Source organism: Tachyglossus aculeatus, chromosome 4, assembly GCF_015852505.1.
Source record: "Tachyglossus aculeatus isolate mTacAcu1 chromosome 4, mTacAcu1.pri, whole genome shotgun sequence".
Taxonomy (NCBI): domain Eukaryota; kingdom Metazoa; phylum Chordata; class Mammalia; order Monotremata; family Tachyglossidae; genus Tachyglossus; species Tachyglossus aculeatus.
This window is the reverse complement of record NC_052069.1, coordinates 67488648-67927349: the sequence shown is the minus strand read 5'-3', so window position 1 is coordinate 67927349 and position 438702 is coordinate 67488648. Positions and strand designations below refer to the sequence as shown.

General features: G+C 45.2%; 1 protein-coding gene and 4 non-coding genes across 7 annotated transcripts; 2 read left to right on the top strand and 3 right to left on the bottom strand.

Moving 5' to 3' along the window:
* Positions 1-17479: 17479 nt before the first annotated feature.
* SAMD12 (sterile alpha motif domain containing 12) lies at positions 17480-298604 on the bottom strand. 3 transcript variants are annotated; one of them, XM_038745178.1, is made up of 5 exons: positions 298525-298604; positions 259492-259670; positions 214959-215088; positions 167154-167294; positions 17480-18586 (listed from the first exon to the last, which is right to left on the bottom strand). In XM_038745178.1, exons 1-5 carry the CDS (start codon positions 298535-298537, stop codon positions 18564-18566), a joined length of 486 nt encoding a protein of 161 aa, XP_038601106.1. In that variant the 5' UTR covers positions 298538-298604; the 3' UTR covers positions 17480-18563. The 3 variants fall into 3 exon arrangements, with proteins under 3 accessions (XP_038601106.1, XP_038601103.1, XP_038601104.1); XM_038745175.1 differs by lacking the exon at positions 17480-18586 and adding an exon at positions 146149-146262; XM_038745176.1 differs by lacking the exon at positions 17480-18586 and adding an exon at positions 146149-146262 and having other exon boundaries at positions 214989-215088.
* LOC119927846 lies at positions 63761-63898 on the bottom strand. The gene has a single exon (XR_005450813.1). It is a non-coding gene; the product is annotated as a small nucleolar RNA SNORA7 (small nucleolar RNA).
* On the top strand, positions 244892-245029 carry LOC119928005. Its single transcript, XR_005450967.1, has one exon. It is a non-coding gene; the product is annotated as a small nucleolar RNA SNORA7 (small nucleolar RNA).
* LOC119927405 lies at positions 268620-268755 on the top strand. Its single transcript, XR_005450412.1, has one exon. It is a non-coding gene; the product is annotated as a small nucleolar RNA SNORA7 (small nucleolar RNA).
* A 13160-nt stretch (positions 298605-311764) lies between the features above and the next one.
* On the bottom strand, positions 311765-311902 carry LOC119927669. The gene has a single exon (XR_005450650.1). It is a non-coding gene; the product is annotated as a small nucleolar RNA SNORA7 (small nucleolar RNA).
* Positions 311903-438702: the final 126800 nt, after the last annotated feature.

Sequence of the window (438702 nt, the reverse complement as noted above, 5' to 3'; positions counted from 1 at the left end):
CCTAAAATAACATCTGTCCGAGACGCTTCCCTAAAGAAGCCCTCATTTTCCCTTTCTATCCTCCCCTATTTGTCAAGCATGCACTTGGATGTGAACCCTTTAAATATTTTGATACCCCAGAGCACTTGTGTACATATCCTCAAACTCTACTTTCTCCCCTATGTTTAATTTATTTTAATGTCTGTCTCCCTCCATAGACTGTAAGCTCCTTATGGGTAGGGTTCAGTGCTTAGTCCAATGCTCGGCACACAGTAAATGCTCAATAAGCACTATTGATTGATTAGTTGATATTAAGTACTTAGGAGAGTAGAATAGAGTTGGTAGGCATGATCCCAGCCCTCAAAGAGCTTGTGTATATATGTCCTTATGTTCAGAAATAAGGAATAAGAAATAAAGAATAAGGAAATAAGGACTTACAGTCCCTCCCTTCTAGACTATAAGCTCATTCTGGGCAAGGAATGTGTCTGTTTATTGTTCATTCATTCATTCAATTGCATTTATTGAGCGCTTACTGTATGTGGAGCACTGTACTAAGCGCTTGGGATGTACAATTCAGCAACAGATAGAGACAATCCCTGCCCACAGTGGGCTCACAGTCTAGAAGGGGGGAGACAGATATCAAAACCAGTAAACAGGCATCAGTAACATCATTACAAATACATAGTATTATAGATATATTATTAATACAACATAAATAGCACTATAATTATAAATATGTACATATATACACAAGTACTGTGGGGAGTAGAGAGGGACAGAGCAAAGGAAGCGAGTCAGGGCGATGGGGAGGGATAATCTCCCAAGCGCTTAGTACAGTGCTCTGCACACAGTAAGCACTCAATAAATATGATTGAATGAATGAAAGAACGCTACAGGTAGTTGTGAAAGCATCAGTGTGGAGCTAGAACAAAAGTGCTGAGATGATTCATTCATTTATTCATTCATTCAATCGTATTTATTGAGTGCTTACTGTGTGCAGAGCACTGTACTAAGTGCTTGGGAAGTACAAGTCGGTAACATATAGAGATGGTCCCTACCCAAAAACGGGCTCACGGTCTAGAAGTGGGAGACAGACAACAAGACAAAACATGGAGACAGGTGATAGTTCAAAGGGTTAAGAGTTTGGGAGAAGCAAACTAATCGGGGAACATCTTTCGTTCTCCCTTCTCCTTAGACTTTGAACTCCATGCAGAATAGGGACTGTCTGCTGTGAGTATTTTGTATCTTTAATCTACTCCAGCACTGTGCACAGAATAAATAAAATGCTGAATAAATATTATAATTACTACTGAGTGCCTACTGTGTGCAGAATGCTGTACTGGGCACCTACTACATGCAGAGTCCTGAGCTAGGGACCTACTATTCTAGAAAGTCACAGAGGCTAAATCTCTGCCTATTTTCCAGTAGAAATCTTCCCCCAGACCTAAGCTGAGCAAAAAGGAAAAAGTAGGTGTAAATTTTTTAACAGAAACAGCCCAAAAATGCATAACAGAATGCTCTGGCTCTCCCCAGATGCTCCAAAGTGCCAATTTTGAGGAAATGTATTAATAACTACGTTGGCAGAGAGATCTGACGATTAGTATTTGAAAGAAGGAGTATGCTGTCTACAGCAAATTGAAATAGAGCCACTGTAGGAGCAATGCTTGAGAGATGTAATTTTTCCACGGGTGAATATAAGGCACCACCATTGCCACGCTGAAGCACTTTACATTATGTGTACATTGTAAGGAAGCAGTGTGGCCTAGTGGAAAGAGCACGGACCTGGGTTCTAATCCCGCTCCAGCACTTTTCTGCTGTGTGACCTCTCCCCCGTTATTATTATGATGATGATGTCATTTGTTAAGTGCTTAGTATGTGCAAAGCACCGTTCTAAGCGCTGGAGGGTGGATACGAGTTGATCAGGTTGTCCCACGAGAGGCTCACAGTCTTAACCCCCATTTTACAGACGAGGTAACTGAGGCCCAGAGAAGTTAAGTGACTTGCCCAGAGTCACACAGCTGACAAGTGGCAGAGGCGGGATTAGCTCTGCCACTTATCAGCTGTGTGACTTTGGGCAAGTCACTTAACTTCTCTAGGCCTCAGTTACCTCATCTGGAAAATGGGGATTAAGGCTGTGAGCCCCCTGTGTGACAACCTGATTACCTTGTATCTCCCCCAGAGCTAAGAACAGTGCTTGGCACATAGTAAGTGCTTAACAAATACCAAAATTATCATCATTATTATTATTATAACTGAAAACCAGGCTCCACTAATGAGCACTGGGCCCTTTTGTTGAACACTGAGCAGTAACGATTCTTTGGTAAAGCTGCTTTTATTTGGTTCAAAAATCAAATAAAGTTGAATCGGAAAAGGAGACCTCTTTATTCTTCCCTCAAATAGGAAACTCACTCACGGCTCTCTGAATAGATTGTAAACAAACACAAAAGAAGAACAGAGATACAAGCTGATCTATCTTGTACATGGTCAGAGAAGTCCATTGAACAGAAATAGAACTAGTGATTCCTAAGGCTCAGATGTGTATTTTACCTCAGTGCACACTTTTCTAGGTCTCTGCCTCGCTGCCTTTGTCTCTCTCTCTCTGTCTGAGTCTATTTCTCTGTTAGAAGTCCAACATCTTTCAGGCATGAGTCCCCAGGACCTCTAAAGGTGCGGTGCTAAATCTGTGTGTGCCAACACACACTTGAATTTATTGTGTGTGAGTAGGTTGCCATCAAAGGAAGGGCGCAGTAGGTGTCGGATTTACTGTTGCTTGCTGTTTTTTCAAAGTATGTCTAAATATACTCCTCTTTCTGTCCCATTGAGCCCCAGGGGGGGAAAAAGTGTGATTTTATTTTCCAGAAGGAAAAATAGCAGTAGCACCTCTCACTCGTGGAGTTCTAAACCCAGCACCCGTGCATTTTCACAAGTCTCATTTTCTGTCAAGAATTTCCAAAAAGGTGAGGATTCGGCTCCTCTTTAGAAGCTCGACGGGTTCCGTCTCAAATCCAGCATGGATGAAGCCCAGCCTTCTCTTTCCTCACTCCCTGAAGTCTTGGTTTCCCAACCCAGTTCATGTTTGGCTCCTGATGAAAGTCAAAATAGGAAGCGTGAGTGTCCAAAGGTAGAAGAGAATAGCCTGGCCCTTTAGATTCGGAAAAGGGCATTTTGGGACCGCAACTGTCTTATGGGAAATGGATTTGTCATGAAAGGATTGGGCAAATGTGTTCATCCTGTTTCAGGGTGAACAGCCTCAACAGCTCCTTCTTCCCTACAAACCCAGGGCCAATCCTCTCAAAGAGAAGTGGACAGAGAGGCAACAGTCCAGATATTTATTTTATTTTGTTAGTATGTTTGGTTTTGTTCTCTGTCTCCCCCTTTTAGTCTGTGAGCCCACTGTTGGGTAGGGACTGTCTCTATATGTTGCCAATTTGTACTTCCCAAGCGCTTAGTACAGTGCTCTGCACATAGTAAGCGCTCAATAAATACAATTGATGATGATGATGATGATAATTCAGGCCCAATTAACAGTCAATCGCTGAGTCTACCATGGTACGGGTCTAGTTAACAAATCTGGGCCCAGAGTTGCTTGAGGAAGCCATTCAAATAGGCTCATGTTTGGTTCCCAAATAGAGCACCCTAAGGAGACCAGAGAGGTTTCTTGCATTATGAGAGGTAGTCATGGTTCTGGGGATTAGTCCCATGCATTAGTCCCTCTCCATTCAAACTGCTACTGTGTTAATACTATCGCTTCTCCTGTCCTGCCTCGAATACTGCATCAGCCTCCTTCCTGACCTCCCAGCCTCCTGCCTCTCCCCACTCCAGTCCACACTTCACTCTGTTCCCAGACCATTTCTCTTCAAAAACGGTCAGGGCGTCACCCCACTCCTCAAAAATCTCCAGTGGTCGCCCATCCACCTCCGCATCAGGCAAAAACTCCTCACCATTGACTTTAAAGCACTCCACCGCCTTGTCCCCTCCTACCTCACCTTCCTACTGTCTTACTACAACCCAGCCTGCAAACTTCACTCCTCTAATGCTAACCTCCTCATTCTACCTTGATCTCGCCTATCACACTGACGACCCCTAGCCCATGTCCTGCCTCTGGCCTGGAATGCCCTCCCTCCTCAAATCTGACCGACAATTACTCTCCCCACATTCAAAGCTTTATTGAAGGCACATCTCTTCCAAGAGGCCTTCCCAGACTAAGCTCCCCTTTTCCTCTTCTCCCACACCTTCTGCATGACGTAAACTTGCTCCCTTTGTTATTCCCCCCAACCAGCCCCAAAGCACTTATGTACATATCTGTCATTTATTGATTTGTATCTCCCCTGCTCTAATAAAAATAATAATAATGGCATTTATTAAGCGCTTACTATGTGCAAAGCACTGTTCTAAGCACTGGGGAGGTTACAAGGTGATCAGGTTGTCCCACAGGGGGCTCACAGTCTTGAAAGACCCTTGTGGGCGAGAAATGGGTCTGTTTATTCATTCATTCAATCATATTTATTGACAGCTTACTGTGTGCAGAGCACTGTACTAAGCGCTTGGGAAGTACAAGTTGGCAACATATAGAGACGGTCCCTACCCAACAATCAATCAATCGTATTTATTGAGCGCTTACTGTGTGCAGAGCACTGTACTAAGCACTTGGGAAGTACAAGTTGGCAACATATAGAGACAGTCCCTACTCAACAGTGGGCTCACAGTCTAGAAGGGGGAGACAGAGAACAAAAAAAACATATTAACAAAATAAAATAAATAGAATAAATATGTACAAAATAAATAAATAAATAGAGTAATAAATACGTACAAACATATATACATATATACAGGTGCTATGGGGAGGGGAAGGAGGTAAGGTGGGGGGGATGGGGAGGGGGAATTATTATTATTATATTGTACTCTCCCAAGCACTTAGTACAGCTCTCTGCACACAGTAAGCACTCAAAAAACACTACTGAATGCACGAATGAATGAATGAATGAACAGGGGTTGTATTGACTTTAGTTGGTTTTTTTTTTGAAAATCCATGGGAGGGCATGAGAAATGAGTGCTTTGTGGTGCTTTTCTTTCATAGTCAGTCAATTGTATTTATTGAGTGCTTACTGTGCTGTACTAAGCACTTGGGAGAGTACACTTGGAGAAGCAGCATGGTTCAGTGGAAAGAGCATGGGCTTTGGAGTCAGAGGTCATGGGTTCAAACCCCAGCTCTGCCAATTGTCTGCTGTGTGACTTTGGACAAGTCACTTCACTTGTCTGTGCCTCAGTGACCTCATCTGTAAAATGGGGATTAAGACTGTGAGCCCGAGGGACAACCTGATCACCTTGTAACCTCCCCTGCACTTAGAACCGTGCTTTGCACATAATAAGTGCTTAATAAGTGCCATTATTATTATTATTATTACATTATAACAATAGACACATTCCCCACCCACAACAAGCTTAGAGTCTAAAAGGGCTTCAGTCTAGAAGGAAATGTTGGACAGCACTGTCCACTCCAGGAAGAAAGTGAACAGCGTGGCTCAGTGGAAAGAGCCCGGGTTTGGGAGTCAGAGGTCATGGGTTCTAATCCTGGCTCCCCCACGTGTCTGCTGTGTGACATTGGGCAAGTCACTTCACTTCTCTGAGCCTCAGTTACCTCATCTGTAAAATGGGGATTAAGACCGTGAGCCCCACGTAGGACAATGCGATCACCTTGTATCCTCCCCAGCACTTAGAACAGTGCTTTGTGCATAGTAAGCACTTAACAAATGCCATAATAATAATTATTATTATTATTTTGGGTGTCCCAATTGACTTTGGCTACTCCATACAGTAAAGATTGCTTTGGCAGCATCCCAGGCAGGTCGAGGACTTTGTAGCCCAGAGTGGGATATGGTTACTTTGGCCCTAGATTAAGTATGTCACAGCACATAATAATAATAATGATGGCATTTGTTAAGCGTTTACTATGTGCAAAGCACTGTTCTAAGTGCTGGGGAGGATACAAGGTGATCAGGTTGTCCCACGTGGGGCTCACAGTCTTAATCCTCATTTTACAGGTGAGGGAACTGAGGCTCAGAGAAATTAAGTGACTTGCCCAAAGTCACACAGCAGACAAGTGGCAGAGCCGGGATTAGAACCCATGACCTCTGACTCTCAAGCCCGGGCTCTTTCCACTGAGCCACGCTGCTTCTCTGTAATAATAATGAAATTTATTAAGCGCTTACTTTGTGCAAAGCACTGTTCTAAGTGCTGGGAAGGTTACAAGGTGATCAGGTTGTCCCACGTGGGGCTCACAGTCTTAATCCCCACTTTACAGATGAGGTAACTGAGGCTCAGAGAAGTTAAGCGACTTGTCCAAGGTCACACAGCAGACAAGTGGCGGAGCTGGGATTAGAACCCATGACTTCTGACTCCCAAGCCCAGGATCTTTCCACTGAGCCATGTTGCTTCTGTGTACATATCTGTAGTTTATTAATTTACTTATTTAGTCATATTAATGTCTGTCTTCCCCTCTAGACTGTAAGCTCATTGAGAGCAGGGAACGTGTCTGTTCATTGTTATACTGTACTCTCCCAAGTGCTTAGTACAGTGCTTTGCACACAGTAAGTACTCAATAAATACGATTGATTGAGTGAATGAATAATGGTAGGTTTTGTAAGCATGTTGTGGGCACTTTGCAATTTATTTCACCTCCTTCTACCTTTTTACGTGCTTGTTGCACACACTATTCCAGCGCGGACTTGGCTGATGAGGATGATAAGAGTTCAATTCTTTCATGCTGGTTCTCGATCCATCAGTAGTATTTATTGAGCACCCATTTTGTGATGAACGCTGAATGAAGTTCTTGGGAGAGTACGAGTTAGAGGTAGTAGCCAAAATCCCTGTCCTTAAGGAGCTTGCAGTTTCAAAGCTTTCATGACTGACTAGATCGCGCTCATTCATGGTTTATGACAGGAGGCTTCATCATAGCTCACAGGTCTCATTTAACAATTGCGCTATTTGTTAAGTGCTTACTACGTGCCAAGCACTGTACTAAGTGCTGGGGTAGATCATCGGGTCAGATACGGTCCCTGTCCCCCACAGGGCTCACGGTCTAACTGAGAGGGAGAACAGATTTTGAATCTTCATTTTACAGATGATGTAACTAAGGCCCAAAGAAGTAAAATTTACTATTTTACTAGTATAAATAATTAAGCACTTAAATAGTGCTTAATAAATAGCACTTAAATAGAATTTACTATTCTATTTTATTTTGTTGGTATGTGTTGTTTTGTTGTCTGTCTCCCTATTCTAGACTGTGAGCCCGCTATTGGGTAGGGGCCGTCTCTATATGTTACCAATCAATCAATCAATCAATTTATTGAGCGCTTACTGTGTGCAGAGCACTGTACTAAGCGCTTTTGTGTACTTCCCAAGCGCTTAGTCCAGTGCTCTGCACACAGTAAGCGCTCAATAAATACGATTGAATGAATGAATGAATGAATAAAATGAATCGCCCAAGGTCACATAGCTGTCATTTGGCAGAGCAGGGATTAAAATCCAGGTCTTCTGAATCCCAGGCCCGTGCTCTTTCCACTAGGCCATACTGCTTCCCACTCTGTTTCTGAGTACCCGCCACTCTTCTTGCTAAGCGCTCCCTGGCAGGTCCAATCAGCTGGAGGATATCAGCGCTGAGGAATTCTCCCTTCTGGAAGCTGGATAATAATAATAATGATGGTATTTGTTAAGCACTTACTGTGTGCCAAGCACTGTTCTAAGCACTGGGGGGGGGATACAAGGTAATCAGGTTGTCCCACATAGGGCTCAGTCTTAATCCCCATTTTACAGATGAGGTACCTGAGGCACAGAGAAGTTAAGTGAGTTGCCCAAAGTCACACAGCTGACAAGTGGCAGAGCCAGGATTGGAACCCATGACCTCTGACCTCTTATGTTGCCAACTTGTACTTCCCAAGCACTTAGTACAGTGCTCTGCACACAGTAAGCGCTCAATAAATATGATTGATTGACTCCCAAGCCCGCGCTCTTTCCATTGAGCCACACTGCTTCTCTAAGCTGGAAGTAGGTCATGGATATCTCTCCCATATACTATTTCTCTTGGAATCACAGAATAATTGAGGGCAATTTTCCATCACGAATTGCATCATTAACTAACCCGGGGAAAGCGAAATGCTGTAACATTCACTTTTCTTTGGCCAAGCTGATGATCTGGAGAAAATATAAATGAAAAGTTGAATGTAATTTTTCCTAGCCTGTCCACTTAGAATCAGAAACAAAACACTTTCAGACTGCAATAAAAATCCCATGTTTTTAATACATCACCATGCATGTATGAAGTCAAACAATACAGAATACAAAATTGTCAAATATACAAAAGGATAAAGCAAATTTCCAAGGTTGCTAGGGTTCATGCCCAGAGATATCAGGAAAAAATAATAACTTGCGGAGTCATTTTCATCAGTTTAAAAACAATTCTGGTTTCCAACTTTTCCTTGAGGACGTTTCCAAATGGAATATAAAAGAAGGACTACAAAAGACATATCAGTGGACGTGAACCTGTGGACAGCTGTTTAATATGCAGAAACTGCTACTTTAAAACATCAGTGTACAAGAATTCCTGGGTTTGAGAGAGTTGTGGTACATTTTCAGCTCCTATAGTGCCTAGGGAAATAAGGTGTGTGTCCCAGAAAAAGGCTTTTTGAAAGCTCTTTGATTTGAACATGTCTTTCCAGCCTCATCTCATCCTGGGAAGGTGGGGAGTGGGATAGAGGGTGAGGAGGGCTGGGGAGGGGGGAGGGTTGTTTCCAGATTGGGCAGAGAATCATGCTTTTAATACAATTAATATAAATATAATTAAAACAGCTCTTTGAGATGCAGTCCATCCTACTAAGTGGTCTGCTCAGGGAAGCTAAGTGCTTGCTATGTGCTCTGTCTCTGGATATGCATCCCAAGCGCTTAGTACAGTGCTCTGCACACAGTAAGCGCTCAATAAATACGACTGAATGAATGAATCTGTGTTTGGGTGAAAATGACCAGGTACCTTCTTGAAAGAACCAGGTATCTTCTTGAGATTATTCCAAGAAAAAAGGCCAAACTTGATTTCAATTTCCACCGGAGAAGCAGCATGGCTCAGTGGAAAGAGCACGGGCTTTGGAGTCAGAGGTCAGGGGTTCAAATCCCGGCTCCGCCAGTTGTCAGCTGTGTGACTTTGGGCAAGTCACTTCACTTCTCTGTGCCCCAGTTACCTCATCTGTAAAATGGGGATTATGACTGTGAGCCCCCCGAGGGACAAACTGATCACCTTGTAACCTCCCTAGCACTTAGAACAGTGCTTTGCACATAGTAAGTGCTTAATAAATGCTATTATTATTATTATTGGCTGATACTTCCTCATGCCTCCTAATGATGATGACTGTGATCATAATAATAATAATGATAACAGGAATAGTAATAGTATTTGTTAAGCACATACTGTGTGCCAAACACCATGCTAAGAATTAGGGTAAATAGAAGATAATCAGGCAGGTCACAGCCCCTCTCCCACGTGGGAGTTCACAATCTAAGTGGGAGGGAGAAGAGGAATTGAATCCCTATTTTACAGATGGAGAAAAGGAGGCACAGAGAAGTTAAATGACTTGCCCAAGGTCACACAGCAGACAGGTGGCAGAGCTGGGATTAGAACACAGGTCCTCTCACTCTCAGAGCAGCTCTCTTTCTAATAGGCAACATTGCTCCTTTTGAATCCTTATCAATGTACGGAAGTCTATAAAAAAGTTTCCAAGCATTTCTCCGGTTTCGCTACTTCACCTTCATGCATTTAATGATCTGCACCTTTTCAGACATTGAAAACCTCTTCCCATCAGCGATCTCTAAAACTAATGGGAAGTGGAGAGGTGAGGATGAAGGAGATTTCAATTGAATGTTACTGTAGTTAATGTTTGACCTAGATTTTGTTTTTGGAATAGCAATAATGTTACCTCACATCTTTCCTTTCTCCTTGGCCACCCCTGGAATGGTGACGGAGGGGATCAGAAAGCAATCCCGAGGAGAAATGGTTTTTACATCTTGAAGCCTTTAACTGTTGCCCTACTACTTGGATTCAATACCCTTTCCTCCTCCCCGTAGAGAAGTCACAATAAGCATATACACTGTAATATAGATATTTTTGGTACACAGTCACTTTCCATTGCTAACAGGCAGTTCGGCTTCAGTGTTGACCTTTCCTCAAATTTTCTGTAAAGTTATTTAATTTAGTGCCCATTGATATTAACATTTCCTCAAATTTTCTGTAAAGTTATTTAAGTTAGTGCCCAGTGATATTAAACAGCTGAATTTACTAGAGAAGTTTAATACAACCAAGGTGATTGGCAGTATTGCACTGGCTATTTTGGATTATCTTGGATCTACTCCTGTGCTTAGCACAATGTTTGGCACTTAGTAAACACTCAATAATACCATAAATAACTGATTTTTAGCTATAGTAGATTGAGTTTGTTGGGCGCGTATGCGGCACTCAACTGGACTAGGTAAATCTTGGTTCCAAGGGAAGAGACAGACAGAAGATGAAGGGAGACATAATCTAGAATCCCAAGAAGCAACATCAGAATTTCCCAAGCATGAGCTAAGCAATAATAATAATTGTGGCATTTGCATAGTGCTTACTATGTGCTAAGTGCTGTACTAAGTGCCAGGTAGATACAGGACAATCAGGTCCCACATGGGGCTCAAAGTCTACGTAGCAAGGAAAACAGGTATTGGATTCCCCACTTTATAGATGAGGAAACTGAGGCACATGTAAGTTTAGCGACGCACCCAAGATCCCTCAGCAGGTAAGGGGCAGAGCCAGGATTAGAATCCAGGGCCTCGGACTCCCAAGCCCATGCTCCTTCCACTAGGCCACACTGCTTCCCTAAAGACAGAAGCCAGGATGCTCAACATAAATTGAATTACCCGCGCACTGATGTGACTAAGAACTGACCTGGGCATTTCCAAAAATTCCTAACAGTCTACTTGGAAAAGAACCCAGGATTGGTTTTTCAATGTTCTGGAGATCAGTCACTAAACAAGCCCTGCTGAAACAACACTTGACCCCCTAAACAAACAAAAATCAAGCAGACCTGCTGTTGACCATGCCAAATACACAACTGGCAGCAAAGCAATTGACCCAGATGTCCACATCTCAGCGATTTCAGCAGTACAGGTGTGTGTGTGTGTGTGTGTGTGTACACAACCATTGATTTGGTTTGGGAACACAACCTCTACAAGCACAATTCATTTCTGGAATTAAACCTAAAAAGGCACCAACTTACATTTTCAAAAACGGTTTTACTTCCCAGGAAACAGGCTTGGACTGGAGGGAGCTTTCAGGGAGAGGAAGCAGGGGTGTACTGATAGGGAAAAGGCATGGAAGAAAATGGGACAGGATTGGGAAAAGCAGGAGAGGAGCTGGCAACCTCAGAACCCCATGTCCCTACAAATTCATTCATTCATTCATTCAATCGTATTTATTGAGCGCTTACTGTGTGCAGAGCACTGTACTAAGCGCTTGGGAAGTACAAGTTATGTTCTCAAATATAATAATAATAATAATAATAATAGTATTTGTTAGCCAAACACTGAACCAAGAACTGGGGGAGATACAAGTTAATCAGGTTGGACACAATCTGTCCCACATAGAGCTCATGACTCCTTGACGACAAGTGAAATGTCTTTTTCTTCTGCTGGACTTTTCTACTTGCACAGCACAGTGCTTTGAACACAGAAGGTGCTCAATAAATACTCCTGATTGATGGTAACCCATTAGAGAACCCCCATTCCACTATTAGTCCTGGTTCTCCAGGAGATGCAATTAGAAAATGCATGATCACAGCAAGATTTTTCCTATTTGGGGAGGGGAAGAGGGAGAGGACATAGTAGAATATCACCCTGCATCCAGAACTTCCCAGCTTTGAGCTAGTGGATGGGACATGGAAAGAGCAGCTTGAAAACAGTTTTTTTCCTTTAACCTGAGTGGTAACAATGGGAAGGAACAATGGGAGGAGAGGCAGGACTACTATAGCATCGTTCAGTGAGTGAGTCACTTTGATTTGGATTTTTTCGGAGCATTCTCCTCACATCCCACCATCATCTTCTGTGAGCGAAAAACTAGCTGGGTGAATTTTTATGCCTTTTTGCGACTACTTTTCTAAGCAGTGGATAGGAGGAGTTTTACCCAGAATAAGCCAATGGCAGTTTTTCCTCTGAATTGGCCAAAATTGAATTCTTCCTTCAGGAATCTGGGGTGAGAGACTGAGTCCACTCAGGGTTGATTTTGACCACATTGTGCCCCCATTTTAACGGGCGCTTTCCAATCACTGCAGAAGCCTCTCTCCTTAGCTACTGAAAAACCCTGCCCAAACCAGGCACTACTCTTCGAGCCGCCAAAGAGTTTCAGGGATGTTTGCTCTCCTATGGGGAAGATGTTGCAGCTAAAGAAAAGAAAGAGAAGCAGAGTCCTCCCCTGTCTTGAAACTTTTCTCTGGAGCCCCAAATAATGTGTTTGGCAAAGAAGAGCTCAGAAGAGATGACGGTGGAGACAGGGGCAGATCGAAGCAGAAAAGGACTCTGATGTCTGAACTTGACCCAAAGTTACCAGGAAGGGATAGAAAATGCACCGAGAGTCTTCAGTGCATGTCCTCTGCACTAAGAGATGCGATCATTGCGATAGCCCAGCGACATTCCTACAGTGGACAATTCAGGTAGGTCGTTACTTCTTGCAGCTATTGAACAATGGTAGTACATACGACTTTGTGGTAAGGGAATGTGCCTACCAACTCCGTTGTATTGTACTCTCCGAAATGCTTGGTACAGTGCTCTATATATGGTAAGCGCTCAATAAATCCCATTGATTGATGAGAACACGAGAACATCTCATGTCTGAGATGAAAGTGGCCCCGTTCGTCTAAATTATAGCCAGGGGCTCATTTATGAGCAAGAAGACTAACGGGGACTGACAATGGGACAACTCCCAGGGGAGACCCACCCTCTTCCTTAGGTCAAGTTGGTCCGAATGGGAAGAGAGGCGATGAGTCCAGGGACTCTCTGTCTGCTTTAGCTCTCCTCAGAATCACTGAAACCTACGCACGGCATGATGGAAAAGAAGAAAAAAGAAAAGGAGAAGAGATCTGAGGGAGAGGGGGTGGGAGAGAGATGAATAAAAACAGCCTTTAAGGAATAAAGGAATTTATGTCATTTTTAAAGATTGGCCTTTTTTTAAGTGCCGTGTCGGCAGCACCGTCAAGTCTAGTTGTCAAGTAACAAAATTACTCTACAGAACATAGAGGAAAACAGTGCAAAGAATTACCCTGCTAATGCACTCAGATACAGACGGATCGGCAAAACTGAAGCTCTTGTAGAGCTTTTGCAAGCTTTTCTTCTGTGAGTCTTTATTGTTCTTAGCAAAATCAATTACATGACATGGGCAGACAAAGAAAGCACTAACGAGTAACATGGGAAAAGTGCCCATAAGAAATTTTCATATTCGGCATGTTTTCTTAAATAAGATTTTTATTCCTAGTGCTGAAGAGCCACAGTTTTCTGGGAAACTGGAGGCAATCAGATATTGAGTCTCCCATGTCCTCAGATGACACTGAGGTTATTTACCCGTATTCTGGAGGTAGTAATCAGTCTGGGAGTCCACAGTCAAGAAATATGAAGGGGATTTTGCCACTTCCAAAAAAAAGGGGAGGTGAGATTTCTGGCTATTTCGATATATTTCCAAGCAACTGAAGCGATTCTCGTTTTCTTGGCCTGGCTGTGGATTCTCTGTGGGCACAGTTTCAAATCCTTGGCAGGAGGATTCCACTTCTCTCAGTTTCCCAGGCAGGTGTGAGCACCTGTAATACGTAGATCCTGCAAATTCCTGCAGCCCATGACTTCCACGATCCCTGAGCCTCTAAAGCCAGATCAGGTCAACACAAATCCAGCCTGACCAGCTCCGTTTTGAGCTGGGATGGTGGCAGCATGGAACCAGGCGTGGCCTGGATCTCTCTCTTCCCATGGAGAAGCAGCATGGCTCAGTGGAAAAAGCACAGGCTTTGGAGTCGGAGGTCACGGGTTCAAATCCCAGCTCCGCCAATTGTCAGCTGTGTGACTTTGGGCGAGTCACTTAACTTCTCTGTGCCTCAGTTACCTCATCTGTAAAATGAGGATTAAAACTGTGAGCCCCCCGTGGGACAACCTGATCACCCTGTAACTTCCCCAGTGCTTAGAACAGTGCTTTGCACATAGTAAGCGCTTAACAAATACCAATATTATTATTATTGTTATGGGGTGCCTGGGTCCAGCCATTTGGTCCAATGTCCAGGTCTGAGTTCTGGGCCATTCCCCGTCCAGCACAGTCCAAATTTGATCCCGTCAGCCCAGGGTCATCCTTAGGCCAGGCTGGGTGGGAATGGGTGAAGCCTCATTCTGGACTGAGCAGGAACTGGGCTAGTTCAAAGCTGGGGTGAATCCTTTGAATCTGTTCCAAATCTCCAGCAATGGCGGCGTTTATTTTGAGCACGGCATGTGATAGACTGCTACAGAACTGAAATCTAGGCATCATCAGTTAGTGCTCTTTAAACAATCCAGTGGACTAGAACCTTTCCTTCGTGGCTTCTACTTGCAAATTTTCTGAGAAAGATGCAAGCTACTTGGGTGAGCTCTGTTCCCAGAAGTGTGTCCTGGTCCATCTGATACCCGAGGAATCATGAAAACGTTACTGGGGGAGAAATTATTATTCTCCGATGGGGATGGTTGCGTAACCAGAGTTCCAGAGCAGAGCCAACTATCTTCATTTCAAGTGTATTTTCAGATTACTTGGATTTTCCAATACCGTGCCTCCAAACCCTCTGAGATTCAAGCCAAGCGTTCTCAAGATCGAAGTGCATGGTTTGCAGCAGAACCGAGATCACGTTTGGCAATCTGGCTCATCGTTATCTCATCCCCCTGAGGTCCCCAACCTTTTTCTTTTGAATTGAAGTGTTCTAGGGAACTAAAACATCTAATAAAATATGGTTTCATGGATTTTAAATGCCCCTTATGAAAATCAAAAGCACTTAATTTCAAATAGAGGCATTACTCTCATTACGGGCAAGGGGCGTTTCTGCTAATGCTGTTGCATTGTACTCTCCCGAGCACTTAATACTGTGCTCTGCACATAGTAAGTGTTCAATAAATACCACTGATTGATCACCTGATTGAGCAGGACCTTAACCTAAGACGTTTTCCTTATCATTTAATCGTATTTATTGAACACTTACTGTGTAAGAAGAGAGTTTTCAAAAATCCCAAACACGGAGAGACAGGAAATGCACTGCAAGCCTTTAACCCGTGCTCTCAGCACTAAAGAGGACCAGCCTGCCAAGCTGTTAGTTGGTAATACCAGCGATAATTCTACAATGGGCAATTCGGGTTCATCTTTGTCTCCAGCAGCTTTCCGTCTTACAAATTGCCGAGTTGGGAATTAGGTAGCGGACATGTTCTATGCAATCCCCAAGGTCCTGTGTATCGAACATGGTTCGCCACCGAGATGAGGGTCGGAGTAGATGAGAGCCATGCCCGAGAGGGCACTAATTCTTGCTCTTGTGGCTGAGAGCCACATTGAGTGTAGGTGTCTATGGGCAGGGGGACGGAAGGGAGGAAAGAAAAAGTGGGAGGCCCCCACCCGATGTTTCACTGCTTCTAGGCAGTCTTCCCACCCGACCGACTTTTCCTGCTCCAGCCTCAGTTTATTCAATCGTATTTACTAAGCACTTACTGCTTGCAGAGCACTGTACTGAGCGCTTGGGAGAGTACAATACAACAATAAACAGACACATTCCCTGCACAGTTGGCCTACTCTGTGCGACTGTCACACGCTCGACTGACACAAGCGCCGGGCTCCTGTGACGGAGCTTCTGGGGAAACGGAGATGGAAGCCAAGCAGGGTGGAGTCCATCAGCCCTATCCTGGTGGCTTTGGGGGGAGACGGAGGGCATCAGTTGGAAGGGGGAACTCGGGAACCTCGCAGAGCAGACAATATGGGCTGAGTACCTCAAGTGCGGGTACGTGGTGAACTTGGATCAACGGGCAGCCAGTCTGCTAGGATGCCCTCCGACAGATGTGTCCCTGCTCTTTGGGCCCCCGTAGCCTCTGACACATGGTAGCCCTAGTGAGATCTCATCTCTCTCTCTCCCACCTCGTCTCTGGGTCTCGAGTGTGGGTGTGTACAGCCCCGGCAGTGGAACAACTACACGAGAACCCATCTGTGGACTTGAAGTCATTTTAAAATTCCAACCCTGGATTGAGCAGTGTTAGAATCAAGTAGGGCCTCAAGAAAGCTGATTATCATATGCATCTTTATGTTATTACCACTCTATATAAACTTTATATATATATATATATATATATAGAGAGAGAGAGAGAGAGAGAGAGAGAGGAAGAGACAGAGACAGGGACAGAGAGAGGGAGGGAGAGAGGGAGGATGAGGGAGAGGGAGAGATGGTTAAATACTCACAAAACTCAAAATCTGGTTCCTCTAGATTGTACGCTCGTTATGGGGAGAGAACAAATCCACTAATTCTGCTGCACTTTCTCAAGCGCTCAGTACAGTGCTCTGCAAATAGAAAGTGTTCGTTAAATACCACTCATCGATTGAGATTCTAGAACAATGCCTGGATGCATGGACTGGAGGTTTTCCAAAAGAAGCCCCAGCAGATACAAGGATGACTCCCAGGCTTGTGCCCTGTGATGCCACAACGATGGCTCAGGTCTGGCAGGAGAATAAATGGCAGCATGACCTTTCTCATGAGTCCAGACTCCAGTGGGCTAAAACACCTTTGGCAGAACTGGCCATCTTGCTGCAGCTCAGAGGGAAAAACCCTCAAATAACAAACGTGGGAACCGGGAGGAACAGGTCGGATGTGTACTCTCCCCTGGGGACATTGCTCTTTGTGGGGGTTGCTGGTAAGTAGAGCTTGCCATAGTGCTCAGTCCGGGATTGACTGCCCAAGCTCATCGTTGCCTGGGTCAGAAATGGCTTTGGCCTTCTCCCAGGTACCAGACATTTTGAGATGGCACAGGGGGTCCCGGGTGTCAAAATCGTCTTCTGATGGCAGGGCGAATGGGGGTCGGAGATTGTAGTGGGGATGAGGCCTGCAAGGGGACAATAATAATAATAATAACGGTATTTGTTAAGCACTTACTACGTGTCAGCCACTGTACTAAGGACCGGGGTGGACACAAGTAAATCAGGTTGTCCCACGTGGTGCTCACAGTCTTGATCCCCGTTTTACGGATGAGGGAACTCAGGCACAGAGAAGTTAAGTGACTTGCCCAAGGTCACACAGCAAATGGCAGAACTGGGATGAGAACCCGTGACCTTCTAACTCCCAGGACCATGCTCTAGCGTTTACGCCACGCTGCTTCTGCTTATTCATATTAACGTCCATCTTCCCCTCTAGACTGTACGCTCATTATGGGCAGGGAACGTGTCTGCGAATTCTGTTGTATTCTCCCAATTGCTCAATATAGTGCTCTACACATAGTAAGCGCTCAATAAATACCATTGATTGACTCATCTGAAGAGCCAAGTGGCCAGAAAACTACCATTTTTGAATTTTCCAGCCCTAGCTGGACAGTCTCTGGTCTAGTCGGAGAACGGAAGTGAGTGAGGCTGGCTTCCCAGCTCAGGAATCTGTGGCGGCGGTCTTTCCCACTGCCCTCTTGGAGTTGGTGTCTAAGAATATGAATGAGGGCAGGAGAAAGGCTGAGAAAGGAGGGTCTGGGTGGCAAGACAAGGTGCGCAATATCTGGAAGGGACCATCGTGGGTCTCTCCAATTCCCACCCCAACCCGTCCCGGCGGTTTTAAAAACAGTTGGTCAAATGAGGTGTCGAGAGATGGAATCTAACAGTACTACGGCCAATATCAAATCTGCGCCCACCGTGGGAAAAGCAGCTAAGGATATGTAGATAGTGGGCTTTGCCTTGGACAGTCTGAGCCTAAAGAGATTGGAAATTTTAAAAGAGAAAAGGAGATCTTACAAGTACAGAACATGCTAATTTGTGTGCATGTTGAGATCACATAAAGTGCTTAATCGTTGGACAGAATATCTTTAGACTGCATAACTAACATACACATGACATGTTTACATCCCTTTCAAGGCAAAATATTGTGAACATTTCCACTGAGATTGCAGAAGGATTGGAATTTTTTCCTATAACATCATGCCATCTGCATACATATAAAATAATCCAGTAGTTGCCATGCTAAAACGGGATTTCTAGTGAACGGCATGGGCCGTTTTCCCCTAGGGAGCTCAAGTTACGCACAGTGATGAAAACCGGAAGCAATTTTCCAGCTAATGGTCTGTCCGTGACCACTTCGAACAAATTAGCACAGTGGCGTATGCACCACATTTTTAATCCCCCCAGCAAACCGGGATTTTCCAAAACCCGCGGTCTGGATGGAATGGTTGCATCTCATCGAATCTTTCAACTCGCCAAGGTCATCGCCCAGCAATGATGTTGGTTCTGTTTATCACGAGGGAGAAGTCACTTCCTTATCAACCGGTGGTCTGGTACCTCTGTAGTTCAACGAGACTCACGGGGAACTTTCCGTTGAGGCTGCGAAAGGAGAAGAGGAATCGGAAATTAGTCACTTCTTACTTCTTTCCGACACTGCTGGTCTGCGTACTCTCAGAGAACAGAAGGTGATTCTTGTCCATCTATCGATTGATAATAATAATGGCATTTATTAAGCTCTTACTATGTGCCAAGCACTGTTCTAAGCACTGAAGTGGATACAAGATAAGCAGGTTGGACACAGTCCCTGTCCCACTTGGGGCTCCTAGTCTTAATCACTATTTTCCAGATGAGGGAACTGAGGCACAGAGAAGTGAAGTAATAATGATGGCATTTGTTCAGCGCTTACTATGTGCCAAGCACTGTTCTAAGCACTGGTGAATTGACCAAGTGACTTGACCAAGGTCACACAGCAGACAAGTGGCTGAGTCCCAGGCCTGATCTCTATCCATTAGGCCATGATGCGATGGTATTTATTGAGTGCAAAGTACAATTCAACAGTGTTGCTTAAAGGTGATCCCTGCCTACAAGGAGCTCACAGTATCAGGGGGAGACAGATATTAAGTTACATTTTTCCCTCTTCAAGTACATCCAGACACCCTCAACTCTCCAACCATTTGGCCTCCATCAGGCTGGTTGAAAAGATTGTTAAACGCCGGTAGAATCGACCTTCAGGGAGATCTGGAGGAGGACAGACGTTTGTTGAGGCTGCAGTGCTGATCTGGATTTGTACTATTCTTTTCTTTTCCAGGGTACTTCCACATCAGTTATCTCACAACTGATCTGAAAGCACATTGATCCCAATCCTTACACTTTTCTGGAGCCTGAAAAGCAACGTGGCCTAGTGGAAAGAGCATGGGCCTGGGAGACAGAGGACCTGGGTTCTAATCATGGCTCCACTACTAATCTGCTGTGTGACCTTGGGCAAGTTATCTTCACAACATCCCTTTGAGGTAGGGAGAGATGGGTATTATTATCCAAATTTCCCAGATGAAGAAATTGGAACCCGGAGGGGTGAAGTGACCTGCGGCATGGTATTTATTGAGAGCTTACTGTGTGCAGAGAGAGCACTATGAATATAATATTTAATTATATAGCAAATCCAAGGGCAAGGTATTTTATATCTCAATTCCAAGTGTAGTTTTTTATCTCGGTTTTCAGCTCCTTGATGAAGTCCTGAGCTCTGTACTCATCATACACTGTCAGAACCTCCAGGAACACTGATTAGAAATTACAAAAGGCTTCATAAACATCGATAAACATATCTTGCTTATGTCAACCTCTTGGAAACAGCCAAACCAGGCAAAGAAACTTGAGAGTTAAAAGAGTCTTTGTTCTGTCCTTTTCACCCTAGGGCCTTCTTGTGGGAGCCAGGGGAGAGCCTCCCTTCTATTCTCCATCTCCATCCATTCCCTTGGAGGACTCACTCACACCCAAGGCTTCAACTACTGCTTCTATGCAAAGGACACCCAAATCTACAACTCCAGCTCTGATCTCCCTCCCCATCTCCAGTGTCACCTGTCCTCCCGCTTTCAAGACATCTCTATTTGGATGGCCTCCCGTCACCTCAAACTTAACATATCCAAAACAGAACTCCTTATCTTCCCACCCATATCCTATCCTCCCCATGACTTTCCCATCACTATAGCCGGCACCATTCATTCATTCATTCAATTGTATTTATTGAGCGCTGACTTTGTGCAGAGCACTGTACTAAGCACTTGGGAAGAACAAGTCGGCAACATATAGAGACGGTCCCTACCTAACAATGGGCTCACACCACCATCCTTCCTGTCTCGCAAGCCCATAACTTTGGCATAACCCTCGACTCCTCTTTCTCATTCAACCCATAGTTTTTGACACGTCACCAAATCTTGTCGGTTCCACCTTCACGACATCACTAAAATCCGCCTTTTCCTCTCCATCCATACTACGACCACATTAATACAATCACTCATCCTTTCCCACCTGGATTACTGCATCAGCTTCCTTGCTGACCCCCCAGCCTCCTGTGTCTCCCCACTCTAGTCCATACTTCACTTTGCTGTCTGGATCATTTTTCAAAAAAAAAAAACCATTCTGATCATGTCACCCCACTCCTCAAAAAACTCCAGTGGTTGCCCATCTACCTCCATATCAAACAAAAACTCCTCTCCATTGCCTTTAAAGCACTCCCTCACCTTGCCCCATTCTACCTCACCTTGTTTCTCTCCCTCTATAATAATAATGATGATGATGATGATGGCATTTATTAAGAGCTTACTATGCACAAAGCACTGTTCTAAGCACTGGGGAGGTTACAAGGAGATCAGGTTGTCCCATGGGGGGCTCACATTCTTAATCCCCGTTTTACAGATGAGGTAACTGAGGCACAGAGAAGTTAAGTGACTTGCCCAAAGTCACACAGCTGACAATTGGCAGCCCGCACACTTCACTCCTCTAGTGCTAACCTTCTCATTGTGCCTCGATCTCACCTGTCTTGACACCAACCCCCAGCCCATGCCCTGCCTCTGGCCTGGGACGCCCTCCCTCCTCTAATCAATCAATCAATCGTATTTATTGAGCGCTTACTGTGTGCAGAGCACTGTACTAAGCGCTTGGGAAGTACAAGTTGGCAACATATAGAGACAGTCCCTACCCAACAGTGGGCTCACAGTCTAAAAGTCTCTAATCTGACAGACAATCACTCTCCCCTGCTTCAAAACCTTATTGAAGGCCCATCTCCTCCAAGAGGCCTTCCCAGACTAAGCCCCACTTTTCCTCATCTCCCACTCCCTTCTGCGTCCCCCCAACTCACTCCTTTTGCCCTTCCCCTCTCCCGGCCGCAAAGCACTTATGTTCATATCTGTAATTTTATTTAACCCCTTGCTTTTCACCCCTCCCAACCCTAACGCGCTTATGTACATATCTGTAATTTTATTTACTTATATTGATGTCTGTCTCCCCCACTCTAGAGTGGAGCTCGTTGAGGGCAGGGAATGTCATTCTTTATTGTTGTATTGTACTTTCCTAAGTGCTTAGTAAAGTGCTCTGCACACAGTAAGCGCTCAATAGTTTTATTTACTTATATTGATGTCTGTCTCCCCCACTCTAGACTGGAGCTCGTTGAGGGAAGGGAATGTCATTCTTTATTGTTGTATTGTACTTTCCTAAGTGCTTAGTCAAGTGCTCTGCACACAGTAAGCGCTCAATAATTTTATTTACTTATATTGATGTCTGTCTCCCCCACTTTAGACTGGAGCTCGTTGAGGGCACTGAATGTCATTGTTTATTGTTGTATTGTACTTTCCTAAGCACTTAGTCAAGTGCTCTGCACACAGTAAATGCTCAATAAATACTGCTGAATGAATGAATGAATCGATCAATGGCATTTATTGAGCACCTACTGTGTGCAGAGAACTGTACTAGTAAGCCAGTCAATCATATTTATTGAGTGCTCTGCACACAGTAAACACTCAATAAATACTACTGAATGAATGAATGAATTAATTAATCAATGGCATTTATTGAGCACCTACTGTGTGCAGAGAACTGTACTAGTAAGCCAGTCAATTATATTTATTGAGTGCTTACTGTGTTCAGAGTACTGTTGTTTGTTTTTTATGGTATTTGCTATAAGCATTTACTATGTGCCAGGCACTGTTCTAAGCGCTGGGGTAAATACAAGTTAATCAGGTTGGGCACAGTCCCTGTCCCACACGGGGCTCACAGTCCAGTCTTAATCCCCATTTTACAGATGAAGTAACTGTCGTACAGAGATGTGCCTCAGGTCGTTCATTCATTCAGTCATTTTTATTGAGCGCTTACTGTGTGCAGAGCACTGTACTAAGCGCTTGGGAAGTACAAGTCGGCACCATATAGAGACGGGCCCTACCCAACCACGGGCTCACAGGCTAGAAGGGGGCCCAGCAGACAAGTGGCAGAGCTGGGATTAGAACCCAGGTCCTTCTAACTCCCAAGCCCGTCCTCTGTCCACTAGGCCATTCGGCTTATAGTAAATGCACACACACACACACACACACACACACACACACACACACACACACACACACACACACACACTCCCCCTCTCTCTCTTCCTATTTCTCTCGTATTTCAATCGCATTTATTGAGTGCTTACTGTGTGCAGACCACTGTACTAAGAGTTTGGGAGAGTACAATATAAGAATAAGCAGACATATTCCCTGCCCATAATGAGCTTACAGTCTAGAATCTAGGGTCTGAAGCAGCATGGCTCAGTGGAAAGAGCCCGGGCTTTGGAGTCAGGGGTCATGGGCTCGAATCCCGACTCTGCCAATTGTCAGCTGTGTGGCTTTGGGCAAGTCACTTCACTTCTCTGGGCCTCAGTTCCCTCATCTGTAAAATGGGGATTGAGACTGTGAGCCCCCTGTGGGACAATCTGATCTCCTTGTAATCTCCCCAGCGCTTAGTACAGTGCTTTGCACATAGTAAGCGCTTAATAAATGCCATTATTATTATTATTTATTATTATAGAGTCTCTGAGAAACTCTCCACCCCTCTACCAACTCCCCTCCCCCCGAGGGTGGGCCCCACCAGTGACACCCCAAGCTGACTGTCCTAAGCACTTGGAAGAGTACAATATAACAGACACATTCCCTGCCCACAGTGTGTTTGCAGTCTAGATGGGGAGAGAGACATTAATATAAGAGCTTCAGGTAGGAGAACTCCGGGTCCTCATCGAGTGGCTTAGATTTTAGGAGAAGACTCGGGCTGAAAGCTTCTCAGGAACAAAGTCGAATCCAGATCGAGTTCCCCAAATAGACGGTGAGAGGATGAGCTTTATCTTCTCCCGGAACTGGATTAGCCAGTCTTAATCAGGATGCAGTTTTCCGTTCCCAAGGAATGGATATTCCCCAGGCAAGGCAGGAGCCAATTTCCACCGAGAACGAAGCTAACAAAGCTTGAATGTCTTAATGGAAACACAAAATTTCTCTCCACTGGCAGATGCAGGGAGCAAGTTGCTATGAGACAGTGGACGGGGAGATTCCACAGCTCCTACTCCACAAATCTACTTGGCATGAGATGCAAAACTGCCTAGAGTTCACTGCGTGAACTGACGACGTGAAACCGCAGTTTGCTGAGCCCCGTGCACAGTTATGGAACTTCAGTAATGGGTCCCAGATGTCTGCGGCTCTGACATTTTCAGGGATCCCTTCGGGATACAGAGTGGCGAGGTTTACGCCAGCCAATAGTTAGTATTTATTGGGCGTCTACTGTATGCTGACATTGTACTGAGAGCTTGGGCAAGGACACTACACATAATAGACGCAGTCCCTGACCAAAGGAGTTTACAATCCAGCAATTCCACCTGGTTACTTCTTGCTTGGCCGCGATTTCTTTTCCCATTTTAAAACAGTGCAGAGCTGAGTGTTATACTGTACTCTCCCAAGTGCTTAGTCGGTGCTCTGCACATGGTAAATGCTCCATAAATACGATTGAATGAATTAATAAATAAATACTATTGACTGACTTAGATTGGCATATTTTGGACACATAATCAGGAGGACTAATTCTCTGGAGAAGACTCTAATGCTAGGAAAAGTCCAGGGAAAATGTGGAAGAGGCAGACCAGCAGCTAGATGGCTAGAGACCATGACAATGATAATGGAAGAACTGTTGGCACTGTTCTAAGTGCTGGGGTCAATCGTACTTCAATCATATCTATTGAGTGCTTACTGTGTGCAGAGCACTGTACTAAGCACTTGGGGTAGATGCAAGGTGATCAGGTTGTCCCACGCGGGGCTCACAGTCTTCATCCCCATTTTACAGATGAGGTAACTGAGGCATCGAGAAGTTAAGGGACTTACCCAAAGTCACACTGCTGACAAGTGGTAGAGCCGGGATTAGATCCCATGACCTCTGACTCTTAAACCCATGCTATCTTCCCCAGGATTTAGTAATAATAACGATAATGATGGTATTTGATAAGCACTTACCATGTGGCAAGCACTGTTCTAAGCCCTGGGGTAATAAGGTTGGACACAGTACTTGTCCCACACAGGGCTCACAATGTGAATCCCCATTTTACAGATGAGGGACCTGAGGTCCGGGGAAGTGAAGTGACTTGCCCAAGGTCACACAGCAGACAAGTGGTGGAGTCGGGATTAGAACCCAGGTCCTTTTGACTCTCAGGCCTGTGCTCTATCCACTCTAGGCCATGTGCTTGGCTCGTAGTAAGCACTTAACAAATGCCACAATTACTGTTCTTTATTTTTCCCAAAGTGCAGACACCCATCATTTTTCCAGGCAGGAGGGATCCTGGGACAGCAGGAACTTGGGGCAGAGGGGAGTCCGGGTAACGGGAGAAGCTCCAATCCACATTTTGAGGCGTTACAAGGACAAGCAGTCACTGGGAATGGAAAGGGAAGAGTGAAGAGGCTTCAGGTTGTTTGAGTGCTTCCTGGAAATGTTTACGGCTTCACTGGAATTAACAGCTTGGGAGAGTGTGCCAGCGGCTCAGCTCCGGGGCGGGAGGCCTGGAATGAATTTCTTACTTTAAATTATTCCTGCTCTGGAGTACTCCAGGGAATTGTTTAGCATTTATGTAGCCCCTTGTAAAATCCTTTGCAAATCTCATCCTTTTTATTAACGTCGCCACCCAGTAACCTCTGATGTAGGTCCATGGGGCTGCATAGGTTCTCAGAGAGCTGGAAGAAATGGTCTTACGGATTGAAGGGCTATCCTGTCTCTCCTTTGACCTGCACTCAACCAACCGATCAATTACATTTATTGAGCACTCAGTACGTGCGGAGCACTATACTAAGCGCTTGGGAGAGCATGATACAACAGAATTAGCGGACATGTTCCCTGCCTACATTCTCTTGCAACACAGGAGCAGTGGAGGAGGAAAATTGCATCCCTGGTGGGTTTTGTCTATTTCTATGGGTGGAGAGTCGTGCACACAGTGAGAAGGAAAAAATCAATCAATGGTATTTATTGAGCCCTTATAGTGTGCATAGAGCACTGTACTACGACTTGAGAGAATACAACAGAGTCAGTAGGCATAATGATAATAATAATGATGATGGCAGTTGTTAAGCACTTACTATGTGCAAAGCACTGTTCAAAGCTCTGGGGGGGATACAAGGTGATCACGTTGTCCTGTGTGGGGCTCACCGTCTTAAGCCCCATTTTACAGACGAGGTAACCGAGGCTCAGAGAAGTTAAGTGACTTGCCCAAGGTCACACAGCAGACATGTGGGGGAGCCGGGATTAGAACCCATGACCTCTGCCCCCCAAGCCCGTGCTCTTTCCACTGAGCCACACTGCTTCTCCCGCAAGGGGATTACAATCTAGAGATTCATTCATTCCTGTTTATTGAGCACTTATTGTGTGCGGAATACTGTACTAAGCACTTGGAAAGTACAATACAGCAAATAGAGACAATCCCTGCCCACAATGGGCTCATAGTCGGGGGTCGGGCGGGGGGAGGGAATGGGTGGAGAGACAGACATCATCATCATCATCATCATCAATCGTATTTATTGAGTGCTTACTAAGTGCAGAGCACTGTACTAAGCACTTGGGAAGTACAAATTGGCAACATATAGAGACAGTCCCTACCCAACAGTGGGCTTACAGTCTAAAAGGGGGAGACAGAGAACAAAACCAAACGTACTAACAAAATAAAATAAATAGAATAGATATGTACAAATAAAATAAATAAATAAGTAGAGTAATAAATATGTACAACAATACAAGTAAACAGGCATCAATATAAACAAATAGAATTGTAGATATATGCATATATACATAAGTGCTGTGGGGCGGGGAGAGTCAGGGTGATGCAGAAGAGAAGGGGAACTGAGGAAACATGGGGCTTAGTCTGGGAAGGCCTCCTGGAGGAGGTGTGCCTTCAGTAGGGCTTTGAAGGTGGACGGAGTGATTGGTGGATTTGAGGAGGGAAGGCATTCCAGGCCAGAGGTTCCAGGACATGGTCCAGGGATCAGCTGCGAGATACGGGAGACGGAGGCCCAGTGAGAAGGTTAGCACCGGAGGAGTGGAGTGTGTGGGCTGGGATGGAGAAGGAGAGAAGGGAGGTTGCCTGCACACCCCTAGGACACTCACTGTATATTCTGCCATCCTGATCTCTTTTTGGCGTGGGAAGCTTCACAGTTAACTAGCCTCTCAGGGACAACACTGCTTCATAAGCACAAAATATACGAATTTAACTTGATTTAAGTTACCTGGCCTCGTCACCTACTTTCCCAGTAAAATTCAATTCAACTTTCTAAAGCAGCCGCATATATACTCATTTAAGAGAACCCACCCTATTTGGTAGATCTCTCCATCAAATGTACTCCTCTAAGCCCCACAGCACATACGTACATATCTGTAATTTATTTATTTGTATTGGGGTCTGTCTTCCCACATCTAGACTGTAAGCTCATTGTGGGCAAGGAATGTGTCTCTTTATTGATGATGATGGTATTTGTTAAGCGCTTACTATGTGCCAAGCACTGATCTAAGCGCTGAGGTAGATACAAGGTAGATACAAGTCTTTTAGACTGTGACCCCACTGTTGGGTAGGGACCATCTCTATATGTTGCCAACTTGGACATCCCAAGCGCTTAGTACAGTGCTCTGCACACAGTAAGTGCTCAATAAATACGACTGAAGTGAAGGTAATCAGGCTGTCCCACGTGGGGCTCACAGTCTCAATCCCCATTTTACAGATGAGGTAACTGAGGCCCAGAGAAGTTAAGTGACTTGCCCAAAGTCACACAGCTAAGTGGCAGAGTCGGGATTAGAACCCATGTCTTCTGACCCCCAAACCCAGGATCTTTCCACTGAGCCACGCCCCTATGGTATTCTCCCAAGTGCTTAGTACAGTGCTCTGCACACAGTAAGCGCTCAATAAATACGATTGAATGAATAAATGAATAATGTACCTTGTACAAAGCTTCCCAGAACTTTTCAGGGGCCCAGTCTTTTGCTGTGTTCTATTCAAATCTTGAAATTAGGCAGGAGAACCAAACTCTGGCCCCTCTGACTTGACGTCCAAACACTCCCAAATAAAACAGCGTGTGCTAGTCGACAGACCACAGGCCTGGAAGTCGCCAGGATCTGGGTTCTAATCCCGACTCCGCCACACATCTGCTGCGTGACGTTGGGCAAGTCACATCACTTCTCTATGCCCGATGTGGGACATGGCCTGTGTTCCACCCGATTATCTTGTATCTACCCTAGCACTCAGTACAGTGCCTGGCACAGAGTAAGTGTTCAACAAATATGATTTAAAAAAATGGCAGCTGGACATGGATAATAATAATGATGGCATTTATTAAGCGCTTATTATGTGCAAAGCACTGTTCTAAGTGCTGGGGAGGCAACAAGGTGATCAGGTTGTCCCACGTGGGGCTCACAGTCTTCATCCCCATTTTCCAGATGAGGTAACTGAGGCACAGAGAAGTTAAGTGACTTGCCCAAAGTCACACAGCTGACAAGCAGCGGAGCCAGGATTTGAACCCGTGACCTAAATCCCAAGCCCATGCTCTTTCCAGGCACCGTACTAAGCGCTGGGGTAGATGCAAGATAATCAGGTTGGACACAACCCCTGTCCCACACAGGGCTGCAGTCTTAATCTCCATTCGTTCATTCAATCGCACTTATCGAGCGCTGACCGTGTGCAGAGCACTGTACTAAGCACTTAATAATAATAATAATAATGATGATGATGATGGCATTTGTTAAGCGCTTACTATGTGCAAAGCACTGTTCTAAGTGCTGGGGAGGTTACAAGGTGATCAGGTTGTCCTATGGGGGGCTCACAGTCTTCACCCCCATTTTACAGATGAGGGAACTGAGGACCAGAGGAGTAAAGTGACTTGCTCCAAGTCACACAGCAGACAAGTGGCAGAGCCGGGATTTGAACCCATGACCTCTGGCTCCCAAGCCCGTGCTCTTTCCACTGAGCCACACTGCTTCTCACTTAATAATTATAGTATTTGTTAAGTGCTTACTAGGTGCCAAGCACACTCCTAAGCGGATCATGAGCCAACTGTCTACTTCCTTTGCTGGGCGCTTAAATCACCTGTCGTGGGGGGAGGAATAGTTAATCAATCATTCGTATTTATTGAGCACTTTTATGTGCTGAGCACTGTACTAAGCAAGTGGGATAGATTAGCAGACACGTTCCCCACCCGTTATGAGTTTATAGTCCAGGGGCTTTCAGTCTACAGTCTAGCTGAGGTGATGGCATGGTCTGGCAAAAACCGGGGCCAGCAGGGATATGGGAATCGGAGAGTGGTACGGCCCAGACCGCTGTCACTCCGATCAATTCTTGAATGAATATTTATTTTACTTGTACCTATTTACTATTCTATTTATTTTATTTTGTTAGTATGTTTGGTTTTGTTCTCTGTCTCCCCCTTTTAGACTGTGAGCCCACTGTTGGGTAGGGACTGTCTCTATATCTTGCCAACTTGTACTTCCCAAGTGCTTAGTACAGTGCTCTGCATACAGTAAGCGCTCAATAAATACGATTGATTGATTGATCGAGTTTGTTAATGGTGTGCATAGAGCTGTAATTCTATTTGTTCTGACAGTTTGGACCCCTGTCTACATGTTTTGTTTTGTTGTCTGTCTCCCCCTTCTAGACGGTGAGTCCGTGGTTGGGTAGGGACCGTCTCTATCTGTTGCCGACTTGTACTTCCCAAGCGCTTAGTACAGTGCTCCGCACACAGTAAGTGCTCAATTAATACGATTGAATGAATTCCTTAACGCCGTTCTTGAGGCTCGCCTGCCCTTAATAATAATAATAATGATGATGATGGTATTTGTTAAGCACTTACTATGCGCAAAGCACTGTTCTAAGCGCTGGGGGGGATGCAAGGTGACCAGGTTGTCCCACGTGGGGCTCACAGTCTTAATCCCCATTTTACAGGTAAGGTAACTGAGGCACAGAGAAGTGAAGTGACCTGCCCAAAGTCACACAGCTGACAAGTGGCGGAGCCGGGATTAGAACCCACGACCTCTGACTCCCAAGCCCGGGCTCTTTCCACTGAGCTACGCTGCCCTTCTCAGTGCGAGACTCCATCGACAGTGAGCCCACTATTGGGTAGGGACTGTCTCTATATGTTGCCAACTTGTACTTCCCAAGCGCTTAGTACAGTGCTCTGCACACAGTAAGCGCTCAATAAATACGATTGATGATGATGATGACACCGCATCCACTGCCCTGCTAGCAGATGCATGAGCACTCCGGAAGCTGACGTCAGGCTATGCCGTGGATTTGCCGGGAATTCTGCCACACCTTCCAGGCGGGAAGGAGGCGTAGCGGGAAGGTACAGGAGGGGAGCACAGGACTACTGAGGAATGGCTCTATCAATGGTATTTTTTGAGTGCTTACTGTGTGCTGAGCACTGTACTAAGCGCTTGGGAGAGTATATTACAACAGAGGTGGTAGACATGTTCCCTGCCCACAAGGAGCTTACTGTCTAGAAGGAGAGACAGACATTAAAATAAATTACAGACAGGGGAAGCAGCAGAGTAGATCATTAATAATAATTGTGGTATATGTTAAGCGCTTACTATGTGCCAGAGACTGTACTATTTGTTTGCTTGGGTGGATACAAGCAAACTGGGTTGGACAGAGTCCCTGTACTACGTGGGGCTCACAGTGAAAATCCCCATTTTACAGATGAGATAACCGAGGCCCAGAGAAGTGAAGTGACTTACCCAAGGTCACACAGCAGGCAAGCAGCGTGGCTCAGTGGAAAGAGCCCGGGCTTTGGAGTCAGAGGCCAGGGGTTCAAATCCCAGCTCTGCCAGTGGTCAGCTGTGTGACTTTGGGCAAGTCACTTCACTTCTCTGTGCCTCAGTTACCTCATCTGGAAAATGGGGATGAAGACTGTGAGCCCCCCATGGGACAACCTGATCACCTTGTAACCTCCCCAGCGCTTAGAACAGTGCTTTGCACATAGTAAGCGCTTAATAAATGCCATTATTATTATTATTATTATTATTATTATTATTATTATTATTATTATTGTTATAAGTTGCAGAGCTGGAATTAGATCCCAGGTGTTTCTCACTCCCAGGCCTGTGCTCTATCCAATCAATCAATCAATCAATCAATCAATCGTATTTATTGAGCACTTACTGTGTGCAGAGCACTGTACTAAGCGCTTGGGAGGTACAAGTTGGCAACATATAGAGACAGTCCCTACCCGACAGTGGGCTCAGTCTAAAAGGGGGAGACAGAGAACAAAACTAAACATACTAACAAAATAAAATAAATAGAATAGATATGTACAGGTAAAATAAATAAATAAATAAATAAATAGAGTAATAAATATGTACAAACATATATACATATATCCACTCGGCCATGCTGCTTCTCTAAGCACTTCGATAAGTGCTGTGAGGCTGCGGCTGGGGTACCAAAGTGCTTAAGGGGTACGCACCCGAGAATAGGGTGGGGAAATGACAGGTGAGTTAGGGAAGCCCTGGATCAATCAGTCCATCAATCGTATTTATTGAGCGCTTACTGTGTGCAGAGCACTGTACTAAGCGCTTGAATAGATGAAAGAGTTTGAGGGCCAGTGTCACGTAGCTCCGTTTTCCTCCCCCTCCTATCAGAAACGCAAACATCCCCTTCTTCCAAAAACCAAGCCATCCCCTCCAACTTCACCTCCTCTCCGGGGCTCTGGTTTAACAACTGCTGGGACACCGGTTCGAATCTGACTCAGAGGTTTAAGGGGTGCCATTCCTGAGTCACGCCCTCCTCATTTCCTCTAGCACCTGGAACAGTCATCCAATGATGGGCCAACCCAACCCCATCTGGGCGATACCATCGCCGCTGGAGGGGCTTTGGAGCCAGGCCACGGCTAAACGCTCAGCAGAAACCTTGTCCACACTAGCCACGGGATAGTTTAGATTGAGAGGAGGATGCCAAGACTTTCGAAACTAACTAGCGCGGTCAGGCCTGCGGCTGCCAGGGAAGCTGGCAACTTAGCCGGAGTGCCGCAGGATGCTCCCTCCAGCCTTCAGAATGGAACTGGAATTGAAGTTTCTAGAGGGGATGAAAAGCTGAGCTATGACACCAGCCCGAACTGCGACCTCGTGGCCCCCTGACGCTTTTTGGACCTGATAAAAAAGCAGAAATGGGCTTCGGATGGTCTCCTACAGAAAGGCATTTCCTTTTGAGCACTGGAATGTCTCCGACAGGCTGAGGTCAGGGGTAGACGGGGCACTGGACCGTGGGGAGTCGGGGAGGGAGAGAGAGGTCCACAGAAAAGGGGAGATCTCCACAGCTGTGTATAGATTCTAGACTGTAAGTTTATTATTATGATCGTGGTACTTGTTAAGCATGTACTATGTGCCAAGCACTGTTCTAAGTGCTGGGGTAGATTCAAGTTGATCAGGTAGGACACAGCCTCTGTCCCACATAGGGCTCACACTCTTTATCCCCATTTTACAGATGAGGTAACTGATGGGAAGTGACTTGCCCAAGGTCACACAGCACAAATGGGGAAGAGCTGGGCTTAGACTCTCAGGCTCACTTAGCCGGTCCACTAAGCCACGTTGTTTCTCCAAGTTCCTCTCCAGACTATAAGCTCCTTGTGGGCAGCTAACCTATCTATCCATTGTGTTTGTAGTGTACTCTTTCAAGCGGTCTGTACAGTGTCCTGCACACAGTAGGCACTCAATAAATACCTCTGATTGACTAATAGAGAATCCCTGAACAGAAAAAATGATGCCCCAGAATCTAGCGTTTAAGAAAAATAAAAATCACAGGAATCCATGTGTTCTCCCCCTTCACTCCCTCAAAGTTGAGATGACTAGGAAGGAGGTTGTCAGGGAAGTTACTATTCCCTAGCCATGATCCATCCCTTCCTTCCTGAGTCCAAAGCTCCGATATCTGCTCTGCTCAAGGCTGGTATCCCATTTTTTTCAAACGTATTTGTTAAACGCTTACTTACATGCCAGGCGTTGTATGAAGCCCTGGGGTAGATACATGCCAGATTGGACATGGGGCTTACAGTTTTAATCCCAATTTTCCAGCTGAGGTAACTGAGGCACAGAGAAGTTAGTTCTTGCGCAGTGGTGAGATGTGGACTGAATTTTGTTTTACAAATTGATCCGGGCAACAGAATCAAGTATGGAATGGCATGGAGAGGGGCAGGGAGATCAGTGAGGAGGCGGATGCAGTAATCAAGGAGGGATAGGATAAGTACATATATTGGAGGAGTAACACGTCTGATGCATCTCACCGTAAGTAAGTGGTACAGTCTACTCCTCTAGACTGTAAGCAGCAGCGTGCAGCATGGCTTAGTGGAAAGAGCCCGGGCTTGAGAGTCAGAGGTTGTGTGTTCTAATCCAGGCTCGGCCACTTGTCAGCTGTGTGACTTTGGGCAAGTCACTTAACTTCTCTGTGCCTCAGTTACCTGATCTGTAAAATGGGGATTAAGATTGCGAGCCCCACGTGGGACAACCTTATTACCTTGTACTACCCCAGCGCTTAGAACAATGCTTGGTATATAGTAAATGATTAATAAATACCATTCTTCTTCTTATTATTATTATTGTGGGCAGGGAACATGTCTGCCATCTCTGTTGTACTGTAATCAATCAATCAATCAATCATATTTATTGAGCACTTACTGTGTGCAGAGCACTGTACTAAGCGCTTGGGAAGTACAAGTCGGCAACACATAGAGACAGTCCCTACCCAACAGCGGGCTCACAGTCTAGAAGGGGGAGACAGAGAACAAAACCAAACATACTAACAAAATAAAATAAATAGAATAGATATGTACATGTAAGATAAATAAATAAATAAATAAATAGAGTAAATAAATAGAGTAATAGAGTAAAAGAGTAAATAAATAAATAGAGTAAATAAATAAATAAATAAAGTAAATAAATAAATATAATAACTGTGGTACTTGTTAAGTGTTTACTATGTGCTAAGCACTAATTCATTCAATCACATTTATTGAGCCCTTACCATGTGCAGAGCACTGTACTAAGCTCTTGGGAAGTACAAGTTGGCAACATATAGAGACGGTCCCTACCCAACAATGGGCTCACAGTCTAGAAGGGGGAGACAGACAACAAAACAAAACAAAAGCACTGTTTTTGTTTTGTAACACTGTAAGCACTGTTCTAAGCTCTGAGCACTGTTCTACTGTACTTTCCCAAGCACTTAGTACAGTGCATTGCATCCAGTAAGTGCTCAATAAATACCACTGATTGACTGACTGATTGATTCTGGCTCTTGGGTTGAAACAGCTTCCATCCGGCCTCACGGATAGTATTATGTACACATCCATAACGTTTTTCCATATCGATGTCTCTCTTCCCGTCAAGACTCTAAGCTCAGTGTGGGCAGGGATCATGTCTACAAACGCTTGTCTTGTACTCTCCTAAGTGCTTAGTACAGTGCTCTACCATTGTGATTGGTAAACTTTATTCAAAAACTTGAATTCCATGGAGAAGGAAGAGAGAAGACAGAGAGGCTTCCAAGACGGCTAAGGGGATTTGTAAACGACTTCCCCAGATAGTTATGAGAAAATAAAGGGAACCGCTTCATAAGTAATCAATGTTTAAACTCAAAACCTGTAAGGAATTTCCTACAACCCAGTATGCTCACTTTGCTCCTCTAACACCAAACTCCTCACTGTACCTCAATTTCATCTATCTCATCTATCTATTTCACAACTAACCCTTCACCCACATCCTGCCTCTAGCCTGGAAACTCCCTCCCCCTTCATATCTGTAAGACAATCACTCTCCCCACTTTCAAGGCCTAATTAAAATTACATCTCCTCCAAGAGTCTTACCCTCATTTCCCCTACTCTCCTTTCTGGGTTGCCCCTGCACTTAAATTTGTACCTTTTATTCACTCCACCCTCAGCACCATAGCACTTATGTACACATCCATAATTTATTTTGAAGTCTGCCTCCTCCTTTTGGGCAGGGAATGGGTTTACCAGCTCAGTTATATTGTACTCTTCCAAGTGCTTAGTACAGTGCTCTGCACACAGTCAGCACTCAATAAATACCATTAACTGATTAAGGAAATATTCCTGCACAGTAATTAGAGAGTACTGTTGTCAGCATCTTGAAAGACCTACTGCTTGTCAGTAAAGAGAGGAGGAGACTCCAAACTTATTCCCAGAATGTTCTTGGAGCCCAGGCAACAGAGTAACTTTCTTTCATATTTATGGCAACAGACAAAGTGTTCCAAGAAAACATTTCTATATATTTGTCAGATCCACCCAGGGTGTATGTGTGTGCGTGTGTGTGAAGAAATCAATGCAGGACCCAGAGTTGCTACTACACAATGTACATATACACACACCCAATCAATCACCAAGTGTCCTTTGTTGTGTTTGCTGCTAATTTTGCCTATGCCACTTTTTCTCCTGAGTCTCCCCTAGGGCTTCTGCTCCAAGATTTGCTCCTTCCTGATTTACAGAGGGCTGGTCATTCTGCTGAAATTTCTTCCAGTTTTCGTCTGAGATGCCATATTGCCTGAGGCTTTGTTTTATTGCGTCCTTTCCTCTGTTTCCTTTTGCCTTCAGTCCCCCAATTTCAGTTTGCCATACAGCAGTTGTTTGGGTTTCTTACTATCTATTAAGGACATAAAAACTGCCATGCAAGGTCTGAACAACGATTCATCCAGCCCAGTAACTCCTGTCTCTGGTTGTGGAAGCAAAGGAGAAAGAAGTGTGAAGGCTTCTCTCCTTAGCCTCAATATAATTTTATATGATAATAATAATGGCATTTGTTAAGCCCTTACTATGTGCCGAGCACTGTTCTAAGCACTGGGGTACTTCCCAAGTGCTTAATACAGTGCTCTGCACACAGTAAGTGCTTAATAAATACGATTGAATGAATGAATGAATGAATGAATGGGGTAGATACAAGGTAATCAGGTTGTCCCACGTGGGGTTCACAGTCTTAAACCTCATTTTACAGATGAGGGAACTGAGGCACAGAGAAGTCAAGTGATTTGCCCAAAGTCATACAGCTGATCAGTAGCGGAGCCAGGATTAGAACCCACGACCTCTGACTCCCAAGCCTGGGCTCTTTCCACTATGCCATGCTGCTTCTCTACAACTCTGTATAACTGTATAACTTAAGCCTCCAAAAATATTTCCTGGACCACATGTGAGAAGCAGCATGCGTGGCTCAGTGGAAAGAGCCCGGGCTTTGGAGTCAGAGGTCAGGGGTTCAAATCCCAGCTCCGCCAATTGTCAGCTGTGTGACTTTGGGCAAGTCACTTCACTTCTCGGGGCCTCATTTACCTCATCTGTAAAATGGGGATTAAGACTATGAGCCCCTCGTGGGACAACCTGATCACCTTGTGACCTCCCCAGCGCTTAGAACAGTGCTTTGCACATAGTAAGCACTTAATAAATGCCATTATTATTATTATTATTATTATTATTATTACTGGAAAGACCACAGGCCTGGGTCAGAGGACCAGAGTTCTAATCCTGCCTCTGCTACTTTTCTGCTGTGTGATTTTGGGCAGGTCACTTAACTTCTCTGGGCCTCAATACCTTCACCTGCAGAATGGAGATTCGATGCCTGTTTTCCCTCCTTCTTAGCATATGAGCCTCCTATGGGATGTGATTAGATTCTATCTCCCCCAGCAGTTAGTAATAATAATAATAATGGTATTTATTAAGTGCTTACTATGTGCAAAGCACTGTTCTAAGCACTGGGCACTGTTCTAAGCACTGTAATACAGTGCTTGATCTATACCACAATTATTATTATTAATTATTACTATTGTTATTGCTTCTTGTACCTTCTATCCCCCCTAACAGTCCCCGGAATGATCTGTCCTGGACATCTCATTTGTGAATTTCTTCAAATCTTTCAGACACCTCCCCATCTTTTCTGAGTCCAGTACTTTCAATGGGTATGGATTCCATATACTTATCACCTGCAAGGTGCAAAAAAAATACTAATTTACACTAGACAGTAAATTCCTTGAAGACAAAGGATCGTATTTATCAAGTCTATTGTCTTGTACTCTCCCAAATTCTTAGGACTGTGCTCTGCACACAATAAATGCTCCATAATTGATTAAGGTGATTTTGATTATTTGGGCTTGCTACCTTTCGGGTTCATTGGATGACTTATCATCCTTATGTGGTGGGATGATTCTGTGCTTGCTTGGTCTGCCATCAGTTCCATGGAGGTGTAATGAGGTTTTCAGTCCCAACCCATCTCATCTTTTGGGTTCCCGAATAAAGAGTTCTGACCTTTTCAATACATCCTTTAACAGAAACTGATCTCCCTCTTCTTAATCATTCTCCTTCTCAGTTTTGTTCATTTTTAAAAAAAATTGTATTTGTTAAGCGCTTAATACATGAAAGGCACTGTACTAAGCACTGGGGTAGGTAATAATAATAATAATAATGTTGGTATTTGTTAAGTGCTTACTATGTGCCGAGCACTGTTCTAAGCACTGGGGTAGATACAGGGTAATCAGGTTGTCCCACGTGGGGGTCAAAGTCTTAATCCCCCTTTTACAGATGAGGTAATGAGGCACCGAGAAGTTAAGTGACTTGCCCAAAGTCACACAGCTGACAAGTGGTGGAGCCAGGATTAGAACCCACAACCTCTGACTCCTAAGCCCGTGCTTTTTCCACTAAGCCACGCTGTTTCCATCAGGTTGGACACAGTCCATGTCCCACCTGGGGCTCACACTTTTAATCCCCATTATACAGATGAGGTAACTGAGGCATAGAGAAGTGAAGGGATTTGCCCAATATCACATGGCAGACAAATGATGGAGCCGGGATTTGAACCCAGGGCCTTCTGACTCCCAGGCTTGGGCTCTTTCCACTAGAACAGCAGCTTATTCTGGTATTTCATCCTGATCTATTAGTTCAACTTCCTATTCTATCTATTCCCCTCTCTACTTGCCCCACTATTTGTAAGTATACACAGTAGGCACTCAATAGATACCATGGATATCAATTAATATCATGGATAGAATAGTAATGATGGCATTTATTAACCGCTTACTATGCGCAAAGCACTGTTCTAAGCGCTGGGGAGGATACAAGGTGATCAGGTTGTCCCACGTGGGGCTCACAGTCTTCATCCCCATTTGACAGATGAGGGAACTGAGGCACGGAGAAGTTAAGTGACTTACCCAAAGCCACACAGCTGACAAGTGGTGGAGCGGGATTTGAACCCACGTCCTTTGACTCCTAAGCCCAGACTTTTTCCACGGAGCCACGCTGCTTCTCTACGTTGCTGATATCTCTTCACGGATATTAATACCATATCTTCTCTTGCTTTAAGCAGCAAGGAAAGGCAGTGTGTCCTAGTCTAAAGAGCACAGAACCAGGAGTCAGGAGACCAGAGTTTTAGTCCCACCTCTGCCACTGGCCTGTTGTGTGACCTTGGCCAAGTCATTTATCCTCCGGGCCTGTTTCCTCCTCTGTATAATAGGGCTGACACCCTTCCTCTTCTATTAGATTGTGATCACCATGTGGGCCAGGATCTAATTATCTTCTCTGTACCCTAGGAATCAGCTCAGTGCTTGGAACATAAGTGCTAGACAAATACCATAATTACAATGATTCATCACGTCTTTCGGAATCAACGTCATCAGCATCGTAGCCAGCAGCGTACCAAGCCCTGTACAGGTTATCGGCTGTGTCTGAGCGCTGTACTGGGTGCCCACTGTGTGAAGAACACCAAATCAAAGGCTCAGAAATGCCATGACAGCAGAAGAGATAGTAGGTCACCTTGAGGCTGTCTCTGAGGGGTCAGAGTCTTTCCAAATCTTGTAGAGGTTTGTCCTCGGAGAAGCAGCATGGCGTAATGGATAGAGATGGTATTGATACCTGTCTACTTGTTTTGCCTTGTTGTCTGTCTCCCCCTTCTACACTGTGAGTCCGTCGTTGGGTAGGGACCGTCTCTATATGCTGCCGATTTGTACTTCCCAAGTGTTTAGTACAGTGCTCTGCACACAGCTAAGCGCTCACTAAATACGACTGAATGAATGAGTCAGAAGGTGGCGGGTTCTAATGTCGTGGGTTCTAATCCCGGCTCCGCCCCTTGTTTGCAGTGTGACCTCGGGCAAGTCACTTCACTTCTCTGGGCCTCAGCCCCCTCATCGGTAAAATGGGGATTGAGACCGTGAGCCCCATGTGGGACAGGGACTGTGTCCAACTGTTGCTCGTTATCAACCCCAACCCTTAGTATAGTGCCTGGCACATAATAAACGCTTAACAAATGCCACAATTATTGTTATTAATGTTAATTCTGGGCTCTCCCTATCCTTTTATCACCCACCCAGGGCTGAACCGGTCTGGTGCTGCTGGGGGGCCAGAGGGGAAAGAGGGTCAGGGAGACTTTCATCAAGTTACGTTTGCCAGACTCTGACTGGCTCTTAAAGGACATAAGCATTCCCATCATTCCTAATAATGCACTGACTTTTATTTATCCCGAGCACTTTTCACGGCAATCATTCCCACGATTTCCCTGTGAGGAAGGATGAGGCGGGGACCCATATCCCCATTTCACAAATGAGGAAACTGAGGCCCAGAGAGGTTGGATGGCTTCTCTAAAATCACCCATCAGGGCACGGGCAGAAGGAGACCCTAACCACGCCTTTGGATTCCCAGTCCCACGCCCCTTCCAATGGGCACCCTGCCCACCGGTGCAAGGCAGCGTGGCCTTGTGGAAAAAGCAGAGGTTTGACAGTCAGAGGATGTGGGTTCTAATCCTAGCTCTGCCACATGTCTACTGAGTGACCTTGGGCAAATCACTTCACTTCTCCAGGCCTTAGTTACCTCATCTGTAAAATGAGGATTAAGACTGTGAGCTGAGGCCCATGTGGGACAGGGACTGTGTCCACCTAATTAGCTTGTATCTACCCCAGTGCTTAGAACAGTGCTTAACAAGTACCATAATGATAAGGCTCTGGGTAACTCAGCCTAAAGTGTGAGGTAGGGAACACAAAACACAAAAGCACACACAAAAATACCAGGAAGCAAGCTCATTCTTGAAGCAAATTGAATGCACAGGGTGTGGGCTCTTGCTGTGTCACCAGGCTGGGCTGGACGGGGTCCACGGAGTCGAGATCATCTGTAGGGCAGATGACAGTTCCAACAAGGAGGAACGTGTTCCAACTAAATTACAGTTTAAACCGGGGAGATGGGAGCCCCGCCATTCAAAACCTGATGGATGCTTTGCAAACTTTAATCACAGGGCAAAGAAACCGATCAGGGCATTTGGCTCCCCGGTCTGCTATTGCTTTGCGGGGGCACGGCCCAATTTAAAGAGAGATGTTCCCATTTCTTTCTTTCTGAGAAAAGTCCGTTTTGCCCTTTCCAAAGCAAGCAGGATTAAGGGGACGATCAAAGCATTGCGCTGTTTCCATCTTCAATAATAATAACATATAATAATATGATGGCATTTGTTGAGCGCTTACTATGTGCAAAGCACTGTTCTAAGCGCTGGGGAGGTTACAAGGTGATGAGGTTGTCCCACGGGGGGCTCACAGTCTTAATCCCCATTTTACAGATGAGGTAACTGAGGGCCAGAGAAGTTAAGTGACTTGCCCAAAGTCACACACTGACAAGTGGCAGAGCCGGAATTTGAACCCATGACCTCTGACTCCAAAGCCCGGGCTCTTTCCACTGAGCCACGCTGCTTCTCTGCTTCTCTTCAAGCACCCCTCCAAACGTCCCTCTCTTTCCTTCTGTGGTCAGCCCCATAAATCAATCATCCCTGAGATTTGGGGATCTATTTTCACCTAAGAGATTCTCCTTTTGGAAATGGAATTTCTAAAAATTATAGATCTCTCCGGGGTGAAAGCCTCAGTTGGCACCTGGCAAGACTGAGGCTGAAGCCACAAGGTAAGAAGCAGTTTCCTAGCAAAGTCCTGGTGGCACGCAGTTCTCCCCTCTGGGGTTTGAGGGAAGAAGATGCAAAGAGCTGGGTTCTAATCCTGGCTCTGCCAGTTGTGACCTTGGGCAAGTCACTTCACTTCTCTGTGCCTCGGTTTCCTCATCTGCAAAATGGGGAGTCAATGCCTGTTCTCCCTTAATTGAGCCCAATGTGGGACAGGGACTATGTCTGATATGATTAACCTGTATCAACCCTAGTGCTTAGTACAGTGCTTAGCAGATAATTACAGCTTAACAAATACCATAATAATTATGATGAAAAATAACAGAGTCTTCCAGATAATAGAGGGGAGCAGTTCCATATCATAAGCAGCTAGGTTCACCCTGGTGAGGACACTTTTTTCTTTAGACCCTTAGTTGAAAGTCAATATGGGCTGCAGTGAAGATGATGATTATAGTAATAATAATAATAACAATAATAATCAATCAATCAATCAATCAATCGTATTTATTGAGCGCTTACTGTAATAATAATAATAATAATAATAATAATAATAATAATAATAATAATAATAAGAAGAAGAAGAAGAAGAAGAAGAAGAAGCACCTATTATGTGCCAAGCACTGTAAAGTCTCTGTCCCATGTGGGTCTTAGATTCTGAGAGGGAGAACATGTCCCATTTTGCAGATGAGGAAACTGAGGCACAGAAAAACTATCACTTATCTAAGGTCACGCAGTGGTCAACTGGCCGAGCTGGGAGTACAACTCAGTTTTGGTTTTGTATCATATTTGAGAAGCACTTACTATGTGTAAAGCGCTATTCTAAGGGCTGGGGTTTATTGGGTTGGACACCGTCCCTGTCCCACACGGGGCTCACAGGCTAAGTTGGAGGGAGGAGGATTCAGTCCCCATTTTACGGATGAGGTAACTGAGGCACGGAGAAGTTGTAGATCACTCAGCAGGCAAGTAGCGGAACCGGGTGATCCTCCCACAGGCCATATTTGCTTCTAGTGCTTGGTGTGGAACACTGGAAAATAGTTCCCAATGGACTTCTGAATAGGTAGTGGACTCCACTGATAGCTTCCATTAAGGAATGGGTGCCACTCAGGGTGAAGTTGAATTGGCAAGATCTCTAGAGGGATTGCCCACAGCGTCCCACCGTTATCCTAATTCAAGCCAAGTTTAAATGGTACTTACCAATCTATACATCCTACTTATTTTCACTTATTTATTCATTTATTCTCCCCCTCTAGACCGTAAGCTCTTTGGGGGCAGGGAATGTGACTATCAACTCTGTTATAGTATAGTCTCCCAAGTCTGATTACAGTGCTGTGCACACAGTAAGTGCTGTGCACTGAGCCCTTTGAAGCATATGCTATATGAGAAATACAGAGTCATTGCCTCTAAACTGTAAGCTCCTTGTGGACAGGGAACATGCCTACCAACTTAGCTATAGTGTGCTCTCCCAAGCGCTTAATACAGTACTCTGCACACGGTAAGCGCTCAATAAATACCATTGATTGATTGCCCTTGAGGAGCTTGCAGTCTAATGGAGAGACAGACAGTCCCAAAATATAGACATACAAAGGGGAGAAGAGAAAAGCTATTGATTTAATTAATAATAATAATGATGGCATTTGTTAAGTGCTTACTATGTGCAAAGCACCGTTCTAAGCGCCGGAGAGGATACAAGGTTGTCCCACGTGGGGCTCACAGTCTTAAACTCAATTTTCCAGAGGAGGTAACTGAGGCACAGAGAAGTTAAGTGACTTGCCCAAAGTCACACAGCTGACAATGGGTGGAGCCGGGATTCGAACCCATGACCTCTGACTCGCAAGACTGGGCTCTTTCCACTGAGCCACGCTGCTTCTCTAACTATGACTGATCTAACTGTGACATGACTGGGAACAGAAGCAGTATGGCCACAGGTTGAGAGTCAGAGGACCTGGGTTCTAATCCCAGCTCCAACACTTGCTTGCTGTGCGACTGTGGCAAGTCACTTAACTTGCCTGCCTTAGTTACCTCATCACCTAAAAAAATGGGGGTGAACACTGTGAGCCCCACATGGGACATGGAGGACGGTACCCAGCCTAATTATTTTATTTATTTATTTTATTTTGGGGGCATTTATTCATTCATTCATTCAATCAATCGTATTTATTGAGCGCTTATTGGCGGAGCAGGGATTTGAACCCATGACCTCTAACTCCAAAGCCTGTGCTCTTTCCACTGAGCCACGCTGCTTCTCTATTATCCCATGTGTAACCCAGCGCTTAGTGAGTGCCTAGCATATAGTAATTAATTAACAAATACCTTTGAAAAAAATAAAAATTATTAAAAAGTCCCAGATGGAAAAGTAACTTAGGCCACAGCTGAACAAGGCTAGAAAAAAAAAATAGCAGCTTTTCCTGGTAATATAACAAAATATCATTTACCTCATACATAACCTTCTCCAATTCATTCATTCAATTGTATTTATTGAGCGCTTACTGTGTGCAGGGCACTGTAATAGCGCTTGGAAAGTACAATTTGGCAACAGATAGAGACAATCCCTACCCAACAACAGGCTCACAATTCACCCTCGTTTTCACCAACTGTCACTGAGTCTCATAGTTACCCTCTCACTCACTCTCCTTTCTTCTTCCAGACATTCCCTCATCATTTACACCCAGCGTTTAGAACAGTGTTTGGCACACAGTAAGCGCTTAACAAATACCATCATTATTATTTACACTCCTTGCTTGCTGAAGCAGCTTTCTGCCTCTTCCTATTTCCTGAGCATAAATCCTGCCTGCTTCAGCCTACTAATTCATTTCCCCACTCCTCCCACACCATTATAATATTTATTTGATTAAAACGGTTAAGCAGAAGCACCCTTCTGAGATGAAATATGTCAATTGTGCAGGGTCCCGGGGTGGATTTGGAAAGCCAGCAGAAATGCTCATTCACCTCAGCATGGCAGTTGTATGGTGCATTATTTAAAATGGCAGTACCCAGTTCAACTCTCTAAATAATAAGAATTAAAAGTCTGCAAAGATAGCGGCACCTTCCATCTCCCTCCAAAGAGTAAGGCTCAATGGTGAGGTTCTCTTGCTAAATTACAAAGTATGAAGCACAAACGTAGTTTGGGGCCATTCTAAAACAGTTGGTTTACTGCAGCCAAGAGGATGGGTGTTCTCAGGAAGCTGTTACTGATTAAATAAATAGAAAATGACAGAATATAACAGGCAATTATGGAAAATGCTTATGTTTTCCATTCTCCCCCCTAAACTGGAAAGACCTGTTTTTCCTTGCATTTCCAGAAGGGAGCCAGGAATCCAGAGAACCCTGTAAGAATGCCAGTAAAAATGCCAATATTTTAGTCTGATGCAAAATGGAATGGTCCAGAATTGGGAGCTCTGAGACTGAAAATTAACAAGTTTTGTAGGCGATGAGCAAAGTAATTCTCTTAGAACTGTGCTTGGCCCATAGTAAGCGCTTAATCAATATTATAATAACAATAATAATAATGACGGCATTTCTTAAGCGCTTACTATGTGCAAAGCACTGTTCTAAGCGCTGGGGAGGTTACAAGGTGATCAGGTTGTCCCACGGGGGGCTCACAGTCTTAATCCCCATTTTACAGATGAGGTAACTGAGGCACAGAGAAGTTATGTGACTTGCCCAAAGTCACACAGCTGACAATTGGCGGAGTCTGGATTTGAACCCATGACCTCTGACTCCAAAGCCCGTGCTCTTTCCACTGAGCCACGCTGCTTCTCTATAAATAAATAAAAAAAACTCACTGCCAAACCACTGTAGGATGGACTTTGGCTGTGGGAAAATCTATTTTCAGCCCCATTGTCTTCGGGAATGATTCTGGGAACACGTTGTCAGAAGTTGCTTCAGTTTGGTTTGGACCATTCTAATCCGGGGAGGATCATCTCCGTTACGCTGGCCACGGCTACCTCTGCTGCTTTGTGGACCACAAGTAGTCCCAAAAGGAGAAGGAAGGAAATCTCTCACAGCGGCGGGCGGGGAGACAAGAGGGACCTCATACTAACGGCCCGCTAAGGGTTCTCTGTTCTGGTAGAACTAGCTAATTGGGCCCTCAGATCTTTGGGGATTTTGGGAAGATCTGCTAGGGACGCGGCCCCTGCTGGGAAGGCACAGAGACCCTGAATGCTAACTAGAAAGGAAAATGCCAAATCAGGCTCCTGCCCTGAAGGAACTTGTAGCCTAAGGAAAAAACACTTCCCGCTTTGCTTTCCCTGCCCTTCTCTATTGCACTACACATGGTCAGGCCTGGACTAATCTCACTTCTGCGTCATACAGGTGTACGCAGGCTGCTATAAGGCCTGAGGACCCACACACACTCACTTCTCCTCGCCAGCCACGGAGAAACGTTACTGTCAGTGGCATCCTCTTCCAGTACGGTCACTAGATATACAGAAGGAATAAAAGTGAAGCCCCCCTTCATGAATCTGGGGGACACTGCAGTCTCCCTGAGGGCTGCGTTGTCGTGTTTCCAATCTTTGAGAAGCCAGCTCAGGATCCCACTCCAAATTGGGGTGGGGGACGGAGGTCCCCACTTGGCGGAAAATCCCAGCAGCCTCCAGGCTCCTCCTGATGGGTCCTGTGGGGGGTTGGGAGAGGGGGGCTGTTTGGCTATCAGGGCACTCAACTTTTCCGATGGGAAACGGCACCCGCATAAAAAAGTCCCCGTTCCTCCCCTTCCCCTCTAAGTTCCTCAGCCACGAGCTAGATAGGACCCCATGTAACTTAACAACAAGCAACTGTTTTCTCTGGACGGTGAGCTCGTTGTGGGCAGGAATGTATCTATTGTTATATTGTACTCTCTCAAGGGCTTAGTACAGTCTCTGCACACAGTAAGCGCTCAATAAATACAATTGAATGAAAGAAGCAACAGGGCACCCAATGCTAATCATCACCCCTAATCACTATCCCATCTCTTAGAGGGTAATCAATCATGAGCCCACTGTTGGGTAGGGACTGTCTCTATATGTTGCCAACTTGTACTTCCCAAGCGCTTAGTACAGTGCTCTGCACACAGTAAGTGCTCAATAAATACGATTGATTGATTGATTTATTGAATGGTACTTGTTGAGCACCTTATGTGCACAGAGCACTGTATACTTGGGAGAGCACAGAAGAAGACCACATCACTGCCCACAAGGAGTGGAATTTTACTGGATTCACTCCTCACTTTTTGGAAACACTGAGGTAGTAAAGGCTCCTAGCATGGTGCCATGCCTGCTCTGGCTAATTAATGATGATAATGATTGTGGTATTTACTAAGCACTCACTAAGTGCCAAGCACCGTACTAAACACCGAGGAAAATAAAAACTCATCAGGAAGGACACGGTCCCTGTTCTACCCAGGGCTCTCAGACAAAGAGGGAGAACAGGTACTGAATCCCCATTTTGCAGATGAGGAAACTGAGGCACAGAGAAATGAAGTGACTTTGCCTAAGGTTACACAGCTGCTAAGGAAGGTTTGTCGAGGGTAACGACGAGCCTGCACATCTTGCTTGTAATTGGAATCTTAGCTGCTGTTTCCAAGAAAAGCAGGGTGGGGTTCCAAACCGAAGCCAATGGTGACTCAAGGAGAGAAACAAATCTCGAATGCAGAGCCACAGTTGAAAGGAGTCCAAAGTTGGAACGGCTGGCTTGACGGCAGTCCAAACTACTTTCTTTCTTGCTAAGTACCCTTTCTTTCTTTATTTCTTGCTAAGTACCCTAATACCACTGGACCCCACTTTAGGCTCGGACTCCCTCGGACCATTGCCCGGACAACAAGGAATCCATTAAACACGGATTCCCGACCCCCTCCTCGGTTGTTTACCTGTGGGGAAATATTTAATTTTAAGACCACACATAGACAATGCTCTTCTATGTCTGCAATGAGGTCAAGATAGTTTTCCAGGATGCAAAGCTTCCCCAGTGGGAAATGATTGGGAATTTCCCTTGTCTAATGATTGCGAATTTCCCTTGTCTAATGATTGGGAATTTCCCTTGTCTAGTTTCTACCTTACGGATGGTAGTTTCTTTACTGGGGTCCTTGATCAAAGGAGGGCAGAGAGGAGTAGACGTCTCGTTCCTGTTTTCTCTGGAACGGAGGACATCGCTAAAATCCGCCCTTTCCTCTCCATCCAAACTGTTACCACATTAAATCCAAGAACTCAGCCTAACCTGCCTCAATTACTCCATCAGCCACCTCGCTGACCTCTCTGCCTGCTATCTCTTCCCACTCCAATCCATATTACACTCTTTTGCCTGGGCCATTTCTCTACAAAACCATTCAGTCCACATCTCCCCAGCCTCAAGAACCTCCAGGAGTTGCCCATCCACCTCTACATCTACTTTAAAACCTTACCATTGGTTTTAAAGCACTCAATCACCTCGCTCCCTCCTAGCTTACTTCTCTGATTTCCTACTACAGCCCAACAAGCTCACTTTGCCCCTCTAACGCCAAACTATCACTATACCTCAGTCTCGTCTATCTCGCCGCGGACCCTTCGCCCTCCCTCCTCCTATCCGACACACAATTACTCTCCCCGCCTTCAAAGCCATATTTAAAAGCACATCTCCTCCAAGAGTCCTTCCCAACTAAGTCTTCATTTCCCCTACTCCCTCTCCCTTCTGCACCACCCTTGCACTTGGACTTGTGTCCTTTATCCACCCCATCCTCAGCCTCAGAGCACTTATGTATATATCCAAAATTTACTTAAATATCTGTCTCCCCTCCAGTCTGTCAGCTTCTCAAGTGCAGAGAATGTGCCTACTAACTCTGTTACATTGTACTCTCTCAGGTACTTTGTTCAGGGCACACAGTAAGCGGTCAATACATACAGATGGTTGATTGGACCCATAATTCCTCAGGAGAACAATCAGCCCTTGCAGAACCCAAATAATTAAAGAATCTTGTCCTTCCAATGGAATCCAAAGTCATGGAATGAGACCTTCCAGGGTACCGCCTTCACCACCATTCTTGAAAGCTACCCGCTCTCATGATTTCCCATTCTTTGGCCAAAATTCCAAGCAACCGAAATTTCAACGAACAAGGTTTAATTGAACTGGACAATTCTACTCTGATGTCTAATACCTCTTATGTTGATAAGTGGCTTTATTTTTTGGAAAGAATCTTTGGAGGAAAAAAATGCCGCAGTGGATCTACTTAAAGTTGGGTCTCATTGATCTGACCTTTGCTACACTGAACGTGCAAGTGCTCTGTTGCAATTCCACTCCTGCAAAGAAAACGCTGATGCAGTTATGAAGGTCCTGGTTATTCACTGTGATCATTAGACTGAAAGCGCCTTGAAGACAAGGACTGGGCTTTTATTTTATTTCCCCAAGCACCTAGGAGAATGCTCTTCAGGTAAGCAGCATGGCCTAGTGGAAAGAGTGCAGGCCTGGGCACCAGAGGGCCTGGGTTCTAATCCCCACTCTGCCACTTGTCTGCTCTGTGACCTTGGTTAAGTCACTTACCTTTCTGTGCCTCAGTTCCCTCATCTGTAAAATGGGGATTAAGACTGTGAGCCCCACATGGAAAATGGACTGTGTCCAACCTGATTAGCTTGTATCAACCCCACCAGTGTTTAATACAGTGCCTGGCATATAGTAAACATTTAACAAATACTGTAAAAAGAAAGAAAGAGACCACCCCTTTCTAGTAACAAAAGCTCTACTTATTACCAACATGGGATTTTTTAGGGACTCTCACTTTTCCTTTTTCTCCTCTGCCTCTGTTTTCATTCCTGCTTTCAAATCGATTACACTGCTCATTGGCTAGTGCAGAGGGACAGGGCTAAACTCTCTGGTCGAATCTGGTACCCATAGAACACCTGGTGAAAGGTTTTGTCTGGAATGGGGCTGAAACTAACAGCAAAAATGAGGTTACACCTCACAACCGGATTTCAATCAACCCTGTAGCCTTGGCCCCATCGTGACCGATCATTCGGCGTTGCCTTGACTTTGGCCTTTCTGCACCCTGGTTAGGCATCCAAATATCAGATCAGAAGGTGGACTTGGTCGCTCACCTCCTGCCTATGAAGAGCTATTGTCAGATGAACTCCCACCTGTGGGATGGAACAGCTGTCCTGTGAAAGGCCAATTCGGTTTCTAGGGAGCTAAGGAGTCAGGAGCGAGCTAACTGACTGAAGAGCACGCTGGTGTGTGAAAAAGGCGATTCCCTTCCGAGACAAGAGCAACTTCTGGAGCCAGCGGGAGGTTCTGCTGCACCATTGCGGGTGCAGTGTGCCTTCTCTAATGTCCTTACAGGAGGATCGGAATGAATCATAACCAAGGACTTTGCCGGTCCCCTTCCCCAAAACGATTGATGCAATCCACCAATGGTATTTACTGTGTGCAGAGCACTGGACTAAGTGATTTGAAGGTACGATATACTAACAAAAGATCTCTTTCGTGCCTTTACGGTCTAAATGCAATTGGGGAATGACACTTTTAAACCAGTCGTATTTGAAACGTTTATTTAAAAAATAATAATGGTACTTGTTAAGGGCTTACAATGTGTCAAGCACTCTTCGAAGTGCTGGGGTAGATACAAATTGATCAGGTTGGACACAGTCCCTGTCCCACGTGGGGCTCACACTTTTAATCCTAATTTTTAAAATGAGGTAATTTAGGCACAGAGAAGTTCAGTGACTTACCCAAGGTCGCACAGCAGACATGTGGCGGAGCCAGGGTTAGAACCCAGGCCCTTCTGACACCCAGACCCATGCTCTATCCACTGAACCATCCTGCTTTCTGCTTGGGAAGACCGAAATTAACAAAATGACATGCTTCCTTCCCAGAAGGTGCGCACCTTGGGGAGATGCACAAAAATACATTTAAACCGATCCTGGAGCTTTTTGTTCTTTAAGGGATACAATATAATATATTAGTGTTGCAGTTCGTTTTCTGAAACATTTGGTACGGGAATGAAGGGGGCATTCATTCATTCATAAATACAATCGAATTCATTCATTCATTCATTCATGAATTCATTCAATCATATTTATTGAATGCTTACTTTGTGCAGAGCATTATACTAAGCGCTTGGGAGAATACAATACAACAATAAACTGACACACTCCCTACTCACAATGAGCTTAAGGTCTGGAGAGGGAGACATACATTAATATCAGTAAAGAAATTGCAGCTATATACATCTAGACTGTGAGCCCGTTGTTGGGCAGGGACTGTCTCTCTCTGTTGCCGAATTGTACTGTCTGAGCTGTACTTTAGTACAGTGCTCTGCACACAGTAAGCGCTCAATAAATACGATTGAATGAATGAATGAATAAGTGCTGTGTGGCTGGGAGGGGGGATGAACAAAGGGAGCAAGTCAGAGCGACACAGAAGGGAGTGGGGGAAGAGAAAAGGAGGGCTTAGTCAGGGAAGGCCTCTTGGAGGAGATGAACCCTCAATAAGGCTCTGAAGGCGGGGAGAGCAATTGTCGGTTGGATTAGGGAAGCAGCGTGGCTCAGTGGAAAGAGCGCGGGCTTTGGAGTCAGAGGTCATGGGTTCAAATCCCAGCTCCGCCAATTGTCAGCTGTGTGACTTTGGGCAAGTCACTCCACTTCTCTGGGCCTCAGTTCCCTCATCTGTAAAATAGGGATTAAGACTGTGAGCCCCCTGTGGGACAACCTGATCACCTTGTAACCTCCCCAGTGCTTAGAACAGTGCTTTGCACATAGTAAGCGCTTAATAAATGCCATTAATATTATTATTATTATTACTGGATTGGGGAGAGACAGGAAGGTGGAAGGTTAGCAAGGAGGCTGATGCAGTAATCTAGGAGGGATAGGATGAGTGACTGGATTAACTTGATGGAAGTTTGGATGGAGGGGAAAGAGCAGATTTTAGCGATGTTGTGAAGGTGGGACGGACAGGATTTAGTGATGGACTGAGTATTGAGGGGGTTGAATGAGACAGAGGAGTCAAGGATAATACCAAGTGTATGGCCTTGAGAGAAGGTGGTGTCTTCTACAGTGATGGGAAAATCAGCCGACAGGGACAGGGATTGGGTGGGAAGATAAGGAGCTTAGTTTTGCACATGTTAAACTTGAGGTGACAGGAGAACATCCAAGTAGAGATTCCTTGAAGGCAGGAGGAAATGAGAGACTGCAGGAGGGAGAGAGATCAAGGCTGGAGATGTAGATTTGGGTATCTTTCATATGGAGGTTGTAGTTGAAGCCATGGGAGCGAATGAGTTCTCCAAGGGAGGGAGGGTAGAGATCAAAGCTGGAGATATAGATTTGGGTATTAAACACATAGAGGTGGTAATTGAAGCCATAGGAGCAAATGAGTTCTCCAAGGGAGTGGGTGGAGATGGAGAATAGAAGAGGACTCAGAATTGAAACTAGAGGGATCCCCATAGCTAGGCGGTGGGAGGCAGAGGAGGAGTCCATGAAGGAGATTAAGCATGAACAGCCAGAGAGATAAGAAGAGAACCCGGAGGAGTCAATGAAGCCGAGGCTGGATAATGTTTCCAGGAGAAGGAGGTGGTCACCAGTGTTGAAGACAGCTGAGAGGTCCAGGATGGTTAGGATGGAGTAGAAGCCATTGGATTTGGCGAGGAGATCGTTGGTGACTTTGAGAGGGTGGGTTCTGTGGAGTGAAGGGGATTGCAGCCTGATTGGAGGAGGTCAAGGATAGAATCAGAGAAGAAGAATTTGAGACAACAGCTGTAGACAACTCGCTCAAGGAGTTTGGAGAGGAATGGTAGGAGGGAGATGGGGTAGGAGGGGGCCGTGGGGTCAAGGGAGGATTTTGGGAACAAGGGAGGGGTGCAGGGCAGGCAAGGGGTCGATGGGCGAGAGGTACGAGAGCGAGGCACCATGCACTGGGGTCCAAGACCCCATGCGTAAGGAGAATGGCTGGAGGCTCCCAGAGGCCAAGCATCAATCGGCGGGGCCGGAGGGAAGGCGGCAAGCACGGAGGCCAGGCCCAGCTCCAACAAAGTTCACTAGCCTGGAGCGCAGGAGGGCGGGCCCATCTGTTTAGTCAGGAATTTCCTGCTAGATGAGGGAGGGACGACCCTGTAGGTGGAAAATCGGCACTGGGACTCACTTAATTGCTTACCCACTGTGTAAGCAAATCCAGAGGCTTTCAAACGACTCACCTCCTAGAAGTCAGACACATTACATAATGCATGAAAACCACGATTCTGAGCAGCAGATATGGAGCCGATGACAATTAAAAGTTCAGAAAGACAATTGACCTTCATTGAGATAATGCTTTTGGTAGGTGGGGCATCATTATGCCATTCTCCCTTCTGGGAGGGTCGCTGATAGGTAAAGAGGAAGAGGAAGGCCTCATCTTACAACAGAAATACAGTTCCAGCATCACAAAACTCGCTCCCGCTTTGTATTTAAAATGAGACGATTTTCTCTTAATGGATGTCCCCCAACAACCCAGCACCGCAAGTTCTATTTCCTTAATCCATCAATCAATCGATGGTATTTATTGAGCACTTACTATGTGCAGAGCACTGTACTAAGCACTCGGGAGAGTACAACAGAATTAGCAGACACATTTCCTGCCCATAAAGAGCTTACTCGGGTTGTGTTATCTGAGCCTTGGGTCCCTCACAACATGTGCCACAAAAGCTGAACCTGCCGGGTGACCTTGGGCAGGTCACTTCTCAGGGCTTCAGTTACCCCCTTTCTTAAATGGGGATAAATTCTTCCTCCCGGTTTGAGAGTTTCATGTGGGACAGGGATTGTATCCAATCAGATTGTCTTGTATCTACCCCACCCCCCCATCTATTTTAATGTCTGTCTCTCCCTGTGGACTGTAAGCTCCTTGTGGGCAGGGGATGCCTCTATCAGGTCTACTGTACTGAACGTTCCCCAGGACTTAAAACAGTGCCCTGCACTCAGTACGCACTAAGTACTACTGATAGATCCATTGATTAAGTGCTTAATTAATGCCATTATACCACATCATATCATATTATATCTGCCATAAGGGGCAGCTACATCCTCATGGGCTGGAAATTCCCATTTTTTTTGGAGAAGGAATTCTCATCTTGAAAAACCTCCATATCTGCAGTTCCAGAATAAAAAGGGAGCAACTTGGGTGAGGGTCTTAAAAACAGAGATGGAGAATTGGGATCTGGTGTCCATTTGGTAGCAGTCCCTCACACCATAAGCAGGTGAAAATTTACTGTTAGAAATGAGCATGTAGCCTAGATGCCTGCATTTTGGAGCTCCGTTCGAGACACCGAGTGGGTGGAAACAGCAGCTAAGAGTCCCACTATTCATCTCTCCATCCCTCTCTGACATTACATCCCCACATCGGCTGTATACTGCTTCACTACATTTTTCAGCTTTTGCTGTTTGAATCTTTAAAGTGTTTCCCCTTTTTTTCACCTTGCCTAGTGGAAAGATCCTGGGCCCAGAAGTCAGGAGACCTGGGTTCCAATCCTGGTTGTGCCAGCTGCCTGCTCTACGACCTTGGGAAAGTCATCTAACTTCTTTGTCCCTCAAGTTTTTCTTCTGCAAAATGCCTGCTCTCTCTCTCTCTCCTACTTAGACTGTGAGCTCCACGTAAGGCAGGGACCGTGTCTGAACTGATTGCATCGTAGCTGTTCTACACTCGTTGTGGGCAAGGGATGTGTCTGTTTATTGTTGTATTGCACTCTCCCAAGCACTTAGTACAGTACTCTGCCCACAGTAAGTGCTCAATAAATATGACTGACTGGGCCCACAGCACTGAGCAAATGCCATGATTTATTGTGATGCTGTTTAGAGAAGCAGCGTGGCTCAATGGAAAGAGCCCGGGCTTTGGACTCAGAGGTCATGGGTTCAAATCCTGGCTCCACCAATTGTCAGCTATGTGGCTTTGGGCAAGTCACTTAACTTCTCTGTGCCTCAGTCACCTCACCTGTAAAATAGGGATGAAGACTGTTAGCCCCCCCATGGGATAACCTGATCACCTTGTAACCTCCCCAGTGCTTAGAACAGTGCTTTGCAAATAGTAAGCACTTCATAAATGCCATTATTATTATTATTATTATTATTACTATTATTATTATTATGACACCAGATTTGTCCTCACATAGGGAAGGTGATTGAGTTTTCAGTCATTGCACATTCTCCTTGAGTGACACCCAGCAAAGGTGTGATGTAAGCGCTTAGTACAGTGCTCTGCACACAGTAAGCACTCAATAAATACAATTGAATGAATGAATGAATGATGCAATGAACATTGCTTCAGTGTTATGGTCTGGACATCACTGTCCATGATTTCGCCTGAGCCTTGGGTACCCCATATTATGTGCTGCAAAAGCTGAACCTGCTGGGTGACCACGGGCAGGTCACTTCTCTGCGCTTCAGTTTCCTCATTTGTTAAACGGGGATAAATTCTCCCTCTTGGTTTGCGAGTTTCATGCAGGACAGGGGCTGTGTCCAATTGGATTATCTTTTATCTGCCCCAATATCTAGCAGAGTGCTTGACACAGAGTTATTCATCCATAATCTATTTTAATTCCTGTTTCCCTCTGAGGACTGTAAGTTCCTTGTGGTCAGGGAGGGTTGGGGAACTTGGTGTTAGGTATTTTTTCTTATGGTATTTATTAAGCACTTACTATGCGCCAGGCACTTTTCTAAGCACTGGGGTGGATACAAGGTAATCATATTGGACACAGTCTGTGTTCCACATGGGGCTCACAGTCTTAACCCCCATTTTACAGATGAATTAACTGAGGCACAGAAAAGTGAAGTGACTTGCCCAAGGTCACACAGCAGATAAATGGCAGAGCCAGGACTACAACCCAGGCCCTTCTGATTCCCAGGCCTGTGCTCTATCCACTAGGTTGCCCTGGGAGTACTTGTGTGAGGTACTGCATAATAATAATAATAATAAGAAGAAGAAGAAGAAGAAGAAGAAGAATAATAGCATTTATAAAGCGCTTACTATGTGCAAAGCACTGTTCTAAGCGCTGGAGAGGTTACAAGGTGATCAGGTTATCCCACAGGGGGCTCACAGTCTTCATCCCCATTTTACAGATGAGGTAACTGAGGCACTGAGAAGTGAAGTGACTGGCCCAAAGTCACACAGCTGACAGTGGCAGAGGCAGAATTTGAACCCCTGACCTCTGACTCCAAAGCCCGTGCTCTTTCCACTGAGCCACGCTGCTCACTGGAGAGAGCAGCACACATGGTGGAGAGAACATGTGTGTGAGGTATTGTGGAGGAGAACACCCATGTGAGGCATTGTAGGTGGAGGAGCATGTGTGTGAAGTATTGTAGGGAGGGAGAGCATTTGCTCATCCTTCGATTCTTTTTTGATCCCTGGGTGTGTTTTGGGCCAGTGTCTGTTGCAGTTTTCCTCATTATTTGTTGTGAATTATTTTTGTGTATTTGTGTGCTGATTTCCTCTCGGAAAATTCCAAGTGGGCAGAAACTGCACCTTTTGTGTCACTCACTGATAATTTCCCTATTGCAATGCACTCTGAATCACACATAACAATTGACTTGTGTTGAGAAGACACTAGTTTAGTCAGGAATGGGAACCAAATCTTTCCCAGAGTTAGATTTATTCACTGAATCTCTTTCTTGGGTAACACTTTATCTCACGGTATGGGGAGGTAGGAAATGGATTTGGGAAGACCCAGAGTATCCTCTGAGAGACTCAAAACACTGAGATTCACAGCCAACTAAAGGCAATTGTCATGTCAACACTTGTGTGGCACTTTAGAGACTGGGATGCCACTCCTGAGTTGTGGAGCAGGCCTACAACCCCGACTACAGCAGACACTGAACAATAAGTGGCAAGAGAGGATCCTGGATAATGTGGTGATGGAATGCTGTCAAATTGGCAGCAGCAAAGCAATTCATTCATTTATTTAATCATATTTATTGAGTGCTTACTGCATGCAGAGCACTTTACTAAGTGCTTGGGAAAGTAGAACACAACAATAAACGGTGACATTCCCTGCCCACAATGAACTCACAGTCTAGAGGGGGGAAGACAGACTTCGATACAAAGAAATAAAATCAGAGATATGGACTTAAGTGCTGTGGGGCTGGGAGGGGGAAAGAGTTAACGGAGCAAGTCAGGGTGACACAGAAGGGAGTGGGAGAAGAGGAAAGGGGGGCTTAGTCTGGGATGGCCTCTTGGAGGAGAGGGGCCTTCAATAAAGCTTTGAATGAGGGGGGGAGTAATTGTCTGATGGATTTGAGGAGAGAGGGCATTTCAGGCCAGAGGCAGGATCCAGCGCTTAGAACAGTGCTTTGCACATAGTAAGCGCTTAATAAATGCCATCATTATTATTATTATTATGTGGGCGAGGGGTCGGTGGTGAGACAGAAGAGATCAAGGCACAGTGAGAAGGTTAGCACTAGAGGAGTGATGGGTGTGGGCTGAGTTGTAGGAGAGAAGCAAGGTGAGGTAGGAGGGGGCAAGGTGATGGACTGCTTTAAAGCCAATGGAGAGGAATTTTTGTTTGATACTTTCACTCATTCAATCATATTTATTAAGCGCTTACTGTTTGCAGAGCACTGTGCTAAGCACGTGGAAAAGTACAATACAGCAATAAAGAGTGACAATCGCTGCCAACAATGAGTTCACAGTTTAGAGCGGGGGTTTGATATGGAGGTGGATGGGCAACCACTGGAGTTTTTTTGAGGAGTGGAGTGACGTGACCAGAACATTTTTGTCGAAAAGTGATCCGGGCAGCAGAGTGAAGTACGGACTGGAGTGGGGAGAGACAGGAGGCTGGGAGGTCAGCAAGCAGGTTGACGCAGTAATCCAGGCGGGATAGGATGAGTGACTGTATTATTAAGGTGGTAGCAGTTTGGACGGAGAGGAAAGGGTGGATTTTAGTGATGTTGTGAAGGTGGGACTGACAGGGTTTAGTGATGGATTGAATACGTGGGTTGATGTTCACTGCTTCTCCACCACACTTCTGCATGACTCTTCCCCTCATCGGGACTCCCGGGGCCCTTCCTCGGCATCCTCCTCTACCAGACCACCTCACTACCGGTCCGGGATAATAACAATAATAATGATGATGGTGGTACTTGTTAAGTGCTTAGTATGTGTCAAGCACTGTTCTAAATGCTGGGGTGAATAATAATAAAAATAATTATGGTATTTGTTAAGCGCTTTCAACATGCCAGTCACTGTACTTAACACTGAGATGGATAAAAGCAAATCGCGTTGGACACAGTCCCTATCCCACGTGGGGCTCACAGTCTCATACCCCATTTACAGATGAGGTAACTGAGGTGCACAGAGAAGTGAAGTGACTTACCCAAGGTCTCAGAGCAGACACTTGGCAGAGCCGGGATTAGAACCTACCCACTACACCATGCTGCTTCTCACTACCCTGGCTTTGTCTTTTAGTGGCCACATCCTCTACATAGTCACTACACAGAAGTGGGATGCTTAATAGGAATATAGAAATTTCTCAGTATAAATGCAGAATTGAGACCGTTACCTAAAAATCTTAAAATGTTTCCACAGAATTTCAAAAGTGAAAACTACTTTGCTCCTCTAACACATACCTATTCACCCCGCTGCTATCTCATCCATCTCGCCGCCAAACCCTGGCCCATGTCCATCTTCTGGCCTGGAATTCCCTCCCCTTCCCTATCCAACAGAATGCCACTCTTCCCATTTTCAAGCGCTTATTAAAGTCACATCTCCTCCAAGAGACCTTCCTCTACTAAGCCCTCATTTCCCCTACTCTCTCTCCCTTCTGCATCGCCTATGCCTTTGGATCTGTCCTCTTTATCCACTTGATATTTCCCCTTCCTCAGCCCCACAGCACTGATGTACGTAGCCATAATTCCTTTTAATGTCTGTTCCCCTCTAGACTTTGTGAGTTGGGAACGTGTTTTCCCATTCTACTGTATTGTACTCTCACAGATGCTTAGTGCAGTTCTTTGCACACGGTAAGAATTCAATGAATACTGCAGAATGATTGATAGAAATGTTCAGAGTAGCTAAAGGTCTGGAGGCCCACATACAGAAAAGCTGCTTTTTAGCACCAGTGAGATACTGGGATGTCGTCCGTCTTTCCCAGAAAGGAAACAGAGCAGGTTCCATGGAGACGTTGACGCTCCAGACAAAAACATTTGTGGAAAAATCAGAATCCCCAGCTTCAACTGAAATGACAGCAACCCACGCCTTTCCGGGGTAGAAACTGAAGCCGCGATGGCAGTGCTCTGGAGAAAATCAGGTGACAGTTCAGCGATTTCATGGATGTGAACAGGAAATCATGGCTGAAAACAACCCTACTGAACATTTCAGCTCCGCCGCGAGAATCTGAAGAGCTTGCTGAGTGGAATCCAGGCTAAAAGCAGTGTGGGAAGCAGCGTGACCTAGTGGATGGAGCACCGGCCTGGGACTCCGAAGAACCTGAGTTCTAATCCTGACTTTGCCACCTGTCTGCTTGTGATTTTGGTCAAGTTACTAAACTTCTCTGAGCCTCAGTTACCTTACCTGTAAAAGGGGAATTAAGACTGTGAGCCCCATGCGGGACAGGGACCGTGTCTAAGCCCAAATTGCTTATATACACCCCAGTGTATAGTACAGTGTCTGGCACATAGTAAGCACTTAAGGAATATGACAGTTAGGATGATAATAATAATAATGATGGCATTTATTAAGTGCTTACTATGGGCCAAGCACTGTTCTAAGCACTGATGATGATTAATAATAAAATTATTCCTGGTCAAACATGGTGCAGATGCAAATCAATTCAAGCAAAAAACACGTAAGGAGGAAATACTGATCTACTTTGCCCTTGCAATTTGATCAATCAGTGTATCTATTAAATGCCTAAAGAGTGCAAACCCCTGAATGAAGCCCTTGGGAAAGTATGGCACGATCAATCGATGCTCAATGTGTGCAGAGCACTGTACTAAGCACTTAGGAGAGTACAATATAACAGAGTTGGAAGACACGTTCCCTGCCCAAACAAGATTCATGCTCTCTGCCTTCATGGAGCTCAAGGTTTTTGTTTTCGGTTTTTTTAAACAAATGGTATTTGTTAACCATTTAATAATAATAACAATAATAATAATAATAATGATGACATCTGCTAAGCACTTACTATGTGCCAGGCACTGTACTAAGTGCTGGGGTGGATACAAGCAAATCGAGTTGGTTACCATCCCTATCCAACACGAGGCTCTCGATGTTAATCCCCATTTTACAAATGAGTCAACTGAGGCCTGGAGAAGTGAAGTGACTTGCCCAAGGTCACACAGCAGACAAGTGGCCTGGGTGGGATTAGAACCCAGGACCTTCTAATTCCCAGACCTTTGCTCTATTCACTACGCCATGCTGCTTCTCATTTACTATTTACTTTTATTTACTTTACTATTTACATTTTATTCTGTGCCAAGTACTGTTCTAAACACTGGGGTAGATTAACTTTTTTCAGGTTGGACACAGTCTCTGTCCCACATGGGGCTCACAAATCTCAACTGGAGGGAGGAAGATTTAATCCCCATTTTACAGATGAGGTAACTGAGGCACAGAGAAGGTAAGTCACTTGCTCAAGGTCTCACAGCAATCAATCTGTAGAGCCGGGATTAGAACCCAGGTCCTTTGACTCTAAGACCCTTGCTCTTTCCACTAGACCTCACCGCTTCTCTACGGGGGAGGATTTCTCACCCTTTGAAGACATGGAAATCAGTGAGGCCTAGGAATCACAGGAGCTGGGTTCTAATCCTGGCTCCAAAACTTGCCCCCTACCCTCAGCCCCACAGAATTTATATAGATATCTATAATTTATTTATATTAACGCCTGTCTCCCACCTCTCGATTGTAAACTCCTTGTGGGTAGGGAATGTAGCTACCAGCTCTGTTATATTGTACTCTCCCAAGCACTTAGTACAGTGCTCTGGACTGTGAGCCCACTGTTGGGTAGGGACTGTCTCTATATGTTGCCAACTTGTACTTCCCAAGCACTTAGTACAGTGCTCTGCACACAGTAAGTGCTCAATAAATACGATTGATTGATTGATTGTTCTTTACATAGTAAGCACTCAATAAATATGACTAATTGAGTGATTACTTGGGGCAGAGACTGGGTCCCTGGATGATCCCCAGAATTGAATATAGTGCTTGGTACAGAGTAAACATTTAACAAGTATTATTATTATTATTATTATTATTATTATTATTATGTTTTGCAAGAAGAAAATCTGTGGCAGCATGGCTCAGTGGAAAGAGCCCGGGCTTTGGAGTCAGAGGTCATGGGTTCAAATCCCGGCTCCGCCAATTGTCCACTGTGTGACTTTGGGCAAGTCACTTAACTTCTCTGGGCCTCAGTTCCCTCATCTGTAAAATGGGGATTAAGACTGTGAGCCCCCTGTGGGACAACCCGATCACTTTGTAACCTCCCCAGCGCTTAGAACAGTGCTTTGCACATAATACGCGCTTAATAAATGCCATCATTATTATAAAATCAGCTGAATTAAATAGTTAGCTCTAGCTGAACATATGTGCGAGAGTCATCCCTGGACGTGCAAATCTGATTTTTCCGGTGTTTCTCTGGGTGTACAACTGCTGGGATTCACCAGGAACCTCCTTGCTTTACATGAAGACAAGCAGCTGCCAAGACAAACCCAAGACTATGGGGATGATCATGTTAGGAGATTCCCACGAGCATGATTCTGAGAAGCAGCATGGCTCAGTGGAAAGAGCACGGGCTTTGGAATCAGAGGTCATGGGTTCAAATCCCAGCTCCGCCAATTGTCAGCTGTGAGACTTTGGGCAAGTCACTTCACTTCTCTGTGCCTCAGTTACCTCATCTGTAAAATGGAGATGAAGACTGGGAGCCCCCCGTGGGACAACCTGATCACCTTGCAACCTCCCCAGCGCTTAGAACAGTGTTTTGCACAGAGTAAGTGCTCAATAAATGCCATCATTACTATTATTATTAAGTAGCCAATCACTGCCATTATCGCGGAAAAAAATATGGAGCTCAGTTCACAGACATTTACAGCCTGAATTTCTCTCTAAATTAATATACTCAAGGAAAATCCACTCTCTTAATCCACATGGAAATTTTCACACTCTAATTTTTCATCTAATCTGGACTCCAATCCACAGAGAATCATGGCTCTTTATCACGTTAAGCTTTCCACGGACGCACACCTTTTAACACATCCACTCTCTCAAACATTCTTCGTTCCTCACCAAACTTTCTTACTATCCCTCACTCTTGACTCTTCCCGCTCCAACCCAGATCACTCTCTTGTAAACCGCTCGGAGTTCCCCATCCCCTCAATATTGCCGGACTAGTCTATTGTATTTATTGAGCGTTTACTGTGTGCAGAGCACTGTACTCTATTGTATTTATTGAGCGTTTACTGCGTGCAGAGCACTGTACTCAGTCCTTGGGAGAGTACAATATAACAACGTACAGAAGCAGTCCCTGCGTAAAATGAGCTTACAGTCTAGAGGGATAGTAATTGTGGTATTTGTATTAGAGGGATAATAATTGTGCCCTATATTCCAAAACTTCCTGAAAACCCATCTCCTTAAGGGGGCACGCAGACACATAAATCCCATTGCCTGTCATTCCCTCTATTGTGGGATTGAGGGATAGTGAGAAGGTCAGTTTGGTGAGGAATGAAGAATGTTGGAGAGAGTGGATGTGTTAAAAGGTGTGCGTCGGTGGAAAGCTTAACGTGATAAAAAGCCATGATTCTCTGTGGATTGGAGTCCAGATTCGATGAAAAATTAGAATGCGAAAATTTCCATGTGGATTAAGAGAGTGGATTTTCCTTCAGTACGTTGATTTAGAGAGCAATTCAGGCCGTAATTCAGCTTGGCCTAGAGGAAAGAGAATGGGCTTGGGAGTCAGAGGACCTGGGTTCTAATCCTGACTCCGCCACTTGTCTGTGTGTGTGTGACCCTGGGTAAATCACTTCATTTCTCTGTGCCTCAGTGCCCTTATCTGCATGATGGGGATTCAATACTTGTTCTCCCTCCTACTTAGACTGTGAGCCCCTTGTGGGACTTTATCATTTCGCAGCTACCCCAGTGCTTAATACAGTGCTTGGTACATAGTGAGCGCTTAACAAATACTACAATTACCATTATTATTACAACATCAGTACATGGCTTCATTATTCCAAATTAACCCATATCTTTCTCTTATTCTTCAGAGAATGGAAATGTATTGCCACAGTAGATGTTTTCACAAGAACAAATAAGGATTGTATTGACATTATCACAACCCACTCTCCTTACAACGTGTATAATTTCAAAATGTCCACAGCTAGCTAATTGATTAGGATGTGGCCAGTCAGCTCCAGGTGGTTAATTGGTAAGGCTTCTCTCAAAGAGGATTCATCTTTAATTATGGGCACTTGACATCTTTATGTAGGTTTTATGAGATATTAAATATATTTTCACTAGGCATCCTCCGAGGCCATATGGCGGCTCTGCAAATGCAGAACAAATGAGGGATGATTAAGACTTTTATCCATTTATTTTGGAAAGGCCTGAAGTTCTGCTGAAAGCAGTTTTGCAACTTCGGACATGGGAGTTCAGAAGGACCTGGGTTCCAAACCTGGCTCTGCCACCTGTCTGCTGTGGTTACTTAACTTCTCTGGGCCTCAGTGACCTCATCTGTAAAATGGGGATTAAGACTGTGAGCCCCATGTGGGACAGGGATGGTGTTCAACCTGATTATCGTGTATCTACCCCAGCTTTTAGTACAATGCCTGGCACACAGTAAGGGCTTAACAAAAACATACATACGCACAAAAAATGTTCAAGAGTCCAGAGAGCAGTCACTCCTGGAAAGGTTGGTTCTCCCAAAAGGAAAAATATTCAGAGAGGTCCTGACAAAGAACCAAGAGCATCAAAGATACAGAAGGGATTTCCTATTTTCCAAAATGAGGATCAATCCATGGTTATTTATTGAATACTTACTTTTGGAAGATCACTGTTTGAAGAGAAGCAGCGTGGCTCAGTGGAAAGAGCCCGGGCTTGGGAGTCAGAGGTCACGGGTTCTAATCCCGACTCCACCACTTGTCAGCTGTGTGACTTTGGGCAAGTCACTTAGCTTCTCTGAGCCTCAGTTACCCATCTGTAAAATGGGGATGAAGACTGTGAGCCCCACGTGGGACAACCTGATCACCTTGTATCTACTCCAGCGCTTAGAACAGTGCTTTGCACATAGTAAGCGCTTAACAAATACCATTATTATTATTATTATTATTATTATTATTATTAAGTGTTTGAGAGAGTAAGCAGACAAGATCCCTGTCTTCAAAGGACTTAGAATCTACTGGAAAGAAAGGGGTTGGGTCTTTTCCTTCCTTTTTTACTTTCTCTAGCACCTAGCACAGTTTACTTGTCTTACCTCCTTCCCTTCCCCACAGCACCTGTATATATATTTGTACATATTTATTACTCTATTTATTTATTTATTTTACTTGTACATATCTATTCTATTTATTTTATTTTGTTAGTATGTTTGGTTTTGTTCTCTGTCTCCCCCTTCTAGACTGAGAGCCCACTGTTGGGTAGGGACTGTCTCTATATGTTGCCAACTTGGACTTCCCAAGCGCTTAGTACAGTGCTCTGCACACAGTAAGTGCTCAATAAATACGATTGATTGATTGATTGATTGATTACTTGCAGGAAATTCTGTTGCCCAGTAAACTGTCCGATAACACACCAGGTGGGGAACTGGGATAACAACAACAATAATAATTGTGGTATTTGTTACGTGCTTACTATGTGCTAGGCACTATACTAAGCGCTGGGGTGGATACAAGCAAAATGGGTTGGACATAGTCCCTGTCCCGGGGTTCACAGTACCAATCCCCATTTTATAGATGAGGTAACTTGTGGCCCAGAGAAGTGAAGTGACTTGCCCAAGGTCACAGAACAGGTAAGTGGCCGAGCCAAGATTAGAACCCAGGACCTTCTGACTGCCAGTCCCACACTCTATCCATAGCTGGGACCAAACTACATCCACTATTTACAGCAAGGGGGATACTAGGGTTGTTTCCAAAGCTGCACTTCTTTGAGATTCATTTCCACCAGCCCAGGTCATTTCACCTCCACAGCCTCCCTTAACCACTTATGTCTACAATGACTGAGGTTCTCTCCATATTTCTTCACTCACTCATTCATCATTTCTTCATCTATGTTCTTCCTATTTTGTCTTGTCTTATGCCATCGAGTTGTTCAGTGACACCACAGAAACACCCCCCTCTCCATCTGCAATTGTTCTGGTAGTGTAACCACAGAGTTTTCTTGGTTAAAAATATGGAAGTGGTTTACCATTGCTGCCTTCCGCGCAGTAAACTCGAGTCTCTGCCCTCGACTTTCTCCCATGCTGCTGCTGACCAGCACGGGTGAGTTTTGACTTGCAGCAGATTGCTTTCCACTCGCTAGCCACTGCCCAAGCTAGGAATGGAATGGGTTTCCCTCTGCTCGACTCTCCCTCCCATAGCTGAGACTGGTAGAGTCCTGGAAACTCTCCAGGTGCGACGCTTTGAGGCGTCTTCCTATTTTACCAGCTTTTTGGGGGTACATTCTCCCGCTCCCATTTGTATCTCAGTTTCTCGTCTGATTTTTCCAACCAGTTCTCCCATTATATCTTCTTGCAGGACCCCAGCAGTAAGGAATATTTGCAGTACTCATCCTGTTTCTGGGATCCACACCCCCAAAACTGTTTCTTCCATTAAGGTGTCATGCTCTATTCAGGTGTGCTCAAAATGTTGGAACAATATTCCCTAATCCTGCCACTATTCTTTAGCCAAAATGTGAAGTAATGATATTTACTATGTGCTTACATTGTGAAGGGCACTGTCCTCAACACTGGGAGAAAAAACACCACGGTGAAAATTAGACACAGTCCCTGGTCTTGGAGGGGCTCACAATCAGTCAATGGTATTTGAGCTCTTAGCTAGCAGAGCACTGTACTGAGCTCTTAAAAGAGTAATAATAATAATAATGATGAAGATGGTATTTGTTAAGCGCTTACTATGTGCCAAGCACTATTCTAAGCACTGGGGTAGATACAGGGTAATCAGGTTGTCCCACATGGGACTCACAGTCTTAACCCCCACTTTACAGATGAGGGAACTGAGGCACAGAGAAGTGAAGTGACTTGCTCAAAGTCACACAGCTGACAAGTGGCAGAGCCAGAATTAGAACCCACGACCTCTGACTCCCGAGCCTGTGCTCTTTCCACTAAGCCAAGCTGCTTCTCGATGTACAATACAGAAGAATATGGGAAAGGTGAGGAATGGGTGATGGACACATAAAGAAGGATGAAACAACAGAAGCCCCCCAAATGGTAGAAAGTCGTGATTAATGATACATACAGTGAGAGGGATGGGGCGCTGAGGCTTGAGGACCAGAGGATGGGGAAACTTGTTGGCTTGGAGTCCAACAGACACAGCCAGCCATGGTGACAACACTTTGGAAGTTGAAAAGGTCTCAAGTTGTTGCTTCTCCTCATTTTCCCAACTGGGAAGGAGGTGCTAATGGGAAGAGAGAGAGAGAAAGAAAGAGAGAGAGAGAGAGAGAGAGAGAGAGAGAGAGAGAGAGAGAGAGAGAGAGAGCGCATGTGTGTGTGTGTGTTTGTGTGTGTGTGTAAAGAAAAAGGGAGAGTGGTGAGGCTTCTCCCTGATCCAGCAGGCTCTGGTAGTCTGGTGTGAAAGCACAATGGTCGTGGATATGGAATGTGTCTGTTATTGGTATTTTGTTCTCTCCCAAACACTTAGTACAGTGCTCTACACATAGTAAGAGCTTGATAAACAAAACTGAATGAATGAATGAATGTCCAAGACTGAGATCCTTATCTTCCCTCCCAAACCCTGTCCTCTCCCTGATTTTCCTGTCACTTTAGACAGCACTACCATCCTTCCTGTCTCACAAGCCTGCAACCTTGGTACCATCCTTGACTCCGTTCTCTCATTCACCCCACACATCCAATCCATCACCAAAACCTGCCGATCTCACCTCCACAACATCGCCAAGATCTGCCCTATCCTCTCCATCCAAACCGCTACATTGCTGGTTTAATCTCTCATCCTATCCCGACTGGATTAGTGCATCGGCCTCCTCTCTGATCTCCCATCCTCCTGTATCTCCCCGCTTCAGTCTATACTTCATTCTGCTGCCCGGATTATCTTTGCACAGAAATGCTCTGGGCATGTCACTCCCCTCCTCAAAAATCTCCAGTGGTTTCCTGTCAACCTTCGAATCAAGCAAAAACTCCTCACTCTCGGCTTCAAGGCTGTCCATCACCTCACCCCCCTCCTACCTCACCTCCCTTCTCTCCTTCTACAGGCCAGCCCGCGCCCTCCGTTCCTCTGCCGCTAACCTCCTCACTGTGCCTCGTTCTCGCCCGTCCCACCGTCGACCCCTGGCCCACGTCCTTCCTCTGGCCTGGAATGCCTTCCTTCCACATATCTGCCAAACTAGCTCTCTTCCTCCCTTCAAAGCCCTACTGAGAGCTCACCTCCTCCAGGAGGCCTTCCCAGCCTGAGCTTTTTTTCCTCCCCTCCTCCTTCTCTCCTCCCCATCGCCCCCCACTCTACCTCCTTCCCCTCCCCACAGCAATTGTATATATTTCTACATATTTATTACTCTATTTTATTTGTACATATTTACTATATTTTTATTAATGATGTGTATATAGCTATAATTCTATTTATTCTGATAATATTGACACCTGTCTACTTGTTTTGTTTTGTTGTCTGTCTCCCCCTTCTAGACTGTGAGTGAGCCCGTTGTTGGCTAGGGACCGCCTCTACACATTATCGATTTGTACTTCCCAAGCACTTAGTACAGTGCTCTGTACACAGTAAGCACTTAAGAAATACGATTGAATGAATGAATGAATGAACAGTGGAAATACATTCTGGTTGAACTAACTGCACTGTTCCTAAAGTTCACTACAATGCTCTGCTCACAACAGGGGTAGGAGTGTGGCTCAGTGGAAAGAGCACGGGCTTGGGAGTCAGAGGTCATGGGTTCGAATCCCAGCTCCACCACTTGTCAGCTGTGTGACCTTGGGCAAGTCACTTAACTTCTCTGGGCCTCAGTTCCCTCAGCTGTAAAATGGGGGCTAAGACTGTGAGCCCCACGTGGGACAACCTGATCACCTTGAATCCCCCCCAGTGCTTAGAACAGTGCTTGGCACATAGAAAGCGCTTAACAAATACCACCATTATTATTATTATTAACAGGGGTCTCACCCATCCTGTTCACATCTGATGTTCAATATATGCTACTGGTGATTTGGTTCCTCTCATAACTTTTAAGGAAAGCAGAAATCATTCTCCATCTAGAGCTCTTTAGTTGCCTGACTGCCCAGAGGCAGGGGGATGGACAGATCACTTTGAAGTCTTATCCAGCCCTATGATTTTACAGTTCTAAGGTTGTGTTTGAACACTTAATAAGTGCTTAACAAGTATTATATGTAAGAAAAGAAACAAAAACCACCTATAGGACAATGAACTTGCCAAAAAGTGTGGAGCAGAAGTGTGCTGGTTGAACAAAAAACATTAAAAAAAGATCAACTAAGAATGATGTGATGGTCTGGTTCTCATTATTTATAAATGGAGTTAATTTCACCATTATCGTGGGAAAGCTAAGCCAGCAGGAATGAGAGACAGCCTCGGAGATAGAAACTTCCTTCAGCTCATGTTTCCCCAGGCAGGCCTTATGGATTATACTGTCAATGTTTCAGACAGTTTTAAAGCCAGTGGTCCAATCGCTAGAGAAAGTAACACCACTGGCACCAGCACCAAGCCCAGAACAGGGCAAGGTAGGAGGATCGTGTCGAATCTATGGGTGAATGGAATGATCCTCAGAGACAAAGCAATTTGTTCAGAGCTGTACATTACTTTGATCAATCAATTAAGTGCTTACTATGTGCAGAGCACTGTAATAATAATAATAATGATGGTATTTGTTAAACGCTTACTATGTGCCAAGCACTGTTCTAAGCGCTGGGGTAGATACAAGGTAATCAGGTTGTCCCACGTGGGGCTCACACTCTTCATCCCCATTTTACAGATGAGGTAGCTGAGGCACGGAGAAGTGAAGTGACTTGCTCAAGGGCACACAGCTGACAAGCGGTGGAGTCGGGATTAGAACCCATGACCTCTGACTCCCAAGCCCGGGCTCCTTCCACTAGGCCACGCTGCTTCTCTAAGTGCTTGGGAGCGTAGGATACAATAGAATTAGCAGACATTTTCCCTGCCTATAAAAGGCTTACAGTCTAAAGGGAGAGACATGTTAATATGAATAAAGAAATTATAGTATGTAATTTAAAGATATTTAAAAGATATTTAAGATATTTAAAGATATTTACACCAGTGCTGTGGGGATAGGGTGCATATTCATTCACTCATTCAATCGTATTTATTGAGTGCTTACTGTGTGCAGAGCACTGTACTAAGCGCTTGCGAAGTACAAGTCGGCAACATGTAGAGACGGTCCCTACCCAACAACGGGCTCACAGTCTAGAAGGGGGAGACAGACAACAAAACAAAACATGTGGTCAGGTGTCAAGTCATCAGAATAAATAGAAGTAAAGCTGGATGCACATCATTGAATCATTGCAGATCATTGATACGATTGCATTGATACGATTGAATCATTGACAAAATAAATAGAATAGTAAATATGTACAAGTAGAATGGAGTAACAAATCTGTACAAACATATATACAGGTGCTGTGGGGAGGGGAAGGAGGTAGGGCAGGGGGATGGGGAGGGGGAGAAGAAAAAGGGGGCTCAGTTGAATGTCCAAAAGTCACAGATCCAAGTGCAGAGACGACAAAGAAGGTAGAGCGAGCCAGGGAGAAACGGGCTTAATCGGGGAGGCCTCTCGAGGAGCTATGATCTTAACGATGCTTTGAAGGTGGAAAGGTGGAAAGAATGGCAGCAAGATGGATGAGCCCACAGTCTTCTGGACGGTGAGCCCACTGTTGGGTAGGGACCGTCTCTATGTGTTGCCAACTTGTACTTCCCAAGTGCTTAGTACAGTGCTCTGCACACAGTAAGCGCTCAATAAATACGATTGAATGAGTGAATGAGATCAGGGCACAGTGAACAGGCTAGTGCTAGAGGAGTGGAGAGGGCCAGCTGGGCTGTAGCAGAAGTTCAGTGAGGTGAAGTAGGATGGGGCCAGCTGATTGACTGCTTTAAAGCCAATGGTACGGAGTTTCCCTTTGATGTGGAGGTGGATAGGGAGATTGCGGCGGAGGGAACCTTTCAAATTTTCATCTTGGTGTTCTTCAGCGCTCAGCTCCATTGCCCTGGTATTGCTTTCTGCTCCCAAATAATTTAAGGGACAGACTCAGACAGTGGTGCCAAATTCCTCTGCAGCTGAGCAACAGACACCGTATCAAGCTGACTTTTTATTCAAATATGGTATGGTTGATGTTGACCGCTATTATATACACCCATGATTATTTTTTCAATTCTTAGGTATCCTGCAAATTGGAGAAGATGAGGGAACATACTTTAGGTCTCCCTCCTACCAGAGCTCACCTATTTCCCACTACAGCCCGGCCCACACATTTTGCTCGTCTAATAACAACGTACTCACTGTACCTCGTACTCGTCTATCTCGCCATCGACCTCTTTCTCGGTTCCTCTCTCTGGCATACGACTCCCTCCCCCTTCACATTTGACAGTCCACCATTCTCCGCACCTTCAAAGGTTTACTAAAAGCCCACATTCCCCCAAGAAGTCTTCCCTGAATAAGCCCTCATTTCCCCTACCCACCCCCATCTCTGTGCTGTTTATGACTTGGCTGTGTACACCTTAAGTGCTTTGATATTCACCCTACTCCCACAGAACTTTGGCAAATATCCTTACACTCTATTTCTCTACCTGCAATTTATTTTAATGACCGTCTCCCCAGTAGATTGGAAGCTCCTTGTGGGCAGGGATGGTGTCTACCATGCCATACACTCTATTTCTCTACCTGTAATTTATTTTAATGACTGTCTCCCCAGTAGACTGGAAGCTCCTTGTGGGCAGGGATGGTGTCTACCATGCCATACACTCTATTTCTCTACCTGTAATTTATTTTAATGACTGTCTCCCTAGTAGACTGGAAGCTCCTTGTGGGCAGGGATTGTGCCTACCGTGGCATAATGGCAAGAGCAGAGGCCCAGGAATCAGAAGGTCATGGATTCTAATTCTGGCTTCACCACTTGTCTGCTGAGTGACCTTGCGCAAGTCACTTCACTTCTCTATTACTCATCTGTAAAGTGGGGATTGAGACTGTGAGCCCCACGTGGGTCAGAGACTGTGTCCAACCCAGTGCTTAGTACAGTGTGTGGCACATAGTAAGCACTTAAGAAATACCATAATTACTGTTATTATTATTATTATATATTATTATTAGTATTATGAGAAGCAGCATAGCCTAGTGGCAAGAACATGGGTTTGGGAGTAAGAGGTCATGGGTTCTAATCCCGGCTCCCCCACTTGTCAGCTGTGTGACTTTGAGCAAGTCACTTCACTTCTCTGTGCCTCAGATACCTCATCTGTAAAACGGGAATTAAGACTGAGCCCCACGTGGGACAACCTGATTACCTTGCATCCCCCAACACTTGGAACAATGCTTGGCACATAGTAAGCGCTTAACAAATACCATCATCAACCTCATCATCATTATTACCACCTCTATTGTATCATACTTTCCCACGAGCTTATTACAATACTCTGCATACAGTAAGTGCTCAATAAATACCACTGACTGACTGATTGATTCCTAGTACAGAACTGTCCTATCCAAACTGGTGTAGTAAGTAGTTGAATAAGTAACTAGGTTTAGACTCAACATTTGTTCTTAAAACTCTCCAAATCACTTTTCCATCTCACATTTTAAGGGGTTGCTTTGTGTTTGGATGCAGAGATTACTGGGAGTTTGAGCACACACTGATTTTCTAGGTAACCTCTGTCATAAATTGGTGGGGCTTACTGCTTTCTTCTGCCTCCAGGATATTTCTACATGGATGTCACTCTGGAATCTCACGCTTAATACGTCCTCAACTTAATGCGTCACCGTCTTCCCTCCCAAATCCCTTTCTTCCCCTCACGCGACAATAACTTCTCTGTGATGCGGTTCCCTCATCTGTAAAATGGGGATTAAGACTGTGAGCTCTATATGGGACAGGGACTGTGCCCAACCTGCTTGTCTTGTATCTGCCCCAGCGTGGCTCAGTGGAAAGAGCACGGGCTTTGGAGTCAGAGGTCATGGGTTCAAATCCCGGCTCTGCCAATTGTCAGCTGGGTGACTTTGGGCAAGTCACTTAACTTCTCTGTGGCTCAGTTCCCTCATCTGCAAAATGGGGATTAAGACGGTGAGCCCACCGTGGGACAACCTGATCACCCTGTAAAATCCCCAGCGCTTAGAACAGTGCTTTGCACATAGTAAGCACTTAATAAATGCCATTATTATTATAATGCCTGGCACATAGTAAGTACTTAACAAATACCATTAAAAAAATGCCACCATTCTACCCATATTTGAAGCCCTCAACCTTCGCTTTAACCTTGACTGCTTTTTCTGTCACGTTTCCAGGATATGCTGCTTCCTCTCCAATCAAATGACCATTCCTAGGCCGGGAACGTGCCTGCTAATTTCTCTCGGATTCTCCCAAGCGCTTAGTACAGTGCTCTGCATGGAGTAAGCACTCAATGCAATAAATATCACTGATTGATTGGTTGATTGATTAGGCTACCGGAGCCCTTTGTCTTGTCCGGGCTTGCCTAGTGCATCAGCCTCTTCGTGATTTTCTCTGCTTCTGGTCTCTCCTCACAACAGTCCATACTTCATTCAGATGCTCAGATAATTTTTCTAAAATGCCACTCTGTAAAAAACGAAAACAAGAGTGGGCACATCCTCTCCTCATCAGTCAGAAACTTCTAACCGCTGCCTTTAAGGTGCTCAAACTGCTCTCTCCCCATTACTTATCCACCATGTCTTCCACTATATTCCAGTTTGCATTCTTCCTTCTCAGTTAATCTGTTCTAATAACAATAATGATGGCATTTGGTAAGTGCTTACTATGTGCAAATCACTTTTCTAAGTGCTGGGGGGGGATCCAAGGTGATCAGGTTGTCCCACGTGGGGCTCACAATCTTAATCCCCATTTTACAGATGAGGTAACTGAGGCTCAGAGAAGTTAAGTGACTTGCCCAAGGTCACACAGCAGACATGTGGCGGAGCTGGGATTTGAACCCATGACCTCTGACTCCAAAGCCCGGGCTCTTTCCACTGAGCCATGCTGCTTCTCTGTGACTGCTTCTTGACTCTCACCTGTCACTGTTGCTCCCACCTTTCCCCCTGCCTGGATCTCAATCCCCATTTATATTTAACAGACCACAGCCTTCCTCATCTTCAAAATCCTTCTGAAATCACATCTTCTCCAGGAAACCTTTCCTGATCCATTTCTCTATACCTCAAGTTCACTTCACTGACAGTTTAGCGCTTCTGGGTTAGCTAGAGAAAATGGTGCCCGGTGATACAAATCTTAAGTAGAGCACCACAAGAGACAACTACTTTGTGTGGCCGGCGTTGTGATCCCACATTGGCCTCTTCAGTCCCTACCCACTAACAGGTGAACTTCACTGTCCTTAATAATAATAATAATAATAATAATAATGATGGTATTTGTTAAGCGCTTACTATGTGCAAAGCACTGTTCTAAGCACTGGGGAGGTTACAAGGTGATCAGGTTGTCCCACGGGGGTGGGGGGGGGTCCACAGTCTTCATCCCCATTTTACAGACGAGGGAACTGAGGCACAGAGAAGTGAAGTGACTTGCCCAGAGTCACATAGCTGACGGATGGCAGAGCCGGGATTTGAACCCATGACCTTTGACTCCAAAGCCCAGGCTCTTTCCATTGAGCCACGCTGCTTCTCTTCATATTTGAAGGAGAACTATGCATATTATGCAGGCCGTCTAAGCCCATATGGCCCATGACCGTTCACAGCACTAGTGTTAGTGGATAGAGCACAGGCCTGGGAGTTGGAAGGTCATGGGTTCTAATCCCAGCTCCACCACTTCTCTGCTGAGTGACCCTGGGCAAGTCACTTCACTTCTCTGGCCCTCAGTTACCTCATCTGTAAAGTGGGGACTGAGAGTGTGAGCCCCACATTGGGACAGGGACTGTGTTCAACTCAATTTGCTTGTATCCACCCTAGTGCTAAGCACAGTGTCTGGCACACAGTGAGCACTTAATGAATACCACCATTACCTAGAAGCAGTATGACCTAATGGAAAGACCACTGGCCTTGGAGTCGGAAAACCCGTGTTCTAATCCCAGCTCTGCCACTTGTCTTCCGGGTTCTCTGTACCTCAATTCCCTCATCAGCAAAATGGGCATTCGATATCTAGTCTCCCTCCTACCAGATTGCCTTGTATCTTACCAAGCACTTAATTCAGTGCTTGATGCAAGTGTGAATTGTAAGCTCCCTGTGGGCAGGGTACGTTGCGTAGTGGCTAGAGTAAAAGCCTGCGAGTCAGAAGGTCATGGGTTCTATTTCCGGCTCTGTCACGTCTGCTGTGTGACCTTGGGCAAGTCACTCAACTTCTCTGTGCCACAGTTACCTCATCTGTAAAATGGGGATTGAGACTGTGAGCTCCAAATGGGGCAGGGACGGTGTCCCAGTTAGCTTGTATCCACCCCAGTGCTTAGTACAGTACCTGGCACATAGTAAGTGCTTAACAAATATCATTATTATTATTATTATTATAACCAACTCTGTAGTAATGTACTCTCCCAAGTCCTTAGTATAGTGCTTTGACCATAGTAAGTGCTAAATAAATACAATTAACAAATATCACTATTATTATTATTTATCCTATTACATAGGCACCAACTCAAGAACATATTCTTTTTCCTTCTTCCTCATCTGTAAATTTTGTTAGTGTCTATCTTCTCTGCTAGATTATAAACTCTTTGAGGGCGGGGATCATATCACTTAACTCTACTGTACTTTCAGAACATGCAGAGCAGTGCTCTTTGTGAGGAAAATGCTCAGTAAATACTATTAATCAAGGGAAAGGATTGATAATTGACTCCCACAGGATCAGAAAGTAGGCAGAAGGTGAACCACTTGGCCCTAAAGCAGCCTTTACTAGATTGGGAGCTCCAGGAATTACAATTTATTCTCATTAAGATATATAATAATGATAATGATGGCATTTATTAAGCGCTAACTATATGCAAAGCACTGTTCTAAGCGCTGGGGAAGTTACAAGGTGATCAGGTTGTCTCATGGGGGGGCTCAGTCTTAATCCCCATTTTACAGATGAGATAACTGAGGCTCAGAGAAGTTAAGTGACTTGCCCAAAGTCACACAGCTGACAATTGGTGGAGCCAGGATTTGAACCCATGACCTCTGACTCCAAAGTCTGTGTTCTTTCCACTGAGCCATGGGATTTGCTAAGCGCTTACTATGTGCCAAGCACTGTTCTCCCCCTTCTAGACTGTGAGCCCACTGTCGGGTAGGGACCGTTTCTATATGTTGCCAACCTGTACTTCCTAAGTGCTTAGTACAGTGCTCTGCACACAGTAAGCGCTCAATAAATACGATCAATTGATTGATTCTAAGCGCTGGGGTAGTTCAACATAATCAGGATATTCCACGTGGGGCTCACAGTCTTCATCCCCATTTTACAGATGAGGGAACTGAGGCCCAGAGAAGTGAAGTGACTTGCCTAAGGTCACTCAACTGACAGGTGGCAGAGCCGGGATTAGAACCCACAACCTCTGGTTCCCCAGCCCGGGCTCTTTCCACTGAGCCACGCTGCAAGTGCTTATTATGTGTCAAACACTGTTCTAAGCACTGGGGTAGATGCAAGTTAATCAGGTTGGACACAGTCCCTGTCCCACGTGTGGCTCACAGTCTATGTAGGAGGGTGGAGGCTATAGGATTTAATCCTCATTTTACAGTTGGGGAAATGGAGGCACAGAACAGTGAAGTGACTTGCCCAAGGTCACAGAGCAATTGGCAGAGCCGGGATTAGAACCCAGGTCCTCGGACTCCTCTTTCCACTAGGCCACGCTGACTTCTCCTGGTGGGGTGGGGTGGAGGGAGAGGATGGCGCTGACCGTGGGAGCGAATCCTGGGACAACGGCTAGGCCCTGGGGAAGGTTGTAGTCATATGTATCCAAAAATTAGGGCTTGGAGTGGGGAGGGGGCTGAAGGTTGTGCTTTTAGTACTTAGTGAAAATGTTGTTAATGGTCTTCATTTTCGGTTGGTGGATTTTTTTCATTTGCTTTTATTCCGTAATCGATTCCTCTGTGTGTCCGTCCTCACCCCCTTAGATGGCGAGCCTCTTGCGGGGCAGGGGTTGTGTCTGAATTGTCTATGTTGTATTTACCCTAGATGCTTGGCACACAGTAACTGCCCAACACTGGGAGCTGGGATTTGAACCCATGACCTCTGGAGAAGCAGCGTGGCTCAGTGGAAAGAGCCCGGGCTTTGGAGTCAGAGGTCAGGGGTTCAAATACCGGCTCCACCAATTGTCAGCTGTGTGGCTTTGGGCAAGTCACTTAACTTCTCTGTGCCTCAGTTACCTCTTCTGTAAAATGGGGATGAAGACTGTGAGCCCCCGGTGGGACAACCTGATCACCTTGTAACCTCCCCAGCGCTTAGAACAGTGCTTTGCACATAGTAAGCGCTTAATAAATGCCATTAAAAAATATGTAAAAAGATGTTAGTAGTGACAATAATCAAAATAGTAACAGTAGTAATAATGGTATTTGTTAATAATAATAATAATAATAACAATAATGATGGCATTTGTTAAGCACTTACTATGTTCAAAGCATTGTTCTAAGCGCTGGGGGGGTTACAAGGTGATCAAGTTGCCCCACGTGGGGCTCACAGTCTTCATCCCCATTTTACAGATGAGGTAACTGAGGCTCAGAGAAGTGAAGTGACTTGCCCAAAGTCACACAGCTGACAATTGGCGGAGCCGGGATTTGAACCCATGACCTCTGACTCCAAAGCCCGTGCTCTTTCCACTGTACCACGCTGCTTCTCTATTTGTTAAGCGCTTACTATGGGTCAAGCATTGTTTTGAGCTCTCAGGTAGATACAAGATAATCAGGTTGGACACAGTCCCTGTCCCACATGGAGCTCACAGTCTCAATCCCCACTTTACAGATGAGATACCTGAGGCACAGAGAAGTTAAGTGACTTGCCCAAGGTCACACAGCAGACAAAGAACAGAGTCAGAATTAGAATCCAGGTCCTTCTGACTCCCAGCCCCATAAATGGTACACCCTCACTAGACTGTAAGCTCCTTGAGAACAGGGACTGTGCTTTCTAACTCTACTGTACTCTCCCAAGGGTTTAGTACACTGCTCTGCACATTCATTCATTCATTCATTCACTCAATCGTATTTATTGAGAGCTTACTGCGTGCAGAGCACTGTACTCAGCGCTTGGGAAGTACAAGTTGGCAACATATAGAGACGGTCCCTACCCAACAGTGGGCTCACAGTCTAGAAGAAGAATGCACTTAGTAAGCATTCAATAAATACCTCTGATTGACTGACCATTTATTGTCACTATTAAGCTTTATCCAAAAAGTAAATATCACCCATATTTTTAAATCCAGTTCCTATTGGGGAGGCATGCAGTACAAACAAAGGGATACACAGGAGAAATGAAGGGCCAGCAAGAGAGAAACCTGGGGCTTATGGCTTACACACTTGATATTTGCAAAATGGCTCAAAAGATACTTGGCTTGCTACTTCCTCGGGTCACTGTAAACTGGGTTTCAAAAACACCAGGAATGTTTTCAATAGGTTCTTGCAGTTTAGAACCATCATAACACACCCTTTAATTAAGATTAAAAGGGCGGGGTAACATGCTTGGGACATTTTGGACACACAGGACAGCCACAATCCCCACATGTATTATTTACAGGTTTAAAAGGGGCTAAAAGTCAGGAGAACATCCAGGTGTGGGGTTTGTGTCAGCCTTTCATGCTTTGAATGGAGATGAGGAGCAAATGCTACTATAATTCAAAGGTTTCCCTCCTTTTTTTTCCCCTTGCTGGTATGGAAAGGATGACAATGTTTATTCATAAATAGATTACACTGCCATCAGCTATTTTTTCCAAACTCCTGATGACCTCATCCATTCGGTTAAAAACTGCACCCAAATGGAAAAACATTCATTTTCCTATTTGATTGGAAAACTAGATTGAATTAGGATGGACCAGGGCACATTTCCAAAGTGGGAAATGTTTGGACTTATCTGTTTCTCATTAATGATTTTTTAAATATTATTTGTTAAGCCCTTATTATGTGCCAAGCACTGTAGTAAGGGCTGGAGAAGATTCAAGATAATCAGGTTGGACAAAGTCCCGGTCCCACATGGCGCTCGCCGTCTAAGTAGAAAGGAGAACAGGAACAGCGTGCCCAGCATTGTACTTAGCGTTAGGGTAGATACAAGTTAATCGGGTCAGACACAGTGTCCCACATGTGGCTCGCTGTTTAAGTAGGAGGGAGTAGGAGTCAATCCCCATTTCACAGATAAGGACAGCGAGGTACAGAGAAGTTAAGTAACTTGGCCAAAGTCACACAGCAGGTAAGTGGCAGAGGTTGGATTATAACCCTGGTCTTCTGATTCCCAAGCCCACGCTCTTTCCCGTATACCATGTTTCTTCTCTACAGAGCTATGCACACCATAGTCACTCAGTGCAGTGCTCCGCACACAGTTAGCACTGAATACAGTGCTCTGTACACGGTAGACACTCAGTACAGTGTTCTGCACACAGTAGGAACTCGGAACAGTCCTCTGCACAAAGCAGGCATTCAATATACATTGATGATGAAGATGATGAGTCTCATTTCCTTTGGCCCAGAGGCATAATTTCCTCCACTGTAATAATAATAATGACAAGTATAATAATTGTGGTATTTGTTAGGCGCTTACTATGTGCCGGGTATTGTACTAAGTTCCGCGGTGGAAACAAGCAAATCGCAGTGGACGCAGTCCCTGTCCCATATGGGGCCCACAGGCTCAAGCCCCATTTTGCAGATGAGGTAACTGAGGCCCAAAGAAGTGAAGTGACTTGCCCACACAGCAGACAAGTGGTGGTGCTGGGATTAGAACCCATGACTTTCTGATTCCCAGACCTGTGCTCTATCCTCTACGCCACGGTACCGAAGGCTTTCTTGGGTATTCATTTGTCTTTTGCTGCCCAGAAAACAAAAAAATTAGCAGCCAAAACAGCTCCCAACTAGCTTCAAAGCTTTCCAGATCTGTCCCCCTTTCCCTATCCCTTCTCTTCCCCCAGTTTCCACTACTCACTCTCTCGGGTCCTCCCAAGCCAATCATGAGAAGCAGCGTGGCTTAGTGGAAAGAGCCCGGACTTGGGAGTCAGAGGCCGTGGGTTCGAATCCCAACTCCACCACTTGTCTGCTGGGTGACCTTGGGCAAGTCACTTTGCTTCTCTGGGCCTCAGTTCCCTCATCTGTAAAATGGGGATGAAGAGTGTGAGCACCACGTGGGACAACCTGATGACCTTGTATCCACCCCAGTGCTTAGAACAGTGCTTGGCACACAGTAAGCGCTTAACAAATACCAACATTATCTTCTAGACAGTGAGCCTGCTGTCGGGTAGAGACTGTCTCCGTATGTTGCTGATTTGTACTTCCCAAGCTCTTAGTACAGTGCTCTGTACACAGTAAGTGCTCAATAAATATGATCGAATGAATCTAGCTGTTATTTATTTATTTATTTATTTATTTATTCATTCATTCATTTATTCATTTATTCATTTATTTATTTATATTAATGCCTGCCTCCTTCTCTAGACTGTAAGCTCACAGTGGGCAGGGAGTATGTCTATTGTATTGTACTCAACCAATCAATCAATCGTATTTATTGAGCGCTTACTGTGTGCAGAGCACTGTACTAAGTGCTTGGGAAGTACAAGTTGGCAACATATAGAGACAGTCCCTACCCAACAGTGGGCTCACAGTCTAGAACACCAAACACTTAGTACAGTGCTCCGCACACAGTAAGCACTCGATGTGCATCTAGCTTTATTTCTATTTATTCTGATGACTTGACACTTGTCCACATGTTTCCTTTTGTCATCTGTCTCCCCCCTCTAGACTGTGAGCCCGTTGTTGGGTAGGGACTGTCTCTATATGTTGCCAACTTGTACTTCCCAAGTGCTTAGTACAGTGCTCTGCACACAGTAAGCGGTCAATAAATATGATTGAATGAATGAATGAATGAATAAATAAATACAACTGACTGACTGAATGTACATCCCTCTCGACTCTCCTGCCTCTGTCTCTTCGCTCTCACTGTTCCCTCAGCTTGGAGTTCCCACCCTCCCCATATCAAACAGACCACAACTTCTCCCCACAGTCAAATCCCTCCTAAAACCCCCCTGTCCCTCATCCAACTATGAGCCCCCTGTGGAAGACGAATGGTATATTCTTTTACCCCTATAATTATGTCTGATTAATTGCCCAGAATCCTGTACCATATCATCCTTTCATCCAGCTCTAATACTTGGGACCTCACGCATACATGTCTGTTCGATTTATTTAGTTTGATCACTCTTGTGAATAATTTTAGATTTATTACTACACTGAATCAAACACATATCCTGCCTTCTCTTGTGTAACAGCCTCCTTGCTGGCCTCCTTGCCTCCTGTCTCTGCCCTTTCCAGTCCATATTTCGCTCTGCTTCCTGGATTATTTTTCTTAAAAAGAGATTCCATCCACGTCTCCCCACTTCTCAGAAACCTCCAGTGGTTGCCCAAACAGAAACTCTTTATCATTAGCTTTAAAGCATTCAATCATCTTGCTACCTCCTATTTTACCTCCCAGATTTACTGTTGCAACTCAGCCTGCTCACTTAGTGCTTCTCATGCCAATCTGCTCATCATACCTCAATCTCATTCGTCTCGCCGCCGACACTTCTCCCACATCCTGACTCTGGCCTGGAATTTCCTTGCCCTTCAGAAATGATAGTCCACACCACTCTCCACACCTTCAAAGGCTTATTAAAATCACAGCTCCTACAAGAGGCCTTCCCTAACTAAGCCCGCCCTCATTTCCCCTACTCCCTCTCCCTTCTGTGGCACCTATGCACTTAGATCTGAACACTTTAAGCACTTGATATTCACCTCACCCTCTCCCCATCAGCATTTATATACACACTCACGTTTTAACACCTGTCTTCCACTCTAGACTGCAGGTTCCTAAGGGCAGGGCTCCTGTCTTCCAACTCAGTTGTACTGTACTCTCCCAAGGACTTAACGCAGTGCTTTCCACAGAGTAGTGTTCAATAAATACCCTTGAATGATTGCCTGTCTAACCTGTAAAAGTTTAAGCTCCTTATGGGCAGGGAAGTTGTCTCTTTGTTATTCTATACTTCCCCAGCACAGGGCCCGGCAGTAAGGTACAGTTCAATAAATGTTACTACTCTTTTGACTATTTCAGTGGCCAAAAAGCAAAACTTCCAAGTTGAACTGTCTCCTCTTGGGAGAGGAGAGGACTTCCTGCTTTTAGTCAAAATGACTTTTCCTTTAAGAATTAGAGATTAAATGAACACATGCCCTCTCCAGCATGACCCAGGGAATGGGGTAGCCAGCCTTTTTTTTAAGAGATCCAGGACTCTTTTTCAATCCCAGACATCAGTGAATAGAAAACTGTAATAGTCAACAAAGCTGTCTTTACCATGGACAATCCCATCTCGTCTTATGCTGCCGAGTCGTCACCGACTCATAGCGACTCCATAGACACATCTCTCCTATGATGCCCAACCTCCATCCACAATTGTTCTGGTACTGTATCCATTGAGTTTCCTTGGTAACCACTTGGTAACCTTGGTGTACCACTGCCTCCTCCCGTGCAGTCAACGTGAGTCTCCACCCTTGACTCTCTCCTATGCTGCTGCTGCCCAGATCAGGTGAGTTTTGACTTGTAGCAGATGGCCTTCCACTGGCTAGCCACTGCCCAAGCTGGGAATAGAATGGGTATGCTTCTGCTTGACTCTCCCTCCCGTAGTAGAGATTGGTAGATGCGACCTGGAGAGGGGACCTTGGACAATACCAAACATATATAACCTTCCCTTGGCTCTGTTTAACCAGCTGAATTTCAACTGCTTTCTTGGATGGGGGACATCTAATTACTCCAGCGTGGATGCTGGAGAACAAGTCTGGAAGAATAGATCAAAAGTTCTCAGTTCTAATATCCTACAATACAGTTCAGACAAGTTGAGCAAGAAGCAAGGCTTGAGTGTGGATTCTAGACAATGAGTGAGTCAGTGAGTGTGCGTGTGTGTGTGTGTGTGTATGTTTTCATATTGGCAGGATGTGATTTTCTCATTTACTAAATATCATCTTGTTTGGATTACTATATCTGGTCTCTGCTTCAAGCACATGGTGGGGGGAAGGCATTCCAAAATTAAAAGCTCTTCTTTGTAACTACCCCGGAGGTCATCCACCCCAGCCAAAGGTAGGTGCCACTGTACTTTAGGAGCAATCCATTTCACCTTTTTCAATAGCTCACATCTGTGTAATCTGGGAAAGGGCCCAAACTCCGCCTTGGAAAGGCCAGACAGGATGGGGGGCTGACAGAAGCTCTGGACCCTGGTGGCCTCGACGGCAAGGGTGGTCTCGATGGGGCCAAAGATGGGACCGTGGAGGCTGGGCTCCGCGGGCTCTGAGGGAGGGAGGCGGTCGGCGATGTAGGGCCACGGGGGTCTGTGTGTGCTCTCACCCTCCCTTCAACGGCTCCCTGATTTGCTCCCTTCATTCATCCTCTCTCCCATCCCCACAGCACATATGTATATATTTGTAATTTATTTCCTTATTTATATTAACATCCTTCTCCCCCTCTAGACTGTGAGTTCGTTGTGGACAGGAAATGTGTCTGTTTGTTGTTGCATTGTACTCTCCCAAGTGCCTAGTACACACAGTAAGCACTCCACTCATTCATTCATTCAATCGTATTTATTGAGCACTTACTGTGTGCAGAGCATTGTACTAAGCACTTGGGAAGTACAAGTCGGCAACATATAGAGACGGTCCCTACCCAACAATGGACTCACAGTCTAGGAGGGGGAGACAGAAAACAAAACAACAATTGAATGAATGAGTGAATGCTCTGGAGTCATCAGTTCAGGGACAAATGCCAGCCTAATGATTATTATTATTATTCTTTGTTACCAAATCCTTGGCAACATTGCTAAAATCTGCCCTTTCCTCACCATCCAAACTACTACCATACTTATCCAAACATTTATCTTAACCCACCTTCCCTACTGCATCTGCCTTCTTGCTATCTTCCCTGTCTCCTTTCTCTCCCCACTCTAGCACACAGTTCACTCTGCTGACCGGATCATTTTTCTACAAAAATGTTTAGTCCATGTCTCCCCATTCCTTAAGAACTTTCAGCAGTTGCCCTTCCAGCTCCGCATCAAATAGAAACTCCTCATCATTGGTTTTAAAGCACTCAATCAGCTCACCCCATCCTACCTCACCTCACTAATCTCCTACTACAGCCCAGCCCACACAATTTGCTCCTGAAATGCCAACTTCCTCACTGTACTTCAATCTTGACTATTTCGCTGCTGACGTCTTGCTCAATTCCTCCCTCTGGCCTGGAATTCTCTCCTTCATTCACATATGACAGAGCGACACTCTCCCCACCTTCAAAACCTTATTAACTCCTCCAAGAGGCTTTTCCCAACTAAGCCCTCCTTCCCTCCATTCTATGTCCCTTCTGCACAGCCCTGGCACTCGCCTCTGCAACTGCACTTGGATAGTCACACCACAGCCCTTATGTACCTATCTGTAATTTATTTTTAATGGCCGTCTCCCTCTGGACTAAGGTCCTGACAGGAAATGTGTTTAAACAACTCTGTTGTACTGTACCTTGCCAAGCACACAGTAAATCCTCAATAAATACCACTGACTGACTGCACTACATACAGGAAGTGCCCCGTAAATACTGCTGATTGAATGAATTAAACCCTGAAATTTCCATAGTTCCTCTTATATAGACAGCCTTTAAAATGGCTTTTAGCAGGATGCTCTCTTTACATTTCAAAAGAGAATCGTCTGACCTAGAGTTATCATTGAATTTAAAAACAAAATAGAAGGCCATTTCCTAACAGGAATTCAAGTGCAGGTTGAGGAAATTAGTGCTGTGAATTCATTTCTCCCAGGTAAAATGGCAGCTTTCCTGTCCCTGTCAGAACCTGTTCACAGGTAGTCTTAGTATGCAGTAATGAAGTGCTGCTTCTCAGATAGGCTCTGTCTTCTGGACATTTTCCCTCATAGTTTTGTGAACTACCTTTTCATTGAGGAGGAAGGTCTGGATTCTGCACCTGTGAATTAGCCCTGTATTAGGGGAAAACTGAAAAAGAATGGTGTCCTTGACCTAAAGGTGTCCTTCTAGAATGTAAGCTTGTGGCGGGCAGGGAATGTGTCTGTTCATTGTTAGATTGTACTCTCCCAAGCGTTTGGTACAGAGCCCAGACACAGTAAGCGCTCATTAACTCCATCGTATTTACTGAGCACTTAACTGTGTGCACAGCCCTGGAAATACTGACAACTGAAGGGCTAAGCAAAAGACCAGAATTCAATTGTCAGGAACGATCGTGACAACTGATTCATTCCCTGCCCACAATGAGCTTAGAGTCTAGAAGACTTACCGCATGTTACCATGTAACATTTTTCTGTTCAGTGTGTTGTCAAACAGATAATAATAATGAAGGTATTTAATAAATGCTTGCTATGATCTATGCACTGGGGGAAGGCGAGGGGGATAGAACCCCCATAAGCCGGGACAGAACGCCAGGGTGGAGCCGACTGCTTGCAAGCCAGATCTGCTTGCTTGGAGTTCTGTTCTCGAACTTGAGGAAGACACAGCTGAAGGTGAAATTCCCAGACGGCTTTATGTAGGCCTGAAAATCTAATCTAGGCTCCACAGTCCTGACGGTCCAAGCCACGTTTGTGCTGGGCCTTTCTTTTTGGTAGTGCCTGATGCTTTTTCACTTTTGCTTCCTTTTTTCTCAAGTATTTCAAAGATACAGTTCAAAAAGAGGTGCTCCTTTCTTCATAGCAATGGGCCATTTTGAACCACCTGCAGCAACCAACTCACAGCTTTTATCTGTCTGGGATGTAGCATTACCTGAGGCTTTGCTTTGCAGTATCCCTAAAATGCTTCCTCCATCCACCTTGCATTCAATTTCCCAATTTTAGCTCACCAAACCATAGCTGTTTTGGTCCATTTCCCTCACAAATCCCACCCACAGCAGTTTCTGAGTACATACCTTCGAGGCTAGGAGGCTGACTTCATTGGTTTTTTTTAATGGTATTTGTTAAATGCTTATCACGTGCCAGGCACTGCTCTAAAAACTGGGCAGATACAAGCTAATCAGGTTGGATATAGCCCCTGTCCCACATGAGACTCGCAGTCTTAAACTCCATTTTACAAATGGGATAACTGAGGCACAGAGAAGAGAAGTGACTTACCCAAGGTCACACAATAGACAAGTGGCAGGGCCAGGAAGAGAACCCAGGTTCCACTAGGCCACGTTTCTTCTGCCACTTGCTGTGGAGAAAGCCCACAAGGTGGAACTACTTAGGGAGTCAAATTTGGCACCTGAGTGGAATCTGGGTCTTCTAGCCATAATAGTAATTATTGTGATGTTTGTTAAGCATTTACTATGTGCCAGGCTCTTGGGTAGATACAAGATAATTTTATTCACTTATACAAATGTCTGTCTCCTCCACTCTTTACTGTGAGCTCATTGTGGGCAGGGAATGTCATTATTGTTGTACTGTACTCTCCCAAGAGCTGAGTGCAGTGCTCTGCACACAGTAAGTGCTCAATTAATATGATTGAATGAATATACAACCAGGTCAGGTACAATCCGTGGCTCACATGTGGCTCACGCTCCATTTAGAAGGGCGAACGGTTCCGAATCCCCATTTGATGATGAGGAAACCAGAGTACAGAGAAGTTGAGTGATTTGCCTAAGGTCACCCAGCAGGCAAGCGGCAGAGCTGGAATTTGAACCCAGGTGTTCTGTCTCCCAGGTTTGTGCTCTTTCCACTAGGCTTTGCCGCCAGGGAGAAGGCTGGACAAACCTACACCTCTGTAGAACTTTTGTTGGGTCTGAAGTCTAATACTACCCTTTTGTCACGATCTGACACTTTCAGATACTGTTTACCTGAAATATTCATTACTGCCTATGTCTATATATTTACTGTTTAATTTTAAGCTGCTGTGTTCATATAGCAGTCAGTCAGTCAATTACACTTATTGGGCACTTACTGTGTTATTCATTACTATGTCTATATATTTACTGTTTAATTTTAAGCTGCTGTGTTCATATATCAGTCAGTCAGTCAACTGCATTTATTGGGCACTTACTGTGTGCACAGCACTGCACTAAACACTTGGGAGAGTACAATATAACACTATAACTGATACATTCCCTGCCCACAATGAGCTTAGAGTCTAGAGGACTTACCACATGTCACCAAATAACATTTTTCTGTTCAGTGTGTTGTCAAACAGATAATAACAATGAAGGCATTTAATAAATGCTTGCGATGAGCTACACACTGTATTAAGGTCTGGGGTGGATACAAGATAATCAGATTGGACACAACCCTTGTCTCACACAGGGCTCACAGGCAAAGGGTAGGGAGAATAGGGGTGTTATCTCCAATTTACAAATGGACAAATTAAAGCACAGAGCAGTTAAGTGGCTTGCTCAAGGTCACACAGCAAGCAGTGGCAGAGCCAGGCACCAAACCCAAGTTCCCTGACTCCCAGTTCTGTGCTCTTTTCACCAGACCACACTGATCTCTTACAGGACCGGGACTGTCTCTGAATTTGATCTCCTTGTATTTTCCCCTTTCTTTAGTGTGGTGGCTTGTCACTGAAAATAGTATTACTACTACTAATATGAAAATAATACTACTATTACTAATGACTAGTTTTACTACATTGACAAGAGAAGCAGCGTTGCCTAGTGGAAAGAGCATGGATCCAGGAGTTAGAGGACCTTTTCAACAAAAAAAACGTTCAGGACATGTCACCCCGCTCCTCCAAAAACTCCAGTGGATGCCCATCCTCCTCTGCATCAAACAAAAACTCCTCACCATTGACTTTAAAACACTCCATCACCTTGCCCCTCCTACCTCACCTCGCTTCTCTCCTTCTACAACTCAGCCCACACACTTTGCTCCTCTAGTGCTAACCTTCTCACTGTGCCTCAATCTCCCCTGTCTCACCACTAACCCCCGGCCCATGTCTGGCCTCTGGCCTGAAACGCTCTCCCTCCTCAAATCCAATAGACAATTACTCTCCCTGCCTTCAAAGCCTTATTGAAGGCACGTCTCCTCCAAGAGGCCTTCCCAGACTAAGCCCCCCCTTTCCTCTTCTCCCACTCCCTTCTGCGTCGCCCTGACTTGCTCCCTTGTTTCTTGCCCCCTCCCAGCCCCACAGCACTTATGTGCACATCTATAATTTATTTATTTGTATTGATGTCTGTCTCCCCAGTCTAGACTTTATGCATGTTGTGGGCAGGGAATGTGTCTGCGTATTTTCATATTGTACTTTCCCAAGCGTTTAGTACAGTGCTCTGCACACTGTTAAGCACTCAATGAATATGACTGACTGAATGAATGAATGAATGAGTGTTGTGAGTGCAAAACTGAGATAAGTGACGTGAGAGCACTTTGGGAATAAAAGCCTTTTCCAAAAAAGAAGGTATTCATTATGATTATTGTGGGCCTCCTGGGTGAAGAACCGGTTTGGGCATCTACTGTGTACCGAACCCTGTACTGGACACCTACTGGGTGTAGTGCTCCTAAGTGCAGAATACCAAACTAGAGGTGTACACGGCATTCATTGTACCAAGGTGCTAGAAAACGTACTGAAGGAGCCGAGGACACATTCTCTACTCTGGGAGACCTCACGATTTAATAGGGGAAGACAGGTAGGTACAAATTGCAACCATATAATACATTCACCTGTGAAATTTTTTAAAACACAGGCGTGGCAATCCTCGGGATGATTCAGGCATTTACCTCCATGGTTGCAACCTCTAGGTGAGAGATCCCTAGGAGCTCTCTGTGTTTTTTTTTAATGGTAGGTGTTAAGCACTTCATGCTATAGGCATTGTACTATGGGCTGGCGTAGATACAAGATAATTAAGTTGGACACAGCCCATGTCCCACGTAGGGCTCACAGTCTTCATCCCTATTTTACAGGTGAGGGAACTGAGGCACAGAGAAGTTTAGTGACCTGCCCACGGTCACATAGTAGACAACTGGCAGAGGCAGGATCAGAACCCAGATCCTTCTGATTTCCAGATCCGTGCTCCATTCACAAGAACATGCTGTTTCCATTGCTTTCTACCTCATCCAAGCGGAAAAACAGAATAGGGTCGGGTGGCCGAATGAGGCCATTTGTTCATTCAATTCATTCAATCATATTTATTGAGCATTTGCTGGGTGCAGAGCACTGTACTAAGCGCTTGGGAGAGTACAATAGGAGTGGAATCAGCCACATTTCCTCAGTGTTCACTGCAACGGCGGGTCTCCCCTCCTGTCCCTCTCCCTCTTAATGATAATACATAATAATAATAATGGCATTTATTAAGTGCTTACTATGTGCAAAGCACTGTTCTAAGCATTGGGGAGGTTACAAGGTGATCGGGTTGTCCCACGGGGGGCTCACAGTCTTAATCCCCATTTTACAGATGAGGTAACTGAAGCAGAGAAGTTAAGTGACTTGCCCAAAGTGACAAAGCTGACAATTGGCAGAGCTGGGATTTGAACCCATGACCTCTGACTCCAAAGCCTGGGCTCTTTCCACTGAGCCACGCTGCTTCTCTTCTGTGAGGCGAGACTAGTGAGCCCGTTGGACCTCTGCCTCCAGGCCGGGATTTAAGTCTGCTCAGAAGACTAGCCTAAACTGCCATTATTTCATCAAAATTAGGCAGGAACAAAAGCCGGAAAAAATCACAACCATTCACTTACAATGATTTTTAATTTTATAATGACGGGGGATGTAATTACAGTGGAACAGAGCTGTTTAGTAAGAAAAAAATGATTTCAAAAGATGTGAGCTCATCGGGTGTTTATTTGCTCCAGGGTTCTAATTACTTTAAAAACTAGCAACCGCTGCTTGTGTGATTGCTCACAGAATTCCACCGCCGCTTTGAGGCAAGCGGCTAAAAATACCGGCGGCTTATATACACGAGTTCCTTTCCCCTTCCCAGCGCCTGTTAAGGTGCTCGGGGCTAGAAAAATTAGCAATGAAAATGAAATACACTTCGAGGGTCATTTTTCAACGTGACACATGTGGCCGCACTGGCGAGAGGGGAAAAGATGTCGTCGTGTTGTCTCGGCTTCGGTCGGGTTCCACTCCATCTCCAAGACACCCCCGTGCCCACGCACAATTTCCCCTGAGTTAAGATTCATGTGCTGTATTAATCACCCCGTGACAGTCACCTGAGTGGTTTTATCGCGTCAGACTCCTACGGACGTCGCGTGGCCGACGAACGCAACCCAGGAAATGGCAACTGCAAATGAGATTTCTCGGCGCTATCCGTCACGGAACCACCTAATGAACCACATCCATCCCTGCTCTCTCCTTTACTGGGAGGTTGAAAAACATCATTGCATTGAATTAGCGCCTCTTGCATTGGTTGCAATATGGTTGTCTTATGGCCACAACTCAAAATGGCAGAGCAGTTGGGCATTTTTGTCTTTTCCAGATCTTATTTGAATATTATTAGATGACAAGCTCCCTGAAGGGGGTGTGTGTGTGTTGGGGTGGGTGGAGGGAGGGAGGTCTGTATTCTGCTTTTATTGTATTTTGTCATGGATCTAGGGAAGTGCTCTGCATCCAGTAAGTGCTCACTAGTGTGCTCTGTACCCGGTAGGCTCTCAGTGCAGCACTTTGCCCCCAATAGGTGTTCAGTACACGCTCAGTACATTGCTCGGTCCTTGGTAGGTGCTCAGGCAATACCACTGCTTAACTGGAATAGTAATTGAATAGCTGGATCACCCTACGGATAGACCAGATATCCATTCTCCAAAGTGGTACAATTAACAAGAAAGACTTTTCCACTTATTTGCTGGATATTCCTATGGGCTAGACAGATGGTCCTGCCCATTAACAGATAAGCCATTAATACTGCTGTCTAAGGACATGGAAACCCATAAGGTTAAATCTCCTCTAGTTCCACTGTAAATATGTGTTGCTGTACTACAAGCTCCTTTTCTTGGTGGCTTCTTTATGGTATTGTTAAAGCATTTACTTTAACAATAAAGTATTTAACTTAACGCGGAAGCAGCGTGGCTCAGTGGAAAGAGTCAGAGGTTGTGGGTTCAAATCCCAGTTCTGCCAATTGTCAGCTGTGTGACTTTAGGCAAGTCACTTAACTTCTCTGTGCCTCAGTTACCTCATCTGTCAAATGGGGATTAAGACTGTGAGCTCCCTGTTGGACAACCTGATCACCTTGTAACCTCCCCAGCACTTAGAACAGTGCTTTGCACGTAGTAAGTGCTTAATAAATGCCATTATTATTATTATTATTATTATTATTATTATTATTGTTACTAGGTGCCAGGTACTGTACTAAGTGCTGGAGGATACTCAAGGAAATCAGATTGGACACAGTACAAGTCCCATATGGGCCTCACAGTCTTATTCCCATTTTATGGATGAGGTAACTGAACCACAGAGAAGTTAAGTGCTTTGCCCAAGATCACACAGCAGACAAGTGGAGGAGCTGGGATTAGAACTCAGGTCCTCTGACTCCTGGTTCTGTTCTCTTTCCACTAGGCCACACTGCTTCCCTTATGAGTAGGGAATATGTCTTTGGCTTCTGCTGTGCTTTTCTCAAGTGTCTAGTATAGTATCTGCCTCAGTAGGCGCTCAAAAAATACCATGATATACTGTTACCAAATCTAATACTTGTGAGGTTGTTGGTTTTTACTTAAGTGATAAAAATTACCATTTTCTCAGAAACTGACTGTCCTAATAAGACTAATTCTATACTTATCAATGCTTCCAGTCTTTTTTTTTTCTTAAATGGCGTTTGTTTCGCACTTACCATGTGCCAGGCACTGCTCTAAGTTAACTAGGTTGGACAAAGCCTATTGCCCACATGGGGCTCACAGTCTTAATCCTCATTTCACAGATGAGGGAACTGAGGCACAGATAAGTTAAGTGATTTGCCCAAGGTCACCTTGCAGACAAGTGGTGGAGCCTGGAGAAGAACCTAGATCTTTCTGACTCCCAAGCCTGTGTTCTATCCATTAGGCCATGGTGCTTCTCAATCAGTATTTAATCAGTATTAAATACTATTTATTAAATGTCCGAATTGACGATTATTGGGTTACCTATTGAGAAGGAATATTTCGGAGAATCCGGGCACAGAACGTGATCCTAAGGCATCAGGGCCAGCCAGAGAGTAGTCAAAAATCTAGACCCCATCTCACCAAACCTAGCTCAGCTATGCATTGCTTCAAGCAAAATTGGTGTGAGGATGAGCTGAGACAAATTCATTCATTCAATCGTATTTATCGGGCGCTTACTGTGTGCAGAGCACTGTACTTAAGCGCTTGGGAAGTACAAGATGGCAACATATAGAGATGGTCTCTACCCAACAACGGGCTCACAGTCTAGAATGGGGAGACAGACAACAAAACAAAACATGTGGACAGGTGTCAAGTCATCAGAATGAATAGAAGTACAGCTAGATGCACGTCATTAACAAAATAAATAGAATAGTAAATATGTACAAGTAAAATAAATAGAGTAATAAATCTGTACAAACATATATACAGGTGCTTTGGGGAGGGGAAGGAGGTAGGGCGGGGGGATGGGGAGAGGGAGAGGAAGGAGCGGGCTCAGTCTGGGAAGGCCTCCTGGAGGAGGTGAGCTCTCAGTAGGGCTTTGAAGGGAGGAAGAGAGCTAGTTTGGCGGATGTGCGGAGGGAGGGCATTCCAGGCCCGGGGGAGGACGTGGGCCGGGGGTCGATGGCGGGACAGGCGAGAACGAGGCACGGTGAGGAGATTAGTGGCGGAGGAGCGGAGGGTGCGGGCTGGGCTGGAGAAGGAGAGAAGGGAGGTGAGGTAGGAGGGGGCGAGGGGATGGACAGCCTTGAAGCCCAGGGTGAGGAGCTTTTGCTTGATGGTTGACTGGAGATTTTTGAGGATGGTCAGGGAAGTAGTTTACTGACTTTATGCCAGGGGAACCTTCACAACCATGAAGGTAGCATATGCAGAATGAGAAATCATCCTTCTCTCTGCAAACTGAGAAAGGTTCAAGTCGAGAAACAACGTGGCCTAGCAGAAGGAACACAAGGCTGGAAGTCAGGCGACTTGGGTTCTAAACCTGGCTCTGCACCATGCCTTTTATTGTGATTTGAGCAAGTCATCTGCCCCAAGTACAGTGTTCTGCGCAGAGAAGTGCTCAATAAACATGACTGATTGACTGATTAACTTGAACTCTCTGTGCCTCAGTTTCCTCAGCTGTAAAATGGGGACTAAGTACATGTTTGTACATATTTATTACTCTATTTATTTTACTTGTACATATCTATTCTTTTTATTTTATTTTGTTAGTATGTTTGGTTTTGTTCTCTGTCTCCCCCTTTTAGACTGTGAGCCTACTGTTGGGTAGGGACTGTCTCTACATGTTGCCAATTTGTACTTCCCAAGTGCTTAGTACAGTGCTCTGCACACAGTAAGTGCTCAATAAATACAATTGATTGATTGATTGATTCTTTGTCACCCTTAAAATGAGACTCCACAGAGAAGCAGCATGGCTCAGTGGAAAGAACACGGGCTTTGGAGTCAGAGGTCAGGGGTTCAAATCCCTACTCTGCCAATTGTCAGCTGTGTGACTTTGGGCAAGTCACTGAACTTCTCTGTGCCTCAGTTACCTCATCTGTAAAATGGGGATTAAAACTGTGAGCCCCCCGTGGGACAACCTGATCACCTTGTAACCTCCCCAGTGCTTAGAACAGTGCTTTGCACATAGTAAACGCTTAAAAAATGCCATCATCATCATTATTATTATTATATGGAAAAGGGACTGTGGCTGATCTGACTGCATTGTATGTACCACAGTTCTTGATACATAGTAAGCACTTAACCAGTGCCACAGTTATTATTAATATTATTACTATTATATAAATGACAGAGGGAATAAGTCAGGCCATTTTCTCTCCCACAGTACATCACAGCACCTGGATCAAACCCAGGCAGAAACTCCCATGATATCACTGGCTCATTAAATCCTTAAGCATACAAAAACCTTTCTCTGCTCATTTTCTGATGTCTCTGGAGAAAGACATGTAGAATTCCCACCTGTATATAATTTCCCAATGCTTAGTACAATGCTCTGTACTAAGGATCTGTACCCTTTAAGCACTTGTTATTCACCCTTAGGCCCACAGTGCTTATGTAGATATCCGTAATTTATACATTTGAATGTCTGTCTCCCCCCTCTAGATGGTAAGCTGCTTGTGGACAGAAAATGTGTCTACCAACTCTATTGCACTGTACTCTCCCAAGTTCTTAGTACGGTTCTCTGCATTCAGCAAGCACTCAATAAATACCGCTGATTTACCGCTCTGCACACAGTGAGTGCTTAATATTACTACTACTGCCCTAGAAAAAAAAAACCTTACCTTGGAACAATTTCTGTGTAGTATTTACCAGCTATTCTTCAGTTACCTGTAGAGAAAACTTTACTCAAACCTCACTTGCACTTTCATTGCTGTACTTTACTGTCTTAGCGATTGAACTGAAAGTTTGGCTCAAGCTTATTTCTGACTAACTTTTGGGTGGAATTTTAGAGCTAATGGGAATCTAAAAGTTGAGGTAGAAGTAGTGATGTGGCCTAGTGGAAAGAGTATGGGCTTGGGAGTCAAAAGGACCTGTGTTCTAATCCCAGCTCTGCCAATTGCTCGCTGTGTGACTTTGGGCAAGTCCTTTAAGTTCTCTGGGCCCCAGCTGCCTCAATTGTAAAATGGGGATTCAATACCTTTTCTCCCTCCTACTTAGATGGGGAGCACTTAGATGGGGAGAACACATAGAAAGCACTTAACAAATACCATAAAGAAAAGTAAATTCAGTCACGGCTGCCATAGGCCATGTTTTCATTAATCATTTTGGCTAGAACGTTATTGTGGAATTGGGAAATTCCTGGGTTCAGCTGGGAAGAGCGTCAGAAGCCCAATTTGTGCTTCATCAGACAGTGTGAATGCTACAGTCTGATTTCTCTTTTATGTGGGGTTTTGTCAGGAATGCCACCCCTATGTTATAGGAGAACTGATTGTCCTATGCTCTCATTATCAAGCAATAGATGGTATTTATTAGCGCTTACTGTGTGCAGAGCACTGTACTAAACTCTTGGGAGAATCCAACATAGATGGTAGACATGATCCATGCCATCAAGGCAGCTGACAGCGTCTCTTCAAAGTGGTTCTCTGACAGAAGTCTATTGTTTTCAGAGGTGAAGGGAATGGAAAAGATTCGTCACTGGAGCTGGGCAGAACGTAAATAAGAAGGAAAACTTTTATCCTAGGTTTGGTGGATAGAAAGGCCAAGCCAGAAAAATGCTTATGCTTTGTGATATAGCCCAGAATAACAGACACTCTTATCTCTAGTCTCTCCTTGTTCTGATCCTTTCCCAAACACATCTCTCCTGGGGGGCAGGGGGAAGGGGCAGAGGGAGGGAAAGAGGAAGTGGAACAAAATTAACACGGAAAATTGCCTACTAATCATACCCCCTTGGGGATGGCAAGGAGAATTCCCCTTATGATCTAAATATGTTCTGTTAACAAAACCGCAGCAGGCAAGTTTCCAGTCACTGGTTGATGTGTCAAAGCATTTTAGTCCCGGTCTCTTCAGCTGGGGTGGGAAAGACTGATCAACTTCCTGAAAGTTTCCTCCCCAAACATGAATTGTCATTTTATTCTTAGAAAAAAATCACCGTACTAAATCCACTGTAATCAACTCATACTCCTATTCTCTTTCAATCAACTGTTCGACTCGATGGTATTTATTGAGCACTTACTGTGTGCTGAGCACTGTACTAAGTGCTTGGAAGAGTACAACAGAACTGGCAGACATGTTCCAGGACAGAGGGAGGATGTCTCCCCTCTTCTAGACTGTGAGCCCACTGTTGGGTAGGGACCGTCTCTATATGTTGCCAGCTTGTACTTCCCAAGCGCTTAGTACAGTGTTCTGCACACAGTTAAGCGCTCAATAAATACGACTGAATGAATGAATGAATGAATGAATGTGGGAAAGGGGCACCTCCTGTTTCTCTCCCCACCTCTTTCTCTACTAAATCATTTTTTCTCTCTCCCACTCTCATTCCGTGAAAGAAAATAACTGCTATAGGAAGGTCTACCAAAGGCAGGGCTTATAAGTCAGAGAATATTACATGGCATGGGCAAATAAGCAATTTCTTTTTTGAGGAAGAAACCAACAAAGGATAGAGTCACACATTTGTGTGTGTGAGTGCGCATGAAAAGACCCTCCCAATTCCAACTGTTCATGAGTGTGTGCATACACACACACACACAGTCTATTCTGTTTTGGTACTTGTGAAGTGCTTACTGAGAGCTCACCTCCTCCAGGAGGCCTTCCCAGACTGAGCCCCCTCCTTCCTCTCCCCCTCCCCCCGCCTTACCTCCTTCCCCTCCCCACAGCACCTGTGTATGTGTATATATGTTTGTACGGATTTATTACTCTATTTTATTTGTACATATTTATTCTATTTATCTCAGTTTGTTCATATGTTTTGTTTTGTTGTCTGTCTCCCCCTTCTAGACTGTGAGCCCACTGTTGGATAGGGTACACGTTGCCAACTTGTACTTCCCAAGAGCTTAGTACAGTGCTCTGCACACAGTAAGTGCTCAATAAATATGACTGAATGAATGAAAACTGTGTGCCAAGCACTATTTTAAGTGCCAGGGTAGATACTAGTTAATCAGTTTGAACACAGTCCCTGTCCCACATGGAGCTCACAGTCCCCAAAGGAGGTAGGAGGACTTAATCCTCATTTTACAGATGGGGTAACTGAGGCACAGAGAAGTTAAATGAGCCCACTGTTGGGTAGGGACTGTCTCTATATGTTGCCAATTTGTACTTCCCAAGCGCTTAGTACAGTGCTCTGCACATAGTAAGCGCTCAATAAATACGATTGATGATGATGATGATGATGATTTGCCCCTAGTCACACAGCAGATTCATTCATTCAATCGTATTTATTGAGCACTTACTGTGTGCAGAGCACTGTAGTAAGCGCTTGGGAAGTCCAACTTGGCAACATCTAGAGACGGTCCCTACCAACAGCGGGCTCACAGTCTAGAAGGGGGAGACAGACAACAAAACAAAACATATTAAAATAAACAGCAGATATGTGGCAGAGGCAGGATTAGAACCCAGGGCTTCTGCCACCCAGACCCGTGCTCTTTCCACTGGGGTACGCTGCTTCTCTCTTCTCTATTCTGTGTTGTGCTGTCGCATTCGCAGAGCCGGACCTGTTCTGCTGATGTTTTCAAAGTTTCTGCTTGGAAAGAGCTGCTCCTATGTGAATTGCAGATGGCAGTCACGAACACGCCACCTGTAATTCTGGAGACGTTCAAAGGGCAGGCCAAATGATATTGATAAAGCACTTTGAGATACCTCATTGAAAGACTTGTCTATTACCGTGGATTTATCTACCTCCTTTCCTCTGAAGAGCTAATTTTTCCTCATAACACCCTTGTGAGGTGGAAAGGGGGTGCTACACTGAGTTCTCTATTATGCAAGGATTCATATTCTTGATGAATGTCACATTACGGAAAATGCCGGAGTTGGTGCACGGGCCTTAACTGGCACAAAACACACGTGCATTAACTGTTTCTCCTGGGATCGCGTCAGGTTCTATTCAGACGGGTCCATGTTGTCAAAGGATCAATTGTGGATTCCCAGCAGTATATCCTGCATAATGGTTACTGAAACACACGCACTGGGAGACTATGGGATCCGCGCCTTCAAGATGGGTGAATAGAGACAGAAAGGTACCTCAATCTCGCCTCCGACCCCTCGCCTCTGGCTTGGAACGTCCTCCCTCCTCAAATCCGACAGACAATCACTCTCCCCCGCTTCAAAGCCTTACTGAAGGCCCATCTCCTCCAAGAGGCCTTCCCTGACCAAGCCCACCTTTCCTCTTCTCCCACTCCCTTCTGTGTCACCCTGACTTGCTCCCTTTGTTCAGCCCCACAGCACTTATGTACATATCTGTCATTTATTTATTTATATCGATGCCTGTCTCCCCATCTCTAGACTGTAAACTCGTTGTGGACAGGGAACATATCTGTTTATTGTTGTATTAGACTCTTCCAAGGGCTTAGTACAGTGCTCTGCACACAGTAAGTGCTCAATAAATACGATTGAATGAATGAATAGATGAATGAAAAGGTGAGGTGATGTGCAAAACCGGGTTAGGATGGAAGGCTTGTATCGGGAGGTTGTCGTCAACCGACCCCCAGTTCTATGGGTAGGCCAACCCATCGGCCACCTTTGCACACGTGTGTACTTTGGTTTATTCCATTCATCTCTTCATGTGATGGTTACATGTGTCATGGGATGGGTTACTTGTACTGCACCTGTCATGTGATGGAAAGCAGCATGGTTTACGGGAAGCAACATGGTATCGTGGCCTGGGAGTTGGAAGGTCATGGATCTAATCCAGGCTCTGCTACTTGTGTGCTGTGTGGCCTTGGGCAAGTCACTTCTCTTCTCTATGCCTCAGTTATCTCATCTGTAAAATAGGGATTATGATCGTGAGCCCCATGTGGAACAGGGACTTTGTCCAATTCGATTTCCTTGTATCCACCCAAGCATTTAGTACAGTGAGAAGCACCATGGCTGAGAAGCAGCGTGGCTCAGTGGAAAGAGCCCGGGCTTTGGAGTCAGAGGTCATGGGTTCTAATACCGGCTCCGGAGCTTGTCAGCTGTGTGACTTTGGGCAAGTCACTTAACTCCAACTAGTACTTCCCGAGTGCTTAGTACAGTGCTCTGCACACAGTAAGTGCTCAATAAATACGATTGATTGGTTGATTGATTCTCTGGGCCTCAGTTCCCTCATCTGTAAAATGGGGATTAAGACTGTGAGCCCCCCGTGGGACAACCTCATCACCTTGTAACCTCCCCAGCGCTTAGAACCATGCTTTGCACATAGTAAGCGCTTAACAAATGCTATCATTATTATTACAGTGCCTGGAACATAGCAAGTGCTTAACAAATACCAGAATTATTATTATAATTATTTTTATCGAACTTACACCACTGCCATTTCATACACTCTCATATTACTCTATTTGTTTTACTTATACATATTTACTATGATATTTATTTGGTCAATGATGTGCATCTAGTTTTACTTCAATTTATTCTGATGATTTGACACCTGTCCACGTTTTGTTTTGTTGTCTGTCTCCCCCTTCTAGACTGCAAGCCCGTTGTTGGGTAGGGACTGTCTCTATATGTTGCCAACTTGTTCTTCCCAAGTGCTTATCACAGTGCTCTGCACACAGTAAGTGCTCAATAAATATGATTGAATGAATGAATGAATGAACTACACGCAATCTGACTGCCTCCCTTATTCAATTGTAAAGTCCTTAAAGGCATGAACCATGGCTTGTATTTCTACTGTCACTTGTCTGTTGTGTTGCCTTGGGCAAGTCACTTCACTTCTCTGGGCCTCAGTTACCTCATCTGTAAAATGGGGATTGAGACGGTGAGCCCCACATGGGACAGGGACTGTGTTCAAGCTGATCTGCTTCTATCCACCCAATTCCTTAGTACAGTTCCTGGCACATAGTTAAACACTTAACAAATACCATTATTATTATTATTATTATTATTATTATTATTATTATTATTATTATTACTGTAATCCCCCCAGTGCTTACTACAATAGGCTCAGCCCACAGGAGGGCCCCTGGCGCAGTGTTTAGCACACAGTAAGTGGCCTGTCACTCAAAGTGGGCTGCTTACCCATTGCTCCTCACATTTTAGGTGAGCCGCAGACGCACAAAAGGTAATCAATCAAACTACCCTGGGATGAGCCCGTGTGAACATATAAGCAGTCACACCTGGTTTTCCCCTGGGACATATCTGGAAGATTAATTTGGCATCCCAGAGATGTACTCGGTTAGCCACCACACTCCCTCAATTATGACAACAATAAACTTTTTAAGAAGCAGCACGGCCCAGTGGAAAAAGCAGAGGACTGGGAGTCAGAGGACCTGGGTTCTAATCCCAGCTCTGCCAATTGCTTGCTGAGTGACCCTGGGCAAGTCACTTCACTTAACTGGGCCACAGTTCCTTCATCTGCACAATGGGGATTAAAGATCTGTTCTCCTCCCTATTTAGACTGTGAGCCCCATGCGGGACAGGGACTGTGTCTGACCCAATTAACTTGTATGTACCCTGGAGCTAAGAACAGTGTTTGACACATAGTAAGCACTTAACAAATACCATAAAAAAGAGAGTGTTAGGACTCTTGGAACCTGATGGAAAGAAACAGATGGGAAAGGCATCTATAGAATACAGTGGGCTGGACTTTGGAGGTCCTCTTTTTCACTGATTCATTCATTCAGTCACTCGTATTTATTGAGCACTTACTGTGTGCAGAGCACTTTACTAAGCGCTTGGGAAGTACAAGCCAGAAACATACAGAGATGGTCCCTACCCAACAACGGGCTCACAGTCTAGAAGGGGGAGACAGACAACAAAACAAATCATGTACACAGGTGTCAAAATCGTCAGAACAAATAGAATTAAAGCTATATGCACACCATTAACAAAATAAATAGTAAAGACGAACAAGTAAAATAAATAGAGTAATAAATCTGTACAAATATATATACAGGTGCTGTGGGGAGGCGAAAGAGGTAGGGCGGGGGGGATGGGGAGGAGGAGAGGAAAAAGGGGGCTCAGTCTGGGAAGGCCTCCTGGAGGAGGTGAGCTCTCAGTAGGGCTTTGGAGGGAGGAAGAGAGCTAGCTTGGCGGAGGTGCGGAGGGAGGGCATTCCAGGCCAGGGGGAGGACGTGGGCCGGGGGTCGATGGCAGGACGGGTGAGAATGAGGCCCAGTGAGGAGGTTAGCGGTGCAGAGGAGCGGAGGGTGTGGGCTGGGCTGGAGAAGGAGAGAAGAGAGGTGAGGTAGGAGGGGGCGAGGGGATGCAGAGCCTTGAAGCTGAGAGTGAGGAGTTTTTGCTTAATTCGTAGGTTGACAGGCAGCCCCTGGAGATTTTTGAGGAGGGGAGTGACATGCCCAGAGTGTTTCTGCACAAAGATAATCCAGGCAGCAGAGTGAAGTATAGACTGAAGTGGGGAGAGGCATGAGGATGGGAGATCAGAGAGGAGGCCGATGCAGTAATCCAGTCGGGACAGGATGAGAGATTGAACCAGCAAGGTAGCAGTTTGGATGGAGAGGAAAGAGCGGATCTTGGCAATGTCGTGGAGCTGAGACTGGCAGGTTTTGGTAACAGAATGGATGTGCGGGGTGAATGAGAGAGCGGAGTCGAGGGGTTGCGGGCTTGTGAGACAGGGAGGATGATAGTGCCATCTACAATGACGGGAAAGTCAGGGAGAGGACAGGGTTTGGGAGGGAAGATAAGGAGTTCAGTCTTGGACATATTGAGTTTTAGATGGTGGGCAGACATCTAGATGGAGATGTCCTGAAGGCAGCAGGAGACATGAGCCTGGAGGGAGGGAGAGAGAGCAGGGGCAGAGATGTAGATTTGGGTGTCATCAGCGTAGAGATGATAGTTGAAGTCATGGGAGCGAATGAGTTCATCAAGGGAATGAGTGTAGATAGAGAACAGAAGGGGACAAAGAACTGACCCTTGGCGAACCCCTACAGTAAGGGGATGGGAGGGGGAGGAGGAGCCCGCAAAGGAGACTGAGAATGAATGGCCGGAGAGATAAGAGGAGAACCAGGAGAGGATGGAGTCTGTGAAGCCAAGGTTGGATAACTGGTTATCATGGCCTAGTGGAAACAGCATGGGACTGGAAGTCAGAGGACGTGGGTTCTAATTCCAGCCCTGCCACATGTCTGCTGTTTAATCTTGGGTAAGTCACTTCACTTCTCCATGCCTCAGTTCCCTTACCTGAAAAATGGGGTATTACTGTGAACCCCATGTAGGACAGGGACTGTATCCAACCTAATTACCTTGTATCTACCCCAGCACTTACAACAATGCTTGGCACATAGTAAGCACTCCACAAATACCACAATTATTATTATTACTGTTATTATTCATCTCTGTCTAGAGAGCAGACAGCCCTCAGTTTTAATTTTCGAAACTGAGGCCCGCCACAGTTTAGTTTTGGAGAATGCCTCTTGAGCAATGACACACAGAGTGTCTGTCTGAAGCCTCATCAGAAATTCTTCAGGGGTTGCTAAGGACAAAGCTGGTCTTTCTACAGGGACCATCAGAAATATTTCTTCTTCGCCTGTTGGGTCTTTGTGGTAAAGTTCATGAAATGTGCTGATGTAATAATTGCCACAAAAATTCAAATTGTCAACTCTATGGTGCTTACAGCGAAAATGTATGGATCCAAAAGCTGGACAGTGTAAAAACAGGATAGAAAGAACATTGATTCCTTTGAAATGTGGTGTTGGAGAAGACTTTTGTGAACAATAATAATAATAATGATGGTACTTGTTAAGCGCTTATTATGTGCCAAGCACTGTTCTAAGCGCTGGGGTAGATACAAGGTAATCAGGTTGTCCTACCTGGGGCTCACAGTCTTAATCCCCATTGTACTGATGAGGTAACTGAGGCACAGAGAAGTTAAGTGGCTTGCCCAAGGTCACATGGAAGACAAGTGGAGGAGCTGGGATTAGACAGTGTTTGACACATAGTAAAGGCTTAACAAATACCATTAAAAAACCACAATATACGATATTATGTATATTGTAATGGTATGATAGTACAATATTATTACTGTAATAATACTCGATAAATACTCCTACTCTGCTGTCTCAAATTTCTTCCTGCCTTCAAGATATGTCTACTAGGATATCCCGCTGACACCTCAAGCTTTACATGTCTAAAACAAGACTCCTCATCTTTCCTGCCCAAACCCTGTTCTCCCCCTGACTCCCATTACTGTGGGCAGCACCTCCATCCTTCCTGTCTCACAAGCCCATAACCTTGGCATCATCCTTGACTCCTCTATCTCATTCAACCCACCTAAATTCACTAAATTCTGTCAGCCTACCTTCTCTACATCTCTAGAATCTGCTACTTCTCCATTCAAACAGCAACCACACTAACCCAAGCACGTATATTCTACCTCGACTACTGCATTGGTATCCTCCCTGACTTCCCTGTCTCCGGTCTATTCCTCTTGTCTAGTCCTTCTTCATTCTGCTGCCGGGATCATTTTTCTAAAGAATTGTTCAGTCCACATTTCCCCACTCCCCCCAAACCTCCAATGTTGGTCATCAATCTTCGCATCAAACAGAAACTTCTTACCATCAGCCCTAAGGCTCTCAATGAGCTCTCCCCCTCCTACTTGACATCACTCATCTCCTACTGCAACCCAGCCCTCACACTTTTCTCCTCTAACACAAAACTACTCTCTGCATCATGATCTTGTCTATCTCACTGCCAACCTCTTGCTCCTGATCTCCTTTTGGTTTGTAATTCCTCCTACCTTTATTTCTGACACAGCATCACTCTCCTCACCTCCAAAGACTTATTAAAGCCATATTTCCTCCAAAAGACCTTCCCTGAATAATCCTTTATTTCCCCAGTCTATTCACCTTCCCTTCTATACCTCACCTATGAACTCTTGCTTGTTTATTAAAGTGCTCTGCACACAGTAAGGGCTCATAAATACCACTGACTGACCCCTCTTTTCTACTCTCCTGCCATTGATCCCATGCTTTCCTGTGGTGAGTTCTACAGTTTTCAAAAAGAACACTCCTTCCTGTGTGTGATGCCAAAGCTTTAAACATCTCTGGGCACCTATAAAAACCACTATACATACACATCAGAGAAAAAAATCGGCTTTAAAACCCTGCCCCTCTCTTGCCCCTTCTGTTCGGTTTCTTCTTCAAGACAATTTTTAAAATGGAAATCTGCCCACATCTGCTTTCCATTCCCTTGTGCACCCTGGCTTCACCACAACATAGCTAGTGGGGATGGGGACAAGAACAGTTGGCTACGATTTGAAAGGACACCAAGAAAGAACCCAAACAAACCTCTCCGTTGTCCGCCACGTTGCAAAGAAACTCCAAGAGAAAAGTTATTTTCCCCACAATTTTGACCTTTCCTGTTCATCTGGCTCATTTTTTTTCCCACCGGCCTGTGTTTTTAATGGAGCTTGAAATTAACATGGCTTTTTGTTTCCTTCCTAATCTGGGCGTCTTCATCATCAATGCTGTCAGCAGAGTTCTGGGAATAGGGTTTTTTTACTGCTTCTGTTGAGCCAGCAAACGGGTAGAAGAAAAGAGAAGAGAAGGAAAGGCTCCAGCTTCCTCACAGTTCTGATTCAATCAATCAATCAATGGCATTTATTGAGCGCTTACTGTGTGCAGAGCACCATATTAAGTGCTTGAGAGAGTACAATACAAAAGCATTGGTAGTTATGTTTCCTGTCCACAAGAACCTTACAGTCTAGAGGGGAAGACAGACATTAATATGTCTGATTCTGTTCCCTTCTCCTAAAAAGACATTAATTTCTCCCCTCCCCCGAACACTCTCCTTGCCCCAGTTGTCACTTCAAGGATGTAAAATGAAGAATCACTTTCCATCTTTATCTTCCTTGGCGTCTTACCTACACACAGCCCAAATGATCACATCCTACTTCCCAGCATCCTTTAGTTCAGTGGTTCCTACGACAATGTATTTGACAAGCTTCCCTTTCACTCCTCTTCCTGCTTCTTAAGCGTCTCTTTGACCTAACACCATGGTCTAGAGGAAAGAGCACAGGACTTAGATTCAGGAGACCGGGGTTCAAATTCCGGTTACTCCGTTTGCCTGTTGTGTGGCCTTGAGCAAGTCACTTAACTTTCTGAATCTCAGTTTCCTCATCAGTAAAATGGGGATTCAATGCCTGTTTTCCCCCTACCTTAAACTGTGAGCTCCATGTGGGACAGAGACTGTGTTTTATCTGATTGCACTACACATACCTAGCACCTAATACAGTACTTGGTACACGGCAAGTACTTAGCAAATACACAATTATTTAAATATCACATCACCTTCTGATCTGGCTTCACCAAGAACATTAGAAAATCAATCAATCAATCAATTAATCAGTGCTATTGACTGAGCACCTACTGTGTGCAGAGCACTATCTCAGGCACCTGAAGTCAAAGATGCAGCTCCTGTACTAAAATAATTTACAATATAATTTCCTCCCTTATAATCACTGCTCCCACATGATCTCAACCAATCAATCAATCATATTTACTGAGAATGTACTGTGTGCAGAGCACTGTACTAAGCAGTTGGGAAAGTACACTCTAACAGAGTTGGTAGACACATTCCCTGCCCACAAAATGCTTACAGTTCACCATTCATGAGAGCTAAGGAACTACCAGTATGGAGATGATATCTAGTTTTCATTTTGCACCTCTGAAGTTCTGCAGTTCAGTGAAAGTAGAGTAACTCAACTCTACCCTCCTCCCTCTAGACTTTAAGCTCACTGTGGGAAGGAAATGTGTCTATTTATTGCAGTATTGTACTCTCCCAAGAGCTTAGTACAGTGCTCTGCACATAATAAGTGCTCAATAAATGCAACTGACTGTGTGTTTCCCCCAACACCAGTCTTGCTGCTATTTCACTCTCTCCTGTAGTCTTAGACTCCTTCCATGGTTTTATTGTTAAATCCTGCTGCTGCTGCTGCCTTTTCTGTGGTATTGTTAGCGCTTACTATGTGTCAGGCACTGTACTAAGCAATGGGGTAGATACAAGATCATCAGGTTGGTGTTTCATCATCATGAATAAGGGGGGAGTCACGTGGCTGGATCCCCCACAGTGAAAGCACCTGTGGGGGTCAGTCAGTCAATCAGTCAATCTTATTTATTGAGTGCTTACTGTATGCAGGGCACTGTACTAAACGCTTGGGAGAGTACAATATAACGGACACATTCCCTGCCCACAGTGAGCTTACAGACTAGAGGGGGAGACAGACATTAATACAAATAAATGACAGATATATCAATAAGTGCTGCAGGGCTGGGAGGAGGGATGAATAAAGGGAGCAAGTCAAGGTGAAGCAGAAGGGAGTGGGAGAAGAGGGAAGTGGGGCTTAGTCAGGGAAGGCCTCCCGGAGGAGATGTGTTTTGAATAAGGCTTTGAAGCCAGGGGAGAGTAATGAAGTTGCAGTTTGTAACCCATCAATCACGAGTATTCACTGAGCACTTACTGTGTGCATAGCACTATACTAAGTGTTTGGGAAAGTACAATATGATAGAGTTGGCAGAGTGGGGAGTTTATAATCTGGAACTGCGAGGGCTCTGAGAAGTGCCTCTGCCAAGTCTTGTTTAAGCTTCCTATTTTACTGCTCTTAATTTAGGACTGTTAAATTTTTCATTTGATCTTATTGTTTTTAAATTATGCTCCCGGTTCTCTGAGTCTGCCTTCCGCAGATTAGATAACAAGACCCTGGGGGCGGGGGGGGGGGGGGGGGGGGGGCAGTGACCATGTCTGAATTGATTTTCTTATATACAATTCTTCTATAGCACGGTGGCATTAAAAATTCTCATGCTAAGGAAAACTCACGCTGTGGCACTCAACCACGTCTGGTGCGCCTGCATGGGTGATCGATCGGTGATTGGTATTTATTGAGCACTTACTGTGTGCAGACCACTGTGCTAAGCGCTTGGGAAAGTACACTACAATAAAGTTGGTAGATGTGATCCCTGCCCACAAGGAGCTTAGAGTCTAGACTTACAGTGTGCACAACGGATTCCTGCTCTACCCACAACATAGGCTCCCATTGTTCGCAGAGCATTCTCTGACCTCTAGTGTCCTATCTAAAACACATAGTGAAAACATGCATTATGGAAAAACTGCCTGTAATTGTAAGTGTTATGGCATTTGTTAAGTGCTTACTATGTGCCAACCACTGTACTAAGCACTGGGGTAGATGCAATTCAATCAGATCAGATAATACAGTCCCTATCCAACATGAGGTTTGCAATCACAGGGAGATGGAGAACAGATACTGAATTCTCACTTTACAGCTGAGGAAACTGAGGTACAGAAAAGCAAAGTGACTTGCCCAATACTACCCAGCAGACACACGGCCAGGATGAGAATCAGGTCTTCTGACGCCCAGGCTCACACTCAGGAAATATCACAGCATCATCATCATCACTGTCATCTGCAATCATGGAACACGCCCACTCCTCTTCTGCCCCTCTGCCTCAGTTTGGCTTCAATCTGACCCATTCACTCCCTCATTCATTCAATCGGATTTATTGAGTGCTTACTGTGTGCAAAACACTGTACTAAACACTTGGGAGAGTACAATACAAAAACAAGCAGACATATTCCCTGACCACAACGAGCTCACAGCCTAGAGGGGGGGAAAGACATTGATAAATGTAAACAAATAAACAGATAAAATAATTAATACATAAATTACAGCTATATAAATAAATGTTGTGGGGCTGGGGGGGACGAATGAAGGGAACAAGTCAGGGGGATGCAGAAGGATGTGGGAGAGGAGGAAAGGAAGGCTTAGTCAGGGAGGAGATGTGCATTGAAGTAGAGGAGAGCAACTGTCTGTCTGATATGAGGAGGAAGGGATTCCAGGCCAGAGGGAGGATTTGGGAGAGAGAGGTCAGTCATTCTGAGGTCTTCCCCGACTTCCCCAGGTTGACTCCGCTTCCCCCGCTGCTCCATTCATTCATTCATTCAATCGTATTTATTGAGCGCTTACTGAGTGCAGAGCACTGTACTAAGCACTTGGGAAGTACAAGTTGGCAAAATGCATGGAGCCTGGGCTTCACCCTACAGAGAAATGCTGGAGGAGGCTTGGGTCAACCTGCAGAAGAGGGGAACAGTGTGGCCTAATGGAAAGGGCATGGGCCTGGCTGCCAGAGGCCCTCGGTTCAAATCCCAGCTCTGCCACTTGCCTGTTATGGGACTTCACAGCCTCAGGTTCCTCCACTGCAAAATGGGAATCCAATCCCTGTTCTCCCTCCTATTTAGACTGAGCCCCATTTGGGACAGGGACTGTATCTGGCCTGATTAACTTGGGTCTACCCTGGAGCTTAGAACAGGGCTTGACACACAGTAAGTGCTTAACAAATACCATAAAAAATGGGGCCTGCCTATAACAGACAGTGGGGTGTTTCTCCAAGCTCAAGTCTTGATCCTCAGAGTGAGAGTTGAGCTTGGAGAAACACTCCAAGCACTCAGAGCGAAACACACGCTCTGAGGATCAAGAGCCTCCTCCCCGCCGCCACCTCACCTGGGTGACCTAGGAAACCCTTACTGAGTTTACCTCCTTGATGTGATGGTTCATTCAATCGTATTTATTGAGTGCTTACTGTGTGCACAGCACTGTACTAAGCGCTTGGGAAGTACAAGTTGGCAACATATAGAGATGGTCCGTACCCAACAACGGGCTCACAGTCTAGAAGGGGGAGACAGACAACAAAACAAACATATAAACCAAATAAAATAAATAGAATAAATATGTACAAGTAAAATAAACAGAGTAATAAGTACCTCTAGGGTGTATGGTCAAGTGAACCCAGAAGGAGCTGGGCCACACATTCATTCATTCATTCAATTCACTCGTATTTCTTGAGCGCTTACTGTGTGCAAAGCACTGCACTAAGAGCTTCGGAGAGTGCAATTTAACATCAGATACATTCGCTTCCCACAACGAGCTCACAGTCTAGAGGGGGAGACAGACATTAATGTAAGTAAATAAATATATAGATAAATAAGTAAATTACAGATACATACACATATGTGCTGTAGGGAAGGGAGGGAGGATGAATGAAGGAGCAAGTGAGAGCGGCGCAGAAGAGCACGGGAGAAGAGGAGAGGGGGGCTTAGTTAGGGAAGTCTCCCTGGAGGAGATGTGCCTCCCTTCCCCACAGCACCTGTATATATGTATATATGTTTGTACATATTTATTACTCTATTTATTTATTTATTTTACTTGTACATATCTATTCTATTTATTTTATTTTGTTAATATGTTTGGTTTTGTTCTCTGTCTCCCCCCTTCCAGACTGTGAGCCCACTGTTGGGTAGGGACTGTCTCTATATGTTGCCAACTTGTACTTCCCAAGCGCTTAGTACAGTGCTCTGCACACAGTAAGTGCTCAATAAATACGATTGATTGATTGATTGATTGATTTGAAGTTGGGGATAGAGATAGTGTCATGGTTACTCGCTGGGGTGGGAGGGTGAAGTGGGACTCAGAGGCTCCTCAGTCAAAGCTGGTGCATAGCAGCCCCCATCCAAAACCGTCAGCTACTACCAACCTACCTAGCCCCAAATATCTCTGTTTATTGTTATATTGTACTCTCCCAAGGGCTTAGTACAGTGCTTTGCACACAGTAAGTGCTCTCGATAAATACCAGTGAATGAATGAATGAATGAATGAATGAATCTCCTTGAGGACAGGACTGTTTCTGTTCCTCTTCGTGTATCAATCAGTCAATCAATGGCATTTATTGACCACTTACTATGGTCAGATAGTTCACATGCAGACTGCTTTAAGCGCTTGGGAGAGTACAGTGTGTTTTCTGCCAAGGGTACTGTACAGGGCTCTATACAGAAGAGCAGCGTGAGAAGCAGCGTGGCGCAGTGGAAAGAGCCCGGGCTTTGGAGTCAGAGGTCATGGGTTCAAATCCTGGCTCCGACACGTCAGCTGTGTGACTTTGGGCAAGTCGCTTCACTTCTCTGAGCCTCAGTTCCCTCATCTGTAAAAAGGGGATGAAGACTGTGAGCCCCCCGTGGGACAACCTGATCACCTTGTAACCTCCCCAGAGCTTAGAACAGTGCTTTGCACACAGTAAGCGCTTAATAAATGCCATTATTATTATTATTATTATTATCATCATACACAGTAAGTGCCCCCCAAATACTGATGAATAAATGAATTTTTTCACTTTCATAAGCATTTCAACACTTGAAGGTCATTTTCCCAGGCCTGGACGATGTTTTGAGCAATAGTGCCCTTGTGGATGGACAGATAAGACTATGGTGAATGCCAGACTCTGCCGTTAGCCACTCAGAGCCTTCCAATGGTCGGTCAGTCAGTCAAACGTATTTGTTGACTGCGTACTGTGTGCAGAGCAATGAACTAAGCGCTTGGGAGAGTATGGTATAACAATAAACATGCCTGCCCATTCCTCTTGACTCACCTCCTCCCACTTACCTTCACTCTTCTCCCGCTACACTCCAGCATGCACTTGGCACTCCTCTCAAACTAGCCTACTCACTGGGCCTCATCCTCGTCCCACCCGTCAGCCACCGTTATTCACACCCTCCCTCCTGCCTGGGTCTCCCTCTCCCTCCATATATGCCAGACCACTGCCCCCCCCAACATCTTCAAAGCCCTTCTTAAATCCCGTAATAATAAAAAATATATAAGTTTTTAAGTGCTTACTATGTGCCAAGCACACATCTTATTCAGGACGACTTCCCTGATTAATATCTCATTTGCCCACCCTTTATCTCCTCGACTGTCACATCAGTTACCTCAGTTGCTTCAGATACCTCATCTGTAAGATGGGGATAAAGACTGTGAGCCCCACGTGGTGCAACTCAATTACCTTGTATCTACCCCAGTGCTTAGAACAGTGATTGGCACATAGTAAGCGTCTAACAAACAAATGCAATAATTATTAATTATTATTATCAGCACTCATATGCCACTTGGATACTCATGGAACACTTATGTCCAGATCTTCACACTCCTATTACTTCCTCCTGCTTTAATTTTTCGGTCTCCCTCACTGGACTGTAAACTTCTTGAGGGCAGGAATCACGTTGTGGCTCAGTGGAAAAAGCCTGGGCTTGGGAGTCAGAGGTCATGGGTTCTAATCCTGGCTCTGCCACTTGTCAGCTGTGTGACTTTGGGCAAGTCACTTAACTTCTCTGAGCCTTGGTTATCTCCTCTGTAAAATGGGGATTAAGACTGTGAGCCCCACGTGGGACTACCTTGTATTCCCCCCCGCCCCAGTGCTTAGAACAATGCTTGGTACATTCATTCATTTATTCAATCATAGTTATTGAGCACTTACAATGTGCAGAGCACTGTACTAAGCGCTTGGGAAGTACAAGTTGGCAACATATAGAGACGGTCCCTACCCAACAGTGGGCTCACAGTCTAGAAGAGCTTAACAAATACCAACGTTATTATTATTATTACCCTCTGTCGTACTCTCCGAAGTGCTTAATACAGTCCTCTGCATGCAGTAGGCACTCAATAAATACTACTGACTGATTGACTAAATTATTGAGGTACTGGTCCCCAGGGTTTACATTAAAGAACTCTCAATGACTTTCTGGATTTCAAGTCTCTTGGGGTGGGGTAAATGCATCAGTGACAGCACACAGAGTTCTCCAGTCACAGAAACAAAGGACTCTAAAATTATAATCTTAAACAAGTAGGAATAAGCAGGAGTTTACACCAGCCCGTGATTTCAGTCTATAAATTTCCATATAAACAGATTCAATGTATTTGTCGGTTCCCATTTCAGCTTCTGCCATAAGATTGATGGACAAGAATTTCAATGCGGTATAATTGTGTATTCTGTAAATTAAAGCAGCGTGGCATGCTGGCTGAGAAGAGCATATTTTACACTTCATTACATCTGCCGCAACTCGACCGTGGGTGCGTTTCAGAGCTGTGAACCATTTTTCCGATGCCTAATCTGGGGTGAGGGACACACCCACCCCTTGGCTGAACCACAGGAGCGTAGAAATGGCCTGTCATAGGGCAGGAGGAAATCCTTCCCAACGCATAATCCTTCACGGCTTGACATGTCTTGCCTCACCTGACCTTCCTCTTTGGTCCACATTTGAGTCTGCCACCCAGATCATTTTTATTCAAAAACATTCAGTCCATCTCTCTCCACTCCTCAAGAACCTCCAGTGGTTGCCCATCCGCCTCCACACCAAACAGGAACTTTTCGCCTTTGGCTTTAAGACACTCAATCAGCTCTCCGCCACATACATAGCCTCACTCACCTCCCACTACAACCCATCTCCACACATTTCATTTGTCAATCGGTTGTACTTACTGAGCACTTACTGTGTGCAGAGCACTAAGTGCTCGGGTGAGTAAAATACAATGCAGTTGATAGACAGGATACCAGCCATCAAAGAGCTTGCAATTTTGGCAACATCATTATATTCTGAAAGTTCCAAAACCAGAACACCATTTATAATGAATCATTCATTTACAGGGATTTAAATTAGATGTGTGTAAAGGATTAGCATGCATCAGTTTCAATAAGACTCCTACAACAATAAAACTGTCTACGTTATCTGATTTGGGCTACATAGAGCAGCTGAATATAAGGAAAACAAAAACATTGGATAATCGTAGACAAAATTAAAGTCATCAACACAGGCCACATAATTTTCCAATATGTGTAGTTTAAGTCTCTGGATGCTCAATAAATAGCTTCACATGGATACATTCAAAAAAATGTGTGGGTCCAATTTTATAACACTTGCCATGACAAAATCTGGAAAATAAGAACCACCCAACAATATTTAGCTGGGGGATTCTGTAAAACACAGAAGAACCTATTTTAAAACTTCTCGAGTTACTTTTTATAAACTCCTCTCCGGGAACTCACTCAGCGTACCTCGATCTCATCTATCTCAGTGCCGACTCTTGCCCATGTCTTCCCTTAAGCCCCAAGCCCCTTCCACTTTCATATCCACCATTCTCCTCACCCTCAAATCCTTGTTAAAATCACATCTTCTCAGAGGGACCTTCCCTGATTAAGTCTTCTTTTCCCCTTCTCCCTCTCCTCTCTGTGTCATCTATGAACTCAGATCTATAGCCTTTAAATATTTGGAATTCAACCCACCCTTGGCCCCATAGCATTATCTGTCTATCTATCTATCCATCTATCTATCTATCATCTATCTCAGCTGTGTGACTTTGGGCAAGTCACTTCACTTCTCTGGGCCTCAGTGACCTCATCTGGAAAATGAGGATGAAGACTGGGACAACCTGATCCCCTTATATTCATTCAATCGTATTTATTGCGTGCTTACTGCATGCACAGCACTGTATTAAGCGCTTGGGAAGTACAAGTTGGCAACATATACAGACGGTCCCTACCCAACATTGGGCTCACAGTCTAGAAACTTATAACCTCCCCAGCGCTTAGGATAGTGCTTTGCACATAGTAAGTGCTTAATAAATGCCATCATTATTATTATTATAGTGAGCAGCGTGGCTCAGTGGAAAGAGCCCGGGCTTTGGAGTCAGAGGTCATGGGTTCAAATCCCGGCTCCGCCAATTGTCAGCTGGGTGACTTCAGGCAAGTCACTTCACTTCTCTGTGCCTCAGTTACCTCATCTGTAAAATGGGGATGACTGTAAGCCCCACATGGGGCGACCTGATCACCTTGTATTCTCCCTAGCACTTAGAACAGTGCTTTGCACATAGTAAGCGCTTAAAAAATGCCATCATCATTATTATCTATCTATCTATCTATCTATCTATCTGTCTGTCTGTCTGTCTGTCCGTCTGTCTATCCATCCATCCATCCATCTGTCTCTATTTTAATGTTGGTCTCCCTCTCTAGAATGTAAGTTCCATATGAGCAGAGAATGTGTCTACCAATTCTCTTGTGCTCTCTCCAGCTTTTAGTATGTGCTCTGGAAGCAGTAAGCACTCAATAAATACTATTGAATGACTGATATTTGATGGCATTTTATTAATCGTACATATCAGTCTCAAATTTAGAAAGTGGCCTTCACAAATTTATCCCGGTCAACCCCAAAACGTCCCTTCCTAAAGCTCGTGGCTCAGTGGAAAGAGCCCAGGCTTTGGAGTCAGAGTTCATGGGTTTGAAACCCCTCTCTACCAATTGTCAGCTGTGTGACTTTGGGCAAGTCACTTAACTTCTCTGTGCCTCAGTTCCCTCATCTGTAAAATGGGGATTAAGATTGTGAGCCCCCCGTGGGACAACCTGATCATCTTGTAATCTTCCCAGTGCTTAGAACAGTGCTTTGCACATAGTAAGCACTTAATAAATGCCATCATTATTATTTATTATTATCATTTATTATGTCTCTATCTTCTCTCTCACTGATGACCCCTTGCTGATGACTTCCCTCCTGACTGAAAGCAGCATGGCCTAGTGGTTAGAGAGTGGGCCTGGGAGTCTGAAGGTCATGGGTTCTAATCCCAGCTCCACCACTTGTCTGCTGGGTGACCTTGGGCAAGTCCTTTCACTTCTTTGTGTCTCAGTTACCCCAACTGTAAAATGGGGAGTGAGACTGTGAACCCCAAATGGGGCAGGAACTGTGTCCAACCCAATTTGCTTGTATCCACCCCAGTGTTTAATACAGTGCCTGGCACAATGGAAGCACTTAAATAGTACAATTATTATTATCCCATCACTTAGTACAGTACCCCAGGGTTTAGTACAGTGCTTGGCACATTCATTCATTCAATCATTCATTCAATCATATTTATTGAGCACTTACTGTGTGCAGAGCACTGTACTAAGCGCTTGGGAAGTACAAGTTGGTAACATATAGAGACAGTTCCTACCCAACAGTGGGCTCACAGTCTAGAAGGGGGAGACAGACAACAAAACAAGACATATTAACAAAATAAAATAAATAGAATAAATATGTACAAATAAAATAGAGTAATAAATACGTACAAACATATATACATATATAGGTGCTGTGGGGAGGGGGAGGAGGGGAAGAGGAAAGAGGGGGCTCAGTCTGGGAAGGCCTCCAGGAGGAGGTGAGCTCTCAGTAGGGCTTTGAAGGGAGGAAGAGAGCTAGCTTGGCGGATGTGGGGAGGGAGGGCATTCCAGGCCAGCGGGGATGACGTGGGCCGGGGGTTGACGGCGGGACAGGCGAGAACAAGGCATGGTGAGGAGATTAGTGGCAGAGGAGCGGAGGGTGCGGGCTGGGCTGGAGAAGGAGAGAAGGGTGGTTAGGAAGGAGGGGGCGAGGTGATGGACAGCCTTGACGCCGAGGGTGAGGAGTTAAGCACATAGTAAGTGCTTAACAAATACCATTATTATTATTGCTGAAACTCATTCCCCCTTCTATTTCCTACAGACTGGCCCTCTCCCCACCTTCAAAGCCCTAACTAAAATTCATTAAATCGTATTTATTGAGCACTTACTGTGTGCAGAGCACTGTACTAAGCACTTGATCACATCTCCTCCTTTCCTGACATCTCTCACTTCCCCATGTTATTCCCCTCCCCACTGCATCATCCAAGTACCTGAGTTTGTACCTTCTAAGCACTTTGCTATTCACCCACCCCAACCCCACAGCCTTGATGTACATATTCAGCGCTTAGAACAGTGCTTGGCACACAGTAAGCGCTTAACAAATACCATCATTATTATATTCTTGTGTTCTACTGCTTCCCAATCTGTAATTTATTTTAATGCCAGTCTCCCTCAGTAGATTGGAAACTCCTTGAGGACAGAGATCACGTCTGCCAACTCTACTGAACTCTCCCAGGCACTTAGTACAGTTTGTTGCCCACATTAAGCACGCAATACCATGGGTCGATTGATTGATGATTGATTGGTTTGGTTCTATGCAAGCCAGATGGAGAAATCTGCTGCAGTCCCGTGTGTTTTCTGACCCAACCCATGGGAACCCTCCACAGAGAGTTGTGGGGCAAGTGTGGGGAAGCGTGAGCTGGAGTTTTGTCGAATGAATGAAGGAATACACAGCCGCCACCACCATTATTAACAGGAGGTCCTGGTTATTGCCCACAACTCTGCTGTGGTCAGTTCTGAGATCACCGCTTCCTCTTCCCTTTCCCCCTCTCCTTCCAACCTGCTTCCAACTCTATCCAACCTGCTTATTTCATATCAATCCCTTGTATCAAACTTGCATCCAACCCGATTTGCTTGTAATAATAATAATAATAATGATGATGGCATTTATAAAGCGCTTACTATGTGCAAAGCACTGTTCTAAGTGCTGGGGAGGTTACAGGGTGATCAGGTTGTCCCACGGGGGGCTCACAGTCTTAATCCCCATTTTACAGATGAGGTAACTGAGGCACGGAGAAGTGAAGTGACTTGTCCAAAGTCACCCAGCTGACAATTGGCGGAGCCGGGATTTGAACCCCCGACCTCTGACTCCAAAGCCCGTGCTCTTTCCACTGAGCCACGCTGCTTCTTGTCACCACCCTAGTGGTTCGTACAGTGCCTGGCACATAGTAAGCGCTTAACAAATACCACAATAACAAAACTTATCTCAGGCCCAATTCACCTTAATGGGAATTCCAATCTCCATCTCAGCAGTTCAGGATCTGCACAACAAATCACAGCGGCCCTGCCAAGGAAATGTGTCGGTTCCGATTCCTGTGACTCCCCGATGGAGTAATAGTAGTAACAATTGTTTTTATTACGTGCTTACTGTACTAAGTGTGGGGAAAGAATAAACAGATGGGAATTAAGACACAGTCCCTGTCCCTTATAGCGGGGAGGGGGTTCACAACCTCAGATATAAGTAGGGAGAAAGGCCTGGAGACGGACACATCAGGCGTGATGAAACATTAAAGCAGAACACAGACTAAAGCACACAATAAAAACAAAATCACCCGGGTCCTGTGGCTAGAGGAGCAGAATATCAAACTCCTCAGGGCTCAGAGAAGGACAAAGCTCACCTCCATGTGACCCTTATGATATAGTCTCCTGAGCCTCACCCCATGGGGAAGGGGCAATCACGGGTAGTGTCCTGGCTGAATCGGGATGTCAGGAATGGGGCTAGTGTCCCAGGCATTAGTGCTACGAGGAAGGGGAGGAGGAGGAGCATTAGTAGTCTTTAATGAAGACTACTGGGTGCCAAGTACAATGCCAAGTGCAGGGAAAAGATACAAAGGTGGGAATTAAGACACTGTCCCTTTTCCTTGGCTGGGTGGCAGGGAGCTCATAACCTCAGATATAATTGGGGAGAAGGGCCTGGAGACCAACGCATCAGGAGTGATGAAACGTTAAAGCAGAACACAGACTAAAGCTCACAATAAAAACAAAATCACCAGGTTCCTGTGGCTAGAGGAGCAAAATTTCAGGCTCCTCGGGGCTCGGAGAAGGACAAAGCTCATCTCCACCTGACCCTTGCGATATAGTCTCCTGACCCTCACCCCAGTGAGAAGGGGCAAACGAGTGCAGTGATCAGGATGTCAGAGCAGCAGTATCGGTGGTAGGAAGAGGATGAGAAGTGACCCCCAAGGGGCTCACAATCTAAGAATAAAGAGGGCCAGGGGACAGGGGACAGGCAGAAAAGGAAGGATGGAGCAACACAAACACAAAGAGAAGGAGAAGGAGAAATCCAAAGAATGAAAGCCAAAACGTGCATTACAGCGTTACTCTTGCTGGATCTAGTAAATTCGTTGCAGGCAAGGAATGTGTTTCTTATATTGTTGTGTCACACTCTCCCAGGTGCTAAGTACAGTGCCTTGCACACAGTAACTGCTCAATTAATACAATTGACTGACTGATTAGGGAAATTATTCAGATTAGTTGGGCAATCCTGCGGAGACCTCGTTTTAAGCGCTGGGGTTGTTTTCCTGATCTCTTTTTTGTAATGTCTGATTCAAGAGTTTCGATCTGTTTACCTTTAGGATACAAGCAAACAATTCCTTTCGCCCTGGTATTCCCAAACAACTGGCCTCATCTACATACGATTTTCTACATAGCAAGTCCCCCTTCAAATATGCCAGGCGATATCTCCCACCCTCCTTCCAAACCTCCTCCATCTCCAGGAGGCATTTCCCGATTGCTCCCCAGCTCCTGATCTTGTTGCTCTAACAACCAGTTTATCCCTGACTTACCTTTCCATTTATATGCACAGTTTACTCATTTTTCGTAACTCACGCTGAGGCCAGTTATAGTTCTCCTTCCTGATCATCCAACCTCCTGCCTCTCCCCACTTCAGTCTAAACTTCACTCTGCTGACTGGATTATCTGTCTACAGATCTGCCTGTGCCTCAGTTACCGCATCTGGAAAATGGGGATTAAGACTGTGAGCCCCTAGTGGGACAACCTGTTCACCTTGTAACCTCCCCAGTGCTTAGAACAGTGCTTTGCACATAGTGTTTTATAAATGCCATTATTATTATTATTATTATTATTATTATTATTATTATCATTATTATGGTTGGCAGTGCTGTCTTCTCACTGAAGGAAGGCTTGATGGAAACTAGATGGGCAAAACCCAGAGAGGTTCAGGGTCATTTTGGGTACTCCGCCGCCACCCCTCTACAATAAAAATACCATAGTGATAGCATCCTAAACCTGAGCTTCAACAATTCCAATTCTCTGAGAATGTATACTCTATTACTATTATTTCAAACCTCCCATCCCTAAGAAGGAAGACATTTGCCAAGTAAATGCAGTTGTCTCTTCTCTTTCATTCTATCCACTGTTCTCCTGAGGCTCCATCTGATGATCCTTCTGCTTGAAATTGAGCATTCCCTTCTCAAACTGTGCTGAGCCTCCCCCTCGAGAGAGAGCAAATTGATGAATATCATCAAATACCAAATAACGTGCAGGCCCAAACTGATCTGATCACAACATTCCGACAGCAGAGGTCACTTAGATCCCATTTTTCCACTTCGGTGCTGCGTGTGTGGAAAACCTGGGTAGGGACCGTCTCTATATGTCGCCGATTTGTACTTCCCAAGCGCTTAGTACAGTGCTCTGCATACAGAAAGCGCTCAACAAATACGATTGAATGAATGAACGAGTGAAAACGTAAGGTGCCTTCTGGCCAAGGGGGCCACATGAGAAATCCGGAGAAGACCGTTGTGAAATTAACGAGGGAATGTAATGTGGAATCTTATTTTATCACACTTCCTGCTCCGATTGTTTGATAACTGATAGCATGTTATACTGTGTCCAGTTGGTTTTACAAAAAAATTCTGGAAGGAAGGTGAATTAACCATTTCACCACCACTCCACCAAGACCAAAGAAAGTAGAGCTGAAGTAGAGTTGCATTTTCCTCCCTGAGGACATGTGGGGTCTGGGTTAGGGGCATATTACCACCTGAAAGGTGATGGATGAAAAGGACCACCTCACCTCCTGTAAAACAGCTTGGCCTATTGGAAAAAGCAAGGGCCAGGGAATTAGAGGGACGTAGGTTCTAATCCCGACTCCGTCACTTTTCTGCTGTATCACCCTGGGCAAGTGACTTCACTTTTCTGGACCTCAATTCCCTCATTTATTCATTCATTCAATTGTATTTATTGAGCGCTAACTGTGTGTGGAGCACTGTACTAAGCACTTGGAAAGTACAATTCAGCGACAGATAGAGACAATCCCGACCCAACAACGGGAGATGAAGACTGTGGTGCGGTACATGGACTATGTCACACCTGATGAACTTGTATCTTTCCCAGTGCTTAGTGCCGTGCCTGGTACATAGTAAGCGCTGAACAGATACCATTAAAAAAAAAAAAGGTGTCCCAGTGTGCCACAGAGCGCCTACTCAAAATCTATATCAGGGACCCAAGTGTGACTTTGAGATCCTTCTCTTGTCCTTGTTCCTTATATGTGACTAGATGTCACCTAGGGAGACACAAAGAGGCCATCTCAAATTGCTCTAAAATGGTCATTTGCAAAGATTTGAAAATGGGAAATTTTCATTTATTTTAGCGCTTTCTTTCCCCCTCTCCTAACCAAGTTAAATCCAGCATTCAGGTGTCTGGGGTTTACACCGAATGTCAAATATAATTAGATTCAGCCGGCACTGCACTGTGCGATTATCCATGTCTTACTGACTCATCAGACACGGAATCACATGGGTGTGCAACGTGCACTAATAAGTCACTTTGGGTAACAGAGAGCAAGATGCTTTGTCTAACGTAGAAATGGTAAATGTGCTCAAAGGCTCCATTCATCAACGGGAAAAATGCCTTCAATGTGATTCCACTTAGCAGCAGAAAATAACAACCCAGGATGTAAGTAGCTTAACACAACCATCTTCCTATGAGATTTACCGAGAAGCAAGTCAAACATGCAGAACACTTAGAAAGTAGCTATTTCAGTCTCGTCAATGAAATAAAACCAGGATGTCAACTCGACACGAACACAAATGATGCCCTTATTAATGAATAACTTGTCAGCATCGGCTCGGCTTTAGTAACAGACTCCCCCATTTTAGACTGTGAGCCCACTGTTGGGTAGGGACTGTCTCTGTATGTTACCAACTTGTACTTCTCAAGCGCTTAGCACAGTGCTCTGCACACAGTAAGCGCTCAATAAACATGATTGATTGATTGATTGATTTGGAATCATGCAGGAAACACAGAAATGCATTTACACTTATTTTAACTCAAAGGATTTCTAAAGGGTGGGGTTTTCAGGTGTTGGAAATTCACTTCCTGAGAAATATTAATTTTACTCTCAGAAAAGAACTCCATCTACTATCAGTTTCACAAAGTCCATATTAATGTCACCTAGGAAATGAATCATTAGCCTAACAGATATCGGACAAGGACAGAACACAAGTCAGCGATACAAAACTCCCTGAAAAGCATGTCTGCATTTACGAAATGTCTAAAATACCCTTTGACTTTCTGGAAAACGTTTGGAAATGACTTACCGTAACCCTGAAATGCTGACTGTGTATAAATGTTTACCCTTTCCTCAGTGGGACCTCAGCTTTGCCCTTCAACGCAGCTTAAATGACTTTCCAGAGTTCATGTTGTCTGACCTGTTATCGACATGAGGTCATCTAGAACTGATTTCCCAAAATCACACATGGCAGGATCAATACCATTTTTCCACTGTGCTGACATTTCCTCTATTCTGGACAAACCTGAAATCTCCAAATGTGAAAGGGAGGGTAAGGATGGCTTTCAACGTTTGCAGACCAATTTTACCTCATCTATGCACAGAGGCAGCGTGACATAAAGCACCGGCATCCATCAATCGGCGCTTAGTACAGTGCCTGGCACATAGTTAGTGCTTAACAAATACCATAGTTATTATTATTATTATTGTTATTATATTCTTTGAGCATTTACTGGGTGCCCAGCATCAATACTAAGCCCTCGGGAGAGTACAGCACGAAAGAGTTGATAGACACGTTCCCTGCCCACAATGAGCTTACAGTCTAAAGGGATATATGAGTCTAGAAGCATATGCCTAAAATGCCTTATGATTATGAGTTCATACTGGCTGTTGATTTGCAAAGTGATTCATCATATGTTTATCCAAAATTAGGTAATCTGTGCAAACCTGTGCTTCCCAACCTTCTTTTGTTTCAGGACGAGCTGTGTTTCAGTGACTGCTTTGCATAGGGACACGTTAAGCACTCAATAAATACCCTTGATTTCCTGTTATATTGACTCTCCCAAGCTCTTAGTACAATCTCCCCTGACTTTCCCATCACTGTAGACAGCACTACCATCCTTCCCATCTCGCAAGCCCGCAACCTTGGTGTCATAAGCGCTTGTTACCTCAAGCGCCTAGTACAGTGCTCTGCACACAGTAAGCGCTCAATAAATATGATTGATTGATTAGAGAAGCATCCTGGCTCAGTGGAAAGAGTCAGAGGTCATGGGTTCGAATCCTGACTCCGCCACTTGTCAGCTGTGTGACCTTGGGCAAGTCGCTTACCTTCTCTGTGCCTCAGTTACCTCATCTGTAAAATGGGGATTAAGACTGTATGTTCCACGTGGGACAACCTGATCACCTTGTATCCCCCAAGCACTTAGAACAGTGCTTTGCACATAGTAAGCGCTTAACAAATACCATCATTGTTATTATTATTATCCTCGACTCCGCTCTATCGTTCACCCTACACATCCAATCCGTCACCAAGGGGGAGATTTCTCACTATGAGCAGAACAAACAACAATGGCAGAAGCAGAACCTGGCGAGAGGCAGTTTGACTCAAGCATTTGACGACTGCATTTTATTTTCTGAAATGGAACATCTCCTCCTCCCCATCCCCCCCCACCCTACCTCCTTCCCCTCCCCATAGCACCTGTATATATGTTTGCACAGATTTATTACTCTATTTTACTTGTAATATTTACTATTCTATTTATTTTGTTAATGATGTGCATCTAGCTTTAATACTATTTGTTCTGACGACTTGACACCCGTCCACATGTTTTGTTTTGTTGTCTGTCTCCCCCTTCTAGACTGTGAGCCCGCTGTTGGGTAGGGACCGTCTCTATACGTTGCCAACTTGTACTTCCCAAGCGCTTAGTACATCCTCTGCACACAGTAAGTGCTCAATAAATACGATTGGATGAATGAATGAATGAACATCCAGATGCCTGGGAGGCTGCATGCTTCTTGAGGGCATTATCTTTTTCTTTAACTCTATGATCCCCAAGGATTTACTATTCATTCAATCGTATTTATTGAGCACTTACTGTGTGCAGAGGATGTACTAAGCGCTTGGGAAGTACAAGCTGGCAACATATAGAGATGGTCCCTACCCAACAGTGGGCTCATAGTCTAGAAGACTGTGGTACTCAGTACTCAGAGAGTGCTCAATAAAGCAGCTGCAGCGTACACTACAGGCATTTAAACATTTGGTTATAAGAGGAATAACTCTTTCCAATTGCCCTCTTGGCTGGATTGCTCATTTTGACTGTCAAGTGAAAGAGAGAGAGAGAGAGAGAGAGAAAGAGAGAGAGAGAGAGAGAGAGAGAGAGAGAGAGAGAGAGAGAGAGAGAGAGAGAGAGAGAGAGAGAGAGAGAGAGAAAGAGTGTTAGAACTGTGCAGGAATGGACTAGGCACCTATCATTAAAGAAGGCTAAAGCACAGTCTTTATTTAACCAATAAAGGAGAAGGGTGGTGGGGGACAATATGAGTCTTCAAATTTTGTGGCTCTCATCTGGACCATATCCAAGTTTCCTATGTTTAGGGCTTTGAGACCTCATACTGAACCCAATAGCTAAAACAAAGACCTTACTCACCCAAAGGGATAGCATTTCACAGTTCCTACCCGCTCTATTTTCTTTTTGCATCTCCGTAGCATGCTACTTTTTTTTTGATCAGGCCACAGAACTGCATGTCTAATCATGTTTACCTCAGGGTCAAACTTGTGTAAAGCTAACTAACCTCACCCCATTTTGGATTCTGCAGGGTTTTTGGTTTTCTCTTCTAAATGAATAACCCTCTAATAGTCCCTGCTGAATCTCAACCTCGACACTGTAAGCTCATCCTCTGGACTGTAAATGCATTATGGGCAGGGGATGTGGCTGTTATACTGTTATATTGTACTCTCTCAAACGCTTAGTACAGTGCTCTGTTCACAGTAAGTGCTCAATAAATATGTCTGACTGACTCACTCCTTATATCCATTCAATTCTCCAACCTGCCCTGGCCATTCTCCTTGGAATTATCATCCCAAGCCTGTTGGGGAGATCAGGAAGTTTAGAATAATAATGATGGCATTTGTTAAGCGCTTACTATGTGCAAAGCACTGTTCTAAGCACTGAGGGGGGGATTCAAGGTGATCAGGTTGTCCCACATGGGACTCAGAGTCTTAATCCCCATTTTACAGATGAGGTAACTGAGGTCCAGAGAAGTTAAGTGACTTGCCCAAGGTCACACAGCAGACTTGTACTTCCCAAGCACGTGGTACAGTGCTCTGCACACAGTATGCGCTCAATAAATACGATTGAATGAATGTATGAATGTGGCAGAGCCGGGATTAGAACCCATGACCTCTGACTCCCAACTCTGTGCTCTTTCCACTGAGCCACGCTCTTTTTTATCACCATCATCATTAATAAAAACATGAACTGACACCTGTGCCCAAGCTCTTTCCACAGTAATAATAATAATAATAATGATAACTGTGGTATTTGTTAAGTGCTTACTATATGCCAGGCACTGTACGAAGCGCTGGGGTAGACACAAGCAAATCAGGTTGGACAGTCCCTGTCCCACATGGGGCTCACAGTTTTAATTCCCATTTTACACATGAGGTAAGTGGGCACAAAGAAGTGAAGTGACCTGCTCAGGGTCACCTAGCAGACAAGTGGCGGAGTCAGGATTTGAACCCAGGTCCTTCTGACTCCCATGCTCATGCTCTATCCCCTAGGCCACAAAAAGCGCTACCCACAATAAATCCCATTTTTTTACGGCTCACAATAATACCAGCTGAATACATGAGTGCTGGGCACTCTCTTTTGATGTTTTAAGGGTGGACGAATTGTTTAGGAATTGTTTAGCTAACTTAGAGACCTCAGTCTTCAGACTCTCTGTGTTGGTATTTAAAAATAGGAGCGATTGGTAGCTAATGAATCAAGCGATCGTATTCATTGAGCACTGACTTTGTACAGGAGCACTGTATTACTACATGTCTGCTCTGTGATCTTGGGCAAGTCACTTCACTTCTCTGTGCCTCAGTTACCTCATCTGTAAACTGGGGATATGAACGTGAGCCCCACATGGGACAGGGACTGTGTCCAACCTGATTAACCTCTATTTACCCCAGAGTTTACAACAGTGTTTGGCACGCAGTAAACACAAGTTATTGTTTTATGCTGCCGAGTCATGTCCGACCCATGGCGACGCCATGGACACATCTCTCCCAAAACGCCCCACCTCCACCTGCAATTGTTCTGGTTGTGTATCCAAAGAGTTTTCTTGGTAAAAATACAGATGCAGTTTACCATGGCCTCTTCTTCTCAGTAAACCTGAGTCTCCATCCTCGACTCTCTCCCACGCTGCTGCTGCCCAGCATAGGTGAGTTTTGACTTGTAGCAGATTACCTTCCACTCGCTAGCCACTGCCCAAGCAAGGATAGGCCTCTGCTTGACTCTTCCTCCCATAGTTGAGACTGGTAGAGTACTGGAAACTCCAGATGTGACCCTGAGGTGGACTTAACAAGTACCATTATTATTATTATTATGAATAGTAGTAGTAATAATAATAATAGTTACTATAACTATATAGTTGAGACTGGTAGAGTACTGGAAACTCCAGGTGCGACCCTGAGGTGGACTTAAGTACCATTATTATTATTATTATGAATAGTAGTAGTAATAATAATAATAGGTACTATTACTATATACTTGGGAGAGTACAATAGAGTTAGTAGACATGATCCCTGCCTTCAAGGAGCTTATAAGGTAGCAGACGAGACAGACACTGACATATGTTTCAGGGTTGGGGAAGCAGTAGAAAATAAAGATTTGGACATAAATGCAATGGGAGAGTAGCGTGTACCCTCACTACTACTACTGAGAAGCAGCATGGCTCAGTGGAAAGAGCATGGGTTTGGGAGTCAGAGGTCATGGGTTCGAATCCTCGCTCTGCCACTTGTCAGCTGTGTGACCTTGGGCAAGCCACTTAACTTCTCTGGGCCTCCGTTCCTTCATCTGTAAAATGGAGATTAAGACTGTGACCCCCACATGGGACAACCTGATTACTTTGTATCCCCCAAGCGCTTAGAACAGTGCTTTGCATATAGTAAGTGCTTAACAAATACCATCATTATTATTATTATTATTACCCAAGTGTGCTTAAGTGGCAGTTGGGGGTAGAAATAGGGTGGGGATAATGGAGATTAATCAGGGAAGGTCTCCTGCAGGAGATGTGACTTTGGCCTTAAAGGTTGGGGAGAACTGTGGTCTGCCAGATAGGAAGGCAATTCCAGGCAGGAAGGAGGATGTGATCAAAGGGTCACTGCCAGGAGAGAAGAGAATGAGGTAAAGAGAGTAGGTTGGATTGAGGGGAGCCAAGCATTTTAGCTAGGGAGAAGAATGAAGATAAGTAGGGGGGACAGAGCTGATGTAGTGAATACTTGAGAAGGTTTGTTCCTAGAAGCTGGAGGATGGACTAGGTGACCCCTCCCGACCTCTTTCAGCCCTCGGATGACCGTAACTGGGAAGATGAGAATGAGGATGAAGGAAGGTGCAGCTAAGGGGGATTGAAGGCAGCGAAGCTGGAGACATTACTGCTGAGGTGCCCGTTCACTCCCCTGCAGAAGGTAAAAAGAGGTAACACCCTCCCTTCTGGGCAAGGCTCCGATTCCTCCCAGCCCCAGGGACCGTGTCCCTGGAGGCTTCGGCTGAAAATGGAGAAAGAAAATCAAGACAGATCTCCAAATAAAATCCTGTCCTGATTAAGACTGTGAGCCCCATGTGGGAAAGGGACAGGGGCAGGCACTTAGAACAGTATCTTGACACACAGCAAGCACTGAACAAAAACCATTATTATTGTCTGTCCAGGAACTACCCTCGTTCATTCTGGGCACCACCCCCGCCTCCAACCCCTGCCCAAGGCTCCTGGGGCTCCTTCACAATCTGGCAACTGCCGTGGCATGGGGAGAATTGCTCCGACGTGTGGAAAGATTTCTTCTCCTCTGGAGGACCAGACAGCCAAAGACAGGGGCTACCTCTCTTGAGAAATTCAGATCCGAACACCAGCTCCCAGACCTGCCCTAAGGTAGAGGTTTGGACTGAAGCTGGGTATGGGCAGGGAATGAGTCTGGCTAATTCTGTTGGACTGTACTCTCCCAGGTGCTTAGTACAGTGCTCTGCACATAGTAAGTGCTCAATAAATACCATCGACTGACTGATTAAAAACAGTCAGGCCCTCATGTGTGCTTTGCTGCCCTACGTGAAAGGAAGATTTTGTTTGGCTCACCCCTTGGTCTAGCCTGTTCATGTTGGACACAGTTCATGTCCCACATGAGACTCACTGAATTAATCCCCATTTTACAGCTGAGCTGAGGCACAGAGAAGTGAAGTGAGTTTCCCAAGGTCACGCAGCAGACAAGTGGTGGAACCAAGATTAGAACCCAGGTCTTTCTGATTCCCAGGCCTGTGCTCTATCCCCTAGGCCACAACGCTTTTCACTTTCCTCCCTCTCCCTGGGATGAATGATTAGAAAGAAATAAGGGAGATGCAGTTTGGCAGAGTGGAAAGAGTCAGTCAGTCAGTTAATTGTACTTATTGAGTGCTTACTGTGGGCAAAACACTATACTAAGTGCTTAAGCGCTAGGGAGAGTACAATATAACAACCTAACAGACACTTTCCCTGCCCAGAGAGAGCTAACCCGAGCCTGGCAGTCAGGAGACCTGGATTCTGATCCCGGATCTGCCGCTTTCTTGTTCTGTGAACTTAGACCCACTACTTCACTTCTCTGTGCCTCAGTTTTCTCATTTGCAAACTGGGAATTAAATTCCTCTTCTCCTCCCTGTTAGACTGGAAGTCTCATGTGGCACGGGGATTGTGTCAGATCTGATGTGTTGTTTTTCTCCCAGTGCTTAGTAAAGTGTTCAGCACATAGTAAGAGCTTAAACAAAATACCACAATTGTCATTCTTATGTTAAAGAAAAATGAAAATGTTCATGCCTTAAGGAAGAGACAGTTGACAGCACTCTCAATTGACAGTCCTGAGTCCCTACTGAATGCAGAGTACTGTTCTGAGCACATGCTCTGAGTGGAGCACTCTACACTCATGGGTCTGTTATACTGCTACATTGGACTCTTTCAAGAGCTTAGCTCAGTGCTACGAACACAGTAATAATAATAATAATGGTGGCATTTGTTAAGCACTTACTATGTATCAAACACTGCTCTATGCGCTGGCAAGGTAATCAGGTTGTCCCACACAGGGCTCACATTCTTAATCCTCATTTTACAGATGAGGGAACTGAGGCACAGAGAAGTTAAGTGACTTGCCCAAGGTCACACAGCTGACAAGAGGCAGAGCTGGGATTAGAACCCATGACCTCTGACTCTCAAGCCCGGGCTCTTGCCACTGAGCCATGCTGCTTCAACTGCTCATTAAATATGAATGACTGACTTATTCAAAACATGTGCTTTCCCTGTGTGTTTTGGACAGGAATCTGATAAGGAATTATGACACCTTCTTCCAACAAAACAGGTCTCTTTGGAGAAAAAATGAGGCGATGTCAGAAGAAACAGTAGTGCGAAAGTACACAACACTGTTAAAGTAAACCTCCTAGAATGCCAATTTCCTAGGGCTCTTCAGGAATGTAATTCTCACATTAGAGAATAACTGAGCGCACCGGCCCACCTACCCAGAGCTGGACTGAAAAAGCAGTCTGGTTTGTGGAAAGATGACAGGCTTGGGAGGCAGAAGGACCTGGGTTCTAATCTTGACTCTGCCATATGCCTGCTGTTTGACCTGAGGCAAGTCACTTCACTTCTCTGTGTCTCAGTTACCTCATCTGTAAAATGGGGATTGAGTCCTACTCCCTCCCTCCTACTTAGACTGTGAGCCCCAAATAGGACAGGGACAGTGTCTAAAGTGATTAACTTGGATCCACCCCAGAGCTCAGAACAGTGTTGGTGCATAGTAAGCGCTTAATAAGTATAATAATAATTATTATTATTACAGTGTGCAGAGGACCAACCTGCCCACTCAATGCAGAGAACATGTCTACCATCTCATTCATTCATTCATTCATTCAATCGTATTTATTGAGCACTTACTGTGTGCAGAGCACTGTACTAAGCGCTTGGTAAGTACAAGTTGGCAACATATAGAGACGGTCCCTACCCAACAGCGGGCTCACAGTCTAGAAGGGGGAGACAGACAACAAAACAAAACATATTAACAAAATAAAATAAATAGAATAAATACGTACAAATAAAATAGAGTAATAAATACGTAAAAACATATATGCATATATACAGGTACTGTGGGGAGGGGAAGGAGGTAAGGCGGGGAGGATGTGGAGGGGGCTCAGTCTGGGCCCCCTTGCAATCTCAATCTCCCTTGCACTGTATTCTTCCAAGTGCTTAGTGCAGTGCTCTGCACACAGTAAGTGCTTAATAACTACCACTGATCGATTCATTTCTTCATTGATTAATAGAACTCTTCTCACTCTTCACTTGCTCTCTTGAGGAGCTCATTTGTTCACAGATTTCAACTACCCCTTCTACATGAAGGACTTCCAAATTTGCCTCTCTAGCCCTGACCGCTCATCTGCCCTGCAATGCTGTATGCTCTCTTGCCTCCAAAACATCTCTTGGATGTTCCCTTTCCACGTCAAAACACAACAACATGTCAAAACAGAACTCCTCATCCTTCCCTCAAACCCTCTCCTGGAAACTTTTCTGGGGTAACATCCTCATCCTCCCTTCCCAGACCAATGCCAATCTCGGGATCATCTCTGACTCCTTGACGTCTTTCAATGCACACATTTGATCTACCACCAGATCCCGGCAATTCTTCTGGATCTGTCATTTCTTCTCCCCGCAAAACATCCTGGTACAAGCTCTGGTCATACCATGGCTAAAATATTCTGTCAATCAATGGTATTTAGTGAGCGCTTACTACATGCAGAGCACTGTACTAAGGGCTTGACAGGGTACAATACAACAGAGTTGGCAGATACACCGCCTGTCCACAATGAGCCTACAGTCTAGTTGGCCTCTTGCTGAGATTGTGACCCCCAAATGGGACAGAGGACTGTGATCAAGCCTATTTGCTTGTATCCACCCCAGTGGTTAGTACAGTGCCTGGAACATAGTAAGCGCTTAACAAATACCACAATTATTATTACTAAGTGCTTGAGAAAAGACAGTATAACAGAGTTATATCACAGTATCATAGAGTAGATGTGATCCTTGCCCTCAAGGAGTTTATAGTCTACAGGGAGACTACATTAAAATACATTAAAATAAATTACATACAGAGGAAATAACAGACACAGCCTGTTCTCAAGGAGTTTGCGGCCCTTCACCAAGTTACAAACGAAAGAATCCTTTTCTGAGGAATCTGGCACAGCCTCTGATCCTCTAAGATGGCAAGACTTGGCAAAGAGAGCAGATTCTCAGATGGGAAACTTGATGTGTTTTCCTTCCTGCCCCTTACTCCATCTTCTAACCACCTCCTCCACGCTAGGCCATAAACTTTTTAATCACTCAACGATGTAACCTCTGAACCAGCGTTTTGGGCCATGATATTCTGGGCCTAATGTCCTGAAAGTACTCTGGGCAGTAGGAGATCACAGAGGTGACACTCCCAAGCAACCAAGACCTGGGCGCGTATAATCTTCTGCTTCAAAACTAAAGGCCGGGGAAACTTAAAGGAACAGAAAACGCAATTAACATGGAGGCTGTGTTTACCAAGCTGCCGACCTTACCCTTTGGGCTTGCTAATCTCTTCAGGCAGCATCAGATAGAGCAGGGGTCTGAAGCTATCATTTCGGCAGAATGTTATATGGAAGTTAATAAGCCCTTGCTGTAGATCCTTTATGCGGCGGCTGTTTAATTTTTAATCCTGTCCTTAATTTATGGGTTCTATTTGTACCCAATTACAAGGAGAGTCAGATTGGAGTATGGTGTTTCCATGACACCAGAATTCCTGCTAAAATACATTGTCTATCCAAGGAGAAACCCGTCCTCTGAGGAGGACGGCCTTTAGTCATCAACACATTCAGGTCCTGAAAAACGACTCCTGTAATTAAGGAGGGAGGCTTTCGCCCTTTAGTATTTTCAAAAAATAGGGGGACATTCTTTAACTAATCAACATCTCCCTGAAGAGGGCATTCAATAATAATACTAATGATAATAATAATAATTATTATTACCATGGTATTTGTTAAGCACTTTCTATGTGCCAGGGACTGAGTGGACAGAGCACAGGCCTGGGAATCAGAAGTTCATGATTCTAATCCCAGCTCCACTACTTCTCTGCTGTGTGTTCTTGGGCAAATTCATTCATTCAATCGTATTTATTGAGCGCTTACTGTGTGCAGAGCACTGTACTAAGCGCTTGGGAAGTACAATCACTTCAGTTCTCTGTTTGTACGTATTTATTACCCTATTTATTTATTTATTTTACTTGTACATACCTATTCTATTTATTTTATTTTGTTAATATGTTTTGTTTTGTTCTCTGTCTCCCCTTTCTAGACTGTGAGCCCACTGTTGGGTAGGGACCGTCTCTATGTGTTGCCAACTTGTACTTCCCAAGCGCTTAGTACAGTGCTCTGCACATAGTAAGCGCTCAATAAATACGATTGATGATGATGATGCTGATGGGGATTGAGACTGTTTACCCCACATGGGACAGGAACTGCGTCCAACCTGCTTTGCTTGTATCCACCCCAGCACTTAGTATAGTGCCTGCCTCATAGTAAGCGCCTAACAAATACCATGATTATTATTATTATCATCATTATTATGAAGCGCTGGAGTATATACAAGCAAATCAGGTTGTACACAGTCCCTGTCCCACATGGGGCTCACGATCTTAATCCCCTTACAGATGAGGGAACTGAGGCCCAGAGAAGTTAAGTGACTTACCCAAGGTCACAGCAGACAAGTGGCGACACCAGGATTAGAACCTAGGTCCTTTGACTCATAGATCTGTGCTCTTTTCCACTAGGCCCAGCTGCTTCTCCTTGGCCTACATATGCTGAGAAGCAGCGTGGCTCAGTAGAAAGAGCATGGGCTTGGGAGTCAGAGGTCATGGGTTCAAATCCCGCCTCTGCTGCTTGTCAGCTATGTAACTTTGGGCAAGTCACTTCACTTCTCCGTGCCTGTTACCTCACCTGTAACATGGAGATTAAGACTGTGAGCCCCACACGGAACAACCCGATCACCTTGTATTGTACATATCTATTTTTGTACATATCTATTCTATTTATTTTATTTTGTTAATATGTTTTGTTTTGTTCTCTGTCTCCCCCTTCCAGACTGTGAGCCCACTGTTGGGTAGGGACCATCTCTATATGTTGCCAACTTGTACTTCCCAAGCGTTTAGTACAGTGCTCTGCACACAGTAAGCGCTCAATAAATACGATTGATTGATTGATTGTATCCTTCCCAACGCTTAGAACAGTGCTTTGCACATAGTAAGTGCTTAACAAATGCCATCATTATTATTACCTATGTATATCTTTTTATTTATTCTACTCATTTAATCATGTATTTATCCTTTTGGAATTACTTTTTTGTTACCAGTTGTATCCTGACTTTCTCTTTCGATCCCATTTTGGATATTCAATCTGTCTGTCTCCCCCATTTGGCCCATATATTTTTTATGTTCTGCATAGCATAGGCACCCAATACAGTCCTCTACACAATGCAGGCACCCAGCACAGAGCTTTGCACTTAGTAAGCACCCAATACAGCGCGATGTTTACGACAGGTCCCTGGCGTGGTTCAGTGGAAAGAGCCCGGGCTTGGGAGTCAGAGATTATGGGTTCTAATCCGAGTTCCGCCGCTTGTCAACTGTGTGACTTTGGGCAAGTCACTTCACTTCTCTGGGCCTCAGTTCCCTCATCTATAAAATGGGGATTAAGACTGTGAGCCCCACGTGGGACAACCTGATCAACTTGTATCTTCCCCAGCGCTTAGAACACTGCTTTGCACATAGTAAGTGCTTAACAGAATGCCATCATTATTATTACAGTTGAAGCTCAATAAATACTAACAGTGATGATGTACATGTGGGAGTTTGATAACCAAGCTCTTTACAAAGTGATAAATATGGAGTAGCGATTCAAATCCACTAACTTTCAACAGCCCTAAAGGGTAGGCAATACCACTCCAAGATAAGCAGCATGGCATAGCGGCTAGAGCATGGGCTTGGGAATCAGAAGCTCATGGGTTCTAATCTCGGCTCTGTCACGTCTTTTGGGTGACCTTGGGCAAGTCACTTCACTTCTCTGGGCCTCAGTTACCTCATCTGTAAAACGGGGATTGAGACTGTGAGCCCCACGTGGGACAAGGGACTGTTTCCAACTCAATTTGGTTATATCCACTCCAGTGCTTAGAACAGTGCCTGGCACAAAGTGCTTAAAAATACCCTAATTAAGAAATACTATCTCCTTACTCATCATGGCAGAAAGGTGAAAAACTAAGTTACTTGTTAGTAGTTTTACAAAAACTTTAAAATCAAAAATACACTTTAATCATTATCAGCAGTAACCATTTAGTGCTCACTGTGTATAGCATAGTATAGTATATTATAGTAATGAGAGCCTCCTGTGAACAGAGCACTGTCTACAATGAACAAAGCACTCAACTGTGAACAAAGCCCTGTACTGGATGCTTACTAAGAGAAGAGCACTGAATTGGGAGCCTTCTATAGGCAGAGCACTGTACTGGATATCTACTGGGAGCAGAATACTGGGTATTTGGGAAGCAGGCGATCAAAGTGGAAGACAGTCCCTGCCCTCGAGGATACGAAGATCAATACACCAATACTGACAGAAAAGCCAGGAGGTGGAATAAAAAGATGAAGGGCCACTTCATTTTAGACATGATATAAATCTCTTTGCCTTCCCTCTGTCTGATCTCCATTTTAGAGAGAAAAAGAATAAAAAAAAAAACCTAGGGAAGACATGCTGCCAAGTACTTGAGGGAAGGGGAAAATGGAGGAAGGAAAATCAAGGGAGAAAAATCAAACTTTAAAATCCACCAAGACGGGCTGGTGGTCGACTGTCCCCACCTCCCCGCCCCTCTCCCCACGTGAGGAACTGGGGAAGGCCTCTGTCCATGTGGGATCTTGGAAGCCCATCAGCAGGGCTGGATTATGTCTGTCATGACCAATCACTGTTGCTGAGGGGTCTACTTATTCTGCTGGATGCTCCCAAGAGCTGAACACAGTGCTCTGCACATAGTAAGCGCTCAATAAAGATCCCCAATGGATTAATTATGCACCCCCTGGAAGGGCAGGATAGCACCTCCTTTTTTTCCAGGTTTGCTCGGCATCCAAGGGTGATCCTGATCAACTCCTGTTTGGTTCCTACACACCTCTTCATGTAGGACACTATGGTTTACACTTTGGTTTCCCTCCCTTGCTTCCCCTACCCTCCGGGCCTTTTGTACATAACCTTATTCTCTGGCTTCCCTTACCTGCAATTTATTTTAATGTCTGTCCTCCGGCTAGACTGTAGGGTCCTTGAGGGCAGGGATAGAGTTTACCAACTGAGTTACTCCTGGAAGCACTTAGTACAGTGCTCTACGCAAACTAAGGGCTCAATAAAAACCACTCGTTGACTGATTCCATGCTGGGGTTAAAAGCTTCTCCTGATTCATTCATTCATTCATTCAATCGTATTTATTGAGCGCTTATTGTGTGCAGAGCACTGTACTAAGCGCTTGGAAGTACAATTTGGCAACAGATAGGGACAATCCCTGATCCCTTTCGGACCCCTCCACTGCCTCCACAATCATCCATGATAATTGTCACCTTCCCTCCCGCCCCCAAGGATCCCGTGACTATCCCGGGGATAAAAGTCGCTCCTGTGACTATCCCTAGCACGAGGTCTCTGCAGAAAAAAAACCAAAATCGGGCAAATTGGTGCCTGCAGGGATGCCCTCAACACTGAGTCCTGAGTAGCCTGAAATTCTGCTCCCCTAGCCTCGGCACCCTATTACTTGCATTTGTATTCTGTGAATCTGTGTGGTGTTTTCTTGTTCCATTATTTCTGATGTGTCTGACTCAAGTCTCTTCTCCCACTTATATTCTTAAATTGTGAGCCCCCCAAGGGTCAGGGACCTTGCCTAATTCCCCCCTGCGAATCCTCCCCCAGAGTTTAGAAAAGTGCTCTGTGATAAATATTACAACTACCACCAGTAAATACTATCACTACTACCACACATGACACTGCAGTCAAGGTAGTCTGGAACTGCCTTCTTGCCGCGGAATTGCTCACACTCTGCTCTTTGGCTTCCCTTGAGATGGATGTGTCTAGATGTTGTGTTTGGATGACGTATTTGGGAGCTGACAATCAATAGACAATCAATGAATTTGTGGCATTTCCCGAGTGCTTACTGAGTGTGGAATCCTTCGCATGGATCCAATGGAAAGAGCACTGCCGCGGGAATTGGAAGAGCTGGGTTTTAGTCCTGTGTTTGCCCCTAGCTAACCAGGACAAACCCCTCAGGGTCGCACCTGGAGAGTTTCCAGTACTCTACCAGTCTCGACTACGGGAGGGAGAGTCAAGCAGAGGCATATCCATTCCATTCCTAGCTTAGACAGTGGTTAGAGAGAAGCAGCGTGGCTCAGAGGAAAGAGCCCGGGCTTTGGAGTCAGTGGTCATGGGTTCAAATCCCGGCTCTGCCAACTGTCAGCTGTGTGACTTTGGGCAAGTCACTTAACTTCTCTGTGCCTCAGTTCCCTCATCTGTAAAATGGGGATGAAGACTGTGAGCCCCCCATGGGACAACCTGCTCACCTTGTAGCCTCCCCAGCACTTAGAACAGTGCTTTGCACATAGTAAGCGCTTAATAAATGCCATCATTAGAGAGTGGGGTGCTCTGGGAGAGATGTGTCCATGGCATCGCTATGGGCTGGACACAACTCGACAGAATAAGACAAGACAAACCAGGACAAAGGCAGCATACAACCTTTGCAATGTGCTGTGTGACCTTGGGGAAGTCACTTCACTTCTCTGGGCCTCAGTTGCCTCATCTGTTAAATGGGGATTAAGACTGTGACATGTGGGACAGAGACTGTGTCCAATCTGATTAATTTGTATCTACCCCAGGTCTTAATACAGTGCCTGGCACACAGTAAGTGCTTAACAAATACCATTTAAAAAAAATCATTAAAAAAATTACTGTTGCTGTGACTAGACAAGAACTGTGGTATCAAAATCATGCCCCCACTGGCAAAAGAGAGATTATATTCATTCATTCAATCGTATTTATTGAGCGCTTACTGTGTGCAGAGCACTGTACTAAGCACTTGGGAAGTACAAGTTGGCAACATACAGAGACGGGATCCTTCTTAGTTCAAAGAGGAGGCAATCATGCTTAGAGCAGCACTTGGCACATTGTAAGTATTTAACAAGTACTATTATTACTATTTTCATTATTATTAATCAATTCCTCCGCACAGCTTCTTGGGACTGACGTCTTAAAATCATCCCTCCTCCGTCATTGACGGGAGACTCCATTGCTGGGGGTAAGCTCCCTGTGGGCAGGAATCATGTCAACCAACACTACTGTACCGTACTCTTGCAAACACTCAGTACGGTGCTCCACACACAGTAAGCACTCAGTAAATACCACTGATTGGTTTGTTTTAATGGTATTTGTTAAGTGCTTACTATGTGCCAAACACAGTTCTAAACGGTGGGGTAAATATGAGCTAATCAGGTTGGTTACAGTCCATGTCCCTCATGGGGCTTACAGACCTAATCCCCATTTTACAGATGAGACAACTGAGGCACAGAGAAGTGAAGTGACTTGCCCATGGTCACACAGCAGACGAGTGGCAGAGCCAGGGTTAGAACCCAGGTCTGCCTGGCTTCCAGGCCTCAACTGCTTCTAGAAAAGATTGGTTGATGCAATGAAAGTAGAAGACATAGTTCCCAAGTTCTTGGGAGAGTACCACAGTGGGAAAGGACATGATTCCTGCCCTCAATTACCTCAGTTCAGTGCTCGGCACAAATTAAAAGCCTCAATAAATACCCCTGGTAGATTGATTCCAGGCGAGGAATGAAAGTTGCTCCCGTGCGCTCTCGGTTCAAGCAAGATAGATGGATGTCCCTCAGATGAGATGGTGGTATTCTCCGCCACCCAGTTAGCGTTTCTTTAGTGCCTCATTTGGAAGAGTCATGTTCTCCTTCTTCAGGACTGAATGTTTGGGGACTTGAAGATCTCTGATTGCTCAGAAGTTCCCAGGGAAATGCAGCTAAAAAGTTGTCCTTTCTTCTTCTGGATGGATCATGAGCATAACAAAAATAAAAACTGTGGCTTTGTTGGGAATTTACAAGTGCCAAGCATCTCCAGACCTGAAATCTCACCTTCTCTGCAGTCTTGCATTTCCTCCTTCCTTCAGGACATCTCTATTCGGAAGTCTCGCCGACATCTCCAAATTTAGCATGTCTTAAACAGAACTCCTCATCTTCCCACCCAAAACCCATCTTCTGTCTTTTCCATCACTGTAGACAACACCCACTACCCTCCCTGTCTCACAATAACAGAGAGTCAATAACTGGCATTATCCTTGTTTCATCTCTTTCATTCAACCCACATATTCAACCTGTCACCAAATCCTGTCAATTCTATCATCAAAATATTGCTAAAATCCACTCTTTCCTCCAAACTGCTAGAGTGCTGATCCAAACACTTTTCCTATCCCACTACTACTACTAGACTACTGTGTCAGACTCCTCGCTGACCTCCCTGCCTCCTGTCTCTCTCCACTCCAGGCCATACTTTACCCTGCTGCCCAGATCATTTTTCTAAAATACCTCCCCCAGCCCCAGAAACAAAACAACCAACTTTCAGCCCACATCTCCCTACCCCTCAAGAACCTCCAGTGGTTGCCCACCGACCTCCACATCAAACAGAGACTCCTTTGCACAGTCTTAATTAAAGTATTCAATCAACTTACCCCTCCTACCTTACCTCGGTGCTTTCCTACTACAATTCAGCCTGCACACTTCCCTCCTCTATTGCCAATCTACTCACTGTACCTCAATCTCCTTTATATCTGGTTCATGTGCTCCCTCTGGACTGAAACTCTCTTGCCCTTTAGACACAAAAAACACCACTCTCCCTACTTTCAAATAATTACTAAAATCACATCTCCTTCAAGAGGTCTTTCCTAACTAAGCTCCTCGTTTCCCCTGCTCACTCTCCTGCATCACCTATGCACTTGGAGCCGTACCCTAAAACCACTTGATATTTTCCCCACCCTCAGTCACAGAGCACTTACACATATATCTGTAATTTATTTCAGTGACCATCTCCCTCTCTGGATGGTAAGGTTCTTGTGGCAGGGAATGTATCTACCAACTCTGTGGTACTGTACCCTCCCAAATGCTTAGTACAGTGCTCTGTACACAGTAAGTGCTCAATAAATACCATTGATTGATTGACTGATTGATATCCATTAGGCCACGCTACTTCCCAGAGAACAGTGCTCCGCACACAGTAAGCGCTCAATAAATATGACTGAATGACTGAATGATCGTTTCTCTTGGATGGGATTAGTCCAGTCTTTGTAAATGGAAGTACGTTAGATTGTTCTGGTTCTCCTGGTGCAGACATACCGATACATCTCTGGTGCCCAATCTTACAATAATAATAATAATAATGTAATTATTATTAAGTGCTTACTATGTGCCAGGCACTGTACTAAGCACTGGGGTGGATACAAGCAAATCGAGTTGGATGCAGTCCCTGTCCTACATGGGCTCACAGTCTGAATCCCTGTTTTCCAGCTGAGGTTACTGAGGCCCAGAGAAGTGAAGTGCCTTGCCCAAGGTCACACAGCAGACAAGTGGTGAAGCAAGGATTAGAACCCAGATTCTTCTTACTCTCCGGCCCATGCTCTATCCACCAAGGAGCACTGCCAACTTCCTATAATAATAATAATAACGATGGTATTTGTTAAGCGCTTACTATGTGCAAAGCACTGTTCCCAAGTGCTAGGGAGATACAAGGTGATCAGGTTGTCCCACGTGGGGCTCACAGTGTTAATCCTCATTTTACAGATGAGGGAACTGAGGCACAGAGAAGTGAAGTGACTCGTCCAAAGTCACACAGCTGACAATTGGCGGAGCCGGGATTTGAACCCATGACCTCTGACTCCAAAGCCCGCTGCTTCTCTGAGCCACAGCAGGCACACCTCCTTATGGAAGCTCAATAGACATGGGCCCGGTCCCGATATCACATTTCTCCAAGTACACACTTGGGGACTTACAACAGAATTGAAAGATAAAGACCCTGCCTTCAAGAAGCCTATAGTCCAGGGGAAGATTAATTAGCACAGACTTAACGAACAAAGCTATGGCGATACATCAAGCCCCACATGGAAAGGGAATTCCAAATGGCCTGGGAAGTCTGATGCAACCCAGCCAGAGAAACAAGCCCCTCAGGGGCCAGTGAGCCAACTTTCTCACAGGGAAAACCCAGCATTTGGGGAGATTTCCATGAAGTGGAAATGAGTCACCAAGGAGAGGGAAGACCACGCTACAGGAAACCAGTGAGACCCAGTCTAGACGTGGCTGGAACAAAGCTGGAACCGTCCCAGAAGAGATGAAGGCCACCCCCTTCCATGGAAGAGGAAGCACAAGTATAACTTTTGGCAGAGGTCAAAGTTTCACCAAGGGCAAAAACGCCTACAACAAGAAGAGCAACAAGGTGAGAATCCTAGCGAGCCAGCAGACCGAGGCCTGAGGAAGAAGGATCATTCATATTATTTCATATTCTGGGAGCTAGAAGGATCTATTCTACTCGATTTGTGTAGCTTAATTGCCCTCACAGAGATCTTTGGCGCCTTTGTTTTCTCTGTAAATGAACCCAAGAAAAGCACATTAGCTGCAGCCCAAGTTCCTGAGCTCAGCAAGTAGGACTCCAAACCAGCCACTGAATCACTTTAATGGGAGGCTGTCAGAGAAAATATCTTTTAAAAGGACAAAACCAAAATGTCCTTACCTGGGTTGCGTAACCACGATTAAAAGGGAAAGAACGTAAATGATCTTTACACTTCGCCACTGAGGCTATCTGCTCCAAACTCTACTCTATGAAAAGAAAACGAAATGACACCGGCCAGTATCCGTAACTGTTGATACAACGCTCGGTGAACAGTGAAGAAGCAACGTGTCCTAGTGGAAAGAGCCTGGTCCTGTGAGTCAGAGGACCTTCTAATTCCTCCTCTACCACGTGCCTGCTGTGTGACATCGGGTAAGTCACTTCACTTCTCTGGCCCTCAGTTCCCTCATCTGCAAGATGGGGATTCGATATCTGTTCTCCCTCCTACTTAGACTCTGAGACCCAAGTGGGGCCTGATGGTCTTGTATCGCTACCCCAGAGCTTATCTACCATATTATTATTATTATTATTATGGAACGCTTACCCCTAATTACCCAAAATGCATCACCCCCTGAAAACCCCAGACATACTGGATGGGGGATTGGTACCACAGGCATCAAAGATTACCACATTAATCATATCCTATATTACCTGTATATATGTATATACCTGTATATATGTATATATGTTTGTACATATTTATTACTCTATTTATTTATTTATTTTACTTGTACATATTTATTCTATTTATTTTATTTTGTTAATATGTTTTGTTTTGTTGTCTGTCTCCCCCTTCCAGACCGTGAGCCCGCTGTTGGGTAGGGACTGTCTCTATATGTTGCCAACTTGTACTTTCCAAGCGCTTAGTACAGTGCTCTGCATACAGTAAGCGCTCAATAAATACGACTGAATGAATGAATGAATGCCAACTTGTACTTCCCAAGCGCTTAGTACAGTGCTCTGCACACAGTAAGTGCTCCATAAATATGACTGAAAGAATGGGAATTACCATTTTCTTCCTCTTTAGGTAGTGTGGGAAACTTTGTGGGCAGCGAATGTGTCTACCAACTCTACCGTATTGTTCTCCCCCAAGGGCTTAGTAGAGTGCTCTGCACACAGTAAGAGTTCAATATTGTTATTATTATTATTATTATTATGGGATTTACTAAGAGTCAAGCTCTGATCTAAGCGCTGGAGCGGATACAAGTTAATCAGGTCAGACTCGGTCCCTGTTCCACAGAAGTTAAGTCACTTGACCAAGGTCACCCAGCAGACAAGTGGAAAAACTGGGATTAGAATCCAGGTCATCTGACTCCAGGCCCGGGCTATTTGGCCACGTTGCTTCTCAGTGAAAACTGCTGATTGATTGAAGGCCTGAGTGCAGGGAGGAGGAAGGGTGAGGTGATCTCAGGCACAGGACCCACAGAGGGCTAGAGTTAATGCCCTTCTTCTTGCGTGGTCTAATGGCTGGCTGCCTCCAGAACTGGTGGCCGTGGGTTCTGGCTGACTGGCCAGAGAAGTAGGGAGCCTGGAAAGCATGAGGAGCCTTAAAAGTCTTCCTCTTACTGCCCACCGCAAGACGCTGCCTACAGCTTTTGTTGTTGTCAATTCACTGCTTCAGCTACTCTGTGGGTCAATTTATTGTTCCCTGTTTCTCTCTGCCAGTGGATCTGGCACCGACTCTCCTCCTTTAGGGCTGTGGGCCAAAGGGCATTTTCAATACGATATCCTTGTATGCTCAGTTCGGTCATAATGCAAGTTTTCTTTGTGGAATAAGGAAATGTTTGTCTGGACTCAGGAGGCTGACTGAATAGAGTGCCATGTGGTGTCTGGAATGTGTGTGTGTGTGTGTGTGTGTGTGTGTGTGTGTGTGTGTGTGTGTTAGAGAGAGAGAAAAAGAGAAAGAGAGAGAGAGAGAGAGGGAGGGAGAGGGAGAAAGAGAACAGATATGGTGAATGTTGTAACACAAGTGGATAGAGCTCAGGCTTGGGAGTCAGAAAGTCATGGGTACTAATTCCGACTCTGCCACTAGTCTGCTGTGTGGCCTTGGGCAAACCACTTCACTTCTCAGGCTTGGGAGTCAGAAAGTCGTGGGCAATAATCATAATAATGATAATAATAATAATAATAATAATAATGGCATTTATTAAGTGCTTACTATGTGCAAAGCACTGTTCTAAGCGCTGGGGAGGTTACAAGGTGATCAGGTTGTCCCACGGCAGGGCTCACAGTCTTAATCCCCATTTTACAGATGAGGTAACTGAGGCACAGAGAAGTGAAGTGACTTGCCCAAAGTCACACAGATGACAATTGGCAGAGTCGGGGTTTGAACCCATGACTTCTGACTCCAAAGCCTGTGTTCTTTTCACTGAGCCACACTGCTTCTCATCCCGACTCTGCCACTAGTCTGCTGTGTGGCGTTGGGCAAATCACTTCACTTCTCTGTACCTCAGTTACCTCATCTGTAAAATGGGGATTAAGATTGCGAGCCCCATGTGGGACAGGGACTGTGTCCAACCTGATTACCTTGAAATAAATAATAATAATAAACAATAATGTCACTTATTAAGTGCTTACTATGTGCAAAGCACTGTTCTAAGCGCTGGGGAAGTTACAAGGTGATTGGGTTGTCCCATGGGGGGCTCACAGTCTTAATCCCCACTTTACGGATGAGGTAACTGAAGCCCAGAGAAGTTAAGTGACTTGCCCAAAGTCACACAGCTGACAAGTGACAAGCTGGGATTTGAACCCATGACCTCTGACTCCAAAGCCCATGCTCTTTCCACTGAGCCACGCTGCGTCTTGTATTTACCCCAGTGCTTAGAACAGGGCTTGGCACATAGTCAGCGCTTAACAAATATGATTATTATTATTATCCTTATTATCCTTATTAATGAATACAACCCTAGCAACACAAGTGACCTGGACAGCCCTTCCCCAACATTTAGTATAGGACTTTGCATAAGAACTAATAAAGGTAAAAAACAATAACAACTGTAATTGGTACAGAAGTTTCAGTTTAACATAGCAAATAGGGCTAGGGAATTATGTACATAATTTCAAAAGTCCAAGACATTTGGCTTGATTTACTGAAGAACTTGGATTGCTGGCAGGGACTTCAAGGGGTTCTGAGGTACAATTCCCGTTTTCTAGATAACACTGAACCACACTTGGAAAATGTCAGTGTAAGCCGAGACTCTAGATAAATCACATATGGTCTCAGAAAGGGTGGGTGTGCAGAACGCTTCAGTGAGATTTTCATCTTTTTTCTGCCATACCAGAAATAGTCTCGCTTTCTCTCTCCTTGGAAGGAACATAGGACTGGGATTCAAAAGACCTGGGTTCTAGGACTGGCTCTGCTATTTGGTTTTTTTTTTAAACACACACACACACACACACACACACACACACACATAATGATGGCATTTGTTAAGTGCTTACTATGTGCCAAGCACTATTCTAAGCACTAGGGTAGATACAAGGTAATCAGGTTGTCCCATGTGGGACTCACAGTCTTAATCCCCCTTTTACAGATGAGGGAACTGAGGCACAGAGAAGTGAAGTGACTTGCCCAAAGTCACACAGCTGACAAGTGGCAGAGCCGGGATTTGAACCCATGACCTCTGACTCCCAAGCCCGGGCTCTTTCCACTAAGCCACTATATATGGTATTTGTCAAGTGCTTAGTATGTGTCAAGTATTGTCAAGCACTGTACTGTGTGCTGGAGAAAATACAATCAGGTCAGACAGAGTCCCTGTCTCTCACAGGGCTCGCAATCTATGTAGGAAGGAGAATGGGTAATAAATTCTCATTATACAGATGAGGTAACTGAGGCACAGAAAAGTGAAGTGACTTGCCTAAGGTCACACAACTGACAAATAGCAGAAATGGGATTAGAACTCAGGTCCTTCGGACTTCCAGGCCTGCCCTACCTACTACGCACACTGCCTTTTGTGTGACAAGTCCCTTGATTTGATTTCCTCTGCCAACGTCCCTCATTTGAAAAATGGAGTTAAAATATCTGTTCTCCCTCCTACTCAGACTGGGAGCCTCGTTAGGAACAGGGAGTGGGTCTGACCTGATTATTTTGTATCGACCCCAGGCTTAGCTCAATTCATTCATTCATTCATTCAATGGTATTTACTGAGCGCTTACTGTGTGCAGAGCACTGTACTAAGCACTTGGAAAGTACAGTTCGGCAACAGATAGAGAAAAATGAAACATAACCACTGCACTACTCTTAGTTTGAAGCAGCCTGGTGGCCTAGTGGAAAGAGCACGGGCTTGGGATCTAATCCCAGCTAATCCACTTTTCTGTTGTGTGAAGTTGGGCAAGTCACTTAAATTCTCCATACTTCAGTCACTTCATCTGTAAAATGGGGATTACTAAATCTGTGAATCCCACATGGACCATGGACTGTGTCCAACCTGGTAAGCTCATAACTAGCCCACCGCTTAGTGCAGTGCCTGTCACATGGTAAGCATTTAATAGTATGGTCTATCACCATCATCATCAATCATATTTATTGAGCGCTTACTGTGTGCAGAGCACTGTACTAAGCGCTTGGGAAGTACAAGTTGGCAACATATAGAGACAGTACCTACCCAACAGTGGGCTCACAGTCTAAAAGGGGGAGACAGAGAACAAAACCAAACATACTAATAAAATAAATAGAATAGATATGTACAAGTAAAATAAATAAATAAATAAATAGAGTAATAAATATGTACAAACATATATACATATATACAGGTGCTGTGGGGAAGGGAAGGAGGTAAGATGGGGGGGATGGAGAGGGGGACGAGGGGGAGAGGAAGGAAGGGGCTCAGTCTAGTGGTTAGACCTGAGCCTGAGAGTCAGAGGATCTAGGTTCTAATCTCGCGTCCGGCATTTGTCTACTGTGTGACCTCAGGCAAGTCACTTCACTCCTCTGTGCCTCAGTTACCTCAACTGTACAATGGGAATTCATTACCTGGTCTTCCTACTTGGACTGTGAGCCCTGTGAGAGACAGGAACTCTGCTTGACCTGATTATCTTGCATTTTCTCCAGAACATAATACAGTGTTTGACACACAGTAAGTACTTAACAAATACTGTAATTATTATTACTGAAGAGAGAAGATGCTGGAGGTAGAAAAGTCAGTGAGGAGGCTGATTCAGTAGTCCAAACTCACAACAAGGTAAACAAAAAAACACTGAAGAAGAGACCAGAACAAGCCAAATAAAAGATTAAGGAAAATTTTAGGTGCACTTTTTATAAGAAAACAGGACGCACACATTCTGAGATAGGATATACTTGTACATATCTATTCTATTTATTTTATTTTGTTAGTATGTCTGGTTTTGTTCTCTGTCTCCCCCTTTTAGACTGTGAGCCCACTGTTGGGTAGGGACTGTCTCTATATGTTGCCAACTTGTACTTCCCAAGTGCTTAGTACAGTGCTCTGCACACAGTAAGCGCTCAATAAATACGATTGATGATGATGATGACGATGTTATATTTTGGTGTTAATTAAAGATGTGTCCCATATCCTACTCTTTAACGGTAAAAGAAAAAAAAAGTCAGGGGTTCTTGTCAGCTGAGGTGGTCAGCGTGGCTTAGTGGAAAGAGCATGGGCTTGGGAGTCAGAGGTTGTGGGTTCTAATCTCGCTCCACCACTTGTCTGCTGTGTGACCTGGGGCAAGTCACTTCACTTCTCTGGCCTCAGTTACCTCATCTGTAAAATGGGGACTGAGACTGTGAGCCCCACATGGGACAACCTGATTACCTTGTATCTAACCCAGTACTTAGAACAGTGTTTCGCACATAGTAAGCGCTTAACAAATACCAGAATTATTATTATTACTATATACATATATACATACATATGCATGTATGTATAAAATCAATACTGTTATTGTTACTATTCTGTTATAATTCTGCCCAGTTTAGTCAAAGAAGGTTTTCACAAAAAGATCAAGTAGAAACACAAGTGACTCAACTATGATGTTGTTTCTTGGGAATGGAGGGGGCTGACAGCTCATCCCAAATTCTGTCCCGGTGGCCACTCCTTCTGTCCCCAATAGGCTGCTCAGGATTAGTCCTAAACAGCTTTGTTTTCTCTGGGACCTTGGTTACTGCGGGACCAGGAGTGATGGTTTCTTCTCCATCTGGCCTGCTTCTACTACGATATGTGTGTCAAGCATCATTGTCTTGTAGAGATAGCAAGCACTGGGGAGTCAGAAGAACCTGGGTTCTAATCCCGGCTCTGCCAATTGCTTGCTGTGTGACCTTGGGCAAGTCACCTAACTTCTCTGTTCCGCCGTTTCCTCAGGCATAAAATGAGGATATCTGTTCTCCCTCCTACTTAGACTGTGAGCCCCATGTGGGACAGGGACTGCATCTAACCTAGTTGAATCTATCCCAGTGCTTAGAACAGTGTTTGATTCATAGATAGTGCTCAGTAATTATTGTTATTAGTATTCTTATTTTTTTTTATTAAAATAATGGGACTGGGAGGCTGAAAACCCAGGTCCTGATGCAGTCCTTCCCCTGACCTGTTGTGTGACCTTGTAAACACAGTAAACAAATACCATAATTTTTTTTGGACAAAAGAGTTCACTTGGGTCATTATCTCAATAGTAACAGTGCTACCGCTATTATTAGGAGCAACAATGTGGCAAAGAATAGGGAAGATAGGGGAGGTGAATGCGGCAGAACCAGGGGTCTGAGAGCTGGTAACAGCCAAAGCAGCTGGATGGTGAAAAGCAGGCAAGGCCCAAGGGAGCTAATGCACTGAAGCGTGTCAGGAACGGAATACAAGTCATCACACCGGTGAACATTCACTCCTACAAGAGCTGATTAAGGACAGATCATTTCTGAGCATCAAGTCTTCCTGCAATAGCTGGGAAGCACAAACCCTCACGCAAATCGAACGAAAGAAAACCCAAGTCACGAATTCATGAATGTTACGTGTGGCTGTGAGATTCTGAAGATAATAGTCTAGAGGGCCACCAATAGTAATAATAATAATAATAATAATAATAATAATAGCATTTGTTAAGCACTTACTATGTGCAAAGTAAGTTCCACCTCCTCCAGGAGGCCTTCCCAGACTGAGCCCCCTCCTTCCTCTCCCCGTTTTCCCCCTCTCCATCTTCCCGCCTTACCTCCTTCCCTTCCCCACAGCACCTGTATATATGTATATATGTTTGTACGTATTTATTACTCTATTTATTTATTTTACTTGTACATATCTATTCTATTTATTTTATTTTGTTAATATGTTTTGTTTTGTTCTCTGTCTCCCCCTTCTAGCCTGTGAGCCCACTGTTGGGTAGGGACCGTCTCTACATGTTGCCAACTTGCACTTCCCAAGTGCTTAGTACAGTGCTCTGCACACAGTAAGTGCTCAATAAATACGATTGATTGATTGCAAAGCACTGTTCTAAGCACTGGGGAGGTTAAAAGGAGATCAGGTTGTCCTGTGTGGGGCTCACAGTCTTAATCTCCATTTTACAGATGAGGGAACTGAGGCACAGAGAAGTTAAGTGACTTGCCCAAAGTCACACAGCTGACAATTGGTGGAGCCAGGATTCAAACCCCTGACCCCTGACTCCAAAGCCCGTGCTCTTTCCCCTGAGCCACACTGCTTCTCATGAGCGAGTAGTTTGCTCTCTCATGGAAAGGTCTACTGTTTCCACAACCCAATCACTGTACTTTCCAAGTGCTTAGTACAGTGCTCTGCACACAGTAAGCGCTCAATAAATATGATTGAATGAATGAATCAAAGGTGTTCATTGAGCCAGGTACCATACTAGGTACTGAGTATATCTGTAGAGCTGTAATTAATTATTAGAACCATAACTTATTTATTTATACTAATGTCTGTCTCCCCCTCTAGACTGTAAACTCATTGTGAGCAGGGAATGTGTCTGTTTATTGTTATATTGTACTCTCCCAAGGGCTAAGTACAGTGTTCTGCACACAGTAAGCACTCAATAAATACATAGAATGGATTGAATGAATGAATATGAGAGCAAAAAAAAAACCCAATCCAAATAATACAAAATCCTTGCCCTTAAGGAGTTCCAATTCAACAGAGAAGAAAGGAAAGAAATAGGCCTAGTGAAAAGAGCATGGACTTGGGTTCTAATTCTGGCTCCACCACCTTTTTGCTGTGTGACCTTGGGCAAGTCACTTCACTTCTCTGTGCCTCAGTTACCTCATCTGCAAAATGGGGATTCAAAACCTGTTCTCCCTCTTATTTAGAGTGTGAACTCCAAGTGGGACTTGATAATCTTGTATCTACCCCTGCACTTAGTACAGTGCTTGGTACACAGTAAGCACTTAACAAATACCACCATTATTATAATTATAAAAATCCAAAATTATTTAGAGAGAGGACGAAAAAGAGAATGGCACATAGAAAGTACTTAGCAAATACCACTGAGAAAAGAAAAATAAAAACAAGGTCCAACAACAAGTCAGAGGAAGAGCTGAATCAAGACCTGGGTCTCCTGCCTTCCAGTGCCAGGCTCTTAATAAAATAACAATAATGATAATACTACCACTCATAATAATATTTTCTAAGAGCTTACTGTGCGCCATGCACTTTACTAAGCACTGGGGTCTGTATAACAAAATCACACTGGACACGGTCCCTGTCCCACATCTTTGACTCCTTCCTTGCCAAGCAAATCCTCATGTTCCCTTATAATAATGATGGCATTTGTTAAGTGCTTACTATGTGCAAAGCACTGTTCTAAGCCCTGGGGCGGGATACAAGGTGATCAGGTTGTCCCGCGTGGGGCTCACAGTCTTAATCTCTACTTTACAGATGAGGTAACTGAGGCACAGAAAAGTTAAGTGACTTGCCCAAAGTCGCACAGCTGACAAGAAGTGGAGGTGCCGGGATTAGAACCCATGACCTCTGACTCCCAAGCCCGGGCTCTTTCCACTGAGCCACACTGTTTCTCTCTCTTCTAGTTAGACTGAGGATTTACTGGCAAGGAAGGAAATAGGTAGCCACTGGAGCCTTTTGGAGAACAGGAGAGATTTTTTTTTCCAAATGGTATTTGTTAAGCACTTACTACGTGCCAGGCACTGTGCTAAACACTGAGGCAGATACGAGATAATTAGGTTGGACACAGTCCCTGTCCCACATGGAGCTCACATTCTTAATTCCCATTACAGAGAAGAGGTAACTGAGGCACAGAGAAGTGACATAACTTACCCAAGGTCCCACAGCAGCTCGCGGCAGAGTCAGGATTAGAACTCAGGTCCTCTGACACTCTTTCCACTAGGCCACACCTCTTCGCGGATTTGAGCAGAACGATGCTCAGGAAGAAGATCTGGGTTGTAGAATGCAGTACAGACTGAAGAGGGGAGAAATAGGGAGGTGTAGTATCATCCAAGAAGAGGCTGATACCATAACCTAATGGGGAGATGTTGATTGCATGACTTTGGAGGGGAAGGAAGGGATAAATCTAGAAAATGTCATGGAGGAACATCTAGCGGGATCTAGCAACGGACGGAAGAGAAGAGTCAAAGATGACATCAATACCGCACACTTCTGGGATAGGGAAGAGGGTGGAGTTGTTGACAGAACTGGAGAAGGTGGGAGGAAGAATTGTTTCGGAGGGATGAGGATAATAATTATGGCATTTGCTAAGTGCTTACAATGTGCCAAGCACCGTACTAAGCACTGGGGTGCTTACAAGTAAATCAGGTTGGACACAGTCCCTGTCCCACATGGGGCTCACAGCCTCAATCCCCATTTTACAGTTGAGGTGACTGAGGCACAGAGAAGTTAAGCGACTTGCCCAAGGTCACACAGCCCACTGTTGGGTAGGGACCGTCTCTATATGTTGCCAACTTGTACTTCCCAAGCGCTTAGTACAATGCTCTGCACACAGTAAGTGCTCAATAAATATGACTGAATGAATGAATGAATGAAAGTGGCGGAGTGGGACCTGGAACCCAGGTCCTTCTGACTCCCAGGGCCATGCTCTACCTACTTCGCCAAGCTCCTTGATGTGTTTAATGTAAAGGGCTGGCTGGACATCCATGTGGAAAGCCACGTGAAGATGACCCCAAGGGAAGATGTGTTCGGCCCTTAGATAAGGATAACGCACCCTACATCTATTTGTTTAAGGGAGGCATGGAGGACACCAAAGATTCCGATTTCATGTGAAGATGATCCCAAGGGAATATTCATTCATTCATTCAATCGTTTGTGTTGGGCCTTTGTCTTGTCCTATGCTATCGAGTCATCTCCAACCCATAGCAACACCATGGACACACCTGTCCCAGAACATCCTGCCTCCACCTGCAATTGTTCTGGTAGCATGTCCACAGAGTTTTCTTGGTCAAAATCTGGAAGCAGTTGACCATTGCCTCCTTCTGGGCAGTCAACTTGAGTCTCTGCCTTTGACTCTTCTAGACTGTGAGCCCGCTATTGGGTAGGGACCGTCTCTATATGTTACCAAATTGTACTTCCCAAGCGCTTAGGCACAGTGCTCTGCACACAGTAAGCGCTCAATAAATATGATTGAATGAATGAATGAATGACTCTTTCCCATGCCGCTGCTGCCCAGCATAGGGTAGTTTTGCCTTTCGCTTTTAGATAAGGATAAAGCCCTCTACAACTATTCATTTAATGGAGGCACGGAGGACACCAAAGATTCCTCTTTTTCACAGAACCCAAAATAGCGAAAGATAGCAGTAGACTGTAATTCCATGTGGGCAGGGTACATTTCTACCAACTCTGTACTCTTCCAAGTGCTTAGTACAGTGCCCTGCCCAGAGTAAGTGCTCAAGAAATACCATTGATTGATTGATCAACTGATGTTTGGGTGTTTAGATGAGTGAGGGGTAGCTGAGGAAGAAATAAAGGCAATAAAAACGATTAATATGAAATCAGGCACATCCCAAGGAAGTAATGGGTTTGCAGTAGAATGTCATAAATGAAGATATATTAGTGTTTCACCTTTTCAGTTCGTACCATAAGAAATACCACTTGGGAACCAATTTTGATTCCAGAAGTGGGTACGGCGCCGATACTTACAATAGCTGGAGACTGGGTCGATAGTTTTTTGTTTGTTTTTTGAAAGATAATCACTAAGCACCTACTATACGCCAAGCACAGTGCTGAACCCTGCAGTAGATACAAGATATGTAAGTTGGACACAGTCTCTGTCCGACATGCGGCTCCCAGTCTAGGTAGGCGAGAGTAGGATTTAATCCTCATTTACAGAGAAGGAAACTGAGGCACAGAGAAGTTAAGTGACGTGCCTAAGTTCACACAGCAGACAGGTCATAGAACCGGGATTAGAATTCAACTCCTCTGATTCCCAGGCCCGTGCTCTTTCCACTAGGCCATCTTGCTTCCCAGGAATGGTAACCAGCAGACACACTTACACTGCTCCTTAAGACAGATATCGAGCAATGGTGAAAGGGTGTCCTGAAGCAGATAGTGTAATGCTGTGCACCCATGGACACTCAATAAATACCTCTTGATAAGTACCTCCACTAAATGAACAGATACAGAGTGCTTTATTCTTATTTAAATCGTAACATTTCCCTGCAGGGAGCATAGATTCTTCAAGATTCGAACACAGCCATGTCTAATTCTTTCCTGCATATTCTCTCCCAGGACTTAGAACAGTGTTCTGCACATAGTGCTTCACAGAGACTATAATTACTACTGCTAGGGCTGTGCTTCCCCTGAAAGCTGGGAGACATACGGAAATCATTCCCTAAAGAATGAACGGCCAGATGCTAGAATGGGTCGTGGCAAAGTTGAGAGAATCTCTTTGCCTATTATGTGTAAGGTTCATTCATTCAATTCTATTTATTGAGCACTCAATGTGCAAAGCAGTGGACTAAGTGCTTGGAAGAGTACACTACAACAACAGACACATTCCCTGCTCACAACAAGCTCACAGTCTAGATGGTTCTGTAATAATAATAATGGCATTTGTTAAGTGCTTACTATGTGCAAAGCACTGTTCTAAGCACTGGGGAAGATACAAGGTGATCAGGTTGTCCCACGTGGGGCTCACAGTCTTAATCCACATTTTACAGATGAGGTAACTGAGGCACGGAGAAGTAAGTGACTTGCCCAAAATCACACAGCTGACAAGTAACCAGTGCCGGGATTTGAACTCATGACCTCGGACTCCCAAGCCCATGCTCTTTCCACTGAGCCACCTGCTTCTGTATTGGGTACTGAGCACTGACTGTGAGCCCACTGTTGGGTAGGGACTGTCTCTATATGTTGCCAACTTGTACTTCCCAAGCGCTTAGTACAGTGCTCTGCACACAGTAAGTGCTCAATAAATACGATTGATTGATTGATTCCTATTCTGGGCAAAGCACTGTCTGGCTATCTGCTGTGGGCAGAGCACTGTGCTGGACTTCTGGAATACTTCAAAAAGCTTACAGTCTTGTAGGAGAGACAGGCTGATAACCACTGCCAAAGCAACAGCTGGTTGTGGGAAAGCGATGCAAGAGGAGGGAAAAATGGATGTCAGTCAGTCAATCATATTTATCAAGTGCTGTGTGCAGAGTGCTGAAGTAATCGCTTGGGACAGTACAATATTACGATATAATGGACATATTCCCTGACCACAATGAGCTTGCAGTCTAGAAGGGGAGACAGGCACTGATATAAATAAATGAAAGCTATGTCCATAAGTCCTGTGGGGCCAGGAGTGGGGATGAATAAAGGGAGCCAGTCAGGGTGATGCAGAAGGGAGTGGGACTAAAGGAAAGGAAGGCTTAGTCAGGGAAGGCCTCTTGGAGGAGATGTGCCTTCAATAAGGCTTTGAAGATGGGGAGAGTCATTGTCCGTCGGATTTGAGGAGGGAGGGCATTCCAGGCCAGAGGCAGGACGTGGGCGAGGGGTCGGTGGTGAGATAGACGAGATCAAGGCACAGAGAGAAGGTTGGCATTAGAGGAGCATAGTGTGCCGGCTGGATTGTAGTAGAAGGGTAGTGAGGTGAAGTAGGAGGGGGCAAGGCAATTTAGTGCTTTAAAATCAATGGTAAAGAGTTTCTGTTTCACACGGAGGTGGCTGGGCAACTGAGATACCCGTGAGTATCTCGAAATGCTTCTCAGACTGAACCCCCTTTTTCCTCTCCTCCCCACCCCCCACCCTACCTCCTTCCCCTCCCCACAGCACCTGTATATATGTTTGTACAGATTTATTACTCTATTTATTTTACTTGTACATATTTACTATTCTATTTATTTTGTTACTGATGTGCATCTAGCTTTACTTCTATTTGTTCTGACGACTTGACACCTGTCCACATGTTCTGTTTTGTTGCCTGTCTCCCCCTTCTAGACTGTGAGCCCGTTGTTGGGTAGGGACCGTCTCTATATGGTGCCGACTTGTACTTCCCAAGTGCTTAGTACAGTGGTCTGCACACAGTAGGCGCTCAATAAATACGATTGAATGAATGAATGAATGAATGAATGAGTACTATGGCCATGTTGGGATAGATCAGGCTAACAATACCAGGCTCTGTCTGCCACAATAGGCCAGCTTTCAATACCTCCCTCCTCCTCCACCCCATCTCCTCCACTCCCCAATGCGCCAGAAAGCTGCTGAAGGTCAAATTCTATCTCCATTAGGCTAGCCTCCTTCCATTTCTCATCCTTCAGGGACTGGTACCCCGCAGTGATTTCACCCCTCTTGGATGGAGATCCATGACTTGCCTCGTGGTCCCAGAAGACTACTCGGGATCCTGCCAGTTCCAGCACTGATGCTGCACTGAGTCCCTGGGCTCCTCACCTCCAAGTGTGCTGACTCTAACAATACAAGAAGAGTATGCAGTCCTTCCTTTTTTGGTTTCTGCTTGCTGGAGGGACGGGAACAAATCAATCGATCCTATTTATTGAGTGCTTACTGTGTACAGAGCACTGTAATAAACAATAATGATATTTGTTAAGCGCTTACTATGCGCCATACACTCTTCTAAGTGATGGGGCAGATATAAGATAATCAGGTTGTCCCACATGGGGCTCATAGTCTTAATCCCCATTTTCCAGATAAGGTAACTGAGGCACAGAGAAGTTAAGTGATTTGCCTTAAGTCACACAGCTGATAAGTGGCGGAGCAGGATTAGAACCCACGACCTCTCACTCCCAAGCCCATGCTCTTTTCACTAAGCCATCCGCACTTGGGAGAGTACAACAGAACAGAGTTGGCAGATACGTCCCCTGCCCATATTTATGTCGGTCTCTCCCTCTAGACTGTAATCTCATAAAGGGCAGGTAATATTTCTGCTAAATCTACTGTACTGTACTCTCCCGAGCGCCGAGTACAGTGTCCTGCACATAGTAATCACTCTACAAATATGACTAATCGATCGATTGATCGAATGAGCTTACAGTCTAGAGGGGGAGACAGACATTAATATAAATACGAATGAATTATGAATCTGCATGTAACTGAGCCCACTGTTGGGTAGGGACTGTCTCTATATGTCGCCAACTTGTACTTCCCAAGCGCTTAGTACAGTGCTCTGCACACAGTAAGCACTGAATAAATACGATTGATTGATTGTAGTACGGAACCTAACTCCTGCTTTGAGTGTAGAATAATAATAATGATGGCATTTATTAAGAGCTTACTGTGTGCAAAGCACTGTTCTAAGCGCTGGAGAAGCTGCCCCCTCCAGGGGTTAATAATTACAATAACTGTAATAATTGAGGTATTTGTGAATTAAGTACTATGTGCCTGGCACTGTACTAACTGCTGGGGTGGATACAAGCTAACTGGGTGGGGCACCGTCCCTGTCCCATGTGGGGCTCACAGTCTCCATCCCCATTTCACAGATGAGGGAACCGAGGCCCAGAGAAGTGAAGTGACTTGCCCAAGGTCACACAGCAGACAACTGGCAGAGCTGGGATTAGAATCCACAACCTTCTGATTCCTAGGCCCATGCTGTGATCACTAGACCACACTGCTTCTCCCCTCCGGGGGTTGGAGGCCGGGCTTTGACCGCCCTGAGGCTCTCAGCCTTGGCTACAGGCCTTTAAAGGCTGAAAAAGGCGCTCCTTAAGGGGACCCGACTGGCTCGCTGCAGCCAACATTCTCCTAAAGGCCTCACCGCTGACCCTCCCCAGGATATTTCCTCAGGGTTCGCCTCCCCGCACCCACTCTCCCCTCTCCTCCCCTGATTCCAAGATCTCTGGAAGCACAGATCTGCCTGGGATGCGGCGTTCGGAGGCCGATGGATGGAGCCCGGTGCCGTCCAGGAGAACGGGATGGCTCTGGCGGAATATTCTGTTTCCTTCCGAAGGCCTGAAACCACATCCTGCCTCTTCCCTTGGACCTTCCTGGCAGGCAGGAAGGATATTTTGGGAACTGGCAGACATAAACACCCTGGCGAAATCACATACGGGGGAGGCTGGAATGAGATGCCGAGACCCTGGGTAAGTCACTCAGCTTCTCTGTGGTTCAGTGCCCTCATCTGTAAAATGGGGATTAAGACTGTGGGACCCATGAGGAACATGGACTGTGACCAACGTGATTGATTTGCACCTACACCAGCGCTTAGTGCAGTGCCTAGAACTTAGTAAGTGCTTAACAGATGGTAAGTGAGGCCCAGAGCAGCACGACATAAGCGGATAGACCACGGGCCTGGGATTCAGAAGTCATGGGTTCTAACTAATCCCAGTCCTGCCATTTGTCTGCTGTATGACCTTGGGCAAGTCACTTCACTTCTCTGTGCCTCAGTTCCCTCATCTGTAAAATGGGGATTGGGACTGTAGGTTATTTCTGTTGGTACTGACACCTGTCTACTTGTTTTTTTGATGTAGTTGTCTCCCCCTTCTAGACTGTGAGCCCGTTGTTGGGTAGGAACCGTCTCTATATGTTGCTGATTTGTACTCCCCAAGCGCTTAGTACAGTGCTCTGTACACAGTAAGTGCTCAATAAATTGAATGAATGAATGAATGACTGTGAGCCCCACCAGGGACAGGGACTGTGATAATAATAACAATGATGGTATTAAGTGCTTTCTATGTGCCAGGCACTACCAAGCGCTGGGGCGGATAGAAGCGAATTGAGTTGGACACAGTCCCTGTCTCACGTGGGGCTTACAGTCTCGACCCCCATTTCACAGATGAGGTAACTGAGGCATGGAGAAGCGAAGTGACTTGCCCTAGGTCACACTGCAGACGAGTGGCAGGGCAGGATTAGAACCCACAACTTTTTGACTCTTGGGCCCATGCTCTATCCACTACGCCATGCTGTGTCCAACCCTATTTGCTCGTATCCACCTCAGCATTTTGTACAGTCCCTGGAACAAAGTAAGTACTTAACAAATACCACAATTATTATTACTGTTATTAGGTTAAGTGACTTGCCCAAGGTCGCACAGCTGACAAGTGCCAGATCTGGGACTAGAAACCAGATCCTTCTGATTCCCAGACCACCAGGGAATCTTCCCAGCAGAAGGGAATCTTCCCTTCTTTCCACCAGGCCGCCCTGCTTCTGAGTGTTCAACTGAACTCAAAGTCATCTGAAAGGTCTCAGATGGAGAACTGAAAGTTTAGACTAGCTGAAAGGTTTGAAAATGGTTCCTTTAAGAAAGGGATTCTGATCCTGACAGGGGCGATAAGGGGAAAATGAGTCTCCACCACTAATGTTAAACCACTGTCAGGAATCCATCTTCTAAGGGTCAAAAGTGGTAATCCTAGACTGAGCCCCTTCCTTCCTCTCCCCCTCGCCCCCCTCTCCATCCCCCCATCTTACTTCCTTCCCTTCCCCACAGCACCTGTATATATGTATATATGCCTGTACATATTTATTACTCTATTTATTTATTTATTTATTTTACTTGTACATATTTATTCTATTTATTTTGTTAGTATGTTTGGTTTTGTTCTCTGTCTCCCCCTTTCAGACTGTGAGCCCACTGTTGGGTAGGGACTGTCTCTATATGTTGCCAGCTTGTACTTCCCAAGTGCTTAGTACAGTGCTCTGCACACAGGAAGTGCTCAATAAATACGATTGATTGATTGATGATGCACCAGGCTAAAATAGTACCCATTTTTAATAGTACCAATTTTATCCACACTGATAAATCCGAGCACTGGTAGTTATTCATTCAATCATTCAATCGTATTTATTGAACACTTACTGTGTGCAGAGCACTGTACTAAGCGCTTTGGAACTACAAATTGGCAACATATAGAGACGATCCCTACTCACCAACGGGCTCACAGTCTAGAAGGGGATCGTATTTGTTAAGCACTTACTATGTGCCAGGCATTGTTGTAAGTGTTGGGGGAGATATAGTCACATTATCCCAAGTGGGGCTCGCAGTCTTCATCCCCATTTCACAGATGAGGGAACTGAGGCCCAGAGAAGTGAAGTGACTTGCCCAAGGTCACACAGCAGACAAGGGGCAGAGCTGGGATTACAGCCCAAGACCTTCCGACTCCCAGGCCCGTGGTCTAGCCACTACGCCGTGCTACTTCTCTGTTGCACTGTACTTTTCCAAGTGCTTGGTACAGTGCTCTGTACACAGCAAATGCTCAATAAATAACATCGGCTGATTGCCCTAAAAACCGTACAACAGGTGTTCAAACTGTTTTCCAGCCAAGGATGTCTGAATTCCTAAAATGCAGGTGACTCCTGCTGGAAACTACAGAGAGGGGAAGAAAGAAAGATTAATCAATTAATTAAGGACATTTATTGAGAGCTTGCTATGTGCAGAGCACTGTACTAAGCGCTTGGGAGAGTACAATCAATCATTCAATCAATCGTATTTATTGAGCGCTTACTTTGTGCAGAGCACTGTACTAAGCGCTTGGGAAGTAAAGTTGGCAACATACAGAGACGGTCCCTACCCAACAGTGGGCTCACAGTCTAGAAGGGGGAGACCAGTCTTCTGCACCCTGTAGCTGCCCAGCACATAGCTCTGTGCAGACTGGACACCTAGAACAGGGCTCTGTCCATGGCAGGCTCCCAGCACAGTGCTTTGTCCACAGTGTGCACCTTGTCCAGGGCGCTGCACTCAGCAGAAAGTCAGTGCATTGGTCAGCACCATTTAATAATAATAATAATAATGATGGTATTTGTTCATTCATTCATTCAATCGTATTTATTGAGTGCTTACTGTGTGAAGAGCACTGTACTAAGTGCTTGGGAAGTACAAGTTGGCAACATATAGAGACGGTCCCTACCCAACGGCAGGGTCACAGTCTAGAAGGGGGCTTGTTAAGCGCTTACTATGTGTAAAGCTCTGTTCTAAGTGCTGGGGAGGTTACAAGGTGATCAGGTTGTCCAATGGGCGGCTCACAGTTTTAATCCCCATTTTACAGATGAGGGAACTGAGGCACAGAGAACTTAAGTGACTTGCTCAAAGTCACAATCAATCAATCAATCATATTTATTGAGCGCTTACTGTGTGCAGGGCACTGTACTAAGCGCTTGGGAAGTACAAGTTGGCAACATATAGAGACAGTCCCTACCCAACAGTGGGCTCACAGTCTAAATGGGGGAGACAGAACAAAACCATACTAACAAAATAAAATAGAATACATATTCTATCTATCTATCTATCTATCTATCTATCTATCTAGTACAAGCACTCAGTACAGTGCCCTGCTCACAAAAGGTACAGTGCTTTGCATATAGTGGACACTCAAGAAATACTACTGCCTCACTGTCAATTTACCTCAGGACTGGGCGAGCATTGGCCCTGGTGAGTTATTTTCCACAAGTGTAAAGACTGATGGATCACAGTTCTCTCTGTTCACGTGCTGTAGACTAATGGAGATCAGCTTTAAGGTACTCTAGGAAATTTCACGGCAGAAGGAAGAAAATGGCCCGACTAGTGACAACGACGGTGCCCATCTAGAGAAGCAGCGTGGCTCAGTGGAAAGAGCCCGGGCTTTGGAGTCAGAGGTCATGGGTTCAAATCCCGGCCCCACCACTTGTCAGCTGTGTGACTTTGGGCAAGCCATTTAACTTCTCTGTGCCGCAGTTACCTCATCTGTAAAATGGGGATTAAGACTGTGAGCCCCCTGTGGGACAACCTGATCACCTTGTAACCTCTCCAGCACTTAGAACAGTGCTTGGCACGTAGTAAGCACTTAATAAATGCCATTATTATTATTATTATTAATAATGACATGGTCTAGTGGAGCACGGGCCCGAGAGTCAGAAAGACCTGGGTTCTAATCCCGACTCCACCACTTGTCTTCTGTGTTACCTTGGGCACGTTACTTTACTTCTCTGTGCTTCAGTTACCTCATCTGAAAAATGGGGATTAAGACTGTGAACCCCATGAGGGACCTGATTAGCTTGGATGTATTCCAGCGCTTAGTACAGTTCCTGGCATATATTAAGTGCTTAAAAAATACCACAAAAACCCCCCAAACAAACAAAAAAACCCAACATATTGGCGCCACCCGGTGAGCAGAGGAGCAGTGAACCCCAGAAAAGCACAAAGGGAATCCCCTGAATATGCTATTCTATGCCTGGCACATAGTAAGCGCTTAACAAATATCATTCCAGAAAAAAAAAGGGTGAGTGAAACAAAATCTTTCCTGAGGCTGGCCACTGACAGCAATATCTTTAAAGGATGCTTCCATGATCTCCACGATCATCAGTGGGGCTCTTATCCTACCCCGTGACTGTGGGAGTCGCCCAAGGCGACTGGGTCCCCTTCTATTTTCCATCTACACCCGCGAGAATTCATTCATTCATTCATTCATTCATTCATTCATTCAATCGTATTTATTGAGCACTTACTGTGTGCACAGCACTGTACTAAGCACTTGGGAAGCACAAGTTGGCAACATATAGAGACGGTCCCTACCCAACAGTGGGCTCACACTCTGGAAGGGGGAGACAGACAACAAAACAAAACATATTAACAAAATAAAATAAATAGAATAGTAAATATGTACAAGTAAAATACAGTAATAAATCTGTACAAACATATATACAGGTGCTGTGGGGAGGGGAAGGAGGTAGGGCGGGGGGATGGGAAGGGGGAGAGGAAGGAGGGGACTCAGTCTGGGAAGGCCTCCTGGAGGAGGTGAGCTCTCAGTAGGGCTTTCAGTAGCACATGTCCTTCATTCATTCATTCAATCGCATTTATTGAGCGCTTACTGTGTGCAGAGCACTGTACTAAGCGCTTGGGAAGTACAAGTTGGCAACATATAGAGACAGTCCTTACCAAGCAGTGGGCTCACAGTCTAGAAGACTGTCTGCTGGGTAACCTTGGGCAAGTCACTTCACTTCTCTGTGCCTCAGTTACCTCATCTGTAAAATGGAAATAAAGACTGTAAGCCCTAAGTGGGACAACTGATTACCTTGTATTTACTGCGGTTCTTAGAATGGTGCTTGGCATATAGTAAGCACTTAGCAAGTATGACGATGATGATTATTATTATTAGAGAACTCACTTACTCCCAAACATCAACTACCATCTCTATGTGCATGATTCCCAAATCTCCATCTCCAGCCCTGACCTCTCTCCTTCTGCGCAGTCTCGCATTTCCTCCCGCTTTCGGGGCACCTCTACCTGCTTGTCCAGCCGACACTTCAAACTCAACATGTCCAAAACTGAACTCATTATCGTCCCTCACAAACTCTCTTCTCCATTTAAATTTCCAATCACAGTGGAGCCCGTCACCATCAATCAATCATATTTCTTGAGTGCTTACTGGGTATAGAGCACTGTACTAAGTGCTTGGGAGAGTATAGTACGACAGACTTGGTAGATACGCTCGTTGCTCACAATGAGCCCCACCTCTCTAGCCTGTAATTTTGACGTTGTCCTAGTTTCTATTTCAAATTCTCTGCTCCTTCTAATTATAATCATGGTACTTCTTAAGTGCTTAGTACAGTGCTTGGCACATAGTGCTTAAAAAATACCATTATTATTATTATTATTTTTATCATGATGATGATGATGTGCCATGCAATGAAATAAGCACTAGGGTAGAAACGAGATAATCAGGTCCCACATGGGGCTAGGAGTCTAAGTAGGAGGGAGAACGGGTAGTGAATTCCCATTTTGCAAATGCGGGAACAGCGGCACAGAGAAGTTAAAGGATTTGTCCAAAATTACACAGCAGGAATGTGGTAGAACCGGGATTGGAACCCAGGTCCTCTGATTCCCAGGCCTGTGTTCTTATCGCTAGAACACACTGCTTCCTCCTCCACAACATCTCCGGAATCTGCTCCCTCTCCGTTCAAATTTCTACCACGTTGATCCAAACACACGTCACATCCCAACTCAACTACTGCATCAGCATCGCCCCTTTCCCGTCTATTCTTCGCACTGCTGCCCGGATCATTTTTCTAAAAAAAAAATCATTCTGCGCACATCTCCACGCTCTTCAAAATCCTCCAAAGTTTGCGGATTCCTCTTCACATTAAGTAGCAACTCCTGACCGGTGGCTTTGAGTTACTCTTACTTATCTCCTACTATGCCCCGGCTGCATTCCTCTCACGCCAACATACTCACTGTGCCCCACTTTCATCTCTCTCACTGCTGACACTTTGCTCACTCTCTCCTTCCCGCCTGAAATTCCTTCTCCCTTAACGTCTGACCAACCACCACGCTCTTGATCTTCAAAGCCCTTCCGAACTCACCTCTCCTTGAGGAAGGCTTCCCTGATTAAACTCTCAACTCCCCACCCTATTTCTCCTCCAAATGCCACTTGAGTTCCATGTCACCTAAAACCCCCCCCAACCCACGCTGCTGCACTTTTGTATGTATTGTTCCATGTGGCAAACTCACTCGGGGCAGGGAATGCGTTTGTTATATTGTTCTGTTGGGCTCTCCCGAGCGCTTAGTACAGTGCTCTGCACACAACAAATGCTCAATCAATACGATTGACTGACTGATTGACTTCCATACAAACCTCTGCTCTTCCCCTTCTCTGTAGTTTACTTTACTGTCATTCATTCAATCGTACTGATTGAGCGCTTACTGTGTGCAGAGCACTGTACTAAGCATCTGCTTAGTGCTTAGTACAGTGCTCTGCACACAGCAAATGCTCAATCAACTGACTGATTGACTTCCATACAAAGCTCTGCTCTTCCCCTTCTCTGCAGTTTTACTGCCATTCATTCAATCGTATTGATTGAGTGCTTACTGTGAGCAGAGCACTGTACTAAGCATCTGTTTCCCCCACTCGAATGTTAGGTACCCCGTGGGCAGGGATATCTACCTACTCTATTGTACTGTATTCTCCCAAGAGCTTAGTATAAGCTGATTTATTTATGTGAATGTCTATTTCCCCCTCTAGACTGTGAGCCCGTTGTTGGGTAGGGATCGTCTCAATGCGTTGCCAACCTGTACCTTCCCAAGCGCTTAGTACAGTGCTCTGCACACAGTATGCACTCAATAAATACGACTGAATGAATGAATGAATTTGAGAATTTATTTTAGGGCCTGTCTCCTTCACTAGATTGTAAGCATTCTTGAGGACAGGGATCATGCCTATGTGCTCTACTGTACTCTTTCTGGAGCATAACACAGTGCTCTGCACACAGTAAGTTCTTGATAAATACCAGTGATTGACTGACTGCTTGTTCCCACCCCACAGTGTGGCATTTCAGATGGTCCTGGGACTGAGGAACATCAGTTCAGCTAGTTAATAATAATAACAATGGTAATAATAGTAATAATGGTAGCATTTGTTAAGGGCTTACTTTGTGCCGAGCACTGTTCCAAGCACTGGGGTAGATGCAAGGTAATCAGATTGTCCCTCGTGGGGCTCACAGTCTTAATCCCCATTTTACAGATGAGATAACTGAGGCACAGAGAAGTCAAGTGACTTGCCCAAAGTCACACAGCTGATCAGTGGCGGAGCAGGGATTAGAACCCACGACTTCTGACTCCCAAGCCCATGCTCTTTCCACTAAACCACACTGCTTCTAATAATAATGGTATTTGTTAAGTGCTTACTATGTGCCAAGCACTGTTTGAAGCGCTGGGGTAGATACAAGGTAATTAGGTTGTCTCACATGGGGCTCCCAGTCTTAATTCCCATTTTACCGATGAGGTAACTGAGGCACAGAGAAGTTAAGTGACCTGCCCAGTCACACAGCTGACAAGTGGCAGAGTCGGGGAGTTGGGATTAGAACCCATGACCTCTGACTCCCAAGCCCTTGAGCTTGGTCTCCAGTGCCGGGGCAGTAGGAAGACAGGATTCAGTCAATCGTATTTATTGAGCGCTTACTACGTACAGAACACTGTACTATGCGACTGGGAGAGTACAATACGACAATATGGCAGACACATTCCCACAAGGGGTCAAGGATGAGATGATTTCCAAGGAGCACATGGGCTGGCGAGTCAAGGAAGCCCCAAACAAGAGACGATAAACCTCGAAGGGGCAGAAACCTTGAGAAGTTTGGGGCAAGAAGCAGGTCTGCAGATCAGAGACATCGATGGCAATGCCACCATAATGCCACCTTCACTGAACCTAGGGACATCCCGGATCCAAAGATGTTCAGATCCAAAATGATCCAAGTAGGCCCTCATTTCCTCTTTTCCCCCTCCCTTCTGCATCACTCTTGCACTTAGATTTGCACCCTTTATTCACCCCTTCTCTCAGCCTCACAACACTCACGTACATATCCGCAATTAATTTATATTAATGTCCGTCTCCACCATTAGACTGCAAGCTCACTGTGGACAGAGAGCGTGTCTACCACCTCTGTTATACTGTACACTCTGAAGCAACTAGTTCACCGCTCTGCACACAGTGAGCGCTCGATAAATACTTCTTTCTTTCATATAAAAGTCTGCATGAATGTAGTTCTGCTCATGCAACGGTGCATACACCATGCACCCCTGTTGAGGAATCTTTCTGTATATAATTCCTTTGTTAAACATGGTTAATTACACTCAAGCATTGTATCCTAGGCAGCACAGGACATCTGCAGTATTTCTGCCCTCTTGGCGATAGGCTAAGTTGGAAAATTCCAAAATAGCTTTGCACCATCATTGCGTTGTTATGTAAGGCGTGTTTTCTGTCTCAAGAATCCAGATTAAGGCAGGCACGGGGTACAATAATGATGTTTCGAGTTCCGAGCAACTTTTCTCTGGGGCATTCTGCAGAGCAAAGCAGCTCCACGACCCCGTTGAGTTTCCTGTAGAAAGCTGCCAAGCTCCCCTCCCTCCTGATTCCCTTAATCCTGCCCAAGAAAGAAAACTAAGAGCTGAACAAGACAGAGACAACCTAATGCAGGGCAGCCAATGGAATCGCAAGGACACCAGAGGGAGGACCATCGAGACCAGACTGCACCGTGATCAGGGCACTTATCATTGGATATTGACTAGAGCAGTTGGGTGAATGAGGCCTGGGAAAATCAGAGAGGTCAGAGGTGAGGGGGATGAGACAATGCTTCCTTGTTTTTTATGGTATTTGTTAAGAGCTTACTATGTGCCAGGCACTGTACTAAGCACTGGGGTAGATTCATGCTAATCAGGTTGGACCCAGTCCCTGTCCCATTTGGGATTCACAGATTCACCTCATTTTACAAATGAGGCAACTGAGGCGCAAAGAAGTGAAGTGACTTGCCCGCGATCACACAGCAGACAAGTGGCAGAGCCGGGATTGGAATCCAGGTCCTTCTGAGTCCCGGGCCCAGGTACTATTCACTAAGCCGCTCTGCTTCTCTATGTCTTATTATTTAGAAAGATTGTTCCAGAGAAACAAAAGGAAAAGATAGGGTTGATTAACTTGGGGAACGAATCAATCTTATACCCCTGATCTCTTGTGCCAGTGCTGCCTTTATACTGGCAGTTCTGGACACTTTAAATCCATTAGACTACAATCTTCCCCATCTTCCAGCTCTCCAGGACTTTCCTTCTCCTCCAGGAGGCCTTCCCGCATCCATTTCCAATATCCAGGGCCTTCTTAATTAATTAATTGTGCTATTTGTTATGCACTTACAATGTGCAAGCACAGCACTAAGCAATGGAGGATACAGAAGAAGATCATCAGATCCCACATGGGGCTCACAGTCTATGTAAGAGGGAGCACTGGTATTGAATCCTCACTTCGTAGATTAGGGAACTGAAGTCCAGAGAAGTGAAACGAATTGTCCATGGTCACACAGCAGGGAAGTGGCAGAAACGGGATTAAAACCAAGGACTTCATCGTCGCAACGGCCAGTCCATATTTATAGAGGGATCTGGACACTTTATTTATTTATTCATTCATCAATAATTCATGAATTAATTTTCCTTAGTCTTATCGTTAATAGTGGTATAATAATAATAATTTTGGTATTTGTTAAGTGCTTGTTGTGTGCAAAGCACTGTTCTAAGCGCTGGGGACGATACAAGGTGATCAGGTTGTCCCATGTGGGGCTCCCAGTCTTAATCCCCATTTTACAAATGAGGTAACTGAGGCCCGGAGAAGTTAAGTGACTTGCCCAAAGTCACACAGCTGACAGGTGGTGGAGCCGGGATTTGAACCCATGACCTCTGATTCCCAAGGCCGTGCTCTTTCCACTGAGCCACGCTGCTTCTCTGGTATATATCTTTGCCCTCCAGCTCTCAATGAAAACAATCCATGCCTGCTGTCTTCCCAGTTTAGACTGTACACTTCCCAGAGACAGGAACCGGATCCTTCACTTCTATTGTATATACCCAAGTGCTACCAAATGCTCAGGAAAAGATTCCTCCCACTGCTTCCAAGTGACTTCAAGGGTGTAGCTATTTCAGGAACTTTATCCCATCGAACAATTGCATTTATTGAGCAATTATTGGGAAGCAGTGTGGCCGAGTGGAAAGAGTGTGGGTCTGGGAGACAGAGAACCAGAGTTTGTATGCTGGCTCTGCCATTTGCCTGCTGCATGACCTTGGGCTAGTCACTTGACTAGCCTCAGTTTCCTCATCTGTAAAGTGAGGATTCAATATCGCTTCTCCCTCCCCCTTAGACTGTGAGCTTCTTATAGGATAGGGACTGTGACTCGTCAGGTTATTTTGTAGCTACCCCAGTACTTTGTAGCACTTTTAAAAATACAACGATTTTCCATAAACCCGGTTGATTTAGCATACCTAATTTAAGGGTGCAGAATGCTCTCCTAGGGGCATGCAGAATGCAGAATGTACAGAGTAGCTGTGTAAAAGAGAGTGGGTGTGTGTCTATGTTGAGGGGGCATGTATTTATCTATCCGGTATTGAGAAAACGTTATCTGCAACCACTTAGCACTAAGGATGCGTGATTCAGTCTTTTCAAGAAGAAAGGATCACAATTTTCCACTAACTTGAGAGAGTGCATCTGGGAGGGAAGTGACATTCAGATACTTGTATTTATAACTTACTCAGCATAATGTTTCTGCTGATTAGGACTCTGAGAGATGAGAAATCAAATATGCATGATTTAAGTGCATGACAGAACCTTCACTTTCCACATCATATAAATGTAAGTGATGGTAAGACAGACCACAGCAAGGCCAAGCCAAGCCTTCTGAACTCTCTGCCCCACCCCGGCATCTGACCCCTAAATATTTTGAGGAGATCTGCCCGGTCTGACTGCCCAGCAGGTTTAAAAAAAACATTATCTTCCTCAGAGCGGCTCTGTGTTTGCTGAAAGTTTTCTGTCAAATCCCCTCCCACCTCCACATAAAAAGGGATTTGCGATTCCAAGAAGATGAGTTCAAACGGCACACCCGAAAGCCCAGTGAGATGCTCTTCAGTAAACGGAATTGTATAAAAAAGACTGAAAACACCCAGCTTTACGGAGCTCGTGAAGTTCACAGTGGACTCAAGCAGGCTGAAGTTCCCAACACCCTCTCCAGGCAAAATGTGTACTTTGGTTGGCTCAGGAAATAGCTGAGGAAAAAACCTTATGAACCATGGATCGGTGGAGTTAAAGGCTGTGGAAAACACACTAGTAAGGCAAATACATTCAATCAATCAATCAATCGTATTTATTGAGCGCTTACTGTGTGCAGAGCACTGTACTAAGCACTTGGGAAGTACAAGTCGGGGCTTCCAAGAGCCATATTCTATTAGTCCCTAGCTCTTTTACCCCACAAGAGAAGGTCTTATGGATATTCATTAATCAAACATGAACTACACATGTTCAGCAGCTTGAAACTCTGGTCAAATTCTTCTGTGTCATCCCACCAGTGATGATGGTTGGAAGCAGGGTGCTCTGAGTTAAAGCTCGTCTGTTTTTCCCCGCATCCAAACCGATCCCCATGACACTCATTTTGGGCAGGAAATATGACGATCAACCCTGCTGTACTGTGCACTCTAGTACAGTGCTCTACCCACAGAAAGTTCTCAATACATACCAAAGATTGATTGACTCTGCCATGATATTTCTTCAGCCAATCTGAATCACTGATAGGTTCATTTCAATGCAATAACAAACTTGACTAATCCAGAGGTCCCCAAAACCTTCAGAAATATTTAGCCAGTCATCAAACTGTGTGGATGGAGATCAAAATATGCAGGACACTCCAACACATATTTAGTAATGTGTCTTCATTTACAAAGACACAAATCAGGATCCTAAATAAAAGACAAAGCCAGCCCAATCTGTGGTTAATGGAGTTTGTTCAGCTTCCAGACCACATCTTAGATGAAAGAAGAACAGCCGAAACAGTTTCTTTTTTCGAAAGCTTAAATGAAACACGGGTTTTTCTCCAAACTTCAGCTTTGTTCTTTGCTACCACAGCAGTTCCGGAGGCCTTCATGGAATGCACACTTTAATGCCTTTATTCAGAAATCCTTTAAAGAATTACTTAGAAATGATGTCCAGGCCTTCTCTGTGCTCCACATGGCTGTTTATTAAAGAGGTTATATGTTCTCACTGCCTTGAACAGTAACAAAGGTTTCAAAATGTACTTCTCCTCCTGCAATATTCTCCCAAGCAAGAAAAATATATTCACTGTGCGTCCTGGGACAGAATATTTTTTTTCATGATATTTGTTACTTACTGTGTGCCACGCACTGTAATAAGCACTGGGGAAGATACAAGTAATGAGGTTGGTCACAGTCCATATTCCACATGGGACTCACAATCTTAATGCCCCTTTTACAGGTGAGGTTACTGAGGCAACCCCTCTCAGGATCGCGCCTGGAAAGTTTCCAGTACTCTACCAGTCTTGACTATTCATTCATTCATTCAATCATATTTATTGAGCGCTTACTGTGTGCAGAGCACTGTACTAAGTGCTTGGGAAGTACGAGTTGGCAACATATAGAGATGGTCCCTACCCAACAGCGGGCTCACAGTCTAGAAGGCGGGCTCACAGTCTAGAAGATGGGAGGAAGAGTCAAGCATACCCATTCCATCCTAGCTTGGCCAGTGGCTAGCGAGTGGAAGGCCATCTGCTACAAGTCAAAACTCCCCTGTGCTGGGCAGCAGCAACATGGGAGAGAGTCAAGAGCTGGGACTCAAGTTGACTGCATGGAAGAAAGAAATAGTAAACCACTTTCGTATTTTTACCAAGAAAACACCTATGTATACACTACCAATGTAGACATTATGTATACACTGTGTATATACATAAGTGGCAAGATACCGTCTTGGGTGTCAGAGGTCATGGGAACTAATCCCGGCTCCACCACATGTCTGCTGTGTGACCTTGGGCAAGCCACTTAACTTCTCTGTGCCTCAGTTAGCTCCTCTGTAAAATGGGGATTAAGACTGTGAGCCCCACGTGGGACAACTTGATAACTTGGTATCTACCCCGGTGTTTAAAACAGTGCTTGGCACATAGTAAGTGCTTTACAAATACCATCACTATTATTATCATTATTATTACCAGAACAACTGCAGATAGAGATGGGGCGTTCTGGGAGAGATGTGTCCATGGAGTCGCTCTGGGTCAGAAATGACTCGACAGCATAAGACACAAAGAAGTGAAGTGACTTGCCCAAGGTCACACAGCAGGGAAGTGGTGGATCCGGGACTGGAAACGAGATCCTTCAGATTCCCAGGCCTTTGCTCTATCTACCAAGACATGCTGCTTCTCCAACTGAGGACCTAACAGACCTACTTGAACGGAGGTTCTATCGGACCCGAGCCAATGGCCCTTCAGAAATGGGGGGGTGTCCCGAGGTGACCCTTGGGTACCGGCCATCTCAAGGCCAAAAGCTATCTCGTGACCACCTGAGCCAGCAGGCGGAACTCAGAAGTGAGGGTGGGAATCTGCTAGATTGACAGCCCAAGCTGGGAATACAGAAGGTGTCCCTCGCCCCTGTGTCAATCAAATTAGGTATGGAGGAGGGGGGAGGGCAGAGATTGGATAGACTGAGGCCAGAAGCTGGAATGGCCTAGGGGCACAGGCAATAAATACCTGTCGCCTCTGACCTTCGGGGTCAGAACACCAGGACACGCAGCAGCAGGAGGAGCAGCCACTGCAGCAGCAGCAGCAGTCCACGTGTCTCTCCCTGACCAGAAGGCCAGATGCCCGCTTTACAACCAGAACCAACACACTGAGGCAAGGGCTGCGGGACGGATGAGTGTCTCGTGGGTGAGACCCAGGTACCCCGCTGCTGATGGGAATCATGAGTGGATTCCTCCCATGTAGGGAGAGCACACTGTGAGAGCTAGCTGCCCACCAAGTGCGTGGGTAACGTAATGAATTCTTCCCATGTGGGAAAGTAAGTGGATTCTTCCCGAGTGGGAAGTGCACATGGGTGAGAGCTAGCCACCTCACCCACACGCGATTAACGTCTGATTGTGTTTCTCCCGTGTAGGGAAGCGCTAATATTGCTAATTGATTATATTCCTCCTGAAAGGGAAGTTCAATCCATTGCGCCTAAACAATTACATAAATTCAATTTGCCTCACGGAATAAATTTTATATAAAACTCAGGCTTTCCATCCCCGGCCTCGCTCTCTCACCTCGCCGATCACTGAACGAACCCGTCCCCGGATGACGGGTGACAGGGGGGCCATGCTCTCCGTCTGCTCTGGACAGACCAAGACAGTCACTCCCACTCCCCATTGATTTTAAGACAGGCTGCCCCTGGGAAGATCCTTTCATGTGGATGGAAGGTTTCATGTGGATGGAACAAAATGGCAGGCGGAAGAATGGGTCACGAGAGAATCCTGGTTAATCCACGAACCAAAGAGGTTGGTGGGTTGTCATTTTCCCAACTCAGTTTCCAAGTCTTCCTTGAATCCGGCCAGAGAGAATATCATATCCCCTTTTCCTCCTCCCAGAGAGCTTCCACTTCCTCCCCATCCATTCATTCCGTGATCCCTCGGGTCCGCCCAGGGCCGGGAGACTGTCGGTTACCTTGCGTGAGTAACTGAAGGTTCCTGACTTCTTCTCTCACTTTCAGCTGGAGCACTTGCTGCAGGATGTGCTGGCGGACGCTCTCGGGGGCAATGCCCATCCGCTCCAGTTTTTTGTCGGTCAACCTCAGCAGTGCCCGGCCTGGAACGAGGAAACGATCATCACAAAACCACCACCACGGCCAGACCCGATAACTGCTGCTAGCCGGAGTTCCTGCTCCGGACGGAATCGTCCGGGAGCCTACGCGACAGAGGCTGAAATCTGAAAATCATCCAACGTCTCATGAGCCTGCAACCTTCCGCGTGACCTTCGACTCACTTTTCTCCTCCAGCCTGTCTATTCGGAAGGTGGCCAAATCCTGTTGGTTCTAGCTCCACCACTGAACAATTTGTCCCTTACTCTACATCCAAATGGTTTCTACTCTGGTCTGAGCGCTTATCCTATCCTGCTTTGAACACAGTGTAAAGTCGCTGGGAGCAACTGAGAAATGTTCATTCACCAATTAATTAATATTATAATATTCTCGTCCAGATGGAAAAAGAAGAGATTCTGGCTCCTCCTCTTTCCTCTAGCTATTTTTCCCATCTGTTCCCCATCTCTAAATATCCTAATTACTGTGGACAGACCCAAATCACTTACGCTGCAGAAAGAGACTTGGGTTAGACAACGGGGACCCCCTGGGAATGTGAGTCCCATGCGAGGCAGGGCCTGGATCTGATCTGACCTGGGTCTGATTAGAGAAGCAGCATGGCTCAGTGGAAAGAGCCCGGGCTTTGGAGTCAGAGGTCATGGGTTCAAATCCCAGCTCCGCCAATTGTCAGCTGTGTGACGTTGGGCAAGTCAGTTCACTTCTCTGGGCCTCAGTGACCTCATCTGTAAAATGGGGATTAAGACTGTGAGCCCCCTGTGGGACAACCTGATCACCCGGTAACCTCCCCAGTGCTTAGAACACTGCTTTGCACATAGTAAGTGCTTAATAAATGCCATCATCATCATTATTATTATTATCTGATTACCTTGTCTCCACCCTAGTGTTTAGCACAGTGACTGGCACATACTAAGAGCTCAGTAAAGATGAGAGGGGCCACTAAGTAAGGGTGTCCTATCCTCATAGTGGAAGAAGCATCATGGCCTATTAGAAAGGACACAGGGCTAGGAGTCAGAAAGAGCTGGGTTCTAATACTACTTCACCACTTGTCTGCTGTGTGACCTTGGGCTATTCACTAATGTGTCTGTGCCTCAGTTCCCTCATCTGCAAAATGGGAGGTTAAGACTGTGAGCCCCACGTGGGACAGGGACTGTGTCCAACCTGATTAGCTTGTATCTACCCCAGTGCTTAGTACAGTGCCTGGCAAAGCTCTCTATCACCTTGCCCTCTCCTACCTCACCTCCCTTCTCTCCTTCTCCAGCCCAGCCCGCACCCTCCGCTCCTCTGCCACTAACCTCCTCACTGGGCCTCGTTCTCGCCTGTCCCATCGTCGACCCCCGGCCCACGTCCTTCCTCTGGCCTGGAATGCCCTCCCTCCACACACCTGCCAAACTAGCTCTCTTCCTCCCTTCAAAGCCCTACAGAGCGCTCACTTCCGCAAGGAGGCCTTCCCAGACTGAGCCCCCCTTTTCCTCTGCTCCTCCTCCCTCTGCCCTCCCCACTCCCCCTCCCCACAGCACTTGTGTATATTTGTACATATTTATTACTCTATTTTATTAATGATGTGTATATACCTACAATTCTATTTATCTATTGTGATGATATTGACACCTGTCTGCTTGTTTTGTTTTGTTGTCTGTCTCCCCCTTCTAGACTGTGAACCCATTGCTGGGTAGGGACTGTCTCTATCTGTTGCCGTACTGTGCTTTCCAAGTACAGTGCTCTGCACACAGTAAGTGCTCAATAAATACCACTGAATGAGTGAATGAATGAATGCAGCGTTTAACAAATACTATAAAAAATAATAAAAGATTAAGGAAAGGATGAACACAAATCTCCTTTAGTAGATTCGAATGATGAAAGGCAGAGGTTAGACTACAAATCTTTTTCAGGGGTTTGGGTTCTTTAGAGAGAAAACATAAAAAAAAAATCAGTCAATCAATCATATTAATTGAGTGCTTACTGGGTGTAGAAATCTGTACTAAGCACTTGGGAGAGTACAATAAAACAGAGTTGGTAGATTAGTTCCCTGAAGCACAATTCACTCCTCTAGCACCAGTTTACTCACTGTTCGTCAATCTCATCTATCTCATCACCGACCGCTTACCCATGTCCTCCCAGGGCCTGGACCTCATCCTCTCTCTCTCTCCATATATACCAGACCACCACTCTTCCCACCTTCAAAGCATTAAGAAGCAGCGTGGCTCGGCAGAAAGAGCACGGGCTTTGAAGTCAGAGGTCATGGGTTCAAATCCCAGCTCCACCAATTGTCAGCTGTGTGGCTTTGGGCAAGTCACTTCACTTCTCTGTGCCTCAGTTACCTCATCTGTAAAATGGGGATTAAGACTGTGAGGCCCATGTGGGACAACCTGATCACCTTTTATCCCCCCAGCGCTTAGAACAGTGCTTTGCACATAGTAAGCGCTTAACAAATACCATCATTATTATTGTTATTACTAAGGTCACTTCTTCTCCAAGAGGCCTTCCCCGATTATGCCCTCTTTTCCCCGGCTCCCTCTCCCTTTCGCATCGTCTTTGTACTTAGATCTGTGACCTTCGCTCAGTCCAATAGCATTTAAATACATATCTATAAATTAAATACTATACATTATTTATTTATATTAAATGTCTATCTGCCCCACTAGACTGTAAGCTCATTGTGTGCAGGGAGCGTATCTGCCAACTCTACCGCATTGTACCCTCCCAAGAGCCTAGTACAGTGTTGTGCACATAAATGCCGATGTTGATGATAAGCTCACAGTCATGAGGATGAGCTTAATAATATATGGTTTTCAATCATTTCCCCAAGACTAAGCAAATACTTTGGGTTCTAAATCAAAGCCGTGCCCTTCTCTACCAGCTCACCTCTAGTTTTCTTAGTGGGCTCTGGAACAAAAACGAAAGGAACTGCCTGAACGTTGCAGCTGAGAACACAGTCTAGACTCCTCCCCGACAGGATAGGGAAATTATTTACAGAAAACAAGTGGAAACACCGGTCTTCACCCCCATGATCTTGGCCGCACCACCTCTCTTCAGTTGTTTTTGAGTATTTTTTCTTTTTTGAAAAAAATCCTGCCTTTACCTTTAGGTGCGCCTGCCAAATGGTTTTAAGTCTTCCTCCTCCCCTCCCGTCCAAACCCACCCCCACGCACACTTACTCACACGCATGCTTACACCTTCATTTACTCAAAGAGGCATGCTTACACATGCGCTCATTCGCTCGACTCCACCGCTAAACTCACGTTCTTGTATACCGGGCCTCACCCAGGTGCTCACCCATGGCAAGATAAACACTTCCATGGTGCTGGGCTTTGGAGGGGCTTGGGGAGGGAGCAGGAGGCGGGGTGCCAGAGGCAGGGATGGGCAAACACTCTGCCCTGGCCGCTCGTGGCCTGGCAAGTGGTGGCAGGCCTGGCCCATGTGGGTGGCAGGGGAGAAAGGGAGGAAGGAGCCAGCAGCAGCAGCATTTTGGCACCGTTCTGCATCTTGAAGGCGCGCTAATTCCAGGAGCCGGCCTAGTATTCTCCCCCCTCCCTAAAATCCCCCTCTCATCCATGGGAAGGGAGAAGCAGGAGGCCTGTGGCATCCTTGATCACCCAAAGTGAAATGTCTCAAGGCGGATCTTGCTAAGCCCAGACTCTCCTTTGTGACAACCCTGGCTCTACCCAGGGGCCATTTCAGCCCGCTGTTGGGTAGGGGCCGTCTCTGTATGTTGCCAACTAGTACTTCCCAAGTGCTTAGTACAGTGCTCTGCACACAGTAAGCGCTCAATAAGTACGACTGAATGAATTTAAGCGCAGAGGGTCTAAGGGTGAACATGAGGGGATTGGGGCAACAGATCGGTCCCCATCCCGATCGATGGATTGAATCACCCGGGTCACAAGCCTCTGACACGCCGCGTATCTCCAGGTTCCTAAAATGAGCCTCCGGATAGTCTTCAGCACACCCACAAGCCCCACCTTGATTCCACACTTCAGCTGCTCACCATGGTATGCGGAAAATGGTGTATAGTATAGCTCACCTCATGGTACCTGACCTCGCTCATCTGCTACAGCCCAGCCCACACACTCTGCTGCTCTGGCGCCACTTACTCACTGTGCCCCGATCTCATCTATCCGGCTGCTGACCCCTTTCCCTCATAATAATAATAATAATGAAGGCATTTATTAAGCGTTTACTATGTGCAAAGCACTGTTCTAAGCGCAGGGGAGATTACAAGGAGATCAGGTTGTCCCACTGGGGGGGGGGCTCACAATTTTAATCCCCATTTTCCAGATGAGGCAGCTGAGGCCCAGAGAAGTGAAGTGACTTGCCCAAAGTCACACAGCTGACAATTAGCCGAGCTGGGATTTGAACCCATGACCTTTGCCTCCAAAGCCCGGGCTCTTTCCACTGAGCCACGCTACTCACTATATGCACAGCCCTGTCCTAAGTGCCGGGGAGGGCCATTGTCTGGGAGGGGGCGTCTCTATCTGTTGCCTGTTTGTGCTTCCCGAGCGCTTAGCCCAGTGCTCTGCACACAGTCAGCGCTCCATCACAATGAATGAATGAATGAATGAATGAATGAAAAAGCTCGGAGGGAGGAGAGGAGGCGGCGGCGGCAGGACTGGAGCTGGGCCAGGTGAGGGAGATGAGGGGGTGGGAAGGCACATGGGGGTGCCTCCCCTAAGCATTGCGGTTAGCGGGATCGGGAGACTCACTCACTCATCCTCCATCTCACCTGGAACTCCCTCCCCCTCCATATATTCCAGACCACCATTCTCTCCGTCTTCAAAGCATTATTATGAAGCATTAAGAAGCATTATCATTATTGAGAATCAATCAATCAATCAATCGTATTTATTGAGCGCTTACTGTGTGCAGAGCACTGTACTAAGCGCTTGGGAAGCACAACTTGGCAACATATAGAGACAGCCCCTACCCAACAGTGGGCTCACAGTCTAGAAGGGGGAGACAGAGAACAAAACCAAACATATTAACAAAATAAAATAAATAGAATAGATATGTACAAGTAAAATAAATAAATAAATAAATAAATAAATAAAATAATAAATATGTACAAACATATATACACATATACAGGTGCTGTGGGGAAGCGAAGGAGGTAAGACGGGGGGATGGAGAAGGGGACGAGGGGGATAGGAAGGAGGGGGCTCAGTGTGGGAAGGCCTCCTGGAGGAGGTGAGCTCTCAGTAGGGCCTTGAAGGGAGGAAGAGAGCTAGCTTGGCGGATCGGCAGAGGGAGGGCATTCCAGGCCCGGGGGATGACGTGGGCTGGGGGTCGACGGCGGGACGGGCGAGAACGAGGCACGATGAGGAGATTAGTGGCAGAGGAGCAGAGGGTGTGGGCTGGGCCGGAGAAGGAGAGAAGGGAGGTGAGGTAGGAGGGGGCGAGGGGATGGACAGCCTTGAAGCCCAGGGTGAGGAGTTTCTGCCTGATGTGCAGATTGATTGGTAGCCACTGGAGATTTTTGAGGAGGGGAGTAATATGCCCAGAGCGTTTCTGGACAAAGACAATTCGGGCAGCGGCATGAAGTATGGATTGAAGTGGGGCAGACACGAGGATGGGAGATCAGAGCGAAGGCTGATGCAGTAGTCCAGATGGGATAGGATGAGAGCTTGAACGAGCAGGGTAGTGGTTCGGATGGAGAGGAAAGGGCGGATCTTGGCAATGTTGCGGAGCTGAGACCGACTGGTTTTGGTGATGGCTTGGATGTGAGGGGTGAACGAGAGAGCAGAGTCGAGGATGACACCAAGTTTGCGGGCTTGTGAGACGGGAAGGATGGTAGTGCTGTCAACAGTGATGGGAAAGTCAGGGAGAGGGCAGGGTTTGGGAGGGAAGACAAGGAGAAGCAGCATGGCTCAGTGAAAAGAGCCCGGGCTTTGGAGTCAGAGGTCATGGGTTCAAATCCCAGCTCCGCCAATTGTCAGCTGTGTGACTTTGGGCAAGTCACTTTACTTCTCTGTGCCTCAGTTACCTTACCTGTAAAATGGGGATTAAGACTGTGAGCCCCAAGTGGGACAACCTGATCACCTTGTAGACCCCCAGCACTTAGAACAGTGCTTTGCACATAGTAAGCACTTAACAAATACCATTATTATTATTATTATTATTATTATTATTATTATTATTATTATTACCAGCCAGCCTAGTGAGAAGCAGCGTGGCCTCATGGAAATAGCATGGGCCTCGGAGTCAGAGGACCTGGGTTCTAATCCTGCCCTCCACTCTTGCCTGCTGTGTGACCTTGGGCATGTCACGTCACTTCTCTGAGCCTCAGTTACCTCATCTGTAAAATGGGGATTAAAAGATTGTGAGCCCCACGTGGGGCAACTTGATCACCTTGTATCCCCCCCAGCGCTTAGAACAGTGCTCTGCAATAGTAAGCGCTTAACAAATGCCATCATTATTGTTATTATTATTATTCTCTGTCCCACATCTTCAAAATGGGGATTCAACACCTTGAGACATCCCGCTTGAACAGTGAGACCCACGTGGGACAGAGACCGATTATCTCGGATCTATCCCAGGTCTTGGTACAGTGCTTGGCCCATAGTGAGTGCTTCACAAACACCATTATTATTGGTAGTATTATTGCCTGTGGGTGGATGACCTCACTCGGAATGAGTGATTGTTATTTGAATTCTATCTGCTACCTGCCCTACATGATCTGATAAATCAGAGAGTATCCTGCCACCCGAAATCCTTAGCCTAATGGTCAAAAACGCATTCTCTTAAGGAACCACCACTCAAATGCTTGGATTCCTAAATGCAACTGCCAAATCACAGAATCATAAAGCTAAGAAACAACCTCATGGTCGTCTATTCTACTGTCTTCCTTCCTAGCCAGAGTATTGATGAAACCATCCAACGGCCTATAAAGTCTCATTCGACTGCCAGTAGCGTAACACCCTCGATCACATTTAGAAGTAATTACGTGTTTAATTGAAGAACCCAGAGATGAATGCAGCAATATGCAGTCTGCCTGGAGAAGGAAAAGGGTTAATAAAAACTGCACTGTGCGTCCTGAAAGTGCCTGAGGAGGTAATTTACTGCATTGATGGGGACCGTCTATCGATTCTTTACCAGTTGGGTAAAAGACAGATTGACGGTGGAGTTGTTTGGGCTGAGTGTATTTCAGTTCTGATGATTTTAATAGGAGGAAATAGTAATAATGGGAATTCCCCCTCGGAATATAAATTCAGCAAGAAATCACATTCCAGCGCTGTACAGTTACTGTGGGTCCAAACCATTTTCAACACAGGAAGGACTGCGTAGTTTCTAAATAGTAAATTGGAGGTTAAATACCGCCTATAAATCTATGTTACGTGCCCTATGTACATTTGCCAGGCTACTTCTTGGATAAATAAAATTTCTTTTTTTAAAGTATCCATTCTTTAAGCTATTGGATTCATGTAGTAATTATTTTCCTAGCACTACACTGACTTTTTTTCCAGAAAAAGAGTCTAGAGCTAATATACAATAGAGAAGATTTATGGTACTAGAAACAACCTCAGAGGCCTTTCCCACATTTGATGGGTAGACCGAACCTTTCAACACCTGTGATTTTATCTATCAGCAGCTGCACGCGTTGCTCTTTAATCTCATATTACTAGGTAGGAGGCTTACCCTACATTAGCTATCTTGTTGCTGTATTTAATTACAGAGAGGCACGTTAGATAATGTCGATTGGCAAACTTCTTGTCCCCTACTTATTCCACACACGATGCATTATAAACTGTGCCCCCTGAACAGATTACAGATGATCAGGTCATTTTCAACAACAGAACTACCTTGAGCCTCTGCTCCAAAATCCAAGTGATTTTATTTTTTGTTATGGCACTTAAAGGACTTTTTCTTTTTCATGGTACTTCTTAAGTGCTTATCCTATGCCAGGCACTGTATTATGAACTGGGGCAGATACAAGCTAATCAGGTTGGATACAGTCCATGTCCCACATGGGGCTTACAGTCTTAATATCCATTTTGTAGATAAGGCAACTGAGACACAGAGAAGTTAAGTGATTTTTCCCAAGGTCACACTCAGCAAACACGTGGCAGAGCTGGGATTAGGATGCAGGTCCTTCTAACTCTCAGGCCCATGTTCTCTTTACTAGTTCATGCTGCTTCTCTTACGGCACTTATACTATGTGCCATGCATTGTATTCACTCAATCAGTTAATCGCATTTATTGAGCGATTATTGTGTGCAGAGCACTGTACTATGCACTTGGAAAGTACGATTCAACAACAGAGACAATCCCTACCCAACAACGGGCTCACAGTCTAGAAGGGGGGAGACAGACAAGAAAACAAAGCAAAACAAGTAGACAGGGATCAATAGCATCAATATAAATAAATAGAATAATAATAATAATAATAATAATGGCATTTATTACACGCTTACTATGTGCAAGGCACTGTTCTAAGTGCTGGGGGTATACAAGGTGAGCAGGTTGTCCCACAGGGGGCTCACAGTCTTCATCTCCATTTTACAGATGAGGTAACTGAGGCCCAGAGAAGTTAAGTGACTTGCCCAAAGTCGCACAGCTGACAAGTGGCAGAGCCAGGATTCGAACCCATGACCTCTGACTCCAAAGTCCATACTCTTTCCACTGAGCCGTGCAGAGATATACAAATCATTAATAAAATAAATAGAATAATAAATATGTACATATAAACCTATATACATCCCCCTTCTACACTGTGAGCCTGCTGTTGGGTAGGGACCATCTCTATATGTTGCCAACTTGTACTTCCCAAGCGCTTAATACAGTGCTCTGCACACAGTAAGTGCTCAATAAATATGATTGAATGAATACACATAAATACACAAGTGCTGTGGGGCAGATTGGGTTGGGGTAGCTTGCATTGGGGTAGAAGCAAAATATTCAGATTAGACATAGTCCCTGTCCCACATGGGCTCATTCTACATCAAAGGGGGGAGGATTTATTCCCTATTTTACAGGTGAAGTAACTGAGACACAGAGAAGTCAAGTGATTTTCCCAAGGTCACACAGCATGCATGTGGCAGAGCTGGGATTAGAACCCAGGTCCCCTGAATCCTAGGCCCATGCTCTTTCCATTAGGTCATGCTGCTTCCATTTGTTAGGACAGTCCAAAGGGGTTCAGTATTTTTAAGTTCTCACAATGTGTGTTTCACTAGAGACTTTGTGATAGAAGGGAGTATAAAATCGCTTGGCCCGGATGAAAAATTAAGGGTCATTATTATCAACTGGGTGTGGGCAGGGAGATAGCGGGTGGGTGGGGACCCAGGAGGAACTGCTGGTTGCCCTGGTCCTTTAGGCCTACTTCCTCCAGAAAGCCTTCCTGGATTAAGCATGGCTCAGTGGAAAGAGCCCGGGTTTTGGAGTCAGAGGTCATGGGTTCAAATCCCGGCCCCACCACTCGTCTGCTGTGTGACTTTGGGCAAGTCACTTAACTTCTCTGGGCCTCAGTTACCTCATCTGGAAAATGGGGATTAAGACTGTGAGCCCCATGTGGGACAACCTGATCACCTTGTAACTTCCCCAGCGCTTAGAACAGTGCTTTGCACATAATAAGCGCTTAATAAATGCTATTATTATTATTAAGTTCCCCCCCCCCCAACCCTAGTCCAAACCCAAATCTAGTCACAGCATTTATGTATGTATCTTTATTCTCAGTTGCTTCCCCTACCTGAGATTCTCCTGTAACTATCTTCTCTGTCTCACAAGCCCACAACCTTGGCATTATCTTCGACTCATCCCTCTCATTCAACCCACACATTAAATCTGTCACCAAATCTTGTCGGTTCTTCTCAACATCTCTCAGATCCAGCCATTCCTCTCTATTCATTCAATCATACTTATTGAGCACTTACTGTGTGCAGAGCACTGTACTAAATGCTTGATCCAAATTGCTAGTATGCTGATCCAAGCAGTGATGCTCCTTTCTACTGAGTCTGCCTCCTTGCTGGCCTCCCGGCCTCCTGTCTCTCCCCATTCCGAACCATACTCCACTCTGCTATTTGGATTATTTTTTCTAAAAAAGTTCAGTCCACATCTCCATTCTCTTCCCAAACCTCCAGTGGTTGCCCATCCATCTCCACATAAAAAACAAACAAACCCCAAAACCCACAACTCTTTATCATCGGCTTTAAGACACTCTCTCCTTCCTACCTATAATCTCTTATCTCCCACTTCAATCCCACCCACACACCTTGCTCCTCTAAAACTAACCTTCTCATTGTACCCCAATCTAATCTTTCTCACTTTGGAGCTCTAGTCTATGACCTCCCTTTGGCTTGGACCTCCTTCTCTCTAGATTTCTGACAGATCATCTCTCATCCCATCTTCAAAACCCTATTAAAAATCACATCTCCTCCAAGAGGCCTTCCCCAACTAAGTCTTCCCCACTGCAATGTCTAAGTACATGGGTGTGTTCCCTTAGAGGACTTAAGTACATATCCATCTATAATTATTTTTATGTTTGTATCCCGCACTAAACTGAAGGCTCCTTGTGGATAACAGTGAGGCCTTGTGGATACACAATCTCCATGGAGTCAGAAGGACCTGAGTTCTAATCCCGGCTCCGCCATCTCTCTAGGTCATGGGTTTAAATCCCAGCTCTGCCAATTGTCAGCTGTGTGACTTTGGGCAAGTCACTTAACTTCTCTGTGCCTCAGTTACCTCTTCTCTAAAATGGGGATTAAGACTGTGAGCCCCCCATGGGACAACCTGATCACCTTGTAACCTCCCCTGCGCTTAGAACAGTGCGTTGAACATAGTAAGTGCTTAATAAATGCCATCATTATTATTATTATTACTGTATGACCTGGGGCAAGTCACTTCACTTCCTCTGAGCTTCAGTTCTCTCTTCTGTAAAATGGGGATTATAACTGGGAGCTCCATGAGGGACAGGGACTGCGTCAAATCCAATTTGCTTGTATCCATCCCAGTGCTCAATGCCTGGGATATAGTAAGGCCTTCACAAAAACCACAATTACTGTTAATTATTATAGGGATCATGTCTATCTATTGCACTGTACTCTCCCAGGTGCCTAGTACAGTGCTCCTCAAACATTAAGCTCTTCATAAATATCACTGATTGATCTATTCAATCTAATAAAGCGACTGAGTGTGCAAAAGAGGGTTTGAAGAGTGATGACCGGACAAAGCCATCACCCAGGAAGAATTCTTGAACTGTGACTTTTTTAAGGACATGACACAAGCACATCAAAATAGTCCAAGAAAAAACCTCTCTGGCATGTCACTGGAGCTTCAAAGCTCAGCTTTTATGCAGAATTAAGCTTCAGACAAGGCCAGTTTTCCCCTTTTCCTGCATGAAGGTATTCACAATGCCCAGTGGCGTTACTGGTGGCAGCTAATCACGCAAATGAAAATTCCCAGAGATCTTTCCCCCACTTCCTTTGGCATCACCCTTGCACTTGGATTTGCACCTTACTCTCAGCCCCACAGCACTTATGTACACATCCATAATTTATTTATATTAATGTCTGTTTCTCCCTCTAGACTGTAAGCTCCTTTTGGGAAGGCAATGTGTCCGCCAACTTTTATACTATACTCTCCGGAGTGCTCTGCACGCCCTGAGAAGCAGCATGGCCTAGTGGAAAGATCACGGACTTGGGAGTCGGAGGAATTGGGTTCGAATCACGGCTTTACCACTTGTCTGCTCTGTGATCTTGGCCAACTTGACTTCTCTGTACCTCCCTTATCTCGTCTGTAAAATGTGAATTAAGACCATGAGCCCTTTGTGGGACAGGGAAGTCTATCTACCCCAGTGTTCAGTACAGTGCCTGGCACATAGTAAGCACTTAACAAATACCATTAAAAAAAACAAAAAAAAGGAAGTGCTCAACAAATACAACTGACTGATCAAATGATTCTTTCCGCAAAAGGAAATCTGTACTTGCACATAATTATCAACCCTTTGTGATGTTCTTGAACCTTGGCATGACTAAAGGAACTTAAAATCAAAGGTTAAAGGCCTCCCCTATCTTTGCACCTATAAATTTTGATGGGGAGAGACAGCAGACAGAAATCAACCCTATTGCGTCCCACTGTGGCTTTCCTAAAGGGAATCTGGAAATTTGTCCGCCCTATATAGGGCTCAGGAAAATCGGCAGTGGCATTCACAACTTGAAAGGGAAGTAGAAACAAGTCTTCAGTGCACTGAAGACTGAACTCTGGCACATGATACTGTAAATTGAATGTTAGCAAAAGCTCAGAACTACAAACTCTGGAGCAGCAGCAACATCTTAGAGAAGCAGTGTGGTCCAGTGGAAAGAACCCGAGCTTGGAAGTCAGAAGGTCCTGGGTTTTCATCCCTGCTCCGCCACTTGTCTGCTGTGTGACCTTGGGCAAGGCACTTCACTCTGTCAGTTCCCTCATCTGTAAAATGCAGATTGAAACTGTGAGCCCCATGTGAAAGAGGGACTGTGTCCAACCTGATTAGCTTCTATCTACCCGGGTGCTTAGAACAGTGCTTGGCACACAAGTGCTTAACAAATACCAAAAAAAAAAAAAATACAACGGGAATTGGAGAGGTACAAGTGGTGATACTCAAAGTTAATCTAAAAAGAAAAAGAAGAAATGAACGGAAGAAATAAACCAATTACCCATGAGGACTGAAGGGGGCTTTTGGGATAAACTGAACAGGGAGGTTGGATTTAATCAGAGAAAGCTTTCAGGAAGAGGTGGCTTTTCAGAGGCTTTCTAGGTGGGGAGGGGTGTGGCTTGGGAGATTTGAGGGGTGAATGATTTCAGTAAATATTGATGAAGCACCCTCAAGAGATCAGGTCAAAATGAAATCATTCTGGCCCTCCGGTGCCTGCCATCATTCAGGACGAAAGGCAGACCTGTGACACGAGGGGTGTGGTCTCCAAACAGAGCAATCGGTGATTTTTCCGGCAGGACAGTAAGCTTGCTGTGGCCAGGGCATGGGCCTACCAACTCTGTTGTATCATTCTCAGTCAGTACAGTGCTGTGCACACAGAAAGCACTTAATAAATACCATTGATAATAATAATTATTGTGGTATTCGTTAAGCGCTTACTATGTGCCAAACACTGTTCTAAACCCTGGGGTAGATACAGGGTAATCAGGTTGTCCCACTTGGGTCTCAAGGTCTCAATCCCCATTTTACAGATGAGGTAACTGAAAAATTAAGTGACTTGCCCAAGGTCACACAGCAGACAAATGGCAGAGACAGGATTAGAACCCAGGTCCTCAGACTCCCAAGGCGGTGCTCTTGCCACTAAGCCAAGCTACTTCTCATCATCATTGATGATGATGATGATGGATGTTTCATCTCCCGAGGAATTTCTACTACTGCACACAAAGCTCAGTGATTTCTCTAGACGGTGAACTCATTATGGCCAGAGAATGTATCTGCTAATTCTGTTGAATTGTACTCTCCCAAGCACTTAGTACAGGGCTCTGCACATAGTAAGTGTTCAATAAATGCGATTGATTGATTAACACTCTATAAACCAACAGACGAAGGCCTGTTTCTCTCGACACTTGTTTTACCACAGGACTCCTCAGAGCAAAGCACAGCACTGTTCTAATAGCTGGGGTGTATACAATCAATCAATCAATCAATCGTATTTATTGAGCGCTTACTGTGTGCAAAGCACTGTACTAAGCGCTTGGGAAGTACAAGTTGGCAACATATAGAGATAGTCCCTACCCAACAGTGGGCTCACAGTCTAAAAATCAGGTTGGACAGAGTCCCTGTCCTACGAGTGCTCACAGTCTCAATTCCCATTTTACAGATGAGGTAACTGGGGCACTCCCATGGCTTCAACTATCACTTCCATGCTGATGACACCCAAATCTGCATCTCCTCTCCTGTTCTCTCTCCCTCCCTCCAGGCTCTCATTTCCTCCTGTCTTCAGGACATCGCTACAGTCCCCTCAAACTCAACATGTCCAAAACGAAGCTCCTTATCTTCCCTACCAAACCCTGTCCTTTCCCAAACTTTCCCATCATTGCAGACAGCACAACCAGCCTTTCCGTCTCAAGCCCGTAACCTTGGCATCTTCCGTGACTCCGCTCTCTCATTCACCCACATATCCAATCCGTCACCAAATCCTGTGGGTCTCACCTTCACAACATCTGCCCTTTCCTCTGCATACAAACCGCTACCACAGAAGCAGCATGGCTCAGTGGAAAGAGCACGGGCTTTGGAGTCAGAGGTAATGGGTTCAAATCCCGACTCTGCCATTTGTCAGCTGTGTGACTTTGGGCAAGTCACTTCTCTGTGCCTCAGTTACCTCACCTGTAAAATGGGGATTGGAACTGTGAGCCCCCCGTGGGACAACCTGATCACCTTGTAACCTCCCCAGTACTTAGAACAGTGCTTTGCACATAGTAAGCGCTTAACAAATACCATCATCATTATTATTATTATTACCACGTTAGTTACAATCACTCATCCTATACCAACTGGATTAATGCATCAGCATCCCTTCTGACCTCCCAACCTCCTGCCACTCCCCACTTCAGTCCATCCTCCACTCTGCTGCCCAGATTATCTTTCTACAGAAACGTTCAGAGCATGTCACCCCTCTCCTCAAATATCTCCGTGGTTGCCTATCACCCTCTGTATCAAACAAAAACTCCTCACTATTGGCTTTAAAGCTCTCCATCAACTTGCCCCCTCCTAACTCACCTCGTTTCTCTCCTTCTACAGTCCAATCTGCACACCTCCTCTGGTACTAACCTTCTCATTCATTCATTCAATTGCATTTATTGAGCGCTTACTGTGTGCAGAGCACTGTACTAAGCGCTTGGGAAGTACAAGTTGGAAACATATAGAGACAGTCCCTACCCAACAGTGGGCTCACAGTCTCACTGTGCCTCGATCTCGCCAGTCTCACCGCTGACCCCTGGCCCACATTTTAACTCTCTGGCCTGGAACTCCCTCCCTCCTCAAATGCACCAGACAACTACTCTCCCCTCTTTCAAAGCCTTAATGAAGGTGCAACTCCTCCAAGAAGCCTTCCCAGACTAAGCCCCACTTTTCCTCATCTCCCACTCCCTTCTGCGTCACCCTGATTCGCTCGTTTGCTCTTGCCCCCCTCCCTACCCCTGAGCACTTATGTGTATATCTGTAATTTTTTTTTATTTATACCGGTGTCTGTTTACTTATATGGATGCCTCTCTCCCCATCTCTAGACTGTGAGCTTGTTGTGGGCAGGGAATGTCACTATTTATTGTTGCATTGCACTTTCCCAAGCACTTAGTATAGTGCTCTGCACATGGTAAGTGCTCAATAAATATGACTGAATTGAAGAGAGGCCTAAAAACTCAACTCCACCAGTCGGAAGGTAGTTTTCCAAAGAATCTGTCCCAACTAACATTTAACCCCCTTGCCTCCCCGCTCTGTTAGCTCTGTACCCTCCCTTCTCCTAAATACTACATCCATGATTCAGTCCATGATCTTGAGGGTCTTCTAATTTAAACCCGTTGTTGGGTAGGGATTGTCTCTATCTGTTGCCAAATTGTACTTTCCAATCGCTTAGTACAGTGCTCTGCACACAGTAAGCGCTCAATAAATACAACTGAATGAATGAATGAATGAGTGGGGAAGAAAGAGTAAAATGTTATACATGAAAAGGCTGCTGGAAGAAAAATATGGATAAAATAGGTAGTAGTAATTACTACTAGAAAGAATATTCATTAAGTGTCTACCATGTGCAGAGCACTGTACTCAACAGTGAGAACCAATACACAAATGGCCCTTGGTGGTGCTCACAATCTCAAAAGTATAATTACTGACATTAAGATGGGAAGCAGCGTGGCTTAGTGGAAAGAGCACAGTCTTGGGAGTCAGAGGTTATGGGTTCTAATCCTGCCTCTGCCACTTGTCAGCTGTGTGAACTTGGGCAAGTCACTTAACTTCTCTGTGCCTCAGTTACCTCATCTGTAAAATGGGGATGAAGACTGTGAGCCCCACGTGGGACAACCTGATTACCTATACCTACCCCAGTGCTTAAACAGTGCTTGGCACAGAGTAAGCGCTTAACAAATACCAACATTAGAGAAGCAGCATGGCTCAGTGGAAAGAGCCCGGGCTTGGGAATCACAGGTCATGGGTTCAAATCCCGGCACTGCCACTTGCCAGCTGTATGACTTTGGGCAACTCACTGAACTTCTCTGTGTCTCAGTTCCCTCATCTGTAAAATGGGGATTAAGACTATGAGCCCCATGTGGGACAACCTGATTACCTTGTATCCCCCCAGCGCTTAGAACAGTGCTTGGCACATAGAAAGCGCTTAACAAATGCCATCATTTTCATCATTATTATTATTATTCGAGAAGCAGCATGGCTTAGTGGAAAGAGCACAGGCTTTGGAGTCAGAGTTCACAGGTTCTAATCCTGGCCCCGCCACTTGTCTGCTCTGTGACCTTGGCCAAATCACTTAACTTCTCTGTGCCTCAGTTAACTCATCTGGAAAATGGGGATGAAGTCTTTAAGCCCCATGTGGGACAACCTGATTATCCTGTATCTACCACAGTGCTTAGAACTGTGCTTGGCACATAGTAAGTGCTTAACAAATACCAACATTATTATCATTATTTTAGGCACTTTGTGCCAAGCCTTGCTTTTGGCAATTTGTGTCTGTCTCACTTGCTAGATTGTAAGCTACTCGAGGGCAGAGACCATAACTTTTATTTTATAATTTTCCAAGTCCCTATACAATATGCTACACATAGAAGCCCAGCACCACACTCAATCAACCAATGGTACTCATTAAGCACCTATCGGGGCAGAACACTGTACTAAGCACTTGGAAGAATACAATACAATAGAGTTGGTAGCCACCATCCCTGCCTGCAAGAAGCTTACAGCCTAGAGGAGAAGACAGCCATTAAAATAAATAACAGAGACGGGAAACTGGCAAGAATATAAGAATTTGTACATAAGTGCTGTGTGGCTGGAAACACCCATTTTACTACACGATTCCCTGACATTCAATAAATGTCCTTGAAGATTGTCATCAGGGGTGGGTCTCTCCATTAATAAATGACAGTAAAATCAATCAGTCAGAGATATTTATTAAGAGCTTACCATGTGCAGAGCACCATACTGGGGTCTTGGGAGAATGCAATACAAACCTGGGACAATATAATACAAGTTTTGGTAGACAGATGGAGCTTACAGTCTGGGTAAAATAAAGCACTTTCAATGGGTCTTAGTAAACATTCCCAGCACTTAGGGCAGTGCTTGACGCACAGTCAGCACTTAAAAAATGCAATATCAATAATTCCAAGTATTCTATATCATTTGGCAACTTCCAGCAACTGTAGTGCTCATTGAGACCTTTTGAAGACAAGTCATACTGGAAACCTTCCAAATACTCTCATTTAATTTTGAAATGATGGAAAGCCTGTCTTTCGGCCTCTTACTGATGCACCTTCCTGGCTATTAAACCCAATTTAAAAATGAAAGTGAGATCCTTTTTTTCCACAGAAACATCCTTTCTTCAGCAGTTATTCCTTTATTTGTTCATAACGAATGCTATTTTGGGGTTATGAGTCTGATTTCTGAATTCCTCCTGGATGTCAAGCACATTGGGAGTTTCCTTCTCAGATTAGATGCCAACCAGCCGCCTAAGCAGTCTTTAAGAATGGAGACCTGTGTAAGAGGGAGAAATTAGAAGAAGAGCAGGCCATCAGAAAGAAATGAGGCAGCATTACAAAGCCATTGAAATTAGAGCTGGAATAGGCCTGCCGGGTCATTTGTCAAAGAAAGTGCACGTATCTGACGTCTAAATTTCATATGCCAGAATTACTGGGTCATGCCAAGTGATCGAGTGGCACAACGCAGAGCCTTTAATCAAAACCAAGTCTCCGGACATCAAAATATCGCAGGGAAATCCGTAAGAAGCCGAGAAGAGGTGCATGGAGAAGAACCTTGGAGAACACCAAGGAGTTGAAACTTTATTTGACAGTTTTCAAGATCCTGATGCGAGTTGAGTCCAGGGCTGGGTTCTGACAAAGTAGCCCGGGAGGGAAATTTGAGAAAGGCGACATTAAAACTGGCCAAGCTGCGAGAGCCAAGGGAGGCTCCGGAGGCCCCACTTTCTGTGCCATTCTGGTCTTTCGCTCCCTAACATGCCCCGGATAGGAAGCCCGGCAGCGCAAGGTCTCTGCCCGCTTGAGTCACTGGGGTGGCTTTGGTTGGACTGGAGCCCGGAGAGCAACCTGACCATAACCACCCCCACATATCCATTGGTCCTTGAGTCAGATCTTGCCTGGCTTTTGGAGGGTTTTAATATTTTCACCTTTGCTTATGGGTCTGCCACCATTCATTCATTCAATCGTATTTATTGAGCGCTTACTGTGTGCACAGCACCGTACTAAGCGCTTGGGAAATACAAGTTGGTAACATATAGAGACGGTCCCTACCCAACAGCGGGCTCTCAGTCTAGAAGGGGGAGACAGACAACAAAATCACACATATTAACAAAATAAAATAAATAGAATAGTAAATATGCACAAGTAAAATAAATAGAGTAATAAATCTGTACAAACATATATACAGGTGCTGTGGGGAGGGGAAGGAGGTAGGGCGGGGGGATGGGGAGGGTGAGGAGGGGGAAACTCTCTCCCTTTGAGATCCTGAGCCCCTAGAAGGCCCCTGACTATTTCTAATTCTCAAACAAATGTTCAGTACAGTGTCAAGGGCCTAGAAAAGTGTTGGAGCAATCACAGTAAGCACTCAATAAATTCCAGTGGTGGATTGATTGATTGGCTGATTCACTCAATTGTATTTATTGAGCACTTACTGTGTGCAAAGCACTGTACTTAGTGCCTGTGAGAGTACAATACCACAATAAAGAGACACATTCCCTGCCTACAGTGAGCTTACAGCCTAGGGGGGGAGACAGACATTAATATAAATAAATAAATTAACCATGCATTTTCCTTCAGTTCATACTACAGTGCTTTCCACACAGTACGTATTACTACTACTACTAGTATCTCAGAAGAAGATGGGTCTGGACAATATTTGGGTTACGCTCTTCGGTTTTCAACCTACCTACTTGGTTTGCTAGTGGCTTTTTCCGTTAAGGTAGTAACACAAATGACTCCCTTGCCTTGTGGACAAAGGGACTGTAAAGATTTGAGAGACAAAAGGCCGTTGGAGCCTGTTTGTGAGCCTGAAGGGGTAAACCGTTCTTCTGTGACAGTAGTCACAGAAACCACTTGCAGGCCTTGTGGACAAAAGGACTGTAGGGATTTGGGAGACAAAGACTGTCGGAGCCCAGAGTAAAATGGAATAAACCAAAACTGTCTGTGAGTCTGAAGCTGATAAAAGAGCAGCGTAGAGCCTGCACCCACAAGTCTCGCAACGCAGAAGATTCTCTCTTTTGGGATTCATTCTAGCTCTTACCCTGAAATATTGCAACCAATATCTACCAGTCACAAAATCCTTTCCCTTCTTTTCAGGCTCGGATGGAGGTGGGGGGGGGGCTCCTTTAAAAGGTGAGTCTCCGACCATTCTGGGGTTAACTCTGTGCCTCGAGCTGGGTGGAAGCTACACTTTTGGAACACGATGTACTCCTACACTCCCCATGCCTTAACCTGCTTCTTCCCAAATCGTTGCGCAAGCTGGAATGTAAACCTTAGCAGTGGCAGAGGAGCAGACCCGAGGGTTGCTCAACTTCATTTTCTATGGTATGAATTGCTCGGTCTTGAGCCAGACTAAATGATTTTTTAAAAGTTAGGACATCACCGCCTTTCACAAAATGGGATTGCAGGGATCAAGTTGAGCAACTAAAATTCAACCTGAAAAGTCTGCCTCAATAGCTTCCAAGTATTGTAAGGCTAAATCTTTGATGCTTTTGAAACCATAAAGGAATAAGGTCAGACTGAAAGGAAACCAGGGGGTGCCAGGCTTCTGATATAGAGACCCCTCAATGGGTGCATATATATAGCCCAGATAGTCTTCACCACCAGTATGTCATCTTCTGAAATGTACCAAGATTATAGTTTTTTTATATTATATTATATTGCAAAGCAGCATGGCCTAGTAGATAGAGCGCAGGACTGGAAGTCAGAGAACCTGATTTCTAATCCCGGCTCGGCCTGCTGCGTGACCTTGGGCAAGTCACTTAGCTTCTCTGTGTCTCAGTTTCCTTCACTGTGAATAATAATAATAATAATAATGATGGTATTTGTTAAGTGCTTAGCCACAGTGCCAAGCACTGTTCTACGAAATGGGGTAGATACAAGGTTATCAGGTGGTTCTACGTGGGGCTCACAGTCTTAGACCCCATTTGACAGATGAGGTAATTGAAACACAGAGAAGTTAAGTGACTTGCCCAAAGTCACACAGCTGACAAGTGGCAGAGCAGGATTTGAGACCCCTGAGTCCCAAGCCCATGCTCTTTCCACTAAGCCACAATATCTGTTCTCCTTTCTACTTAGACTGTGAGCCTCAAGGGACTTGTGTCTGACCTGATTAGCTTGTATCTACCCCAACACTTAGAACAGTGTTTGACATATTGTAAGTGCCCAACAGATACTATAAAAAGGCCACAAACACACACATGCATTCACTCAATCAAGGGTACTCATTAAACATTGTAAATATTGCAACAGTCAAATATTTAATGAAGAAAATCCACCATACCTTAATATTCCATATACAAGTAGACTACAACTAGTCCTCTAGACTGTAAGCTTGCTGTGGGCAGGGAATGTTTCTGCCAACTCTGTTACAGTGTATTCTCCCAGGTGCTTAATGCAGTGCTGTGCACACAGAAAGCACTCGATAAATATGATTGACTCATGAAATGCTTACTATGTTCAGGGCACTCTGTACTAAGTGTTTGAGAGAATTCAATACAATAGAGTTAGTAAACAAAATCCTTGCCCACAGGCAGCTTACAGACTAGCAGAGGAGACCATCAAATATATGTAATACACATGGGAAGCAACAGAGTATAAAGATACATAAATAAGTCATATAAGTCAAAGTACACATAAGGTATGAATGCAATTGCAAAGATGCACAGTAAGGAAGGAGAATGGAGTGGAGTGATGAGAAGATAGTCAAGGAAGGCTTCCTGGAGGAGACACTTTTTAGGAGAGTTTTAAGATGGAGAGAGTGGTGGTCTGTCAGATAGGAAGGTGGAAGGAGTTTCAAGCTGGAGGAAGGGTGTGAACAAGGGATTCATGGCAAGACAGAAGAGATGGAGGTTCAGCAATTAGGTTGCCGTTAGAGCAGCAAAGTGTGCAGGCTGGGTTGTCATAGGAAATTTGTGAGGAGAGGTCAGAGGGAGAGAGCTGACTGACTGCCTGAACGTCAATGGTACGGAGTTTCTGTCTGATGAACAGGTGGATGGGCAACAACCGGAGGTTGTTGAGGAATGTGGACATGTGGACTGAACGTGTTTTAGAAAAATGATCTGGGCAGCAGAATGAAGTATGGGCTGAAGAGAGGAGAGAAAGGAGGCAGGGAAGTCAGAGGAAGATGCAATAGTCAAGGTGGTACTTGTTAAGTGCTTGCATCAGCACAACAGAAGTTTGGATGGAGAGGAATGGGTGGAGTCTAGAGATGTTAAGGAGAAAGATGTTGAGAAGCAGTGTGGCCTAGTAGAAAGAGTAGGGGCCTGTGAGTCAGATGACCTGGGTTCAAATCCCGGCTCCACCACTATTTTTTAAATTGTATTTGTTAAGTGCTTACTATGTGTCAAAAACTGTTCTAAGCGCTGGGATGGTATGTTTCAATCAGGTAGAACACAGTCCCTGTCCCACATGGGGCTCACAGACTACTTAGGAGGAAGATCAGGTATCCCCACTTTACAGTTATGGAAACTGAGGCACAGAGAAGTTAAGTGAATTGCTCAAGGTCACACAGAAAGCAATTGGCAGAGCGAGGATTAGAACCCAGGCGTTCCTGACTCCAAGTCCCATGCTCTATCCACTAGACCACACTGCTTCTCTGGGTGACTTTGGGGAAGTCACTTGATTTCTCTGTGCCTCACTTACCTCGTCTTTAAAATGGGATTAAGACTGTGAGTCCTATGTGGGACAAGTATTGTGACCAACCTGATTATCCTATATCTATCCCAGTTACTGGTACATTGCCTGGCACATAGAAAGTGCTGAACAAATACCATTAAAAAAAAGAAGGAAAAAAATGACAGGATTGGTGACACATCGAATATGTGGATTGAATAAGATGAGTCAAGCATAATGTTAAATTTAACAGGCTTGTGAGGTGAGGCCAGTTGTGTTGTTTACAATGATGGGAAAGTCTTGTGGAAGACGGGGTTTGAGTGAGAATATAAATTCTGTTTTAGACATGTTAAGTTTGGTGTAAGGTGTTAGTGGGACACCCAAGTAGAAGCCAGGGGCAGATGTGAGACTATAAAGAAAGAGAGATATCAGGCCTGAAGATGCAGATTTGGGAGTCAACTCCATAGAGATGGCAGCGGTATTGTTTACAATGATGGGAAAGCCTGGGGGAAGACGGGGTTTGGGTGAGAATATGAATTCTGTTTTAGACATGTTAAGTTTGAGGTGTCAGTGGGATACCCAAGTAGAAGCCAGGGGAAAATGTGAGACTACAGAGAAAGAGAGAGATGCAGATGCAGATTTGGGAGTCAACTCCATAGAGATGGCAGTTGAAGAGGGAATGAATTCTCCCAGGGAGCGGATGGAGGTAGAGAATAGAAGAGGACCTAGAACTGAGAATTGAAGGACCTCCTCGACAGTTATAGGTTGGGAGGCAGAGTAGGGGTCTGTGAAAGGCACTGAAAATGAGCGGCCAGAGAGATAGAGGGAGAACCAGAGGAGAACAGTGTCAGTGAAGCCAAAGTTAGACAATGTCTCTAAGGAGAAGGGGGTGGTCCACAGTGTCACAGGCAGCCGCGAGGTCCAGGAGGATAAGTACAGAGTCAAGGCTATTGGATTTGGCAAGAAGGAGGTCATTGGTGACTTCAGAAAGTCTCTTTCACGTGCTCATCCGCTCGCTTTCCTCCTCTAATGCTAACCTGCTCTCTGTCCCTTGACCTTCCCTATGTCCCCTCTGAGCCCCTAACTCCCTCTAGCCTGGAACCCCCACCCCCTTCATATTTGACAGTCTGCCACTCTCCCCACCTCTGAAAATCAAATCTCCTCCAAAAAGCCTTCCACTACGAAGTCCTCAGTTCCCCCATCTGCCCTTTCCTCTGTGCACCCCTTAAACACCTTGATACTCACCCCACTCTCACAGCAATTATGTACATATCCTTATCGATCAAGAAATCAATGTCTCCCCCTTCTAGACTGTGAGCCTGTTGTTGGGTAGGGACTGTCTCTTTATGCTGCTGAATTGTACTTTCCAAGTGCTTAGTACAGTGCTCTGCACAGAGTAAGCACTCAGTAAATATCATTGAATGAATGAATACAACTGAATGAATGAAAGAAATCAATCAATGGTAGTTATTGAGCACTTACAGTGTGCAGAACACTGTTTTAAACACTTGGGAGAGTACAATACAACAGAATTAGCAGACACATTCCCTGCCCATAATGAGCTTACAGTCTACAGGGGGAGACAGACATTAATACCCTGGCATTTCCCCTATCTGCAATTACTTCTAATGTTTGTCTCTTCCCCTAGACTGTAAGCTCCTTTCATTCATTCATTCATATTTATTGAGCGCTTACTGTGTGCAGAGCACTGTACTAAGCGCTTGGGAAGTACAAGTTGGCAACATATAGAGACGGTCTCCTTGTGGGCAGGAATTGTGTCTACCAACTCTATCATACTGTGTTCTCCCAGGCAGTTAGTATAGTGCTCTGCACACAATAAGTGTTCAATAAATATCACTGATTGAGTGATTGATGAGGAGTTTCTCTTTGATGCACAGATGGATGGGCAACCATTGGAGGGTTTTGAGGAGTGAGGGGATACACCCATGGACAGAGTTTGTCATCTTCTAAAATATAAACTTATACATACATATATATATAGAATATAGAATATAAATGATAGAGAGAGTATAAGTTCCTTAAGGACAGGGACTATGTCTTTTACTCAATAGTAATATTCCAAGAACAATAACCTGCACAAAAAAGGGCACACAATAAATTCTGTCGATTGATGCCTATTTTACAGGACAGCAAACTGATGGTGGACACTGATGGTAAGGGCTGTAGCACTTAAGGAGGCATGCAATCCTAAGGAATCCAAGTGTTGCCTGGTCTTCACTTCAGAAAAGCAGTGTGGCCTAGTGGAAAGAGCCCAGGTCTGAGCCTCAGAGGACCTGAGTTCTAATCCCGGCTCTGCCACTCGTCTGCTATAAGACCATGGGCAAGTCACTTCCCTTTTCTGTGCCTCATTTACCTCATCTGTAAAATGGGGATTAAGACTGCGAGTCTTATGTGGGGCAGGGACTGTGTCCAACCTGCCTAACCTGTGGCTAGCCCAGCACTTAGCACAGTGCCTGGCACATAGTAAGTGCTTAACAAATACCATAAAAAAGCCAAATCCTCAAATTGCCCGGAATCAGGACGCACTCTCTTCCCGACTGCCATTGGCTAGCTGCTCAACCCTCTCCCAAGACACTCTGCTTGAGGTTCAATGTATCCTGGGAATATTTCTTCTGCCTACCTTTCCCTGATGAGTTCCCTGACTCCCCAGACAAGAGGAGGGTTTCCCTGATCCCCACAGCCCCTCATGGCCCCCTTGGGCTAGATTCCTAATTCTCCAGCCAGCAGATGCTGCATCTCCAAAAGGCATTCAAGAACATGGTTCCAATGGAATGATTTCCAATGGCACTGCTAAAACTCTTCAAGCAGAAACAAAATTATGCTATTCCTTAGCCCTATCCCATTCAAGACACGCCCTGCCCATATCTTACAAAAGAACTTGGGGTGGTTTTAATTCTATGTAAAGTTTGGAAAAAACTTCATAGCTTAACAAGTTTGAAAAAAGGTTCACTCTGTCAAGCAGAGATCAAGCAAGTAAAGCGGTTCAGGGGAACAAGGACATGTAACTGAGTCAAGAATTCAGAATCCCCCGACATACTGATTGGCCCAAACAAAGCAACTGAAACAGTTTAAGCCTCAATTCCACTCTCTGTTAAAGAAAAAAAAGTGTATTTGTGGGGAGGGGGGTGAGGGGGTGTAATCTAGGGGAGGAGGGAATGTTTGCCCATGAGTGCTGGAAGACAACTAATGATATTAGCTGGTTGTGGAGACGGAACGTGTCAACCAACTCTGTTACACTGTACTCTCCCAAGTGCTTAGTACAGTGTTTTGCACACAGTAAACTTTCAATAAATACCACTGATTGACTGATTGATGTTCCGAGGCCTTCAATTCTCAGGAAAAATGAAATGACAATAAAACTCCTGGTGCTAAAGAAACACTAGTCATCAGAAACTGAGCTACCATTTTTCATTGATTCAGTAAATGAATCTTTGCAAAACAATCTCTGAGGGGAACGGATTTTTGAAAGAAAACAGGTCTGTAATCCCCCAACACTGTTTTGCCAAACTCCAAAAGAGGGCCAGACATGGGAATGAATGGTAATGTTGCCATTTTCCCCTGTTTGTTGGATTCGGGCAATGTAATATTCAAGGAATCGAAAGGAGACTTCTCAAAGAAAGTTGCACACTTAGAAACGAGGTTCCCCCATCAGCTCTGACCATATTATTATCATCATCAACATTATTATTATTAATTGTTAGACTTTACTGTATTTGTTAAGTCCTTACTATGCACCAGGCACTATTCTAAACACTGGAATATATACAAGGCAATCAAGTTGGACACAGTCCCTGTCCCACACGAGGCTCACAGTCGCAATCCCCATTATACAGTTGAGATAACTGGAACACAGAGATGTGAAGTGACTTGTCCAAGGTCACACAGCAGACAAGTGGCAGAGCTGGGACTAAAACCCAGATCCTCCAACTCTCAGGCCCATGCTCTTTCCACTAGGCCACATGCAGCAAGGCTTAGTGATCAAGCACAGTAGTGGGAGTCGGAAGAACATGGGTTCTAATTCCGACTCCGCCACCTGTCTGCCTTGTGACCTTGGGCAAATCACTTAACTTCTTTGGGCCTCCGTTACCTCATCTGTAAAAAAAGAGAGTGCGAGCCCCTTGCGGGACAGGGACTAGTCCACCTTGATTAACTTGCATCTCCCCCAATACTTAAACCAGTGTTTGGCACACAGTAAAATGCTTAACAAGGACCATTATTATTATCCACAACTTGGTGTTCAAGGCTCTTCAGCATCTTCAACTTAGCTGGATGAATAGGTCTCTTTAGCAGGATAATTGAGCAATTTGGTGTCAGGACAGGGGGTGGGAAGGAAATCTGCTGAAATCTCAATGTTTCTAGTGCATCAGTGCCCTTCTGGGTAGAACAGAATTAAACCATCGCTGTCATGTTTGATGGTCTGCCAAATGACTGATCATAAAGGAACAGGGATCTTTCCCAACTCAGTGGCTTTGTAAGTCATCACTCGACTGCGCAATAGTTTCCAGGTGTGTTGTTGGAACATGCTTTTATGAGGAGTTTGCAAATTGCTTCCCCCCCGCCCCCAACCTGGAACTTCTCCCAACTGCAACAAATCTCATTTTGCCCAGGATTTCAAGATTGTTCAAGAGGGAGGGTTCTGAGAAGCCAATCAACTAACCAATGGCATTTATTGAGCACTTACTGTGTGCAGAGCACTGCCCTAAGTGCTTGGGAGAGGTCATCGTGATAGAGAAGGTAGACATGATCCCTACACACATGGAGCAAGGGGATTTTCTTTGCACTGTCTGGCCCAAATCTCGAGCAGTTTGGAACCTGAATCGAGTTGGAGTTCATTTTGTATCATTAATAAAAGGCAGTTTTATTCACGCATTGCACCAGGTTGAGGAAAAAAGGATCAAAGCTGTATTAAAATTGCATCTCCTCCAAGATGAGGAGATCTTATCTTAGATCTCCTCCTGATTAAGCCCACATTTCCCCCATTCCTTCTCCCTTCTGCATCATCCATATATTTGGATTCTTTCCTTTATTCCCCCAATCCTTAGTCCCACAGCACTTATGTACATGATCTTAATTTATATTAATGCCCGCATCTGCCTCTAGACTGTAAACTCCTTGTGGGTAGGGAACGTGACTACTCACTCTGGGATAGTGTACTCTCCCAAGCACTTAGTATAGAGCTCTGCACACAGTAAGTGCTCAATAAATATGACTGATGGATTGACAAGGTTGCTCAAAGTACGAATTTCAATTGCTGATAATAATAATGATAATGATGGTATTTGTTAACCGCTTACTATGTGCAAAGCACTGTTCTAAGCGCTGGGGAGGTTACGAGGTGACCAGGTTGTCCCATGGGGGGCTCACAGTTTTAAGCCCCATTTTACGGATGAGGTAACTGAGGCACAGAGAAGTTCAGTGACTTGCCCAAAGTCACACAGCTGACAGTTGGCAGAGCCGGGATTTGAATCAATCAATCAATCAATCAATCGTATTTATTGAGCGCTTACTGTGTGCAGAGCACTGTACTAAGCACTTGGGAAGTACAAGTTGGCAACATATAGAGACAGTCCCTACCCAACAGTGGGCTCACAGTCTAAAAGGGGGAGAACAAAGAACAAAACCAAATGTACTAACAAAATAAAATAGAATAGATATGTACAAGTAAAATAAATAGAGTAATAAATATGTACAAACATATATACATATATACAGGTGCTGTGGGGAAGGGAAGGAGGTAAGATGGGGGGGTGGAGAGGGGGGCAAGGGGGAGAGGAAGGGGCTCAGTCTGGGAAGGCCTCCTGGAGGAGGTGAGCCCATGACCTCTGACTCCAAAGCCTGGGCTCTTTCCATTGAGCCACGCTGCTTCACCGATAGAAAAACGTTCCTGTGAGTAAGCTCTTGGACAGCATAATTGCCATCTCTGTGTCCACCCCAGTGCTTACTACAGAAAAGAGAAGTAGCATGGCTCAGTGGAAAGAGCACAGGCTTTGGAGTCAGAGGTCATGGGTTCAAATCCCAGCTCTGCCAATTGTCAGCTGTGTGACTCTGGGCAAGTCACTTAACTTCTCTGAGCCTTAGTTCCCTCATCTGTAAAATGGGGATGAAGACTGTGAGCCCCCCGTGGGACAACCTGATCACCTTGTAATCTCCCCAGTGCTTAGAACAGTGCATTGCACATAGTAAGTGCTTAATAAATGCCATTATTATTATTATTATCCTGGTACATACTTAAGCGCTTAACAAATACCATTATTATTATTATTCTCTCCCATTAAGAAGGGCAAGCACAATGATCCATTTTGATTGCCTGAGATTTGTCAGGAAAACAACCCTGAGGGTAGGCTCTCCCAAAGTCCCCTAATTATGGAAATGAAATATGGGGACAAATGCACTGCCCCCTGCCGCTGTGCTCAGCGGACCAAATGTTTTATTGAGTGGCAGTCAACTGGATCAAACAATTATATTTATTGAGTGGTTACGGTGTGTATTGGGGAGATTACAACAGAATTAGCAGTCACGTTCTCTGCCTATAATGAGCTTCCAGTCTAGATGATCACCACTAAGAGGAGTTTAGGAACCAGCTCTCTGAGACTACACACTGAAAGGTCTTACCCCTGCTTATTGTGTGCAGAGCACTGTTCTAAGCTCTTGGAAAGTACGACATAATATAACAGACACGTTCCCTACCTACAATGAGCTTTTAGTCTAGTGGGGGAGACAGACATTAATATAAAAAAATAAAATTACAGATATGTACACAGGTCTGTGGGGCTGGGAGGGGGGTGATGAATAAAGGGAGAAAGTCGGGGCAATGTAGAAGGGACTGGGTTGTCACCTGTCTATATGTTCTGTTTTGCTGTCTGTCTCCCCCTTCTAGACTGTGAGCCCATTGTTGGGTAGGGACCATCTCTACATGTTGCCGACTTGTACTTCCCAAGCACTTAGCACAGTGCTCTACACACAGTAAGCGCTCAATAAATGTGATTGAATGAATGAATGAATGGGAGAAGAGGAAATGCGGGCTTAGTCAGGGAGGGCCTCTTGGAGGAGATGTGCCTTCAATAAGGCTTTGAAAGGAGGGAGAGTAATTCTGTAGGATATGAACAGGGAGGGAATTCCAGGTCAGAGGCAGGACGTGGGCGAGAGGTCAGAGGCGAGATAGATGAGATTGAGGAACAATGAGAAGGTTGGCATTAGAGGAACCTCACCAGTTGGCAAGCGTGCCAACCTCGGATCTGTTTCTTCAAAAAGAAAGTAACAGACTCCTCCATAAACCCGCTCCCGGCCCAGTGAAGACTGCTTGCCAAATGACCTTTAGGCCTTTTCACGGAACTTTCATTCCAATGACTCTTGCCTGGGTTATGCTGTAGAAAAGGCTCCTCACCATGTGGATCTTTTCACCCAAAACTAAGATCCACTGGCCATTTAGCAGTGTGGCCTAGTGGAAAGAGCAGGGGCATGAGAGTCAGAGGACTTGCGTTCTAAGGTCCCATCTCCTCCGAGAGGCCTTCCCCTAATAAGCCCTCTTTTCCCCAGCTCCCCCTCCCTACTGCTTCATTTGTGTAATTGGATTTATGACCTTTGGACATTTGGTATTCCCACCCTCAACTCCACGGCAGTTATGAACTTATCTATGAATTATATGTTAAAAATTCTTTATTTATAGTAATGGCCATCTCCCCCTCTAGACTGCACACTCGTTAATAATGGCAGTATTTGTTAAGGGCTTATTATGTGCCAGGTACTGTACTAAACGCTGGGGTGGATACCAGCAAATCGAGTTGGATACAGTCCCTGTCCCACATGGGGCTCACAGTCTTAATGCTCATTTTACAGATGAGGGAACTGAGGCACAGCTGCCCAATGTCACACAGCAGAAAACTGGAAAATCCCGGATTAGAACCTGGGTCCTTTTGAATTCCAGGCCAGTGTTCTATCCAAACAGGCCATGCCGCTTCTCATCATGGGCAGGAAATGTGTCTACCGACTCAGTTGTATAGTACTTTTCCAAGTACTGTGCTCTGCACAAAGCAAATGCTCAGTGAATGCCACTGATTGATTGGCTACTCCCAGTTTGCCACTTACCCGCTGTGTGACCTTGGGCAAGTCACCTAACTTCTCCATGCCTCAGTTCTATCATCTGCAAATGGGGATTAAATACCCATTCTCCCTGTTACTGGACTGTGAGCCCCACGTGGCACCTGATTATCTTGTGTCTACCCCTGCGCTCAGGACAGTGCTTGGCACATAGTAAGCTCTTAACGAATACCACAGCTATTGCTATTTTATTATTATACTTATGGGAGGAAAAAGAAAATGGAAACAAACCCATCCCAATGATTCTTGATTATGGACTGTACCCTAGATCCATTGAGGCTGCCATGGACCAAAATGTTTCGATGCTGAGTCAAGTAACAGAGTGGAGGCTGGGACACTGAGGGTGGGCACTCAGGTCTTTGGGAAGGCTGAAGCTATCAGAAAGCCAGTGTTCCCAGAGATTCCCTTTTCCCCAAATCTGCCCAGGGCTTCTCCCAGGAACCACCACAGCTCTTGCCATTCTGTCAAAGGGCCTCTCTCCTGAGGCCGTCCAGGAGGGAACAGTGAGAATGGTGCGTGGCTCAGTGGAAAGAGCCCGGGCTTTGGAGTCAGAGGTCATGGGTTCAAATCCCAGCTCCGCCAATTGTCAGCTGTGTGACTTCGGGCAAGTCACTTAACTTCTCTGGGCCTCAGTTACCTCATCTGTAAAATGGGGATTAAGACTGTGAGCCCCCCGTGGGACAACCTGATCACCTTGTAACCTCCTCAGGAGTAAGAACAGTGCTTTGCACACAGTAAGTGCTTAATAAATGCCATTATTATTATTATTATTATTAATGATGAGGTGGTCAGAGGAGGTAGAGGAACTGACAAGGGGCACTGGGTAATAATAACAATAATAATAATAATGATGATGGTATTTGTTAAGTGCTTACTATGTATCAGGCACTGTATTAGTCGTTGGGGTGGATACAAGCAAAACAAGTTGGACAAAGCCCCTGTCCCATGTGGAGCTCACAGTGTCAATCCTCATTTTACAGATGAGGTAAATGAAGCCAGAGAAGTGAAGTGACTTGCCCAAGGTCACACGGCAGAAAAGTGAGGAACCGGGATTAGAACCCATGACCTTCTGCCTTTCAGGCCCGTGCTCTAGGTGCATTCCACGTGCAGGAGCAGCTGTGTACGTGTCGGGATTGGCCCACCATTTACTGGCAGAGAAAAGCGTCTTCATCAAATTAAATGTGCCTGAGGCGACAGAGTCTTTTGGACTTCAAATGCACCTCAAAAAGGATTTCTCGTTATGCGTTGCTTAACGCTATCAGGTCCCCGGTAGTTCTTTTTGCCACCCCAAGGTCGTCCTGGGTTCTAGAACATTTCTTCCAACATATTTAACAACTCATATCAACGCACAGGTTTTGAGAGAACAGGGATTTCTCTCAATCATGAAGGTGAGATCATTTTAATATGGTTTAATAGTTGCAACTTAATTGAAATGAGGAGGGCAGTATCCAGAATATGACCTCGATCTCATTCACACTGTGGTCCAATTAAAAACTGCATGTATGGAAAAAAAGGAATCAAATCAGGGAACCAGCTGGGGGAGAACCGTTCACTTGTGGGGCGTTCAGAAAATTGCCAGGAGGTATAAGAGGATGACAATCTAGAGCCTCTGCTCCTATACCTATTGGATAACCCTTTCAACTGGCTTGTCTAGGAACTCACATGAAGAGTTCCAGTTACTGGGTAGAGAGAGAAGCCATTTGTGGGGTGATGAAAGGCTAAAGGTGTTACTGGGTATCAGATACCTTGAAACAGGCTATGTAGGCCCTTGGGGAGAATATAGTTTTAGAATATTTACTAGTAAAATTATTTCATAAGTGCTGACCGTGTGCAGAGCACTTTGCTAAGCACTGGGAGAAAATCCACGGCTGGGAATTAAATAAGGTCCCTGGCCCTCATGAGGTCCGCTATCTAAAAGATCAATCAATCAATCATATTTATTGAGCGCTTACTGTGTGCAGAGCACTGTACTAAGCGCTTGGGAAGTCCAAGTTGGCAACATAAAGAGACGGTCCCTACCCAACAGTGGGCTCACAGTCTAGAAGGGGGAGACAGACAACAAAACATATTAACAAAACAGAATACATACAAGTAAAATAAATACAGAGTAATAAATCCGTACAAATCAATCAATCAATCGGTCAATCGTATTTATTGAGTGCTTACTGTGTGCAGAGCACTGGACTAAGCGCTTGGGAAGTACAAGTCGGCAACCTATAGAGACGGTCTTGGATTTCAAGCAACTCTCTTCCTTGGGCTCATTTTCCCCACAGAACAATGCAGTATGTCTCGGGGGAAACCTATAAGGTGCATGGAAACCACAAACTTACACTGCCCCAGCGTTTAAGGCAAGAAGTGAAAATCGTCCAATCTAATTGAAATCTCAGGGGAGAGCGAGATAGGCAGAAGGCAATTACTTCAACTGGAATCAGGCCAAGCCCCCAGCCAGCCCTGTTCCAGAGGAAATGTCGTTGTATATGCCCTGTCTCTTGGCTTCTCTAGCAGCCCAGTGCCCAACTCTGATGGTCAACGGCCCGACGTAATTCGACCAAGTGCAAACTCATTGACTTGGTCTATTACTTGCACTTCACTCCCGCAAGCACCGAGTCCAGTGCTCTATAAAGAGTGGGCACCCAGTACAGTGCTAGGGAAACTGTGTGGCTTACTGGACAGATCACGGGATTGGGAGTCGGAAGGAACTGAGAAGAAGCAGCGTGGCTTAGTAAGAAACGGCGTGGCTTAGTGGAAACGGCACGGACTTGGGAGTCAGAGGATGTGGGTTCTAATCCTGGCTCTACCACTTGCCTGCTGTGTGACTTTGGGCAAGTCACTTAACTTCTCTATGCCTCAGTTACCTCATCTCTAAAATAGGGATGAAGACTGTGAGCCCCATGTGGGACAACCTGATTACTTTGCAACTACCGTAGTGCTTAGAACAGTGCTGGGCACATAGTAAGAGCTCAACAAATACCATCATTATTATCATTATTATTATCATTCCTGACTCTGCCACTTCATTCATTCATTCTATCATATTTATTGGGTGCTTACTTGTCTGCTGTGTGTCCTTGGGTAAGTCACTTCACTTCTCTGAGCCTAAGTTACCTCATCTTTAAAATGGGGATTAAGACTGTGAGCCCAATGTGGGACAGGGACTCTGTTCAACCCAATTACCTCGTATCTACCCCAGTGCTTAGTACAGTGCCTGGCACATAGTAAGCACTTAACAAATACCCTAATCATCTTCATATTTCCCTGGAAAAATCATGATCATCATCATCATAAAATGGGTGCCCAATTCAGTGCCCTGGAAACATTAGACATGCAGTTTTGTGCTCAGTGTTTTGTCTGCTGGATGCCCTGTCTTCTGAGGAACCAATCTCCAAAAGAGCTTGCCCTCTAATGACAACTGGCATTCCCTGAGATCAGCATGTCGAGATTCCTGGGATTTTCGAGACCAGAGCGGAGGCAGACAAAAAGGTTCTCTCTAAGGGCTAGACGTAGGAGGAAGTTGGCCAACCCTGGTCGCTGGTCACCCCAAATGGCAGTCTTCTAGACAGTAAGCCCGCTGTTGGGTAGGGACCATCTCTATATGTTGCCAACTTGTACTTCCCAAGTGCTTAGTACAGTGCTCTGCACACAGTAAGCACTCAATAAATATGACTGAATGAATGAATGAATGGCACTATTTTGGGGTTTGGCCAAATGCTGGCTCATGGTGGGCAGGGAATATGTCCGTTTATTGTTATATTAAACTCTCCCAAGTGCTGAGTACAGTGCTCTGCATACACTAAGCACTCAATAAACACAACTGACTGACTGAGGATTAGGCAATTAGACTGACTGTAATGGGGTGTAGAAAGGAGGGTGGAGAGGGAGGGGGAGAGAAAAGAATCCCTCCTTCCAGTCAGCTCTTTAGGAAGTATCAGAAAACCCTGCAATCCAGCTGAAAATGGAGTCAGTTGCCACACAAAAAGACCAACACTGTAATAATAATAATAATAATAATAATAATAATAATAATAATAATAATAACAATAATAATAATAATGGCATTTGTCAAGCGCTTACTATGTGCCAGGCACTTTCTAAGCACTGGGTGGGGGCGGTTACAAGGTAATCAGGTTGTCCCACATGGGGCTCACAGTCTTGATTCCCATTTTACAGATGAGGTAACTGAGGCACAGAGTAGTTAAGCGAGTTGCCTAAAGTCACACAGCTGACAAGTGGTGGAGCCGGGATTAGAACCCATGACCTCTGACTCCCAAGCCCGGGCTCTTTCCACAGAGCCACGCTGCTTCAGGGCGCAGTTCTTTCCAAACAGAAGCTTCATAAGGGTCGTGAGACCAGCTGGTAAAAGCTAAAATGGTGTTAACCATGGCAAACGACAAACACAACAGTCCAGCAAGGAACTGCCTTTTTGTGTCTGCGTAATATTTTTGGATTTGTGAGTCCCACACTGGCCTTTTCAGTTACACACATGGTCTTAGGGGAGTTTCGGCATCAGCAGTGTAAAGTTAAAAGGACAGATGAGTGCGTTTTCATGGGCACTCATTCTGGATTCAATGCCCATTATGTTCTGAGTAAAGTGCTCTGAACACAGTGGGCTCCCACAACAGTGCTCTGCGTCTCACAGATGCTCAGGAAGTACTAAAAATTACTACACCCCCATCCCACTGACCATTTACAAAGAAGCCCTAATTTCAATCAGCAGATCCTGACATACCTGAATTCCAGCCTAGTTCTCCAAAGAACCTTCATAAGCTCAATTAATTCTACCTAAAAATTCACTTCAGAAGGAGAGGTTGTTGAGGTTTTGAAAAGTGAGGAAACAGAACTGCCAATTAACTTCAATGCCAGGAAAATTGATGGACCAATTAATACTGCCATCAATAAAAGAGGAATAGAAGGGAAACCACAGATGAAAGCAGACAACATGGGTTTAACAAAAACACATTGTGCTTAATGGTCTTAATTTCTTTGATACGATAAAAAGCTTAGTGGATAAGGCCAGAAGTGGATTTGGAGTATCTAGACTTTAGCCAGTACTTGTTACAGTTTCACATGGTATCCTTACAGGGGGAGCAGAGATGTGTGGATGAGATGAAACTAGAAGGACATGGGTTCCAATCCCAGCTCCATCACTTGTCTGCTGTGTGGGCTTGGGCAAGTCACTTCACTTCTCTGTGCCTCAGTTACTTCATTTGTAAAAGGGGAATTAACTGCACATCCCATATGGGACAGGGACTATGTCCAAACTGATCATCTTAATCCTACTCCACTGTTAAATACAGCACCTGGCAAATAGTTAGTGCTTAACAAATGCCATAATAAATGTAAATTCACATTGAAATAAGAAAAACATGGCTCATGGCTCCAGGGCATAATTAGAGCAATTTATAGTGTGGTTTTCAGTCCTTTTTTGTCCTGAGAACTCTCTAATAGTCTCATAAGGCTGCTATAGGAAGAATGTGAGAATTCAGCAGTGAGATATGTACCAACTTCACAATCATTTCTTTTTCAAAAATAGATCCTCTATGATCACGGACAAAGAATGGTCATGGGGTGAAGCTACAGTCCAGTAAAATATTTTGTCAATTAGCTCCAAATACAAGAAGACCCAAGGCACTAAACATGTTGAAGATGTATATCAGAGTCAAATATGGCTCAATCATATTTACTTAGGGCCTATAATGCAGATAACATTATACTAATCAATCAATCAAGTGTATTTATTGAGCGCTTACTGGGTGCAGAGCAATTAAACTAAGCACTTGGGAGACTACACTATAACAGAGGTGGCAGACATATTCCCTGTCTACAACAAGTTAACAGTCTAGAGGACAGAGCATGGGCCTTAGAAGGAATTTATTAATATAATACCATTATTATTAATATTATTATTCTGGAAGCAATAGCTGTGCCTATGAAGTACCTTTACAGTGCAGACTATAAGCCTGTTGTGGACAGAAATATGTCTACCAACTCTGTTATATCATACTCTCCCAAGCACTCAGTTCTGTGTTCTGCATACAGAAAGCACTCAATGAATATGACTGATTGATAACATAATTTGAATGACATTATGGACGATGTTGTGTGGCATGAGGTGAATCATAAATTGTATGGCTCTCTGTGCATCAGTTGCTCAAAAGACTCATTTTTTTTTAAATGGTATTTTGTTAAGTGCTTACTATATGTCAGGCACTGTACTAAGCCCTGGATAGTTGTTGGGCAGGGATTGTCTATTTATTGCTGAATTGTACCTTCCAAGCACTTAGTACAGTGCTTTGCACACAGTAAGCGCTTAATAAATATGATTGAATGAATGAATGGATACAGCTAATCAGATTGGACACAGTCCATGTCTCACACGGGGCTCACAGTCTTAATCCCTACTTTACAGAAGAGGTAACTGTCACCGAGCAGAATCAACGTGCTGGGGAATCTGTGAGCTCGTGGATCAGAGCGTTAGAAATGGATTCACAGACTCGAGGGCTACGGGTGATGGAAGCATGTTTATTAAAAAGACAGCATAAAGGGCCCAAGATAGGTAGCTCCCAGGAGCAAAGCTATTCTTAGCCATATAAGCAATAAGTACACTGGTCAGCATGGTACCCCACTTCTAGCTTCAGTAAAACTGGGAAGGAGACACCTCATAAACTACACCAAATGGACTTCCTTTCAAGTAACTCCAAACAGGCTACCTCACCACCCTGAACGGGCTTCCCTTCAAGTGACCCCAAATGGGCTACCACTCCAACAAGTAACCTCAAACAAGTTACCTCTCAAACCACACCGAACGGGCTTCTTTCAAGTTCCTGGGTCAATTTCCTAGAGCACTCATTCCTCCTAGCTCCAACGGGAAGGTCCGATCGGTCTCTCGGAGTCACACGGGATCTGATAGAGTGGACTTCCCCGATTCTGGATACAGGCAACTCATGACACCGTTGTGACAGAGTTCCAACCTACTACCAAGAGTTCACAGATATATATATATATATATAAAACCTGCAACTTTCCAATCCCTTTCTGTTGACCATATTTGGGGTGAAAAAGGATCATAGGACAAGATCCATTGTAATTTTCTCATTCCTGGTCTAACTGTTTGGCCTTATGGCTCACCCAACCCCTCAAGGGTAGGCAGCCCCGGGAGGTGTTGAAAGTGTTGCTGCTTCCTATTGCTCCCTGCTAACGCCCTGCCCCTCAGGAGCTAGTGAGCTAAGTTTGTTAGCTTGGCCAGGGTGTGACCAGTCACAGTAAAGTGACTTGCCCAAGGTCACGGAGCAGATGAGTGGCAGAGCTGGCATTAGAAACCAAGTCTGCTGATGCACAGGCCTGTGCTTTAACCATTAGGCCATACTGCTTCTCTTTCCTGAACCAAAAGGTTTTCAACTTGTAAGCTAAAGAACAGCTTGAGCTGGAGAATATTGGTGAAATATACATGTGCTTTATTTTGCTAAACTCAAGTATTCTAAGCAGTATCTCCCCAAACAAAAACATAGTGGACACTCATTTTCCTCTGGCATCTCTAATAACAGGACTTATTGAACCCCATATATTAAAGTCGAGGGTACAAGCAGTAATGCTATTTAGCGAGCACCCTCTGAGTGTAACACTCATGACTGCTTGGGAAGTACAAGTGAAGCTCAAGATTGCACTACATTACAGAAACAAAATGTATTAGGTCTGTTCTGTGAAAATAACAGAAGAGAACAATTTTATAAACTTTCTAAGAATGTGGCCAAGGAAACAATTAGGGATTCCTAATAATAAACAAAAAAATCTAACTATATCCTTAAGTGGCGCAATTAGGTTGTGTTTGTGTTCATAGATGACGTTAATGGAATTTGGGTTCAAGAGTTGCTAAAAGGACTGATTTGTGGCTGACCCACTCCCTTAATGATAATAATAATAATAACAGTGGTATTTAAATGCTTACTACTTGCCAAGCACCGCATTAAGCACTGGAGTAGATACAAGCTATTCAAGTCAAGAAAAAGTCCCTGGCCCACATGGGGTTCACAGTCAGAGGAGGGAGAACCAGATACTGAATCTCCATTTTCCAATGAGGAAACCGAGCCACAGATAAATTAAAAGTGATGTGCCCAAGATCACACACCTGGCAAGCGGCAGAGTCAGGATTAGAACGCATGTCCTCCGACTTTCAGGCCCATGCTCTTTGCATTAGGCAATACTGCTTCTCCCTTCTGCTGCTTGTCTTCGACACAGTAGTGATAGCAATAGTAGTTACTGAGACCCTTCTTCATGAGTGCTTGGGGAGTACAGACTAAAGGCATGGCATAACCCCTGCTCACAAAGAGTTTACACTCTTACAGGGGGAGACAAACATAAAAATGTTTTATGTGGTCAAACCACAGTGGTCAAAATCAATAACCGAGTACGCATCTAGAGAAGTGTGCTTAGGTGGATGTAAATATGTCCGTAAGTGGTAGAGTTGGCTGAAGAGATGATAAGGTTCAGCGTTCTGGGAGATTAATCAAGGAAGGTTTATTGGAAGAGGTGGGATTTTAGGAGGGCTTCTCTGGCACTTAGAGCAGTCTGATGTTCAGAAGGCTCCAAGTCGGGGAATGGTGAGAGTGAGGGGACGGAGAAGGGAGTGTCGAGGGTGAGATACAGTGAGAAGGCTGGCTTTGGGGGAAACACTCTGGGCACGTTATTCTCCTCCTCAAAAGTCTCCAGTGGTTACCAGTCAACCTACGCATGAAGCAAAAACTCCTCACTCTCGGCTTCAAGGCTGTTCATCACCTCACCCCCTCCTACCTCACCTACCCTTCTCTCCTTCTCCAGCCCAGCCCACACCCTCCACTCCTCTGCCACTAACCTCCTCACTGTACCTTGTTCTCGCCTGTCCCGCCGTTGACCCCTGGCCCACGTCCTTCCCCTGGCCTGGAATGCCCTCCCTCCGCACATCTGACAAGCTAGCTTTCCTCCTCTCTTCAAAGCCCTACTGAGAGCTCACCTCCTCCAGGAGGCCTTCCCAGACTGAGCCCCCTTTTCCCTCTCCTCCTCCCCATCCCCCCAGCGTGGCTCTGGAAAGAGCACGGGCTTTGGAGTCAGGGGTCATGAGTTCAAATCCTGGCTCCGCCACTTGTCAGCTGTGTGAATTTGGGCAAGTCACTTCACTTCTCTGGGCCTCAGTTACCTCATCTGTAAAATGAGGATTAAGACTGTGAGCCCCCTGTGGGACAACCTGATCACCTTGTAACCTCCCCCAGCGCTTAGAACAGTGCTTTGCACATAGTAAGCGCTTAATAAATACTATCATTACTATTATTATTACCTCCTTCCCCTCCCCACAGCAGCTGTATATATGTTTGTACAGATTTATTACTCTATTTTACTTGTACATATTTACTATTCTATTTATTTTGTTAATGATGTGCATCTAGCTTTATTTCTATTTATTCTGATGACTTGACACCTGTCCATATATTTTGTTTTGTTGTCTGTCTCCCCCTTCTAGACTGTGAGCCCGCTGTTGGGTAGGGACCGTCTCTATATGTTGCCGACTTGTACTTCCCAAGTGTTTAGTATGGTGCTCTAAACACAGTAAGTGCTCAATAAATACATTTGAATGAATGAATGAATGAATGAATGAACTAAGCGAGTAGCTGGGGAAACAGAAGAGAGCATATAGGAAAGGGGGAGCATGAGCCGGGCATGAGCATCCAATTGTGTTTATTGAGCGCTTACTGTACGCAGCGCACTGTACCAAGCATTTGGGAAACTGTGAGCCCGTTGTTGGGTAGGGATTGCCTCTATTTGTTGCCAGACTGCACTTTCCAAGCACTTAGTACAGTGCTCTGCACACAGTAAGTGCTCAATAAATATGACTGAATGAGAGTATCGTATAAAAGAGTTGGTAAACATGTTCTCTGCCCACAGTGAGATCTGTCTAGAGGGGGATACCAACATTAATAGACTGTGAGCCTGTTGTTGGGTAGGGACCGTCTCTATATGTTGCCGACTTGTACTTCCCAAGCGCTTAGTACAGTGCTCTGCACACAGTAAGCGCTCAATGAATACGACTGAATGAATGAATAATATAAATAAATTACAGATATTAATCTGTACATAGATGCCATGGGGCTGAGAGGCGGGTGAATAAAGGGTGCAAATCTAAGGGACAAAGAGGCACAGAAGGGAGTGGGAGAAGAGGACATGAGAACTTTGTCAGAGAAGACCTCTTGTAGGAGATGTGCTTTTAATAGGGCTTTGAAGGTGGGGAGAGTGATCATCTGTTGGATATGAAGAGGGAGGGCTTTCCATGCCAGAGGCAGGATGTGGGCAAGAGGTCAACAGCGAGATAGACAAGATTGAAGTACAGTGAGTAGACAGGCATTAGGGGAGTGGGCTGGGTTTCAGTAGGAAAGACAGGAAAGGGGAGAGGCTAGAGGCTGGAGGCTGAGCCCAGCAAGGAGGTACACAATAGTCTAGCCATCATAAGACTGTAGCAGAGCTTGTACCAGAGTGGTCAGTCAATCAATCAATCGCATTTATTGAGCACTTACTATGTGCAGAGCACTGTACTAAGCGCTTGGGAAGTACAAGTTGGCAACATATAGAGACAGTCTCTACCCAACAGTGGGCTCACAGTCTAAAAGGGGGAGACAGAGAACAAAACCAAACACATTAACAAAATAAAATAAATAGAACAGATATGTACAAGTAAAATAAATAAATAGAGTAATAAATATGTACAAACATATATACATATATACAGGTGCTGTGGGGAAGGGAAGGAGGTAAGACGGGGGGATGGAGAGGGGGACGAAGGGGTGTGGAAGGAGGGGGCTCAGTCTGGGAAGGCCTCCTGGAGGAGGTGAGCTCTCAGTAGGGCCTTGAAGGGAGGAAGACAGCTAGCTGGCGGATGTGGGGAGGGGAGGGCATTCCAGGCCCGGGGGATGATGTGGGCCGGGGGTCGACGGCGGGACAGGCGAGAACGAGGCCCGGTGAGGAGATTAGCAGCGGAGGAGCGGAGGGTGCGGGCTGGGCTGGAGAAAGAGAGAAGGGAGGTGAGGTAGGAGGGGGCGAGGTGATGGACAGCCTTGAAGCCCAGGGTGAGGAGTTTCTGCCAGATGTGCAGATTGACTGGTAGCCACTGGAGATTTTTCAGGAAGGGAGTAACATGCCCAGAGCGTTTCTGGACAAAGACAATCCAGGCAGCAGCATGAAGTAAGGATTGAAGTGGGGAGAGACACGAGGATGGGAGATCAGAGAGGAGGCTGATGCAGTAGTCCAGACGGGACAGTATGAGAGCTTGAACGAGCAGGGTTGTGGTTTGGATGGAGAGGAAAGGGCGGATCTTGGCTATGTTGCGGAGCTGAGACCGGCAGGTTTTGGTGACGGCTTGGATGTGAGGGGTGAATGAGAGAGTGGAGTCAAGGATGACACCAAGGTTGCGGGCTTCTGAGACGGGAAGGATGGTAGTGCCGTCAACAGTGATGGGAAAGTCAGGGAGAGGGCAGGGTTTGGGAGGGAAGACAAGGAGTCCAGTCTTGGACATGTTGAGTTTTAGGTGGCGGGCAGACATCCAGATGGAGATGTCCTGAAGGCAGGAGGAGATGTGAGCCTGGAGGGAAGGGGAGAGAACAGGGGAAGAGATGTAGATCTGGGTGTCATCAGCGTAGAGATGATAGTTAAGAGCGGGGCTAGGAGACAGGTGTGCATGAAGAAGCAGCAGGATCTGGCGAGAGACTGAACTCAAGAGTTAAATGGGGTCAAGGATGGCACCAAGGTTGCGGGCTTCTGGGGAAGCGAAAGTAGGGGTGTTATCGACAGAGGACAGAGTTGGGGGGAGCGCTGGGTTTGAGGGGAAAAGATGAGTTATGTTTTGGTTCTGTTCTCTTTTCCTTTTATCCCACTCCCTTCTGCGTCCCTCACTTCTTCCCTTTATTCATCCCCCACTCTCAGCCACAAGGCACTTATGCACATATCTGTAATTTACGTATTTATAAAAGAGCTTAGTACAGTGCTCTGCACACAGTAAGTGCTAATTTAACTCCCTCCTCAGGCCCCCTGTTCCTCCCCCTCATTCATCTCTCACCCCCAAAGATCTGGCAACCTACTTCATTTTAACACCATCTGGTCTGAGCTCCCCAAAGTCACCCCTCCCCCTTCTCCATCACCCCTGCTCTCAACACTCTCCGCTACCCCTCCTTCCCAGCAGTATCTTCAGATGAGATCTCCTCTTATCTCTCTGGCCATTCATTCTCAGTCTCCTTTGTGGGCTCCTCCTCCCCCTCTCATCCCCTTACTGTAGGGGTTCCTTAAGGGTCAGTTCTCGGTCCCCTTCTGTTCTCCATCTATACTCACTCCCTTTGTGAACTCATTTGCTCCCACGGCTTCAACTATCTTCTCTGCGCTGATGACACCCAAATCTACATCTCTGCCCCTGTTCTCTTTCCCTCCCTCCAGGCTCATATCTCCTCCTGCCTTCAGGGCATCTCCATCTGGATGTCTGCCCACCATCTAAAACTCAACATGTCCAAGACTGAGCTCCTTATCTTCCCTCCCAAACCCTGTCCTCTCCCTGACTTTCCCGCCACAGTGGATGGCACGACCATCCTTCCTGTTTCACAAGCCCGCAACCTTGGTGTCATCCTTGACTCCGCTCTCTCATTCACCCCACACATACACTCCTTCACCAAAACCTGCCGATCTCACCTCCACAACGTTGCCCTGATTTGCACTTTCCTCTCCATCCAAACCGCTACCTTGCTGGTTCAATCTCTCATTCTATTCCGACTGGATTACTGCATCAGCCTCCTTTCTGATCTCCCACCCTCCTATCTCTCCCGCTTCAGTCTTTACTTCACTCTGCTGCCTGGATTATCTCTGTACAGAAATGCTCTGGGCATGTCACTCCCCTCCTCAAAAATCTCCAGTGGTTGCCTGTCAATCTTCAAATCAAGCAAAAACTCCTCACTATTGGCTTCAAGGCTGTCCATCACCTCGCCCCCTCCTACCTCACCTCTCTTCTTTCCTTCTACAGCCCAGCCCGCACACTCTGCTCCTCTGCCGCTAACCTCCTCACTTTGCCTCGGTCTCCCCGTCCCACCATTGACCACCAGTCCACGTCCTTCCTCTGGCCTGGAATGCCCTCCCTCTGCACATCCGCCAAACTAGCTCTCTTTCTCCCTTCAAAGCCCTACTGAGAGCTCACCTCCTCCAGGAGGCCTTCCCAGACTGAACCCCCCCCTTTTACCTCTCCTCCTCCCCACTTCCCACTCCCCTGCCCTATCCCCTTCCCCTTCCCACAGCACTTGTATATATTTGTACATATTTACTATATCAATTTTATTAATGATGTGTGTATATAGCTATAACTCCCTTTATTCTGATGATATTGACAACTGTCTACTTGTTTTGTTCTGTTTTCTGTCTCCCCCTTCTAGACTGTGAGTCCTTTGTTGGGTAGGGACTGTCTCTATATGTTGCCGATTTGTACTTCCCAAGTGCTTAGTACAGTGCTCTGCACACAGTAATAGCTAAAAAAAATGATTGAATGAATGTTAATGTCTGTTTCCCTCTCTGGACTACGATCGAATTAATGAATGAATGACTGTAATCTCCTGTTGGCAAGGAAACTTATGTCCCAACTCTGTTATATTGTACTGTCCCAAGCGCTTAGTACAGTGCTTTGCATACAGTAAGCCCTCAACAAATATGATTAATTGATTGCTAAGCCATGCTGTTCCCCACAAAAGCCCTCTCTTTAAGCAGGTAGGGGGCAGGGGATTTCACCCCCAGTTTGAATATGGAGAAGAAGCTAACAAGGTTAGGTGAGTCCTTAGCTGCCACACAGTTAATTCAAGACAGAGGGAGGGATCACAATAAATTTCAAGTAGCAAAGGCATAGAGAGGTCCCCAGCCATCATTACTATTATTATTATTGTGGGCAGGAAATGTGTCTGTTTACTGTTGTATTGTCCTCCCCCAAGCGCTTAGTACAGTACTCTGCACAGAGTAAGCACTCAATAAATACGACTGAATGAATGAGTGCCAACAATGCAAAAGGGAATTTCTCTTCACCTCCTGGCATAGGTGAGGCTCTCACTGTCCGAGCTCAGACTTGCAGCCCAACCTCCCGAAACCAAGGACAGCTCTATAATTAGTCAGTATCCTCCTATCTCCTTGGGAGGCTCTCTCGGAAAACCTTCAGGCCTTTATTCCCTCCCGGCTTGAGACCGTGAGCTCGTAGTGGGCAGGAATGTGTCTGCTGTTTGTTGTATAGTACTCTCCCAAGCGCTTAGTACAGTGCTGTGCACACAGTAAGCGCTCAATAAATATGATTGAGTGAATGAAAGAATGGAAGGCCCTGGTGACTGCCCCCATCTTCACGATTCCACACGCCCCCTCGTGGAACGCCGGGAAACTCGGATAACAGGCTCTTTTCCCGAAGCCGTTCAATACTGGGACTTATTGTTCTTCCTGAGACCCTCCACTCACTTCCCGACTGCTAACACACTCAAACACAAAGATCTGGTTTGCAAGGAGAGTCAGGGAACTGTCCTTTGTGTTGCCACTTCCTGAGACGCGAAATGCAGCATTCTTCACACAGGACCTCATTAATCTCTATGAGTTCTAGGGTGAGAGGTGAGGGGGGAATGTCTGTACTCTCTATTGCTATTTGGAGTCACTGGAGGAAGAGAGGGAGAGCCCGCTTAGGTCAGGGGCCTGGTTAAGAAGGGAAAACCAACCCTTTAATTTCCAGAGCGTGCTTGCGTGCGTCTGTCTGTCTCTCCTTTCTCCTCTCAACCCCTCGCCAGAAAAGCAAGTCTTGTTTTCACTAGGCAGGATCTTTGTCTGGAGCGGAAAGTCCATAAAGCACCCTAAATATACCCAGGCTCGGAAAAAATATCTCCTTTGCATCATTCCCCATTGAAACTAGACCTGTGTTAAAGTACATCTTCTAAACATAGACATAGATATAGACAGGTCTTCTAGAAGACAACATCTTCTAGACTGTGAGCCCATTGATGGGTAGGGACAATCTTTATATGTTGCCGAATTGTATTTCCCAAACGCTTAGTACAGTGCTCTGCACTCGGTGAGCACTCAATAAATACGATTGAATGAATGAAAGTACGTAGGGGACTGAGATCAATCAATCAGTTAATCAATCAGTGGTACTTATAAAAAGCACTCGCTGTGTGCTGAGCACTTTACTGAGCACTGGGAAGAATATGATACCCAGAAGTGCTCCAGGGCACACTGCCATAGTATCTCAATATATGACAGTTGCATTTCCAAAGCAGCCAAAGGCCTTCAGTGAAAATGAATTTTGTTCTCACATCCCTGTGAAGCAATCCCAATCATTCATTCATTCATTCAATCATATTTATTGAGTGCTTACTGTGTGCAGAACACTGTACTAAGCACTTGGGAAGTACAAGTAGGCAACATGCAGAGACGGTCCCTACCCAACAGCGGGCTCACAGGCTAGAAGGGGGAGACAGACAACAAAACAAAACATGTGGACAGGTGTCAAGTCAGAATAAATAGAAGTAAAGCTAGATGCACATCGTTAACAAAATAAATAGTATAGTAAATATGTGGGCTTAGAAGTCCTCTTCCACATTGTGTGCTAAGGTCACTAGAAAATACCTCTGCTTGTCTGGTTCTTTAGGTCTGATGACCATTATTATCTTCAATGGTATTTACTGAGCGATTTATTGAGTATACAATACTGTACTAAGCCCTTGGGAGAGTACAGGACAACAGAGTTGGTAAGATGTTTTCCCTGCTCACAACAATCATCTCTCACTTCCTCTTTGATTCCTGAAATCCTGCCTTCTAAATATACTAAACCAGACACACACACACTCACTCTCTCTTTTTCTCAAACACACACACACACACACATACACACAACTTCGTCTATGCTGAACATTTTGGCCCTCTCTGGAGATACATTATCAATTTACCACAACCAATGCAAACTTCGTTACTATGATTCTACCCCAGTGCTTAGTACAGTGCCTGGCACACAGTAAGTGCTTCAATATCATACAAGTAGCACGACCTAGTGGCGGAGTCAGAAGGAACTAGGTTCTAATCCCAGCTCTGTCACTTGTCTGCCGTGTGACCTTGGGCAGGTCACTTGACTTGTCTCTGCCTCCGTTACCTCATCTGTAAAATGGGGATTAAGACTGTGAGCCCCATGTGGGACAACCTGATTACCATGTATCAACCCCACCACTTACAACAGTGCCTCACACGCTGTAAGCGCTTAACAAATACCATTATTATTATTAGTCTCCTTCTAGACTGTGAGCCCGTTGTTGGGTAGGGAATTATCTCTACTTGTTTGAATTGTTCTTTACAAGTGTTTAGTACAGTGCTCTGCCCACAGTAAGTGTTCAATATATACAATTGAATGAATGAATGAATTAGAACCCAGGTCCTCCAACTCCCAGACCCTTGACTTTTCCACTAGGACATGCCGCTTCTCTTAGATTCCCCATCAATCTGCTTCTCTGCTGAGGCATAATTAATTAGTGGCCGTAACATCCTTCGAAAACGCAACGAGTGGTAATAAAAACCCACGACAAAGCTACCCAACAATGCAATGAAACAAACACAAAATAATCATGACGATAGCCCACATCCTACCTCTGGCCTGCAACGACCTCCCTCCTCAAATCTGCCGAACAATCACACTTCCCCCCTCGAAGCCCTACTGAAGGCTAACCTCCTCCAGGAGGCCTTCCCAGACTGAGCCCCCCTTTTCCTCAGCTCCCTCTCCCCTCCACCTCACTCGCTCCTTTTCCTCTATCCCTCTCCCTGCCCCACAGCACTTGTGTATATATGTACATATCTTTAATTCTATTTATTTATTTCAATACCTGTTTACTTGCTTTGATGCCTGTCTCCCCCCTTCTAGCCTGTAAGCCCGGTGTGGTCAGGGAGTCTCTCTCCCTATTTCTGAACTGTACTTTCCAAGTGCTCAGTACAGTGCTCTGCAAACAGTAAGCGCTCAATAAATACAATTGAACCAACGAACGGACCTTGGGCAAGTCACTTACCTTTATTTATTTCTTTGTACATATTCATTCTATTTTATTTTGTTAATATGCTTTGTTTTGTTCTCTGTCTCCCCCTTCTAGACTGTGAGCCCATTGTTGGGTAGGGACCGACTCTATATGTTGCCAACTTCTATTTCCCAAGTGCTTAGGACAGTGCTCTGCACACAGTAAGCGCTCAATAAATACAACTGATTGATTGATTGATTGTTTCTGTTCCTCAGTTACCTCATCTGTCAACTGGGGACTAAGACTGTGAACCCCTTGTGGGGTATGAACTATGTCCAACCTGATTATCTTGTATCTATCCCAGTGCTTAGAACAATGCCAGGCACATAGTAAGTGCTTAACAAATAACATAAAAAAATGTCCCAACCAACCCTGGAATATTCATCCCCGTTGGATAGTCTCAGTAAGAAGATCTCAGTGCTTCATCTGCAGGCAGCGGGGAAATGTGGTGTAGGTGAGGGGGGGGAAAAAGGGAAGTATTTCTGATACTGCATACGTTACCCGTTATGTCATGCTGTTTGAATGACTCACTGTAGATCTGATACTGATTTGAGCAGTGTTTCTTCAACCACTTGCAGACATCTTGTTGAGTCCACAGAGCCACTGGTTTGGACAGCTTCACCGCACCAGACTGGAAACAGAGACAAGAGAAAACTGCCATTAATGCCAGCCGGGCTACTTGGAGAGACACTAGTCCATTCTACGCTATTCCAGAGGGAGACAATAGCCAGAAAACTCTGACCGATTCACTGCAAAGCTGTTTTCCCTCAAAACCCACCCTCAAAATGAGGATCCCGAGAGCTCGAGGAGATGATTGCAGGGGGTTTTGCATTACTTCTGGACGGGAGGGAGATCTTTGTTCCATGACTAACGAGTAGAGTGGATGTATTAAGTGTTCACTCTGGTCCTGGCACTCTGCTAAGCGCTGAGGTGTATAATAATAATGGTATTTGTTAAGTGCTTACTAAGGCCCAGGCACTGAACTACGAGCTTGAGTGTATACAAGCAAATTTGAGTTGAACACAGTCCCTGTCTCATGAAAGGTTCACAGTCTCAATTCCCATTTTACAGCTGAGGTAATTGAGGCCCAGAGAATCAATCAATCAATCAATCAATCGTATTTATTGAGTGCTTACTGTGTCCAGAGCACTGTACTAAGCGCTTGGGAAGTACAAGTTGGCAACATATAGAGACAGTCCCTACCCAACAGTGGGCTCAGTCTAAAAGGGGGAGACAGAGAACAAAACCAAACATACTAACAAAATAAAATAAATAGAATAGATATGTACAAGTAAAAGTACAGAGAAGTGAGGTGACTTGCCCACACAGCAGACAAGTAGCGGAGCCAGGATTAGAACCCAGGACACAGGCAAGTTTAACAGGCCCAAGATAAGCACCTTTCCTCTTTCCTTCCCCTTTCCCCACACCACCTACACACCAAATCCATAATAAATACAGTTGTTGCGAGATGCACTGCTACAACAAATGCCTCACTGGTCAAAATCACCCCCCTTTTCCTAGAAAATACATACATGTATTCTTTCATTTATTTTACTTTGCCCATCTATTGTTTATTTCCATTTAATAAATCTGCCTCCAACTTTTTAAACTTTTCATTTCTCTCCAACAACAAATCTAAGGAATTAAATGAACCTCTCCCCCACCACACAGCAGCATGGCCTTGTGGATAAAGCATGAGCCTGGAAGCCAAAAGAACCTGGATTCTAATCCTGGATCCACCACTTGTCTGCTGTGTGACCCTGGGAAAGTCCCTGAACTTCTCTGTGCCTGTTACCTCATCTGCAAAATAGGGATTTAGACGGTGAGACCCATGTGGAATGGGGACTTTGTCTAGCCCCATTTGCCTGTATCCACCCTAGTGCTTAGTACAGTGCCTGGCACATTGGATATTCAAAACAGGTTCAGAGAAAGGCTGAAGGATCAGACTTTTACTGATTCTTGACCTCTCTGATTTGAAAATGTGGCCGCTTAACACTGAAAAGCCCTGGTGCTACATCTGCTATCGAGACACACATTTTCTGCTGGGTCTTCGCTCCTCGGTTTGGTGTGCTTAAAAACCAAAGGCGAAGCCCACAAAACAATTCCAAAATGATCCTCACCCCATTTCCTTCTTCTGCCATCCCATTATTTTTCAAAGCTTTTTCAGCAGAAGCAGGGCTGCTCCGTGCAATTTCTTTAGGCTTATTGATCACAAAGTTGCAAACCCCCCTCAACCCGTGAGCACGCAGGCCAGCTTTCCCGAATAGATTTCCAATTACATTATCCCCCACTCCTTAAACGCGTTTCGTTCTGCGAGGTTTTCTACAGCCAAACGAGTTTGCAACTTGCTGTTGCCCTTTGAAAAGTGACCATATAAAAAGTTAAAAAATCAGCAGATTTAATGCCTCTGACATTTAATTTCATGCTCGGCTTGCCCCATTGTTCAGAGCAAACAGTAGTTAAGTCTCCAGCTCGACAATATAAAAAAATAAATTAAATTTATAAACTTCAGAATCACTGGGTTGCCTACTTGGGTTTTTTTATGATAACAGTGGGGCTGAAATCCTGTTTAGCTCTCTTCTCTGCTTTTCTGGTCGAACACAATGATTTCCATACTGTCAGCTCAACTTTTACAAATGCTGTTTGTTTTGGCTCTCCAGTTTCTAAAGTTATTGGGCTACGGGTCTTTCAGGACCTCTGTGGATCTTTGGCTTTAAGCAGGACTACTGGACTGGTGGAGGCCAGAGGAGCCAAGAGGCAGGTGGTGGTGTCAGCAGGAAAAAAAAATAAAATAATAATAATGGCATTTGTTAAGCGCTTACTATGTGCCAAGCACTGTTCTAAGCTCTGGGGCAGATACAAGGTAATCAGGTTGTCCCACGTGGCGCTCACAGTCTTAATCCCCATTTTACAGATGAGGTAACTGAGTGACTTGCCCAAAGTCACACAGTTGATCAGTGGCAGAGCCGGGATTATAACCCACAACCCCTGACTCCCAAGCCTGTGTTCTTTCCACTATGCCATGCTGCTTCTCTAGAATAAAATATATGAAATGAAATAAAATAAAAGAGAATAAAAAATGCTTTAATATATTAGACATTTTGTTTTGCTTTTTTAATGGTATTTGTTAAGTGCTTACTATGTACCAGGCACTGTACTAAGCATGAGGGCAGATTAAAGCTAATCAGGTTGGACACAGTCCCTGTCAATCAATCAATCAATCAATCATATTTATTGAGCGCTTACTGTGTGCAGAGCACTGTACTAAGTGCTTGGGAAGTACAAGCTGGCAACATATAGAGACAGTCCCTACCCAACAGTGGGCTCACAGTCTAGAAGGGGGAGACAGTGAACAAAACCAAACATACTAACAAAATAAAATAAATAGAATAGATAGGTACATGTAAAATAAATAAATAAATAAATAAATAAATAAATAGAGTAATAAATATGTACAAACATATATACATATATACAGTTGCTGTGGGGAAGGGAAGGAGGTAAGATGCGGGGGATGGAGAGGGGGACGAGGGGGAGAGGAAGGAAGGGGCTCAGTCTGTCCCACATGGGACTCTCAGTCTTAATCCCTATTCTACAGATGAGGGAACTGAGGCACAAAGAAGTTAAGTGGCTTGCCCAAGGTCACACAGCAGACAACTATTGGAGCTGGGATTAGGACCGAGGTCCTTCCAACTCCCAGGACTGTGCTCTATCCATGAGGCCACAGTAGGCGACAATCAAATGATGTCAAAGACCCTCAAAACGGGCAAGGCATTATCGATAAACACACCCTAAGAACCCAAGGCTCCAAAGCACATTCATCATCATCAATGGTATTCAACTGCTTACCATGTACCGAGCACTGTATTAAGTGCTTGGGATAGTAATAGTAATAATAATAATAATAATAATAATGGCATTTATTAAGCATTTACTATGTGCAAAGCACTGTTCTAAGTGCTGGGGAGGTTACAAGGTGATCAGGTTGTCCCACAGGGGCTCACAGTCTTCATCCCCATTTTACAGATGAGGGAACTGAGGCACAGAGAATCAATCAATCAATCAATCGCATTTATTTAGCGCTTACTGTGTGCAGAGCACTGTACTAAGCGCTTGGGAAGTACAAGTTGGCAACATATAGAGACAGTCCCTACCCAACAGTGGCCTCACAATCTAGAAGGGGGAGACAGAGAACAAACCCAAACATATTAACAAAATAAAATAAATAGAATAGATATGTACAAGTAAAATAAATAAACAAATAGAGTAATAAATATGTACAAACATATATACATATATACAGGTGCTGTGGGGAAGGGAAGGGAAGGAGGTAAGACGGGGGGGGATGGAGAAGGGGATGAGGGGGAGAGGAAGGAGAGGGCTCAGTCTGGGAAGGCCTCCTGGAGGAGGTGAGCTCTCAGTAGGGCCTTGAAAGGAAGTTAAGTGACTTGCCCAAAGTCACACAGCTGACAATTGGCAGAGCCGGGATTTGAACCCATGACCTCTGACTCCAAAGCCCGAGCTCTTTCCACTGAGCCACACTACTTAACAAAAGAATTGAGCTAGTTAGACACTTTCCCTGCTCACATGGAGTTTATTCATTCATTCATTCAATCGGATTTATTGAGCGCTTACTGTGTGCAGAGCACTGTACTAAGCACTTGGGAAGTACAAGTTGGCAACATATAGCTTACAACTTAAAGGTGGAGAATGTTTCCACTGTAAGTATGCAATATATATCTGCCTATTTCCCCCATTAGATTTTAAGTTCCCAAGACCATGGATCTCCCCCTTTTAGACTGTGAGCCCACTGTTGGGTAGGGACTGTCTCTATATGTTGCCAATTTGTACTTCCCAAGCGCTTAGTACAGTGCTCTGCACATAGTAAGCGCTCAATAAATACGATTGATGATGATGATGATGGATCATGTCATCTGTTACTTCTACTGTACCCTCCCAAGAGCACACAGTAGGTATCCAGAACAGTCCCTTGATATGGTACACAATCAGGGCAGTGCTCTGCCCAAAGCAGTCCCCCATTAAGTGCCAGCACAGTGCTCTTCCCCCAGTTAGGCCCCCAGCACGGTGCTCTGTCATTCATTCTTTCATTCGATTGTATTTATTGAGCGATTACTGTGTGCAGAGCACTGTACTAAGTGCTTGGGAAGTACAAATCAGTAACATATAGAGACGGCCCCTACCCAACAACAGGCTCACAGTCTAGGCTCCCACTATGGTGCTCTGCACACCATAAACACTTAATAAATACTATTGAATGAATACTTCATTATTTTCCATTATCACCCTAGGAATCTCCCTGTGTTTATTCTCCCGGGTTGTTGTTTTTTTTAAATGGTGTTGTTAAGCGCTTACTGTGTGCTAGGCACTGTACTAAGCACTGGGGTAGGTACAAACTAATAATAATAATAATAATGGCATTTATTAAGTGTTTACTATGTGCAAAGCACTGTTCTAAGTGCTGGGGAGGTTACAAGGTGATCAGGTTGTCCCACGGGGGGCTCACAGTCTTAATCCCCAATTTACAGATGAGGTAACTGAGGCACAGAGAAGTGAAGTGACTTGCCCAAAGTCACACAGCTGACAATAGGCGGAGCCGGCATTTGAACCCATGCCCTCTGACTCCAAAGCCCGAGCTCTTTCCACTGAGCCACGCTGCTTCTCTAATTCATTCATTCATTCATTCGATCGTATTTACTGAGCGCTTACTGTGTGCAGAGCACTGCACCAAGCGCTTGGTAAGTACAAGTTGGCAACATATAGAACCCAACAGCTGGCTCACAGTCTAGAAATCCAACTGTGTCTAATCAGGTTGGACACCGTTTTTGTCCCACGTGGAGGATCACAGCCTTAATCCCCATTTTGCAGATGATGCCCAGAGAAATGAAATGACTTGCCTAAGGTCATACACCAGGGAAGCAGTAGAGAACAGTGCTTTGCACATAGTAAGCGCTTAACAGATGCCATTATTATTATTATTATTATTATTATTATTATTATTATTATCCGGGATTAGAACCCAGGTCCTCCTGACTCTGGGGCCTACGCTCTATCCACTGGCTCGCGCTAATTCTGCAGGTTCCGCTCTCCGCCTTCACCTCCACCTTTTATGGAATTCTGAAAGTGCACGCAGCACTGCAAAGCAAGGCATGCCACACGTCGGAGCCTAAATCTCGAAGTCACGTCTGAAGGTCCCGAAGCGAAGGAGACAAAGGAGGCGAAGGGGCGGCCAGGAAGGGCTGAAAAGGGAGAGAAGCAGTTCCATTGGCAAAATTGAGTGATAGTGAGGCCACTTGGAGCCCAATTAAAGAGTGTATCACTCTGGCTTGGCAGGGCTTCCTGGTGGGCTGGTCACCCACTGAAATCATTGTGACCATCCAGACCACAGGAAATTGTCCACTAATATAAGCTCCTGGAAGGCAGGGATTGTATCTACCAACCCTGTTTTTTGTAGTCAGTCGAATATACTGAATTTTTATTGTGCGGAATAGTGCTCAGCGCTTAGAACAGTGCTTTGCACATAGTAAGTGCTTAATAAATGCCATCATTATTATTATTGGGAGAATAAAATATAACAATAAAGCAAACACATTCTGTGTCCACAACGAGCTTACTGTACTCTCCCAAATGCTTAGTACAGTGCTCTGCCCACAGTAAGTACTCAATTAGACAGCATGAGAAGCAGTGAATGCCGCTAGACAGAGCACAGGCCTCGGAGTCGGGAGGACCTGGATTCTAATCCCGGCTCTGCCATTTGTCTGCTGCGTGACCTTGGGCAAGTCAGAGACAGACACCGAGAACTGGCAACCTTTGTATTCACTGGAAAACAAAGCAACTCCCTGGCCCAAAGAAATACCCTGCACATGAGAAAGACACTGCCAACTCCGTGACATCTTTTTAACAGCTGAGAGACTAAATCACGCTCATGTCACCGGACAACACCAGTCCTTGCAGTAGCTGTGCTATTCATTTAGTTTTTATGGTATTTATTAGGCGCTTGCTGTGTGCCAGGCACTGTACTAAGTGCTGGTGTAGACATAAGCTAATCAGGCTGGATACAGTCCACGTCTCATGTAGGACTCGGTCTCCAGCTCCATTTTACGGGTGAGGTCACTGAGGCACAGAGAACTGAAGTGACGTGTTCTCCAGTTTCAACTGTGAAAAGAGGAAGAAAATGAGTAGGAAAGACAGCAGGATCATGGCTCATCCGAATAGGATGCAGATGCAGTCGAAGGAATAATATGTCGCTCATCATCTGGGAAGGCACAGAGGCTTCTGGACAGACCAAGCCTCCCGACTAGTGCCAGAGTCAAAAGACCCAGAACTGGAGGGCGAATCCACATCTGTCCAGTGCTGAATGCTTATGGAAAAACAGCTTAACCACTCTGGGCCTCAATTCCCCTTGTCACTCCAATCAGCGTGGAGCCAGGCTGGAATAGCTGAAGGGTAAGCAAAATGCCGGCTTCTGCCCTGGTGCCAGGAAGGGACGGGATTTCAGTGGCTTCTCCGGCCCTCCCTGGGCTCCGGGAGTTCAATCTAAGGATGGGTGACCTGAATGGGAAGAGGGGGCTAGACCCTGCTCGCACTCACATCCTGCTGCCAGATCGGTCCTCCCCAGAGACAGTGAAGGAAGAGATCCAGGGTGGGAATTCAAATGACCTCGCGTGGGTACAAAGCTTTCTTTCTTTTTCCAGACAGTCTTCCCATCTGTTCACTTGTTTTATCAGCACGTCATCCCGGAGACGTGGGGAGAGGTAGGGAGGAAGAGAGGCCTGCTCTTTCCACTAGAAACAGACTTCCTTTCCTCCTTCCCCTCCCTCCCTTCCTCTTTTCCTCCCCCCCCCCCAGCCTTTCTTCCCTCCTTCCTTCGTATTTATTAGGAGCCTGTGTACGGAGTACTGGACTAAGTGCTTGGGCAAGTACAATACACAATAAACTGACACATTCCCTGTCCACAGTGAGTTTACAGTCTAGAAGGGGAGACAGACATAAGAATAAACAAATAAATTACAGATTTGTGCAAAGGTGCTGTGGGGCTGGTTTGGAGGGGAAGAAGAGGCAAGTCAGAAGCAAGCGATAGAGAGAGCTTCCTCAACTGGGGCCCTGTCCCACATGGGGCTCACAGTCTAAGTTGGAAGGAGACCAAGTAATGAATACCCATTTTACAATCAGTCATTCAATCACTGGTATTTGTTGAGCACTTACTGTGTGAAGAACACTATACGCACTTGGGGAGCGTACAATACAATGGAATTGGTAGACATGATCCCTGCACATGAGGAGTTTACAGTTTGTTTGTTTTATGGAATTTGTTAAGTGCTTACTCTGTGCCAGGCACTGTACTAAGTGCTGGGATAGACACAAGATAATCAGGTTAGACACAGTCCATGTCCCCTATGGGGTCACAGTCTCAATCGCCTGCCGGTCTCACCTCCACAACATTGCCAAGATCCACCCTTTCTTCTCCATCCAAACTGCTACCTTGCTGGTTCAATCTCTCATCCTATCCTGACTGGATTATTGCATCAGCCTCCCCACTGATTTCCCATCCTCCTGTCTCTCCCCACTTCAGTCTATACTTCATTCTGCTGCCCGGATTATCTTAGTAAAGAAATGCTCTGGGCATGTTACTCCCCTCCTCAAAAATCTCCAGGGGATGCCTGTCAACCTATGAATCAAGCAAAAACTCCTCACCCTGGGCTTCAAGGCTGTCCATCCCCTCGCCCCCTCCTACCTCACCTCCCTTCTCTCCTTCTCCAGCCCAGCCCGCACCCTCGGCTCCTCTGCCGCTAATCTCCTCACCGTGCCTCGGTGTCCCCTGTCCCACCGTCGACCCCCGGCCAACGTCCTCCCCCTGGCCTGGAATGCCCTCCCACCTCACATCTGCCAAGCTAGCTCTCTTCCTCCCTTCAAAGCCCTACTGAGAGCTCACCTCCTCCAGGAGGCCTTCCCAGATTGAGCCCCCTTTTTCCTCTTCTCCTCCCCATCCACCCCCTGCGCTACCTCCTTCCCCTCCCCACAGCACATGTATATATTTGTACAAATTTATTACTCTATTTTACTTGTACGTATTTACTATTCTATTTATTTTGTTAATTATGTGCATATAGCTATATTTGTTCTGACGATTTTGACACCTGTCTACATGGTTTGTTTTGTTGACAACCTGATCACCTTGTAACCTCCCCAGTGCTTAGAACAGTGTCTTGCACATAGTAAGCACTTAATAAATGCCATTATTATTATTATTATTATCTGTCTCCCCTTCTAGACTGTGAGCATGTTGTTGGGTAGGGACCGTCTCGATATGTCGCTGACTTGTACTTCCCAAGCGCGTAGTACAGTGCTCTGCACACAGTAAGTGCTCAATAAATATGATTAATGAATGAATGAATGAATTTTCCAGATGAGGTAACACAAGGCCACACAGCAGACATGTAGTGGAGCTAGGATTAGAATCCAGGTCCTTCTGACTCCCAAGCCTGGGCTCTATCCACTAGGCAACACTGCTTCTCTGAGGAAACAGTTGAGGAAACTGAGGCCTAGAGCAGTTAACTAACTTGCCCAAGGTCCCACAGCAGGTATTCGAGCCAAGGTCCCCTGGCTCCTCAGCCTCAGCTCTTTCCATGAAACCAGGCAGTTTCCTTTGGCTAACAGAAGGACATTCTCTAAAGGGGAGCTTCAGCTTTTTTGGGTATCTTTTAAAAGAACTGAACTCTAAGCCAAATTCAAGCGCAAATTGGTTGCTGATCACCCTTTCCAAATTCTACCTGGTTATTTACAGAAACTGTAGACAGGGAAGCAGATTAATGTTATGAACACAGCACCTCTGGGAAGGTGATGATGTGGCATCATTTTCCAAGTCACAAAAATAGGAAGCTCGAGAGAGGGCAGTGGAACATGCGCGCTTGGAGGAGGAAATTAAGCTGAAAATGATGATTCTCTGCTGAGGAATTCTAACTGAAAAAAGTTCCCAGAAATTAATCCACCACTTTCCACTTGATCTGTTGATCACCAGCAGGGCTTTGACTCCAACTGACATATGTAAATAAAGATGGCAGCATCTGACATCTAATTCTTTGCTCCTTTAATTGGACTGTTTCAGAAAGCTGCTCTGGCAATAAAGGCATCCTAGTCAAAATCATAGATAAAACCCTGCGGGGGCTCTGACCTTGGAAATGTTTGCTGGACTCTTGCCTTTCCCTACTGGACACTGCCTAGGGCCCTGAGAAGAGACTAATAATAATAATAATGGCATTTATTAAGCTCTTACAATGTGCAAAACACTGTTCTAAGCGCTGGGGAGGTTACAAGGTGATCAGGTTGACCCACGGGGGGCTTACAGTCTTAATCCCCATTTTACAGATGAGGTAACTGAGGCACAGAGAAGTTAAGTGACTTGTCCAAAGTCACACAGGAGCCAGAATGTGAACCCATGACCTCTGACTCCAAATCCTGTGCTCTTTCCATTGAGCCAAGCGGCTTTTCTGTAAGCTCACTGAGGGCAGGGAATGTGTCTACCAACCCTGTTCTACTGTACTCTCTCAAGTGAAGCAGCATGGGGTAGTGGATGGAGCTTGGCCTTGGGAGTCAGAAGATCAAGGGTTCTAATCCTGGCTCTGCCGCTTGTCTGCTGTATGGCCTTGGGAAAGTCACTTTACATCTCTGGACTTCAGCTTTCTTAGCAGTTCTCCTCCTACTTAGACTGTGAGCCCCATGTGGGGCAGGGGCTGTGTCCTACCTGATTAACTGGTCTCTACAGGGGTTGTTAGTACAATGCTTGGCATACCTAGTATGTGCTTAGCAAATACCACAGTTACTATTCTTATTATTCTGGGCTCCTGTATATATGTTTGTACATATTTATTACTCTATGTATTTATTTACTTATTTATTTCACTTGTACATATCTATTCTATTTATTTTATTTTGTTAGTATGCTTGGTTTTGTTCTCTGTCTCCCCCTTTTAGACTGTGAGCCCACTGTTGGGTAGGGACTGTCTCTATATGTTGTCAACTTGTACTTCCCAAGCGCTTAGTACAGTGCTCTGCACACAGTAAGCGCTCAATAAATACGATTGATTGATTGATTGATTTCCTTTCCCAGGTTCAGAACCCAGATCTTGCAGTAGCATGTATTCAGAGAAGACACCCTAGATGATAAAGCAGCAAGTCACTTCACTTCTCTGGGCCTCAGTTCCCTCATCTGTAAAATGGGGATGAAGACTGTGAGCCCCTCGTGGGACAACCTGATTACCTTGTATCTACCCCAGCGCTTAGAACAGTGCTTTGCACGTAGTAAGCACTTAACAAATACCAACATTATTATTATTATCATTCTAAAGCAACATGGAAAGAGCATGGGCTTTGGAGTCAGAGGTCAGGGGTTCAAATCCCAGCTCCTCCAATTGTCAGCTGTGTGACTTTGGGCAAGTCACTTCACTTCTCTGTGCCTCAGTGACCTCATCTGTAAAATGGGGATTAAGACTGTGAGCCCCCCGTGGGACAACCTGATCACCTTGTAACCTCCCCAGCGCTTAGAACAGTGCTTTGCACATAGTAAGCACTTCATCCCATCATTATTATTATTATTAATAAAGATCACCTATGACTCCTCACTGTCTTTTAGCTCTCACATTCAGTTAGTTGCTAATTCCTCAAGAAGCAGCGTGGTGTAGTGGATAGAGCCCAAGCCTGAAAGTCAGAAGGACCTGGGTTCTAATCCCGGCTCTGCCACTTGTCTGCTGTATGACCTTGGCCAGTCACTTCACTTCTCTGTACCTCAGTTTCCTCAGTTGAAAATGGGGATTAAGACTGAGAGCCCCATGTGGGACATGGACTATGTCCAATCTGATTAGCTTCTGTACACCCTAGCGCTTAGTAGGGTGCCTGACAAATAATAAGCACAAATACCATAAAAAACTGCTTCCTCTGCCTGATGCTCCCTCTTCAAATGCCCCAGATCTCTGCTCACCCCATCTTCAAAGGCCTCCTGAAATTTCACCTCCTTCCTCAGGGAAGCCTTCACTCATGATTTCTCTCTGCCTCACACACACCCTCAGCATTCAGGTATACTTCGATAATCCTAGCCAATACCACATTTAACTCATTTACTGAGAAGCCGCATGGCTTAGTGAGAAGCAGCGTAGCTTAGTGGAAAGAACACAGGCTTGGGAGTCAGAGGTCATGGGTTCTAATCCTGACTCTGCCACTTGTCAGCTGTGTGACTTTGGACAAGTCACTTGACCTCTCTGTCTCAATTACCTCATCTGTAAAATGGGGATTAAGAATGGGAGCCCAACACGGGACAATCTGATCACCTTGCATCTATCCTAGCGCTTAGAGCAGTGCTCGGCACATAGCAAGTGCTTAACAAATGCTATTATTACTAGTTATTATTATTATTATTATTATTGTTATTTCAATGGTTGGCATAATTTTTGCAACCCAGAAATAGAAGGGCTATTACAAAAGGAATTACGTCAAGCAGTAAGGGGAGCAAGGGAAAAAAAAGAGGGGATAAAAAAGGAAGGAGAGAGAAGACAGAGAAAGAAAATAGGGCAGCAAGTGCAGCATGTAATGTGCACTCAGTGAATTAATGAAACTATACTTCCCACCTCTCCCTTGTCCTTTTCCTATCCAGTGCACACATGCACGTTTCAAACAAGAAAACTTTGCAGACTGAGCCTATATCCACTGCTAATTCCTTTCTAACCTGCGCGTACCACGACCACTCCTTAAAATATTAGTCTTTTACTTCCTCCTCAAAAACTGGGGCAGGCGGACCGAGTTATCCGGTGGAGGCAATTTTACTGTGAATCAATCCGGTATGTATCTGTGTCCATCCACGACACTTTTGTGCATGTGCTCTTCTGCAGAAATGAGTGCTTGCACTCTGCATTTCAGCTAGAAGGTATCCTACTTAGACTGTAAGCCCCATGCAGGGACCGTGCCCCAAATGATTAGCTTGCATCTATCCCAGCGCTTAAAACAGTGCCTGGCACATAGTAAGCAATTAATAAACACTATTTATTCCTCCTTCCTCTGCCCCACTCCCTCTCCCCATCTCCCCCGCCTTACCTCCTTCCCCTCCCCACAGCACCTGTATATATATATATATGTTTGTACATATTTATTACTCTTTTTATTAATTTATTTTACTTGTACATATTTATTCTATTTATTTTATTTGGTTTATATGTTTTGTTTTCTTGTCTGTCTCCCCGTTCTAGACTGTGAGCCCACTGTTGGGTAGGGACCGTCTCTATATGTTGCCAACTTGTACTTCCCAAGCGCTTAGTACAGTGCTCTGCACACAGTAAGTGCTCAATAAATACGATTGATATGTTGCAAACTTGTACTTCCCAAGCACTAAGTACAGTGCTCTGCACACAGTAAGCGCTCAATAACTATGACAACGAATGAATATTTAAAATAAAAAAAGTGCAGTGGAATAAGGGAACGCTCTCACGGCAAGGTGAACCTGCCTGGATATAGCACGATGCAGAGCCAACAGAAGCAGCTGTGCGTCCGAGAGTAACATCGGACAAGGGCTAAGGTTGTGCGTTTTCCTTAATATGAGGTTCTGCAAGAACCCAGCCCTCAGTTAGAGACCTGGGGTTACAATAATATCTAGACAAAAATATATAATTTATATATATAAAAATATAAAAACTTATGTATATATAAAATATATAATTTGTGACACCCTCGCTTTCCCATTGGATTGCATCTTTTAGACTGTGAGCCCACCTTTTAGACTGTGAGCCCACTATTGGGTAGGGACCGTCTCTATATGTTGCCAACTTGTACTTCCCAAGCGCTTAGTACAGTGCTCTGCACACAGTAAGCGCTCAATAAATACGATTGATGATGATGATGATGATTGCATGTATAAAGACCATGTCTTCTGCTTTTACTGAATGCTCCCAAGCACGTTCAGTGCTCTGCACAAAATGAAGGCTCAGTGCAGAATGAGGTACTGCTCAGTAGGTGGGCAGTACATCATCATCATCATCAATCGTATTTATTGAGCGCTTACTATGTGCAGAGCACTGTACTAAGCGCTTGGGAAGTACAAATTGACAACATATAGAGACAGTCCCTACCCAACAGTGGGCTCACAGTCTAAAAGGGGGAGACAGAGAACAAAACCAAACATACTAACAAAATAAAATAAATAGAAAAGATATGTACAAATAAAATAAATAAATAAATAAAAGTACAGTGCTCTGCTCATAGCCAACACCTTGCACAGTACCTCCTTGCACATTCTACCTCCCCTAGTTTTCTGGGGGGCTTTTCAGCTCACCTTGTAGCCGCTGTTCGGGTGCATTCTACTTCCTAAATGAAAGTTGTGCATTCTGTTGTTATATTGTACTCTCCCAAGCGCTTAATAAAGTGCTTAGCACACAGTAAGCACTCAATAAATATGACAATGCATTAATTCTATTTCCTGAACAAAGTCAGGGCAGTGGTCTGTACCCCATAGGTACCCAGTCAATCAAGTCATTCAATCATATTTATTGAGTGCTTATTGTGTGCAGAGCACTTGGGAAGTACAAGTTGGATCAATCTACATCTCACTGAGCTATTGAGCGCTCCCTGTGCCAAGCACTGTACTAAGCTGGGAGAGTACAACAGAGGTGGTAGACATGGTCCCTGCCCTCTAGGAGCTTACAATCTAGTAGAGGAGTCAGACAGGAAAATGAAACAGCAGAGAAAAAGGATATGTACATAACTGCTGTGCAAGTGAGAGGGGAGTGTGAATCAAAGTATTTACGGGGTACGGACTCAAGGGCTCAGGTGCTTAGTATAGTGTTCTCTCCACAAGAGTTCCTCAGTACAGCACCCTGCTCACAATAAGTACACAGTACTGTGCTCTTTACACAGATCTAGACTTTTAGACTGTAAGCCCACTGTTGGGTAGGGAATGTCTCTATATGTTGCCAACTTGTACTTCCCAAGCGCTTAGTACAGTGCTCTGCACACAGTAAGCGCTCAATAAATACGATTGATTGATTGATCTAGTGGATAGAACACAGGCCTGGGAGCCAGGAGGATCTGGGTTCTATTGCGGCTCTGCCACTTGTCTGTTGGTGACCTTGGGCAAAGTCGCTTTACTTCTCTGGGCCTCGGTTCCCTCATCTGGAAAATGGGGACGAAGACTGTGAGCCTCCTGTGGGACACGGACTGTGTCCAACCTGATTATCTCATATCTACCCCAGCTTTAGTACGGTGCCTGGCACATAGTAAGCACTAAACAAACACTATAAAAAAGGATCTCAGTACAGTACTCTGAAAATGTAAGCACTCCCTAAATACTATTGATGATGATGACATGGTTGAGTCTCAGAAGCCCAGAGTTCATTCAGTCAATCGTATTTATTGAGCGCTTACTGTGTGCAGAGCACTGTACTAAGTGCTTGGGAAGTACAAGTTGGCAACATATAGAGACAGTCCCTACTGAACAGTGGGCTCACAGTCTAGAAGAAACTTTAATAACCTCCCCGTTGGGGAATCGAACCCCGGTCTCCCGCGTGACAGGTGGGGATACTCACCACTATACTAATGAGGAAAGCGTTAGAGGGAAAGCTCACAGCCCTGGCAGTTCCTGCAGCTAGCAATGCAGGTAATAATGATAATTAATAATAATAACCAGGGTACTTGTTTAGCGCTTACTATGTGCCAGGCACTGTACTAAGCACTGGGGTAGACCCACCATCATCAGGTCCCCCATAGGGCTCCCGATCTAAAGGTGTGGTTGTAACTGTCCACAGACCACTGAATGGGTGGTTTGGAGGAACCTGACACAGGGCACCCTGCCCACCCCCGGCATCCCCATTCCAGAGTATGCTCCACGCTCCCCACCCCCAGCTCTGGACAGACTATCGGACATCCTGCTCCTTAGAAAACTCCAGTTGTTCCCCATCTACCTCCCCGACAAACAAAAACTCCTCACCGTTAGCTTTTAAGCAGTCCATCACCTCGCCCGCTCCCACCTCACCCCGCTTCTCTCCTTCTACAACCTCGCCCACACACTTCACTCCTGTGGTACTAACCTTCTCACTGGGCCTCCATCTCGCCTGTTTCTCCGCTGACCCCTGGCCCACATCATTCAAGCTCTCATCCTATCCCGTCTGGACTACTGCATCAGCCTTCTCTCTGATCTCCCATCCTCGTGTCTCTCCCCACTTCAATCCATACTTCATGCTGCTGCCCGGATTATCTCTGTCCAGAAACGCTCTGGGCATATTACTCCCCTCCTCAAAAATCTCCAGTGGCTACCAATCAATCTGCGCATCAGGCAGAAACTCCTCATCCTGGGCTTCAAGGCTGTCCATCACCTCGCCCCCTCCTACCTCACCTCCCTTCTCTCCTTCTACAGCCCAGTCCGCACCCTCCGCTCCTCTGCTGCTAATCTCCTCACCGTACCTCATTCTCGCCTGTCCTGACATCGACCCCCAGCCCACGTCATCCCCCTGGCCTGGAATGCCCTCCCTCTGCCCATCCGCCAAGATAGCTCTCTTCCTCCCTTCAAGGCCCTACTGAGAGCTCACCTCCTCCAGGAGGCCTTCCCAGACTGAGCCCCTTCCTTCCTCTCCCCCTCGTCCCCCTCTCCATCCCCCCCATCTTACCTCCTTCCCTTCCCCACAGCACCTGTATATTTGTATATATGTTTGTACATATTTATTACTCTATTTATTTATTTATTTTACTTGTACATATCTATTCTATTTATTTTATTAGTATGTTTGGCTTTGTTCTCTGTCTCCCCCTTTTAGACTGTGAGCCCACTGCTGGGTAGGGACTGTCTCTATATGTTGCCAACTTGTACTTCCCAAGCGCTTAATACAGTGCTCTGCACACAGTAAGCGCTCAATAAATACGATTGATGATGATCCTGCTTCTGGCCCAGAATGCCCTCCCTCCTCAAATCTGCCAGACAATTACTCTCCCCCTTCACAGCTTACTGAAGGTGGCACATCTCTTCCAAGAGGCCTTCTCAGACTAAGTCCCACATTTCCTCACTCCCACTCCCTTCCGCATCACCCTGGCTTGCTTCCTTTGCTCTACCCCTCTCTCCCCGCCCCACAGCAGTTATGTATATATCTGTAATTTTATTTATTTGTATTGATGTCTGTCTTCCCCACCTCTAGAATATGAGCTGGTTGTGGGCCAGGATTTATTGTTTATTGTTCTTTGCCAAGTGCTTAGTACAGTGCCCCTCTTTTCTTCAACTCTCCCACCCTCCCCATTGCTCTCCCTTTGCTCTACCCCTCCTCCCTGCACCACAGCACTTGTGTACATATGTACATATCTATAATTCTATATTAATGCCTGTTTAATTGTTTTGATGTGTATATATCTATAATTCTATTTATTTATATTGATGCTATTGATGACTCTTTACTTGTTTTGATGGCCATCTCCCCCCTTCTAGACTGTGAGCCCATTGTGGGCATGGACTGTCTCTCTTTGTTGCTGAACTGTACTATCCAAGTGCTTAGTACAGTGCTGTGCACACAGTAAGCGCTAAGTGAATACAATTGAATGAATGACAGCTGAAGCCCCAGAGGCTGGCCGGTTGGTTGGAGGAAGACACAACCACCCCCCAAATCCCCAAACAGTCTTTCTCTTGCTACTTCTAGACTGTGAGCCCATTGTTGGGTAGGGATCATCTCTATATGTTGCCAACTTGTACTTCCCAAGTGCTTAGTACAGTGCTCTGCACACAGTAAGCGCTCAATAAATACAATTGAATGAATGAATGAATGAATGAATGAATACTGTCCATGTGCAAGGGAAAGGCCGTGGGAGTGAGTAGGTCTAAGTGTGAGTCTCTCTCTCTCTCTCTCTCTCTAGGTCTCACTTGTCTCTGTCTCTCCCTTTCCCGTCTTTTTCTTCCCCCCTATACTGAACCACTGCCCCCACTCACCAGGAGGTAAGACCTACTAACGGCACAGTTATTATACATCGCAAATACAGACAGCTCCATTCAACAACTTCATTCCCTTTGACTCCGTCTGGTAATTATGCTCGCTAATACTTTTATGGAGAATTTACAGCTGCTTCTTAGATGTGAAGCCCACCCATGAAAAGGGGTTTTCTGGGCCAGTTGTGAGTGGAATTAAACATTTTCTGGGAAAGAGTCCATTATAGCCTGAGTTTTAATCAGCAAGCTGAAAGTCAAAGCGCAGCCGTTTCTTACTCTCTAATGGAACATATCTGCTATCCCCATTGAAGCACAAGGGAGAGAAATTACATTTCATATTTACTAATGAGAGCAATTTGATAGACAAGGCAGCATGGTCACTTTTACCCCAGTATGGGACTAAAACAAAATAGATTTTATTTCCAGAGTGGTACAATAATTTTAAGTCATCCCATTACTTGATAAAGCAATTAGTGTGTCAGAATGTAGAGCTGCTATTTATCATAATCAAGGCAGCCATGGCCCTCAACTGGAGTTACAAACTCCAAACCCTGGGACTTTATTTGAGTAATTCCCATTCTCTGACTCTTTCAAAAGATTCTATTTGACAAAAACTAAATTGGAAACCAACCAGGATTTTAAGGATGTGGTTTCAAAACCTTCCCACCTGGATTACTCTGCTTGTCTGTCTCATTACTCTGCACACAGTAAGCGCTCAATAAATACAGCTGAATGAATGAACATTTGAAACCTGCCTCCCAGCTGATGTTCAAATGTAGCACTCCAGCCCCTGATTATTCATATTTGAATACTCAACATGGTGTGGGCTTTAGACTATGATAACCTCTACACACACTACAGAGAAGAACAAACTGCCCACACCCCAAAATAAACAAGATAAAGCCACAACAAGGTGGACTTTCAAGAATGAAGCCTGCAGGGCCTAGTGGGGCTTGGGAGTCGGAATGACCTGGGTTCTAAGTCCACTCCGCCATTTGTCTGCTGGGTGACCCTGGGCAAGTCACTTCACTTCTCTGTGCTTCACTTCCCTCATTTGTAAAATGGCGTTTAATACTGTGAGCCCATGTGGGACAGGGGACTGTGTCCAACTTGATTACCTTGTAACTACCCCAGCATTTAGTACACTGCTTGGTACACAGTAAGTGCTTAGCAAATACCATTTTTTTTTAAAAAAAGCAGGCCACTCCAACCTTATGAAGTATAGTTGTGCTGGCCTTGTGAGAGGGAAGCCAGGCGGCGGGACAGATGAGGGAACTGAGGCCCAGAGAAGTTAAGTGACTTGCCCTATGTCACACAGGAGACACGTGGCAGAGTTGGGATTGGAACCCAGGTCCTTCTGACGCCCAGGCCCGTGCTCTATCCACTAGGCATACTGCCCCTGGGCATGCTATCAAGGAGCCTCTGGGTGGCAAGGAAATTACTTCAGAGGGTGCGAGAATTGCTGCTGTTTAAGAAGCAAGACTCACTGAAACAAGAATAAATAAGAATTGTGGCATTTCACTTACTAGGTGCTAAGCACTAGGGTAGATACAGGATAATCAGACTGGACACAGTGCCTGTCCTACATGAGACTCGCATTCTAAGAGGGAGGGAGAACTGGCATTTTATCCCCATTTTACAGATAAGAAAGCAGAGGCCAAAAGAGGTTAAGTGGTTTCCCAAGGTCACACAGCAGAGTGGCAGGGCTGGGTTTCGAACCCAGGTGTCCCGATTCCTAGCCCCAGGCTCTTTCCCTTGGGCCCCACAGCTTCTCAGACAGGGAAGGGTGAAGAAACTGCTGAGGCAGCAGACTAATCTGGGGCCCCATGGTCAGAAGTGGGGAGCTCAGCTGGGGCAAAGGGCAGCCCTGCCCAGCTAGCCAGAGGAAGAGGTAGAGATGCCCTCTAAGGCAGACCCCTGGGAGGAACATGAAACAATCCTATCTGATGATGATAATGGTATCTGTTTAGCACTATTAGGTGCCACTAACTGTAGTAAGTGCTGGGACAAATACAAGATCACCAAGTCAGACCACATCCCTGTCCCACAGGGGGCTCAGAGTTTCAAGGGGAGGCCCTATGGGGATTGACTCCCCATTTTACAGACGAAGAGACGGAGGCACAGAGAAGGGAAGTTATGCGTCCGACATCACACAGAAGACGAGTGGCAGAGCCAGAATGGGGATGTGTCTACCAACTCTGTCATACTGTTATATTGTACTCTCCTCAGAGCTAAATACAGCGATCTTCACACAGTAGGCGCTCAATAAATACAACTGAAAGAATGAATGAATGAACTAACTCAACCTCAGGTCTGTGTTCTTATGGTGCTAGCTCCCTATGTTGAGAAGTCTGCTTCATTCTTCCCCTCAAAGGCTGCCAAGTCCACCATCATCATCGTCAATGGTATTTATTGAGCATTTACTATGTGCTAGACCGTGGCACTGTAAACTCTGCCTTGTAGCAATCAATCAATCAATGATATTTATTGAGCACTTATCGTGCACTGAATCTAAAATGCTAAGCAAAATGAAACCAATCAGCACTTAGTACAGTGTCTAGCACATAGTAAGCGCTTAACAAATGCCATAATTAAGTATTGGGTCTTCTTTAATTCACTATTAAAAATAATGGTTAGAAAATAGACATCCCATTTAGTTACTGGTCCAGACAGGCTACTTATTGGCACATCTTAAAATCCATGTCTTGCTAATAATGAGTTGGCACCGTATTCAGTGCCATCCAATTTTGAATTACCTTCCAATCCCCCTGAAGGGCAATGCCCATTTCACAGAAGACTAGAGTTAAAAGGTCATTTTGTCGGTGCAGGTTGCTCCCAGTAGTCATGAAGCAAATCTTATTATTATTGTTTTAAATAATTAAAAATGACTGCAGTGAGAATTTCTGCTGATAATTCATGCTGGAAAGAATTAGCGGTTCTTTTGATACTTTCCAATGCTGATGCATTGCAGCAATGTTTGGGATATTCTTTTTTTCCTCTAAATGACCACTACAAAGATCCTGACGGAACAACTAGACTGTGTCCTAGATAACTAGTTGAAAACTGCAGAAGAAAATCAAATGGATAACAAAACGGCTGATTTAGCAGAATGAATTCACCAAATTAGAAAAGAAAAAATAAATAAGCACAAAAACTCGAGGCTGGAGAGATTAATTTAATTTGTTTCCTGCCCTGAAAAAACACTCAGTATAAAAGGGGGGAAAAAAAGATCGATTCTTATTTAGAGCAACTGACAGCAATTGAAATTGAAATGTTCATATGAAAGAGAAAGCCATTAAAAAGAGCAGGTGAATTGACAATTCCACTTTTATCAACGGTTTATAGAGTTATTTTCAGAAACATTATATGAAGTGTCTAGTGGGTCAATTGACAAATTTAGAAGACTCTCAAATTTAAGAAATGGACATGAATAGACACTGTGTGGTTTGGAAAACCTGGGTGGATTTGATGTAAATTTCCCCAACAACGCACGTCAAACCTCTGGGAGATGAATTAGCACGGATTGGGACCAGCAACTCAGTGGCTTCCATGACATTTCTCTGGAATGGCACACTCTGTTCCTCTACCAACCTAGTACTGCCACCTACTCACTGTACCTCGATCTCATCATCATCATCATCATCATCATAATAATAATAATAATAATGGCATTTATTAATCATTTACTATTTGCAAAGCACGATTCTAAGCGCTGGGGAGGTTACAAGGTGATCAGGCTGTCCAACGGGGGGCTCACAGTCTTAATCCCCATTTTACAGATGAGGGAACTGAGGCTCAGAGAACTTAAATGACTTGTCCAAAGTCACTCAGTTGACAATTGGTGGAGCCAGGATTTGAACCCCTGACCTCTGACTCCAAAGCCCGTGCTCTTTCCTGTGAGCCACGCTGCTTCTCCATCTTATAGAGGAATCAATCAATCGCTTGTATTGACTGAACACTTACTGGGTGCGGGGCACTGTACTAAGCGCTTGGGAGGGTACAATATAACAGAGTTGGGAGATACGTTCCCCGACCACAATGAGCTTAAGCGGCAGAGACAGAAGTGGATATAAGTAAATGAATTATGGATATGTACTGTGGATATGTACAGTGCTGTGGGGCTGAGGGCAACCAAAAGGTTAAAATCCAAGTGCAAGGGTGACACAGAAGGGAGAGGGAAAAGAGGTAATGAGGACTTAATTGGGGAAGAAAACACTTCTTTCCAGCACTTTGGGAAAAATCTTGGTAATTAGTTAAACTCTTAGCGGTAATAAAGTCACAGTGAACTGTACAGTTTAAGCATTCTCTCCCCTGACTGGAACTCCTAGGATAAAGAGACCACCAAGATATCACACTCCCGGCTGGGAAATATTTGAAACCTCTTCTTCTTCATGTGGCAGGCCAGCCCAGGACACGGCCCCTCCAATCAATCAATCAATCAATTGGATTCAGACTGTGAGCCCACTGTTGGGTAGGGACTGTCTCTATATGTTGCCAACTTGCAACATATATCTGTATGTGTGTATATCTGTATATATGTATATATGTTTGTACATATTTATTACTCTATTTATTTATTTTACTTGTACATATCTATTCTATTTATTTTATTCTGTTGGAATGTTTGGTTTTGTTCTCTGTCTCCCCCTTTTAGACTGTGAGCCCACTGTTGGGTAGGGACCATCTCTATATGTTGACAACTTGTACTTCCCAAGCGCTTAGTACAGTGCTCTGCACACAGTAAGCACTCAATAAATACGATTGATGATGATGAACTTGTACTTCCCAAGCGCTTAGTACAGTGCTCTGCACACAGTAAGCGCTCAATAGATATGACTGATTGATTGATTGATGGGGGCTGAATGGAGGAGGGAGAGCCAGGAGCAGAGACTGCCCCGGTCCCTGGGAGAGGAACAATGAGAACTCAATCTGGCTGTGAAGGAGTTGATCTTTCCAAACACTATTAACGGTGAACACTGCTACCCATTTCCATCCACATCAAGCAAAAATTTCTGACCTTTACTTATCCATCCTCTTCACCTGCTTCTCAATCAATCATATTTATTGAGCGCGCTTACTGTGTGTGGAGCACTGTACTAGGTGCTTAAGAGTACAATACAACAGAGTTGGTAGGCACATTCTCTGCCCACAGTGAGCTTATAATCTAGAAGGGAGTTTACTCATTCACTTCATTCAATTGTATTTACTGAGTGCTTACTGTGTGCAGAGCACTGTACCAGGCGCTTGGGAAGTACAAGTTGACAACATATAGAGACGGTCCCTACCCAGCAGCGGGTTCACAGTCCAGAATGGGGAGACAGACAACAAAACAAAACATATTAACAAAATAAAATAAATAGAATATGTACAAGTAAAACAGAGTAGTAAATATGTACAAACATATGTACATATATTACAGGTGCTGTGGGGAGGGGAAGGAGGTAAGGTGGGGGGGATGAGGAGGGGGATGAGGGGGAGAGGAAGGAGGGGGCTCAGTCTGGGAAGGCCTCTTGGAGGAAGTGAGCTCTCAGTAGGGCTTTGAAGGGAGGAAGAGAGCTACCTTGGCGGATGTACTCGTAAGTTCGTGCACTATGCTCCTCCCAAGCAACGTGCTGGAAAAGCAGCGTGTCCTCCTGGAAAGAACTTAGATCTGGGAGCCAGAGGACCTAGGTTCTAATATCGGCTCTGCCACTTGTCAGCTGCGGGAACCTGGGCAAGTCACTTCACTTCTCTGAGCCTCAGCTCCCTCATCTGTAAAAATGGGGATTCGATATCTGTTCTCCATCCTACTTAGACTGTGGGCCCCACATGAGACCTGATGATCTACCCCAGTGTTTAGTACAGTGCTTGGCACATAGGAAGTGCTTGACAAAAACCACTATCATTGTTAGCATTGCCCTCCCGGGGCTGCGCCTAACACAGAGTCCCATGCCCAGAGCCTGTGCTGCCGTGGGATGATCCTTCCCCTCCTCGACTCCAAATCGCAGTATAATAATAATAATAAGATGAATGAATGAATGAATATTTGTTAAGCACCTACTATGTGCCAGGCACTTTACTAAGCGCTGGGGTGGTTACAAGCAAATTGGGTTGGACACAGTCCCTATCCCACGTCAGGCTCACAGTCTTGATCCCCATTTTACAAATGAGGTAACTGAGGCATAGAGAAGTTAGGTGACTTATGCCAGGTCACACAGCAGACAAGTGGTAGAGCTGGGATTAGAACCCATGACCTTCAGACTCCCAGGCCCATGCTCTATCCACTAAATGATGGTATTTCTTAAGTGCTTATTATGTGCCAGGCACTGTACCAAGCACCGGGGTGGATACAAGCCAATCGGGCTGGACACAGTCCCTGTCCCTCGTGGGACTCACAATCTCAATCCCCACTTTACAGATGAGGTAAAAGAGGCCCAGAGAAGCGAAGTGACTTGCCCAAGGTCACAGAGCAGACAAGTGGTGGAGGTGAGATTAGAACCCATGACCTCCTGACTGAGTTGAGCTCCGTGGGATGAGGACGGAGATTCAAGCTGCGTAGTAGCCTCTGCGGTGTGAAGTGTCTCCAAAGAGCCCAGAGGGGGCTCGGACCTGCGGACGCCGCCCCTTCCCTCTCCTCCTCTTCCCCGCCACCTCTCCGGAGCGTCCCTGCGCTGTTTGGCCGGGGTTTCCAGGCCTGCGTGTAGCGCCTCCCACCCCTTACCAGTCCCAGGCCCCGGCTCCACCGTGTGACCGGCTCCAGTGGGCCAGAACCGGCATTCCCATCCAACACACCCCATCACCAAGATGTCACGGTGCGTCCCCCGGCCCTGGCCCCAGCCCCAGAGTGCAGCCCGAGGGGGCTCTGAAGCCATGGACGCTGCCTACAGAACCCCTCCAATCCCTGCCCTATACAGCGGGGGACTAACCCTAGCACCCCGAGTTTCCCCAACGCCTTCGTATTTTGGGGATGCCTCCCGTTCCCTCCCTCTTTTCCCCCAACAGGCCACACGGCTCCAAAATGGCAATCGGGCCATGTGCATGGCATAATGGCTAGAGCACAGGCCTGAGAGTCAGATGTCACTGGTTCTAATCCTGGTCCGCCACTTGTCTGCTGTGTGACCTTGGGCAAGTCGCTTCAATTCTCGGGCCTCAGTTACCTCAGCTGTAAAATAGGGATCGAGACTGTGAGCCCCATGTGGGACAGGTACTGTCCAACTTGATTTTCTGGTATCCACCCTAACACTTAGTACAGTGCCTGGTGCATAGTAAGCACTTCACAAATACCATCATGATTATGATTATTATCAATGGACTGTTGGAGGAAGGACTAAGAGCAATGAATAGGAACCACTGGGTAATGAGGGATGCCTACTCCACGCCTAACCACCAGTGAGCTGCCAGGGAACCTGACAGACATCTTGGGGACAAATGAGAGTTTGCTCCTGTGGGATCATCTTCAGGAGGGCCAAGGAGACCTGCCTGGGTCAGCCGTGGGTGGCCTGAGGCCTTAAAGGATGGCGATAAAATCCCACCCATGTATGTGGCCCGCGCTCAGGACACTGGACTGCTCAGTGCCTTGACTGCCGGTCACGGGCTCAGCCTTCCCGGGAGGGAGGGAGATTCACTCCCATTGCCTGTTAACTTGTTTTGATGTCTGTCTCCCCCCTTCTAGACTGTGAGCCCATTGTAGGCATGGATTGTCTCTCTTTGTTGCTGAATTGTACTTTCCAAGCGCTTAGTACAGTGCTCTGCCCACAGTAAGCGCTCAATAAATACGTTTGAATGAATGAATGAAGTCAAGGTGCCTGACTTGGAGTGAGCTGCGGTCTCTGTGTTCTCCACAATACACCACACCGGGAATAGTAGCAGTTATTATTATCACTGTTATGGATGCTTGGGAAGTTCAGAATAAACTAGTGACATGTTCCCTGCCCTTAAGGAGCTTCCACTCTAACCTATCCAGAAATTACATTATCTTTGTCGTTCGCGGTATTTGCCATACACATCAATTTCCACCGGTCAATTCTAAACCCCAATGAGCCAGCCTACTCTTACCCTCTCATTGTTTGTCTCCCCTATTAATAATAATGAAGGTATTTGTTAAGCACTTGCTATGTGCCAAGCACTGTTCTAAGCGCTGCGGGGGGATACAAGGAAATCAGGTTGTCCCATGTGAGGCTCACAGTCTTAATCCCCATTTTACAGATGAGGGAACTGAGGCCCAGAGAAGTGAAGTGACTTGTCCAAAGTCACACAGCTGACAAGTGGCAGAGCCGGGATTAGAACCCACGACCTCTGACTCCCAAGCCCGGGCTCTTTCCACTGAGCCACACTGTTTGCTTCTTAGGGTAACAGAGCTCCTTGAGACTATCTCTACTGCTCCCTCCCCAGTGCTTACTACAGTGTTCTGCACACCGTGGGTACTTTATCTTACTGACTGATTGACTGACAGGCACAGAAAGCAGCCACTTCATGTTGGAGTGATTTCAAAATGAATGCCCTGAAAACAGATGTATTTCAATGAAAAACAACTTGTGAAGCGGTTGGGAAGGAGATACGAAACATTAAAGGGTATTCTATTTGATGCACAGATGTAGTTAGTAAACCTAGAGGCTCGTGTGTCTCTTCTGATCGAGTCATCAATAAAACATCTAAAGATGAACACTTACGTTTTTATTTCTATAAATATCAAAAGGTCTGGGGGGCTCAACTTACTGCCTCTTCAGTAAACTTTTTGCATTGATCTAGAAAGGGGAAAAGTAAAAAGATAATAAAATTCCAATCAGCCCCAGAGAAAGGTTAAAGTCATTCTTTTTTTATATCCACCCTGGGCAGTGATCCATAAAAAATAATTAGGACAAGGATAAACCCATTAGATAGCAGGAATTCACCTCCCAGCTCTCCAATCTGTATTGCTTGAACATGGAAGGCTTGCTGATAATTTTTGGTCTCACCTCCTCTTTCTGTCTTGTTTTCAAGGTCTGTCACCTTCTATGTGAGCAACTCTTTTATCCTTGCTCCTTTTACCTTAATTCATTCAATTGTATTTATTGAGCGCTTACTGTGTGCAGAGCACTTTAATAGTAATGGTAGTAGCAGCATTTTTTGAATGTCCCCTTTCATTCATTCATTCAATCGCATTTATTGAGCGCTTACTGTGTGCAGAGCACTGTACTAAGCGCTTGGGAAGTACAAGTCAGCAACATGTAGAGATGGTCCCTACCCAACAACAGGCTCACAGTCTAGAAGGGGGAGACGGCAAAACAAAACATATAGACAGGTGTCAAAACTGTCAGAATAAATAGAATCATAGCTTACATGCACATCATTAATAGAATAGAGTAGTAAATATGTACAAGCAAAATAGAGTAATGAATATGTACAAATATATATAAGTGCTGTGGGAAGGGAAAGGAGGTAGGGTGAGGGGGAAGGGGAGGGGAGGAGGAGGAGAAGAAAAAAGGGGGGTTCAGTCTGGGAAGGCCTCCTGGAGGAGGTGAGCTCTCAGTAGGGCTTTGAAGGGAGGAAGAGAGCTAGCTTGGGGGATGGGCAGAGGGAGGGCATTCCAGGCCCGGGGGATGATGTGGGCCGGGGGTCGATGGCGGGACGGGCGAGAACGAGGCACGGTGAGATTAGCGGCAGAGGAGCGGAGGGTGCGGGCTGGGCTGTAGAAGGAGAGAAGGGAGGTGAGGTAGGAGGGGGCGAGGGGATGGAGAACCTTGAAGCCCAGGGTGAGGAGTTTTTGCTTGATTCGTAAGTTGACAGGCAACCACTGGAGATTTCTGAGGAGGGGAGTGACATACCCAGAGCATTTCTGTACAAAGATAATCCAGGCATCAGACTGAAGTGGGGAGAGACAGGAGGATGGGAGATCAGAGAGGAGGCCGATGTAGTAATCCAGTCGGGATAGGAAGAGAGATTGAACCAGCAAGGTAGCAGTTTGGATGGAGAGGAAGGGGCGGATCTTGGCGATGCTGTGGAGGTGAGACCGGCAGAGGTTTTGGTGACGGACTGGATGTGTGGGGTGGATGAGAGAGCAGAGTCGAGGATGACACCAAGGTTGTGGGCTTGTGAGACGGGAAGGATGGTAGTGCTGTCTACAGTGTCCCCTTGGTACGGTGCCCTGGAAAAGCAGTGTAGTCCTAGTGGAAAGAGCCTGGGCACCAGAAGATCTGAGTTCTAATTCTGCTCCTCCAACTTGTCTGCTGTGGGACTTTGAGTGAGTCACTAAAGTTCTCTGTGGCTCAGTTCCCTCATCTGCATAATGGGAGTTCAATCCCTGTTCTCCAACCTATTTAGACTATGAGCCCCATGTGGGACCTAATGATCTTGTCTCTACTCCAGTGTTTAGTACAGTGTTTGGCACATAGGAAGGTGTAACAAAAACCACAATCATTATTGTTATTATCATTACTGCACCAGATGCTTGGGGAAGTTCAGAATGAACACATTCCCTGCCCATAAGGAGCTTCCACTCTAACCACCTTGAGCAAATCCTTTCATTTCTCTGTGCCTCAGTTACCTCATCTGCAAAATGGGTATTATGACTGTAAGCCCCACATGAGATAGGGACTGTGTCCAACCTGATTATCTTGTACTATTATTATTATTATTATTATTGTATTTGTAAAGCACTTACTATGTGCCGAGCACTGTTCTAAGCACTAGGGTAGATACAAGGTAATCAGGTTGCCCCACGTGGGGCTCACAGTCTTAATCCCCATTTTACAGATGACATAACTGAGGCACAGAGAAGTTAAGTGGTTTGCACAGCAGACAAGTGGCGGAGTCAGAATTAGAACCCACAACCCAGCTCTTAGAATAGTTCTTGGCACGTAGAAAGTACTTAACAAGTACCATAATAATAGTAATAATAACATTATTCGATCCAGAAACTGTATCATCTTTGCCATTCGCTATATTTGCTGTATAGATCAAGTTCCATGCCTCAAATGTAAAACCCCCTGAGGCAGCCAGTGGCTCTTGGACCCAACAGATCCTGCCTCTCATACACCTCTCAATCCTCTCACGGAAATGAATGGCTGAAAAAATCACTGTGCTGCTTTTTCTCCGTGTCCTTGCTGAGCTCCACTCACTGACTGTGTCTCTGCATTTCCAGATGTGGTTTCTTACTGGGGGGAGTCTCCATGATGGTTCATTTAAGGGTCTCCAACTATCAGCAAATTCACAGATAACTGATGAAGAATTGGCCTTGGCTGTATTCCCATAACTATTCACTGTGTGATCCTGGGCAAGTCACTTAACTTCACCGGTCCTCGGTGTCCTCATCTGTAAAACGGGGATGAGACAGAGCGTGTGCTCTGGGGTGGGACTGAACCGAATCTCCTGCCCAGAGAGGTATCATTACTTTGTATCGCCCCCAGCACTAGGCACAGTGGTTTAATAAACGCAATCACTATAATCAGTATTAATTGTGCTATTTATTAAGCGCTTACTATATTCCAAGCACTGTACTAAGTGCTGGGGTGGATATGAGCAAATCGGGCTGGACTGATTGGTCGCCACCCTTTTCCTGAAGAACGAGGGGGAACCTCACCGTCCCAGCCCAATCAGCAGCAGGGCTTTGGAGTCAGAGGTCACGGGTTCAAATCCCGGCTCTGCCAATTGTCAGCTGTGTGACTTTGGGCAAGTCACTTAACTTCTCTGGGCCTCAGTTACCTCATCTGTAAAATGGGGATTAACACTGTGAGCCCCACGTGGGACAACCTGATCACCTTGTAACCTCTCCAGTGCTTAGACCAGTGCTTTGCACATAGTAAGCGCTTAATAAATGCCATTATTATTAACTATCAATCAATCAACGGTATTTATTGGGCACTTTTTATGTACTGAGCACTGTACTTGGCACTTGGTAGAAAACAATACAGTAGAGTCATGGCAGTCCCTGCCCTTCCAGCTGGGGAGAGAGCAATTCCCCTGCTGCATCAGTGGTGATCAGGACAGGTGAGTCGCTGCTTCATCCCCTTCCCCTTCCTCTTTTCCTTCCCCTCCCACTCCTGATAAGCTCCCACAGTTCAAGTCCCCTACTCAGGGGGAGGATCCCTTTTCCTTGCTCCCCAATCCCCACCTCGGGAACCCTGCAGGGTTTGGGGAGGAGGGGCAGGTGCAGTGGAAAAGGAAGATGTTTCCCCTCTTCCCTTTCTTTGCTCCTTTCTCCTCTGTCTTCTTCTACTCTTCCCCTCCCTTCCCTTTCCCATTTTCTTCTCCTAGCATCACCAAATTGAGAGTGTATGGGTCTGGGTGTCTGTGGACCTGAATCCTAACCCCGCCTCTACTACTTGCCTGCTGTGTGACCTTAGGCCAGTCATTTCCCTACTTTGTCTCACTTACCTCATCTGTTAAATGAGATTAAATACCTGTTCTCTGTACTACTCTGACCGTGAGCCCCGTGGGACAGGGCCTGTGTCCAACCCAATTATCTCATATCTACTCCGGGCCTCAGCCTATGGTAAGCTTTTAACAAACACTACAGTTATTATTTCCCCTCTCAGGGTCGCACCTGAAGAGTTTCCAGTACTCTGCCGGTCTCGGCTATGGGAGGGAGAGAAAAGCAGAGGGATACCCATCCCATTCCTAGCTTGGGCAGTGGCTGGCGAGTGGAAGGCAATGTGCTACAAGTCAAAACTCACCCGTGCTGGGCAGTGGCAGCATGGGAGACAGTCGAGGTTGGAGCCTCGAGTTTACTGCGCGGAAGGCGGCAATGGGCAACCATTTCCATATTTTTACCAAGAAACTCTGTGGATACACTACCAGAATGATTGCAGATGGAGAGCGGGATGCTCTGGGAGAGATGTGTCCGTGGTGTCGCTATGGGTTGGAAACAACTTGACGGCATAAGATAAGACAGTTACTATCATTCTTTCCTCTCCCACACGGCATGTCACTCTGACTCCTGAGTCTGAGGGGCCGGGGATCGTCAGTCAGTCAGTAATCAGTCATATTTATCATATTATCTGAGTATACCTGTCATTTATTTGTTTATTTATACTGCCTCCCCCTCTAAACTCTGAGTTAGTTGTGGGCAGGGAATGTGTCTGTTTGTTGTCATATTGTAATAAATAAATAATAAATAATAATGGCATTTATTAAGCGCTTACTATGTACAAAGCACTGTTCTAAGCACTGGGGAGGTTACAAGGTGATCAGGTTGTCCCACGGGGGGCTCACAGTCTTAACCCCCATTTTACAGATGAGGTAACTGAGGCACAGAGAAGTGAAGTGACTTGCCCAAAGTCACACAGCTGACAATTGGTGGAGCCGGGATTTGAACCCATGACCTCTGACTCCAAAGCCCAGGCTCTTTCCACTGAGCCACGCTGTACTCTCCCAAGCACTTAGTACAGTGCTTTGTATACCGTAAGCACTCAATAGATCATATGAATGAATGAATTTACTAAGTGTTTACTGTGTGCAGTGCACTGTACTAAGAGGTTGGGAGAGTACAATACAACACCACTCAGCACTCCAGAGACTTGTGGCTGGAGAAGGAAAAGGGAATCGTAGTTTCTCATTACTCCCAATCCTCCATTACCTGGGTTTGCACCAACTCTCAGTACAGTGTTCCGCACACAATTAGCACTCATTCATTCATTCATTCAATCACATTTATTGAGCGCTTCCTGTGTGCAGAGCACTGTACTAAGTGCTTGGGAAGTACAAGTTGGCAACATACAGAGACGGTCCCTACCCAACAACGGGCTCCATTCTACATAAATGCTCCACTCAGTTGCCAGGCTCTCTACATTGCCCAGCTAAGAGCAAAATGGCTGCCTCCAATCAATCAATCAATCGTATTCATTGAGCGCTTACTGTGTGCAGAGCACTGTACTAAGTGCTACACCTCCACTGATGCCCCATTACCGTCTTATACTATGGACACTTACATTAGTAAAAACACTTGGAAATGTCACCCATTTTCTTCCTGCTATTAGTAAAAAGCCTTCTTGGGGTTAGGGATTGGCAATCTTGTCATCGGTCATTATTTCTCTTTCTGCGAGGAATGCGCTCCCAGCTGATGATTCTTTCCCTCTGGTCTTTCTGTCTGACCATACACTGGAACCTATGTTGCTGACAGAAATCTGGGGTGGTCGTGCACTTGGCTTTGCCCAGGATAGCTTGGGATGGTCTACGAGCCATCTATCAGGATGGCGGAGGAGATCAATATGTGCCTTCTGTTGTTTCTCTGCAGAATACAAATGGACTCAGTGTCTTAATCTGTTCTGGCACTCCTAATAATTTAGCTGGATTCCCTCTGGCCTAGAAAATATGTAGAATTTGAAGGTGCCCCTGCCATCTTCAAGGCCTTCCTGAAATCACAGGTCCTCCATTAATTAACCTTTCCTCACCCCACCCTATAAACTCCACCCTGCTCCCTCAGAACTTCCACATCAACTCTACACTTGGGTACCCATCCTCTCAGCCAGAGCACTTAGTAACCCATCAATAGTATTTATTGAGTACTTACTGTGTGCAGAGCCCTGTAGTGAGCACTTGGGAGAGCACAACACAAGAACAGTGTAACATATCTTTATGCTCTATTTCATACCCCTACTTGTAATTTGTTTTAGTGGCTGTCTCCTCCACTAGATTTTAAGTTCTTTGAGGGCAGTAACTATGTCTCCCAATTCTATTTTACTCTCCCAAGCATTTAGTACAGTGCTCTCTGCACACAGTAAGTGCTCAACAAATATTGCTGATTGGAAAGGCCAGTGCGTGACCCACCATTTCTCTGCAACACAGACTGTCTTTTTTACTGTGCTATTATGTTTTTGGTTTGCAGCTCAAAAAAGTGTTAAACCCACATCACCCCACTCCTCAAAAACCTCCGGCGGCTGCCCATCCATCTCTAAACCAAATTGAAATTTCTTACCGTCGGCTTCAAGACACTCCATCATCTCTCCCCTTCCTACCTTACCTCACTAATGTTCTACTTCAACCAAACCAGCTCCCTTGTGGCTCCGTTAAAGCCAACCTACTCACTGTACCTCGATCTCATCTGCCTCACTGCTGACCTCATGTCCTCCCTCTGGCCTGGAAGTCCCCCCATCCTCATAAAAGACAGACCACTACTCTCTCCGTCTTCAAAGTCCTACTAAAAGCATACCTCCTCCAAGGGGCCTTCCCTGACTAACCTCTCATCTCCTGAACTTGCTCATCCTCCCCTCTGTGTCACCTAGGCTTTTGAATCTGTATCTCTTAGGCAATTTGATATTCACTCCAGCCTCATAGCACGTATTATTATTATTATTATGGTATTTCTTAAGTACTTACATTCATTCAATCATACTTACTGAGCGCTTACTGTGTGCAGAGCATTATACTAAGCACTTGGGAAGTACAAGTTGGCAACAAATAGGGGCAATCCCTGCCCACAACCATGGCGGGTGAGGTGAGGAAGCTGGTACTGTGGGCTAGGTTGTGATGGGGAAGGAGTGAGGATTATGGGGAAAGCTGATGAACTATCCTGAAGCTGATGGTAAGGAGTTTCTGTTGGATGTAGAGGTGGATGGGTAACCATTGGAGGCACTTGAGGAGTGGGGGGACATGGACTGAACTTTTTTTTAGAGATGTGATCCGAGTGAAGCAGAGTGAAGTTCAGACTGGGGGGGAGAGGCTGGAGGCAAGGAGGTCAGAGAGGAGGCTGATGTAAGTAGTTGAGATGGATTATGCCAAGTGCTCGAACCAATGTGGTGGCAGTTTGGGGGGAGAGTCAGGAGTTCATTCAATCGTATTTATTGAGCACTTATTGGGTGCAGAGCACTGCACTAAGCACTTGAAAGTACAATTCAGCAACAGAGACAATCCCCGCCCATAATGTACTCACAGTCTAGAAGGTGGGAGACAGACATCAGAACAAGTAAACAGGCATCAATAGCATCAATATAAATAGAATTATAGATATATACACATCATTAATATAAATACACAGAATTATAAATATGTACATATACACACAAGTGCTGTGGGGCAGGGAGGGGGGTAGAGCAGAGAGAACCAATGGGGGCGATGGGGACGGGGAGCTGAGGAAAAGGGGGGGCTTAGTCCGGGAAGGCCTCCTGGAGGAAGTGAGCTTTCAGTAGGAGTGAATTCTGGAGGGATATGGTGGAGAAAGAATTGACAAGATTTAGTGACCGAATACATGGGTTAAGGAGAAAGATCAGTCGAGGGTAATGCCACGGCTGCGGGTTTGTGAGACAGAAAGGATGTGGGCCACATTGACGGAAAAGTGGTCGGGAGGAAGAGCCTGGAAGGGAAGATGAGAAGGGGAGTTTGAGGCCAAGCAGATTCCCTGATTTTCCGTTTAATCCTAAAATTGAACACATGCCGACTGGAACATGCTGGAGGAAACTATGGAAATAATTACTTTGAAAAAAGAAAAAGAGAAGAAAAAGATTACCAGGGACTTGCTCGTGGCCTTAATGCATGGTAAACCACAAACACACCACAGTCCCTCAGCCCAGGAGAGAAATTAGCTATGGCCTAAATTTACTTCCTGGACAGTACTTCAGTGGACATAATGAAGAATTCCTTTCCCGAAGTTGGTTATCCTCACACTTACCTTCCTCCATGTCTCCTGTTTAAATCACTATCAAAGTGACAACAACATTCTTCCAACAAATTTTCCAGTTTGCTCTGGGCTTGTGACAGGTTTCTCCGGCTGAATGCCAAGAACGTAGATCCTCGCTTATTTTAGAAAGGACCATGCTTCTCTACCTTCCCTCTTTTAATAACATCAACCTTTCAATGACTCGCACCTTTCTCCTTTTCCTTCAGCCCCACTGTTTCCCTTGGTATATCTGGGTGTGCTTAGCCTGGGCTATGGGGTCAGGGAAGGAGGAAGGGTTAGAGGAGAAGGAGGGAGGCAGGGGTCTCCAGGAAACAGATCAATCAATGCTATTCATTCATTCATTCATTCATTCAATCGCATTTATTGAGAGTTTACTGTGTGCGAAGCACTGTACTAAGTGCTTGGGAAATAGAAATCGGCAACATATAGAGACGATCCCTACCCAACGGGCTCACAGTCCAGAAGGGGGAGAAGGACAACAAAACAAAATAAGTAGACAGGTGTCAATATCATCAGAATAAATAGAATTATAGCTATATACACTGCACTAATAAAATAGAGTAATAAATATGCACAAATATATACAAATGCTGTGGGGAGGGGAAGGGGGAGGAGGGGAGGAGGAGGGGAGAAGGAGGAGGAGGAAAAAGGGGGTTCTCAGTCTGGGAAGGCCTCCTGGAAGAGATGAGCCCTCAGTAGGGCTCTGAAGGGAGGAAGAGAGCTAGATTGGCAGATGTGTGGAGGGAGGGCATTCCAGGCCAGAGGAAGGATGTGGCCCAGGGGTCGATGGCAGGACAGGAGAGAACGAGGCACAATGAGGTTAGCGGCGGCAGAGGAGCGGAGTGTGTGGGCTGGGCTGTAGAAGGAGAGAAGGGAGGTGAAGTAGGAAGGGGAGAGGTTATGGACAGCCTTGAAGCCAACAGTGAGGAGTTTTTGCTTGATTCGAAGGTTGACAGGCAACCACTGGAGATTTTTGAGGAGGGGGGTGCCATGCCCAGAGCGTTTCTGTACAAAGATAACCTGGGCAGCAGAGTGAAGTATAGACTGAAGTGGGGAGAGACAGGAGGATCGGAAATCAGAAAGGAGGCTGATGCAGTAATCCAGTCGGGATAGGATGAGAGACTGAACCAGCAAGATAGCGGTTTGGATGGAGAGGAAAGGGAGGATATTGGCGATGTTGTGGAGGTGAGACCGGCAGGTTATGGTGAAGAATTGGATTGGATGTGTGGGGTGAATGAAAGAGTGGAGTCAAGGATGACACCAAGGTTGCAGGCTTGTGAGACAGGAAGGATGGTAGTGCCATCTACAGTGATGGGAAAGTCAGGGAGTGGACAAGGGTTGGGAGGGAAGATAAGGAGCTCAGCCTTGGACATGTTGAGTTTTAGATGGCAGGCAGAGATCCAGATGGAGATGTCATGAAGGCAGAAGGAGATACGAGCCTGGAGGGAGGGAGAGAGAGCAGGGGCAGAGATGTAGATCTGGGTGTCATCAGCATAGAGATGAGAGTTGAAGCCGTGGGAGCAAATGAGTTCACCAAGGGAGTGAGTGTAGATAGAGAACAGAAGGGGACCAAGAACTGACCTTTGAGGAACCCCTACAGTAAGGGGATGGGAGGGGGAGGAGGAGCCCACAAAAAAGACGGAGAATGAACGGCTGGAGAGATAAGAGGAGAACCAGGAGAGGATGGAGTCTGTGAAGCCAAGGTTGGATAGCATGTTGAGGAGAAGAGGGTGGTCCACAGAGTCGAAGGCAGCTGAGAGGTCGAGGAGGATTAGGATAGAGTAGGAGCCATTGGATTTGGCAAGAAGGAGGTCATTGGTGACCTTTGAGAGGGCAGTTTCAGTGGAGTGTTGGGGATGGAAGCCAGATTGGAGGGGGTCTAGGAGAGAGTTAAAGACGAGGAATTTGAGGCAGCGAGTGTAGATGACTTGTTCTAGGAGTTTGGAAAGGAAGGGCAGGAGGGAGATAGAACAATACCTAGAAGGGGCAGTGGGGTCAGGAGATGATTCTTTTTAGGACTGGGGAGACGTGGGCATGTTTGAAGGCAGAGGGGAAGAAACCAGTGGAGAGTAAGCGGTTGAAGATGGAAGTTAAGGAGAGGAGGAGGGAAGGGGCGAGAGTTTTCATAAGATGAGAGGGAATGGGGTCCGAAGCAGAGGTGGATGGGGTGGCACTTGAGAAGAGGGAGGAGATCTCATCTGAGCGCTGTGTGCAGAGCACTGTACTAAGCATTTGGGAGAGCCCAATATAATAGAGTTGGTAGACACATTCTCTGCCCACAATGAGCTGACAGTCTAGATGACGAGCTTACAGTCTAGAGGGGCATTTCACCTGGCTCACACCTTCCCACCCACACATAGCTTGTCTTCCTTTACTTTCTTTGGAGTCTGTACAAATCCAGAGAACCCCTGACCTTTTCAGGTAGTGATTTAGGCGTTGCTCTACCCAGAAACAATAAAAGGCACATCTCCTACAAGAGGCCGTCCCTGACTAAGCCATTATTCCCCTTCTCCCTCTCCCTTTTGCATCTTCCTGACTTACTCCCTTCATTCATCACCCCCCTCCCAGCCGCACAACACTTCTGGACATATCTGCAATTTATTTTTTTATATTAATGTCTGTCTCTTCCTCTAGATTATAAGTATACTGTGGGCATGGACGGTGTCGGTTTATTGTTCTATTAAACTCTCCCAAGCTCGTAGTACAGTGCTCTGTCCACAGTAAGTACTCAATAAATCCAATTGAATGAATACAATCTCTTTAAAATTTGTATAACTGGGTTCCCATGGCATATTATTCACTAACCCCAAATCCGCATATTCTCTAGAAAGTTGCAATGTTCTCAAAAGGCAGCTCAGTGCTCTTCACTGCACCCAAGCTAACATGGGGCTCACAGTCGGAGTAGACGGGGGAAGGATTTAATAATCCCCAATTCACGGATGAGGGAACTAAGACCCAGAGAAGTGGAGTGACTTACCCAAGGTCATGCAGCAGACAAGTGGCAGAGCCAGGATTAGAATGCAGGTCCTTCTGACTGCCATGCCCGTGCTCTTTTCATCAGGCAACACTGCTTCCCTAAGCTACTCATATCTTTCTGATCACCGTGACTTTACAATCCAGGTTTCTTCCAATGGGCCCTTTTGCAAATTCTCTTGGTTCTATACGGCGGGATTTGAAGGTATTTTTCCCTCATTTCTCCAGGCTCTTCCACAAAGCCTACTGATCCAGGGAAATAGCCTTGGTCAAAAGCTGCTCCATAAAGGAGACTCACACTTTAACCCTGCTGATAGTAAATACATAAGCTCCTGTCCTAGATTGTCAGGGCCTTGAGGGCAGAGATCGTGACTCTACTGAACTGTGCTCTCCCAACTGCTTAGTACAGTGCTCGGCACTCAGTAAATGCTCAATAAATACCACTCACTGAGTGACTGACTGACTGATTGCTATCTCAACATTTAGATTTACTTAATACGGCACTCTGAACTCAATAAATACCAGTGACTGACTGACATTGATTGCTTTTTCTGGAAATTCAGATTTTCTGATTTACCTTCATATATTCACCTGCTCTAATCTTCAGTGGGTGTGTGCCAACAAACTCCTCCTTTAAATAGTAAGCAGGAGTGGACTCCCACCAATGCCCTGTCCACATTGAGTGGCCAATAAATACTACTGAATTAAAGGATGCTGTTGCTCCTCTTTGTACTCTCAACTCCACTTCATTCTGGTTATCAAATCGATCGCCTCTAAAAGCCACTGGTATGAACCGGGGGAAATCAGAGAAAATTGTGGTCACTTCACTACCACGCTGCCTAGACAGCTATCCATTTTATTATTTAATAACTTTCCCACTAAGTTTACCCTTTGATTCCTCTAAAAAGACATTGGCCCACCCCAGGTTTTTATAATCTGTTTTTGTTTTGTTTTTTAATGGTATTTGTAAGCACTTACCATGTGCCAGGTACTGTCCTGAGTGCTGGGGTAGACACAAGCTAATCAGTCCCTGTCCTGGTTTTACAGATAAGGTCACTGCGGCATAGAGAAGTGAAGTGACTCGCCCACAGGCAACAGCTAACGGGACACGTCAGTTGGCACTGCTTCATTAGAGATTGCCGGCCTTCTCTGGAAAGCATCAAAGGCTTACCGGTAACCCCGGGGAAAGGACAGGAAATTCCTGAATCCTGACACAAACCCAGGGGGCAGAAGCTGAGAGGGGAGTTAATTCATCCCTGACCTGTAAATAAGAAGGAAAACTAAGTTTGGACGTCAGACCTTCAATACCTGGTCCCCTGAACGTTATCCACTGGAGACACACTCTTCACACACGTTAGGGCAAAGCCCTGGAGCAGGGGACAGAGCGAACAGGTGGCCTATGGGGAGATTCCGGCTCCAGATTAGAGTCAGTCAGTCTGTTGTATTTATTGAGTGCTTACTGTGTGCAGAGCACTGTACTAAGCATTGGGGAGTATATAATATAACTATATATATATGTATATATATAACATACATATTTATTACTCTATTTATTTATTTATTTATTTTACTTGTACATTTCTATCCTATTTATTTTATTTTGTTGGTATGTTTGGTTCTGTTCTCTGTCTCCCCCTTTTAGACTGTGAGCCCACTGTTGGGTAGGGACTGTCTCTATGTGTTGCCAATTTGTACTTCCCAAGCGCTTAGTACAGTGCTCTGCACATAGTAAGCGCTCAATAAATACGATTGATTGATTGATTGATTGATTGATATATAACATAACAGACACATTCCTGGCCGACAACGAGCTTACAGTCTAGAGGGAGAGGCAGGCATTAATATGAATAAATAATATTACAGATATGTACATAAGTGCTGTGGGGCTGGGAGGGGGATGAATAAAGGGAGCAAGTCAAGGTGGCTCAGAAGAGAGTGGGAGAGTCAGGGCGATCAACCAGTTGCATTTATTGAGCGCTTACTAGGTGTGAAGCACTGTACTAAGTGCTTGGGAGAATCCAGGAGGCCTACCCAGACTGAGCCCCTTCCTTCCTCTCCCCCCTCCATCCCCCACATCTTACCTCCTTCCCTTCCCCACAGCACCTGTATATATGTATATAGGTTTGTACATATTTATTACTCTATTTCTTTATTTATTTATTTTACTTGTACATATCTATTCTATTTATTTTATTTTGTTAGTATGTTTGGTTTTGTCTCCCCCTTTTAGACTGTGAGCCCACTGTTGGGTAGGGACTGTCTCTATATGTTGCCAATTTGTACTTCCCAAGTGCTTAGTACAGTGCTCTGCACACAGTAAGCGCTCAATAAATACGATTGATGATGATGATGATGATCTAGTATAATGAAGTTGACAGACATGTTCCCTGCCCACAAGAAGCTGACAGTCTAGAGTCACCCCAAGCCCCCTCTGGAAGTCCGCACTGGCCCCTCATTCCACATGGAACCACAGCCAATCCTTAAAGGCTGACTGCTCACCTGCGGCTGGCCAGCATCCCAGCCCCACAACACTTGGGTCCATATCGTTATTTTATTTATTTACATGAATGTCTGTCTCCCTGCCTCTAGACTGTAAGCTCGTTGTGGGCAAAGGATGTGTCTGCTATATTGTACTCCCCGAAGCGTTTACTGAGAGCTCTGCACACAGAAAGCACTCAATAAATAAGACTGACTGACTGACTCCCTTCTCCCAGATGAGGATATGCCCAGGGCATCACACAGGTTACACCGGCATGCGGTGGAATGGGACGCACTGCATGCCATTTTCCAGAAGTACATGGAGTCTGCTCAATCCGGTGTTTCTCCGGGGAGAGCCCTGAAACTCCCACTTGCTCCAAAGCTTTCCTGTTTCCCTCACATGTCAGTGGGAAGACTGTCGCAGGGCCCGAGGAGCAGAACTCAGCTATGGGAACCACAGCCCGGGGCGCATACACGCTGGAAATAACAAACTGGACCCAAGAAAGTCTGTACTCTCCCAAGCACTTGGTACAGTGCTCTGCACACAGTTAACACTCAATAAATAAATCCCAGCTGGGATTTAAGAGAAGCAGCATGACTCAGTGGAAAGAGCACGGGCTTTGGAGTCACAGGTCATGGGTTCGATTGCCAGCTCTGCCAATTGACAGCTGTGTGACTTTGGGCAAGTCACTTAACTTCTCTGGGCCTCAGTTACCTCATCTGTAAAATGGGAATGAAGACTGTGAGCCTCCTGTGGGACAACCTGATCACCTTGTAACCTCCCCAGCTCTTAGAACAGTGCTTTGTACATAGTAAGCGCTTAACAAATGCCAACATCACTTCTAGACTGTGAGCCCGCTGTTGGGTAGGGACCATCTCTACATGTTGCCAACTTGTACTTCCCAAGCGCTTAGTACAGTGCTCTACACACAGTAAGCACTCAATAAATACGATTGAATGAATGAATGTGTCCTGTAGAAAACCAGTCAACTGGCCACCTGTTCCAGCACCAGCCATCTGTCCACCTGCTTTTTTATGTTATTTAAGAGCTTACTATATGCCAGACACTGTACTAAGCACTGGGGTAGATACAAGCAAACCATATTAGACACCCTCTATGTCCCTCATGGGGTTCACAGTCTTAATCCTCATTTTACAGATGAGGTAACTGAGGCATGGAGAAGTCAAATGACTGGCCCAAGGTCACATAGCAGACAAGTGGCAGAGCTAGGAACAGAACCCAGATTCTTCTGACTCCCACGGCCATGCTCTACCCACTAGGACATGCTGCTTCTCATCTTGCACTCACTCAAAATTAAAATCTCAGCACTGGTAGACCGGTGAGTCCCAGTAGAAGCCTAAGTTTAAAATGTAATCCTCAGTACCAAATGAGGAACATGAGAGAAAGAGGCTACACACTGGGAGGGCTGGGATCTAAACTTCCTCTCTGCCACTGGTCTGCTGTGTGACCTCAGACAAATTACTTAGCCTCTCTGGGCCTCAGAGTTCTTACTCTGTATACTCCTGGAATATAACTGCCTCCCCCAGCTCACTGGGATGATATGTGGATAAACAAAGCACTGAATGGGAAAGTATTCTGGAAAAAATAACAGCATTTTATATATCTCTTCTAGACTGTGAGCCCGCTGTTGGGTAGGGACCATCTCTATATGTTGCCAACTTGTACTTCCCAAGGGCTTAGTACAGTGCTCTGCACACAGTAAGTGCTCAATAAATACGATTGAATGAATGAATATCTATGTTATTTTTGCATATTATTGACATGGACTACTTCTAGAGAGGCAGCAGGCCCTAGCAGAAAGAGCACAGGTCAGAGAGTCAGGAGACCTGGGTTCTAATTCTGGCTCTGTCACCTGCCTGCTGGGTGAACTTGGGCAAGGCACATCGCTTCTCTGGGCTCAGTTTCTTCATCTGTAAAACTGAGTTCAAATACTTTATCTCCTTCCCTTGCCTACTAAGGGACAGGGACTGCATCACTCAATGGTATTTATTGAGTCTTTATTGTGTGCAAAGCAATGTACTAAACGCTAATCCAATCTGATTATTCTCTCTAGACTGTAAACTCATTGTGGGCAGGAAGTATTTCTGTTAGAGTGTTATGTTATACTCTCTCAGGCGCTTAGTACAATGCTCTGCACACAGAAAGTGCTCAATAAATACGATTGATTGACTGATTTCTACTTCCCGGAATGTTTAGAACAGGTTGTGGTGTATAATAATAATAATAATAATGATGGTATTTGTTAAGTGCTTACTATGTGTAAAACACTGTTCTAAGCGCTGGGAGGATACAAGGTGATCAGGTTGTCCCACGTGGACGTTAGTAAATATAAGTGCCATTATTACCAATATTATCACTATTATGTAACTGATAAGACAGGAACTGCTCATTACAAAGCAGCCTTTCCACTCACAGCCAAGGCATTCTGAACACAAGACCAATCACATCTACTGTTTTATTTCAGTACTTTCTTTGGCTATCTTTTTTACAGTACTTGTTAAGCACTTACTATGTGCCAGACACTATAGTAGGTACTGGGGTAGATACAAGCTAATCAGGTTGGACAAAATCCATGTCCCACAGTCTTAATCCTCACTTTACAGATGAAACACGGAAAAGTTAAGTGACACGCCCAAGGTCACACAGCGGACAAATGGGAGCCAGGATTAGACCCCAGGTGATTCTAACTCCCAGGCCTGTGCTCTTTCCACTAGGCCACGCTTCATCTCGGTTCAGGTTGGATTGTGAGCTGTAGAAGAGTGAGATTTTGACTTCTAAAATCTCCTTATGCCCCGTGGGAATGAAATGATTTACGATGCGAAGGTATGGCCAGTTGGTGAAGATAAATGCCAACGAGGCGAGGCTAGAGTTGACTTTCAGGGCTGGTAGATCAAAGGTTTTCTTATGTTGATGCCACCAAGAGATGGGCTATTTACTGAAGAAACACCTCCCTGCCCCTGCCCCACCTGTGTGTATGCCCATCCCTTTCACTTTCTCTCTCTCTCATCTTTTTCCCCTCTCCTCATCCCTCCCCCTCTCTTCCTTTCTTTCTTTCTCTCCTTCCCCCTCCACCACCCCCAACCCCACCAGGAGAAAGATACAAAATGAGTTGATTTTGCTCTCGGGAAAGACCAGTCATCGTATACGCAGCCAGCAGCCATGCTGGGATGCTCTGTATCTGCATTCATTCAATCGTATTTATTGAGCGCTTACTGTGTGCAGAGCACTGTACTAAGTGTTTAAGTATGAAGGCTCTGGACCTTGCGACATCCAAATCAAGCAGGAGATCCTCTGCTCTGGCTCCTCTAAGGATAAGCCCCTTCAGACTGCCGGAATTCCAGGCACTGCCGAATGCCAGCTCTTCCCCATTCATCTGACGGCTTTTCGATTCTCTGAGGTTGGGCTACCAGAGCCTAAAGTGTAGCACAGGTTTCCAAAATCATACCATTCCTGGGGCAAAGTGTTGGCCTCATGTTTCCATTTCTTAGGCTTGTGAATAAGGAATGTTTTTATTATAGTATTTGTTAAGTGCTTACTATAACAATAATAATAATGAGGATATTTAAGCGCTTACTATGTGCAAAGCACTGTTCCAAGAGCCGAGGGAATATAAGGTGATCAGTTTGTTCCACGAGGGGCTCAGTCTTAATTCCCATTTTACAGATGAGGGAACTGAGGCCCAGAGAAGTGAAGTGACTTGCCTAAAGTCACACAGCTGACAATTGGCAGAGCTGGGATTTGAACCCACGACCTCTGACTCCAAAGCCCGGGCTCTTTCCACTGAGCCACGCTGCTTCTCTACTATCCTCCTCATCATCATCATCAATCGTATTTATTGAGTGCTTACTGTGTGCAGAGCACTGTACTAAGCGCTTGGGAAGTACAAGTTGGCAACATATATGTATACAACATATATGACACATATATACTATGTGTCAAACACTGTTCTAATCACTGGAGTAGGTATAATTTAATTAGGTTGGACACAGCCCCTGTCCCACATAGAGCTCGCAGTCTAAGTAAGAGGGAGAACAGGTATCCCCATTGTACATTTGAGGAAATGAGGCACACAGAAGTGAGTGACTCACCCAAGGTCACACAACAAGCAATTGGCAGAGCCTAGATTAGAACCCAGGTCCTTCTGACTCCCTAGCCTGTGCTCTCTCCACCAGACCACCCCACTTGACAACAAGGTAACACAAATACTCTCTGGAAGGACCCCCTTAACCCCTCAAAATATTAGAACTGCAAGGATCTTACGGCGCTACTCAAGGAGCTATCATCAGCTGTCGAAAATAACTCCCGCCTAAGCCGTCTTTGCTCAGGCCATGATCAAACGTTCCCGCACGTCGCTAGCCCACTTTGCCGACAGAGTAGATGGGATCAGGATCCATGTAATTAAAAATTGAATTAAAATTTTACAAAGGCCCAATCAATAGCTAATATATTCATTTGAATTTTTCACTCCACTTTCCGGTCCATTTCAGATTCTCTTTAACAGACCTCTCTCAGGGAAGACTATTTATCTTTCATCTGCAGAGGCCCTTAGAAGACTCATTTTCTCTCCCAAATTGTACAGCCTGGACGACCGATCCGGATATGATTAAATGGTACCCCAGATTCTACTTCTACTTCTTATTTCCACTCAATCCTCCAAAACCAATCCGTTTGGGGCACTTCCATTCAGCTCAAAAATCGCGCCTGGATGGGTTTCTCTCTACCACTTTTACCACCAGCAAGAAACGAACTCTCGCGGTAACTTCTACACCGCGTTATTCATTACTCATCGACTTTTGGATAGAAAATGCTATAGCAACAGCCTCTGATCGGTACAATAACCGGCAACCCCTTGGCACAGAAGGAAATACTAAAACTAATTACTGCATAACAACGGGAGTCATCTAAGACGACTGGCATTCACCGCCCCATTGATGAAACGCCATTTTTCTGAGTCACCACAAACAGGTTTTGTGGTTCCTTGTAACGTACTTGAAAACCCTTAGCCAGAGTACACGTCATCATAAGGGCGACTCCTCCCTACCTTAGACGCCTCTGGTTCCGCCTGCTGTTTCTTGGGTGTCCCTCTGGAGTCGCACACCTTCAGGGGATTTTCGTTTTGACCCAACTGAGATTCCCCGCCTTGCTCTTCGATGGGCAGGTTAATCCCTTCGGCACAGACGGAGTGATCGATGCCATTTGGATTCAGGCTGCAATGGATAGCTGGGGTAAAAGACCACAGAGGTTCAGAAAACACATCACACTGAGAAAAACCTACTAAGTCATTATATTTATTTTTAATGGTATTTGTTAAGTGCTCATGCAGTGCGAGGCACTAGACTAAGCATTGGAGTAGGTACAAGATAATCACGTTGGACGGAGTCCCTATCTCACATAGGGCTCATGCTCATAATCCCCACTTTACAAAGGAGGACCCGAGGCACCAAGAAGTTAAGTGACTTGCACAAGATTGCATAGCAGAAAAGTGTCAAAGCTGGGACTAGAACACGGGTCCTTTGATTCCCAGGCCCGTGCTCTTTCCACATGACCACGCTTGTTTTCAATTTATTTAGAAACAGATCTCACTTTATTGAGTGCTTACTGTGAACAAACAGCTCATAGATGATTCCTGCCCCAAACACAGCTCATCATCTATGCCAAATTCTGCTGGTTTATCCTCCCCAATCTCTTCCGCACGCCTTCTTGCCCCACCAAGCAAGTCTACGGTCTAGTCAGATCAATCAGTCGATGGTATTTACAGAGTGCTTAATGTGTGCAGAGCACTGTACTAGAATGCTTGGAGGAGTACGATACAACAGAGGCTAGAAGATACATCCCCTGCCCACAACAAGCTTACAGTCTAGGGTATTGCACTGACCTCCTCATTGGTCTCCCTGCCTCCAATCTCCCCCACTTCAATCTACACTGCTGCATGGATCATCTCCTTGGAACACATCGCTCCACTCCTCAAAATTCTCCAGAGCTTCTGGTGTCCCTCCACATCCAACTTCCCAAGACTCTCCACCAACTGGTCCTATCTTACACATCCACCGTCTTCAAACGCTACTCTTCGGTTCACTCCCTCCGTGTCTCTCAAAACTGTACCTCACTCTCACCTCTCCCACCTCCACTCTCTCATCCAAGCTGCTCCCCCAGCTAACGACTCTCTTCCTCCCCAAATCCCACAGACATGTCGTGTTCCCCTCATCCAATACCCTCCTAAAACACCTCCTGCTCCTACAAAGTCTTCCCGAGCACCCCAACTCATCAAACACAGTGGCAATCTTCAGCACTTAAACACTTATTTTCAATCAATGGTACTTACTGAGCACTTATTGTGTGCAGAGTGCTGTAGTACACACATAGGAGAGTACTATACAACAAAGTTGGAAGACACGATCCCTGTCCACAAGGTATGTATAGTCTAGAAGAGGATATCTGAAAATAAAACACTGACAGGGGAAATAGCAGGGTATAAGGTAAGTGGTGTGGCTTAGAGGATAGAGCATGAGCCTTGGAGTCAGAAAGACCTGAGTTCTAATCCTGACTCCACCACATAACTGCTGTGTGACCTTGGGCAAGTCACTTCACTTCTCTGGGCCTCAGTTACTTCAACTGTAAAATGAGGATTAAGACTGTGAGCCTCATGTGGGCCAGGGACTGGGTTCAAACTGATAACCTGTATCTACCTCAGCACTTAGAAAAGTGCTTGGCACATAGTAAGCATTTACCAAATAATATTATTATTCTATGTGCACAAGAACTGTGGGGCTGAATATCAAGTGCTTAAGGAGTACAGAACTCAAGTGCATAGAGGACGCAGAAGGGAGAGGAAGTAGGGGAAATAAAGAGTTTAATCACGGAAGAATCTTTGGAAGAAATGTGATTTTTGTAGGGTTTTGAAGGTGGGGTAAGTGGTGGTCTACCAGATATGAAGGGAGAGGGACTTCCAGGCCAGACGGAGGATGTGGACAAGGGGTTGGTGGTGCTTTAAAAATGCCTACTAAGTTCCGAGTACAGTACTAAGCACGGGGTAGATTCAAGATAATCAGGCCATACAGTCTCCATCCTGTATGACAGGATGAAGACAGAGAATATCTTTGCCCTCAAGACTTCACCTCAAAGGCAGTGCTTCCTTCCCACTGGGTCTCACTAACATTTCCAGAGAGAAAACTGTGGTTTTCCAAACAAAAACAAAAATTGATAGTAACTGCAGCTCAACAGGCTCAGATAGTTTCAGAGTTTGTCCATAAAGGGCCGAGTTCTCCAAACAGAGAGACACGCTTGCTGAACAAAAGAAGAGTTCAATAACTGACGTCAATATAATGGAAGAGAAGTCATTGCTTTAGGACCAGAATAAGAGTCAACCACCTCAAGATCACAGCCTGACTCTACCATTACAGCAACAGGCTAAGAGGCTGGTGACCCTGTTTTTGTTTCCTCACCAGGATATGAAAAGATTTAGCTCGGTGGGTTCCCCTCTTTCCTCAGTGGAGGAAATGTAACACACTTCACAGGGCTGCTCCAACATTACACACTACCCTATTATTATTATTATTCATTCATTCATTCAATCGCATTTATCTCTTACTGTGTGCAGAGCACTGTACTAAGTGCTTGGGAAGTACAAGCTGGCAACATACAGAGACGGTCCCTACCCAACAATGGGCTCACAGTCTAGAAGAGGGAGGCAAACAACAAAACAAAACTATGGACAGGTGTCAAGTCGTCAGAACAAATAGAATTAAAGCTAAATGCACATCATTAACAAAATAAATAGAATAGTAAATATGTACAAGTAAAAGAAATAGAGCTTTAATTCTGACAAACAAATAGAATTAAAGCTAAATGCACATCATTAACAAAATAAATAGAATAGTAAATATGTACAAGTAAAATAGAGTAATAAATCTGTACAAACATATATACAGGTGCTGTGGAGAGGGGAAGGAGGTAGGGTGGGGGGGTGGGGAGGAGGAGAGGAAAAAGGGGGCTCAGTCTGGGAAGGCCTCTTGGAGGAGGTGAGCTCTCAGTAGGGCTTTGAAGGGAGGAAGAGAGCTGGCTTATTATCATTACATTTGTTAAGTGCTTAGTATGTTCCAAGCACTGCTCTACATTCTGGAGCAGATACGAGATGATTGGGTTGGACACAGTCCCTGTCCCTCAGGGGACAGGACTCACAGGGGAGTCACAGTCTAACTAGGAGGGAGAACAGGCAATGACTTTCCATTTCACAGATGAGGAAACTGAGACATGAAAAATGAGAAGCAGCATGACCTAGAGAAAAGAGTCAGAGGCCCTGGGTTCCAATTCTGGCTCTGCCACTTTCCTGCTGTATGATCTTAGGCAGATTACTTCATTTCTCTATGCCTCAGTTCCCTCCTATTTAGAATGGGGATTCAATATCGGTTTTCCCTTCTACTTTGTGAGCCTCATGTGGGAACTGATTATTCTGTATCTACTTCAGCGCTTAGTTCAGTACTTGGCATATGGTAAGCACTTAACAAATGCCATAATGATTATATTTGTTAAGCATTTACCATGTATCAATCACTGTTCTAAGTTCTGGGGTAGATACAAGATAATCATGTCCCTGTCCCACATGGGGCTCACAGTCTAAGTAGGAGAGAGAATGGTTACTGATTCTCCATTTCACAAATAAGAAAAGTGAAGCAGAAAGAAGTGACATGACTTGTCCAAGATGAGCCCACTGTTGGGTAGGGACCGTCTCTATATGTTGCCAACTTGTACTTCCCAAGCGCTTAGTACAGTGCTCTGCACACAATAAACGCTCAATAAATATGACTGAATGAATGTCTATATCATGGCGTGACAGAGGGGTTTTTTTTTTTGCTTTCTTTTGTTTTTTTTTTTAATGGTATTCATTAAGCGCTTACTATGTGCCAGGCACTGTTCTAAGTGCTGGAGTAGATACCAGGTAATCAGGTTGGACACAGTCCCTGTCCCACTTGGGGCTCACAGTCTTAATCCTCATTTTCCAGATGAGGTAACTGAGGCCCAGAAAGGTGAAGTGACTTGCCCAAGGTTCCACAGCAGGCAAGTGGCAGAGCCGGGATTAGAACCCAGGTCCTTCTGACTCCAAGGCTGTGCTCCATTCACTAGGCCACACTGCTTCATGAGGTTTAAGTTAAAACAGAGTGGGCACCACTGTTGCTGTCCTCTGGCCATATAGGGTGAGCATTGCTCAGACAGTGACGGTTCATTCATTCAATCGTATTTATTGAGCACTTACTGTGTGCAGAGCACTGTACTAAGCGCTTGGGAAGTACAAGTTGGCAACATATAGAAATGGTCCCTCCCCAACATCGGGTTCACAGTCATCATCATCATCATCACCATCAATCGTATTTATTGAGCGCTTACTGTGTGCAGAGCACTGTACTAAGCGCTTGGGAAGTACAAATTGGCAACATATAGAGACAGTCCCTACCCAACAGTGGGCTCACAGTCTAAAAGGGGGAGACAGAGAACAAAACCAAACATACTAACAAAATAAAATAAATAGTCTAGAAGGGGGCTCACGTTTATCAGACGGGGAACTTGCTGGAACTGTTTTTCAGTGGTGGCTTGGCACACTCTCTCATCTGGTCCTACAATGCCCTCTGATGGCTCAGAGGGACCGTTTCCATGGAGATGATCCACCCTACCACCAATGGACGGCTGCAAATAGACAACAACTTGGTTTCCCCCATTAGGAAGGGTTCTCCACCCCCCCTCACCCCTCCACCACTCAAAACATCAAGGGAAAGAAAAGAAATGGTTCCACCCATTAGCAGCTCTAACCATCGCGCCTTTGTTGAGTGGGTTTTAATTTAGATCCCGGACCAGCTGGATCCATGATCTGGGTGACACCTAACACTCCCTCAGCCTATGGGATGCCAGTTAAGTCAGTCAATCAGTAAGTCAATCGTATTTATTGAGCGCTTACTGTGTGCAGAGCACTGTACCACACACTTGGGAGAGTACGGTGTAACAATGGAGATGGGAAGGTTTTCGCCTGTGGTTTCCCGGCTTCCAACAACCACCACGAGTCTAAAGCCCACTCCCCTGTGACCCCCTCTGCTTCTCAAGAGAGACTGCCTAGCATTTAAAACATTGTAAGCTCATGGGCAGCCTCGCAAAAACATGGTATTTGAGGAGGAAAATGTAGGGTTAGCCAGAAGAACGTGGGGTGTTGTGCCTTTGATTTGTGGCCTTACGCAAAAGCACTTATCTGTCCTGCAGACAGTCAATGGGCCCAGCGCAGGGAGAGATGTTTATCAATTAATAGGTCTTGGAGTTGCACACATACGCTGGACAGTCAAATGGTATATAAGGCCGGTCACAGAGAGCTCTAGGAAGTTGGGCCTCCGTCTTGGGGCCAGAAATGCTGCAGCTGACACCAGGCAACTTGAAACAGTATGAAAGCAAACCATCTCCTTGAGAACCCGGAGCTCCCTTAAGACAGAAGGAAGCCGCTGTGGTAGTATTCTTCCTTTATATGCAACTCTTTATGACCTATTCTCCTAACTGTGTGTACACTCCCTGTAGCAGTAGTATTATAAAGGCAAATCCTTGCTTAACTGTATTGTATGTCCTTGGGCAAATCACCTCACTTCTCTGTGCCTCTGTAAAATGGGGAATAAGACCTTGAACGCTACCTGGGACAGGGCCCGTGTCCAACCCAATTTGCATGTATCCACACCAGCACTTACTTCAGTGCCTGGCATATAGTAAGTGCTTAACAAATACCATTATTACTGTTATTATTATTATTATTATTATGATCTCTGCATCTCCATCTTGCAGTACTCCCAGCTCTGCCAATTGTCAGCTGTGTGACTTTGGGCAAGTCACTTAACTTCTCTGTGCCTCAGTTACCTCATCTGTCAAATGGGGATGAAGACTGTGAGCCCCCTGTGGGACAACCTGATCACCACCTCCCCAACGCTTAGAACAGTGCTTTGCACATAGTAAGCGCTTAATAAATGCCATCATCATTATTATTATTACTTCAGAATCCAATAACCCAGGGTCTAGCAACCCCTAGTTCAAGGGAGCAGGGAACGTGTCTATCAATGCTGCTGTATTTACTCTTCCAAGTGCTTAGCACAGTGCTCTGCACACAGTCACTGCTCAATAAATACCACTGATTGATTGATGAACATTCCTGCCTGGCACAATAGGAATCTTGAGAATTGCTCCCAGTCCCTAAGCACTGATTTAGCTACTTCTTCTAACAATGTTATTTCCAAACATTCAATGTGTACTGTATTGTTAGATTCTTATTTATTCTCATTCATTTTCCCTCATTAAAGACTGCAGGTCCCAGGGGACTAGGGATTGCATGTCATGTGATTATTGTGTATTTTTGCTAGCACTTACTGTATACTAACACTCAAGTCAGAGAAGTTGGGTTCTTAACCGACTCTGCCGCTTTCTTTGGGACCTTGGGCAAATCACTTCACTTTTCTGTGTCTCAGTTTCCTTATCTGCAAACTGGGGATTCAACACCTATTCTCCCTCCTACTCCGACTGTGAGATCCTGGTGGGACAGAGACTATGTCCAACCTGATTATCTTGTATCTACCCCAGCGCTTAGGTCAGCATTTGGCACATCGTAAGTGCTTAAACTCCAGGATAATTACTAATGTTATTATTCCTGAACAAATTCCCTAACCAAAACTCAAACTCCAAAGGTAATTTAGTGGTCTGAGAACATCTTAGTCCCTAGCACTAAGTTAAGGCCAACCCCAGCAATAATTCAGGAGTCCGACTATAATTCCTGCAATTGCTACAGGTTACTCACCCCTGCTCTGATCTGATAAATCCCAGAGGAATTTAACAGTCCTGCCACAAATCTGGCATCCACGTGGCTCTGGGTGAAGCCCCTTGGACTCTCAAACTGAAGATGGGAAATCTGAGAACTCAAAACCTGAATCCATAGGCAGCACAAAGTGCTGTTACCGCCTTATGTAGCACAAATTATGGACGACGGTAAAAGCACGATAAATTGGAGGATAAATTTTCCTGCGGCTGGTAGGCAAAGGGAGGAAGCTTCTCTACACCTGTTCAGGGTGGAGACGGAAAACTTAGGAGTAGCAGGTCAATGGTGGAACTGTCCTTTGTTCTGAAAATGATTCATTTTTCAATCATATTTATTGAGCGCTGTGTACAAAGCACTGTACTGAGAGCTTGGGAGAACACAATATAACAATATAGACACATTCTCTGCCCTCAGTGAGCTCATAATCTAGACGGGAGACAGAGATTAATATATAGAAATAAAGTACAGATATATACAAATGTATACATACGTGCTGTGGGGATGGGAGGATGACTGAAGGGAGCAAGTCAGGGCAATGCAGAAGGGAGTGGGAGAAGAAGAGAGGAGGGCTTACTCAGGGAAGACTTCTTGGAGGAGATGTGCCTTCAATAAGGCTCTGAAGTGAGGGAGAGCAATTATCTATCTGATAAGAGGAAGGAGGGCCCTCCAAACCAGAGGTAGGATGCGGGCGAGAGGTCTGTGGCGAGATAGACGAGATGGAGGTGATGGTGGGAAGGTTGGCATCAGATGAACGAAATTTATGGGCTGGGTTGTAGTAGGAGAGTAGTTTGGTGAGGTAGGAGGGGGCAAGGTGATGGAGTGCTTTAAAGCCGATGGTGACGATTTTTGGTTTGATGCAGAGGTGGATGGGCAATCACTGGAGTTTCTTGAGAAGTGCGGAAACATGGTCTGGATGTTTTTGAAGGAAAATGATCCAGGTAGCAGAACGGAGTATGGACTGGAGTGGGGAGAAACACTGATGATGCTGAGGAAAATACAACTGACTCCCTCTACACCGTGAGCTCATTTTTTTATGGTATTCATAAGCACTTTTCTATGTGCCAAGCCCCGTACTAAGCACTCAGATAGACACGAGCCAATCAGGTTGGACACTGCTCATGTCCCACATTGGGTTCACAGTCTTAATCCCCCATATTACAGATGAGGGAACTGAGGCACGGAGAAGTGAAGCGATTTACTTGCCCAAGATGACACAGCAGACAAATGGCAAAGCCGGGATTAGAACCCAGGTCGTTCTGATTCCCAGGCCCATGCTCTATCCACTAGGCCATGCTGTATCTCTCGATGGGCAGGGAATGTGCCTACCAACTTTACATTATAATAACGCAAGTGCTAAGTACAGTACTCTGCTCGCAATAAGCGCTCAATAAATACCACTGATTGACTGTGCAGGCTGTTGAGAGGGAGGACCACGAGAAACACAGTTGGGTTTCCTTTCTGATCCCTTGCCATCTGGCCAAATCCCAAGGCTGTCGGAGAATGATGCTGTCTCGCTCTCTCAGCAAGAGGTCTGACTGGGACTGCTTGGGCTTCTCAGGACTTCCCTTTAGGGTGGGAAGGAAGGGGGGCAAAAGGGATACTTCAAACACTGGCAGGACCTGTGCTTGAGACGTTTGAATAATAACTATGGTGTTTGTTAAGCACTTACTATATGTGCCAAATATGATGCTAAGTGCTGGGATAACCAGGTCAGAGCTGTCCCTCTCAAGGTTCATTCGCTCATTCATTCAATCATATTTATTGAGCGCTTACTGTGTGCACAGCACTGTACCAAGCGCTTGGGAAGTACAAGTTGGCAACATATAGAGACGGTTCCTACCCAACAGTGGGCTCACAGTCTAGAAGGGGGAGACAGAGAACAAAACCAAACATATTAACAAAATAAAATAAATAGAATAGTAAATATGTACAAGTAAAATAATAATAATAATAATAATAATAATGGCATTTGTTAAGTGCTTACTATGTGCAAAGCACTGCTCTAAGCGCTGGGGGGGATACAATGTGATCAAGTAGTTGTCCCACGGGGGGCTCACAGTCTTAATCCCCATTTCTACAGATGAGGGAACTGAGGCTCGGAGAAATGAAGTGACTTGCCCAAGGTCACACAGCAGACTTGTGGCGGAGCCGGGATTCGAACCGATGACCTCTGACTCCAAAGCCCGGGCTCTTTCCGCTGAGCCACGCTGCTTCTCTAACAGAGTAATAAATATGTACAAACATATATACAGGTGCCGTGGGGAGGGGAAGGAGGTAAGGTGGGGGGGATGGGGAGGGGAAGAGGTAGGAGGTGGCTCAGTCTGGGAAGGCCTCCTGGAGGAGGTGAGCTCTCAGTTGCACCTGGAGAGTTTCCAGTCCTCTACCAGTCTCGGCTACGGGAGGGAGAGTCAAGCAGAGGGCTACCCATCCCATTCCTAGCTTGGGCAGTGGCTAGCGAGTGGCAGGCAATCTGCGACAAGTCAAAACTCACCTATGCTGGGCAGCAGCGGCAGGGGAGAGAGTTGAGGGTGGAGATTCGAGTTTACGGTGCAGAAGGCGGTAATGGTAAACCACTTCTGCATTTTTACCAAGAAAACTCTATGGATCCACTACCAGAACGATTGAAGACGGAGAGCAGGGCGTCCTGGGAGAGATGTGTCCGTGGTGTCGCTATGGGTCGGAAATGACTCGGCAGCATAAAACGAGGTCACAGCCACATATTTACTGGCCCACATGTTTACTGACAACCGAACTCTGAGAGTAACTCGCAAGTCTGGCTACACTTTTAGCCCCTAGCATTCCACTACCACCAACGTCACCGATAATTCAGGAGGGGGCAAAAGGATTTAATTCCCATTTTACAGATGAGGAAACTGAGGCACAAAGTAGGTAAGTGACTTGCCTGAGTTACACGGCAGACAATAATGGGGCAGGGATTAGAACCCGGGTTAATCGATCCATAAATAATACTTTTTCACTGCTTACTGTGTGCAGAGCACTGTGCTAAGTGCTTGGGAGAGTACACAACAGTTGGTGGACACAATCCCGGCCTTCGAGAGGCTTCCAGTCTAAGGGGGAGGCAAAGCTGTCCACATGTTTTGTTTTGTTGTCTGTCTCCCCCTTCTAGACTGTGAGCCCGTTGTTGGGTAGGGACCGTCTCTATATGTTGCCAACTTGTACTTCCCAAGTGCTTAGTACAGTGCTCTGCACACAGAAAGAGCTCAATAAATACGACAATGAATGAATGAAACATGAAAATAAATTACAGGGAGGGGAAGCAATTGAAATTACGGATATATACCTAGCAGCTGCGGGAATCTCCAACTACCAATCTGTACTCTTTCCTCTTGGCCACGTTCCTCTGGTTTTCCAATAATGGTGGGGATTTTCACTGAACCCAAGCCCCCTTCTCAGGGTCGCACCTGGAGAGTTTCCTGCACTCTACCAGTGTCGATTATGGGAGGGAGAGTCAAGCATAGGCTTACCCATTCCACTCCTAGCTTGGGCAGTGGCGAGGGAGCGGAAGACAATCTGCCGCAAGTCAAAACTCACCTGTGCTGGGCAGCAGCAGCACGGGAGAGCGTCGAGGGTGGAGACTCAAGTGGACTGTATGGAAGGAGGCAATGGTAAACCGTTTCTGGAATTTTACCGAGAAAACATTATGGATCCGCTGCCAGAACGGTTGCAGATGGAGGTGGGGTGTTCTGGGAGAGATGTGTCCATGGCGTCGCTATGGGTCGGAGACGACTCGAGAGTGTAAGACAAGACAAAGGGTAAAGGGCAAGAAATTTCCCATGGGACTCTCACAAGAAGCAGCGTGGCCTACTGGAAAGAGCACGGGCCTCGGAGTCAGAGGATCTGGGCTCTGATCCCGGCTCCGCCACTTGTCTGCTTGTGTAACCTTGGGTAAGTCACTTGAATTCTCTGTGCCTCGGTTACCTCACTTGTAAAATGGAGATTAAGACTGTGAGCCCCATGTGGGACAGGGATTGTGTCCAACCTGATCTACTTATACCCACTCAAACACTCAGTACAGTGCCCGGCACGTAGTCAGCGCTGAACAAATACCACAGTTATGAAGTCTCAATAATTTGGCTAGAATTGAACACAATGAACACATCTCATACCTTAACTGGGGCTCCAGCTTGGCCAGAGAAGAATAACTCTTCAACTTCTGGCTTTCACAGCAGGTACTTAGAGACTTGGGATGTCCTAAGGACTCTAGGTAGGCTGGTTCAAACTTGGGTGGCACACTGGAAAAATCGGGTGAAATTCAACTTACCTCCCAAAGTGGTTGTGTTTGGTTTGCAGGAGGAGTTCCTGATATTCCCAGAACGGGGCAGTATGACATGATGTTGGGTTTTTCCACATTAAATGTCGCAGAAACAAAGTCAGACCCAATAGGGGTGGGAAAGGCGGGGCAGCCTTGAAAAATACTTTTCTTTTTCCTTTGATCCCACTCTCAAAACCATGTGCGAGGCCCTTGGCATGCATAAATCCAGACAACCCAAGTCACTTGTTGAATAACCAAAATCTAGTTCATCTTCCAGCATTCTGTATCCCGCTGGCTTCATATCCTCTTGCTGCAAGATGTCTCAAGGGCTACAAGAGCAGTAAACCTGCCAGCTACATTACTTGAGCTTTATTTCCATACTTAGCTTTGTACATCAAAGATGCTTCTGAAACATTGCAACATTTTCCTTATTGGGCTCAATCTTAGCCGGTACAAAGAGAAAGACTTCAAGGGAAATCCTCTGGAAAAGATTAGCCATTCATTATATGCTGCTACAAATGATCTTTCTAAGATTTTTCCAGGCACTTCTCAATATGACTGCCATCTAGGCTCTGTAAACAGCAACTGTTTCACTGCGATGCTTTCCCCCAAATTAGGGGGAAAATAATCAAGGATGTAAAGAGAAGGAATCTAGGTTGGCAGATAACTGCGACACCGTTTCACCCCCTCCTCCAAGCCCTGCCACCCACATTTTTACCAGCAACATTGACAAGCAGCTAAATTAATGCTCTGAATTCCATTTTTTAGTTTTCTTCCCTCTTTTAACCCTCAAGTGCAAGGACTAGTATGCAACCTGAAGGCTAAAAAAGATGAGGGAGCAAAGGAATAAGGAAAAGCGCAAGACTTATCAAAGTTACAGACTGACTAGCTGGGATAATTAAGCGTCGATGGAACGTGAATTCCTTTTTGTACCTCCCACATACTTTTTCCAGAAAGATATGTTTCAGGCAAGACTGAAATGACTTGCATTTGTTGTACAGTATATCAGATAATCACTTATTTCTTTGAGACCCACACCCCAGAAGAGCTACTCTTGAAAACGATGACAGTGCTCCATGAAGGTATGGATACAAAACAAGACATGCAGCTGGTTATTAAAACACTTCTCAGAGTCAGGACAGCACTTGGGAAGTAACAGCACACCTGAATAAAACCAAGTTTAGTTAGGCTGCCCTAGGAAAAACTTACACATAACCCAGACTTTTAATGGGAGAGTACACCACGTAATGTGTCATTTATTTACATTAATGTCTGTCTCCCCCTATACACTATAAGTCTGCTGTTGGCAGAGAATGTGTCTACCAACTCTGTTATATTGTACACTCCCAAACGCTTAGTACGATGCACTGAACAGAGGAAGTGCTCGATAAATACCACTGATTGAACGACTGACTGATTAAGGCTATGAAATTCTGCTACCTAAGCAGCACAGACAAAGAAAGAAGGGTGCACATGAAGGGGCCTAAATACCACTGACTGATTGATTGTTTCTTCTGGCAGAGACGGATGACACTTCAGAGAATGAACAAACTCTACCCTGCACCTTTTCATCTATTTTTTATGGTATCTGTTAAACACTTAATATGTGCCAAGCACTGTTCTAAACACTGGGATAGATACAGGATAATCAGGTTGGACAAGGTCCCCGTCCCTCATGGGGCTCACAGTCTGAATCACCATTTTCCAGATGAGGGAACTGAGGCCCAGAGAAATGAAGTGACTCATCCCGGGTCACACAGCAGACAAGTGGCAGAGCTGGGATTAGAACCCAGGTCCTTCTGACACCCAGACCCATGCTCTATCCATTAGGCCACGTTGTTTCTCTATTTCCACTTGAATGGGGCTGAGCTCAGTGCTACACACCCCCTGCCCTTGAGATGTTCCCAGGGAGACCCCCCCCATCCCCGAGGGGTACTGACTAAAGCTACACAACATCACAAACCTTACTGCTCTCAGCAGGACACACTTCCTCATCTGGACCACGGAGGGAGCAGGCCCTTCCAGCCGCCGGCTCAGACACTGCCTGCCTCGCAGACTGGCAGGACACGTCTAACCCATGTGGAGCTAATTCCCTACTGCCTGAGACCCTCCTTCCTTCCTGTCCTTCCCTGCTCCGAGCCAGGCCCCGGAGAGGTCCCGGAAGATGTCATGGTTCACACTGCTCCCACCCACCTGCCCGCTTGTGAAAGAAAGTACAGGCTGGGCTGAGGGGCTGCTAGGATTCAGCATTCAACCCCGTCCCTTACTTTTTTATTCATTTTTTATATGGTATTTGTTAAGCACTTACTGTGTGCCAGGCACTGCTCTAAGCACTGGGGTGGACGCGAGGTAATCAGGTTGGACACAGTCCCTGTCCCATGTGGGGCTCACAGTCTTAATCCCCATTTGACAGATGAGGGAACTGAGACCCAGAGAAGTGAAGTGACTTGTCCAAGCGGACAACTGGCAGGGCTGAGATCAGGACCCAGGTCTTTCTGACTTGCAGGCCCACACTCCATCCTCTAGGCCGGAGATTTATTCCTCCGGTGAGGTGTTGGGCGCTCTGACTAAGGCAGCCCCCTCCGGGGAATAAGCCTCCGTCCCCACCCAAGACCAACGCCTCAGACGGCACCATCTCAGACGGTGCCACCTCAGACGGTGCTGGCAGGGGAGCGGCGGCCAGAAGCAAGGCGAGGCTTGGCTCACCAGGCGGGCCTCCAGGGTTCGATTCCAGAAAGCCTATTACTCCGCCTCACTGGCTCATGGGGTGAGATGACGAACGCCAGACTCAGAGGAAGCAGAGTCCGCCTCAGGGGATGTACAAAATCTCTTCCCGCCCCCGCTCCCACCTCCACCCTGCTGCTAACTGCCGAGCTCAACAGCCGCAAGACACCCCAGCTTGGTTAAGGCCGGCCGGTCCTGTCTGGGTCCTCGAAGGCGGATGAAGGGATCTGAATCCGGGTGAGCGGGGATGCGGGCATCACCACGGCCACGATCTGGGAATTGGCGGAGGGGCAAGGAGGCTCCATTCCAAGCCAATATCCCTCAGGCTGCCCACTGGTTATCACCAGGGGAGACTGAGGGCACCCTGTCCACAAAAAGCCAGTGAGCAAGTCACCAAGCCCCCTGCACCTGGCTGACAGATGGACAGAAGGACTGCTAAGCGAGGAGAGGCGAGGTTCCCTACCCTGGAAGCCAGGAATTCCCATCCACCCAGCAGAGAAGCTTGGGTGCACAGGGGAGGACAGGGATGAAGGGGAACTGTTCGCAAGGAAGGACTGTTGATGGCACACTGGGGCACCTTTTTAGGGTATTTGTTAAGCACTTACTATGTACCAGGCACTGTACTAAGCGCTAGGCTAAATACAACCTAATCAGGTCGGACACAGTCCATGACCCACATGGGGCTCACAGTCCTATTCACTCAGTCATACTTATTGAGTGCTCACTGTGGAAAGAGCACCGTATTAAACGCTATGATACAACAATAAACGGACACATTCCCTGCCCAAACTGAGCTTACAGTCTAGAGGGGGAGGCAGACATTAATATAAATTAATAAATAACATAAATGTACCTAAGTGCTGAGGGGATGCAAACAAGTGCTAATCCCCATTTTACAGAAGAGATAACTGAGTCATAGAGAAGTTGAGGGACTTGCCCAAGGTCACACAACAAACAAGGGCCAGCAACAATATTAGTAATATCAGGGGAAGCAGCGTGGCTCAGTGGAAAGAGCACGGGCTTGGGAGTCAGAGGTCATGGGTTCGAATCCCAGCTCTGCCACTTGTCAGCTGTGTGACCTTGGGCAAGCCACTTCACTTCTCTGTGCCTCAGTTACCTCATCTGTACAATGGGGATTAAGACTGTGAGCCCCACGTGGGACAACCTGATCACCTTGTATCTCCCCCAGCGCTTAGAACAGTGCTTTGCACATAGTAAGCGCTTAACAAGTACCACCATTATTACTATTAGAAGTCAGGTCCCTTTTTTATGCTGTTTGCTAAGCGCTTACTTCACTGGACTAAGTGCAGGGGTGGATACAAGCAAATCATGTTGGACACAGTTCCTGTCCCACACGAGCTTCACAGTCTTGGTCCCCGTTTTACAGATAAAGTAACTGAGGCCCAGGGAAGTGAAGTGATTTGCCCAAGGTCACACAGCAGACAAGTGGCAGAGCTGGGATTAGAACTGTGGCTCTTCTGACCCTCGGGCCCATGCTCTAACCATTAGGCAACACTGCCTCACCAAATTCTAGACTGTGAGCCCGCTGTTGGGTAGGGACCGTCTCTAGATGTTGCCAACTTGTACTTCCCAAGCGCTTGGTACAGTGCTCTGCACGCAGTATTGAACGACTGAATGAATGAATGAATGAAATGATGTTGCTTCACCTCTGCTGTTGGTGCAAGTGTGCAAATGTGCACGCATGCATGCACACACACACACACACACACGCGCGCATACATACCTGGCCCCCACAGAGAGAACAGATGGAAAGTTCTAAGTAAAGGAGCCAGCAAGGTTGCACTCAAAATACCACAATCCCAAAATATAAGGGTCTAACATTTCCAAGTGCGGAGGTGTGGCCCTTCAGTAAGGCTTCTTCCAACACGTTCGCCCCAGTCAACATCTGCTTGGTGACATTTCGGCAAATTCCCCCAATACTGATCATCGCAGACACTCCTGCCTGCCTCCCCTCTCCATCCCCCCATCTTACCTCCTTCCCTTCCCCACGGCACCTGTATATATGTATATATGTTTGTACTTATTAATTACTCTATTTATTTATTTATTTATTTTATCTGTACCTATCTATTCTATTTTATTTTGTTAGTATGTTTGGTTTTGTTCTCTGTCTCCCCCTTTTAGACTGTGAGCCCCCGTTGGGTAGGGACTGTCTCTATATGTTGCCAACTTGTACTTCCCAAGCGTTTAGTACAGTGCTCTGCACACAGTAAGCGCTCAATAAATACGATTGATTGATTGATTGATGATGCCGAGATGCAAGGAACTTCAGGAAAAGGAGGCATTTGTTCCCCACTCTGCACCGGGATCGGTGCAGACCATGGCTAGGGCACGAGAATGGGACGAAGAGAAAGTGCTGGAGGTGGACCAGTTTCTCCGGCTCCACGCTAGGCGAGGGTAGGAGGAGTGAACGTTTCCTCGGTCGGTCCCTGTCGACGGACCGCGGCCCCATCGTGGGTCCAGTGAAAAGAGCTGATGGAAGCAGCGGGACCTAGTGGCTAGAGCACGGACCCGGGGGTCAGAAGGACTAATCCTGGTTCCGCTGCGTGACTCTGGGCAAGTAAGTCACTTCCTTCACTGGCCCCCACTTCCCTCGTCTGTAAAATGGGGATTAAGACTGTGAGACCCATATGGGACAAGGACTGTGTCCAACCCAACTATTATCTTGTACCTGCCCCACTGTCTTGTACAGTTCCTGGCATACAGTAAGCACTTAACAAATACCACTATTATTATTGCCACTTGCCTGCTGTGTGACTTTGGGTAAGTCACTTAACTTCTCTGTGCCTCAGTTACCTCATCTGTAAACTGGGGATGAAGACTGTGAGCCCCACGTGGCACGACCTGATTACCTTGTATCTATCCCAGTGCTTAGAACAGTGCTTGGCACCTAGTAAGTGCTTAACAAACACCATTATTGTTATTATTATTATTACCATTTTATCTTGGAAGGGAAGTTGGGAGAGGATTTTGAAGGGGTAGGGCATTTTTGGGTAGGGTTTTGAGGGGGTGGGGTTTAGTGGGGGAAGGGACACTGTGGGTGGGAGTAGAGGAGCAGTTACTCCTGTCTCCATGTTTTGTTTTGTTGTCTGTCTCCCCCTTCTAGACCGTGAGCCCGTTGTGGGGTAGGGACCGTCTCTATATGTTGCTGACTTGTACTTCCCAAGCGCTTAGTACAGTGCCCTTCACACAGTAAGCGCTCAATAAATATGATTGAATGAATGAATGAATGAATGAATGAATACCATTACCACACTCCCCTCTCAGGGTCACACCTGGGGAGTTTCCAGTACTCTACCATCATCATCATCAATCGTATTTATTGAGCGCTTACTATCATCATCATCAATCGCATTTATTGAGCGCTTACTATGTGCAGAGCACTGTACTAAGCGCTTGGGAAGTACAAATTGGCAACATATAGAGACAGTCCCTACCCAACAGGGGGCTCACAGTCTAAAAGGGGGAGACAGAGAACAAAACCAAACATACTAAAAGAATAAAATAAATAGAATAGATACGTACAAGTAAAATAAATAAATAAATAAATAGAGTAATAAATACGTACAAACATATATACATATACACAGGTGCTGTGGGGAAGGGAAGGAGGTAAGATGGGGGGGATGGAGAGGGGGACCAGTCTCAACTGTGGGAGGGAGAGTCAAGCAGAGGCATATCCATCCCATCCCTAGCTCGGTCAGTGGCTAGCTAGTGGCAGGCAATCTGCTACAAGTCAAAAGTCACCCGTGCTGGGCAGCGGTGGCATGGAAGAGAGATGAGGGCAGAGACTCAAGTTTACTGCATGGAAGGAGGCAATGGTAAACCACTTCTGGGTTTTTACCAAGAAAACTCTGTGGATTCACTACCAGAATGACGGCAGATGGAAGTGGGGCATATTGGGAGTGATGTGCCCATGGTGTCGCTATGGACCGGAGATAAGACAAGACATTACCACACTGGTTGAGGTCACCCTTGGGAAGCAACATGACCTAACAGACAAAACATGTGCCTGGGAGTCAGAAGGATCTGGGTTCTAATCCTACCTCTGTCACTTGTCTGCTGTTTAACCTTGGGCAAGTCACTTTACTTCGCCTCAGTTACCTCCTCTGGGGGATTAAGACTGTGAGACTCACGTAGGGCACAGACCGCGTCCAACCTGACTAGCTTGACTCTACCCCAGCACTTAGTACAGTTCCTTGGCCCATAGTAAGTGCTTAACAAATACCATAAAAATAATAAAAAAAACCAGGTTCCACCAGCCCTGGGCAGTGACAGATCACTGAGTACAGTGCTCTGCACACAGTAAGTACTCAATAAGCACCACGGATTACAACAGACTTGGTACACACGATCTCTGCCCACAAGGAGCTTACATATTCTCCCAAATGCTTAGTACATTCCTCCGCTCACAGTAAGTGTCCAATAAACACCACAGGTTGACTGACTGATTGATTGGAAAGAGTCATTTTCCTCCTAATGCTGTGCAGCAACTGAGAGTCCTGGGCTATTCAGTAATTAAGTGATGATAAATATGCCGGGAAGCAGCAGAGATACAGTTCTCTGACAACAGGCCAACTTTACTTCCCAAGCGCTTAGTACAGTGCTCTGCACACAGTAAGCGCTCAATAAATACGACTGAATGAATGAATGAATGAACGGGCCAGTCTGGCGAGGGCCAGAATCCACACTCAGCTGTTCCAGGAGGCAGAAAACTCAGAGTGGAAAGAAGGGAGCAAGGAAAGGGCAAGGGATGGCAGCAGAACCTTGGATGGATTTTCATGAATTTCAGATTACTCCTTTATTCATATTAATGTCTGTCACCCCCTCTGGACTGTAGGCTCGTTATGGGCATGGAACATGTCTGGTAATTCTGTTGTATTATACTGTCCCAAGTGCTTAATACCATGCTCTGCACATTGTAAATTCTCAATAACTACGACTGATTGATTGACTTCTCGGGGCTCCTCCACTGAGAAGCATTCCCCAGGAAACCCTGTAGGAAGTGTTCACTTTCATTTCTCTAAAACACACACACATACACACACACACACACACACACACTTTTTTAAGGAATTCATTCAATCGTATTAAGCGCCTGTGCGAACTCCATTTGCCTGAGGGGAGGGGGCTTCCTAATCCCTGCATCTCACCCGCACCCCCACCCAAACACACACACACACACATGCCAACTTGTACTTCCCAAGCGCTTAGTACAGTGCTCTGCACACAGTAAGCGCTCAATAAATACGACTGAATGAATGAATGAACACCCTTAGTTAGTCACCACCAAGCACCCCACTTAAGGGCAGTGCAGCAGAGCACTCTCTCCCCACATTAGGAAAAGATTCTGCGGCGAAACAAATGACACAACTATATTGCTCAAGATGAAACTTTCTGTAAAATGAACCTGCTATCAAGGGTGCATCTTTGGAGGCTGGATGTCATCCTGTACATCTTCTCGTTCCTCTGAGATAAACCCACCTAATATTTTAGAGAGTTCCTCATTGTCAGAGTGGGGAAAAACCACTGACAACTTAATTCATCCTCCCCATCCCCCTCACCCCGCCCTACCTCCTTCCCCTCCCCACAGCACCTGTATATACGTTTGTACAGATTTATTACTCTATTTATTTTACCTGTGCATATTCACTATTCTATTTTGTTAATGATGTGCATTTAGCTTTAATTCTATTTGTTCTGATGACTTGACACCTGTCCACATGTTTTGTTTTGTTGCCTGTCTCCCCCTTCTAGACTGTGAGCCCGCTGTTGGGTAGGGACCGTCTCTACAGGTTGCTAACTTGTACTTCCCAAGCGCTTAGTACAGTGCTCTGCACACACTGAGCGCTCAATAAATACGACAATGAATGAATGAATTCATTCAATCCTTCAAATCAACAGTATGTATTCAGTGCTCACTGTGTGTAAAACTCCCTGAAGGCAGGGCCCCTGTGCTTTCCTTTCTGTCTTGGGCACTCTCCCAACACTTACACAATGCTCAGCACACAGTAGGTACTCAACAAATACCACTGGTTGATTAAAAGAAACTTTCCATATTAAAGGGATAATAATAATATGGAGTACTTCTCTTCCATAAGTTCTGGATGATCCACCCCTTACTTACAGCCTTAAAACTAACTTGGAACTAATCAAATTTCTAAAAGTTTCAAATATACAGTGCTCTGCACATAGTAAGCGCTCAATAAATACAATTGATGATATGGTTAAGTATGGATGAAGCAATGTCTGCTCCGGTAACATATATGCCCATGTTGGCTAAACCTATAATCCAGGGGTGGCCAAGCCATATGAACCTAACCAAAATCATAATACAGTCAACAAATGTAGTTAAAACAAATTTGAATCAGAATAGGGAGACTGTATGCTCGTTGTGGGCAGGGAATGTGTCTGTTTATTTTTGTATTGTAAAATGATGGTATTTGTTAAGCGCTTACTATGTGTGAAGCACTGTTCTAAGCACTGGGGGGGGATACAAGGTGATCAGGTTGTCCCACCTGGGGTTCACATTCTTAATCCCTATTTTACAGATGAGGCAACTGAGGCACAGAGAAGTTAAGTGACTTGTCCAAGGTCACACAGCTAAGTGGCAGAGTTAGGATTCGACCCCATGACCTCTGACTCCCAGCCTGTGCTCTTTCCACCGAGCCAAGCTGCTTCTCTCATTAATAAATGGGTACACATAGAAGTGCTGTGGGGTGAGGGGAGGGGTAATAATAATAATAATGATGGTTTTTGCTAAGCGCTTCCTATGTGCCAAGCACTGGTATAGATACAAGGTTGTCCCACGCGGGGCTCACAGTCTTAATTCCCATTTTACAGATGAGGTAACAGGCACTGAGAAGTTAAGTGACTTGCCCAAAGTCACACAGCTGACAAGTGGAAGAGGCGGAATTAGAACCCATGACCTCTGACTCCTAAACCTGAGCGCTTTCCACTAAGCCACTGTGCTTCTCTAAGCACTTAGTACAGTGCTCTGCACAGCACTCCCCCCTCCTTCCCCCCTACACTCACATTCACTTCACATCAGAGAAGCAGCATGGCTAAGTGGAAAGAGCCCGGGCTTTGAAGTCAGAGGTCATGGGTTCAAGTCACGCCTCCACCACTTTCATTCATTCATTCATTCATTCAATCGTATTTATTGAGCACTTACTGTGTGAAGAGCACTGTCCTAAGCACTTGGGAAGTATAAGTTGGCAACATAAAGAGACAGTCCCTACCCAACAGTGGGCTCACAGTCTAGCTGTGTGACTTTGGGCAAGCCACTTAACTTCTCTGGGCCTCAGTTACCTCATCAGTAAAATGGGGATGAAGACTATGAGCCCCCCCACCATGGGACAACCTGATCACCTTGTAACCTCCCCAGCGCTTAGAACGGTGCTTTGCACATAGTAAGCGCTTGATAAAATGTCATTATTATTATTATTATTATGGTAAGCACTCAATAAAAAGAACTTAATGAATGAATGAGGGGCCAGTGTGCGAATGAGCAGGCACTCCTGGGTCTGGGGTTCGGGGAGCAGAGGAGAACAAGAGCTCCTGGTTTTGGGGCAGGGAAAGCAGCAAAAGAGCAGGTGTTCCTGGTTCAGGAGTCAGAGGGCGGGGAAAGCAGATGCTTGTGATTTGGAGGGGGCAGAAGAGTGGTGGAGCAGGTTTAGGGGTGGGGGAAGGCGGGTGCTCAGAAGAGTGGTGGAGCAGGTTTTCAGGGGGGAAGGCGGGTGCTCATGATTTGAGGGGCAGGAAAGCGGTGGAGAGCAGGGACCCCTGGTTTGGGGGTGATGAGCAGGCACTCATTTTTTGCGGGTGGGAGACTGGTGGGGAGCAGGAGTTCCTGGTTTGGGGGCGGGAGAGTGGCGGAGAACAGAAGCTCCCGGTTTGGGGGAGGTGGAAGAGCAAGTACTTCTGATTTGGGGGTGGGGAAGTGGTAGAGAGCAGGAGCTCCTAGTTTGGGGGTTGAGGAGAGCAGATGTTTGTGGTCTCAGGGAGGGGAAGTGGCAGAGAGCAGGCACTCCTGGTCTGGGGGTGGGGAATAATAATAATAATGATGGTATTTGTTAGGCGCTTACTATGTGCAAAGCACTGTTCTAAGCGCTGGGGAGATACAAGGTGATCAGGTTGCCCCACGGGGGGCTCACAGTCTTAATCCCCATTTTACAGATGAGGGAACTGAGGCCCAGAGAAGTGACTTGCCCAAAGTCACACAGCTGACAACTGGCAGAACCGGGATTTGAACCCATGACCTCTGACTCCAAAGCCCGTGCTCTTTCCACTGAGCCACGCAGCTTCTGAGATGCTCCTGGCTTGGGGGCAGGAAAGAACCACAGAGAGCAGGCACTCCTGGTTTGAGGGTGGGAAAAAGCAGGCGCTCCTGATTTGGGGATGGGGGAGAGTGGTTCTGCTTTCCAAGTGCTTGGTACAGTGCCCTGCACACGGTAAATGCTCAATAAATACAACAGAATGAATGAATGAATGAATGGTGGAGAGCAGGCACTCCTGGTTTAGGGGTGGGGGAGAGCAGGTGCTCATGATTTGGGGATAGAGGAGTAGCAGAGAGCAGGAGCTCCTGGTTTGGGGGTGGGGAAGAGCAGGAGCTCCTGATTTAGGGGACAGAGAGAGCGGTGGAGGGCAAGCACCACTTGGGACTCTCCCACGATCACATGGCGGGCCAGTAGGCAGACAGATTAAAACTCAGGTCCCTTGATGATCAGTTCCACATTTTTTCAGTAGCCCTCACTGCCTCCTCATACTCTCCTTCTCTCTTCAGAGTCAAGCAGAGGGATACCCATTCCCATTCCTAGCTTGGGCAGTGGCTAGCGAGTGGCAGGCAATCTGCGACAAGTCAAAACTCACCCGTGCTGGGCAGCAGCAGCATGGGAGAGAGTCGAGCACGGAGACTTTACTGCACGGAACGGCAATGGTGAACCAGACTGTGAGCCCACTGCTGGGTAGGGACTGTCTCTATATGTTGCCAATTTGTACTTCCCAAGCGCTTAGTACAGTGCTCTGCACATAGTAAGCGCTCAATAAATACGATTGATGATGATGATGAAAACCCTGTGGCTAACTACCAGAACGACAGCGGATGGAGAGTGGGGCGTTCTGGGAGAGAGGTGTCCGAGGTGTCGCTATGGTCGGAAACGACTCGCCAACTTGTACTTCCCAAGCGCTTAGTACCGTGCTCTGCACACAGTAAGCACTCAATAAATACGATTGACTGATTGATTGATTGACTCGACAGCATAAGACAAGGCTCTCCCAGGAGCTTAGTACAGTGATCCGCACACTTTAAGAGCTCAGTAAATATGGCTGATTGATTACATACTTGGCAAATCTTTTTCTCCCATCCTCTACAGTGAAGAATGAGGAACTTATGACAGTTTCCATTTTGGTGAAGAGCAAACGGGTATGAGGAGGTAAATGTGACTGACTGAAGGAACATGGTTAGGGAATGTGGCAGGAACCGGGTCAGCTTGAATCACTGAAGGAGCTCGTCTGGGTCAGAGGTCCTGAGAGTCAATCAACCCAACCAACCTAATTATTAGGCACTCCCCATGCTTACCATCCCAAAGGAGGTTCGGTGGAAAGGGACACATGAAAAACAAGACAAGGTCATCATTGGAGAAGCAGCATGACTTAGTGGATAGAGCACAGGCCTGAGAATCAGAAGGATCTGGGTTCTAGTCCCGACTTTGCCACGGGTCTGCTGTGTGACCTTGGGCGATTCACTTCACTTCTCTGTGCCTCAGTTACCTCACCTGTAAAAAACAGGGATTAAGACTATGAGCCCAATGTGGGACAGGGACTGTTGTCCAACCTGTTAAACTTGTATCTACCTCAACGCTTAGAACAGTGCTTGGCACATAGTGATTAAGAAGTGCCATAATTATCACTATCATTATGATAATAATAATCATCATCATTATTATACTAATTATTATTATTAAAGAAGGCTTAGTGGAGGAGTTATGCTTTTAAATGATGCTTTTAGTTATGCATTCGGATGACAGTGGGATGACGGCAGACTTGGAGCAGGGGAAGGGAAAGCCCCAAATGGCCGGTGTCAATCTTACACCATCACTCCCAGGATGGATTCTGCAGCTGGGCTGAAGGTCTGCGGTGCCAAAATGGTCATCTGTACTGTCACAGCCCAGCCCGGGATAGACCTCGGGGTGAGAACCAATGGGTCTCTCCAAGCAAAGATAATCAGAGTCCCTTGAATCCACCACTTTTCCCTGAAATGGGAAATTAATAAATGCTATTAATAAGTACTACTGAGAAGCCGTGTGGCCTAACGGAGAGAGCACAGGCCTGGACGCAAGAGGACCTGGGTACTAATTTGGTTCTGCCGCTTGCCTGCTGTGTGACGTCAGGCAAATCACTAAACCTTGTGGTGCCTCAGTTTCCTCATCTGTAAAATGGGGATTAAATACTTGTAATAATAATAATAATAATGGTACTTGTTATGCATTTACTATGTGCCAAGCACTGTTCTAAGCGCTGGGGTAGATACAAGATAACCAAGTTGGGCACAGTCCCAGTCCCACGTAGGGATCACACTCATCCCCATTTTACAGATGAGGTAACCAAAGCAAAGAGAAGTTAAGCGAATTGCCCAAGGTCACACAGCAGGCTTGTGGCGGAGCCGGAATTAGAACCCATGTTCTTCTGACTTCCAGGCGCCCGTGCTCTAACCACTAAGCCATGCTGCTGCTGCTGCTACTACCTTCCCCTTAGATTCTGAGCCCCTTGTGGCAAAGGGATTGTGTCCAACCTGCTCATCTTATATCTGCAGAGAAGCACCGTGGCTCAGTGGAAAGAGCACGGGCTTTGGAGTCAGAGGTCCTGGGTTCGAATCCCGGCTCCACCACTTGTCAGCTGGGTGACTTTGGGTAAGTCACTTCACTTCTCTGGGCCTCAGTTCCCTCATCTGTAAAATGGGGATTAAGTCTCCCCCTTCTAGACTGTGAAGCCGCTGCTGGGTAGGGACCATCTCTATATGTTGCGAACTTGTACTTCCCAAGCGCTTAGTACAGTGTTCTGCACACAGTAAGTGCTCAATAAATACGATTGATTGATTGATACTCCAGTGCTTAACACACAGAAAGCACTCAACGTGTATCACAATTATTACTATTGCTACTTTTGGAACACAAACTTCTTTACTTTCTTCAGTGGCTACTTTTGGAACACAAACTTCTTTACTTTCTTCAGTGGCTATCTGCACCCAGGAGATGTTCAACCAAAGCTACTGATTGATCAGTCTATCAGTGGTATTTACTGAGCATTTACTATGTGAAAGGAATTGTGCTAAGTGCTTGGGAGAGTACAATACAGCAGAATTAGTGGGCACATTCCCTGTCCACAATGAGTTTGCAGTCAAGAGGGGGAGAATGAACAGATGAAACATTCCCCATAAATGTAGCTGGCCCCTTACTGAATGCATGAAATGGTTGGTAGGAGTGCTTGCAGGTTTCCTGAATCTGGGGTCAGATTTATGGCTCACCTAAGGGCTAGAAGGAGGAACTGTATCTGCTTGCCTCCCTTTTCCCATCCTTCTGCCCATTTAAGCCTCCTTGACACATCCCTCTCCTGGATCTGTTGCCTTCTGATCTGAAGTTTCCATTCTCATTATTCATTCATTCATTCAATCGTATTTATTGAGCGCTTACTGTGTGCAGAGCACTGCACTAAGCGCTTGGGAAGTACAAGTTGGCAACATAGTCATATGTTTTGAGTGTTCACTGCACGGCCTACTGGGTAAACGTAGGCCTAGGAGTCAGAAGGACCTGGGTTCTAATCCAGGCTCCGCCACTTGTCTGCTATGTCACAACTTCTTTGCACTTCAGTTATCTCATCTGTAAAATGGAGACTAAGACCGTGAGCCCCGTATGGGACAGGGTCTCTGTCCGACCTGATTTGCTTGTATCCATTCCAGCACTTAGTACAGTGCCCGGCACACAGTAAGCACTTAGATACCACAATTATTATTAGTATTATTATTAGGTGCAGAGTATTGTACTAAGAAGTTGGGAGAGTACAAAATAACAGAATTGGCAGACAGGTTCCCTGCCCAAAGGGGAAGACAGACATGAATGCAAATAAAGTAGGGCCATATAAATAAATGCTGTGGGGCTGAGGGAGGGGTACAAATCCAAGTGCAAGAACGGTGCAGGAGGGAGTGGGAGAAAAAGAAATGAGGTTAGTAGGGGAAGGCCTCTTATTGTTAAACACTCCATTTTTCACCTCCGCTTTTCTCCCGGCCTCTTTCCTACACCTCTCCCTCCCAAGGGACTGAGGAAGCCACCTGCTCCCTTTCTCCTTGCCCTTCTCGCCCTTCTTTCTGCTCGAGGCATTGTCCAATAGCCCTGGAATGATTCTTTCCCTCAGCAGCTGGAGAGCTTCGCCCTCCTCAGGGCGCCCAGACTTGCAAAGGGGAAAGTCAGTCAGGCAGAATATGTTGCAATCTCGAGAAATATTTTGCAAGGCTTATTCCTCCAAAGTCTCACAAACCCCCCAAAAAACTCTCAAGAAGGAGTCAGGAGGTCACCCTGGCCCTGTGGTATTAAAACCCCGGGGGTCCTGAGGGAAGGAGCAACCCAGAATCCAAGGGTATTTCTGATTTCTAAAGGGGAGAATTGGGAGAACAATGAAACCTGGTTCTGGAGAAATCCTGACTAAGCCACCTCCCTCTTCACCTCCGGATTCTGATTCTGTGGGCCAAGATTTCCCCAGAGAGCCCAGCTCCCTCTCTGACACTATCCTGGCTCATAGTCAGAAGGGATCTTTTCTGGTTTGTTTCTTTTTTTCCTTTCCCTAGCCTGGACGCAGACACCAATGATAAAGGGGAAGGCTGGCCATAGCCTATTTCTGTCCTCTAAGTAGATGTCCCTAAATGTTCCTAGGACCCTGAGGCAAAGTGTTAAGACAAAAGAAACCATCTTCATAAAAGGAATATCAGCACTGCTGTTTTTAGAAAACCTACCATAACCAGAGCACAGAACGAGCTGTTTGGGACTCTATGAAAGAAGTCAGAGACACAGTCCCTGCCCCTGAGGAGCTTACAATCTAATGGGGAAGGCAGGCAGATACAAACCGCAAACATACCATAAAGAGCACAGATCTGGGAATCAGAATACCTGGGTTTTTAACACTTGGACAAGTCTCAACTTCCCTGGGCTCCATTTCCTCATCTGTAAAATGGGGATTCAATTTACCTGTTCTCCTACTTAGGCCGTGAGGCCCACTTGGCACAGGGACTATGTCTGGCCTGATTATCTTATATCTACTCCAGTGTTTAGTTCAGTGCTCGGCACAGAGTAAGCACTTAAACACCACAAGTATTATTACTATTATTAACAGGAGTGAGAGTATGGATCTGTGACAAAAATAAAAAGAAAGAAAATCAAATAAACAGATTAAAAGAGATTCATGTTAGCAGTGAGCAGGATGACATGTCCAGAGAGAGGAGGTTAGTCAGGGAGGCTTCGTGGAAGAAGTACCTTTCCAGGATGCTTAGAAGTTGTCGGAGAGAGATTATAATAATGGTGGTATTTGTTTAGCACTTACTATGTGCCAGGAACTGTATTAAGCACACCTAAGCAAATCCAGTTGGACAAAGTCCCTGTCCCATGTGGGCTCACAGTCTTAAGACGCAGCGTGGCTCAGTGGAAAGAGCATAGACTTTGGAGTCAGAGGTCATGGGTTCAAATACCGGTTCCGCCAATTGTCAGCTGTGTGACTTTGGGCAAATCACTTCACTTCTCTGTGTCTCAGTTACCTCATCTGTAAAATGGGGATTAAGACTGTGAGCCCCCCGTGGGACAACCTGATCACTCTGTTCATTCATTCATTCAATCATATTTATTGAGCGCTTACTGTGTGCAGAGCACTGTACTAAGTGCTTGGGAAGTACAAGTTGGCAACACATAGAGATGGTCCCTACCCAACAGTGGGCTCATGGTCTAGAAGGGACTTTGTAACCTCCCAGCGCTTAGAACAGTGCTTTGCACATAGTAAGCGCTTAATAAATGCCATTATTATTATTATTATTATAATCTCCATTTTGCTTATGAGGTAACAGGCACAGAGGAGTAAAGTGACTTGCCCAAGGTCACAAACATTCATCCAATTGCATTTATTGAGAGTCTATTGTGCGCAGAGCACTGTACTAAGCAATTGGGACAGTACAATACAACAACCAACAGACACATTCCCTACCCACAATGACCTTACGATCTAGAAGCAGAGACAGACATTAATATAAATACAGCATACTTTTACACTGGACATATTGGTAGATCCAGTATAAAGTCACACAGCAGACAGGTGGTAGAGCGGGGATTAGAACCCAGGTCCTTCTAACTTCCAGGCCCGGGCTTTGTCCACTAGGCCACACTGCTTCTCTAAGGTGATCTGGCAGATCTGCTGGGAGAACGAGTTCCTGGCACAGGGAAGAGCACGGCTGGTGAGCTGGAGGCAGGAGGGATTACTGGCTTGGAAGGACTGAAGAGGGCCAGTTGGGAAAGGGAGAGGAGAGGTAAGAACAAAAAGGAAAAGAAGGAGGAGAGGACGAGGGAGAGAAAGGGGGAGAAGGAGGAGAGAGCTGGTGGCAAAGTTGGCCACTTCTCAATGCCTTCTTTGGGGCAGAGATCTCTTCTTTGGAGACTTTACAGAATGATGGGAGCATCCTCCAGCCAACTCCATGACCGATGGTGAAAGCTGCCGTCGGCCTTGGCTTCTCCCCCAGCATTCCTGCTCCTGCCCATCTGAGGGCTGTTATCATTAACGCTAAGGCAGGAAGGGACACTACTTGGAGACTCGGTGTTCAGTGGGCACTCCGATTACCCAGTTCCTGCTTCTTCTCCTCCTGATTCAGGCAGCACCAACAAGATTTGCCCATCCGCCAAGCTAGCTCTCTTCCTCCCTTCAAGGCCCTACTGAGAGCTCACCTCCTCCAGGAGGCCTTTCCAGACTGAGCCCCTTCCTTCCTCTCCCCCTCGTCCCCCCTCTCTATCTCTCCCATCTTTCCTCCTTCCCTTCCCCACAGCACCTGTATGTATGTATATATGTTTGTAGATATTTATTACTCTATTTATTTATCTTACTTGTACATATCTATTCTATTTATTTTATTTTGTTAGTATGTTTGGTTTTGTTCTCTGTCTCCCCCTTCCAGACTGTGAGCCCACTGTTGGGTAGAGACTGTCTCTATGTGTTGCCGACTTGTACTTCCCAAGCGCTTAGTACAATGTTCTGCACAGAGTAAGCACTCAATAAATACGATTGATTGATTGATTGATTGACCCTTGGTGTCTGAAAGGCCCACGCTGGGAGGCAGGGCTCACCCCAGACAGGTGCTGGGCCCGACATCATCATCATCATCATCATCATCATCATCATCGTTATCGTCAACAGCACTCAACATCATTATCATCAACAGCACCTTACTGGGTGACCTGGCAACATATAACAGAAGGGACAGACTCTTACCAGCAGTGACACTGCTATATGCCCAAACAGACATAGCGATAGGAGTAATAATAATAATCATTATATTTTGTTAAACCCTTACTATGTGTCAAGGACTGTTCTAAGCACTGGGGTAGATCCAAGTTAAATAGGTCGGACATGGTCCCTGTCCCACATGGGGTTCACGGACCAAATAGGAGGGAGAACAGGTACTGAATCCCCATTTTACAGTTGAGGAAAACTTGACACTGAAAAGTTAAGTGACTTGGCCAAGGTCACAGGGCAGAGAAGTGGCATAGCCGGGATTAGAACCCAGGTTCTCTGATTCCCGGGCTTGTGTTCTTTCTACCAGGCCAGGCTTTTCCCTAAGGGTACAAGGCTACAAGGAGTACACGGATAACAGCGATAACCAGAAGGCAATATTCTGCACGGAAGGGGAGGAAGGAAGAAGGAAAGAAGTGTGGGGACGAAGACTGAAAGGAACTAAACATATTATGTTGCCTGGAACCACCAGCCAGATTTTTTTTTTTTTAGGGACCGTCTCTATATGTTGCCGATTTGTACTTCCCAAAGCTCTTAGTACAGTGCTCTGCACACAGTAAGCGCTCAATAAATACGACTGAATGAATGAACGATTGACTGACTGACTATTCTCCATCTACACCCACTCCCTTGAAGAACTCATTCACTCCCATGGCTTCAATTACCACCTCTATGAGAATGATTCCCAAATCTGCATCTGCAGCCCTGATGTGTCTCCTCTGCAATCTCACATTTCCTCCTGCCTTCGGGACATCTCTACCTGGATGTCCCACTGACACATCGAGCTAAACATGTCCAAAACAGAACTCCTCGGCTTCCCATCCAAGTCCCGTGTTCTCCCTGTCTTTCCCATCATTGTAGACAACATCACTCTCCTCCCTATTTCACGAGCCCGTAACCTTGGCATTATCCTCGACTCATCTCCCTCACACAACCCACATATTCAATCTGTCACTAAATCCTGTCAGTTCTACCTTCGCAACATCGCTAAAATCCACCCTTTCCTCTCTATCCAAACTGCTTCTAGACTGTGAGCCCATTGTTGGATAGGGACTGTCTCTATATGTTGCCCATTTGTACTTCCCTAGTGCTTAGTACAGTGCTCTGCACACAGTAAGTGCTCAATAAATAGGACTGAATGAATGAATGCTCTATGCTGTTCTAAGCACTTATCATATCGCACCTTAACTAATGCATCAGCTTCCTCACTGACCTCCCCACGTCCTGTTTCTCCCCACTCCAATCCATGCTTCACTCTGCTGCCCAGATCATTTTTCTACAAAAAGTTCAGTCCTTGTTTTCCCACTCCTCAAGAACCTCCAGGGGTTGCCCATTCAGCTCCACATCATCCTCATCATCAGTGGTTATTTATTTGGGGCTTACTGTGTGCAGAGCACAGCAGCATGGCTCAGTGGAAAGAGCCCGGGCTTTGGAGTCAGAGGGCGTGGGTTCAAATCCCGGCTCCGCCACTTGTCAGCTGTGTGACTTTGGGCAAGTCACTTCACTTCTCTGGGCCTCAGTTACCTCATCTATAAAATGGGGATTAAGACTGTGAGCCCCGCTTGGGACAACCTGATTACCTTGTAACCTCCCCAGCGCTTAGAACAGTGCTTTGCACATAGTAAGCGCTTAATAAATTTCATCATTATTATTATTCCCGAGCACTTGGGACAGTACAACATTACTGAGTTGGTGGACACATTCCCTGTCCACAGAGCTTAGAGTCTAAAAGAGGAGACAGATATTAATATGAACAATATATAATTTATAGATAGGTACGTAAGTGTTGTGGGGTTGAGGATGGGGCAAATATCAAATTCCCAAAGGTTACATCCAAGTCAACAGATGACCCAGGAGGGAAAGCGAGCCAAGGAAGAGAGGCATCGGCCTCTTTCCTGACTTTGTTGCTCCCGTCTCTCACCACTTCAATCCACAATTCACTCTTTTGCCTGGATCATTTTTCTAAAAAAAAAAAAAAAAAAAAAAAACAAACAAAAAAAAGTTCAGTCCATGTCTCCCCACTCCCAAGAACCTCCAGTGTTTGCCCATCAAACAGAAACCCCTTATGACTGGCTTTCAATCTCCTTGTCCCCTCCTATCTCACCTTGCTGACTTACTACTAATAATAATAATAATGATAGCATTTATTAAGCGCTTACTATGTGCAAAGCACTGTTCTAAGCGCTGGAACCCAGCCCCGCATACTTTGCCCCTCAGTGCCAGCTGGCTCGCTGGGCACCATCTTGCTATCTCACCGCCAACCCTTTGCCCACAACCTCCGTCTAACCTGAAACTCCCTTCCCCTCTATATATGCCAGACCACCACTCTCCACACTTTCAAAGTCTTTCTGAAATCACGCCTCCCCCACGAGGCTTTCCCTGATTAAACCCCCTTTTCCCCTACAATCTCTCCCTTTTATGTTACCTATGCAGTTAGATCTGTTCACTTTAGGCACTTGATCAATCAATCAATCGTATTTATTGAGCACTTACTGTGTGCAGAGCATTGTACTAAGCGCTTGGGAAGTACAAGTCGGCAACACATAGAGACAGTCCCTACCCAACAGCGGGCTCACAGTCTAGATATTCACCCTGCCCTTATCCCCACAACGCTTACGTACATATCCGTAATTTATTTATATTAACGCCTGTCTTCCCCTCAAGGCTGTAGGCTCTCTGGGGGCAGGGAGAGTCTCTTCCGACTTTGTTGTATTGTACTATTCCAAGCGCTTAGTTCAATGCTCTGCACACAGTAAGCACTCAATAAATACTACTCATTGATTGACTAGTGACCTCCTCAAATCTTAACTAAATAAGGCAAAAACTGAACTCCTTATCTTTATTTCTGAAGCGAATTCACCTACTTCTCCATCACAGTCAGCACCACTACCACATAATAATAATAATGGTATTTCATTCAATCGTATTTATTGAGCACTTACTGTGAGCACTGTACTAAGTGCTTGGGAAGTACAAGTTGGCAACATATAGAGACGGTCCCTACCCAATAACGGGCTCCCAGTCTACAGTGCTCTGCACACGTTAAGCGCTCAATAAATACGATTGAATGAATAGAAGGGGGAGACAGAGAACAAAACAAAACATGTGGACAGGTGTCAAGTCAACAGAATAAATAGAAATAACGCTAGATGCACATCATTGACAAAATACACAGAATAGTACTTAAGTGCCTACTATGTGCCAAGCACTATTCTACTCATTCATTCAATCGTATTTACTGTGCGCTTACCGTGTGCAGAGCACGATACTAAGCGCTTGGAAAGTACACTACAATAAACAGTGACAGTCCCTGCCCATCACGAGCTCACAGTCCGTAGGAGAAACTGCATGATGTAGTAGATAGAACACGGGCTTGGGAATCAGAAGGGCCTGGGCTCCGGGCCCAGCTCCGCCACTTGTCTGCTGTGTGACTTGGGCAAATCGCTTTAACTTCTCTGTGCCTCAGTTCCCTCATCTGTAAAAAATGGGGAATAAGACCGTGAGTCCCATGTAGAACACGGACTGTTCCAAACTGAATACCTTGTATCTACCCCATTGCTTAGAACAATGCCTGGCACACAATAAGCTCTTAACAAATATCATAAAATAATACCACATTCCCTGCCCTAGAACTTCACAACCCTGGAGTTACGGGAACAGATCTCCTGCATCCAACCTCTGTCTAAACTCTGCAGATGTTTCCGCTCCAATATTTCCCAGATGCTCTCCTTCTTTTCCACTCTTCTAGCTGTCACCACGATTACCAACCATCACCTGGATCCAAGAGCTTGTCACCTTCTGCTGAACGCTCCCACTGGAGCCTCCCTTACGGGTCTCATTGCCTCCAGCCTCTTCCCGCATCAGTCTAAGCTACCAGCTGTTGTCCGGATCTTATTTATTTATGTTAATATCTACCTCCTCATCTAGACTGTAAACTCACTGTGGGCAGGAAATGTACCTGCTTGTTATACTGTACTCTCCCATGCACTTACTACAGTGCTCTGCACACAGTAGGTGCTCAATAAATACGACTGAATGAATAAATCATCTTCCTAAAATGCTGACCAGAACATATCACTCTGCTCTTCAGAACCCCCAAACGCTATCCATTTCCCTGTTTATCAAACAGAAACTCTTGACTATTAATTCTGTTGTATTCTCGCAGGTGCTTGGTACAGTGCGCTGCACATAGTAAGTGCTGAATAAATATCAGTTTTTTGATTGACTGAACTCAAGGAGCTGGCCAGCTCACTCTTTCCTAACTATAGTTGCTCTTTGCTCCCCTCGCGCTGATCTTCTAACTCTTCTTTCCCTGTGACTCTCCCATCTCTGGCCCATTGTAAATCCAATGCTTAGAACAGTGCTTTGCACACAGTAAGCACTTAATAGATGCCATTAAAAAAAAATCCCTCCCTCAGCCTGGAACTCCCTCCCCCTTAACTCCACCAGACCCTGCTCCTCTCTACCCTTTAAAGCCCTCCTGAAATCCCAACTCCTCCAAAGGAAATGTGCACCAACTAACCCCGCTGTTCCAACTAGGCCATCCCACTGGCTTCCCGCTACACTTGTGCCTACTACAGTACCTGGCGCATAATAAGCGCTTAACAAATACCACAAGTACTACTATTATTATTATTATCGATTTTTCTATTCCACCGGTTAATTTATATTTGGGTCTACTTTGGAGATGACCGGTCACAGCTGTTTTCCCTCATGCCCACAATGAACTTATAATATCTATAATATGAGAAGCTTCCCAAGCTTTCCACGCTGCTTACAGAAGCAGCATGGCTCAGTGGAAAGAGCCCAGGTTTTGGAATCAGAGGTCATGGGTTCCAATCCCCGCTCCGCCACTTGTCAGCTGTGTGACTTTGGGCAAGTCACTTCACTTCTCTGTGCCTCAGTTACCTCATCTGTAAAACAGGGATTAAGACTGTGAGCCCCAAGTGGGACAACCTGATCACCCTGTATCCTCCCCAGTGCTTAGAACAGTGCTTTGCACATAGTAAGCGCTTAAACGCCATCATTATTTACTCACATCTGTTTCTGCCTGTTTGCCCAATTAGATGCTAAACTCCCCAAAACACTTCATTCATTCATTCAATCGTATGTATTGAGCGCTTACTGTGTGCAGAGCACTGTACTAAGCACTTGGAAAGTGCAAGTTGGCAACATATAGAGACGGTCCCTATCCAACAACAGGCTCACAGTCTAGAAGGGGGAGACAGACAACAAAACAAAACATGTGGACAGGTGTCAAGTCATCAGAATAGAGATAAAGCTACATGTACATCATTAAAAAAAATAGAATAGTAAATATGTACAAGTAAAATAGAGTAATAAATCTGTACAAACATATATACAGGTGCTGTGGGGAGGGGAAGGAGGTAGGGTGGGGGGGATGGGGAGGAGGAGAGGCTTTTAGACTGTGAGCCCACTGTTGGGTAGGGACTGTCTCTGTTATGTTGCCAACTTGAACTTCCCAAGCGCTTAGTACAGTGCTCTGCACACAGTAAGCGCTCAATAAATACGATTGATGATGAGGAGGAGGAGGAGGAGAGGAAAAGGGGGACCATGGACCACGGACCATGTCTTCTATATATATGGCAGTCTCTCAAGTACCCAGGAAATACTGATGACCGTAAGCATTCTGCAGGGGATGGGGTGCTTAGGGGGTACACACTTCTGTGATGGGCGACACAGAAGGGAGGCAAAATAGGGTGGGGACATGAGGTTATAGTCAGGGAAGGGTTTCCTGGAGGAGATACGACCTTAGTGAGGCTTGGAAGATGGGCAGAGTGATGGTCTGGTGGATATAAAAGAGGCGGAAGTTCCAGACAGGAGAGAGGACATGAGCGAGGGGTCGTCGGCGAGAGAGACGGGATCGAGGCACAGTAAGTAGGCCGATGCTAGAGGAGTGAAGTGTGTGGGTTAAGTTGCAGTGGGAGAGGAATGACGGTAAGTGGGAGGGAGAGAGCTGATCGAGTGCCTTAAAGCCGATAGTGAGGAATTTCGCCTTGATACCGTCGACGGGGTTATTTTAAGAGTGAGGAAGATGTTTTGAGGAACGGGGAAGATGTGCGCAGTACGATTTTTTGTAGATAAACGATCCAAGCAAGTGTAATGATGAGAATAATAATAACAGTGATATTTGTTAAGGGCTTTGAACTAAACACTGTCACAGGTATGAGATAAGCAGATCGCCCACAGTCCTGATCCCACCCGGGAGCTCATAGTCTAAGGGAAGGGTTGATAATTCCCAGGGAAGCAGGTTTCCCTCTTCGCTCCCCAGGGGAATAAGTCCCAGGGGACTGCCCATGGGGAACAGATCACATCTGGAGCATGGAGTTCGGGCCTGCTGCCCGGCTGGGCCCGGGAAACCCACAGTGTCCCACAGAAGGAGAGGAGCATGGCCTAGTGGATTGAGCCCGGGCCTGGGAGACAGAAGGACTCTTATTACTCTATTTATTTTACTTGTATATATTTACTATTCCATTTATTTTGTTAATGATGGGCATCATCATCATCATCATCAATCGTATTTATTGAGCGCTTACTATGTGCAGGGCACTGTACTAAGCGCTTGGGAAGTACAAATTGGCAACATATAGAGACAGTCCCTACCCAACAGTGGGCTCACAGTCTAAAAGGGGGAGACAGAGAACAAAACCAAACATACTAACAAAATAAACTAAATAGACTAGATATGTACAAGTAAAATAGAGTAATAAATATGTACAAACATATATACATATATACAGGTGCTGTGGGGAAGGGAAGGAGGTAAGATGGGGGGGATGGAGAGGGGGGCGAGGGGGGAGAGGAAGGAAGGGGCTCAGTCTGGGAAGGCCTCCTGGAGGAGGTGAGCTCTCAGCAGGGCCTTGAAGGCAGGAAGAGAGCTAGCTTGGCGGAGGGGCAGAGGGAGGGCATTCCAGGCCCGGGGGATGACGTGGGCCGGGGGTCGATGGCGGGACAGGCGAGAGCGAGGTACGGTGAGGAGATTCGCGGCAGAGGAGCGGAGGGTGCAGGGTGGGCTGGAGAAGGAGAGAAGGGAGGTGAGGTAGGAGGGGGCGAGGGGATGGACAGCCTTGAAGCCCAGGGTGAGGAGTTTCTGCCTGATGCGCAGATTGATTGGTAGCCACTGGAGATTTTTGAGGAGGGGAGTGATATGCCCAGAGCGTTTCTGGACAAAGATAATCCGGGCAGCAGCATGAAGTATGGATTGAAGTGGAGAGAGACACGAGGATGGGAGATCAGAGAGAAGGCTGATGCAGGCTAGCTTTATTCTAGCTTTATCTCTATTTATTCTGATGACTTGACACCTGTCCACGAGTTTTTTGTTGCCTGTCTCCCCCTTTTAGACTGTGAGCCCACTGTTGGGTAGGGACCGTCTCTACATGTTGCCGACTTGTACTTCCCAAGCGCTTAGTGCAGTGCCCTGCACACAGTAAGCGCTCAATAAATACGACTGAATGAATGGAATGACTCCGCCACTTGTCTGCTGTGTGACCTGGGGCAAGTTACTTCACTTCCCTGGGCCACAGTTCCCTCATCTGAAAAATGGGGTTTGAGACTGTGAGCCCTTGGTGAGACAGCGACTATGTCTGACCTGAATAACTTGTATCTGCTTCAGTGCTTAGAACAGTGCTTGACACCCCCTCCCCACCCCCCCCGCCTTACCTCCTTCCCCTCCCCACAGCACCTGTATATATGTTTGCATGTATTTATTACTCTATTTTATTTGTACATATTTATTCTATTTATTTTGTTAATATGTTTGGTTTTGTTCTCTGTCTCCCCCTTCTAGACTGTGAGCCCAGTGTTGGGTAGGGACCGTCTCTATATGTTGCCAACTTGTACTTTCCAAGCGCTTAGTACAGTGCTCGCACACAGTAAGCGCTTAATAAATATGATTGAATAGGAATATGTATGTTTGTATGTATTTATCACTCTATTTTATTTGTACATATTTATTCTATTCATATTATTTTGTTAATATGTTTTGTTGTCTGTCTCCCCCTTCTAGACTGTGAGCCCACTGTTGGGTAGGGAGCGTCTCTATATGTTGCCAACTTATACTTCCCAAGTGCTTAATACAGTGCTCTGCACACAGTAAGCGCTCAATTAATACGATTGAATATGAATATGTTTGTATGGATTTATTACTCTATTTTATCTGTACATATTTATTCTATTTATTTTATTTTGTTAATATGTTTTGTTTTGTTGTCCGTCTCCCCGTTCTAGACTGCGAGCCCGCTGTTGGGTAGGGACCGTCTCTGTATGTTGCCAACTTGGACTTCCCAAGCGCTTAGTCCAGTGCTCTGCACACAGTAAGCGCTCAATAAATACGATTGAATGAATGAATGAAGTCAGGGTGATGGAGAAGGAAGGGGGAGAAGGGGGAAGAGAGCCTGTGGGGAGCAGGAGGAAGGGGCAGGGGAGTGGGGGAAGCCTGGAGGACCAAGAGGAGGAGGTGGCAAGGAAGCAGGGAGATCCTGGGGGATCAGAAGGAGGGAGAGGAGGGCAGGGGACAAGGGAAAGCCCGGGGGACCAGATGGAGGAGGAGGTAGGGGGCAGGTAAAGCCCGGAGGACCAGGAGGAAGAGGCGGCAAGGAAGCAGGGAGAGCCCAGGGACCAGAAGGAGGAGGAGGAGGAGGAGGAGGAGGGGGCAGGGGACCAGGGAAAGCACGGGGCACCAGGCGGAGGAGACAGCATGGCTCAGTGGAAAGAGCCCGGGCTTTGGAGTCAGAGGTCAAGGGTTCAAATCCCCCTTCCGCCAGTTGTCAGCTGGGTGACTTTGGGCGAGTCACTTCACTTCTCTGGGCCTCAGTTCCCTCATCTGGAAAATGGGGATGAAGACTGTGAGCCCCCCTTGGGACAACCTGATCACCTTGTAACCTTCCCAGCGCTTAGAACAGTGCTTGGCACAGAGTAAGTGCTTAATAAATGCCATCATTATTATTATTATTATGAGGAGGAGGTGGTAGGGGAGTGGGGAAAGCCCGGAGGACGAGGAGGAGGAGTCGGGAAAAGCCCGGGGGATCAGGAGGAGGAGGCGGCAAGAGGGGAGCGAGGAAAGCCCGGAGGACCAGGAGGAGGCGGCGGCAGGGGAGCAGGGAAAGCCCGGGGGATCAGAAGGAGGAGGCGGCAGGGAAAGCCCGGAGGACCAGGAGGAGGAAGGGGCAGGGGAGCAGGGAAAGCCCGGGGGATCAGGAGGAGGAGGCGGCGGCGGCAGGGAAAGCCCGGAGGACCGGCAGGAGGAGGCGGCGGCAGGGAAAGCCCGGAGGACCAGGAAGAGGCAGGGGAGCACGGAAAGCCCGGAGGACCGGGAGGAGGTGGCGGCGGCAGGGAAAGCCCGGGTGACCAGGGGGAGGAGGCGGCGGGGAAAGCCAGGAGGACCGGGAGGAGGAGGGGGCAGGGGGGCACGGAAAGCCCGGGGCACAGACCAGCAGCAGGAGGAGGAGGAGGAGGAGGAGGAGGAGGAGGGTCCGGGGCTCGGGGTCAGACGCCGCCGGGGGCAGGGAGGGAGGGAGGGGAGGCAGGAGGGCAGGCCGGCCGGGCGCGGCCCCGTCCGGCCGCCCGATGGCAAGGGGCGGAGGGGGCCCGGCCTGGGCGCAGCCGGTGCCGTGCCCGGGGAGGGCACCGGCGGGGGGCACCGGGGGGGGGGGCACCGGCCGGCCGGGACGGGGGCCTTATACCTTCCACCGCCATCCTGTCAGCGCCGCCCCGGCAGCCGCATCGCTCGGTGCCGGTGCCCGTGCCCCCGCCGGTGGTGATGCCGGTGGTGATGATGCCCGTGCCCCCGGCGGTGGTGATGCCCCGCTGCCCCCCGAACCAGCAGCCGAAGCCTCCCGAGCGGAGGCCCCGCCCCCTGGCCCGGGCCCGGGCCCGGGCCCGGACCGCCGCCGCACGGCAGGCTGGGACTTGTAGTCCGCGGCCCAGCGCCCAGCACCCCGCCGCCAGGGGGCGCTGCCACGGCCGCCGAGGCCGGGACAGCCGCGCCACAACTACAACTCCCGCGATGCAACGCGGCGGGGCGCTAGCTCTCCCTCCCCCGCCCTGCCCCTCCCTTTCCCTCCCCCGTCTCTCTCTCCCTCCCTGCTCTCCCTCTCTCTCCCTCCCTTCTCTCCCTCTCCCTCCCCCCCCTCTCTCTCCCTCCCTCTCTCCTCTCCCTCTCTCCCTCCCCCTATCCCTCTCAACCCTTCTCTCTCCCTCACCCTCTCCCTCTCCATCCTTCTCTCTCCCCCTCTCTCTCCCTATCCCTCTCAATCCTTCTCTCTCCCTCTCCCTCCCTCCTCCCCCCTTCTCTCCCTCTCCCTCTCAATCCTTCTCTCTCTCTCCCTCTCAATCCTTCTCTCTCCCCCTCCCTCCCTCTCCCTCTCAGTCCTTCTCTCTCCCCCCCATCTCTCCCTATCCCTCTCAATCCTTCTCTCCCTCTCCCTATCCCTCTCAATCCTTCTCTCACCGCCCCCCATCTCTCCCTCTCCCTCTCAATCCTTCTCTCTCCCTCCTCGTTCTCTCCCTCTCTCTCCCTCCCTTCCTCTCTCTCCCTATCTCTCCCTATCCCTCTCAATCCTTCTCTCCCTCTCCCTCTCCCCCTATCCCTCTCAATCCTTCTCTCGCCTCCCCCATCTCTCCCTCTCCCTCTCAATCCTTCTCTCTCCCCCCTCGTTCTCTCCCTCTCTCTCCCTCTCTCTCCCTCCCTCCCTTCCTCTCTCTCTCCCTCTCCCTCTCAATCCTTCTCTCTCCCCCTCCCTCCCTCTCCCTCTCAATCCTTCTCTCGCCCCCATCTCTCCCTCTCCCTCTCAATCCTTCTCTCGCCCCCATCTCTCCCTCTCCCTCTCAATCCTTCTCTCTCTCCCCCCTCTTTCTCTCCCTCTCTCCCTCCCTTCCTTCCTCTCTCTCTCTCTTTCTCTCTCCCCCCTCTCTCTCCCCCCCCCCCCCTCTCTCTCTCTCTCTCTATCCCCCCCCCCCCCCAGCAGAAGGGGACAGGTAGGGCCCGAAGCCCACCACCCCCTTCCCCCATACCCACCGCCCTCCAGCCTTGCTGGAAATAAATCATTAATAATAATGCGATTGGTTAAGCCCTTACTAGGTGCCAGGCACTGGACCAAGCGCTAGGGTGGATCCAAGCAAATTCATTCTTTCATCCATTCATTCTTTCAATAGTAGCTATTGAGCACTGACTGTGCGCAGAACATTTTTTTCAATCGTATTTATTGAGCGCTTACTGTGTGCCGAGCATCCTTTCAATCGCATTTATTGAGCGCTTACTGTGCACAGAACATTCATTCAATCGTGTTTATTAATAATGATAATAGTATTTGTTAAGCGCTTACTATGTGCCAAGCACTGTTCTAAGCGCTGGAAAGAGTACAAGGTAATCAGGTTGTCCCACGTGGGACTCACAATCCCCATTTTACAGATGAGGGAACTGAGTCACAGAGAAGTGAAGTGATTTGCCCAAAGTCACACAGCTGACAAGTGGCGGAGCCGGCATTAGAACCCATGACCTCTGACTCCCAAGCCCGGACTCTTTCCACTGAGCCACACTGTAAGTGCTTACTGTGTGCAGAGCACTGTACTAAGCGCTTGGAAAGTACAATTTAGCAACAGATGATAGAGACAATCCCTACCCAACAACAGGCTCACGGTCTAGAAAATAATTTTGGTGTTCGTTAAGCGCTTACTATGTGTCAAGCACTGTTTTAAGCGCTGGGTAAATACAAGGTAAACAGGTTGTCCCACATGGGGCTCACAGTCTTAATCCCCATTTTCCAGATGAGGTAACTGAGGTACAGAGGAGTTAAGTGACTTCCCAAAGTCAATCAATCAATCAATCAATCGTATTTATTGAGCGCTTACAATGTGCAGAGCACTGTACTAAGCCCTTGGGAAGTACAAATTGGCAACACATAGAGACAGTCCCTACCCAACAGTGGGCTCACAGTCTAAAAGGGGGAGACAGAGAACAAAATCAAACATACCAACAAAATAAAATAAATAGGATAGAAATGTACAAGTAAAATAAATAGAGTAATAAATATGTACAACCATATATACATATATACAGGTGCTGTGGAGAAGGGAAGGAGGTAAGATGGGGGGATGGAGAGGGGGACGAGGGGGAGAGGAAGGAAGGGGCTCAGTCTGGGAAGGCCTCCTGGAGGAGGTGAGCTCTCAGCAGGGCCTTGATCAGTGCTTAGAACACACGGCTGATCAATGCTTAGAACAGTGCTTTGCACATAGTAAGCTCTTAAATGCCATTATTATTATTATTGTAAGTGGCAGAGCAGGGATTATGAACCCACGACCTCTGACTCCCAAATTCGTGCTCTCTCCACTGAGCCAGCACTGTACTAGGTGCTTGGAAAGTACAGTGCTCTGCACACAGTAAGCGCTCAATAAATACGATTGAATGAATGAATGAATGAATGTACAATTCGGTAACAGATAGAGACAATACCTACCCAACAACAGGCTCACAGTCTAGAAGGTGGGAGACAGACAACAAAACAAAACAAAACCAAAGTAGACAGGCATCAATATCACCAATATAAATGAATAGAATTAAAGCTGAATGCACATCGTTAATAAAATTAATAGAATAATAAATATGTACCTATATACACAAGTGCTGTGGGGCAGGGAGGGGAGTAGAGCAGAGGGAGGGAGTCGGGGCGATGGGGAGGGGAGGAGGAGCAGAGGAAACAGGGCCCCCTCCTTCCTCTCCCCCTCCTCCCCCTCTCCATCCCCCCCCCGCCTTACCTCCTTCCCCTCCCCACAGCACCTGTATATATGTATATATGTTTGTACGCATTTATTACTCTATTATTTATTTTATTTGTACATATTTATTTTATTTTGTTAGTATGTTTTGTTTTGTTCTCTGTCTCCCCCTTCTAGACTGTGAGCCCGCTGTTGGGTAGGGACTGTCTCTATATGTTGCCAACTTGGACTTCCCAAGCGCTTAGTCCAGTGCTCTGCACACCGTAAGTGCTCAATAAATACGAATGAATGAATGAATGACTGGGAAGGCCTCCTGGAGGCCAGGAGGTGAGCTTTTAGGAGGGCTTTGAAGGGGTTGGACGGGGTCCCTGTCCCCATCACAGTCTCCATCCCCCTTTGACCGATGAGGGAACTGAGGCCCAGAGAAGTGAAGTGATTTGCCCAAGGTCACACAGCAGACATGTGGAAGAGCAGGGATTAGAACCCATCTAATCTGCCTCCCTATCCATACTTCTCCTGCCATCTGGAGCCTGCTGGGTGACTGTGAGCCTGCTGTTGGGTAGGGGCCGTCTCTATATGTTGCCAACTTGTACTTCCCAAGCGCTTAGTACAGTGCTCTTTACACAGTAAGCGCTCAATAAATACGATTGAGTGAATGAATGGATAAAGGCCGGGAGTGCTAGCATCTGGGAGCTCAGGAACACTGCTAGAGGAGAAGGATGCAGGACAGAGGCAGGAATCTCCCTGATCTCTCTCCCTCTCTCCAGTCTCGCATTTCCTCCTACCTTCAAGGCATCTCGACTTGGATGTCTTGGATAGAGAAGCGCGTGGCTCAGTGGAAAGAGCCCGGGCTTGGGAGTCAGAGGTTATGGGTTTGAATCCTGGCTCCGCCACATGTCTGCTGTGTGACCGTGGGCAAGTCACTTCACTTCTCTGAGCCTCAGTTACCTCATCTGTAAATGGGGGTTAAGATTGTGAACCCCACGCGGGACAAGCTGATCACCTTGTATCCCCCCCCAACCCCGGCGCTTAGAGCAGTGCTTTGCACATAGTAAGCGCTTAACAAATGCCATCATTATTATTATGTCCTCCCGTCACTTCAAACGTAACATGATCAAAACAGAGCTCTTTATCTTCCCACCCAAATCCTGCCCTCCCCCTGACTTTCCCCTCACTGTAGACATCACCACCTTCCTTCCTGTCTCACAAGCCCTTAACCCTGGGTGTAATCCTGGACTCCTCTCCGTTATTCAACCCACGTAGTCAATCCATCACCAAATCCTGCAGGTCCCACCTTCACAACATCACTAAAATCTGCCCTTTCCTCTCCATCCAAACCGCTACCACGGTCATACAGTCATTCATCCTATCCTGCCTGGATGACTGCATCAGCCTCCGGTCTCTCCCAACTCCAGTCCACACTTCACTCTGCCGCCCGGATCGTTTTTCTACAGAAACCTCACCCACATCCTGCCTCTGCCCTGGAATGCCCTCCCTCCTCAAATCCAACAGACAATCACTCCCCCGACTTCAAAGCCATATTGAAGGCACATCTTCTGCGTCACCCTGACTTTCTCCCTTTCCCCCCCACCAAACCCCAGGACTTATTCATTCATTCGTATTTATTGAGCGCTTACTGTGTGCAGAGCACTGTACTAATGTACACATCTGTAATTTATTTATTTGTACTGATGCCTCTTTCCCCCACTCTAGACTGTAAGCTCAATGTAGGGAATGTGTCTGTTTATTGTTGTCTTTACTCTCTCAACCACTTAGTACAGTGCTCTCTGCACACAGTAAGCACTCAATAAATATGATCGAATGAATGACGGGAATGGAGAAGGTAGAAGGGCTCTTCTTTGCCTTTCTACTGAGAAAGACAGAAAGGCAGAAAAGCGGCGTGGCTCAGTGGGAAGAGCTCGGGCTTGGGAGTCAGAGGTCATGGGTTTTAATCCCGGCTCCGCCGCTTGTCAGCTGTGTGACTTTGGGCAAGTCACTTAACTTCTCTGTGCCTCAGTTACCTCATCTGCAGAATGGGGATTAAGACTATGAGCCCCTTGTGAGAACAACCTGATCACCTTGTATCCCCCTAGCACTTAGAACAGTGCTTTGCACATAGTAAGCGCTTAACAAATACCATTATTATTATTATTATTATTGTACCCTTCCTCTGCCTCTTCCCTTCTGATCGTTTCATCTTGTATCCATCCAGTGCCTCGCACAATGCTTGGCCTGTGGTAAGCGCTTAACGGAGACCAGGATTCAATCAATTTTATTTATCAAATGATTACTGTGTGCAGAGCACTCTACTAAGCACTTGGGAGGATCCAACACAACCATATAACAGACACAACGAGCACAATTATTTGTGTTGTTATATTCCCCCCGCAAAGGATATGAAACCATATCCTTCACTCTTCCAGGCCTCCAGCTTCTCTGTCCGGTTCTCCAGCCTTCAATCAATCAATCAATCAATAGTATTTATTGAGCGCTTACTGTGTGCAGAGCACTGTACTAAGCACTTGGGAAGTACAAGTTGGCAACATAGAGAGACAGATTCCCCAAAATGCAGGGCTTCCGGGTGTGTTAACAGCATAGAGCTCAGGACTGGGAGTCAGAAGGACCTGGGTTCTAAAGCCAGCTCTGCCGCTTGTCTGCTGTGTGATCTTGGGCAAGTCACTTCACTTCTCTGTTCCTCAGTTACCTCGGTTACTTCAGTTACTTCTTCAGTTAGCTAATGTGTAGATTAACTTGTACCTACCCCAGCGCCTACTACAGTGCCCGGCACATGGTAAGCGCTTAACAAAAACCGTTTAAAAAAATTCCCAAGAGTCACAGACAACTTCCTCCTGGAGGGAATCGCAGCTCCCGGCCCCCAGATCCAACCTGCTGCGCAGTGTGAATTCCTAGTCTTCAGGCCCACAGAGGGCAGGACCCAATGTGCCTCCTTCTACTCTCCCTCCCTCTCCTAGCCCACCTCTCCATCTCCAGCCTCCCATATGCCCATCTTCCCTTTTTTTATGATGCTGATGATGGCATTTATTAAGCGCTTACTATGTGCAAAGCGCTGTTCTAAGTGCTGGGGAGGTTATAAGGTGATCAGGTTGTCCCACAGGGGGCTCGCAGTCTCTAATCCCCCTTTTACAGATGAGGTAACTGAGGCTCAGAGAAGTGAAGTGACTTGCCCAAAGTCACACAGCTGACAATTGACGAAGTCGGGATTTGAACCCATGACCTCTGACTCCAAAGCCTGTGCTCTTTCCACTGAGCCACGCTGCTTTGTTAAGTGCCAGGCACTGCGGGTGTAGATACAAAATAATCGAGTTGGACACCGTCCGTGTCCCACATGAGGACTCACCGTCTGAATAATAATAATAATAATGGCATTTATTAAGCGCTTACTATGTGCAAAGCACTGTTCTAAGCGCTGATCTGTGACAGATGAGGGAACTGAGGCACAGAGAAGAGAATTGATTTGCCCAAGGCCACAGAAGAGACAAGTGGCAGGGGCAAGATTAGAACCCAGGTCCTTTTGACTCCCAAGCCTTTGCTCTATCCACTAGACCAACACTGCTTCTCTTTCCCCCTTCCTCCTTCCTTGCTTCCCCATCCCTGGAAACCTGGAGCAGCAGCATGGCCTATTCATTCATTCATTCAATCGTATTTATTGAGCGCTTACTGTGTGCAGAGCACTGTACTAAGCACTTGGGAAGTACAAGCCGGCAACATATAGAGACAGGCCCTAACCAACAGTGGGCTCACAGTCTAGAACATGTGCCTGGGAGTTAGAAGGGCCTGGGTTCTAATTCCGGCTCTGTCACTTATCTGCTGTGGAACCTGGGGCGACTCACTTAACTTCTCTGCATCTCAGTCTTCTCAATGGGGACTAAGACAGAGTCTTGCAGCTACCCCAGCTCTGGGGTACACAGTAAGGGCTGGCACATAGTAAGGGCTTAACAAATACCATAAAAAAAAAAAAGGAGAGTGAAACTGACTCCAAGCTGGAGAATCCAGTGTTGACCTTTGGCCTTGGATTGTAGGCCTGGTTCTCTGCGGCAGGTTTTCCAGGAAGTCCTATTCTTGCCCTGACGGCACAAGCGGATAAAGGGCGAGGGTGATTTATTAACACTTTAGCCTAAAATAAGTCACTCTTAGTCAATCGTAATTATTGAGCGCTTACTGTGTGCAGAGCACTGTACTAAACACTTGGGAGAGTACACTATAACAGTATAACAGACACAATCCCTGCCCACAATGAGCTTACAGTTAGAGGAGCTAAGAAAGAGGGTTGGTCACTATCAGCAGCTGAATTTACTGAGGACCTACTGTGAACAGTGCAATATCCTAAGAACCCGCCAGCCACAGAGGCCTGCACTGTATGGCTACAGAGAGCTGAGTGCTGCATTAGTTGCCTACTATGTGCAGAATGCTGTACTGAGCGTTTGGAAGACATCGTCAAAGCTCCAGACGCAGCCCCCTCCCCTGAGGCGCTTACGAGGTACCAGTGGGGGAGACAAGCAAACACAAGTCGTATAATAATAATAATGGTATTTGTTAAGCACTTACTATGTGCCAAGCACTGTTCTAAGCACTGGGGTAGATACAAGGTGATCAGATTGTCCCACGGGGGGCTCACAGTCTTAATCCCCATTTTACGGATGAGGGAACTGAGGCCCAGAGAAGTGAAGTGACTTGCCCAAAGTCACACAGCGGACAAATGGCGGAGCCGGGATTTGAACCCATGACCTCTGACTCCAAAGCCCGCTCTCTTTCCACTGGGCCACGCTGCTTCTCACAAAACTAAATACATAAACCATTCCCATCTGATGCTATGATGACCAGAGAGGAAGAGATCAATCTTGGATTTCCTCCCGGAGGAGGCAGGCTTTCAGGAAGCTTGAAAGTCAGGGAAAATGATGCTTTGGCAAATATAAGCAGCAAAGGCGTTCCCCCCAGGGGCGAGGGTGTGAGCGACGAACTGGACTCGGCTGCAAAATTAAATAATGATAAGGAGGCCTTATGTTTGTCATCTCTCCAGCCAGTTCTTCTCTGCTAAGGACAAAAAAGACCCGCAATTGAACTTCTGGGCCTTGAAGGTAAATGAATAGTCTGGACCAGCCCCTTCCCCAGCTGCCAGGGGAACTAGACTGTTCAACCTCCCTGGAATGGGAGGAATGGGCACGAGGTTGGCCTAGGTGGGTTAAGGAGGGGACGTCAGAGGGGCGGGGATATCTTTTCTCCCCCCTGCCCGAGCCCGGCCCGGTCCAGCCCGGCATAATCCCTGCACATGTGGTGGTTCCGGCGCTTCAAAGTGGGAAGCGAGGCAGCAGAAGTCCTTTCCCAGTCCTCCCGTCTTGCCCCGCTAGTCCCGGCTCTACCCCTGGTCTGCTGTGTGACCTTGAGCAAGTCACTTCACTTCTCAGGGCTTCAGTTACCTCATCTGTAAAAGGGGGATTAAAATGGTGAGCCCATTGCGGGACAGGGGATTTGTACTTCCCAAGCTGCCAAGCTTCCCAAGCTTTCCACGCTGCTTAGAGAAGCAGCGTGGCTCGGTGGAAAGAGCCCGGGCTTTGGAGTCAGAGGTCATGGGTTCTAATCTCGGCTTCGCCACTTGTCAGCTGTGTGATTTTGGGCAAGTCCCTTAACTTCTCTATGCTTCAGTTCCCTCCTCTGTAAAATGGGGATTAAGACTGTGAGCCCCCCTGTGGGACAACCTGATCACTTTGTAATCTCCCAGCATTTAGAACAGTGCTTTGCACAAAGTAAGCACCTAGTAAATGCCATTAATAATAAATAAATAATAATGGCATTTATTAAGTGCTTACTGTGTGCAAAGCACTGTTCTAAGCACTGGGGGGCTACAAAGTGATCAGGTTGTCCCACGTGGGGCTCACAGTCTTAATCCCCATTTTACAGATGAGGTAACTGAGGCTTAGAAAAGTTAAGTGACTTGCCCAAGGTCACACAGCAGACATGTGGTGGAGCATGGATTCGAACCCATGACCTCTGACTCCAAAGCCCAGGCTCTTTCCACTGCACCACGCTGCTTCCCGTATTATCATTATTACAGTGCTCTGCACACAGTAAGCACTCAATTAACATGAGTGAATGAATGACAGGGACTGTGTCCAACCTGATTAGCTTATATCCATGCTGGTGCTTAGTACAGTGCCTGGAACACAGTAAGCGCTTAACATATACCACAATTATTATTATTAGTCCAGCAGCCTGTCATCTGTGGCTATAGGGCGGTAGCATTGCGGGGGAGTGGTGGGGGGGTTGGGGGGAGGGGGAGAGACTGTGGGGAAGCTACAGCCAGGACAGGGGCTGGTTCAACCACAAAATAATAATAATAATAATAATAATAATGGCATTTATTAAGCACCTACTATGGGCAAAGCACTGTTCTAAGCACTGGGGAGTTTACAAGGTGATCAGGTTGTCCCACAGGGTGCTCACAGTCTTAATCCGCCATTTTACAGATGAGGTAACTGAGGCCCAGAGAAGTGAAGTGACTTGCCCAAAGTCACACAGCTGACAAGTGGCAGAGCTGGAATTTGAACCCATGACTTCTGACTCCAAAGCCTGGGCTCTTTCCACTGAGCCAAGCTGCTTCTCCAGGGACAAAACAGGGACTGAACTGTTCAAAGCAAGGCATAATGTTTAGAGCACGGGCCTGGGCGTCAGAAGGTCATAAATTCTAATCCCTGCTCTGCCGCTTGTCTGCTGTGTGACCAGGGGAAAGTCATTTCACTTCTCTGGCCCTCAGTTACCTCATCTGTAAAATGGGGATTGAGACTGTGAGACTCACGTGAGACAGGGACTGTGTCCAACGTGAGTTGCTTGTATCCGCCCCAGCGCTTACTGCTGTGCCTGACACATAGTAAGCACTTAACAAATACCACAATTATCATTATTATTGTAAAAAAAAACTCAGAAAGGAAGGGCTAAACCAACAGAAAAAAGGAGGCTGTAGGGATTTTGAGGGGAGTAGGTCAGGGCCAGATGTGGAATTGGGTGGGGTGCCACAGGGAAAGAACCTCGGGATGGGGGGAGCAGTTAATGATGGGTGGGGAGGGAGCGGGAGAGGTCAGGATCAGATCAGGAGGAGGGAATGAGTTCATCTGACCATCAGGGAGAATCACCAGGGAGGGGCCACACGTTTATGTTCTCTGGGAGGTAGACTGTGAGCCCGCTGTTGGGTAGGGACCGTCTCTATATGTTGCCAACTTGTACTTCCCAAGCGCTTAGTACAGTGCTCTGCACACAGTAAGCGCTCAATAAATACGATTGATTGATTGAATGAATGAATGAATGAATGAATGAATGAATGAATGAATGGAACTAGTGTTAGTGTTGTAGGGTCAAAATTGATTCATTCATTTTCAGTCATATTTATTGAGCGCTTACTGTGCGCAGAGCACTGTACTAAGTGCTTGGAAAGTACAATTTGGCAGCAGAGACAATCCCTACCCAACAACAGGCTCAAAGTCTAGAAGACTGATGACTTGTCAAATTGAAACCGGAGGCAAATTTAGAAAGAATGTGAATGCTATTTGCTGCTCACTCCAAACATTGTTAATAATAATAATAATAATAATAATAATGGTATTTTTAAAATGCTTACTATGTGCCAAGTACTGTTCTAAGAGCTGGGGTAGATAAAGGGTAATCAGGTTGTCCCACGTGGGGCTCACAGTTTTAATCCCCATTTTCCAGATGAGGTAACTGAGATACAGAGAAGTTAAGTGACTCGTCCAAAATCACACAGCTGATAAGGGGCGAAGCCGGGATTAGAACCCATGACCTCTGACTCCTAAACCCGTGCTCTTTCCACCAAGCCACACTGCTTCTCTGCTTAAGGTATGTCTATATGGAGATTTTAAAGAGGAAATGGATTATTATCATGATTATTTCTGTATTTGATTGACACTTTGCACAAGCACAATGTTGAATGCTAGAAAATTGTACAAGAGTACTGAATTAGCTATGGTTGCCGACCCTCAAGAGATACAGCATGGCCTAGTGGATAGAGCATTGTCCTGGGAGTCAGAAAGACCTAGGTTCTAATCCTAACCCTGACACTTGTCTGCTGTGTGACTTTGGGTAAGTCACTTAACTTCTCTGTGCCTTAGTTTCCTCATCTGTAAAATGTGGTTTAAGACTATGAGCCCCACGTGGAACATAAACTGTGTCCAACCCGATTAGCTTGTATCTACCCCAGCACTTGGTACAGTGCCTGGAACATAGTACTTAACAAATGACGTAATAAATAAATAAAAATAATAGGCTCACAGTCTAAAAGTAGGCTTAGAGGAGAGGAGAAGGAAGATCACCATGCTGAGAGAGAAATAAAAGGGTCACTTTGGCAAAAACAACAATTCAGCAAGCAAGGATACTGAGTGATAGATTAGCCCCTGCCTCAAAGCATTAATGTGCATATCCTCATTCTGTGCTGCTTCCCCTAACTGTAATTTATTTTAATGTCTGATTCCCCTACTAGACTATAAGCTCCCTGAAGGCTGGGATCACGTCTACCAACTCTATTAATAATCACGGCATTTATTAAGTGCTTACTATGTGCAAAGCACTGTTCTAAGTGCTGGGGAGGTTACAAGGTGATCAAGTTGTCCCCCGGGGGGCTCACAGTCTTAATCCCCATTTTACAGATGAGGTAACTGAGGCCTGGAGAAGTGAAGTGACTTGCCCAAAGTCACACAGCTGACAATTGGCGGAGCCGGGATTTGAACCCATGACCTCTGACTCCAAAGCCCAGGCTCTTTCCACTGAACCACACTGCTTCCCCTATTCTACTGCAACTCTATTGTAGTGTACTCTCCCAAGCACTTAGTAGAGTGCTCTGCACACAGTAAATGTTTCAGAAATACCATTGATTGATTGATACTGCAGCATTTATCACTACTGGGGAGGAAAGGTCCCTGGGATTTTCCATGTTTCTGGCAGGGATATCTTTTGGTCTGAACAATTTTACAGTTAAACCACAAGATTATTCTCTCCACTTATGTGCTCTGCCCATACGTAATAAAGCACCTAATAAATACAATTGTTGTTGATGATGATGATGACGATGAGAAGGAGTGTGGCGTAGTGGATAGAGCCTGGGCCTGGGAATCAGAAGGTCATGGGTTCTAATCCTGGCTCTTCCACTCATCTGCTGTGAGCCCTTGGACAAGTCACTTCACTTCTCTGTGCCTCGGTTACCTCATCCATAAAATGGGGATGGAGGCTGTGAGCTCCATGTGGGTCAGAGACTGTTCCCAACCTGATTAACCTGTATTTACCCCGGCGCTTAGAACTGTGCTTGGAACATAGTAGGCACTTAACAAATACAATAATAATAATAATAATAATAATGGCATTTGTTAAGCACTTACTATGTGCAGAGCACTGTTATAAGCGGTGGGGGGGTTACAAGGTGATCAGGTTGTCTCACGTGGGGTTCACAGTCTTAATCCCCATTTTACAGATGAGGTCACTGAGGCTCAGAGAAGTGAATTGACTTGCCCAAGTCACACAGCAGACATGTAGCAGAGTCGGAATTTGAACCCACGACCTCTGACTCCAAAGCCCATGCTCTTTCCACCGAGCCAAGCTGCTTCTTGATGATGGTGATGATGATGACGATGACTTCCACCAGGCGGGACTTTCCCACAGTGATGGTGAACAGAAAGGAGTTCTAGAGCTGTTAGTAAAACAAAATTTAAAAAAAAAAAATTTAAGATGTGTCTCATCTTCCTTTCAGATCTGAATAGTAAGTGGTCCAACCAAAACTATATGGGCAGTTTCTCTTGTTTTTGTTACTAAGTAATCTCCCCCTTCTAGACTGTGAGCCCACTGTTGGGTAGGGATCGTCTCTATATGTTGCCAACTTGTACTTCCCAAGCGCTTAGTACAGTGCTCTGCACACAGTAAGCACTCAATGAATACGATTGAATGAATTAATTAATTTCTATTAAAGGACTTCTTGTCTCATGCCGTCGAGCCGTTTCTGACCCATAGAGACACCAGGGACACTTCTCTTCTAGAACGCCCCGCTCTCCACCTGCAATCGTCCTGGTAGTGTATCCACAGAGTTTTCTTGGTCAAAATACAGAAGTGGTTTACCATCGCAGCCTTCCGTGCAGTAAACCCGAGTCTCTGCGCTAGACTCTCTCCCATGCCGCTGTTGGCTGGCATGGGTGAGTTTTGACTTGTAGCAGATTGCCTTCCACTCTCTAGCCACTGGCCAAGCTAGGAATGGAAAGGGTAGGCCTCTGCTTGACTCTCCCTCTCATAGCTGAAACTAGCAGAGTACTGGAAACTCTCCAGGTGTGACCCTGAGAGGGGTGACTTCTAGGGGGAGTAAAAGCCTTTTAAAGCCATCTGAAACCAATAAGGGTATTGCCATAGCAGCTGTGCTTAACCTGCCTTCCCCCAGGAACTTCACCGTTTCACCTCAAGTAGCTGCCACACAAGTCCTCCTTCTTACTCCTCCAGCAAAATCCTCCCTAAAGTCAGAGAAGTGCAGTTACAGTTAGAGCAGATCCATCCATCCATCAAGGGTATCTACTGAGCACTTACTAGATGCAGAGCACTGGGCTAAGTGCTTGGGAAAGGACAACACAATGCAGTTGGAAGAGATGATCCCTGCCCTCAAGGTGCTTGCAATCAAGTGGAGCTTATATGTGTAAAGGGAAGCTACTGTTTTTGCTCTCACTGCAACCAGCTTCCTGAGGACTCTTCCTCAGGGGTTGTGTGGACATTTCCCGCCTCTCCCAGGAGAGGCCCGGTCTGTCTTCTCCATCTGCTACCACTTCTTGCCTAGTGACTCAGTGGTTCCCTCCTCGTCAAGGAGCCCAGCCAGAAGCAGCTCAGCAAAAAACAGATGGGAAAAGGAGATCCTTGAGAGCAGGGATCGTGTCTGCCAACTGAATCGTCCTCTCCCAAACACTTAGTACGTTCCTCTCTGCAAAGTCAGGGCTCATTAAATACCACTGATGGATTGAAGAAGGAGCAGCCACTGGCTGTTTCCTCCCTATTGCTTTGGTAATGATTGTGGTATTTTTTAAGCACTTAATATGTACCTCCTTGACCTTCCTGCTGCTTTTGACATTGCGGAGACACCCACTTCTTCTGGAAACATTATGTCACCTTGGCTTCACCAATGCTGTCCTCTTCTGGTTCTCCTATGTCCCTGACCACTCCTTCTCAGTCTCTTTTTCAGGCTCCTCCTCTGCCTCCCACTATCTAATTTGGACGGACCTCAAGGCTCAGTTCTGGATCTCCTGCTATTCTGCATTGACAACCCACTCCCTTCTTTGGAAAACTCATTTAGTCCTATGCCTTCAACTAACATCTCTAAGCAGATGACTCCCAAATCTACCTCTCCAGCCCCGACCTCTTTCCTTCTTTGCAGTCTCGTATTTCTTCCTGCCTTTGGGACATCTTTACTTGGGTGTCCTGAGGACACCACAGACTTGACATGTCTGAAACAGACCGCCTCTTCTCACCACCCAAATTCCGTCCTCTCCCGGCCTTTCCCTTCACTGTAGATGGCACCACCACCCTCCCTGTCTCACAAGCCCTTAACTTTGGCATTATCTTTGACTCATTTCTCTCATTCAATCTGTCGAGAATTCCTTCCAGTTCTACCTTCACAACATCTGAAGAATCAACCCTTTTCTCTCCATCCAAACTGCTGCCACATTGATCCGAACTTTTATCATTTCCTGCCTTGACTACTATACATTGCTGAGCTCTCTTCATCCTGGCTCTCTCCTCTCCATTCTCTGCCGCCCTGCGCTCTGCATACGGTAAGTGCTCAATAAATACAATTGAATGAATTGAATGAATGAATTTTTCTGAAAAACCACTCTATCCATATCTTCCCACTCCTCAAAAACCTCCAGTGGTTGTCCATCCACCTTTGCATCAAAGAAAAGCTCCTCATCATCGACTTTCAAGAACTCAATCAGCTTTCTCTCTCTTACCTGACCTCGGTGATTTTCTACTACAACCCAACCCACGTACTCCACTCCTTTTAATACCAACCCACTCTCTGTACATCAATCCTGTCAATCCCAATCAATTAAGCAAGTAGTGATATTTATTGATTGCTTACGGTGTTCCAAGCACTGTACTAAGACCTTGGGAAAGTATAACATAATAGGGTATGTGGGCGCAGTCTATCAATCAATGAATCATATTTACTGAGTGTTTACTGTGGATAGAGAACATACTAAGTGCTTGGGAAAAGGTAGTATAACAGAATTGATAGACATGTTCCCTGCTCACAGTGAGTTTACAGTCTAGAGGGAGAGACAGGTGTTGACATAAGTGAATTACAGATATGTACATAAATTCCATGGGGCTGAAGGAAGGGTGGATAAAAGATGTAAATCCAAGTACAAGGGAGACACAGAAGGGAATGGGAGAAGAGGGAATGAAGGCTTATTTAGGAAAGGCCTCAGAGTAGATATGCTTTTAATAAGGCTTTGAAGGTGGGGAGAATGATCGTCTGTAGGATATGAAGAGGGAAGTCATTCCGGGCCAGAAGCAGGACATGAGATAGACAAGATTGAGATACAGTGAGAAGGGTAGCATTAGAGAAGCGAAGTGTGTGAGCCAGGATGTAGTAGGAGAGTAGCAAGGTGAGGTGAGTGGGGGTAAGGTAATCTAGTGCTTTAAATCTGATCGTAAGGAGTTTCTGTTCGATGCGGAGGTGGCTGGGCAACCACTGGAGGTTCTTGAGGAGTGGAGAAGCATGGACTGAATGTTTCTGTAGAAAAATGATCTGGACAACAGAGTGAAATATGGACTGGAGTGGGGAGGGACAGAACACAAGGAGATTAGTGAGGAGGCTGATGCAGTAGTCGAACAGGGATAAAATTAGTGCTTGGATTAACTTGGTAGCAGCTTGGATGGAGAGACAAGGATGGATGTTGTGATATCAGTGATATTGTGAAGGGTTAACTAACAGAATTCGGTGACAGATTGAATATATAGGTTGAATGAGAGAGATGAGTCTAGGATAATGCCAAGGTCATGGGCTTGTGAGACAGGGAGGTTGGTGGTGCTGTCCACAGGGATGGAAAAGTCATGGGGAACACAGGGTTTGGGTGGGAAGATAAGGAGCTCTGTTTTGGGCCTCTTCCAAGAGGCCTTCCCTGACTAAACCCTCATTTTCCCTATCCCTCTGGTCAACTGTGCACTTGGCTGTATATCCGTTAAACATTTTGATACTCTCTCCAGTCACACAGCACTTATGTAAATATCCCCACTATTTACTATTACTTTATTCTACTATTACTATACGTGGCTCAGTGGATGAGAGCATGGCTCAGTGGAAAGAGCACGGGCTTTGCAGTCAGTGGTCATGGGTTCAAATCCTGACTCCACCAATTGTCAGCTGTGTGACTTTGGGCAAGTCACTTCACTTCTCTGTGCCTCAGTCACCTCATCCGTAAAATGGGGATTAAGAATATGAGCCCCCCGTGGGACAACCAGATCACCTTGTAACCTCCTCAGTGCTTAGAACAGTGCTTTGCACATAGTAAGTGCTGAATAAATGCCATCGTTATTATTATTACTATTTCCCCTATCTGTAATTTATTTTAATATCTGTCACCCCCTATAGACTGTAACCTCCTCATGGACAAGGATCAAATCAACCATCAACCAACTATGTCGTATTGAAGTTTCCCAAGCTCTTAATAAGGTGCACTGCACACAGTAAGTTCTCAGTAAATACTATTGATTGATCGCCACCCTGTAGTAAGTATTGGGGCAGATACAAGATAATCAGGTTGGACACAGTCCCTGTCCCACATGGGGCTCACAGCTCAGGAACAGGTATACTGCATTTTTACGGATGAGGAAACTGAAATCCAGAGAAGTGATTTGCCCAAGATCACACAGCCGGAGAGTGGCAGAGGCAGCACTAGAACCAGGGTCTCCTGACTCCTGGGCTCTTTCCAGTAGGCTAGGCTGCTTATTTTTATTCCCACGCTTCTTCAATCCCTGGTTGGAAAGCCTCTGGATGTGGAATAGCAACCCCATCCAAGTGCTGTTCTCTAAGTTGTGCAGAGAATTCCCAAATCAAATCGGCACAGTTTGATTGCAATAGAATGAGCTTAATTTAGCTAAAGTGATGCCTTACACTAGTGGCATGAAACCATTGCCTTGTAGGATTCAACTGTCCTATAGTTGGCAATCCACCCTTCCTTTCTGTGTAGTAGCTAGAAATAATAGTGGATTATGGTGAGCCCTGAAGAAAAATTTCGTGCAAACCTTGGGGTCTGCCATGGAACTGCTTCCTTGAGGTAAATTTGCAACGACTTAGCAGGGTGAACTGCCGACCTGGCAATTCATTCATTCATTCATTCATTCAATCATATTTATTGAGCACTTACTGTGTGCAGAGCACTGTACTAAGCGCTTGGGAAGTACAAGTCGGCAACATATAGAGATGGTCCCTACCCAACAGCAGGCTTACAGTCTAAGAAGGGGGAGAGACCCAGGGAAATGGTATTTGTTAAGTGCTTACTATAAGCCAGGCATTGCACCAAATGATGGGGTAGATAGAAGCTAATCAGGTTGGTTGCAGTCCATGTCCCACATAGGGTTCACAGTCTTAATGCCCATTTTACAGATGAGGTTACTGTTACTGGGGCACAGAGAAGTTAAATGACTTGCCTAAAGTCCCACCGCCAACAAGTGGTGGAACTAGGATTAGAACCCAAGTCCCTCTGACTCTCAGAGTAGTGCTCTATCCACTGGGCCAAGCTGCTTCTCAGTCATAGATGTGATTGTCCAGAATTGCAACCTGCACAAACAAGTCAAAGCAAGGGATCAGCCAACTTTCCGTGTGATTCATGTCAGAGACTGTTGTAACAGAGCAGAACTATGGATTTAGTGAGCCGGGAGAGACCTGAAGAGGTGTTCAGACCAGTCCCCGACCTTGAAGCAGAACAAAGTGAGAAGCAGTGTGGTCCAGTGGGAAGAGAGAGAACAGTCCTGAGCGTCGGAGGCTCCGGCTTCTTGGCCCGGCTCTGCCACTTGCCTGCTGTGTGACCTTGGGCAAGTCACTTAGCTTCCCTGGACCTCACTTTCCTCATCTGTAAAATGGGGGCTCAATACCTGTTCTCCTTCCCATGAGCTTCAATGGGACAAAGACTGTGTCTCACCTGATTAACATCTATCTGCTCAGCTTAGTGCAGAGCGTATGAGCCTGGGAGTCGGAAGGACCTGAGTTCTAATCCTGCCTCCACCACTTGTCTGCTGTGTGACCTTGGGCAAGTCACTTCACTTCTCTGTGCCTCAGTTACCTCATCTGTAAAATGGAGATTAAGACTGTGAGCCCCATGTGGGATATGGACTGTGTCTAACCCAATAGCTTGTACCTACCCCAGTGTTTAGAACAGTGCTTGACACATAGTAAGTGCTTAACAAATACCATTATTATTATATTTAGCATGGTGCTTGGCATAGAGTAAGCGCTTAACAAGTACCACAATTATTATTAAGAAAGTCTTCATCTTTCAGGAGATTTTCTTCTTCTTGGTAAACTTGTCATGGTCAGGGAACTTGTCTACTAACTCTCTTATATTGTATTCTCCTATATGCGTAATACAGTGCTCTGCACACAGCAAGTACTCTAGAAACATATGATTGATTGGTTGATTGGCATTGCTAACATTTATTAAGTACTTACAATGTGCAAAGTCCTGACTAAGCACTGGGACAGATATAAGGAAATCACTTCAGACGTGATTCCTGCCCCACAAAGAACTCAGAATCATAGCAACACAGTGAAAATCAGTTAAAATTCAGTGGTGAAAATTTTATAAGCTAAAATGTAGGGCAGTCCTCAGGTTTCTTACTGCCCAGTGCTCTGCATAGTGTATGAACTGAGTCCCTGGTTCTGCATACAATAGTAGTAATGGTATTCATTAAGCATTTATTGGGTCTAGGCAACTTCTGGGGCCTTGTCTTACTGCAGGAATCACAATGAGGGCAAATTGACTTATAGAACAGTAACTACTAAGTACCAAACAGCAATAAATTCCAAATTCAGCAATGCAAGACCAGGATGTAAAACAAAGAAGCTAATTCAGTTCTCTAAGGGAGTCCTCTAACTGCCTTTGATTATCAACCTACCCCTTCCACTCTGATCAGATCAAAGGATCAATGGGGCTTGGTTCGGAGGTGTTCTGGGGGTCACAATGAGGCTGGATCCTTGGCGCAGCTTCAGGGACGGCAGGGATCAATCAATCAATCAATCAATAGAATTTATTGAGTATTTACTCTGTGCAGGGCACTGTACTAAGTCACTTGGGAGAGTTATTATTATCATCAAGTGACCTCGAATCATTTCCGATTCATAGCAACTCTATGGATATATTTTCTCCAGAATGCCACCACTTGTCAGATGTGTGACTTTGGGTAAGTCACTTCACTTCTCTGTGCCTTAGTTACCTCACCTGTAAAATGGGGATTAAGACTGTGAGCCAAATGTGGGACAATCCGATTACAGTGTATCTACTGCAGTACTTAGAACAGTGCTTGCCACAGGGTAAGCGCTTAACAAATACCATCATCAACATCCTCCTCCTCATCATCATCCTCATCATCAACATCCTGTCTTCTGCCATAATCCATAACCTTGCTAACGGTTCTTTCATTTTCATTGATATGGTCTCTATCCATCTAGCTGTTGGTCTGCCTCTTCCACGTTTTCCCTGGACTTTTCCTAGCATTAGTGTTTTCTCCAGAGAATTAGTCCTCCTGATTATGTGTCCAAAATATGCTAACCTTAGGTGAGTCATTTGGCCTTCCAAAGACCATTTTGGCTTAATTTGCTCCAAAATCCATTTGTTTGTTTTTCGGGCAGTCCATGGTATTCACAAAAGCCTTCTCCAACACCACATTTTAAAAGAATCAATGCTCTTTTTATCCTGTTTTTTTCACCAGCTTTCAGAACCATATATTGCCACTGAAAACACCATATGACTGACACTTTGTATTTCTATGGCAATTGTTACATCAGCACATTTCATGATTTTTTCCAGGCTCTTCAAGGGAAATCTTCCTAACATTAATCTTTGGTGTATTTCTTGACTACTAGTTCCTTTATTATTGACTATTGATCCCAGGAGAGAAAAATTGTCTTGGAAGAGTACAATACAACAATACACTAGACACATTCCCTGCCCACAGTGACCTTACAGGCTAGAGGGGTAGACAGGAAGCAGCGAGGTCAGATTGGCATGGGTGGAACTCAGTACACTGCTGCATATTAGATTAGTCACCTTCTTGATCCCCTCTCCTCAAAACCCTCTGGGAGTTTGCCCATCTCTCCCTATGGCACACAAAAACTCCAAGCCATTGGCTTCAGGGCTTTCTGCCAGCTCTCTCCACCTTATACTTCGACTCTCTTCACCCACACTCCTCGCTCCACCCAAGTCTATCTTTTAACTGTACTCTGCTCTTTGAGTACCCCTGGTTCATGCTGTTACCTTGGGCAGGAATGCCCTTCCTCCCTAAATCCACCAGACCTTTGCCTTCCCACTTTCAAAGTCCTCCTAAAAGCTCTCCTGCTCCCAACCAAAACTTTGAGGTGCATTAACTGAAAAGGGGCCTCTTGTATCTATCCAATTACACCCAGCCCTGGCACCAGTGTAGCATAAACAGATATCTGTTTATGTATCCGTTTCCACTGAACATTCAATGTATTTATTTTTATTTCACTGTTTGTAAATATTCTTGTCTGTCTCCCCAGTTAGCTCTTTGTGATAAAGGAATGCACCTTGCATGTCTGTTCTACCTTCCCATGCATTGCACTCAGTAGCTACTTAATCAGTGCCATCATTATTACTTACTAGGCATTCAGTACACTGCCCCACATGCAGCACAATGGGTCCTACACAGTAGGAGCAATGAATGAAAGAATGAACAGTGAACTGAATGATGAATTAAAGAATCCTATTGCTATCCCATGTATCCGAAGCTTTTGGAAGAGCCTTAACATAAGCCCATTGTTGGGTAGGGACAATCTCTATATGTTGCCAACTTGTACTTCCCAAGCGCTTAGTACAGTGCTCTGCACACAGTAAGCGCTGAATAAATACGATTGAATGAATGAATGAATAGGGAAGTGGGTTCTAATGAACTGGCGAATGTCTGATTCATGAGCAAAATCCAAGAAAAATCATGAAAAAAAAGCAGTTTGGCCACAAAGTGATGTCACCAAAATAGACTGGCTCTCTGATCCGCTAGGCCATAATTCAAATATGAAGCCCATTAAGAGAAAGAATCAGGTTCTTGGAAAATACAGATGGCAAAGTGGTATGCTTAGGAGTTGGTAAAGTTATTTGCAAAGGTCAAAAATTACAGCAAATTTGGACATTTGAGGGAACTGGAATTCCCTTTGCTCATTTTCCAAAAAAAAATAGTACCGTGTCCCTTCTGTGCCCTAGTTCTTCCCATTACTGGAGGGGTGAAGTTAGGGGCGTGAAAATCCACCTTCAAAGACTTCAAGCCTTTCTTACCTTGCATCTTCAGGCTTGGAGACAAAGAAAGGTCTTCCCCAGTGCTAAAGGAGTATTTACTGTGTAACAATGATGGTATTTGTTAAGCATTTACTACATGCCAGGCGTGTAGTAAGCACTGGTGTGGATATAATTTGACACAGTGCCTGTCCCATGTGGGGCTCATAGTCTCAATCCCCATTTTACAGATGATCTAACTGAGGCCCAGGGAAGTGAAGTGATTTGCACATGGTCACACAGCAGACAAGTGGAAGAGCCAGAATTAGAACCCATAAGCTTCTAACTCCCAAGCCCTTACTGTATCCACTACACCATAAGTACCTGATACCTATATATCCTTAGAATGAAGAGAAAGAAAGGGGCTTTGAGTACTGCAAGAAAGCTGTGCACTGCATCAAAGAATTTCAGGAAGCAGTCTGGGAGCGTACATAATGATTAAATCCCTTTCAAGAATTTTGGGGTGTTTTCCCCTCATTTTTGCGGTAATCTTGTACTCCAAGTCTTATCACTTTAAAGCAAATGACTATAGGGGAACCCTCAGGTGAAATTAAAGTGTATCTTTGGAGTTGGAATTAGAATAAAATGGATTCTCTAATCCAATGTTAAGGGAAATGTTAAGTTGTAATTATTTCTCAGGTCAGTTTTCTTAATTCATTATCTTCAGAGGAATAATAATAACCGTTTTCTAAGAATTTACTATATGCCAAGCACTGTACTAAGCTCTGGGGTACATATAAAATAATCAGGTGTCACATGGGGCTCACAAGACCTCCAGGCATTGAACAGGCATGGAATCCCCATTTTACAGATGAGGGAACTGAGGCCCAGAGAAGTGACTAGCCTAAATTCATACAGCCAGTACATGGCAGAGTCTGGATTAGAACCCAGGTCCTCTGATTCCTAGGCCCATGCTCTATGCACTAGACCATTGATTCATTAATTCATTCAATAATAATAATAATGTTGGTATTTGTTAGGCGCTTACTATGTGCAAAGCACTGTTCTAAGCACTGGGGTAGGTACAAGGTGATCAGGTTGTCCCACGAGAGGCTCACAGTCTTCATCCCCATTTTACAGATGAGGGAACAGAGGCCCAGAGAAGTGAAGTGACTAGCCCAATGTCACACAGCAGACATTTGGCGGAGCCGGGATTCGAACCCATGACCTCTGACTCCAAAGCCCGGGCTCTTTCCACCGAGCCACGCTGCTTCTCTAATATTCAATATTCTAATATTCAATCATATTTACTGAGCACTGTACTAAGCTCTTGGAAAGTACAATAGAGCAATAAAGAGAGACAATCCCTGTCCCCCATTCTATTCTTCACCCAGCTATTCTGCTGAGGCTGGTCAAATCCCTACTACTTTATGCATGCATTTTGTAGTATTCATTCATTCGTTCAATTGCATTCATTGAGCACTTACTGTGTGCAGAGCACTATACTAAGTGCTTGGAAAGTACAGTTTAGCAATAAAGAGAGACAATTCCTGCCTACACCAGGCTTACAGTCTAGAAGGGGGAGATAGATATCAAAACAAGTAAACAGACATCGATAGAAATAATTAGAATTATATAGATATATAAAAGTATACATATGCCCCATAAGTGTTGTGGGGCAGTGAGAGGGGGTAAAGAGAAAAGGAGCAAGTAGAGGTGACGTGGAAGCAGGGGGAGCTGAGGAAAAGGGGGTTTAGTCTGGGAATGCCTCTTGGAGGAGGTGAGTCTTCTTAATTAGAAGGCTCTTAATTAAGCCTTCTTAATTAGAATTTCTAATTAGACAATTAATGTGTTATTGGACGGTTTGGTTCCCACTGTCAATCTCCACCCTTGTTGGAGACTTCTTCTCCTCCCTCCCTCTCAGCGCCTGTGGACTAGCTGCCGCATTTCCAAGCGGAAGTGTGTGTGTGTGTGTGTGTATTGTGGGGTGTGTGTGTGTGTATTGTGGTGTGTGTGTGTGTGTTTGTGTGTGTGTATTCCCTGCAGGGAAGGGGCTGAAAAGGCAGGAGATCTTTGAACTGTCAGTGTGCATGAGGGATAGTGTGTGTGTGTGTGTGTGTGTGTGTGTGTGTGTGTGTGTGTGTGTGTGTGTTAGTTATTATTCCACCCCTCTGGTAATGCTATCAAATCTTTGTTTCAGTGAACCAGATCTCTCCTGGTTTTCCTCCTAATTAATAATAATTGTGGCATTTACGAGTTTCGTATGTGCCAGACTGTTCTAAGTAAGCATTTGGGTAGATGGAAGAAAATTAGGTCAGACGGAGTCCCTATCCCACGTGGGGCTAACCATTTAAGTAGGAGGGAGAACAGGTATTGAATCCCCATTTTGTGGGTGAGGGAACTGAGGCACAGAGAAGTTAAGTGACTTACCCAAGGAAGGGTTTTGAAGGGGGGAAGTGTGGTTGCTTGGTGAATTTGGGGAAGAAGAGCATTCCAGGCCAGAGATAGGATGTGGGCCAGGGGTCAACGGTAGAACAGGCGAGAACAAGGCACAGTGAGAATGTTCATACCAGAAGAGTGGAGTGTGTGATCTGGGATAGGAGAAGGAGACAAGGAGGTGAGGTAAGAAGGTGCAAGGTGATGGAGAGCTTTGAAGCCAATAGTGAGGAGTTTTTGTTTGATTCAGAGGTTGATTGGCAACCACTGGAGATTTTTGAGGAGGAGGGTGACATGCCCAGAATGTTTCTGTAGAAGGATAATCCGGGCAGCAGAGTGAAGTATGGACTGAAGTGGGAAGAGAAAGGGAGACAGGTTGGGCAGTCAAAAAGGAGGCTGACGCTGTAATCCAGTAGTGATAGGATGGGTGACTGTACTAATGTGATAGCAGTTTGGATGGAGAGGAAAGGGCGGATCTTAGCAATGTTATGGAGGTGAGACCGGCAGGATTTGGTGACGTATTGGATGTCTAGGGTGAATGAGAGAGCGGACTTAAGGATGACAATGAGTTTGCAGGTTTGTGAGATGGGAAGGATGGTTGTGCCATCCATAGTGACGGGAAAGTCAGGGAGAGGACAGGGTTTGGGAGGGAAAATAAGGAGCTCTACCTTGGACATAGTGAGTTTTAGGTGGCGGGAGGACACCCAGGTGCAGATGTGTGGGAGGACATCCAGATGGAGATGTCCTGAAGGAAGGAGGAGATTCAAGCCTGGTGAGAGGGAGAGAGAATGGGGGAGGAGATGTAGATTTGGGTATCATCTCTGTAGAGATGCCAGTTGAATCTGTGGAAGTGAATGAGTTCTCCAAGTGAGTGGGTGTAGATAGACAATAGAAGGGGACCAAGAACCTACCTTTGAGGGACCCCTATAGTTAGGGGATGGGAGGGTGAGGAGAAGCCCACGAAGGAGACTGAGAATGAAGGACCAGAGAGATCTGCCCTAACTCAACCATAACTAACCGATTCAGGGTTGTAGCTCAGAGGGAGCTTATGGATTTGTTGTGCAGCTGTAACTCTACAATCGTTATTGCACTTTCATGAGTCTCATTCATGCAGAAAGCATTAGCCCTGCAGCTTTAATTAAGGAGGAAGGAATTTCCCATTTGAATTCCTGGCATTCTAGGCCTTTGATGGGATAATTCTCCACCAGGCGTATCCTCGGGGCATGACACTCCCCTAGATCACAGGCTAGATTCACAAATTGGTGTCACCCCCAGCTTCAGAACCTACTTTGGATTTCCAGATTGAACCTGGGCGTCGCCAGAATCCATGCTCTGATTGTGCCCTTATGTCAGTTGGTGCTCTATCCTGATACTCTATGGGAGGCAATCATTCAATCGATCAATGGTATTTATTGAGTGCTTACTGTGTGCAGAGCACTGGACTAAATGTAACAGAGTTGGGAGCTGATACTGATCACAGTGAGCTGATATCCAGAAAGAAGTCCCCTCGTGGGTGGTTTCTGGATCCTTGAGGGCCCTAGACTGTAAACTCATTGTGGGCAGGAAATATGACTATTTATTTTTATAGTGTACTCTCCTGAGGGCTTAGTACAGTGCTTGCATATAGTAAGTGCTCAATAAATACGACTGAAAGAATGAATGACTACTCTGTTCTGCAGTTTATAGAGTACGCATCTGGGAGTCAGAAGGACCTGGATTCTAGTCTTTGCTCCTCCCCTTGTCTGCTGTGTGACCTTGGGCAAGTCACTTCACTTCTCTGGGCCTCTGTTACCTCATCCATAAAATGGGGATGAAGACTGTGAACCCCATGTGGGACATGGACTCTGTCTATCTTGTACCCAGCACTTAGAACAGTGCCTGGCACATAGTAAGCACTTAACAAAGACCACAAACAAAAGTTAAGCAGTAAAACAGAGAAAGGAGGGGGACGGCATATGTTTGCAGTCTATCAATGAGTGGATTCCACTGATTGCTTACAGAGCTCGATATGGGCGGGGAACATGTCTACCAACTCTGTTCTACTCTCCAAAGTACTTTGTACAGTGCTGTCTACGTAGCAAGTGCTCAATATGTACTAGTGATTAATCAACTAATCTCTCCCAGCTCCTCTCTCTTTCTCCTGTCCACTTGTTCAGTCTTATCCTCCTTCCCAACTACCCATTCTACCAGTGTCTCTAGGCTTCATCCACTTCCTCTGTTGCTCTCCCAACCCCTTCTATGATTGGGCAGTGGAGGAAATCTAAAGCAGGGTCCTGACTCCACCCCCTCTTATCTTCTTAAAACATATGCTCCCAACCCACGCTTCTCTCTCCCTAGCAGCTGCCTTCAATCCATCCCCCTCAGATGGCTTCTTTCTCATTGCTTTCAAATACGCTGGTCTCCCCGAGACTAAAAAATCTTGCTCTTGATCCCATTGCACCATGTAGTTATCAACCCATTTCCCTGCTCCCATTCCTGTCTGGACTTCTGGAATGGGTTGTAAACACCTACTGCCTCCACTTCCTCTCCTCCAACTCCTTTCTTGACCCATGACAATCTGGTTTCTGCTCCTTTCACTCCACTGGCAAAGCACTCTCCAAGGTCACCAATGACCACCATGCCAAATCTAATGGTCTTTCCTACATTCTTGTCTTCCTTGACTTCTCAGCAGCCTTTGACACTGGAGACCATTCCACCCCTCTGGTAATGCTATCAAATCTTTGTTTCAGTGAACCAGATCTCTCCTGGTTTTCCTCCTAAGTAATAACTGTGGTATTTAGGAGTTTGGTATGTGCCAGACTGTTCTAAGTAAGCATTAGGGTAGATGGAAGAAAATTAGGTCAGACGGAGTCCCTATCCCAAGTGGGGCTAACCGTTTAAGTAGGAGGGAGAACAGGTATTGAATCCCCATTTTGCGGGTGAGGGAACTGAGGCACAGAGAAGTTAAGTGACTTACCCAAGGCCACACCTCAGGTATGTGATAGAGCTAGGATCAATAATAATACGAGCATTTGTTAAACACTTTATTGTATGCCAAGCCCTGGGGTAGCCACAGGATAATCAGGTCCCTCATGGGGCTCAGAGCCTAAGTAGGAGGAAGACTAGGAATTGAACCTCCATTTTGCAAATGAGGGCACTGAGAAGTCTCATGACTTACCAAAGGTCACAGTGCAGAGAAATTGTGGATCTGGGGTTAGAATCCAGGTCATCAATTTCCCAGGCCTGTGTTCTTTCTACTAGGCCACACTGCTTCCTCTTGAATCCTTTCCTCCATGAAACTTCCCATCCCAGTTGACAACAGCCGCCACGCCTCCCTGATTCTGTAGCCCACAGTCTCAGTGCTATCCTCGATTCCTTCAACTCTTTCAACTCTGCATCCACTCTGTAGCTAAATCCTATTAGTTTGCTTGAAAGAATTTTCTGATTTCCTCCACATTTCCTGGATCTGCCCCTTTATTTCCATCCAAAGGGCCTTTACCCTAAACCACTCTTCTTTGCATCAGACTTTGCATCAGTCTTTCCTTTTCCACTTTCCTCCATTCCCTTTTACCCCAGAACTGTGGCTGTCCCTCAAGGCTATGTCCATTACTCTTCTCACTTAATACTAACTCTCAGGGAGCTCATCTGCTTTCTTGGCTTCAGCCCTCTTCTCTCTGCACATAACTCCCAAATGTATCTTTCTAGTCTGAACCTTTCCCACCATCTGCCATCTCACCTTTACTACTAATAATAGTAATAATGATGATAATATAATAATGGTATTTGTTAAGCACCTACTATGTGCCAGCACCAGGATGGATACAAGCAAATCAGGTTGGACACAGTCCCTGTCCCATGTGGACAGGGATGATGATGATGATGATGATGATGATGGCATTTATTAAGCACTTACTATGTGCAAAGCACTGTTCTAAGCGCTGGGGAGTTTACAAGGTGATCAGGTTGTCCCACAGGGGGCTCACAGTCTTAATCCCCATTTTACAGATGAGGTAACTGAGGCCCAGAGAAGTTGTGACTTGCCCAAAGTCATACAGCTGACAATTGGCAGAGCTGGGATTTGAACCCATGGCCTCTGACTCCAAAGCCCGTGCTCTTTCCACTGAGTCACGCTGCTTCTCTACTTCTGCTTCTCTATAAATCAGTCGTATTTATTGAGCATGTACTATGTGCTGAGCACTGTACTAAGCACTTGGGAGAGTACACTACAACAGAATTAGCAGACATGTTCCCTGCCCATAAGAAATTTGCGGTCTAGGGGGTGGGGTATGATGTTAATTTTGAGGCTGTTTGTTCTATTGGGGTTCACTGGCCAGATTATGCTGTGACAGGTGAAATCTGTCACGTGGTATGTTCATAGGACACTTCATTAAAAGATTAAACCTGTAAATTGGAATCTTTGAGGGGGTTCCCAGCGTGGCTCGGTGGAAAGAGCATGGGATTTGGAGTCAGAGGTCATGGGTTCAAATCCTGGCTCTGCCAATTGTCAGCTGTGTGACTTTGGGCAAGTCATATATTAGAGAAGCAGCGTGGCTTAATGGAAAGAGCATGGGCTTGGGAGTCAGAGGTCATGGGTTCTAATCCCGGCTCTGCCGCTTGTCAGCTGTATGACCTTGGGCAAGTCACTTAACTTCTCTGGGCCTCAGTTACCTCATCTGTAAAACGGGGGTTAAGACTGTGCGCCCCCTGTGGGACAACCTGATCACCCTGTATCCTCCCTAGTGCTTAGAACAGTGCTTTGCACATATTAAGCGCTTAATAAATGCTATTATTTTTATTATTATTATTATTATTCTCTGGGCCTCAGTTACCTCAACTGTAAAATGGGGATGAAGACTGTGAGCCCCACGTAGGACAATCTGATGACCTTGTACCTACCCTAGCACTTAGAACAGTGCTTGGCGCATAGTAAGTGCTTAACAAATACCAACATTATTATTATTATTATTATCGACCCTCACTCTTTGCCACTAGCAATAATAATAATAATGATAAAGGTAATAATAATCGTGGTATTTGTTAAGTGTTTATTATGTGCCAGGCACTGTACTGAGCCCTGGGATGGATACAAGCAGATAGGGTTGGTCACAGTCTCTGTCCCAAATGGAGCTCACAGTCTTAATCCCATTTTACAAATGAGGGAACTGAGGCCCGGAGAAGTGAAATGACTTGCCCAAGGTCCCACAGCAGACAAATGGTGGAGATGGATCTAGAACCCATGACCTTCTGACTACCAGGCCCATGCTCTATAATAATAATAATAATGGCATTTTGTTAAGCTCTCACTATGTGTAAAGCACTGTTCTAAGCACTGGGAAGGTTACAAGGTGATCAGGTTGTCCCACGTGGGGCTCACAGTCTTAATCCCTATTTTACAGATGAGGTAACTGAGGCTCAGAGAAGTGAAGTGACTTGCCCAAGGTCACACAGCAGGCATGTGGCGGAGCTGGGATTCAAACCCACTACCTCTGACTCTGAAGCCCGTGCTCTTTCCACTGAGCCACGCTGTTTCTCTATCCACTAGGTCACACTGCTTCTCGATAATAATAATAATAGTTGATTGGAAGTGGGGTTCATATTAGCCAGTTTATGCAGGGTCAGGGTAAAAGACACCTCACCACGCTGGAGAAACTCAGCCCGGGCTTTGGAGTCAGAGACCATGAGTTCAAATCCTGGCTCTGCCAACCGTCAGCTGTGTGACTTCGGGCAAGTCACTTCTCTGGGCCTCAGTTACCTCATCTGTAAAATGGGGATTAAAACTGTGAACCCCCCGTGGGACAACCTGATCACCTTGCAACCACCCCAGAGCTTAGAACAGTGCTTCGCACATAGTAAGCGCTTAGCAAATACCATCATTATTGTTATTATTATTGGCTTTAAAGCACCTAATCACCTTGCCACCTCCTACGTTCAATGTTTCCCCACTCCTCAAGAACGTCCAGTGGTTGCCAATCCACCTCTGCATCAAACAAAGACTCCTCACCATTGGCTTTAAAGAATCAATCACCTTGCTCCCTCCTAGGAGCATCGTTCTTCTGCTACAATCCAGCCGGCACACTTCGTTCCTCTAATGCCAACCTTCTCATTGTACCTCCATCTCGTCTATCTCGTCGCTGACCTTTCGCCCACATCCTACCTCTGTCCTGGAATAACCTCCCTCCTCATATCAGACAGATAATTGCTCTCCCCCAATTCAAAGCCTTATTGATGGCACCTCTCCTCCAAGAAGCCTTCCCTGACTAAGCCCTCCTCTCCTCTTCTCCCACTCCCTTCTGGGTCACCCTGATTTGTTCCTTTCGTTCATCCTCCCTCCCATTCCCACAACACATATGTACATATCTGCATATATCTGTAGTTTATTTATTATTTATTTATGTATATTAACGTCTGTCTCCCCCTTTAGATTGTGAGATCGTTGTGGGCAGGGAATACGTCTATTTGTTCTTATATTGTGCTCTCATTCATTCATTCAATCAATCTTATTTTTTGAGAACTTACTGGGTGCAGAGCACTGTACTAAGTGCTTGGGAAGTACAAGTCGGCAACATATAGAGACAGTCCTTACCCAACAATGGACTCACAGTCTAAAAGGGGGAGACAGACAACAAAACAAAACATGTAGACAGGTGTCAAAGTCGTCAGAACGAATAGAATTAAAGCTAAATGCACATCATTAACAAAATAAATAGAACAGTAAATATGTACAAGTAAAATAAATAGAGTGATAAATCTGTACAAATATATATACAAGTGCTGTGGGGAGAGGAAGGAAGAAGGGTGTGAGGGTTGGGGAGGAGGAGAGGAAAAAGGGGGCTCAGTCTGGGAAGGCCTCTTGGAGGAGGTGAGCTCTTAGTAGGGCTTTGAAGGGGGGAAGAGAGCTAGGTTGGTGGATGTGTGGAGGGAGGGCATTCCAGGCCCGGGGGAGGATGTGGGCCCGGGGTCGATGGCGGGACAGGCGAGAACGAGGTACAGTGAAGAGGTTAGTGCACAGCAAGTCCTCAATAAATACGATTGGATGAATGAATAAGCGTTGGATTTAGGGGTGGGGGTGTAGGGGCAAGCATCCTTGCAGGAACCAGAAGAGCTCTGGTTTGGAGGCTCCTCTTCATTTCTGGCAAGGATTGGGAAGCAAGCAGAGCTGGGGGCAGCAAATGATCTTTATGAAGGTTGAAAACGAAGTCGGAAGGGACAATATGGGCTGTGCAGCATCCCGGTTTTTAGTTGGCTCTTCATGGTGACTTTTGAGAGATCTGAATATTTGTTTCCACCCCGTGAAGCAGCCATTGCCAAATACAGCTTTGTAAATATTTATAAACCAGCCTGTCCCTTTTAGGGGTCGGAAACTGTTCAGAATGAAGGATAACAGCTGTAGGTCAAGAGATGGCCTTTCTTTAAGTTTTTACAAATTCAAATGGCTCCTAAGAGAGAATATTATAACAATTTGAGTGTCATGGAGTCAGCAACATTTGTGTGGCACAGCCATTGAGCGAGGAGAACAACTGGACACTCGAGAGGCGATTCCAGCTAAAAGCAGATGATCGACGCCAAACCTCACAGTCTTGTGACATCTCTGAGTGCTTGGGCCTGGGTTTATGCCTTCCAGATGTTGGGTCGAGAGACTAGTGTTATTCCAGATGCTCACCAACTACTCTGATCCTCGAATTTCCCCTTGAAGTTTCCTGGGCCCTCCCTGCCAACCTTTCTACCTCCAAGTGATCTCACCAGTTACTTTAAGAGAAGAAGCATGGCATAATAATAATAATTGAAGTAATAATAATAATCGTGGTATTTGTTAAGCGTTTACTATGTAAACTATATATATATATATATGTATATATATAACTATAATTCTGTTTGTTATAGCTATAATTCTATTCTGACGATTTTGACACCGGTCTACATATTTTGTGTTGTTGTCTTTCTCCCCCTTCTAGACTGTGAGCCCATTGTTGGGTAGGGACCGTCTCTTTATGTTGCCGATTTGTACTTCCCAAGTGCTTAGTACAGTGCTCTGCACACAGTAAGTGCTCAGTAAATACGATTGAATGAATGAATGAATGAATGAATGTGCCAGGCACTGTACTAAGCGCTGGGGTGGATACAAGCAAATTAGGTTGGACACAGTGTCTCAATCTCCATTTTACAGATGAGGTAACCGAGGCTCAGAGAAGTGAAGTGACTCACTCAAAGTCACACAGCAGGCAAGTGTCAGAGCAAGGATTAGAATCCAGGTCCTTCTGATTCCCAGGCCCATGCCCTGTCCACTAGACTACACAGCCTCATGGAAAAAGCCTGGGCCTGAAAGCTAGAGAACTTGGGTACTCATTCTGGATCTGCCACTTGGCCGCTGTGTGACCTCAGGCAGTCACTTAACTACTCTGGGCCTCAGTTTCCTCATCTGTGGGTTCAATACCAGTTCCTCCTCCCACTTAGACTGTGGGCCCCATGCAGGACAGAGATTATGTACAACCTGATGATCCTGTATTTACCCCAGTGCTTAGTACTGTGCTTGGCACATATTCAGCCCTTATTATTATTATTACTACTAATTACTAATAATGATAAGCTCTCCCCATCACCCTCTAGCTGGACATTTCATTTTCTCACTGAGCACATTCTAAAATATTACATTTCTCTTTAAACACACTTTCACTGAAAGAATCTTGCCTGCTGGAAATGGGAAACAGAGCAGTTTTATTTTCCACCTGGAAAAACATTTGATGCAATGTAGCCAATCCAGGACAGTTTAAGTCTGGGGAAGTGATTCTCAAAGAATATTTTGCTGTAGCTGCATCTCTTTAAAATTAGTATAATAATGAAAAATGGCTTTAATAGGATCTCAGCAAATATACCTTAAAAATATCTTCTCAAAAGGGATTTTCAGTGATTGTATTGGTTGCTAAGAACCACAGCTGTACTGGGATGCTGGTAGGGAGCATAAGGGAACAGGGGACTTAAGTTCTTCTGCTTCTCCATCCTTCTGGCACACAGATATAATAATAATAATGATGGCATTTGCTAAGTGCTTACTATGTGCAAAGCACTCTTCTAAGCACTGGGGAGGTTACAAGGTGATCAGGTTGTCCCAAGGGGGGCTCACAGTTTTAATCCCCATTTTACAGATGAGGTAACTGAGGCACAGAGAAGTTAAGGGATTAGCCCAAAGTCACGCAGCTGACAGCTGGCAGAGCCAGGATTTGAACCCATGACCTCTGACCCCAAAGCCCGTGCTCTTTCCACTAAGCCACGCTGTTTCTCCACATCCCTCATGGACTCCTCCTACCCCTACCTCAGCTGCATCATCTAGTTTATTCAATCATATTTATTGAGTGCTCACTGTGTGCAAAGAGTACAATACAACAATAAACAGACAAATTCCCTGCCCACAACAAGCTTGCCGTCTAGAGGGGTGAAAAGAGGAGCTAGGAGACCTGGATTCTAATCCTACCACTGGTCTGCTGTGGGGCACTGAGTTGCTTAAACTCTCTGAGTCTCAATTTCCTCATCGGTTAAATGGGGACAAAACCCCCTGCCTCTTCCTACCTTACAGGCGTGTTGTGACAACAAGATCAGATAATCAATTGATGGATCAGCGGCATTTATTGAGTGCTTACTAGGTGCAGAGCCCTGTACTAAGCGCTTGGGAGAGTGCAATTGATGATGATGATGGTATTTGTTAAGTGCTTAACTATGTGCCAGGCACTGTACTAAGTGTTGGGGTTGATACAAGCAAATCGGGTTGGACACAGACCCTGTCCCACGTGGGGCTCACAGTCTCAATCCCCATTTTACAGATGAGGTAACTGAGGCCCAGAGAAGTGAAGTGACTTGCCCAAGGTCACACAGCAGACAAGTGGCCAAGCTGGGATTAGAACCCATGACCTTCCAACTCCCAGGCCTGTGCTCTATCCACTACTCCAGGCTGCTTCTCAACAGAGTTGAGAATTCAACAGTTGGTAGACATATTCCCTGCCCGCAATGAGCTTACAGCCTAGAGCAGGATAACTGATATCAAAGTGCTGGGGAAAAATAAAATGCTCTATGCATTTAAAGTGCTATTTTTAAAAGATGGTGCAGGAGCTGTGGTAAAAATAAGAGCTGGTTGGTAGAAGGTTGGGCTGTAGAGTTCCTACTTAGAAGGGAGCAGCGTGGCTCAGTGGAAAAAAACCTGGGCTTTGGAGTCAGAGGTCATGGGTTCAAATCCCTGCTCCGCCACTTGTCAGCTGTGTGACTTTGGGCAAGTCACTTCACTTCTCTGGGCCTCAGTTCCCTCATCTGTAAAATGGGGATGAAGACTGTGAGCCCCCCGTGGGACAACCTGATCACCTTGTAACCTCCCCAGCGCTTAGACCAGTGCTTTGCACATAGTAAGCGCTTAATAAATGCCATTATTATTATTAGAATGAGAACCTCTTATGAGACCTGATGATTTTGTGTCTACCCCTTTGTTTAGTACAGTGCTTGGCACATAGTAAGCACTTAACAAATGCCATGGTGATGATGATGATGATGGTGATGATTAGGGGCACTAGAGGACTTTCTTGTTGCCACATTAAGGAACTGTTGTCTTATGCTATTGAGTCGAGTCCGACCCATAGAGACGCCATGGACAAGTTTCCCCCAGAATGTCCCAGCTCCATCTGTAATTGCTCTGGTAGTGTATCTGTAGAGTTTTCTTGGTAAAAATAGGGAAGCGGTTTACCATTGCCTCCTTCCATGCAATAAACCTGAGTCTCTGCCCTCAACTCTCTCACATGCCTCTGCTGTCCAGCACAGGGGAGTTTTGACTTGTAGCTGATTGCCTTCCACTCTCTAGCCACTGCTCAAGCTAGGAATGGAATGGATAGGCCTCTGCTTGACTCTTCTTCCCATAGTCATAGTACTGGAAACTCTCCAGGTGCAACCCTAAGAGGTTATTAAGGAAGTGAGCCCTGAGGAAATGGCAAGTTTGCCCAGGAGATGCTGTAGCTCAAGGGAATCTTTCATTCCTGTCAAGCACTCAATCACCAAGCTCCATTGAGTGGGGAGGAGAAGCAGCCTGGCTCAGTGGAAAGAGCACGGGCTTTGGAGTCCGAGGTCATGGGTTCAGATCCTGGCGCCACCAGTTGTCAGCTGTGTGACTTTGGGCAAGTCACTTCACTTCTCTGGGCCTCGGTTACCTCATCTGTAAAATGGGGATGAAGTCTGTGAGCCCCATGTGGGACAACCTGATCACCTTGTATCTCCCCAGTGCTTAGAACAGTGCTTTGCATGTAGTAAGTGCTTAGTAAATGCCATTATTATTATTATCATCATCAATCATATTTATTGAGCACTCACTGTGTGCAGAGCACTGTACTAAGCGCTTGGGAAGTACAAGTTGGCAATATATAGAGACAGTCCCTACCCAACAGTGGGCTCACAGTCTGAAAGACTTATTACTCTCCCAAGCACTTAGTACAGTGCCCTACATGTAGTAAGCGCTTAATAAATGCCATTATTATTATTATTATTACTCTCCCAAGCACTTACTACAGTGCCCTACACACAGAAAGTGCTCAATAAATACTATTGATTGACTGGCTCATAGCAAATTTCTAGTATTTCATTCAGACTGCCTTGTGCATTCCTTTTCACTGAACCCTGAGTAGATTTTTCCCTTATCTCTTCAAATTGTGTATATAAAAATCACCAGGGATGGGAAGAGGAAATATTATTATTTAAGCCAATGTGAATTTGTGGAACGGAAATAAATCTAATTATATTTTTGGGCAAGTCACTTCACTTCTCTGGGCCTCAGTTACCTCATCTGTAAAATGGGGATGAAGACTGTGAGCCCCATGTGGGACAACCTGATCACCTTGTACCTCCCCAGTGCTTAGAACAGTGCTTTGCATGTAGTAAGTGCTTAGTAAATGCCATTATTATTATTATTACTCTCCCAAGCACTTACTACAGTGTCCTACACACAGAAAGCACTCAATAAATACTATTGATTGACTGGCTTATAGCAAATTTCTAGTATTTTATTCAGACTGCCTTGTACATTCCTTTTCACTGAATCCTGAGTAGATTTTTCCCTTATCTCTTCAAATTGTATATATAAAAATCACCAGGGATGGGAAAAGAAAATATTATTATTTAGGCCAATGTGAATTTGTGGAACGGAAATAAATTTAATTATATTTTCTCTTTCCTGGCGTCTCAACTTCAAATGGATCCATCTTTTGAAATGCAATGTGTTTTGCAATATTCATCCTTCAGTGATGTTTATTTAACTCAACTAATTGGATTCTTAGCAGCCTGTTTAAACCCTCATTTAGGAAAAGTTGTTGAGTATTAGGTTATTGAGCAGGGACAAACTTTGATACGCCCTGTTCAGCTAAAACATTTGTTTTCATTAAATGATTTAGATACAATGTGATGGAAGAATTGGGGAACAGTCTTCCCACACATGCGTCTGTTCTCATATAATGAGTTACTTTTTTATTGTATTTGGGCTTACTATGTGTCAAACATTGTTCCAAGCGCTGGGGTAGGGTGGGAGGAATACAAGTTAATCAAATTGGATAGGGTCCAGCTCTCTCGTTGGGACTCACCGTCTAAATAGGAGGAAGATCAAGTATTGAACTGAATCCCCGATCTACAGATGAGGAAACTGAGGTATAGAAGAGGTAAGTGCCCAAAGTCAAACAGCAGGCAAGTGACAGAGCTGGGATTAGAACCCATAATAATAATAATGATGGCATTTATTAAGCACTTACTATGTGCAAATCACTGTTCTAATAATAATGTTGGCATTTGTTAAGCGCTTACTATGTGCAAAGAACTGTTCTAAGCTCTGGGGAGGATACAAGGTGATCAGATTGTCCCACATGGGGTTTACAGTCTTAATCCCCCTTTTACAGATGAGGGAACTGAGGCTCAGAGAAGTGAAGTGACTTGCCCAAAGTCACCCAGCTGACGATTGGCAGAGTCGGGATTTGAACCCATGACCTCTGACTCCAAAGCCTGTGCTCTATCCACTAGGCCAAACTGATTGACCTAACTAGATTGGGTAGGAAGAAGCAGCTGTGCTCCAGAAGTTCGGTGTGGGCAGGGAATATGTCTGCTTACTTTTGTATTGTACTCTTCAGTTCTCAGCACACAGTTAGCACTCAATAAATACAATTGAATGAATGAATGAATGAATGAACTTAGTGCTGGCCAAGGTGTGAGGCTGCCTTTCTTTCCTAGTACAGTGCTCTGCATATAGTCAGTGCTCAATAAATACCAACCCATCGATTGATTGATTGCGCCAGCCTCAGCCTTACTACATTATAAACTATTAATTTATTCATTTATATTAATGTCTGTTCTCCCCCCCAGACTGTAAGCTCCTTGTGGGCAGGGAACGTGTCCGCTAATCCTGCTGTACTCTCCTAAGCATTTAGTACAATGCTCTGCATGTAATAAGCACACAATAAATACCTTTGATTGATATTACAATGTAATAATAATAATGATGGCATTTGTTAAGCGCTTATTATGTGCAAAGCAATGTACCATTTGGTCTTTTGTATATCTTTATAGCTTTATAACTTTACGGTATTTAATTCAGTCAAGAATAATAAATGGCGAGGATGTAAAGGATTCTGCTTATAGAAGCCGTGTGGCTTAGCGGAAAGAGCACAGGTTTGGGAGTTGGAGAACTTGGGTTCTATTCCCGGCTCTGCTGATTGCTCTCTGTGTGACCCTGGGCAAGTCATTTAAATTCTCTGTGCCTCAGTTTCCTCACCTGAAAAATGGGAATTAAATCCTCCCTCCTCAGACTTACACTGTGAGTCTATGTGGGGCAGGGACTCTGCCCTTCCTGACTGACTTGCATCTACCCCAATGCTTAGAACAGCGCTTGACAAGGGTTTAAGTAAGTGAGGGTTTAACAACTGCAATAATAATAAAAAATACGATGCTACTAATAATAATAGTAGCGGCCTTTATTGAGTGACCTCTTGGTGCTTTGCAGTATACAAGGCCCTTGCGACATACAGACTGTGAGCTTCCTGTGGGACAGAGACTGTCCAACCTAATTAACTTGTATCTACCCCCATGTTTAGTAAGCACTAAACAAATACCACAATAAGTAAAAATAATAAAATACAGAATAATAAAGTGACACATTCCCAGACACAGTTCAAGATGATATCTTTGAGAAGCAGCGTGGCCCAGTGGAAAGAGCACAGGCTTTGGAGTCAGAGATCATGGGTTCAAATCCTGGCTCTGCCATTTGTCAGCTGTGTGACTTTGGGCAAGTCATTTAACTTCTCTGGGCCTCAGTTACCTCATCTGTAAAATGGGGATTAAGGCTGTGAGCCCCCCGTGGGGCAACCTGATCACTTTGTAACCTCCCCAGCACTTAGAACAGTGCTTTGCACATAGTAAGCACTTAATAAATGCCATTATTATCATTATTATTATTATTGAACCACCAACTTCTGCCTCATTAATTCCTCTGGAATCAATGGTTAGTATAATGCCATTTTCCCATACCATGAAGGACTTTACTCCTGAATAGAGGGATCGTGCCTTCCAACTCAATTGTATTGTATTTCCCCTAGTGCTCAGTACAGTGCTCTGCATGCAGTAATCACATAATCAATACAATTGATTGATTAATTGATATAACCTCTGCATTATTAAAGAACGTCCTGCATTTTATACAGGCAATCTACTGTCCAGGGACAAATTCCAGATATTCAAGACACATGCTGTTTTTTTCCCCATTATTGACTGTGCCATTGATTTCTTGTTTGGGATGGTCTATTTATTTCTCCTGATAGTGCTTTTGATTTAGCTAAAACAGGAGTCAGACAATTGGCTTTAACCGTGTTGATTATCCACTAGTTAATTTTTTAATAGTGTTTGTTAAGCTCTTACTATGTGTCACACATGGTACAAAGCACTAGGGTAGATACAAGGTTATCACGGTCTCAATCCCCATGTTACAGATGAGGTAACTGAAGCACAGAGAAGTTAAGTGACTTGCCCAAGGTCCACTAGATTGCAAATTCTGCTAGATTATAAACTCATTATGGGCAGGTTACATGTCTGCAAATCAATCAATCAATCAATCATATTTATTGAGTGCTTAATGTGTGCAGATCACACATTGCTAAGCTCTTGGGAGAGTGCAACACAGCAGAGTTGGTAGATGTTCCCTCTCCACTATGAGCTTACAGTCTTGAGTGGGAGACACAGACTAGTACAGTAGACATTGTGCTGTATTGTACCCAGCCAGTTTCTTAGCACAGTGCTCTGCTCATAGTAAGTGCTCAATAAATACCACTGATTAAGTGACTTGCCCGAGGTCACACAAGATTTCTGCTGGAAAGCCTTCCCTGTTATTTATTATACCACAGAATGTTTCAGGACCAAGATGCTGCCAAAAATTTCACTGGATTGATGCATTCTCATTTATTGCCATTTATTCCTCTCTAGGACATTTTTGATGATCTTTTCAGACAGGTATGAGGTTTTTGCTTTAAAAAAAATGCCCATCGGAAGAGTTTACCAATTTTTCTTCCATGTGTGGGTGGGATGATTCATTATTTCTTTTTCCATCCTCTCTAGGTTGGTCTCTGAAATTCTTGTCTAAGAGCAAGTCAAATATTTGCCAGGAAAAAGTAATTGGGCAAATCCTGAATGCAGAGATGTTGGAATACTTTCTAGACTTCTATAGAAAGGGAATCTTCAGTCCAGTTTTTTTTAATGGCATTTTTATTATGCTTGGCTCTTGTTTTCTGAAAATGAATGGAACACATAAAAATAGTTGAGGGTATTGTCATGACTTCATCCTGACCATCACAGTGTGAAGATCCCTGGTTGTGAGGCTATTCAAGGCCCCACTGAAGGTGGAACTAAGGTCAAGAGTCTGAGGGGGAAGTAGGAAATGCATCCTTGCAGCACTTCCCAGCTGGGAACTGTAGTTTCCAGAACCACCTGGGAATCAAAGCCAATCAGCCCCCCCAGGTCCAGCTTTTACATTTAGGAGGGATAAACTCCAGCCTTCTTTCTTTCTTTCTTTCTGGCCGGTGGGTGACACGATGATTGCCTTGCTAAATGTTCTACTCCATCTGCTGCCTGTGAGTACACAAACACACAAGATGTTGCCTGTGTATCCAATGAAGATTGTGTGTATGTTAAAGTCTGCATATCTAGCTGATAATAACTGTGATATTTATTAGGTGCTACGATACAAGATAATCAAGTCCCCTATGGGGCTCGCAGTCCAAGTAGGAGGGAATACCAGTATTGGATCTCCATTTTGCAGATGAGGGAACCGAGGCACAGAGATTTTAAGTGACTTGCTTAATGTCACATAGCAGGCAAGTAGTAGAGGAAGGATTAGAATCCAGCTTCTCTGACTATCAGACTCATGTTCTTTCCACTGGGCAATGCTTTTTCTATGTGGAGTCAATAGATCAGTTTTAGTTTTCCCCTTTTCTCCCTCCTTATCCCTGAAACTAAATTTCTGGGAGTTTGGGAAATGTCTAGAGATTCCATTAACTTTTCCCCAGTTCCTTCCTGCAATGACTCTGTTCATTCCTCTCCCTAAACCACACAAATGGGCATGCATTCCCAGAACTTGGAACTGTGATCTGAACAGTCTCGAAGTTATTGGAGGTCAACAGGAATGCAGACCTTAGGATTTTAAAACTTTATCTCCATTAATCAGTGCTATTTATTGAGTGCTAAATATGTGCAGAGCACTGTACTAAGTGCTTGAGAGATTACAATTCAATAGAATTAGCAGACATGTTTCCTGCCCCTAATGAGTTTATTGTCTGGAGAGTGAGAATCTTGATGACTCTTTAATAATAATTGTGGTGTTTAACCACTTATGCCAAGCACTGCCTTAAGCCCTAAGATAGACATTCATTCATTCAATCGTATTTATTGAGCACTTACTGTGTGCAGAGCACCGTACTAAGCACTTGGGAAGGACAAATCGGTAACATATAGAGACGGTCCCTACCCAACAACGGGCTCACAGTCTAGAAGGACATATTACAGTTAGATCAGACACAGTCTCTGTCACACATGGAGTGCTCAATCTGTGAACATGGCCAATTCGGGGTTCCACATTTCTCTTGTAGGGGTCCCTAGCAGTGCTTCAGAGAGAATTAAGTATCTGTGAAAGAAACAATGAAGAATTCTCACTATTTCCTTTGGAGAGTAAAAACCTGTCATAGTCTGCTTGCATTAAAGTGTACCAGAACTATCAGCTGGGCCTCATCAGGAAATTGAGCAGGTTCAATCTCAGACAGAATAATGTGCCACCTGACAGTAAACTGCTGCTTCTGCTCCCATTGTGGGGCTCAATCACTAATGAGGTTCAGCTATGGCTATTCAATTAGCTCTAAGACCTGGTTGCATATTAATCAAATGCCAAGATTGCTGAAGAGCAAATTGCTATCTTGTTGGAGGGGAGTTACTTTCAAGGACAAAAAGTTCCATTGGTTAAAGGAATTTTTTTTTAAGTGTTAATAAGGTAGAATCAAAATAGGAGGACATTTACTTCAATTAGGGGCAATTGAAAACCATTGGTGTATTCTTTGTCATTGAGGGGACCTTGTAGGGAGCTGTTTGCAAAATTAGGAGATGAGCCTGTCTTCTCAGTGAAATTCTTCACTTTAGGGGAGCAATAGATGATTGCTGTGGGCAGGGGATGTCTGTTGTTGTATTGTACTGTAGTCTCCCAAGCACTTAATACAGCACTTTGCACACAGAAAGTGCTCAGTAAACACGATTGAATGAGTGATCATTTCCAAACTGCAGCAATGTCCTGGGTGGCTGGTCATCTGCTGATGGTTGATGGATGGGCCCACTTGAAGGTGATGTATGGTAATCTCCACTTGCCAGTTTTGACACCCCTTTTTTAAGGTATTTCATTCGATTGAATTTATCGATTGCTTACCAAGTGCTTGGGAGAGTACAATATAGCAATAAGCAGGCACATTTCCTGCTCACAACAAGCTTATAGTCTAGAGGGGGAGACAGACATTAATATAAATAAGTTATAGATAGGTACACAAATTCTGTAGAGCTGGGATGGGGGATGAATAAAGGGAGCAGGTCAAGGTGATGCAAAAGGGAATGGAAGAAGAGGAAAAGGGGGTTTAGGGAAGGCCTCTTGGAGGAGATGTGCCTTCAATAAGGCTTTGAGGGCGGGAGAAAGCAATCGTCGGTCGGATTTGAGGAGGGAGGTCTTTCCAGTCTAGAAGCAGGATGTGGGTGAGGGGCTGCCGGTGAGATAGATGAGATCGAGGTACGGTGAGAAGGTTCGTATTAGAGGAGGGAAGTCTGGGCTGGGTTGTAGTAGGAGAGTAGCAGGTGGTTGAGTGTTTTATATAGTGCTTTAAGTGTTTACTACATGTTGTACTATAATACTAATAATTGTGGTATTTAAGTGCTTATGTGTGAGACACTGTTGCAAGAGCTGGGGTAGATACATGCAAATCGGGTTGGATAAAATCCCTCTTCTACATGGGGCTCATAGTCTTAATCCCTATTTTACAGGTGAGTTAACTGAGACCCAACGTGGCTTGCCTTGGGTCATATAGCAGACAAGTGGTGGAACCAGGATTAGAATTCAGGTTCTTCAACTCCCAGGCTCGTGTGCTATCCACTAGATCATGCTGCATCTCTAAGCGAAGTGTTGAGGTAGATTCCAGATAATCAGTTTGGATGTAGTTCCAGTCCCTCATAGGGCTCACAGTCGAAGTCAGAGGGAGAAGGATTTAATTCCCATATTACAGATGCGGCATAGTGAAGTGACTTGCCCAAGGTCACACAGCAGACAAATGACAGAGCTGGGATTAGAACCTAGGTCCCCTGGCTCCCAGGCCCATACTCTTTCTATTAGGCCACACTGGTTCTTGATCACACAGAGTTGTTTTCTTAAATTGATCTACACTTATTTTGTTGTCGAACCTTCCGGTGGGCCTAGAATCCTGCAAAGATCTAGTCTTCTGGGACAAGGTGGTCTCTAAAGGCCCTCCTCACTTTTGGTGGTGTGATAATGATAATAATTGTGGTACTTGTTAAATGCTTATGCCAGGCACTGTACTAAGCGCTGGGGTGCATGCAAGCAAATCAGGTTGGACACAGTCCCTGTCCCACATGAGGCCTACAGTCTTAATCCCCATATTATACATGAGGTAACTGAGGCACAAAGAAATGAAGTGACTTGCCCAAGACCACACATCAGTTAAGTGGTGGAGCTGGGATTAGAACCTATGATCTTCTAACTCCCAGGCTGGTGCTCTAGCTTCTAAGCCATGTCTTTGGGAGCTTCAAGGCTGTCCATCACCTCGCCCCCTCCTATCTCACCTTCCTTCTCTCCTTCTCCAGCCCAGCCCGCACCCTCCGTTCCTCTGCCGCTAATCTCCTCACCGTACCTCGCTCTCGCCTGTCCCGCCATCGACCCCCGGCCCACGTCATCCCCCAGGGCCTGGAATGCCCTCCCTCTGCCCATCCGCCAAGCTAGCTCTCTTCCTCCCTTCAAGGCCCTACTGAGAGCTCACCTCCTCCAGGAGGCCTTCCCAGACTGAGCCCCTTCCTTCCTCTCCCCCTCGTCCCCCCTCCATCCCCCCATCTTACCTCCTTCCCTTCCCCACAGCACCTGTATATATGTATATATGTTTGTACATATTTATTACTCTATTTATTTATTTATTTTACTTGTACATATCAATTCTATTTATTTTATTTTGTTAGTATGTTTGGTTTTTTTTCTCTGTCTCCCCCTTCTAGACTGTGAGCCCACTGTTGGGTAGGGACTGTCTCTATATGTTGCCAACTTGTACTTCCCAAGCACTTAGTACAGTGCCCTGCACACAGTAAGCGCTCAATAAATACAATTGATTGATTGATTGATTTAATATAGAAGGGCTTCCTCTGGTTTTTTATCGGCAATGGGGAGCAGTAACGTGTTTAGAGGTTTCAGCGGCCTTGCCTTTCTTCCTCTAGATTGTGAACTCATTTTGGGCAGAGAATTTATCTGCTAATTCTGCTGTAATGTACTCTCCCAAGCACTCAGCACAGTGCCTTGCACATAGTAAGCACTCAAATAGCATTGATTGATTTCTGAAGATGGAGATGGTTGGTGGCACTTTTACAAACCTGCAGCCCTTCCTCAGGAAGGCTTTAGTTAAGTGCTATGTGCCAATCACTGTGCTAAGTGCTGGGGCAGATACGAGTTCTAGACTTCTAGACTGTGAGCCCGTTGTTGGGTAGGGACTGTATATGTTGCCAACTTGTACTTCCCAAGCGCTTAGTCCAGTGCTCTGCACACAGTAAGTGCTCAATAAATAAAGGCTCAATAAAGTGCTCACTAAGCACTGAGAAGCAGCATGGCTCAGTGGAAAGAGCATGGGCTTTGGAGTCAGAGGTCATGGGTTCACACCCAGGCTCCACCAATTGTCAGCTGTGTGACTTTGGGCAAGTCACTTAACTTCTCTGTGCCTCAGTTACCTCATCTGTAAATTGGGGATGAAGACTGTGAGCCCCACGTAGGACAATCTTATCACCTTGTATCCTCCCCAGCGCTTAGGACAATGCTTTGCACATAGTAAGCGCTTAACAAATGCCATTATTGTTATTATTATTATAAATGCAATTGAATGAATGAATACAGGTTAATCCATTGCTTTGTGTACAGTAAATACTCAAATACCATTTATGGATCAGTAGTTAGATCACATTTATCCCCTTTCAGGTGGGGCTTTGCCTATCATCCTGGCTTGGATTCTGATAATAATAATAATAATAATAATAATAATAATAATAATGATGGTATTTGTTAAGCGCTTACTATGTGAAAGCACTGTTCTAAGCGCTGGGGAGGTTACAAGGTGATCAGGTTGTCCCACGGGGGGCTCACAGTTTTAATCTCCATTTTACAGATGAGGTAACTGAGGCACAGAGAAGTGAAGTGACTTGCCTAAAGTCACACAGCTGACATTTGGCAGAGCTAGGATTTGAACTCATGACCTCTGACTCCAAAGCCCATGCTCTTTCCACTGAGCCACGCTGTTTTCTCTATAGGGCCTTGATCCTTCATGGTAGTAAGTGCATTCAGAGGGCACTGATGCTGAAAGCATGTTAGTTATTTGGAGAGCCTCGATTGTACTTAGCTGCAAAAACTCCAATAACTTCGTTTCTGTCCAGTTAAGGACCTGATAAAATGGAAATTTTGAGCAGTGAGCAATTCAACTACTGGGAAGCAGCACAGCCTAGTGGAAAGAGCATGGGCCTGGGAATCAGAGGACCTGAGTTCTAATCTTGACTTTGACACGTGTCTGCTGTGTGAACTTGGCCAGATCAATTACTTCACTTCTCTGGGGCTCAATTTCCTCAACGTCAGTATTTGGTCTCCGTTCTACCTGAACTGTGAGCCCCTTGTGGGACAGGGACTGTGTCCAACCTCACTGACTTGTATCTACCCCCTCTAGACTGTAAGCTCATTGTGGGTAGGAAATGTCTGTTACACTGTTGTACTCGGCCAAGGGTTTAGTATAGTGCTCTGCACACAGTAAGTGCTTAAGGAAAATGAATGACTGACTACCCCAGTGCTCAGAACAGTGCTTGACACATGGTAAGTGCTTAACAAATACCATTAAAACATCAACAAAAAACTGCATATTTAATACAAGAGTGTTTGCCCAATTAGATCATACTTGCGAACTACAGCTTTTTTCTACTCTATTAATAGTTTCCCATAAACAGCCATTACACCTTCCCACCCTTGTCCTCCCATTTTAGGAAATCCTTGAAGTGTTCTCAGATAAATGGGGTTTCTCCAAGTACCTTCCTGTCTCACGTGCCCGCAACCTTGGTGTCATCCTCGACTCCGCTCTGTCATTCACCCCACACATCCAATCCGTCACCAAAATCTGCCGGTCTCACCTCCATAACATCGCCAAGATCCACTCTTTCCTCTCCATCCAAACCGCTACCTTGCTGGTTTAATCTCTCATCCTATCCCAACTGGATTACTGCATTAACCTCCTCTCTGATCTCCCATCCTTCTGTCTCTCCCCACTTCAGTCTATACTCACTCTGCTGCTCGGATTATCTTTGTAAAGAAACGCTCTGGGCATGTCACTCCTGTCCTCAAAAATCTCCAGTGGTTGCCTGTCAACCTACGCATCAAGCAAAAACTCCTCACTCTCGGCTTCAAGGCTGTCCATCACCTCTCCCCCTCCTACCACACCTCCCTTCTCTCCTTCTCCAGTCCAGCCCGTACCCTCTGCTCCTCTGCCGCTAACCTCCTCACTGTGCCTTGTTCTCGCCTATCCCGCCATCAACCCCCTGCCCACGTCCTTCCCCTTGCCTGGAATGCCCTCCCTCCACACATCCGCCAACTAGCTCTCTTCCTCCCTTCAAAGCTCTATTGGAGCTCACCTCCTCCAGGAGGCCTTCCCAGACTGAGCCCCCTTTTTCCTCTCCTCCTCCCCATCCCCCCATCTGCCCTACCTCCTTCCCCTCCCCAGCACTTGTATATATTTGTCCAGATTTATTACTCTATTTTACTTGTACATATTTACTATTCTATTTATTTTGTTAATGATATGCACATAGCCATAATTCTATTTGTTCTGACGATTTTGACACCTGTCTACATGTTTTGTTTTGTTTTCTGTCCCCCCGCCTTCTAGACTGTGAGCCCGTTGTTGGGTAGGGACCGTCTCTCTATGTTGCCGACTTGTACTTCCCAAGCTCCAGACCACACTTCACTTACTGGCTTGTATCATTTTTTTTTTTTTAAATTCTCCACATCTCTTCTCTCTTCAAAATCCTCCAATTGTTGCCCATCCATCTCCACATTCAGCGGAAACTTCTCACTACAAGCTTTAAGGCATTCAATCGACTCTCTTCCCCTCTACTTCTTCTCATTCACTCAGTGGTATTTATTGAGCGCTTACTATGTGCTGAGCTGTACTAATCACTTGGGAGAGTATAATATGACAATAAAAAGACACATTCCCTGCTCACAACGAACTTACAGTCTAGAGAGCTTGTCTCGCTCTTCTCCAAGTACAACTCAGCCTGCACATTTTGCTCTTATAATGCCACCTACTCAATGTTGTCCCCCTACTCACTGTCCCTCACTGTCATCCCTCTAGCCATTGACCCCTTTTTCCACCCCCAATCCCCACTTCACTTTCCACAGACCACAACCCTCCCCATCTTCAAAGCCTTAGTTAAACTATTTCCCCTCCAAGAAGCCTTCCCTAGCTAATTAATTACTCATCTACCCATCATATTTTATCAGCCTAAGGAGTCATCTCTTCTTCTGAGTTGTACCCTCTAGGCAATTAAGTATTCACCCTACACCACAGCACTGAAATACATATCTTTACACTACCTGCAATTTATTTAATAGCCTCAGCGTTCCCTGCACTAGACTGTAAGTGCCAAAAGCACAGGCATATGTCCTTTATCTTAATTCATTCAATTGTATTTCAATCGTATTTATTGAGCACTTACTGTGTGCAGAGCACTGTACTAAGTGCTTAATTAAGAGAAGCGGCAAGACTCAGTGGAAAGAGCACGGACTTGGAAGTCAGAGGTCATGGGTTCTAATTCCGGCTTTGCCACTCTTCAGCTGTGTGACTTTGGGCAAGTCACTTAATTTCTCTCTGCCTGTTGCCTCATCTGTAAAATGGGGATTAAGACTGTGAGCCCCATGTGGGACAACCTGATTACCTTGTATTTCCCCCAGTGCTTAGAACAGTGCTTGGCACATAGCGCTCAACAAATACCATTATTATTAATAATAATATATTTTGCTTTCCCGATATCTTAATAAAATGAATGTTCAATCAATCGATGTTATTTATTGAGCAAGTACTCTGTGCAGAGCACTGTATTAAGTCCTTGGGGGAATACAGTATAACAGAACTTGGTTCCCTGCCCATAAATACTATGGATTGATTGATTGATTGCTCAGTAGGTTTATGAAAGATTCAGAGCAACTTGGTACAACTTTCCAAGCTGCCTTAGTTCAAGAATGCTTGGAGTAATCCTGCAATCCAGTTGAGTACTTAGTGCCCCGTATCCAACTCTTCCCAACTTCAAAACCTTACTGGAAGCACATCTCTTCCAAGAGGCCTTCCCTGACTAAGCCCTCCTTTCCTCTTTTCCCACTCCTTCCTGCATCACCCTGACTTGCTGCCTTTTATTCATCCTGCCTCCCAGCCCCAAAGCACTTGTGTACGTATCTTTCATTCAATTGTATTTATTGAGCGCTTACTGTGTGCAGAGCACTGTACTAAGCGCTTGGGAAGTACAAGTTGGCAACATATAGAGACGGTCCCTACCCAACAGTGGGCTCACAGTCTAGTATCTGTAATTTATTTATTTAAGTATATTCATTCATTCAATCGTATTTACTGAGCACTTACTGTGTGCAGAGCTCTGTACTAGGCGCTTGGGAACTACAAGTCGGCAACATATAGAGACGGTCCCTGCCCAACAGTGGGCTCACAGTCTAGTATCTGTAATTTATTTATTTAAGTATATTCATTCATTCAATCGTATTTACTGAGCACTTACTGTGTGCAGAGCTCTGTACTAAGCGCTTGGAAACTACAAGTCGGCAACATATAGAGACGGTCCCTACCCAACAGTAGGCTCACAGTCTAGTATCTGTTATTTATTTATTTAAGTATATTCATTCATTCATTCAATCGTATTTATTGAGCACTTACTGTGTGCAGAGCTCTGTACTAAGTGCTTGGGAACTACAAGTCGGCAACATATAGAGATGGTCCCCACCCAACAACGGGCTCACAGTCTAGAAGGGGAAGACAGACAACAAAACAAAACATGGAGACAGGTGTCAAAATCGTCAGAACAAATAGAATTACAGCTAGATGCACATCATTAACAAAATAAATAGAATAGTAAATATGTATACTATTACTATATTATGTATTACTGTATACAAGTAATAAATCTGTACAAATATACACAAGTGCTATGGGGAGGGGAAGGAGGTAGGGCAGACGGGGGGATGGGGAGGAGGAGAGGAAAAAGAGGGCTCAGTCTGGGAAGGCCTCCTGGAGGAGGTGAGCTCTCAATAGGGCTTTGAAAGGATGAAGAGAGCTAGCTTGAGGGATGTGTGGAGGGAGGGAGAGCACTGTACTAAGCGCTTGGAAAGTGCAAGTTGACAACCTACAGAGATGGTCCCTACAGTGCATAAAGTCACTCTAGACTGTGAGCTCGTTGTGAGCAGGGGGTGTGAGTCTGATGTTATAGTGTCCTCTTCTAAGCGTTTAGTACAGTGCTTTGCACACAGTAAACGCTCAATCAATACGATTGAATGAATGGAAGCAGAAAATGACCCAAGCTGCTGCCAGCAGCAGGGAGCAGCACTGCCACCTAGCGGGTCTGCTGGTCTGACACGCTTCTTTCAGAGTGAAGGCCCAGTCGCTGCCCTGCTTAGACCTACGCTCCAGTTTTTCCTCTTCCTCTCTCTCTCTAGCCCTTTATCTTTCTTCTCCTTCTTAAGAAATTAGGATAAGGATGATGATATAATAATGGTGGCACTTGTTAAACTCTTAGTGCTAGGATAGATGCAAGACAGGTTGATGATTTGGGGCAAGTCTTCACTTCCCCCTCCTTCCTCTCCCCTGCGTCCCCCTCTCCGTCCTCCCCGACTTACCTCCTTCCCCTCCCCACAGCACCTGTATATATGTATATATGTTTGTACGTACTTATTACTCTATTTTATTTGTACATATTTATTCTATTTATTTTATTTTGTTAATATGTCCCGCCTTACCTCCTTCCCTTTCCTTCCTCTCCCCCTCGCCCCCCCCTCCATCCCCCATCTTACCTCCTTCCCTTCCCCACAGCACCTGTATATATGTATATGTTTGTACATATTTATTACTCTATTTATTTACATATCTATTCTATTTATTTTATTTTGTTAGTGTGTTTGGTTTTGTTCTCTGTCTCCCCCTTTTAGACTGTGAGCCCACTGTTGGGTAGGGACTGTCTCTATATGTTGCCAACTTGTACTTCCCAAGCGCTTAGTACAGTGCTCTGCACACAGTAAGCGCTCAATAAATGCGATTGATTGATTGATTCCCCTCCCCACAGCACCTGTATATATGTATATATGTTTGTACATATTTATTACTCTATTTGTACATATTTATTCTATTTATTTTATTTTGTTAATATGTTTTGTTTTGTTCTCTGTCTGTCCCTTCTAGACTGTGAGCCCACTGTTGGGTAGGGACCGTCTCTATATGTTGCCAACTTGTACTTCCCAAGTGCTTACTGTGTGCAGAGCTCTGTACTAAGCGCTTGGGAAGTACAAGTTGGCAACATATAGAGATGGTCCCTACCTAACAATGGGCTCACAGCCTAGAAGGGGGAGACAGAGAACAAAACAAAACATATTAAGCGCTTAGTACAGTGCTCTGCACACAGTAAGCACTCAATAAATACGATTGAGTGAATGAATGAGTGAACTTCTCTGCGCCTCAGTTCCTTCATCTGTAAAATGGGGATTAAGACTGTGAGCCTCACATGGGACAATCTGAATACCTTGTATTTACCCTAGCATTTAGAACAGTGCTTGGCACATAGTAAGTGCTTAACAAATACCAACATTATTATTATTATTATGTAGTCCTGTCCCCTATGGTTCTACAAGGATGGAGAAGCAGCATGGCTCAGTGGAAAGAGCACAGGCTTTGGAGTCAGAGGTCGTGGGTTTGAATCCGGCTCCGCCACATGTCTGCTGTGTGAGCTTGGGCAAGTCACTTAACTTCTCTGAGCCTTAGTTACCTCATCTGTAAAATGGGGATTAAGACCGTGAGCCCCACATGGGACAACTTGATCACCTTGTATCCCCCAGCGCTTAGAACAGTGCTGTGCACATAGTAAGCACTTAACAAATTCCATCATTATTATTATTATGGAGAGGAGGTGTTAAGCCCCCATTTAACAGATAGGAAATTGAGGAACAGAGAAGTCAGGTGACCCACCCAAGGTCACACAGCAGCCCACTCTTGGGTAGGGACCGTCTCTATATGTTGCCAACTTGCACTTCCCAAGCGCTTAGCAGAGAGCTCTGCTTATTGTAGTAAGCGCTCAATAAATACGATTGAATGAATGAATTAATGAAAGTAACAAAGTCAGGACTTTTATTTGCATTGCTGTCTGTTTATTTGGATCAATGTCTGTTTCACCACCGGTCCCCCACCCCCACCCCCCACCGACGGTGAGCTCTTGCTAGGCAGGGATTGTCACTGTTTCTTATTCTACTGTATTTTCCCAAGCACTTAATACAGTACTCTGCACACAGTAAGTGCTTAATAAATACAATTGAATGAATTAAAACCCAGATCTGCCAACTCAGTTATAGTGTACTCCCCCAAGCATTTATTATAACTTCTTAGTAAATAGGATTGATTGATGGTTCCTGCCCACAAAGAGCTTCCAATCTAGGAGAAGAAACAGGAGGTAAATTACAGATTGACATTGGTGTGACTATCAAATGACTATCAGAGTTACAGATCCAAGAGCATGGGTGACTCAGAAGGAAGAGGGAGTGGGGGAAATGAGGACTTAGTTGGAGAAGGTCTGAATTGTACTTTCCAAGTGCCCTGCACACAGTAAGCGCTCAATAAAAACAGTTGAATGAGAAGGTCTCTACCAGCAAAGGTGATTTTAATAAAGATTTAAAGGTAAGGAGAGTGGTGCTCTGCTGTGTATGAACAGGGAGGGAGTTCCAGGCCTGAGGGAGGATGTGGGCAAGGGGTTGGAGGAGATGAGACAGAGGTACGGTGAGTAGGTTGGCATTAGAAGAGCAAAGTATGTGGGCTGGATTGTAATAGGAAATAGTGAGGTGAGGTAGAAGGGGAAGAGCAGATTGAGTGATTTAAGGCCAATGGTAAGGAGTTAGTTTGATATGGAGGTGAATGGGCAACCACTTGTGGGGTGAGGACATATCAATGTTTTTTGGAAAAATGATTTGGGCAGCAGAATAAAACTAAGTACTGAAGTGGGGAGAGACAGGAGGCAGGGAAGTCAGCAAGGGGGCTGATTCATTCATTCAACTGTATTGAGCGCTTACTGTGTGCACAGCACTGTACTAAGCGCTTGGGAAGTACAAGTTGGCAACATACAGAGATGGTCCCTACCCAACAGTGGGCTCACAGTCTAGAAGGGGGAGACAGAGAACAAAACAAAACATATTAACACAGTAAAATAAATAGAATAAACATGTACAAATAGAGTAATCAGTACATAAAACATATATACATATATACAGGTGCTGTGGGGAGGGGAAGGAGGTAAGATAGGGGAATGGGGAGGGGGAGGAGGGGGAGAAGGGGGAGGAGGGGGAGAGGAAGGAGGGGGCTCAATCTGGGAAGGCCTCCTAGAGGAGGTGAGCTCTCAGTAGGGCCTTGAAGGGAGGAAGAGAGCTGATGCAGTAGTTGACAGAGTAGGATAAATGGCCTAATGGTTAGAGTATGAGCTTGAGAGTCAGAGGACCTGAGTTCTAATCCCAGCTCTGTCACTTGTCTGCTGTGTGATGTTGGGCAAATCACTTCACTTCTCTAGGCTTCAGTTACCTCATCTGTAAAATGGGGATGAAGACTGAGCCCTATGTGGGACAGGGACTGTGTCCAACCCAATTAGCTTGTATCTACCCCAGCACTTAGGACAGCGCTTGGCACATAGTAAGTTCCTAACACACTGCAATTTATTATAAATGCTTGGATTGACGTTGCTGCAGTTTGCATGGAGAGGAAATGGCAGGTTTTGGTTATGTCGTGACGGTGGAACTGACAAGATTTGATGACAGATTGAATATGTGAGTTGAATGAGAGCAATGAGTCAAGGATAATGCCAAGGTTCTGAGTTTGTGAACCAGGGAGGGTGGTAGTGTGGTCTACAGTGATGGGAAAGTTTGGGGGAAGGACAGGGTTTGGGTGGGAAGATGAAGAGTTCTGTTTTGGGCATGTTTAGTTTGAGATATTCATGGGTCATCCAAGTAGAGATGTCCTGAAGGTAGGAGGAATTGCAAGACTGCAGATGAGGGAGAGGCTGGAGAGGCTAAATCACTTATACAAGGCAATGGCAGCCTGGTGGATTGGAGGGAGGTGATCCATTTGGAATTTTGCTTGTTGTTCTGCTCCCATGCAAGTTGGTTAGAGCTTGCCCCAATGGGACCTGGGAAGAGGGGAGCCAAGAAGGAGGGAAAGGGCCGGTGATAGGCTCTTTCCTATAATTTTATGGTATTTTTAAAGCCCTTATTATGTGCCAGACATTGTATTAAGCACTGGAGTAGGTAGTAATAATAATAATTATAATTGTGATATTTGAGCGCTTACTGTGTGCCAGGCACTGTATTAAGCACTGGGGTGGATACAAGATAATCGGGTTGGACCACAGTCCCTGTCCCACATAGGGCTCATGGTCTTAATCCCCATTTTACACATGAAGTGACTTAGGCAAGAGAATTGAAGTGACTGGCCCAAGATCACACAGCAAAGTGGCAGAGCTGGAATTAGAACACAGGACATTTGAATACCAGGCCCATTTTCTTTCCACTAGGCCACGCTGCCGCGTGGCTATTTTCTGTCGCCCTCCCTATGGGTAGCACAAGTTGTAAATGGTGCTGGCATTTGAAATATTTTCCTTCTAGTTCGGCAGAGAAATATCCAACTGTTTCCCCCATTAATCATTTAGGGTCAACCTGTCAAAATATTTTCTCAGTGAAAATGTTTCTGCTATTTTGTACCAATTAATACTGGACAGAATTCAGGCACGATAGCTAATCTGTTCTAAGACTTTTATTTGCTGTCTTGACTACAGACATGAAAAATGCTCTGTGCAATATTTCAATTAATAAAAATATGCTGAGCAATGAATTTTCTAAGGCAGATTTTGTTACCCTTCATTACATTTCCAAATTTAATGGGCACATATATTATGTTCTGTTGCCATGGAAACCTCATCAGGCTGTCCTGTTTATGGGCTGTCGGATGCAGTTCTACAATTTGCACAAAGACCAAATTGTTTCTTATAAGTTTAAAAGAAGCTGTGCCCACTTACAGTGGATATAAATTAGGGTGGTCCCAAGAATGACAAAGAGAGTCTTTATTTGATTTAGGGGCAGGCATTTATTCTCATGAAGCTCTTAAGTTTTCATTATTTCAGGATTGAGTTCATGCCATGCTAACTTGGCACATTCTAAAAGCAGCTAGGAAAAGTATATAAGCCAGAATCTTACTTTACTGAGAAGCTTTTAGACAGGAAAGTCATGGAAGGAAGATCCTAGCCCTGGGGTTTGGATTCTAGCTTAGCTACATGCAGATGTTTTGGATGAAGGTGATAGGCTGAACCTCCCCAATAAACGGTCATTTGCTCTTTTTCTACTAATCCCCTTTTTGTGTGTTTTCCACCCATAAAATGAAATTTCATATTTTTTGTTCCCTGTGGGAATCGACCCCTTCTGGTCAGACTTTTTCCATAGATAAAATGAAGTGGCAGGGCTGCTTTTCAGATCACAACTCTGCCGATCCACATCTTCCCCCAGATTTTGCCCAAGATCCTGTTCCCAACAAAACAGCTATGTCATTCCTATCCACGCCAAATGGCTTCTTCCAACTGGCAGGGAGAAAGATTTGCTTTCGCTGCAAGAAGATGGCATTTCCACTATCCAGGGAGCTTGTCAGGAAGGGAGCAGGGACTAATAATAATAATAACTGTGGTACATGTTAAGTGCTTACTGTGTGCCAGGCACTGTACTAAGCACTGGGGTGGATACAAGCAAATGGGACTACAAGTCCTACGGTGTAAAGGGATTAATTTCGCCCTCACTTCCAAGAACCTACGGGACAATTTGAGAGGAGCCTGCATGCTCTGTCAGAACTAGGGCAGTCCAATTGGGGTCAGGGCTGAATTCTCCTGAGGGAAAAGTTAAAGAAGGTGGTGGGTTTTTTTTTTGCTTTTCTTTCCACCTTCCTAGGGTGTGCTGTGCCTGCCTGCTGTCTGAGTCCCAGAAGGAAGAGCTCTCCATACAGGTAAAGTGTCTATCATCTTAATCCATGACTTGGGAGAAAGAGGGAAGCTAGGATGAGTTAATTTGAGTGTTATCTTACCCTCCACCCTGCTTTCAGCCATTTCCTTCGCAAGCTCAAAGCAACCGTGTGGGAGAAACCTATTGTGAATGGTTTTATTAGGCAGAACGTCAACTTGGTCTTGACACTTTTGAATCTAATGGAACTTGAATAATACTTTGTACACGTCTATTCGTTTTTTTCTGTTTTAATCCTTTTCAGTTTGTGGTTTCAGTTAAATTCTGACTTTGACCACTATTTTCACTTATTCAGTTGTATTTGAGTGCTTACTGTGTGCAAAGCATTGTACTAAGTGCTTGGGAAAGTACAATATAAAGATTAACAGACATATTCCCTGCCCACAGCGACTTACAGTCAAAGGAATTTGGTTCAGGCATGGTCACTGTGGCTTTTGCAGAACTCTTACCTGGTTCCCAGCTGAAACTCTAAATCTCATATTTCCCTTGGATCATATTGAACATGGAGAGGTCAGCTTTTTATTTTTTAAGCCCTAGTTCAGTGACATAGAGCTAAGTGACCCCAATTTTGATCTCCTGAGGAAAAGTCTCAGTGGTGTTCTGCAACAGCCTTGGTTTTTGACAGACCCAATTTCCACAGCTTTCCGCTCTGCTAGTAAGGTGGTTTAGACTGTCCTGGGGTCTCCCTACTCAGTAAGGAGTAGGAAAAGAGAATTGAGGACAAGCATGGCTTGAGTGTTTCCTCTTGCAGTTGTTGGGTCATTAAGCAGGCAACTGAGGGTTTTGTGGATTCAGGGGAAGGCTAACCAGGCCTGTGACTGCCCCTAGACTGTTTAAAAAAAAATCAGCCAGTTAAATGTACTTATTGAGCACTACTGTATGCTAAACACTGTACTAAGTGCTTGGGTGAGGATAATATAACCGAGTTGGTAGACACATTCTCTGTCCACAATGAGCTTCGTATAGAGGGGGACACAGACAGTAATATAAATTAATAAATTATGGTTATAATAATAATGATGACATGTATTAAGTGCTTACTATGTGCAAAGCACTGTTCTAAGCACTGGGGAGGCTATAAGGTGATCAGGTTGTCCCACTGGGGGCTCACAGTCAATCCCCATTTTACAGATTAGGTAACTGAAGCACAGAGAAGTTAAGTGACTTGCCCAAAGTCACATAGCTGACAATTGGCAGAGCTGGGATTTGAACCCATGACCACTGACTCCAAAGCCCGTGCTCTTTCCACTGAGCTATTATCATAGATGCTGTGGAACTGAGGGAGGGGTGAATAAAGGGTGCACATCCAAGGGCAAGGGTGATGCAGAAATGAGGGCTTAGGGGCAGAGGCAAGATGTGGGCTAGAGGTTGGTGATGAGATAGATGAGATCAAGGCACAGTGAGTAGGTTGGCATTAGAGGAGTTAAAAATTGTGAGATGGGTTGTAATGGAACAGCAAGATGAAGCAGGAGGGGACAAGGTAACTGAGTACTTTAAAGTCAATGGTGAGGAGAGTCTGTTTAATGTGGAGGTGGATGGGTAACCCCAGTAGGTTCTTGAGGAGTGGGGAAACATGAAATGAACGTTTCTGTAAAAAAATGATCCAAGCAACTGAGTGAAGTGTGGACTGAAGTGAGGGGAGATGGGAGGCAGGGATTTCAGCAAAGAGGCTGATACAGTAATCGAGTCTGTATTTTTAGACTGTGAGCCCACTGTTGGGTAGGGACCGTCTCTATATGTTGCCAATTTGTACTTCCCAAGCTCTTAGTACAGTGCTCTGCACATAGTAAGCGCTCAATAAATATGATTGATGATGATGATGAGTCAGGATTGGGTAAGTGCTTGGATTAATGTGGTAGCAGTTTGTATGGAGATGAAAGGGTGGATTTTAGTGATATTGTGAAGTTTGAACTGAAATGATTTGGTGACAAGTTGAGTATGTGGTTGAATGAGAGAGATGAGTCGAGGATAATGCCAAGGTTAAGGGTTTGTGAGATAGGGATGGTGGTGGTCTACAGTGATGGGGAAAGTCAGGGGGAGGTCAGGGATCCGGTGTGAAGATGAAGAGTTCTGTTTTAGACATTTGAAGTTTAAGGTGTTGGTTGTACATGCAGGTAGAGGTGTCCTGAAGTCAGGAGGAAATGTGAGACTGCAGAGAAGGAGAAGAAATGTAGATTTGGGAATCATCCCCATAGAGATGGTAGTTCATTCATTCATTCAATCGTATTTATTGAGCTCTTACTGTGTGCAGAGCACTGTACTAAGTGCTTGGGAAGTACAAGTTGGCAAGATATAGAGACGGTCCCTACCCAACAGCGGGCTCACAGTCTAGTAGTTGAATCCAGAAGACTCTGGAGTCTGAACTGGTCCTATGGAAGACAACTATGAGGGCAAAATAGTACTTATGAGGTACGAATAACAATTTGTGATATTTGTTAAGGGCTTGCTACTTGTCAACATACTAAGTGCTGGTGTAAATACAACATAGTCAGGGTTTAGTCCTTGTCCCACCTGGGGTTCGTAGTCTGAAGGGGAAGAAGAACAGGTACTTCACCCCTATTTTACAAATTAGGGAATTGAGGCAAAGAGAAGCTAAGTGGCATGCCCAAAGTCACTCAGCAGGCCAGGATTAGAACCCAGGTCTGGGATCTCTCCATCTCTGCACCAAGTCACAAAGGGCAGGGGATGCTGATGGATTTCCTAAGCACTGTACCCCTGCCCTTGCTGAACTGGTACCTTGCTCCCATCCTTGAATTTGTCAGAGTATGTGTATATCAGCTTATGTCGGTGCATTTTTCTACTCCAAAGTAAAAGACTTTTGGCATCTAAAATTCTAGATACCAGCCAGGGACATAGAAGGAAGAGAGGGGTGGGCTAAGACTGTGGTCCTGGAGCTTTAGAGCAATTTTGGGGATAGTCAAGAGGAATTTTCCTCCTTAGCTTCGGCGAGCCCAAGTGTTTGTGCTTCAGAGTCTTCTAGTCCAGGTGGCTGCTCTCTTGTGACCTACCTTCCAGGACAGAGGGAGGACATGAGGAAAGAGTTGTTGACAAGATAATTGAAATTTAGGCTCGGCGAGTAGGTTGGTACTAGAGGAGCGAAGTCTGTGAGCTGGTTTATAATAGGTGATAAGTGGAGTTAGATGGGAGCGGGAGAGCTGATCAAGTGCCTGAAAGCCCATGGTAAAGGGTTTCTGTTGGATGCATAGGTGGATGGGCAATGTCTTAATCCCCATTTTACAGATGAGACAATCAATCAATCAATCATATTTATTGAGCACTTACTGTGTGCAGAGCACTGTACTAAGCGCTTGGGAAGTACAAGTTGGCAACATATAGAGACAGTCCCTACCCAAAAGTGGGCTCACTGAGGCACAGAGAAGTTAAGTGGCTTGCCCAAAGTCACACAACTGACAAGCGGTGGAGCCGGGATTTGAACCCATGACCTCTGACTCCCAAGCCCGTGCTCGTTCCACTGAGCCACACTGCTTCTCTAGTAATAATGTTGATGGCATTTGTTAATCAGTGGTATTTATTGAGATCTTATTGTGTGCAGAGCCCTGTACTAAGGGCTTGGTAGAGTACAATACAACAGAGTAGGAAGGCACATTTTCTGCCCACAATGAGCTTACAGTCTAGAGGGGGAGATAGGCAGTAATAGAAATAGATTCTGGATATGTGCTGAAGAGCTGTAGGGCTGAAGGGGGTGAACACCAAGTGTCTAAAGGGTGTAGATCCAAGTTCAGAAACAGTGCAAAAGGGAGAGGGAGTTGAAGAAAAGAGGGCTTAAACTGGGTAGGCTTCTTGGAGGAGTTGTGACATTGATAAGGCTTTGAAGAGTTAAGCACTTAAGAGAAGCAGCATGGCTTAGTGGAAAGAGCACGGGCTTAGGAGTCAGGTCATGGGTTCTAATCCTGGCTCCGCCACCGATCAGCTGTGTGACTTTGGTCATCACTTGACTTCTCTGTGCCTCAGTTACCTCATCTGTAAAGTGGGGATTGAGACTGTGAGCCCCATGTGGGACAACCTGATTACCATGTATCTACCCCAGCATTTAGAACAGTGTGTAGCACATAGTAAGTGCTTAACAAATGTCATCATTATTTGTTATTCCTGGGAGAATACAATAGAACAGAGTTGGTCGACATGCCCATAGTGAGCTTGCATACTATGTAACAAGCACTGTACTAAGCCCTGGAGTAGATAAAAGATAATCAGGTTGGACCCAATCCCTGTCCCACATGGGCCTCACAGTCCAAGTGGGAGAGAGAACAGGTATCAAATCCCCATTTTACAGATGAGGAAAGTGAGGTACTAGGGTATGCAAAAGGTAATCAAATTCCAGTCTTTGTCCCTTAGGGGCCTCACAATCTAAGGGGGAGGGAGCACAGGTATTTTATTTCCCTTTAACAGATGAGGAAACTGAGGTACAGAGAATTTAATCTTGATTGCCCAAGATCACACAGCAGATAAATGGTGAAGCCGGAACTAGAACTCAGGACTCCTGATTCCCAGTCCTGTGCTCTTCCTGTGCCTCCCCACATCCCACTTTCCATCCAATAACTGCAGGATACTTCCTCTCCCTCCCCAATTCTGTCTCACCAGGCCTCGAGTTTGTCGGGCCAGGAGTTGATGCTGTGAATTCCTCAGTCCTTAGCTTCAGACTCCTTTGACAATGAAACCTCATAGAATTGTTCACTTTCCCTCCCTATTTTCCCTTGAACCGGCTCCTTTGATTTTCTTTGCTCCTTTCTCCACCCTGCTTCTCCAAAGAGGATCGTGCATTGATATCCTTTCACACGGGGCACCGCTCCTCACTTGGCAGAAGTCATTTCAAGAGCAGAGCTGGAGGAGGGAGTGGACAAAGAAGCCATTGGAATAATTGGGGAAAGCAGCATCTACTCCCAAGCTGGAGGATTCATTTTGAACAATGCAAGGAAATCCAAGAGCTCATTGTTCATTCACACTGTGACCGGGACCTCTCTGACTGGAGTATTCATGGCTGGAAGGTTTTCTGTGAATGCTGCTTTGCCATGAAGAAACAACTGTTGTGGGTGAGGGGGCAGTGAAAATGTTACCATTTTAGTGGCAGGCTTTTTAACCCTGGCATGCATCCGGTTCTCCTACAGTGTAATGGTTACATTCTTGCAGAGCCCCAAATCAATTAATCAGTTGTATTTATTGAATGCTTACTGTGTGCAGAGCACTGTACTAAGTGCTTGGGAGAATTCAACAGAGACATGTTCCCTGCCTACAATGAGCTTGCAGTCTGAAGGAACACTCCTGTTGTAGTACTTGCCCTAATAATATCATTGATAATATTTTTTATGGTATTTAAGTGCCTGCTATGTACCAGACACTGTACTAAGCTCGGAGTAGATACAGACTAATCAGGTTAGGAACAATCCATGTCCTTTATGGGGCTCACAGGCTTAAACTCCATTTTACAGATGAAGTAACTGAGGCACAGAGAAGCCAAGTGACTTGTCCAAGGTCACACAGCAAACAAGTGGTAGAGCCAGAATTAGTACGCAGTTCCTTGGACTCCCAGGCCTGTGTTTTATCCACTAAACCACACTACTTGTTAGGATTTACCATCATTATCATGTGTGCAGAACACTGTACAATAGTACAGTTGGTAGAATGCAATACAACAGAGTGGGTAGACATATTCCCAGCCCATAATGAGCTTACATACTATGTGACAACCACTGTAATAAAATTGGAGTTGACTCAGTCCCTGCTCCCCATGAGGCTCACAGTCTAAGAAGGAGAGAATAGGTACCGAATCCCCATTTTCAGATGAGGAAACTGAGGCACAGAGAAGTCAAGTGACTTGCCCAAGGTCATCCTGGATGCCTCCACACAGTTGTTGCCTTAGTTCCCTCATCTGCAAAATGGGGATTCAATACCTGTTCTCCTTCCTACGTAGACTGTAAGTCCCATGTGGGGCCTGATTATCCTATATCTACCCCAACACTTACAACAATGCTTGGCACCTACTAGGGGGTTAACAAATATCACAGTTTTTTTTAATTTTCTTCAGCTGGTACCCTGTAGGAACCCGATCACTTAATCGATCAATGGTACGTATTGGGCATCCACTTGGTGTGGTGCACTGTATTAGGTACTTGAGAAATGTAGCCATGTTCTCTGCCCTCAAGAACCTTACACTAATGGGAGAGACAAACGTAAAGTTAATTCAACTAGAGTGGTAAAATAAATACTTAAACAAGCATCTATATATATACATACAAAAGTCCTGAAAGGATAAAAATAAATCTGTAAATGAAGTCCTCCTCCATTCACAGGAGCATAGATCAGTTCTTGCAGTTCTGCCCAACTTAAAATCACCGTGCTCTGTATCTAAAAAGGCTCAAATGTTTGGCATAAAGCAGTGTGGCCTAGGGGAAAGAGCACAGAGTTTGGGAGTCAGGAGATTTGGTTTCTAATCCTGGCTCTGGCACTTGCCCACTGCCTGGTTTTGGGTGAGTCAGTTAACTTCTCTGGGACTCAGTTTTTTCATATGGAAAATAGAGGTTAAATACATTTCTCCCTCCCCTGCACTAGACTGTGACCCCCATGTGGAACAAGGACTGTGTCTGATTTGATTATCTTGTAATTCGCCCCAGCTTGCTTACTAAAATGCTTGGCAAGTGATACAGGCTTAACAAATCCCACAAATATTATTACTATGGACATTCCCTATTTCCTTAACCTACGTTCAAGCAAAGAAATATGGTGGAAACTTGCATTAAGGCAGAACTGAATGTTTTGGGTGCCTAATTCATGGGGAGTACTTTAGTGGGTGATTGGGAAACTACATTATGAGCAAAAGGAAGCAGTGTTGCCTATTGAAAAGAGCATTGGCCTGGGAATCAGAGCACCTGGCTTCTAATCCCAGTTCCTCTGCTTAATAATAATAATAATGATGGCATTTAAGTGCTTACTATGTGCAAAGCACTGTTCTAAGCACTGGAGAGAATACAAGGTGATCAGGTTGTCCCATGTGGGGCTCACAGTCTTAATCCCCATTTTACAGATGAGGTAACTGAGGCACAGAAAAGTTAAGTGACATGCCCAAGGTCACACAGCAGACAAGTGGCCAAGCTGGGATTAGAACCCATGACCTTCTGACTCCCAAGCCCAGGCTCTTTCCATTGAGCATCGCTACTTTTCTTGAAGCTTCTACTTGTCTGTCATGCATCCTTGGGTGAGTAATTTCACTTCTCTGGGCCTCAGTTACCTCATCTGTAAAATGGGGTTTAAGACAGTAAGCCCCATATGGGACAGGGACTGTGTCCAACCTTATTAGCTTATATCTACCCCAGCACTTAATACAGTGCCTGGCACCTAGTAAGCGTTTAACAAATACCACTAAAAAAAAAAAGAACTATCCCTACCATCAAGCAGGATATAATCTAACCGATCATTGACTTGTGCTTCAGTGATTGCTCCAATCAGGGAAGGCCCCCATATCTCAGGAAGGATGCAGGATGAATGGGCTGAGATGAATCGAGTACTTATTGAGCACCAGTTATGATACAGCACTGTATGAAATGCTTGGAACAGTTATCAGAGATGGTCTTGCATCCTTTTAGAGCATAGGGAAACTATGAACTTTTCTGTTTTATTGCTCACATTTAATTAGACACAAATTCCAGAGAGAAATCTTCTGAAACAGATGGAGATGTCGGACAGAAAGAGTAAGGCATGAAATCAGTAGGGAAAATCCATTCATTACCACATGAACCCATTTTCCTCTTAATTGCTTGGACTTTCATCCATCGTTCCGGTTTAATCTTGATAAACCATTATGTAGTGCAAGGAGATGGCAACAGTTAATCATCATTATGAGATGCAAAGAATGTGATAGAGAATCTGGGCTCACTTGTAAAGCGATCAAACAAGTCAGCCAAAATAAGGGCCTCGAACTTTAGCTTCCCTTAAATTTATATGTGGACAGGAAACGTCTACCAACTCTGTTGTACTCCCCCAGTTGATTCATTTATTCCTTTAATCGTATTTATTGAGGGATTACTGTGCATAGAACACTGTACTAAGCGCTTGGAAAGGACAGTTCAGCAACAAAGAGAGACAATCCCTGCCCATAGTGGCCTCACAGTCTCTAGACTGTGACTAGGAGGGGGGAGACAGACATTAAAATAAAATAAGACATTAAAATAAGACTAGAGGGGGGAGACAGACATTAAAATAAGTGAACAGGCATCAATATAAATAAATAGAATTATTTATATATGTATGTACATACACATCAAAACAAGTAACAGGAATAAATAAAAATAGAATTATATATATGTACATATATACACAAATACTGTGGGGGCGGGGAGAGGGGGTAGAAAAAAGAGAGCAAGTTTGGGGGATGCGGGAAAGGGAGCTGAAGAAAAGGGGGGCATAGTCTGGGAAGGCCTCCTGGAGGAAGTGAGCCTTCAGTAGGGCTTTGAAGGGGGGAAATGTGATTGTTTGGTGGATTTGAGGAGGGAGGGCATTCCAGGCCAGAGGTAGGCTATGGGTTAAGGGTTGACAGTGGGAGAGGCAAGAATGAGGCACAGTGAGAAGGCTAGTACCAGAGGAGCAGAGTGTGTGGGCTACGATGTAGAAGGAGAGAAGGGAGGTGAAGTAGGAGGGGGCGAGGTGATGGAGAGCTTTGAAGTCAATAGGGAGGAGTTTTTGCTTGATACCAAGTTTGATAGGCAACCACTGGAGATTTTTGAGGAGGGTGTTGACATCCCCAGAATGTTTCTGTTGAAAGATAATCCAGGCAGCAGAGTGAAGAATAGACTGAAGTGGGGAGAGACAGGAGGATGGGAGATCCGAAAGGATGCTGATGCAGTAATTCAGTCAGGATATGATGGGTGATTGTACTAAGGTAGCAGTTTGGTTGGAGAGGAAAGGGCGGATCTCAGCAATGTTGTGAAGGTGAGGCCGACAGGTTTTGGGGTTGGATTGGATATGCAGGGTAAATGAGAGAGCGGAGTCAAGGATGACATCAGGGTTGTAGGCTTGTGAGATGGGAAGGATGGGACTGCCATACGGAGTGACAGGAAAGACAGGGAGAGGACAGGGTTTGGGAGGGAAGATAAGAAGCTCAGTCTTGGACATGTTGAGATTTAGGTGGCGGGAGGACATCCAGATTGAGAAGTCCTGAAGGCAGGTGGAAATGCCACCTGGAGGGAGGGAGAGAGAACAGGGGAGGAGATATAGATTTGGGTATCATAATAATAATAATGGCATTTATTAAGTGCTTACTATGTGCAAAGCACTGTTCTAAGTGCTGGGAAGGTTACAAGGCGATCAGGTTGTCCCACAGGGGGCTCACAGTCTTAATCCCTATTTTACAGATGAGGTAACTGAGGCAGAGAGAAATGAAGTGACTTGCCCAAAGTCATACAGCTGACAATTGGTGGAGCTGGGATTTGAACACATGAACCCTCTGACTCCAAAGCCCACTCTCTTTCCACTGAGCCACACTGCTTCTCAGAGAAACAGAACTATCATCCACAGAGAGATGATAGTTGAAGCCGTGGGAGCAAGTGAGTTCACAAATGGAGTGAGTATAGCTGGAGAATAAAAAGGGACCAAGAACTGACCCTTGAGGAACCCCTACAGTTAGGGGATGGGAGGGAGAGGAGCTCATGAAGGAGACTGAGAATGAATGCCCAGAGAGATGAGGAGAACCAGGAGAGGACAGAATCAGTGAAGCCAAGGTTGGATAACGTGTTGAGGAGAAGGGGATGGTCCACAGTGTCAAAGGCAGCTGAGAGGTTGAGAAGGATTAGGATGGAGTAGGAACCGTTGGATTTGGCAAGAAAGAGATCACTGGTGACCTTTGAGAGGGTGGTTTCAGTGGAGTGGAGGGGACGGAAGCCAGTTTGGAGGGGGTACAGGAGAGAACTGGTTAGGAATTCGAGACAGCGAGTGTAGATTACTCACTCCAGGAGTTTGGAAAGGAAGGGTAGGAGGGAGATGGGGCTATAACTGGAGGGGGCTGTTGGGTCAAGTGAGGGTTTTTTAGGATGGAGGGATGTGGGCATGTTTGAAGGTAGAGGGGAAGAAGCCGTTGGAGGGTGAGTGGTTGAAGATGGAAGGAAAGGAGGGGAGGAGAGAAGGGGAGATAGTTTTTATAAGGTGGGAGGGAATGGGGTCTGAAGAGCATGTGGAGGGGGTGGCACTTGAGAGGAGAGAGGAGATCTCCTCTGAAGATACTGCTGGGAAGGTTGGGAAAGTAGAAGGGGGGTCGAGAGGAGGAGATATGGGGGAGGGGTGATGTTGGGGAGCTCAGACCTGATGGTGTTAATTTTCCTAATGAAGTAGGTGGTCAGGTAGTTGGGGGTGAGGGATGGGGGATGATCAGGCAGAAACTCCTCACCCTGGGCTTCAAGGCTGTCCATCCCCTCGCCCCCTCCTACCTCCCCTCCCTTCTCTCCTTCTCCAGCCCAGCCCGCACCCTCCACTCCTCTGCCGCTAATCTCCTCACCGGGCCTCGTTCTCACCTGTCCCACCGTCGACCCCCGTCCCACGTCTTCCCCCTGGCCTGGAATGCCCTCCCTCTGCCCATCCACCAAGCTAGCTCTCTTCCTCCCTTCAAGGTCCTACTGAGAGCTCACCTCCTCCAGGAGGCCTTCCCGGACTGAGCCCCCTCCTTCCTCTCCCCCTCATCCCCCCCTCCACCCCCTGTCTTACCTCCTTCCCTTCCCCATAGCCCCTGTATATATGTATATATGTTTGTACATATTTATTACTCTATTTATTTCAGTTGTACATATCTATTCTATTTTATTTTGTTAATATGTTTTGTTTTGTTCTCTGTCTCCCTCTTCTAGACTGTGAGCCCACGGTTGGGTAGGGACTGTCTCTATATGTTGCCAACTTGTACTTCCCAAGTGCTTAGTACAGTGCTCTGTACACAGTAAGCGCTCAATGAATACGATTGATTGATTGATCAGTGCTTAGTACAGTGCCCTTCACTCAATCATGTTTATTGAGCACTTTCTGTGCCCAGAGCACTGTACTAAGCACTTGGGAGAGTACAATATAACAATAAACAGTCACTTTCCCTTCCCACAACGTGCTTACATTCTAGAGAGGAGACCCACACAATATAAAGTACAGAAATGTACATAAGTGCTGGGAGGGAGAATGAATAAAAGGAGCAAGTCAGGGTGATGAAGAAGAGGAAAAGGGGGTTTAGGGAAGGACTCTTGGAGGAGATGTGCTTTTAGTAAGGCTTGAAGGTGAGGGAGAGTAATTGTCTGTGAGGTTTGATGAAGGAGAGATTATAACTTTTTCAAAGCACTTGTGCTTTTCCACAGCTTCTTGAGACTAAATTTTCATTTTTTTCCCTTAAAAAATAAAAAGAAAACGTAGTATACAATCAGACAGGACATTGTATAAATATTCAGTGGATCAGGAACAAAGATCCGAAGCGCTTAATAAATACGATTGAATGAATGAATGAAAAGCTTCCAGGAATCTGATCCTCAACAAAATCTCAGAATATGGAAGGTAAAATAAAATGAGATAAAATGGAGAGAGGAAATGAGCGAATGGGGGCTTGGACAAGGCAATAGATGTGCTATTCTTGTTTAGCTTCTAAAACCAATCAATAGCAATAACCCATTTGTTGTACTTAGCAAATAATCTTCCACCTCAAGATCTGGAAACTTTGAGTTAGTTCTCCTAACATTCTAGGAAGATGGCTGGCATCACACTCATTATTTTATACAGATTTTTAGAGCCTGGCATGACATGTCTCATTGAATCAGTGTTAAGAGTTGGAAAAGACTGACTGAAGACCTATTTTTTAAAAAATTCATTCAATTGTATTTATTGAGCACTTACTGTGTGCAGAGCACTTTACTAAGTGCTTGGGAAATACAAGTCAGCAACATATAGAGACAGTGCCTACCCAACAACGGTCTCATAGTCTAGAAGAGGGAGACAGAGAACAAAACAAAACATGTAGACAGGTGTCAAAACTGTCAGAATAAATGGTATTTAAGCACTCACTATGCGCCAGACACTGTATTAATCGCTGTGTTAGAAGCTAATCATGTTGAAATAATCCATATTCATTCATTCATTCAATCGTATTAAGCTCTTACCGTGTACAGAGCAGTGCACTAAGCAGTTGGGAAAGTACAACAACAATAAACAGTGACATTCCCTGCCCAAAACCCACATGTGGCTCACAATCTTAATTCCCATTTTACAGATGAGGTAACTGAGGCACAGAGAAGTTGTGATGTGCCCGAGGTCACACAACAGACAAGTGACAGAGCTGTGATTAGAACCCAGATATTTTTGACTCCCAGGCCTGTATTCTAACTACTAGGCAATGCTGCTTCTGCCATTATCACTATTATTATCAATAAAGTAAACTAAACTAATAAACTAAAACCAGAACAAGGCCATCGCCTTTGACTTATTCTATGGAACCACCATATTTAGCTGTTATTGCTGCTGACAACCTCATAGAACCCTGAAATTTCTCTGACTTCCCCATGTCCCCTTAATACCCTCTCGCTAATCAGCCTGTGCCTGTCCTTACTTCCTAACATCTCCCCTCATAGACCTTCCCATGCCTCATGTTGTTACCTCCTCCAACACTGGACCCCATCAGCTCAAACCCGTGTCTCTCAGTCTCAGCCAAGTGCAGCCTGTGGAGCCACTACTCCATCATGGGAAGCCTTCCCTTCTTCCTTGATCTGTTCCTGGTCCGGTCACTGCTTCTCCGTGCCATTACTGAAACCTGGCTCTCCCCCAAAACATTATTGTCTTTGTTCCATTCTCTCCAGAGGAGGCCTCATCTTCTCCAACTCCCCCAAGATTCACTGGGAAAGGGGGAGGGGTTGGCTTCCTTCTTGTCCCCTGACTGTCATTTTCGCACCATCCCACCTCCTCCATCACTTGAAGCCCATATCATTCTCCTCTACTACGTACCCACTCCAGTTACTATCAATCAATCGTATTTATTGAGCACTTACTGTTTGCAGAGCACTGTACTAAGCGCTTGGGAAGTACAAGTTGGCAACATATAGAGACGGTCCCTACCCAGCAGTGAGTTCACAGTCTAGAAGACTAGAAGTTACTAGTCAGTCACCTGTAACCTTGACGTTATCCTCAACTAATATTTCTTATTCAACCCTCATATTCAATATGCCACCAAATCCTGTCAGGTCACATTATCTCTAAAATCTGCCCTTTCTTTTCCAACCAAGATGTTACCTGATCCAAGCACTTTTATCCACCTTGAATACTGCATCCACCTCAAATCAATCAGTGGTATTTATTGAGGGCTTAATGTGTGCAGAGCACTGTACTAAGTGCTTGGGAAAGGACAATAACAACAAAATTGGTGGAAACTATCATTGCCCGCGGGGAGCTTACAGTCTATATGGGGACACAGAACTTAATATAGATTAGGGTTAGGAGAAATTGTTTATTTCAGAAAGATGATCCAGGCAGAGGAATATAATATGGATTAGAGAAGGGAGAAACAAGAGGCAGGGAGGTTAGCAAAGAGGCTGGTGCAATAGTCAAGGTGGGTTATAAGTGCTTGGATCATCAGTTTGGATGATCCAATTACATATCTTTAATTCATTTATATTAATGCCTGTTTGTCCCTCTAGAATGTGAGCTTGTTTTGGTCAGGGAATGTGTCTGTTTATTGATACATTGTACTCTCCCAAGTGCTTAGTACAGTGCTCTGCATACAGTAAGCACTCAATAAATATGATTGCCTGGAGGATAGGGCAGATTCCAGAGATGTTAAGAACTGACAGGATTTTGTGACAATGGATATGAGAGAGATGAGCCGAGGAAAATGCCAAGGTTATGGGCTTGTTAGGAAGGGACAATCGTTGTGATAGGAAAGTCTTGCAAGGGACTGGATTTGGGTGGGAAGATGAGGAGGAGTTCTGTTTTGGACATATTTAGTTTGAGGTGTAATTGGGACATCCACGAAAAGATGTCCTGAAAGCAAGAGGAAATGTGAGACTGAAGAGAAGGAGAGAGGTCAGTGCTGGAGAGGTAGATTTGGGAATCATCCACACAGAGATGATAGATGAAGCCTTGGGAGCGATCGAGTTCTCCAAGCGAGTGGGTGTAGATGGAGAATGGAAGTTCCCTTGCTGACCTCCATACCCCCAATTCTTTCCACTCTAGCTTTACTTCATTCTGCTGCCCAGATTATTTTTTTAAAACAACATTCCATTCATTGTCTCCCCACTCCTCAAGAGCCTCCAGTGGTTGCCCATCCACCTTCCCATCAAACAGAAACTCCTTACCATCAGCTTTAGAGCACTCGATCAGCTCGCTCTTGCCTACCTTACCTCAATGATTTCCTACTAAAACCTAGTTAATAATAATAATAATAATAGCATTTTTTAAGCGCTTACTATATTCAAAGCACTGTTCTAAGTGCTGGGGAGGTTACATGGTGATCAGGTTGTCCCACAGGAGACTCACAGTCTTAATTCCCACTTTCCAGATGAGGTAACTGAGGCACAGAGAAGTTAAGTGACTTGCTCAAAGTCACACAGCTGACAATTGGCAGAGCCGGGATTTGAACCCATGACCTCTGACTCCAAAGCCCAGGTTCTTTCCACTGAGCCACGCTGCATACTTTGTTCCTCCAACACCTACTTGTTCACTTTTCCTCCATCTTGTCTACCTCATTGCTGATTATAGCCCATATCCTCTCTCTGACCTGGAACTCCCTCCCTCTTCATAAAAAACAGACCATCCACTCTTCCCACCTTCAAAGCCTTACTAAAATCACATCTCCTCCAAGAGGCCTTTCCCAACTAATCCCTCATTTCCCCTTCTTCCTCTCCCTTCTGTTTTGCCTGTGCACTTGGATTTGCACCCTTTAAAGTACTTGATTTTCATTCTGTCATCCCCACAGCACTTATGTACACATCCGTAATTTATTGTCTATTCCCCCTTTAGATATTATGCTCATTATGGGCAGGGAACATCTGCCAACTCTGTAGCATTATACTCTCCCATGCATTTAGTACAGTGCTCTGCCCAAGGTAAGCGCTCAATAACTGACTGAGGGTATTTCCCATCTCTCTCTGGTCCACACCTAATAGGTAATTAGGATAGATTAATGTCTTCTAAGTAGATGTATGAAAAGCCTGATAAGCCCAGTGTCCTCGAATAATTACCTGAATTTCAGTCTGTTGATCTGGGGAAATATTGATAAAGGAATAAAGAGGAAGTATCACCATCTCTAGAGCATGAAAACAGTCTTTCTCGAACTACAGCATATGACATTTTTATGTCTGGGAACATAAAAATAGAAGACCGTTTAATTTATTTTAATGTTGCTAATTTAGACCAAGATTAGATCTTCTGGCTCACTCACTGGTTCCGGACATTTAAGACCAAACAGTGGGTAACCTCTCATTTCCACAGCCGGCTTGGGTCTAATCAAGCAGGAACTTGACCTTGACTTCCCAACACAGAATCTATAAACCGAAAGCTAGAACTAACTTGATCTGGAGAAGGCATCAGAATGTAAGTAAAAGTCAGAGCACTATACCACTTTGAAATAAACTAGGATTTGATTCCCACTGCATTATACCTTACATCTATTCATCCATCTATATTTGCTCAGTGATTTCACCTGGCAGCTTATGAACTTTCAGAAGTGGGAGAAAGAATTGGGGGGTGGGGGGCAGAGTGGAAGGGAAAAGATGGAAACAAGATCAATCAATCAGTCAATCAATCATATTTATTGAGCACTTACCATGTGCAGAGCACTGCACTAAGCACTTGGGAAGTACAAGTTGTCAATAATAACAAGATGTCAGTAATAACTGTGGTACTTGTTCAGTGCTTACTATTTTCATTCATTCATTCATTCATTTATTCAGTCTTATTTATTGAGCACTTACCATATGCAGAGCACTGTACTAAGCATTTGGAAAGTACAATTCAGCAATAAAAAGAGACAATCCCTACAAACAACAGGCTTACAGTCTAAAAGCAGGGAAACAGACATCAAAACAAGTACATCAATTAAAAAATAGAATTATAGATATATACATATCAAAAGCAAGTAAATGAGCCTTAAAATAAATAAATAGAATTATAGATATGTTCATATAAACACAAGTGCTATGTGGTGGGGGGGTAGAGCTAAAGGAGCGAGTTGGGGTGATGGGGAGGGAAGAGGGAGCTGAGGAAAAGGGGGGGCTGAGCCTGGGAAGGCCTCTTGGAGGAGGTGAGCCTTCATTAGGGCTTTGAAGGAGGGGAAGTGTGATTGGTGGATTTGAGGAGGGAGAGTATTCCAGGCCAGAGGTAGGATGTGGGCCAGGGTTCGGCGGCGGGACAGACGAGAATGAGGCACCATGAGAAGGTTAGCACCAGAGGAGTGGAGTGTGTGGGATAGGATGTAGGAGAAAAGGGAGGTGAGGTAGGAGAGGGCAAGGTGATGGAGAGCTTTGAAGTCAATAGTGAGGAGTTTTTGCTTGATATGGAGTTTGATAGGCAACCACTGGAAGTTTTTGAAGAAGGGGGTGACATCCCTAAAACATTTCTGTAGAAAGATAATCTGGGCAGCAGAGTGAAGATCAGAATGAAGTGGGGAGAGGCAGGAGATTGGGAGATCAGGCAGGATGCTGATGCAATAATCCTGTCAGGATAGGATGAGTGATTGTACTAACGTGGTAGTGGTTTGGATGGAGAGGAGAGGGCAGATCTTGGCAGTGTTGTGAAGGTGAGACTGGCAGGTTTTTTGGGTTTTTTTGATGGATTTAACTGCTATCATAGAAACAATACAATTCCTGTAAACATGGAGTTCAAAGTCTAAGCAGGGTGGGAAAACAAGTATTTAATCCCTGTTTTACATATGAGGAAACTGAGAAACAGTGAAATTGTGACTTCCCAAGTCATACAGCAACAGGCAAGCGGTGGAGTAAGAATTAGAACCCAGGTCTCCTGACTCTCAGTGGTGTTGACACCTGAGGCTACTGGGGAAAAAAAATGTCATGTCAATGGAGATACCTCTTTCATCCAGTGTCCTCTAAAACCTTAAGACCCTTCAAAGGCTACTCTATTTACTTCCACAGCAAGCAGAAACTTCTAACTGATATGGCTATAAAGGTCTCCACCAGCCCTCTCCCTTTCTCATCAATTCACTTCTACTACACCCCACATTGCACTTGTCACCCCAATTTAGCCAACTAACTGTCCCTTGCTCTCAAGTCTTCCATTTCCAGTCCATGACTGGATAGATCCCAGGCCTGGGTGTCAGGGGACCCATGGTCTAATCTCAGCTTTGCCAGTTGTCTGCTGTGTGACCTTGGTCAAGTCACCAAACTTCTCTGTAGTTCAGTCCTACTTAGACTGTGAGCCCCATGTGGGAAGGGACAGCCCAACCCGATTAACTTATAGGTACCACAGTGCTTAGAATAGTGTATGACACAAGATAAGTGCTTTCCAAATATATCTTCTAGACTGTGAGCCCACTGTTGGGTAGGGACTGTCTCTATATGTTGCCAACTTGTACTTGCCAAGCGCTTAGTACAGTGCTCTGCACACAGTAAGCACTCAATAAATACAATTGAATGAATGAATGAATTTGAGTGCTTACTGTATGCAGAGCACTGTACTAAACACTTGGGAGAGTACAGTACAACAAAGTTGGTAGAAATCTTCCCTGCCCACAAAGAGTTTACAGTCTACTAATACTAATACCCCTGCCTTCCCATTGTGTGAAACTACCTTCTCTGCTTAAATAATAATGTTGGTATTTGTTAAGCGCTTACTATGTGCCGAGCACTGTTCTAAGCACCGGGGGGATACAAGGTAATCAAGTTTGTCCCACGTGGGGCTCACAGTCTTAATCCCTATTTCACAGATGAGGTAACTGAGGCACAGAGAAGTTAAGTGACTTGCACAGAGTCACACAGCTGACAAGTTACGGAGTCTTGAAAAGTATAATTCAACAGAGTTGGTCAGGATGCATTCTCTGGCCACTCAACTATTACGTGTCTGCTCATTCTATTGTACTCTCCCAAGTGTTTACCACAGTGCTCTCAACATAGTAAGCACTTAATAAATACCATTGATTTGATCAATTACTCCCACCTACTTGGGAAGCAGCATGGTGTAGTGGATAGAGCATGGTCATGGGTTCTAATCCCAGCTCTGCCACTTGTCTGCTGTGAGTCCTTGGACAAGTCACTTCCCTTCTCTGTGCCTCAGTTACCTCTTCTGTAAAATGGGGATTGAGACTGTGAGCACTTAGTACAGTGGCTGGGACATAGTAAGTGGTTAATAAATACCATAATGATTATTATTCCTAGATTATCATTCCAACAGCCTCACTTAGGATGCATGCAGAAATGGATTTATTCTTCCATTCATTCCCTTTTTTTCTTTCATTTTTTTGGTCTACCAGTTTTTCTGTCTTATTGAATTCCTATTTTCTGTGTCTGCTTGTCTCCCCCTTTAATGTTATCTGTTTGAAGGATAGTACTGTGTCTTGGACTTCTTTTGAACTCTCTTAAGTGCTCAGTATAGATCTCTGCACATAGAAATGCTAAATGAACGCTGAAGGTGATTCTTCCTGCCATTACTGGGAATGAATTTTGTGGTAGAAGGTTCCTGTTGGATCTCCAAAGCTTTCCATTCATACTGAGCCAGACTGTAAGTTGACTATCTACCTCATGCATGGGATAGTCCCTATCTAGTAGTGGATCAGTAGAAAATTGGTAACAAGTAGTTTCGGAATTGTGCAGACTGTCCTGGCTACTGAGCTGGATTGCCTGGAAAACTGAGGAAGCTTGGATAAATGTCCAGAATTTATCTGCAAGGCTACATAAACAACCTTGCGCCAGTCGGTCCAATCCTGTATTTTTACCCCGTTATTCACACTCAAGGGAGTGTCTTTGAATAATAAACACTTGACTCCCTGAATTCTTATTCTGTTTTAAATTTAGTCACATTCACAATCCATTTTCCAAACTCAAGTTTCATCTGCAGACCAAACACTGACAGACCCTTTTCATAAGGGTCACCATCTTCCCCAGAGAGTGGCCATTCTGGTATCTCTCTAGCTTTTCCTTTATTCCGACATTAACTGTTCTGTCCCCAAGGAGTTGACTCATTTCACTTGACCACGAAGAGAAAGGACATGTAGGGGCTCAAATTGTGGTAATCAGAGAAGGAAAAGCCCAATATTAATTCACCTTGACCATGCCCTGGGATTTTTATCTGGATCCTCCTTTCTCATTCCTACTTCTTTGTCCAGGATGGTGAAATTGTCACTTAGTTCATTCTTTATTGTCAGTGCTTATAGAGTGAAATGGGTCTAGTGTGCAGCATGGCCCAGTGATAGAGCATTGGTGTGGGAGTTAGAAGGATGTGGGTTCTAATCCCAGCACTGCCACATTTCTTGCTGCGTGACCTTGGGCAAGTCACTTCTATGGGCCTCAGTTACCTTGTCTCTAAAGTGGGGATTAAGACTGTAAGCCCCATGTGGGACAGGGACTGTGTCCAACCTGATTAGCTTGTATCTACCTCAGCATTTAAGACAGTACTTGACACATACTAAATGCTTAACAAACACTATTATTATTATTTTGGTCCTCTTTATTAGTTCCTGTTCAAATCATTAGTGGAGCTGAGGAGGAATATGCCCTCAGCCAACTGAGGGTCCATGAGTACAGGACTCCTAATTAGCAATATGGCTCCACCTCATTCATTCATTCAATTGTATTTATTGAGCGCTTACTGTGTGCAGAGCACTGTACTAAGCGCTTGGGAAGTACAAGTTGGCAACATATAGAGATGGTCCCCACCCAACAACGGGCTCACTAAGCGTACAAGCAAATGGGGTTGGACCCAATCCCTGTCCCATGTGGGACTCCCAGTCCCCATCCCCCTTTTCCAGATGAGGCAACTGAGGCCCAGAGAAGCAAAGTGACTTGCCCCAGGTCACCAGGCAGGGCAGTGGCAGGGCCGGGATTAGAACTCATGGCTGCCAGGCCCCTGCTCTAGCCACTGGGCCACATCAAATTCTTGTCCACCCACTCAGGTGTATTTTTCAAGGAGCAGATGAGATGGCATGTGAGGAGTCCAGCATGCATACCGCTAGCCGGGGGTCCCTGTCTATCAGTTAATGGAATTTGAGTGCTTTACAGTATGCAGAACACTGTACTGAGTGTTTGGGAAAGTTCAGTACAGGAGTTTGGTAGACATGTTCTCTGCACACAAAGAGCTTACAGTCTAGAAGGAGAGACAGACATTAATATAAATAAGTAAATTTCAGGTGTGTATATACATGTGGCGTATTCTAGACTGTGAGCCCGTTGTTGGGTAGGGACCGTCTCTGTATGTTGCCGACTTGCACTTCCCAAGCGCTTAGTACACTGCTATGCACACATTAAGCGCTCAATAAATATGATTGAATGAATGAGTGAATGTGGTGGGGCTGAGGGGCGGGTGGGAATCAAGTGCTTAAAGGGAACAGATCCAAGTTCATAGGTGACACAGGATAGAGGGGGTAGGAGAAGAGGGGGTGTAATCGGGAAAGACCTCTTGGAAGAGATGGGATTGTAATAAGACTTGGAGGGTGGAGTGGTCTGGCATATATGGAGGGAGAGGGAGGATGTGGGTAAGGGGTTGACTGCTTGGTAGGTGAGAACGAGGCATAATAAGCAGGCTGGTGCCAATGAGTGAGGTTTGTGGATTGCGTTGTAGTAGATAAGTGAGGTAAAGTAGGAGGATGTGAGCTGATTGAGTGCCTTAAAGCCAATGGTAAGGAGTTTGTTTGATTTAGAGGTGGATGGGCAGCCAGTGGAGGTTCTTGAGAAGTAGAGAAACATGTAATGAATTTTTTTTTATTTAAGAAAAATGATCTGGGCAGCACAGTGAAGTAAGGACTAGAGTGAAGAGAGACAGGAGGTATAGAGGTCGGTTAGGCGACATCTATTCTCTATCTATACCCACTTCTTTAGAGAACTCATTTGCTCCCAAAGCTTCCATTACCATCTCTATATGTAGGATTCCCAAATGTACCTCTCCAGCCCTGTCCTCTCTACTTCTCTGCAGCCTCACATTTCCTCCTGCCTTCAGGACATCTCTACATGAATGTCCTGCCAACACCTCAAACTTAACACCTTCAAAACAGAGCTCCTCATCTTCCTTCTCAAAACTCTGACCTCCCCGTGACTTTCCCATCACAATAGACTGCACCACTATCCTTCCTGTCTTACAAGCATGTAACCTTGGGACTGTCCTCGACTCATCTCTCTCATTCAACCATGTATTCAATCTGTCAACAACTTCCTGTTCTACTTTCACATCACTAAAATATGCCCTTTCCTCTCCATCCATCAGCCTCCTTGCTATTTCTCCCCACTCCAGTCCATGCTTCACTCTGCTTCCTAGATCATTTTTCTATAAAAAAAAGTTCAGTCCCCAGTATATAACAAACCGTTCATCCCCACTCAGAAGGCTACTTCAAAATAAAGAGCAACTACTTATTGGAGAGTGTTGTTCAATCATTTGGACCCAAGGAATAATGCTAATAGGAGGAACAACATGGCTTAGTGGAAAGAGCATGGATGGGGGAATCAGAAGACCTGGATTCTAATCTCAGCTCTGCCACTTCTCTGCTGTGTGACCTTGGGCAAGTCACTTCCCTATGCCTCAGCTTCCTTTTCTGTAAAATGGGAATTAAATCCTCCCTCTACCCCCACAATTTAGACTTTCAATCCCATGTAGAACTGTGTCCAATCTGATTATCTTGTGTCTATCCCACACTATCTACAATGCCTGGAGCAGTAAGTGCTTAACAAGTACCCTTAAAAAAATAATAGGCCGGAAAGTTCTGAAAATGTGTCCTGCTGTCATGCATTCTTTTCACAGGCCTTACTTGGGGGAGTTATATGATTGTGAGCTTCACTGCTACAGAACAGACTGCTTTCCAGGACCTCATTGTGGGTGACTTTGTCCTGACATTTGATATTGAGGGTGGCTGTTAAATTGCTGGATGTGTCTTCTATAGTAGATCCAGGTCTCACAGCCATAAGAAGGTTGTTCAGCACAATGGCATGATCTTACTATTTTATCCTTTTCTACTTTAAGTCCTCAGAGTGGTTGAAGTTCTAGAATTTTGTCTTCATATTTGTAGTTTTCTTGTACTTTCGTCAGGACCTTAACTTCACTCTCTATGGAAACTTATTCTCTGGTTGTTGTTTTTTAAGGATGGCTAAAGTTTTATATGGTACAGTTTTAGAGCTTCTGTATCTCCCGATTCCCTTTGAAATTATATTTAGTGTTCTGAACGCTTCTTCCACCCCAAACCCTTTCCTTCCCCTGACTTTTCCAGCACTGTGATAATGCCACCATCCTCCCTTTCTCACAAGCCTATATTCTTAGTATTATCCTTGATTTTTCTCTCTCCTTCAACCTGCAGATTCAACCAGTCGCTAAATCCTGTCAGTTTTATAGCATCTACATAATTCCCCTCTCCTGCTCCACCTAAATTGGTCCAAGCATTCTTATATTCCAGCTCGACTACTGCATCCTCCTCCTCTCTGACTTCCCTGCTTCCTTTCTCTTGCCGCCCCAGTCCATACTTTTGTTCTTTCTAAAAAAAAAAGTTCTGCACATGCTTTTCCCCGCCTTAACGACTTCCAATAGTTGCCATTCCTCTGTATCAAACAGGAACGTCTGACCAATCGCTTTATGGCACTCAATCTATGCTCCCTGCCTTACTTATTCTCTCTCCTCTCCCATTACGACCCAGTCTGTGCACTACTCTCTTGAAACACCTCCAACTCACTAGGACTCACTCTTATCTCTTTGCTATTGACCCACTTGCTCACATCCTCCCTCCTCCTTCCTACCCTCCCTTTGCACCTAATTAAAACTCTTTCCACTGAACCATGCTGCTTCTCGTGTAATAAATGCTTAACAAATATTAGTAGAAAATAATTCAGTAGGAGATTGTTTTTATAAGCATCGAAGCAGCATGGCCTAGTGGATAAAGGACAGGCCTAGGTGTAAGAAGGACTTGCATTCTAATCTGGGCTCTGCCACCAATGATCTCCTTCTTGCCAAATCCAATGGCCTTTACTCCATCCTAATCCTCCTGCCATTGCTGTCCATCACCCCCTTCTCCTGGAAATGTTATCCAACATCATCTTCACTGATGTTGTCCTCTCCTGATTCTCCTATCTCTCTGACTGCTTATTCTCTGTGTCTTTCATGGGCTCTTCCTCTACTTCCCTAACTGTGGGGGGCTCTTAAGGTTCAGATCTAGGTCCCCTTCTATTCTCCATCTACACCCACTCCCTTGGAGAACTCATTCACTCACATGACTTCAACTATCACCTCTGTGCAGATCATACCCAAATCTACATCTCCAGCTCTGATCTCTCTCCTTTTCTGCAGTCCCGCATTTTCTCCTGCCTTCAAGACAACTCTTCTCTTTAAGGATATCCCATCACCTCAAACCTAATATGTCTAAAGCAGAACTTCTTATCTTCCCACCCAAAGTCTGTCCTCCCCTTGATTTTTCCCATCACCTTGGTTGGCACCACTATCCTTCCTGGCTCACAAGCCTGCAGCTTTGTCATTATCCTCGACTCCTCTCTCTCATTCAACCCAGATTTTCATCCATCCCTAAATCCTGTTGGCTCGACCTTCATGTAACTAAAATTCACCCTTTCCTCTCCATCCAAACTGCTACCATGTTAATACAATCACTTATCCTATCCCTCCTTGATTACTGTATCAACCTCCTTCCTGACCTCGCTACCTTCTGTCTCTCCCCATTCCAGTTCATATTTCACTCTGCTGCCTAGATAATTTTTCTACAAAAACGTTCAGGCCATGTTTTTCCACTCCTCAAGAAATTCCAGAGGTTGCCCATCTACTTCTTCATCAAACTGGTCACCACTGACTTTAAAGCACTCAATCACCTTGCCCCCTCCTACCTCATCTTGCTATTCTCTTACAACAACCCAGCCCACACACTTTGCTCCTCTAATGCTGAACTTCTCACTGTGCCGCAATTTTATCTATCTTGCCACTGACCACTTACCTACATCCTGCCTCTGGCCTGGAATGTCCTCCCCTTCATATAGGACAGACAATTAATCTCCCCCTCTTCAAAGCCTTATTGAAGGCACATCTCCTCCAAGCGGCCTTCCCTGACTGAGCCCCCTTTTCCTCTTCTCCCATTCCCTTCTGCGTCATCCTGACTTTCTCCCTTTATAGCAGTCCCTCAGCACTTATGCACCTATCTGTAATTTATTTTTATTAATGTCTTTCTCCTCCTCTACACTGTAAGCTCGCTGTGGGCAGGGATTATGTCAATTTATTTTTATACTGTACTCTCCCAAGCGCTTAATTCAGTGCTCTATGCACAGGAAACACTCAATAAATATGATCAACTGATGAACTTAACAAGCCCATAATTTGGCATTACCCTAATAATAATAATAATGATGGCATTTATTAAGCACTTACTCTGTGCTAAGCACTGTTCTAAGTGCTGGGGAGATTACAAGGTGATCAGATTGTCCCATGGGGGGCTCACAGTCTTAATCCCCATTTTACAGATGAGGTAACTGAGGCACAGAGAAGTTAAGTGAGTTGCCCAAAGTCACTCAGCTGACAAGTGGCGGAGCCGGGATTTGAACCCATGACTTCTGACTCCACAGTCTTAATCCCCATTTTACAGATGAGGTAACTGAGGCACAGAGAAGTTAAGTGAGTTGCCCAAAGTCACTCAGCTGACAAGTGGCGGAGCAGGGATTTGAACCCATGACCTCTGACTCCAAAGCCCGTGCTCTTTCCACTGAGCCACACTGCTTCTCCCTAGACTCATCTCCCTCTCATTCAGCCTATGTTTTCAGTCGATCACCAAAAGTGCCTATGGACTGAGATCTTTGAAACTATTCCATCATCTGAAGTTCCATGCACTGTGGTTTCCAACTTTCACATCAACCCCTCACCCTGTGACAAGAATGGTTGTCACAAGACGCAGCAGCGTGTCTAATGTTCAACCCCTCTCTTCCATGAACTGTGTGAAGTTGTGCCACAGAGAAATGGAGGAATGGAGTAGCACCACCCAATGAAGTTGGAAGCTGGACCCTAGCCTATGGTCCCACGCCCTCATTTGCCCTGGAGAGCATTTGGAGGGGCAGTTGGCAAAGGGGCAGTTAGCAGAGAGGTGGCCCTGTCCATAGTTGGCTTGCATGGACTGCTGGAAGCAGCTGGGACAGCCTCACTTTCAAACAAACTCTTTCCCTCATTTATAGTGGCACATGGAAGGAGGAGGAGAAAAGCATGTCCCAAAACCGCAAGACCTCTGTAATTAGTGACCTTGGAAACATTCTTCTTCTTGGCTGGCCTGCTTCCTTCAAAATGGCCAGTTACTTCCTTAAAATAAGAGGTCTATAAACAAGGACCGGAGTTCCAATGCCTTAATCCTTAATCCTCGCCTGTCCCGCCATCGACCCCCGGCCCACGTCATCCCCCGGGCCTGGAATGCCCTCCCTCTGCCCATCCGCCAAGCTAGCTCTCTTCCTCCCTTCAAGGCCCTGCTGAGAGCTCACCTCCTCCAGGAGGCCTTCCCAGACTGAACCCCTTCTTTCCTCTCCCCCTCGTCCCCCTCTCCATCCCCCCGTCTTACCTCCTTCCCTTCCCCACAGCACCTGTATATATGTATATATGGTTGTACATATTTATTACTCTATTTATTTTACTTGTACATTTCTATCCTACTAATTTTATTTTGTTGGTATGTTTGGTTCTGTTCTCTGTCTCCCCCTTTTAGACTGTGAGCCCACTGTTGGGTAGGGACTGTCTCTATGTGATGCCAATTTGTACTTCCCAAGCGCTTAGTACAGTGCTCTGCACATAGTAAGCGCTCAATAAATACGATTGATTGATTGATTAATCCTAGAGTGGTTTTCTAGCAAAATCCCAGTATTGGCACCTCAAAGTTTGTGTGTGGCTTAAGTCAGTGAAATTATAGACTGTGAGCCCATTGTTGGTAGGGACAGTCTCTATATTTTGCCAACTTGTACTTCCCAAGTGCTTAGTATAGTGCTGTGCACACAGTAAGCGCTCGATAAATACAATTGAATGAAATTGCTTTAATTCTATTTGTTCTGACGACTTGACACCTGTCCACATGTTTTGTTTTGCTGTCTGTCTCCCCCTTCTAGACTGTGAGCCCGTTGTTGGGTAGGGACCATCTCTATATGTTACCAACTTGTACTTCCCAAGGGCTTAGTACAGTGCACTGCACACAGTAAGTGCTCAATAAATACAATTGAATGAATGAATGAATGAATGAAATTGGGTCTATATAAGCTATGGGCAGGGAATAATAATAATAATAATGACATTTATTAAGCACTTACTATGTGCAAAGCACTGTTCTAAGCACTGAGGAGGTTACAAGGTGATCAGGTTGTCCCACGGGGGGTGGGGTGGGGGTGGGGGGCTCACAGTCTTAATCCCCATTTTACAGATGAGGTAACTGAGGCACAGAGAAGTTAAGTGACTTGCCCAAAGTCACACAGCTGACAAGTGGCGGAGTCGGGATTTGAACCCATGACCTCTGACTCCAAAGCCCAGGCTCTTTCCACTGAGCCACGCTGCGAATGTCTCTGCTAATTCTGTAGTATTATACTCTCCCAAGCACTTAGAACCATACTCTGCACACAGTAACTGCTCCATAAATACCTTTGATTGATTATGAGTTTAGAATCAGTGTCTTCATGGTGCTGAAGGTTTGGAGTGGAGAATCCATTCCCTGCTGTATATGTTTAACCCTTGGGTGACTTTAGATTATGAGGCTCTTTCTACCTCATTTTGATGATCTGATATCCCACACATTTTTTTTTTCCGTTAGTTTTTTTTTTTGTTAGGGGAGAGTCTGTGGAACCACAGCTCAATTTCTACCAGTCAGTATGAGTTTCACCCAGGAGATGGCAGCCATGCCATGCAGTGGTTTTGTCACTGGCACTAAGCAGGAGATCATGAATTGCCTGATAACCGAGGGTTTGATAACCCTCTCAAGGTAACTGCAGAGGAAGGGGGGGATAAAGGGTGGTGACAAGGATTCTTGTTAGCGAGAAACTTGGGAGTCTGTGAATCTGGGATCATAGCAGAAGATACTGTTGGTAAGAGAAAGAACTTGCTACAGGTCAGTGTGAAATAATTGTCAAAAATGAGCTATTAGCTGAGTGCCTCAAAGTCTCGATCATATTTTCGATTGGGGTGTGGAGAAGCGGCATAGCTCAATCAATCAATCAATCGTATTGAGCACTTACTGTGTGCAGAGCACTGTACTAAGTGCTTGGGAAGTACAAGTTGGCAACATACAGAGACAATCCCTACCCAACAGTGGGCTCACAGTCTAGCTCAGTGGATAGAGCAGGGGCCTGAGAGTCTGAAGGTCATAGGTTCTAATTCCAGCTCCACTTTTTTGTCTGCTGTGTGATCTTGGGTAAGTCGCTTCACTTCTCTGGGCCTCAGTTACTTCATTTATAAAATGGGGATTGAGACTGTGAACCCCACGTGGGACAGGGAATGTGTCCAACCCGATTTGCTTGTGTCCACCCCAGCACTTAGTACAGTACCTGGCACTTTGTAAGTGCTTAACAAATACCACCATTATAATTATTATGAATGTACTGATTATTACAAACCTGTCAAGTGGTTTAGAGCCCAAGGCTGGAAAATATCCTGCCGGTTCACATCCAGGAGGTTGAATTGAGTTTGGGCCCTCTGAGTGAAGAGGGCAGTATCTGGGTGGGATGGAACTTGAATTTGGATCAGTCTCGCAGAGATTCCTGGGCTGTTCTATGGAGAAGCAGCAACCCAAGAGGGCACAGTCAGGAACTTAGCTTAAGGGGAAGTGTCCGTTTTTAGTTAATTCCTCCTCCTCAATTCCAGCCCTCTCTGTGTAATGTGCCATTTGGAGCAGTGTGATCAGGAGAAAGTTTGGGGGCTGGGAGTCAGGGTGCCTGAGTACTAGTACCACATAATAATAACAATAATAATGATGGTATTTATTAAGCGCTTACTATGTGCAAAGCACTGTTCTAAGCGCTGGAGAGGTTACAAAGTGATCAGATTGTCCCACGGGGGGCTCACAGTCTCAATCCCCATTTTACAGATGAGGTAACTGAGGCACAGAGAAATGAAGTGACTTGCCCAAAGTCACACAGCTGACAATTGGCAGAGCCGGGATTTGAACCCATGACCTCTGACTCCAAAGCCTGTGCTCTTTCCATTGAGCCATGCTGCTTCTCTGGATGTACTCTGTACATCCACTCCTGATATGCTCTGACATCTCAGGCTAGTCACTTAATATCTCTGGGTCTCAGTTTCCTTACTGTAGTCCCCCAAGCGCTTAGTACAGTGCTCTGCACACAATAAACATGCAATAAATATGATTGACAGGGATGTTGAGGGAGGGAAAAGAAGAGATGATTGAAGTGAAAACACTTGGGGGGAAAATAAGTACTGTACAAGTGGAAGATGATCACCATATTCACATTATTATTGTTGCTGTTGGAAGATTGTTTGGGAGTCCAGTGTCTTCTTTCTCACTACGCCAGACACTTAGTCTGGAAATATTTGTGGAGGACCTGCCCTAGGAAAAATGATCCAACTGCGGAGTTGGCAAAAGCTGTCAACATAAATAAGTCAGTGTTGATCCAGCAACTCCCAGAATGAATTGAGGGAGGAGGGTGGATCCCAATAGTGCCGGTTGACTGGAGACTAGGTGGAGTTAAGGAAAAAATCACACTCTTCCAGAAAACTCTCTGAAATTAACTCAAGAGTTAGTTAAGTTCTCTAGGCAATAAGCTCTCCATGGGCAGGGAACATTTCTACCAACTTTGTTGTAATCAGTCATTCAATCAATGGTATTTATTGAGCATTTACTATGTTCAGAGTACTGTACGAAGTGCCTGGGAGAGTACAATACAACAGAGTTGGTAGACATGTTCCCTTCTCGTTACACCATACTCTCCTAAACCCTTAGTATAGTACTCTGTACAGGGGTAATGCTCAATAAATGCCACTGATTAATTCCCAATATCCCAGCTGATATCAACCCAAAAGGTAACTCAGCACACACTCTCTCTCTCTCTCACTCTGTATTTAACTCTGTATACTCAGTACTTGGGCATGTATCAACTCATAGATCCATGGTTTATGTCTTTATAAATATTATTTATCTACTTAGTCAAGTATTTTAAATTTCATCCTCTTGGTGTTGCTGGTTTCATCTCTGTTGCTTATGCCCGCCCATCATCTCCATTAGACTGTAAGTAGGAAATGAAATAAACAGACACAAACTTGCATGGCATAATGGAAAATGCACAGGCCTGGGTGTCAGAGGACTCGGCTTCTAATCCTTTCTTTGCCGGTTGCCTGTGTGACTTTGAGTTTCTCAGTGGCTCAGGTCCCTCATCTGTAAAATGGGAATTCAAACCTGTTCTCCTTCCCTTTCAGACTGTGAGTCCCATAATAATAATAATAATAATAGTAATAATAATAATAATACTGGCATTTGTTAACCACCGTGACTTAGTGGAAAGAGCACAGGCTTGAGAGTCAGAGGTCCCAGCTCCGCCACTTGTCAGCTGTGTGACTTTGGGCAAGTCACTTAACTTCTCTTAGAACAGTGCCCAGCGCTTAGAACAGTGCTTTGCACATAGTAAGCGCTTAACAAATGCCATTATTATTATTATTATTATTCTCTGTGCCTCAGTTCCCTCATTTGTAAAACGGGGGTGAAGACTGTGAACCCCATGTGGGACAACCTTGATTACCTTGTATCCCCCCAGCGCTTAGAACAGTGCTTGGCACATAGTAAGCGCTTAACAAATACCATTATTATCATAATTATATTGTGTGCCAGGCACTGTGCTAAGCACTGCAGTAGATATAAACAAATTGGGTTGTACACAATCCCTGTCCCACATGGGGCTCAGGGTCTTAATCTCCATTGCACAGATGAAGTAACTGAGGCCCAGAGAAGTTGTGACTTGTCCAAGGTCACACAGTAGACATGTGGCAGAGCTGGGATTAGAACCCACCACCTTTTGACTGGCTCCCAGGCCCATGGTCTATCCCCTAGGCTGTGCTGCTTCCCATGTGTGACAGGACCCTGTCCCACCTGATTATCTTGTATTGACCCCAACCCTTAGTACAGTGGTTAGCACAAAGTAAGAGCTTAACAGATGCCACTATTATTATTATGGGATGACTTGACCCATGATGTCACAACACACAACATGCATGTGACCCCACTTGTCCTGGACTGCCCCTACTCTTGGAGCCCACCTCCAGCCCAGATTCACCACCAGCCCAGATGAACCTCAGTTACCTCATCTGTAAAATGGGGATTAAGACTGTGAGCCCCACATGAGACAACCTGATCACCTTGTATCCCCCCAGTGCTTAGAACAGTGCATCACACATAGTAAGTGCTTAACAAATGCCATTATTATTATTATTATTATTATTCAGAGCACAGATCTGGGATGTCTGTTTATTGCTACATTGTACTCTCCCAAGTGCTTAGTGCCTTGCCTTGCACAAAGTAAGCATTCAATGAATACAATTGAATAAATGAATATGTGGAGCAGCACAGGACCCCTAGGTAGAATGTTCTGTGGGCATGGCATCTTAGGAGCAGGGCACATCTGCCAACTCTGTTGCACTGTACCCTCCCAAGTGCTTAGTACAGTGTTCTGCCCACAGTAAGTGCTCAATATATAACACTGACCAAGAGGCCAAATGGAGAGGGTATCAGTAGCTCGGGGCTACTGTCTGGATTGCCCTGGAAACTGAAGGAGGCCCTTCTAGGCCACCCAGGCTTTCTTGCTTGATTCAGAATTCAATAGTACAGTGCTCACTGTACTTGAGCACTTGATCCACTCCCCTCCTCTGCCCATTGATCGGACCAATGAATCAATTGCGGAATTGTCCTGATTGAAGAACTTAAAACCTCAAAACTTTTAAAAGCTACTGCATGGCTTAGTACAAAAAGCAAGGGACTGGAAGTTGGAGGACCTGGGTTCTAATCTTACCTTCTGTGTGACTTTGGGCAAGTCATTTCATTTCGGTGGGCTTCAGTTTCCTCCTCTGTAAAGTAGGAGCGGCATGGAATACCCGCTCTTCCTCTCAATTAGACTGAGCGCTTTCTATGGGAAAGGAACTATGTCTGACCCAGTTATCTTGCATCTACCCTAGCAGTTAGTATAGTGCTTGGCACATAATAAGTACTTAACAAATACCACAACTATTATTATGGTTTAGTGTTTCCGTCTGCCTAAAAAGCACAGGGTAGACCAAATGGTTTGTTGAGGTCCCTTCCAGGACTAAACATACCTTAGGCAAGTTTTCAATAACCCAGTGAACATTCTTGGACAAATTCAAATTTCTAGGGACTGAATTTACTCCTTACTTTGTGAAAAACGATAATGAAGCTGAATATTACCTTGGTGCTACACTATGGTTGAGTGATTAAATGACATAGAATCTTTCGCTGCATTAAGTAGTTATGAGAAAGAGACTTTATAAATACAAGGCACTCATATTTCTTCAGGCAAAAAGTCTAATGTTCCAAATCCTTAAATGAAAAATGATCTGAGAATGATTTAAGAAAATGATTTAAGAAAAATGATGACAATATGGCTGTAATAGTAATATTTATTAAGTGCTTATTGGGTATGGAGCACTGTACTAAGTGCTAGGAGATAATATACAGGTAAGGCTTAAACATGGCCCCTGTTTCTTGGGGAATTCCCAATCCAAGAGTCTAAGTTTTTTTCTGGGAGATTCTTCAACCTCATCATTGAGTCATATTTCTTGATTACCTATTGGATGAATCAGTCAATGAACTCAGCAGTTAGGAGAGAACAATAGAATTAGAATCATTCAGTGGTATTTGAGCACTTACTCTGCTCAGAGCACTGTACTAAGGGCTTGGGAGAGTACATTCCAACAGAATTAGCTGACACGGTCCCTGCCCATAATGAGCTTACAGTCTAAAGGACAAGAACTCGACCTTCGGAGAGCTTACAGTCTAGTGAGTGAGACACACATAAAACAATTTACAGAAAGAAGGGAAATGAAACATGACTCTGTACATGAGTAAGTGCTTAAATAGTAGGATATGCACATTAACTTTTTTGTCAAGAAATCACAGGGAAATGTGATTTCAGAAGGGCTTTGATGAGGGGGAGAGCTTTGGAGTGGCAGTTAGGAAGAGGGAGAGAGTTCCAATCCCTCCTGCCTGGAATTGGGAGAGGTAAGAAAAGGTACAGTGAGTAAGTTAGCTTGAGGGGAATGAAGACTGCACATGGGGAGAGGAGTGAGGCCGATATGAGAGGGAGAAAGCTGATGTCTTATTAAATACTGAAACCAATATTTAAGTTACTTGCAAAGATAAAAAGGGGATTGGAGGTGTTCAGTGTCTCTAGTGGTAAATTCCAGGATCAGTCCTCTTCCAAACGGCTAGTCATATCCATTCTTTTTCCCTGAGGTTTAAATGATGATGATGATTGTATTTGTTAAACAGTTACTTTGTGTCAAGCACAGTTCTAAGCACTGGGGTAGATAAAGTAATCAGGTTGTCCCACATGGGGCTCACAGTTTTCATCGTCATTTTACAGATGAGGTAACTGAGGCCCAGAGAAGTGAAGTGACTTGGCCAAGATCACACAGCACACATGTGGCAGAGCCGGGATTAGAACCAAGGTCTTTCTGACTTCCGAGCCTGTGCTCTGTCCCCTAAGCCACACCATTGGAAATGGTACCCACAACTACTATCCCATACCTGCTAGCTTCTAAAAGCAACAGATTCTTCTTTATTGATTCAATCATATTTTTTAAGTGCTTACTGTGTGGAAGGCACTGTTCTAAGCACTTAGATGCTTTGTGCCTGTTGTGTGGAACATATTTGGATCAGATAGTTATACTCTCGACTCTATTGATCTCCCATCCTCCTGTCTCTCCCCACTTCAGTCTATACTTCACTCTGCTGCCCGGATTATCTTTGTACAGAAACACTCTGGACATGTTACTCCCCTCCTCAAAAATCTCCAGTGGCTGCCTATCAACCTATGAATCAAGCAAAAACTCCTCACTAGGCTTCAAGGTTCTCCATCACCTTGCCCCCTCCGACCTCACCTCCCTTCTCTCCTTCTACAGCCCAGCCCACACCCTCCGCTCCTCTGCCGCTAACCTCTTCACTGTGCCTCATTCTTGCCTGTCCCGCCATCAGCGCCCTGCCCACATCCTCCCCCTGGCCTGGAATGCCCTCCCTCCACACATTTGCCAAGCTAGCTCACTTCCTCCCTTCAGAGCCCTACTGAGAGCTCACCTCCTCCAGGAGGCCTTCCCAGACTGAGCCCCCTTTTTCCTCTCCTCCTGCCCATTCCCCCATCTGCCCTACCTCCTTCCCCTCCCCACAGCACTTGTATATATTTGTACAGATTTATTACTCTATTTTATTTTACTTGTACATATTTACTATTCTATTTATTTTGTTAATGATGTACATATAGCTATAATTCTATTTGTTCTGATGATTTTGATACCTGTCTACATGTTTTGTTTTGTTGTCTGTCTCCCTCTTCTAGACTGTGAGCCCGTTGTTGGCTAAGGACCGTCTCTCTATGTTGCCGACTTGTACTTCCCCGCTCCCAGCCCCACAGCACTTCTTTTTTTATTCATATTAATGTCTGTCTCCTGCTCCAAATTGTAAGATCACTGTGGGCCAGGAATGTGTCTGTTTATTGTTGTATTGTACTCTCCCAAGGGCTTAGTACAGTGGTCTATATACAGTAAGCACTTAATAAATACGAATGAATGAATGCGAGTGAGTCGGACAGATTATTTGAAAGTTCTTATTTGGCTGATATTGGCTTGTCTGGTGGCCTCCACTTGATTCAGCCTCTCCTCTTTATTACCCTACAAGCAGTGCTTCTCTTGTCTGGTCTCCAAGAGGTTTTCCTAGGGTACCCCTCCTGACTTCACAACATCTTCATAACTCTAACAGCCAACAGAGTCTCAACAGCTGTGGCTGGTGTTATATAAATGGGTATATGTGAGTGACTGAGAAGCAGTGTGGCTCAGTGGAAAGAGCCTGGGCTTTGGAGTCAGAGGTCATGGGTTCAAATCCCAGCTCGGCCAATTGTCAGTTGTGTGACCTTGGACAAGTCTCTGCCTCAGTTACCTCATCTGTACATTGGGGATTAAAACTGTGAGCCCCCCGTGGGACAACCTGATCACCTTGCAACCACCCCAGTGCTTGGAACAGTGCCTTGCACATAGTAAGTGCTTAATAAATGCCATCATTATTATTATTATTGTAATTTCTTTTCATATAATAATGATAATAATCGTGGTATTTAAGTGCTTATTATGGCCAAGCACTGTACTAAGTGCCTGGGTGTATACAAGATCATCCAGTCCCACCTGGGGCTCACAGTTAAAGTCAGAGGGAGAACAGGTATTGAATCCCCATTTTGTGGATGAGGGAGCAGAGTCACAGAGAAGTTAAATGACCTGCTCAAGGTCACACAGCGGGCAAGTTGGCAGAGCCAGGATTTGAACCCATGACCTCTGACTCTCAGGCCTGCCTTATTTCCACTAGGCCATGTGGCTTCCCCTGTTGTTTCACCTGGTTTGTTTTATCCTTATTAGATTATCTCTAGCTATGCCTTTACTACACATTGCAGGGCCTGGTTCTATCTTCACCGTGGAGCTCAGTACATTACATATAAACCCTCATTGACTTCCCTCTTCCCTTTGCACCAAACACTCGTTACGATCAAAGAGGGAGGCTCTCCCCCAATTCTGCCCATACTACATTTCTGCACTCTTGACCCAGAACTCCCCAGTTCTGCAGAGAAGCAGCATGGCATAGTGTGGCACGACTGTGTTCCTGGGAGTTGGAAGGTCATGGGTTCTAATCTCGGCTTTGCCACTTGTCTTCTGTGGGATATTGGACAAGTCACTTCTCTGTGCCTCAGTTACTTCATCTGTAAAATGGGGATTGAGACTGTGAGCCCCACGTGGGACAGGAACTGTGTTCAATCCAATTTGCTTGTATAATGATAATAATAATGGCATTTAGGTGCTATGTGCCAAGCGTTCATTCATTCATTCAATCGTATTTATTGAGCGCTTACTGTGTGCAGAGCACTGTACTAAGCGCTTGGGAAGTACAAGTTGGCAACATATAGAGATGGTCCCTATCCAACAACGGGCTCACAGTCTAGAAGGGACTGTTCTAGAAGTCTAGAAGCACTGTTCTAAGCACTGGGGTAGATAGAAGGTAATCAGGTTGTCCCACGTGGGGCTCACAGTCTTAATCCTCATTTTACAGATGAGGTAACTGAGGCACAGAGAAGTTAAGTGACTTGCCCAAAGTCACACAGCAGACAAGTGGCAGAACCAGGATTAGAACCCAGGCCCTCTGACTCCCAAGCCTGTGCTCTTTTCACTAAGCCACACTGCTTCTCATCCCAATACTTAGTACAGTGCCTGGCACATAGTAAGTGCTTAACAAATACCATAATCTTTAATTATTATTATTATTAGTCTCTGCATTCCTCCCATGCGCACCTTCTGACTTGATTTTGCTCCAACTCTTCCACCTTCATCCCCTAGTAATCAATCAATCAATGGTCTTTATTGAGCACCGAATGCATGCAGAGCACTGTACTAAGCACTTGGGAAAATACAATGCAACAGAGTGAGTTGACATAATCCCTGCCCTCAAGGAGCTTATGATCTACAGTCTGGCTTCACTCCTGTTGTTCCCCTGTCAGGGAGCACTTTGCTTTGGAGAGTTCTTACAGCCTTAAAACAGTATGGTGTAGCAGTGGGCTCTTTGGAGACCACCACAGGAGGAGGACAGGCAGAAATTGGAGAGAGCCTTGCCCTCTTAGAGCAAAGACTTCATGAAGAACAGGACATTAGAGACAAAAACCCCACTGTGGGCAGGGATTGTCTCTATTTGTTGCTGAATTGTACTTCCCAAGCGCTTAGTACAGAGCTCTGCACACAGTAAGCGCTCAATAAATACGAGTGAATAAATGAAAAACAGAGACCAACACATAGATCCATTAGCACAACAAAGGTCTATACTTTCTTGTAAACAGAACAGTAAGGAAGGGTGATCTTCCACTGATCTCTCCAGCTATCCTCACCCATATAGATGAGACCTCACGTTAACTAACAATCAATCAATCAATCAATCAATCAATCGTATGCACTGAGTGCTGACTCTGTGCAGAGTACCTAGCTCTTGGGAAGTACAGCACAAAAGAGTTGGTAGACAGAATTGATGCCCAGATTGAGCTTACACTCTAGTGTCACTGATGAAGGGAAACCATAATAATGCATATGTTGTTTAAGCTAAAATGCAGACTCAGCCCAATCCTTGTTTCATCTTGTGAATACAGAGGAACCTCAGTCCTGTTGGAAAACTTTGACTCCAGCAAAGAACACTAGATACATTTTCTCTAATTCTTCATCACCATCATTATCAATCGTATTTATTGAGTGCTTACTGTGTGCAGAGCACTGTACTAAGCGCTTGGGAAGTACAAGTTGGCAACATATAGAGACAGTCCCTAACCAACAGTGGGCTCACAGTCTAAATTCTTCTTGGAATTGATTGTACCCATTCATTTCTTCCTGTGTTTCCTTTTGCTTTGTTAACAATGAGTAGACATTAAGGCTGCATGAGTTCATTGCTCTCACAGAGGTGAAAATTGGCTCTTTACTTTCCCCTTGAAATGACATACAAATCCATGCTTCCCAAAGTAGGAACAGAGAAGCTTCGAGCAGTGGAATTGCTCCAATTAACAGGAAAAAAAGTTTTTTATACTGGTTTGTTCTCTGAGTCTGAGGTACTTACTAGGAATCTATGCCAAACTAAAAAAGGACTGCTATTTTGAGAGAATAATCCTTTTGAAGACCAAAACCCCCGGCTAATTGAGCCACAAACAGATCATAGCCAGGAATAACAATGACCGGTTCCTGATATTAATGTTTTGCCAGATCGTTCAATTCCGGCTGGGTCCGGCGTCCAATAATAATTGATGGTTGGCAAGCTGAACGTATCTTAAAATACAGTCTCACGTTGGTTTAAACGTCTCCTCCTTGAATTCCCCATTTTATTTGGATTCCGCCTACAGGAACTCAAAATAAGGTTAGGCTTGGATAAACTTCCATCTGAAATCCAGGAAATACTGTCAGTTTTGGTTTCAGTTTGCCATTAAAAAACATGAGTTGTGTCCCGACTCCGTGATCCAAACCGTATTTAGTTTCTCAGCTGTGGGCATGTTCCAGTTCTTAAGGTTCTTATCTAAGTAAATCAAGGTTTTAACCACAGCAGGCTCCTTGATTCCAAGCCTTGTTTATTTCAGCAAATTTGCATATAGAGTATTCCATTTTGCAAAGCTCCAATTCCAAGGGAGCCATGTTAATGGGATTTATTGAGCACATACTTTATTGAGCACAGAGTGAATGCAGTGCATCTCATTAAGCTCTTGGGAAAAGTACGATATCAGTTAATCAATTATAATAATAATAATAATTGTGGTATTTAAGTGCTTACTATGTGCCAGAGACTATACTAAACGCTGGGATGGATACAGGTAAATCGGGCTGGACACAGTCCCTGTCCCACGTGTGGATCACAGTCCCAACCCCCATTTTACAGATGAGGGAACTGAGGCCCAGAGAAGTAAAGTGACTTGCCCAAGATCACATAGCAGACAAGTGGCGGAGCTGAGATTAGAACCCATGGCCTTCTGACTCTCAGAAGTCTCTATCCATTGCATCTCTATCCATCTCTATCCGTGCTCTATCCATTACTAGACTGTGAGCCCACTGTTGGGTAGGGACCTTCTCTATATGTTGCCAACTTGTACTTCCCAAGCGCTTAGTACAGTGCTCTGCACACAGTAAGCGCTCAATAAATACGATTGACTGATTGATTGATTACACCATGTATTTCGTGGGTGCTTACTGCGTCAGAGCACTGTACTGTGTACTTCATTCATCCATTCAATTGTATATATTGAGTGCTTATTGTGTGCAGAGCACTGTACTAAGCGCTTGGGAAGTACAAGTTGGCAACATATAGAGATGGTCCCTACCCAACAATGGGCTCACAGTCTTGAAGGGGGAGACAGACAACAGGACAAAACATGTGGACAGGTGTCAAGTCATCAGAATAAATAGAAGTAAAGCAAGATGCACATCATTAACAAAATAAATAGAATAGTAAATATGTACAAGTAAAATAAAGTACAAGTACAAATAAAGTACAAGTAAACTTGGGAGAATACAGTGCAAAAGAGTTGTTAGGTACATTCTCAGCCCACAGTAAGCTTACAGTCTCGAGATAAAAATACCTCAATTTTCTGAAGCATTCTTATTCTCAAAGCATTCTAACATTAACTCACCTTTCAGCCTTCACCACAACCCTGTGAGGAAGGTGGAAAAGGCAAGTATAATTATTCATATTTTGCAGATGAGGAAACTGGGGTACAGAGAAGTGACTTTCCCAAGATCACTTATGTTAGCTGCACAACTTGGTCTCGAACCTGAATCCCCTAACTCCCAGATGAGTGTCCTGCCGCTTACCCATGCTGATTCTCCTGAATAGAAACAATAGAAGAAAAGACACATTCCCAGCCCACAGAGAGCTTATATTCAGTCATTCATTCAATCGTATTTATTGAGTGCTTACTGTGTGCAGAGCACTGTACTAAGTGCTTGGGAAGTCCAAGTTGGCAACATATAGAGACGGTCCCTACCCAACAGAGGGCTCACAGTCTAGAAGGAGGAGACAGACAACAAAACAAAACATATTAACAAAATAAAATAAATAGAATAAATGTGTACAAATAAAATAAATAAATAGAGTAATAAATACATACAAACATATATACATATATGCAGGTGCTGTGGGGAGGGGAAGGAGGTAAGGTGGAGGGATGGGGAGAGGGAGGATGGGGAGAGGAAGGAGGGGGCTCAGTCTGGGAAGGCCTCCTGGAAGAGGTGAGCTCTCAGTAGGGCTTTGAAGGGAGGAAGAGAACTAGCTTGGTGGACGTGCAGAGGGAGGGCATTCCAGGCAAGGGGGATGACGTGGGCCGGACGTCGACGGTGGGACTGGTGAGAACAAGGCACAGTGAGGAGATTAGTGGCAGAGGAGTAGAGGGTGCGGGCTGGGCTGTAGAAGGAGAGAAGGGAGGTGAGGTAGGAGGGGGCGAGGTGATGGAGAGCCTTGAAGCCAAGGGTGAGGAGTTTTTGCCTGATGCATAGGCTGATTGGTAGCCACTGGAGATTTTTGAGGAGGGGAGAAACATGTTCAGAACGTTTCTGCACAAAGATGATCTGGGCAACGGCGTGACGTATGGATTGAAGTGGGGAGAGACAGGAGGATGGGAGATTGGAGAGGAGGCTGATGCAGTAATCCAGTCGGGATAGGATGAGAGCTTGAATGAGCAGGGTAGCCGTTTGGATGGAGAGGAAAGGGCTGATCTTGGCGATGTTGTGAAGGTGAGACCAGCAGGTTTTGGTGACGGATTGGATGTGAAGGGTGAATGAGAGAGCAGAGTCGAGGATGACACCAAGGTTGCGAGCTTGTGAGACGGGAAGGATGGTAGTGCCGTCAACAGTGATGGCAAAGTTAGGGAGAGGGCAGGGTTTGGGAGGGAAGACAAGGAGTTCAGTCTTGGACATGTTGAGTTTTAGGTGGCGGGCAGACATCCAGATGGAGATGTCCTGAAGGCAGGAGGAGATACGAGCCTGGAGGGAGGGAGAGAGCAGGGGCAGAGATGTAGATTTGAGTGTCATCAGCGTAGAGATGATAGTTGAAGCCGTGGGAGCGAATGAGTTCACCAAGGGAGTGCGTGTAGATAGTGAACAGAAGGGGACCAAGAACTGACCCTTGAGGAACCCCTACAGTAAGGGGATGGGACGGGGAGGAGGAGCCCTCAAAAGAGACTGAGAATGAACAGCTGGAGAGATAAGAGGAGAACCAGGAGAGGACAGAGTCTGTGAAGCCAAGGTTGGATAGCGTGTTGAGGAGAAGGGGGTGGTCCACAGTGTCGAAGGCAGCTGAAAGATCAAGGTAGAGTAGAGTAGCTTACAGCTAATGGAGCCCCACCAAAAAGCTTCCAGAATCAACCCAACTGTCTACCTTGGTCCAGGTCTTGGTATTTTTGTTTAACAAAACAAAACGTAAGTATTAATTCAGCTTCAGGTATTCAAAATCACTTCAGTGTTCACCTTATGACCTAAATGTCCTATATCTGGATTTACCATTTCCCAAAGAGGGCACATCTACATTCTGACCATGACTCTAGAATGTAAGCTTATTGTGGGCAGGGAACACGTCTGCTAATTCTGTTATATTGTGCTCTTCCAAACACTTAGTATAGTGCTCTGTACATTGCAAGCACTCAATAAATACCATTGATTGATGACATAATTGACCTATCAAGGGTACATCAGATGCCAAAGAGGTAAATGTATTCACTTGTAGGTTAATATGCCCCTCTAAACTGTGAGCTTCTTTGTGGGCAGCGGATGTGTCTACCAACTCTGTTGTATTGCACTCTCCCAAGTGCTTAGTACAATGCTCTGCACATGGTAAGCTCCCACTAAATACCATTGATGATGATGATGCACATTGACACAGTTGCCTGTCTATTCCAGATCTCTTACTCCATCAGAGAAAACTTGCTTAATTGAACGAGCAGGCATGTGCTCTATTCACCTCCCAGACATGTGCTCTATTCGCTACGTTACGCTGCTTCTCTATGCCATCCCATCAGCCACCCTTAGCACGACCGTGTATATCAATTTCATATCCTGAATCAATTCATATAATTACTTACTTTCGTTTACCAGCTGCATCTCTCCCCTCACCCTTGTCTGTCTCCCTCATTAGTTCACAAGCTTCTCAAGGCCGGGGATCTTGTCTCTTATCTCTACTCTGTGTATCAAAGGCCATGAACCCACACTAGGTTTTCCATAAATACAAAGCCATGTGGTCCTGGGGAACAGAAGAGCCTAAAGCATGGGTTCTCAAACTCTTTAGTCCCATGGGCTGGGAATGTGCCAGTTTATTATTATAGTGAACTCTCCCAAGTGCTTAGTACAGTGCTCTGCACACAGTAAATGCTCAATAAATACGATTGACTGACTCCTCTGCCTCCCCAGAAACCTTTATATTCTCTTTTCCTTCTGCCCACCACCAAATGAATGGTACGGCAGCAACTCCTTGAAATTGAAGAAGTGAGGGCAGTAATGGCAGCTTTCGTTCGTTTTGCCCTGGTGTAGGCAGATAGTAGCCTCCTAAGGGCCAGAGAGGGGCTATTATACTGTTAAATTGTACTCTCCCAAGCACTTAGTCCAGTGCTCTGTGCACAGTAAGTGCTCAACAAATACGAGTGATGACTGACTGACCCACAGGATGTTCACATGCTGGGCGTGAACAGAGACCTAATATGGGGCATGAGGCTAGATTGTAAGCTTCTGGAGGGCAGGAATCATGTGCACTAACTTTGGTGCTCTCTCAAGTGCTTTAGTATAGTGCTCTGCACTGAATGAGTGCTCGATTGATTCTACCGATTAAACATGTGATAATGGGGGAAGGGTGATGAGAAGGTGCAGGCAAGGGGTTGCAGCGTTGGCTAGGAAAAGGGAAAAGACTCCTCGATGATATTTGAGGGAAGCAGCGTGGCTCAGTGGAAAGAGCACGGGCTTGGGAGTCAGAGGTCATGGGTTCAAATCCCAGCTTCACCACTTGTCAGCTGTGTGACTGGGCAAGTTACTTAACTTCTCTGTGCCTCAGTTACTCATCTGTAAAATGGGGATTAAGACTGTGAGCCTCAGGTGGAACCTGAGGAACCTTGTATCCTCCACTGCGCTTAGAACAGTGCTTTGCATATAGTAAGCGCTTAACAAACACCATTATTATTATTCCCCCCACCGCATAAAACTTCTGTAAGCACTCTTTCCTCTCCTCTTCACCCTCACTTTCTGCCAATCCTTATCGCCGTGAGATTTGGGCTTCATTTATGGCAAAGTTTTCTGAGCTTTTTGGCAGAAATGCAATTTAGGAATGAAAAAAAATGATTTACTATGTGGCTGGCTGGATTTTGTAACAGCCTCCCATCCAGAAATCAGCCCTGGATACTGGTCTATTCTATTCAAGGGTCTGAGGATGTCATTTAACAGTCACAAGTTTCAAAATGAAGCAAGAAAAGAATGAAAAGCAGCGTGGCCTAGTGGAAAGTCAGTCAGTCATGTTCATTGAGTGCTAATTGTGTGCAGAGCACCGTACCAAGCTCTTGGGAAAGCACAATATAACTAGATGCTTAATACAGTGCTGTGCACACAATAAGTGCTCAATAAATATGATTAATAATAATAATAGACACATTCTCTGCCCACAGTGAAAGAGCCCAGACTTGGGAATCAGAGAACCTGGGTCCTAATCCCATCTCTGTCACTTGTCTGCTGTATGACCTTGGGCAGACCACTTATGTAAGTGCTTAGTACAGTGCTCTGCACAAAGTAAGTGCTCCATGAATACAATTGAATGAATGAATGAACTCTGTGCCTCAGTTACCTCATCTGTAAAATGGGGTTAAGACTGCAAGACCTATGTGGAACATGGACTGTGTTCAACCTGATTAGCTTGTATCCACCTAAGTGTATAGAATAGTGTATGACATGTACTAAACTCTTAACAAATACCTTTTTTAAAAAAAAACACACTTTCTCTGTAAACCTCAGGCAATTTACTATGGCCACTGAGATCCTGCCAGATAGATCCTTTCGATCTATATATTTATACTTTCCTTACTTAGTATCGATTCTAAATAAGGATAAAACCTTTCCTGATGGGAAACCTATGAGTAAGAACAGATGAGTTAAAGTTTGTTTTATCTTCCCACTTTCCTTTTACTGTTGCCAAAAAAAGCCTTCCTCTTTATAGCTGAAGGGTTGATGTAATGGATGTCGCAGTGACCGAATCCCAGCCACCAGACGGCATTTCTTTTTCGAGCCTTTGTTGTGTAATAGAACTGTGAGTTTCAGAGCACTCCCTTCCCGCTTACATTCTGTTGTATTTAGAGACCCTGAAAGCGATTGGAGCCCAAGGTTTACTTTCCAATTGTTGGATATTCCTCAGTAGGCTGCTTCCTTCACACCTTCCTCCACTTTCTTGGGTGGAAATTTGTTCCATTTCCAGATATTTTCATCCATATGGGAAAGTACTGACTTCTAATTGCTTACTCATTGGATTATGATGTCTAAAACACACAGTCAAAGAAGTGAAATGTGTTTTCCCTCTTGAGTTTACCTGTATCTGCTGCCAGAATATTTGTCATGAAAGAGCACTTCTCTCCAATTTTCAAAAACCACCAGTGGTTGCCTATTTCTTTCCTAGTTCATGGACACCCTCGACTGATAGTTTAATAGTAACGATACTAATAATTGTGATATTTTTTAAGTGTTTACTATGTGCCGGTCACTGTACTAAGAGCTGTATACAATCAAATTAGGTTGGACATAGTCCATGTCCCACATGGGGCTCGCAATCTGAATCCCCATTTCACAAATGAGGTAATGAAGGCCCAGAGAAATGAAGTGACTTGCCCGAGATCACACAGCAGACAAGTGGCAGAGCTAAGATTAAAACCAAGGTACTTTTGACTTCCAGTCCCGTGCTCTATCCATTAGTCCATGCTACATCTCTGGCTCATGGTTTTGTAGTTTCATGTTCCTCCAGCAGCTCTTTCCCTTCTCTCCTACCTTTATGCTTTCTTCACCCTCCTCATACCAGCTTACACTCTCTGATCCTTACTGCGTGCAGGGCACTGAACTAAGCAGAGAGTTCAGTGGGAGAGTATAGTATCGCCACAAATCTCATGGCGATAAGGATTGGCAGAAAGCGAGGATGGAGAGGAGAGTACTGAACTGGGAGAGTGCAGTATAACATTAAACAGACACATTCCCTACCCACAGTGATCTTCAGGCTAGAGGGGGAGACAGATATTAATATGAATAAATTACAGCTATGCACTTAAGTGTTGTGGGGCTGGGATGGAATGAATAAAGGGAGCAAGTCAGGATGATGCAGAAGGAGTGGGAGAGAGGAAAGGAGGGCTTGTTTAGAGAAGGCCTCTTGGAGAAGCTGTCCCTTCAATAAGGTTTTGAAGAGGGGGAGAGTAGTTGTGTGTAGGACATAAGGAGGGAGGGTGTTCCAGACCAGAGGCAGGATGTGCGAGAGAGGTCAGTGGTGAGATAGATGAGATCGGGGTACAGTGAGGCTAGCATTAGAGGAGCAAACTGAGCGGGAGGGTTTTAGTAGGAAAGTAGCAAGATAAGGTCGGAGGGGGCAAGTTGATTTAAAGCCAATTGGGAGGAGTTTCTGTTTAAAGTGGAAGTGGATGGGCAACCACTGGAGGTTCTTGAGGAGTGGGGTAACATGACCTGAGCGTGTTATTAGAAGTTTGTTTCAGTTCTGCCAAACTTTGCTGCGACAGTTATGCCTCTCTTGCATATGTAAGTCATGTCTGCCTGTCTCTCCCATTTGACTGTGACTTCCAAGGACTTATTTTTGTGGTACTCACTGCTATATAATAAAGTGTTCTGTGCACAGTAGATGCTCAATAGATACTACTGAATGAATAATGATGTTAATTATAATGATTGAGATATTTGTTAAGCACTTATTATTTGCCAAGTGCAGTATCAATTAATTGGTCAGTTGCATTGAGTGCAGTGAAGTCAAGGTTAGATATTAGGTAAGGAGAAGAGGGTGGTAGACAGGGTCGAAGACAGCGGAGAGGTCAGGGAGGATTAGGATGGAGTAGGGACTGCTGGATTTGGCCAGAAGGAGATCATTGGTACCTTTGAGAGGGCGAATTCTGTGGAGTGAAGGGAGGAAGCTAGATTGGAGGGGGGTCAAGATCAGATTTGGAGGAGAGGAAGTAGAGGTAAAGGGTGTAGACAACTCACTCAAGGAGTTTGGAGAGGAATGGTAGGAGGGAGTTGGGGTGAAAAGTGAGTCAGGAAGGGCATTTTTTAGGATGGGGGTACATGGGCATGTTTGGAAAAAAATTGGGAAAGGAGCATTTGGAAAAGGAACAGTCAAAATTGTTGTCAGGCAGGGAAGAAGTGAGGCGGGGGTAAGTGTCCTGATAAAGTGGGTAGGGATGTGGTCGGAGGCATAGGTGGAGGAGGTAGAATTTGAGAGGAGGCAGAAAATCTCTTGGGATGCTGTTGGGAAGGATGAGAGGGTTGAAGAGGGGGCAAGTAGGAGGGAGGCACTTGAGAAGGGAGATTGTGCTGATGCTTTCAATTTTATCAATGAAGTGCATACCTAAGTCATTAGGGACAACCATTGTGGGGGTAGGGAGCAGGGGGTTTGATGAAAGAGTTAGGTGGTGTTGGAAATGGGTGTGGGGATCAATAAATATAGAAGAGTACTGTCCTGGGAAGAAGAGAGGGCAGAGTTAGAGAAGGTGAGGATGAGTTTGAGATAGATGAGGTTGGCCTGGTATCTGGATTTCTGTCTACAGTGCTCCATAGCTTGAGAAGGGGAGCTGAAGAAACAGACTGTGGAGGTGATCCAGGGCTGTGGGTTAGTGGTATGAGATCAGTGGAGGAGCAGGGGAGCAAGTTAGTTGAGTTCAATGGAGAGGGAGGTGTTGAGGATGTGGATTTGTGCATCAACATAAGGCGGGTTGGATATAAAGACTGAGTGGGGAATGATGGTTTTAGAAAATCGGCAGTCAAAAGATCGCAAGGCTCTGTGAGGTGACAGGACAGATTTGCGAAAGACGGGGTGCGTGGAAGAGAGGGAAAGAGAGAAGGTTGTAGTCGGAAGGAGGGATTTCAGAGTTGGTGAGGGTAGAGATTGTACAGTGACTAGAGATGACGAGATTGTACGTGTGTCTTGGTGAGTAGGTGAAATGGGGTGGATCAGGAGGTCGGTGGAGTTGAGTAGTGAGGGGAAATGGGCGGCAGAAAGATCAGGAACCCCCACGTGGTTATTGAAGTCCTTGTGAATCAGTGTAGGGACAGAGGATGAGAGAAGGAATGTTAGAAAGGGTTTAAAATGGCTCAGAAAGTTAGAGGTGTGGGGCCTCTATAATGGTGACCGGTAATTGGAGTGGGTGCGCCTCATAGGAGGGATAAGGAAGAAACAGAGGAGGTAGGATTGAGCAGAAGCAGAGTTAAGGTGGAAGGAAGGAGGCCAACTTTCCCAGTGAGTCTAGGGGAGTGGGAGAAGATGAGACCCCTCCTCTCTGGAGAGAGTGACAGGAGACAGTGTCATCTGGGGTGAACCAGGTTTCAGAGTTGTCGAGGAGGAGCAATGACTGGATCAGCAACAGGTCAGTGAAGGGAAAACTGTCCATGAGGCTTCCACAGGCTGCATTTAGCTGGGGCTGTGGTAGAGGCTAGGGGAGGGAGTGTTACCCTTCAAAGCCTTATTAAAGGCACAGCTACTTCAAGAGGCCTTCCCTGACCAAATCCTTCTTTCTGTTTCTCCCACTCCCTTCCGCGTCACCCTGACTGGCTCCCTTGATTCAAATCCCCTCCCAGCCTCACACCACTTATATACGTATATACGTATTTATTTATTCATGTTAATGTCTGTCTCCCTCTGCAGACTGTAATCTCATAGGGGGCAGGGAATGTGTCTGTTTATTGTTATATTGTACTCTCCCAAGTGATTAGCACAGTGCTCTTCACACAATAAGTGTTCAATTAATATGATTGAATGAATGAATGAAGGGTAGGTCTTCCCAGACTAAGCTCTTCATTTCCCCACCCGCCCACCCCTCTGCATTGACTATGCACTTTTCTGCATACTCCTTAAGCACTGCGATCCACATCCCAACTCCACAGTACTGAAGCAGCATGTCTCAGTGGAAAGAACCCAGGCTTGGGAGTCAGAGGTCATGGGTTCTAATCCCGACTCTGACACTTGTCTGCTGTGTGACTTTGAGCAAGTCACTTCATTCTCTGTGCCTCAGTTACCTCAACTGTAAAATGGGGATTAAGACTGTAAACCGCACCTGGGACAACCTGATAACCTTGTATTTCCCTCAGTGCATAGAACAGTGCTTGGCACATAGTAAGCACTTACATACCATTATTATTATTAATGTTACTAGTCTTATACTCCATCATTCCCTCAATCCACAATTTGTTTTAATGTCTGCCTCCTCCAGTAGACTGTAAACTCCTTGTGGTCAGGGATCACATCTACCAAATCCATTGTATTGTACTTTCCCAAATGGTTAGTATAGTGCTCTGCACACTACACACTCCACTGATTGATTAATTGATGGATTGATAAGGAGGGATTTGAGAGTGAGCTGATAGGGGTTGACAGTGGGGGAGGAGGATGAGGGATGGTGCTTGGAAAGAGCACAGGCTTGGGAATCAGAGGACGTGGGTTCTAATCCAGGCTCCGCCACTTGTCTGCTGGGTCACATTGGAAAAGCCACTTAACTTCTCTGTCCCTCAGTCACCTCATCTGTAAAATGGGGATTAAGACTGTGAGCCTCATGTGGGGCAACCTGATTACCTTGTATCTACACTAGTGCTTAGAACAGTGCTTGGCACATAGTAAGTGCTCAACAAATGCCATAATGTTGTTATTATTATTATTATTAGGAAAGAAGGGCAGAGATGGGGTGGGGGATGCAGAAGAGGTGGTATAAAGGTTGGAGAGGGGTTGGATAGCTGTGAGCTGATGGGAGGAGGAGAGGGATGGGTGGGGGTATTGGGGAGGAAAGACAGGGATTGTGTTAGAGGGAAGGAATTGAGGGGACTTGGAGAGGGATAGAATGAAGATAATCAGGTTGGACCCAGTCACTGTCTCATACGGGACTCACAATATAGGTAGGAAGGAGAACAGACATTTAATCCCCATTTTACAGATGAGGAAACGGAGGTACCGAGAACTCAAGTAACTTTCCCAAGTTCACGCAGCAGGCAAGTGTCAGGGCCAGGATTAGAATCCAAGTCTTCTGAGTCCCAGGACTGTGAGTGAAGACTATGTATTATGGTAAACAGTGCTCCTCTGGTCTCCCCAGGAGGAATTAGCTAGCATCTTTCTTATATTTCGATTCTCTGCAGACAGTCCAAACCACCGGTCCCGCCATGCCTTTCCCTTGAACAGAATTCCCCCCACGGGTATATGGTAGAAAGTGAAAAGATAATTTGCGGGTACCCAAGGCGGGGAAGCACCCACAATTGATGACTCAGACCCGGTGGAATGGATCCCGACCCCCCAGGGACGTCACACCATGAGTCCCTAAGGGCAGGCTGCCTCTCCTGGGGGATTTCTGGTTTCCGGGTGACCAGGCAGGGTAGAAGCACAGGTGTGTGCCACAGATAATTCTTTCCCTCCTGGTCTCTCATCAGCCTGAGCTCTTTCCCACCACCCTTTCTCTCCGATTCCCTCCATACTTTTCCCCAAGAAGAGTAGAGAAGCAGTGTTGCCTACTGGATAGAGCGTGGACTTGGGAGTCAGAAAGACCTGGGTTCTAATCCCAGCTCTGCCATTTGTCTACTGTGTGACTCTAGATGAGTCCCTTGACCTCTCTGTGCCTCAGTTACTTCACCTGCAAAATGGGGATTAAGACAATGAGTCCTGTGTGGGACAGGGACTGTAATCATCCCAATTATCTTGTATCGACCCCAGCGCTTAGTACAGTGCCTGGAACAAAGAAGCACTTACCAAATACCACAGTTATTATTAAGATTGAGAGTCGCTGTCTCAACCACAATTGTTTCTGGCATGAAGTTAGGTGTGGGACCCTTGACTTCCCGTGGTGTGGGAGGGGGGGTTTGGGGGAAGGGTGAAGGGATGGGAGAGGCTAAATTGGGGGCATCGCTGGGGGGGCAAGTGGGAGGCAGCGGGCGGCAAGCAGCCTGTGGAAAGAGTACGGGCCTCGGATTTCATTCAGTCATTCAGTTGTATTTATTGAGCGTTTACTGTGTGCAGACCACTGTACTAAGCGCTTGGGAAGTCCAAGCTGGCAACATATAGAGACAGTCCCTACTCAACAATGGGCTCACAGTCTAGAAGGGGGAGGCAGACAACAAAACAAAACATGGAGACAGGTGTCAAAGCCACCAGAACAAATAGAATTATAGCTATATGCACATCATTATTAAAATAAATAGAATAGTAAATATGGAGTTAGAGGATCTGGATTCCAATCTCGAATCTGGCCCTTCTCTGCTGTGTGTGACCTCGGGCAAGCCACTGCACTTCTCTGTGCTTCAATTTCCTCATCTGTAAAATGGAGCCTGTGAGTCCCATGTGGGACAGGGACTGTTCCTGGCCTCATTATCTTATATAAACCCCTGCGCTTAGTACAGTGTTTGGCATATTGTTAGCACTTAATATCATGATTACTATGATCATCAGTATATACAGTCCAGGGAACAGAGACTCTCTAAATTGCAGAGTAGAAACAGGGTCTCTTTAATGAAGAGGTAAGACTAAATTAATCGATCTACATTATATGAGTGCTTATTACGCGCTGGTGACCACCCTGTGCCAATCCATCAATCAGTGGTACTTACTGAGCACCTTCTGAGTGTGCAGCACTGTACTAAGTGATGGAAGCGAAGACATCTGTTCCCTTGCCTTCATACACTTGACAATCTAAAAGAGGAAGCAGGAAGACATTGTTTCAAATGATGTGAACAAGAGAGTATTTCAGGAAGTAGGTCAATCATATAGAAGAATAATTGAATAGGCAAATGAAAATACAAGTAAAAACATTTACATGATCCAAAGTGCTGAGGCTACAGATGAAGTACACAGTTGCTAAGGTTAGCTGCTGGGTCTACATGACTGGGGTGTTGTGACTGGGCCGAATTGGATGCCTACTGTTTTCATAATCCTGTTCTGGCCTCCTACTCTGTGCAGAGCACTATATTTTTGTTTTCATGGTATTTCTTATGTGCTTACTATGTGCCAGTCACTGTTCTAAGAGCTGGGGAGATACAAGATAATCTGGTTGGACACAATTCATGTCCCACATAGGGCTTACAGTCTTATTCCCCGTTTTACAGAGGAGGTAACTGAGAGCAGTGAAGTGAATTGCCCAAGGTCACACAGCAGACAAGTGGCAGAGCTGGGTTTAGAACCCAGGACCTTCCAACTCCCAGGCCCATGCCTTAACCACTAGGTCATGCTGCTCTCCTATTGGGCAGTTGGAGTAAAAGACAGGGCTCTTGCCCTCAAGGGACTGCCAATCTAGAGGGGGAGACAGCGAGTTAGAGGGAACAGGAGGAAAACAGGCTAGTTTTCCAGAAGGATATGACAAAGTGAAATGTATAAGTGGGTAGAGTATGACATACCTGTATATATGTATATATGCTTGTACATATTTATTACTCTATTTATTTTACTTGTACATATTTATTCTATTTATTTTGTTAATATGTTTTGTTTTGTTGTCTGTCTCCCCCTTCTAGACTGTGAGCCCGCTGTTTGGTAGGGACTGTCTCTATATGTTGCCAACTTGGACTTCCCAAGCACTTAGTCCAGTGCTCTGCACACAGTAAGCACTCAATAAATACGATTGAATGAATGTATGAATAAATACGATCAAATAACATATACGAAGTTCTAAAGTTAAATCTTCTAAATGTCTTTCAGTCTTCGGGCACCTAGCGAGGAATTCCGATGCTGCAATCCAACAACATCAATTAAAAAAGAGAAAAGAGAGGCCATCGTGTTAAATGGATAAGTTTAAAACAATATTTTTGTTACATCTGTGGGGAACTGTAATAAAGTGAAACTGGCCCTACAGATGCAGGTGGAACTCTGTAATTAGGCAGATAAACATGACCATAGATGTCAGAACTGCATGAAGTTGGAACAAACAGCACAGAGAGGAATAGGACATTTATTTGGAAGTAAGGCTAGGTTTCTGACCATGGTCAACTAACAATGTTTCCTTGATGATAGCTTCGCTCTCGGACTCTGTAAATACGCACCCAGTTGTAGGGTGTAGAAACAGCATCCTGGGAATACTGGCATTCGTTACTCATCTTGGCTCAAAGCATTGGCCACAAGAGATTGGAGGCAGGTCCTGTTTCTCTGTGGAGAAAGAGAGGCCTAGCTTGGGAATGTGATGGAAAGCTCAGGTCAAGGTAGCAAACAGCCAGTTGATCCCACTGCTTTGAAGGCAGAAAGAAATTGGTTGTTAGGGAGACTTGGCATCAAAGTTCATTCATTCAATCGTATTTATTGAGCGCTTGCTGTGTGCAGAGCACTGTACTAAGCGCTTATAATAATTTTGGTATTTGTTAAGCGCTTACTATGTGCAAAGCACCGTTCTAAGCGCTGGGGAGGATACAAAGTGATCAGGTTGTCCCATGTGGGGCTCACAATCTTAATCCCAATTTACAGATGAGGTAACAGGAGGGGTCCGAAGGGGAAGTAAGTGTGGGGAATCCTGGAAGGTGCCGGAGAATGGGGTGGGATAGGGTAGACAGCTCCTGTCAGTAACAATATGGGACCAGAGCAGGTACCAGAAGCTATAAAATAGTTAGGAGAGTGGGATAAGGGCAATAGAGTGGCCTAGCGGATAAAGCTCGCCACCTCATTAATTCATTCAATCAAATTTATTGAATGCTTATTGAGAGCAGAGCCACTTGTCTGCTGTGAGACCTTGGGTAGGTCACTTCATTTCTCTCGGCTTCAGTTACCTCAGTTGTAAAAGAGGGATTAAGAGGGATTTTATTACTCTATTTATTTTATTACTCTATTTTATTACTCTATTTATTGATTTATTTTACTTGTACATATCTATTCTATTTATTTTATTTTGTTAGTATGTTTGGTTTTGTTCTCTGTCTCCCCCTTTTAGACTGTGAGCCCACTGTTGGGTAGGGACTGTCTCTATATGTTGCCAACTTGTACTTCCCAAGTGCTTAGTACAGTGCTCTGCACACAGTAAGCGCTCAATAAATGCGATTGATTGATTGATTGATTAAGACCGTGAGCCCAATGTGAGACAGGGACTGTCTCCACCCCAGTGCTTAGAACATTGCCTGGTGCAGAGTAAGCGCTTAACAAATGCCACAGTTATTATTATTTTTACTAACAATAGTAATTAATTTGGAGCACAACAGACAAAGGACAATAGGGCTACTACAAGAACAGATAATCCCATCACAAAAAGGGAAACTATTTATTTTGGCAATATTGAAAGGCCCAGAAAAACTTCCCCGCATTTCTTCTCAGGACATTCAGCCCAAGAGTCATAGTGGCTGACCTGACTATGACTATTTTGCAAGAGTCTAACAATCAGTCATATTTATTAAGCACTTACGGTGTGCAGAGCACTGAACTAAACACTTGGGAGGTACAATATAACAGAGTTATAACAGATGCTTTTTCTACAGAAAACATTCAGGACGTTTCTCTACTCCTGAACGTGCCCACCCAACTCCGCATCAGAAAAAAACTCCTCACCATTGGCTTCAAAGCACTCTATCACCTTACCCACTCCTACCTCACCTTGCCACTCTCCAATACACCCCAGACGGCATGCTTTGCTCCCCTATTGCTAACCTTCTCACTGTGCCTCTGTCTCATCTGTCACACCACCGACCTCTCACCCACATCCTGCCTCTGGCCTGGAATGCCCTCCCTCCTCAGATCCAACAGACAATTACTCTCTTCCCCGGCTTCAAAGCCTTATGGAAGGCACACCTCCTCCAAGATGCCTTCCATCACTAAGCCCCCATTTCCTCTTCTCCCACTCCCTTCTGCATCACCTTGATTTGCTCCCTTTATTTTCCCCCTCCTCCCAGCTCCACAGCACATGCACTTATCTGTCATTTATTTATCTATATAAATGTTCGTCTCTCTCTCCCCGGAGCCCTCCCCGCCCCTGACCGCAGACTGTAAGCTCACTGTGGGCAGGGAATGTGTCTGTGTCTGTTTATTGTTGTACTCTCCCAAGTGCGTAGTACGGTGCTTCTGCACACAGTACGCATTCACTAAATACCCCTGAATGAGTGGAGTTGCTAGACACATTCCCCATCCACAGTGAGCTTAAAAAATAGAGGAGGAGATGGACATTGATACAAATAAATAAATTATGAATATATACATAAGGGCTGTCGGGCTGAGGGAGGGGTGAGAAAAGGGAGCAAATCCAAATGCAAAGGTAGTGATGTGCAATCTCCCTACCTCCAATCCACACTTTGCCCTGCTGCCAGAAGCATTTTTTTCTAAAATGCCACTGTGCATACCATCTCCTCCTCTTCAAAACCTCGAATGATTTTCCATTCCTCTTCAGATCAAGCAGAAATTCCTTACCTTCAGTTATCGATCCCAGCGTTTAGTCACTCAGTCGTATTTATTAATATGTGCAGAGCACTATACTAAACGCCTGGGAGAGTACAATATAACAGATACATTCCCTGCCAGCAACGAGTTTACAAGCTATGCCTGGTACATAGTAAGCCCTCAAAAAATGCCATTAAAAAGAAGACTCTTTCCCCTTCCTCTTCCCCCTCTTTCTCCTGCCTTCCTCAGGCTGGCTTGGGGGAGGATGGCCGTGGTGGTAGCACATGCTGCCCATCGACTCATGTCCAATTTCTCCCTTTGCTGCCCCAGACGATCCACGTCAGCTCCGTCCGCTTTCCCAATCCCCTTCCGCTCCTCCATGGCCTAGTGGATAGAGCACGGTGTGGGGAGTCAGAAGAACCTGGGTTCTAATCCCGGCTCCTTCACTTCATTCATTCATTCATTCATTCAATTGCATTTATTGAGCGCTTACTGTGTGCAGAGCACTGTACTAAGCGCTTGGGAAGTACAAGTTGGCAACATATAGAGACGGTCCCTGCCCAACAGCAGGCTCACAGTCTAGAAGGGGGAGACAGACGGCAAAACAAAACATATTAACAAAATAAAATAAATAGAATAGTCAATATGTATAATGTACAATATGCACAACAATAGTAAATTGGTACAATAATAGAATAGGAAATATGTACAAATAAAATAGAGTAATAAATATGTATAATAATAATAATAATGTTGGTATTTGTTAAGCGCTTACTATGTGCAAAGCACTGTTCTAAGCACTGGGGTAGATACAAGGTAATCAGGTTGTCCCACGAGGGGCTCACAGTCTTCATCCCCATTTTACAGATGAGGGAACTGAGGCCCAGAGAAGTGAAGTGACTTGCCCAAAGTCACACAACTGACAAGTGGTGGAGCTGGGATTTGAACCCACGACCTCTGACTCCAAAGCCCGGGCTCTTTCCACTGAACCACGCTGCTTCCCAATATGTCCACTTGTCTGCTGTGTGACCTTAGGCGAGTCATTTTAATTCTCTGGGCCTCAGTGGCCTGTAGAAGGGGGATGAAGACTGTGAGTCCCACGTGGGACAGGGAGTGTGTCCAACCTGATTAGCTCCCACCTACCCCGGGGCTTAGTACGGTGCCTGGCACATAGTAAGCACTTAACATAGAGAAGCAGCATGGTGTAATGGATAGAACATGGTCCTAGGATCAGAAGGTCCTGGGTTCTAATCCTGTCTCCGCCACTTGTCTGATGTGGGACTTTGGGCAAGTCCCTTCACTTCTCTGTGCCTCAGTTACCTCATCTGTAAAATGGGGATTGAGACTGTGAGCTCCACGTGGGACCGGGACTATGTCCAACCCGATTTGCTTTTATCCACCCCAGTGCTTAGTACAACGCCTGGCATGCAGTAAGCACTTAACAAACACCACAGCCATTATTAATTATTATTATCAAATACCATCATCAACATCATCATCCTGGGTGAGCCCTGGAGGGGTAATCCCCTCCCCCTGCCCTCACCTCCCAGCTCTACTCAGGCCTGCCTTCTTCCGTGTGAGGGTCTACAGGGGCAGCAGTGGTGATTATGCAGAAGTCAGGGCCGGCCCGGGGCCCACCAGAGCCTATAATTAGCTGCTCACTGTCACTTGGCAGTGTGTCACTCCACCCAGGGATGCAACACTGCATCAAAGGCCCCGTGGGCGGATGGGGTTTCCCACCGAACCAAACGCTTGTGACTGGCGTGGCACCCAGCTGCCTGACCCCAAACCATCGGTCCCTTTTGAAGGTGAACCCTGCTGGAAACCCAACCAGGATATTTCAGGGCCAAAAAAAAAAAGGGCTGGAGCTTTCTTTGAACTCCTTCCCCGATTTACAGGAGCAGCATGCTAGAGCAAAAACCATTAAAATGGGACTTAGAGGTGATTTATCCCTTGCAAATCAATGGCTTGTACTGAGCATTTACTGTGCACATCATCATCATCATCAATCGTATTTATTGAGTGCTTACTATGTGCAGAGCACTGTACTAAGCACTTGGGAAGTACAAATTGGCAACATATAGAGACAGTCCCTACCCAACAGTGGGCTCACAGTCTAAAAGGGGGAGACAGAGAACAAAACCAAACATACTAATAAAATAAAATAAATAGAATAGATATGTACAAGTAAAATAAATAAATAGAGTAATAAATATGTACAAACATATATACAGGTGCTGTGGGGAAGGGAAGGAGGTAAGATGGGGGGTGGAGGGGGGACGAGGGGGAGAGGAAGGAAGAGGCTCAGTCTGGGAAGGCCTCCTGGAGGAGGTGAGCTCTCAGTAGGGCCTTGAAGGGAGGAAGAGAGGTAGCTTGGCGGATGGGAAGAGGGAGGGCATTCCAGGCCCGGGGGATGACGTGGGCCGGGGGTCGATGGCTGGACAGGCGAGAACAAGGTCCGGTGAGGAGATTAGCGGCAGAGGAGCGGAGGGTGTGGGCTTGGCTGGAGAAGGAGAGAAGGGAGGCGAGGTAGGAGGGGGCGAGGTGATGGACAGCCTTGAAGCCCAGGGTGAGGAGTTTCTGCCGGATGCGCAGATTGATTGGTAGCCACTTGAGATTTTTGAGGAGGGGAGTAATATGCCCAGAGCATTTCTGGACAAAGGTAATCCAGGCAGCAGCATGAAGTATGGATTGAAGTGGAGAGAGACACGAGGATGGGACACAGTGCACAGAGCACTGTGTTAAAGGAGTGGAAAAGTACAAATGGAAATGGAAGTACAAATGGAAAAGTACAAATGCAACTGTTAAAGGCTCTGGTTCCCTTGTTTCAAATTTGTTGCCGAATTGTACTTTTCCAGTGCTTTGCACATAGTAAGTGCTTAACAAATACCATCATTATTATTATTATTTAATGGATTACATTTATACTGATGTCTATTTACTTGTCTGTCGTCCCCTCCCAACCCCGCCCCAGACTGTGAGCTTGTTGTGGGCAGGGAATGTCTCTATTGTTTTATTGTACTTTCCCAAGTGCTTAGTACAGTGCTCTTCACATAGTAAGTGCTCAATAAATATGATTGAATGAATAAATGAATGATTGGTTAATAGACAAGATCCCTCTCCTTAAGGAGCTTACAATCTAGCAGGGGAGACAGGCACTAAAATTATAGAGGGGGGGTAAAATAATAGAATATGAAGATGTGGACATAAGTGCAAGTTCATTCATTCAGTTGTATTTATTGAGCACTTACTGTGTGCAGAGCACTGTACTAAGCGCTTGAAAAGTACAATTCGGCAACAAATTTGAAACAAGTGGAACCAGAGCCTTTAACAGTTGCCTAGGTGACATGAAATGGTTGAAGTGGCAGTTGGGGAAGCAGGGTGTGGAGATGAGGGAATCCATCAAGGAGGGCTTCCTGGAGGAGGTGGAATTTCCGAAAAGCTGTGAATCTGGGAAGAGCAGTGGAGTGCAAGATGTGAAGGAGGATGGATTTCTAGGCTGGCAGGAGGGAGGATGTGAGAGAGGTTGGTGTCAGGAGAGTTGAGAGCTAGGAACAGAGCGAAGGCTGGCCCTAGAGGAACAAAGCTGGTGGGGTGGATTGTACTGGGAGAGGAGCTGTTGTATCATAATCAATCGTATTTATTGAGTGCTTACTGTGTGCAGAGCACTGTACTAAGCGCTTGGGAAGTACAAGTTGGCAACATATAGAGACAGTCCCTACCCAACAGTGGGCTAGAGGAGAGAGCTTATTGAGTGTAACACCTCATTAAGGGCAAGGAACGTATCTGCTGGTTCTGTTGTACTCTCCCAAATGCTTAGTACAGTGCTCTCCAAAGCAGCATGGCTCAGTGGAAAGAGCTCGGGCTTTGGAGTCAGAGGTTACGGGTTCAAATCCCATCTCCGCCAATTGTCACCTGTCACTTCACTTCTCTGGGCATCAGTTACCTCACCTGTAAAATGGAGATTAAGACTGTGAGCCCCATGTGGGACAACCTGATCACCTTGTATCCCCCCAGTGCTTAGAACAGTGCTTTGCACATAGTAAGTGCTGAACAAATACCATCATTATTATCCAGCGCTTAGAATAGTGCTTTGCACATAGTAAGTGCTTAACAAATGCCAACATTATTATTATTATTATTGCTATTGTAAGCACTCAATAATACCATTGATTGATTGATTACCATAAAGCTGAAGGTTAGGAATTTCTGCTTGATCTGAAGAGGAATGGGAAATCATCCGAGGTTGTTGAAGTATGGGAGACATTTGCACAAGGACATTTTAGAAAAAAATATTCCAGGCAGCACAGAGTAAAATATGGATTGGAAGGAGAGAGACTGGAGATAGGGAGGTCTACGAGGAGGCTGAAACAGAGGTCGTCAGGATATAGAGAAGCAGCGCTTAGTACAGTGCCTGGCACGTAGTAAGCGTTTAACAAATACCACAATTATTATTATTATTACAAGGAAAGTGGGTAGGACACTTCCCTGTCCCACATGTGGCTCACAGTCTTAATCCCCCTTTTACAGATGAGAGAACTGAGGCCCAGAGAAGTTAAGTGACTTGCCCTATGTCACATAGGAGACAAGTGGCAGAGCCGGGATTAGAACCCAGGTCCTTTTGACTCCCAGGCCCTTGGTCTAGCCACTAGACCACACTGTCCTGATTCTCTTGTATCTATCCCAGTCCTTAGTACAGTGCTTGGCACATAGTAAGCACTTAACAAATGTTCTAGACTGTGAGCCCACTGTTGGATAGGGACCGTCTCTATATGTTGCCAACTTGTACTTCCCAAGCACTTAGTACAGTGCTCTGCATACAGTAAACACTCAATAAATACGATTGAATGAATGAATGAACAAATCCCACAACTACTATAGAGCTCACCTATCCCAACTTTGCACTCTCATGTGTGGCCATTTATTTGATAACTCAGTGGGCAAGCCTAAGCAGAATTGCACTGTCTAAAGAAACTTCTTGAATTGCCTAATTGCTCTCAAGTCAAAATGCTTATTGAAAATACACACCACAGCATAACTTAATTCCTATTTGCCTAGTGATAAAAGCTATGTTAATATTTTAATATCATTTGAATTAAAAATTCAAGCTGGTATTCTCGAGTTTATGTAAGAGGAACTGATATTTTCCTTTTATTGTCTTTGAAATAAGATCAAAGAGCCATTGTGAAATCACGAAGAGCCCTTTATTATTTATTGTCTGTGGCCTGTCTTCCCAGACTCTCTATTTGTTTAGGTACAGTTTCAGGGTAAAGTCACCGATCACCTGGAATCGGGTTTGAATCCAAAATGATCCTACCACAAGTAGGGCTGGAATAACCCTCATGTGAGACCAGGGTCCTAAGATTTTGTAGCATCCCAGTATCCCTCCCTCCCTCCTCCAACATGATGTGCTGTGCTACTGCATTAGAATTCATTCATTCATTCAGTCGTATTTATTGAATGAATAATAACTGTACTAAACGCTTGGGAAAATATAATACAACAATAAACAGTGACATTTCCTGCCCACAACCAGCTCACTATCTTGAGGGGGGGACACAGACAGTCATGATGCACGTGGTGCATTGTGATGAAGTCATTGCATCGTGCTGGTTATAATGTTGTTGCATTGCATGGGCTCTCTCCACAGTTACCTTTTTGTCCCATGGCTTACTGGCGCAGAGGCAGAAAGCTGAGTGGGGAAAGGGTGGCAGGGAGCTGCAGGAGTACAGGGGGATGGTAAATGCCACGTTCCTTGCAAACTCCCAAGGGCAGCAGGGCACCACCCTTCTACCCACGCTACTAGGGAAGTCCTGGAATTGTCCAGGAAGCAAGCTGGACCTTGGAAGTAGGACAGGAATGGTGCAGTGTCACACCTCTCACTCCTCCACCTTCTCACTGCTGGGTTCTTCTGGCCCCTGCAAACCATATTGGAAGCCTGCCGCCACTGATATGCCATTAATTAGTGTTACCCCCTTGGCAATCTTCTCCTTGGGTTTGATTGTCCAGAATCACCACTGGAGTCTTGCAGGCCCATTAAGCCTCCTGATTGATGCTGAACAGGCTGGTGTGTTTGTTGTTGGGGTCGCCACCAATCAGTGGAATTTATTGAGCATTTATCAATCAGTGGTATTTATTGAGGGCTTACTGTGTACAGGGGAACCAATCAGTGGCATTTATTGAGCATTTATCAATCAGTGGTATTACTGAGCGCTTAGTGTGTACAGGGTACTGTACTAAGCCCTTGGGAGAGTGCATCACAACAAAATGACAGACACATCACCTGCCCACATGAGTGTACTGTGTGCCAAGCTTTGTACTAAGCACTTTCATTTCTTTCATTCATTCAGTCAGTTGTATTTATTGAGCACTTACTATGTGCAGAGCACTCTACTATGAGCTTGGGAGAATACAATATAACAAATACTTGGAAGAATGTAATACAGTGGAGTTGGAAGAAAAAAATTTGGTGGAGACTTTCACTATGCCTTCACATTATATAGTAGAGATGCAGTGTGGCTCAGTGGAAAGAGCACGGGCTTTGGAGTCAGGGGTCATGGGTTCAAATCCCAGCTCCGCCACTTGTCAGCTGTGTGACTTTGGGCAAGTCACTCAACTTCTCTGGGCCTCAGTTACCTCATGTGTAAAATGGGGATTAAGACTGTGAGCCCCCCATGGGAAAACCTGATCACCTTGTAACCTCCCCAGCACTTTGAACAGTGCTTTGCACATAGTAAGCGCTTAATAAATGCCATTGTTATAATATATGTATATATATATGTGTACTATATAAACATATATGATTATATAGTCTGCCATCCTGGTTTGTAGACTGTAAGCTCCCCCTCTAAACTGTAAACTCCTTGTGGGCTGGGAATATGTCTGTTATATCGTTATAATGTATTTTCCCAAGGGCTTAGTACAGTACTCTGCCACAGTAAGTGCTCAATAAATATGACTGACTGACTGATTGAACAGGTGCCCCTTCCGGTTCACCATATAGCAACTTCTTGGGTATCCCACCATGGGCTGTTCTCTTTATAATAAAAATGGTCAGTTGGGCAAATCTCATATAATGGGCATATATGATGGGCACATCTCAACAGTCCATGGAGGGTTGGTGATATTATTTTACTCTAAAATAATATTTTCTTTCATTTCTTCTGGAATCTTCTGGCTGGCTCAATATTTAATATATTCACAGGAAAACAAACCTCATGCTGATTGCAATTGCCATTTTAGGTACATAATCGTATGAATTTTTCCAGTGCCTGTTACTGCAGCCTTTCAAGAAGAGGCCGGAAGGAGTTGCTTCATTTAAATCATTGTGAATAATTAATAACTGACAATTGAAATCAAAGTAGGTGGGGAGAAAGGCACTTAAGAAATCTGGTTTATGTCAATTGACTTCATCCCATTTAGGTCACTATTTGAATGAGATAACCTTTCAGACTTCTGGTGTCTTAAAATAGACATGTTTTCCTGGAGACGCTTGTATCAGGAGCTCAGAATTCAAGGAGAAAACAGACACTCCAGTAATCAAAGTGGACAAAAGAAAGTGAGGGTTTGGCAGCAAAAAACAAACGAAAGTCCCCCAAACACTCGATTGCTTACTATTTTGTGGGAACATTATTGTATTCAGACACTAAAAATATGTGGAAAAAACTTGTGTCCAAAACAAGGCCCTTAAGTCCACTAGCTGAAAAATATTCCGTGTTGCATTATCCCAATCTAGTGGTGTGGTAGCATAACCACTCTGAGCATGGGCAGTGAAACAGATTTATGCTGCTATCTGGTGGTTTCTTGTTCTACTGCATTTTTCCACTTTTCCTTCCATCCAACAGCTCAGCTCTGCTCATTCAGTTAACTTTATTTTAATGATATTTCTTAAGAAATACCATTCTTCCCCTCCCCACAGCACCTGTATATATGCTTGTACAGATTTATTACTCTATTTATTTTACTTGTACATATTTACTATTCTGTTTATTTTATTTTGTTAATGATGTGCATCTAGCTTTACTTCTATTTATTCCGATGGCTTGACACCTGCTCACATGTTTTGTTTCATTGTCTGTCTCCCCTTTCTAGGCTGTGAGCCCGTTGTTGGGTAGGGACCATGTCTATATGTTGTCAACTTGTACTTCCCAAGTGCTTAGTACAGTGCTCTGCACACAGTAAGTGCTCAATAAATACGATTGAATGAATGAATAAATGAAGATCTTACTATGTGCCAGACACTGTACTAAGCACTAAAGTACATATAAAATAATCAGGTTGGATACAGCCTTGTCCCACCGTTTTAATCCCCATTTTACAGGTGAGGTAATTAATTGCAGCCCAGAAAAGTTAATTGACATGCCCAAGTTTGCAAAGCAGACAAGTGGCAGAGCCAGGATTAGAATCCATGTCTTTCTGACTCCCAAGCCCGTGCTCTAGGCCACTCTGCTGTATCCTCTTCAGGCCTAGCCTCCCTCAAGTGTTACTCAGCCTCTGAGGAGCCTCGCTCTTCCACCTCTAAGCTCAGACAGATCCAACTTTATCATTCATTCATTCATTCATTCAATCGTATTTATTGAGCGCTTAGTGTGTGCAGAGCACTGTACTAAGCGCTTGGGAAGTACAAGTTGGCAGCATCTAGAGACGGTCCCTACCCAACAGCGGGCTCACAGTCTAGAATGGGGAGACAGACAACAAAACAAAACATATCAACAAAATACCAGGCTGAAAGGGAATGGCTACTCAGGAATGAGCATGGCCTAGGGGAAAGAGAACTGGCCTGAGAGTCACAGGACCTGGGTTCTAATCTTGATTCCACCACTTGCTTGCTGTGTGACCTTGGGCAAATCGACTATCTTCTCTGTGTTTCAGTTTACCATCTGTAAAATGGGGATAAACAGTGTTTGGTACAGTGATCTGCACACCATAAGCACTTAAGAAATACTATTACTGCTACTACCTGTTCTCCCTCTGTCATAGACTCTGAGCCACATGTGGGAGAGGGACTTTGATCTACTTATTTTGTATCCATCTCAGCATTCAATACAGTGCTTTGCACATGGCAAAGTGCATAAAAATAACTTATTACTAGTATTATTAGCAGTAGTATTCCAAACCTATATGAGTAGTGTGTCCTGAGGTTTATCATGGCAGTATCTGAGGGGGGTGTCATCCAAGATGTTGGCCCTGTTACCTGGTGATTCTTCCTCAGGATTAACCCTGGAACTCTCTCTGGGTAATAATAATAATGGCATTTATTAAGTGCTTACTATGTGCAAAGCACTGTTCTAAACACTGGGGAGGTTACAAGATGATCAGGTTGTCCCACAGGGGGCTCACAGTCTTAATCCCCATTTTGCAGATGAGGTAACTGAGGCCCAGAGAAGTGAAGTAACTTGCCCAAAGTCACACAGCTGACAATTGATGGAGCCAGGATTTGAACCCCTGACCTCTGACTCCAAAGCCTGGGCTCTTTCCACTGAGCCACGCTGCCCAGAGGGTATGTGTTATCCTCCTTGTCATCAGTACTTATTGAGCACCAGTGGTACAGAATGTTGTATTGGGTATCCCCTCAGCAGCTTTGCATGACAAACCTCAGGACCCACTACTCATACGAGCTTGAAATAGTGTAATAATAATATTGAGTATTTGTAAGCTCTTCATTGTGTGCAAAGCGCTAAACGTAGACTGTAAGCTAGTTGTGGGCAGGGAATTCATTTGTCTATTGTTACATTGTACTCTCCCAAATTCTTAGTATAGTGCTTTACACACAGTAAGCACTCAATAAATGTGATTAAATAAATGACAAAGTGCTGAGATTGGCGCAAGATAAGCAAATTAGACAAAGTTTCTGCCCACTTGGACCTCACAGTCTAAGAGGGAAGGAAAGCAGGTAATAGTAGTAGTTAGAGCATACAGAACTCCATGCTGGTTGCTTGGGAACATACAATTTGAAAACACAATCCTAATACCCTTGTCTTGTTTTATGCCGTCGAGTTGTTTCCAACCCATAGCAACACCACAGACACATCTCTCCCAGAACGCCCCACTCTCCATCTGCAATCGTTCTGTTAGTGGATAAAGTTTTCTTGGTAAAAATATAGAAGTGGTTTACCATTGTCATCTTCCATGCAGTAAACTTGAGTCTCCTCCCTTGACTCTCTCCCAAGGCTCTGCTGCCCAGCATGGGTGAGTTTTGACTTGTAGCAGATGGCCTTCCACTTTCTAGTCTCTGGCCAAGCTAGGAATGGAATGGGTAGGCCTCTGTTTGACTCTCCTTCCCATAGCCAAGACTGGTAGAGTGCTGGAAACTCTCCAAGTGTGACCCTGAGAGGCCCAGTACCCTTGAGGATCCTATAAATCTAATGATTTAATCCACTAGTTATGACTCCACCCTCAGATGGGGAAAGCAGGGGATGTGGGTCGAGAGACTTTATTTTCCCCTTTTCTCACACCCTCTCTCCTCCTGCTTTTCTGTTCTAACCACTAATTTGTTTTTTCCTATTTACTGCAAGAGAAAGAAGAGCAGCGTCCTTTATTCACTTTGAGTGGTTTAATGGGTGTTTGAGAGATTTTTCCTTCAGGGCTATTTTAGGGTCGTTCTGACTCGTTGGATTAATCAGCTTCTCATTGAAGACCCAGGTGAGTCGTCCTGAGTCATTCATTTGGAGCACTTCCTGGACAAACAGGGGTCCATTACGGTTTAACTACTCCCATCTTCCACCTGATGAGTTTTTCCAAGATGACTTTAAACACTTTGTCTTTGTAAGAAGGAACTATTCCCCAGTTGTAGACCATGCAGGCCTGCCTTGCTCCCCCAATAGACTGTCTTTTCAATTTTATTGTCTGTTCCCCATCCCTCTGTACATAGTAGGTGTCCAGCACAGCCCCCTGTGTGCAGGCAAGCAATAAAAATAATAATAATAATATTTGTTAAGTGCTTAATAAGTGCCAAGCACTGTTCTAGGCACTGGAGTAGATACAAGCCAATCAGGTTGGACATAGTCCCTGTTCCATATGGGGCTCGCGTTCTTCACCCCCATTTTACAGCTAAGGTAAATGAGGCACAGAGAAGTTAAGTGGCTTGCCCAAGGTCACACAGCAGACACATGGCAGAGCCGGGAAGACACTGGTCCTTCTGAATCCCAGACCCTTGCCCTATCCACTAAGACGTTGCAGCTTCTGTAAAATTATTTTGCCTCCCTGTTAAGAAGTCATAGCCTGAACTCTCACGTGATGGGCAGAGTTACTGACCATTAAAGTAACGAGGAGATCTTTGTTTCTCTAGCTGAAAAATGGGAATGGAGTCTATAAGAACCTAGCAGGGGGATCATTGGAGCAGTTAAGGAGACCATGCTGGTAGTGTTTTAAAAACTTTGGGAAAAATATGTAAATACAAGGGGGGTAATAATGATCACATTTAAACTAGAGGGAGCTAATGGAAGAGGAAAATTAAATGCTCATAGATTTAAGGGGATGATTTATGAACAGTCAGGTCAGCAAATTGTTAAAGGCATTAAGAATGTGTAATTGTTCATTCAATTCTGAGGTTTTTCAAGGTAGGGCCCATGTATTTGACTTTTATTGTACATTTCCAAGCACCTAGTACTGCTCTGCACAGAATGCTTATTATTTTTAATGGTATTTAATACTAATAGTAGTAATAATTGTGGCATTTGTTAAGTGCTTACTATGTGCCAGGCACTGTACTAAGTGCTGGGATAGGTATTGACACCTGTCTACTTGTTTAGTTTTGGTGTTTTTCTCCCCCTTCTAGACTGTGAGCCCGTTGTTGGGTAGGGACCATCTTTATATGTTGCCAACTTGTACTTTCCAAGTGCTTAGTACAGTGCTCTGCATGTAGTAAGCGCTCAATAAATATGATTGAATGAATGAATGAATACAAGCAAATTGGGTTCAGCCAGTGTCTTTGACTTTTGTCAAAGCACCTAATACAGTGTTCTGCACAAAATGTTGATTTTTTAATGGTATTTAATAATAATGTGGTATATGTTAAGTGCTTACTGTGTGCCAGACACTGTACTAAGTGCTGGAGTAGATACAAACTAGTCAGGTTGGATACAGTCCCTGTCCTCCATGGAGCTCACAGTCTTAATCCCAGATGAGCTGACTAAGGCCCAGAGAAGTTAAGTGACTTGTCCAAGGTCACACAATAGACACGTGGCTGAGCCAAGATTAGAACCCAGGTCCTTTTGACTTCCGGGCCCATTTGCTATCCACTGTGCTTCTTTAATGTTCATCCAGATCAGTGTTTTGCTCACAGTAAGTGCCCAATGAATACTGAAGAGAAAACCATAGTGAGCAAGGAATGAGGAGAAATAATATGAAATGGACAGAAGAATCTCAAGAGGTTGAAATGAAAAAGGGGAAATAGTAAGCTTTGTTGAAACATATTCCCCAAATGAGAATAATAGGTTGTGGAGTACATTTTTAAGGTATGTTTCTAACAGTTATGAAGGTTCTTTCTCTTGAACTGTTGAAAGTGAGATCAGAAGAAGAAATAAAGAATGGATTGTTAGCAGCAATAATCGTTTATTGACCGTCAGGAAAGGCTAGGTGCCCTGAAAGTCAACATCTCATGTAGTTTCTGTGATTTTATTATGACTCAGGAGAACCCATGTTAAAAAAATACTTAATTTTAGAAGGTTAACTCCCTTCTCCAGAATTTTTATGTTTTATTGGCTAGCATTCTAGCACATCATATTCTTGATAGTTCAGCTGAAACATTTCCGCATTAACACTGTAGGTATTAAATCTTGGCAGTTTTGTGTAGCAGCTAGCTCAGAGCATGTATAAATCTTGTCCCTTCTTAAAAGAGCATGCAAGCACGTTAAGCATTTATTAACTTTCAGAAGAGCCGTGTTTTGCTCTGGATGAACGGTAGAAGCTGTCGCTACTAGACAGGAGGATTGGTGACTCAGTTTGCTCGTTAACTCTGGGGAGGATCGGGGCCTGAAACTTTGAAAGACATTGAATGTCAATTCCTGTTGCTCCATGTGCATCAGGGGATTGATTGATTTCTATTTACCACAGTGCTTGGCACATTGTAAGCACTAAACAAATACTATTATTGTTATCATCATCATCATTATCATTATTATTGTTGGTGGTGTTATGTGGTTCAAAAAGGATTGAAAGGGAATTGAATGAGGATAGGGGGTCAGAGGGGAAGGAAGATCTACATTTAGCCCAAGCTCTGATCTGCACTCAGTAAGCGCCCAATAAATATGATTGAATGAATGAATGAATGAATCTGTCCAATTTCCGTTCAAACTGGGTGGGGGATATATTTGTTATGAATTCCAAAGGTGGAAGAAGTGGGAAGACAACAAACAAGGGGGTGATGATGAAAATCCTGCCACATCCGCACTATGAAGGACTCTGTGGTTAGGTAAATGATGCTACTTTAGTTATACTAACTTGTAAGACATCAAGGGATCTCTTGACTCACCTGGCTCTCTTCCCCAACTTTTCACAAGCCTCCACACTGCTCCTCCCAAACTAACCTAACTGTGTCTCACTCCTGACTCACCATCTCAAACTCTTTGCTCAAGTCTTTCCTTCTCCTTGAAATTCTTTCCCCTTTCCCATTCATACAACACAGATTTCCCACCAAACAGCCACCTTAACACTGGAGAAGCAGTATGCGTAGTGGATAGAATACAGGCCTGAGAGTCAGAAGGTCATGGGTTCTAGTCCCCGCTCCACCTCTTGTCTGCTGTGTGACCTTGGGCAAGTCACTTCAATTCTCTATGCCTCAGGTACCGCATCTGTAAAATGAGGATTGAGACCGTGAGCCCCATGTGGGACAGGGACTGTGTACCACCCGATTCCTTGCATCCACCCCAGTGTTCAGTACAGTGCCTGACATGTAGTAAGCACTTAATGAATAGCATGGGCTTGGGAGTCAGAGGTCATGAGTTCTAATCCCGGCTCTGCCGCTTGTCAGCTGTGTGACTTTGGGCAAGTCACTTAACTTCTCTGGGCCTCAGTTACATCATCTGTAAAATGGGGATTAAGACTGTGAGCTCCATGTGGGACAACCTGATCACCTTGTATCCCCCCAGCACTTAGAACAGTGCTTTGCACATAGTAAGTGCTTAACAAATGCCATTATTATTATTATTATTATTATCTATTACTAATGTAGATTTTGATTTACACTTTCCATTTCTTTATTTTTCAACTCTTGCTTCCTATGCTTTCTCTTGGGCTCCCACTGGATATGTATAATCTGTCCCTGTCTTCCTCCCCTATTAGACAATGAATTTGAGGGCAGGGATCCTGTGCAATACATCCATGGTATCTGATTGCCTACTATATGCAATCAGCACTACACTAAATAAAGAGAAGGAAAAGACACATCCTCTCTCCTCAAGGAGATTACCCTCTAATGGAGAAGACCCAGATAATACCACAACTTTCTTTTCTCTAAACCTTCCACTTGCTTCCTGGGTCTCTCCACATCAAGCACAGACTCCTCACAGTGGACATTTCAAGTTGTCCCCTTTCTGGCCTCACCTTAATTATCTGTTCTCTTCACCAGTTCCTTCCCAACTCACTGTCTTGGCTCCTCTCAAGTCAGCCTTCGAACAGTTCATTGCTCTAGGCTCACCCACCTCCATTCTCTAGCTCACACCATTTTCCCGGTTTGGTTCTCCCTCCCTTTCCGCTTCAGACAGAAAACATTTCTCCTCACTTTCAAAGTCTTCTGAAAACCCCACCAAACCCCTTCCAACAAACCCTTCACAGATTAATTTCCCAACACCCTGAGTTCTTGTCATTGCTTCAGACAACTCTAGCTCTTAAAAAGGTATTTACATTCTCCTTAGTACTCATGTATATAGATGAGACATTAAGATCTCCACTCAGTTTGTTGATTTTGGCCACTCTAGTTGTAAATATTTTTTAGTCTGTCTCCTCTGTTAGAGTGTACACTCCTTGTGTGTTGGCACATTTGTGCTATAGTGAAGCAGCGTGGCTCAGTGGAAAGAGCACGGGCTTTGGATTCAGAGGTCATGGGTTCAAATCCCTGCTCTGCCCATTGTCAGCTGTATGACTTTGGGCAAGTCACTTCACTTCTCTGTGCCTCAGTTACCTCATCTGTAAAATGGGGATTAAGACTGTGAGCCCCACTTGGGACAACCTGATCACCTTGTATTCTCCCCAGCGCTTAGAACAGTGCTTTGCACATAGTAATTGCTTAACAAATGCCATTATTATTGTTATTATTATTATTAGTGCTCTATCCAAAAAAAGTTAATTTTCAGTTTCTCATCCACATACCCAGATTAAGTAGGCTCTGGGGTAGGTACAATACCATCAGATTAGATACAGTCCCTGTTTTATGTGGGGTTCACAGACTAAAGGGGATAGAGAATCCAGGCACTGAATCCCCATTTTACAGAAGAGGAAGCTGAGGCACAGAGAATAATAATAATAATAATAATAATAATAATAATAATAATAATATTAATAATAATAAAATTATGGCATTTGTTAAGTTCATCCTATGTGCCAGGCACTGTACTAAGCAATGGGGTGGATACAAGTAAATCGGGTTGGACACATTCCCTGTCTCATGTGGAGCTTAAAGTCTCGATCCGTATTTTACAGATGAGATAACTGAGGCACAGAGAAGTGAAATGATTTATCCAAAGCCACAGAGCTGGCAAGTGATGGAGCCAGGATTAGAATTTATGTCCCCCAACTTCTAGGCCCATGTTCTTTCCACTAATGCAAACTACTTCCCACAGTCCTGAATACACAATGCATGCCCCCACACACCCACTCACTTTATCTTTTGTAGTCCTGCCATGAGTTTGTTGACTGTAGCACTTGGCACTGTTTTTGTTTTTTGACTTTTTGTCTCATGAGTCTCTCAAGACTTTTACTCAGAAATAGCCAGTCCTTTCTGGGTCTCAGTCACCCTGCTGATCTCTTTGCCACAGTTATCTTCAAGATTTCACCTGACATGGCAGCATCAGCTGAGGCTTTGATTTAATCCATCAGTGGTATTCATTGTGCCTCTACAGTGTGCAGAGCACGTACTACTGTGTGATCTTGGGCAAGTCACTTCACTGTGCCTCAGTTACCTCATAATAATAGTAATAATGATGGCATTTGTTAAGCGCCTGCTATTTGCGGAGCACTGTTCTAAGCACTGGGGGGGATACAAGGTGATCAGGTTGTCCCATGTGGGGCTCACAGTCTTAATCCCCATTTTACAGATGAGGTAACTGAGGCACAGAGAAGTTAAGTGACTTGCCCAAAGTCACTCAGCTGACAAGTGGCAGAGCTGGGATTAGAACCCATGACCTTTGGATCCCAAGCCCGGGCTCTTTCCACTGAGCCACGCTGCTTCTCATCTGTAAAATGGGGATTAAGATTGTGAACTCCATGTGGGACAGGGACTGCATCCACCCCAATTTGCTTATATCCACTTTAGTATAGTGCCTGGCACGTGGTAAGCACTTAGATATCACAATTATTATTATTATTGCTTCAGTGTTTAGGAGAGTACCATACAAAAGAGTTGGTAGACATGATCCCTGCCCACAACGAGCTCACAGTCGAAAGATGAGTTTATAGTGAATACTGAAATGAATTCTCTGTTTCCTTGGCTTTCATTTCCCAATTTCAACTCCCAGTACTACTGTCCTTGGCATATGTTACCACTGCAGTAATACTGTCCTTGGCATATGTTACCACTGCATTCTCCTCATCTATCCCACCTAGCCCAGCTGTGTGGAGGTGAGAAGCGATTGAGCTCTAGCAGGCCGATATTGTTCTAGAAGGGCATTGTTGTCCTCCTGTCTTGCTATGGATTGTTGAGTTGAGCCCATAAATGACACCAATGGAATTGCTCAAGGAGTCCACCATGGTGCCTCTGTGGGGACAAGGTCTCCCTGCTGTAGATAGGGATGGGCCTCACTTCAGCTCTATAGAAGCAACTGAGAGACAGTGTGGCCTAGTGGAAAGAGCCTGGGCCCTGAAAGTCAGAGGACCTGGGTTCTAATTCCCATTTGCCACTTGCCTGCTGTGTGACCTTGGGCATATCACTTTACTTCCCTGGACCTAAATTCCTTCAACTGCAAAGTGCAGTTCATTCATTCATTCATTCAGTAATATTTATTGAGCACTTACTGTGTGCAGAGCATTGTACTAAGCACTTGGGAAGTACAAGTTGGCAACATATAGAGGCAGTCCCTACCCAACAGTGGGCTCACAGTCTAGAAGGGGGAGATAGACAACAAAACAAAACATATTAACAAAATAAAATAAATAGAATAAGTATGTACAAGTAAAATAAATAGAGTAATAAATATGTACAAACATATATACAGGTGCTGTGGGGAGGGGAAGAAGGTAAGGCGGGGGAGATGGGGAGGGGGAGGAGGGGAAGAAGAAGGAGGGTGCTCAGTCTGGGAAGGCCTCCTGGAGGAGGTGAGCTCTTAGTAGGGCTTTGAAGGGAGGAAGAGAGCTAGAACTTGGCGGATGTTGGGAGGGAGGGCATTCCAGGCCAGGGGGAAGATGTGGGCCGGGGGTCAACGGCGGGATGGGCGAGAACGAGGCACACTGAGGAGGTTAGCGGCAGAGGAGTGGAGGGTGCGGGCTGGGCTGGAGAAGGAGAGAAGGGAGGTGAGGTAGGAGGGGGCGAGGTGATGGACAGCTTTGAAGCCCAGGGTGAGGAGTTTTTGCCTGACGCGTAGGTTGATTGGTAGCCACTGGAGATTTTTGAGGAGGGGAGTAACATGACCAGAGCGTTTCTGCACAAAGATGATCCGGGCAGCAGCGTGAAGTATAGATTGAGGTGGGGAGAGACAGGAGGATGGGAGATCAGAGAGGAGACTGATGCAGTAATCCAGTCGGGATAGGATGAGAGATTGAACCAGCAGGGTAGCAGTTTGGATGGTAGCAGTTGAATACCTGTTCTTTCTCCTACTTAGACCGTGAGCCCTGTGTAGGACCTGATGATCCTGTATGTACTCCAGCTGTTAGTACAGTGCCTGGCACATAGTAAGTGCTTAACAAATACCATAATTATTAATTATTATTATTATTATAGACCTTTAGTGTGTTCTGGAGCCTGGCATCCAGCTGCTGCCACACCCTGATTGACAGTCTCCAAAAGAATGTGCTGGTCGTCTTTACTGATGATCTATTTCCTTATCTAGATCTCTTAATGCCTTGCAACTTGTTCACTCAGATTCACCCCCCCAAAAGTCCTCACCTCTGCTGCTTTCCATTCCCTTGCCATTGACCTGTTTGTTCATGCCATCTCCCTCGCCTGGAGTTCTCTCTCTCTTCTGCTTTGCTAGTCCCCATCTCTGCCCTCCTCCAAGCTCCTCCCTGCACCCTGCCTCCCCTGGTTTCCCCTCCCTTTCATTTTTTTATGGTATTTGTTAAGCACTTACTAAGTGCCAAATGCTGTTCTATGTGCTGGGGCAGATACAAGTTAAGTAGGTTGGTCTCAATCCCTGTCCTGCGTGGGACTCAGTCTAAATAGGAAGGAGAACAGGGGAACTGAGGCACAGAGAAGTGAAGTGACTTCCCCAAGGTCACATAGCAAAGAATTGGCAGAGCCAGGATTAGAACCGAGGTTCTTTGACTCCCACGCCTGTGCTCTTTCCATTAGGTCATGCTACTTCCCCACTGCTCTGGCCTGTCTTACACAGTGCTTAAAACAGTGCTTGGCACATAGTAAGCACTTAACAAATGCCATTATAATTATTATTATTTGGACTGCAGACTGGATGCATTTGGACATCCCCCCCTAGTTGCAACTTCTCCACAGCACTGTACTAAGTAGGGTTGGAAACTTCGTTTATTTTGAGTTGACTTTTATCCAGATGTTCAGTTGCTTTTTTACAGTGTGGCACTTTGTTCCACCCTGAGTAGAATCAAAGAAAATCTTATTCCTTCAGCTTTCAAGCTTGGTTTTATTTTGAATCTTTTAAAGGAAAGTGATAGCATCTTCTTCCATTTTTTTCCCCAGTGTGAATGCAGAACAGCCAGAAATATTCCAGCACTGGTGTACTAAAATATGGAGGGAAGGAAGTGAGAGGGAGGAGGAAAGGAAGGAGGAGAGTGAAAGCTCGATGTATTTTAGAACGATAGGACTGCCAATTTGAACCTCACTGTTTCCTGCTCAGGGCGAGCATTTCCTTGCTGCAGTGCAGTCAGGCTCAGGTGACTTTGAATTCTTACAAACCAAAAAGTCGCTTTCATTTCTTGCCTTTCCAGCCAATCACAGGCTCTGCGGTGGTTATAGAGATGGTCTGTCACCTGTTGCAGCCAGAAACACCATCTCTCTCTCTTTCTCTCCCTCTCTCTCTCTTTATCATGGTATCTGTTAAGCATTACTATGTGCTAGGCTGGGGTAGATACAGTATAATCAGGTTAGACACAGTCCATGTCCCATATGTTATGTTGCCGATTTATACTTCCCAAGCGCTTAGTACAGTGCTGTGCACACAGTAACTGTTCAATAAATATGACTGAATAAATGAACATGGGGCTCTTAATCTCCATTTTAAAGATGAGGTAACTGGGGCACAGGGAAGTTAAGTGACTTGCCCAGACAACTGATGGAGCTAGGACTAGAACCCAGGTTCTTCTGATTCCCAGGCCTGGGATCTATCCAGTAGACAACGCTGTTCCTTAGCATTCCTTTTCCAATGGGTTCCCTATTATCACTGCCTTCTTGCAGCATGGCTCAGTGGAAAGAGCGTGGGCTTTGGAGTCAGGTCATGGGCTCGAATCCTGACTCTGCCAAATGTCTGCTCTGTGACCTTGGGCAAGTCACTTAACTTCTCAGAGCCTCAGTTACCTCATCTGTAAAATGGGGATTAAGACTGGGAGCCCCACGTGGGACAACCTGATCACCTTTTATCCCCCCCCAGAGCTTAGAACAGTGCTTTGCACATAGAAAGTGCTTAACAAATGCCATTATTATTATTATTTCCTGGTAAGATCATCACTTTTCCACGTGAGGTGACCTAATAACTGCCTTCAAATTTATGAAGGGTTTCTATGAGTTAGTCTTCATATCCCCTAAGCACTACAGAGGGAAAAGGCTTAAGTTTTTTGAGAGAGAGAGAAATTAGGGTGGGCTCTAATGTTAATTATAGTAATAAAAATAATATTAATTGTGGTATTTGTCAAGTGCTTACTATGTGCCCAAGCACTGTACCAAACACTGGGATATATATGAGCTAATCAGGGCAGACACAATCCCTGTCCCACATGGGGTTCACTCTTTATTGGGGGATAAGAACTGAGCTCAAAAGGATCGCTGTGAACTCTTCTCTAGAGATTTTTAAGGAAGACTAGGGAGCAATCTGTCTGTATGGCTTAGTTATTCACCTTATTATATTTATAATGTATTTCTGCCTTTGGTTAAGCACAGGCACTGCACTGAGCGTGGAGGAATGTATAAGAACGTCAAATCAGGCATAGTTTCAGTCCATAGTGGGCTTACAGTCCTAAAGAAGGGTCAAGTCCATATAACCTGGGAAACTAGGTCCTAAAGGGCAAATTCAGTTAAAAGCAAGCAAAAGCAACCAGGAAGCAGCATGGCCTAATGGATAGAACTTGGGCCTGACAGTTAGAAGGACCTTGGTTCTAATCCCGGCTCCCCCACTTGTCTGCTGTGTGACCTTGGGCAAGTCACTTCACTTCTCTGTGCCTCAGTTACCATTTCTGTAAAATGGGGATTAAGACTGTGAGTCCTATATATGGGACAGGGACTGCGTCCATCCTGATTAGCTTCAACACTTTAGAAAAATGCTTGACAAGTAGTAAGTGCTTAACAAATACCGTCATTATGATCATCATTATTAACATTGTTACCCATCCATCCAGAAGAGCAGCAGCCAGCATAGTTGGACGTGGCCAATACAACAATTACTCCCCCCTGCCTCAAAGCCTTATTTTACTGAAGGCACATCTCCTCCAAGAGACTGTCCCTGACTAAACTTCCCTTTCCTCTTCTCCCACTCCCTTCTGTGTCACCCTAACTTGCTCCCTTGGTTCATCTCCCCTTCCAGCCCCACAGCACTTATGTACATTTCTGTCATTTATTTATATTGATGTCTGTTTCCCCCTCTGGGACTGTAAGGTTGCTGTGAGTAGGGAATCTGTTTATTGTTATATTGTACTCTCCCAAGTACTGAGTACAGTGTTTTGTACACAGTAAGCACTCAATAAATATGATTGAATGATTGAATGATCAGTCCTAGGATTCTTCCCTGCTCCTGGCAAGTCTGAGCAACCAGATTCTTCCTGATGTTCCTGAGGTTGTTCTGGGAGGATGGACCTTCTCTCTGGGGATGGTGAACAAGGAGGGTGGCAGGGGGCTGAACCAAATGGTCTTGGGATTAGGCCCTTCCAGCTCTGATTCTATGGCTTTGCAAGGGCTTGTGACAATGTAGCACATGAAAGACTCAAGTACCTTTCATTTCAAGGAATGACTTTATTGCCTCTCAGTGCCTTTCCATTGTAAATCTTATTTGCATCCTCTGTTCTTTTTAGCTCTTTGGAGTATAGACATAGGAAAGGGTGGTTACTGTAACCTAGGAGCTAGGTAACTATTTTCCTATTCTTCCCTAAAAATCTACCCAAATCACACTCTAAAAACTTGTCCTGGCAGAAATTCATTCATTCAATTGTATTTATTGAGTGCTTACTGTATACAGAGCACTGTTGGCCAATTGAAGTGTCTTCTTGTAGTTACAGTATTTATAGAGTACTTACTATGTGCTGAATATTGTGCGAAGTGGCAGGGTGAATTCTCTAGTAACAATTCAGACACTGTGCCTGTCCACAAAAGGAGCTCACAATCTAGTGAGTTTATTGTGAGTTTACAATTTAAGATTGTTTCTTTTGCTTCATTGAAAATAATCTTAAGGCTAATTTTGGTATCACTCTGCTAAATGCTGGGCTCTAGCTAGAACTTTTTCAATAGCAGCCAGATGGATTCAATACCTTGGCAAGAGAATAATGACCTAGATTCAGAGAGAAAGCTACCTTTGTTGCCAAGTTGTCTTTAAATGAATACCACCACATTCTTTCTGGACTGTGTCCTAAAATTACTGAAACTAGTTTAAAGACATGAAGCAAGCTTTCTTTATGAAATAGCTATGCTGTTTTCAAAGAAATTGTCCGTGTCTCAATCAGCGTTTGATTCTACCCCGGTTTCATATTAAATTATCTCCCCATGGGATTGTGAATTATGTGGTCTCCAGGAACCTAATAGAGAACAATGGAGAATTGTTATCCTTTGATGGGAACGGTGGAGTTACTTTTTTACATAGATTATGGATCTCTTCTAGGTTGGCCTATATAAAATAAGAGGCAGCGGATAAAGCAGGGGTCTGAGTCCTTCTGAGTCTGATCCTAGCTCCACCACTTGTCTGCTGTATAACCTTGGGCAAGTCACTTAACTTCTTTCTGCCTCAGTTACCTCATCTGTAAAGTGGGGATTAAAGCTGTGAGCCTCACGTGGGACATGGACTGTGTCCTAATGATGATCTTAATTCTTCTCCAGCACTTAGTACAGTGCCGGGCATATTATATGCACTTAACAAATACCACAAAAATATCTGTATACATTCTTTCTTGGAAATGACAGTTAAATCACTTCCTATACTTCCGTAAGAGGCAAATGCAAGATCAGTGGCTTCTTGATACTAAGGGAGATGCAGAGAGACCAGGAAAACTCTTATTCTTCGCAAGTGTTTGAGAAATAATAAGTTGAAAGAGGATGTTTAAAACTACAGCAAAAGTAGATTTGTTTGCTGATTAGAAAAGGTCAGGTGTTGTGTGGCCTCACTGCCATTCACCCATTTTTTTTTAAATGATATTTGCTCTGAGCTTACTATGAACCTAGACACTTTACAAAGTACTGGTGGAGATACAAAGTTATCAGGTTGGACACAGTCCAAGTCCAACATGAGACTCAGAGACATAATTCCCAATTTGCAGATGAGGTAACTGAGGCACAGAGAAATGACCTGCCCAAAGTCACGCAGTAGCCATGGCATGGAACTGGGATTAGAACTCAGGTTTTATGACTCCTGGGCCTGAGCTCTTTCCACTAGGCCACGGTGCTTTCTATTTCTACTGTAAGGAAAACATAATAAAAATGCTTTCTTCTCTTCCCATCCATATAAAAAATTGCTCCAAATCAGTCCATGTCAATGAATGGTATTTACTGAGTGTTTACTGTGTGCAGATTACTATAATAAGTGCATTTGAGAGTACAATACAATTGAGTTGGTAACATGATACCTGGGAATGTGACTATTTGTTGCTGTATTGTACTGTTCCAAGCGCTTAGTACAGTGCTCTGTACATAGTAAGTGCTCAATAAATGCAAACGAATGAATGAATGAATGCTCACAAGAAGTTTACAATCTAGAAGGGGAAACAATTCCATTTTTACTGAAGATGACCAAACTGCTTCATAGTTCAGAACCCGCTACGGTTGAGTTCAGAAATGCTCAAGGTACAGTTAAGTTTCAGCACTGGCCCAGACCTTCCCTTCAGAAGAACCTACCCTTATTTCTCTCACAATAGTGAGTCTTAGCCCATTTAGTAGGAAATATAAACTAAATCTGAAAATGCGAGGATGCTGAAATGACACAGTCCAGTAGCTCACAGGATGTTCACATTCTGAAAAAAGGGGATGGGGAACTCGTGATAAATAACTAAATTAAGAACAATATGTTGTGTGCAGAATGCTGTCCTGGGCACCTCCTGTGTGCAGAGTAATGAACTGAGTACTTTGTGAGTGTAAAATCAGAGTAATGTCCTGATTCCTGAAGTTGAAGGGTTACAGTCAGTCACTGAGCGCTTACTCAGAATACTGTCCTAAGCACTAGAAGGAGTACAGTGTAATAGAGTTTGGAGACAAGTGCTTGGCACATAGTAAGCGCTTAACAAATACCATCATTATTATTTCCCCGCCCACAAGAACCTTCCAGGGTAAAAATTACTATTTAATGGTCCAGTTTCCATGAGAGCAGAGATCATTCTACATGTACCGTACTCTCACAGGGGATTCTGCACACAATAGACACTTTCTAAATACTATTATTTAATTTCTGCCAATCATGCCTCAGATATGAATCACCAACTCTAGGCAGCACAGCTCATGTTACTCAACTAGATCTGAAATATTCTATTTCTCATTTGGTATAAAATTTATATATTCAACGTTAGCCCTTACAGGTAAGGGAAGCAACCGAGTATAAGAACATGTATTCATTCATTCTTTCATTCAATCATATTTATTGAGCGCTTACTGTGTGCAGAGCACTGTACTAAGCGCTTGGGAAGTACAAGTTGGCAACATATAGAGATGGTCCCTACCCAACAGCGGTCTCACAGTCTAGAAGGGGGAGACAGACAACAAAACAAATTAATAAAATAAAATAAATAGAATAAATATATACAAGTAAAATAAAGAAATAAACAGAGTAATAAATATGTACAAACATATATACATATATACAGGCGCTGTGGGGAGGGGAAGGAGGTAAGGTGGGAGGATGGGGAGGAGGGGGACAGAATCTGTATCTAAGTGCTGTGGGGTTGGAGATTCATCCATTCATTAAATCATATTTATTGAGTGCTTATTGTGTGCAGAGTACTGTACTAAGCACTTGGGAAAGTACAATATGACAAAAAACAGACATATTCCCTGCCCACGATGAGTTTACAGTCTAGAGAACTGGGGTGAGTATGTAAGTGCTCTAGACTGTAAGCTCAATGAGAGCAGGAAACAGGCCTGCCAACTCTGTTGTACTTTCCCAAGTGCTTAGTACAGGGCTCAGCACAATAAATAATAATAATAATAATTGTGGTATTTGTTAAGCAGTTACTATGCACCAGGCACCATACAAAGCACTGTGGTAGCACAAGCTAATCTGTTTGGACACAGTCCCTGTCCCACGAGGGGCTTCCAATCATAATCCCCATTTTACAGATGAGTGAACTGAGGCACAGTTAAGTGACTTACTCAAGGTCACACAACAGACAAGTGATGGAAGCAGGATTAGAACCCAGGTCCTTCTGACTCCCAGCCCCATGTTCTATCCACTAGACCGTGCTGCTTGATGATGACACACAGTATGTGTTTAACAAATATAGTACTACCACTGCTAACAGGGAGAGAGCTGAATGAGTGTCTTGAATCTGATTTGAGGAGTTTTTACATAATGTGGAGATGGATGGGCAAAAATTAGAGGCACATGAGGAGTGGGGAGACATGGGCAGAACAATTTTTTTAGAAAAGTGATTGTGACATAAGAGTAAAATAAGGACTCGAGAGGGAAGAGGCTGCAGGCAGGGAGATCAGCGAGGAGGCTGATGCAGTAGTCCAAACAAGATATGACGTGTTTAAATAATAATACTAATAATAATGATGGCACTATGTGCAAAGCACTGTTTTAATCAGTGTGGTAGCAGTTTGGATGGAGAAAAAGGAGCAAATTCTGGAGATACTGTGGAGATACAATTGACAAGATTTAGTGGCTGACTGAATATGTGGGTTGAAGGAGAGAAAGGAATCAAGCATAATGCCAAGATTGCAGGCTTGTGTGACAGGAAGGTTGTTGTTGATGTCTATAGTGTTGGGAAAGTTGTGGGGAGGAGAGAGATTGGTATGGAAAATGGGAAGGTCCCCAGTGTGCTAAGCCAAACTTCTAGGAATACCTTGCTCTCATCAACCCGTGAATGGTATTTCCTTTTTTAAAAAATGGTATTAGTTAAGTGTTTACTATTTGCCAGGCACCTTATTAATTGTGCATATAGCTTTAATTCTATTTGTTCTGATGATTTTCACCTGTCTACATGTTTTGTTTTGTTGTCTGTCTCCCCCTTCTAGACTGTGAGCCCATTATTGGGTGGGGACCGGTTCTGTCCCTGTCCCTGTTCCACGAGGGGCTTCCAGTCATAATCCCCATTTTACAGATGAGTGAACTGAGGCACAGTTAAGTGACTTACTCAAGGTCACACAGCAGACAAGTGATGGAAGCAGGATTAGAACCCCGGTCCTTCTGACTCCCAGCCCCATGTTCTATCCACTAGACCATGCTGCTTGATGATGATGATGATGCTTAGAGAGTGGGACTAAATGCAGGGAGAGGCAGCAGGGAGGGAAAAAAAGATTGGGGATTAGAGCTTAGTCTGGGAGGGCTTCCTGGAAGAGGTATGATTTCAGTTGGGCTTTGAAATCGGGGACAGTGCTGCTTTGTTGAATAAGTAGAGGAGGACATTTCAGGCGGGAGGGAGAGTGTGAACAAGGGGTCTCCAACAGGTGAGGTGAGGCTGAGAGGCAGTGAGAAGGTTGGTATTAGTGGAGCGAAGTGTCCTGGCTAGGTTTTAGTGGGAGATGAGTGAGGATAAGTAATGGGAACTCATTACCCATTCTCCCTCCTATTTAGGCTGTAAGCCCTATGTGGGATAGGAACAGTGTCAGCGTGGCTCAGTGGAAAAGAGCTTTGGAGTCAGAGGTAATGGGTTCAAATCCCGACTCTGCCAGTTGTCAGCCGTGTGATTTTGGGCAAGTCACTTAACTTCTCTGTGCCTCAATTCCCTCATCTGTAAAATGGGGATTAAGACTGTGAGCCCCCCGTGGGACAACCTGATCACCTTGTAACCTCCCCAGTGCTTAGAACAGTGCTTTGCACATAGTAAGTGCTTAATAAATGCCATCATCATCATCTTGATTAACTTGTAACTAGCCCAGCGCTTAGTACAGTGCTCTGCATACAGTAAGCTCTCATTAAATATGAATGAATGAATGAATTAAGCAGGTTGGACACAGTCCCTGTCCCACACAGCGCTCACAGTCTTAATCCCCTTACAAATATGGTAATCGAGGCACAGAGAAGTTAAGTGACTTGCCCAAGGTCACAGCAGACAAGTGACCTAATTAGGATTAGAACCCAGATCCTCCAACACCCAGGTCCATGCTCTTACAACTGGGACACACTGCTTCTCCTGAGTGCTTACTACGTGCAGTACACTGTACTAAGCACTTGGGAGAGTACAGTAGGGCAGGGTTGGTAGACATGTTCTTAAAGGGGGAAACAGACAATAAAATGAGTTACAGATGGGGATATTAATAAGTGCTGTGGGGCTGGGGGAAGACTCAAAAACCTTAAAAACAAATGCAAGGGTGATGAAGAGGGCAGAATAAATAGGAGAAATGAGGACTTAGTCAGGGAAGGCCTCTTGAAGGAGGTGTAGGGTATTGAAGTGGGGGTAAGTCGTGGACTGTCAGACTTGAAGGGGGAGGCCCAGTTCCAGGCTCGAGGGAGGAAATGGGCAAGGGGTCGACGGCAAGATGGACAGATTGAGATATAGAGAGTTAGCGGGCTTTACAGGAGTGAAATGTGTGGATTGAGTTCTAGTAAAGCTAATGGTAAGGCGTTTCTGTTGTTGCTGAGAATGATGATAGGAAATTTTTGTGGAGAGTGGAGAAATATTGTTCACATTGTTTCCCCAGTTTGAAATTCCCACTCTCCCCTCATCAGACAGGCCACAATTCTCCAAACATTCAAATCCCTCCTAAAATCCCTCTGCCTCCAACAAGCCTTTCCTGGTTAATTTCCCAGAACCCTGAGCAACTCTAGATTTAGGAATTCGTTTGCATCCTCCTTAGTACTGATTTTATATGTATATATATATATATATACACACATATATGTATATATAATCTTTATTTATTTTAACCACTAGAGTTCTAAGTATTTTTATGGTCATCCACTCATTAGAGTGTTAGCTCCTCTTGGGTAGAGGTCATGTTATTTGGTTATTCTAGACTTTCAAGAGCCCAGTACAGTGTGCGCTACCAAATAGGTGCTCAACAAATACTACTAGAGAGCAAAACCATTACCTATGAAAAGATTCACTATACCCAGATTAGAAGCACATCATGTGATGCCACTTGTAATTTTTCTGAGGAAGACTGATTCAAACCCTCACACTTGAAACAGAAACTGGCACAGAAACAAAGGAAGATTCCAGAAACCTGGACTGATTTGCTGTGTACTAAGCCGCTACAAGTCTGGATTATGGCCTGCCCATTGTTTCATTCCAGTTCTGTTGGCAAATAGTGGGTGAGGTCACCCTGAAGAATTCGAACCAGCCCTCAAAGGTATTTGCTTTTTGTATAGACTGCATAAATGGATCCTTATTTGGGAAAAGAAAAGACACTCAGGAAGCTTTCTAAGTGACTTAGTTCCAGAAAGACATTATTTCTCTTGAGGACCCATTTAAGGTCTTTCTTTCTCTCAGTTATCATTTTGGAAACTTCCTCTTTCTTCAACTGAACAACCAGAATCGGGTCAATCAGTCTGGTGTATCAGAGGACTTCACCTTCAGAAATACTTTCTAAAACTAGAACAAAGCCCTTTTAATGCCACAAAAGAGTCCCAAAGAAGGTGGATATAATTATCTCATGATTATGGAAATTCCTTTTTTTAATAATTCTGTTTTGCTATTTAAGATCAGGAAAAAGTTGGGGGTTTTCTTCCTATTATACTATCTTATGACAAAATTCCCCTTTTTCAATTCCTCATTTTACCTTTGTTTCAATGATCAAACAACTCTAGGGTGAGGAAAAAATGATTGATAATGAATTAGTTAATGATAATAATAAACACTATAGTATTTGTTAAGCACTTACTATGTCCCAGGCACTGTACTAAACGCTGGGGTGGATGCAAGCAAATCAGGTTGGACACAGTCCCTGTCTCTGAGAGCTCACGGTCTTAACTGCCATTTTACAAATGAGGTAACTGAGGCACAGAGAAGTGAAGTGACTGAAGTGACTTGCCCAGGGTCACACAGCAGACAATTGGAGGAGCTGGAATTAGAACCCATGACCTTCTGACTCCCAGGACTGTGCTCTATCCACTACACCATGCTGCTTCTCATATTTATTTAGGAAACAATAATTAATAGTTTGAAATTCCCACTCTCCCCTCATCAAGACAGGCCACAATTCTCCAAACATTCAAATCCCTCCTAAAATCCCTCTGCCTCCAACAAGCCTTTCCTGGTTAATTTACCAGAACCCTGAGCAACTCTAGATTTAGGAATTCATTTGCATCCTCCTTAGAAATGATTATATATATATATATATATATATATATATATATATATATATATATATATATAATCATTTCTAAGGAGGATGCAAATCATTACTATATATAATCTATATATATATATAGATTATATATAGTAATGATTTTATATATATATATATAATATATATATATATAATACACACGCATAGGTGGGAAGGTTTTACTCAGTAGCATTTTACGCGGAGCTATTTATTCTGTTCCAGATTTTCTATGAAAGTGGTGGATGTCAGGGAGGTTAAATGATCACTCTATCCCTCCCTCTAGACTGCAAACTGCAAGCTCATTGTGGGCAGGGAATGCATGTACAAACTCTGTTCTACTGTACTCTCAAATGCTTAGCACAGTGCTCTGCACACAGAAGGGGCTCAGTAAATATGATTGATCGTGTATCGTCTTCTCACCGGCTCGAGCTGGATTTGACAGTCTTTGTTATCAGGGAATATTGCCTCAGTGTACTCAATCACCAGGTCTCCACTGCTCGAGGAGGATTTCAGTGTATAATTCAGGGAAAAATGACTAAAAGATGATCCCACTCCAGTGGGAAAGAGAAAAACAACTACAGTATGCTTTCAGAGGCTTCCATACTGGACAGCTGACTAGGCTACCTCCCCAGGAACAGCACCAATTCTCCTCATTTATTCATTCAACAGTAATAATAATTGTGGTATTTGTTAAGCGCTTATTATGTGCCAGGCACTGTACTAAGCACTGGGGGAGATACAAGGTAATTTGGTTGGACACAGTCCCTGTCCTCACAGTCTTAATCCCCATTTTACAGATGAGGTAACTGAGGCACTGAGAAGCAGCATGTCTCAGTGGAAAGAGCACGGGCTTTGGAGTCAGAGGTCATGGGTTCAAATCCCAGCTCTACCACACATCTGCTGTGTGACTTTGGGCAAATCATTTAACTTCTCTGTGCCTCAGTTACCTCATCTGTAAAATGGGGATGAAGGCTGTGAGCCCCCCGTGGGACAACCTGATCACCTTGTAACCTCCCCAGTGCTTAGAACAGTGCTTTGCACATAGTAAGTGCTTAATAAATGCCATTAAAAAAAGTGAAATGACTTGCTCAAGGTTACACAGCAGACAAATGGCAGAGCCAGGATTAGAGTCCATGTCCTTCTGACTCCCATGCCTGGGCTCTATCCACTAGGCCATGCTGCCTCTCAGTTGCATTTATTGAGTGCTTATTTACTCAATTTGTATTTATTGAGCTCTTATTGTGTGCAGAGCACTGTACTAAACCCTTGGGAGAGTGCAGTATAACAATAAAGAAACACGTTCCCTGTCCACAGTGAGCTTATAGTCTAGAGGGGGAGACAGACATTAATATAAATCAATTAATAATTTATTAATAAATAATAAATCCTTCGTGCTACCAAGGAGACTCCATCCTGTCCAGCCTTCTGCACCCTGGCGGGAAAGAGAAAAACACCCACAACATGAGACCTTTAAAAAACCCTTTGAGGACTGGTGCCTGTTATAGCCATCATTGATGCTGTGAAGTGTCTTTAACTCTGAACCTTGAGTAGCCTGAAATTCTGCTCCCCTACTCATAGCACCCAACTGATTTTGCTTTTATTTTGTGTACTTGTGTTTTACTGTTTCATCTTTCAAAATAGGCTTTCCCCAGTACCTCCTCCCTACTCATAGTAATAATAATTATGATAGTTGTTAAGCGCTTAATATTTGCCAAGTGCTGGAGTAGACATAATCAGGGTGCACACAGTTCCTGTGCCTCACGGGGCTCACAGACTAAGAGGAAGTTGGATTTAATCCCCATTTATGGATGAGGAAATTGAGGTACATTGAAGTTAAGTGACTTGCCCAAGGTCACACAGCAGACAAGTTACAAAGACAGGATTAGAACACAGGTCGTTGAACACCCGGGCCTGTGCTATTTCCACCAGGCAATGCTGCTTCCCTATATTTAACCTCTTAGATTGTGAGCCACCTGGGGGAGAAAAATGATGAGAAGCAGCATGGCTCCATGGAATGAACATGGGCTTGGGAGTCAGAGGTCATGGGTTCAAATCCTGGCTCAGCCACTTGTCAGCTGTGTGACTTTGGGCAAGTCACTTAACTTCTCTGTGCCTCAGTTCCCTCATCTGTAAAATGGGATTAAGACTGTGAGCCCCACGTGGGACAACCTGATGACCTTTGTATCCTCCCCAGTGCTTAGAACAGTGCTTTGCACATAAGTGATTAACAAATGTTGTCATTATTTTATGTCTACATTCACACCCATGGATTCTCTCCCAGTTCTTACTACGTCTCTGCACGCAATACATGCCTAATAAACACTTTTACTACTAGTACATCCCCAAACTCTCTTCACCCCCTCTGCTTTGTTTGCAGTGAAGGCCAGGAGCTCATTTCTAGAACGCAAGTTCACTGTGGGCAAGGAATGCGTCTGCCAACTCTGTCATATTGTTCTCTCCCAAGTGTACAGGACAGTGCTCTGCATATTTTACGCTCTCCATAAATACCATTGATGATGATGACGGAGGCCTGACAACAAATTTAATTTCAGG

What these genes read in the sequence shown, in the direction of transcription:
- SAMD12 (XM_038745175.1), bottom strand. An exon ending in CGGAACCAGAGGCGTCTAAG is followed by an intron (nt 215,089 to 259,491) that starts GTAGGGAGGAGT and finishes CTCTGTTTCCAG; the next exon opens with TCTGGTGCGGTGAAGCTGTC. An exon ending in CCTTCAGTTACTCACGCAAG is followed by an intron (nt 146,263 to 167,153) that starts GTAACCGACAGT and finishes TCCCCTCTTCAG; the next exon opens with TCTGTACTGCATTCTACAAC.